The following is a 574,609-nucleotide window of genomic DNA, read 5'->3' as shown; positions in this document are numbered from 1 at the left end:
AAAGGAGGAAAAAGACGATTCCAATTGATCATTCCTCCCTAAAAAGAGATCAACACACAGTTATCAGACACAGAAGGAGCAGAATCATCATAATGCTTGGAAGAGCTTTCTCTCAATGCAGTTACATCTATAGACTGGGAAGGAAGTATCATATTGATCCGCTCTATGCAAGCAATTCAAATTCAAAAGTATCACAACATCCTTCAGTCAATAGCACAAAATTGGCAGCCTGCAGTAGGTGCTCAGGAGAAAAGAAAGTAATAGGCAGTGTAAAAGCTCTTTGTGCACTGTGGCTCTGGAAGGCAGTGAAAGACACTGTACAGACACTCCTAATTTCAGCCCGACTGTGACGCCACTGACTGTCCCAACTCCAGTTAACTCTTAGGAGCTCAGGGCTTTGCAGGGTGTGATAGGAAGGAAGGCATGGAGACGAGGCTAAATCACTGAGGGCAGCCAGAAATCTGGTGTTTCCATCACGGCCCTTAAAATGCTCCCCTGCTCTACCTTTCTTCTTCTTATGACTGAAGTAAATCCTGAGCGCACACAGTGGAGGAAGACTGCAGACTGTGATAAAACCTCAGCAACAGGCTAGAGAGTGTGAAGGGAAATCTGACAAACAGCAAAAAGGTGAGAAGTGAGCATCAGTAACCATCTTTCTGAGGGTGGCTCCACGGATCCTGAAGACTGACAGCAATGCCGTTCCTGGCTTAGTCTATGTCACCAACAAAAAAGAAGCCACCATGGGAAGAAAAATGCATCACATGCTGCTTTAAAAAAATCCATGTTTCTAGCTATATGGCAATCTTTGAATTTATTAATTTAAATCTCTATTTCTAGAAGTCTTCTAGTCCTGACAAAATTATAGACTAAGATCTGAAACTCTTCCTACTACAAACACCTAAAAATGCTATTAATAGATAAATATTTCTATACACAGCTAAATATGAAAGAAGTAAGTGGAGTTGCAAGGCCTCAGGAACAAGTGGGCGTGGGAAGCAGAGCCGCACACTGTGAGCAGCCTGGGAGACGGGGGAGCAGAGGCCCTGCTCACCCAGGACCACTTGGGTTCTATCACTGTTTGAGTTCGGAAGATGCGGCCTTGGGTCTGAAAGAGGCAGCAATTTTGAGCTCAATTATCTGTCTAAAGATACAATCTTCAAATGGCAGCACCCTCAGCGAAAGGGATGAAAAAAAAATCAAACTAAAAAGCCTGTCTTCCCCCGGAGACAGCAGGAATCTTGGTCCTGCCTGAGAATTAAGAACCACAGGCAAATTTGGGGTTCAAGTTATACTATACATATGTTGTTATATTCATGGTCTCAGAACCCATCAAAAAAGTTACATAAAGATTGGTTTTGGGATGGAGATATCGAAGGAGCCAAGCAAAAGCAAATGTAAAATTACTCTGGAGAGATATTCTCTTGCCTTGGGGTTACATGGGATTTATAGTTAAAGCTCCAGTGGGGAAAAACTCAGAATTCAAAACCACAAAATCCACAAGGAAATCACCCATGATGAGCAAGTCGGCACACAAAACACACAAGAGACTGGGTCCCCAAGGACCTGAATATAGGAGGATCTGAAAATGATTACACACTTCAAAAAGACTAGGACGTCACAGGAGGACCTTAAAGAAAAGAATAAGGTATTATGAGAAAAAACAGATGTGAAAAAAAATTAGGGAAACAGAAGCCACTCTCACCTCTCACCTCCTCCCCACAAAAGATAAATCTAAAATATAAAGACGTACACAAGTTGATGTAAAGAGATGGAAAAAAATCAGAGAAATACTAATCAAAGAAAGCTGTTGTTGCTACATTCATGCCAAATAAATAGACCTCGAAGGCAAAAAAAGGCAGTATTAGGGATAAAATCAATAGAATACATGAATATCATATTTATATGTAACACAATGGCATCAAAACACAGAAAGCAAAAATTAATAGAATTACAAGAGAAGTGGAAGCATCCAGACATATATTTAATTTTCAGCATATAACTCAGTAACTGATAGATCAACCAGACAAAAAATAATATAAAAAATAACAAGTTTATTTCTGAATGGACATATATACCTTGCATTTAATATTTAGAGAATATACATTCTTTTCCATTACATTTAAAGTATTTACAAAGTAATTGTGTACTAGATCCTATATGAAATATTCACAAATACCAAATCATAAACATTACACAGATTATATTCTCACCATAATGCAATTAAATGAGAAATCAACATCAAAATAATAACTAAAACAAAAAACCTCACACATTTGGAAACCAAAAAAATCCTCATAATGGAAATTAGAAGATAGCTAAGAATGAATAAAACTATTACCTACCTATCAAAGTTTATGGGATGTAATAAAGTGGTTGATGTAATTTTTAAATATTGAGATTAAATTAAAAAAAGAAAACTGAAAATTAAAGGGTTAACTATACCCAATTTAAGAAGTTAGAGAAAGTAACAATAATCTAAAAAAATGAGAAAGAAGAAAGTAGAAAGTTGAGAGCAAATGTCAGTAAAACGGAAAACAAAGAAACAGAAGGAGTCACTAAAACCTACTGCTGGCTGTTACAAAGTCAAATAAAATAGGCAAACCTGGCAAGCTTGATGAAAAGACAAAGGAAGGAGCACAAATAAACAGTATTAAGAATAATACAAGGGATATAATGGCAGATTTTTAAAAAATCACAAGAATACTTTATTCATACCAATAACTTTGATGAAAGACAACTTTCTAGAAAAGTATAACTTATTAAAACTTATTCTAGAGAAAACAGACATTGGTAATTATCTTTTAAAATTGTTCAGGACCATCTACTTAAGCTGAGCCATATGTGAGACTCAGCAATTCCACTCCTGAATAAAAGAAATTCAAACACATGTTCATCAAAAGACATGGACTAGAACGTTCTCAGCAGCATTATTTCCAACAGTCAAAGACGGGAACTACCCAAATGCCCATCAACTATAGAATGGGTAAGTTATGGTGCATTCACATACTGTAATCTAATAAAGCAGTTTGAATGAATGAACCAGAATGACATGCAACAATATGGCTGAATCTCTCAAATGATGTTGAACAAAATAAACACAAAAAGTACATTTGTATGACTATTATTATATAGCATGTACTTTTCTGGATATATATCATACTTTAATGTAATTGAAACAGTACTTAAAAATCTACCCACCAAAAACCTACAGGTGAAGTGTATGAAATCTTTAATGACTCCTTATCTTATATAAACTGCTCTAGAGTACAGAAAAGGAAGGAGAGTTTCCCACCTAATTTTTTGGGACTAGCATAACACTGTTTCCAAAACTAGACAAGGCCATTATGAGCAAGAAAAATTATACAATATATAGTTAATTTTTCTTGGGTAGATACAATAATCCTAAATAAAATATCAGCAAATTCAATCCAACAATGTTTTCAAAATAATTCTCTTATCTAGTATGATGTGCTGTATTAGGATTTATCTCAAAAATCTTAGAAAAACTAGCAACATAATCCACACATTAACAGTTTGAAGGAGAAAAATCAAACGCTCATCTCAATAGGTATGAAAACAATTTGACAAAATTCAATACCCATTCATGAAGAGACAAAAATGCCTATTACCAATTCTTGCATTCAGCACAAGTCACAGCATAATGAGAACAAAAACCAAACCCAAACAAAAATCTCACATAAAGATAGAAAAAGAGAAACAAAACTCATTATTCAAATGATGACTGTCTACCTAGAAAATCCAAGAGTGTTTACAAATGTCTCTCAAAGCATGAGAACAAGAGAGTATGATTAAAAAGTAACATTCCCTCTATTGAAATCATTAGAGAATGTAAGTACAAAAAATTACTATTTATAAATAGCAATAAAAATATAAGGTAGTTAAGAATAAAATCAAACAAAAGATCTACAAGATTTCTAAGTAAATGGAAAGATTCAGCATGTTCCTGAATTGAGCCTGGTAACATGTAATCCTATAATCTATCCAGACACTGCCAACTCCAGTCTAGCAGACTGCTGGTTCACTTCCAATATCCATTTTCCCCCTTTGGAAAAAACAGTTTTGGTTTTCTTGGGTGTGTATATACGTGTGACTTGCTACCTTTCTCAGTATCTTTCCATGTTGACTAGGTTCTGACAATGGTATGTCAGCAGAAAGGGAATATGGGCCGACCAGGAAGATCCTCAGAGGCAGGGGCTCGCCCTTCTTAGAGGATCAGGTGGAAGCCCTGTGCTGAGGATACAGCAGCAGCAAAGAGCCGGGGGCTGACACCTTCAGGACACTGCCCCGCCGGCCTGGGCTGCCCACTGCTGGACTTCTATACAAGACAGAAATAAACTACCTCGGTTAAGTTTCTGCTATGTTGTGTTATCTGTCATGTGGAGTCAGATTCCTATTATTATTCCTATTCCCTAACTGCTATATACTCAAAATTCAAAAGTATGCACATGTGTATATTTTGGTGGGACTAGACTACTTGAAGTTAAAGCTCAAAACTAGGCATGACTATTTTGAAGAAATATAAGAAAGGATTTCTCTACCAGTTATTAGGACTTACTATTAGACTGCAGTAATTAAAGTCATGTGGTATTAGTGGAAGTTAGGCAAAAAATCCAAACAGAAGACAGAGTCTAGGAATCAACAGTAAACATGGGCACTTGGTTATGAGCCCGTACTGAATACAGTCCTGGGACAACTGGCTATAGATAGGGAAAAGATAAAACTAGGCCCTTACTTCACACCACCCACAAAAATAAAAACTAAGATTAAAGATTTAAATGTGGAAAGCCAAACTGTGAAAATTTTTTTGAAGAAATAGGAGATTATTTTCATGTCATTAGGATAGGAAAGGATATCTAAAACAGAAATACGAAGTATAAATCACAATGAAAAAAGTGGTTAAAAATTACTTTACCTGTAAGAACTTTTGTATTAAAAGTTCAATTGTTACTGAATTAAATAAGACAAACTACAGATTGAGAGAAAATGTTTACAACATATAACTGCTATATGCTCAAAATTCAAAAGTTACAAATCAATGAGACTTAATAAATCAATGACACTTATGAACTTATAAGACAACACTTATAAATCAATGAGAAAAAAATAAGTGACTCAAGAGAAAAGCAGATAATGTATATGAATACTCCATTTACAGAAGGGGAAATCCCAAGTCAAGAAACATATGAAAAGATATTCAATCTCACTAGTGTTAGGGAAAGGCAAATGAAAACAAGTTATTTTATACCCACAAGACTCGCAAAAATACACAGCCCAACAATACTGAGTGTGGGAATGATGTGAAAGAAATGGGAACTCTGATAAGTTGCTGATGAGAGTATAAACTGACACAACCCTTTTGGAGAGCAACATGTCAAGATCTAGTGAAACTATTCTAGTCTATGACCTGGCAACTTCACCTCTAGGGAGCTGTGAATGCTGAAGGGGTCATGTATGAGGATCTTCTGTGAAGCACTGGTTGTAATATTAAGTAAGAAAATGAAAAAAATTCAGTTGTTCCTAAGGAGGGAAATAAATTAATAAGTGGTTCTATTATATAAAAGACCATTATAAAAGCAGCTACAATAAATGAATTAGATTTACATGGGTAAATCTCAAATATACAATGTTTAATGAACAAATAAAGTTGTACAAGAATATGCATATACAACATATACATATACCATTTACATAAATTGTATGTAGTTTATGTAAATAATATAAATAAAATGTAATACTATTTACATAAATTAAAAAATACTCAGAACACGAGTATATATACTATTTTAACTTTTTTTGGGGATGAGGGTCTTGCTACATTGTCCAGACTGGAGAGCAGTGGCTATTCACAGGCACAATCATGGCGCACTGCAGTCCTGAACTCCCGGACCCAAGCAATCTTCCATCTCAGCCTCCTGAGTAGCTGAGACTATAGATGTGCACCATTGCGTCTGGTCTATTTTAACTTTTTTAGATGGATATATGGTCATGGTGACTCTGTTCTCCTACCCCCAATCCAGGAGATATTTGGCAATGTCTGCTCACAGTTTTGGTTGTTATGTGAAGGAGGGGAGGGGGGACAGGATGGTGGTGCTGTCGGCATTTAGTAGGTAGAGGTCAGGGATGTTGCTAAACATCCTACAATGTACAGGGCAGCCGCTATAACAAAGAATGGTCTGGATCAAAATGTCAATGGTGTTTAGGTTGAGAAACCCTGATAAGTATGTATGTAGTAAAGATACAAAAACATGCAAAGGCACACAACACACCCACTCCAGGACAGTGGAAGGGGAATGGGCTTTGAGTTCCATTTCATTTCTTACAAGAGAGTGAGAGAATCAAAGAGTAGGCAAAGCAAACAAAACCCCAATCCCTCTACTCCTGTGATAGTAGAAAAGTGCTTAAAAAGCAGAAAGTTACGGCTCTAGGTTCTAGGATGTTTTGACATGAATCTGCTCTTTACGTAGGGTTAAATATGAGCCTCTATAAACAGGAAATGTTTCCTTTACTTTGTCTTCTTCAAAAGCAATAACCACATATTTTAAAAGTGAAGAAGGAAACAGCTTGCAGTTTGAACAGGCGTTTTATGAAATACTTATTATTAGTTTGTAAGAAGATTTCAAATGAAGTAAAAATTCTTGTGTATATATACATGTATGAATGAATAAATATATATTCATACATACATACATGATGGTTTCCCAACCGAGGAGCAGTAAAAGTTTCTGACATTTTATTAAGCAGAAGTTCCATGGAACAGAAATCCATGTTCTACAGGCATTGAAAGGTTTCTGGATGGGATGGTCAGGCAGTGTCTACATTAGAGAAGCCAGAAGAGCTCACGGGTGGCTGACCTCGGGCACTCGAGCGTCCACAGGAGAGTGTGAGCCAGGCACGCGGTCTCATCCTTGCTCCCGAAGAGCGCCCCATCTCCTCGGGGGAAGGCAAGATACCCAGAAATGGAAAAGCCAGAACAATGCAAGATGATATATAATTAAGATGGGAGCTGTGAGGCCTAAATCAAAAGGACTAGAAAAGCTCAGAGTGGACATCAACCCACTGCGGCCAAAGCACAGGGGTAAGACTTCCAAGAGGATGGGGCTGGGGCTGAATATTAAAAGAGAATGATTTCAACGATGGAGAAGAGAGCAAGCAAGGCATTTTCCCCAAGGTGTTCAAAGAAAGGGGCCTAAGTGGGTTTATACCGCCTTCAAGGAGCAAAGCAATGCTAAGGAATAACGGCAGAGGGACAAAAAGGTAGAGGAAGCTGAGTTAAGAACAGTCTCTAGAGCCAGAATAACTGGGCTCAAATCCCAGCTCTGCCTCTTATTGTAACACCTTAGATGCATTTTCAAACATTTCCATGACCCTTGGTTTTCTCACCTGTAAAGTGGTAATAATAACTGCACCCACCTCACATGGAGAGTATGAGAATCAAAAGAGTTAATTCATGTGAAACATTTAAAATAGAACGTAAAGCCATCTATAAGCTTATTGCAGCTTAGCTATGATTATTCTGATCCTTACTACTTGGCCTTATACTTTATACAGTATTGTTTCTCGTCTTCCCAACTAGACTACAGGATCCTGGAGGGCTGTGATGGATGGAAGACCTGAACATATTTCCCAGGTGGCCAGTACCACTCTCAGCTCACTGCAGCCTGAGCTGACTGCTCGTACAAGTTGGTGCCCCATAAAAGAGTAAAATGGAGAACAATTACAGAGGGGGCATTATGAATGCGATGTTTTAGAAAAGCCAAAATGACTTCCAAAAGCATCTTCATCTTATTTTAAGACTGTTGGCCATTGGAAACAAATGCACCCTTTCTTCTCAGTCTTTGGTGCTCAGAAAGCCTTTATCAGCATGCCAGGTTTTGAAGTGTGAAGCACACAGCAGGGGCACCTCCAGTCTACAATCGGTGGCCCCCTGCAGGCCACCATGCAGGGAAGGTTCTGGGGGAGACCATGGGGTAGGCAGCGAAGGGCGATGTGACTCTTTAGGGGTGCTGTGCTTGGGCACACGGGAGGCGAGGCAGGGCCCACACAAGGACTTACTCAGTGTGCTATGGACCAAGGCTTTCAAATGTTTTCCACCTCATGGCACACACAGAAAAAGACAGATTTGCATGGTCCACAGGAAAAGCCAAAACTGTTTACAGCTGGCCCAGTGGCTTCAGGCCCTTTCCAGTTGCCCCCAAGCGGGGAGGGGACCAGTATCTCAGCCCATCTATGACCATGGCACAGTGGCTGGGAAGCTTTACCCCAGGCCATAAGGAAATACTTACACATTTAGGAAACAGGTTGATTTAACAGGAGTCTCTGACAAAGGGGATGACCTACCACGGAGATCAAGGGCAGAAAAAGACTAGATCGTTTTACTTGAATGAGTTAATGTAAAATCACAAAATTATCACATCTACTAATGTACCTGGTAATACTTTCAGCAACAAAAGTAGAAAGAGAATTAAGACAACCTCCCTGCCTTTTAGAAGCTCATAGTCTGGTATTTTAATAATGAAACACTTTTTCCTTTTTCTTCCAGGTTATCAAAGCACCCTTTGTTAGATCCAGTGGATCCTCCTGAGCGCTCTGTGACCTGCCTTCTGGCAGCACCAGGTCTTACTGACCACTCTTCCTCGACATTCTCTTCCCCAGGCTTTGTGGCATCCCGCTTTCTTTCTAGCCCTCTAGCTACGCCTTCTCAGTGTCCTCAGATTCTCCTCCTCCCACTCCTGTCCTTCAGACACGGGTGTTCTTGAAGGTTCCATGTGGGGAGTGTTTCTCTCCTTCTTCCGTGTTCTGGGTGCCCATCCATTCCTAGGGCTTCATGGGGTAGAGACTCCCAAACTCGAACCTCCAACCCAAACACTGTGTCTCAGAGCCATGTAACCCACTGTCTCCTGAACACACTTTCATCTAAATGTTAAGGAGACACCTAAGATAGAACACGTCCCAAACAAACTCATCTCCCACCCCATATCTCTTGCTGTGTCCCCTGTCTTGGGGTGTGACATCCACATCCATCCACTGCATAAACCAGATCTCTAGGCTCTGTCCACTGGAACTCCCCCGCCACTGTCTCCACCCTCACTCTCACTGCCCCGTGTGAGACCACAGTCCATGGCCGGGGTGGCTCCAGAGTTAGTTCCTAAGATACAAATCTCGTCAAGCCCCTCCTCTACTTAGAAACCCTTTGCTGGCTCCTCATTGCCCTTTTATTAATTTAAAAATATTTAATAACTCATTAACAATCACAAGCCTATTACTTGCTAACATAAATATAGATTTTTGAAATAAAAAATAACCATGTTTTCCCAAACAGAATTACTGAGAAGAGTGGCACTGTTTTCCATTTTTGCAAATCTCTTTAATGTCTGACTTACTAGAAGGTTGCTGGATTCTCCCATCTGCTTCTGCATTCGATTTTGTTCTGTTACTCTGGTTTTTGAAGTACATGAAGCAAATCCAGCCACATAGATACACAGTTAGAAAAGAAAGGGAGAGTACATTAAGGGCCTTTTCGGATGACTACAGACATCCTCCCCTTTGATGCTACTCAATGCATCCCTGTTGCTTTCAGAATCCGACAGAAATTTCTTACCTGGGCTTACCAGACTCCTGTCTGCCACTGGAGTCACTTTCTCACAACACCGCCCTCACATTCTCTACTCCTGCTGGGGAGCCTGCTCTCACCACCCTGTACTCCTCTGCGTGCTCTCACACCTCACCATCCCTTCCCCAGGACAGCTCTCAGCACATCCCATTTCACTTGCAGGCTAACCGGCCTGAATCTCACAACAGCCTATTAGCTCCACGGGGACTGTGATTCTCCATCTTGTCCTGTTTGTAGACCTGGCCTCCTGTACGACCTGGCATATGCAAGCACTCAAGAAACAGTTGCAAAATGGATAACTGAATGGACAAAGACATAGTGAGGCATATTGCTGAGTTAAGGCGTATGGGGTTTTCTTAGCCAAGACTGTAGTTAGTTGGGATATGAAGACCCAGGTGATGGGTTACTAATGAAGGCGGGGTGGAAGGGGTGAGAGGGGTTAAAGCAAGGAGGCTCCCAAAGGACATGCTTGATACCTACATTCTTCATGGACATAGCATCCTCTTCTAATACAAGAACCAGGAGTTACAAAGAAGCAATGCTGGGAAACTGGTGAAACCACAAATGGCAGCTCCTCATAGAAGACAGTTATTTGCAATTCCCTGTGCTCTGTGGAAGCTGCAGCTTTTGGTGTAAGTATGAATATGCTTACACTTAGTTTTACTCATTTGCCTTCTATGCGTAGTGCGCTGTCCTGGGGCCAGATAAGGAGGCTGTGACACAGAGAAATGACTAATTTCCTATGGCCCTGAAAAGAGTTTGGCTGAGATAACAAAACAAACGTACATTAAAAACTAAACAAGAAGCACTTCAGGACTGAACGAGAGGCATCTTGTTAGACTTAAAACTGTAGTCACGTGTCGCTTAACAACAGGGCTTCATTCTGAGAAATGTGCTGTTGGGTGACTTTGTTGCTGTGTACTTACAGAAACCTAGATGTGATCGCCTACTACACACCAAGGCTGCTTGGTGTAGCCTATGGCGACCAGGCTACAAACCTGTACAGCAAGTCACTGTGCTGAATACTGGAGGCAGCTGTAACACAATGGTAGTTGTGTATCTAAACATAGAAAAGACATAGCAAAAATATGGCATCATAATCTTATGAGACCACTGTCATACATGCAATCTGTCATTGACCAAAACATATTGTTATGTGGTGCATGACTACAAGAGTGAGCACAATACAGAGAGAAAAGACACCACAGAGGCTGCTGTCCTCAGCAAAAGCTTTGTGGCAAAACTGGGGAAAAACCAAACAAAGCCCAAAAAAAGAAAACCAAACAAAGCCCACCACCAGAACCACACACAAACTGGCAACACATTCACCACTTGGATAAGAGATGGGGCAACGCGAGGCCCAGAAGAAACCATGCTGCATATTTGAAAGCCTTGGTTCCTTGGTAAAGTCTTAAAAATAGGAACCTTAGAAAACTCAGAAGACTGAATCTAACCCTGTCATGTGAAGTGCCACCCATGATCTTTGTGTCGTGCTATAAAAACAGTGTATTGTATCTTTCTGTGCTGCTTAGCAGTAGTCTCAGTAGGTATTGGAAAAAATAATAAACTAGAGGGAAAGGAGATGATCGCTTGAACAAAGTCCCAGGCTAGTTTTGCAGCTCTCGGTTTCACTTTTCCTTTGTGGTTTCTCACAGTGACCAGTGTTGATGGATGAGATACTTCAAACAGTACTATTTCTTCTAGGCAGAACAGAAGGCAGTTTCCATGGCAATACGATCAGGAGACACAATACATCCTGTTGCTCAGTTTTGAGAACCTTTTGGCTTAGGGGACAGAAGTTTCCAACTATCGGCTGCCCTCTGCCCCGTCTCTTCTTCCTCTGTCTTGCTCTAGTCGGCTGGAGTCCCAAAGGCCACACGCCTTGCCTGTGCATTCCATGCAGGGGCTAAAAGGGTCAGGGCCACAGCTGGTGTTCCAGGGACTGATTGGGGATGGCAATGAGGACAGAAGGTGCAAAGACATCTACAGAGTACATCGGGAAGCTCCAGCACAGCTTAGGATGCAACCCAACAGCCCCTGCAAGGGATGCTTCTACTGTGTACAGTCTGACAGACATGTGTCCCAAGTCTTGTTTACTTTAATGACATTTCTTTTCAGAGGCCTGACATACCTAGCACAGCTGATCTTACTGTGACATAGGTACAATTTTACAAACAGGTTCAGTTGGTTTCAACAGCAGCTGCAAACCCAAGAGAGACAGGTTTTCCCTTTGTTTCAACAAAGCACGGCTCCCAGCCAGTTCCATCTGGGGAGGCCCTGGAGGTGCAGGGAAGGGACTCTGGAGAGAGCCATGGGATGCACATGGCTCAGCCATGCACCAGGGCGTCCAGTGGGTCTGTGCCGCCGCTGCCCTCCAGGCCCCCTGCACAGAGTGGGGTGAGACTCTGGGCAGCTGCGGGGGGGCTTGTGGCACCAAGCACGCTGCGGGCTGAGCCACAGGCCTGCGTCCTGGCTCTCGTTTGTTTTGAAAACGTGACTGACCCATCACTCCTCATGGGGAACTTTTCCTCCAGGGACCGTCAGGACCAGAGGTGTCCCAACCTTTTCCTGTGTTTTGGTTTGGTTTTGGTTTTGGTAGAGAATGAGAATGCTAAGGCTGCTCTGTGAGGAGGAGGTGGTGGTGAGAGGGTGGCGTGGGGGGACCACAGGGTTCCACAGCCCACAGCCCAGCTGCAGGTCAGGGACATCAGCGCAGGAAGAGCATGCCAAGGCCTTGTCTTGCAGCTTCCTCACTCCCTCGACTGAGTGACACACCTGTAAGCACTGAACGCTGGTGACGGTAAGGGCCACACAGCGAGGACTGAGACAGTGGCCTTGAAGACATAAGAATGGAAGTGCATCTCTCAGAGTGTGGATTATCCATTTCTGCATCGTATATTCTGTTTTCCCTTCCTTCATTCTTTTGTCTGCCAAATTTGGGGTCATTTTTTCCTTCCCAGCATTGGCTCTACACACAAATTATAAAGTAAAAGTCAAAATTAAAATTAGTTTTGGTACTTGTTACAGTAAATGTTTTGACAGAAACAGAGGTGAAACTCCTAATTAAAAATGAGACTGGGGATTACTCAAGGTTTCCCCTCTTCTTACATTTCCTCCGTGGAGAGTTCATCCATTTTCATGTCTTCAGTGACCACCTGAGTCTCATTCCCGCACTTGCCTATCTGCGTTCACCGTGGCAGGCGGATGTCCACTTCCCAGCTCATGTCTGGACTCAGCTCTCCTCTGTCCATCAAACCCAGCCAACGCTGAAGGACTACTGATTTTCCCCTGGGAGAGGATCTGCCCGTTTAGGTCCTTGCTGTTGCACTCCGAGATTATGCCAACAACTTCTTGGATGACATGACTGCCAGTAAGATTTCCCCAATCCAATCTGCATGCCACGGTCAGTGAGTGTGCACAAGAAGCCCTTTCACAATGACACTGCCTCAACCAAAAACCCTCGGGCATCCTGTCTGAGTCTGTCCTGTTTTGCAGGTCTGCCCAAACCAGCCCCATCGTAAATTACTTCTCTAAATTACATCCTAAATTACTATGTCGGCTCAAACTGTCCCTGCCACCTAAAGTGCCCTCCCTGGTCCCTTCCATTTGCATAGGGCCCAACTCCTGTTTCCCATCTGTAAGTGGCTTCTTTCTCTGCAACCCAAACCCTCCTGTTCCCCTGCTCTGCTGAACTTCCACAGAACTCAGCCAAGCCGCCAAGTGAACAGAGAATAAAACCCTGAGTCTGGGTTTCCCCAGCTGTAAAATGGAAAGCTGGACTAGATAGCCTTAAGCTAGTTATGAGCTGTCTCTTCCCAATCATTATATTAAAGAACATCTGGAAGGCCAAACAGTTCTCTCTCAAAAAGGAGCCTCAGGCCACCTGCCAGAGCCGCTGCAGGAGGAGCTCCTGGACAGATGCTGGGTTGACACCCCCATGTCACCCGGCTCACACTGCTCATGAATGTCACCTGTACAACCCCCTATCTCCAATAAGATATGAGCTCCTTGGGCAACTGTCCTGTGAGAGCCACAGTTGTGGACAGTGTCCACGTGAGGGAGCAGGTGCAGAGCAGTGAAGGGGGGTGCGGTGGCCTCCCCCATCCTAAACCCACGATCTGCCTGCATCCCCTGTGAACAGGCACTGCACGTGTGCACACACCTCCATTGCTTAGACAGAATGATTTTACCAAATCTCAGTATGGCTAATCTGTGCTCTAATCTTGGGTGGGAGATCGTGACTCACGACTCTGAAAATTCCTGGCCTCTGGCTGCTTTCTCCACAAAACCACGTCTGTCAACCACAGCACTGGGCTGCTGGCTCTGAAACCTTGGGGGTTGCACGAAATCAAGGCTTCTCGAGGGTCTCAGTTTTCCTGAGATGCTCATGGGTACTCCAGTGGTCTGTTCCTCATTAAGAGCTTTTTTCTGGTTTTGAAAACCCATCAGGATGGCTTTTTTTGGGGAGGAAAAACTTCCCAGAATGATTATGAGGATGATTTTTCTAATATACCCCTGGTTTAACATGATACTGCTCCAGAGTACATCTCTAAATTCATTCGTCCTTTCAAAAACTGATTAATAAGTGACAAAAGGAAAACCCAGGAAAAGAATTAGGATTACTGATAACTTTTACATCTTCAAAAAGCCAAGTACATCATCATCATTTGCTTGTTTTCTGAGGTATCATGAGACTGTACCTCGCTCTTTTTTCTCATGAAGACACCAAGGCAGGATGGAAAATAGAAATGATTTTCTCAAGGTCACTTAATGAGTCAGTCTTGGAAAAGGATCACACTTTAGATTGATCCTATCTTTCTGTTCTGAATTTTGTCAAAAAGATCAGTATGATCAACTACAAAAGCACTGGAAACACAGCAGTAGCTTCTGCAAGGAGGTACAGATTGAGATAAACAGCGTAGCTGTAACTTCACTGAAAATAGAGTTCTTGCAAGTAATTTTCATTTAATTTGCAGATTTTTATCAACTAAGCACTAGTAACTTATTCCACATCTGATGCTATATACTTATAAACTCTTGAAAGAAGAAAGTCATAAAAGAACTAGCTTTAACTGATTAGACTGCTTTGTTGACAAGGAAGCATAGCAACTTGAAAAGAATCGTTTTCAAATCAAATTGCACCAAAAAGTGAAAGAGCATAGCCAAAAAGGAAAAGTGCTGAGGAGGGTGCCACGTGCCAGCTTGCTGTCTCTGAGGATGCTCGGGACACATGAGAATTCGCTCCCTTTGGATTCCTGGTGGACTCCTTTGCAACACACGTGCACTGCCCCTACCCCGGACACAGGGGTGGAGACGGAGGTAGAGAGTTTCCGACGGTGCTGCCTCCAGACACAATTTCTTGACTCTTCCTGACTGCACTACACATTTCTCCCAGAAGAGTGACCATCACATTTCACTGTAACTGACGCTTTCTACTCTAAGCTCAGGGAGAGGAGGGATCGTGCTGCCTTGGTCACTGTGGGACTCACCAGAGCCTGGCACTGCGTGTATTCTGCGGAATAGACGGTAATGAAAATGGTAGCACTGGTGAGGCCAAGAGGCAACAGGAAGCTTCCTAAGGAAGCTGGCCTGATGAAGGGGCAGTGACAGAAACTGGTCTGGTGGAGTGGCACTTGCACACATAAAGCTCTACTAGGCAGATCTTGCTATCTAAACCACAGAGGGAAAATCAACCATGCTGCAACATGCGTCAACCTCAGAAACGTGAAGCTCAGCGAAAGAAGCCAGTCATAAAGATCAGCTACATATGCTTCCATTTCTATAAAATGTCCAGAATAAGCAAGTCTACAGAGACAGAAAGTAGATTAAGTGGCTGCCTAGGACAGGGCGGATGGGAATGACTGCTAATGGGGCGCAGTTTCTTTTGGGGTGATGAAAAATGTTCTCAAATTACGGTATTTGTGCAATTAAAAAATACTAAAAACCACCGAACTGTACACTTCGAGGGGGTGAGTTATATGGTATGTGAATTCCATCAGCTGCTAAAAAATACATCAAGGACCAGTAAATACTTTTAAAACACTAAAAAAAGTTATTGAATTCAAAATACTTGATTAATGATAGGAACTCTCATGATTGACAGGGCAGATCTGCCTCCTGGTGCACATCTCAGATGATACCAAATGGCTGTTGCTGGGGGAGGATAAAGAGAGAAACAATTTTCACAGCCACAGAATGTTACCAAGTGAGGATGTGCAGCTAAACTCACTTTAACCAAATGCTGCGAAAGTAACTGAAAGCACGTGTGAGTATCGCTGAGCCACTCTGGGTGTCAGTAGCTTCTTTCCTTGCAGGCAAAACACAGAGGTGATAATCAACCAGTTAACACCGGGCAGCCCAATGAGATGAGGAGGCAGTTAAAAGAAGAGCACCAAGGACTCCTGGGCTTTGCTGCCAAATGTCCCACTTGGCTTGTACCAACAAGCAGGATTCATTCACACTGGGCTTCACCTTAGTTCTGCTTCTAAAATAGATGGAAATTTTACAGAAATGCCTAATGGAAAGTTTTATCCCCAAGTTTGTGTTGTGGTATATAACAGAATTCTCATCATCAGCCAACAGAGAGAGGATTGGCTCCCACAAATAACAGATGACCAGAACTAAGAGAGAATTCACATTTCCAGGTAAAAGGTTACTTTGAAAGCTGCTGGCTATATAACCTTCTACAGCAGGGACTGGCAAATATTTTTCTGTAAAGGGCCAGGTGGTAAACATTTTAGGTTTGGAAGATAAAGAGGCAAGAGATCAAAGATACTATGTAGTTACCTATATAACCATTTAAAATGTAAAACCTGTTCCTAGCTTCAGATTGTACAAAAACAGGTAGTTTGGCCCACAGGCCATCACCTGCTGACTGTTGCTCTAGAGGTTACAAGCTTTTACGAGTAATAACTATCAAGGTTGGCTCCTAAATTAGGACTCTCTCAAACTTCCTGAGAGCCACAAAAACAGATGCCCAATACTATGATAATAACTAATATCTGATAGAGCCTCTGGTACCTAAGGTAATTTTGTATAATTTTTTTTATCCCCAATGACAACAGTATTCTACAGATTGTGTATAGATGTCCCTGTCAACCCAGGATTGAGTCCCTAACTGCCCATTCTTGTTCTTTTCATTATATTACGCTGCTTTCTATTGTGAGCATGGCTCTGAAGAAAAACAACACTGTTTTCTTCCTTTCTACACTCACACACGACTCAACACAATATTCTGACACCAGATGTGCTGGGGGGCTTCATACCCCAAGCAGTGCTCCAGTGGACACCAGCAGGGTGTCCTATAATTTAACTCAATCCCCACACTGTCTCCCAGGAGATAACATCAGAGCCCACAGGTTAAGGGCCCACTCCCACAAGACTGCTCCCCTACTTCAGATGGCAATCGCCAGACCTAACCTGCGGTTCTAACCAACGTGCTATAAATGAGGGTTCCCGTGGTCCACTCCTTGGGTTCAGTTAATTTGCTAGGATGGCTCACAGAACTCAGGGAAACACTGACATCTACCCATTTATTAGAAAGGATATTGCAAGGGATACAGATGAACAGTCAGATGGAAGAGATGCACAGGGCAAGGCATGGGGCATGGCCCCTGCCCCTCTCTGGCACCCCCTGCACCCTGCTCCAGCACACATTCAGCAATCTGGAAGTTCTCTAAACCCTGTCCTTTGGGGGTTTTATGGAAGCTTCATTATGTAGATATAATTGATTATATCACTGGCCATTGGTGATCAACTCAACCCCTCTCCCTAATCACAGAGGTTGGGGGTGGGGCTGAAAGTCTCAACCCTCTAATCACTTATTAGTTCCCCTGGTAACCAGCCCCCATCTGAGGCTATCCAGGAGAGCCTGGACATCAGTCATCCATGTGAAAAGACACTTCTCACTGTGGGCGAAGGATTACCTAGGTGCCGAGGTAAGAAACTGAAGGCACAACTGTTTCAGTATAAAAAAGAAAATAGAGTAAGAGTAGTCATAATACAAATTAGATATAGAGATGATCATGGACATTATCAATCATTATAAACATCATGAATCATTAGCTTTTAATATTACTCTTTGTTGCATTACTAATATAACCTAGGAATAACCGGCGGGCATAGGGTCAGGTGCTGAAGGGACATTGTGAGAAGTGACCTAGAAGGCAAGAGGTGAGCCCTCTGTCACGCCGGCATGAGGGCTCCTTGGTCAAGCGGTAATGCCAGTGTCTGCGAAGACACCCATTACTTAGCAGACCGCGAAAGGGAGTCTCCTTTCATTGGAGGAGTCAGGGAACACTCTGCTCCACCACCTTCTTGTGGGAGGCTGGATATTATCCCAGTCTGCCCGCAGTCATCCGAAGTCCTAAACCCCTCCCTGTGATGCTGTGCTTCAACGGTCACGCTCCTTGTCCACTTTCATGTTCCTCCCGTACTCCTGGTTCCTCTTTGAAGTTCGTAGTAGATAGCAGTAGAAGAAATAGTAAAAGTCTTAAAGTCTTTGATCTTTCTTATAAGTGCATAGAAGAAAACGCTGACGTATGGTGCCTTCTCTCTCTCAGCTTCGGCTACCTAAGAGGGAAGGGCCCCCCTGTCCTGTGATTACGTGACTTGCTTCACCTTGTCAATCACTTAGAAGATTCACCCTCCTTACCCTGACCCCCGGTCTTGTATGCAATAAATATCAGCGCACCCAGCCGTTCAGGGCCACTACTGGTCTCCGCATCTTGATGGCAGTGGTCCCTCGGGCCCAGCTGTTTTCTCTTTATCTCTTTGTCTTGTGTCTTTATTTATTACAATCTCATCTCCGCACATGGGGAGAACACCTGCTAAGCCCTGTAGGGCTGGACCCTATGCTCACTGTGGAGATTCCAAGGGCTTTAGGTGCTGTGTGTCAGGGGCCAGTGGTAGAGAACAGATACATCTTTCTCATCACAGCACACAGAGCTTCTTTGCTACAGCGAGCAAAGGGAGGGAGACATGCACCGTGAAGCTGTGGAGACTCAGGTTGCACAGGCACCATTCGGATGATCATTACTACAGGAGACTCCAGTAATTGATCTGGAGGTCTGAAGACAAGGAGGCTCTGCAAAGCCTGCCCTCGTCCTTCACTGTGATGAGCTAAGCATGCTCTAGCTCATCACCAACAATATCCTGAGCACACAGAATTTTCACTGTCTCCCACCTGGTCTTCTTCCTCTAGTGTCACCTTTTCTTTTCTTTTTCTTTTTGAGCCGTGATTGCACCTTGACCTCCAGGGATCAAGTGATCGTTCCATCTCAGCCTCCTGAGTAGCTGGGACTACAGGCACAGGCCACCACGCCCAGCTGATTTAAAAAATTTTTTTGTAGAGAAGAGGTCTCACTATGTTGCCCAGGCTGGTCTCAAACTCCTAGGCTCATGCTATCCTCCTGCCTTGGCCTCCCAAAGCGCTGGGATTACAGGCATGAGCCACTGTGGCCAGCCTACCGTCATCCCTTCAGACAACGTTCATATTATGACTAAAGTGAGCTTTCTTAAAAATAAATCTAACTTACTCTCCTGTTTAAAAGGCCTCACTGATCCACCACTTCTGGCAGGATGAACACAACAGCAATTCTTAGTTTGGTAGAAGACCCGTCCTGGCCTCTGCTCTCTTCCCAACCATGTCTTTCATTGCCTCTTTCTTATAGGAACCTCAATCTCAGGCGAATGCAATTCCTTGCTGTCCCCACAGCTGTTTTGAGCCCCTGTGCGTTTTTTCATAAGGCCCCCCGTGACTGAAACACCTGCCCCAATGCTGGCCTCAAGATTACCCTCGCTGTATCCCTTAGGGAGAACTGGCCACACCCACTGTTTAGGCTCAGGGTTCTTTTTTCTTCTCTTTGCACAGACTCCTGTAGAAACCTAGTGCCTAGTACAGCCTCATGTCTTCCCCTCGCTGGCTGCAAACTTCTTGAAGGCGCAGGCGGCGTCTTATTTAATCCCTCAGGGCAGTACACTGCATTAGAGCCAAAAGACAAAGAAGTACAACAGCTCCTGTCCTCCAAGAGCTCATATTCTACTGGGGATGAACAAAACACAAACCCATGAAAAGTTATGTAATGGCCCTGGCAGTGTAAAGATGATCACAGCTGCAAGTAGCAAAATGACTCTGAGATGCCACCTGCTTTGGAGAAGGCAGCTCTGCTGGGAGACAAGAGTGAGTCAGCGGGCAAGGAACTACTGAGAGCAGCTTATGTGTGTCCAGCATAGTGTCCCGAGTTTACAAAAGAATGGGACAGCTGTGGATGTGGAGGGAGATAAGAAGTGGGCACCACAGGCTGCAGCTAATACTCTGCAGCCCACTCCATCTTCACTGCCACAGGCCCATGAGACAAGCCTCCAAAGGCCTCTGGATAGTCAGTGCTGGCGGGAAATGTCCAGAAAGATCTGTAGGAGGTCAAAGCACACTAGATGACGTTATCACATGCCTGTGCTTAATGATGAGCATGGGACCACTGTACCCTGCCCCTGTCAGCACCTAGGTCTCATGTCTCAGTTGAAGTGAGATCTATAGAGCCATCACCCTGGTCACTGTTCATCAGAGCTGTGGAATGGGAATATGCCACACAGTGGACTAAAAATGCTTCAGGAGCATAAGATCATATTGACTTTCTCACAGAGTGAAAGTAACTTGAACGGGGACCAGCGTGACCACAGTGATGTCCCAGAATGAGGGCAGCCAGTCAGAACAGAGTGATATTGACCTTCCCCCACTTCCAGCTCATGCAGCGCTTCTCATCCCCATCTCTCCACCGAAGCCCCTTTCAAAAGTGAACTCATTCTGCTGAATCCAGTGGTGGTCTTCCAGTATCATCTTCACTTGCCTTTTTTTTCCTGGGGGGGGGGGGGGGCGCCCGGGGATAGTAACGTCTGAATCTGTTCCTGAAACACCTACTCTTCCTGAAACATTCTACTCCGCAGGCTCCCTGGCCACTGAACTGGTTTTCTCCTTGGTCCCTGGGGGTTCTTTTTTTTCCCTCTTTGCACTCTCTAGACATGGGTCTTGCTTTCTACTGTTCTCTCAAGAGTATCCGTAGATCTTTTTTTTTCTTTAAATAGAGATGGGGGTCTCACCATGTGGCCCAAGCTGGTCTCAAACTCCTGGGCTCAAGCAATCTGCCCGCCTGGGCTTCCCAAAGTGCTGGGATTACAGGCGTGAACCACTGCACTCAACCTCTGTAGATGTTTCCAGCCCTGATTATTCATCTGTGTTCAGCTTGCTTAAAGTCTTTCTGTATCTATTTATTATGCTCATATTTGCTCATTAATTCCCACAGTTCCTAACATCTGCCAGGCATTATTCACACACTGGAGATATACAGAAAACAAGTCTGCTCCATCCGGAGACACACTGGTGGAGAAAGGGCAGTAAATCACCAGTGAACATCGGGTTTGCGGTGCCACGAGAGACAGGCAGTGTCTACAGGGGCAGAGAGAGCCCTGGGAGCCCCCCAGGAAGCTGGGGAAGGCCTCCCTGAGGAGGCGATATTTGTCAGGAATGCCGAGTAAATAGCAGCTAGACAAGTGAAAATGATGTGTATGTGGGAGGGGTGGGGTGAAGGGGTTGGTACAGGGAAGTTCATTCTGGGCAGAGAGGAAAGGGAAGATGTAAAGGTGAGACTGCGTGAAACAATATGAGCAGCAGTTAACTGTGAGTAACCCGGTGAGGCATGGCTGGCCTAAGGGCTTGCACACGGCAGCAGAAAGGAGATGCGGCCACATAGCAGGCAGGAGCCTTGTGTTGGAACCACCCTGAAAGCTATGGAGAGGCCCTGAAGGATGATAGCTGGAGTGAAACAAGCAGATTTCTGTTTTCACAGAGATCACTGGTGGAGGCTGTGGGGCAGGCTCAGGAGGGAGGCAGTCGGTGATGGAGATGGGAGGGAAGAAATCCAGGCAAATGGCGCCGGTGGCCTGAACTACAGCACTGGAGATGAATGACGGACTTACATCAAGGAGGGAGACTCTTTGGGGCTGAACTGGTGGGGAAGGCAGGAAGGACATGGATGTATAAGTGGGAAATGTCTGGGGTGAAACCCTAGGTTTGGACTTTCGGGTAAACAATGGGTGCTTTTCATCAGGTAGGGAGTGAGAAAGGGAAACAAATTTAGCAAAGAAACAGTACATGTCGGCTGTGTGCGGTGGCTCACGCCTGTAATCCCAGCACTTTGGGAGGCCAAGGCAAGTGGATCATGAGGTCAGGGGTTCAAGACCAGCCTGGCCAACATGGTGAAACCCCGTCTTTACTAAAAATACAAAAATTAGCCGGATGTGGTGGTGAGCGCCTGTAATCCCAGCTACTCGGGAGGCTGAGGCAGGAGAATTGCTTGAAGCCAGGAGACAGAGGTTGCAGTGAGCCAAGATCACGCCACTGCACTCCAGCCTGGGCAACAGAGCAAGACTCTGTCTCAAAAAAAAAAAAAAAAAAAGAAAGAAAAAAAGAAACAGTACCTGTCAAGAGCTGATGGGACAGTGAAGTGGAGATGTACTATAGGCAGTAGGATATTTCGGTCTGGAGCCCCAGGAGAGAGGGAGGTCCAGTCTCTAGATCTTGAGGGACTCATGGGAGCCATGAGCTCAATAAAGTGGTGAGGACAGGGGCTGGGTGGGTCCCCTTGGGTGTCTAACGTGAAAAGCTCAGTAGGCAGAGAACTGAGTCTTGGGAAACAACCTATTTAGGGAGTGAACAGAGGAAGGAGAGCTCGATCCAGAGTACAGCATCAGCCCAGCCAAGGCACTCCTCTGAGAGCCGGGCTTTAGAAACCTCCTTCTATTTGTCTCCTCCTCTGTGGTTTCTCCTTTCCCCCGTCCATCTTACACTGTGCAATAAAATGACATTTTTCTGAGATAACTGTCCTATCTTTGTTACTGAATAAACAATTTTTCACAGCCAATGTCCAAGCCGAAATCTATTGTCAGGCTTAAACTACCTCCCTCCATTATCAGTTACTATATCATTTCCCATTTCTCACTACATATCTGCCCACATGTCAATCACAGGGCTCCTGGAGGTCTCTCCTTTTTAAGGTCTCATTAGCACCTCCATGCCTCACTCTTGCTGGTCCTCTCCTCTGGAATGATGTGCCTTACCCTCTCCACCCATCCAAATTCCACCCGTCCTTCTACTTCCTGAAATCTTTTTTGGCAGCATCAGTCCACACCAGTGGCTCTCTCCTCAGATTTTCACTGCATGGGTGCTTCAGTAAATATTTCCTTGTTTCTTGGATGCTCATCTATTTCAACTACAACTGCCTGAGCTCCCTGAAGTTGGCCACAAACTCACGGAGGGAAAGGACATGTTCTTCATTTATTTTGTGCCCACAGCGAAGCCACCAGTATTGGTCAGAGAGCTTCCCAAGCAGTCTAACTGTCTAACTGTGCCCCCAGAGCCACACGAGGAGCACGTGGCAGGGGGTGGCAGCGAGCACCTGCCAGATGGCAGGATGAACTCTGGCATAAGCAGGCAAGAGAAATCTAAAGAAATACAACACTGAATCAAGACTTGAGTGTTATTTTGGAATACCTGAAATGAAAAACTGCAGACAGATCATGTGTAACATACAGCAGTTAGTAACTGAAAAAAAATGACTTTCTGACTAAATAAACTCAGATTCTATGAAAAGCATCTAAAAATCAAGTTTTTAAATAAATAACAGTTGTATTTTAAATGAAATACACAGCATGAGATTGCCTACAATAAAAGATACAGGAGCAAACAACAAAAACATGTATTTGAAACATAAAGAAGAAGATGGAAGCAAAAGTTCTAACTTAACCCTAATTAAACCTGAAGCCTGGCACTGAGTTTCCTGCCAGCCAAAGTGAAAAGGGGGAAAACAAATCACCAAGGAGCTCTCATATTGGGAGGTATATGAGTTAGGGATCAGAAACAGAGACCTCAGAGTCAGACACAGCTGGGTCTCACTCCCAGATCCCCATCAACAGCTGCATGCCCCTGGACAAGCAAGCACTCCCCTGAGCCTCCGGGGTCATGAGGGAATACCTGCATCTCTCTAGGCGTACACCGGGCATAAATGAGATAACATATACTGAGTACTTACTATAGGACTGGCAAAATAAATGGTGGTGGTCTTCTTACTGATAAAGAGTGAAACATGCTAATTCTGCAAGAGAGACAGGACCTAAGCTCCATAAGAAAAAGGACTGGGGGCTATCTTTTTTACACCTGTGTCCTCAATGTCCAGCTCTAGGCCTACCATATAATAAGCACTAAGTACTTATTTGTTGAAAAGTAAATGAAAATAAACTTTTCTCCTGGTATTACATTCCAATACAACTGCACCCTGTACGGTACTCGTGCATGCACACAAATACGGCAGATAATTTCCAGTGGTGGTTTAACAAAAGAGTTCTCTACGTGGTGATTTATCATACTTATGTGAAGAAAACTGAGACACAGCTGAGTGAAGAAGTTCAGCAGGAGGCTAAGTGCTCAGGTTTGGGTGTACCCATGTGCGGACCCTAGAAGAGAACTTAGGAAGCTTAGGAAAAAATCAAGAGTCTGGTCTGTGCTGCCCAGCAGACCACTCAACGTAAAAGCCCAGCAAGAGCCCAGGGGCTGGTGTCCTGCTCTGGACTTCAGATCTGTTAGTGAGACCATCCTATGAAAGTGGAGGAGTCTGACAGCAGTGTAGACAGCCATAAAGGCCTGTGCCACTTCACAGGCGCCTGGTGGGAATGCACGCTCCAGCAGGGCAGGGGTTTGGGTCTGTCTCATTCCCTGAGGCCTGGGTACAACCTGGCAGATCCCGTGATGTTCCAAGTATCTGGGGGGAAAGACACCGTGCGGAGTTTACAGCAAGGCAGGAAAGGAGAACCACAATGGGGGTCCGTAGAATCCTGGAGCGAGGGCGTGCGCAAACAGCCAAGAATCCCACTTGCATAAACTGCTGCTGCACCATGAAGTGCCTGTCTGTAGGCCACAAAGTGAGCATGTGGTCAGCAGTGGAGACCCACCAAGTTACCAAGCCAGGTGGGCCGACAGAAACCCATCATCAGATGGACACGGGCATCTGGGCTCAGCATAGGTGGGGCTGCAGGGCATGGGTGAGCTGCAGAAGCAGGCATGCCAGACCACCCTGGCAGCCACCTCTGCTGCACCACAGCCTCTTCCCAGCTAACACCGACTACCACAGCTGGTGGGCCCCTCATGACCAAGTGACAGAGGGGAAAACAGCCAAATGGACAGGCTGGCTCAGGACATGAGTGGCAGCTGAAAGAAACGGCTGCATGATGGCTCAATCTTGAAAGACAGCGATCAGGGGAACCCCCTATGGGCAGAGCCTGGGCAGCACATTTGGTCATCAACTCTGTGTGAAGAGAAGTGGCCTGAGGCAATTACACGTGTGGATCTGCTGGGCATGGCAGATCACCTGGTTGGTCGGTCAGGGGACTGGAAGGGAGGGAACAAGGAGGATCCAGCTAAAGGAACAGCATCAAGTGTCTTGCAGGTCGTGCCCACCACGGGCATCCACCACAGAAAAGGCACCAAATGGAAGGTGGACAGAATGACTGTGGCTCCATCACCAGATAACCCAGCGCTGGCACACGAATGGATGGCCATGGTGGTAGCACAGAGGAATGTGTGGGTCCCCCTCACCTAGGCCGACCTATCTCCTGCCACTATGGAGCATCCAACCTGGCATCCACAGAGACTGTGTGTGCCTGATAACTACCGTCTGCAAGCAGAACAGTCACTCAGCGCCGAGACTATGCTGGGCCCTTTCCACTCTGCAGTGTTATGGAACACACTGTCTCCCACCCCTTGCCCCTGCCCCAAATTCACACGCTGAAGCCCTAACCCTACGATGTGACTGTATTTAAAGGTAGGAACTTTAAGGAGGTAATTAAGGTTCAAAGAGGTCGTACGCATGGGACTTACCCAACAGGACTGGTCCCCATTTTGGGACAACTCAGAAGGGCTCTCCCAGCTTCACTGTGCTCCATAAGACCAGCGAGGCTTTTGCTGGAACTGCAGCTGCTCCCTCTGTCCCATCTTGCTGCCTTCGCCAGCCCGCCCCCATAGATACTGATGCTGACGGTGTTCTCTCATAAACTCTTTGTATAAAAATCTTCCTGGGGAGGCCAATCTGAGAAATGCAACTTCTCTGGTTTGCTTATGAGGACAAATTCAAAGCTCTCCAATGGAGAATCTCCTCCCAGGATTCCAAAGGTATCTCAGACAACATATTTCCCCCAAATCTGCTCTTTTGATATTGGTGAAATGGAACTATCAGTCATCTATCTAAGATTATCTAGGCCAGAAACATCAGAACCATCCCCTACTTCTTTCTCTCCCTCATAAGCTCTGTGCCTCTACCTTTATACTCAATCACTACTCAGTTTTTCTGACCTTGATCATTCTGATTTCTCATACCTTTCGCTCTTCTCTCAGTTTCCTTGAAGGATTTACCTCCTGCTAAATACGAGGCTTCATCTGTAGCCTGTGTTCATCTTGGATGTAGCTCTTCTCTTACAGAACTTACTACTTCTTTGCTTTCGGCTCTCAGCTCTCATCCCTACAGAGGTGACTCCATCACCTATATATATATGTAGCTTCCACATTTCCAAGACAGAGATGTCCATCCTCCAGCTTTAAATACACCATGGGCATCTTTATGGCATGTTCCAGAGTCACTCAAATTCAAGCACATCTTTAAGAAACAACTTTTGCTTCTCTATTTCTCTTGTAGACTCTGCCCCTAATAAGCTGCCCCCTTCCTCCCCCCCCCTGATATAAACTCTGGGACCTGCATCTCCAATGGGACTCTAAGGACCTCAAACCTGATTTCACTTCTCCAAACCATCGTGAGATCTGCAGACCTACTTCTTGCATCCAATGCTAGTGGAAGACAGAGAGATGGCAGAGGTAACTGTACGGTTTACAACTACCCCAGGGGTAAAGAAGGTGGAGGCGAAAAATGGGGAGCCCTGTGGGCTGGCTCACAGAAGTGTCCAAGAAAGATCAGGCCTGAGGTTTTAGCCTGATGTGCACTAACCCTCCTTCTCTCACTGCCCATGGAAGACAAATGTAGTATCAGATTGTTTGGATGCAGAATTTGTAGACAAATGTGCAATAATTTCTGATTATTGATAGCAAGGTTGAGAAAACACAGCATTTTTTTTTATCTACTCCTTGGTTGTTCCACTGAAAATCTTCTTGCCTTCATATTCTCTTCATTTCAACCAAGGAAAATCAAGAAATTTTACATTTGTTCTTCACTCCATAGCATATGATTAGCATTTTAACAGGAAGACACTGTGGCTTTTACAAGATTATAAAAACAGATAAATAGCACATCTTGTTAACTAGGTTGGTGTTTCTCTAAGAAGTCATGCTTATCTAATATAGGTGGAACAAGAATGTCCAGTTTGACCAATCTTTCAGCTGCAATTTATTTTTTACCTTTTTAAAAAACTAAGAATGGCCACTAACAGAGACCTACAATCTCTTTGGAAATGTCAAAATCCACTTGCAAGGCACTGGAATAAAATGTAGTCTCTATCTCACATGCAATCACAGAGGAAAGATTTGCTTGGGCCACTGAGAATTTCTAAATTTTTAGTGATTATTATCACTTTTACCTGCTGCTGTCTCTGTCGCCTCCCTTGTGCAAACTGAGAGAACATCAGCTGCCGGTCCAGCAGCTCCATTCTCTGCTGTCTCTGGATGTCCAGCGTGGCTCCCATCCCAATTCTGGCTTCGCTGGTGGGTTCTGAAGAAGAGAAGATGGGTTCAAGTGTCCAAGAAAAGAATTTTGCCATCCAGCTGGGGATGCAGAGCACCTGATGCACCTGGAACATTTTGCTGTCGTAGCACAGACCGGACATCTAGAAGAAAAACGTCCAATGTGATTGTTTAAATGTAGTATTATTTTAAAAAATGTACACGACTCAAAAATCAGCAGCCTCCAGACACTGCACACGGTATTTTTCTTAGTCATAGCAGTGTTAGGCAATAAGCAAAATCCTCTACCACACTGCAGAACACTAAGCAGTGCAAATCAACACAAAATTGAACTTAGTAAAACAAAATTGTTTTTTATTGAATTAGAAGAGCTAGCAAAATTCTAATCATTTAGTATTCAAAGTTCTGGTAAAAGATTGTCAAGACACTGTCTTCATTTTTTAAAAAGCCGTAAAAGATCTGATTATTGAAACACTTTCACACTGTACTGACTCTGCGGTTACCTTTGTTGGCAGATGGCCATCACAGAGACACCAGCAGAAAACAACTGCCATGTCTCAGCTGACCCAGTCACACGATCAATTTATCAGAGAATAAACACAATCTAAAATCTTGGTTTTTATTTACATAGTGTTTTAATCAGTTTTTCAACTACTGATTTTTCTAGACATTTAAAATCCTCACCAATATTAGTTCCATTTATAAACCAACCTTGTCTTCATCTTGAAGGTCATTTATAATGTATGGTTACAGAAGTCTCAAGGCTTCCTATGATTTTCTAGTTAAAAATGACTATGGCTATTCCTTTGTAAAAAAAAAAAAATCTTGATGTGAATTTGATTCTTAGGATTAGAAGATCAGATTAGAACATATTTGACAACTTTCTAATATGAGAAAAGTATACTTCAATGTTTAAAAATAAAATTTAAATTGATGAATTGGCAAGAATTCTTTGAGACTGTGCTACACACCAGGCACTGTTCTGGGAACTTAGAATACAGCAAAGAACAAGATAAGCAAGGCCCCACTCTCACAGGGCTTATAGCAGTCAATGTGGAGAACAGGCAGTAATCAAGTCAACACATAAAACTATTTCTGGCAAGTTCTGGGAAGGAAATAAAGTGACATGGGGCACGAACCTACTCTGGGGGCAGCGGGGGACATCAGGAGAGCCCTCAGAGAAAGTGATACTTGAGCGAAGATCTTAAGGATGATGCGGTGCCCGTGACTTGATGAACTGGGGAAATAACATTTTGGGCAGAGAAAGCAGCAGATGCTGCGCAGCCCGAGCTTGGGAGTGTCTATTAGATATCTTGGGGGGCTACTGAGTGGGCAGGTGGCTATGTAATTCTAGAACTCAAGGAAAAGGTCGAGATAAGGATTTCAGAGTCACTGGATATGATATGACATTTAGGGTAACAGGACTAGAGGAGATAAAATGGGGGGGAGGAGGAGACACAGCAGAAGAGAGAACAGGACTAAGGACTGAATCCAGGAGTGCACAAATATTCTATGGACAGACAGAGTAGGAAACGCCAGTAAGGAAATCTGAGACAGGGCTGCCAGTGAAGAGAAGGGAAATAGAGTTTAGTTATCACTGAAGCTAAGAAGTGTTTTAAAATAGGGATGGTCAGCTATATCTAATGCAGCTGATAAGTAAGACAGAACTAGCCACTGGATGTTGCAAATGGAGGTGTTTGATAAACAAGGTGTTTACAAGAACAGTTTTGGTACCAAAGACAGACTGTAGTAGGCTGAAGAGTGAATGGTGGACAACTTCTGGTTTCAAATAATTTCTGTGCCCCTTTACTCAAAAATAGTACAAGACAAAGAAAATGAAAACAGAAACAAACTCCAAGGTCCATGAAACCAGAAACTAATCCTGAACCATGCTAACAAAATAGAAAGCTTATCAAGTGATTATAAACCACTCTGCATATAAGCAGCATATAAGTCCAAATGCCTGCAGAGAGTCCTGTGGGACTCAGAAAAGCACAGGGACTAGAGCAAGCTTGTTCAACCTGAGGCCTGTGGGCCACATGTGGCCCAGGACAGCTTTCAATGTGGTCCAACACAAATTCATAAACTTTCTTAAAACATTACAAGGTTGGGCGCAGTGGCTCACACCTGTCATCCCTGCACTTTGGGAGGCCAAGGCGGGCGGATCACAAGAGGTCAGGAGTTTGAGACCAGCCTGGCCAACATGGTAAAAACCCGTCTCTACTAAAAATACAAAAATTAGCCGGGCGTGGTGGCACACACCTGTGGTCCCAGCTACTCAGGAGGCTGAAGCACAAGAATCGCTTGAACCTGGGTGGTGGAGGTTACAGTAAGTCGAGATTGTGCCGCTGCACTCCAGCCTGGGCGACACAGTGAGACTCTGTCTCAAAAAAAAAAAAAAAAAAAAAAAAAAAAGAAAAAAAGAAAAAAAGTTAGGAGATTTTTTTGCAATTTTTTTAAAGCTCATCAGCTATCTTCAGTGTTAGTGTATATTATGTGTGGCCCAAGACAATTCTTCTTCCAATGTGTCACAGAAGAGTTCAAAAGACTAGATACCCCTGGACTAGAGGGTCTAGGCCCTGTGGAAGGAGGAGAGAAGTAGAGGGTTACTTAAGTCTGGGTAAGAGGCACCCCAGTTCCTCCTCATGCTCCATGTACCCTTTCTCCCCTCCACAGAGAGAAGGGAAAAGCTGTGTAGGGCATGAACCAAGGAGGGTCCATGTGGGTTGGGAAGGCCAAGGCCTCTGCACAGGCAGATTATGTGCATCTCATGCGGCTGTCAGCATAGGGGTTCCAGAAGAAGACAACAGAGGGAATATGGGGGAAAGGATATTATATTTAAAGAGATAAACAGCTGAGAGTTTTCTAGAATAAAGAAAGAATATAAATCCTTAGGATGAAAGGGCAAGAGTCCCTAAAAGAATGCTAAAACGAAATTTACATCTAGATCCACTGTGGTGAAACAAAAGAAAGAAATCCTTAAAAGCAACCAGGGATAAAATACAGACTGTTTAGAAAGAAAAAATAAACTGTTAGCAAATAACAGCAAGAAAAACTGTAAGATAATTGGGAATAAATAAATAATATATATATAAGGCCTTGACAGAAAAAAAAGAAAAAGATAATAAGGGATATTTTTTCAAAACCAACCCTAGTGATAATAAAGATACCAGTTCCATGAATAGGAAGATGCAAAACTTTTAAGATACCAATTTTCATCAAATTAATACATAAATTAAATATCATTCAAAATAAAATCTTAACAGGGTGTTTTGTTGGAATGTAAATGCCAAGCCTCAAATTCATGCGGAATATTTAAGGTTTGCATTTTAAAAACACCATGTTGGGAGAAAGAAGCCAGACCCAAAGCCTGAAAACACGATTCCACTTCTGTGAATGAATGAACCTAAACCACACACTAAGCAGTAAAACGAGACAGGAAAGCGCAAAGATGATGACTATGTGTGCTAGGAGGGGTCACAGAAGGGAGGGAGAAAGAAGGGGAAGGGGTCACAGGAGGGAGGTGGGAAGGAGGAAGAGAGGTGGGAAGGAAGGGGGGCACCATGGGCTGCGGGGCTGGCCAGGCATGGTCTGTACCTGCATGGTGGATTATGGGTATATTTGCTTTATAGTGATTTGCAAGGCTTTGTGACAGTTAGTTTGTGTTGTATATCACAATTAAGAGTTAAAAGACAAAGAAATAAAAAACCCAGAAAAGGCAAGGCAATTTTAAAGAAACGTAAGTCCTATCAGATTTCAAGACATACTATAAAGTTTGGCTACCTAAAACAGTGTGGTCTTTATCTAGGGTTACTTAAATAGACCAAGAGAACAAGAGCCTAGAAATAGGATCCTCAGTGTAAGGGCACCTGGTATTCAGCAGACATGGGTAAATTGGGAGGGAAGGGGCACATGGGCTATACACAAGGAAGAGACAGAACAGGGCCCCTTCCTGACACCAAACGTAAACTTGCAATGGAATAAGAACTCAAATAGAATTCATGAAATTGTAAATCTTTCTGCACAAAATACAGAAGGAATACCTTTTTGGCACTGGGGTGGCAAAATATTTTAAATTAAGAAACATAAGGTACAAACTAGAAAAGAAAACACACACTGGTCTACTTTACAATTTAAAAGCTGTAGTATGCCAAAAGCTACCATAAATGAAATGAAAACACAAGAGGCCTGAAGAAAGTATTCAGAATTCATACAGCCAACCAAGGCAGCATTCAGAACATATCAAGAAACCCTAGGAATGTGTAAGAAAGAGCCCAGTTTTAAAAGCATATGAAAAGGTAATTTCAGAAGAGAAAACTCAAATGGCTGACAAACTCATGAAAAGATGTTTATCCTCACTTGTTTTTAGGACTCTGAAATCTAAAATGAGCAATCTTAAATACAGCAACTGGCAAAAATGTAAAGCTCCTCTAACATCCAGTTTTATCTCTTTTTTTTTTTTTTCCATTTTGTGGAGAATGAGGTGTTGCCATGTTGCCAGGCAGGTCTTGAACTCCTGGGCTCAAGCGATCCTCCTGCCTCTGCCTCCCTAAGTGCTGGGATTCCAGGTGTGAGGTTTTGGTAAGGATGGAGGGAACTGAGAACTCTCACACAGTCCCGAGGGAAGGTGAAGCTATGGCGCCTCTGGGGAGCAATGTGGCAACACCAAGTAGAGCTTTGAGGCTCATTCCACTGCAGCCCTGCATGAGAGAGAGAGGAAGCAGAAACAAATCATCCCCAAGAGGGGAACAGCTGCAGAGTGGGTTATTCATACAACACAGTACTATACAGCCATCCAGATGAACTCCATGTGCGTGTACTGATGTGTTTAAAGTGGAATGAAAAATACACATAGAAGGTATCACATGTTGCGCTCATCTTCCTGCAAAATTTCAGACAACAAAATAATAGTCTATGCCGTTTGTGCACACATCTGTCTGCGGTAACTACAGAATCACAGAAAGCAGTCTTTGCTGTAGAGGGGTGATGGGGGACAGGGTAGGGGGTAGGCAGAGGCATTCTCTGTAACAAATATATATTTTTAATGAAGAGAGACATATGAAGTCAATATGGAAAAAAAAAAACAGTAATGAATTGGAGGCAAGGAAGTAGAAATGCCTTTTCTGAAGATCTGATATAAAACAGAAAATAGGGTGTATATCAGCATTACGCTGATTCAGCAGAAGATAGCAAAATGTTATAAACATAACAAAATATTAAAAATGTAGTACAAATTAGAGCTGTGAGATTTGAATGAAGTACAAAATTAAACATTTTTATTTTTCGGTCTCAAAGTATTCAACTGTGATTGTTGATTTGTTCATTGCTCCCATTAGCTATTTTAACTTCATATATCTAGAAGCTGTTCCTGTTTGTGGACGCTGTTATTAGGCACACAAACACAACTGACCCTTTCGTCATAACAAAGCATTCTGCTGTGTTTTTAGTAATACTCATAGAGAAGTCTACTTTGTCTAATCTTAAAACAGCCATTTCAGCTTTCTTATGGTTACTGTCTCCATAATATATCTTCATCCTTTTAATTTCAGGCTTTTTTTGTGTCTTTGTATTTAAAGTGTGTCTTGTAGATACCATATAGCAATTTTTTTTCTTTTAAATTAGTCTGACAATCTCTACCTTTTGATTGGAGTGTTTAGCTATTATTCATACTTAATGTATTTGCTTGAATAGCTGGATTTTGCAATTTGGTTTCTGTCTGTCTCATCTGTTTCTTACTCTTTACTCCCCCTTTCCTACGTTCTTTTGTGCTATCAAATATTATTTAGTATTTTGGTTTTTTTCAGCTATATATCACTGTATTTTCCCCCTCATATTTGCCCTAGAGGTTATAATATGCATTCAAAATTGAGCATAATATATTTGGAGTTAATACTGAATTACTTCATGTAAAACAGGAGAAGCTTGCAAGACCCTACAGTAAGTCCTCACTTAACTCACTGATAGGTTCTTGGAAACTCCAACTTTAACTGAAACAAAGTATAATTTTGTCTCCTCAATGCTGTAATGAAAAGACGTTGAATGAAATGACATTATTTGAATGATGTTTTGCTTAAAGTTGGAATTTCCAAGAACCTACTGACAAGGTTAAGACTTACTACAGTTCCATGTAATGTCTTCCCATCCACTGCGTTACTTCTGTCATATTTTACACCTATATACCTTAAAAGCTCAACAATACAATGTTGGTTTTTCTGTGCTCACGCCTGTAATCCCAGCATGTTAGGAGGCTGAAGCAGGAGGATCACTAGAGGCCAGGAGTTCAAGACCAGCCTGGGCAACAGAGCAAGACCCCCATCTCTAAAAAAAAAATAAGAATAAATAAAAAGAATTAGCTGGGCATGGTGGTGCATGCCTGTAGTCCCAGATACTTGGAAGGCTGATGTGGGAGGGTCACTTGACCCAAGAATTCGAGGTTGTAGTGAGCTATGATTGCACCAATGCATCCAGCCTGGGTGACGGAGCAAGATCTTGTTGCTAATTTTTTTTAAATCAGGTTTTTAAATAAATTAAGAAAAATATAATGAAAATGCATAGTTTTTGCCAGTATTTAAGGAGTTCACAATTTGGTAGAAGCTCTTAATTTATGGGGGGGAGGCCACAGACTCCCTTAAGAAACTGAGGAAGGTTAAAGATCTTCACTCTCCTGTCCATGCCTTCCCTGCCCCCACAATGACAATCAGACGTGAGTATACACTCACAAAACTATGTATTCAATTTCAGCAGGACCATTCTGTGAAGAATATGGATACCCCACCCAGTAATAAACAAAAATAGGACTGCAAATTCTGGCAGGGAAGTAGGGCTTTTGTGTTCATCTGCTTACATTTCTATCCCATCTATCTAAATGTAAACTCTGAATGGGGAAGATTTGGGTTGCTTTTGATCACTACTTGGCCTCTGCACTTAGAACAGTGTCTGGCACATAGTACTGTAAGTATTTCCTGGGTGAATGGTGAATTAACAAATGCTCCACAAAAATAAATACATTATCTTAGATCCTTTTAAAGGAAATTGGAAAGTTATGCATTCTTTTTGGTCCCAAGTTTATACTTTCCCATATGATAAAAGATAAAGAGTTCACTTGTCCATGTCACTGGCACGCCAGCATGACCTCAAGTTGTCAAATAAAGTGCTACTGCACAATGTTTTAGATTTTCACAAAGGATTAAAATATAAAGTGCTTAAAACCCTAGTCTATGGAAAGATGGGACAAAAATAATTACATTAGATTTCACTTAATTACTGCCAAAAGCTTTTAGAGAGCATCAGTTATTATAATACTATGTTACATTCACACATTATTTTTAATTTTAATTTTCATTATCTCTCTCTTTCTTCCCCCCCCAGAGACGGGGTTTCACCATGTTGCTCAGGCTGGTCTCAAACTCCTGGCTTCAAGTGATCTTCCCATCTTGGCCTCCCCAAGTGCTGGGGTTACAGGTGTGAGCCACCATGCCTGACCTAATTTTCATGATCTCATAAACCTTTTTTACACTAGGTCTTCTGAATGAGCGAGTTTTCTTGAAATCCATAGACCCTCTGAAAAGCAGGCTTTAGAAAAAGACCATATGTTGGATTTGTGTGTCAGGGGGCTGGGGGAACTCTACCAAGGAGGTCTTGCAGGCCCTCAGACCTGGGTAAGCCAAAGAGCAAACGGAGGGGCCACTGAAAAAGAAGGCAGCAGTGGCGCAGTCTCCGGCAGGCAAGGGGTCAGTGCAGGACGATCAGATAAAGCAAAAAGGAACAAAGAGCATATGCCCGGGAAGACAAGCTCGAGTTGGAGTTTGAGCACTTGGGCAACAGGAAGCAGGAACCCTGGCTAGGAAAGGGGACACATGGTCACGCAACCAGAGAACCCCTGGCCCACGTCCAGCTGAGAGTCTAGGCCAAAGACCCACGCTGGCTCCAGGTCAGAGGGAGCAGCCCCCCATATGCCAACAGCAGAAGCTGTGACCCTGTAAGTCTGAGAATGTAAGGCAAGAGGAAATGATTTTCTCTTAGTCCACTAATAAACATGGACGTCAATTACACGGTTCTTCAGATTTTCCAGATGCTTCATCCTTTTAGGAAGGGAATCATGAAATAATGCTCATCAGGCAAATAATTTAATTTGCTGGGTAGAAAACATGCAAAACACTCTTGATTATAGAGAGTAAACTTCAACTGTCCTCTGGTCCTGTTTAGTACTAGCCTGAAACCACAACAGGCAAAGGTTAGAAACTATGACTTTGCAATGACACACAGGTGTCGATTGCTTTCTTTGGCCAACTGTGGCTGAACAAAAACCCACAAGGCAAGCTGTGCCAACCACCGGTCCCACATTCAAGAAACCGACCATCTACTGGGACAACAGGACAAACCTAGGGGCTGCTTTCCCAGGGGCATGATATTGCCTCTGCATGACAAGGAACAGCCAAAGGAATAAATGTCCCCTTGCAACTGAGCCCCAGCACATAGACTTCATGTGCCCTCAAGGCCTGTGGTAACCAGACCCACCGAGACCTCATTTATTCATTCCACAAATATTTACTCAATGCTAATACGTGCCAGCCTATGTTCTAAACACTGAAACATAGTAAGGAGCAAAACAGAAAAATCCCTGCCCTGATGCATCTTACATTTTCCTATTCCTTCTTCTCCAATGAAAATGTTAGAGAAAGCATAAGGGAACTTTGTACATTCCCTAATTTATTACCCCAAGAATGTGAATGCAAATTAGGGATTCCCAAAGTTATTTCTGCCATTTGTCATACATTTTGAAAAGATTATTCTTTTCATGACAGACAGAACCATGTGCCTTTGGCAGTTACTCTGAGACTTGCTATTCTTTAAGTGCAAAAGTGATTCAGATTGAACTTTCTATAGCTTTTCTATCTCATATGAGGGAATAGAAATGATACTAAATTAAAAGATTTTGAGGTACCCAATTAAAATGCTGGATATCCTTCTGATTCTTGGAAAACCAAATTGGAATAGAGACAGAAGTAATAACACTAATCACAGATTATTCGTTTCTCACATACTGTCTTAGAAACCTGCTCTAGGCTTTTCCTTTTGGGAAATCATGCATCAGGAGGATTAGGTCAACTATGCTAAGTAGAAAACTTCAAACAACAGTGGCTTAAATACAAGAGAAGTTTATTTCACCTTCATATTTAAAAAGCTCCAAACATCTTAACTGTAGTCAAAGCAGCCAGAAGAAAAAAAATAAGAAAGGACAAAAGGCGACTTTAAGGAGCCTTCTCAGAAGTCACACAAATATGTGTGTTTACAGCTCAATGGCCAGGACGCCAGGACTTAGACCAGTGGTCAGACTGAGAGGCGAAGGATAAGAGATACGTGATCTCAGCTGGAGGCATTGCTGGCTCAAATAAAACGAACCTTCCCTTATGAAGGAAAAAATATACTGGAAGGCAACTAGAGTCTCTAGCACATGGAGAAAACCATCATCAGGTTCTTATATGTAAACAAACACCTTCTAATATCCATTTTAACAAGCGGACCATCCTCCTTTAAAAGTTACATGCACTTTCTTAAATGGATTCAAAAAATGAAAAATTAATAAAAATATGGGCTTATTTCAGTTGAAACTCATTTCTTACCTTTGATGAAAAATAACAAACTAAAAGTGAATGTGAAGCTCTAAAAGATTTGTGGATTTATAGATACAGCCTCAATGGTGAAAAACTCAACGTTTTCCATCTAAGACCAGGAAGAAGCAAGGATATCCATTCACCACTTTTATTTAATATTCTATTAGAGGTCCTAGCTAGTATAATAAAGAAAAATAAAAGGTACAAATTGGGAAAGAAGAAGCATATAAACACATAAAACTTATTTCTGGATGACACAGACCACCTATGTTGAAAACTCTAAGGAATCCACAGAAAAGCTACCAGAAATAATAAACACATTTAGAAAAGTTGCAGGACACAAGAACGAAATACAGAAATCAACTGTATTTCTTTTTTTTTTTTTTTTTTGAGATGACGTCTCACTCTGTCACCCAGGCTGGAGTGCAGTGGCATGATCTCAGCTCACTACAACCTCGGCGTCCCAGGTTCAAGCGATTCTCCTGCCTCAGCCTCCTGAATAGCTGGGATTACAGGCATCCGCCACCAAGCCTGGCTAATTTTTGTATTTTTAGTAGAGATGGGGTTTCACCATGTTGGTCAGGCTGGTCTCGAACTCCTGACCTCATGATCAGCCCACCTTGGCCTCCCAAAGTGCTGGGATTACAGCTGTGAGCCACCACACCCAGCCAATCAGCTGTATTTCTACACACTAGTGACAAACAATTGGGAAAACATTTATAAAACCAATTCCACTTATAATAGCATCAACATACCAGAATTACTTAGAAATACATCTAATGAAAGATGTGCAAGACCTGTACATTGAAAATTTAAAAATTGCAAAGGGGAATTAAAGAAGAGCTAAATAAACGTAGAGACTTATCACGTTCGTGCATTGGAGAACTCAATACTGTTAAGATTGTTGTAGTAGCTGTTGATTACTGAGCAACAAATTACCTAAGACTCAGTGGCTTGAAACAATAAGCATCTATTATCCAATTTCTGTGGGGGCAGGAATGTGGGAGTAACTTAGCTGAGTGGTTATGGCTCAAGGTCTCTCATGAGGCTGTAGTCAGTCAAGGTGTCAGCCTATCTGCACTCATCTCAAGACCTGACTGGCACTGGAGGATAACCTTCCAAGGTGGCTCAAAAACACACCTAGCAAGTTAGTGCTGACTGTTGGCAGGAGGCCACGATTGTTGGCCATGTGGACCTCTCCACAGGTCTGCTTAAGAGTCCTCATGGCATGGTAGATGGGCTCCCCAAGGGCAAGAGATCCAGGAGAGAGTAAAGACACAGGACTAGCTGTGTCTTTTATGATCTGCTCTTGGGAGTCACATTCCATCATTTTTGCCACATTCTATTCATTATAAGTATCACCAAGTACAGCTCAAATGCTAGCAGAGGAAAAATAAGCTCCACCTCTTGATGTGTAAAAGAATCTGTGGAAACATTTAAAAACCATCACCATGGCAATCCTTCCCAAGTTGATCTAAAGTTTCAACGCAATTACAAGCAAAATCTTAACTCTTTTCCCCTTTTTTTGAAGAAATTACAGGCTGATTGTAGAGTGTATATTAAAAGTCAGTGTCCTAAAATAAGCAAACCAGTTTTAAAAAAGAAAAACAAGGTGGGAGGACTTATATTGCCTGATTGCAAGACTTACCATAAAGCTGTAGTCATCAGTGCAGTGTGGTATTGGCGTAAGGACAGACATATAGATAACTGGGAAAGAAAAGAGTCAAGAAATAAACCTATACTGGTCAACTGAGTTTTGGTGCCAAGGTCATGCAATGAGAAAAGGGTCTTTTCAATAACTGGTAATGGAACAAATGAGTATCTGTGTGGAAAAGAATAAATCTTACCCTTTACCTCAAAAGAATTATACTCAAACTGGATCACAGACCTAAATGTAATAGCAGAAACTATTAAATTCTTGAAGAACATATAGGAGAAAATCTTTGTGACATTGGATTAGCAAAGATTTCTTAAATAGAACATCAAAAGCACAAACTATTTTAAAAACCAGTTAACAATGAATTAATCAAGATTTTAAAATTTTGCTTTTTGGTAACAGACAAGCCACAAATTAGAATACAATTTTCATAAAACATGTCCAACAAAGAGCTTATATCTAGAATATATAAAGAATTATTTTAAGTCAGTTAGAAGATAAATAGCCCAATGAACAAAATGGATAAAAGATTTGAACAGATATTTCACAAAAGATATGAAAATGACCACTAAGCACATGAAAAAAAATGCTCAACATCACTAATCATTAGAGAAATGCAAATTAAAACCACAAGATACCACTACACACCCAATAGAGCGGCTAAAGCTAAAACAACTGACAATACCAAGTGTTGACAAGGGTGTAGAGAATTTGGAAGTTTCAAACATCGATGGTGGAAATGCAAAATGGTAGAGCCACTTTGTAAAATAACATGGTAGTATTTCCTAATGTCAAATATACACTTACCATATGACCCAGCAATTCCGTTCCTAAAGAAGGAAAACATATGTCCACACACAAATGTGTACACAGATGTTCACAGCAGCATTATTCATAATAATCCAAACCTGGAAGCAACTCAAATGTCCACCAATTGGTGAATGGATAAACAAAGTATGGTGCATCCATACTATAGATTAATACTTAATCTATTAATTGTTACTTAATACAATAATAAATGAAAAATTAATTTTAAAAATTGGTGAAATTTTCATGTTCAAGTGAAAGAAGTAAAACACAAAATACTTCATATTATACAATACTAAGTATATGAAATTCCAGCAAAGGCAAAACTATAATTACATGAAGATCAGTGGTTACCTGCGGCTGGCAGCTGGATGTGGGGAAAGAGCATGGGGCATGAAGCCACCATTCATGGTCAGGAGACTGCTTTCCATATTGATTATGGTGGTGAGTACATGACTGTATATAACTACCAAAGTTCAACGAACTATACACTTAAAATTGGTGAGTTCTATTGTATGTAAATAACATCTTAATAAACAAAAAAAGGGAAAAAGAATCTTTTAATAAAAAAGAATGTGAAGATCTAGAAAGATCTCAAATAGATACATAAATCTTTTAAATTTTATAAGAGGTAGGATTTTAGCAGAACAAAAACAAGCTTTTAACAACAAAAAACTTCTGCTGCTTTGAAAATGTTCTCAGCTATCAATATAAGCTAACATGGAAGACCTTTGATAACATCCTATGCTGTTGTTTATAAATAATAAATAAATTCAAAACGACATGTTAATTTTACCATAGTCCCTTCCCAGAGGCTATCATCAAGACAGAAGGAAAATATCAACACAGTCAGTCCCCGAAGACAAACACTGGACACTTAAACACACACACACACACACAGAGAGAGAGAGAAAAACCAAAAACCAAAACTACATATAGTTTAAAGAGATAATCAAAACTGATGAAAAAATTTTAATTTCCTGATAAAAAGACAATGTGAAGACCCATGGGAAAATGTTCTGTCCTGCAACGGACATGATAATCTACCAGTAATCTCTACAATGTAAAAGTACGGGTGTTTCTTGGCAACCTCTTCCTTATCTCTACTTCTTTTTCCTTTATTCAGTAACACTACTATACCAGCCTAATATACTTTAAATTATCCTTTAAGTTTTCTCTGAATGTTTCTTTACTTCAGATTGAGTATGACAATGCAAGAAATACAAGACAGTGAGTTTGCTGAAGGTGAGGTTTAAGCTGAGTTTTTAACCAAGCATGGAGAGAGGACCAGTTAAATATCTTGATGATTTTAGAAGAGAAAGCATAGCTATAGGCCACATTCTTCATATTACGAAGAAAATAGAGTCTGCTAATGAGAAAAAATTTTCCTTGGCTATTGGTCAGCACACAGAAGGCTGCAAAAAGTTGTCGATTGTGTTTTTCAGGGCCTCTGGGGACTTTGAAAACCTCTTCATACCCAAGATTGCCCTCCAGAATCATGTCTCCATTGCTGATGAATGGGGCCTCATCCTAGTGGTGTGGCTAAGGGAAACTTTAAGAATAACTGTGTCTGTGCATCTCGTGGCTGGAAGAGACATGGATGAGAGCCTTGAGATGTGCAGTGTAAGGTGCTGGACTCACTGGGCCTGGAGCAGAACACCTGGCCTTTGTCCTGGTTCTACCACCCATCATTCATGCAACCTGAAACTCAGCCTCCCTATCTTTAAAATAGGCAGTCCAGGTATTCTACCACTATAGAGAACACATCAAGAACCTAGTAAGGCAGTACACATTGTAAGCATCCTGACAATCATGTAGTATAATGTTTTATAGTACAGAAATTATTTTTTGATAATATTAAGTTTTTAAACTAAAAAATTATTTTTAGAATGTGTATCAAGTAGACATTGTGCTAGGCACTGAAGATTATGAAGAATAACATAGAATTCCTATAAACTAAAAGGACTCTCCTACAATTCAATACCAAAAAACTAATAACCTAGTTTTAAAAATGGGCTAAGGACCTAAACAGACATTTCTCCAAAGAAGACATACAAATGGCCAATAGGTACATGAAAAAATGCTCAATGTCACTAATCATCAGGGAAATGCAAATCAAAACCACAATGTGGTATCACCTCACACCTGCTGGGATGGCTATTATAAAAAAACAAAAAACACCAAAAGACAAGTGTTGGTTAGGATGTGGGGAAAACTGGAACCCCTGTGCACAGTTGGCAGAAATGCAAATGATGCAACTATGGAAAACAGTATGGAGGTTCCTCAAAAAATTAAAAATAGAACTAATATGATCCAGCAATCCCACTATTGGGTATACATCCAAAAGAAATGAATCAGGATCTCAAAGAGGTCTCGGCACTCTCATGTCATCACCATGTTATTTGCAATAGCCAACATGGGGAAACAACCTAAGTGCCCATCAACAGACAAAGGGATGAAGAAAATGTGGTCCATGCATACAATGCAATACTATTCAGCCCTTCAAAAAGAAGGGCATTTTGTAATATGCAACAACATGGATGAAACATGAGGACCTATATGCTAAGTGAAACAAGCCAGTCACGGAAAGACAAATACTGCATGATTCCACTTATATGAGGTATATAAGATAGTCAATTTCACAGAATCAGAGAGTAAAATGGTGGTTGCTAGGGGCTGGGGGCAGAGGGAAAAGGAGAGTTAAAAATCAACAGGCATAAAGTTTCAGTTAAGCAAGAGCGATAAGCTCCAGAGATTCGCTGCACAACCCCATACCTATAGTCAACAATTATAAACTGTCACTTAAAAATTTAAGAGGAGAGCTCTCATAAATAAAGTCAGGACTGACTCAGGAAAAGGGTTGGGCCAGGACTTAAATGAGTAAGACTTCCTAGAAGAAGGGATATGTGAGTGAAATAGGGGATATAGTTGGAAGAAACTGCATGTGGTTATGCAAAGCTATCTTTTAAGAGCATAGACATAGGCCGGGCACTGTGGCTCATGTCTGTAATCCCAGCAATTTGGGAGGCCGAGGCGGGTGGATCACGAGGTCAGGAGATCAAGACCATCCTGCCTAACACGGTGAAACCCCGTCTCTACAAAAAACACAAAAAAATTAGCTGGGCATGGTGACAGGCGCCTGTAGTCCCAGCTACTTGGGAGGCTGAGGCAGGAGAATGGTGTGAACCCGGGAGGTGGAGCTTGCGGTGAACCAAGATCGCGCCACAGCACTCCAGCCTGGGTGACAGTGAGAGACTCCGTATCAAAAAAAAAAAAAAAAAAAAAAGAGCATAGACACTAAAGTTATGCTACCTACATTTGAATCCTGTCTCCACTACTTTTCAGCTACCTGGTGTTCTTGGCAAATTACAGTCATGTGTTGCTTAATGATAAGGACACATTCTGAGAAATGTGTTATGTGATCTGGTCATCGTGTGAACATTACAGAGTGTACTTACACAAACCTAGATGGGATATATATTTTCATTTATATATATTTTTTCATACAGAAAATCAAGTGTTCTGGCACCATGACTGAATATCAGTCATTTCCCCTACTTGATCTGCAGTGCCAACACTGAGTGCCATACACCAGGTTTCTACCTATGCTCCATTAGAATCCACAGGGCCACCACTGAATACGCACTCTGTTGTTGATCAAAACGTTGTTACGCAGTGCATGACTGTAGTTAATTTCCCTGTGCCTCAGTTTCTTCATCTATAATAGGGAGAATATTCCGTAGTTCCTCAGGTTTTTATGAGGGCTAATTAAAATAATGTTTGTAAAGTGCTTAGAAAAGAGTACTATTAGTCAGCTTTTTCTAAGTTATACTGTGGTAACAAATTATCAAATTTCAGTAGCTTATAACAAAGATTTCTTTCCTGTTCATGCTACATGTTGGTACAGCCCTGCTCCATTTGACTTCTTCATTCTGGAGTCTGAGGAGCTGCCCCTCTCCGGGCCCTGCTTTTCTCATGGCAAAGGGGACAGAGCAATGGTGGAACCAGGCAGTGGCTCTTCAAGCTTCTGCTTGGATGAAGCATTTGTCACTGCTGTTCATATTTTAGTGGCTAGTGTAAGTCAAACAACAAAACCTGATGTCAACAGGGCATGCAGAGGCCCTATAGGGAGGGCTTCAGTAGAGAGGGGCAGAACATATTTTGACCAAATATATTTGAACAAACAAAAATACTAGAGTAAAAAATCTACCACAAGTGTCTGGTACATACTAAGTGCTGTGTGTTTGTTAAAGAAAAATACTTGTTTGCACAATCATACAGAATCCTGAAAGTGGATGTTTGGGAATGGATTGTGTGTAGTTGGAGTGTATGGTTCACAGAAGTGACAGGGGTAGGTGAGGAGGTCGCATTTTGAAAGGAGGCTAGATTTTTGCCTACAGGTAGAACATAAGTTGCAATAATAAAATTTTATAGCTATTTTTATAAATTTTATAAGGCAATTCTATCTGCCAGCTTTATTAAGACAATGGCATCATTTCATTTATTCTGCACTGAGCATTTAAAAATCACACGTCAACTGGTCGCTACCTCCCTGTGTTAACAATGGCCTAAGACACCATTTGTCATCCTGGGCCTGAGTTGCAATTGCCACAAGGAAGAATATATTAATAGAAGGCTTCTTCCAGTTAGTCCTGGCTCCCTGTGGTCAGGAGTGGGAAAGGTAGCATAGAGAGGGAGGGAGGAAAAAGGAGAAAAGGGAGTGTATATGGATGAGTCAACGTGAATGTGAGTGTGTGTGGGGTGTACATTGGACAAGCACTGACATCACACTTGCTATTTTAATTATAAGGCACCCTCCAAATTTGGATGCTTCTTAAGAACCTGCTACTTGTCTTCAACTTCTACATGTGGTCCTTTCACAAGTCCCATCACCCTCATGGCTTTGGTCAGCCTTGAAATTTTTGTTTGTTTGTTTGTTTGTTTTTTGTAGAAACAGGGTTTTGCCATGTTGGCCAGGCTGGTGTTGAACTCTTGGGCTCAAGCGATCCACCTGCCTCAGTCTCCCAAAGTGCTGGGATTCCAGGCATGAGCCACTGTATCTGGTTAGCCTTGATTTTTCTTTGCAGTTCCTGTCCTCATTTTCAATGAACTACTAGAAAATAATCCAAATCTCTAAAGTAAGTTTAACTGGGAGGCTTGTGCATCAGAGGAGTTATCTGAGCTGCTACCTATACCACTCTTTGGTCAATGGAGAAGCAATCTAAGGGAAAAAAGGTTAAATAGGAGAAAAGGAAGCACGGAGAGAAGAGAGAGCTGGGCACAAGCAAAGGCGGCGCAGAGGAACTCACACCTACCATCCCTCGCCCAGAAGCAGGCCAGGGCCTCAAAACATACTCTAAAGATGCTTATGCTTCCACAGCAGGTTATGCTGTTTCCATTTGTTCACAGTTACTTTAAGACAGTGGTTTGGGTTTTTTTGTTTGTCTTTAAAAGTACTACAGAGGGAAGAGAGAAAGGCAAATCACAGCCCGCAAATGCGCTGTCTTGACTCCCTCCAGATGGCTCATTTTCCCTACCCCTGTCCTATGATCTACGAACCCTGATAAGGCTTCTGTAATCTTGCACCATCGTAAAGTGTTTCTTCTTGAAGTGCTTTAAAGATCCCCACTCCTTACAGAAAACAATCCAAACTCAGACCACATTTGAAGTCCCAAATCTTACTTTTGGGTGTAACAGATTGTTTTTTTTCCACACTAAGGCTGCTGGATCAGAGATAATCAAAGTCTGATATACTGTACATGACAAGTAACGAATGCAGGAAATGGGTACAGTGAAGGGCTGCGTTGAAGGGAGAAGTCTGAGGAATATAGGCCTGTTAATTCACTCTCAAACAGCTTAAAAGAGGGTCAAGTAAAGATAAATGTGTGAACTGTAAAAAGAAAATTGGCAAAAGAAGGCTCTTTCTATTTTAATCATGCCAGAATCAGATCAGTCCTGAGACCTCGGCTTTTGAGAATTAGGGTGCATCCCTGTGGTAATGACTCAGTACTATGATTCATAAAACTGTAGAAAATGAAGAAGTTCTGAGATGTAGATGGCTCAAAAGCTCTCTGCAGAACCACAAGAAGAATTTAAATGAAGTTCAGTAAGTAAGCAATGCTTTAAGGAAAAGTATTAATGTGTAAGAAAATTAGTGGAATTATGAATATGTAAAGACTGACTTCAATTTTTGAAGGTCTCTCACCAGACATCTAGAAGAACAGTTGATACGGTCACTGAAATGTTGAAGTATTTGTTTAAACTGATATATGTCACTTGGCTGTAATAGCCAAGCTTTCCAATTACAATTTTGCAACATTTCATGAAAAGTCCTATTTTAAATACTAAATGTTTGCATTAAAAATCAGAACTGTCAAATGAGGAAAAAGGTAACACAAAAACATTTATCAATGATACATGTGAATAATCTTACAGTCATCTTTAAGTACAAGAGAATCCCCCTCACCTTTCCTGGGCAGCAGCTGGAGTCTCTACTGGATAACAAAATAGGACTGAGGTCTGACAGCCATCCTGGGCAAACTAACTTACTATTGCTCCTGTAAGCTAAAAACTGTCTTCCCTCAACTCAGAAAAATGATTTAGTTATTTTCTGTGATATCACTGAAGATAAAAAGTGGTCAACTTACCTAGTAAAATACTGTACTGACATAATTTATCAACCTTCTATTTTAATCAGTGGAATATTTTAAAGTTATATATTCAAAGACATCTATAATTATGCAAGAATAAGGGACACCGAGGAGAGATTAAAAACTAGCCTAGGCCAGACACGGTGGCTCACGCCTATAATCCCAGCACTTTGAGGCAGATGGATCCCCTGACGTCAGGAGTTCGAGACCAGCCTGGCCAACATGGTGAAACCTCGTCTCTACTAAAAATACAAAAAAAGTAGCCGGGCTTGGTGGCGTGCACCTGCAATTCCAGCTACTTGGGAGGCTGAGGCACGAGAATCACTTGAACCCGGGAGGCAGTGGTTGCAGTGAGCCAAGATCATGCCACTACACTCCAGCCTGAGTGACACAGCGAGCCTGTCTCCAAAACAAAAAAGCTAGCCTAAACAAAATAAATCAACCAGTACCTAGCTAAATAAAATAAGCTCAATCCAAAGTTGGCAGCTTTCCAGAAAAGCATGAGTAAAGTTTTTGGTTTCTATGACAGCAAATAACAAATTACTCATGTTTCATACAAATATCTTTGTTTAAAAAATACTCTTTTTCTTAAAAACCACATTAATTGCCAGAATGAAATAAAATCATTGCTTAACACACATGGTTAAGTGAATTACTGGTTTCAATACTAAAATGTGAAATCTCATCAACAGGTTTTGTAACATTCCCCAAAACACTGAATATCATCTATAATTATAATTATCTGTGCATTTCTTTTGCATAGTAAGAATTTTATTTTGTTAGTATTTTATTTAGCATAAATATCTCCCCAAAAAGGGAAGTCACTTGATCTATAAAGGAAGAGGGGAAGTCATGTTGAGCAAGAGACATCTGGAATAGGCAGACTGTGGCTTTGTGAATCTCAGGCTTGGATCCTATAGTCAGTGGTGTGTAAATCAAACACTCACAAATAATACTGATATTGTCTTTTACAATCTTCCTTATCTAAAGTATGCCACATCACAGTAAATATTTCATAATAAAAATGAGAATTTTCTAGACAAAGAAAGAAAATGTTCCTTAGGTTCAAAACAAGCACCAACATTTATGGTATAGGAACATAGGAAAACTGGCCATGATTCATGAATATTAATTATTTTAAATAAACAGTCATCTAATTATGGTAAAATAGTAATAAAGAACAAGGTTAATATGAAGATTTATCAGATTTTTTGTCATAGTAGAAGGCCGGTAACTTTGGCTGAATCAATGACTGTAAAAGGCTCAGAAATGTTTATTATTAGTAGGGTTCTTTAAAATGCTACATTATCTTTGAATTATATTCCAAACACACTGTAATTCTATTCACCCTTCTGAAACAAGGGATTTTTTTTGGTCAAGAATTTTATTTTAAACGTCTGATTCCTTTTAAAAAGTTAAAACAGGTACCCCACTACCTGTTAAACATGTGTACCGGAAAAGACTATAATCATAACATATAATTTTAGATTTTAAAAAGACTATAAAGAGATGAAAAATGCAACCTCCAATTTTAGTGCACTGAATGTCACACAATGCAACTTTCTGAGGAGACAGCAGGCACTTAAAGCTAGGAGTCTAAAAAAAGAATAAAGAAAGAAAATGGAATGTGTTTTAAAAAACTGAGTCACATAAGAGTTACTAAGGAAGGGGACAAATATGGAGAGTAAAAGAATTAATAGTAACTAACACAATGAAATCGTATACAATAAGGTACTTCAATATTTGAATGCTTTTGGAAAATATTTAAAACAGAACTCAAAACCATTACTGCTAAGTGAAACAAATATGCCATGGAACAAACAGTACATCCTCAGGCATCTCTCATGATCAAAGCAATGAGCTCCTTCTTTGCTGTTCTCAGGCTGGTTAAGTCTTCCTCAGTCACGCAACAGTTCTAACTGGGTGAGCCTAGACTTGGGGGAGTCTGGCACCTGTGTCCCAGAGAATCAGTCTAACCCCAGGATGGCCCTAAGCCACCACAAGTCTCAAGAATACCAGACGGATAGCTTAGGTGTTTTGAAGACTTCACAATAGGGTTTAGCTCTGTGGTCCTGAAGCCAAATCAGGTATCTGGGTAGATGTGAAAATTTTTAGGGAGGAGAAAACAAAGTGACTTGGAGCCCCAGAATATTGGCTGCAAGCATATCAGCTGTGGGGAACAAAGGCGTGAATTTTAAGCAAAGAATGAACACAGAAAAGGAATAATACAGAGAGCTTAAAGGAAGAAGAGGGGTAAGCAGGCGTACAGGATGACACACTAGCCCCAAATACCAGTCATTCACCCAAGAAACAAGGATAGTGATAATTTATTTGAAATGTGTACAGTGATTGCAGTGAAATGTGTATTATTATGAATCCATTCTGTCATTTAAGTCTTTTCTAAGAAAGAAATAAAATCTATGCTCTATAACCGCTAGTTAAAATTTATTTTTATAAATCTGGAGGTTTAAATTTAAGTCATGGATGAAGAATAAAACTCCACTTCATGCTCTAATTTTTTTTAATACCTCACAGAGAATTTAGGACAAACGCTTATTATTAAAATACAATAGCATAGACAAGATGAAAAAATTCCAGCAAACATACTGAGGTTGCTTGGTTCATTCCCTTCTTCCATGATGAGACTTTGGTCAGGTCCAACCCACCTGACTTTCCAGTTGGCATTATTTTTTTCCCTCGTGTGACAATGTCTTTTTACAAAATGAGCAGACTATCTCTCCTTATTTTTAGTAAGTCCAACTTCTTCATTTTCAGGCTTTTTTTTTTTCTATGATTTAAAAACAACACTGACAAGCCCAGCTAAAACTTTCATCAAAATTACCTTGAAAGCACAAACTGGCCTCCTTTGTCTCAATTTTCCCTGTGACTGGCCTTTTTTTTTTTTTTTTTTTTGAGATGGAGTCTCACTCTGTCGCCCAGGCTGGAGAGCAATGGCGCCACCTCGGCTCACTGCAAGCTCCACCTCTCGGGTTCCACGCCATTCTCCTGCCTCAGCCTCCTGAGTAGCTGGGACTACAGGCGCCTGCCACCACGCCCAGCAAATTTTTCTGTATTTTTAGCAGAGATGGGGTTTCATCATGTCAGCCAGGATGGTCTCGATCTCCTGACCTCATGATCTGCCCGCCTCAGCCTCCCAGAGTGCTGGGATTACAGGCGTGAGTCACTGCGCCTGGCCGTGACTGGCCCTTTTTAATCACCACAGAAGTAACATTGAGCCAGACCTGCCATGGGTTAAAAGAATGTTGAGAGCCGGGTGCAGCGGCTCATGCCTGTAATCCCAGCACTTTGGGAGGCTGAGGCGGGCAGAACACCTGAGGTCAGGAGTTTGAGACCAGCCTGACCAACATGGAGAAACCCCATCTCTACTAAAAATACAAAATTATCCAGGCGTGGTGGCACACACCTGTAATCCCAGCTACTCTGGAGGCTAAGGCAGGAGAATCACTCGAATCCGGGAGGCAGAGGTTGTGGTGAGCTGAGATCGAGCCATTGCACTCCAGCCTGGGCAACAAGAGTGAAATTCTGTCTCAAAAAAAAAGAATGGTGAGACAGTTGAATATGACGCACAATCTAAATAGGACAATTTTCCTAATGTTTTTACAGGAGAGAGAGAGAATTGGGTGTAAAAGGGTAGTCACACTTACAAGTCCACTTATGGCTACAATCCAGATGTAGGAACCAGAGGTGAAAAGCTATAAAAGAAAAAAAAAAGGCAACTAAAAATAAAATTCAACTGCCAGTCACAGCACACTTATTTTTACATAACTATAGTCATGACCATTTATATAAAGTATTAATTATATATGCCATAATACAGAGAAGCAAATGGAAAATTAGTAAATATCAACTGTTACTTAAAAGAAAATTATATATTAATTTTTTTTATTCAGACATCAGACTTTGTATAGCCTAAAACAAGTTGAACCTGGCCCACACCCCATGCAAAGAAAAATAAATGAAACCCAAGTATGATGTTATTTACAAATTTCAACTGACTTAAAGTAAAATACTACATATAAAGAAATTATTAGAATTAACAACATACAAAACAGGTAATCACCATCCCATGCTTGGCAATGATGTGATATTTATGTAAATAACTTTCTCATTTTAATTTCTTAACATTGTCACCCTAAATTTAGATGGGAAGAACCCTGCCAGCCTACTTAGGTCTATGTCCAATGGTAACTTTCTCAAGTGTTGATATTCTCATTCTAGTTCACCCAAGGAAGAGCAAACTAAATAACAGAACAAAGTTAATTAATGGCAAAAGTAATTAGAATTAGATCTCATGAAATTCTTCCCTTTGTTTTCCAAATCGTTTATATCTTAGAGTTGTGCTCAGGGTAATTAAAAAAAAATCATAAGGACTCTGAAAGTGTTCCTGCAACAAAGAAATGATTTGTGGGTTATTGTTGGTTAATTTTTAGAACTTCAGATTGGGGGTTTACTTCTGATTGTGGAAGAAGAGGCAGGATACTCAGGCAGGACAGCCCAGGTTCATCGCTGGCATTGTGCTAGATGAAAACCTCAAAGTTCTGCACACTTACCAAGGACACACAGAAAGAAGACAGACACAAAAGGTAAGAGTTGACACACTCAGATAAAGAGGCTGGCAAGCTTTGCTCTAGTGATAGGCTCAGTTAGAAATGAGCACAGGCTGCAACTTTAAATCTGAACCTTTGATGTAGCACGGACGTTTGTTCAGTGGAAATGACTCTGATAATAATAAGGATGGAACCATGTAGACAAATATTTTGCTGTAATTTTCTTCTAAAAATAGAAAGAATAACAGACTAGCTAACACTTTCTATGTGTCAGGCATTGCTCTCAAGGCACTTCAGTAAAACCGAGTGGTTAAGCAATTTGCCACAGGTCAACAGCTAGCAGGTGGTGGGCTGGAGTGTATCCAGGACTGGCTCTACAGCCATGCTCTCCACTCTTCCAGGTCTCATACGCAAGTAAAAAGAGCGTATCATTTTGTCATTGAAAAAGTAATTTCCTCTGGGTTCTGAAGCCTCTCATTGCCTGTGTGGTCCCCATTATGTCTGCCTATGTCTTCACAGTATCTGTGTGTTTTCTCATGGCTGGGCTCCTTGAGGACAGGGGCTACATCTCACCCAGTGGGTGATACTGATTTAAGTATTGGATGGCTTGAGAGCCCACAACGTCATAGCCCATTGCACAGGGCATGATGTTATGGGCTCTCAAGTCATTGGATACTTAAATGAGCCTTAAGCATTTTGGCTCTTCCGATTATGATTCAAGTCTTCATTCATTCATTCATTCATTCATCCATTCATTCATTCATTCAACAATGTCCCTGGTTGTAGTGGGGAGAGACAAAGGCACAGAAACACATGCAAAGGCTTGGAGGGGAGGGAGGCAGGTGGAGGACAGACATTTTAGCACAAAGGAGTTCAGTTACACTCCTTCAAGGTGGGCACAGGGGGAGTTGACACCAGACAGTCAAGAAGAACCCTGCATGCCATTCATGCTAAGGACCTAGATTTTATCAAGGAGGCAATGAGGCATCTCCACCTCTATTTTCTGATCTCAACTTCTCCCTCTCAAAGTTACCGGAAATATTACAAAAATATTGGAAATTTATATTATTTTGAAAAACTATCCGTGGTAGTTGCATCTACCTTTCTGCTTTCGGCAGGGCTAAGGGGGATCCCTCATGGTGAGCTGTGTAACACTGTGGAAACGGCACTAGATATTAGGTTGGTGGAAAAGTAACTGCAGTTTTTGCCTTACTTTAATGGCAAAAACCGCAATTACTTTTGCACCAACCTACTACAATGGCCCCGTGATGAAGGCCATGCTGTGCCTCTTCATCCAACTAAGACCCCCTTTCCCCGAGAGATGAAACATACTACTTGCTTTATGCCAAAAACAAAACAAGAAATACATTTACAATCTCAGAAAAATGAATAGTGGTAGCTATAGAGATATAAATTATTAATTAATAGTAACCAATTGACTTAACTCTTATTATCTGTTCAGATTACACTAAACACTTCATGCTATCTTTAAAATACCTCTGTAAGGTAGATATTATCATCCCCATTTGATAGATGGGGAAATGGGGGCTCAGAAAAAGTAAGTGACAAAGCAAATCATTACCAGACCAAGTCATTAAACCGAAATTCAACAACCTGGCTCCAAAGACTTTCCACAATGCCACACTGAACTCCTACTCCACAATTAATAAAACAGTGTTTTCATTCTCAAAGATTCTACATAGCTTTAGAGTTGGAAGAACTATACAGTGAATGTGAGGCTCAGAGGGTTTCCATGACTCAACCCAAGTCTCATGGCTGGAGACAGCCATGCTAGGACTAGAACTTGGGTCTCCTGAGGGAGGTCTGGAGTGCTCTTCGAATTCCACATGGCCTCTGTCACAACAACTTTAAAAATATTAAATCTGCTATAGCAAATCCTACTCATAAGAATCAAATGCAGAAACGGGCTATTTGGTTACATGGATATCAGGTAGGATCAGGGGGCGTGTAACGGTACGGGGGTTGAGAGATGGAGAATAAAAAGATTTCATGAGAAACGGTTGTAAAAGTGGTAAGAAAACGCCCCAGATGAGCCATTGATAACACATGACAGCAGACTGGAGAAGTGAGAGGAAATGCTAAAGGTTAAAAGGGGAGGGAGGAAGGCATTCTGAAGTGACGCCAGTATCCGGTTAGAGTGCGTGGGATAAGGAATGTTATGAGTATTAATCAGTGGATCAAAAGGCCAAGCGACACATGGTGACACAGGAAGCTGTAGAATAAAACTACATCAAAAGCCGTGAGAGTAAAAGAAAAGTGACAGGTAGTACAGATAGAAAACTGAAAATCATTCTCCTACCACAGACCTGGAGCCCAGCAGGGAGCAATTGACATTCGCTGAGGATTGGCAAAGAAGCTTTTCAAATGTAACCTGGACAGTAGTACTCTAGTAGTCTTCACAGCAAACCATTTAGCAAATGGTGACGCTACCATCACAGCTTCACAAACAAGGAAATAATCAAGCTGACAATGCTTCTTGAAAACCCCAAAGCTCGGGTTGGTAGAGCACACCGGGTTTCTTCTTCAGAGCTTTATTTGCGACACTGTATTCAATAAATTAATTTTGACACTGATTTTCTACTTTCTACTTTTTGATTGTTCTCATTTGTTTCCACTTCATACTATGATTGTTAAAAAGTACGCACATGCAATTGTACAATGAAATGAAAATATTTTCCACAGATACAAATTACAGTGAAAGCTCTTATCAGATTTCTAAAGACTATGAAAGTATTCTAGTATCTTCTATACCTTGATGTTCTTGTTCTGTAACACTTCCTTTAAACATTTGATATAGATCATGAAGCCAAGATTATGGGGGGAAAAAAACCATTGTTTTCAAGGAGATCAAATGAGAAAAAGACCAAAAAAAAAAAAAAAAAAGATCTGGTTAAAGAAAAGTGAACATAAAAATGCATACTGTACCTGCAGTCCCAATATATAAATCAATGTCTTGTTTGTGATGGACAACGGACCCAGAATTTGTGCCACTTGGACTCTTGGTATGGAGCAGTAAAATGGTACAAACAGAGCAAACACAGGTGCCAGGCTATGCAAACAAATAAAAAAAAATCACTATAATAGTGAATTTTAAACACAAATGGCAGATGTATCTTTGAAGTAACACTGCTTATAATTTTATTTCAGTCTGAAAGCATGGTCTTAGATATACATATTGATTTTCAAATATGATTCATGTCCAAAATAATTTGTACTTATAGAACACTTTATGAAAACTCTAATCATTCTATCCTTATTGACCCTCCTGAAACCACTGCAAAGAAGTGGTTCAGCACCTACTAAGTGTGAGAAAAGTGGAGGCTATGTTTTCTTCCCAGGTATTACTAAAATCTAATGAGAGAAACTAGACAAATCGAAAGCAGCAAACATTAGAATTCTTCAGTCAAATCCAAAAGCCTCATCTCAAGCCCTGTCCAGTGATCTGTCGCCATGGCACTGGCACGGTTCACCTCTGGCCCTCCCTTCCTCACATTCCTTCCTCCCTTTGTCTGAAACCCTGCTTCTCAGTGGTTGCCCAGTGATTTCTTACACCACTCTTCTGGCTTCTCCATGGTTCCATTATAGCCTTTTCTTCTTGCTCTCTCATCTCCTCATACAATCTCAACCCTTTCTATAGCTTGGGCTAAGAAAATGAAGTGAGACCTAAAACTGCCTGCCCACCCCTCACCTGGTTCTGAATGTCAATTTGACACCTTCACCTTGACAGATTCAAAAGTCTTATGTGTCTTTCTACTTACAGTCTTGCTTCTCTCTAATCCATTTCTTAACATTGTTGGCAGTACTCTCTTCCTAAAATACAACTCTGATCACAACACTCCCTTGCTTAAAAACCCTTCCTTCCGGCCGGGCGTAGTGTCTCACGCCTGTAATCCCAGCACTTTGGGAGGCCGAGGCGGGCGGATCATGAGGTCAGGAGATGGAGACCATCCTGGCTAACACGGTGAAACCCCGTCTCTACTAAAAATACATAAAATTAGCCGGGCTTGGTGGTGGGCACCTGTAGTCCCAGCTACTACTCGGGAGGCTGAGGCAGGAGAATGGCGTGAATCCAGGAGGCAGAGCTTGCAGTGAGCCAAGATCGCGCCACTGCACTCCAGCCTGGGCGACAGAGCGAGACTCCGTCTCAAAAAACAAACAAACAAACAAAAACAAAAAAAAATAAAAAACAAAACAAAAAAACCCTTCCTTCCATAGGCTCCAGTATCCAAAGATAAAATGCTTCATAAAGATGTGATGGCAAAGCTCCCCAGTTCGCTTTCATCACTGGAGTCTGCCACCACTGTCCTCCTCTCTGCTTCCCCTCATCTGGCCCAACACACACAAGGCCCTCTCAAAAATCCACACAGCTGCTCCCTGAACACGCTGGCTGCTTTGACTCTCCACTGACGCAGGTTCTGCTTTCCACTTTCCTGCCTAGGAAACTCAGCTTGTGCAACACTGCTCAGCTCTTCCCACAAGACTTCTCTGACTCCTCCTGGCAGCTGGTGGCTCTCCTCGTGGCCCCCAAGCTATGTCAGTTTCACCACTGCAATGAATCAGTGAATCAAATGCGTGCCAAGGATGTCACGGTAAGATGCCCAGCACAGGAGCTACAACTACGTCCAAGAGAAAGAAGCAGTCCTTGACCTCAAGGAACTCATCACAGGACGGAAATCTTACATTCCTACAAGTGCTAGGCAGGTAATATGAATGAGTAGAGTGGTTTGGGCACAAGCTTGCACCTGTTTTCCATTAAACACTTGGCTTAATTACTCAGTCTGTGTTTTATTTTCCCACTTTTGGGAAAATGGCACCAGAAAAAAAAGAATTATTTCATTATCACGAGAAAAATGCAAAACATATGTTTCACTTCTACAAAGAACTGTCCTTGGTGCCATTTTTGTGGAAACACAGGACCCTCCTGGCCTCTTGCGCAATTTCTCATCCTTGATAGAGACTACGTTATTTTAAAAAATGCACTGTCCTCTCAATTCTACTGTTAAAAACAAAACCAAACCAAAATACAACACACACAAAACAAATGTGATAAATGGCAGCCGCATCAACTGCTATCAACACAAACGCAGCAAATGCTAGAACAGGGAAAACTCCAGCCAGTAAGGCCTAAGTGCAGGCACTGTGTCAGGACTGGGGACACAGAGATGTGAGATACACCTGGCTAGCCATCCAGTGAGAAGGATGGCAGGGACTGGGTGGCAGACGGAGGTGCACGGCACAGCGGGTTCCTACCCCCACTTGCCCAGTCTAGAATTCCTCACGTATCAGTCCTTCTTCCCAGGCTGAGCACCCCAGGACAGGGAAGAAGAGGCAGTCCTGGTTCTCCTAGCACCTGGCACAATGCTTGGCACAGTTTAGGAGCTCACTACATTTAGGGCCACAAAATAATCCTTATTCTAGAACAACTGTATGACTCACATTTGAATTGACTATACAGAGTTCTCAAAAACCTCCCATTAGATTATTAATTCTGAGAGAAAGCATCATATTTTATCTAGGTTTGCCAAATGCAGATTCTTATACATGATCCATATTCAATATTGGTTGGATTTTTTAAAATTAACAAAGCAGTTTTTAAATACTACACAGAAGAACTGCTTTTGTCCAATTATAAACCCAAGCACAACTGATTAAAACAGCTGGGCCTTCTTTTCATGGAAAAGTATGAGTTAGTCACTCCTGGGCATAAATCTTCCAATGCCTCCCCACCTACAGTCATGACAAAGACGTCCCAGGCCCTGAATCTCCATCCCCATTCTGATCCTGTGCTCCGCAGGACAGCACCTTCTCAGAGAGGTCCTCCCTGACTGCCCCATTTCAAACCGCACCTCCCGCCCTCACAGCCTTCCCCCTCTGCATTCTCTACTCTCTTCCTGACTGTCCTCCCCCACAGCACTTACAGCCTTCTCATCACTGCCTATCTATCTTAAAAGTAGAATGGAAGCTTCACATAGATGGGGATTTTGGTCTGTTTTGTTTTATTCCCACTGTCTAGAATTGTGCCTGGCATAGAGTAAGGTTTCAATAAATATTTGCAGAAGAAATGAATTTTCCTTTAAAACAGTAAAACCATACAGCAGAACTTGCCTTTTGTTTTAAAAAGCCCCCTTCCTTTTTATCATTTTTAATGGGATTAAAACACATGGTTTCATATGTAGCTCAAAATATGGCCTGCTCTCTTGGTGATTATAGAACCCTATTTGGGGAGCCAATCGCACCAGAGGTCTCTTACCACAGAACATGCCCTTGGAGGCGCTTAATTCATAGAAGTTCTTCTGTTTACATTTAGTAATAAAGTACAAATAGTGATGTTATAACTAAATAACCTAAAGCAGAGTTCTTTTTTGAGGTTACATTTCAACGTAAACTAAAAAAAATACTGGTAGAAATTTTAATGACCACAGTTTACATTTCACATACCAATAGAAGTTTAAAAACTCCTTTAAAAATATTAATCACTGTATAATTTTAAATGATGACTAAATACTAGGCCACACATACACATTTCAGACCAAAATTATATGGGCTGTTCTGCAGAAATTTTCCGTTGCTATTTCTACACACACAGACTTCACAAAATACCATAATGTTATTAGTCACTGACCAGTCTTTTTCTTTTCCTTATTTTATGACAACATCTGTTCTCTATACTGTCAACAGTAATTCAGTTTGACCTTTTTCATACTGTGAAGAACTACCTTCTGGAAGCCCTTTCTGGCTTAAGCAGATGAGGCTGGTAGCACAGAAAAGAGAAAGCAGGTTATAAACATTTCATCCATCCTTTCTTTTTTTCTTGAGACACCGGTATCTGTCAGTCACCCAGGCTGGAGTAGAGTGCAGTGGCATAATCACGGCTCACTGTAGCCTCTAATTCCTAGGCTCAAGCAATCTTCTCGCCTCAGCCTCCAGAGTAACAGGGACTACTGGTGTGTGCCACCACACCTGGCTAATTTTTAAACTTTTTTTAGAAACAGGGTCTCGCTGTGTTCCCCACAGTGATCTCAGACTCCTGGCATCAGGCAATCCTCCTGCCTCAGCCTTCTGAATTGCTGAGATTACAGGCGTGAGCCATTGCTAATTCATCCTTTAAAATCACTAATATTTACTGAGCATCTACTGCTATATATTCATGATCGCACTCGATAGAAAACATAAAATAACAGAGACACCTTGTTAAGGTTGCAAATGTCCATTTCACTTCTTCTATAGAAAAGGTCACTGGATGTGGTGGCTCATACCTGTAATCCCAGCACTTTGGGAAGCCAAGGTGGGCAGATGGCTTGAGGTCAGGAGTTTGAGACCAGCCTGGGCAACATAATGAGACCTTGTCTCCACACACACACACAAAAAAATACAAAAATTAGCTGGGCGTGGTGGCATGTGCCTGTAGCCCCAGCTACTTAGGAAGCTGAGGTGGGAGGATCACTTGAGCCCAGGAGGCAGAGGTTGCAGTGAGCCAAGATCGTGCCACTGCACTCCAGCCTGGGCAACAGAGTGAGACCCTGTCTCCAAACAAACAAACAAAAAAACTGTAAAGGCCAACTCTACTTTTACAGTACAATCACAACTCAAGAAACCCTGGTAACTTTCAACAGCAATAAAAACAAGGTTTGTGAGCTCATGAAATGATCTAATATACAGCTTCAGCGGCCTCTTACAGGATAATGACCCCATCACCTCTTCTTCATCTGCCTGACTACTCTGATATCAAAAAAAAGGGGCTGGGCACGGTGGCTCACACCTGTAATCCCAGCACTTTGGGAGGCCAATGCAGGCAGATCATGAGGTCAAGAGATTGAGACCATCCTGGCCAACATGGTGAAACCTTGTCTCTACTAAAAATACAAAAATTAGCTGGGCATGGTGGCATATGCCTGTAGTCCCAGCTACTCGGGAGGCTGAGGCAGGAGAATTGCTTGAAGCCGGGAGGTGGAGGTTGCAGTGAGCCGACAGCACACCCCTGCACTCCAGCCTGGTGAGAGCGAGACTCTGTCTCAAAAAAAAAAAAGAAGGTTGGGAGGACAGATCCAGTTTGTCAGAGGAATTACTTGAACTAGCTGAGTCCTTCACTATATAAAAATGTTTTACTTAATATAACTATTTCAAAATTAACAGGCAAAACCCCACCAGAATGGTCTTTCAACAAACTGAAAAATTTATCAACAGTGTCTTCTTCAAGTACTCTGCAGCCTAAGTTTTAAATGAACTAGTTCTAGAATATGATGTCATGTTTATCCACCAAGTCATAAAATCTCTGTATTACCCCCTCATAGAATTTTTGTACTAGGAATTACCTTGGAGATCATTTAGTTCAATACCTTTATTTTATACACAGTGAGGTGGCGGCCCAAAGAATTCAGCTGACTTGCTTGATGCTCTTTCTTGTGTCTGACAATGTTCCTCCATACTCACAGCACTTTAGACGTTAGAAGAACCTAATGACATCTGTGGGAGGCAAAAGCTACTCGACTATTTTTACAGAATCCTGGAGCAGAAAGGCTTCTGAGATCACAGAGTTACAAATTCCTACCAAATGATTCAATTCTGTTTACATCATCCCTCAAAATCATCAAGTTTACTCAAGCATCTAAATAAGAAACAGCATATTCCATTTTTCAAAATAATCACAACTTTTGGGAATGACTCTCATCTTTTGATCCAAAAGCTATGTCCAGTAACTTCTTACTGACCCTCCCGCTAGTCTCTGGAGTTAGGAAGACTGACACAAGCAATGTAAACACTTTTCTATGAGAGTTTCCACAAGCATAAGGATAATGACCCTATGCCTACAAAGCATACACATCCCCAGCTTATTTAATCAGTTCTCCTAAGACCTGCTATCCAGGCCCCTCACTGCCACAGGTGTTATCTATGTCTTCGTAAAAAGCAGCACCCAGAAGTGGCTGGGAATGGCCAGATCAGTCCTGACTAAGTGTAAACATCACCTCTCCTGATCTGAGTGCTACATATCTGGTAATTTAGCCTACAAATAAACTGCATTCTGACAGACACGTTAGTTGGTTTAAACTGAGTCAACTACAACTATGAGGTGAATGGCATGAGTCTCTTTCACCCTGTGCTGAAGAGGCTGGATTTTATCTATAATGGGCCTCCCTTCAACTGTTTCCCTGTTATTCAAGTACTCACACAGCCTCTGACTCAGGCAGCCTCTCGACTGAAAACGGCGACTAATCCAGTCCACTCCACATCCTGGACTGTCACTCACCCCCACGCCACAGAAACCTGTTTCTTTCTCATAAGCTGTGGATAAGGTGGAATGTGTAAACTACTCCCTGATACCAAGTTTCCAGGTAAAAAGCACTGTCAAAGTTGACACTATTTTCCTTAAAACATTTAAAAACCCATACTTTTACATGCAAAATCAATATAAAATCATCAGTAACTTGGTCTTTTTTTTGGTTAAGGTTTATTGCTTCAGTCTCTTTCAAAGAATTTTTTGATACTTAAACCTTTACAGAAAAATTTATAAAGTTCCACAGATATCAACAATTCATAAATTCCAAGGGGCTTTTGGATAGTTTTTTTTAATCACTATAAAAAATTTCACTTCCCATTTAAAACAAAAAAAAACACAAAGTGCACACACGTACACGAGGCTAACTGCTCATTACATGCTCAGTCACAGGGTGACAGAGAAAAAAAAAGTCACCACCATAAAAGGAGGTCTGCACAGCCTCTCTTAAAACAACATGCCACAGTTAAAACTTACTTCAGTTTGGACAACTACTCACAGCTACTACACAGAGACCCGAACGAGTCACTGATATGTAAGTACAAGATCTTTTGCTTTTTCAACAAACTTTTTAAAGAAAAACTTTAAAAGCCTAAGTTTTAAGGTAAAAGGTAAAAAGGAAAACAATCTATTTAAGAACAAGCTACCATCACTTCTAACAAAAATTATATTAATAATGTAAGTTTACTCTCTCTGCTGACTGGTAGGTCTAGTTAGTTCTTATAAAGTTGACTGAAAGCGATGGGTCCACCAGAAATATCTTTGTCAAAAAATAGGGCTCACTTCATGTACTACTGTATAAACTCACAATGACAAAAGACAGTATCAAGCAAAACTATGCAAATAATGCCAATATTTCAGGATAACTTAGTATGAAGGAAAAGGAACAAAGTTATTTTAATATAGAATATTCCTATGCTATAGGAATTATTAGAAATATAAGATTATTTCTCAGGATAGAATCTCAGGGGTAGAATTCCTAGGGCAAAGGGTATATTTTCTAAAGCTTTAGATATAAAACGGTACTTTTTGGTCTACAAAAACATTTTACCAATTTACCCTCCCGCCAGCAAAGAGTACCAATCTTTGCTTTTTAAATGCTAAATACTACTAATTAGATAAGTGAAAAAAAAGTCTGTTGTGTGGTTTATACTTGTGTTTACTTAGACTAAACGTATCTTTTCTATGTGCCTGAGGGGAAAAAATCACAATGAATTCTATGCAGTGCTTTGGCAACATTTATGTCCAGGTTGGGAATGGTGGTAACAGAAACTTGGCAAAATAGAAGCTGTGAAGAGACTTCCTTTAAAGGGCAGTGAGGGTTTTATATATGTGTGTTTGTGTGTGTGTTGGGGGAGGGGGGCGTGGTATTTTGTTTTTTTGGTGTCACTCTGAGTACAATATAGTGTAATAAGAGCAAGGGCTCTGAAATCAGGATCAAATGAAATTTACAAGCTGTGTGGCCCCCCCACACACAAGTTACCTAATATCTGGCTTCAGCTGCTTTACCTGTAAAATGGGGAGTATTACTACTGCCAAGTCCTTACAACATTGCCTCTCATTATAAGTGCTAAAAAACTGTCTCCCATCATTCTTCTCCCATCTCTCTGGCCACTGACGTACCAGAGGGTGAATCCAACAGATATGTTATGGATATTTTACATAAAGACCCTGAATCAGGCTGGGTGTGGTGGCTCACTCCTGTAATCCCAGCACTTTGGGAGGCCGAGGCAGGCGGATCACCTGAGATCAGGAGTTCGAGACCAGCCTGGCCAACATGGTGAAACCCCATCTCTACTAAAAATATAAAAGTTAGCCAGGCACGGTGGCACTCACCTATAATCCCAGCTACTCAAGAGGGTGAGGCAGGAGAATCCCTTGAACCTGGGAGGCGGAGGTTGCAGTGAGCCGAGATTGCGCCACTGCACTCTAGCCTGGGCGACCATGCGAGACTCTGTCTCGATAGATAAATAAATAAATAAATAAATGGCCCTGAGTCTATGGATGATCACACATCTAACTGTGCTTACTGGTAGGACTGCACACTTCTTATATTTTAGCATGTTTTCTCTCTGCGGGTTCACTGCACTTTTTGGACATAAAACCACAAAGAATATGCTACTCCACAAAATGTTCACTCACATGTTTATGTATCGCGTTAGTGACAATGGTAATGATCCCTTGCATAAATTACTTTCATCTGGCTTCCTAGAGCTAATTAGTACCATGACCAGTCAGTTAATGGAATAAATATTAACTCAGGTTTCTATATGACTTTAATTCATTTATTTATTCTATAGATATTTACTAGATATCTATTGTAGGTTGGTTCTGTAGCATTCTATAGGATAAAATGTTGGATGAGATCAAGTCATCATCCTCAAGAAGCTTACATTTAAAAGAGCTTCGCACCTAATAAAGCCGTTTACAGGGATACTTTTCTCTCTGCTATGGTTAAGACCTGCTGGAGTTGTTAGGCAGCCCTGGACGTGGCCTGTGTAGAGGACGCGTGGTGTTCTCCAGTCTGGGGGGTTTATCACCTTCTCAAGAAGTCTGGGCATTGTATAAAATGAGATAACACATGTGAGAATCCTCTGAAAGCTGTGACAGTAACACAGATGGCTGTGGTGTTTTGGAAGCCCAAAGAGAAGAATAAAAATATTTTGTTAAATCTCTGCAAATATCTAAAAAGTAGTTTAAAAATCAATTAACAGCATAAAAGCCTATTCTAGATATTCACCATCTTTTTTCAATCGAAATTTCAGTCTAAATTGTTTTATTATTAAAATACTGTTAAAACAGTACTCTAAATCCATTTATAAAACCTTTACTTACTTTAAAATATGCTACAAATAAACTAATAAACTCCTTCATTTGAATCAACATCTCTTCCTCCCTGCTCCCATTCCCTTCCCCCAGTTCTCCTAGTCTCTCTTGTTCAGATAGGTATGAGTTAGTGTACGTTAAGGTTTTGAGATGCCTTCCTATTTTACTTGTTTTCTACCCATAATAGCAGATCACGTCGGAAATAGGAGATAAAATGTATTGTACTGAATGTGACTTCTGAAGCCAAACTGCCTGGGTCTGAATCCTAACATTTAACAGCTAGGTCTTTGGTCACTTAAGTGCCCTGGTGCCTCCGTTTCACCTTCTGTCAATGGACTTGTGAAAGTTCTGAGAGGATTCAATGAGTAAACACACATAGAGTGCCCAGGGCAGTGCCTGGAACACAGTCTCTGCTTAGTAATTTTAATTGATTATTATTCATCAAGGGCTTACTGGGGTGTAATAAAGAACCTTTCATTAAGGATTAAGAAAGCTGCAATGTTGCTATTCTTTAACTAATGGGTATTTATTGAATATCGATCATACATCACCTAGAGATACAAGAAATTAACACCATAGGGTCCCCACTCACAGTACTTCACAGGCTCATGGGAGACAGGGAAGAAAATCAATGATGCAGACACTATGACAGAGCACAGCACTCTCACAAATACACCCACACTGCCTTTCAGAGGATGGAGAACAGGAATGCTCCTGGGATACTTAGAACTAAGGCTTGAAGGAAAGTAAGAGCTAAGGATACAGGATAGGGGCCAGAGGACATCAAACAGAGGGAAGAATGTTACCGGGCACAGAGTTGTGAGGGAACGTGGGATATCCAAAGGTTCTAAGTAATTTTGCATGCCTGGAGCCAGGCCACGATCAGGGGAAGCTGACCAGCAACCCTCCTGAAGAAGGAATGGAGCTCAGATCATGAGGGAACTTGTGTGTCATGACACAGAGCTTGTGGTTTGCCTGGGGTTGGATGGGCCCCGTTTGAGAGCCTGGCGGGAAGCTGCTGCCGTGGCTGCGGGCAGAAGGGCGGGAATGGCACACAACAGGCAGACAGACAGACACGGATGTGCAGCAGAGCACAAGGCTGAGGCACAGGGACTGCTCGCTGACCAGAGGCAGCAGGTGAGGGAGAACACGGAGTCCTGGGCGCCTTCACGACCCCTGCCTTGAGTACCACAGTAAGATCCCTGAGCGAATGACCGAGTTGACCTGGAATTCAGTTTATCCATAAAATAATGATATTTAATGTTCCTCCCTAATTTCCATCTGATAAGAGACAAAAACAAAATTGAAACTCCTTGAACTTGAAAGAGAAAAGGTACATATTATTTCCAGAAACATTCAGGACTCAGAGGAGAAATATTATAGACACAGAGCTTCATTATAAAGAGCCTTTTTATATTATGCAGTTTTCCCACATGCTGCATCCTACAAATCATGCCAGATACAAACACAGAATATCTTTCTTACACTAAAATGAGTATTATGGTGGGATTCTTAGTTTCTTAGTTCTCTAAACATATGTCATCTTCATCTTCAATAACTTCCATACTTTTCAATATAAAAGCCACCAAAAGCCACATAGGTGGCTTTTACCAGTGAAAGGTGAAAGAAAATAACTAGAATATGTGAAACCCCAAATGTGCAAGTGGGTGTTCAACCAAAGAATTCCCGTGCTCAAGCACCTTTCCATCATTTCCAAGGAGCGCGTCTATGAAGCCGAAGTGGGTCTTTGCTGCACATCCACTGGGTTCAGGACACATATAAAGCACAAAGAGGAAACAGTAGACTGCTAAACCCTTTTTCAGTCTTGAAGATGTTTTTCTGTCTTTTTCTGTCTTGAAGAAGTTCTCTGTACTTGGTCCTATAAATGGCCTTTCGCAGATCTATTGGGAGCTGGTCTGACCCAGGATATGCAATGGGGTTGGCAGGCTGGTCACAGAGCTCCTCAATAAGGCTGCCTCTACTAAGCCCCTCGGCTAGTCACACTCCATAAGCCAGAAAGCAAGCCCCCAGGAGGCAGGGGAGGTCCCCCAAACAGACGGACCACAGTCAACTCTATGCTGAATATCATTGTTCTCAATCCTTCTAAAAAATGAATCATGGACATAAACATAGCTATCAATTTAGGACTCAAAGTTGGCTGGGAAAAAGTCACCTTACAGTGTACAAAGATGTATTTAACCAGGCCACAGAGGCATGTACTGACTACTGTGACAGTTGGTTAGCAGCGTATTATTAATAGAATGGACAATTTGACTTTACTAATGAAGCACCAGGAGGCTCTGACTATGCTGGTCACAGCTCCACAGCAGTGCAGGTTCCTCTTGCACACCAGGAATGCATGTTTCCCACTGTCCATTTTACAGGCAAACAACACCCATAATCCCTCAGATGATGGCTGTTTAGTCAATGAAAAAGGTGATGAGAAAAATCACTAGTTGAATGCTAGGACCCAGTATGTGTGACACTGGGCCAAATTTAGATGCCCCTGTTTGAACAAGAAGGCGTTTTCAAATAATTGACAAATACTTATCAAACCAGGTAACCAGAGGAAGAAGTAATGAATGATTTCTTTCTTCCCTGGAGCAGGTTTGTTCTCAAGGGAGCTGAAACAGCCCCAGCTTGCCATCCTGATACATCTGTGCTTATCTTTATTTCCTCAGTAGAACCATATCTTTGAAATTTCAATTAACCCTGAGCTTTCATCTTCCCCCTCCTTTCCAATGATTTTATTTCTCCCTGCTCCAGAAATTTTTCCTCAGTCTTAACCTTTCCTCAAAGTAGCCAAGGACAGTGTATCAGATCAAACACTCCTCACTTAACAATATACACATATAATTAGTATCTGTGTGGCTGCATCTGGGTGGCTCCCCTGGCTGTTTTTGAAAGTGAGCTTCTGGAAGTTCCTCTTTGGTACATCCACTGTGGGCACATTGATTTAGGTCACCTCTCTGTATAAGCTGACTCTAGAGAAGACTTGACCTACAGAGAAGTCACCTCCAATTGGTGATCATCTCAGCACAACTTGACCCATTCCAGTCATTGCTAGTGGCTACAATTAAACAGAATTCCTAGGTAAGCCCCTTTTCATTCAAGGTGTTGATGATTATTAAAATAAATAAATATTAGAGGGCAAAGGTGACATTTCAGCAAAAACCAAAAGCTGTTATTCTAGCACCAACTAAATCCCCGAATATGGTAAAGGTTTTGTTCTGTTTCTGCCCAAATTAAAGGCTAAGAAAACACTTTAATTACTTGAACGAGTAAATTAGGACCATGGAAGGTACATGTCCTCTGTGAAAAATCACAAATCCCTCCAAGTGGGTATCTAGGGATTTTCTTAGATGCTAAATAAATGAGTTTTGGGGGGCCTTTTATTTTTTTTTCCTTTTGCGGCTAGAAAGAACCTGTCAGTTCATGTCAACATGTCCGGTTATGCAAAAATGAGATGATAATATCTCAAGAAGTGTTAGCAACTCTATTAGCAATGAAATACATTCTAGAGAAAAAAACACACAGGCTCACTTCTCAAAGCATAAGTAAAAATACTTTGGAAGATATTTTGCTGAGGAAGAAACTTACTGTTTTACACATGTTAGGATAACAGTAAAGTTAAAAGGACCAAGTACTGCATTACAGAGGCAAAACTGGGATTGTCTCCTTTGTTTACCAATAAAAATAAGAGAATGGCATAGATGGCTTCCAGGGTGGCTCCCAGCAGAAGGTACAGGAGCCTTGAAGGCCGACAGGGCCCTGTTCCACAGGTGGAACCTGAATAAGGATCCAGGCTTCCTGTGGCCCAGTCATTATCCATGCCCTCCAGGGAAAGGCCTCTGTCCTGACTCCTGTCCCTCAGTGTGGGCAGCACGAAGGACGGCTGAGGGGCCACGTGCATCTTTTCATTAGAATGCATTATGAGGAAGCTATAATTCTGATATTAGTGTTCTAAAGAAAAAAGATTTAGAACTAACATTTCTTTGGGCTTTTCCCTAGGCAATACAATGATAAATGATAATACTTTCTAGTATACCTTAGTTTATATAAATATATCTTAAATAACATGTCAGAAGCTGCTGCCTAATAATTAAAATGTAAAATACTTAAAATATACTTAAGAATAAATTTTCTACCTGAAAATAATTAAAAGATAACTATACTATCCAAATATTGACACTGGTGCACTGTAATGCACAAAGTGAGCAGAGTACTGCTGTGTATGAGGAGGAACCCAGCACATACTGCTATGCATGTGAAAAAATCCTGAGGAACACCTCACTCAGATAACAGCACATGTTCAACGCTATATATTCACCCTTCAGTTCCAGACCCTCTAATACAAAAAGGTACCATCTCTGTATTCCCAGCATCTAGCACATGGAGGCACTAAAAACCATTTTCCTGCTGAATGAAAGAATGGACTTAATTCAAGTTTCAGAAAGGAATCCTTAAGATGATTAAAGGAAGATATAAAGTAATATCTCTAAGGGAAGATTATAATAAATTGGGACTGGCTGATATAAGAATGGGATAGTAACAGTCACGCATATGAAAGGATTTTCCTCTCAATTTGGGATCATAAAATTGGCTAAAACTACCACATTAATAACACAGGATAAATATAAGCAAGAACTAAAGTGACATATTAGGGCCAGCTAGCGGAATCATCCTTCAAGAGGTTACTAAACATCCAAATATCCAAAGCATGCATTTACCTTTACCTAAGATCATTTCCAAGCCATCCCACTTACACGTCCACATTCTGCAAATGCCTTTCTTTGGCCACCTCCAGTGCACAACGGTCGTCAGTTAAGGACCCTCAACAGGCTACCCTTGGAGCTCAATGATGTGTGGCCACAAGTGGCTTCCCATTTGGGAAGGCACCTCTCCTGGAAGTGGGCACCCCCTGCCCTTAGAAGGAGTTGTCCCTTTGCTCTGGAGCAGCTGGGCAATGTTGCGCATGTGCCATGATATAGTTGAGGATGGCCCTTAGAGCCTAGACCACTTTGAAACCACAAGCCCTCAGTTCTTTAAGGGCAGCATGAAACAGCTGCCTGTGCTAAGGACTGAACAGAGGAAGAAACCTGAAGCCAGGTCATCACAGAGAGGGATCTAGCATGGCATTTAAGCCCAGCGTGGCTTTTAAGAACCACTCCAATTTTTTTCCTGTGCAAAATATAAAATTGATATTTATTGTCAGTTTTATCACCTGCGAAGTAGATAAGGGGTAGCAATGCTCAAGCTCATAGGGCTGCTGTGAGGTTTCTACATGATGACACAATGCAAAGGTACACAACTAGTAAGTCAATGCAGAAATCTGAAAAAGGAACACTGAACAGCAAGCTTTGAAAAGCATGTCAGATAACAAGGTTTTTACAAGAAAAGGGGAACTAAAATTTTTTCCCATTAAAATTTTTTTTACCTATTTATTCATTCCAGTCACTGACTAGAAATGAACATTCTGAATAGAAACGTTCAGCATTAAAAATCTAGAATATATGAGTAAAGCCCCAAAATTACTCATACAAAATTATGTTTTGGCATACAGACATCTTTCTGTGTGTGTGTGTGCGTGTGTGTGTGTATTTGCTTCCCTACCTCCCAAAAAAGTGGCATGTTGTATAATCTGCTTTCCTCACTTAACATAATTCCCAGTCAAGAAACAGGCATTTTCATGTTGCCATTTTCAGAGCTGCACTGTATTCACTGCATGGCTGTATTCCTGTATTCTACTGTATGGCTATGCCATAAAATATTTAATCCCCTAATGAAGGATATTTGAACTGTTTATAAACTATGTAAAACATTCTTGAACTTTTTTCTGAAACTCCTGCAATCTCTGGCTCTGCTAGATGCTGCATCTTATTTGGTGATGCAGTCAGACACGCATTTGTATACAAACTGGCAAGCAATGGCACCTCTGAGTGTCACATAAGTGTTACTTTCCTAATTTCTACAATAATAATTATTCATATGGAGGATTTGCAGACTCTACAGTGAAGTATTTTTTTCCTGCCATGTATTTTAAAGGCAATTCCCATGAATCTGCTTAGAAATACTCAAAAATATACATTTAGATTTTTGGAAAAAAATACATTTTCAAAGAACTTAGAAAAAAATACATTTTCAAAGAACTTAGAAAAATATTAATAAAAGTTATTGTTGCCTATTCCAAAGCTGCAACCCTTGCCTGGAATTTTCACCTCTCTCTTGTGTCTAGTCCTAGTTCCTGAAAAGCTGCTTTTCACATGAAGCCTTTCCCAACTAAATGGAAAAATCTTTTTCTACTTTTATTCCACAATGAAATCCCTATGATTTTCTATTTAAGAACCACTCCATTTTTTTTCCTGCACAAAATGTAAAACTGATATTTATTGTCTTTTATATTTCATTAATTTCTGCAGTTATCTCTATTGTTTTCTTCCACTTGCTTTGGACAAACAGTTCTTTTCTAGCTTCTTGAACTGTATATTTAACATATATTTTAAATCTTTCCTTTTTTAAATAAATGCATTCAAGGCTTTATATCTATCTCAGATTGCCTTATCTGCATCCCACAGTTTTCACAGGTAGTACTTTCATCATTTAGTTCTAAGCATTTCGAAATTTCCACTGTGATTTCTTCTTTAACCCATGAGTTCCTTAGAAGTGTATTTTTTCATTTCCAAACTTATCCTTTATCTTTTTATCATTGGTTTATAATTTAGCTGCACTGTAGTCAAGCAATGTGATCAGAAAATAACTATTTTCTGAAAGCTTTGAGTCTTCTGGTGACCTAGCACATGGTCAAATTTGCATATATGCTCATGTGTCTTCAGTACAAGTTCTGTTAGCTTTTAAATCATGTTGAGTAAATAAGTCTTTAATCTCTTTTCTATCTAGCACATCATAATAGAAATGTGTTAAGATCTCCCACCATGGTTGTGAATTTGCCAATTTCTCCTTCAAATTCCGTCAAATTTTGCTGTTACATGCAAATTTCATGATTATTTTTATATTCTTTGTAGACTGTTCTTTTTAACCTTTGCAGTGACCCTCTGTATTCCTATTAATATTGAATTTGCCTTGAATTCTATTTTTTCTGATGTTAATACTGCCATACTACCTTTTTATTGGTTGGGATTTGCCTGGTATGTATTTTCTCTTGCCTTTATTCTCAACCTTTCTTTATCACTTTGAGCTGTATCTCTTCTAAGCAGCAAACAGCTGGAATTTTTTTTTTTTTAATCTAAACCGATAGTCTCTGTCCTGTAATAGGCAAGCTCAACCCATTTAAGTTTGTTGTGACACATCCCTACCCTCTTGTGTTTTCTACTTACCATCCTCATTCTTTGTTTTTTTCCCATTGTCTCTTTTCTGGATAATAAAATGTTTTATTTCCATTTTTGCTCTCTTTTGCTTTAGGTTTTATTTCCATTTAGGTTATAATGACTAACCTATCAACACTGTACAGAATGCATACCTCTAACATAACATGACCACAATCCTCTGCTAACCCTCAGTGTCTATGAACATCTCAGTTTTAAGGTTGTTAGAATGAAGTTAGCTGAGATCCAAGTCATTTAATACAGCAGGGAGAGAAGCAGATTTGCAGACAGTGCTTTTGATCAGGGTAGAGATAGTCTTTAAGGAAATACTGTATAGTTCTTTAAATATACAGTAGCAACATCACTAGATATGCTGAAAGTGCCCCTTAATTTTGGTGACTTCCAGGTGAGATTTATGTACACACAGTTCTATCAGAGGAATTATTTTTCTTTTAAAAATAATCACACAGGATTTATTGCTCTGTTCTTCCTGCTTTAATCAAAGTTTACCCTCATCTACAGAACTTTATTGTAGGAGTTTTCCATTTTTCAATTTAGTACTTAAAATTTCTGCTTTAACATTATTTATAACAAGAAAAGAATTGGAAAGAATCCAAAAGTTCATCAAGGGAGTAGCTAAGCAAATTATGCATTGACACATTGGAAGACTGTAGAATATCTATCAAATGTTTATATAAAATATACACGACAAATATATACATTGCACTGACATGAAGATGTTTGGTGAATAAAGCAAGAAACAAAATATAAAGTGTGATGCTTGCTACTATGTGCAAAGGTAGAAGTATAGATTGCATGGATCCATGGAGTACTTGCAGATTGATAGAGTTTTAAAATTTAATAATTTCCCCTTGAAGTAGCTTAAGTCTTTTTCTCTCTCATTTTCTTTATCTTTCTTCTTTTTTTGTCATTTTAGTCATGGTTGTTGCGGTCGTCGTCTTCTTCTTTTTAAAAAGAAAATCTAACTTTCAGTTCCTAACATGGACTAAGCCTATTTCTCAGACTTTTAGGTTAACACAAATCAGATCACTGTGGTAAGTTCATATTTCACTACATAAATGTGGTGACTGATTTCATTTCCTGGCAGTGATATGCATTTGGTTAAAAAAAAATCCAACTGAAATTAAATTTAAAAGCAAAGCTTAATGCCTGTCTGAAATGTGGGGTGCTTTACTTAACCAGACAATGATTCAAAAAAGGGAAGGGGAATTTCTGCCTAAAAATTTAGTGCATTCCCTTCTGTCACAAAAGTGCGTTTGCCCTATTTAAATGGTTCTGTTTCCTTTGCCAGAGCTTTGCCAAAGTCAGCAAATTGTGAGAGTAAAAACACAAATTTTATTCTGTTCTTCCTGTTATCATATATGTAACCATATTATAATTATAAACTGTTAAAAATTGCATGTCATGAAATTTTAAAACTTAGATATATAAAAGACAGTTTGGATTGCTTTGATACATTATTTAAACTTTTTTAAAACTAATGAGTAATCAAACTGAATACATATGCTTTTACTTATATGATCCTTCTTGGTTTTTTTCTAGACACCTGGACCACCACCAATGGATATACAAATGGCAAACAATTTTACTCCGCCCTCTGCAACTCCTCAGGGAAATGACTGTGACCTCTATGCACATCACAGCACGGCCAGGATAGTAATGCCTCTGCATTACAGCCTCGTCTTCATCATTGGGCTCGTGGGAAACTTACTAGCCTTGGTCGTCATTGTTCAAAACAGGAAAAAAATCAACTCTACCACCCTCTATTCAACAAATTTGGTGATTTCTGATATACTTTTTACCACCGCTTTGCCTACACGAATAGCCTACTATGCAATGGGCTTTGACTGGAGAATCGGAGATGCCTTGTGTAGGATAACTGCGCTAGTGTTTTACATCAACACATATGCAGGTGTGAACTTTATGACCTGCCTGAGTATTGACCGCTTCATTGCTGTGGTGCACCCTCTACGCTACAACAAGATAAAAAGGATTGAACATGCAAAAGGCGTGTGCATATTTGTCTGGATTCTAGTATTTGCTCAGACACTCCCACTCCTCATCAACCCTATGTCAAAGCAGGAGGCTGAAAGGATTACATGCATGGAGTATCCAAACTTTGAAGAAACTAAATCTCTTCCCTGGATTCTGCTTGGGGCATGTTTCATAGGATATGTACTTCCACTTATAATCATTCTCATCTGCTATTCTCAGATCTGCTGCAAACTCTTCAGAACTGCCAAACAAAACCCACTCACTGAGAAATCTGGTGTAAACAAAAAGGCTCTCAACACAATTATTCTTATTATTGTTGTGTTTGTTCTCTGTTTCACACCTTACCATGTTGCAATTATTCAACATATGATTAAGAAGCTTCGTTTCTCTAATTTCCTGGAATGTAGCCAAAGACATTCGTTCCAGATTTCTCTGCACTTTACAGTATGCCTGATGAACTTCAATTGCTGCATGGACCCTTTTATCTACTTCTTTGCATGTAAAGGGTATAAGAGAAAGGTTATGAGGATGCTGAAACGGCAAGTCAGTGTATCGATTTCTAGTGCTGTGAAGTCAGCCCCTGAAGAAAATTCACGTGAAATGACAGAAACGCAGATGATGATACATTCCAAGTCTTCAAATGGAAAGTGAAATGGATTGTATTTTGGTTTATAGTGACGTAAACTGTATGACAAACTTTGCAGGACTTCCCTTATAAAGCAAAATAATTGTTCAGCTTCCAATTAGTATTCTTTTATATTTCTTTCATTGGGCACTTTCCCATCTCCAACTCGGAAGTAAGCCCAAGAGAACAACATAAAGCAAACAACATAAAGCACAATAAAAATGCAAATAAATATTTCATTTTTATTTGTAAACGAATACACCAAAAGGAGGCGCTCTTAATAACTCCCAATGTAAAAAGTTTTGTTTTAATAAAAAATTTAATTATTATTTCTTGCCAACAAATGGCTAGAAAGGACTGAATAGATTATATATTGCCAGATGTTAATACTGTAACATACTTTTTAAATAACATATTTCTTAAATCCAAATTTCTCTCAATGTTAGATTTAATTCCCTCAATAACACCAATGTTTTGTTTTGTTTCGTTCTGGGTCATAAAACTTTGTTAAGGAACTCTTTTGGAATAAAGAGCAGGATGCTGCAAAGTTATGAGTCTGTCCCTCAATGCTCCCTGTCAACTATCAGTGGGAGTGTCAGGGAAAAGATAATTGGCAATAGACTTTGAACTGCAACATTATAAATGATGATGATGATGACTGAGGCAATGAAAGCACTGAGCTTTTCCTGGAGCTGCCAGCACAGTCTTTTAGGGCCTCTGCTTAGCAATATGAAAAAGACTTTATATGGAGGTGCCCATTGGGAGGAGGGTCTGCTTGCTAAATTCATCTTGAGAATAAAAGACATGCCTATATGATTGGTTTTCTTGGGATCACTAGGGGATCATTTCTCTTTTCTTCCCCCAAGCTGTTAGTACTCTACATCTGTATTTCAATGGTTTGAGTTATCAAGTAGGAGAAGGGTGGTGCATGATGAGCAGTGAAAAATATAGCTGCTGCTTGCTAAATACGATCCGAGTAAAATGCAAACTTACAAAATTAAGCATCTTAGGATTCTTTACAATATTATATACTTGCTGAAATGAGTACCTTAGTATGAGTAGCATGACCTTTCCAGGTAGTCAACTGGTCTGCCTGTTCAAATTTGTTTTATCCCCAAAACTACCCCAATGCAGTATTCTCTGTTGGCAATGACACCAATTTTTATAATGGTAGATAAAGAAAATGTTAATTCTGAGTTGTACTTTAAAAATTTTTTTCAGAAAGGGGGTCTCACTCTGTTACACTTTAAATTTTTATTGGACTTTATATCCTGAAAATATTTTATTTAAAGTTCTCATCTTACCCATTTTCAACTTTTACTCTGTATGAAAATTAATCTTAATGGTTGATTCAACACCATTTACTAGTATATTCAGATTTCCATTACATTTATTTCACAAAGAGCCACCTGATTTTAAAGCCATTGTCAAAAATAGGCACTGGTCTTTGTAACATCTTATGCAGACAGGTGAGACAACACGGATGAAAGCCCAAATCTTACTGCCTTTCCTTCACTCCACCTCTAAACTTTCCCAAGTGAAGGAAAAGAAAGGGCAAAACAACAAATTGTATGTAAGTTGGCACTTAGGTAGTCATCTGAGTTGGATCTCTAAAGAGGAACCATCGTGAAGACTACTAAAGGAAAACCAAAAAGAAAGCTTCCTCCATTTCAGAGCTTCTCTGTGGTGCCCTGGTTCTGTGACTACACTGGAGTAGAGACGCCTTCTGGGATGTATGAGCCAACACACTGTCTTAGGGTAGGCAAGAGTCCTCTCTGGGCTAAGGGAGTCAATTCTTAGGATCCTACAAACAAGAGAGTAAATACCTATGGCATTTGACAACAGAATAACATTCTTTTATCTGTTCAGTTTTCTGCCTCCTCCCTCCACTATACCACAAATCTATATAAATGATTTTATCCAGTCATCAGCAACCATACTGCCAAAAAGGTAAACTCTAATCCTATCTCCAATTAATGTTTTCTTACAAGTCTGTACTCCAATCAAACTCAGCCAATAACTCCCCTTAAAGGCTGCCCATTCTACTCATCAAGCCACTGTTCATACACGGCTGTGGGCATCCTCTCACTGTCTTGTTATTAGTTAGCTTTACATTTATTTCCGGGGCATTCTCCTAACCAGGAGGTCAACTTGGAGAACAGGACAGGGCTGTATAATTGTTATATTCTGTTACAGAACATGACTTTATTATATAACATACTGTTTGAAAATCACAACCCTATAAGTATTTTCTCCATGAATCGGGTGATACATTATTAACAATTTTAAATAATAATTGGGAGCTAGAAAAACTAATCTGGGAAAATGGATCGTTATTATGGCAGTTGACCACATTAAAAAAAAAAACCCTCAAAGCTATTTAGTTTGGATCAGTGTAAATAAATTCACTGACTATTCAGCGAGAGGATAGTAAAAATAGAATAGTGTCAGATGTTAGAAATGGCATCATGTATATGTGAAGAGCTCAATAATTTATAAAACAGTCCATATATTATGTAACATCTTCCTTTCTACAATCCTGTGAAACAGGTTGAGCAAACAGTGTCACCCATACTTTATAAAGAAACCTAACTTCAGAACAGGCACCCTGATAAATTAAAGGCAGCATTAGGAATATAACCCCAGCTGGGCGCAGTGGCTCATGCCTGTAATCCCTGCACTTTGGGAGGCCGAGGCGGGTGAATCACGAGGTCAGGAGATTGAGACCATCCTGGCTAACATGGTGAAACCCGGTCTCTACTAAAAATACAAAAAAAAAAAAATTAGCTGGGCGTGGTGGTGGGCGCCTGTAGTCCCAGCTACTCAGGAGGCTGAGGCGGGAGAATGGCGTGAACCTGGGAGACGGAGCTTGCAGTGAGCAGAGATTGCACCACTGCACTCCAGTCTGGGTGACAGTGCGAGAGACTGTCTCAAAAAAAAAAGAAAAGAAAAAAAAAAGGAATGTAACCCCAATTCTGTATCCTGGCCATAAAGAAGACAACTCAATCATGTGGCCCCTGAAAAGGTGTTAGAAGCCTCGACTGCTTTATTACATGCTAGCCGACTTCATAATCCTTAAATAGGACAAATAACCCAACAATAGGTATAGATTATAAACTTGGCTAAGCTGTGGGCTCGGTGAGGGCAAGTGCCTCTTCTCTTATATATACAGCATTGCCATAGAACCTACACATTGAAGGTCCTCAAATATCTATTTAATTGATAACGTATGTTTTGTATTATTACTAATAAAATTCTAAAGCCCTACTGAAATATCTGTGAAGTTCTTAATTCTCAATGAAAAGAAACAACCCAAATATTCAATTACATATGCTAGAGCACGTGTGTAACTGAAGGCAGTTACACAATATAGAGCGTATGCCCTTGAAGATCCTGTAATTTAAATTAGACACATTAAAGGAGAGCGCTAATTAGCCAACAAGGCAATTTAAAACTAAATACAGAAATAATTTTATATTTCAAGAGGCAAGGGCAGACAGTGGCTCCTACCATTGAGTACAAGGTGGCATGCGATTTTAGAAGGGGAAGCACTGATCTTAAATTAGCCCTTAAAATGGTCTATTTTGGTTACTTTTTGGACCATTGTAATTTCTTATTCTCTTCATAGCTAAAAAATATTTGCTCACTGACTATTTGGGTGAAGAATGAGAAAATGAAAAGCATGTGGATTACAAGTGACCCGGTGACAAGGCCATTATTTTGAACCCAGGGAGGACTACATGAGTACTCATAAGAACTGCTGCCAATGGAAGGTTTTCATTAAACTCAGAAAAGCAGGTTGCTTAAAAGACAGCCCCCAAATTTCTATTCGATTAAGACCTTGCTGATCACTGACTACATGCCACTTTCCAAGTCCTCTACAGGCATCATCTTATTTAACCCTCACTACCTTAAGACATGGTATGACTATCATCCCCATCTTGCTGATGAGGAAACTATAGCAACAAGGTCACATGGTGTGGCAGAGCCGGTTTAATCCCACACTCTCCGGTCCCAGAACCTGTGGCCTGACTTGGAGCATTCATGCCACCACTTACTGAAACTTGGTTAGTAAGAGGTTCCACCCTGTAGCCTGAGCTCCATTCCTCCCTGTCCTATGTCCTCCAGGGCCTTGGACATCTCCCCATCACCACATCTGAATTCAATTCACCTTTCCCCTCAAGCCCCTGAATTTCTCTACAAACTCTACCTGCATTCTCTGTCACCCACATCTGATACTTTTCTCTCATTCATGGGATTCAGGTGGTGAACAAATCCCTACCTGGGTGCTCTCCTCTTAAATGCACTCTTCCCTATCTTTTCTTTTTCTTTCTTTCTTTCTTTTTTTTTTTTTTTTGGTGGTGAAACGGTGTCTCGCTGTCACCCAGGCTGGAGTGCAGTGGCGCAATCTTGGCTCACTGCAACCTCCACCTCCTGGGTTTAAATGATTCACCTGCCTCAGCCTCCTGAGCAGCTGGGATTACAGGTGCCCACCACTGCACCCAGCTAATTTTTGTATTTTTAGTGGAGATGAGTTTCACCATGTTGACCAGGCTGGTCTCAAACTCCTGACCTCAAGTGATCCACCTGCCTCGGCCTCCCAAAGTGCTGGGATTACAAGCGTAAACCACTGCGCCCGGCCTTGCCTGTTTTCTTTGCCCACTACCATCATCCTAGTCCAGACACTGGCCTTGGCACACCTAATTACAACCTCTTTCCCCCAGGCCTCTTGATGAGAGTCAGAAACTTTAGCCTTTCTTTAGGATGCTGTACCAGAAGCCAGCAGATTAACAATAATAAATACTTGCTAACAATTATATAGCATAGTGCTTTAAGCACTTTACATATAAAGTGCTCATTCAAATCTCACAAGAATGCTGTGAGGCTTGTTCTATTTATCAGTCGCACTTTCCAGATGATGAAACTATGCTCCAGAGAGGTTGAGTAACTTGCCCACGGTCACACAGTCAGCAAGTGGGGAGCCAGGCTCTACACTCTGGGGTCTGGCTCCATGGTCTGCACTCTTCATCATCGTATTTTCTCTCTTAAACAAATAAACAGATATGTTCCAGGTCCTCAGAAAGCCTTAAAAGAGACACACACTGCTCACCAAATATCCTCAAGTTCCTTGGGGGTGGGGAGGAAGAGCAGGTGACTACCTCTGACCAATGGGTTGGGGGCAAAAGACGCGTGTGTCACTTCCAGCCCGAGGTGAGAGGGAGTGGCATTCTCCTCTGCCACAGTGTTTGGCAATGTTCTAGATGGTGGCACCTTTGTCAGCCTGGGTCCCTGAATGAGTAAGTGAGAACTCCCACCCCATGCCCCACCCAACTGCATTAGACAAGTGTGCAAACAAGAAACACACTGTGGATTAAGCCACTGTGATTTCAGGGTTATTTCGTGGCTGCAACATAAGCTAACCTGTTCTGATTAAAACAGTGTTTAACCTACTTGGAATGAAAAAAAAAAGACCAATACACAGAGTGTAAGAAAAGAAAAATGCAGACACTATCCAGTTCTCTTGGCAAACAATCTTCCTTAATCCCACTTTCATTGTGTCATTTCATGCTCAGGGATTGAGAATAGTTCCCCATGATCTACCACATCAAGTCCAAGTTCCTCTCCCACACTTTCGACTCCCTCCAACCTGATTTATCTCCATTGCCCAATATGGGCCTTTCAAGTTTGTCTAGTTGGTTTTGTCTGTCCTGTGGATAAAATGTTTGGTTCTCTCTAGTGGGATTCTCCTGCTTCCTCCCCTTCTTGTTTACACTTACATCCAAATCACACCGCCTCCCTTAATCCTTCTTTGACTACTCAAAGCCATCCATCTTCCTTTCCTCAACTTATCTGGCTTTTACAGTATATGCCACATAGTTTTAATTTAGATCTTACAACAAAGGAAGAAAAAAGACACTGGCCTGGAGATGGGTGGCCTGGTTCTGTCAGACTCCAACCCAGCTCCATCCCACTTTGTCCAGTCTTTGAGCCTTTCTAGACTTCAATTGTCTTGTCAGTGAAGTAAGTGTTAGATAATAGGCAAGCTCTTTGCCAGCCATCGTACGGTCTATGGTCTATTATTTCATGTGCAATATTCTTGTATCCCTCAAATGAAACATAAACTCCATTGGGGAAGAGACACTAGCTTTTCCTTCTTTCTATTCTGGATAGCACTGGGCATGACACCCTGAACATAGACAGTGCTCCAAAAAATACATGTTGACTATAGGTCATCAAATATTAGCTGAGGAGATTATATGATTTGTAGTTTTTAAGTATGGTAAGAGGTTGATATTATTACATGTCATAATTTGTTAGGCAGCAACAGATAACTAATACTTGCTTGGTACTAAAATGCTAATCATGGAAAATATATTAAATTAGAAATTAGAATGACATTTAAATCAGTCAGGATTTATTTTCCAAAATGAAACTTTTCTGTTGAGAGTATAAGAGGAGCACCACTAGCTTTTCCATTTCCTTCCACATGTAAAAAAGCAGCATATGACTGCTATGCTACTTTATCTCTGATAATGCATATCCAAATGGAGAGAAATCCTGGCAATACTGTAGTTGTTAGAAAGAAGAAGCTGTTTAAGAGGGCAATACAATAAATTATTTCCTTTTTGTTTCAAGAGTTCACCTTCCTCAAAAATTTTAAAGCTGTTGTCTATCTGCATGCTAACTGTGTGGCTTCTCGTAGTTAGTAATGCTCTTAGACATCCTGTCCACTCAACTGAAAACCACTCCAGAGCAGGGGCCACGTTACTTTCTGCCCCACATGGCACCTACTGCAACTGATCCAAAACAAGAACTCAAGTGCTTTTCTGATTGGCTTTTATCCATTTTCTCAGAGTGTTAAAACATTTATTTCTGGTTTCTGTACAAGAATGACTTTTCCCAGGCAGATTTTGAGAAGAAAAAAGTGTGTCAGAATGAAACTACATGGAGGCTACAAAAGGTTTGAGACCTAATCTAAAAAAAGTAACATTTTGATACGTTCTTATTGCTTGAGGGCAGCAGTCCCACAATTTTCCCATCAAGTCCTGGCATGAAGTATCAAATTTTTTGGCAGGGGCTACATAGTAAAAATGTATAAGGTTACTGCCTATATTAGCCTATAAAAATAAATGCAAACAGTATGTTTTAGCATATCATATATTATATGTTCAAGAGAGTAATGAAAGTATATGCAAGTGCCATTTCATGTATTATTGCTTATTATTTTCCCCAGTAAGGGAGCAAGGGCAAGAAGGTCCTAAAGTTGAACATTATTGGTTTGTTAAAAGAACAGCAGTTAAGGCTGCACGTGGTGGCTCACGCCTATAATCCCAGCACTTTGGCAGGCTGAGACAGGAGGCTCACTTGAGCCCAGGAATTGGAGATCAGCCTGGGCAACATGGCGAAACCTCGTCTCTACCAAAAAAAAAAAAAAAAAAAAAGAAAGAAAAAAAAAAGAAGAAAGAAAGATATTTTTCCTTACTCTTGTTACAACATGGGGTGGAGGCAGAAGTTCAGGGATGGGTTCAGAAAGAACTGAGGCTGGTGTGGGAGAATCACCTGAGCTCAGCAAGTCAAGGCTGCAGTTAGTCATGATCGTGCCACTGCACTTCAGCCTGGGTGAGAGTGAGACCCTGTCTCAAAATTTAAAAAAAAAAGAACAGCAGTTAAGAAGACGACATTATCAAAACAGACCCACAGGCCTGATACACATGTGACAAGAGATCAAGGCAATCCTGGTTCTCAGTCCCAACAATCTCCTATGAGCTCTACTTGAAACCTGGTACCTGCCTGTGCCTGCACCTGACACTCAGGCCTCTGGGGAGGCCCGTAGAGATACTGGCAAATCTGAGGCAAGGGCAGGGTTGAGGGACACTGCAGGCTAACACCATGCAGATTTTAGGAACCACATGGTAAAATGAAAAATGGAAACCAGTGTCCCATTAGGGATCCAACTGTCAAATTATTTGAAGTTTGTGTGTTTGAAAAAATGATTAAAAGGTGATGGGTACATGGTAGTCATTATACCATTCTCTCTGTATTTATGTATATTTGAAAATTTCTGTAATAAATTTCTAAAAATGGTAAGTATGTTCTCTAACACATGCCCTTACTCTTGTTACATCGGGGGTAGAGGCAGAAATTCAGGGATGGATTCAGAAAGAACTGAGACACAGTTACCAGTCTCCATCTCCAATCAGTTAAGCACAGCAATTCAAATCATAGGAGAATGGGACGCGCACTGGCCACATTCTAAGGTTACATGTGAGGGGAGTCTCAGCAGACCTTCAAGGAGTCCTAAGAATAACGTGGCAACAGCAAACTAAATTCTGCATGTTTGTACGTATAAGTGGGAGCTAAACATTGAATACACATGGACACGAAGATAGGAACAACAGAATAGACACTGGGGACTGCTTGTTGGGGGAGTGTGGGGTGATGGAGGTTGAAAAGCCACATATGGGGTACTATGGTCACTACCTGGGTGATGGGCTCATTTGTACCCCAAGCCTGAGTGACACACAATTTACCCATGTAATAAACCTGCATATGTACCCCCCGAACCTAAAAGTGGGAAAAAAATTAAAAATAAATAAATATTAAAAAAAAGAAGTCCTAATAAGAGATGGCTGGTGGTAACAAAGTCACCAGCAAAGAATAGGTTATACCAGAAAGCCACATGAAAAGATCAGCAAGGCTTCATAAACACACACACAATGTTCTTTGAGGAACTTGATCTCCTAACACAAAGGACCACAAGGAAGAACTATGTCCCAGTTCAAATCTAAATGTTTCAGATCCAGGTATGTTGCTTTGTATATATACATTTGAAGTCAAATATAAATGTTACATTCTTTTGATTAGCAGTTCTGTCAGCCAAGGTTCAGTTATAGATAACAGAAATCTTGTCAGCTATTTTGGGCAGCAGATTTAGTACACAGAATTCGGTGCTTATACAATTGCTGAAAAGGCTAGAAGGCCAGATCCAGCGCCTCCAGGAATAGACTCCTGGAACACATAAGGACTGGTCTACCAGGAGAACTGTTTCCTCTGACACACTGAGGCAGCTGGGAAATCACAAAAGTTAATTACATCAACTGTGAGCTCCAAGGTCAAACCACTTTGGCAGAGTCTAGGGATCAGGGAGTTTCAGGGAGTTGAACTGTGAACTCTGGCACCCCGTTGGATGTGTAGAACTGCACCAGGAAAATGGCTATCTCATATGCCTTGGCTCATACTGAATTCAAGAGCCACACGTTTTTCTGAATAATGGAACCTAAATCATATCCAGAACTCCAGGCAAGGGAGTTTAAGAAATAGAGCATTCAGCTTTCCAACCTCTGCTTTATGGGAAGTACACTAGGAGAACCCTGGAACAGATAATGAGCCAGCTGGCCGGGCATGGTGGCTCATGCCTATAATCCCAACACTCTGGGAGGCCAAGGCAGGAGGGTCACTTGAGGCCAGGAGTTTGAGACCAGCCTGGGCAACATAACGAGACGTTGTCTCTATAAAAAATTAAGAATTAGCTGGGCGTGGTGGCACATGCCTGTAGTCCTAGCTACTCAGGAGGCTAAGGCAGGAGGATCCCTTGAGCCCAGAAGTTTGACGTTACAGTGAGCTACAATCGCACCACTGCACTCCAGCCTGGGTGACAGAGCAAGACAATTGTCTCTTAAAAAAAAAAAAAAGAAGAAAGGTAATAATAAATAATGAGCCAGTTAATCTAGTATACCCACCATACCATTCTAATAAAGTACAAAAATACTCTACCAAAGGGAGGAAGAAGAGGAGGAAGAGGAGGAGCAGGAGGAGCAGCAGCAGCAGCAGCAGCTACTTAAGACACACCACAATCGAATGCAAAAGCAAATGTAAAAGGGCATTTCCAAGCTAATAGGATAAATGTGGAAACAGTAGTTTCAGTAGTAAATAATATTACAGAATTATGAATAATTTTGTTAGGTAAGGTAACATTATGGTTATATAAGAAATGCCATTTTAGAGCTTTCTGAAATATGAAATATGATATTATGATGTCTGGAAATTGCTTCAAAATACTTTTAAAATGCCAGGGAATGGAAAGAGGATAGCAAAAATGTTAATTACTGAATCTGGGTAATAGGGCTCATTTTATTCTCTCTGCTTGTGTCACTGAAATTTTTCATGAAAAAGTTATAAAATGTTATTCCAAGAGAAATACGAAAACTACACATTATTTTCATCTACTGCTTCACCTTCACAAACTTTAATTTTCCAGCAGCCTTAGAATATGTATCGTTTTCTGTAAGTCCTGGCTTACAGTCTTCAAAAATGCCAAGGTCGCCCAAGACAGACTGAGGAACAGTCCGGATTAAACAGTAAGGGGATGTACCAATGAAATGCAACATGTAATACTGAACCAGACGATGGACTAGAATTTTGATTTTCCTTTTTGCCATAAAGGACATTATTTGGACAATTGCCAGATGTGAATAAAGTAATACATACTCATGGTATTTTGGAGTCAAAGGGACATTATGTCTACAACTTGCTTTCAAATGATTCAGAAAAAATACTGTGTAGAGAGAAAATGATAACAGCAAATGCGGAAAATGTTAATAACGGGGGCATCTGGTTTTAGGGTATATGGGAGTTCTTTGTTTTATCCTTGCAACTTTTCTATAAACCAGAACTATTTTAAAATTTTCAAAAAGTATAAAACATAAGTGGCAGCATTTGGTAGCTACTGAAAAGAAACAGCAGTTTCTTCAGTCTATTAAATGAAAATACAAGTAATAGCTAAATAACTGGAGTGTCATATAGTGCTTCTTCAGGCCCCATTCATGGGGGCACTTCCCCCCAATTGGAACTTTTTTTCTTTGCATTGTGTGTTTATTTGTACTTCTTATTTTAGCAGCAAAGTTTGAATACAATCATATAAGTTGTCTTTGGACATTTACATTGCTAAAGTTGAAATACACAGCCTCAGTCTGGCAAGTTAAAATGCTCAAGTTGCTTCCTGCTATAGTGACCATTAACTAGACTGTTTTACCTTTAAAAATAAAGTGGCATTGGCCAGGCGTGGTGGCTCACGCCTGTTATCCCAGCACTTTGGGAGGCCAAGGCAGACAGATCACGAGGTCAGGAGTTTGAGACCAGCCTGACCTACATGGTGAAACACCGTCTCTATTAAAAATACAAAAATTAGCTGGGCGTGGTGGCACACGCCTGTAATTTCAGCTACTCAGGAGGCTGAGGCAGGAGAATAGCTTGAACCCGGGAGGCAGAGGCTGCAGTGAGCCGAGATAGCACCACTGCACTCTGGCCTGGGTAAAAGAGCAAGACTCAGTCTCAAAAAAAAAAAAAAAAAAAAAAAAAAAAAAAAAAAAAAAGGTGGCATTAAGGCATTAAGGAAATGTCTGAGCCACAATTCAGACAGGCATGAGTTTCCATCCAGGCTTGCCACTTAAGTAGCCGTCACTTAGTGACTCAATCCTCAGACCCTCAGCTTTCTCATGTAGAACACAGCAATAGCAACATCTACTCTTGCAAGTCTGCTTGTGGCTATTCATTTAAATCTGGCTATTCATTTAAATCAGGAACATATGTCAAACAAGGCTCTACGGTACAAAATTGTTCAATATAAATTTATTAAGATTTCTTAAGAGAAAGGGTAAATCCTGCTGTCAAAAAAAAATCTCCAAATGGAATGCGTAATGTTAACATTTCATAATGTTACTCCATATTTTTCCTTCATATTGTCACTGATATTAACAAACCTATCCTTGGTATTGTCATTTATTTATACAGCAAATAATTATCAAGTGTCTCTATGAACCAGCTGCTATTCTACACACTGGAATAACAGCTGAAAACCACACAGACCAAGTTGCTCTCTGAATCCTACATCCTAGAAGCCAATATTAAACATTAAGTAAGTAAACAAAATAATTTTAGGAGAGAGAACTGTAAAGTGTTGATTCTAGCTCTGGTGTACCCATGACTGATTATTTGCCTTCCTAAATATTCTCTGAGCTACTTTAATAAATTCCCTTTCTGCTGAATCAGCCAGAATTCATTCTATTACTTCAACTAACAATCCAGCCAAAACAGGGATGCCTATTCTCTTGTAACTGACAAAGCCTTTTTCCTTTAGTTCAGATAACAAAAGCACATTAGATTTCAAGCACATTAGATATTTCAGAACTCAACACATAACATATACCAAAAAATCCAACCCTAAGACAGGTATGAGATTATTTTTGTGTGCTGTATATTTTGCTATAGTTACCAAGACATGGTTAGCATTTTGAATTTTTTTTCTTAGAACAATACAATGATCTAAATCTAAAATCTTTCACAAGGTGCAACTTTCCAGTGATAAACAAGAACAGGAAGTGAATCTTGAATACAACCAGACTTCAAGTTCCCTTCACTATTAAAGTATCTCCTTTGCTGTCTGTTACCTGAGTCTCACTTAACCAGCGTTAAACTTCCATCATTCTAGCCCAACAGTTATAAATATCTTTATTTCTTTTTGAACAAAACATATTTCCTATTAGACTGGAAATTTTGACACACTCAAATGTTTGAAGTCCCAAGAGGAAGACAGCTAAAATAAAAGGAATTGAGCAGCAAAGCAACTCAGAAAAGCAGAAATGAAAACAGATGTTAAACCTCTTTAAAACAAATTTTTACTAATAGCCTCAACCAAAGCTATTTCAGTCAACTACTAGAAATATTCTACCTAGTCAAAAGTTCTCAACAAGCTTCCTAGGTCATGAGCTCCTCAAGGGTGTGGGCTAACTCTTTCCAGGGTTCTATCTACCACCCAGCATCATGCATGTCATGACTCTCCATCATGGGTGATTTTGCCCCCCAAGTGTCATTTGGCATTATCTGGAGACATTTTTAGTTGTCATGACTGGGGTAAGACTGGGGAAAGGAGGTTTTGCTAACAGCATACACTGGGTGGAGGCCAGTGATGCTGCCAGCCACCCTGCAGTGCACGGGACCGCCCCCACCGCAAAGGGTTATGCAACTAAAATGTCAAAAGTGCTGAGGGTGAGGAAACTCTAGCTTAGGTCAATGATGCCACTGCCCTTCATGTTCAAATACAAAATCACTTATCATGTGGCTTCATGTAGACTTCTGGCAACAGCTTACACGCCCTTTTAAACTGGATACATTAGGTCTGCTCCCTGGTAAGACACTCTGGCCACTGAGACCGCAGTTTGAAATTCCTGCAGTGTTAAAAGCCTGAGTCTCCTTTCACAATTAGCCAGCAATCCATAAGGTAAGTACCTCTGCACGCCACTTTGATTCAGAAGGCACAGATCTTCAAACATTACTAAAATCTTGTTAAAATGATTGGCAATCTCAGTTCCTAATCAGTCCTCAGGCAATGTCAAGACATAAGTGAGACAAGAAAAGCCTCTTCCTCTTGTTATGTATCTTCTAACATCATGATTTTTCTTTTATCAATTTATAGAAAATAGCGCTGAAGGTTTCTGAGCCTGTTTCCTCAAAGTAGATGCGAGTTCTCACCTTCCAGGGCTGTTCTAAGGAGAGAAAGTGGCACACCTGCAGAGTGTCTGGGATGAGCCTGGCGTGTGCTTGCTGACTACCAAGGTGACATAGTACCAAGTACAATGCCGGACACATGGTATCCAACACCCAAATACTGAACTGAGCCCAAAGTGTGAGAACTTTTTGGTTGAGAAAGGAGATATCTTGTGAATATAAGAATGAATGGATTATATGCTTCTCTCTTAGGTAAGATGCTGGAAATGATTTTATAAGTCCACATTTCAATCCTTAAAAAAAAAAATCACTGAACCCAAATGTGAAATTCAACTTTTATACTTTTTTGTTGTTGCTGTTGTTTTTTTTTGTTTTGTTTTGTTTTGTTTTTTTTGAGATGGAGTCTCGCTCTGTCACCCAGGCTGGAGTACCATGGTGTGATCTCATCTCACTGCAACCTCCTCTGCCTCCTGGGTTCAAGCTATTCTCCTGCCTCAGCCTCCCAAGTAGCTGGGATTACAGGTGCCCGCCAACACACCTGGCTTATTTTTGTATTTTTAGCAGAGATGGAGTTTCACTATGTTGGCCACGCTGGTCTCAAACTCCTGACCTCAAGTGATCTGCCTGCCTCGGCCTCCCAAAGTGATGGGATTACAGGCGTGAGCCACCACGCCCAGCCTACATTTTTCTCTTAAGTAACAGATTTGAGGTAGCTTACTGAGTGAGAAAGAGAGAGAGAGAGAGAGAGAGAGGGAAAGAAGAAGGAAGGAAGAAGGGAGGGAAGGAAGAAAGGAAAAAGGACATTAGCAGAGACACAATAATTTAGTGCAAAAAAATAACTGAAGCAACTAGCATGTGGCAGACCGATCCCAGTCAGCTTTCTTTGTCCCTTTGGTATTAAAGAACACTCTTCACTACTCCATGCTGAGGGAGCTGTAAGAGAGAGTAAGATCCTGCTCTTTCAAAAGCATCCAGTTGAGAGAGTGGTCAATTAGGTAAATAATTACCATCTCAAGTAATGAATGTTTCACATAACTTACAAGCACAAAGTTAACTGGGAGCAAGAAGGAAGGAGAGGTTAATTCCAACTCTGGCTGGAGCAGGGTTTCGTGGAGCAGAGCTACCCAAGGGGACACTTGAAGTTCTCCTTGTTTTCTTGGTAGAAGTTTGTCAAGCAAAGGGGAGAAGGGATGTTGTAACCACAATTGTCGTAATAAATGAATCCAGAGAAATCTGTAATGATGTATGCGTGACAGGCAGTAGTGAGTAATGCAATTTAGCTGACATGCAGAGTACAAGGAAGGAATGACAGAAAATGAGGCTGGGAAGATTGGCTGGAGCTCTGAGGTGTGTCACAAGCAAGTTAAACTTTATAAAACAGCAGGAGGAAGCCATAGGAGATTTCTCAAGGTGTAAAGGAATAAGACCAGATCTCCTTTGTAGATAAAATTAGGGGAGTGGGGCAGTGCAGATGATGGCATTGAGATGGTGACAGGGAGAACAGTTAGGAGGCTACAGCAATAGTCCAAACCAAAGGAGATGAAATCAAAAGATCAAATACTTTTCATTAATCTATTTGCTCTATCAATCCATCCATCTCACAGTTGTGTCCACTATGTGGGAGCCACTATGCTAACCAAGTGCTATCAACTGAATGTTTCTGTCCTCTCCAAATTCACATGTTAAAATCCTAACCCCCAGTGTGATGCTCTTAGGAGGTGGGGCTTTTGAGTGGTGATTAGGTCATGAGGGTAGAGTCTTCACAAATAGGATTAGTGCCCTTATAAAAGGGAACCCATTGAACTCTCTGCTTTCTGCCATGTGAGGACACCACGAAAAGACAGCCCCAAACACCAAATCTGCCAGTGCCTTGATCCTGGACTTCTCAGCCTCCAGAACTGTGAGAAATAAATTTCGGTTGTTTATAAGTCACACAGTCTAGGGCATTTTGTTAGAGGAGCCTGAACAGGCTAAGGCAGTGAGGCATCATTAGTGAGACAAACTAACACAGTCTCCTCCTGGCACAAAGTCTGTATTCTAGTGGAGGTGGCAGGTATCAAATCATTTGTTACATCTTATTTACTATCTATAGTGATGAGTGCTATAAGAAAGAAAAATGTTCTAAGAAAGCATATCACAAGAGACTGTGACCTAGTCTGAGGGTGGGGGTAGTCAAAGACAGCTTCTGCAAAAAATTACCTTTAAGCTTCTCTTGAAACACTTGAATGGTGGCAGTTTATTCTCTCACATCCTTCATTCTAGATACAAATTTTGATCAACTTTTTATTAGTCAACTTTGCTCTGTGCAATCACATTCAAGCATTTAAGTATTTATTTACTAAAATCCCCGGTAGGGCTAACCAAACCAGTAGGTACTGTTGGGAGGGGAAGAGGAGTGGGGATCAGTGCAAAAGCAGGGGAGATAAAGGGGTAAGAAAAGGGGGAAAAGGAGAAAAGAGGTGGCAAGCCGAGAGGGAGGTGGGAAAAGGAAGGAGAAAGGGAACAGCTTAAAATCCAAAGGCTTTGGCTACACAACAGCAGACTAAAGTCTACTTTTCTCAGTATAAATACTGAGTAACTCATGAAGGAAAGTCAACATTCACACACATTTGTTATAATCAATACTCAGAAATATAATTCTCTGCAAACTGATGATCATGAGGAACCATAAGCCTGACAGTTTCTGTTGCTTTACCTTGACTTGGAGGCATGGCGGTTTTAGATTCAAGTGATGTAGGTTAAAATTTCAACTGAGTTATATGTTCCTGGACAGATTTCTTAGTCTCTCTAAAAATGTTTTCGTACCAGTAAAACAGATATAACCCTATCAACAAAGTTTATTTTTTAAATAGGAATTAAAGGAGAGAAGATATCTAAAATATCTATCCATTCAACTTATCTAATCTATTATTCCAAACATGTTAATGTGATCGCTTCAAATTTGGAGATCCAGGTAGTCCTATTTTTAGGTTGAGAAATATCACTTTTTTTCACTTTTAAAGACACTGATCATTTTTCAAGCTATGATGATTATTTATATGTTGGCTATTTAGCCCAAATTCAAAGCAGAGACACAATAATTTAGAAAGCTAACTGTCACTTATTGCTAACTTTGCCCACAATACCCACTTCCCTTAAAAATACTCCAACGGTTGCAATTCGAGATGACCACAGATGATTGTAGGTGTGCTGCTACTCTCTGACTAGCCCTCACCTCCAGACAGGCAATCCCTTCACGCGCCCGAGAAAGTGAATACCACTGCCTGGTACCAACTCTATTGCCACATGTATTAATAATGTGGTAACAGTTAATTAATAATAGCATAGCCCAAATGAAAGCCACACACAGGACTACAAATTTAAGAAAAATATTACATAAAATACCTATAATGGATTCTTTTAAATAGGTCTAAATAACCAAATTAATCCACAGAATAATGTTGGTGTCACCATCACAGCTATTTCTTAGCTTCCGAAATTATCTGTGCCTAGTCCTGGAAAGCTTTATCCTGTGCAATGCAAGAGGCAGAACTGGAAAACATGGAGAAGGTAAGACCTGTGCCCTACATTAATCTGCTCATCGAGAACAGCAGGAAAGGCCCTTCTATGGGGAGACCATGAGGAAATTTATCCTGCAGAAACTGGGTATCTGCAGATATTAGAAGAACGTTATGTTCCTACAGATGGATCCCGAGACTAAGCAAGTTCCCTCTTGCTCATTTACCACCACCCACCTCCAGATTAGAGGCTTGATGAGGCTTGCGGGTGGTGACAGAGGGGATGGGGCAAGAGTGCCTGAAATACTCAAAGCCCCAGTAAGTAGGCCCAGAAAGTGAGACAATAGAGCACAGTGATTACAAGGCCTATTTTATTTCAAGTAAGAGAGTGATGCTGGAGGATGACACAATGTAAAATGGCCTTAATAAAATGTCTGAATGATTGTAGAGGTAACTATCAATGGAGAAAAAAATGATTTCACAACTGCAAGTATTCTTAAAACACACACCTTTTTAAAAACCAATATTGCCTTTTATTTTATTTTATTTATTTATTTTTTGAGATGGAGTTTCCCTCTTGTTGCCCAGGCTGGAGTACAATGGTGTGATCTCGGCTCACTGTAACCTCCGCCTCCCAGGTTCAAGCGATTCTCCTGCCTCAGCCTCCCTAGTAGCTGGGATTACAGGCATGTGCCACCATGCTCGGCTAATTTTGTATTTTTAGTAGAGACGGGGTTTCTCCATGTTGGTTAGGCTGGTCTCGAACTCCTGACCTCAGGTGATCTACCTGCCTCGGCCTCCCAAAGTGCTGGGATTACAGGCATGAGCCACTGCACCTGGCCTTAATATTGCCTTTTAAAGATGGTAGTTTGAACATACATATTTATCTCCTCTGTTCTTTCCTAAAATCTCATAAGAGTGACATTAAAAGGATTTTTTTTAAAGGTATAAGCCCACAAAGATGAAGAGTAGATGATCCTAAAAATTTTTCTAAGTTAGAAAACAGCAACACTATACAGGGTAGCTATCTTGGCAAACCTGAGAAAACCAAATACTAAGCCACCAGTGGTGAAATCTGAGAGGCAACCTGATTAACATTTGACTTCCCAAAGGTTGCAGGGCCAGGGCTTTCCAGAAGTGCTAAGAGGAAGGCAGAGCACTGCACAGCCACCCCCTGAACTCTACCCACCTGCTGGCTGGCTGTGGTATTCTACAAAAATGTATTTGGTGTTTGGCTCCCAAAAAATCTTCGGCATCACCTAAGTGACAGAAGTGCCTTTTCTTCTTCATAATGAGCCCCTTTCAACCACATCTGAATTTACCCTAATGGGTTATTTAGGTAGAGCCCCTGGATAGCCTCAGATGGAGCTGGCCGACCAGCAGGAAGACCAAGTGACTAGAGGGGTGGAACTTTCAGCACCACCCACCAGCCTCCAGGAAGTGGGGTGGTGGGAGATGGAGCCCTATAAAAACTCTTCTGCAGTGAAATTCAGACAGCTTCTGGGTTGGTGAATACATGGAAGTGCTGAGAGGGTGGGGTGCCCACAGAAGGCACGAGAGCTCCGTGCACTCTCACCCACCCTCGCACCTTGCCCTTCCATTTGGCTGTTCCTGCGTTGTATCCTTTATAATAAACCAATAAACGTAAGTAAAATACGTTCCTGAGTTCTGTGAGACGTTCCTGCAAATGTATCAGACCTGGTGGGGGTACAGACCTTGTGGGAACCCCCAATTTACAGCGGGTCAGTCAGAAGAACAGATGTCCTGAAACGTGTGACTGGCATCTGAAGTGGAGACAGTCTTCTGAGACTGAGCTCTTTGACTTGTAGGATCTGATACTAACTCCAGGTAGAAAGTGTCAGAACTGAATTGAACTGCTGGACACTCAGAAGAACTGGAGTACTACTTGTTAGCGTTGGAAAACACCCCTCACTGCCTCTCCCCATCTTGGCAGATGGCTGGAGATTTATTATTTAGAAGCAGAAAAACGGAAGGTCTTGAGACTGGAGGGACTCACAGACACCACTGACAGTACAAATACAATACTAAAAATCAAAATTTGTCCACTCAAGTCAAGGTTTATTAGTAAATGTTAAGACTCCCAGGCTTACACCCTACAGGTATTAGAGTGGAGAGTATGATCTGGGGAATCTGACCAACCCATTGGTGGTGAGCAGGGAAGAAACAAATGCACAGATCCTGACACTGGCATTCCCAAACATCCTCACCAGGGGACCTTATGACAGAGCCCATGGTCATCGAGGACCTCATCCCGAGACTCCAATCAGCTTTTAAAAAGCTGGATCTTAAATCCAAACAGATAATCAAAGGCTTAGAGATATGTAAGGAAAACTCCTGACATCAAAAGCAGAAAACAAAGAGGTAAAAAGGAACTCAGAAGAAACATAAACTGTGTAGAGAAATAAAACCTGGGGGGTGGGTAGAAGAGGCAGGTAGTGAAGAAACTATCCTCAATATGAGAGGGATAAAAAATATCGCATCCACAAAATGAAAACAGGATGTCAGGAAAAATGAATATTCAAAAAATAAAGAGCTAATAAAAATTTAAAATAGGTTATAAATATTTTTAAGAAAACCAAAACAACAAACCAATAAATGAAAACCTACTCAATCTCATTTGTCATCAAGGAAATGTGAACTGAAATCACAAAAATATATCACCACACATCTGCTAGAATGACTAAAATTAAAAGGACTGCAACATTCTTGGACCACTCACCTGGGGGAAGCTGTAATAGCTGCTATGTCAGGAGGCAGCTCCGTGGTGAGGAGCTGAGGCTTCCTGCCAACAGCACTGTGAGTCTTCCAATCCCAGTAAAGCCTGAAGATGACTGTGGTCCCTGACATCCTGAGTACAACCACATGAGAGACTCTAGGCCAGAATCACCCAGCTAAACTGCTCTTAAATGCCTGACCCACAGGAAAACTAGCAGTATCTTCCAAATCTAAACATATGTATACACTATGATTCTGCTTTCCACTCCTAGGTACATACCCAGCAGAAATGCATACATATATGCAACAAAAGACATGTTCAAAGACATTCAAGCTGCATGCAGTGGCTCACATCTATAATCCCAGCACTTTGGGAGGTGGAGGTGGGAGGACTGCTTGAGCACAGGAGTTTGAGACCAGCCGGGGCAACATGGAGAAACCTCATCTCTACAAAGAATACAAAAATTAGCTGGGAGTGGTGGTGCGCACCTGTAATCCCAGCTACTTGGGAGGCTGAGGTGGGAGGATCACCTGAGGCCAGGTAGTTGAGGCTGCAGTGAACCATGACTGCGTGCCACCACACTCCAGCCTGGGCAACAGTGAAACCCTGTCTCAAAAAAAAAAAAAAGAAAAGAAAAGGAAAAAGGATATTCATAATAACAGTATTTGTACTATTCCCAAATTATAAACAATCCCAATGTCCATTAACATTAACAGTATTATGAGGCCAGGCACGTGCCTCATGCCTGTAATCCTAACACTTTGGAAGGCCAAGGCAGGAGGATCACTTGAGCTCATGAATTCAAGACCTGCCTGGGCAACATAGCAAGACCTTGTTTCTACTAAAAATAAAAAAAACTAGCCAGTCCTGGTGGAGTGCATCTGTAGTCTCAGCTACTGGGGAGGCTGAGGCAGGAGAATTACTTGAGCCCAGGAGGTCGAGGCTGCTGTGATCATGCCACTGCACTCCAGCCTGGGCAACAGAGCAAGACCCTATCTCAAGAAAAAAAAAAGCAGTAGAATGGATAGATGGTGGTATTCACACACCAAAATACTATACCAATAATGGAAAAAAAATTAACTACAGGTACATACAGCAACACAGGTGAAACTAAACAGAATACTGAAAAAAATAAGCAAGATACAGAAGAGTCCACATCTCTATTATGTAAAGTTTAAAAACAGACAAAACTAGATCAGGGTGTTAAAAGTCAGTGTAGACTTCTGGGAGGAAGGAGTAACTGTAAGGTAGCAAAAGTGGACCTTTTAGGGAGTGGGTCACATTCTGTTCTTCAACTGGATGGTGCTTAGAAGGTGTCACTTTGTAAAAAGTCTGTGAGCTCTGGACTCAAGATATATACATTTATACCTCAATAAAAATTTATTTTAAAATATTAATTAGAATAATTGCAAGGTAGAACCCAGGAAACCTCCCAGCAAGGAGAGCAAAAACACAGAGAAAGAAAGCAGGAAAAAAAAAAAAAAAGATGAAAACTGGACCTGTCCAGGAGACTGAACATCTAGGTAATAGGATTTCCAGAAAGAACTGAGAAAAATGGAAGAGGAGGTGATCAAAATAATTCAGGAAAAATTCAAGAAGAGAAATACAGGGATCACCTGTTTGACAGGGCCCACACCAAGTGTACAACCCAAATGGATGAATCTGCTTGGATTCATCACTCCAAAGCACCTCATCAAAACTGTCACAAAGTATTAATAATCAGATCAACACTAAATTCATCAACAGCCACACTGCAAGGTACCTACCTTAAGAGGTAGGTACCTACCAAGAGATAGCATTTCCTTAATCATTTCTTCCTCTACATCTTTCCTTTCCCCCAGGACAGGCAAACTACCATATAAAGAAACCGCTTACTCTCAATACTGCTAATTTCTGAGAGTTTAAAAATGAATCCCTCACTAGCCAAGACACCTCTGGAACCTCACCAAACAGGAGTGGATCACAAAGGTCCTGCAGTGGCTGTGGATTCTCTATCCTGGGTGCTCACTGCCCCTCTTAACCTAATCTGACTCTGCCAAAGTGGTTTAACACCTTTCAGGGAAACATGAGCTAAGAGGCCAAAATCACTAGGCAACCTTAGAACACAGTCGCAACAAAAAAGAAACAAACTGAATAATATTACCAACTAGGAAAGCAACATTTTTAGAAAAGATGAACCTCAAGTTATAAAATATATTAATAGGTATACTAATAGAAGAGATAAAAGAAAATATTAATATCTCAAATTCCAGCTGAATTTTTAAAGATAACTGATTAACTTACTCTAAAATTTATACAGAAGAATAGTTAGGTTAATCTTGAAAAGATGAACCAAAAAAAAAAAAAGAGTAACCTGTTCTACTAGATATCAATACATACTACAAAAACAAAATGGCTAAAAATACTAGAGCATGAACAGACACACGGACCAATGGAATAGAGAGTAAAGCAGATACACACACAGACTCACAATGTACACATACACACACAATATACATGCTGCTGTGCACTGAACTTTGTCTCCCCCCACCCCTAAATTCATATGTTGAAGCACTAGCCCCCAATGTGGTGGTATTTGGAGGTAGGACCTTTGGGAGGCAATTAGGTTTAGGTGAGGTCATGAGGGTGGGGCCCCCATGATGAGATTAGTGCCCTTGTAAGAGGAGGAAGAGAGACCAAAGTGAGCTCTCTCAGCCATGTAAGGACACAGCAAGAGGGTGGCCATCTGCAAGTCAGGAAGACGGCAGGCCCTCACCAGAACTTGACCATGCCAACATCCTGATCTTGGACTTCTAGCCTCCAAAACTGTGAGAAAATAAATTTCTGTGTAAGCCACCCACTCTATGACAGCACGAGTTTACTAAGACACTCATATATCCTATGACCCTACATTCCTGCTCCTGGGTTTATATGCCAAAGAGAGTCTGTCACAGGCCCATGAGAATGGCTTAAGATTAAGGATATAGATAAAACAAGGTGGCCATGAGTTGATCAGTGTTGAAAGTGGGTGATGTTGAAACATGGGGTTCATTACAGTGTTCTCTCCTTTCTTATACATGCTTAAAAATTTCTCTAATGAACCCAGATATCAGAAACAAAGATAGAAATTAAAATATGGGCTGCTTTAGTGGCCCACAAGGCACTTGACCTAGATACAAGCCCCTGGAGTTGAGGGCTGGGATTTTTAGGTCTAGTAGAGCTAAAAGAGGTGACCTTAAGCAGCTCAAGGAAAGAGAGCTGGGACTGAGCCCAGACCATCAAAGATCACTGTCTTTTAGAGAGAAGACTAAAAATATTCCATTTATAGTCTGCTGAAACAACAAAGAAAGTTAGCTTACATTAAAAGCCTTGGAAACAAAAAGATCAAACAGTCCTAACAAAAAATTAAAATCTAAGGCCAACATCATACCTGAATTTGTGGCCTAGATTTACCCCCACTTGAATGGTCTGGGAGCTCTAAGGTAAGAAAATAATATAAAAGCTAATCCAGGCAACAAAAACCCCTCAGGACCCAGCAGTAGTAAACACAAAATCCCTCAACAGAGATACTTTTGTGAGCTGGGGGACATGGGGACTCGAAGAGCAAATGAAACCACTGAAAATGAGTTCACAATAAAAAATTAAAACTCTAAGAAACAACAGACTACCCTGAGGGAGAATTTGATAACCTGAGAAGCAGAAGTGAAAAACAATTTAAAAACTCTAAGTATGTATAAAATGATTAAGTGCTTTTTTAAAAAAGAATGGGAAACAATGAAAAGAAAGCACAGGCCAACATGACTTCATCTCCCAAAGCATCATGCAATGGCTCCCGAATGCCCTGATTAAAGGCCAAAATTAGTACAATGGCCTGACAGGACAGTGACCACTCTTACCTCCCTGGCCTCATCTCCTGCTATCTTCCCACACCCCATCCCCCCATCACTCTGCTCCAGCTGTCCACGTACGGGATGGTCCCATCTCCACCTGAGGGCCTTGGCACTGGCAGTCTCTGATATCTGGAATACTTTCCCCAATATCTCCACATAGCTCACACCTTGACCCCTTCAGGTCTTTGCTCAAATATTACCTGATTTCTGAAGCTTTTCCTTACTAGAATTATTAAAACTGCAATCCCACTCACACCCTGGCATTCCCTTCCCTAGTTTATTTAGTTTTGTACAACACAGATCATGATCTGGCATATATATATTACAAATTTTTATTTTGTTTACTGTCTTTTACCCTCAATTACAATGTACAGTCGATGAGGACAAAGATTTTGTCTGCTTTGATCAGTGCAGGATCCTCAGAGCCCAGAACAAGGCTTATCATAAAGTAGGTGCTCAACAAATAATTTAACAAGAGGAAAAGAGAATGCAAAAAGATTGGGGAAATCAGAAAAGAGCCGATTGCTCTTGTAAAATATGAGGTAGAATTCTCTCATTCATTCATGCATGCATAAATACCCAAACATTTACTAAGTGGCTACTTTATACAAGGAAGTGTCAAGCTATTCTCTTCCTCACTTTGGAAATTCTTTCTTCTCCTAAAACATGACTGAAATTGACTTCCTCCATAATTTACCATAAAAGATTAGCATATTTTCTAAGTTAATAAAAGTACGCAATGTACTGAAAATCATCTTTTACAGTTCAGCTTCCTGTTCCTTATTTTTATTCTTCTTCAGAACTCATGTGCATGTCCACACCATCAACCATCAATTTCTATCTAACTATGTTTCTAAGTACAAACTCTCGTTCCCTACTTACTTACTTTCTGGGTTTTGAAAATATTCTACTTGTTGTTGATACCACTATAATCTTGGACATTGATATAGAAATGTAAAAAGTAGTAATTAAAATCTAACACTTGATCTGTGCCCAAGAATTAGCTAAGGAGCATTATTTAGGAAGACAAAAGCTGATGACTATAAATGTGACCATAATATTCACCTCTGCTAAATTCCAATTATTTTCTTATTAACATTTACATACATGTGCATTCTAGTGAAAACAGTCTGTGGTTCATATAAGACTTCAAAGAGACACAAAATGGCAAACAATATTACCATATGCCCTTGATAAAAATATCTGCTTACAATTCTCTTTGATTAGCTCAATAATTTTCAGATAATGATTATTTTTTTCTTTAATGTTACTATTAGGGCCAAGTAGTGTGTTGCCTCACCTTACGTAGTTAAAATTTGGAACTGTGCTGAGCTGAGCCCATGAATAATCAGAACTAAAAATCATTCTTAGGTTTACATCATAGGAGTTTCACAATTGCTATACCAGTGGTGTTTAAAATACTTTATTGTGTTGTTTAGGAAAAATTAACACACATACACAATACCAGTTTTTAATTCTAACTACAGCACACGCCTTTATGAAATAGTCACAGGGTATCAAACTGTTAAAGGTGTTTGTATAAAGTATAATACCATTCTGTTATTTATTACAAAAATGTTTCACCATATGATCCCCATTTAATAACTTATTTTAGAGGAGTTAAAGCTTTTATCAAGTTCTATGTAACACTGCCATCTAGTGCAGTGTTACTGCAGGCAATGCCTACTGAACTGCTGAGCATGCTCATTTCAGAAAGGGGAAAACAGCTTTAACATGGAAGCTTACAGTCTAGATTGAAGTTCTGTAAGAATTCGTAGTAATAATATGAAAAATGTAATTTATTTTGAATATTTTATTTTATAAATGTTTCAAATATGTCACCCTACCAACTCATTATTTAGCTCTTACCTTAATGGTGTCAGGATTTTCTCATTCTATTCCTCTTTAAGTATTTATAAAGACTTTCTGGAAGTACGTACTTCAAAATTTAAAAATACCCCTTGCTTATAAGAAAGCAAAAAATCAATCACTTAGATTATATAGAAAAAATATCAAACCTCTTTGTATTACAGAATTTGAGAAATATAATAATAACTCTACATTGCAGTGAATTATGTCCTGGAACAAGTTCTGCTGTACCAGTACTAGGCTGCACAGAACATCCTGGGAAATGCGGTCCCTTGGCTGGACTCCAATTAATTTCTCTAGTTCTCTAAGCCTACTTATGAATCTCACAATAAAGAAGAGCACAGAATCAGAATATAGCTCATTTAAACCACAGAATGCTCACGGTTTAAAGGGATTTCATAGGCACTCCATTTGTGGTACCTACCAATGAGTGGACTTCCTGCAACACCCCTGCCTCGCACTCTCCCAGCCACAGCCTGAGTATCCTCAGTGTCAAATTCAGCAGCTCCCAAGGGAGATCACCTCATCTTGAGACAGTGAGTGCTGCAAAGTTACTCCTTATGCCAAGCCCAAAGCTATATCCCGTAGCATGTCCCCGTGGTCTTCATTCACCACAGGCCATTCCCCCCTTATTTAACTCCTCTTTCACTGGGCAGCCCTTTCAACAGTGGAAGACAGTTCTGCCCCAGTTTCTTCTCTCTGGGGTAAGCAATGCCTGTTCTCCACCTGTTTCTCCCATGGCCAATCTCCATCTCCACCCCATCCTGATGCCAACCTGGACCACCAGCAACATCCTTGTTTCCCTGTAATCCTACAAATGGCATCTAGGGGCATATTAGTGTCAACTGGCAGTCACTCCATGATGCCATTTCACAAGCCAAACAACTCTATCATTCAGTGCCTCTACAGCTGATTTTTAAGACTCAAGAGAAAGACCTAATGTTCTCTCTCTTACCTTCTTTACCTTTTGTGTTTCTTTTTTTTTTTTTTTTTTTTTTTGAGACAGAGTCTCACTCTGTAGCCCAGGCTGAATGGAGTGCAGTGACAGGATCATGGCTCACTGCAGCCTCGGCCCTCCAGGCTCAGGTGATCCTCCCACCTCAGCCTCCTAGGTAGCTGAGACTACAGGCACATGCCACCACGCCTGGCTAATTTTTTGTATTTTATGTAAACACAAGGTTTTGCTATGTTGCCCAGGATGGTCTCCAGGACTCAAACGATCTGCCTGCCTTGGCCTCCCAAAATGCCGAGATTACAGGTGAGAGCCACCATGCCTGGCCTCCTTCTATGTTTCATATTTTGACTATAAAGCCCAAAACTCCAGCTTGCTGAGGCAGCTAATGTGTTAGAGCTATTGTTCTTCTGAGAAGACTGCTAGCAGCTCCCCGAAAACCCACTGTTCCCTTATCTCCAGGGACACAACTGCCCAGGTAAGATTACATCTCCCAGCCTCCCTGTGATTAGGTGTGGCCACGTGACCAAGTTCTTGCCAATGGTTTGGGAGCAGGAGTGACATCTGCAACCTTGAAGGCACCTGGGGAAAGGCAATCCCTCCTCCTGCATGCCCCTTCTTTCTTCCACACCAGCTGGAAGCAGAAGCCATGGAGCCTCCTTGGAAGGCACATGTTGAGGAAAGCAGAGGTGCTCCACCAGACCAGGCCCTTGACGACTTACCGGTACAGAGCCTGCCTACCCCACAGGGTGGTTACAAAAGTGAAATGAACATCTGCGCTCTTTGAGCCACTGTGTCAGCGGTTTGTTACAGAAGCTTAGCCTCCACCATTACTGAAATATCCTCCTAGTTTTTGTAATTTGCAAATCTGATGAGCAAACACACTATATTTTGGTATTTTTTATCACTGATAAAATATTAATCAGAACAGCAGGGACCAAGAATGCTACAAAAAGATAAATGTTACTCTTTCAATTTCAAATGACTATAATAATAAAGGCAGATACCTTTCAGAGCATAAGAAAGCAGCAGTAGCAAGTGGAAGGCTCTGAAGTGAGCAGACTCTGGAACAGAGCTAGTTTCTTCCTTCCTTACTTATATCCTCCTGGACAAGGCAAAGGTGCTGAGGACTGCAGGAAAATACTGCTTCGGCTTAAGTCATGAGGAAAGGTTCCAAAAGGACTCATTGATTTTACTCAGGATAACCTCCCCTCCCTTCCCCTCACCATTTAGAAATCTAAAGCTATGAAATTCATCCTTATCATCAAAATATGATAAATGAGCAAGCCTAAAATATGCTCCAAAAATTGCATCAAAGGACACAATCAACAAAGAAAAGAGGCACCCTACGGAGTAAGAGAAAAAATATTTGCAAATCATCTGATAAGGGATTAACATCTAGATTACATAAAGAGCTCCTACAGCTCAACAACCAAGAAAGATTAACAAATGGGCAAAGAACTTGAATAGGCAATTCTCTAAAGAAGAAATATATATAAATGGCCAAGAAGCCCATGAAAAGATTCTTGAAGTCACTCATCATCGGAAATGGAAATGAAACCACAATGAGACACCACCTTATGCCCATGAGGATGGCTACTACAGGAAAGGAAGGGAGGGAGGGGAGGGAAGGGCGAGTGTGAGAGAGGTGTGCCTGCGAGCCAAGATAGGGAGAAACTGGGCATTGTGTTGCTGGTGCAGCTGCTGGGGAAAACGATACAGCCATTCCCCAACAAACTAAAACCAGAATTACCACACGATCCGGCAATTTCACTTTCAGGGATATAACCCAAAAGAACTGAAAGTAGGGACTGAAGAGATATTTGCTGTATGATGGGTACAGGCTTTCAGTCTGGGAAGATGAAAATGTCCTGGAGGTTGGCTGCACAGCAGTGTGAATGAACTTAACACTACTGAACTGCACATTTAAACATGGTTAAGACGATAAATTGTCTAATACATATATATATATATTTAACATGTCAAATTTGTTCTAAGGCCACATTTATGTTTAATATCTTAGTATAATATCAGATACAAATAAGAGTTAAAATGGAATCTTCTCAAGGCCCTAGCCCAGGAATACACATAGTCCTACAGAGAAAAACTGTTTCCTAAAAAAGAGGATGCTTCCAAAGAGGGCAGAAATGGTCTACAAGCCAAAATGTTTTAGAGTAAGCTTGTCCAACCTGCAGCCCATGGGCCACATGGGCCCAGGACAGCTTTGAATGCAGTCCAACACAAATTAGTACACTTTCTTAAAATATTATGAGTTTTTTCCATGATTTTTTTTTTGATCATCAGCTATCATTAGTGTTAGTGTATTTTATGTGTGGCCCAAGACAGTTCTCCCAATGTGGCCAAGGGAAGCCAGAAGATTGGCCACCTTGTTTTAGAGGAATACATTCATATCTATTATATAAAGCTACATATTATATAGTATTATGTAATATAATATAGAAATATTCATAAAGTAACATTAAAATATTTTATAATATTCTACCAATTAATAGCTTTTAAAAAAAATTATTTCAATTTCAAAGAGACTTTAGAAGGGGTAAAGGTGAAGAGCTCCAAGACCCACTAATCATCTGTAGGTGGCAGTAGAAGCACAGTATTTATGTCAAAGCAGCCCTGAACTATCAATCGGTATGGAAAACCGGAGACCATACATAAGAAATCTGGATCTATTTCATATTCAAATAAACTGTGTGAGTACTCCTACATTCAATAAATTGCAACTAACTTCTCTGATACGAAACCTTTTTAACTTGCCCACTTTTACCTTAAAACCTCTACACAGCCAATCCCAATCTACCTATTTCTTTTTGTCTCATTATTTTATTTGGTACGTCTTTGTAATTGTATCTACCTAGAAACATTAGCCATTCATTTTTTGAGACATGGCATAACCTTTCTTACAGAAAAACACAAACACCAGTCGAATCCATATGCCTGTTAACTGAGGGCCTGCTGGGTGAAGCACTACTCTAGATGCGCTGAAACGTTTGAAGACGCACGTGCCAGGTCCTTGTTCACAAGGCACACACAAAACGAGAACAAGAAGAAGAAAAGGGGTGAAAGTGCAATCAGGGATCAGTACCCACATGACTGTCAAAGAGAGATGTGTCACAGATACTTCAAACTCCAGTTCTAAAACCTGTAATTACTGATCCTAAATCAAATGTTCCATTCATGTTAGAAGAGCAAATCCTACACCAGAGGCAGAAAGATGTAAGCCAACACAGTCTGAGAACCTTTTTTCCAAAGAAGCACAGCGGCAGCTGGCCTGTGGGTCTCAGGGTGGTCCTGCCTGCCTCCTTCCTTCCCTTCTCAGTTAAGACTCTCTTTAGACTGTGGCTTGCTGAGCGCAAGAAGCTGTATGAGCTGAAAGTCATAAACTTCTCATAAAGTCTACCCATACAAATGGTATTAGCAATAAGAAGATAACATTGCTGCAAATATTCAACTGAATGGAGTACTAGTTTTATTTTATAAGCATACAAGGGAGAGTTCTGGTAAATACCTTGTCTGAGTAACCAAAATCAATGCAGTTTTATTACCAAGAAAAAAACAACACGTCTTCCTCTAAAGGTTGATTATAATGTCTCCAAGAGGTCGACTTAAAAATAAATTTAAAATATGGTAAAAAACATACACACTGAAGAACAATTAAAAAAAAAAAAAAAAACAGCGATGGCAAAGATCAGGAACTAATGTGACCCCATCAGGGGACTGAGTGCTTTGCATTTAGAGTAGGCCCAAACTTCAGCAGACACATTCTTGGTTTTCCTCCCTGGGATGAGGACTTAGGAAATGCATCCTGGACGCATTCAGGCTTCCATGCAGCCTCCAAGCTCCTATCCTGCCGGCTCCTATCCACAGTCCTACAGAAATTCAGAGGAAGACCAAAGGTAAAATACTCTCTGCAATGCAAAGAGTTGGGGAGAGGAATGCCTTCAAATCACACAAGGCCGGAAGTGGATGACCCCTCACAGAAGGCCTCACCCAACTGCCCCTGGGGAGAGTGACCATCAGAGAAATGAGCTAACATGGTTAAGACAACCTGGTCAGTTAGTGGCACATGCTGGGCTCCTGCACAGCTATCCAGTCCCAGTCTAAAGACAGGAAAAATTTAAATAAGCTACAAAGAAAAAAAGGGGACAAACGAAGCCAAGAGAACTAGTGCTTAGTGTCTACAGCATGCACTTTACACAAGCTATAAGGCAGTTTTTAAATAGGAAAGGTAACACATATACAGAAAAGTACAGCATGCCAGAAAATCCATTTGCTTCTTTTCCCTTCCCTAGCCTGTTCTCTGTCCCAGAGGCTGGTGGGTCCAAACTCTATGCAAAGGCTCATGGGCCCCTGGCTTCCTGCTAACAGGAGCCTCAGGGGAGATTTAGGCCAAGAGGAACCTGAGGTCACAGTGTACATTTCCCTGGTTCCTTCCTGTAAGGGAACCTCAAGCTTACCGTCTCTCAAAAGAAAAGCACTGCTCCAAGACAGCTGACTTGACTGGGGTCTCTCCTTCCAAGTTCTAGTAACCTCTCCCTTCCTTGATCTCTTTGGGCCTAAGTGTGGTGAGGGTAAGAAAAGCAACAGCTCCAGGATCCTGCCATACAGATGATGGGGGACCCTTCCTTATTATTACACATGCCCACACCCCACCCAAAAGGTTTACCACCTAAGCATGAAATCCTAAGCACTGTATTTTCATTTCATCTGCTTTTTGAAATTTATACAAATGGAATCATATGATATGAATTCCTTCATGTCTGGCTTTTTCAACTTAACACTAGATTCATGAGATTCATCCATGTTGTTCTATCTGCCCTGTGTATCATCAATTGTGATTGTGACTTGCACTCCACTCTATGCCTACACCACAAGTGACTTATTCATGCTATAGTTGAACATTCAGGTTGTTCCTAATTTGGAGTTGTTGTAAATAATGTTACCGTGAACATTCTTGTCCATGTCTCCTGGTACGCAGCATGTGTTTTTACTGGTTATAGACCTAGGAGTGGACTCTGAGTCATGGAGTGTTGGTATCTTCATTTTAATACTTAAACTGTTTTCCATATTTAAACTCCCACCAGCAATGTTCCTTGTTACTCGATACCCTCATCACTCAACATCCTTGCCAGCACTTTGCACTGTCCGTCTTTTTCATCGTAGGCATTCTGGCGAATGGATAATACCCTGCTGTGGTTTTAATTTTCATTTTCCCAATTATTAATAAAAAGTTGAGCAGATTTACATGTTGCTGACCATTTGGATCTACTCATTCTTAAGTGCTTGTTCAAGTCTTTTGGCCATGGAATGGCAGAGATCCCAGACACCACAATTACATGTACGAGCTGCCAGGATCCAGCTATAAAACCTTTCCTTGAGAATATCAACTCATTAGCAAGAAACAGGGAGATAAAAAGATGGTCTATTCCCTCAGGAGATTGTTTGCTATAAGTCAAATTACCATTTATGATGATTCTCTATTAAGTAGGGCCAACTTCAACAAAAATTACTAAAACGAAGTATAATATTATAATGCAAAATACAGAAAGAACATACAATCTGAGAGTCATGAGTAAATATTTCTGGGTCACACCATGTAAACTACATACTTTGCAGTCAGCATGAAGGTTAAGTTAGCTCAAGCATGTGAGGCTCTCAGAATCATGCCTGACAGTCACCTCTGATTACCTTTCATAATTTAGTTAAGAATAATGGCAGATATAATAAAAAATCCTAAGTAACTTGTCTTAAACCAACAACCCTCAACCTTATAGATACATGTTTACTTTTACTATACAAATGGCTGTGTACTAAAATCCTCAACCACACACACTATTATATAGGTTTATGTTTAAATAACCTGATAACACATCTCTTGTTCCTTTACCTTCCACAAGTCCTTTTTTTTTTTTTTTTTTTTTTTTTTTTTTGAGAGGGAGTTCTGCTCTGTTGCCCAGGCTGGAGTTCAGCCTCAGCTCACTGCATTCTTGGCTCACTGCAACCTCCATCTCCCGGGTTCAAGCGATTCTCCTGCCTCAGCCTCCTGAGTAGCTGGGATTATAGGCACGCACCACCATGCCCAGCTAATTTTTGTATTTTTAGTAGAGACAGGGTTTTGCCATGTTGGCCAGGCTAGTCTCGAACTCCTGACCTCAGGTGATCCACCCGCCTCAGCCTCCCAAAGTGCTGGGATTACAGGCATGAGCCACCGTGCCCAGCCCTCCTCTTTCTTCTGAAATGCACTTCCTCATATTACTAGGTGTTAACTATACAGTGGTTCCCCCTTATTCTCAGAGGATACATTCCAAGACCCCCAGTGGATGCCTGAAACTGCAGATAGTACCAAACCCTATACTTACTATTTTTTTCCTGTACATACATACCTATGATAAAGTTTAACTTATACATTAGGCTCAGTACCTTTGTGTTTTGGGACCATTATTAATTAAATAAGGGTTACTGGAACACAAGCACTGTGACACTGTGACAGTAAACCTGATCACCAAGGTGGCTATGAAAGTGACTAATGAGTGGGAATGTCTACAGTGTGGAGACACTGGGCAAAGGGAGGACTCATGTCCTGGGGAGGAAGGAGCGGGACAGTGAGAGATTTCATCCTGCTGCTCAGAATGGCATGCAACAGAAAACTTATGAATTGTTTATTTCTGGAATTTTTCCATTTAATATTTTCAGACCATATTTGACTGAAGGTAACTGAAGGTAACTGAAGCCTCAGACAGCAAAATTGCGGATAAGGGGACTACTGTATACCCATCTCCATTTGCACCTCTGGTAACTGTGAGATCAGAATGTGCAGCAGAAGGCTGTGTGCCTCACAATAACCATGGAGTTCTGCTCAATCTGCTGCCTTGGCGACTCTGGATCTCTCTTCCAATAGTAAAATGTCACACTGCAAACTCTGGGCCTGGGGTCCCATGGGACTTCAGTGGTTCCAGGACTGATTTCACTGCCATCACTTATATATGGTTAGATATGGATTCAACTTGTTTGCTGTGAGGTTAAGTGTCTGAATGTCTACATGTCTATACATCTTTAAAACTACACACAAAAATTGCTAAAGACAAGAAATTTGGGAATATTAAATTTACAATACAATTTAGGAAACCAAACAGAAAGGAGGTATACTAACTGGGTTAGAAGATTATAGCTGTAAATTGTTGGGACTTAAGAAAAACCACACATTTAGACAAATAGTTTCTCAATCTTCTTTATGCAGAAACTCTTACTATTCAACATATCTCCCCTACACCCACACCCAAAGAGCAGTCAGTTTAGATACAAGTTTGAGAAACAGAAAGGAGGGGACAAAGGTTGGAGGATGTCAAGGCCAAAGGATAGGCCTCTCCTCTAGTTCAGAGGACTCTTTGTCTGCCTCACACCCTCTTCTCCCTGGGGACTGGCTGTGTGCTGACTGTCCCCCTGCTGGGATACATGAACAGTAACAACAGTGGACCCCTGGTCCCCGCACTGATGGGAGGCAACAAGGATAAGCTGCCCTCACACTTGCTATGCTAACAGAACAGGAAATATTATTTTACCTGTGGCATAGACAAATGTCTAACATAGAAGCATATTTTATAGTGGGAATTTGCTATACAGATCTATTAACTACATTCTTTCTCATTAAAAACTGGCTTAACTGAATTATATTCACTCAAAAACTGGTTTATAGGGCTAAAATCAAAATTCACTTATGGCTTTTAATATCAAAACCAAAACCCAAAACTGCAGCTAAAACACACTATTTGATAAAGCAAAGGGAATCTTGCAGTCTCTGGGAATAAGTAAAATCCCTCTTTTGCAAGTGAAACATTTCTCCTTCACTCATATTCCAAAGTAAGTGAAGAAATTAAAGCTGCATGAATGGTCCCTGAATAAGTTCCTCTGTTTGGGGAAAAAAAAAAATTCATTAGGTTCAAGTATTAAAGAAACTTGTGTCTACATTATACAAGTTGAATCCTTGACCCATTGTTTACTTGCTGTCAAATGACTGGGCAGTTTCTTTTCACTATAATTCCCTGCCAACACAAAACCATCGCGAAGATCCAGGAGCACAGCGAACGGGGGTCAATGCTATAGGGCTCATGGGTTGCAGGGGAGGACGACAGACCTCAGGCCCTTGCCTAAGTCTCCCCATCTCATAAGCTGGTCAAAGTGTCCCTGCCTGCTGACTCAAGGCCCAGACATTTATCCATTCCTCCCCCAACCTCTCCATTTCTTCACCTACTTGTTCAGTCAGAAATTCAACCAATATTAAATGCCTCTTCTCTACACACATATGCAACACATGCCAACTCTCAAGGAATGCAATTTAGTGGAGGAGAAAAAGCAAGTAAATATGCAGTAACAATGCAAACATGTGCCACTACAGGGATAGGTACCAAGTGCTAAGGAAACCTGCAGGGATGAACAACCAGCCCAGCTTCGGAGGGCAGAGAAACCAGCCCAGCTTCGGATGGCAGAGAAAGCTTCCTGAAAAAGGTAGCTACAAGAACAAAGAGCAGCAGGCCATGCCATCAGGTGGGAGACAGTGGTGAGGAATGCCACAGTGGGTGGAACAGCATGTGAGAGGCAGGAAGAGCAAATGTAGCCAGTCCAGAGGGCTGGAATGGAGAGCAAGATGAGGAAAAAGTGAGAGCTCACCCCAACCTGAAGCCAGGCCTATGGAGAGCCCTCAGGTGCTCCTGGATGCCTCCTCTAAGAGTCTGGCAATTCAGAAACAAGAATGCCCCTGTGCACCGTGAAGAATTCAAGTCTTGATGAAAGGACTCTTCTAGACACATGCCATCAATGTATCTGTTGATTTTAGCAGCAATGGGGAAGCTAATCAATACTTAATTTTAGAAAAGTCCTAAGCTATGTGAATAAGGCAAAGGACAGATTAGGTCTGCATGCAGGCAGATTTCTGTCCAGCTGAAACATCAAACTCCTGTGTGATGAATGAAATATAACATCACATATAAAAAACTGATGAATGTGATTCAGCCATAAGAAGTCCTATCTAGTGGACAGATCAATATAATTACCTCATAAGAAGTTATTACAGCGGGAGAAACTGGACCTGGCTTTACCTTGAGTTCTTAAGCAAGTAACTGGCCTTCAATTTCTTCATCCACACAAGAAATAGTTGCTATGGTTGTCTCCAACACTTCTAAAACCCATCATTCTGGCAGGTTGTAACAATCAAAAGTATTTTATCACCAAAGGCAAGGATTTAAGTAACTTTTCTAAGCCACAGATTTACTATGGTTTTGTCTGAGAAAAAAAAAAAAAAGGATGGACCCCAAACTGTCTAAAATTCAAAAAAACAAATACATTTAAGTTCATGAACCCTTTAAAAAGTTGACAAACCATGCATAACCAAACATAAAGATAATTAAAATTTTAGGATAAGCAAATGAGAGATAATTTTTTTTAAGAAATGAGAAAGTAAAACAAAATTAACCTAACAAGGCAGGCAGCGATTCGTTGCTCACTTCCCTTTCTGCTGGTTTCATTTCCCTTCTTAGGTGAAAACACTCTTAATATGTAAATCAGTCCACTAAAGACTTCAGAGTCCTTTCTGCTAAGATTTGCAGAAATTTTTATGCAAAAGAAATTATTTCTAGACTTCCACGCACTAGAAAAGCAGACTTACAAAATACAGCAAACTAAAGTGGATAAATGTATGTGGCAAAGCAGAAGCAATTAATCAAGGATCCTACTTTTAAGCATTTAGAAATGTTTAAATAGTAAAAAGTGGAAATGTGGATATTCTATGATTTTTAATAACTTGGTAGTAAAAAGTGAGACTCCATTTAGGAGTACCTACTAAGTGCCAGGTACTATTAAGCACTTGGGATCTTTCTGGTTTAGGGCCCCTACAATCCTACTGGATATAGTATTATCTCTATTTCAACTGTACAGAAATGAAGTAGGAACAAAGGGTTAGTCAGAGTGGGTAGGTAACTAGACAAAGTCACATAGCTTATAAAGCAAAGAAGCTAGACTTTAAACCCCCTTTTACTCAATATCAAATCTTCTCTTTCCATAGATGATGCAGACTTCAAGCATCAAAGTACACAAACTGAAGAAACTTTATCCTTTGTATATAATTATCTTAAATATATGCCATCATTTCAAGGGGAGCTTATGCTAAGTGTGACTTCATAAACAAATCATTTGTGAAAGAGAAAAACCACATCCAGGGTAAAGTCATAAGGTGAAAAAGCCTATTTCAGAGAGCACTTCCTGAAAGAGACAAAGCAGCAATTAAAGTCAGCCCAGCACCAACTCCGACGCCAAGCGTTACACTGGAAACTACTTTTTAAAGCAACAAAAGAGTCTAAAACAAAATACAACATTTCTTAAATACACTGTTTCCAGAAAGAGCTATTTTAACAGAAGCAACTCAAAGATATCCCTTCGACAGAAGTGGAAGTGCTGAAAAATGCTCATCTCTCACACAGACTTTTGATGGACAGGAGGTAAGCAGCATTTAATTAACTTCATGATTATTGTCAAAAGTAATGCTTTATGTACTGCATTTCAAAAATCATTTCATTTTAATAATACAGGCTGGGCGCAATGGCCCACGCCTGTAACTCCAACACTTTGGGAGGCCAAGGCAGGAGGATCAGTTGTGCCCAGGAGCACCATAGTGAGACCCCGTCTCTATTAAAAAAATATATTTAATTAAAAAAATAAACATAACAAACTATGTTGGTGAAAGACCTTGAAATAGGCTATATAATCATCTTTCCACATTAATATGATTTTACATTTATTTTCAATATTGCTTTACATTAATACTAAATGTAATTTTTTTCAACTTAAGGAAAGAAAATGTTTATGGTAAATCATATGTATATTTAGGAATGTTCATCACATGTTTTCAATTACATTGTTTCATGAAATAACTTAATGGTTTTTAAGAAAAGAAAAGCTACAGATAATCATGGTATCTATAGCTTTTAAAAAGCTGACTTTAAAGTCAATCACTTTTCAATATTTATCCAAAAATTTCTGTGTTTGCAGAGCACAATCAATACTATAATGCCTTTAAAACACATGCATCACTCATTTTTTTTCAAACGTCAGCAAATGAATATAAGTATTGGTGACAAGCTACATAAAAACAGCTTGAGCATAACGTGGGAAAAAAGACTCAAGATGGTTTGTAAGTACAGGACTTATGTCACAAAATTGAAGGATGAGGATAGGTGAAGGGAGTCCTGATGCAATACTAAAAAAAGAAAAACAAATACAAAATTTCATTTATATTATAATTGCTACTATTTAATAAGAATGCATTCCAGTTAAAAATAAGATTTAAGCCTCCAAGATTACTCTCCTTTGAATGACACTAGAGATATAATTTTTCTCTGTAGCACTTTCCTCATTTGATAGAAATTAATATTCTAGTCACACCAATATTTGGAAAATTTAATATGTTTTTAAATATATAGAATTATGCTCCTAAATCATATTTAACCTAAATATTTGAGAAGGAAAGAAGGAGAAGAAGGGAAGAAAGGGAAGGGAAGGGAAGGGAAAGGAAGGAAGGCAGACAGGCACGTTTCTTGTGTTTAACCACAGCAATTGCTCAAGTTAATTCTTAATTATCAATAGCCCGTGATGCCACTGACCACAGACAGCAAATCTCCCCCATAGTTTTCCTTAAAGAGAAATTCTGGGCTGATTTCAAGACAGCCCACTCTGCAAAGTGACATTTTTGAAGGAAACTTTTCATCCACCTCCATATTACAAGGGGATGCCACAGATTCCATCTCATTGCAGCAAAGTCTATTTTTGAAGTCTGTTGTTGGTGTTGCATCATGGGGGAATGAAGTTTCACACTGAGGAGTCAATGATATTTGCAACCCCAAATAACCTCCTTTCCATTTAAAATGGACGGTTTTTTTTTTTTTGGTGATGGAAATTTATAAGTTTCTACATACACATCAAGTTACTGAATGACTTCTTATTAATATCTACTTGTCTTAGATACTCCTTTTTTGGATTTACTTTGAAAATTGTTAAAATTTAAATAATATTGAAGCTTCTGAATCTAGATGGAATGAGGATATGAAAGTTACTAACGGCACTAGCTTTTTTCAAGGTGCTGCTTTCTGTGAACCACTGAAGTAGAGCAGCTGAAATCACAAAACCTGGAAGACTTGGCTTTACGTACTCCCAATTGTGCACTAGAAAACAGCTCATCTATTGCTCTAACAGTCTAGTTCTTGATCTGCTGACCATGACACAAAACATTGCTGTTTCTCAACCTATGATAATTTAAAGAGAACATAAGGTAATAAATATTATGAAGTGTTTCCACTTTAAAAAAAACAAAAAGTTTAATAGCCAGCTACACAAGTCTTCATTTTCAAACTAGAGAATTACAAACTAGAGTTTTTTAGCAAAGTAGAGTTGCTGTGAATCATCTCATCAAAAGTTCCTTCATTTATTCATCAATTCAGTAAATATTTATTTATTGAGTACCTATTACATGCTCAATAGACAGTGGGGCTATAGCTGTAACAAAGGAAAAGTTCCCATTCTCTCTCAAATGAGAATTACTGTGAATGTTCAGTAGTTAACCAGTTGAATCGTTCCTTGATTAAATGCTCTCGAACTTAAAATTCACTGGCAGTCAAGCTGAGTGGGAGAATGTTAAGCATTTATTTTTTAACCAACGATTTTATTCTTATTTTTCTTAACTATTTTTACAGTTTCTAAGTATCATGCCTACCAACAAGCTGTAAAATGATCACCCTGAACAATCAAGATCAACCTGTCCCTTTTAACAGCTCACATCCAGATGAATACAAAATTGCAGCCCTTGTCTTCTATAGCTGTATCTTCATAATTGGATTATTTGTTAACATCACTGCATTATGGGTTTTCAGTTGTACCACCAAGAAGAGAACCACGGTAACCATCTATATGATGAATGTGGCATTAGTGGACTTGATATTTATAATGACTTTACCCTTTCGAATGTTTTATTATGCAAAAGATGAATGGCCATTTGGAGAGTACTTCTGCCAGATTCTTGGAGCTCTCACAGTGTTTTACCCAAGCATTGCTTTATGGCTTCTTGCCTTTATTAGTGCTGACAGATACATGGCCATTGTACAGCCGAAGTACGCCAAAGAACTTAAAAACACGTGCAAAGCCGTGCTGGCGTGTGTGGGAGTCTGGATAATGACCCTGACCACGACCACCCCTCTGCTACTGCTCTATAAAGACCCAGATAAAGACTCCACTCCCGCCACCTGCCTCAAGATTTCTGACATCATCTATCTAAAAGCTGTGAACGTGCTGAACCTCACTCGACTGACATTTTTTTTCTTGATTCCTTTGTTCATCATGATTGGGTGCTACTTGGTCATTATTCATAATCTCCTTCACGGCAGGACGTCTAAGCTGAAACCCAAAGTCAAGGAGAAGTCCATAAGGATCATCATCACGCTGCTGGTGCAGGTGCTCGTCTGCTTTATGCCCTTCCACATCTGTTTCGCTTTCCTGATGCTGGGAACGGGGGAGAACAGTTACAATCCCTGGGGAGCCTTTACCACCTTCCTCATGAACCTCAGCACGTGTCTGGATGTGATTCTCTACTACATCGTTTCAAAACAATTTCAGGCTCGAGTCATTAGTGTCATGCTATACCGTAATTACCTTCGAAGCATGCGCAGAAAAAGTTTCCGATCTGGTAGTCTACGGTCACTAAGCAATATAAACAGTGAAATGTTATGAATAATAAGGTTCTTTCATTTCAATCCCATCAAAATTCACTTCACTAACTACTCTGGCGTCAATGGATATTCTGTATAATACTATCAAGTCCCTTTTCTCTTGAAAAAATAAATTCATTATCTTCATTTTAAAAACTTATATAAAACATTTTTGTGAATTATTCAGAGAAAAGCATCTGATTTTTCTTTCCTAGTCAAGCCTTGTTCACACAGATAATTAACTTTTTGCATTTCTATGTGCAAGCGACACATGTGTGTTAATCAAGTCAGTAGGGGGGAAATCGAGCTACCATACAAAATAATTTGATTAAATTATTTTCTATCTAGATGCAGCTCCCTTAGGTCTAATTTGCACTAGGAATGGAATTATAAATCCAATACTTTATGTCCCAAACACTGACTTCCAGAATTCCTATATAAGAAATTATGTTGAACTCATTACTGTTACTTACTACAAGGCAAAATTAATAGCAACAAGAACCCAAGGGGCCTGTTACAGCCATCCCCATCAGCCCTTCCCTACTCTGAATTCATTCTTTTAAAAACAGAGAATAGTCATTCAACAAACACTGAGAGCCTACTATGCACCAAACCCTATTTAGGACTAATGATGAAAATCTAACCTGAGATGCTATTTCTATCCAATAATCCAAGTTCATTTCTATCATTTGAGGTTTCTACTATATGGTGAAATGCCATTCTCCAATACAAACAGTTTGCTCTTCTTATGTGGTTGAAGATACCATTTTTACAAAAGAAGTTAATTGATTTTTTTTCCCAGGCCATATGTCACAGTATAAATAGTACTAGTAGGAACCTTGGATTTCTTAGCCTTGCCATTTAATTTCTCCTAATAAAGTAACAAACCAAGTAACTTATCCATCTAAAAGAAAAAAACTGAACTATAATCTGTAAAGCCCCTATTATCCTGAATACTTATGGAAGTAAAATAAATGATTCAACTATAACTTCCTCTCTGCTAAATTACCTTTATCACTCTTAACATGATCATATCCTACTGGGGCTTAGAACCAAATACATGCATTGGTTAGAAATTTATTTCTGGCTGGGCGTGGTGGCTCACGCCTGTAATCCCAGCACTTTGGGAGGCTGAGGTGGACGGATCACTTGAGGTCAGGAGTTCGAGACCAGCCTGGCCAATATGGTGAAACCTCATCTCTACTAAAAATACAAAAATTAGCCAGGCATGATGGCAGGTTCCTGTAATCCCAGCTACTCGGGAAGCTGAGGCAGGAGAATAGCTTGAACCCAGGAGGCGGAGGCTGCAGTGAGCCGAGATTGCGCCATTGCACTCCAGCCTGGGTGACAAAGCGAGACTCCGTCTCAAAAAAAAAAGAAATTAATTTCTGGAAATAACATAGGTAAATTCATATTCCTTAAAAAAAAAGATAAACACAAAAAGTCTAATAATAAAATGGCATTTTTGCACTAGAAGGTCCCTTAGACAATCTTCTTAGTACAATTCTTCTGTTCGAAATATAAAAAACTGAGGTCTGAAGAGGTTATGTGACTTGCTCAGCTCAAGAACCACACCTAGAAACCAAGGTCAGTTCTTTCATGTCAAACACCAATTTTTCAATAATAAAAAGCAAACATGCTTAAAGAATGTAAACATTCTCAGAGCTACATAAGGTGGTACTGAGATGCAGTTTCTCAATAAAGAGAAAAACACAGTTTTTAGTTTCAATAGTCAAATGAGTAAAATATATATATTTTTATATTTTATATACATAAAGTACCTTTATAGATATTATATCTTTATATATTATTTGTATATCTTACATATATTTAACATATAATTATTTCTAAAACAAGAAAAACAACTCTTGTATTGGATATGTAGGTTTATTATACACATATACATAGTCAGAGCCTACTCTCAACCATACAGATGAATCTACTCTTAAATTTATTAGATGGAAAAGTTCTCTGCCATAGCTTGTCTTGATAAGAAGAGTTTAGTCTCAGAGCAAAAAGCACAACAAAAGATTCTATTGATACAAAATCAAGAAAGTGAAAATGTATGCTGTGATTCTCACAGTAAAACTGTAAATAATTTAAATTATAATTTAATTGTAGATCACTTAAAAGTTATTTTTTAAATAATTTACTTAGCATTATAACCAAATACATTTAAACATAATATGTAAAAATTCAAAATTTCACTGTATTCTGGAAAACGATGTAACATCCACATATAAATACTAACAAAAAATAATAGGTATATAAGGCCAGATGTGTGGCAGGAATGAGTTACTAGAAATGCCTAACACATATGGCTTTTAATAATGGAGTTATTTCTACTTTCAAAACCTAATGGTTACATTTTCTGAGTTTAAATCATAGTCATGAGCATCTATCATGTCAGCTACAATTTCTAAGCAAAGCACTAGAAAAAGAAATGAACAGGTCTGTGGTTCAAAGGCCTTCCCTTACAGTCTTACTGGGGCTACACTGTAATCAAGGCTTGCTTGCTCTTCAACATTACTAAATGTAGGGCAAAGAGTACATAAAGTAAAACTTGGTTCCCCCTCAAACAGCCAGTGGGTAGCCTAGAAGGCACAGACCATGACAACGTAATATAATAAATACTAACAGAGATAATTAACACATGTGTTGTAATACACATATAAGGACAATTAATCCTGCCAAAGGGCAAGAGGAAGCAGAAAGCAAGCCAAGTAGGCATGAGAATGCAAATGCGTAGCAAGCGAAGAAAGCTGGATGACCAGTTGGGAAGTGGTTTGAGAGACTAGCTGGTGGTCAGATGAGGAGGACTCTGAAAGGAAAGAAGAGTTGGGCATGGTAGCACGTGCCTATAATCCCAGCTACTCAGGAGGCTGAGGTGGGAGGACTGGGCTTGAGCTTAGGAGTTCAAGGCCAGCCTGGATAACATGGCAAGACCTTGTCTCTTAAGAAAAGCAATACATGGAAGGGGTATACGCTTGCTCCTAGAAGCTTGGCGTAAGAGACCTTCTTTAATTCTCGGTGCTACCCTTTGAAGCACAGAATACCCACAGTTGACATGTGAGGGTCATCTAGAAACTGAGCTCAGGAAATGGAGCTTGAGAGAAGCAACTTGCTCAAGATTTCACATAACTAGTAAGAGGCAGAGCTGGAATCTCAAATCTGGTCTGATGGCAAAGACCATGCTATTTCCACTATTCCAGACTGCCTAGATAGCATCTTGGAGGAATCTGACTTTTATTCTGATGGAAATGAGAATTTGAGGGTTTTTAAAAGAACTAGTGTGGTTAAGCCTGCATTTTAGAAAGATAACTTCTGACAGCATTGTATGGAATGCTTTCAAATTCACAGGGAAACTAGTTAAGAGAATTACTGTAAAAAAGTAGACAAGAAAAGATTTAAGAGTTTAGACTGGGATAATAATGACAGTAGAAGTAGAGAAGAAGGGATGAATATTCATTTAGGACTTTGAATTACTAAGACTCAGTGCCAGAAGTCCTAGCCAGAGCAACTAGGCAAGAGAAAGAAAGAAAAGGTATTCAAATAGGAAAGCCCAAACTATCTCTCTTTACTGACAATATGATTCTATACCTAGAAAACCCTAAAGACTCTGCCAAAAGGCTCCAGGAATCGAGAAACAACTTCACTAGAGTTTCGGGATGCCAAATCAATGTAGAAAGATCAGTAGTAGCATTTCTATACACCAATAACTTAGTTCAAGCTGAGAGTCAAACCAAGAACACAACACACACAAAAAGATACCTAGGAATACATCTAACCACGAAGGTAAAAGATCTCTACAAGAACTACAAAACACTGCTGAAAAAAATCAAAGATGGCCAGGCTTGGTGGCTCATGCCTATAATCCCAGCCAGCACTTTGGGAGGCCGAGGCAGGCTGATCACGAGGTCAGGAGATCGAGACCATCCTGGCTAATGCAGTGAAACCCCGTCTCTACTAAAAAATACAAAAGAAAGTAGCCAGGCATGGTGGTGGGCGCCTGTAATCCCAGCTACTCGGGAGGCTGAGGCAGGAGAATTGCTTGAACCTGGGAGGCGGAGGCTGCAGTGAGCCAAGATCACACCACTTCACTCCAGCCTGGGTGACAGAGTGAGACTCCGTCTCAAAAAAAAAGAAAAAAGAAAAAAATCAAAGATGATACAAACAAATGGAAAAAGCATTCCATTCTCATGGTCTGAAACAATCAATATCATTAAAATGGCCATACTGACCAAAGCAATCTACAGATTTAAGGCTATTCCTAGCAAACCACAATGTCATTTTTCACAGAATTAGAAAAAATTATTCTAAAATTCATATAGAACCAAAAAAAGAGCCCCAAATAGCCAAAGCAATCCTAAGGGAAAAAAAAGAAAAGGAAAAAACAAAGCCAGAGGCATCACATTACCTGACTTCAGATTATAAGGCTACAGTAAGCAAAACAGCATGGTACTGGTACAAAAACAGACATACAGACCAGTGGAACAGAATAGAGAACCCAGAAATAAAGCCTCATAACTACAGCCATCTGATATTCAACAAAGTTCACAAAACTAAACAGTGGTGAAAGGATTCCTTATTCAATAAATGGTGCTAGGATAGCTGGCTAGTCATATGCAGAAAATGAAACTGTACCCCTACCTTGCACCACATACAAAAATTAATTCAAGATGGATTAAAGATATAAATGTAAGACTTCAAACTATAAGAATCCTAGAAGAAAACCTAGGAAACACCATTCTGGACATCGGCCTTGGGGAAGAATTTGTGACTAAGTCCTCAAAAGCAATTGCAATGAAAACAAAAATTGACAAATGGGACCCATTTAAACTAAAGAGCTTCTGCACAGCAAAATAAACTATCAACAGAGTAAACAAACAACCTATAAAATGGGAGAAAATACTCACAAACTGCATCTGACAAAGGTCTAATGTCCAGAATCTGTAAGGAACTTGATTCAACAAGCACAAAACAACCCCATTAAAAAGTGGGCAAAAGACATGAACAGATACTTTTCAAAAGAAGACACGCAAGCGGCCAACACACAAGAAAAAATGCTCAAAGGTAATCATCAAGAAATGCAAATCAAAACCACAATGAGATACCATCTCACACCAGTCAGAATGGCTACTAAAAAGCCAAAAAACAACAGATGCTGGTGAGATCTGGGAAGAAAAGGGAAACTTATACACTGTTGTATATAAGTGAGAAAAGGGAACACTTATACACTGTTGGTGGGAATGTAAATTAGTTCAGCCACTATAGAAAGCAGTTTGGAGATTTCTCAAAGAACTTAAAACAGGACTACCATTCCACTCAGCAATCCCACTACTGAGTACGTAGCCAAAAGAAAATAAATCATTCTACCAAAAAGACACACGCACTCACATGTTCATTCCAGAACTATTCACAATAGCAAAGACATGGAATCAACCTAAGTGCCCATCAGCAATGGACTGGATAAAGAAAATATGGTACATACACACCATGGAATATTATGCAGCCATAAAAAAGAATGAAATCATGTCCTTTGCAGGAACATGGATGCAGCTGGAGGCCATTATCCTAAATAAATTAATGCAGGAACAGAAAATCAAATGCCACATGAACTCACTTAAAAGTGGGAGCTAAACACTGGGTACACATGGACATAAAGATGGCAGCAACAGACACGGAAGACTATTAGAGGGGGAAGAAGGGAGGGGGAAGGACGGAGGGGAGCAAGGGTTGAAAAACTAACTACTGGATACCACGCTCACTACCTGGGTGACAGGATCATCTGTACCCCAAACCTCAGCATCATGCAATATACTCATAAAACAAACCTTCACATGTACCCCCTGAATCTGAAAGTTGAAATTTCAAAAAATAAAAACTAAGACTCAGTGACCTACCCCACTGACAAGCAAAATGAAAGATTTCCAGCTTGCATGACTCTGAGTAGATGCTACTAATTAAAATAAGAAGAAAGAGGGAAAGAAGACAGAGAGGAGGCCAGAAGAGAAGAGAGCTTCTGAACATGAGTTTTCTTTGAGTCTATAAATCATCAGGAAATGAGACTCTGGACCAGACATGGTGGTCACGCCTATAATCCCAGCCCTTTGGGAGGCCAAGGCAGGAGGATCGCTGGAGGCCAGGAGTTTGAGACCAGCCTGGGCAAAATAACAAGACCCCATCTCTACAAAAACAAACAAACAAACAAAAAATGGCCGGATACAGTGGCTCACGCCTGTAATCCCAGCACTTTGGGAGGCCAAGGCAGGTCGATCACCTGAGGTCAGGAGTTTGTGACCAGCCTGACCAATACGGTGAAACCCTGTCCTATTAAAAATACAAAAAAAATAGCCAGGCATGGTGGCAAACCCAGCCACTTAGGAGACTAAGGCAGAAGAATCGCTTGAACCAGGGAGGCAGAGGTTGCAGTGAGCAGAAATCACGCCATTGCACTGCAGCCTGGGCGGCAAGAGTGAAAATCTGTCTCAAAAAAAAAAAAAAAAAAAATTAGGTGGGCATGGTGGCACATCTATAGTCACAGCTACTCAGGAGGCTGAGCTGGGAGGACTGCTTGAACCCAGGAGTTTGAGGTGACAGTGAGCTATGATCTCACCACTGTACTCTAGGCCTGGGCAACTGAATAAGACCTCATTTCTAAAAATAAAATAAAAGAAAGAAAGGAAATAAGACTCAAGAAATATCAGGAGAGTAGTGTGGGTTGGAAATAGACAGCTGGGAAGCAAACAATACACGTTCACTGTAGTTGAAATCAAGAAAGTGGGCAAGATAGCCCAAAAAGCTTGAGAAAAGAGCTGCACGCAGTAACTAAGTCAGAAAGAATTAGGAGGGAGTAGTGTGTGGGACTCAAGAGAGCAGGTGGTTTCATGAAACAACGAGAGGTTAAAAGCATTTAATTTGCTACTGAAAGGTTAAAGAGGATGGCCAGTGGCTTTAGAAATTAGGTGGCCACTGGTGACCTTTATAAGAGAAGTTCCTATATAGTGGTGAGGTAAAAAAAAAAAGAGAGAGAGAGAATTAAATAGGAAGTAAAGAACTATAGAGAGTGCAGATAAATTTGGTACTGATGGGAAAGAAAAATATTAGATGTTAGGTGCAAAACACTGAAAGCTGTAAAGCACATATTTTTATTTTAAGTTCCGGGGATACATGTGCAGAACGTGCAGGTTTGTTACAGAGGTATATATGTGCCATGGTGGTTTGCTGCACGTATCGACCCATCATCTAGGTTTTAAGCCTCATATGCATTAGGTATTTGTCCTAATGCTCTCCCTCCCCTTGCCCCTTACCCATAGACAGCCCCAGTGTGTGACGTTCCCCTCCCTGTGTCCATGAAGTACATTGATTTAAAAAAAAACAACACAGGCCGGGCGCGGTGGCTCACGCCTGTAATCCCAGCACTTTGGGAGGCCGAGGCGGGCGGATCACGAGGTCAGGAGATCGAGACCATCCTGGCTAACACGGTGAAACCCCGTCTCTACTAAAAATACAAAAAATTAGCCGGGCGTGGTAGCGGGCGCCTGTAGTCCCAGCTACTCGGGAGGCTGAGGCAGGAGAATGGCGTGAACCGGGGAGGCGGAGCTTGCAGTGAGCCGAGATCGCGCCACTGCACTCCAGCCTGGGCGACAGAGCGAGACTCCGTCTCAAGAAAAACAAAACAAAACAAAACAAAAAAAAAAAAACAGTAGTTTTCTCTCTTTAGTTTTTGAAGCTTTGCTACCATCAATAAAAGATATATTTGTGGCTGGGTGCAGTGGCTCACACCTGCAATTCCAGCACTTTGGGAGGCCAAGAAAGGAGGATCACTTGAGCCCAGGAATTCAAGACCAGCCTAGACAACATAGCAAAACCTTTTCTCTACCAAAAATAATAATAAAAATGTTTTTAAGAGATATATTTACATTACACAAAGTTTACTTGTTGAACTAATTGTGTTCCAAAAAGTCTATGTTTGAGAAAGCCTGAAGATTTAAAAAAGTCATACTATATAATGTTTTGTGACTTGAAAAGGAAGAGAAATATATTTTCATTCAGGAGATGGCTGAATTAACATTTATAGTGTCTTTCAAAGGGGATGCTACAACTTTTCAATTTATTCAAGTTTGTAACTCTTGCTACAAACTGAGATTTAAATAGGTAAATCCCTTCCCTCTTCTGAGAGTAAGCAAAAGTATTCCCACCAACTTCAAAATTGAATCAATCTTTTTATGTACTAGTTAATGGGATTCCAAAATTAAATAAATGAATATGAAAGTTCTACTGTCATTCGATTCCATGTGCAGCAGGAAAAAGAAGACAAGGAGACAGTGTAAATAAGAATAATGCTAAGTTACTATCCATCTCCAAAGTTCATTCTAACACAGACACACATACCTCCCATCACTCAGTAGGCTATACAGGAACCAAAAAGAACTGGCCTGATAGGAGATGTTTTGGGGAAAACTGATGATTTGGCAATGCTGCTGCTTTCCTGAGTCAATGTGGAATCATTCCTGATGACTACACTATTTTCCCCAATAACAGAATACTCAACTTTAACTTCTCAGTCTAATTACAATGACCACCTGTGGAATTCAAACTGCATGCTAATTATGACACAGAACTTTATGCCTCCATTCAAACATTATTCAGAATCATACATTATTAAAAGAGCTAAAGGTCAACATTCATGGATATTCACACCAACTATAATTCACAAAAGGCAGCTACACTGTAAACATTAACAATGCAGGTACGAAAGCTATTAGAACACTAACTATAATTTTAAAATAGGGATCCAAAGTGAATTTGAATCAAGATACATACAGTAGCTTAATAGTTCTCAAAACATATATTTAAAATTAAAAGGAGACTGAAGATAGTACACACAGAATTTTAAATATCTGGTATCTATATTTCATACTATCTCATTTCCCAAATAGTGTCTCAGATACTTCATTCAGATGCTTGGAGGTCATTTACATGTGCTAACAACTCTGCTCCTAGATTCTAATTATTTCACACACTAATACATGGTTTTTTGGGGGTATTTTGTTTGTTTTTTGAGGCGGAGTCTCACTCTGTCACCCAGGCTGAAGTGCAGTGGAGCGATCTCCGCTCACTGCAACCTCTGCCTCCCGGGTTCAAGTGATTCTTCTGCCTCAGCCTCCTGAGCAGCTGGGACTACGTGCCACCACGCCCAACTAATTTTTGTATTTCTAGTAGAGATGGGGTTTCACCATATTGACCAGGCTGGTCTTGAACTCCTGACCTCGTGATCCGCCCACCTCGGCCTCCCAAAGGTGGCATGAGCCACCGCGCCCGGCCTGTTTTTTTGTTTGTTTGTTTGAGATGGAGTCTCGTTCTGTCAACTCTACTCCTAGATTCTAGTTATTTCACACACTAATACATGGTTTTTGTTTTTTTTAAAGAAGATCAACGCAATATGAAAGCATACAAATTCTGAGTGGGGTTGGCCACGGCAGGTTGTCTACAAAGTTATAACCTATACACCGGCTTTGTTTTATGTTTGATGGAAGTGTTTAAACATTATCAGCTTTTAAAAAATTATTCTTCAGAAGCTTAACTTCGTACAAATTAATTTTGTTTCCTAATCTAATTAAACTATATTTTTGTGTTTAGTTCATAAAATTACAAAGACAAATTTCACTATAAAAACACACAAAACTAATTCTATCAGGATCAGAATAGGAAATTCACTTAAAATTCTCTAAAACACAAACTTTCAAAGCTAAAAAAAGAAGGTGCCTGGGCAAGGTGGCTCACACAGTGGCTCAAGCACTTTGGGAGGCCGAGGCGGGTGGATCACCTGAGGTCAGGAGTTCAAGACCAGCCTGGCCAACATGGTGAAACCCTGTCTCTACTAAAAAATACAAAAATTAGCCAGGCATGGTGGCACGTGCCTGTAGTCCCAGCTACTTGGGAGGCTGAGGCAGGAGAATCGCTTGAACCCGGGAGGCGGAGGTTGTAGTGAGCCGAGATCGTGCCAATGCACTCCAGCCTGGGTGACAGAGCGAGACTCCGTCTCAAAAAAAAAAAAAGTAAAATAAATTTTAAAGAAAGAATATAAAATTGATTCTATTTCAAGAACATAATAAAAATGTAGGCATAGATTAGACTTTTTACATATAAAATCAATTTAACTATATCTAGAAGTTTAAAATATTATTTTACTGACTTTCACATAATAATAATAACACTTTAAATCAGATTCAAGTAGTTCTAAATTAAGTCAATCTTTAAGTGCTACTTACAATCCAGAAGGCAAATTACTAGCTGCAGTGATGCCAAAGAAATACTGCATAGCTTCAATGAGGAGAAAGTCAAATAAGGCTGACAAAACCCAGGAACCCAGCAAAAAGGACTACAAAATAAAACAGCAGAAAAATGATAGAGATGAGTCTCCTAAAAATAAACTAACATTTATTCAGCTAGAATCAGCTCAGAGGTGTGTATTCATATGTATGTGTGTGTGTGTATATACACACATGCATATGTGTGTATATATATTTGAAATTATTTGTTTTTATTAAAATAGACTTTAGAAAATGGGCGGGGTAAACCCATATTGCTCAAATGTATTAACAGCCATAATTTTTAAGTATGTTGAAGATATATTTTTAACAAGTAAAACACAAACCACTAAGCAAAATAAATTATAATTTTATTAAAGTCAAAGTATTAAAATTTGTATTAGTGTTCACAACTAATACTACATATTATCATTATCACTATTATTATTATGCTAATGTCTTACATTTTAAAATTTTCTTTGGTTAATGTCCATGTGCCTCAAATCAGATACAGAATAGTGTAATTAAAAAGATAACTGTAAATAACAACACCAAGTTTAACAAAATAAAATCCATTTAAACAAAATTTTTTTCTACAGCCTAAGTAGCAAAGACAAAATACATAAAAACTTACTGCAAATTTTCTGCTTCCATATCTTCTTTCAAATATCCTAAAATTATAAATAAGCAGACTACTGCAGAAAGTATCTTTCAAATCAAGGCAAATTATTCTTCCACATATCAACCTCCAAATCTAGATGGGGATTTAAAAAAGAACAATAAACAAGAGTAAAATTTGTTCGGGTCTCTTCCTTAGCAAATTTGTTATGTTTACACTGCCTATTTTTAATGTCCTAAACAAAATCATAATGCACACACCAAAGGAAAACTATATATGTATGTTCTCTGAGCTCAAGTCTCTCATAGTAAAAATTCCTCCCAACAGTGGCACGAAAGGTACTTGAATTTTTTTGTGCTTATAAGAAAACATATTCTCATTAAGATAACAGAAAACTGCCTATAAGAAATTTCAGGATCACGTTTAGTAAGATTTTTTAAAATTATATACGTAAACTAGAATGAAAGGCTAACAAATGTTCATTTTTATGTTATTGAATAAGACAAAGTTGTAACTGAAAAACAACTTAGGTATAAACTCAAAAATATGCATTTCTGAGCTTAATTTTAATCATCAACTTACTTCATAGCAACTATGCAAAGTAATTTATGGCAACTGCTGCTAAATATGACTAGGTTTGAAATATTAGTTTATTTAAATCATTGTTTCACCCAACTTCTGGCTGCATAAAAAACATATAAGGGGACATACAAAAAAAAAAAAAAAAAAAAAAGAGCTACTCAAAGGCCTATTTTTGAGTCTGCTTAAACATTTTTCAGATTTTTAAAGATAATCCCAATGACATCTCAAACATCCTAATCTTATTTCCCCTTCACAATGACCTTATGAGATAGGTAAAACAAATATTAATTCCAACTTTTCTTTGTATTTTTATTGTGGTAAAACAGATATAAAAGTTAAAATTTTGCTGGCTGCCCAGTCTGGAAAGTGAGGAGCGTCTCTGCCCGGCCGCCATCCCATCTAGGAAGTGAGGAGCGCCTCTTCCCGGCCGCCATCCCATCTAGGAAGTGAGGAGCGTCTCTACCCGGCCGCCCATCGTCTGAGATGTGGGGAGCACCTCTGCCCCGCCGCCCCGTCTGGGAGGTGAGGAGCGTCTCTGCCCGGCCGCCCCGTCTGAGAAGTGAGGAGCCCCTCCGCCCGGCAGCCACCCCGTCTGGGAAGTGAGGAGCGTCTCCGCCCGGCAGCCACCCCGTCCGGGAGAGAGGTGGGGGTCAGCCCCGGCCAGGCCAGCCGCCCCGTCGGGGAGGGAGGTGGGGGGGGTCAGCCCCCCGCCCGGCCAGCCGCCCCGTCCGGGAGGGAGGTGGGGGGGTCAGCCCCCCGCCTGGCCAGCCACCCCGTCTGGGAGGTGAGGGGCGCCTCTGCCCGGCCGCCCCTACTGGGAAGTGAGGAGCCCCTCTGCCCGGACAGCCGCCCCGTCCGGGAGGGAGGTGGGGGGGGCAGCCCCCCGCCCGGCCAGCCGCCCCGTCGGGGAGGGAGGTGGGGGGGTCAGCCCCCCGCCCGGCCAGCCGCCCCGTCTGGGAGGTGAGGGGCGCCTCTGCCCGGCCGCCCCTACTGGGAAGTGAGGAGCCCCTCTGCCCGGACAGCCGCCCCGTCCGGGAGGGAGGTGGGGGGGTCAGCCCCCCGCCCGGCCAGCCGCCCCGTCCGGGAGGTGAGGGGCACCTCTGCCCGGCCACCACCCCGTCTGGGAGGTGTGCCCAGCAGCTCATTGAGAACGGGCCATGATGACAATGGCGGTTTTGTGGAATAGAAGGGGGGGAAAGGTGGGGAAAAGATTGAGAAATCGGATGGTTGCCGTCTCTGTGTAGAAAGAAGTAGACATGGGAGACTTTTCATTTTGTTCTGTACTAAGAAAAATTCTTCTGCCTTGGGATCCTGTTGATCTGTGACCTTACCCCCAACCCTGTGCTCTCTGAAACATGTGCTGTGTCCACTCAGGGTTAAATGGATTAAGGGCGGTGCAAGATGTGCTTTGTTAAACAGATGCTTGAAGGCAGCATGCTCCTTAAGAGTCATCACCACTCCCTAATCTCAAGTACCCAGGGACACAAACACTGCGGAAGGCCGCAGGGTCCTCTGCCTAGGAAAACCAGAGACCTTTGTTCACTTGTTTATCTGCTGACCTTCCCTCCACTATTGTCCTATGACCCTGCCAAATCCCCCTGTGCGAGAAACACCCAAGAATGATCAATAAAAAAAAAAAAAGTTGAAAAAAAAAAAAAGTTAAAATTTTAACTATTGAGTATACAATTCAGTGGTATTAAGCAAATTCACAATATTGTACACCCATCACCACTATCTATTTCCAGAACTCTTCATCATCCTAGACAGAAATGCCATGCTAACTTCCTGTTCCCTCTCCCCTTAGCCCCAGGAAACACTATTCTACTTAATGTCTCTATGAATTTGCTTATATTAGATACCTCATGTAAGTAAGATCATTTATTTGTCCTTTTGCATTTGCTCATTTCACTTTGCATAATATTTTCAAGGTTCATGGTAAAGCATGTATCAATCTCATTCTCATTTATAGTTGAATAATATTCTATGGTATGTATACACCACATTTTGTTTATCCATGTATCTGTTAATAGACATTTGGGTTTCTGCCTTTTTGCTATTGTGAATAATGCTGCTGCGAACATTGGTAATAGTAACTCTTTTCTTTTTTTTTTTTTTTTTTTGAGACAGGGTCTCACTCTGTTGCCCAGGCTGTAGTGCAGTGATGTGATCACATCTCACTGCAGGCTCAACCCTCTGAGACTGAATCAATACTCGCAGCTCAGCCTCCTGAGTAGCTGGGACTACAGGTGTGCACCACCACACCCGTCTAATTTTTGTATTTTTTGTAGAGATGGTGTTTTGCCATGTTGCCCAGGCTGGTCTTGAACTCCTGGGCTCAAGCAATCCATCCACAAACGTTGGCCTCCCAAGGTGCTGAAATGACAGGTGTGAGCCACCACACCCAGCCAACTGTCTTAAGGAAAAAGAGGCACAGAGAAACTAAAGTTTGTAAAGTCATACAACCTGTGCTCTTGCCAACAGAAATAAGAATACAAATGAGAAGTCTGAGCATATCAACTGTCAAAACCTGTCACATATGTCTCTACTCCAAGCAAGACACCAGGCAGAGTCTTTGTCATGACTGTACTGGCCACCAGAGTTCACCTCACCTGCCAGCCCAGCTGAACTGGGATGGCTGCCTCTAAGGCTGTGTTGAGGCCATAGCTGGGCTCAAGGAGAAACAGTACCGGAGTCACACTGAAACTTTAGGCAGCATATACCTCCATCAATATGATCAATGAGGCAGTACACGAGAGCACATAGGAAACTGCCAAGGACTTTACCAATGTCCGATGATGATGACTGTCATCTCCTCAGAACACCAGATTCAAAAACCATAAGAGGCAGCTCCAAGTCCTCTATCCCCACATTTAATATTACAATGAAAATACTCTACTCAGGGATAAGCTCTGAGAGCCACTAAGAAAATCTGAGGATTAAGGAAATGGAGAGTTTGTAATTACTAAGATATAACAAACTGCATTTCTAGAACCCCATTTTTTCAGTTAATGAAAATAAAGCTGCTAGCTACAGTTTTAAATAATTTATGTGTTGCAATCATACTCAAGGACACAAAACTATGAGAGCTGGTATAAGAATAAACCACTGCATATTATTATACAGGTGAATGTCCCCTAAAGACTGGTAACTGGCTACCGGCTTGCACTCAGCAAAGCACTGCTTCTGCAACTCAACCTAAAGAAAACTGACTGTACCTCTGCATTCACTGCCAAAATCTGGAGGTTCAGAACTTACAAAATAAAGCCCTTCATCAACTGAGCCCTCCTGGACTTCTCCAATCTAAGCCTGGGTTTGCCTCAAAGCACGCTTCCTGTACCACACTCCTAAGGGTCTGAAATTCATGTTACTTCCTGAAGTAAAATGCCCTTCCCTCTCTTCATTGCTAATTAACAGTCATCCCTTCTTTTTGGACCAAACTGAAGGCTCACACCCCTAAGACTCTCCAGAGGTAGGCCCCCAATACTGGTCCCTATTTCCTTGATCACCCCCCAAGGATGTCATGTACACCTGTGACCTACAGATCACGTTCTTATGTGTATGCGTGTGTTTAGATTTCCCAAGGCAGAACTGCAACTCCCATATCTCTCATGAATACACACTGAGAGCCTCTTAGGTGTTTTAAGTGTTAATCTGGATGTGGCTATTCCCATTCCTGGACAGAAGAGTGGTCTTCTTCCATCCAAGCAGGTCACCACCTTTAAAGCACAGATGCCCACAGAGTGGGCTTAGCCAAACGAACCAAATTAACTCCAGAAATTAGGAAGGTATCAACCCAAGGCCCGGGGGCCCTTACATTAGTGGTCCTCAAAGCCAGCCATACACTAGAATCCCCTAGGGGTTGTTTTTAAATGTACAGCAATGCCCAGGCGCCACCACCAGACTCTGTGACTCAGTTGTTCTGGGGCGAGATACTGTGTTTATATAAATCTAGGTATAAATTATACCTTCACGTAAGTATAGATATGGAGACAGATCTTTGAAGTTTTTTCAGGTGATTCTAATGTGTGTCCGGGGTTGAGAAGGACTGCATTATAGCAACTGAAATAATACAGAAGCTACACTATCTTCTGACAAATCAGTAATACGGATAAATAACTAAAAGACCTGCACAGTAAGTTGGTGAAGCCAATCTGAGCAATGGTATTAATTATATCACTATGAAGAAAAGGTGTCAGTGTTCAAGAAATGGATTATTATGCTTAAAATGGGCTAACCAAGTGCTTAGCAAAGAAAGGGTAGCAGTCATATACCAGAATTTGCATGAACACTCCAATTCATAGACAAGAACCCAGTACTAGCATTTTCAACAAGATCAGTCCAGAAACCTTGAAAAGCACTTCTGCTCTTTCCCACAGCAGAAACTCAAGAGAAATTTCTTACTTCGTTTAACCACCACTGTAAAAGTTATCAAAAATTCATAATCTGATACAGCTGACAGAGCCTAGCTCCTCTAATCAAATATTCAAATTGAGACAAGGTTTTGGCAAAGCTAAGTATGCCTACTGGGCATTAAAAAAAGATTAAACATTGTTTTTAATTCCCTTGAAGTTATAAATTACACTTCTCTGAGTAAAAAGTGAAACTGAAAACAAATGTGCCTAATAAAAGGAAATACTGCCATTGCTTCATTATTATCTGTTTTGCTGAAAAATCAATAACTAGAAAAGTTACTTAATGAAATATTAATAATAAATATTTCTTACAAATTGGGGGCTTTGAGGGACTAACAGCAGGAAGAAAAAGCAAATCTAGAAAGAAAAAAAAAAAACTGTCCGCTCTCCTCTCAGGGGCCAATGAGGCAGAGCTTACCTGGAAGTCGTTCTTGACTGCGTGAAGGTCATACACAAAGAGCTTCTGGCAGTGAGGCAGGAGGAGGGCGAGCAGGAGGGAGAGGGCACTGGGGACCAGCAGAAGGCTCTTCGACAGAGGCGCCTTGTCTGGAGGGAAAAAGGAAAGCACTTTCAGAATGATTGTTCCTAAGATTTAAAAAACCACATGCGTGAAAAGCAAGAGAATTCACTTCTTTTAAATCAGAATGAAGACAAAGTCCAGAAACTCTGAAATTTGGTTCTAATATCCACTTTCAAAACATCGACCTGGGGATGTAAGTGATCAAAAGACACTGGAAACAAGCAGAATGCCCTAGCAGGGCTTCATTGCCAGTTGGCTCTTAAATGAGACCAAGTTTACAGCCAGAACTTCCATAGAACACCTTTCAGAAAATGGCTACCCAAGTGTAAAGAAATAGAGAAGTGTGTTTCTATCAAATCAGCCAGTTAGCTCCTGAGCATGCACAAAACTCATACATATATAAAAATACATTTTTAATTTCATTTTTTAATTGATACATATTAGGGAACACATTTTGGGAGTACATATGATAATCTGATACATTCATATAATCATATCCAGAGAGAGTCTCACTTTGTCGCCCAAACTGGAGTGCAGTGGCGCAATCTCGGCTCACTGCAACCTCCACCTCCCAGGTTCAAGCGATTCTCCTGCCTCAGCCTCCTGAGTAGCTGGGATTACAGGCACGTGCCACCATGCCTGGCTAATTTTTGTATTCTTAGTAGAGACCATGTTTCACCATGTTGGCCAGACTGGTCTCAAACTCCTGGGCTCAAGCGATCCTTCTGCCTTGGCCTCCCAAAGTGCTGGGATTACAGGCATGGGCCACGGCACCCAGCCCGGGTAATTATCTTAAATATCTCTCTTTTCTTTAGGCTGAATTATTCTCTTCTAGCTATTTTGAAACGTACGATAGATTAGTGTCAACTACAGACACGCTCCTGACCTACTGAACACCGTCTTATTTCTTCTAAGTGTATATTTGTACCCATTAATCAACCTCTTTTTATCCCCCTCTCCCTCCTACCCTTCCCAGCCTCTGATAACCACCAACCTACTCTCTGTCTTCATGAGATCCACTATTTTAGCTTCCACGTGTGAGAACATGCAATCTTTGTCTTTTTGTTCTTATTTCACTTACATGTCTTCTAGTTCCATCCATGTGGCTGCAAATGACAGGATTTCATTCTTTTTATAGCTGAATAATATTCCACTGTGTGTGTGTGTGTGTGTGTGTGTGTATATATATATATATATACGCATAAAATTTTCTTTATCTATCATCCATTTTTTTCCCATTCATTGGAAACTCAAAAGAGGGAACTAGTCAATAAAGATGGAAGTATACAACAAAGAAGGCCGGGCCTGATGGCTCACATCTGCATTGATGGACACTTCAGTTGATTCCACATTTTGGCTATTGTGAATAGTGCTGCAATAAGCATGGAAGTGCAGATATGTCCTTGAAATACTGATTTCCTTTCTTTTGAATATATATCCAGTAGTGGATCATATGGTAGTTTTATTTTTTTTTTTTAAGAACCTCCATACTGTTTTCCATCGTGACTGTACTAATTTACATTCCCACCAACAGTGTACCAGGGTTCTCCTTTCTCCACATCCTGGCCAGCCTCTGTTTTGTTTGGTAGTTGTTGCCGTTTTTGAGACAGAGTTTTGCTCTTTCGCCCAGGCTGGAGTGAAGTGGTGCCATCTCGGCTCACTGCAACCTCTGCCCCCCGGATTCAAGTGATTCTCCTGCCTCAGCCTACCAAGTACCTGGGATTACAGGCACCCACCACCATGCCCAGCTAATTTCTGTATTTTTAGTAGAGACGGGGTTTCACCAAGTTGGCCAGGCTGGTCTTGAACTCCTGACCTCAGGTGATACCCACCTCGGCCTCCCAAAGTACTAGGATTACAGGCATGAGCCACCGTGCCCAGCAGCCAGCCTCTGTTATTCCTGTCTTTTTGATAAAAGCCATTCTAACTCGGGTGAAGTATCTCATTGTGGTTTTGATTTGCATTTCTCTGATGATCAATAATGTTGAGCACATTTTCATATGCCTGTTGGCCATTTGTATGTCTTCTTTTGAGAATGTCTATTCAGATCTTTTGCCCACTTTTAAAATGGACTATTTGGGTTTTTGCTATTGAGTTGTTTGAGCTCCTTACAAATTCTGGTTACTAATCCCTTGTCAGATGGATTAATCTGCAAGTATTGCAAGTATTTTCTCCCATTCTGTGGGTTATCTCTTTGTTGACTGTTTCTTTTGCTGTGCAACTGGAGCTTTTTAGTTTGATTTAATCCCACTTGTCTATTTTTCCTTTGGCTGTCTGTGCTTTTGAGATCTTACACAAAAAGTCTTTGCCCAGACCAACGTCCTGGAGCATTTCTCCAACATTTTCTGCTAGTAGTTTCATAGTTTCAGGTCTTAGACTTAAGTCTTTAATCCATTTCGATTTGATTTTTATGTATAGTAAGAAATATGGGTCTTTCATTTTTGTGCATATGGTTAACCCGTTTTACCAGCACAATTTTTTTTTTGAGACAGGGTCTCACTCTATTGCCCAAGCTGGAGTCCAGCAGCATGATCACAGCTCACTGCAGCCTTGAACTCCTGGGCTCAAGTGATCCTCCCACCTCAGCCTCCCTAGTAGCTGGGACTACAGGCACAAGCCACCACACCTGGCTAATTTTTTTTTGGAGAAATAGTCTTGCCATGTTGATCAGGCTGGTCTCAAACTCCTAGCCTCAAGTGATCCTCTCGCCTCAGCCTCCCAAAGGGTTAGGATGATAGGCATGAGCCACTGCACCCGGCCCCAGCACAATTTTTTTGAAGGGACTGTCGTTTCTCCATTGTATGTTCTTGCCACCTTTTTTGGCTGCAAATGCATGGATTTGTATCTTGGTCTTCTAATCTGCTCCACTGGTCTATGTGTCTGTTTTTATGTGAGTATCCTGCTGATTTGGTTACTCTGTAGTATATTTTGAAGTCAGGCAGTATGATACTTCACCTTGTTCTTTTTGCTCAGGATTATTTTGGCTACTCAGAATCTTTTGTGTTTCCATATAAATCTTAGGATTTTTTTTTCTATTTCTGTGAAGAATGTCATTGATATTTTGAGAGGATTGCATTGAATCTGTAAATTGCTTTGGGTAGTATTGCCATTTTAACAATACTGATTCTTCCAAACCATAAGCATGGAATACCCTTTCATTTTTTTATGTCCTCTTCAAGTTCTTTCATCAGTGTTTGATAGTTTTCCTTGCACATATATTGCACATCTTTGGTTAATTGATTCCTGGGTGTTTTGTTTTTAAAAAATTAAAAGAGGCTAAAAGTGTTAACACTGCTGACTGTAGTGGCCCCCTGAGATTTTCCACCATGAGTACAACTGGAGCCCAGGTCAGTTTTCCAGGAGAGACTAGTGTGACCTCTGCCTTGTACTAAAAGCAGTCACGCCCCTCTTCCTCCTTGATCTAGTCATTTACATATTAAGTATGACAGAATTATACTACTGAGGGTATTTTAGAAACTATAAATGTCTTCTCTCTTCCCTCTGATATGAGAGAAAAAAAGAAGCAAATTATGTTTTCTTCAAGCTCACTTTTTTTCCCAATAGAACAAAATATCAGCTTTCACCTACTCAGGAACATTTCCCCCAAGTATGTCATTTAATCAAAATGCACACTATTGTGAGACATCTAGGTAGCCTCTTCTCTCCCTCTGGTCTTCCTTGGTTCCACCTTTGTGTTTTCATGCCTTCCTCTCTCATAGATCCTGAAAACAAGCCCCTGAAGCTACTTGCTGAGCTAATCCATGGGAAAGAACAAGAGCTATGAGAAGGGAAAGGACCTGGGGCCCAGAAGACTTGGCCTTGAACCTTCATTTTCACACTTACTGATGCTTGTCATTGGACACAGTATCTGACCTCTCTGAGCTTCAGTCACTTCATCTGACCTAATTCTCAGGGTTATGCTAAGAATGAAGTGAGGTAATGCATGTAGAAATGGCTAGCACAGGCAGGGCGCAGTGGCTCACGCCTGTAATCCCAGCACTTTGGGAGGCTGAGGCGGGCGGATCACCTGAGGTCAGGAGTTTGAGACCAGCCTGGCCAACATGGCGAAACCCCATCTCTACTAAAAATACAAAAAAATTACCCGGGCGTGGTGGCAAGCGCCTATAATCCCACTTGGGAAGCTGAGGCGGGAGAATCACTTGAATCGCTTGAACCTGGAAGGTGGTGGTTGCAGTGAGCCGAGATTGTGCCACTGCACTCCAGCCTGGGCGACAGAGTGAGACTCCATCTCAAAAAAAAAAAAAAAAAAAAAAAAAAAAAGAAACGGCTAGCACAATGTCCGGCCCATGATGGAGACTCAGAAAAATAAAGTGCATCTCAATCTAGGAAAACCGCTGAAATAACATGCTTTCCTTGGAAATAATTACTTTATATAATAACCCTGTACCTCCCTTTGTATGGGAGCTCTGTTTTCACTCTATTAAATCTTGCAACTGAAAATAAGAATAATAATAATAATAAAATAATAACCCTGTAATATTCATAGTATCAAAAGACTAGTCTTGAGAACTCAAGTGGTACCAGCAGATTTGGTTACAAAAACATGGCTGAGATTTCCATCAAATAATGAAATACTTACGCTTCATCGGGAACCAAAAACACTGCCTTTTTTTTTCTCCCATCCTTTTACCGTGAAAAAGTTTACAATTAAGACTTACACTAGGGTTTACATAATGATAATTTTGATAATTCTGTCATTACTTTTCTATTTCTTAGCTGGCCTTCTGTCTTCATTCTCCTTGTATCTCGGTATCACTCTACACTCATGGATTTTTACTTAGTCAATGTGTCACAATCAGTTGCATTCTTTTTCCAACGTTCAGATGGTCCAGGTGGAAGCCCTCTGACCAGCTCCTGCGGCCTTTCAACCAGGGCCCTCAACGCCTGCTCTGGCTGCTCCACCTACCCACTCATCTTCCTTGCTTTAGGCTCACCTATACCCGCCCTGCCCAAGACCTAGAATTTCTCTAAGGATCCCTGTTAGGGAATGTTGGGAAATGGTCTTTAGAAACCAAATCTGAGGCCGGGTGCAGTGGCTCATGCCTATAATCCCAGCACTTTGGGAGACCGAGGAGAGCAGATCATGAGGTCAGGAGTTCAAGACCAGCCTGGCCAACATAGTGAAACCCTGTCTCTACTAAAAATACAAAAATTAGCTGGGCATGGTGGTGCGTGCCTGCAGTCCCAGCTACTTGGGAGGCTGAGGCAGGAGAATCACTTGAACCCGGGTAGTGGAGGTTGCAGTGAGCCGAGATCACGCCACTGCACTCCAGCTGGGGCAACAGAGTAAGACTTCGTCTCAGAAAAAAAAAAAAAGAAACCAAATCTGGGCATTAGATGTGCTCACTGTAATTTTCTGGGTCCCAATGCTTCTAGCTCTTTCAGTAATCAGAGCTAGAAAATATATTTTTGAAATCATGATTCATAATGATATTTCCAATTCAAATTTAACAATTTAACACTACAGTGCTATTTTTCTTTTCTTTTTTTGAGACAGGGTCTCCTTGTGTTGCCCAGGCTAGAGTGCAGTGGCGTGATCTCAGCTGACTGCAACCTCCACCTCCTAGGCTCAAGCAATCCTCCTGCTTCAGCCTCCCAAGTAGCTGGGATTACAGGGGCAAGGCCCCATGACCGGCCAGGTTTTTTTTTCGTTGTTTTTGTTTTTTTGTGTGTGTAGAGACAGGGTTTTGCCATGTGGCCCAGGCTGGTCTTGAACTCCTGAGCTCAAGCGATCTGCCCGCCTCGGCCTCCCAAAGTGCTGGGATTACAGCTGTGAGCCACCATGCCTGGCCTACAGTGCTTTTTCCTAAGGACTTTGCATTTCTGTCGTTTCTCTCTTAAATATTAATAGTTAGCTGCTTGCTTTATCCTAGGTTATACATAAAATTTTAATATTACAGTATCAGTATCATTACAAACAATAAACTACTTATTAAGCCCACTGGGCGAAGTTTAAGATACCTTTGAAGATTTTTTTTTTTCTTTTGGTCCTTAGAGTATGTGTGTGTGAATATATATATATATATCTATATCTCTCAACTAAGGATGGACAGGGTCTTGTGTTCAAAAGCTACTTGAAAGAATTATTTTCCCTAGTGGTTATAACACAGAGATTTGTTTATTTCTGTTTACATTCAATATTAAAGTTTGCTCCTTTCTCAGTTAAAATTTTTGAATATGTTAAATATTTACATTGTTCAAAAACCAAAACCAGGAAAAACAAAGGTTTACTTTCACTTCAGTTATTTATCCCCTCTATCCCATACCCCCAAACCCACTCCCATAGATACACACTTCTAATAGTTTCTAGCTTAACTCCCAATTTTCTTTTTTAAAAAACAAGTAACACACATTAACCTATATAAATACACATGTAGACATGGTACAAAAATACACACACTGGCAGTTCCTCATTTCTGCATAGCTCTGATAGGCACAGACTTCAGTTACCATGATTTGGTAAAACAACACCAGCTCTTCAGTACATAGATCATTATGTCAGTAAGACGTGCATTATGATCAGCAACCAATCATGTATGTCACTTCTTTCTAAGTCTGTCAGTGACTGGTCACTGGGCAGCTGTTATTCCATTCATGCACAGACAGTAAAGTATGTAGTTGTGTTGCCTCATCTTCCAATGATAAATTCATGTGACATTTTACAAAAATAGATCATCAAAAGAGGGAACTAGTCAATACACATGAAAGTATACAAAAAGAGAGCCAGGCGTGGTGGCTCACATCTATAATCCCAGCACTTTGGGAGGCCGAGACGGGTAGATCACTTAAGGTCAGGAGTTTGAGACCAGCCTGGTCAACATGGCAAAACCCCGTCTCTACTAAAAATATAAAAAGTAGCTGGGCGTGGTGGCACGCCTGTAGTCCCAGCTACTCGGGAGGCTGAGGTGGGAGACTCACTTGAACCCAGGAGACAGAGACTGCAGTGAGCCGAGATCACACCATTGTACTCCAGCCTGGACGACAGGGAGAAACTCCATCTCAAAAAAAAAAAAAAAAAAAAAAAATGTATACAGCAAAGCAACAAAAAGTAATAGTGCTGGAAGTGAAATGTGAATCAAATGTTATCAGGTTATAAAAGAAATATCAAACCACAGGAATGTTGACACTGCCACCATTCAAGGTGGGCAGCTAGAGAAACTCAGTGAAGGTGAACTTATCAACAGGAAGGTGACTGTGATAGAATACTGGCTCCCCAAGGAGGTCCACGTCCTAATCCCCAGAACCTGTGACTATGTTGGGTTACACAGCAAGGGGGAGTTAAGGTTGCAGACAGAATTGAGGTTGCTAATCAGATGTCCTTGAGATGAGACTACCTAAGATATCCAGCTGGATTCTATGCAATCACAAGAGTCCTTTTTTTTTTGAGACGGAGTCTCCCTCTGTCGCCCAGGCTGGAGTACAGTGGCACAATCTCAGCTCACTGCAACCTCCGCCTACCGGGTTTAGCGATTCTCCTGCCTCAGCCCCCTGAGTAGCTGGGACTACAGGCACGTGCCACCACATCCAGCTAATTTTTGTATTTTTACTAGAAATGGGATTTCACCATATTGGCCAGGCTGGTCTCAGACTCCTGACCTCATGATCCACCCGCCTCGGCCTCCCAAAGCGCTAGGATTACAAGCGTGAGCCGCTGCAACCGGCCCACAAGAGTCCTTTTAAGTGCAAGAGGGAGGCAGGAGAGTAAGTTTCAGAGTGACAATGTGTAAGAAAGAGTCCACCAGTCACCCTTGGCTTCGAAGATAAAATTGGGTCATGAGTCAAGAAATGTGAGCTGCCTCAGAAAGCTACAAAAGGCGAAGAAACAGATTCCTTCTCAGAGCTTCCAAAAGAAATGCAGCCCTGCTGACACCTTGATTTTATCCCAGTGAGATCCATTTTGGACTTCTGGCCTCCAAACTGTAGGATAATAAATTTATTTTGTTTTATTTATTTATTTATTGAGGAGACAGAGTCTTGCTCTGTTGCCCAGGCTGGAGTGCAGTGGCGTGATCTCAGCTCACTGCAACCTCTGACGCCTCCCAGGTTCAAGCAATTCTCGTCCCTCAGCCTCCCAAGCAGCTGGGACTACAGGCGCTTGCCACCATGCCCAGCTCATGTTTTTGTATTTTTAGTAAAGACAGGGTTTTGCCATGTTGCCCAGGCTGGTCTCGAACTCCTGAGATCAGGCAATCTGCCCACCTCAGCCTCCCAAAGTGCTATGATTACAGGCATGAGCCACTGTGCCTGGCCATATTTCTTTTGTTTTAAACCACCACGTTTGTGATAATTTGTTAGAGAAGCAACAGTACACTAAAATAGTGATTATCATGTCCCTGAGGAAGTGATGCTGGCAAAAATCTACATATTAAGGAAACTCTCAGGGATATTTTGTCACATTGAAAGCAGAGAGAATAAAATAATGGAAACTCAGCCAAACTCAGAAAGGTGTATGACAATTCACAAGGTTTAAGATAGATACTCCCCATAAGTTACACAACAGGAAGAAGGCAAACACTGTTCAAACTGCTCCTGGTAAGTTTCTTACAAAGAAATAAAACCCTTTAATTCTCAATGTCGCTGAAGTTTTTAATAAATTACAGTATACTGTTTTACTATTTTTTCATTTCCCTATGCATTTATAACTATACATTTATAAGAGAAAGTCTAAAGTTTTAACAAAGCATTCTTTCAACGAAGATTTTTAAAAGTCACAGAACAATCCAAATTTTCCCCATTGATTATTAAAATAGCTTTGCCCGGTTTCAACTTGCACGGTCATTTTTACGGTCCTGCATCACCTTGCAAAGCAAGGACTATCTGTGTGTGTTTGTATATACTCTTTCCTAAAACGAGGCTGCAATGTGGTCACTTTGGTATGACCTTCAAGCTCAAATGACAAGTCACTGTCCCTGGTTGTCCAGACCTCCCTACATTCTGGGCCTCCTGCCTCTCCAGCACAACATCCATTGCTTTGTTCTCAGGAGCCTTTGCTGCAATCAAACCGCACAGCTCACTACCTCCTGAACATGTTGCTTTCTGTTTCAATGCCTTTGGAAAATTTTTCCAGACTTAAATCCCCAAATATCATCAATGCCTTCCTTATTAGCACAGATACTCCCTTATCTAAATCTTATGCAGCCTTCAAATTACAGTTGTTTCTACTTTCCTCCATCAGCCTGAGTGAACCATTTTAGCCTGAAGGGCTTTTCCCCCACTCTGCACCCTCGTTCCCACACACTACTATGAGCAGCCAGGGTTTGTACAGTTTTGCTATCCCAACCACAATAAAGATTCCTGAAGGGAGGCCACATGCCTTACCCTTCGCTACATCCACCATAAAGCCTAGCACCGTCCCTTGCACAGATGAAACGTCCAGATCATTAACAGCCAAGATCACAGAAAAGCCTCACTGATGGGGACATTCTCAGATTCTGTGAGATGCACCTTCATCTTATTCATAAGAAATTCCCTGGGGGCGAATTTACCAGTTACAGTTGACACTGTGGTTATTGTACTTGTCTAAGCATATAAAAATAGCCCAACTATTTCCTCTCTGGTAAGGTCTTGTGAGCATCTAAACTAGAACCATTAGTAAAGTGGTTGCATACTTTCTTCATGACCAAAATGCAAACAAGGCTCCACGGAATCTAAAATCTAACCGAGTTCCTCATTGCCTCGTAATTCAAAAGTAGAGGAGAGCACCATGACTATAAGCCTAACCAACCTAAATCCTTTCTCGAGCCATTTCAGCCTCAATTTTCCTCACCTGTAAAATGGAGATGAGAACCTACCTCAAAAGTGTTACGAGAAGAAAATGAAATAAAAGAATAAATATAGGGGCTGGGCACAGTGGCTCATGCCTATAATCCCAGCACTTTGAGAGGCCAAGTCGGGCAGATCGCTTGAGGTCAGGAGTTTGAGACTAGCCTGGCCAACATCGTGAAGCCCCGTCACTACTAAAAATACAAAAATTAGCCGGGCGTGGTGGGGTGCGGGGGAGCCTGTAATCCCAGCTATTCAGGAGGCTGAGGCAGGAGAATCGCTTGAACCCAGGAGGTGGAGGTTGCAGTGAGCCGAGATTGTGCCATTGCACTCCAGCCTGGGCAACAAAGCGAGATTCCGTATCAAAAAAAAAAAAAATGAATGAATATAGAGAATATTGCTCCTACCACCAGCACCATCACAACACCCCGGGCTTCCCCCATTAAAGGCAAGCTCCTTTGTGACTCTGACAGGACTGCAGATGGAGCAGGGGTGATGTAAGTGCAACGGGCAGCTTGATCCATGTTTCCTTCAACTTGGGTTTCCACCTGTCCTTGTGCAATGGGCCCCGTCAGTCCTTCCTCTTCCTTGCCAGCTTCTGAGCAACTCAACATGACTCAAAAAAGTCACCCATCTGAGCTACAAGATTTCACCATAAATTCTTGGTCTCAAGTCTCAAGGTGACACTCTCCACTGACCAGCATTTCCACTGATTTTCTCTAGTATATCTGCTCTACAACTTCTTACCTCACACTATCTCTTCCTCTCTCCTCAAACCTCCCTAATTCACACTCCCAACTTGAATACCAAACTCCCAACACATGCACCAAATGAATAAATGAACGGTTTGCTTTGGTATTCTCAATCATTCTCTAAATATGAGTAGGCATCCACGCTGTACCATGCATTATTCTAGGTCCTGAGGCACAGCAATAAACTGTGGACAAAGTCCCTAGCCTTGTGGTTTGGAGTGTAGACAGGACAGAAAAACAACAACAAACAAAACAAGGTAGATATACATTATGTCAGATGGAAATAAATCCTATGAGAAATGAACTAGGGAAAATAAAACCTGTGGCTTTGTTATTCACCACATATTTCCCGTCTCTTCCCAAACACATGGTAGGACTGCTCCCCACCCCCACTCCCAAATGAAGTGAGGCATGGCAGTGTGACTTGCTCTGGCCAAGTAAATGAAAGCTATGTCACTTCCAGGAGGACCCTTTAAGAGCCAGGGAATCATTCTTGTTCTTTTCACCTGCCAACGTGCAAGATGGTGGTTACTCTATCAGCCAGCTCCCGGGGCTGACGACAGTGTGGAGTGGACCCCTCCTAGGTAACTTGCAGTGGAGATGGAACACCAGTGAGATGCAAGCCTTGTCTCGGGTTCCTGATATTTCAGAGTTGTTTGCTACTGCAGCATAACCGGGGAAGGAGGGGTGCCGTCTTTTTTTGTTGTTTTTTTTTTTTTGAGATGGAGTTTCGCTCTTGTTGTCCGGGCTGGAGTGCAATGGCACAATCTCGGCTCATTGCAACCTCTGCCTCCTGGGTTCAAGCGATTCTCCTGTCTCAGCCTCCCGAGTAGCTGGGATTACAGGCATGCACCACCACAACTGGCTAATTTTGTATTTTTATTAGAGACTGAGTTTCTCCATGTTGGTCAGGCTGGTCTTGAACTCCTGGCCTCAGGTGATCCACCCTCCTTGGCCTCCCAAAGTGCTGGGATTACAGGCATGAGCCACCGCGCCCAGCCAAGGGGTGCCGGTCTTATCCAACCTGGTTAGGGAAAACCTTCTTGTAATGTGGATTTGAGCAGAGACCTGAAGATGTAGGCCTTGCAGATATCTGAGGGAAGGGTGATTCTGGAGGAAAAAAAAGCAAGTACACATGCTTTGAGATGAAAACATGCTCAACATGATTAAGAGATGATAAGGCTGCCAACTGGCAAAAGCAGAATGAGCACAAGGCAGACAGGGAGGGAGCTAACGTCAAACAAGTGGTGATGAGGGGAATGGTCCAGAGCCCTACAGGCCATTATGAGGACTTTAACCTTTCCTCTGGATGTGACAGGGTGCTTTGGGGAGGTCTAAGTAGAGGAATAACATGATTGGACATGTTTTTGAATGATCACTTTGGTTGCTAAATTGAGAAGAAATTACAGTAAGGCAATGGTGGAAGATAGTAAACCAGTTAGAAGGCTGTTAGGGAATCCAGGGAAGAAAGGAGGATGTTCAAACCAGCAGGGTGGAGGTGTAGATGAAGAGGGAGGTTGAAACTGGGATATGTTGTGAAGGTACTGCAGGCAGGATATGCTGACTAACCGGGTGCATGGGCAGATGGAGAAGTCAAGAATAAAATTAAGTTTTGTTCTGGACAACTGGAAGAACTGTTGGCAGTTACTGAGATGGCCCTGACTAAGTTTACTGACATGTTGTCTTTCCTACCTACAAGATCTGGGCCCATCTTGCAATATGCTCCCCCAAGCCTTCACCTGCCAGGTCTCTCTCTCCTCTCTACCAGTGCCACTCAAAATAACCAGTCTGCAAAGTGCTACCAGCTCACAGTGGGGTCAGAGTTTGTGCCAAATGTGAATCAACATACTGCCTCCTTCAGGGATGAAGTCCTGCTATGAAAACATATCAACTAAACATGTGCTGTGCTCAAATGTTACCTTATCCTTTGTCCTGCTTTTTTCATAGCACTTAACAGTGGATTTAATAGTGATCCATCAACTCTATGATTCAAACTGATACACCATTATTTTTAGTGCCACTAAAAAATAAACGCTGCCAAATATAATTCTAAGACGTCATCAATTACAAGGCACGTTCCAATTTTAGAATCATTAAAACGTGGGACCTAATGCATTTTAGAATCAAGGAAATATGTTTATTGGTCTATTGTCCATCCGCCCATCTTCAGTCTCCACTAGAACACAAGCTTACTTAGGGCATCAGCTTTGTCTGGTACATTCCTTGTTGCAGCATCCCTCATGCCTCCAATAGGACCTGACACATAAAGGCAGTCAAGAGTGTTTGTTAAACAAAAGGGGAGTGATGTGAAGGAGGTGCTCACATACTGGCGGGAGGAACCCAAGTGTCCACTGGCAGATGAATGCATAAACGGGTAAACAAAATGTGGCATACACATATAATGGAATTTAATTCAGCCTTAAAAAGGAAGGAAACTGGCACATGGAACAACATGCATGAACCTTGAGGACATTATGCTATGTGAAATAAGCCGGTCACAAAAAGATAAATATTATATGATTCCACTTATTTGCAGTACCTAGAGTAGTAAAATTCACAGAGGCAGAAAGTAGAAAAGTGGTTGCCAGAGGCAGGGTACAGTGGGCGGAGGAAGGGGGAAATGGGAAGTTGTTTAATGGATACAGAGTTTCATTTCTGCAAGATGAGAAGAGTTATAGACATCGGTTGCACAATATGAACGTACTTAATACTACTGGACTATACACAAAAATAGTTAAGATTGTACATTTTATATTATGTACATTTTACCACAATTAAAAATTAAAACTAAATATAAGCAAATATTTACTGAACTAATAACTGACCCTATTTACACAGCCATTTTAATTCTGTCCAGGACCAAACAAACCCCTAAAAATACAGATCTGATAATTACCATTAAGTATTCCTCTCAAAATGAGCAAAAATCACATCTCAGAAACCTATGTGGAAAGCAATAATACACAAATATCCAAACAGTTGCACATCACAGGATAAGTATATAGTATCATTATAGACAACAAGATTCGCTCATCAACTCAAGATTTGTACTTTTACTACGTAAAAATTTTAACTCAAAAACCTTTAAATAGTTATTATTAAACTCTAGGGAATAACAATGCACATTTAAGTGTTTAGAGAAAATGTGACTATAATCTACTTTGAAATGCATTTTTAAAAATCATATGGTACTGATCAAATAAATAAAGGGATTGATATTTGCTAAAGCCAACATAGTAAAATGTTAATTGTGTAGAATCTAGGTGGTGGGTATATGGGTGTTCAGTGTACCCCTCTTTCTACTTTGTGGCATGTTTGAAATTTTTCATAATTAAAACATTGGGTGGGAGGTGCACAGTGAATCATAGAATCTGAGAGCTGAGAAAGGATTTCAATGAAGCAAAAATTAATAGAACTGAAATGGGACGTAGATAAATCCACAAATATAGTTGGAGAATTCAGCACTCTTCTCACAGTAATCGATAATACAAGCAAACAGAAAATCACTGTTATGGACTGAACGTTTCCTCCTAAAATTTGTATGTTGAAGCTCTATGCTGACTAAGTTTGGAGATAGGCCCTTTAAAGAGGTAATTAAGGTTAAGTGAGGTCATAAGGATAGATGGAGCCCTAATTCAATGTGACATGTCTTTTAAGAAAAGGGAGGGACCCAGGGATGCTTGCACACACAAAGGAAAGACCATGTGATGACACAGCTAGAAGCCAGCAGGCTCCTGCAAGGCCCCAGGAGAAACCAAACCCGCCAAAACCCTGAGCTTGGACTTCTAGCTTCTGGGTCTGTAAGAAAATTAATTTCTGTTCCTTAAGCCACCCAGTCTGTGGTATTTTGTTATGGCAGCCCAAGCTGACCAGTAAAATCAGTAAGGATACACAAGACCTGAAAAACATTATCAACCAATTTGGCCTGATTGACATTTATAGAACACTCCACCCAACAACGGCAAGTTACACATTTTTTCAAGTGCATATGGAGCATTCACCAAAATAGACTATATTCTGGGCATAAAAGAGTCCTCAAAAAAATTTAAAGGAATTAAAATCATATAAAGCATGTTCCTTGGCCACAAAAAAATCAGAAGCCAACAGCAGAAAGATGGAAAATCCCCCAAATATGTGAAAACTCAACAACACATTTCTAAACAATATCTGGGTCAAAGAGGAAGTCACAAAGGAAATTAGAGTATATTTAAAACAGAATAAAAAAATGAAGCACAACCAAGCAAAATTTGTGGACTGCAGATAGAGCAATGCTTAGAGGGGAAAATGTAGCATAAAAATGCTTATATTAGGAAGAAAAAAGGTCTCACATAATGGTGTAGGTTACAATCTTAAAAAAAAAAAAAAAAAAAAAAAACAGAAAAAGAGAAAGAAGAGCAAATTAAAACCTAAGCAAGCAGATATAAAGAAATAATTAAGAGTAGAAATCAATGAAATGGAAAAAACAAACTATAATAGAGACAAATCAATGAAACTCAAAGCTGGTTCTTGAGATCAATAAAACTGATACACTTCTAGCAGAAATGATCAGGACAAAAAGAGAGAAGACACAATTATCAGTATCAGGAATAAAGAGGAGGCATCACTACTGACCCCAGAGACATTAAAAGGATAGTAAGAAGTTGCACAACAATGTGAATGTACTTAATGTCACTGAACTGTACACTTAAAAATAGTTAAAACAGTAAGTTTTATGTTATGTATTTCTTATCACTACTAAAATGTCTTATCACAACTAAATTTTTTTTTGAAAGGGAATGTTAGGAAATACTTTACGCCCATAAATTTGATAACTTAGATGAAACAGGCAAACTCCTTGGAAGACACAACCTACCAAAGCTCATTCAAGAAGAAATGGGTAACTTAAATAGTCCTACAGATATTATGAAATTGAATTTATAGTTAAAAGACTTCCAACAAAGAAAACTCCAAGTCTGATGGCTTCAGGGGAGAATTCTACCAAGCATTTAAATACCAATTCTATACAAACTCTGTTACAACACAGAAAAATAGAGAACACTTTCCAACTCATGTTATGAAGCCAGTGTTACACTGTTAGCAAAGCCATGCAAAGATATTAAAAGGCAAAAAATAGACCAATATACTTTATGAACGTATTAACAGATGCAAAATTCTCAACAAAACATCAGTAAATCAAACCTAGCATTATATAAAAAGAATACATCATGACCAAATAATGCTTATCCTGGGAATGCAAAGCAAATCAATGTAATTTACCATATCAACAAGTTAAAGTATACTATGAAACCATTCTCATCCTGCCCAATTACTGCTTATTCTATGAAACCAATTTGTCATCAATCCATAAGGCTAAACTGACCACTTACTGCTATGTAATTACCAATGGGCTACCCCTTTGATCTAACCTCAATTATTAATTACTAATATAACCAACTAGTAACTACTAATACCAACCAACATTTATTAAGCACTTAGGAAGTGGAGGTATTAGCATCACACTTTATGTGTGCTACTTTGCTCCTGCCACTCCCACTACAGGGCCTATGTGCCTGTTACTCTCTCTACCCAAAATGTTCTTCCCACGTCCAGCTTATTCTCACCATTGAGTCCTCATTTCTAAGAGCACCTCCTCAGAGTGGCCTTCCATCGTGATTTTTTGCTTTTGAGTGCATCATCCTGGTTAATTTACTCTGTGGCATTCTTTACTACTTGAAATTCTTTGTTTGCTTCTTTGTCCGTCTCCTTCATCAGAATGTAAACCCTGTGAAGACAGGGTCCTAGTTGTCTTGCTCACTGCCATATCCCCATAGCCAGAATGCCACCACTTAGCACACAGTTGCCTTTCAGTAACTATGTGGTGAATGAATTACTTACACGGTTTAAACCTCAAAATAACCCTATGAGGCAGACATCACTCTTCTCAGATTTATACAGAAGACAAAACTGTGACTCGGAGAGTACATTACCTATCCATGACTAGAAAATGTCTTAGCCGGGGTTCCTCTAAGAGTAAAAGGTGAGACAAAGGCTTCCAGGCAGGGACTTTATTTTGGAATGTGATCCCAGGGAGCAGTAGTGAAGGACACGGGGAGCGAAACAGAGGAAGAGTCCAAAGAAGGGCACTGTCAAGTAGGCGATCACCATGAGTGACAGATGTTTCTGACAGGTGCTGGAACCTGCAGGACTTTCCGAGAAGCCTTGTGAATGTGTCTCAACTACCATCCCAGGTGGAACAGGGCAGCATTTTTATCCATCAGCTTCCATCCTCAATGGTCTAGAGTGGCCATAGAAAAGAAGCCCCATGGGAGGAACACAGAAATAGGAACAAAAAACCAGCTTACACACCAAATGGGACTCTGTAGAAATAAAATAAAAGGTGAGGCTGAGTACACTGAAACAGTGTGCAAGAAGAAGCTAGTGAGCAGCAGAACCAGAATTCAAGCTCTGATAATCCGGACTACAAACACAACTGACTACACTGCACTGCCATATAGTGCCACGGTTCAAACAAATTTTCACCTTCATGGTGGATTTCAAGTGAAAGACATACACAATCACAAACAGCACTAATAGAAATCAAAGTAGTGCCCTGTGTAACAAAAGTAAATGTAATTGTGAACGAAATATAAAAAGACTGCAGTTTGTGGAGGTTGCAACACAGATCCAAGAAATCCATTTCTAGGAATTTAGCCCAAAGTAATTATCATAAATGTGCACAAAGATTCTGCTACAACAATGTTCATCGCAGCACTGTTTATAATAGTGAAAAGACCAGAAACAATATGAATATCTAATTGGGAAATGGGTAAATTATGTTCTATCCATAAAAATGGGATAATATTCAACATTAAGCAATAGGTTGTAGAAAAATATTTTGTACCTTGGAAAGATGTTCCTAAATAGTAAGCGCAAAATATTCTAGTGGTATTATTATACAAAAATAATATATAAATACTTTTTTTAAAAAAGCATCTACCAAAATATTAACAGAGATAATCTCTGGTCTGTTCATGGGAGATCTTAATTTTTTACCAAAAAAAAATCGATTTTGACAATTAGAAAAAATAATTTGTAACTAGTTACTAATTCAAGAAAAAGATCCATATGGTGAATCCTTATGCACTGAGATGGGGCAAGTCACTAGTAATCTTCGGCCTCTCTGTGAGCAGAGCCAGGAAGTGGTTCATACGCACAGAACCCAAGCAGAGATCAAACAGAAGGTTAAGAAAAAGTCACTTCTCTGCAGGAGATCCTTTTACCTTTGAAAACAGGGATGCTACAAATTTTGAGAATAACAGACAACGCATTAATCTAAAAGTAAAAATGCAAAATACCTCTCTGGCAAAGATAATATAAAAATATAAAGTTTAAGAATTCCTTTTGGGTCTGATTTCTCTTTGGTTTGACCTAAGTACATAGTCATTTCTTTGAGGCAATAAATACTAATCAGGCTTGGGTGACTACGTATTATCCTAAAATAAATATTACAGTATATGTGGATTATTTTATGCCAGGCACTGTGCTAATAAAAGCACTTTACATGTAATACCATCTCAGTGAATTACTATAATAGCCCTGAAGCACGAATTAATTATCAGCATTCTCTAGGTGAAGAAATAAACTAAGAAAGGCTAAATAACTCACTGAAGGTCACAGCTAGTTAGTAGAGGGGCTGGGATTTGAACTTGGTTCTGCCTGACTATAAAGAAACCATTTCTTTCTAATATATAAGAAGGAACTATGATAACTTTATATGTGTACTATTTTAATACTTAAGATATATCTTTTTGGTTCCACAAAACGTCAAGCACAGAATTATGACATGACCTAGCAATTCCACTCTGAGGAATATACCCAAGAAAACTGAAAACACAGGATTTTTTTTTCCACAAAAACCTACATACAAATGTTCATAGTAGCATTATCATAACACAAAAAGTGGATACAAACCAATGTCCATCAACAAATGAACAAAATGTATATCCATACAATAGAATATTATTCAGTCATAAGAGGAATGGATCCTGATACATGCTACAACATAGATGAACCTCAAAAACATTATGCTAAGTGAAAAAAAGCCAGTCATATAAAGTTATGTACTATATGACTCCACTTATATGAAATGTCCAGAATTTAAAAATCCATACAGACTGAAAGCAGATTAGTGTTTGTCAGGGACAGTTGGGAGAAGGTAATAGGGCATGACGGCTTAATACAGGGATGTCTAATCTTTTGGTTTCCCTGGGCCACACTGGAAAAGAAGAATTATCTTGGGCCACACATAAAGTACACTAACACTAACAATAGTTGATAAGCTTAAAAAAATTGAAAAAAATCTCAGAATGTTTTAAGAAAGTTTACAAATTTGTGTTGGGCTGCATTCAAAGCTGTCTTGGGTCGCATATGGCCCATGGGCTGCAGGGTGGACAAGCCTGGCTTAATGGGCACTCCGTTTCTTTCTGGCGTGATAAAATGTTCTGCAATTAAATTGTGGTTGCTGTTAATTGCACAACAATGTAAATGTACTGGAAGTCAATAAGTGAACATTTTTAAATGGTTAAAATGGCCAATTTTAACTGAATAAAAATATGTATCTTTTGGGTACTGGAGACACTAACCACAGGCCTTGCAAAGCTTAGTCCTGTGGGCTGTTACAGAAGCATTCTAGCTGAAGACAGACAGGTAGGGGAGCAACCCAGAAACTCTGCCTGCCTCCACAAGTCACGCATGTAAAAATACACACATCAAAAAGCCCTGTATGGTTCACACCCTTGAGAGGAGGAGCCGCCATATCCTACCACAACATTGGTTTTCCTATGTCTGACTACTTAACTATTTGGTAAACTTCTCAGGGTTCTCACAAGAATGGGGTGACTTGGTGTCTCATAAAGTAACTTTCTCATAAAGTTTTTCATCAGAAAGGAGCTAAACCAAAACTAAGGGCAGAAATCCACAAAAGCACAGTAAACCCATGCCTTGCAAGAGACACCTTGCACTTCCACTATGATTTATTCCTCAAGTCTCTGGACTTCCTAAAAGAAAACTTAATGAAACTTAGATTCGGTGACCACGTTAAGGAGGAATGAGTGCCTCCTGGTGATCGTCTCAACAAAGACTGTCCAGGGATCAAAAGGTTCCAGGTTTATTTTTGTTACAGCTGTTTCCCTACAGTGTTTAGAAGTAAAACACTGGAAGCCATCCATCAATCAGCTCCTGTCCCTAATGCATTGAGGAGAATTCAATGACACTGGACACCTGCCACACTGACCGCTCCTCATACAGGTCCCCAGACAACCGGGCAGAGTGCCTGGCTCAGGACAGCAGCCAATAAACACTTGTTATCGAAGCAAGAGTTATACAGTTTATCAGGAAAATAAGCAGGAGAAAGTGCTAAGAAGTTTCCAGGGAAAAAAAAAAAAAGGTCAGGAAAGAGAAGGACTTACCCTCTAGATACAAAAAATGTGCTCCACATCTAAAATACTTAAACAGTGTGAATTAGAGGGGAGGAAAGAGTGAGCTGTAAAATTTAAAATCCTAGTCCTGAAACAGCACCAAACACAGAGGCCTGCATGCCAGAGAAAAGTGTTTCAAATCTGCAAGTCAGCAAAGGCACTGGGCACCTAAATGTTCATTTTGGTCCCACCACTGTGGTGGCCACCAGTTGGGTTTATACTTCTTAGGGAGATTTTATACAAACATTAACACTATGATTAAATGTAAAAAGCAGTAATTACTAAAAGTACTAATTAGACAAGAAATGTAATTATAATGAAATAATAATTTTAAAAGCCAAAATAAGTTTAAAAAATTATGACTGTAACACACAAATATGGGATAAATCAGTTAACAGTTGGAATAACTCTAAATAAAGTAAATCAGGACGCTTACAGAAAGTTCTGGACCATGTGATAAACTGTAAGAGAGAAGAAATAATACTTTTCAAGTGGGGAAATGCGTGGTTAGTGGCAAGAAAACGTGTTGTAAATTCAAGTGCCTACAGAGGCCAGGCAGGCAGTGAAATGGGGGAGTCGATGGCAAGAAGGTGGGCACGAGCTCGGTGGACGCTGCCACCCACCTAACAACTCGGCCCTGAGGCTGCCAGATCATCCGCCTCAGGACATCACAGACACCTTGAATTTAGGTCTGAAATAAGCCAATTTTAAAGTGCTGGCAAGTAACTCTCCTCTCCAACCTGCCCCCCACAACCTCCACAGAGACCAAAGGAAACGCCTGGGGCCTGGAGAAGCACCGCGGGGTGGGCACCCATCAGCGCAGCTGAGACACCAGAGGGCTGCATGCCAGGGCGAGCGCGGGTAACAGCTGGCCCCAAGCCGGGGTGCCTCCCTGTGTTCAAGGACCCAAGAAGTCGGACTCAACCAAACAGGGTGACAAGTAAGGCTGCCCGAGCTACAAAGATGGTGCTGGAACGTCCCCAGGCCACACAAGAGGGTCTGCCTCCACAGAGTTTCAGCATAGCCTACGTGGGTCTGGGTTGGAGAAAGAGGGCAGGCAGAACACACGCCTGCATGGTGGAGAAACCCAAGTCTGGTTTTTAAAGCTCTGATGAGCCACGGGACCTCTCCCTGGGAGAAAAGCGTAAGAGATCCGAGCAGAAAAACCCTTGCAAGTTTGGGCTTCTGAGTGGCCCTTCAGCACCTAATGGATGGAGGGACTGACTCTGCCAACATCTCCAGCCACTGACGCTGAGCAACGGCCTAGCTGAAGTGGGGAACAAGCCCCACTAAAACCCCAAACACTAAAATTAATTCGAAAACGAGGAAAGAGGCCAGGCGCCGTGGCTCACGCCTGTGATCCCAGCACTTTGGGAGGCCGAGGCAGGCAGATCACCCAAGGTCAGGTGTTCGAGACCAGCCTGGCCAACATGGTGAAACCCCGTTTCTACTAAAAATACAAAAATTAGCCGGTCATGGTGGCAGGCGCCTGTAATCCCAGCTACTCGGGAGGCTGAGGCAGGAGAATCACTTGAACCCAAGAGGCAGAGTTTGCAGTGAGCCAAGATCGCACCACTGCACTCCAGCCTGGGGGACAAGGGCAAGACTTCGTCTCAAAAAAAAAAAAAGAAAAAAGAAAAGAGTCCAACAAAAACGACAAAACCAAGAAGACCACCAGGTAAAATTCCAGTCTAAGACAGCAGACCCAGGACACCTGTCCACGTTCCCGCCCTTCCAAAGTTGTTTCAAAATAAAAGAACCCTCAAAACACCAGCGAAATGTGTCCTTTCAACTGAGTCCAGAGAAAGAATCAACAAATACCAAGACCTGGGGAGGAATATGAACAATCTTCGGGAGAATTGAGGGCATTTCTCAAACTGCAGGCATTACCACTACAGCACCAGTTTCTGCCTGCCCTGATCCTGTTATTAATATTTTTCTTTAAATCACCTATGATTTACATAAATATTTTAAACGAAATTTGATATCACTACGGTAAATGGAAAACAAGTGTTGCTTTCTCATTAATAGGTGGTAACTATAAAAATAAACACACTGGGCCGGGCACGGTGGCTCACACCTGTAATCCCAGCACTTTGGGAGGCCAAGGTGAGCGGATCACCTGAGTTCAGGAGTTTGAGACCAGCCTGGCCAACATGGTGAAAACCTGTTTCTACTAAAAATACAAAAATTAGCCAGGTGTGGTGGCGGGCATCTATAATCCTAGCTACTACTTCGGAGGCTGAGGAATGAGAACCCCTTGAACCAGGGAGGCAGAGGTTGCAGTGAGCCGAGATTGCACCACTGCACTCCAGCTGAGGCGTCAGAGTGAGACTGTGTCTCAAAAATACACACACACACACACACACACACACACACAAATATAGGTTGGTACAAAAGTAATTGCCATTTTACCTTTAATGGCAAAAACCGCAATTACTTTTGCACCAACCTATAACAAAACAAAGTTATTAAAGACTAATATTACTTCCTGCTCTTTTTGTTACAATAGGAAAATAGCCTTTATTAGAGAGGTCTTTCAGACTAGCACCACATCAAGATTTTCTCTTTGATCCGATCAGGAATAGTAAGAACTGAAAAGGGCAGTTTGAATCACGGTGCGATGAAGGAGTAGATGGTGGGATCTCACCACGGGTCTGATTAGCCCTTTCTCTGCCTTGCTTGAGCTTCAGCAGAACTCGAAATGGCTGACGGTAAGGCTGGGAAGGACTCCGGAAAGGCCAAGACAAAGGCGGTTTCCCGCTCGCAGAGAGCCGGCTTGCAGTTCCCAGAGGGCTGTATTCATCAACACCTGAAATCTAGGACGACGGGTCACAGACATGTGGGTGCAACTGCCGCTGTGTACAGCGCAGCCATCCTGGAGTACCTCACCGCAGAGGGACTTGAACTGGCAGGAAATGCATCAAAAGACTTAAAGGTAAAGTGTATATTACCCCTCGTCACTTGCAACTTGCTATTCGTGCAGATGAAGAATTGGATTCTCATCAAGGCTACAATTGCTGGTGGTGGTGTCATTCCACACATCCACAAATCTCTGATTGGGAAGAAAGGACAACAGAAGACTGTCTAATGTATGCCTGGATTCCTTGTTATCTCAGGACTCTAAATAAAAGAACAGCTGTCCAGTGTTGGTGATGCCAGTGGACTATATTTCTGTGAAAAACACAATTTTGTCTTTTTGTAATTCTATTTGGGCAAGTTGGAAGTTTAATTAGCTTTCCAACCAAATTTCTGCATTTGAGTCTTAACCATATTTAAGTGATACTGTGGCTTCAAGGAAGCTATTGATTCTGAAGTACTGGGCTTTGATTGAGCTGACTGTTTTTAAAAAACTGTTTGGATTTTAATTGTAATGCAGAAGTTATAGTAACAAACATTTGGCTTTGTACAGACATTATTTCCACTGTGGTGGATAAGCTCAATAAAGGTCATATCCCCCAAGAAAAAAAAAAAACAAAAAGAAAAGAACTGAAAAGGGAGTCATGACCTGACTTCTATTTCAATGATGTTTACTGCTGGGCTGACACCCTGTCTAAAATCATCTCCAGTGGTGCAAATGCCACCGAACAAGCATGACAGCAGTGGGGCCTCAAACCCTTCCCCACCCACAGTCTACAAACAGCCTTTTCACCACCATCCCAGTTGGAAAGAAATTTATTTATTCCCCCAAAATAAAATCCTAGAAACTCTCCAAAAAGGGTGGGGTGGGGGACAATCTGCTTAAGGAGAACAATGAGGGGGTTGGAGGTCTGCAAAAAAGTAGAAGAGAGCTTGGGGTAACTTCAAACTTCCAAACCAGATCACAGCACAGGTGACGGGGAACGGACAAGGAGGGTAATAAGAAAGGCAGCTTCACTCAGGAGTAAAAGCCACAGAAAGCAATGAGCCACCCTTTGACGACTGCAGGGGGTTCTCACAGTCCTGCTTCCCCCACCACCACCTACTCCCCACCTCTGCAACCTATATGCAAACCAGCCTATTCATATTCCTTGCATACTAGAAGAGAACCTAGAGTCAGCCCTGCCATTTCAAGTTTGAGCCTCTTGCGGGAAAAGGCTGTACCCACAAACAAAGAGGAAACCCACACTAGGTACTTAGGAATCCAGTCATTCAGGACTGCACAAGAACGGCCAAGCAAGATCCAGAAGTTCACCACTCGTGTCCTTACACGAAAAAAATTTACTCCAGGAGGGATTCCAGGAAAAAAAAAAAAAAAAACAAACCAAAGATGCCAAGGCAAAAAATGATACAAGATTGAAGAAACAGCAGGACAGGTTTTCTGACCTAAGTTCTAACCCTGGCTCTACAATAAATACACAATCAGGCCAGGTGCGGTGGCTCACGCCTGTAATCCCAGCACTTTGGGAGGATGAGGCAGGCAGATCACTTGAGGTTGGGAGTTCGAGACCAGCCTGGCCAACATGGTGAAACCCCATCTCTATTAAAAATACAAAAATTAGCCAGGTGTGGTGGTGCACACCTGTAATCCCAGCTACTAGAAGGCTGAGACAGGAGAATCGCTTGAACCTGGGAGGCAGAGCTTGCAGTGAGCTGAGATCACGCCACTATACTCCAGCCTGAGCGACAAAGCAAGACTCTGTCTACAATAAAATAAAATAAAATATTCTTATCTTTTGATTCTATAATTCAACATTTATGATTATTTCTTTAAAATGGGGTTAAAGATGCAATCAATAACTTAGTTACAAAGATGTTCTAAGTGTTTCTAACGGGAAAATACTGCAAAAAAAACTTATTTTAGTACGATAAAATGTTATAATCGACCGGGTGCAGTGACTAATGCCTGTAATCCCAGCACTCTGGGAGGCTGAGTCGTGCGGATCACCTGAGGTCAGAAGTTCAAGACCAGCCTGGCCAACATGGTAAAACCCTGTCTCTACAAAAATACAAAAATTAGCTGGGCATGATGGCAGGTGCCTGTAATCCCAACTACTCGGGAGGCTGAGGCAGGAGAATCACTTGAACCCGGGAGGCAGCAGTTGCAGTAAGCCGAGATCACACCATTGCACTCCAGGCTGGACGACAGAGCAAGACCTTGTCTCAAAAAAAACAAAAAAAAAGTTATGGATAGGGCGTGGTGGCTCATGCCTATAATCCCAGCAACTTGGGAGGCCAAGAAAGGCAGATCACCTGAGGTTAGGAGTTCGAGACCAGCCTGGCCCAAATGGCGAAATCCCATCTTAAATAAAAAAAAAAAATTGAAAAAAAAAGTTATAATCATTCTAACTCACGTTTTTTAATATCTGAGATGTTGGAAGAACATCAAATGTGTATTTGAATGCCATTTCTGTATAAAATCAAATGTATAGGTATATGTATATGTATATACATGCGTCAGAAAAAAAAAGAATGCATAGATAAGCAGGTACACAGAAAAAGTCTAAAAGAATGACCACTAGACTACCAACAATGGTTACGTGGGCGTGGGAATCATTATGTGGGACTAATCCCTTCTACACTACATAAAATATTTGTATAATTTTTGAACTTTTTCAGCATGTTTCAGTTTTGTAATAAGGCAAAACAAAGATAATGGTAAAAGTTGGCTTTGAAGATTACTTAATGACATGGAGTGAATTCATTCAAGAAGAGTAAATGAAAAAAGCAGAATATGAAACTGTAGATAGGCTGACCTTTCCTTTAAAAATGTGTATTTATATGCACACATAAAGGAGAAAAAAATTTATACAAGAGCAATATAGAAATAATGATCAAATCTGGGCAGTATAATGAAATGGAAATTTATGTTTTTTTCCCTATATTTTATGTCCCCCAATAAATCTTAGAAACAGAGTTAATAAAGTCAAACAGATTTCTCTGTTGTACGGCTGCAAAGGATCTTTGAAGTGTTAATCTGCATCGTCAATGTCAAAAAACAATATGGCCAACAACATTCCCAACCTAACTTGGCTACAGAACCCTTTCCAAAGATTAGTGTCATGCTCTTCCCATTGTATCACGTCCACTGAAGGGACTAAATTCTGGGAAATGACTGAAACAATGGCAATGTAACTTAGAAAGCCTTAGGGAAAAATCTGGGGGGAAAATCATGATTTAAATAAGGATTACTTTATAATTCTCATTTACACTCATAATTTAAATGAGGGTTAAAACTTCAGGAGCTCCTCATAGTACCATTTCACAAAGCACACTTCAAAAATGCTAAATTATTGATGAGATATGCTTTAGCAAGTTTTGCTTATTAAAATGCTATAAAAATGCCAATTTTAAAATTGCTTGATGTAAGATAGGTTCCACCTATATTACTAAAACTGATATTGAGACAGGTTGAGAACGGAAAAAGTTGGAAAAGGAAGATGACTTGGTAAGGGAAGAGAAAAACAGAGGATACACAAATAAAAACAACTGTAGAGCACTAACTGCTACAAAAGATCCTAATCAGGACATAAAACATGTCTACCAAAGGTAAACTGGATCTTGGTTCTGATGTGGGGAGAGGCAGACTTGTGCACTGGCAGCCAGGAGAAGGAGCATGGTAGAACCCAGGAAGGAGGCTGCCATGGTCCCAAGGGGATGAGGGAAAAGCACACTGCCAGGACACAATGATGCAGTTTCCAATGACCAGGGCTCAAGCTCTACACTAACCTGAGCTACTAACATCACTCGCCTGAGACGATCCCAGTGGTTGGGAGACACACGGAGATAAACTTCTTTAAGGCTGAGAAGCAGTAGTGAGCAACACAGAACAGGCAGCCAGACCATCTGGGTTCAAATCCTAGACCTGCTCCTCAGCAGGAAAGTTACTTAAGTGTCTGTGCCTCAGTCTCCTCATCTGCAAATTGGGAAGAGTAACTGTGCCTACCTAACAGGGCTGTTATGAGAATTAAGTGAGTCAATATAGGTAAACTGCTTAGAACAGTGCCTAACACGTAGTATTTTATCATTAAAACCAATAATAACTCACACTTATTAGTCGTTGATTGAAAAGGTGTAAGAACCATATAGACATGTAGCACCCTTGTTTAAATAATGATTCTTTTTCCCAGATGTTTGTCCTAGCACTTAACAAGTCATATTGCCATTGCCATTTTCCACTAAAGGGACTAAATTTTCATTGTATGATACAGTAGAAAGTACAGGCTTTGGACGCAGGCAAATCGGAGTCAAATCTCAGCTCTTCCACATACTACTAGCTATGTGGTCTTCGACAAATCATTTTCTGAGCGTGAAAAGACTCGTTTGTGGAGGGGAAAAATAACAATACCTATCCTCATAGGGCTGCTGTGAATACGAAATGTAATAACTTAAGAAAAGCAATCTTTTCTCCCTTAAATTGCTGGTGGAGTTTAAATTGGTACTACCCTTTGGGATTGGAATTTGGCAGTACGTACTAAAAGTTATACGAGAATACACTTCATTTAACCTTCTTTCACTTCTATGAATATCTGAAAGTTAAGATGCTCTTGGCATTACTAAAATAAAGGAGGGGAGAAACAACCTAATTCTGCAGCATCCTAGGGGAATGCTTATGACAAAGGGAAAAAGCGGGGCCCAGCATGGTGGCTCACACCTGTAATCCCAGCACTTTGTGAGGCCGAGGTGGGTGGATCACCTGAGGTCAAGAGTTCAAGACCAGCCTGGCCAACACGGTGAAACCCCGTCTCTACTACAAGTATAAAAATAGGTCAGGCGTGGTGGTTCAAGCCTGTAATCCCAGCACTTTAGGAGGCCAAGGCAGGCAGATCACCAGAGGTCGGGAGTTTGAGACCAGCCTGACCAAAATGGAGAAACCCCGTCTCTACTAAAAACACAAAATTAGCCGGACGTGGTGGTGCATGCCTATAATCCCAGCTACTCAGGAGGCTGAGGCAGAAGAATCACTTGAACCCAGGAGGCGGAGGTTGCAGCAAGCCGAGATCACACCATTGCACTCCAGCATGGGCAACAAGAGCGAAACTCCATCTCAAAAAAAAAAAAAAAAGAAAAGAAAAAGAAAAAAGCGGAGCATATACATGCTCATTATGATTACATTTTAAAAGATTCTCTTGGGTGGAAAAAAGGCAAGAAAATAGTATTGAGATAAATTTATTTTTACCTATTATTTAGATATTCATTTTTGTACTGGAAAAACAGCAGAAACACCAAAATATCAATAAATGCCATTTTATTTCTTCCTAGTGCTTTCCTACATTGCACTGAACTCCTTTCCTGCATCACAGAATTGTCTCTGATGAACACGTACTCATTTTATAACAAAGTCAGTTATTTCAAAACAAGAACATAAGTGTATAGAAAAAGAAAAGACGAATAAATTAAATGAAATGCTAGGACCGTTTTTTTTCTATTTTCCAAACTTCCTATAGTGTGGTTAACGTTACTTTTACGATGAAAAGAAACATTTTCTAAAAGCATCCTCTCTTAAGCTTGTCCCTCCCTAGTTAATGCCTAGCTTTCCTTTTTAGCTAAATTTGTTTTTTGTTTTGTTTTTTGAGACAGTCTCGCACCCAGGCTGGAGTGCAGTGGAATGGCATGATCTCGGCTCACTGCAACCTCCGCCTCCTGGGTTCAACTGATTCTCCCTGCCTCAGCCTCCCGAGTAGCTGGGATTACAGGCGCCAACCACCACGCCCAGTTAATTTTGTATTTTTAGTAGAGATAGGGTTTCACCATGTTGGCCAGGCTGGTCTCGAACTCCTGGCCTCAGATGATCCACCCGCCTTGGCCTCCCAAAGTGCTGGGATTACAGGCGTGAGCCACTATGCCCAGCCGCTAAAATTTATGAAGAGTATATTCCTTGGAAGTTTCAATAATACAGCCCCCAAAAACTTAAGACTGGTGGGGAAGAGTGTGTCCCCAAGAGTAAACGAGCTGTTCAGGTTTGGGCAACCCAGGCCTGGTTACAGCAGAAAAGTATAAACACTAAAGCCTGCCTTAAAGAAGAGAGCCAAACAGTTCCTGGCCCACAAACAGAAAACCAACCAAAACAAGATGATCAAACAGGAATTTCCACTAAGGTACCAAAAGAGAAGGGCTGCTGCCACCAAAGGGAGGCTCCATAGCAGAATGCAGAACTTTCCAAGAGTGATTGCAAGGCAGTCCCCTGATTCCCACAGTCCTCTCAGCCAGGTCAGGGCTACAGACAGTGGAATGTGAGGGTTCCCTCCCGTGAAGACAGGACAGGAGGAGGGGGCTTTGTGAAGTGAATCCTTGAGGGGCTGTGAGTACAGCCACACCTTCATACCAAGCTGAGGTAGGGGCTCGATGGCCTATTTCATGTGCTAAATCTGTGACCAGCAAGGGTACAGTGGATCTCCAACCTGGGAAATCTAGAGAGCTGGAAAAGCCGTGCTGAGCACTGGGACCCACATGCACAGCCAGGGCAAGGAACACGCAGTCCCAGCCAGGCTGTGCGCGAGAGCCAGCAGAGGGTCTTAGGTTCAAACAACAGTGCCCCCAGGCAGGCCAAAAGGACTCCAGCAGGAGGAAACTATAGGGGGATCTAAGTTCCTAGGTGCTGAGGAGTCACCAAAATAAACTGGCCAAAATAAATCGACCAAAATAAAGATGCAAACCCCCAGGTCAAGGAGGCAAAAGGGATAGAAGTCGGGAGTCTCTGAAGAGCCCACTGAAGCACCTGCAGGACACAGGGTCAGCTTTAACTACGTGCGAGGCTCAGGGAGCCACAGAAGAACAATCTGAGAGCCTCACCTCTCCTTCCTCCTCCTATTCCACTCAATCCAGAAACTAGTGAAGTCAGACACAAGAAATCTGAGGGACAGAGAGGAGCCGAACGCACCAGAAGCCTGTCACACCGCTTTTTCGGACAGAGATGGTTGCCAACTACAAGTCTTAACTGGGAAAAAAAGGGGGGAAAGTCTAATCTTTGAATGAAGACTGAAGTGTTAATATATTGAACTGGACACTTTTAATTTTTAAATGGAGCCTACATTTCAAGACTTCTATCACCTAAGATCATCACCTTATGTGGCCTTTTACTTCCTATTGAATCCTGAGAACCTAGGAGACCGGCTGGCCCACAGGAGTGCTCAGTAAGTATCTGCTGAATCAGTTAATTAAAGCATAAAGGGTAAGTCACAAGGCCTGACAGCTTTTCATAAAAGCAAACAGCTCCCCAACTGAGTGTATTTTAAAGAGACAGTGAAGGTGGGGCATGGTGGCTCATGCCTGTAATCCCAAGACTTTGGGAGGCAGAGGAGGGCGGATCACCTGAGGTCAGGAGTTCAAGACCAGCCTGACCAACATGGAGAAACCCCGTCTCTACTAAAAATACAAAATTAGCCAGGCGTGGTGGTACACGCCTGTAATCCCAGCTACTTGGGGGGCTGAGGCAGGAGAATTGCTCAAACCCAGGAGGCAGAGGCTGCAGTGAGCCAAGATCACGCCATTGCACTCCAGCCTGGGCAACAAGAGCGAAACTCCACCTCAAAAAAAAAAAAAAAAAAAAAGAGACGATGAGAGGCAAAAATAAAGATTTATTTGCATCATCTCCCACACACTGAATGCATACTTAAGAAAGAATGTCAGTAGGAACACGGTTTGCTCCTTCATGAGAACACAAAAAAAAGAGCCTCAGGAGTCAATGTTGGTGTCCATTTTAGCAGTATGCAGGGGACAGGGTATTCAGGTTCCGAAGGCAGGATCCTAAGCTGGAACGAAGGTGGAGAGTGCAGGCCTCAAATGACCCCACCAGTCCTGAGGGCTCACCCAGCTCTACAGTGAGACAAATGTCCACACCACAGGCTGACACCAGTGGACCTTAGGCTCATCAAACTTCTCTAACTGCATCTGGCCCAAGGCTCCCTACCAAATGTTTTGGATCAAACAAGAGTTTCACTCAGAGTAGCTCAATGGTATAGCGGGACGGAAGCAGGCCACAATGAGCCCAGAACAGGGCCCCGCCATCGAAGAGTAGCAGACTAATTGCACAAGGCTAAAAAGTGAAGGGAGATGAGAACAGGGAAAAAATAAGGGAAGATCACCTTTTAAGAGCTGGAAAGAAGGTGGTCAGCAGTTGGGAAGGTACATGATAGAGTTGTTGGATGGGTTATACTTTTGCATTTTTAAGAATAGGCTCAGAAGAAGGATCCAGTTAATACTACTTAAACCTGAGTAGTTACTATGGCAAAATTCTAGGAGCTCCACACATACTAACTTTTCTGATCTTCCTTCCCATCAAGAAAGCATCTGAAGTACAGGTAGTCTCACTTCCAGGCCTGTGTGCTACACCTCTATACTCTGCCCTCTCACCAAATAAGGATGCAACCCCCAGGTCAACGCAGCAGCAGGTAAAGACTCCCAACTCAGGGAGGGGTGCCACTAAGGCACCCGCAGGAGAAAGCATCAGCTGTAACCACGTGCCAGGCTCATTCCTGCAGGAGAGAGAATGAAGGTAAAGAAAAAGCAAGAGTGGTGCTAGAAAAGACAGGGAAGAAAGAGTTCAGAATCGGTGGAGGGTGGGCCTCAGGAGAAGGCTGCTTCATTCTTCTGGATTGGAGGAAAGGAACAAAGCTGAGTGTGGACAGAAACAAGTCAGAGAGAGGGAGCAGGAAGCGGAAGGAGCACCCAGGTGATGGCCCCGATTTTTTGGATGGGTGAAGAGTGAGATGGTGGGTGAAGAGATGGGGAGAGACTGAGAATAGCCTTGAGCCGAAGACAAAATAGAGGTAGCATAGGGAGATGACTGAATCCCAGAAACTTAGCTGAGAAATGAATACCAGAAACTTAGCTGAGAAACGGTGCCAAGGGCCCAGACTTGACCCCATAAATCAATGCAAAGTTAGGGTTTTGCTCGATGAGCACCACAGAACAGACGTGCCAGGTCTCCGAGAGTCTGGATGAGACCATGGCTCCAGTAATGAACTACAGGTTCCAGACTGGATATGAAGAAAGAGATGCCACAAATGGGCTGATACACTGGAGACAAGGAGGGATCAGAGGCTGGTGAGCATAGCCATGGTGGTGAGCAAAGCCAGGGAAGCGGCTGCGGGACGCGTGATTCCGTGGAAGAAGGCACATCCATCCGCTGGACTAGGGGAAGAGACGCAACTCCTCCTACAGAAGCCCCCAGCTCTGCCTACTTTCTGCCTCCTCTTTCTCTATCCATCCCTTACATGCTGGAATGGGCTGAAGGTCTGTCCTCAGCTTCCAACTGTCCCCCCACCTCTGGAGTCCTCACTCACACCCACAACCTAACTCTCACCTACTCATGTCCAATCCAGTCCAGCTCTGGATTTCTTTCCCCAAGTGTCCCGAGTACCTCTGACCGGACTCTGCAAACCCCTCAACACTGCACAGGTCCAAAGCTGAACTCATCTTCTCCTGAAATGAGCTCCTGCTTCTCTGCATTCCCTCTCTAGTGACTGGGAACGTTACCTATCCACCCAGCTGCCCAGGCAGTAAAGCAGAGTCAGCTTCAACTCCTCCCTCGCCGCAGATCCAATCAGCTTTATTGACACAACCTACCAGAATACACATCTTTAGAATCCTTCTATCTTGAGAGCTTGTTTGGAGGTTCTAGCAGGGGAGCGCAGCTACTCGTATACCCTTGACCAAAGACCGGTCCTCCTCTATCGGGGATGGTCGTCCTCTTCGACCGAGCACGCAGCTTCGGGAGGGACGCACATGGAACGGTGAGGGAGGAAGGGGACACCCGCCTAGCCAGCCAGATCAGCCGAATCAACTCTGGCGATCAATGGGGTGACAGATGTCACAGCCAGATCGCCCTCACATCCAAGAATCCTTCTATCTTCTATCTTCTCTCATCAGCGCACCAGACTCCGTTCTCTCTGCCCTGCCTGTGGCTGCCCTCCTGCCTCCATCTCAATCTGTTTGTCCATTAAAATGTCCTGGGGTGGGGGGATGTGGAGACTTTAAAAATACACATTTCTTAAAACAAAAAATAACAGGTTTCTGACACTCATGCTAGCTCTTCTGAATCTGACCCTCTGGGGAGGAGACCCAGGAAGGTGTACATTCAGAAAACACCGTGATTGATTTTTTTGCAGCTGGGACAGGAGCAGCGTTTGACAACCACCGCTCCGTGACCAAGAGTAACCCCTCCTCTTCCCTCCTACAGCAATGAGAAGCATACCTGCCCTGGGCCCCGGATCCTCACCTCCTCACAACTCAGTCCTATCACTCATTCCTGTCTGTATCTTCAACCACACCCTTCCCACTGGGTTTTTCCCAACACCTTTTAAACAAGCTAAGCCTCCTCTCCACTTAAAGAAACTCCCCCAACCGGGCACAGTGGCTCACGCCTATAATCCCAGCACTCTGGGAGGCCGAGGCGGGCGGATCACGAGGTCAGGAGATCAAGACCAACCTGGCCAATATGGTGAAACCCTGTCTCTAGCAAAAATACAAAAATTAGCCGGGTGTGGCATCACACACCTATAGTCCCTGCTACTCAGGATGCTGAGGCAGAAGAATTGCTTGAACCCAGGAGGCAGAGGTTGCAGTGAGCTGAGATCACACCGCTGCACTCCAGCCTGGCGACAGAGCAAGACTCCGTCGCAAAAAAAAAAAAAAAAAAAAAGGAAACGAAACTCCCCCTTACACCTGCGGCCACCTCTAACCACAACTCACTCTCTTGATTCTCAGAACCGAGATCTTGAAAGCACTTTCCAAGCTCACTGTCTCCATTTATGTCCCACTCACTCCTCACTCATTCCTCAGCTAATTATAATCTCACTTCTCTCCCCAACTACTGGATGAGCTTTTCTGGAAAGGTTCTGGGGGGGCCTCTTTCTTTCCCACAGGTCGCGCTTCAGGCCCGTTTTGAAAATCTCTGCAGCGTGTAATGCCATCAGCCACTCTCCCCTGAAATTGTCTCCTCCCGGGTGTCCCCCTACTTCCTTGGCCATTCCTCAGTTTTCTTCCCTGGCACCTACTCTTCTCCCTCTTTAAAGTTTAAAATGTTCACAAGTTCTGTCCCTAGTTCTTGTCTCACCTTCCACTGTCCTCTGAAAGACTTCACCACACATCTCTTACGAACTGCTCACTCCAGCCATAACCACCCCTAATTCATTGCTTCCTGCCTCTCTGCCAAGCCCTGTCCAGGCTCTGTCCCTCCCAGAGGCCTTCTCCACACTATGATGCCTGCCAAACTCTCAAAAGTCAGCCCAAATATTGCTACATTGGGAAGTCTTCCTTAACTGTGCCTCCCCACAACCAGCCTACCCCCTGCAATAAACCCACAGCACCGAGGACAAACGTTCTTTTTTAAAAAGTTTTGCCCCAATAGACAGTGAACTCCTTGAGGGTGGGAACTATACCTGGAAAATATTAGGCATGCAATTAATGTTGACTGAGTCCATCATTACACAGTAAACATACTGTGAGGTAAATAGGAGCTTATTAATAAATGCAGTGAATGATACACATATTACTCAACGTAGAGCTGAGTGACAGCATTGGTCTACAAGTAAGGAACCTAAAATAAGTCATGATCACTAATCCTACGCACTTTTACCCGGTCATAATTGCAGACAGCAATATAGTTTCAAGCACTTGAAACAGGCATGGCAGGGTGTTTTCAACTGCATTGTGTCTGAAACTGTATTGCTGTCCCCTTTCTTCAAAATGAAGAGTTTTCAACAAACTCTGATATGGCTTGCTCCTTCACACCATCTGAGCCTCAGCTCAATGTCACCTTCCCGGCTACCCTCCGTGACCATGCATGCTAAAGTGGTCCTCCACCATAACTTCGGTCTTTGCAGTTACCCTCTCATTGTCTTCATGTCACTTATCACTATGTGAATCATACTGACTTGTTAGCCTGTTTGATGCTGGTCTCCTTGATCCTGCTTATTACTTTATCCTCTGTATATCAACAGTGTGTGGCTGATATGGGTACCCAACAGACACTTATTGAATGGATGAGAGAGAAAGGCAAGTTTAACACTAAAATACTATTATCTACTAACCACAAAACGTGGGAAACATGCAGGTGGTAGAAAATGGCAGGGATTTATCCCTGGAAAGGGACTGTTATTCACCACCCATGGGGGTAGGGCTAGGTACACGTGTCGTCCTTCTTTCAGATTCTTGCTCAGGATCAGAATTTTGATTTGCTAAAGGGTCCCTCAACTTATCTAAAGGAAATCATAGGCAGTGGCTCACGCCTGTAATCCCAGCACTTTTGGAGGCCGAGGCGGGAGGACCACTTGAGGTCAGGAGCTCAAGACCAGCCTGGTCAACATGGCAAAACCCCGTCTCTACTAAAAATACAAAAATAGCCAGGTGTGATGGTGGGCACCTGTAATCCCAGCTACTTGGGAGGCTGAGGCGGGAGAATCGCTTGAACTCGGGAGGCGGAGGTTGCAGTGAGCGGAGATCCACCACTGCACTCCAGCCTGGGCAACAGTGAGACTCCATCTCAATAAATAAATAAATAAATAAATAAATAAATAAAATAAAACAAAGGAAATCACTTCTCCCTCAGTGGGTAGCTTCTCCAGAGAAAAATGTTAAAGCTGACACACAGCCTTTTCTAATGACCAGTCCTGGAAAACTGTGCCTAAGCTCCGTCAGCACTGTAAGCACTGAGACCAGGACCTGTTCGTTGCTGCATTCCCAGCACCTAGCCCAGTTCATCGCCCAGAGGAGATGCCCAAAATGTTTGTAAAATGAGCATGTAAGACACAGCCTTCTGAGGAACGGCCATCCCAACAACTCTTACACTGCAGAAGCACTTAATTTTAGAAACAGGCCAAGACAGCTGCAGAGGGGCTCCAGACCTACGCCTCTCCCTGGGCAACAGTTTGGTTCCTAGAATTCAACACTCACCACCATGTGCCATAGATAACAAAATATTATCTTCCCCACAGTTGCCCTGTATCAAATTTGAATACACTTGGCCAATATAATCTCATGGCTAATACAGTACAGCAACCAATAAGATTTCTCTTGCCCTTTATTTTTTTATATGTACTTTGGCCAGCAAGGATAGATCAAAATGCTAAAGAACAATTGAAATTGAAGAATTCCACCATTAATTTCATAACCAGTAGTTCCTGGCTCACTGTGTGATCCCAGGAAAACCACATTGCCTTCTTGAACTGTCAGCTTCAGCTACAGTCCTAATGCTCTTTATCTAAAGGGTAGTTTGGGGAAGATTACTTAGTAGTTGTAACATACTCCGGGACCAATCCATGAAAGATGCCATAAATCAAATTAATTATGAAACAAAGGAAATCATAAATATTGAAACCACTTCAAAACCTGAGAAGTTGAGAAGTGAGGAAGATTTAAAATTATGCCTGTGGCGCTGATACTAACTCACTGTCAGACTATAAGACGAGACACACATTCTCAGAAGATTCATGACATTCCCAACAGATCTTTTTTTTTTTTTTTTTTTTTTGAGATGGAGTCTCGCTTTGTCGCCCAGGCCAAAGTGCAGTGGCGCAATCTCGGCTCGCTGCAAGCTCCGCCTCCCGGGTTCACGCCATTCTCCTGCCTCAGCCTCCCGAGTAGCTGGGAATACAGGCACCCGCCACCACGCCCAGCTAATTTTTTGTGTTTTTAGTAGAGAGACGGGGTTTCACCGTGTTAGCCAGGATGGTCTCGATCTCCTGACCTCGTGATCCGCCCACCTCGGCCTCCCAAAGTGCTGGGATTACAGGCGTGAGCCACCGCGCCCGGCCAACAGATCTTTAATATTTGGAAATGTCAGATGTTTCTGTCCTCCAGCAGCATTAACTTCACATGGAGTATGAACAGTGACAAGCAATTGCAAAATTAGAGCTGTTCTCCGTTGCTGTACCCGTGCCTAACTGTTAACACGCAGTCTACCTTACCGAAAGTCAATTCCACACACTCAGTGAGAAAAGCCGTTTAACTGGCTGTAAAAATACTCCGCCCCCTACCTGCTGACCACCGCTAACACGCCAGGAAAACAGCAACATCCAGCAGCACAGCTGCGCTCCCTCGCCACGACTTCCTAACTTCCCTCCACTTGAAAGCACTCTCATCAGTGTGTGTTTGTCTAAAAACTCTTCTTGGAGACTGAAGAAGAAACACATCCAAGTGAAACTGAGAGGTCAGCTTCTAAAGCGGAGGCTGAACTTTGCAAGTGGGGGCGGGGGGAGTTAGTTCGGTCCCCCAAGCCTAAAAGAATGGGGCATGGTAAGGGGGACGGCCCCTTCCTTCAGCGCGGCACACGCTCCGCAAAGGGCCTGGGGCCGGCCCACGAGAACACCAGGGCACCTGCCCACTTGCAGCGGCCCCAAGAGACTCCTGGGCAGAGCACCTGGGGATACCAGGTGGGGTCGGGGCGGGCGGCGGGGCTTTGTCCCCATTCGCCCCTCCAGGCCGAAATGGGGGCGGTTTCCGCTGACCCCCAAGACCGGGAACTAGCAGGGTTCGGACGCGGGTCTGGAGGGTCGGCCCCACCACCTCCGGCAAACCCGAGGGTCCCCGCTGCCCCAGCCTCCTCAAAGAGGTGCCTAGGGTGGCGTGTAGGGGGCAGCCAGGATGGCGGAGGCCGGTACTCACAGAGCCCACTGGAGCCGGTGCTGGTGAACATGGTCCCGCCGGGCTCGGAGCCCCAGAGGGCGCCGGGGGAGGGGAAGCTGAAGTGCGAGCCCCAGCGACCGCGCAGGCGCACTCTTGGCGGAGCGACGAATCCGGCGCCGCGAGGCCACTCGCCGCTGACGAACGGCGCACCCGGCGCATGCGCAGTCAGGGGCGTGCGCCCGCTGGGTCAGCGCCCTCCTTCCTGCCGGGGAAGGGAAGTGCGTCGGTAGGGGAGGGCTCACCTCTCCAGGTTGAAACGATGGCGGTCAGAACCGCCTGAGGTAAAAACGGGTGGCACTGGGGAAGCGGAGGCGTAGCTCCCGAGAGCCTCACACTTGTGCTCAGTGCCGCCTCACCCCTGGTGGATCCGCGATGGCCGCGGATTCCCCTGGATTGCCGGCGCTGGGCAGGAGCGCCACTTCTAATCTCTCCCGAGACTGGACGCCCGGCGCCTTCCACGCGCGTTGTGTCTTTCCGGGCGGTCCCTCGAAGCTGGCTACCCCGCGGGCTGTTGACTGCAGTGGGATCTGGTCACTCAGATGCGGATAGAGGGGTACGGGAGCCGGAGAGGTGGAACAGGTCCTTCCGGGTGCGGAGAGCTGGGCCGTCCAGCCGCCTCTTTGTTCCCGCGTGGGTCCCGCGCGGAATCCCCACCACCGGGGCCGACTGTCGTGGTCCCTGGAGTCAGCACCCTGCCCTCCCCGCCGTGGTGGCGGGTGGCTGGGGGGTCCCCGGCCCGGCGAGCCCGGCGGAGCGACCCTGCGCTTCTGCCCTGGCGAGCTTCCGGACTCAGGCCATTTAAATTTTTTTCCCCAGCAGAATGAAGTTACTCTTTGCCAAAGTCACGGTTTTTAAATGTGTGAGCCTGAAAACATATCATGCAGTCGTTTTAAAAAGTTTTTTTTTAAGTTGATCTCGTGAAAGTAGGGAGTAAAAGAGTGGTTATTCTTGTACAGAGGAGAGTTAGTGGGGAGGAAGATGGGGAGAGGTTGGTCAACAGACACAAAGTTATAGTTAGAAGGAATAAGTTTTGGTATTCTCTTGCACGTTTGGATGACTATACTCAACGATAATGTTAACTTCAAAATAGCTAGAAGAGAGGATTTTGAATATTCTCACCACAAAGAAATGACAAGTGTTTTGGTGATGGATGTGCTAATTACCCTGATTAGATGGTTGCACAATGTGTATATGTATGGAACCATCACACTGTACCCCAGAAATACATGCAATTATGTGAGAACGCATGTTATGGGGAAAATTGACCACACTACCCAGCTAAATGAAAGGGATAGGCTATGGAGTACTAAAAAAAAAAAAGCATTTTCAGTGCTCATAAGTGCCAGCCAGTGTGCTAAATCTGTGATTCGTAGATCAACACAGTCCCTACCCTCAAAGAGAGGTTCCAGTGGGCCAAAATGTTAACACTGATTATAGAAGGCAAAAGTATGACTTTTATTTGCTTCTTTAGGCTTTATTCGTAAAGTTCATTTTCACAGTCTTGTTTTGTTCGTTTGTTTTGAGACGGAGTCTCGCTCTCCCCAGCTGGAGTGCAGTGGCGCGATCTCGGCTCACTGATACCTCTGCCTCCCCGGTTCAAGCGATTCTCCTGCCTCAGCCTCCCAAGTAGCTGGGACTACAGGCACCTGACACCACCCTGGCTATTTTTTGTATTTTTAGTAGAGATGAGGTTTCACCATGTTGGTCAGGCTGGTCTCGAACTCCTGACCTCGTGATCCGCCCGCCTTGGCCTCCCAAAGTGTTGGGATTACAGGCGTGAGCCTCTGGGCCCAGCCCATTTTCACAGTCTTGAAGTACATTTTACATTTACCTTTAGGTTCGTTCGAGTTATTTTTCAGGAAAACGACAGTCAAAAGGTCCTTTATGTTTGCAGAAGCTGTTGATGGACTACACCCTGACCCATTAAGGGGATGCAAAGTCCAAAACTATTTTCATAATAATGCTAAGACATTAGTTTTATTTTCTACTCTCTCAAGTATATAGTGGAGTTTTCCATTGTACAATTGGACAACTGTACAGAGCTACGTAACTGGATTTTCCACTGTACAGAGCTACATAACTGGATTTTCCAGTTGACCGATGCATAATGTTATGAAATCTTATGTGGGTAAAAGATTAATTTGAACCATAAAATACACCAGTAAACTTTAGTGTAACAGTCCAAAATGTTCATTCATATGGTTTCAGATTCCTCACTGCAATTAACCTTTAAGAAACTACCACTTGCTAAGTTATCGTATAGTATCAAAAAATAATGTATCACCTGAAAGGCTATTAAAATGCTTCCTTTTCCAACCGTGGGGGTGTATCTAGGTGAAGCCAGGTTTTCCTCATATGCTTCAACCAAAGCAATGTATCCCAACAAACTGAAAGCAGAAGCATATATGAGGACCCAGCTGTTTTCTATTGAACCAGACATTAAAGACATTTGCCCGCCAGACACAGTGGCTTAGGCCTGTAATTCCAGCACTTTGGGAGGCTGAGGCAGACGGTTCACTTGAGGTCAAGAGTTTGAGACCAGCCTAGCCAACGTGGCGAAACCCTGTCTCTACAAAAAGTACAAAAAATAGCTGGGTGTGGTGGTGCACACCTGAAGTTCCAGCTTCTCAGGAAGCTGAAGCATGAGAATCGCTTGAACCCAAAGGCAGAGGTTGCAGTGAGCCAAGGTTGTGCCACTGCACTCCAACCTGGGGGACAGAGAGAGACCCCATCTCAAAATAAATAAATAAATACATACATACATACATACATACGTGCATGCATTTGCCAAAATGTTAAACCGTGCTATTCTTCCAATATTTTTTTGCTTGGGACAGTATAGTAATTTTGCATTAAAAAGTGTTAGATATGTTAATATGTAATGGGTATTTTTTTTAATGAACTTCATATATATCTTTTACATTTCTCAGTTTCAATTTCTACTATGGTAAATACTCATAGGTATAAACCCACATAAACTAAAGATCTGTAGTTCTTAATAATTTCTAAGAATAAAGGGATTCCAAAAAGTTTGAGAACCGACATTAAAAAGTGCTTTAAAGCTTAAAAAACATAAACCCTTCACTTACGTTCAATTCTATAAACATTCTTTGCAGCTAAATGCAAGATGGTATGGCATCCAGACTCTGCTCATAAGTATCTGCAGTGATCCATACCTTGATTGTACATCTACTCTGCATCCTGAGGACCTGAACATGCTAACTGGTGGCTGCAGATTTGTCTTCTAAGGAGCAAGTGTGGTCTGTGGACAGGCAGCTTCAGCCTCACCTGGGATTTTGTTTGCACTAGAAAGTGCCAAGCCCTACCCTAGACCTATTAAAGCAGAACTGGCGTTTAACAAGACACCCCAGGTAATTTGTGTGCACCTTAGAGTCTGAGATGCACTAGTGTAGTGATTCGCAGGGGGACAATTTTGACCTCCAGGGGACAATATCTGGAGACATTTTTGGGTGTCACAACGTGCTGGGGAGAGGGTGCTACTGGCATCTAATGGGCTGAGGCCAAGGGTGCTGCTAAACATCTGGCAATACCGGGCCAACCTCCCCCCTCCTCCTGCCCACAGTAAAGAATTACCCCGCCTGGATTGTCAGTAGTGCAGAGGTAGAGGAAACCCTACACCTGTGAAACTCATCTGACCTTTACTATGAATTCCTGGATCTCCTGGTGCATATCATTTCTGTTGCCCTGGCTGACATTTCCACCTTTTCTCTTTTCTAGATTTTATTACAAGAACTCAATCTGTTGGTCTCTAGGAATCACCTATTGCCTTGCTATGTTTTGTTGAACCTGTTTTTGAATCTGCTTTCTACATTGGGGAAATAGGTATACGTTTGTAAACCTTAAAAGCTCTGTATGCTATAAGGAAATCACCAGACACGTGGATAAGCTTTGCAGAGGTGAAGGGCTGTCTCCACCAGAGAGACCCAGAAGGAGTCAGGGTAAGCCTGACTCATCATGAGATCAGGTATCCCCAATCCACAGCGGACTTCCACAGTTCACCTTCCTAGGTAACCGCTCTGCCTTCCCAGGTAAAGTAGGAATAATATCAGAACTTACAGCATATTTTGAGGTCAAATTGTAGAATTTGGTGATTTCATTTTTATTATTACTCAACCTTTTATTTACAACCAAATTAATAAGGCTACTTACACATAACAATGTGTGGACATACACATTAAGAGAATCATTTGCTGCCTAGCACTCCTACCTAGGTACTTTAAGAACATCATTGAGTGGATACTCCCTCTGCTGGGTAAAATACTTTGCCACAATATCAGCTGAAATGATACCTCTTCCAGACTGTAATGGCAGAAGTAGTTATCCCCTCTTTCGTGCTGTCATCACACTTGATGCATGCCTACTTTATAATACTTATGCCATTGTCTCTGTTATTGGGTTTCTGTCTTCTACTGTGAAAGGGTGAGCCCATAAAAAACAGGGAATGTGTCTTTCAAAATGTTGTATCCTGCTCATTCTGATGTGAAGCCATTGTCCTCCTTCAATAAAATAAAACAGCATTTCTGAGGTCTTAGCATCAGGAAAATCTCCAGGTGGGTAAGGTTAAAGAAAAAATTATTCATGACACTTGTTCAGTGTGGTGCAATAGTCTCTTCTCACACTGCTATAAATACCCAAGACTGGGTAATTTTTTTATTGATTTATTTTTTAATTAATTTTTTTTTTTTTTTTGAGACGGAGTCTGGCTCTGTTGCCCAGGCTGGAGTGCAGTGGCGCAATCTCGGCTCACTGCAAGCTTCGCCTCCCAGGTTCACGCCATTCTCCTGCCTCAGCCTCCCAAGTAGCTGGGACTACAGGCGCCTGCCATCACGCTCGGCTAATTCTTTTTTGTATTTTTTAGTAGAGACGGGGTTTCACCATGTTAGCCAGGATGGTCTCGATCTCCTGACCTCGTGATCCACCCGCCTCAGCCTCCCAAAGTGCTGGGATTACAGGTGTGAGCCACCGCGCCCGGCCTATTTTTCATTTTTTTGAGATGGAGTCTCACTCTTGTTGCCCAGGCTGGAGTACACTGGCGCTATCTCGGCTCACTGCAACCTCCGCCTTCCGGGTTCAAGTGATTCTCCTGCCTCAGCCTCCCTAGTAACTGGGATTACAGGCGCCCGCCACCACATCTGGCTAATTTTGTATTTTTTGTAGAGACAGGGTTTCACTATTTTGACCAGGCTGGTCTCGAACTCCTGACCTCAGGTGATCCACCCGCCTCGGCCCCCCAAAGTGCTGGGATTACAGGTGTGAGCCACCACACCCGGCCAAGACTGAGTAATTTATAAAGGAAAGAGTTTTAATTGACTCACAGTTCCACATGGCTGCGGAGGCCTGAGGAAACTTACGACCATGGCAGAAAGGGAAGCAAACACGTCCTTCACAAGGTGTCAGGAGAGAGAAGTGCCGAGTGAAGGGGGAAGAGCCCCTTGTAAAACCATCAGATCTCATGAGAACTCACTATCATGGGAACAGCATGGTTGTTCCCATGCTCCAGTCACCTCCCACCAGGTCTCTCCCTAGACACCTCGGGATTACACTTCAAGATGAGATTTGGGTGAGGACACAGCCAAACCATATCAGATGGTAAAGCAGACTTTATTCCAGGGGGCCATGGTGATAGGTAGAGGGGCACTGCAGGGCTTTGCAGTGGGGAGAAATTGAACTCAGCACCAACTCTACCAAGGACAGGTGGGGATTTATAATCAAGGAGCAGGGTGGAAAGCAGCGCATGGAAAATTACTAAGAGGAAGCCCCAAGGATAAGGGGGTTTCTGTCTAAACAGACCTGATAGGATTCCTGCTGAAGGCAGGCCAGGGAGATCAGATAACAAGGGTGGTCAACCAAGAGTAGAGGCTTTTCACTAGACCCACTTAGCAGGATTCTTGCTCACACTGGGCTCTGCAAGGACAGAGAGAAAAGTCCAAGATTGGGCCTAGTCAAGCAGAGGACTCAGAGAAGCCTGACTGGAGTTTTGGTCAAAGGAGAGAGTCTTTTTCAGGCAGGAGGGAAGATGGTTGGCCAAGCATCCCGAACAACCACCTTCCCCTTGCTTTCACCTGCCTTTAGTACAGTGCTCCTTCTGAATAGCTGAGATAGACTGAAATTCTTCCTAAAAATTACTAAGTAGTGGAGAAGGCCGAAAACAACAAACAATCACAAACTTCCAAAGTATCGAGCTGTGTACAAACGGTATCTCCTGTCCCCCCAGCATAGAGGTGATATCCTGTTCCACTTTGTGGCTGAGAAATCCATCTCCGAATCTCCAGAGATTCTCGGCAGCAGCCTTCTGGGAAATCAGTAGATAATCACTAGGGTTGGTGGTCAATCCTTGGATAAAATAGGCTTCAGATGCACTTTGCACTGCTTCAAATCCACTTTCAACATATAATACATATAAACTAATACTAGAAAACAGGGCTGGGCACAGTGGCTAACACCTGTAATCCCACAATTTTGGAGGCTGAGGTAGGAGGATCCCTTGAGGCCAGGAGTTTGAGACCAGCCTGGGAAACCATAGGAAGGCCTCACCTCTACAGATAAAAAATTTCAAAAACTGGCCAGGCATGGTTGTGTGCACCTGTAGTCTCAGCTACTTGGGTGGCTGAGGCAGGAGGATTGCTTGAGCCCAGGAATTCAAAGCTGCAGTGAGCCATAATCACACCACTGCACTCCAACCTGGGCATAGAGTGAGACCCCCTTCTCTAAGAAAAAGATAAAAAAGAAAGAAAGTGGGTCTGGAATCTTTGAAAAGAGTAGTTAAATCTTTTCAATGATCCAGTAGTTTTCACTTTGGATGTTTACTCAGCAGGGAGTAGTTTGGAAATTCATAGGGTATTTTTGGTTGTCGACAATGAATTGGGAGATATCACATGAGGTCCAATAGTGGCAGACAATGCTGCACAAAAACCAGATTGTTCTCGATTCTAACCACCTTTGACTATCTTGCCACATGCTTATTATGTGGGTGAAAAGCCTGTTTGTATTCTTTCAGGTCTGGAGCCTATTCCATTTTACATGTTGCTCTGGTCTGAATGCTTGTGTCCCTCAGAATGCATATGTTGAAAGGGAACCCACAGTACAGTGGTGCTGGTAGGTGGGTCATCTGGAAGGTGATTAGGTCATGAGGACAGAGCTCTCATGAACAGGATCAGTGCCCTTATAAAAGAGGCCTGAGGGCACTTGTTCTGCGCTCCCACCATGTGAAGGCACAGCTGGAAACAGAGCCAGCCCTCACCAGACACCGACTTTGCTGGTGCCTTGATCTTGGACTTCCCAGCCTCCAGAACTGTGGGATATATACATATATATATTTAGACAGGGTCTCGCTCCGTCACCTAGGCTGGAATGCAGGGGCATGATCATGGTTCACTGCAGCCCGACCTGCTGGGCTCAAGCAATCCTCATGCCTCAGCCTCCCAAGTAGCTGGGACTACAGGGTGCATGCTCCCACACCTAGCTAATTATCTTATTTGTTGTAGAGACAGGGTCTCACTATTTTGCCCACGCTGGTCTCAAACTCCTGAGCTTAGTGATCCTCCTGCTGAGGCCCCCCAGAGTGCTGGGATTAAAGGCTGGGACTACAGGCGTGAGTCACCGTGCCCAGCTTTGCCCTCCTTTAAAATGGGAGCTGTGTTATTTATTATAGTATTTCCAGCTGCATATTTGGGTGAAAAGGATTTCAGTGCAGTGGAACAATTACTGCAAAGTAACAAAATGTAACAGAACATTTGAGACACTTTAAAAGAATTAGAACTTCATTAAACTTCATCACTCAGATTCTTAAAAATATTTCATATTATTGCCATCTGTTTCAATTTGGGTCTCTCCAAAAGCAGACTCTGAGACAAAAGTTTCAGATACAAGTAGGAGATTCTCCTGGGGGTTATAAGCCCCTGGGCACTTTCAGCCTGCTCTATGCATGGGCCAAGCACACCCCTGTATCCAGAGAAAGCCCTCAGGCAGAGAGACATGGGTGCTTATATGAGAATTGCCACTGAAGTGCTAGGTACTACTTCCAGGGTGGGCAAAGAGAATGCAGTTGGGACACCAGTAGCATCTCCTACAGGTGAAAAGAAGGCAGTAAGCCTGAATTTCCTAATCTCCCTATTCTCCTACCTCTAGTCCCAGGCAAGACATTTTTGTTACCATGTAAACATCAGAGTGTATTTACACAAACCTGGAGGGTGTAGCCTACCACACACCTAGGCTATATGATATAACCCATTGCTTCCAGGCCATAAACCTGTACAACATGGGCCTGTACTGAATGCTGTAGGCAATTGTAACACAATGGTAAGTATGTGTGTATCTAAACACAGAAAAGGTGCAGTAAAAATATGATATAAAAGATTAAAAATGGTCCACCTGCAGAGGGCAGGTGCCTTGCTATGTTTTGTTGAATCTGTTTTTGAATCTGCTTTCTACATTGGGGAAATAGCCCATCACCGTCCATCACCATGGATGGAGCTTGCAGGACTGGAAGTTGCTCTGGGTGAGTAGGCGAGTGATTGGTGAGTGAATGTGAAGGCTTAGGATGTTACTGTGCAGAAGTGTAGACTTTACAAACACTGGACACTTAGCCTGGCTGCCCTCCCCCTCCGCCACGCTCTGTGGTTTGCTGACACGCCTGTCACCGGGTGTGTGACCGGTTGCACCTTTCCCAGGTTGTGGGTGCAGCCTCAGCTTTTACAGAGGCTCCTTCTAGTGGAAAGAAGGAAATGAGGCTGCCTAATCTCCTTATCCTCTTACCCCTGGACCCCACCCTTCTCCTTCCCCTCTACCCCTCCCCCTAGCATGGCCAAGGGATTGCCAAAAGTGTTGTAAGACAAATTATGTTCCAGGAGAGTCTCAGAAAGTCTGCTGGCAGAGTCTGCCCTATATTGCTACAATGATATCATCTATTTGTAGAAGCTGGGGTTGGTTAAGATGTTAAAGTGAGATCATTGCGCTGATCTGCCAAATGTTTATATCCTTCTGCCTGCTAGGGATGGAGTATTTGTTTAGAAGGGAATTTATTCAGTAATGAGTACCCCCACCAGTGTCCAAAAAGACACAACATAATAACCTCTTGGGTTTTCTGAGCCAGCAGGTTTAGGAGGGTTTGCCCTGTGCAAACACAACAGGGAGACAGAGTGAGACTCAGGTGGACCCTGCACGAGGAAACTTGACTCCAAGGAGGGAGGAATGTGCCCAGGAATGGTGGAATCCTGACACTAATTTTAAATAGTTCTGATGTCCACGTGTCCATCTGGGTGGGTTTCCTTTAATAAACCACTCCCTTTGTGCGCCATCCATTCTTCCAACTAAAACCTGCCCACTGTTGGGTGCAGCCCTGATCCCTGGTACAGAGGATCTTCAGTTTTAGTCCCTTGCAGCTGCTCTGTGCAATGGCCTTAACCAAATCTGCTCCATCAGCCACAAAACCAAAACATCTGCTCAATATCCTCTTGATTCCTTTATTCATCTATTTGAAGTGAATTTTGCAAACACCTTTCAGCCTTTTCTACTCCAGACTAAATATTTCTGTAACTTTCCAACCCTTTGGTCATTCTAATGTTTTTGAATCCTCCCCAATTTTCCATATTATCTTTACATCATGGAGTTTAAATGGTATGTGAGACTCTACCCCTAAAATAGAGGTATAGCATTCATTGATCATGAACTTTTTGTGATGACAACTTACAGGGTCTGGCCCCTGACTGCAGACTTCTAATGGAAAGGAAAAGAGACTCTAACACAATCTGCTAATTAACCCACAGGTTGGATTGAGAAGGAAAAAAATCCACCTGAATTCTTAAGATAAAATGTATCATTTAAATAATTATTCTGGGTCTCTGCTTCTCCTGTTTGACAAGACAGCCGCATCTTCTTGAGCAGTGCCAGCTGTGTCCCTGAGACAACATGGTGAAGGTGAAGGCCAGAAAAAACAGATTTGGCCATATTGGGGGCCTGGTCACCAGGGATGCCAACTCTGGCAAAGTGGATATTGTCACTATCAATGACCTCAACTACATGGTCTCCATGTTCCAGTATGATTCCGCTCATGGCAAGTTCCACGGCACCATCAAGGCTGAGAACGGGAAGCCTGCCATCAATGACAATCCCATCACCATCTCGCAGGAGTGAGATCCCACCCAAATCAAGTGGGGTCATGCCAGCACTGATTATATTGTGGCGGCCACCAGCATCTTTGCCAGCATGGAGAAGGCTGGGGATCACCTAGATGGGGGAGCCAAAAGGGTCATCATCACTGCCCCCTCTGCTGATGGCCCCATGTGTGTGATGAGTGAAAGCTATGAGAAGTACTGCCTGCAGTAAGAGCTTGCTACTATTAATATCATCATTTTAGTAATCATACTCTGAATCTTGGCAAAAAAGAAAAGACGGTTCTGAAAATCAAGTCTGTCTGTTTCTGCCAGAATACTCATGAGACAGTTTGTTCCTAAAGCAGCAATTAGGAGTAAAGAACCAGAACAGTGTGATCATCCAAAAAGTCAGCTTCTGGCTTAGCTCCATCAGGATCCCAATTCTCTACGGAGTCGAGGTACTCTCCATGGCGTTCCCAGGGGGTGATAAAACAGAGGGGAAGAAGTCATTCTCCCACCTTCTTCCTTCCGCATACACCTATGGCCTGATCATCACTGCAGCACCCCTCACTGCCCTGAGGTCCAAATGGGGGTGCAGCACCCCTCACTGCCCTGAGGTCCAAATGGGAGCTGGCGCACTCAGATGCCCACAGGCGCCATCGAGGAGGGAAGCAGGCTGGTGCAAACGATCAACACATGAACTTCGCTTTCATGCTCGTCACCTAGTGATAGTCTCCACCTACACAACTAAAGGTGTGCCGTCTCCCAGATTCTAGAAACACAGCCTCCCTTGACTTTTTTTGAGACAGAGTCTCACTCTGTCACCCAGGCTGGTGTGCAGTGGCACGATCTCAGCTCACTGCAACCTCTGCCCCCTGGGTTCAAGCAATTGTCCTGCCTCACCCTCCCTAGTAGCTGGGATTACAGGCATGCGCTACTATGCCTGGCTAATTTTTGTATTTTGGGTAGAGACGGGGTTTCACCATGTTAGTCAGGCTGGTCTAAAACTCCTGACCTCAAGTGATCCGCCCACCTCAGCCTCCCAATGTGCTGGGATTACAGGCATGAGCCACTGTGCCCGGCCCAGGCTCACTTGATTTACCTTGCATTTTTCCACTTTTGACGGTGACACAGATACAGAGAACAGGTTTGTTCAACACTTTAACAATACAGACATGGTCATGACAGTCCCTAAGTGTTAGGAGCAACGGGGAAGAATGCAGGCTGTGCTAAACTGACGGGCACATAACTGCCCCTGGAGGTGAGCCACACCAGAGCCTTATGCTGGAACACAGGGAATGGAAGGCTGTAGAAAGGCAGCCCAGAGTGTGGACTGTGCTGAAGAACCTCCCAATTCTTCAGTGCTGGCTCCTGTGGATACATACATAGGGCAATCAAAACAATGCCATGGGAAGGCCTGCAGCAGACGGATAGGCACACATCCACTCTGTAAGCAACAATTCTTTTCTTTTTCTTTTCCTTTTTTTTTTTTTTTTTGTGACAGAGGCTCACTCTGTTGCCAGGCTGGAGTGGTGCAGTGGTGTAATCTCGTCTCACTGCAGCCTCCCACTCCCAGATTCAAGTAATTCTCCTATCTCAGCCTCCTGAGTAGCTGGGACTACAGGCATGTGCCACCACGCCCAGCTAATTTTTGTATTTTTAGTAGAGACGGGGTTTCACCATGTTGGCCAGGATGGTCTTGATCTTTTGACCTTGTGATCTGCCTGGCTCGGTCTCCAGAAGTGCTGGGATTACAGGCATGAGCCACCGCGCCCAGCCAGCAACAATTCTTTCTAACTTAACTCTGTGCAGAGTGTGCAGAGATTCTTTTTTTTTTTTTTTTTTTTTTTTGAGATGGAGTTTGGCTCTTGTCCAGGCTGGAGTGCAATGGCGTGATCTCAGCTCACTGCAACCTCTGCCTCCCGGGTTCAAGTGTTTCTCCTGCCTCAGCCTTCCGAGTAGCTGGTATTACAGGCGTGCGCCACCACGCCCACCTAATTTTTGTAATTTTAGTAGAGACAGGGTTCCACCATGTTGGTCAGGCTGATCTCGAACTCCTGACCTCAGGCAATCCACCCGCCTCAGCTTCTCAAAGTGCTGGGATTACAGGCGTGAGCCACGGCACCCAGCTGAGATTCTTAAAATGGTGTTCAAACTTTAGGGTGTGCAAGAACCTTCGGAGACACTTGTTTAAAGTGCAGTCCTGGGGCTCATTACCTGAGATTCTGAAGCGGAGGCCCAGGAGTCTACTTTAAAAAAATTTTTCTTTTTTTTTTTTTTTTTTTTGAGATGGAGTTTTGCTCTTGTTGCCCAGGCTGGAGTGCAATGGCGCGATCTTGGCTCACCACAACCTTTGCCTCCTGGGTTCAAGTGATTCTCCTGCCTCAGCCTCCCGACTAGCTGGGATTACAGGCATGCGCCACCATGCTCGGCTAATTTTGTATTTTTAGTAGAGACAGGGTTTCTCCATGTTGGTCAGGCTGGTCTTGAACTCCCGACCTCATGTGATCCACCCACCTCAGCCTCACAAAGTGCTAGGATTAGAGGCATGAGCCACCACACCCGGCTAAAAAAATTTTTTTAATAGGTAATAGGCTTTACTTTTAAAGCAGTTTTAGATTCACAGAAAAATTGAAGAGACAGTTTGAAGATTTTTCCATAAACCCCATACTAAGTTTCCCCTTTTATTAACATCTTACATTAGTATGGTATATTTGTGACAATTAAGGAATCAGTATTGATCTATTATTATTATTATTATTATTATTTTTAGAAAGAATGTTGCTCTGTGGCCCAGGCTGGTGTGAGGTGGCGTGATCTTGGCTCACTGCAACCTCCGCCTCCCGGGTTCAAGCGATTCTCCTGCCTCAGCCTCCTGAGTAGCTGGGATAACAGGTGTGTGCCACCATGCCCGGCTAATTTTTGTATTTTTAGTACAGAGAGGGTTCCACCATGTTGGTCAGGCTGGTCTCGAACTCTTGACCTCATGATCTGCCCACCTCGGCCTCCCAAAGTGCTGGGATTACAGGCGCGAGCCACTGCACCTGGCCACCAGCCTCCTATTCTATTCAAAGTCACTCCTCTGCTCACTGAGATAGATGCATATCTGAGTTGCCTCCTTTGGAAAGGCTCATCAGAAACTCTAAAGAACGTACCGTTTGTGTATCACCCATCTGTGACCTGGGAGCTCCGTCCCCTCTTTGAGTATTCCTGCCTTCGCTTCAAGTTGTCCCGCCTTTACAGATGGAACCAATGTACTTCTTACATATATCAGTTGATGCCTCATGTCTCCCTAAGTGTATAAAACTAAGCTGTGCCTTGACCACCTTGGGCACATGTCGTTAGGACTCCCTGAGGCTGTGTCACAGGGGCTTCCTCAACGTTGGCAAAATAAACTTTCTAAGTTAACTGAGACCTGTCTCAGATTTTATGGGTTCACATTATGGTAACCACGAGGGGATTCTGAGTGGAGGTGCCCCTGACCTTTGACAAATCTATTGGTTCTTGGTAGCAGCATGAGCTAACTTTATGGCTCAAGCCAATAGGACAATTTGCTGAGGTTTGAGAGCACCCCCTCCAGAGAATCCCTGATCTCTTAAAATTTGGTCAAGATCTAAAGTTTATTTTGCTGTACAACTCCTCTTTTTTTTTTTTTTTATTTTTAGTTTTACTTGCTTCTAATAGGAAGGCAAGTTTTTCTGCTTCCATGATGATAGAAGGCAGGTAACTCCTTTATGTAGTTTGAGCTCGCTTCCAACAGGGAAGATGAGTTTTTTTTTTTCCTGCTCCTAGGATGGCAGAGAGTAGTCTACAGCCTGAGACCCATCACTAGGTAAGAAACTGGTTTGAGGCCGGGCACGGTGGCTCAAGCCTGGAATCCTAGCACTTTGGGAGGCCGACATGGGCGGATCACGAGGTCAGGAGTTCGAGACCATCCTGGCCAACATGGTGAAACCCTGTCTCTACTAAAAATACAAAAAAATTAGCAGGGCGTGGTGGTGGGCGCCTGTAGTCCTAGCTACTCGGGAGGCTGAGGCAGGAGAATGGCATGAACCCGGGAGGCAGAGCTTGCAGTGAGCCGAGATGGTGCCACTGCACTCCAGCCTGGGGGACAGAGCCAGACTGTCTCAAAAAAAAAAAAAAAAAAAGAAAAAAAGAAACTGGTTTGAGATTGTCTTGCAATTTCCTTTTAAAAGACTAAAGTTAGCACTTAACAACCAGCTGGTGTTAATTTCTGCTTTCACAAAGAACACTCAGAAATTATATAATTTGTGTGATCAATGTTAGTTTAGCAGCATTTTGTCCTAGCTGAAATATGGTAATAAGATTAAAAAAATTTTTGTAAAGGAACTCAATGGTTAAAAGTCAGCTTAATTAAAAGGCTAACATCCAACATGTGTGTGTGTGCATGTGTGCATGTTTGTATTTAAAAGGCCTTCATGTTTTTGGGTTTTTTTGTTTGTTTTTGTCTCCTAAGACATTGTCTTTTTTTTGAGCAAAAGTTTTTTTTTTCTTTTTCTTCTTATTTGACTGAATTTTGTTTTCATCTGATTTTTTTTTTTTTAACTAAAATAGTTATTGTATCAGAGGCTGCTCTTGGGTTTTTAAGGAACAGTGTAGTTTAATTTTTTTTTGAAACGGAGTCTCACTCTTTCCTAGACTGGAGTGCAGTGGCATGATCTCGGCTCATTGCAACCTCTACCTCCTGGGTTCAAGCGATTCTTCTGCCCAGCCTCCTGAGTAGCTGGGACTACAGGCGCGCACCACCACGCCCAGCTAATTTTTGTATTTTTAGTAGAGATGACGTTTCACCATATTGGCCAGGCTGTTCTCAAACTCCTGACTTTGTGATCCACCCGCCTCGGCTTCCCAAAGTGCTGGGATTATAGGCGTGAGCCACCGTGCCCGGCCCTAATTTTTATGTTTAACTTGGGTCAAAGAAAAATAAAAGTGCCTCTCTCTAGCATCACCAGACTTTTTCTCTTTGTACTTTATGATGTAAATTTTGCTATTTGCTTTTCACCTGAGTTGTTTCCTTTAATGTGCAAATTTAAGGTTATTTAGCTAACAACTGCCTAGGGCTGTGAAAGAGGTTATCAAGAATTTGAAAGTCTAAGGTAGGAAAGAAAGCGGTGGGGGGGGGGGGGGACTTTATAAATCTATAAAATGTACTTCCATCGGCATGCCTAATATGTTTTTATATGTATTTATGTGTTGTGTACAGAATGTTTCACTACTAAAAATATATAAGAGAGCTCTAATTAATTGGCTTTTAAAAAAGCGCTTGAATTAGATACTAAAAAAGAAAAAACTAGTCAAATTGTTTTTCAGGTTTATGTAACTTAAGTAAAATCTTTAATAAATACGCTAGCTTTAAAATTATTGGTAAAGTAATATTAGAAATGTCTTAAGAATTGCCCAGCATACATTTTTGTTTGCATTTATTAATCAAGCAATTTTATACTTATCCCTGCCAAATTTGGCATAGGGGTTACAAAACTATAAACCCCGCCCAAAACAGAATGATCTTTGCTTGTGTAATTTTTAATGAAGAAGACATTGATATGAGTTTAATGAAAATAGCTTTATCTTGAATTTAGTAAGATTACCATAACTTCTAATCCTGTGGCTTTAGGCAGTCTGATCTGCAGACAATAAGGAGGGTTGTTTTGGGGAAAGGACTGTTACCCTCTTTGTTTCAAAGCTAAACTATAAACTAAGTTCCTCCCAAAGTTAGTTCGGCCTACGCCCAGGAATGAACAAGGACAGCTTGGAGGTTAAGAGCAATATGGAATCAGTGAGGTCAAATCTTTTCACTGTCTCAGTTATAATTTTGCAATGGCGATTTCATAACTTTAAATCATGACTATCACAGTTTTCATAAATAATCTAGGTAAACAAATAAAACACTTAGATAAATGTAATGGAATAAATACTTGTAGATAAACTGATCATAATTTATAATATAAAGTTATATTAAATTAAATAATAGCTATTTCATTATTTGGGTATTTTCCAATAAATATATATTGTGGGAAAACATTCTTGCTAAATAAAAAAGTGTGTCCTTTAAAAAAAAAAAAAGTGAACAAGTTTTGTCTAATTCAAAGCTTATTTAAAGGTTATATATAAAACAAGGTGAAAGGCACCAGGAATAAAAAGAGATGTAAAGAAAGTTATAAAAATAAGGAGGTTTTCTTTTTTGAGGTAAAAAAGCTTAAAGAGAAATAATTTTATATAAGAAAGAATCTTGTATGGTAAATTTAGTCCTAAAATAAAATAACTGGTTATCTAAAAAGGAGGGATGTTGAGAACAAATCAGAAAGTCTGATCATGTCATTAACAGTCAGTGTAAGTCACAATAAGAGGATTTATATTAAAAAGAAAAACAAAAACTTTTATATAATCAAGTTATCATGTTATTATTAAGTTTTGGTTTGCTTAGGAAAAAAACAGAGATAAAATTTTTTTTTAATTAAGGTTATTACATGCATGTATCTTCCTGTATGTACATTGTTACATTGAGTTTCAAGGCTGTAACTCCTGGGTCTAAAAAGGACACCAAGTCCTGCTAAATCTTAAACATTGACAGCAATAAAAGCCTCATCTTCAGGCCCCATAGAAGATGCCAATCAAAACAAATTGCATTCCTGAGACACAGGGCAAGAAATTAAAGCTATTCAACTCCTCAGGGCCCAGGGACTATCACAGAAGAGGTGGGCGCCTAAGATTGTAAGGGCTGATTTTGAAAGATAAAATAAGTTCTGTTTCTCTATAAATTAATTATTAATGTCAAGGGCACACTAATGCAAAACCAGTACATGGACTCCTGTGTCAGATTAGCAAGGTTTTCTTGAAGCATTAACCAACTTCTTAATAAAGTTTATAAAAGGCTTACAGAAGTTATATTTTATAATCAAGGTTAAATCTTGTAGATTGCTTACAAAATTCGAAAAACAAATGTAATTTGCTTCATGCTGTTTTTATTAGAGCTTCTCCTTTAGAAAATTAAATCTCCTCACCGGGCTTGGTGGCTCACGCCTGTAATCCCAGCACTTTGGGAGGCCGAGGCGGGTGGATCACAAGGTCAGGAGATCGAGACCATCCTGGCTAACATGGTGAAACCCCATCTCTACTAAAAATACAAAAACTAGCTGGGCATGGTGGCATGCGCCTGTAGTCCCAACTCAGGAGGCTGAGGCAGGAGAATGGCGTGAACCCAGGAGGTGGAGCTTGCAGTGAGCTGAGGTTATGCCACTGCACTCCAGCCTGGGTGACAGAGCGAGACTCTGTCTCAAAAAAAAAAAAAAAAGAAAAAGAAAAGAAAATTAGATCTCCTCTCTCAAAGAATGAAGGTTTTTGCTTTTTCTGAAATGCTTGAATTATCACTTTGGTTAAATAAATGACCTCACAATGACCTGTAATCCTATTTTGTAATACCAAGTGTTTTAAACCCTTTATATTTGACAAACTTTCCAAAATCAAATTATAAATTATGTCTTTTTCTAACCTAATTAATCCTTTAAGAAATGAGTTTCCCTAAGTCCAAAAATGACAAAATTTGGCTTATTTTGGTATAAAAATTATACAGGAAGTGTCAAATATGAAATGGTGTTTGGTTTTCTTTGGGCTGTATTTGTATAAATATGTTACTGGTATGTGTTCCAAAATTATGGGAAACTCCTGTATTTCTGATATAACTTAGTGTACATTATCAGTAATAGTCATAAGTGTTGTTAAAATTATTGTGTGTCACAGAGGTAACACATTTCCTTGTCAATTGTGTCTTTTAACTGTGGCTGCCTTAAAACTTTTTTCATCCACAGACAATTCTCTTGTTTATCTTGTTTTAAACCCCTTTAAAAGGTGGGTTTATAATCAGTTATAGGACTCTAACAGGTGCACTTAAATGCAGTTTTGCTGATAACTTTGGAAACTGTGACATTGGAATAAAGGAATAAACTTTCAGAACTCTCATGGAGAGCTGAAATGTTTATGACTATCAAACAGAACAGGAGTTAACTGAATTAACTGAACCAATAGAAAACTAATCTTTTTGACCTTTTTGCTTAAAACATTGCTAATACTTTGTTTTGTTTTTTAGAATTATGAAAACTAAAGCTATTTACAGCTTTTAACAATTGAGTAAAGTATACTGTTACCAGAATTGGGAGCATATTTGTTTCTCTCTACCTGGTTTCTCCAGAATTTGGAAACTATTTGTGAGTATTCTTAATTTATGGCAGTATAGTTATTTGCATAAGTGCCATAAGAATCTGTTTTCTTTTGCAATAGGACACAATTGGAGAAATTGGTTATTTTACTAAGGCTTTGACTGGGATGGTGTGCTTTCCTTTAAGGAATCGACTTGTGGAGCTAATAAAGCCCTTGGAAAAACTGGCCTCATATTTTGTGTACACAGTCCCTGTACAGGTTTTCTGACCTGTGTAAGTACAGAATTCACTTTCTGACAGGCACAGAAGCCCCAGGTTTATGTTGGGACCTCAAGAGAAGGGGAAATTCACCCAACTCATAGATATTTGATGGCACAAATCTATGGCTGGGCTTCGCTTTTAAAATGTCTTATCTGCTATTCCTCCTATGGAACAAAGTTCCATCAAAGCCAATTTGAAAGCCTATGTAAAAGATAATTATTCTTGCTGCACTGTATACAAATAATTAGGCCAAGTATAATAAAGCAAGCCAGTCCCACCATGTTTTGTCTTTAGTAAAAATGGGAAACTGGAGAGAGAATAATTATGTTTCAAAACTACAGTAGACCTGTTGTTAGATTCTAGTCTGCCTAATGTTTTTTTCAATTTGTATTATTTTCTACAGTTTAGACTGAATTCTAATTTTTCTTGGCTACAAGTCCATAAAATAATGTTTTCAATTTCTTTTCCTTCTTTTTTTCCATTTTTCCTAATTTAGAGTCACTGAAAACTAAGCTGTGTTTTCTTAAAACCCTGCAAACTGAAGCCAGACAACTTGAACTTCAGAAGAAAATAACAGCAACCTATTTACGTACATAAGCCACTTTCATACCTGCCTACTAATGTATGGACTTCAGAGTAATGTGGCTTATATCGATTTTTCTAGGATTGTTCTTTTGTTTGTTGTTGTTTTTTCTCCCTTCCTCCCTGCTATTTTCTCTTCACAGAATGTGAGACTTCACAACCTACTAAAAATGAGCTTTTGGGACTTACCCATCTAGGAATAAACCATCATAGCTATGAGAAATCAGATGAAGCCTGAGACCAGAGACTCATTTTTTTGCAAAATGCTTTCTCCGACAGATTTTACAAAAGAAAAGTGGTGGGGGGCAGGCACAGTGGCTCACACCTGTAATCCCAGCACTTTGGGAGGCCGAGGTGGGTGGATTACCTGAGGTCAGGAGTTTAAGACCAACCTGACCAACATGGTGAAACCCCGTCTCTATGAAAAATACAAAAATTAGCCAGGCATGGTGGTGGGCACCTGTAGTCCCAGCTACTCGGGAGGCTGAGACAAGAGAATTGCTTGAACCCAAGAGGCGGAGGTTGCAGTGAGCTGAGATCACGCCACTTCAGTCCAGCCTGGGCGATGGAACAAGACTCCATCTCAAAAAAAAAAAAAAAAAGGTCAGAAATGTGAAAGGAAAATCTCTTGGGCCCCTAAAATCACTAAGGAAAACTCAAGCTGGAAACTGCTTAGGGCAAACCTGCCTCCCATTCTATTCAAAGCCACTCCTCTGCTCACTGAGATAGATGCATATCTGATTTGCCTCCTTTGGAAAGGCTCATCAGAAACTCTAAAGAATGTAACCCTTTGTGTCTCACCTGTCTGTTACCTGAGTCTTCCTGCCTTTGCTTTAAGTTGCCCCGCCTTTCCAGACCAAACCAATGTACTTCTTACATATATTGATTGATGTCTCATGTCTCCCTAAATGTATAAAACTAAGCTGTCCTCCGACCACCTTGGGTACATGTCCTCAGGACTTCCTGAGGCTGCGTCATGGGTGTGTCCTCAACCTTGGCAAGATAAACTTTCTAAATTAACTGAGGCCTGTCTCAGATGTTCCAGGTTCACATGAGTAACTCCTCTGCATGTCTTCGGCATTCAACAGACACACACTGAATAGGAATTCCCTGCCTCCCTCCTGCGGGGCATGAAGCCAGATGCTAGGATTGCAGAGCTTTCATGGGTGGATGTGCATGGGACAAGTGTGAACACAGTTAGCAGGACAGAGCGGGAGAAGTATCCACCAATGGTTTGACCTGCCCTTAGTCACTTCTCCTGGAAATGACGGAGAGAAGCGTGTTAAGAATTGGGAGAGGGCTGGCCCCAGTGGCTCACGCCTGTAATCCCAGCACTTTGGGAGGCCAAGGTGGGTGGACTCTTTGAGCCCAGGAGTTTGAGACAAGCCTGGGCAACATGGTGAAACCCCCATTTCTACAAAAAATAAAAAAATCAGCTGGGCATGGTGGTGTGTGCCTGTGGTCCCAGCTACTCTGGAGGCTGAGGTGGGAGGATCACTTGAGCCCAGGTGGTGGAGAATGCAGTGAGCCATGATCACACCACTGCACTCCAGCCTGGGTGACTGGGTGACTGAGCAAGACCCTGTCTCTAAAAAAAATTGGGATAGGATATGAGCTCAGAGAGCTCAGAGCTGGGCTCCACAGGACATGGGAATGGGGTGGAGTCAAAAGGACCTGTGGAAGTTTTGGAATTGAAGAGGAAAAAAATGTTTTATCCTCTGAGGCTGACCAAAAGGAAATTGGCTGCAGAAATGTTTGTAGATTGTGGTGGGGGTAGGACGATGTTTGAGGTCACCTATAACAGCTTCAATTTTCTGGATGAAACGAAAGACCAGCTCATTCTTCCTAGAATGAGGGGTCTGGGGCTAAACCCAGGACCTGGCAAGGGCATTAGAGGTTTGAGATAGTGGCTAGGTGGCTGTCTTAGCCCATTTTGTGCTGCTATAAAACAGGATACCTGAGACTGGGTAATTTATAAAGATCAGAAATGCATTTCTCATTGTTAGGGAGGCTGGGAGGCCCAAGACAGAGGCACTGGCTTCTGGTGAGGGCTTTCTTGCTGTGTCCTCACTTGGCAGAAGAGTGGGAGAGAGTGAACCCCTTCCCACAAGCCCTTTGCATAGAGGCATCAATCCATTCATGGGGGTGGAGCCCACGTGACCTAAACACTTCCCAAAATGCCCCACCTCCCGACACTGTTGCATTGGGGATTAAGTTTCCAGCCCATGAATACGGGGGTACACATTCAGACCATAGCAGGATTACATCAGTTAGGGTTCCATCAGGGGACCAGCAGAAACACCAGTAATATGAAAAGAGAGAACTAAATACAAAGACTTGTTAACTACATATAATATTCACCAGGTAACTGAAGGTGTAAGGAATAAGTCTGAGATATCACAGAGGAAGCAGCTACCACCTCTCAGGCTGGGCAAACGGAGGGAAGCAGGTCCAATGATTAAAACCTTGAAACTTGGCCAAGTGTGGTGGCTCAGCCTGTAATCCCAGCACTCTGGGAGGCCGAGGTGGGGGATGATGGATCACTTGAGGTCAGGAGTTCGAGACCAGCCTGGCCAACATGGTGATACCTAATCTCTACTAAAAATACAAAAATTAGCAGGATGTGGCGGTGCATGCCTCTAATCCCAGCTACCTGGGAGGCTGAGGCAGGAGAATCGCTTGAATCTGGGAGGTGGAGGTTGCAGTGAGCCAAGATCATGCCACTGCACTCCAGCATGGGCAAAAAAAGTGAGACTCTGTCTCAAACAAAAACAAAAACAAAACCTTGAAACTTAGAGGAGTGGTCCCAGGGGACTGGGACCAGACCTCTGAGAAGGACGCGCTGGCCAGCTGGTGGCGGGCTGGGAGTGGTGAAACTGGCTCTGCTGGTGTTGCAAGCACTGGCATCTGGATTCAGCTGCTGCTGCAGAAAGCAGCTGCATTTGCTGGGTGGAGTGTCCCTGGGGTATTGCTCAAAGGGGCCCCAAGCAGCAAGGAGGTCACGAGCCCCTCCTTCTTCCTCAGCTTCCTGTAGCACCCCAAAATGGTAGAACCCAACTTGTGGTTTGCAGAGTCTCAGCCCAACATCACAAAGCCAAGCAGAGAAGCCTGGGTTTGGAGTGAGAGGCAATAACTTAGTAACTGTCATGGGGAACGCACAAAGCCATCCCTCACTGTATGAGTGACATTTAGGGACTGTGCAGGCACATGAGTCTGTATATTGGCTGAATTTCTTTCCTTTGCCTTCTGCAAATCATTTCGTATTCTCCTAGGCCCTTGCCATATTGGAGAAATATCAGAAAATCCTTAATGGGTCTCCTGGTTCAAAAGGAACTGACCAACGATTACAAGTGTCTATCAACAGATGAATAAATAAGCAAAATGCAGCAGAAACATACAATGGAATATTGGCCTTGAAAAGGAAGGAAATCCTGACCTGTGCTCTAACATGGAAGAACCTGGAAGATCATCTGCTAAGGGAAATACGCCAGTCTCAGAAGGACAAATACCGAGTGATTCCACTTATATGAGGTGCCCAGAATAGGCAGATGCCTGGAGAGGGGAAGGAGAGTGGTGGTTGCCAGGCCTGAAGGAGGAGGGAATGGGCAGTTGTTGTTCGGTGGGTCCAGAGCTTCAGTTCTGCAGGATGGAAAATGTTCCGCGGATGGTGGTGGTGGTGGCTGCACAACAGTGTGAATGCATTGAATGCGTGTGACTGCACACTGAGAAATGGCTAAGGCGGGACGTTTTACCTGATGTGGATTTGCCCACAGTCACATATTTTTAGAAAGGAACTAGGCTGGCTGCAGTTGCTCATGCCTGTAATCCCAGCACTTCGGGAGGCCAAGGCAGGTGGATCACTTGAGGTCCGGAGACAAGCCTGGCCAACATGGTGAAACCCTGTCTCTACTAAAAATACAAAAAATTAGTCGGGCATGGTGGTGCGTGCCTGTAGTTCCAGCTACTCAGGAGGCTGAGGCAGGAGAATCACTTGAACTTGGGAGGCAGAGATTGCAGTGAGCCAAGATTGCGCCACTGCACTCCAGCCTGGGTGACAGAGTGAGACTCCATCTCAAAAAAAAAAAAAAAAAAGAAAGAAGGAAAGAAAGAAAGAAGTAAGAGAAAAAGAAAAGAAAGAAAGAAAGAAAAAGAAAGAAAGAAAGAAAGAAAGAAAAAGAAAAAAGAAGAGAAGAGAAAAGAAAAGGAAAGAAAGGCAAGAAAAGGCCGGGCGCGGTGGCTCACGCCTGTAATCCCAGCACTTTGGGAGGCCGAGGCGGGCGGATCACGAGGTCAGGAGATCGAGACCATCCTGGTTAACACGGTGAAACCCCGTCTCTACTAAAAATACAAAAAACTAGCCGGGCGCGGTGGCGGGCGCCTGTAGTCCCAGCTACTCTGGGGCCTGAGGCAGGAGAATGGCGTGAACCCGGGAGGCAGAGCTTGCAGTGAGCCGAGATCGCGCCACTGCAGTCCGGCCTGGGTGAAAGAGCGAGAGTCTCAAAAAAAAAAAAAAAAAAAAAAAAGAAAGAAAGAAAAGGGAAGGGGGAAAGGGAAAGGGAAAAGGAAAGGAAAGAAAAGAAACTAGACAGAGGTTAGAGCTGGAGGACATGGGTGGGCGCCCTGAGCCTGATGTGTCACATGCCTTCATCCTCCCACCTTGGGTGAGCAGCATTTTCCAGGCTTTGCTTAGTGAGTTCTGATGTGCAACTGTCTTCGTCGGCCCTGCTGCACACCCACTACAGGTGTATATGAACAGGGACGGTCTGCCCCTCTGGTGGTCCCGGGAATAAAGAATTGATTCCAGCAGATGATAATATAACAGCTAATATGGAGTGTGTTCAGCATGCCAGGCACGTGTGTGATCCGCAGCACACCTGTGTTGTAGAGCCTGTTATCACCTCCATTTTACGATGAGAAACCTGAAGCTCAGAGGGGTTGTGTCCAGCCTCCGGTCACCCACCTGCCAAGTGCAGAAGCCGAGGTAGAACCGGGCTCTCCGTCCGGGATCTCGTGCCCTTCACCGCGGGACTCTACCTCCCCCTAGTGGACCATCTAGCCTTGCATGGTCTCACATCCAGTTTCTACACAGGTGGGATACCCAGCTGTCTCCACTCATGAGAGGTAACTTCGCATTCGCTGTTTGCTGTTCCACAAGCATGCCCCTTTCTCTTGCCCTAGCTCCACGCTGGCTGTGTTCCAACAAGTGGCAGCAGTGCTGAGTTTTGCTGCACACCCAGCGAGGCACCCCAGACTCTCACCTGCCAGGAGCACCCCTGCGGGCTTCAGAGGCTTGTGGCAGGATTACCAGGTGTTCCTTACCATGGTCCGTCAATTCCCGCAGAAGCAACCCTGGGAGATTTAAGAATCTTCTTAAGCTTCTGTGGCTGTGGAGATCCTTGGAATGGTAAAGAGACTTCCGGATTTCTTTCTATAGCCCAGCTATGTAAAGTACTTTGTGGAGTCAACTACCCTCCAGGTTTCTCCCTTGATCGGAGGGGTCTGCGTGGGATTCTGAATGGGGGAGGCATCCATTGAGAAGAGCCTTTTCCACACCATGCAGGCACCGTGGATGCCTCTGGGATTCTGGCAGGTGAATCTGGGTATCCTGGGTGATACTGATGGCTTTTGTTTTTTGATGCAGGATCCATCTGAGGTACACATATTGCGTTTAATTGTTATGTTTCCTTTTAAATTTTAACTTCTCTTTTCTTTTCTTTTTTTTTTAGATGGAGTTTCACTCTTGTCACCCAGGCTGGAGTGCAATGGCGTGATCTCGGCTCACCGCAACCTCTGCCTCCCGGATTCAAGTGATGCTCCTGCCTCAGCCTCCTGAGTAGCTGGGACTACAGGCACCCACCACACCCAGCTAGTTTTTGTATTATTAGTAGAGACAGGGTTTCACCATGTTGGCGAAGCTGGTCTTGAACTCCTGCCCTCAGGTGATCCTCCAGTCTCTCAGGGTTACATGTGTAGGTTTATTTTTTATTTTTTATGTTTTAATTTTTTTTGAGAGAGATTCGGGCTCTGTCGCCCAGGCTGCAGTGCAGTGGTGTGATCTCAGCTCACTGCAACCTCCACCTCCCAGGTTCAAGTGATTCTCCTGCCTCAGCCTCCTGAGTAGCTGGGACTTACAGGCACGTGCCACCATGCCCAGCTAATTTTTCGTATTTTTAATAGAGACATGATTTCACCATGTTAGCCAGGATGGTCTCGATCTCCTGACCTCGTTATCCATCTGCCTTGGGCTCCCAAAGTGCTGGGATTACAGGCGTGAGCCACTGCACCCAGCCTGTAGGTTTATTGTATAGGTAAACTTGTGTCATGGGATTTTGTTGTACAGATTCTTTTGTCACCCAGGTATTAATTACTCATTAATTATTTTTCTTTAGCCTCTTTTAATCTAGAATAGTACCCCCTTACTACTACCTTCTTGGGTTTTTTTGGTCACATGGAACTTTTGGGGTTCAGGTGAGTTTACTAGATTGTCCCCCGCTCCATGCTGAATTCGTATAATAGTTGCTTCATGTTTGGATTCAGATCAAATATACTTTGTAGGTGATGGTTTGTACTTCTCACTGCCTCATATCAGGAGGAACATAAAACCTGACCTGGGAATCACACAGTCAATAAATGCGTCTTAACAATATATTACGTTGTGTGGTGCGCTGAGTCCCCTGCTATACAATGAACACACAATGGGAGCCATTGATATGATTGGGACATGCAGAGATAATGAAAACCAAAGGGCAGGTTTGTGGGTTGGCAATAGGTGCACTTAACAGAAAATTCAACTCACAATAGTCCATCCAAATACAAGTCAGGAGGCAGGCAGCCCAGAGCTGATGCAACAGCTCCACCTAATTCAGGATCTTGCTCTCTTTCACTCTGCCATCACTGGGGTGTGGCCTTGGGTCTCATGAATCCAAGATGGCTTCTGCCCCCCAGACATTGGGACCCCTTCCAGGCAGGGAGGAGGAAAGGGGCATGCCAACTGCCCTGATCTCCTTTTAAGAAGCTTTCCTGGGGTGGCACCCAATGATTCTACTCACACCTCATTGGTTGGAACTGAGTCACATGCTGAACCCAACATGCACGATTGGGAAATGCAGTTGTCAGGAGCCTTGCGATCCTGAGCAAAAACATGGTTCTTTTAGAAAGGAAGAAGGAGAGAATGGATATTAGGTAGGCAATTGGGAGTCTTTGCCCTGAAGAATAAGGCAGGCTGGGGTTTGTTTTGTTTCTTGATGTGTGATTTTATTGTTTGTTATTCTTAGAAAAATCTCTTTTTTGTTTGTTTGTTTTGACAAGACTTAAACTTGGAGGTAGAATTTATCAAAGAGGACAGCTCTGTCTCTTGGCTATCTGTTCTTGGCAATTTGTTTGACCTCCTGCATTCTCTTGACCAAAAGTTCAGCATGTTCTGCTCTGCAACCTCTTATTTTCCTAAATATGCTGTTTTTTCAGAGCAATAGACGTACATTTGTGTTGCTGGACACATGGAATAACAAGACTGAATCTTGGGTGCTTTACTCCCAGGTCTCTTACTTTCTTTGTTTAGGGGCTTTCTCACAAAACACTGGTGTTCATGATCTTCTTAAGGAAGATGGAAATGTTTGTGGATTCTGCTATCTGTTCTGAGCCCCAGGATAGAGGCCCAGTAGCATCAGTCAGTCCAGGAATATTCTTCTTTCCTTTTTAGCTGATAGTTAAATTGAGAACACTCAGATTGGCATCCGTAGTGCAATCCAGAACAGACTTGAATTTTCTTTAAAAATTTTTTTAAGATAAAAGGTCTCACTCTGTCACCCAAGATAGAGTGCAGTAGTGTGATCACAGCTCATTGCAGCCTTGAACTCCTGGGTTCAAGCAATCCTCTTACCTCAGTTTCCCTAGTAGCTGGGATCACAGGCAAGAGCCACCACACCCAGCAGACTTGTGCCTCCTTTCTCCAGTTCTCCTTGGTCTCTAACAAGAATGCCCCTTACGCAATGGCACATGGGCACGGCCATGGTCAGGACATCTTGCTTCTTGGGGGAGACTTGCTTGTTGTTCCCCTCACTGTCTTGGACCACATAACCCTTCTGTTCTTTTCACCCAGAGCATCAGAATACACTTCTCAAAATTGGTCCAAAGTTCGTGTTCATCATCCACTTCAATGAGCTCCTGGCAGCCTGTGGCTGGGAAGATCAGCTTCATCTTGAAGCAGCTGATCACCTCCAAGTCCCCACGAAAAAGAAAAGACAGATTTTTGATGGCTAGTGAGACAGCTACACAGATTATATCAGGGTTTAAAAGTTCCCACAAGCCATTAAAAAATGGATTATTCCTGAGATCCTTTCCAAGATGGCCAAATAGGAACAGCTCCGGTCTGGAGCTCCCAGTGTGATTGACGCAGAAGATGGGTGATTTCTGCATTTCCAACTGAGGTACCTGGTTCATCTCACTGGGACTGGTTGGACAGTGGGTACAGCCCACGGAGGGCGAGCTGAAGCAGGGCGGTGTGTCGCCTCACCCAGGAAGCGCAAGCGGTCGGGGAATTTCCCTTTCCTAGCCAAGGGAAGCTGTGACAGACTGTACCTGGAAAAACGAGACACTCCCACCCAAATACTGTGCATTTCCCAAGGTCTTAGCAACCGGCAGACAAGGAGATTCTCTCCCGTGCCTGGCTGGGCGGGTCCCACGTCCATGGAGCCTTGCTCACTGCTAGAGCGGCAGTCTGAGATTGAACAGCGAGGTTGCAGCCTGGCTCGGGGAGGGCGTCTGCCATTGCTGAGGCTTGAGTAGGTAAACAAAGCGACCGGGAAGCTCAAACTGGGTGCAGCCCACCACAGCTCAATAAGGCCTACTGCCTCTAGACTCCACCTCTGTGGTCAGGGCTTAGCTGAACAAAAGGCAGTAGACAACTTCTGTAGACTTAAACATCCCTGTCTGACAGCTCTGAAGAGAGCAGTGGTTCTCCCCAACACAGCGTTTGAGAACGGACAGACTGCCTCCTCAAGTGGGTCCCTGACCCCCGTGTATCCTGACTCGGAGACACCTCCCAGTAGGAGCCGACAGGTGGGTGCCCCTCTGGGACGAAGCTTCCAGAAGAAGGATCAGGCAGCAATATTTGCTGTTCTGAAATATTTGCTGTTCTGCAGCCTCCACTGGTGATACCCAGGCAAACAGGGTCTGGAGTGGACCTCCAGCAAACTCCAATAGACCTGTAGCTGAGGGACCTGACTGTTAGAAGAAAAACTAACAAACAGAAAGCAATAGCATCAACATTAACAAAAAAGACATCCACACCAAAACCCCATGTGTAGGTCACCAACACCAAAGACCAAAGGTAGATAAAACCACAAAGATAGGGAGAAACCAGAGCAGAAAAGCTGAAAATTCTAAAAATCGGAGTGCCTCTTCTCCTCCAAAGGATTGCAGATCCTCGCTAGCAATGGAACAAAGCCAGATGGAGAATGACTTTGACGACTTGACAGAAGTAGGCTTTAGAAGGTTGGTAATAACAAACTTCTCTGAGCTAAAGGAGTATGTTTGAACCCATCGCAAGGAGGCTAAAAACCTTGAAAAAAGGTTAGGTGAATGACTAACTAGAATAAACAGTGTAGAGAAGACCTTAAATGACCTGATGGAGCTGAAAACCATGGCACGAGAACTTCATGACGCATGCACAAGCTTCAATAGCTGATTCGATCAAGTGGAAGAAAGGGTAACAGGGATTGAAGATCAAATTAATGAAATACAGCGAGAAGACAAGGTTAGAGAAAAAAGAGTAAAAAGAAATGAACAAAGCCTCCAAGAAACATGGGACTATGTGAAAAGACCAAATCTACATTTGACTGGTGTACCTAAAAGTGATGGGGAGAATGGAACCAAGTTGGAAAACACTCTTCAGGATATTACCCAGCAGAACTTCCCCAAGCTAGCAAAGCAAGCCAACATTCAAATTCAGGAAATACAGAGAACACCACAAAGATACTCCTCGAGAAGAGCAACCCCAAGACACATAATTGTCAGATTCACCAAGGTTCAAATGAAGGAAAAAATGTTAAGGGCAGCCAGAGAGAAAGGTTGAGTTACCCACAAAGGAAGTCCATCAGACTAATAGCGGATCTCTCAGCAGAAACCCTACAAGCCAGAAGAGAATGGGGGCCACTATTCAACATTCTTAAAGAAAAGAATTTTCAACCCAGAATGTCATATCTCACAAAACTAAGCCTCATAAGTGAAGGAGAAACCAAATCCTTTACAGACAAGCAAATGCTGAGAGATTTTGTCACCACCAGGCCTGCCTTAACAAGAGCTCCTGAAGGAAGCACTAAACATGGAAAGAAACAACCAGTACCAGCCACTGCAAAAACATGCCAAATTGGGGTCAGGTGTGGTGGCTCATGCCTGTAATCCCAGCACTTTGGGAGGCCAAGGCAGGTGGATCATGAGGTCAGGAGATCGAGACCATCCTGGCTAACACAGTGAAACCCCATCTCTACTAAAAAATACAAAAAAATTAGCCGGGCGTGGTGGCGGGTGCCTGTAGTCCCAGCTACTCGGGAGGCTGAGGCAGGAGAATGGTGTGAACCCAGGAGGCGGAGCTTGCAGTGAGCCGAGATTGTGCCACTGCTCCCCAGCCTAGGCAACAGAGTGAGACTCCATCTCAAAAAAAAAAAAAAAAAAAAAAAAAAAAAAGCCAAATTGTAAAGACCATCAATGCTGTGAAGAAACTGCATCAATTAATGGGCAAAATAACCAGCTAACATCATAATGACGGGATCAAATTCACACATAACAATATTAACCTTAAATGTAAATGGGCTAAATGCCCCAATTAAAAGACACAGACTGGCAAATTGGATAGAGTCAAGACCCATCAGTGTGCTGTATTCAGGAGACCCATCTCACGTGCAAAGATGCACATAGGCTCAAAAGAAAGGGATAGAGGAAGATCTACCAAGGAAATGGAAAGCAAAAAAAAAAAAAAACAACCAAAAAAAACAGGGGTTGCAATCCTAGTCTCTGATAAAACAGACTTTAAACCAACAAAGATCAAAAGAGACAAAGAAGGCCATTACATAATGGTAAAGGGATCAATTCAACAAGAAGAGCTAACTTTCCTAAATATGTATGCACCAAATACAGGAGCACCCAGATGCATAAAGCAAGTCCTTAGAGACCTACAAAGAGACTTAGACTCCCACACAATAATATTGGGAGACTTTAACACCCCACTGTCAATATTAGACAGATCAACGAGAGAGAAGGTTAACAAGGATATCCAGGACTTGAACTCAGCTCTGCACCAAGCAGACTAATAGATATCTACAGAACTCTCCACCCCAAATCAACAGAATATATATTCTTCTCAGCACCACATCACACTTATTCCAAAATTGACCACATAATTGGAAGTAAAGCACTCCTCAGCAAATGTAAAGAAACAGAAATCACAACAAACTGTCTCTCAGACCACAGTGTGATCAAATTAGAACTCAGGATTAAGAAACTCACTCAAACCAGGGGCGGTGGCTCATGCCTATAATCCCAGCACTTTGGGAGGCCAAGGCGAGTGGATCATGAGGTCAGGAGATCGAGACCATCCTGGCTAACATGGTGAAACCCCATCTCTACTAAAAATACAAAAAAAAAAATTAGCTGGGCGTGGTGGCAGGCACCTGTAGTCCCAGCTACTTGAGAGCCTGAAGCAGGAGAACGGCGTGAACCCGGGAAGCAGAGCTTGCAGTGAGCTGAGATCGCGCCACTGCACTCCAGCCTGGGGGACAGTGTCTCTGTCTAAAAAAAAAGGAAACTCACTCAAAACCACACAACTACGTGGAAACTAAACAACTTGCTCCTGAATGACTACTGGGTAAATAACGAAATGAAGGCAGAAATAAAGGTGTTCTTTGAAACCAATGAGAACAAAGACACAGCATACCAGAATCTCTGGGACACATTTAAAGCAGTATGTAGAGGGAAATTTATAGCACTAAATGCCCACAAGAGAAAGCAGGAAAGATCTAAAATCGACACCCTAACATCACAGTTAAAATAACTAGAGAAGCAAGAGCAAACAAACTCAAAAGCTAGCAGAAGGCAAGAAATAACTAAGATCAGAGCAGAACTGAAAGAGATGGAAACACAAAAACTTTTCAAAAAATCAATGAATCCACGAGCTGGTTTTTTGAAAAGATCAACAAAATTGATAGACTGCTAGCAAGACTAATAAAGAAGATAAGAGAGAAGAATCAAACAGACGCAATAAAAAATGATAAAAGGGTTATCACCACTGATCCCACAGAAATACAAACTACCATCAGAGAATACTATAAACACCTCTATGCAAATAAACTAGAAAATCTAGAAGAAATGGATAAATTCCTCGACACATACAGGCTCCCAAGACTAAACCAGGAAGAAGTTGAATCCCTGAGTAGACCAATAACAGGCTCTCAAATTGAGGCAATAATTAATAGCCTACCAACCAAAAAAAGTCCAGGACCAGACGGATTCACAGCTGAATTCTACCAGAGGTACAAAGAGGAGCTGGTACTATTCCTTCTGAAACTATTCCAATCAATAGAAAAAGAGGGAATCCTCCCTAATTCATTTTATGAGGCCAACATCATCCTGATACCAAAGTCTGGCAGAGACACAACAAAAAAAGAGAATTTTAGACCAATATCCCTGATGTACATCGATGCAAAAATCCTCAGTAAAATGCTGGCAAACCGAATCCAGCAGCACATCAAAAAGCTTATCCACCACGATCAGGTTGGCTTCATCCCTGGGATGCAAGGCTGGTTCAACATATGCAAATCAATAAGCATAATCCATCACATAAACAGAACCAACAACAAAAACCACATGATTATCTCGATAGATGCAGAAAAGGCCTTCAACAAAATTCAACAGCCCTTCATGCTAAAAACTCTCAATAAACTAGGTATTGATAGGACGTATCTCCAAATAATAAGAGCTATTTATGACAAACCCACAGCCAATATCATATTGAATGGGCAAAAACTGGAAGCATTCCCTTTGAAAACTAGCACAAGACAAGGATGCCCTCTCTCACCACTCCTATTCACCATAGTGTTGGAAGTTCTGGCCAGAGCAATCAGGCAAAAAGAAGAAATAAGGGGTATTCAATTAGGAAAAGAGGGAGTCAAATTGTACCTGTTTGCAGATGACATGATTGTGTATTTAGAAAACCTCATCATCTCAGCCCAAAATCTCCTTAAGCTGATAAGCAACTTCAGCGAAGTCTCAGGATACAATCAATCAACTGGCAGAGACACAACAAAGAAAGAGAATTTTTTTTCTCTTTTTTTCACAAAAAAAAGAGGTTTTGTTTTTTAAACAAAATCAATGTGCAAAAATTACAAGCAATCCTATACACCACTAATAGACAAACGGAGAGCCAAATCATGAGTCAACTCCCACTCACAATTGCTAAAAAGAGTAAAATACCTAGGAATCCAACTTACAAGGGATGTGAAGGACCTCTTCAAGGAGAACTACAAACCACTGCTCAACGAAATAAAAGAGGACACAAACAAATGGAAGAACATTCCATGCTCATGGATAGGAAGAATCAATATCATGAAAATGGCCATACTGCCCAAGGTAATTTATAGATTCAGTGCTATCCCCATCAAGCTACCAACAACTTTCTTCACAGAATTGGAAAAAACTACTTTAAAGTTCATATGGAACCAAAAAAGAGCCCACATTGCCAAGACAATCCTAAGCAAAAAGAACAAAGCTGGAGGCATCACGCTATCTGACTTCAAACTATACTACAAGACTACAGTAACCAAAACAGCATGGTACTGGTACCAAAACAGAGAGACCAGTGGAACAGAACAGAGGCCTCAGAAATAACACCACACATCTACAACCATCTGATCTTTGACAAACATGACAAAAACAAGAAATAGGGAAAGGATTCCCTATTTAATAAATGGTGCTGGGAAAACTGGCTAGCCATATGTAGAAAGCTGAAACTGGATCCCTTCCTTACACCTTACACAAAAATTAATTCAAGATGGATTAAAGACTTAAATGTTAGACTTAAAACCATAAAAACCCTAGAAGAAAACCTAGGTAACACTATTTAGGCCATAGGCATGGGCAAGGACTTCATGACTAAAACACCAAAAGCAATGGCAACAAAAGCCAACATTGACAAATGGGATCTAAATAAACTAAAGAGCTTCTGCACAGCAAAAGAAACTACCATCAGAGTGAACAGGCAACCTACAGAATGGGAGAAAATTTTTTACAATCTACCTATTACATATCCAGAATCTACAAAGAACTTAAACAAATTTACAAGAAAAAATCAACCCCATCAAAAAGTGGGCAAAGGATATGAACAGACACTTCTCAAAAGAAGACGTTTATGCAGCCAACAGATGCATGAAAAAATGCTCATCATCACTGGCCATCAGAGAAATGCAAATCAAATCCACAATGAGATACCATCTCACACCAATTAGAATGATGATCATTAAAAAGTCAGGAAACAGCAGGTGCTGGAGAGGATGTGGAGAAATAGGAATGCTTTTACACTGTTGGTGGGACTGTAAACCAGTTCAACCATTGTGGAAGACAGTGTGGCGATTCCTCAAGGATCTAGAACTAGAAATACCATTTGATCCAGCCATCCCATTACTGGGCATACACCCAAAGGATTATAAATCATGCTACTATAAAGACACATGCACACGTATGTTTATTGCAGCACTATTCACAATAGCAAAGACTTGGAACCAACCCAAATGTCTATCAATGATAGACTGGATTAAGAAAATGTGGCACATATACACCATGGAATACTATGCGGCCATAAAAGAGGATGAGTTCATGTCCTTTGCAGGGACATGGATGAAGCTGGAAACCATCATTCTGAGCAAACTATCACAAGGACAGAAAACCAAACACCACATGTTCTCACTCATAGGTGGGAATTGAACAATGAGATCACTTGGACACAGGGCAGGGAACATCACACACCAGGGCCTGTCAGAAGGTGGGGGGCAGAGGGAGGGATAGCATTAGGAGAAATACCTAATGTAAATGACAAGTTGATGGGTGCAGCAAACCAATATGGCACGTGTATACCTACATATCAAACCTGCACGTTGTGCACATGTACCCTAGAACTTAAAGTATAATAAAAAAAATGGATTAGTCCCTAGCCATGGTAACAAGCAGCCACCAGAACCAGTTTCCCATCTGTTCAATCCATCCGTGAGGACTTGGTTACCTTTCACAAGCTAACCAATCATCTTCTGATGTGACTGGCTCACTTAAACACATCCGTGGGAGCCAACCAATCAACAATAGCTCAGGCAGCAACCACCCTTCCAGGGAGGCTGCCACCCAACTTATGCCTCTGGAAGGCCTCCAACTCCTGAGCTCCACACCCTCCAAAACCCTATATAAGTTAATACTCTGCTCAGAGAGATGGAGCGTAACCAGCATAGCTCTCCCTTCCTGTGGGAAACAATACATTCAGCTTTGTTTCCTTATTTCAGGTATTAAGTGGTTATTCTGTTACAATCAAACCAAAATCATATTCTTTAACTTGTTTGTATCTTCCTTGAATGAGTCATTTCCCCAGCAAAGCCTTCAACCATCTCCATGCATAGCCTCCATGGATTAGGCCCCAATGCACACAGAGACCTCACCCTTGCAAGCTAATGGGGAAAGAGACAAAACAGGCCCAGAAGTCCTGCTGTTGGGCAACCACCCAGGTGCAGGGTTATCCCCAGAAGTGAACAACCAAGAAGGTCTGGGGAAGCTAAGAAATTCAGGCTTGATTTAATACCCAAAGCATGCAAGCTAGAAGGGGCAAAGTGAGAGGTCATTCCAGTCAGTAGTTACAGTTGTTACAATGCTCGACGACAGTGTTGCAGTCATGGGTGTTCTGTTTTGAGGAAGTTCTCTCAGTCTTTGCTAAAGGAAAATTAAGTCCCTATTTAGGGCAGGGGTGACAAACTGAAGTCCATGGGCCAATGTCATCCAGGCTGGAGTACAGTGGCGTGATCTCAGCTCACTGCAACCTCTGCCTCCTGGGTTCAAGCGATTCTCCTGCCTCAGCCTCCTGAGTAGCTGGGACTACAAGTACGTGCCACCACACCTGGCTAATTTTTGTATTTTTAGTAGAGATGGGGTTTCACCATGATGGCCAGGCTGGTCTTGCACACCTAACCTTAAGTGATCTGCCTGCCTCGGCCTCCCATGGTTTTATATTTTTTTAATGGATACACTCTTACAAATAGCATTTTTTTATTGTGGTAAACTATACATAACATAAAATTTACCATTTTGACCATTTCAAAGTGTACCGTTTAGTGGCATTAAGTACATTCATAATGTTGTGCAACCATCACCACTATTTCCAGAACTTTTTCATCATCCCAAACTAAGACTCTGTACCCATTAAACAATAATTCCTTCTCTACCTGGCCCTTGCTAACCACTATTCTACTTTCTGTCTCTACAATTTGCCTATTCTAGGAACCTCATATAAGTGGAATTACCCAGTATTTGTTCTTTTGTGTCTGGCTTTTTTCACTTTGCTTAGTCAAACATTTTGCTTAATGTTTTCAAGGTTCATCCATATGGTGGCGTGTGCCAGAATTTCTTTACTTTTTTTTGAGACAGGGTCTCACTCTGTCTCCCAGGCTGGAGTGTGGTGGTGCAATGTGGGCTCACTGCAAACTCCGCCTCCCAGGTTCAAACGATTTTCCCTCCTCAGCCTCCTGAGTAGCTGGGATTACAGGTGTGCACCACCACAGCCCAGTTAATTTTTGTATTTTTAGTAGAGATGGGGTTTCACTCTATTGGTCAGGCTGGTCTCAAACTCCCAACATCAGGTGATCCATCCACCTCAGCCTCCCCAAGTGCTGGGATTACAGGTGTGAGCCACTGCACCTGGCAGAATTTCCTTTCCTTCCTTTTTAAGGCTGAATACTATTCCATAGTATGCCTCTACCGCTTTTTGCTCTTCTCATCCATCTGTTGATGGACACTTAGAGTGTTTGCACCTCCGGCTATTGTAAATAGTGCTGTAACGAACATGGGAGCACAAGAATACGCAGGTAACCATTCTAAATGCTCACAGAAATGCTGACAGAACATTCTTCTCTTGCCTCTTGGCATTCAGAGCCTAAAATATTTACTGTCTACAGAAAACGTTTATTGGCTCTTCATTAAGGGATGGGTTTAGGACAGCTCCAAACAGAAGCCCATTCATGGGCTGGTGAATGGGGAGGAGAGAGGAAAAGCTGTTACTTGGTGGGACCGAATGTTTGGGACCTATGTTGGATTGTTAGGGCTGCCATAACAAAGGACCACAGACTGAGTGGTTTCAACAACAGAAATTTGTTTCCTCACAGTTCTGGAGGCCGAAGTCTGCGATCAGGTACTGGCAGGGCTGGTTTCCTCCGAGGCCTTTCTCCTTGCCTGACCAAGGCTGTCTTCTCCCTGTGTCTTCACAAGCTTTGTCTGTGTGTGTGTCTGTGTCAAAATCTCTTCTTATTAGGACACCAGTCATATTGGATCATGGCTCACCCCAATGTCCTCATTTAACCTTAATTACCTCTTTAATGACCCTGTCTCCAAAAACAGTCACATTCTGAAGTACTGAGGGTTAGAGCATCAACATACGATTTTTTTTTTTTTTTGAGACAGGGTCTCTCTGTGTCGCCCAGGCTGGAGTGCAGTGGCATGATCTTGGCTCACTGCAGCCTCCAACTTTTGGAGTCAAGCAATCCTCCACCTCAGCCTCCCAAGTAGCTGGGACCACAGGCATATGCCACCATGCCTGGCTAATTTATAAAGTTTTTTTGTAGAGATGGGGTCATGCTGCCCAGGCTGTTCTCTCACTCCTAAGCTCAAGTGATCCTCCCGCCTCAGCCTCCCAAAGTGCTGGGATTACAGGCGGGAGCCACCATACCTGACAACATATGAATTTTAAGGAGATACAATTCAGCCATAAGAAGGTCTGTACTCCACATAGGAAATGCCACGCCTTCAACAGCACTTTTTTTTTTTTTTTTTTTTTTGAGACGGAGTCTCCCTCTGTCGCCCAGGCTGGAGTGCAGTGGCGCAATCTCGGCTCACTGCAAGCTCCACCTCCCGGGTTCAGGCCATTCTCCTGCCTCAGCCTCCCGAGTAGCTGGGACTACAGGCACCCACCACCACGCCTGGCTAATTTTTGTATTTTTAGTAGAGACAGGGTTTCGCCATGTTAGCCAGGATGGTCTCGATCTCCTGACCTCATGATCCACCCACCTCAGCCTCCTAAAGTGCTGGGATTACAGGCGTGAGCCACCGCGCCCGGCCACTTTTTTTTTTTTAATTAAAAAATGTTTTTGAGATGGGGTCTCACTCTGTTACCCAGGCTGGAGTATAGTGGTGCAATCATAGCTCACTGCAGCCTCGAACTCCTCCCACCTCAGCCTCCCAAAGTAGTCACCACACCTGGCTCATTTTTAAATTTTTTTGTAGATACAGGGTCTTGCTATGTTGCCCAGGCTGGTCTTGAACTCTTGGCCTCAAGTGATCCTCTCACCTCAGCCTCCTAAGCTACGGGGATTATAGGCATGAGCCACGATGTCTGGCCTCACAACAAGTTTTTGCCTGAATTGGTGGTGATGGTGTTGGAAGTGAGGAAAGATACACAGATGCACACATGCGCTCATAAACATCAGCTCCAAAACGGGGCAGGCCTGAGTCTTCAAGGAAAGAGAATTCACTTTCACAGGGCTGGCTTCGGACAAGCGCTAAAGCCTTCCTAATTGTATTTCTTCCACTGAGCAGTTAATTACAGAATTTCCTAGATTTTTTTCTTATGACAATAAAGTGAAAAAAAATCCAGTATAATTTTAGCAGCAATTAACCTGAATTCACACAGAAGTGCCTTGGCCCTGCTGGGTGCAGGCTGCAGCACGGGTGGCCAGTCCAGGTTTTCTGCTTGGAATTCTGCTCCCACCTCCCTCCGCTCTGCTGCCGAACGTCACCACCACCCTCAGACCTGTCCATGGTTATCTCTTCTCTATTTCAAAGCAGTGACGACCAGAGGACACTTTGAAGGAATATGACCCGATACACTTTGGGGTCAAGAAATGACCCTGTCCCTCACTGGAGGCAGTTTGCACCAAACTCATGTTACATTTTTCTTTCTTCTCTCTGGCTCAGAGGCAGAAAAATGCTAGAGTTCCTGACCTATGACATAAAAACAAGATCAGAAAAAAAAAAAACAAAAAAAACACCAGGTCACAGATCTCCACACTTGCAACTCCCCCTCCCACAATAGAACAAGAGTAGAAATTTTTAGAACAAAAACTTTGTGTGGACTGACCTTGTTTTACTTTAGGACACTGGAACACATTCTAGTCAGATGAAATTGGAAGCAACATAGATAAAAGAGCAAAGTATGGGAACAATAATAAGAAAATCCTTTTGAAATACCATAGAACCAGCAAAATATTTCTAGTGCCTCAAAATTGATTTGGAGAATGTAGAATGATTTGTATAAAGTAGAGGCTCTTGATGTAAAAGAAGAGGCTACTTACTTCCAAGCTAGATCTAAGGACAGTGGATTAGGCATTAAAAATAAAAGAATCAGGCTACCAATATGTAATTTCAAACCCTTAATGCTGTTAGGAGGATAATGCTTTTTCTACGTATGTATGTGTAATGCACTCCTTTCTTTAATATCCTATCTCTATTGTTTCCTATATCTGTTGTTTTTAGTAGCACTTCTCATTGTTTTTGAGTATATTTTCTTTTCTTCTTTTTTTTTTTTTTTTTTTTTGTGACAGGGTCTCACTTGCAGCTCACTGCAGCCTCAACCTCCCAGGATCAATTGATCCTCCTATCTCAGCCTCCTGAGTAGCCAGGATTACAGGCATGTGCTACCATGCTTGGCTAATTTAAAATATTTTTTCGTAGGGACAGGGTCTCACTATGTTGCCCAGGCTGGTCTGGAACTTTTGAGCTCAAGCAATCCTCCTGCCTTGGCCTCCCAAAATGCTGGGATTACAGGTGTCAGCCAATATGCTTGGCCTCATTTTGCTTTTTCAATGGTGTTTTGGTTTGTTTGTTTGTTTGCTAAGAGACAGGGTCTCACTATGTTGTCCAGGCTGGAGTGCAGTGGCTATTCACAGGTGTGATTCCACTACTAATTAGAATGGGAGTTTTGACCTTCTCTGGTTCTAACCTGAGCCAGTTCACTCCTTGATATAGTTTGTCTGTGTCCCCATCCAAATCTCATTTTGAATTGTAGCGCCTGTGATTCCCATGTGTTGTGGTAGGGACCCAGTGGGAGGTAATTGAATCATGGGGGTGGGTTTTTCCCATGCTGTTCTCATGATAGTGAATAAGTCTCACGAGATCTGATGGTTTTATAAAGGGCAGTTCCCCTGCACAAGCTGTCTCGCCTGCCACCATGTAAAACATGATTTTACGCCTCATTCGCCTTCCATCATGATTGTGAGGCCTCCCCAGCCATGTGGAACTGTGAGTCCATTAAACCTCTCTCCTTTATAAATTACCCAGTCTCAGGTGTCTTTATTAGCAGTGTGAGAATGTACTAATACACCCCTCCTTCAACATCCTGGTGGCCCCCTGCTCCTGAAAAGTCACCATATTAATGCTGAACTTGGTGTGTACAGTCCATCAGCACAGCACACTACAGCTCAGAACTCCTGGGACCAAGCAATCCTGCTCCCTCAACCTCCCGAATAGGCACACACCACCACACATGGGTAATGGTGTTTATGGTTGAGCAGAATTTTAAAATGTATTACTTTTCCTCCTTTGTGGTATGAGCTATTTATGTCTTTTTAAAGACACGCTTTCATTCGTTGAGGTCACAAAAATATCTGCCTCTATATTTCCTTCAAAAAGTTGTTTTTTGTTTTGCCCTTTACAGTTAGGTTTTTCATCCAAGGGGGCCCTGTTTTGAGTGTCAGGGAAGGTGAGGATCTAATGGTAATGTTTGTTGCTATGTGGATAAGCACTTGCTCGTCTCCTTCTGAGACAGCTTCTTTACTTGACTTCAGGAACGTCTCCCATCTGACTCCAGGTTTTGCCCCCACCTGACCTGTTGCTACTTCTTGACTTCCATTGATGGCTTTTCTTCTCTTTGCACTGTCTGAGTGATGGAGTGTCCTGGGAGTGCCCTTCCTCTCTTATCTGTCCAGATCCTCTCAACCTTCTCTCTCTAGGTACCCTCGTCCCAGCCCATGGCTGGAAGCCACAGCTGTATGCTGAGCACACCATGTTCATGTCTTTCCCCTTCTTTCCCCTATCCCTTTGGGTCTCCTCATGGCTCACTGCTTCCCACCACTCAGTCCTCCGCTCCAGTGTTGCCTTCTTGGCGAGGCCTTCCCTGACCACATCATGTAAAATAGCAGCACCTGTCCCTCTCTACACACTGACTTGCTTTATTCTATAGCAAAGTATCGTAGTCACCTCCTGATCTTATATTAGAAATCGATTCTAAATTATGTGTCCTGCACTAGAGCTCATGCTTCACAGACTTTGAATTGATTCCTGATGAATCTAAATGGCTAAGAACAGTGCCTGGCATATTACAGATGCTCAATAAATGTTTATAACGAAAGAGGCAACGATAACGTTCATTTAATACAGTGCTTTATAGCATATGGAGTTCTTTTACATGTAATCATATTCCTTCTAGCATCAATTTACTCCTCAGAGGCATGAATTTGCCTACATTTGTGAATGTCAGAGCAATGACATCTCCTTTGGAAGCTTTTAGAAATTTCTGCCTCAGAACCTTTGATTTTCTTCCCAGTTCTGTGCATTATTAGATCTGTGGCGGTCACTTGAGGAGATTGAACTATAATGTCTCTATGATGACTTCGAGCCATGCCATCTGTCACTCGATGTTTCACATAAAAGGAATGTAGTTCTGATAACATGACAAGCAATTGAGATTAATACAAAGGACAAAGGTGTTTGCGTGCTAAGCCTCAAGAAATCCAGCGCTATTTAGATCAGTGATTCTCAATTGTTTCTTTTCAGCAAAAATACACGCCCATGGGCCCAGGCTGATTTTCATACCACCATAAACATTTTTTTCCAGAAGCAAAATACTACAAAACATTTTCATTCAACAGCACTGTCAGCAGCTAACTCCTCGAATCACAGCCCACATTTACACATGGGGTCATCTAGCATCAAGGTGCCTCCAGGAGACAGACAACAATATCCAGACCTCTCTCCACCTTGTATTGCCGAGTCAGTAAAATCTGTGAAGCCAAGTCAATTGAAACACACATTTGGAAAGTATGAGAAGCCAGAGAAATCCATTCATTTACTAAATCTACTGAGGGCTTCTGAGCTTAATACATGAAAATTTGGTCAGTTGTGTTCAAATGATTGGTTTATATTCTGACTCATTCTACAGCAAAAATGGAATGAATCTGTGCATCTCTCTCTCTGGGAACACAAAAGACAACTTGAGGGGAATATGAAAATCGATTTCTACTTCTCTGGGAACCCAGTGGGCTGGTCATGTCATTGAAAGCTTCCGCACTGTGGGTCAGGCTCTGTTGTGTAGAGACAGCTCCTAATCTCAAAGTACACATTCAAGAAAATGTGGGAGAGATTCTGAGCACTTTCCAGGGGGCAGTGAAGCTCAAAGGCGTGTTAACAGAGTTGTAGGAGGCAGAGGTGATGCATCAGTAAAGCAGGGAGCGCTGAACGTCAGAGTCTCTTCTCAGAGACAGGACTAACTGCCCTCGGGGAAATTGCTTGTTAAGGCAGCTTGGCTGATGGACGCTGATGAACAGTGAAATAACAACGGCATCTGGAGGGGCTTGCCTGGGGCCCACAGGAGCATAGCACAGACCATATACAAAATCAACTCCAAGTGGACTAAAGACAAACCGGAGACCTGAAACTGCAAAACTACTAGAAGAAAGCAGGGGAAAAGCTCCATGATACTGGTCTGGGCATTTCTTTGGATATGACTCCAAGGGCACAGGCAACAAAAGCAAAAATAGACAAATGGGATTAGATCAAACTAAAAATCTGCACAGCAAAGGACACAATCAATAGACTGAGACAGCCTACAGCACGGGAGAAAGTATTTGCAAATCATAGATCTGATAAGAATAATATCTCTAAAATATATAAGGAATTAAACAACTCAATAGAAAGAAAACAGACCAGGCATGGTGGCTCACGCCTGCAATCCCAGCACTTTGGGAGGCCAAGGCGGGTGGATCACTTGAGTTCGAGACCAGCCTGGCCAACATGGTGAAACCCTGTCTCTACTAAAAATACAAAAAGTAGCCAGGCATGGTGGTGGGCGCCTGTAATCCCAGCTACTTGGGAGGCAGAGGCAGGAGAATCGCTTGAACCCGAGAGACGGAGGTTGCAGTGAGCCGAGATTGCGCCACTGCACTCCAGCCTGGGCAATAGCGTGAGACTCGTCTCAAAAAGAAAAAAAAAATAGAAAGAAAACAAATCACCCAATTTAAAAGTAGTCAAAGGACCTAAATAGATACTTCTGAAAATAAGACATGTAAGTATCCAAATGGTATATAAGAAAATGCTCAGTATCACTAATCATCAGGGAAATTAAAATTAAAACCACAGCAGGGTATCGTCTCAAACCTGTTAGGATGGTTATTATAAAAAAGACAAAAGATAACAAGTGTTGTTGAGAATGTGGAGAACAGGGAATCCTTGTTTGTGGGAATGTAAATTAGTACAACCATTACGGAAAACAGTATGGAGGTCCCCTCAAAAAAATAAAAAATAGATTCAGCAATCCCACTTCTGGGTATATCTGCAGGACATGAAATCAGTATGTCAAAGAGATATTTGCATTCCCATCTTTATTGCATCACTATTCACAGTAGTTGAGATATGGAATCAAACTAAGTATCCATCAACAGATAAATGAGACTGGGTGCAGTGGCTCACACCTGCAATCCCAGCACTTGGGAAGATGAGGCAGGAGGATGGCTTGAGCCAGAAGATCGAGGCCAGCCTGAGCAATGTAGTGAGACCCCATCTCTACAGAAAAATTCAAAACTTAGCCAGGTGTGGTGGTGCACATTTGTAGTCCCAGCTACTTGGGAGGCTGAGGTGGGAGGATCCTCTTAAGCCCAGGAGGTTGAGCCTGCAATGAGCTGTGATAGTGCCACTGCACTCCAGCCTGGGCAGCAGAGTGAGGCCCTCTCTCTCAAAAACACACACACACACACACACACACACACACACACACAACACAAAGATAACTGATAAAACATGGTATATATACACAATGGAATACTATTCAGCCTTTAAAAAGAAGGAAATTCTGTCATTTATGACAACATGGATGAACCTGGAGGACATTGTGTTAGGTCAGGTCCCTAATTCCTGAGCTACAAATCAGTAGTGATCTGTGTTGCCTGTTAGGAATTGGGCCACACAGTAGGAGGTGAGCCGTGGGCAAGCCAGTGAAGCTTCATCTGTATTTACAGCTGCTCCCCATCACTCTCATTACTTGCCTAAGCCCCGCCTCCTGTCAGATCAGCGGCAGCATTCGATTCTCACAGGAGCACAAACCCTACTGGGAACTGCGCACACAAGTGATCTAGGTTGTGCACTCTTTATGAGAATCCAGTGCCTGATCATCTCTCACTGTCTTCCAACACCCCAAGATGGGACCATCTAGTTGCATGAAAAAAAGCTCAGGGCTCCCACTGATTCTACATTATGGTGAGTTGTATAATTATTTCATTGTATATTATGATATAGTAATAATAGAAATAAAGTGCACAATAAATGTAAAGTGCTCGAATCATTCCCAAACCACCCTGCCTGCCCCGTCTGTGGAAGAATTATCTTCCACAAAACCAGTCCCTGGTGCCAAAAAGGTTGGGGACCACTGTGTTCAGTGAAATAAGCCAGGCACAGAAAAACACATGCCACATAATCTCACTTACATGGAATCTAAAGAAGTCACAACTTACAGAAACAGAGAATAAAACTGTGATTACCAGAGGCTGGGCTTGGGGATATTGGGGAAATGTTGGCCAAACGACACATACTATCAGCTAAACAGGAGGAATAAGTTCAATACATCTCTTTTTTATTTTTCAGAGACAGGGTCTTGCTCTGTCATCCAGACTGGAGTGCAGTGGCACAAACTTGGCTCACTGCAGACTTGAACTCCTGAGTTCAAGCAATCTTCTTGCCTCAGCTAGGACTATAGGCATGTGCCACTATGCCTGGCTAATTTTTTTTTTTTTTTTTTTTTTTGTGGAGACGACTTCTGGCTATGTTGCCCTGACTGGTCTTGAACTCCTGGCCTCAATCAATCCTCCTGCCTAGGCCTCCCAAAGTGCAAGGATTACAAGCATAAGCCACCACGCCTGGCCTTGAGATCTATTATACATTGTGATGACCACAGTTGAGAATAATATATTGTTTACCAAAACTGGCTAAGAGAATGGATTTGAAATGTTCTCATTATAAAAAAAGATAAGTGTATGAAGTAAAGCATATTTTATTTAAATAGCTTGATTTAGCCATTCCACAATATATACATATATCAAAACACCATGTTATGCATCATAAATATATATGATGTTTTACTTGCTAATTTTTAAAAAAGAGTAGCCCCAGTGTTAGATATCCAAGAGCAGCAGTCGTGTCCTGTGCTCTACAGACCCAGGGTTCAGACACAGGACAGGCGTCACTTATTGAGTCATTGGCAATTTCATCAGAATCTAAGAGGTATGGTGTGTGTCAGTCAGGAGAGGCTTACTACTGTAACATATAATACCCAAATCTCATTGGCTTGTCCAAAAGAGCCACAGTCCAATATGGACTGGTGGGTGGGGACGGAGGACTCTGCTTCTGAGAAGCACTTGACGCCCGGCTGTGGTGGGGCATGGTGAGCAGGCAGCCTCCACCCAGCAGCTTTGTTAGGGCCTGCCTCAAACACAGGGGGTCACCCCACCTGGGGTCATGCCCTTCTTGGAGCAGCTCACATCTGGTGAGTGAGATGTGGGTATAAAGACCCAGTCATTGCAGGCCAAGGCAATACACCTCCAATGGGCAATATTCACTCCAAAGCTCCTCACTGGGTTGGCCAAGACTTTGTTGGGTCTGCATTGCATTTCAACGTCTTCACCTCTACCTATTCTTTTTTTTTTTTTCTGAGACAGAGTCTCGCTCTGTCACCCAGGCTGGAGTGCTGTGATGCGAGCTCGACTCACTGTGACCTCTGCCTCCTGGGTTCAAGCGATTCTCCTGCCTCAGCCTCCTGAGTAGCTGGAACTACAGGCGCCCGCCACCACACCCGGCTAATTTTTTGTATTTTTAGTAGAGACAGGGTTTCACCGTGTTAGCCAGGATGGCCTCGATCCCCTGACCTCATGATCCACCTGCCTCAGCTTCCCAAAGTGCTGGGATTACAGGTGTGAGCCACCATGTCCGGCCCACCTCTACCTATTGTTTTTTTTTTTTTTTCTTTTTTCTTTTTTCTGAGACGGAGTCTTGCTCAGTCGCCCAGGCTGGAGTGCACTGGCACGATCTTGGCTCACTGCAAGCTCCACCTCCCAGGTTCACAGCCATTCTCCTGCCTCAGCCTCTGGAGTAGCTGGGACTGCAGGGGTCTGCCACCACGCCCGGCTAATTTTTTGTATTTTCGGTAGAGATGGGGTTTCACCGTGTTAGCCAGGATGGCCTCGATCTCTTGACCTTATGATCTGCCCGTCTCGGCCTCCCAAAGTGCTGGGATTACAGGCGTGAGCCACCACGCCCGGCCTGTACCTATTCTTAATTTCTCCCACTGTCCTTTATTATTTTTTAGAAGCAGAGTCTCACTCTGTAACCTAGCTGGAATGCAGTGGTGCAATCAGCTCACTGCAACCTCGAACTCCTGGCTTCAAGCAACCCTCTCGCCTCAGCCTCTTGAATAGCTAAGACTATGGGTTTTTTTTTGCTGTTTGTTTGTTTGTTTTTTGTAGAGAAAGGGTCTCGCACTATTGCCCATGCTGGTCACAAACTCCCGGGCTCAAGTGATCCTCCCGCTTTGGCTTCTCAAAGTGCCAAGGAACCACTTTTCTTTAAGGATGTTGACCCCTGATATCTTTTCTTTTTCTTTTTTTTTTTTTTTGAGACAGGGTCTCACTCTGTCACCCAGGCTAGAGTGCAGTGGTGTGATCTCGGCTCACTGCAACCTCCGCCCCCAGAGTTCAAGCAATTCTTTTGCCTAAGCCACCACAGTAGCTGGGATTACACGTGTGCACCACCACACCGAGCTAATTTTTGTATTTTTAGTAAAGCCTGCTGGCCAGGCTGGTCTTGAACTCCTGATCTCAAGTGATCTGCCCACCTCAGCCTCCCAAATTGCTGGTATTACAGGTGTGAGCCACCACTCCTGGCCCCTGATAAGTATCTTACACTCCAAATTCCATCGCAGCGTCTGCTTTCAGAGCACCTACCCTATGATGACTTTGCAAAACCCTAAGCCTAGAGTATTTGGCTAAAGAGGATGTGGCCCCTTCCTGAAACTGACTTCAAGAGTAACTGAGATATCTGCAATGGCCCTGTCCTTACCCTCTGGTATCAGTGGCCTCAGCTTCAATTAGATTCCTTTTGGCATTTTGTTGTTGTTGTTGTTGTTGTTGTGTTGTTTTGTTTTTGAGATCAAGTCTCACTCTGTCACCCAGGCTGGAGTGCAGTGGCGTGACCTCGGCTCACTGCAACCTCTGCCTCCTGGGTTCAAGCGATTCTCTTGCCTCAGCCTCCTGAGTACCTGGGACTACAAGCGTGTGCGACCACACCCTGCTAATTTTTGTATTTTTAGTAGAGACAGGGTTACACTGTGTTGGCCAGCCTGGTCTCGAACTGCTGACCTCAGGTGATCCACTTGTCTTGGCCTCCCAAAGTGCTGGGATTACAGGCATGAGCCACCACACCCAGCCCAATTAGATTGCTTTTGATCCCCACATTTCTCCTTTGTTGGGGTGGAACTGCTCATGATTGCAACTGTCCTCTTTAATAGTGAGAATTTTGAGCGGGTCCCTTTTTGCATGGCCCCCCTTTTTCCTGCTATTCAGTGTGGAGTTGCTTTTGAGGAAACTGGATTTTATAAAAAAGAAGTGATGGGTTTAAATGATTATATTCTTCCTACAAAGTTATTTTGAAGCTCATTTCTTCAGAGACCTTCTCCTCCATGGCCTTACCCTCACTTAAGCACAGACAGCCTTCAATCTAAAACTCTTGCCCTAACCTTTCTCTTGAAAAGCAGTTTTCCTTGTTATTCAAGGTCCATCCAACTTTATCATCCTCTACATGAGTTTGCAAATTCTGTGTTCCAGCCAAGTTGATCTCTTTGATCTTTCAACTTAGGCCCTTTTCCAAAACCATGCCTGAACCTATGCCTCATGCTTCCTCTCTGCCTGAGTCTACTCCCCTAGCTTTTCATTCTCATTTCAAATCTCTCCTCTCCAAAGAGACTTTCTAGACTTCGCTGATCTTTTTGCCCCCTGCACACCTGTATTTAGGAGTCATGTGCTACCTTGAACCTTCTGTTACTCTCTTATATAAATGTCCCTTCCCCCCATCTCAACTATATACATACTCTTTGTATCTTCCAGAGTCTTACGCTCAATATATGTTTGTTGATTTTATTTTTCCTGACCCTGATTTCACCCAGAATGGCAGGCAGTTCCATTATCTCTTCCTATATACCAAGCCACCCACAGTCCTGTGGGTTGGCTGGGCTCAGTTGGGAAGTTCTCCCTTGGGGTCTGTCATGCAGTCGCAATGAAATGTCAACTGGGGCTTCAGTCCTCTGAAGACTTGGCGGGGCTGAATACCCATGGGTGCTCACTCTCATGATGTGCATTGAAGTTGGCTATTGGCTGGAAGCTCCGCTGGGTCTGTGCCTCACAGCACTCCCACTCAACCTCACCTTGCAGCTTTCACAGCCTGATATCTGGGCTCACAGAGGGAGCATTCCAAGGGCAAGGGATCCAAGATTCCCAGGCAGAAGCTGCAAGGCATATTGTGACCTGTCCTCAGAAGTCCCAGAGTGTCACTTCCAGCACATTCTCTTGGACAAAGCAAGTCAAGTGTTTCACTTGAAATTTTATAAAGTTTAGGAAGCAAGTAAGAAAGCATGCAGAGTCACTTGAAATAATTTTCATAGAGCTGTTCAGTTGAGATTGGTGTGTATTGCTGTGTGTATATATCTTATCTCTGAAAGTAAAAAAAAATTTTTTTAAGACTGTTATAATAGTTTTTTTCTTGCACATGATTTTTTCCTGATGTTTTAAATTTTAAAAAATTAAACAAAAAATTGTTTGCAGAATATGTCTTTTTGTTTGTTTTCATCTTCTCAGGAGCTATCACTGTGCCTGAGCTGGGTCTCAGGGAAGATTTGGGATAGGGGAGCTGATGTCAAGCAGCCCCTTGCATCCCTGCCTCTTTATGGAGCCTGATTCCCCTCCCTGTAGCCAGTTCACATGTTCCTTCATCAACAAAGGCTTCAAGAATGGCCACTGGTGTGTTCCACATATGGCTTTAACTGGCAAGGGTATCTGGATGGACAAAGTAGTCATGGGCCCTCTCCTTGGGGCCCTTGAGTCTGGCGAGGCCCTGTGCACTTCCCACTTTGCTGGCTAGAATTCCCCACCTGGAACTGGCAGTTAGCGGTTCTATATGTCTCCTGGGCCCCTTTAGAGTCCTATACACCTGTTTGGTAAGGTGAGTCAACTCTAGCCAGTCCATTTATGTGGATATTGTGATTTAACAGGTCTTTTTAACTTCTAGTTTAAAAGAAAGCATTTGAACAGTAGCCATCAAGATATAACACTGTCATGCCGGAGAATAATGCCAGTGATGTGACCGTTCAGCCCAGGGAAAGAAAGTCTTAGAAGCCACCAAGACAACGCTGCACCTGCAGGGGACCACTTGCTCTGTCCACCTTGGGTAGGTCTTGCTGCTCTGGTCTCCTCACTCTGCTGAGTCACATGGCTACTCCCATACTTAATCTCACTGCAAATATGGCCATGTGTCAAGAATAAAATAGACATGGCCCGGTGCAGTGACTCATGCCTGTAACCTCAGAACTTTCAGAGGCTGAGGTGGGAGGATTGCTTGAGCCCAGGAGTTTGAGACAAGCTTGGGCAAAGTGGTAAGACTCCAGCTCTACAGAAATAAGCAAATAGATCAATACAATACAATACAATACAATACAATACAATACAATACAATACAATACAATACAATACAATACACATGAGCACAACTAGGTTCCAGGCAATACAATATAGCACAAGGAATTGATCATTGGCCTCAGCAGTTGAGCCAAATGAATAGTTAGCAGCTGATTTTAGACATGTCCCATAGTGCTATGCACTTCACTTACTGTCAAAGGAAGACATGAATAAGATAGGAATTAAAATAGACTTTCAAATATTTCCTTGTAAGTGGCTTTAGTTCCCAGAGGAGATTATTCCATAACATCGTCTTTTCTCTTTCAACAAGAATTTCTTCACATTGGTTGCCAACACCCATTATGCTGCATAGAAGTATTAATCATCCATGTGGAATTTTATATTTTCAAAGCCTCTTAAAAAAATCAACCCTCTCCTCTGCCTTCCCCCACGGTGCTCACAGACCATGGCCCTGAGGGCATGCACAGACGAGTCTGTTTTTGTTTGTTACTGGCTTGCCAGGCCAGGTTGCTAAATGTACTTGATTCATCAAATACTTGTGAGCTCAGGGAAATCTAAACAAATTTATTTAATTCAGGCCCAGACACAGAGGTGGGTCAGTGTGTCCCCATTTATTGCATGGTGTGCTGAAGTCCCCAGAAGAGATCAAAAGCAGACACAGGGTGAGGCCACAACATGGCAGGCATTATGTCAGCGCTCTTGATCTCTAAGTCATTACTTAGGAATATATGCAACATAGTAATGATGGTTTCAGACACTCTCAATGCATAGTCTGACTCAACATCTCACTTTGATGGAAAGAACCTCAGTCGACAATGAATGGACAAGACCCGAACGTGTATGGTGTCATGAAACCAGGCATGTGGAAGCAGGTTTCCAAAACAGGTTGGAGACTGGCTCTTCCTAAAGTCTTGCCCATCTGTCAGTTGTATCATTGTCCACATGGTTACTCAGCCCTGAAGCCTCAGAGTCAATCTCTCTTTCTCCCACCTCATCTGCCCCCCTCTCCGTACCGCCATATTTAATACATCAGCTAAGCTTGTTGGTTCCAGGAACACAATACCTATATTCTCAAACCTACCATTTCTCTCTGTACACACCAGCCTCACTCCAGCCCAAGCCAACTCACTCTCCCACCTAAAGAACTGCAATGATCTCCTGGCTTACTAATACATTTAACCAAAGAAGAAAAAAAGAATTAAAAATGTCTACCAGACAAAAAAGACAATAGCAAAATCAACAACAATTATTAAACAGGAAAAATGTCACAACAGACATGCTCAAGGTTAGACTCCTTAGTATAAAAAAAGCTAATAAAGATGATTAGAAAAATTAATATTCAAAGAGAAAATGGGCCAATTTTGAATAGTTCATAATAAAGTATAAAGCATTTCATTGTTTTCTGTTTATTTGTTTGCTTTTTGAGACTGAGTCTCGCTCTGTCACCCAGGCTGGAGTGCAGTGGTGCAAGCTCAGCTCACTGCAACCTCCACCTCCTGGGTTCAAGCAATTCTCCTGCCTCAGCCTCCCGAGAGGCTGGGATTACAGGCTCCTGCCACCACACCTGGCTAATTTTTGTATTTTTAGTAGAGACGGGGTTTTGCCGTGTTGGCCAGGCTGATCTTGAACTCCTGACCTCAGGTGATCCACCTGCCTCGGCCTCCCAAAGTGCGGGGATTATAGGTGTGAGCCACTGTGCCCAGCCAAGCCTTTCTAAACAAATGAAAGGATACTCAGTCTCACTCTAATAACAAAAATACAAATTCAAAGTTGAATGAGATGCAGTTGACACTTAGAAAATTGGAAAAATTCAAAAAGTGTAAAAATGCCTGGATGGTGATGAGGGGGCCTGGTACCATTGGTTCATTCTCTTTGGAGGGCAATTTAAAAAGCACCAACCAAATTTTAACAGGCATATGCTCTTTGACTTGGCAGTTCTACATTTAGGAATGTGTCTTACAGATATATTTGCACATGAACATGAAGATGCAAATGCACGTTGCAGCAACAAAAGAAACCAGCCAAATGCCCATTGGTAGGGGCTGGGTAAGTTAATTCTGGTACGTCCATAGAGTAGACAATCCAACAGTGAAAAGAATGAAACAATATTACTTGGCATGGATAAGATAAATTTTCTAGAGGTATCATTAAATTATAAAAAGCAAGATGCAGAAGATACAAGATGCTATCGTATACAAATGTGGGTAGGGATGTACACACATACATTACATCTATCGCTTGCATATGCATAGATTGTTTCTGGGAAGATATGTAAGAAATTTAACAGTGGTTGTCTCTGGAAAGGTGATGTGAGAATTTGGAGTAAAGGAGAAGAAATCTACTTTTTCCTGTATTTCCTTTTATGATGTTTTAATTTGTACCATATTTAAGAATGACCTATTTTTACAAAACTGTTAAGACAAAGAGAAAAGAACTGGTAGGCCAGGCGCAGTGGCTGAACGCCTGTAATTCCAGCACCATGGGAGGCTGAGGCGGGTGGATCACTTGAGGTCAGGAGTTCAAGACCAGCCTGGCCAACATGGTGAAACCTTCTCTCTATTAAAAGTACAAAAATTAGTCAGGTGTAGTGGGGTGCACCTGTAATCCCAGCTACTCAGGAGGCTGAGGCAGGAGAATCACTTGAACCCAGGAAGCGGAGTTTGCAGTGAGCCAAGATCACACCACTGCACTCCAGCCTGGGCCAGAGAGTGGGACTCCATCTCAAAAAAGAAAAGAAAAGAAAGGAACTGATTATATGCAGTCATTTTAAAGGAAAATATTAGTAATACTTTTCTAGAAAATGTGAGGTTTTACTTAGATTGTAAAAATTCCACTTCTATTACATCTTTTCCTTTTCAGAATTATTGTGTATAAACTAATACTTCAAGTCTAGCCAACATGGAGAAACCCTGTCTCTACTAAAAATACCAAAATTAGCCGGGTGTGGTGGTGGGCACCTGTAATCCCAGCTACCCGGGAGACTGAAGCAAGAGAACTGCGTGAACCCGGGAGGTGGAGGTTGCAGTGAGCCAATATCACGTCACTGCACTCCAGCCTGGGCGACAGAGCGAGACTCCATCTCTTACTAAACAAATACATATATACCAATACTGCAGACAAAATAATAGCTAACATTTGGTGGGTGTTTATTCTGAATAAACACTGTGCAAAGTGCTTCAAAATAACAGTACTAGCCCAGGCACAGTGGCTGATGCCTGTAATTTCAGTACCTTGGGAGGCTGAGGCAAGAGGATCACTTGAGCCCAAGAGTTTGAAGCCAACCTGGGTAACATAGTGAGACCTTGTCTCTTAAAAAAAATTCAAAATTAGCCAGTCATGGTGGTACACGTCTATAGTCTTAGCTACTCAGGAGGCTGAAGCAGGCAGGTTGCTCCAGCCCAGGAATTCAGGTTGCAGTGAGTTATTATCGAGCTACTGCACTCCAGCTTGGGCAACAGAGCGAGAGAGACCTTGTTTCTAAATAATAATAATAGTAATAACAACAGTACTGCCCTCATCTCTTCATTAAAGATGAAGAAACGAAAGGTCAGAATTTAATGGGCTTACCTTAAGGCCACACAGCTAGTAAGTTATAGAGCCAGGATGCACATCTAAGCACTCTGACATCAGAGCCCACATGCTTACCCACCGTATGGGTTATTTATGGTGTTATTAATGAGTCATTTGTTTCTTGCAAAACAATACTTAAGGGCATATAATTTCCAATTCAAAACAGGTACGTAGCAGAAATAGAATCTAACCTTAACTATAGAAAATAAAAGTGCAAATGTTGTAAAATCCATAAGTCCCATATATAAAGTTGTAATAATATTTCTGATTTTATGGCCAATGATTCAGAGAAATTAAAAAATTATTTTAAGATATTTAGGCCAAGCATCGTGGCTCACGCCTGTAATTCCAGCACTTTGGGAGGCCAAGGTGGATGGACACCTGAGGTCAGGAGTTTGAGACCAGCCTGGCCAACATGGTGAAACCCCGTCTCTACTAAAAATACAAAAATTAGCTGGGTGTGGTAGCATATGCCTGTAGTCTCAGCTACTCGGAAGGCTGAATCAGGAGAATCACTTGAACCCAGAAGGCAGAGATTGCAGTGAGCCGAGATCGTGTCACCGCACTCCAGCCTGGGTGACAGAACGAGACTCCATCTCAAAAAAAACCAAAAATTATTTTAAGATATTTGAATAACAATTGGCAACTATGACTACTGTGTTATATACAGTGCATGCTATTTTTTGTGTTTATATTCTTGATCTTCATGAAATATTAATACATAAAATGTCTCAGGTTGCTGTTATGGGTTGAATTGTGCCCTCCCATTCATATGTTGAACCCCCAATACCTCAGAATGTCACCTTATTTGTAAATACTCTTTACAGAGGCAAATTAAAGTGAGGTCATTAGAGTGGGCCCTAATCCACTATGACTGGTGTCCTTATAAAAAGGAGACATTTGGACACAGAGACAGACATGCATAGAGGGAAGACGATGTGAAGAGACATAGAGAGAAGATGGCCAAGGGGAGAGAGACCTGGAACAGATTTTCCCCTCCCAGCCCTAGCCAATACCTGCCCCCGCACCTGTGACTGTGGCCTTATTTGGAACCAGGGTCTTTGCAGATGTCATCAAGCTAAGATGAGGTCATACTTATTAGAGTTAGGGTGGGCCATGAATCCAAGATGGCAGGTGTCCTTATGAAAAGAGGGATCAGGACACAGGAAGAATACCATGGGAAGACAGACGCAGAGGCGGGAGGGACGCGTCTAGAAGCCAAGGAACAGAAGGACTGATGGCAACACCAGAAGCAAGAGAAAGGCCTGGAACGGCTTCTCCCCTCGAGCCTTCAGAGGGAGCCTGGCCTGCCGTACACCTTCCTGCGGGACTCCAAGCCTGTAGAACTGGGAGAGAATACATTTCTGTGGTTTGAAACCACCCAGTATGTGCAGTGGATTCCCTAGAATTTGATTGGCGTGGGAGTGACTTGCTAAGGGGGTGCCCACTATTGAAGCCACCAAGGGACTAGGGAGGTGGACAGAGCAGCCGCGGGAGCCTCAAAAGGGGCGAGCTAGGCCAAGTCCCACAGCCGGCAACATAGAGTGGGCGTCCCAGGCGAGGGCGCTGGGCTTCCTGCCCCAGCACCCCATTGGTCAGGTCACAGGTTTTAGACTACCCCCCAGTGCTAGATGGTGGTTCTCCACAGAAAAGCAGCAGACGTCACTTTTGAAAATCAAAGAAATCCCGAAGGGAATCTACAAAAACAGTAGAAAGGGATCCGAGGGAACAGAGGCAAAGCCATAATATCACCCAATACATCCGATTGTCTGGTCAGTGAAATTTGGAGCCAAGAACACTGGCTGCTGGTTTCCTGTCCCGTGGTTAACTTATTGGTGTAATTTTGAAAGCATAACTTTGCGTCTCGGGCCTCAGTGAACTCTTCTGGTAAAAGGAGATAATAATAATAGTTTCGCAATTTTTTTTTTTTTTGAGACGGAGTCTCACTCTGTCGCTCAGGCTGGAGTGCAGTGGCTCGATCTTGGCTCACTGCAACCTCTACCTCTGGGGCTCAAAGTGATTCTCCTGCCTCAGCCTCCTGAGTAGCTGGGACTACAGGTGCTGGCCACTATGCCTGGCTAATTTTTGTATTTTTAGTAGAGAGAGTTTTGCCATATTGGTCAGATTGATCTCAAACTCCTGACCTCAAGTTATTTTCCCCCTTCAGCCTCCCAAAAGTGCTGGGATTACAGGCATAAGCCACTGCACCCGGCCTGCATTTTTCTTCTTCTTCTTCTTTTTTTTTTAAAGAAAACGTTCACTTTTCTGGGCTGATATTCAGCTTGTATTTATGGCTATAGCTAAACATTGATTGTCGAACTATATAAATAGTCCTGTACTGAGTGGTAAACAGCCACCACCCTGGGGGCCCCAGATATTTTCCACTGCTTTGGTTCCTTCCCTGGAATTTCCTTGGACTTTCCTATAATCCAGTAACTAGAGTGCCTGGCACAGCTGGGGGTGCTTTTCAATGCTATGGCCAGTGCTCTTTCTAATTGGTCAGTTGCTAAAGATTTTGACTGTCGTCCCCAGGTTAAGCACCTGTTATGTACCTAGTCGTGATGGAACTGTGAGCAACAGGAAAAAAAAAAAAACATTTCCTGCCTTCAAGAGGCTTATAACTTAATTGAGGAGGAAACAAATACAGATTAAATAACTAGGAATAATTATGTGCTACACTCTGCTGTCCTGACATGTAAAAAGTGAACGTTTTCTGGAAGAACAATTATAAAAACATTACACAAGGGTATGGTACTTACCTCCCCCTTTCCCAAATGGTTGGGTTCACCCATGACCCTTAGGTTTTGGTAAGGCTCCAGGATATCCAAATTTAAAAATCAGGCTGGGAGCGGTGGCTCATGCCTGTAATCCCAGCACTTTGGGAGGCTGAGGCAGATAAATCACGAGGTCAGGAGTTTAAGACCAGCCTGGCCAACATGGCGAAACCCCTTCTCTACTAAAAATACAAAAATTAGCTGGGTATGGTGGTGTGTGCCTGTAGTCCCAGCTACTCAGGAGGCTGAGGCAGGAGAATCGCTTGAACACAGGAGGCAGACGTTGCAGTGAGCTGAGATCACACCATTGCACTCCAGCCTGGACAACAGAGCGAGACTCTGTCTCAAAAAAAAAAAAAAAGAAAAAAGAAAAAGAAAAATTCATCAGTCAGTTGTTTTGTTCTGCAAGACTCCCCACTTTTACCATCTTTTTCACAAATTAATGAGCTCTTTTGATAATATGCCAGGAACTTGTAAAATTCTGTACTGTCTATTTTCTGTAACAGGATCTGTGGCATGTTAGTTTTCAGCAAAAAGAGACTTTTTCAAAGGAAAAATCAATGAACCAATGTGAAGGCACTCACGATTTTCTTAGGTGTGTTCCAAGCCACATTGGTGGAAAAAGGGAAGAGACGTTGGTGTGAGACAGGCAATCTTCCCCAAGGAAGGCTTTGAAAAGTCAATTCAGTTCCGCTTTGGGGTTAGAGCTTGACCACAGACAAGAAGACGATGACATTTTAATGAAACCACACTGATTGACCATCTGGGTTGCAGTTGGCCCAAACTGCTTACCTCAGTTTCAATTTTCTGAGATACAAAATATGACCCAAACCTACCAAAGATGATCGCCTAATTGATGGTGTTCTCAAAACATACTGAGATCCATGGATGACAATTGCCGCTACAGAATAATTAATTAGAGCCTAAGACTAGATTTAGGATAATAAATAATAGCTATTGGGAGAGAGATTCCTATTTTTCTTTTCCTGATTTTTTTTTCTTTCTTTTTTTTTTTTTTTTTTTTTTGTGAGACATGGTCTCACGCTGTTGCCCAGGCTGGAATGCAGTGGCACAATCATGGCTCACTGCCACCTCGACCTCCTGGGCTCAAGTGATCCTCCCACCTCAGCCTTCTCATTAGTTGGGATTACAAGTGTGTGCCACCACACCCAGCTAATTGGTTAGTTGTTTCGTAGAGACAGGGGTCTTACTATGTTGCCTAGGCTAGTCTTAAACTCCTGGCCTCAAGTGGTTCTCCAGCCTCCGTCTCCCAAAGTATTGGGATTACAGGCATGAGCCACAGTGCCTGGCCTCTTCCTGGTATTTTAAATGGACTTTTGAATTGTTTTATGTACAAAAGATTTGTTTTCACCTATATTTAATTATGAGTTATCCAATGAGTAGCAATATAAGTGCTTGAAATACAGCAGCTCATTTTTTTTCTACAGAAACTGTAGAGTTTACAACTCTTTGACATTGCTCTCATGGGGAGGTGGGGTCTAGAGCCTCTCTCCTTATATCTCAGTGGGATGTGTATTAGTTTCCTAGGCCTACCTCAGCAAGTGACCACAAACTAGGGGTGGCTTTACACAATGAAAACATATCTTCTCATAGTTCTGGAAGTCCAAAGTCAGGTTAAGAGCAGGATTGGTTCCTTCTGGAGGCTCTGGGGGAAAATCTCATTCCCCACCCCTTCGCTTATAGACTCCTCACTCTAATCTCTGCCTGTGATCTCTGTCTCTGATCTCTGATCTGTCTTCACATGGCGTCCTCCCTGTGTCTTTGTCTGTGTGTCCAAATTTCCTTCTCTTATAAGGCCATCAGTCATACCGGGTTAGGGGGTGGATTCATCTGAGTGCATTCATCTTCACTTGATTGCACCTACAAAGGCTATTTCCAAAGAAATCACATTCACAGGGACCAGGGGTTAGGACTTCAACATGTCTTTGTAGGGGACATAATTCATCCCTTAACAACCTGAGACTGCTTCAACCCGTAGAATGAGCAAAAGTGGCACTGGGTGACTCCCGAGGGCAGGTCAAAAAGGTGATGCCTCTTTGTCCTTGCCCACTGCCACCTTCTCACTCAGAGACTCGAGCGGCCACACATGGAGTTCAGCCAGTGAGAGAGGCCACCTGGTTGCCTGGGGTCAGCAGTCCAGGCCCTCGAGTCCTGCCAGGCCTGGGTGACACATGGGCGTGAAGGAGCCTTCAGGTGATTCCAGCCCTGCCTTCAGGTCGCCCCGCATTTGAGTCTTCCCAGTCAAGGTTCCAGATGTTGTGGAGCAGAGACAAGTTACTCTCACTGTCTGAATTCCTGGCCCCCAGTATCTGAGCATAAATAAAGTGGTGTTGTTTTAAGCCACAAATCCTGGGGTAATTTGTTACACAACAATTGTAACAGAAAAAGTAGGACTAGAGGCTCCAAAAAATCATCTTCAGCAGTGTTCAAACAATTTTTCTTATCTATTCCTTAAAATAATTTAGGAAAACTATGAACCTCTTCACATATTTTTATGTTGACATCTAATTTTTTTCATCCTACGTTGGCCATTTCTGGAGTATTATAAATATTGATGGTTTGATGCTTAAGCTGTTTATGTAACTTTTTCAGATATACCCACTGGAATGCAATTGCTGTATCAATTTAAAACTCACATCATCCATTTAAAAAATATAGATCATCATTAACATTTGGACAGTTCATGTTGTTTCTTTTTTCCTTTTGAATTCTTATTTCCTTCCACCTCCCACTTAGAAGTTTATCCTAAAGTTTTTTATGCTTGGATGTGTTTTATTGCTTACTCTTTCTTGATAGTTTGCAATAAAAATATGTATATGAATTTAACTTTCCATGAGTATAAAATTAAAAGTGTTAAACATTTCCCTTGGATGAAGCTGCTGTTATAATTATTCTTAGTCCAACATTGATTAAACTTACAAAAATATATTACAAACCTTGATAAATGATAATTGTTTGTTTGTTTGTTTTTGAGATGGAGTTTTGCTCTTGTTCCCTGGGCTGGAGCACAGTTGCATGATCTCAGCTCACCGCAACCTCCGCCTCCCAGGTTCAAGCGATTCTCCTGCCTCAGCCTCCTGAGTAGCTGGGATTACAGGCACCCACCACCACGCCTGGCTAATTTTTTTGTATGTTTAGTAGAAATGGGGTTTCACCATGTTGCCCAGGCTGGTCTCGAACTCATGACCTTGGGTGATCCACCTGCCTCAGCCGCCCAAAGTGCTGGGATTACAGGTGTGAGCCACCACACCTGGCCGATAAATGATAATTTTTAAAAGCATAATTTGATTGAAAATGTAGCACAAAACTGAAACAGCCTAGGTGTCCATCAATAGGAGAATGGATAAAAGAATTGTGGTATATTCATACAGTAGAATTCTACTCAGTGTTAGAAAGGAACAAATTACTTCTACATGAAACAACACAGATGAATCTTAGAAACATTATTCTGATCAAAAGCATCCAGATACAAGAGAGTACATATGGTATGATTCCATGTATATGAAGTTCAAAAACAGGTGAACTAATAATCTAAGGGGTAAGAACATCAGATAGTGGTTGCCTCTGGGGAGGAGTAGGAGCCAGGAGTAATTCAAAAATGGCATCAGAGGCTGGGCGCCGAGGCTCCAACCTGTAATCCCAGCACTTTGGGAGCCTGAAGCAGGTGGATCACCTGAAGTCAGGAGTTTGAGACCTGCCTGGCCAAGATGGTGAAATCCCGTCTCTATTAAAAATACAAAAATTAGCCAGGTTATCGGGGGAACCAGCTCCCAATATTTCAAGAGAAAGAGTACAAAGGGAGAAATTTTACAGCTGGGCCTCCAGGGGTGTCATCACATATTGGTAGGACCGTGATGGTGACCCAGAGCTGCAAAATCAGCAAGTTTTTATTAGGGATTTTAAAAGGGGAGGGGTGTACGAACAGGAAGTAGGTCACAAGGATCACATGTTTCAAAAGCCCATAAAGATCACAAGGCGAAGGCAAAATTAGAATTACTGATGAGGGTCTGTGTCCCACTGTGCATGCATTGTCTTGATAAACATCTTAACAGGAAACAGGGTTCAAGAGCGGACAACTGGTCTGACTAGAATTCACCGGGCTGGAATTTCCCAATCTAGTAAGCCTCAGGGCACTGCAGGAGACCAGTATTTCAGTCCTTAGCTCAATCGCATAAGACAGACGCTCCCAGAGCAGCCGTTCATAGACCTACCCCCAGGAATGCAGTCCTTCCCCAGGGTCTCAATGATTAATATTCCCTGCTAGGAAAAGAATTCAGCGATATCTCTCCTACTTGTACATCGTCTATAAGCTTTCTGCAAGAAGAAAAATATGGCTCTATTCTGCCCGACCCTGCAGGCAGTCAGACCTTATGGTTATCTTTCCTTGTTCCCTGAAAATCGCTGTTATCCTGTTCTTTTTCAGGGTGCACTGATTTCATATTGTTCAAACACACATGTTTCACAAACAATTTGTACAGTTAATGCAATCATCACAGGGTCCTGAGGTGACATACATCCTCAGCTTATGAAGATGACGGGGTTAAGAGATTAAAGTAAGACAGGCATAAGAAATTATAAGAGTATTAATTTGGGGAACTAACAAATGTCCATGAAATCTTCACAATTTATGTTCAGAGATTGCAGTAAAGACAGGTGTAAGAAATTATAAAAGTATTAATTTTGGGAACTAATAAATGTCCATGAAATCTTCACAATTTATGTTCTTCTGCCGTGGCTTCAGCCGGTCCCTCCGTTCGGGGTCCCTGACTTCCTGCAACACAGGTGTGGTGGCACCTGCCTGTAATCCCAGCTACTTGGGAGGCTAAGGCAGGAGAATCTCTTGAACCTGGGGGACAGAGGTTGCAGTGAGCCAAGATCATGCCATTACACTCCAGCCTGGGCAACAAGAGTGAAACTCCGTCTCCAAGAAAAAAAGGGGGATCAGGGAACTTTTTGGGTGATGGTAATGTGCTGCGTGTCACCTCTGCACCCAGAATTTGGGTTACACAGATGACTGAAGTTGTCTAAATGGCCCACTTAAGATGTGAACATTTCACCATTTATATATAACCTTTAAATAAACTTCAGATATTCTCCCACTGAATATGACTATTACTCAGGCCATAGTAAATGCTGGTCTTCCAATAATTTTTCTTTAGTAGAAAAGGAGGGCTGGAAAGAGAGAGAAATTGTTTCAAAGGAAAACTATAACACCTATTACTAGATTCCAGCCCTGGGTTTTGTTTTTGCGTACAGATTGAATCATGAGTTATTTCTGGCTGCAAGAATCCAGGTTATAATTTTCTTCATGTTTTTAGTTGGCACCCTAATGGAATAGATTCCTTCTTCTGTTCTGACACACACGTTCTCTTTTAATTGTCAAATTGTTAACATTACTTATCTCTCATAGTTTTACTTCATGCAAGAACACCAGAATCATGGTCTTCTGAAGACTAGAGATGATTTGACAAAGCCTGTGCGTCTCCTGTACTTGGAATCCCACTTGGCCTGATCTGTTTTTCACTGCAAATACCCAGCTACTAAAACCGTACAGGCACCCTCCCTCTGGGCCCGGGGACTATCATGGAAGAGGTGGGTGCATGAGATTGTAAGGGCTGGTTTTGAGGGACAGAATTAGTTCAGACCCTCCAAATCAAGGATGGGTACACAGATGTCTAAACAGCTGGTGAAATAAGGGACTTTACCTCCTGGATTTTTATGGTGTGGCACCTTTTCACTCGTCCCAACCATGAAGAATTTTCTGCTTCACATAGAATTAAAATAAAATTATTACTGAGAGGATATAAGGATACCTCATGACAAAACCTCCCGGGAATAATACTCCTACTTATGAGATTTATGAAGATAGATATGTATTTAAAAAATTTTTTTTCAGCAGGGCTCAGTGGCTCACGCCTATAATCCCAGCACTTTGGGAGGCCGAGGTGGGTGGATCACCTGAGGCCAGGGACCAGCCTGCCAATATGGTGAAACCCCATCTCTACTAAAATTACAAAAAATTAGCCGGGCCTGGTGGCATGCGCCTGTAGTCCCAGCTACTCCGGAGGCTGAGTATCGCTTGAACCCAGGAGGCGGAGGTTGCAGGGAGCCAAGATCGCACCACTTCACTCCAGCCTGGGCGACAGAGCGAGACTCCATCTCAAAAAATAAAAAATAAAAAATTTCAGCCACCTTAGGACAAATTACTAAAAGACCCCAAAAAGCATTGTGACACAACAAAGTCTCTAAATTCCTTAGCCTAAAAGGTTTTAACAATGCTTATGTGTTGAATAGCTAACTGCTACGAGTCCATAACAAAAACCAAGATTACAGTAGCTCAATGCATGGAAGTTAAAGACAGATAAAGTCAATTTTGTAACCTCACTTTTGGCTTTTTGTTTGTTGGCTTTTGTATTACTTTAAAATTGTTAAGAGGTAATGAATGCCTGTCCACGTCCTTTCCTATATGGCCTAGAACGTATAATTGGCTATAAGTCTCCTGGCTCTAAGTCCATTGGCCATGGATGAGGGCATCACACAGAAGAACAGGATGGACTTGGGTCAGGCAGCCATGCCACCCCAGCAACTCTATGGGACAAAATAAAAGCTTGGTGGCCATTAATGTTGCCTCTGGCAAATCTTGGCCAGAAGGGGGAGAATGCAAACCAAAAATAAAATTCTAAGCCCCCACCCATCTGAATGGACACCTCATTTCGGCAAAGATATTCCAAAGTTAACCTGAAAAATGAGTTCAGGCCACGATGGGAAGAGGGAATCGGACATGCCTCATTATTCCCTCCTCCCTTTTGGAATTACTGACAGAACAGACTCTTTAAGTCTGATAAGAAATATTTATAATCTACCGTCTCTGAAGCCTGATACCTGGAGGCTTCACCTGCATGTTAAAACTTTGGTCTCCAGGCCGGGCGCGGTGGCTCACGCCTGTAATCCCAGCACTTTGGGAGGCCGAGGCGGGTGGATCACGAGGTCAGGAGATGGAGACCATCCAGGCTAACACGGTGAAGCCCCGTCTCTACTAAAAGTACAAAAAATTAGCCCGGCGTGGTGGCGGGCGCCTGTAGTCCCAGCTACTCGGGAGGCTGAGGCAGGAGAATGGCGTGAACCCAGGAGGCGGAGCTTGCAGCGAACCAAGATCGCGCCACTGCACTCCAGCCTGGGCGACAGAATGAGCCTCCGTCTCAAAAAAAAAAAGAGAAAGAAAATGCATCTCTTACTGAGATGAGTGGGAATTTCTCAACCAGTTCATGTATCCAGAGAATATTAATTCTTGGTAGACTTAACACTAGGTTTAGCACCAATTACATGCCGATTATTTTTTAAATGTAAGCACCGAGAAAACATACAGACATTAATTAAGTAGATGGGGAAGGAAGCATTTTGCCATAGCCTTGACCTTCAATTCTTTGAACCCCTTCTGAGTTATGTCCCCCACCACACAAATATTTATCATCTAAAATAATTTGTAATGATTTATCAGCTGAAACTTTGGTCTTCCTTTAATTTGGTTGTATGCAAAGAAAAAGCAACTACCTGACGTAATGATTTTTTTCAACCACATCAATAGAATCATCCCTCTTTTAACACCAATTAGCATTTCAAAAATCCCTTTATTTAATGCCCCGGAAGTTATTTCACCCCTGCAATGCACCATAGGACGGTTCAGGATGGTGAGAGGCTCCCGTTCTTCAGTAAGTGGAGAAGGGACTGAGAGCGAAGAGCTGGGAAAGGAGACCCTGACCTCAGAAAGGAAGCTGAGATCCTGGGAAGTGATTCCCTCTACACTTAGCCCATGTGTTTGAGCCACAGCTTACCCATGTGTCCCTCAAAGACAGATAACCCAATTTGAAGAATGCTGCTTTCAAGGGTCCTTTCTGGCCAGGTGTGGTGGCTCTTACCTGTAATCTTAGCACTTTGGGAGGTCGAGGTGGGAGGATCACTTGAGCCCACAGGAGTTCAAGACCAGCCTGGGCAACATAGTGAGACCTCGTCTCTATAAAAAACAAAAAAGAATCCTTTCAGTATGTGTAGGGCAAGACTATAAGGCCAAAGACTGAGTCAGATTCCTTCACTCCTGTGTGTATACAGAAACCCTGCATTTTAACATGACACCTTCCTGGATACTGCATCCCCCAAAAAAGGCATGGTGTTTATCTTTAGAAACAATGCTATAACTGTAGGTTCTCTTGCTGGTCAAGGACTTGTTGGACAATATATGCCAAAAGCAAACGTATGAAGCCATGATCCTTCAAAATCCCCTGTACTCACTCTGTAATTGGACTCCAGGGTTTAGGAAATTAGGGGACATATATGGGGCTGGCCCCTGGACCATTCCCAGCCCAGCCATAGCAGACCACTATGATCCAGCTGGAGAGGGGCAGTGCCAAGCCTCATGCCTGCAGGGTGAGACTGTGCAGGTCAGAGGGCCAATGTGCAGAGCCCCTCGGTCGTCACATCCCCAGGGGCAGGTCAAGTCTGGGAAAGACCTGAAGTCAGGCAGGCTATGGGGACAGGAAGGCTGCAGAAGGGGTGGCCACTGTGTCCTGGAGTGCTCTGAGCAGCGTGCCCTGGCCTGCAGGGGACCTTCAGGGCAGCTGTCTAGCCCAATGACTATGAGGAGTTTGGGTACCTGTGAGCTGCCTGCAGAGCCCGGCAGGGTTCAACGGGGCTTTTGATCTGTAGCACTAGGGAGTGTCTGGCATATAGGAAGGGCTCAACCACTAATGTCGTCTGGCTGAATACACGAGTGAATGGTTGAATGAGGGAATGCAAGGCTCGCCTTGCTGATGCTGGAGCAGTTTTCACTGTGACGGACTCCCAGAGACTCTGGATGTCCCTCCTCACCTGTGATGCTGATGCGATCATGCCTTTGGATCTACCCTTCCGACTCAACTGGCGCCTTTCTACGGTGTCTGCTTCAGGCTCACTTTCAGGCTTTGCACTGTATTCCAGGCGGCTTTGTGCTTTCATTATGTGCCTGGCTCCTGCAGCTTTGCTGACACAGGTATCTTGAGCACTGTGGTGACCCTGCCAGGCCTCCCTTCCCAGCACAGAGCCCATTCCTGGCAACATAATGTGCAATGTGGCCCATGGAGACGGGCTTCCCTGGTCAGCAGCCTTTCCACTGGTTCCCAAGCCTCTGGACAATTGTTCATTCTCAGGTGCTAACTTCTGCTTGTCCTGCAACTTCTGGAACATAGCACTGACCCCAGGCCACTTTCATTCATCCATTAATTTTTTCCACTTAATACAAATTTACGAGCTGAGGTCTGACAGATATTGAGCCATGTGTGAACTTTGGGTTGCTGTGTAGTTGCACAAACTGAACTGCTCGAAACAACACAGATGTATCTTCTCACAGCCTGTATGTGTCCGAAGTCTGGGAACAGCATATGTGAGTTCTTGCTTAAGATCTCACCAGGCTGCAATCCAGGTGTTGGCCAGGACTACAGGCCCTCAGAGGCATGACTGGAGGAAGATCTTTTTCCAAGCTTCCTCAGGTTGTTGAAAGACTTCATCTTCCCAAGGAGTCCCACTTCCACAGGAAGGAGGTTTTCTTGCTGGCTGTTGGTCGGGTGTTGCTCTCAGCTCCTGCAGCCCTCTGGCAGTCCCTTGCCACTGGCCTCCTCCATGTGCCACTCATAGCATGGCAGCTGCTGCTTTTTCTTTTATTTGTTTTATTTTTTATGCTTAGAGACAGGATCTCACTCTGTTGCCCATGCTGGAGTACAGTGGCCCAATCATAATTCAGTGTAGCCTCAAATCCCTGGGCTCAAGCAATCCCCCTGCTGCAGCCTCCCGAGTAGCTGGGAGTACAGGCACGTGCCACCATGCCATGCTACTTTGCTTCTTTTTTTTTTTTGAGACTGAGTCTCGCTCTATTGCCCAGGCTGGAGTGCAGTGGCATGATCTCGGCTCACTGCAACCTCCACCTCCCAGGTTCAAGCAGTTCTCATGCCTCAGCCTCCCAAGTAGGTGGGATCACAGGCATCCACCACCATGCCTGGCTAATTTTTGCATTTTTAGTAGAGACAGGGTTTTACCATGTTGGCCAGGCTGGTCTCGCACTCCTGACCTCAGGTGATCCGCCTGCCTCGGCCTCCCAAAGTGCTGGGATTACAGTAGGCCACCACACCCGGCCTACTTTGCTTCTTCTAAACCAGCAGTGGAAAGAGTATCTAGCACGTGCTAGCAAGTCAAAAACATTATATATTTATTTGGCGATACACACACCCTGTACATATAAACTCACAGGAATGACATCCCTTCACCTTTGCCATAATCTATCAGAAGGAAGTCTCAAGTCCCACTCATGCCCATGTGGAGAGGACTATACAGGGCACAAACATGAGTGCCACCCGATGGTCTGTTGGCCACAAAGTCTAAGTGCAGAAAGTCTTGAACACCAAAATAAAGAGTTTGGACGTTTTACTACAGTCAGTGAAGCTACTTTTGAGCAATGGAGGATGAAAATGGAGGATGGACTAACATCAGTGTGTAGGAAAGACGGGTATTGGGAGAAGACAGAGGTGGGTGGAGAGAAAGGCACCCCGATGAAAGAGAAAGAGGATCTGGCCAGCACTGGTGGTGTGGGAAGGAGGCATAGATCTGGGGACACCACAGAAGTAGAATCAAATGCACTCACCGATACTTGGCCAAGGCAAGTTGCTGATACAGCAACCGTAGGTCCCGGATTTTCTGGAATGGACACATTTCCAAGCATTCTTATCAGAGTATATGTCTCACATTGGAGCTTAGCTAATGTGCCCTCAGCGTTGCAGTACGCTGAGGGGCATTGTCCCCTGTGTCTCAGCCAGAGGGGTGGAATCTGCTTTCTCCCTTATTTTGGAGCCTGTTTTCCCCCTTATTTTGGAGCCTGTTTTCCACTGCCTGGCCTCTTCTCCAGTCTCATTTTTTAAAATCTTAGACTGATGCCCATGAAGGATTTTTATACCTTGGTGACCTCCAACCATGGCCAAGCCTGCTTTCTACATTCACACAAAAACCTTCATGCATCTACAAACACACACACATGCCCTTTTGCACACACATTATCCTCTGTAACACATCATCTTACTTGCTTGATTTTCCAAGCATGGTTCTGGTTGAAATGGCCTGGGCTTCCCATTTATCACCATGGCCCGGTCCTCAGCTGGGTGCCATTGTTGCCTCTTCCCTGCCCCTTGCCTAAGCCCAGGGGGCTCATCACAGCTCCTCCAGCTCCGTGCTCAGGAGCTGTTGGTGCCTGGCGAGCTCTAAGGCTTGAAAATTATGTGCTGGCCCTGACCCCATGATGAGAATTAGAGCTGACAGTTTTCTGGAAAACAAAAAAAATCTGTTACTTTTCCTGTTATATCTTCTCCCCATAGAATCTTCCCAGGGAATTTCTAAGTTGGTTAAAACCCACCTGACTGAATTCCATATTCTTCACAGCACTGATTTTTCTCCTTCCTTACTCAGACTTCCACCTCACTGCTTTGGTGATAAGGCCAAAGGGACAAGTAGCAATGAAAAAAAAATCGAATAAACTTTAAAAAATGAGTAAATACAGTTCATAGCTCTTCCTTCTTATTAAACAACATGGTACCCTTCATTTCTCTTTGCCCCAATCACCCTTTTAATTCAGCCAGAAGTGCTCCTCTGCCTTTTGGCTGTGAAAGCTTTTACTTCTTCTGGTGCTATTCTTTTCATTCTGCTGTCTGAGTTTTCCAGCACTGTCTTCTGAGAGGGCATTATAGGAAGTGGGGGTGGCAGCAGGTCAGTGTGTCACATGTCACATTCCAAGCCTCCTCTGGCTTGACAGCCAGGAGACCTACAGTTATTACTGAACTTCATATGATCAAACTGAGCAAACTGGCAAAAAATATGTGCAGTTTCTTGGGGGATATTTTAGACATTACGGCTTAGCCAAACTTGTTCCATCTTCCCTGGAAAGTGTTACAGAAGATAAAACAACAGTAAATATGGATTTTTCCAAGCTATTATTTGTTATATCAGTCTGTGACTTTTAGGTTACCTTCCTACTCCTCTTGTTAACATTTCAATTAATTGTGTTAATCAACTCAGTAAAGATTTGGTTTGTAATGATGGATATGTATCACCTACCTCCTAGGGACCAGCTTTAGTTTTCAATCTAATATTTATTTATTTAGGAACTGGCTGTTTTGAGCATTTGTGTATTTTGTCTGTGGCTCATTTCTCTAAGGCTAGATTCTTTTAAAACACTGAAGTACAAATGAGGACAGTTATATAATCAAACGATGGTTTGATAACAGGCACAATGGGCATTAGCCACAAAATGTGCATTTGAAGATCAGACAGCAAGACAGAGAGAAAATAGACTGGAACCAAAAAAGGAACACAGCCTCAGGGACCAGTGGGGCTGTAACAAATGTAACAGTGACATCCATGTCACTGGCATCCCTGACCTTTGACCAGTGGGAGCTGGAGAGCACATACTACTCCTTCTGAAGGGCTTTCTGAGATCCAGTGGTCTACACCACCTGTCTGAACACCTGACCTTTGACCAGTGGGAGCTGGAGAGCACCTACTACTCCTTCTGAAGGACTTTCTGAGATCCAGTGGTCTACACCACCTGTCTGAACACATCCCAGGAGACCAAGCATTCAGTTGTGCTTCTTAGGAAGCTGCAGCCAGCTGGCTGGGCCTCTGTGCCTGCTCTCCCTCCTCCCTGCTTCAGACTCCTCTCCCTTCAAACTGCTTCCTGGAGACCACACTCCCCATTGACCTGTTACTGCATCAGATTTGATTCTGTTTTCTAGCAAGCCCATCTCTTTTTATGCTTCTGAATCCTGTTATTTATCCTCATTATGTCTTCTCATTTTTCCCCTCATGATTGGCATCTCTTTGTACATTTTCTGTCTTTTAAGCCTTTTTCTATTTGTCTTCTATACCACCATTTTGTCTTTTAATCTTTTAGTTAAACCTTTTTCAGCTCCAGAAAGTTTGTGTGTATGTGTGTGTGCGTGTGCCATAGTCAAATTCTGTTATGAGCTCTTATATTTTAGTTGAAGTTTTTGTCTGTCTTCTCTAACAATTTTATTTCCCTAAAACCTATCTATTGTGGGTATTCTTTTTTTGATGTTTTTCTGAGATGGAGTCTCTCTCTGTCACCAAGACTGGAGTGCAGTGGCAGTGGCACAATCTTGGCTCACTGCAGCCTCCGCCTCCTGGGTTCCAGTGATTCTCCTGCCTCAACCTCCCCAGTGCCTGGGATTATAGGCATGCACCACCATGCCTAGCTAATTTTTCTATTTTTAGTAGAGACGAGGTTTCACCATGCTGGCCAGGCTGGTCTTGAACTCCTGACCTCAGGTGATCTGCAAACCTTGGCCTCCCAAAATGCTAGGATTACAGGCGTGAGCCACCATGCCCAGCCTATTATGGGTATTCTGATTATGTTTTCTCTGTTGCTACTGTGTCACCTTAAGTTATTTGTATTCGTTTCCTATGGCTGCTGTAAAAGATTACAACTTTGTGACTTCAAATGACACAAATTCATTGTCTCATGATTCTGGAGATCAGAAGTCCTAAAATCAAGATGTCAGCAGAATTGCATTCCTCCTGGAGGCTCTCGGGGAGAATCCATTTCCATGCTCTCTTCAGCTTCTTTCTAGAGGCTACCTGCCTTCCTCGGCATGCAGTCCCTTCCTCCATCTTCAAAGCACTCACTCCAACCTCTGCTTCTGTTGTCATATTTCCCTCTTTGACTCTGACCTTCCTAGTCTTCTCTTATAGGAACCCTGTGATTACACTTAGGGCCTACCTGGATTATTTAGAACAATCTCTTATCTCAAGATTTAAAGTTATATCTGCAAAGTGCCTTTTGTCATAGAAGGTAATACATTCATGGGTTCCAGGGATTAGGATGTGGACATTGTTGGGGTGGTATTATCAGTCTACCCCAGTACTTAAATGGAGGCCATCCTGTGAATGATGAAAGCAAGACAGTGTCTGCCCTGTTGACCTGCAGTGTGACAGGTGACATAAAATCAGTTCTCTATTGTGATGCTGTGTCATCTTCTGAGCTATGTGGGCTCATGTCCTCAGCCTCATCAGGAAAGCTGCATCAATCTCCTTCCTTCCCTTCTTCTCTAGCTCATTGGAATTCATGGATACCAGTAGGCTCTCCCCAAGATGCCTGTAAGGGATCAGAATTATTCTTCTTCTTGGCGGGGTGGGGGATCTATGATGGTTAATTTTATGTCAACTTGCCTTGGCCATGGTACCCAAACACTTGGTTAAATGCCAGTCTAGATGTGATATGCATGTATTTTTTAGATGGCATTAGCATTTAAATCAGTAGACTCTAAGTAAAGCAGCTTATCCACCATAATCTGGGTGGGCCTCATCTAATCACTGAAAGGCCTTAAGAAAAACATTGAGGGAATTCTGCCTCCAGGCTGTCTTCAGACCAGAGCGGCAACACCAGGTCTTCCCTGGGTCTCCAGCCTGCCCTGCACATTTCAGGCTCGCCAGCCCCTGACAATTGCATGAGCCAATTCCTTAGTGAACCATCCTATTGATTCTGTTTTTCTGGAGAACGCTGACTAATATGGGGTTTATGGATCTCCACAGACCAAACTCTCTCCAAGAAGGCTTCTCTGATCTTACCCCAGGGCTTTGCTGCTGGCCAGCCTCACCCCTCCGATCCGGCAGGGGGAAGGTCCTGGCCAACTCTAACAGAATGGTGGCAGAGCCCAAGGCCCCCTTCTGTATTCCAGATTCTTCTGGAGTTGATTGGAGTTCAGAAGAAACAGAACATCTGGATATTGAAGATGCCTTTTCCCCAAAGTTTCTCTTAAGATTCTTTTTATTTTGAATTGACTTTATTTTTTAGAGCAGTTTTAGGTTTACTTGCGACAAAGACACAGAGATTTCCCCTATGCTCCCTGCCCCCTACACATGCATAGCCTTCCCTGTTTTTAACATTCCCCTACCAGAGTGGTACATTTGCCATAATTGATGAGCCTACATTGACACATCGTCATCGCCCAAAGCCCGTAGTTGACATCAGGATTCACTCTCGGTGCTGTGGATTCTATGGGTGTGGAAAAACGTACAATGGCATGCATCCGCCATTATAGTGTCACACAGAGTAGTTTCACTGCCCTAAAAATCCTCTGTGCTCCCCTTCCTCTCTCAAACCTCTGGAAACTAGAATTGATTCTTGAACAACATGGGTTTGAACAGCATGGGCCCAATGATATGCATTTTTTTTCAATAAAAGTTGCACTAAGTATGCCTGCCTTCCCTTCCACCTCCTCTACCTTGCCACCTCTGCTACTCCTGAGACAGCAAGAGAAGTCCTCCCCTTCCTCCTCCTCCTCAGCCCACTCAGTGTGAAGATGTCAAAGATGAAGACCCTTATGATGACCCACTTTCACTTAATGAATACTAAGTATATAGTCTCTTCCTTGTGATTATCTTAGTAACATTTCTTTTCTCTAGCTTTCTTTATTGTAATATAGTATATAACATACAAAATATGTGTTAATTGACTATGTTATCAGTAAGTCTTCTGGCCAACAGTAAGCTACCCATAGTTAAGTTTGGGGGAGTCAAAAGTTATACATGGATTTTCTACTGCATGGAAGGTTGGCACTCCTAACTTTGTTGTTGTTCAAGGATCAACTATATTGATCTCTTTTTGTATCCATTGTTTGTCAGTTCCAAAATTTCATATAGTTGGAATTAGACAGTGTATAATCTTTTCAGATTTGTTTCTTTCACTCAGTAATATACATTTATGTTTCCTCCATGTCTTTTCATGGTTTGATAGCTCATTTCTTTTCAGCATTTAATAGTATGCCATTGCCTGGATGTACCACAGTTTACTTACCCATTTACTTACTGAAGTACAGCTTCTTTGCTTGCACGTTTTGTCATTATAAATAAAACTGCTATAAATATCCATGTGCAGGTGTCTGTGTGAACATAAGTTTCAACTCCTCTGGGTAAATATCGTATAGTGCAATTGCTGGATTGTATGGTAAAGAGTATGTTTAGTTTTTTAAGAAACTGCCAAACTGCCTTCCAAAATAGGTGTACAATTTTGCATTCCCACCAGCAATGCCACAATGCCTGAGAGATCCTGTTGCTCCACATCTTTGCCAGTATTTGGTGTTGCAGTGTTCCGGATTAAGGCTAACCTAATAGGTGTGCAGTGGTATCTCAGTGTTCTTTCAATTTGCATTTCCCTGATGAAACATGTTGTGGAAATCTTTTTTTTTGAGATGGAGTCTCACTCTGTCGCCAGGCTGGAGTGCAGTGGCACCATCTCGGCTCACTGCAACCTCCACCTCCCAGGTTCAAGTGATTCTTATGTCTCAGCCTCCCAAGTAGCTGGGACTGCAGGCACGTGCCACCATGCCCAGCTATTGTTTTTTTCTTTTTTGTATTTTCACTAGAGATAGGGTTTCACCATGTTGACCAGGCTGGTCTTGAACTCATGACCTCAGGTGATCCGCCTGCCTCGGCCTCCCAAGTGCTGAGATTACAGGTGTCAGCCACCGCAGCTGGTGGGAACATCTTTACGTATGCTTATTTACCATCTGTATATGTTCTGTGGTGAGATGTGTGTTAAGGTCTTTGGCCCATTGTTTATTCATGTTGTTTTCTTACAGTTGAGTTTTAAGAGTTCTTTGTGTATTTTTGATCACAGTCCTTTATCAGAGATGCCTTTTGCAAACATTTTCTCCCAGTCTCTGGCTTATCTTTTCATTCTCTTGACAATGTTTCACACAGAGCAGAAATTTTTAATTTTAGTGAAGTCCAGCTTATCAATTCTTTCTTTCATGAATTGTGTCTTTAGTGTTGTATCTAAAAAGCCATCACAAACATCACAAACCCAAGGTCACCTGGGTTTTCTCCTATGTTACATTCTAAGTTTTATATATTCTAGGATTTTGCTTTACGTTAAGGTCTGTGGTCCATTTTGAGTTCATTGTTGTGAAGGGTCTAAGGTCTGTGTCTAGATTCATTTTTTGGCATATGGATGTCCAGTCATTCCAGCACCATTTGTTTAAAAAGACTCTTTCCTCCATTGTATTGTCTTTGATCCTTTTTCGAAGATCAGCTGACCAATTTTATGTGGGTCTATTTCTGGACTCTCTATTCTGTTCTGGGAATTTATTTGTCTATTATTTTGTCAATACCACACTGTCTTGGTTACTGGAGCTTTATGGTAAGTCTTGTCAGGTGATGTCAGTCCTCCAACTTTGTTCCTCTCCTTCAATATTTTGTTGGCTATTCTGGGACTTTTGCCTCTCCATATAAACTTTAGAACCAGGTTCAAGCGATTCTCCTGCCTCAGCCTCCTGAGTAGCTGGGATTAGAAGCAACGCACCATCACGCCCAGCTAATTTTTGTATTTTTAGTAGCGACGGGGTTTCACCATGTTGGTCAGGCTGGTCTCGAACTCCTGACCTCGTGATCCGCCCACCTTGGCCTCCCAAAGTGCTGGGATTACAGGCATGAGCCACCGCGCCCGGCCTAATTTTTGTATTTTTAGTAAAGACGGGGTTTCACCATATTGACAAGACTGGTCTCGAACTCCTGACCTCAGGTGATCCACCTGCCTCGGGCTCCCAAAGTGCTGGCATGAGCCGCCACGCCTGGCCCATATTTTGTTATATGTATACTTGAGTATTTAATTTATTGGTGCTAATATAAATGGTTTTATGTTTTTAATTTTAAGTTTCTCTGGATTCTTTTTGAGTCCAGTTTTATAATCCAGAGTTTTGTTCTCTTTACAGAATTTTATCATGCCCTGCTTTGATAACTTTGCATCTTATATCTTCACCCAGTGAAATGACAAACACATAAAATAAGTATGAGCCATGGATACATCCCAGAAACTGTTTCTTTGGTTTAGGATACAATGAATTTTTTATCTTAGTCTCTCATTTTTCTAAGATCCCATTTTTAAAAATAGGAAATTAAATTTACTTTTGTTCCAATTCTGCTTTAGGAAACTTGGTGTCCCTTTCATCATGGGTCTCAATTTTAACCAGAGGGGTCTCTCCCTCCATTTACTTCTTGAAATCGATGTTCTTCTTCAGGGTTACTCATAGTGTGACCTGCCAGATCTCCTGCCCCTGCACCTGCCCAGCCACCTCCTAATGGACTAATATGCGCCCCACTACAAGCTCAGCAATTTGAACTTCCCATGCTTAGCTTTGGGGCCAGTTCTGGCTTTAGCTGCAGGGATATTTAAAAGTTTAGTTCAATAGATGAAGTGAGTCCTCACCAAATCTGTTGTGTTGCTGTTTTTTCTTGAACCACAGTTCTAGTTCTAGTTCTAGTGACTGAATTCCTCACTGCCACTAAGTACACAGTTCCAAAGTCTTCTAGACTTACTTCTGGAGCCTGACAAGTGACTGTTCCTTTAGCCAGTACTGGGGCTTCCAGACATCATTGCTTCTGTTTTTTTTTGTTTGTTTGTTTTCAGTTTTTTTTTAAATTTCAATGGTTTTGGGAGTACAGGTGGTTTTTGGTTACATAGATGAGTTCTTTAGTGGTGAATTCTGAGATTTTAATGCACCCATCACCTGAGCAGTCTTTTATCCCTCACCTCGCTGCCAACCTCTTTCCTTGCATCCCCAAAGTCCATCACATCACTCTATATGTTTTTGCATCCTCATAGCTTAGCTCCCACTTTTGAGTGAGAACATACGATATTTGGTTTTCCATTCCTGAGTCACTTCACTTAGAATAATGGCCTCCAGCACCATCCAGGTTGCTGCATAAAGACATTTCATTCCTTTTTATGGCTGAGTAGTATTCCGTGGTGTATATATAGCACATTTTCTTTTTCTTACTTGTTGGTGGACACTTAGGTTGGTTCCATATCTTTGCAATTGGAAATTGTGCTGCTATAAACATGTGTGTGCATATGTCTTTTTCACATAATGACTTATATTCCTTTGGGTAGATTCCTGGTAGTGGGATTGCTGGATCAAATGGTAGTTCTCCTTTTAGTTCTTTAATGGTAGATCTACTTTTAGTTTTTCTTTTTTGTTTTGTTTTTTGTTTTGAGACAGTCTCGCTCTGTCGCCAGGCTGGAGTGCAATGGCGCGATCTCGGCTCACTGCAACCTCCGCCTCCCAGGTTCAAGTGATTCTCCTGCCTCAGCCTCCCGAGTAGCTGGGACTACAGGCGTGCACCACCATGCCCAGTTAATTTTTGTATTTTTAGTAGAGACAGGGTTTCACCATGTTGGCCAGGATGGTCTCGATCTGTTGACCTCGTGATCTGCCTGCCTTGGCCTCCCAAAGTGCTGAGATTACAGGCGTGAGCCACTGTGCCCGGCCTACTTTTAGTTTTTAGTGCTTGTCTGTTTGGATCATCACACATTACTTGCTCCCTGCTGCCAGGCCTCAGTCTGCGCTACACCCATATACTACTTATTTTCTAGACTTCCAAAGTGCTGGGCACCACCCAGTCCTCTGCCAGGCACGGTCCTCTCTGCAGGTGATCCGCTGCCTGTGTGGGGGTCTCCTCCCTCCAAGCAACCATTTTCACCCACAGGCATGTCTCAACTCCAGGTGCAGACCCCTCCCTGACTGTCCTGTTCCATCAACTCCGGTTCTGTTAAAAGGATGTGAACTTTACAGACTTCCCAGCAAGGCAGCTCCTTGGAGGCAGAGACCTCATTTGGAATACGCTCAACTATATTAAAATGTGATTTTGCTCAACCATATGAAACACTCAGTTGTTAGGACAAAAAAAAAAAAAAACCCTGCTTTTCACATTCCCATTTTACCTCTACAATGTATCATTTCATCAAACACCAATTCACAAATGGAACTTACATAGCTCGTTAACTACAGTGTTTTATTCTCTTATGAAAATATGTCAGAAAGATTTGAGAGTCTGGGACTGTGGTGAAGCCCCCATCAGCCCGGGCATATGGTGGGGGAGGTCAGGAACATTTTCTTCCAGCTCTCTTCAGACAGCAGCCAGACAGTTTTCAGCGCCTTTTTTTTTTTACCGTTTTGGTGACTCATTTCCTCACTTGAGACACAGAAATATGAATGCAGTGTCAACCAACCATAAAGGAGTGTTACGAGAGTTCTGGTCATGGAGTAATCATAATTGTATTTGGTATATGATTTGACCGTATTTATTCATAATATAATACTCTAGGGTTTGAACATCTTATTTTTGGTTCTGCTGTGAACTATATAGAACGTGATGGAAAATCACTCCCTGCACATTACCCTGGGCTGCAGTGTCCATAAAAGGCGATATGCTGGCTCAAGAAATTGAAATTGAATGATTTCATAACCAACCTGTGAGCCTCGCTTCCTCCTTCACATATGAAAGCACGTTGGCACAGAGGGGAGAAAATTTTTTTTTCATATGTTTCCACCTCACAGCTCCTTTTCTAGGTCTCCTAGTTGGAAAGACATTGATTTCTACGTGGGAAGACTTTTGCACCTGCAAGAATCCTTCACGGTCATATAGTGTCACCTCTCTCCCAAGGCAGAAATCCCATCTGCAATATTGATCAATGACCTGTCAAGGATGAATTAATTGAGTGCCTACTATGTGCTAGCTAGGCATTGTGCTGAGCCTCACACAATGGCAGACCCTGAGATAAGAATTCAAGTGCCAGGAATTTGAGAAAGGGTCCCGGAAAACACTGGAAATAGTGGACATGAGACAGAGAAGACAAGAAAGCCAATAAAGGATGCACATTATCAAGCAAATTACCACCATGGGCAGATAGAGCTCGATCCCACTAGAGAATTCTGAAAACCAAGACTCAGAATTCATCCAACCAAGGGGCCAGGGATCTGGGGTATTAATCCACCAATTCTCCATCTGTCATGGGTTCAGGCTGCTTTCAGGGGAATGAAATTTCCAGCATGTCTGGCTTCTCCATGCATGGGCACAGTGTGTTTTCAAGGTCAGAAAAAAAAAGGCTTTGAGTGGAGATTTTCAGGGGTCAGCTATAAGTAGAAGTGAATGCCAGTGGGAGGTGGGGCCACTGATACCATCTGCTACATTCAGGAAGACAGAGAATTAAGCTCTTCTCCCTACTTTTGATCTGAAGGAGCAAACGGGGACATTTGCTCCTTGAATCCAGTGGAATCCAAGGGGAAAGCCCTGGAGCAATGGAGGTGATGAGTTTGAACGAAGATGTACAAAACCTGAGTTAACTGAGCGTGCAGATGAGCAGAGAGAAGAAAAATGGCTCTAGATGACATCAGGCCATGACTAGTCATCAGTTGCCACATGAGGTTTTCAGGAATGACATGGAAATACCAGCTTTCCACAGCTGTCTGGCTCTCCCCAGGGAAATGGGAAACCCTGGTACAGAGTCGAACCTTGGGCAAAAGGGTTGGAAGGAAGCAGGTGATCTGGGCAGAGCTGCCAGCTCTTCCTCCTTCCCTGGGGAGAACTAGTTGAAAATGAGTGTAGGGAGCCTGGCAGGAGAGCCAGCAAGGCAGGCTAACCCCAGAGGTGTGTAAGTGCAAAGGCTTCACGGCCATGCTTTCAGCAGACCTGGCACTGTTCAGTGCTGTCACCCAAGCCAGCCGAGGCTGGCCTAAGCCCACTTGCTTGTGGGGAGGGGGAGCTCATGCCCCGCTGGCTATAGGTTTTTTGGGTTATGAAACTAGGCAGGGCTAAGCCTGGAAAAAGTCCGAAATCATTAGTGGAGTCTGCGGTGTGCTAGGGCAGGTGGAGGCAACTTTCCTCAGTAAGGCAGTTCGCGGCCAGTGCTGCGGTTGGTTGGGATGTTCTTTGGGCAGACTGAAGTCTACCTACCTTGAACTTTCCCTTCATTCTACTGCTGCCCTTTGGAATGCCCTGATGATTCCCAGGAAAGTTTTGAGAATACAGCACCTGGCCCATGCTGCTGATAAAGATTCCCTTTTGGATAGGTGTTTGTGGTTTGTGATGATGTAACTAATGATTTTGTTTCCCTGGTTTCAAGCTAGACTGTTCTAGTCCATATATTTCCAGGAAAACAACTCTGCCGTGGATACACGTAGGGTGTGTAGTGTGTTCCTGCCACGCTCCTCATCCCTGCCCTTTGACTTCCCATCTCGGGTTCACAATGCCAGGCACTGGCTCCAGCAGAAATGTCTTTCTCCTTTTCCTTGGCTCTTCCGTTCCATACCCACCACCAGGCTTTCCCTGTGTTGTAATGTCCACGCTTCTTAAAGGATTTTAAATGGACTCAACGTTTATTCGGATTATCTCTCATTGAAATACCCATATTTTACCACACTGTGAACCTGTCATATCAATAAAGAAGAGCTTTCAGCTGGTCGTGGTGACTCACCCCTATAATCTCAGAACTTTGGGAGGCTGAGGCGGGAGGATTGCTTGAGGCCAGGAGTTCAAGATCAGCCTGGGAAATGTGGCAAAACCCTGTCTCTACAAAATAAAAACTAAAATAGCATGTGCTTGTATTTCCAGCTACTTGGGAGGCTGAGGCAGGAGGATCGCTTGAGTCCAGAAGGTAGAGGCTACAGTGGGCTATGATCACACCACTGCACTCTGGCCTGGGTGAGAGGGCCAGACCTTGTTGAAGAAGAAGAAAGAGGAGGAGGAGGACTTTCATTCATTTTATGTTAACTGAAACTTAAAGCATAGGAAAGGTTTAGAATGAAATGCTCTGCATGTTAGGTGACAAAGCACGATAACAAAACACAAAGCTGGCATTCTACCCAAAAGCAAAAGGAAAACAACCTTTTGCTTGTTTAGCCAAAACAGCAACTTTAAGAATGAATAACATGATGCTCATGTATTGGCAAGTCTGCCCCCTTGTACTTTGGTGAATTTGTATAAATGATATTCTTACATTGCAATCAGGATTTGAAACACTGCTTTTTCTCAGATGGAAACAAGCCTTTTATTGTTCACTCTGCTCTGAAGCACCACCCCAGTGTTAAAGCACAACCACCGAGTGGAGATAATTAGATGAACCTAGAAGTTCTAGCAGGGAATTGAAAAGTTTGGCCAAAAGAGCTTGTACCTTTGAAGTGAAACATTTTCTATTTCATTTTAGTTGCATGTTTATGAGGTCCTGAGAAATTAAAAATCATGTGTTCTGGTTACAGCTGGCACCCGCACCAAAGGGAGAGAAACAGCAAGCCACACCCAAAAGAGGAAAAGAACAAGAATGAGAATTCCACAAAAAAGAAGCTCATGAAGAAGAATAAGATTATTTTTCTTGCCTATAATAAAGGAGTTAGAACGGGGCTTTCCCAGCATGGAGAATAATAGCCCTTTCTTTTTCACTTGTGGTTGTCCCCAGCTCTCATTCATTTCACTAGTGTTCTAATAATGTGAGATATCTCAGTAATGAATTTTTAATCGTAACTTTCATTCATAATATAGTTTAAAAACTTACATCTGGATAATTTACACATATATTCTCCAAGATAAATAGATATAGATATCTGTTTTGATAAAACACTTTATTTTTCTAAGTATTATGGCTCCTGAATCTGCTATGTGTATTTAATGTGAATATATTTCTTTTCTAAATGATTAATATCTTTTCCCATTTTCATCGGGAACTCCATTGCATTAATTTCTACCCTACTAAAAAAGAAACCCCTTTTAAAGTTAGGTGAAGGGTATTTTTTCCCATTCTTTTAATACTTCTTACTAACGGACATAAAAGTAGGTTATGTCCTACTTCTAGAAGAGGGCCTGTGTGAGACAAGGAACACATGAAAGGGAGTTGTCACTTAAAAAAAATTATTCTCTATTTTCTGAAGTCATCTATATACATTATTTTGTTTCCTTTGGAGTAGAGAAACGTGAATTCATGATGAAATCTAAAGCCTAGAGGAAAGGTAATGACAAATTAAAAGGAAAAACAAGCTATTCAAAAAAATAAACAGAGCAAACAACGGTGGGTTTAGAAGTGAGGTCAAAAGAGGAGAATATGAAACATCTCTTGATAATAGTCTTTTAATTTCCAAATTAAGGTCTAAATTTTTCAAACGTGCTTTGTGAATTTTCATTGATAGGTTGAAGAGAAAAGGACCAGAAATATCAGCAAATCATTCTTGTGTCATAATTTTTCTCATTTTTTTGAGTAAGGCAAGATTTTTCTTCCACCTTCACAACACTGCCAAATACATCTTATTTAGATTTTCTAAAGCAGGAGTTTAGACTGATGTTTGCATGACTGAAGCCTGGCATGGAATCATCACAGAGGTTACAAGAATGTTAATTGCATCTATTAACCCCAACTGCCTCTCAGGCATTACTTTCTTAATTCTTCCAAAAAATTCTTTAAGGCATGTACTTTACAAATAAGAATGGTGAGCCTTAAACAATGCTAAAAGTGGAACTAGAGATGGAAGCAGAGGTCTGCCGGTCTCTAAAGCTAAAGTACCAAATAACTCCCATGTTGAAGTCAACAAGCTGATAGAGATAGAAGGATGGAGAAAAGGATGGAAGAAGTATGGTTTAAAATAAGGCTCTTTCTCAGAGGTGTGAGTGAATGGGCTTGAGAGTTAAAACTGGAAGTAGTTGTTAGGGTGGGAATCAAAGTAAAACTTGGGTTCAGATTTAATTTAAGGCTGGCATTAGAATTACGATTTTATTGAAGGTTTGGGGTAGGGATCACCTCTATATTTGCGATTAAAATAGAGGTTCATTCAGAGTGGAGTCTGCATTAAGTACTGAGAGGGGTTGGAGTAAGGCAGTTGTATTAGTCCATTCTTACACTGCTCATAAGGATATACCTGAGACTACTGGGTAATTTATAAAGAAAGAGAGGTTTGGCCGGGCGCGGTGGCTCACGCCTGTAATTCCAGCACTTCGGGAGGCCAAGGCCGGCGGATCACGAGGTCGGGAGATCGAGATCATCCTGGCTAACACGGTGGAACCCCGTCTCTACTAAAAAATACGAAAAATTAGCCGGGCGTGGTGGCGGGCGCCTGTAGTCCCAGCTACTCGGGAGGCTGAAGCAGGAGAATGGCGTGAACCCGGGAGGCAGAGCTTGCAGTGAGCCGAGATGGCGCCACTGCTCTCCAGCCTAGGGGGACAGAGAGAGACTCGTCTCAAAAAAAAAAAAAAAAAAAAAAAAAGAGAGAGAGAGGTTTAATGGACTCACAGTTCCACGTGGTTTGGGAGGCCTCACAATCATGGCGGAAGGCAGAAGGCAGAAGGCAGAAGTCTTACGTGGCAGCAGGCAAGAGAGAAAATGAGAACCAAGAGAGGGGGGTTTCCCCTTATCAAACCATCAGCTCTCATAAGACTTATTCACTACCATAAGAACAGTACGGGGGAACCACCCCCATGATTCAATTACCTCTCATCGGGTCCCTCCCACAGCACATGGGAATTATGGGAGAGAGTTGGGTGGGGACACAGCCAAACCATATCAGCAGTGTTAACTAAACTTCCCTGAGGATAAGAATCACCCGGGCAACTGCTAAAACAACACATACTTCGTCCTTCTCAGACCTGCTGAATCTGCTGTCTTCCAGGGAAAATGATACCATTCACAGTTGTGCTAAGGTGAGTCTCATCATCAGGAAAGCAGGGGCATGCTGCGCATTGTTCACAATTTTGTCTTACCATGAGAATCATCTGAAGAGCATAAATACTGATGCTTGAACCCACCCCTCAATTAAATCAGAATCTGAAGAGGGCCATTATTATGTTTAAAACACTCCCCAGGTGATTCCAATGGGATACAAGAGTTGAAATCCCAGAGAGATGGTCAGACATGAAAAGAGATACTTCTTTCTTCTGGGTTCATACAGCTCTTCAACTCTTTCTCACGGCAATTTTTGCATATGGCTTGATTTACAAATACTGGTATACCTGTTTTTACAATAGCATTGTAGCCTTCAAGGGCAGAGACAAGATATAACTCCATCACTCATAATGCTTAGCACTGCGATACTGAATAAATATCTATTTGCTCTGTGCATATAGGCATTCAAAGGAAATCCCTGGCAGCTCTGCTCCAGGTCAAGAAATATACCAAGGACACTGCATGCAGATTCACCCAATGAAAGGGACTTCCTCTCCATTTGTTTTATGAATTATCAAGAATCACCCAATGCAAAGCATTTTGTTCATTAATTGGAGTCTGGGGAGCCTTGGCCCTCCAGGTCATTGTCCTATCAACAAGCCATTCCTGGTATCAGCCCTTTCTGGGCAGCTACTGTCCTTAACCTCCCCTAATTCTAGAATGCTCCTTAGTGACTTGCTTGATCAAGATCATGTGGTTTTGAGACCTCGAATGCTAGGTCATAATAAGGGAGGAGAACATCTCTCATATTGTCTTATGCCCAATTTCTGCCTCCAAAGAAAGAAAAAGTAAAAACTAAAAGGCAGAAATGGAATCCACAAGCAGACAGCCCGGCGACACACCCTGGGCCTGGTAGTTAAAGATGGACCCCTGACCTAATCGGTTATGCTATCTACAGATTACAGACATTGTATAGAAAAGCACTGTGAAAATCCCTATCCTGCTTTGTTCTGATCTAATTACCGGTGCATGCAGCCCCCAGTCACGTACCCCCTGCTTGCTCAATTGTCACGACCCTCTCATGCGCACCCCCTTAGAGTTGTAAACCCTTAAAAGGGACAGGAATTGCTTACTCGGAGAGCTCAGCTCTTGAGACAGGAGTCTTGCTGATGCCCCCGGCCGAATAAACCCCTTCCTTCTTTAACTCAGTGTCTGAGGAGTTTTGTCTGCGGCTCGTCCTGCTACAATAAGAATTCTTGCAGCTGCCATCTGGAGTTCTGGGAACACTCACGGCCTTGAGCTGCCAGTTGGAAGTCCAACTACCCTGAGATCACCCTGCTCAAGAAACACATGAAGAGTCCCTGAAATTGCGTGAAGAATGAGATGCCTGGCCACCTCCCAGAGCACCTTCTAGAAGGTTGAGTGTCAAAAGATCTAAAGCCACCTTTAATCTGCTAAAACACATCATTTCAAAAATATCAAGATGATGCCTGACGTATAATACAAAGGAAAATAAAAGTTAAGTAATTTATAATAATACATATTTCAATATTTTGATGCCTCAGGCAAAACACAAAGTAGTAGTCATAAAGAATTCTGGCTGGGCGAATATTTTTTAAAAAATTTTTGCATTTATTTTCTTTTAAAATATTTTGTATTTTAATAGCTTTTCGGGTATATCGCGCCTGTAATCCTAGCTCTTTGGGAGGCTGAGGCGGGCTGCCACCTGAAGTCAGGGATTCGAGACCAGCCTCGCCAAAATGGTGAAACCCTGTTTCTACGAAAAATACAAAAATTAGCAGGGCGTGGTAGCACACACCTGTAATCCCAGCTACTCGGGAGGCTGAGGCAGGAGAATTGCTTTAATCTAGGAGGCGGAGGTTGCAGTAAGCCGAGATGGCACCACTGCACTCCAGCCTAGGCAAAAGAGTGAGACTCCTTTTAAAAAAAAAAGGCTTGGGAGGCTGAGGCGGGTGGATCACTTAAGGTCAGGAGTTCGAGACCAGCCTGGCCAACATGGTGAAACCTTGTCTCTACTAAAAATACAAAAATTGGCCAGGCATAGTGGCTCACGCCTGTAATCCCAGCACTTGAGAGGCCGAGGTGGGCAGATCATGAGATCAGGAGATCAAGACCAACTTGGCTAACACGGTGAAACCCCGTCTCTACTAAAAATACAAAAAATTAGCCAGGCATGGTGGCGGACGCCTGTAGTCCCAGCTACTCAGGAAGTTGAGGCAGGAGAATTGCTTGAACCTGGGAGGCGGAGGTTGCAGTGAGCTGAGATCGTGCCACTGCACTCCAGCCTTGGTGACAGAGTGAGACTCCATCTCAAAAAAATAAATAAATAAAAAAGAACGGGTGTATATTTACAATTTCTAGAAATACAAAGCTACAAATGCAGGCTCAAATGGGAGTGTTTTGCTAGCAACCCAAATGCCATGGATGACACTGCCTTTGGTGACTTTAGAAGATGAAGGCCACAGTTTTGTATAGTTCATAACAAAATAAAATAGAATATTTCCTGATTTTACATGTTAGGTACATTTCTGAAAATTTCAGTCTATATTAAAACAGTGTAAACAAATGCCCTGTGTTTAGGAGTTCTGGACGTGGGTAAGATGGAGAAAGCATATCCTATCCTGTCTTACTCACTGAATGCATTTATAAAATCTGCATGGAATAGCTGTTGGAGGACTCTAAAAAGTAAATAGTAGCAGATGGATTGGTTAAAAAGGCCAGAATTTAGGAATCCCCCTTTCAGTTGCTATAGCCAGAACTAGAGAGCTTTTTTTTTTCTTTTTTTTTTTTCTTTTGTGGGTTTTTTAATTAGAATGTTGAAGGGATAACAGATGTAAAGGCCAAGATAAACAATAAGATGGACAAATTGACACTGCAATTAAATATTGAAATTTATAATGATAATTGAATTAGTTAACCTGATAGCATTTTTAAAAAACTTGTGAGCACAATACTTGCATTATGATAGTTATTCTTTACTTAGCATTATGAAATAAGCTTTTGCTTCTTGATGCCCTAACACTTAAAAAAGCCTAAGTATAAAAAACAAAAATGGAATATGTAGAAAACTTTTCTAATCTCAAGAAGATGATTAAATATCAATTAGATTGAGCTCTAGGTTTTTTTTTTTTCTTTTATTATTATACTTTATGTTTTAGGGTACATGTGCACATTGTGCAGGTTAGTTACATATGTATACATGTGCCATGCTGGTGTGCTGCACCCACTAATTCGTCATCTAGCATTAGGTATATCTCCCAATGCTATCCCTCCCCGCTCCCCCCACCCCACAACAGTCCCCAGAGTGTGATGTTCCCCTTTCTGTGTCCATGTGATCTCATTGTTTAATTCCCACCTATGAGTGAGAATATGCGGTGTTTGGTTTTTTGTTCTTGCGGTAGTTTACTGAGAATGATGGATTTCCAATTTCATCCATGTCCCTACAAAGGACATGAACTCATCATTTTTTATGGCTGCATAGTATTCTGTGGTGTATATGTGCCACATTTTCTTAATCCAGTCTATCATTGTTGGACATTTGGGTTGGTTCCAAGTCTTTGCTATCGTGAATAGTGCCGCAATAAACATACGTGTGCATGTGTCTTTATAGCAGCATGATTTACAGTCCTTTGGGTATATACCCAGTAATGGGATGGCTGGGTCAAATGGTATTTCTAGTTCTAGATCCCTGAGGAATCGCCACACTGACTTCCACAATGGTTGAACTAGTTTACAGTCCCACCAACAGTGTAAAAGTGTTCCTATTTCTCCACATCCCTCCAGCACCTGTTGTTTCCTGACTTTTTAATGATTGCCATTCTAACTGGTGTGAGATGGTATCTCATTGTGGTTTTGATTTGCATTTCTCTGATGGCCAGTGATGATGAGCATTTTTTCATGTGTTTTTTGGCTGCATAAATGTCTTCTTTTGAGAAGTGTCTGTTCATGTCCTTTGCCCACTTTTTGATGGGTTTGTTTGTTTTTTTCTTGTAAATTTGTTTGAGTTCAAGACTAGAGAGCTTTTCTTGGAGCTCAAACCAGAGGAGAGTTTCCTGGTTTTGTTCCTTCCAGTATTGCCCTTTCCAGTATTCCCCAGACCTGGCCCCAGGGCAGTACTAAACCCAGAAGTGGGCCCCACTCATGGAGAGAAAGAGCTTCAGGGAAAGCACTCTAGTTCTGGCTATAACAACTGAGAAGGGGATTCCTAACAGTCAGAGAGTTTAGGGTAAAATATGATTTTTCTTTTCTATTCTATAACTTGCTTTATTTTTCATGGGCACAAGATCTTTAATAACATACAATAAATACCTTTGGCACATTTGCTACAAATATTTCCCCAATGTTTCACTGCCCATCTGACATCGTTTGACATTGTTGAGTAGGCAAATGTTGCACTATAATTTCTTCCACTGATAAGACAGCTTGTTTTGCCCTTTCACAGAGTTTGTTTGATTTTTAAAAAATATTTTTGTATTTTAATAGCTTTTGGGTATAAGTGGTTTTTGGTTACATGGATAAATTGTATAGTGATGAAGTTTGAAATTTTAGTGCACCATCACCTGAGTAGTATACACTGTACCCAATATGTAGTTTTTTATCCTCACTCCCCACCCCTAGTCTCCATGGTTCCTTATATCACTATGTTTGCCTTTGCAGACCCATAGCTTCGCTCCCACTTTCCAGTGAGAATATAGGAAAAAAAAAAAAAAGAAAAAAGAAAAAAAAAAGAATATAGGGTATTTGGTTTTCCATTCCTGAGTTACTTCACTTAGAATAATGGCCTCCAGCTCCATCCAAAAAAGGAGAATTGTTAACAGAGAGTTTGGAGTAAATTGCCATTTTTCTTTTTTTTTTCCCCCTTCTTTTCTTTATTCTCTGGATTCCAAGCCTTCAGGCAATTATGGTCATTTGATTTTCAACAAAGATGCAAAGCCAAGTCAATGGAGAAAGGATAGTTTTAGTAATTGGTGTTGGGAACTTTGGTCATCCATATGCAAAAAAAAAAAAAACACACAAAAAAAACTTTATGATTTGTACCAAAATTAACTCAAAATAAATTATAGATCTAAATGTAAAACACAAAATGGTGAAAATCTTAGATGTGTTACACAAAGACTTATTTTCCATGACATCAAAAACACAAAGTAATTTTTTTTTCTTTGAGATGGAGTCTCGCTCTGTCACCCAGGCTGGGGTATAATGACACGATCTTGGCTCACTGCAAGCTCCATCTCCCTGGTTGAAGCAATTGTCCCGCCTTAGCCTCTCGAGTAGCTGGGATTACAGGCGTGTGCCACCACGCCTGGCTAATTTTTGTACTTTTTAGTAGAGATGGGTTTCACTATGTTGGCCAGACCTGTCTCGAACTCCTGACTTCAGGTGATCTGCCCGCCTCGGCCTTCCAAGGTGCTGGAATTACAGGCGTGAGCCACCGTGCCCAGCTGGAAAAAGTAAATTAGACTTCATCAAAATTAAAAAAATTTGCTCTGCAAAAGGCACCATTTCTTTTTTCTTTTTTCTTTTTGTTTGAGACAGGGTCTCTGTCACCTAGGCTGGAGTGCAGTGGCATCAAAATTAAAAAATTTTTGCTCTGCCGGGCGCGGTGGCTCGCGCCTGTAATCCCAGCACTTTGGGAGGCCGAATCGGGCGGATCACGAGGTCAGGAGATCGAGACCATCCTGGCTAACACGGTGAAACCCTGTCTCTACTAAAAATACAAAAAATTAGCCGGGGGTAGTGGCGGGCGCCTGTAGTCCCAGCTACTTGGGTGGCTGAGGCAGGAGAATGGCGTGAACCCAGGAGGTGGAGCTTGCCGTGAACCAAGATCGCGCCACTGCACTCCAGCCTGGGCGACAGAGCGAAACTCCGTCTCAAAAAAAATTTTTTTTTTTTTCTCTACAAAAGGCACCATTTCTTTTTTCTTTTTGTTTGAGACAAGGTCTCTTTCACCCAGACTGGAGTGCAGTGGTGTGACATTGGCTCACTGCAGCCTCAACCTCCTGGGCTCAGGTTATTCTCTCACCTCTGCCACTGAAGTAGCTGGGACTACAGGCACATGCCACTACACCTGGTTAATTTTTGTATTTTTCGTAGAGGTGAGGTCTCACTTTGTCCCAGGCTGGTCTCTAACTCCTGGGTTCAGGCGATCCTCCCACCTCGGCCTCCCGAAGTGCTGGGATTATAGGTGTGAGCCACATGCCCAGCAAGACACTATTAAGAGAATGAAACGAGGCTAAAGACTTAGAGCAAATAATTTTCAAATTGCATATCCAACAAAGGACTTATATTCAGAATATTAAAAAAAAAAACTCTTCCAAACCGAGGAGTAAGAAAACAAATAACCCAATTTGAAAATGCATAAAAGACTTAACACTCCACTAGAGAGGATATGCAGATGGAAAATAAGCAAGTGAAAAGATGTTCAACAGCATTAGCCATTAAGGAAATGCAAGGGAAAGGCACAATGAGATACCACTACACACCTATTGGGATGGATAAATTTAAAAATACTGTCACTCCTGTGCTGGCAAATATGTGGATCAATTAGAACCCTCATATGTTGCTGGTGGGAATGCAAAATGGTATAGTCACTCCAGAAAATAGTCTAGCAGATTTTTATAAAATTAAACACGCAATTACCATCTGACCCAGCAGTCCCACTCTTAGGCATTTACTCTAGAAAAGTAAATATTTTGGCTCATAAAACCGATATATGTACATTTTACTGTAGCTGTATTCATAATAGGCAAAACCTGGAAATAATCCAAATGCCCTTCAAGGGATGAATGGATAAACCAACTGTGGTACGTCCACGCAATGAACTGTAACTCAGAAATAATAGAAATGAAGCATTCATTCTTGCAATAACTTGTGTGAAACTCAGAGGCATTATGCTGAGTAAAAGAAGCTGCTTTGAAAAGGCTACATACTGTATGATTTCAATATATACAATATTCTCAAAAAGACAAGACCATCGTAAGGGATGGCAGATCAGTCATTGCCAGGTTTGGGGTTTGGGGTCACAGGAGGATGACTGCAGATAGATAAGCAGAGGTGGCGTTTGGTGGTAAGGTAACTGTCCTGTAGCCTAGCTGTGTAAGTAATTACACATACACACATATCTATACATGTGTGAAAACTGAACCCAAAAATGTCATTCTATTGTTAATTTAAAAAATAAGATTGAAAGATACCTTGTGTTTGTATGTAAAACAGGGTTAGAGTCTAGGCTTAGGTAATTTTTTATTTATTTACATTTTTAGATAATTTTTAAACTGTTTTTTTTTTTTTTTTTTTTTTTTTTTTTTTTTTTTTTTTTTTTTTTTACTTACAGGAATGACCAGTGAGAAATTTAAAAGTTGGATAGAATTAAGGGATTGTTGTACTTTCCTGTCTCATTGCAGCATGTGTAGCCAGGGCTGCAGGTAGCATGCATGGGCAGCTGTATTTCAATTGTAAAAGTTCACCTTCTCTGGGCAGACAAATCATAAAAAGGCATCCCCTTTGGATGGAAGATTTCCAACATGGAGCCCTTCACCAAAATGGACGCAACTTTCTTCTTGGCAAGTGGAACTTTCAGCCCCACTCACTCCCTTGCTGAGTGCCTTTGTGTGGTACAAAAATTAACAACTACGTGGAGGGGAGCCCTAAATCTAGCAACCCTGGCTCCTGACTTCAAAATGCCAGCAGCAGCCCCAATCCTTATGTCAAAACAAACAAATAAATTTGACACTCCACGATTTCCCCATATGTCCTTAAGATCTCCCCTTGAGGCCGGGCGCAGTGGCTCATGCCTGTAATCCCAGCACTTTGGGAGGCCAAGGCGGGCAGATCATCTGAGGTCAGGAGTTCGAGAACAACCTGGCCAACATGGTGAAAACCCATTTCTACAAAAAATACAAAAATTAGCCGGGCATGTTGGTGGGCGCCTGTAGTCCCAGCTACTCAGGAGGCTGAGGCAAGAGAATTACTTGAACCCAGGAGGCGGAGGTTGCAGTGAGCCAAGATTACGCCATTGCACTCCAGCCTGGGTGACAAGAGCGAAACTCTATCTCAAAAAAAGAAAAAAAAAAAAGATCTCCGCTTGAGAACAGTATCTTGGTCCAGAGGGTTTTGTACACAACTCGTTAAGTTAGAAAGCTGTTCCTTGAATTAACTCATTTTAAGCTTTTTTTTGTAGATAACTTGTGCTTTATGTGTAAAACACCAAGCCCAGGGCCTGGCATATAGTGTGCTTTTGATATATGGAATTTGTAAAAGCTATAGCAGGAGCAAACTGAGATTTCCTATAGGCAAATGCCATCACCTTAATGAATAAACAGAATTTTAGGCCAATAGAAGATATCGTTTTGAGTAGGAAAAGAGGAGTGGGGAAGGAACCACTGGACTCTCCCACAAATCACATTCCTCACCTTCCATAGTGGTGGTCCTACCACCTTGGGAAATCTTTTTCTCCTCTCTTCCAGAAGCTGCTATTGTATATCATCTTCAAAGGTCAACTAATCTTTGATAATTGCAGATAATTAAGAGTTGGATATATTAGGTCCAATGGTTGATTTTGATTATTCATTTTTAATGCTGAAAAATGAAAGTATTTCTCTATTTAATAAGTTCATTGCTATGGCAACCCCAACGAAGTAATCACAACCTTGTAAATCAATAATAATAAGGTGTATGTAAAATACACATTTATATAATTATATTTGTTCCATATAATTATATATAATTATACCTTAGATTTAAGTATTCCTTTTATTTGATAATGTGTGTTTTATGGAAAACTACATACTTTATTCGTGAGATGGGAACGCTCCCTGGATGGCTGAATGGGAGTGAGAGGAAATATTCTACCCTAGGATCCCCTAAAGTGCCTTCAGATGTGTTTTATAGCATTCATTATGCTTTAAGAAAGGTTCACTAGACACGAATAGCAATAGAAACTGTGTTGCACATTTCCCTCCTGCATTTTTACACCACAGAAATGTGGATCTGTCTTAAAAGTGATAGCATGATAATCATTATTGACAGAGAGACCATGATAATGGTCATTGCCTGTGAACATATGACCTTGGTTGTTATTCATAGTTGAATAACTGGACAACGGACATCCCTGGTATTTAATCAATAAACCATTTAAGATCCACACGTGGGAAGAGTATGAGTCCTGGTGTTGTCAGAAAACATTCCATTGATACCTTCTGATAATATCAGGAAAGTGTCAGCAATGGATGAGGAAAACCCAATTTGTTACATTTTCCTTTTAGGGATCATACTCTTGATGAAGAGTCCAAGAACTCTGCCCCGTCCTAGGCCCCAAAGATTTTCCCTTTTTTCTGCCTTCTTTTTCCCTTCTTTTTAGAGATAGGATCTCAGTGCTGTCACCTAGGCTGGAATATAGTGGCACAACCATAGCTTACTGTAACCTCCAACTCTTGGGCTCAAGTGACCCACCTGTCTCAGCCTTCTGAGTAGCTCAGACTGCAGGTGCACATCACCACACCCAACAATTTTTTTTTTTTTTTTTTTTTTTTAGAAACAGGGTCTTGCTATATTACCCAGTCTGGTCTCGAACTCCTGGCCTCAAGCAATCCTCCTGCCTTGGCCTCCCAAAGTGCTGGGATTACAGGCATGAGCCTGTAATCGTCAAATAGTTTCAGTAAAAATAAATCGAGAATACTGCCTTCATTTAAAAACCTGAGAATTGTTCCTTCCTCTTTTATTCTTCTGAAGAGAGTGTATAGAATTAGTGTTAATTCTTCTTTAAACATTAGGAGAATTGTCCAGGAAAACCATTAGCGCCTGCAGATTTCCCTTTTGGAAATTTTAAAATTGTAAATTAAGCTTCCTTTATGCATAGGACCATTCAAATGATGTTTTTCATATTGGAAGAATTGTAGGTTTTTTTTGTTTTGTTTTGTTTTGTTTTTTTTTGAGACGGAATCTCATTCTGTCACCCAGGCTGGAGTGCAGTGGCGCCATCTCGGCTCACTGCAACCTCTGCCTCCCAGATTCAAGCAGTTCTCCTGCCTCAGCCTCCCAAGTAGCTGGGATTACAGGCATATGCCACCATGCCCGGCTAATTTTTTTTGTATTTTTAGTAGAGACAAGGTTTCACCATATTGGCCAGGCTGGTCATGAACTCCTGACCTTGTGATCTACCCACCTCAACCTCCTGAAGTGCTGGGATTACAGGCATGAGCCACCGTGCCTGGCATGTCATTTTTTTTTGTTTTGTTTTTTGTTTTTTTTTTTTCCAAGAAATTGGTCCATGTATTTTAATTTGTCAAATGTATGTATGTAGAGTTATTAATAGTGTTTCCTTGTTATCTTTTTATGTCTGCAGGGTCTGTAGTGATGTCTTCTCTTTCCTTCCTGATATTGATAATTTGTATCTTGTCTCTTTTTTCTTTGTCTGTCTTGCTAAAGGTTTGTCAATTTTATTGATCTTTTCAAAGAACCATCTTTTTGTTTCGTTAATTTTTCTCTATTGTTTTTCTATTTTCAGTGTTGTTGATTTCTGCACTTTATTTCTTTCCTTCTACTTGCTTTGAGTTTATTTTGCTCTTTAAAACAATTTTTTTTTCTTTTTTTTTTTTTTTAGACAGGGTCTGGCTCTGTCACTCAGGCTGAAGTACAGTGGCCTGATATTGGCTCGTGGCAACCTTGACTGCATGGGCTCAAGTGATCCTCCCACCTCAGCCTCCTGAGTAGCTGGGACCACAGGCGTGTGCCACCATGCCTGGCTAATTTTTGTAGTTTTTGTAGAGACAGAGTTTTGTCATGTTACTCAGCTGGTCTTGAACTCCTGAGTTCAAGCGACCTATGGCCTCCCAAAGTGCTCAGATTACAGGTATGCTGCACCCAGCCTATATTTTTCTCTTTTTTATTTCTAGCTCTTAAGGTGGAATTTTAAATTACTGATTTTAGGGTTTTTTTCTCTATAAAAATATATGCACTTAGTACAGTACTTATATATTTCCCTCTTAGAATTGCTTTGTCCTACAAGTTTTGATATGTTATATTTTCTTTTTTTTTTTTTTTTTTTTTTGAGATGGAGTCTTGCTCTGTAGCCCAGGCCGGACTGCAGTGGTGCGATCTCGGCTCACTGTAAGCTCCGCCTCGCGGGTTCACGCCATTCTCCTGCCTCAGCCTCCTGAGTAGCTGGGACTACAGGTGCATGCCACCACACCCGGCTGATTTTTTGTATTTTAGTAGAGATGAGGTTTCACCGTGTTAGCCAAGATGGTCTCGATCTCCTGACCTCGTGATCCGCCCGTCTCGGCCTCTCAAAGGGCTGGGATTACAGGCGTGAGCCACCGCGCCCGGCGATATGTTATATTTTCATTTTCATTCAATTTAATGTATTTTTTTTTTCAGTTTCTCCTGAGACCTCATCTCTGGCCCCTGAACTATCTAGAAGTGTGTTGTTTAGTTTCCAAGTGACTAATTTCTAGTTTGATTCCACTGTAATCTGGGAACACACTACGTATGATTTTAATCAATCTTTCTTTCTTTCTTTCTTTCTTTCTTTCTTTCTTTCTTTCTTTCTTTCTTTCTTTCTCTCTTTCTTTCCCTCCCTCCCTCCCTCTTTCTTTCTTTCTCTCTCCCTTTCTTTCTTTCTCTCTCTCTTTCCCTCCCTCCCTCTCTCCCTCTTTCTTTCTCCCTTCCCTCCCCTTCTCTTCCCTTTCTTCCCTCCCTTCCCTTCCCCTCCCTTCCTTCGTTCTTCCTTCCTTTCTCCCTTCCCTTTCCTCCCTTCCTCCCTTCCTCCTTTTCCTCTTTCTCCCTTCCTCCCCTCCTCCCCTCCTCCCTTCCTCGCTTCCTCGCTTCCTCCCCTCCTCCCCTCCTCCCTTCCTGCCTTCCTCCCTTCCTCCCTTGCTTCCTTCCTTCCTTCCTTCTTCAGACTCTCACTCTGTTACCCAGGCTGGAGTGCAACCTCCTGGGCTCGATTCTCCCACCTCAGCTCCCTTAGTAGCTGGGACTACAGACATGCGCCGCCACACTTGGCTACTTTTGTACTTTTTGGAGAGGTGGGGTCTCCCTATGTTGCCCAAGCTGGTCTCGCACTCCTAGGCTCAAGCGATCCATCTGCCTTGACCTCCCAAAGTGCTAGGATTACAGGCACGAGCCACCATGCCCGGCCTTAATTCTTTTACCTTTCTTGGGTTTGTTTTGGATGATCTTCTTTTTCCAGTATCTTAACACGGAAGATTATGTTGCTAATTTGAGATCTTTTTCATTTTTAGAAAAATTCAATGGCTTTTGATTAAAATTCAGTTTGCACATCTGTCATCGTGATCAATTTTGAGTCATTTTCATTATTCTAAAAAGACATCTTACACCTCTTATTTGTCGCCCTCAATCTTTCCACGCTATTCACTCTCCTAGGCAATTGCTGATCTACTTTCTGTCTCTATCTCTTTGCCTACTGTGGACATTTCATAAAAATAGAATTATATGATATGTGGTCTTCTGTGACTGGCTTCTTTCACTTAGCATACTGTTTTCAAGGCTCATACATGTTGTAGCAGGTTTTAATACTTCATTCCTTTTTATGGCTGAATAACATTCAATTGTATGGTTAAAATACATTTTGTTTGTCTGTTTACCAGTTGATGGACATTTAGGTTGCTTCCTTTTTTTGATATTATGACTAATGCCGCTATAAACATTTGTACACAAGTTTGTGTGTGAATATATGTTTTCAACTCTCTTGGATATATAATTAGGAGAGGATGTGCTTGATCATATGGCAACTCTATGTTCAATCATTTGAGGAGTTGCCAAACGGTTTTCCAAGGCAGGTGCACCATTTTATATACCCATCAGCAGTGTATGGGGGTTTTAATTTCTCCACATCCTCACCAATACTTATTATCTCTCTTAAATTATGGCTATACTAATGAGTATGAATGGTTTTACTTTTTTTTTTTTTTTTTTTTTTGAGACATCATCCAAGCTGGAGTGCAGTGGCATGATCACAGCTTGTTGCAGCCTCAGCCTTCTGGGCTCAAGTCATCCTCCTGCCTCAGCCTGGAACCACATGCATACCCCACCACACTCGGCTAATTAAAAAAAATTTTTTTTGTAGAAACTGGGGTCTTGCTATGTTGCCTGGGCTGGTTGTGAACTCCTAGTGTCAAGTGATCCTTCTGCCTCGCCCTCCCAAAATGCTGGGATTACAAGCCTGCCACTGTGCCTAGCTATGAATAGTTTTTCACGTCTTTCAGTTGTATTTTCCTAATGGCTAATAATGTTGAGCATGTGCTTATTGGCTATTTGTATATCTTCTTTGAGCATGTCTAATTAGGTTCTTTGTCCACTTTTAATTGAGTCATTTATCTTTGAATTGTAGGTGTTCTTTATGTATCTTAAATACAAGTCTCATCAGTTATATGATTTGTAAAAATTTTATCCTATTTGATGAGATATCTTTTCATGTTATTAATAGTGTCCTTTGAAGCACCAATGTTTTTCATTTTGAGGAAATCCAATTTATATAATTTTTCTTTGGTTGCTTGAGCTCTCTTGGTGTTGTGTTTGAGAAACCATTGTCTAACCCAAGGTTGTGAAGATTTATGCCTATATTTTCTTCTAAGAGTTTTATAGTTTTAGCTGTTATATTTAGGTCTGATTTATTTTGAGTTAATTTTTACACATGGTATAAGGTAAGGTTCCAACATTATTCTTTTTCATGAAGATATCAAGGTGTCCCAGGACAATTTTTTGAAAGAACTATTTTTCCGCATTAATTTTATCTGCACACTTGTCAAAAATCAATTGACCATAAATTCATGGGCTTATTTCTAGAGTTTTAATTCTACTCCACTGATTTATATGTCTATCCTTATGCCAACACCACAGTCTTGATTACTGAAGCTGTATAGTTATTTTTGAAATCAGAAAATGTGAATCGCCAGCTTTGCTGTTTTCAAGATTAGTTTGGCTATTCTGGGGCCCTTGGATTTCCATATGAATTTTAGGGTCAGTTTGTCAATTTCCACAAAAAATGTAGTTGAAATTTTGATAGGCATTGTGTTGAATCTCTACTGCTACCTGTTTTTGCATTGGCCATAAACTCAGAATGGTTTACGTTTTGAAATTATTGAAAAAAAGTCAAAAGAAGAATAATATTTCATGTCAAGTGAAAATTATACAAAGTTCAAATTTCCATGCGTATAGAGTTTCACTGGAACACAGCCATGCTTGTCAATTTTTGTATTACCTATGGCGGCTTCAGCACCACAGTGACAGAGAGGAGCAGTTGCAACAGAGACGTTTTGGCCAGCAAAGCCTACAATATTTACTAACTGGTCCTTTCCAGAAAGTTTGCTGACCCTTGCTCTAGACAATGGCAAAGACTGAATAATCATTGCCTGAAAGTCCAAGCAAAATCAAACCCTAGGACTATAATCTTGGGCTGGAATTTTTCCTCCTATTCAAGGGGTTCTTGTTGTGCTATGTTTAGACCTGATGGAACTTGGTTTTTAAATTTTTTTCTAGTGTGATATGTAAATGTAGAAAGAGAGTGGCTGGACATGCATGTGGCAAGAAGAAGGAAGATGAAGAGGGAAAAGATAAACTCTGTGGGCATTAATAGAACAGTATAGAGTTCAAATATCAGAGGTGAAGGGAGCTTAACAATCTTTTCATTTTTACAGGTGAGGAAAGTGTGATTCAGGAAGTCTTCTCAGAAATTACATAACATCTGATTCTCGTCTTGCAGTTTTTGACAACCTTGCCTATCTTTAGACAGTTATATGACATATACACTCATACTCCAATAGATAATGAGGCAGGAGAACCGGGTCTTGAAGCAGGGAACCTAAGGCTGATTCAGGCTGACTTCCTAGAACTAAATCAAAAGGAAAACCCCAACGTTCCACACCTAAGTAACGAAAGGACCTGAGGCTACCCCTTTTGCAAAACCCCCCACCCTTTTTTTCTGCGTGGCAGATGGAAAATTGTACGTATCTCTGATTGGTTGCTTTTTGCAACCAATCAGACGTTTGCATAGAAGGGTAACTTTGTAACTTCACTTCAGCCTCTGATTGGTTGCTTTCGACAACCAATCAGACTGATGATGGGCCGCTAGTTTATTTACATAGGTGTACACCAAGTAACCAATGGGAAACCTCTGGAGGGTATTTAAACCCCAGAAAATTCTGTAAAGGGGCTCTTGAGAATCTATGCTCAGGCCGCTCCCACCCTTTGGAGTGTACTTTTGTTTTCAATAAATCTGCTTTTGTTGCTTCGTTCTTTCCTTGCTTTGTTTGTGCATTTTGTCCAATTCTTTGTTCAAAACGCCAAGAACCTGGACACCCTGCACTGGTAACAGATAATATTTTATTATTTTCTAGAGTGAGTTCCCATCAGTTTGTCGTCTCTGTTCAGAGAATATTCCCATGCCCTACTCAGGACACTCAACTTGAAGCCTATCAAGAAAATCGGAGCTTTGCTAAGAGCAGACTGTCTACGGAAACTCTTATTTTCTGGCATTGACAGTAGAATTCTCTTTTGCGTGTGCTAAAAACTGTGATTATGCGGCGTTGACAATGCACCTGACAGTTGGATATCACCTTATTTTAAAGCCCGCAGGCCCCTGAGTCTTCAGTTCACTCATGTACTATCAAAGACATGTGAAAAGGCAAAGAGTGATCAAAGAACAGAGATCAAAGTTGGGGCATTAAAAGTTATATTATTATTTTCATCGGTTAAACTCTATTCCTTCTTTGTATGAATGAAAGGGAGATCTGTGATTGGATTTCCACTGATTGCCACCCGCTAATCCGTGTCACACGGACAACATCAGCTGCAGCAGCTGAGGGTTGTTGGTGTAGATCTGAGCTGAGACTCAGCACGTTGAGAGGATGGGAGAAATTCAGCAGCTGCCAAAGGAGGGGCTGAGAAGGAGAAACGTTTCCATCAGGCTAATGAAACCTGTCAGCAACAGCAGGGGATCCAGAGCCCGTCCTCCCAGAATGCAAGAGGAGCGGAAGAGCAGCCAAGAAGAAAGGAGGGAGGAGGGGAGGAGGAAGAAACAAAGAATTCATAATTATACCAATTATAGCAGGAGTAGGAGGAGTTTGGCAGGAGGGGTGGTCATGAAACAAAAGAAAACAATTAAAGTATGGTTCAACAATTGGCAAAGTGCTGACTTTGTTCTCTGAACATTTCTCCTAGGGAGCAGCTTCTGCTGGGGCGGTGGTAGAGGTCGATGTGCCTAAGCCTTAGGGTCCCTCTTCACCCTGGGAGGAGCACTGGCAATGGGTTCAGATGGTCTGAAGTGTTTACAAATTCTGCGGAAGGAAAATATCATAACTGCCGTCAGTTAAGCCTACTGTGTCTTTCCACCTCGGCTTCCCTCATGGAGAGTTTTGGGGTTAGCTAAAGGGAAGCTGAGTTAGGAAGGCACCATATTAACTGCATTTTACAAAGATGTTTTGGGACATTTCAATAAAAGCACATGAGAAACCATAAAGTCCTATTTTTTTTTCTTTTCTTTTGATACAGAGTCTCGCTCTGTCGCCCAGGCTGGAGTGGAGTGGCGCAATCTTGGCTCACTGCAACCTCCACCTCCTGCTTCAGCCTCCCAAGTAGCTGGGATTACAGGTGCCCGCCACCACGCCCAGCTAATTTTTTGTATTTTTAGTACAGACAGGGTTTCACCACGTTGGTCAGGCTGTCTCAAACTCCATCCTCAGGTGATCCATCCGCCTCGGCCTCCAAAAGTGCTGGGATTACAGGCATTAGCCACTACGCCCAGCTGATAAAGTCCTATTTAGACATACACAAAGATAGCTTATTTTACAATCCTTATATTTATTTATTAAAGAAGGGAGAGAAAAATTAGGTAAAAATTAGTGAGATATGAAACAAAACAGTTAAGATGAGTGATTAAGTCAATAGGAGTTATTCCGACACTGAGAAGGAAAGTATAACACAAAACTTCCAGATCATACCAAAACCAATCGTGCATTAGGAGGAAGGGATATTCTGTTAGGAGAAACAAATGATTCTATATTTAGATTATTTGAAATCTGAGTAATAAAGAGTTGTGAATTATATGAACTCACATAGAATTAAGCCTGGCGTGGTGGCTTATGCCTGTAATCCCAGCACTTTGGCAGGCCAAGGTGGGAGGATTGCTTGAGCTTAGGAGTTTGAGATCAGCCTGGGCAACACAGCAAGACCCTGTTTCTACAAAAAATAAAAAATTAGTCATGTGTGGTGGCATGTGCCTGTAGTCCCATCTAACCAGGAGGCTGAGGAGGGAGGATGTCTTGAGTGCAGGAGGCTGAGGCTGCAGTGAGCCATGATCATGCTACTGCACTGCAGCCTGGGCAACAGCACGAGGCCCTGTCTTAAAAAAAATAAAGAAAAATAATTTAAAATCTATGTGGGTTAAACATGAAATATTGACTTTGGTAAGGAGAACATAAAACTCTAAAAATATTTTTTTTTGTTAAGACACAGGGTCTTGCTCTGTTGCTGATATGGTTTGGCTGTGTCCCCATCCAAATCTCATCTTGAATTGTAGTTACCATAATCCCCACGTGTTGTGGGAGGGACCTGTGGAGGTAATTGAATCATGGGGGTGGTTTCCCTCATGCTGTTCTCGTGATAGTGAGTGAGTGCTCATGAGATCTGATGGTTTTATAAGGGACTTCCTCCTTTGCTCGGCTCTCATTCTTCTCCTTGCTGCCGCCACATGAAGAAGGATGTGTTTGCTTTTCCTTCTGCCATGACCGTAAATTTCCTGAGGCCTCCCCAGCCATGCTGAACTATGAGTCAATTAAACCTCTTTCCTTTATAAATTACCCAGTCTTGGGTATGTCTTTATTAGCGGCGTGAGAATGGACTAATACAGTTGCCCAGGTTGGAGAGCAGTGTCCAGTTCATTACTCACCATAGTCTCAAACTCCTGGGCTCAGGGGATCTTCACATCTCACCCTCCAAAGTAGCTGGGACCACTGGCATGCACCACCATGCCTAGCTAATTTTTTGTTGCTCCGGCTGGTCTCAAACTCCTGGCCTCTAGCAATCCTTCTGCCTTGGCTTCCTAAAGTGCTGGGATTACAGGTGTGAGCCATTGTGCCCGGCCTCCATAAAACTCTTAATTTTCCAATACAATGAGGACATTGATGACAAACTAGGTAATGAATATTGTCAACTTGAGGACTCAGACACAGAAAAACTGAAAGTATCCTAAAATATTACGGCTCATACATAAATTTATTTACTAACAATTTTCCTGAAATTTGACAAAATCCAAGAAAGTTACGAGATGTTACCAACAACTAGTTGCTTTGATAGAAGTAGAAAGAAGCATTTCTAAACTATCAATCATTTTCAAATGTCAATTACCAACGCTTAAGATAATTTTCTTTCTATTCTTGCCAAACAAAATATTACAAAATCACTGTCTTTTTAAGAGGCTATCAGAGTGTCTGCAGACAAAAATTATAAGAAAAAAAGCCTTTTAGAGATGCATGAGAAAATTTGTTTATAAAAATACTATTTTTTAGGATTATGTGATGTTTGTGGTATTAAGTAGCTTAAAAATTATAATTTACATGATTTTTCTTATACTAAATATCTCCTTTTGTACTCTAGTTGATATTTAAAACTCTGTATTTTTTCAAGAGGACCCCTAGAAATTGCATATGATTCAGACCACTTGACACAGGATTTGCCCATTCTTGTAAATTTCTAGGTGTCCTGCCTTAGGAACAGCCCCTCTTCACACTCAAGTGACTTTCATGCTCCCAGCTTTTCTGCTATTCCCTTCTTGGAGATGTATATATATTTATATATATAGTTTTATAATTTTTCTTTTTTTTTTTTTTTTTGAGACGGAGTCTCGCTCTGTCGCCCAGGCTGGAGTGCAGTGGTGCGATCTCGGCTCACTGCAAGCTCCGCCTCCCAGGTTCACGCCATTCTCCTGCCTCAGCTTCCCGAGTAGCTGGGACTACAGGCGCCCACCACTACGCCCAGCTAATTTTTTTTTTTTTTTTTTTTCAGTAAAGACGGGGTTTTACCATGTTAGCCAGGATGGTCTCGATCTCCTGACCTTGTGATCCGCCCGTCTCGGCCTCCCAAAGTGCTGGGGTTACAGGCGTGAGCCACCGTGCCCGGCCTAGTTTTATAATTTTTAATTGTGGCCAATACACATACAATTTGCAACCTTAACTATTTTTTTTTAGTGTGTAGTTAGTGGCATTAAGTACATTCACACTATTTTGGAACCGTCACCACCATCCATCCACACAACTATTTTCATCTTGTAAAACCGAAGCTCTGTACCCATTAAACAACAAGTCTCCATTCTCCTCTCCCTCCAGCCCCTGGAAACCACCATGCTGCTTTCTGTCTCTATGAATTCGACTATTCTAGGCATCCTGTAAAGTGGAATTACATAGTATTTGTCTTTTTATGACTGTTCAATTTTTTTTCTGATTCTTATTTCTTGAACTGTTGAAGATAGCCCCCATCTATTGAAACTTTATATTTTTATTTTTATTACCGTGTTTTCTGGAAAAAATTGTGTGAGTTTTGTTAAATAAATATTTTCCAAAGGAAACTGGTTTTGACTCCTGTTTCACCCAGTCAACTTAGGAAGACATTTGTTTTAAAATCATGTGGAATTTTTGCCCAATTTCTGCTGTATTGGCTCAATGAAAAGATGTATCTACAGTGGAAATAATTGAGAAGAAAGCTTTAGTTACTTCCTCAGACATAGCCTTCTTATCTGTGATGGGGTTTTTTTTGAAACAGAGTCCTGCTCTGTTGCCCAGGCTGGAGTGCAGTGGTGTGATCTTGGCTCACTGCAACCTCTGCCTCTGGGGTTCAAGTGATTCTTGTGCCTGAGCCTCCCAAGTAGCTGGGACCACAGGTGTCTGCCCCCACACCCAGCTAATTTTTGTATTTTTAGTAGAGACAGGGTTTCGCCATGTTGGCCAGGCTGGTCTCTAACTCCTGACCTCAGGTGATCCGCCCACCTTGGCATCTCAAAGTGCTGGGATTATAAGTGTGAGCTACCATGCCAGGCCCTGTGATGATTAATTTTATGCGTCGACTTGACTGGGCCACAGGATGCCAGGAAGCTAGTTAAACATGTTTCTGGGTGTGGTTGTGAGGGTCTCTCTGGAAGAGATGAGTATGTGAATGAGTGAACTGAGGAGAGCAGGTAGCCCGGTGTGGGTCAGTCTCTTGGCCTGACTCTCTGAGTTGGAACATTTGTCTTCCACCCTCAGTGCTACTGTTTCTCAGACCTTCAGACCTGGGTTCAAATCTATACCATTGGCTCTCCTACTTGCAGGCCTTTGAACTACCTCATCAGCTTTTCTGGGTCTCCAGCTTACAGATGGCAGATCATGGGACTGCCTAACAAATTCCATTCTCTCTCTCTATAGATATTTATATATATTTCTGTTTCTCTGTAGAAACTTGACTAATACAACACCCAAGTCCCATTTTAGCCATTTCCAAGAGATTTCAAGTTACTCAGGGACATATCTCGATTGGTGTTTGTGCACCTCACCTGTGACATGAACTTTAACTTATCTTACAAGAATATTGTAGGAACTCATTTCATAAGGTAAAAATCATTTACATAACAGTGCTTTATAAACTAAGCTATTATTTTTATCATTATGCATTCACTGTTATTATGTCTGATCATTATGTGATTGTATGTACTACAGCAATAAGAAGAGATTGTTGATATTTAATGGCATTGAAGATAATTTTCACTCAACATCAGTCACCAAATCTTTTATGAAATGATGACATGGCTGGGCGCCGTGGCTCACGCCTGTAATTCCAGCACTTTGAGAGGCCGAGGCGGGCGGATCACTTGAGGTCAGGAGTTCGAGACCAGCCTGGCCAACATGGTGAAACTCTGTCTCTACTAAAAATACAAAAATTAGCTGAGTGTGGTGGTGGGCGCCTGTAATCCCAGCTACTCAGAAGGCTGAGGCAGGAGAATTGCTTGAACCCTGAAGGCAGAGGCTGCAGTGAGCCAAGATTGTGCCACTGCACTCCAGCCTGGATGACAGAGTGAGACTCTGTCTCAAAATAAATAAATACATACATACATACATACATAAAAATAAAACAAAAAAGAAATGATAACATGGCAGGCTTAGGGTTTGTAGTATACATTGCTACTGTGAGTATTAACGGTGTTCTGGATTATACATTATAGATAGAGAAATGAAACGAGCCACACTGTTCACTCTTTTGCAGTCATTTTCTTCACCCCACTAAGAAACCCCATGCCTATTAGCAGATATTTCCTACGTTTCCCGCCCTCCAGCCTCTGACAACTACAAACCTACTCTCTGTCTTTATGGATTTGTTTAATCTGGACATTTATGTAAATACAGTCGTACAATAAGTGGCTTTTTGTGTTTGGCTGCTTTCACTTAATGTTTTTAAAGTTCATACATGTTATGGCATAAATCAATACACACCCCTTTTTATAGCTGAATAATATTCCATTGCATGAGTCCACCCCCTTTTTTTTTTTTTTTTTTTTTTTGGAGATAGAGTCTCACTCTGTTGCCCAGGCTGGAGTGTGATGGCGTAATCTCGGCTCACTGCAACCTCTGCTTCCCAGGTTCAAGTGATTCTCCTGCCTCAGCCTCCTGAGTAGCTGGGATTACAGTTGCACACTACCACGCCTGGCTAATTTTTTGTATTTTTAGTAGAAACAGGGTTTCACCATGTTAGCCAGGCTGGTCTCGAACTCCTGACCTCAGGTGATCTGCCTGCCTCGGCCTCCCAAAGTGCTGGGATTACAGGCATGAGTCACTGCACCCGGCCATTCTCACTTTCTTGATAGTATCCTTTGTAGCACAAAAGTTTTAATTCTAATGATGCCCCATTTATCTATTTTCTTTTGTTTCATGTGCTTTTGGTGTCATGTCTAAGAAAACATTGCTTAATCCAAGGTCGCAGAGTTATATACTTCTGTTTTCTTCTAAGTGTTTCATGGTTTTAGCTATTTGATTTATTTTGAATTAATTTTTGTATATGGGGTGAGGTAATGCTCAATTTAACTGTTTTTGTATGTTTGTTTTCTGGAGACAGGTCTCACTCTGTCACCCAGGCTGGAGTACAGTGGCACGATCTTAGCTCATTGCAACCTTAACCTCCTGGGCTCAAGTGATCCTCTCATCTGATCCTCCCAAGTGGCTGGGACTACAGACATATGCTACCATGCCTGACTAATTTATTTTTATTTTTTGTAGAGATGAGGTCTCACTACACTGCCCAGGCTGGCCTCGAACTCCTGGGCTCAAGCAATCCTCTCATCTTGCCTCCCAAAGTGCTGGGATTACAGGCATGAGCCACCATGGCCAGCCTCAATTTAATTCTTTTTCCACATGGATATCAAGTTGTCTCAGCACCATTTGTTGAAAAAGACTATTCTTTCCCCACTGAATGGTCTTAGCACTGTTGCCCAAAACGTACCGGTTTATTCCTGGACTATGAATTATATATTCTATTTATCTGTATTTCTATCCTTATGTGAATACTACACAGTTTAGTTTATTGTAGCTTTGTACCAAGTTGTGACATAGGGAAGGAAGTTTGAGTCCCCTAATGGCAAACTGCAGCCTCGACCCCCTGGACTCAAGTGATCCTCCCACATCAGTCCCCCAAGTAGCTGGGACTGCAGGCATGTGCCACCACGCCCAGCTAATTTTTTTTGTCTTTTTTTTGTAGAAACAGAGTTTTGCCATGTTGCCCAGACTGGTCTTGAACTCCTGAGCTCAAGCCATTCACCTGCTTTGGCCTCTGAAATTACTGGGATTACAGGTGTGAGCCACCACGCCTGGCTGAGTCCTCCAATTGTGCTTTTATTTTTTTTAATTTTTAATTTTTTTTTTTTGAGACAGAGTCTCGCTCTGTTGCCCAGGCTGGAGTGCAGAGTGGCACTATCTCAGCTCACTGCAAGCTCCGCCTCCCGGGTTCATGCCATTCTCCTGCCTCAGCCTCCAGAGCAGCTGGGACTACAGGCACCCACCACTACGCCCAGCTAACTTTTTGTATTTTTAGCAGAGATGGGGTTTCACCATGTTAGCCAGGATGGTCTCGATCTCCTGACCTCTGATCCGCCCACCTCGGCCTCCCAAAGTGCTGGGATTACAGGCGTGAGCCACTGCACCCGGCGCAAATTTTTATTTTTTAAAAATGAAGACAAGTTCTCACTATGTTGCTTGGGCTGGTCTCAAACTCCTGGCCTCAGATGATCCTCCTGCCTCAGCCTCCCAAGTGCTGGGATTACAGGTGCAAACCACTGTGCCTGGCCAACTTTATTCTTATTTTCAGGACGGTGTTGGGTATTTTGAGTTCCTTGCATCTCCATATGAATTTTAGGATCAGCTCATCAGCAGCAAAAAAAGACAACTGGGATTTTAATAGGGATTATGTTGAATTTATATGTCAATTTGGGGAGTATTGTCATCTTAATAATATTAAGTCTTGCAATCCAATATTACAGTGTGTCTTTTACTTATTTAGGTTTTATTTAATTTCTTTCAACTATGTTTTGTGGTTTTCAGTGTACAATGTTGAATTTATTTTGTTAAATTTAGTCCCAAGTATTTTATTCTTTTTGATGCTATTGTAAACAGCTGTTTTTCTAATTCCATTTTTTAGATTATTCTTTGCTAGTGTATAAAAATAAAGTTGATTTTTGCATATTAGTCTTGTATCTTACAACCTTGCTGAACTTGTTTATTAGCTTTAGTAGTCTTTTTGTGGATTCCTTAGGCTTTTCTATAAACAAGACCATGTTAGGTCTTTGTGGAAAGTTTTGCAATATTAATGCAATCACTACCTGTTAAAGGTCTATTCAGATTTTCTATTTCTCCTACATACCAAGTTGACAGTTTGCATCTTTCTAGGAATTTTCACTAAGGTGCCTTCTTTAAAAGTCATTTTGTGACCTCTCTTTGATAGCAAAAAATTTTTTCTGAAAATATCTTTATTTTGCCTTCATTCTTGAGAGGTAGTTTTACTCAGCATAACATTCTTGCTTGGCAGGTATTATCTGTCTGCACATTGGTGTTGTGCACTATTTTCTTTTTCTTTTTTCTTTTCTTTTCTTTTTTTTTTTTTTTGAGACAGTCTTGCTCTGTTGCCCAGGCTGGAGGGCAGTGGTGCAATTTTGGCTCACGGCAACCTCTGCCTCCCAGGTTCAAGCAATTGTCGTGCCTCAGCCTTCTGAGTACCTGGGATTACAGGCATCTGCCACCACGCCCGGCTAATTTTTGTATTTTTAGTAGAGACGGGGTTTCATCATGTTGGCCAGGCTGGTCTCGAACTCCTGACCCTCAGGTGATCCACCCACCTCAGCCTCCCAAAGTGCTGGGATTACAGGCATGAGCCACTGCGCCTGGCCTATTCCATTGTTTTCTAGCTTTCACTGATGTTGAGCTGTCTGTCATTTATCTTTGTGAGCAGTCTGTCTTTATATTCATGATCTTCTCTTTGGTTCTGCAGATTCATTATGATGCATCTAGGTATGTATGGATTTCCTCTTATTTCTCTCTCTTACTATTTCATGTTAGATTTTTTTCACTTTTCCTCCATTTCTTTCAACTCCTTCCTCATATCTTCCATCTGATTCTCTGTCCTGCATTCTGGATTGTTGCAGACTGGGTTCTCCATAAACAGATGCTGAGATGAAGTTTGGGGTGCAACTTTGGGGTGATGTTTATTAGGAATCAACACCTGTGAAGGGAAAGAGGAGGATCCAGGTGTGTGCAGAGAGAGAAGTTGAACAGTGATGCAGGCTTGACAAAACACTTGCCCACCAACCAGAGAGCTTTGGAATCAATATCGTCTATCAGAGTTTTCCCACATCAGCCTGAAACCGCCACAACTTCCAGCTCCTACTTTATTCCTTCACTCAGTGTGAGCTTCCCTGGCAAGTATGTGATTACTGGTGAGGTGCTTTCTGCAGCAGAAGCAGAGGCAGATCCTGATGGAGCTGGCAGTCGAGGCTGTCCTTTTTACTTCCTGGGCAACAAGCTTTTCCTTGCAGGGGGACCTAGGTGGTGAACTTCTGCATCTACCCATGCATTATTCCTTCTGATCTGTCTTTTATTTTTACTAGTTCTTTCTTTAGCTGCCCCACTCTGATTTTAACCTGTTTGTTGAATTTTCTCAATTAAATATTTTATTTTGTCAAGAACTATTTACATATACATGTAACTTAATGGTGATTATTCTAAAAATGAAGTAGGGAGCACACACTGAGCTGTGTACGGCAATATTGGCACTCTTAGGTGGAAGGTCCCAGGAGCGAACAAGCTAAACAGAGTCTCTGGGTCATGATGGGCTTCAGCTTCACTGAGAGCGTACAAAAGCCCTCTGGGGAGTCACTGGGCAGGGCCATGCATTCTGGGAAGCACTGGACTTAGCACAGTCAGGACACCTGCCCAGGCTGTGTTCTAGCATGTTTGGCTAAGATGTTGCAGGATTGTCTTGAACTTTCCCCACCCCAGTTCTGAAATCAACTCTTTGTTTGGGAAGCCTTGGCTCCTTTTATTGGAGATTGCTACTTGGAAAGCAAGTTCTAAGTGCTAGATGTACTCATTACTATGAAAGTGACTGCTCATAGGACATTTTAGTGGATGGAACTAGAAAATACATGTATGTACACACACACATACACACACAGTAGTGTGCTGATGAATGTTCAACAGTAGGCTCTCTGGGGGAAAAAAAAGTCCCTGATTTGTAGCATTTACCAATTTCCTTGGTGATAATACTCCCATCCTTGTCAATCTAAAAGTCAGTTTAATATCAGCCTGCTGCAGAATTCTTATTTTATTTAATTAATTTATTTTTTTTTTGAGAGGAGTGTCACTCTGTCACCCAGGTTGGAATGCAGTGGGGCGATCTTGGCTCACTGCAAGTTCGGCCCCCCGGGTTCACACCATTCTCCTGTCTCAGCCTCCCGAGTAGCTGGGACTGCAGGCGCACACCGCCACGCCCGGCTAACTTTTCATATTTTTTTAGTAGAGATGGGGTTTCACCGTGTTAGCCAGGATGGTCTCGATCTCTTGACCTCGTGACCTGCCCACCTCAGCCTCCCAAAATGCTGGGGTTACAGGCGTTAGCCACTGCGCCTGGCCAGCCTGCTGCAAAATTCTTGAAAACTGAGCTGGTACAGGCCAGTGGCATACCACTGATGTGATATGTATGGACCTATCTCTCTCTCTTTCTGTCTCTCTCTGTCATCTATCTATTAAAACTCATGAGTTTATACTGATATCCCCAGAGCCAATCCAACACCACAGGGTTTATTCTTTCCTTCTTCCTTCCATATTTTTAAATCCTTTCTCTGACAGTGAGAAACCCACTTCCCATTACGAAGAATATATTACTTATTTTCTCAATCTTGAAATATACAGAAATTCATTTCAGAATGTCTAGTCCATACATCTGCAAATCCATCAAACAAACAAACAAAAACAGCCAGTTTACCAGAGTTCAATACTGTTTAGAGTTCTTTAGGTTAAAGATCTAATGGCATATAGTTCATATGCTTTGTTCAAAGTTACTGGGGTTTGTTCTTTAAAAAATGTTTTGACTTCAGTGTGGTTACATTATGATTATATAGGTCTGTCCATGTGTTTATTTGTATTCCATTTTAGAGTTTTCTTTTTTTTTTCTTGAGACGGAGTCTTTGTCTGTCGCCAGGCTGGAGTGCAGTGGCGCGATCTGGGTTCACTGCAAGCTCCGCCTTCTGGGTTAAAGCGATTCTCCTGCTTCAGCCTCTCAAGTAGCTGGGATTACAGGTGTGTGCCACCATGCCCAGCTAATTTTTGTATTTTTAGTAGAGGCAGGGTTTCACCATGTTGGCCAAGATGGTCTTGAACTCCTGACCTCAGGTGATCCACCCGCCTCGGCCTCCCAAAGTGCTAGGATTACAGGCGTGAGCCACCGCGCCCGGCCGAGTTTTCTTTATTCTTGTTAATTTTATGTTCTGCCTTATTATTTTTTTGAATATGTAAAACATTAACATCAAAAAGAACGGTACAGAAAATTGTATTCAGAGAAATATCACTCAACCTGTGTTCCCCATTCCTCCTCTTCTTTCTGCTTTGTTCCCACCTAACGTTTGAAGGTGACAAACTTAGTAATCTCTAGCTATCCTTCCTGTGTGGGTTGGGGGAGTTTGGTAGAAATAAGCAGATACTAGCATACTTTCCCTTATTTTTTACCTAAAGACAGCATAGTTCAGTTGCTTTTTTCTTTTTTTTTTTTTTTTGCTTTTTAAAACAACATATCCTGACAATCATTTCACATATATTAATAGGTATCTTTCTCATTCATTTTCTCAGTTGAATAATATCTTTGTGTGCATGTACCACATTGGCTCTATCTCCAATATTTGGGTATTTAGATATTTTCCAATATTTTGCCATTATAAATAATGCTTCAATGAATAACTTGGTGCATAATATTTTCCTTTTTTTAAGGTGTATTTTCACAGAAAATTCCTAGTAGTGGGATTGCTGGCACAAACGGCAAATGCATACATTGTGTTGTCAGATATTGCCATATTCTACTGCATAGCAGTTGTGTCACCTTGCATCTCTACCAGCAATGTGTGACAGTGCCTGTTTCCCAATAGCCTTTCCACATAAAGTGTGATACCTTATAATTTTTCCAATTTGGTGAGAAATTGTATATCAGTGTAGTTTTCATTTGCATTTCTTACATCATAAATGAGGTCAAACACCTTTTCATATGTTTACCAGCCATTTTATATCTTTTCTGTGAATTGTTTGGTCATGAGTTTTGCCCGTTTTCCTATTGTTTGGCCGCCTTCCTGCTTAAATTTTGAGTCAGCTGGAGAATCTTCAAGAGCCTGCAGTGAAGTCAAACTGTCTGCTACTCCAGGCGTGGTCTGTAGGTGAGCAGCATCTGATTTAGGAGCTTGACATCACCTGGAATTTGTTAGCCCTGTAGGCTCTTGGGCACCACAGCTGACCATCTCAATCAGAATTGCATTTTAACAAGATCCACAGGTGACTTATACACATAATAAAATGCGACATGCCCTCGTCTCAGCTATCTCTTAAAGACCTCATATTCCATTTCCTCTAAGAATGTCTCCTAAGTAAAACAGAAGTGAAAGAGGGGATTACATTCTTCCAGTAACATGAACCCTAAGTGGTATCTGGAAACATGTGTTAGATTAATTGTAATACCTTTCCCAGATGCTCTGTCTTGAAGAGATGTGTTTTCTACTTATGTTACCTAGCGGAATAAACAAGAGCCTACTTCTAAGCATGAGTTGATTAATTTCAAAAAACAAATTTGTAAAAAAAAAAAAAGTTTTTAGGTTGGTGCAAAAGTAATTGCAGTTTTTGCCACTGAAATAAAAGATGCAATTACTTTTGCACCAACCTAATAAATGAAGTATAAAGGTAGTGAATGTTCATTAAAAAAATTCAGTCAGGCCGGGCACGGTGGCTTACACCTATAATCCCAGAACTTTGGGAGGTCAAGGTAGGAGGATCACTTGAGCTCAGAAGTTTGATACCAGCCTGGGCAACATAGTGAGACCCTGTATCAACAAATAGTAAAAAAAATTAGGTGGGCGTGGTGGCATGCACCTGTCCTCTGAGCTACTTGGCAGGGTGAGGTGGGAGGATTGCTTGAGCCCAGGAGTTCAAGGCTGCAGCGAGCTATGATGGCACCACTGCTCTCCTTCCTGGACAACAGAGCAATAATCTGTCTCAAAATAAATAAATAAATAAAATTCAATCAGTGCAAGGATAAAATAAAGAACGAAAGTCCCCTTTCACACTTCCCTGTGACAGTGCACAGGAGTGCCTCCTTTTTATGGGTCACTTGTTATTTTTGCTAAAAACAGATATACTCTTTCAAGATATATCCAGAAAAGATTTTAAACTAATTATATGTTATTAAGACACATACAAATCCTAAAGCAAACTTAACAAGGAAATGATGTAGTAAGAGGTTATCATTAAACATGAGTAATGCTTGAATTATAAATTTGGGTGTAGTACAGTCATTTACATGCAAATTTCAGAACTGGCTGCAATTATATTTCATCTCCACTACCTACTAGTATAATTTTCAACAGAAAGAAAAGCTTTCTTCCTATAGTTTGGAAAAACAAAGATGAGGTTACTCCATCAAGCTAATGTAGGTGGATGTATCTTCTACCGTACCTGAGACACCATCCACCCAGTCCAGCCAGAGGTCAGCCTCATCCCAGGTAGCCAGGTAGCACCCTCTTTTGGGCTGATGCTCTGCCCCTCTGTAGGTATGACTGCTCTCCAGGAAATAGTGATGCCAAAAGAATTCACACAATTCCAGGCCCACTCTGGTGGAAATTTTAAAAATAGCCTTTGGCCAGCATGTTGGTTTCCCAGGACTGCTGTAAAAGTTCCACAAACTTAAAACAACAGAATTTCTTCTGTCACTGTTCTAGAGGCTAGAATTCTGAAGTCAAGGTGTCAGCAGGCCATGCTCCCTCTGATGACTTTAGGGAAGAATCCTTCCTTGCCTCTTCCAGTTTCTGGTGGTTCCCAGTGATCCTTGCTGTTCTGTGGCTTGCAGGTGTGCAGTATTCTCCTTCCTACCTTTGTTGTCACATAGTATTTTTCCTTTGTGTATGTATTTGTGTCTCTTCTTATAAAGACACCATTCAGGCTGGGCGTGGTGGCTCACGCCTGTAATCCCAGCACCTTGGGAGGCTGAGATGGGCGGATCACCTGAGGTCAGGAGTTCGACCTGACCTCAGCCTGGCCAACATGGCAAAACCCCTTCTCTACTAAAAATACAAAAAATTAGCCAGGTGTGGTGACAGGTGCCTGTAATCCCAGCCTCCTGGGAGGCAGAGGCTGCAGTGAGCTGAGACTGCACCACAGCACTCCAGCCTGGGCAACAGAGTGAGGCTCTGTCAAAACAAACAAACAAACAAACAAACAAACAACCATTCATACTGAATTAGGGCCCACCTATTCCAGTAGGACCTCACCTTAAGTTGGTTACATGTGCAAAGACCTATTTCCAATAAGGCCACATTCACAGGTACTGGGTTTGGAACTTCAATATATCTTTTGGGGGACTACAATTCAACCCAGAACAGTAGGGACCAAGTTTCTGCTGAAACTTTAACACTAGGAATGTCCCATTTGTTATCAACAGCACTTCACCAGGAAGAAGAGGCTCCACTCTGGGTTGCTGGGTCCATCTTCCTGGGCTTAGTTCACGTTTCCATGCCGCCTTGTCTGTCAGAACCTGTGCTTGGTTAGACATTGCCAGTGACTACTGTTGGCACATTGTCTGTTGTTCTCTGCTTCCTAAATGAAAATCTGCCAATTCTAGAATATACTGAATCAGCAAGTAAGTACAGAATTTAGGAGTGGTAGAGATATGGATAAAATTGGTAGGTTTGGGGAATTCTTCACTTTCCAGATATACATATATTTAAATAAAATTTATGGTAGGTCATTGTCTTGGACTGAGCTCCTGAACTAGGCCCCAACAGACCAGACTAAAATGAAGCCACTGTGTTAGGTGCCACGTAACTAAACAGAGATTTTAAAAAACAGGAAAATCCCCAAAAGGGCCAGTTTTCCAAAAACCAGGAGATTCACAGCAACCAGTCAAACGGGGCCCAGTCAGCCTGAGCCAGCTAAGGCAGCCCCCTCTGCTTTAACCCATAAAGGAGAGTAACCTGAAGTTACCCGATGTGCTTTCGGCACTATGCTTTTCCCTTGTTCCTGCTTAAGTTACCTTAACAAAACCCAGCTGTTCTTCCATTCCCACAAGAGCTCCCGTCTATTTTGTAGTCAGAATGCTGCCTGGTTCATGCATTGCTAATAGAAGCCAATTAGATCTTTAAAACCATTTGTTGAAATTTTGTTCTTTAGACTACACACACACACACACACACACACACACACACACACTCTACTGTAATCATATAGCTCTTAAAAAAAGAAAAGAAAAAAGAATATAAAACCCTACAACCTTAGGTGCTTTTGTTGTTGTTTTTAATTTAAAAAGACAAAATTGTTCGCCTTGTATAGAAGTAGATACAGCTTAGAGAGCCAAGGTAACAAGAGGGGAAAAGTTTGTGTTGTCTGGTACTTTTGAGGGAGTCAGAAGCCTAAAGGGAGGCTCTAACTCATGATTCTCAGAAGACAACTGTTGTCAACAGTTCAAATGAGAACTGAACGGCCACACTCCTGCAGCTGAAAGGAGTCAATGCGAGCTGAGTTGCTCTCACCGAACAGAGTGCGTTCCCCGGGGAGGCAGGGAAAGGCCGGCTTGCACCTGCTCTGTCACCCAGCTCCACTCTTAGGACAGAAGAGGTCTGGAAAATGTCTGGGCCATTCCCTCATTTCACGGAGGAGGAAATGGGTTAGTGTGTAATTGTTTTTATCATCACCCTTGTTTTATCTTTCAATCTGCCAGGCTCACTCAATGCTACATCCTGCAGTCCCCACCCACTGGAGAAACAATCCGATCCTGCAAGTAATTATTGAGTGCGGACGGCATACCTCACCTCCAGACCTGCCCATTAAACCCAGAACGGAGGTGTTTTGCTCTCTGCGCTAGATCGGTATTTTCCCCTACCACTTTAAGATTACGCTTCAGGCCAGTGTTAGGCTTTCTGGTGGGGTGGGACGCAACAGGCGGCCTCCTCCACCGCAGCGATGGCGGCTATGAAACCTCTGGGTATTTGGGCGGGAGGCGCGGCAGGTATTCTCCCAAAACTGGGTTTTCAAGACCACCACTCTCTGCGGAGGCCGACCCGGCAGGTAAGGAACTGTCCATCGGAAGGCAACGGGCGTGGCGTGAGCAGCCCGACCAATCAGCAGAGCCGCCGTTCAGTCAGGCTCCCCGCCCGGGGTACCCGCCCAGTCCCCAACCACTGAGCATGCGCCGCGGGCCTGGCGCAAATCCCCGCCTGGCGCGCCCTCTCCGCGGCCCTGTGAGGGTTAGGCTGCGCCGGGCTTCCTCAGAGAGACAGAAACGGAGCCGGGGCGGGAGCGGGCCCTTAGGGACAGGAAAGCGGTTAGGGTATTGGGGGGAAAGTCCCTCACAGGGTGGCTGTCGCTAGCGGCCGCCAGCTCTGCGTCACGGTGGGCTCGCAAGCCGGCGCATCGCAGTTTCCCTGGTACCCCGCCTGGCGGTCCGGCGCGGAGGGGCGGCAGACCGGCTAAATCGGCCCCAGTGAGGGCCGCCGTGTCACCTGAGCCCCTTCCAGGCCGTTGTCCTCAGGTTACAGGCGACATAACCGAGGCTCCGAAGTATTGCCCACGTCCAAGGTGACGCAGCTGGCCGTCCCGGCGGGCCGGAGTCTGGGAGTCTCCCACGCCTGGCCCGGCCCAACCGTCATCGTCCCGCCGCGAGCTCCGTGCCTCCGGGGACTGAACGGTGGGGAGGCCGAGGCGCCACACGAGCGCGCGGCGCCCCGCGCCAGGTTCCGAGCAGGGACGCTCCGTCCAGGTCCGCCTGGCCGGCCGCGGGTTCCGATCGGTGCCACATAAATAAAGGCTACTTTCCTGAGACCTCTGTCCCCGCAGAGGCCCCGGGCGCAGAGGGGGGGCGTGGTGCACCGAGCTCCGACCCTGCCGGTGACTTCGGGGTCCCCTCGAGCGCAGCCGGGCTCCCTGGGCAGGAAACCCTGCTCCGAAACCGCGCATCGTCCAGCCTCGGCTGTGCGCCCTCTTGGTGGCGTGCGCAGTCCCCTCCTCCGGTCTTCGGACGTGCGGCCCGGGGCGGAGGCGGCCCCGACCCCCCACCTTCCCCAGTGAGGGTCCCGCGCGGCACGCCGCCCCTGCCAGTCCGGCCGCCTAGCTCCAGCGCCGGGCCGCGCCGACCTGCCTGGCCCGCCGTCCCGCCGCGGCGGCCCCTCCTCCGCCGTCCGGGCGCCCCGCCCCGCCCGCGCCGCGCCGGACACCCCGCCCCGAGGAGGCGGCCCGGCGAGTGGTCGCCGAGGGAGGCTGGTGGCATGGGGGAGCCGCCGCCGCCACACGCACGGTCGCCCGGAGCGAGCCCGGGCGCTGCTGCGATCGCGGGGGGCCGCGGACGCCGAGGGGGGCGCCTTGGGGCGTGACACGGTGCAGAGGGCGCGGCCTGGGCTGCGGCGGCCGGACTCGCGGCGAGCAGCGGGGGGAGCAGGCGGCGGCGGCGCCGGGAGCGGCGGGCGGAGCGGGCCGGGCGCCGAGGGCGCACCTGGCGGCCGCGCGGCCGGGCCGGGCCGCGGGAGCAGGCGGAGGCGGAGGCGGCGGGGGCAGGAGGATGTCGCAGCCGCCGCTGCTCCCCGCCTCGGCGGAGACTCGGAAGTTCACCCGGGCGCTGAGTAAGCCGGGCACGGCGGCCGAGCTGCGGCAGAGCGTGTCTGAGGTGGTGCGCGGCTCCGTGCTCCTGGTGAGTGCGGGACGACCGCGGGCCGGGGGAGGATGGCGGGGGCGCAGGCAGCTGCGGGCCCCGGGCCGGGCGCCTCTTAGTCGGCAGGGCTGAGGCAGAGCGGCCGACCCTGCTGGGTCCGCGGAATCAAGAGGTGGGGCCGGCGGGAGGGAGTTGGACAGGGGAGAAGAGAAGGTCCTGGAGGGGCTGCAACTCCCAGACCCCTCCCCGCCACCCAAGATCCTGTCCCCATCGCTGTCCCCTTCCTCCTGGGAAATTTCCGCAGAGTGATGTCGCCCTGTCACTCTTTTCACCCCGCTCTCTCCCAATTTACCTGCTTTCTGTCAACTGGGAAATTACACTCTCCCCCCTCCCCCGCATCCCTCCCCCGTATCCCTCCCCCGGCCTCCCTCTCCTTCCATGTTTTGGAGGGGCGCAGGGGAATTGAGGTGGGGGCTTCCTCATCCAGTCTGCGCTCAGGGTGGGAGATGCCCCTGCTAACCCTTTGAGTTGGCTGAACTCCAGGAGGGAAGGACTTCGGCATCCTCTCCTGCGCCCCCCACCTCCAAGCCGGTATCCTGAAGTTTGGCCGCCTTTTAGGAAGGCTTGGGGGGCATGATGGGAACCCTCGCTAATTTAGTATTGGTGCAAATTCCTGTGACGTTTGGGGGTTCTAAGTAAGCAAAGCCATCAGCCCAAAACGAATCTTCCCGTGGCAGAACGTCTTTAGAGAATAGGCCTCTGGGTGTGAGGAAGATGAAGTTTTCGATTAACTTTTTCACAGCCAGCGCCGGTCCTGCTGTATTTGGAAACGCACTACAACCCGATTCACCTGGATGGTGCGGGAGTGGAGCGACGTTTGAGCAGGAGCGAGCTCTGCAGGGCAGCTGGAAACTTTTAGCAGCTCCTTGCGTTGCCGCCGGCATTTGTTTTCTTGAAACGGGCTTGTTTGTGGGTGGGTGTGACTTGTGTTTGTTGGAACAGTGCAAGAAGATGGGCCTTGGAAGTGGTTGTCTGGGCCCTGTGGGGGATTGTCGGGGCAGAGTGCCGGGCCCCTTAACACAGGGGCGGATGCATCATTTTGGTGGCAGATCGATGCCCTTCCTGGGCAGACACAGAATTGCGTGAATGACGTTTGTGGAGATTGGAGATGAAGCTTCGCTGATTTCTATATCCAGTTTGCTCAGTTTGAATTTTCTCTCGATTGCTAGCTCTGCCAACTCCAAATTTCTCCAACTCCAGTTTGATCCATAGTAAACAAGGATTTAATTTTTCTATTTTAGGGAAGTCGATTAGGTAAGGAGTAGAGCAGGAGTTGGGAATAGACCAGAACCTGGCCATCTCTTCCATAACCAGCTAACTTCTGTGTGGCTTCCTGCATCTTCCTGAGTTTTGCCAGTGCATGTTAAGGATAAAGCCTGCAACTTCTTTGGCATCTTTTCTGTTCTCACACAGAAGTTGGTTCCTTTATCTGGGGCCTGCCGTGGTCATCAGGGATTTGAGGCAGAAGAAGAGTAAATAAAGTGTACCAGTGTGCCATGATTTCCAAAGTGCTGCAGGTACTGGTTTAATAAGCCGTGTAGATGGAGCCCAGGAGTGCTGGTGCAGACACAACACTGCTGATGTGCAGTAGTCCCCGAATATCTGCCCTTCCCATCGGAGGATGGCCTACTAATGGTGACCTAGGAGTGTCCATTCCCACGTGTGACAGGCTGCCAACTGTGTTATCTCATGATACTTTAGTAGTACATCCGTTTTCCCTGGACACCCTTAAGCATGAAGAGCCAGATGCCCGGCTGTTGTCTTAACTCTTAGTCTCGTCTGTCTGTGGTCACTTGTCTGATGAAACCTGTGATGGAACAGATACAAAATGCAGGGAAGCAGGTGGGCCTGCTCTGGCATGTGAGGGCCCCTGGCTGAATGGGAAATAGGAAATGCATTGTGATGGTTCTGAATTGCAGAAGGAAGAATCTGGGAGGGCTTACAGATACTGAAAATTACCCACACACCTCATCCCCCCACCTCCTTCCTGGTACTCTGCCACTGCTTACTTCCTCTAGTGGCTCCAGTGTCTGCCAGGGAGCCACAGCAGGTGCACCTGCCACATAAGTTCTGGCCGGGCTTTGTTGTATGAAGGTCTAAGAGGTGAGGTAAGGTAACCCTGGACTTCTCAGGAGGCAGAGCAGCAACCACGCCAGGTTCAGAATCCCATGGTCTGTGCATCTGTCCTTAGATGGAAATAATTACTCTGTGTCTGATAACTTGGGTCAGCACTAATACAATGCCCACAACATAAATGCTCAATAAATATTCTTATCTAGCTAATAAAGCAGTTCTGCAGATGGATTTAAAAAAAATTAAACTATGTGTGGGTTTAGTAGCTCTTCCCACACTTCAAGTATTGATGAGTGGATGGTCATGAGATCAGAAACAACAAAATGAAATAGTTCAGTGGATGATAAAGGCTGCCATTAAAAACAAGCTTTAAAATGTAAACATAATGTGGGCTTATCCATTTTTCATTGTTCAATAGCTTCATTTTTCATGTGTTCAGGTTCATGGACTTTCATGAATGATTTTGTATTAATTTGTTTGAAAAGCTTGAAAATAAGCATACAAAAAGTAGAGAGAATAGTATAATGAACCTTCATATTTCATCATCCAGATTGAATAATTATTGAGATTTTGCCAAACCTGCTTCATATGTCTCTTCTTCCTATTATTTTTCATGTGTGATTGTGAGTCCCAGGCCTTATATCATTTCACCTCTATATAACTAGTATATGTTACTTAAAAATAGGGTCTATTCTTACATAACTGTGTCATAATAAAATTAACAACTTGTTAGTATGCTCTTCACATTTCCCAGATTATATTAAAAAATATTTGATTGTTAGTTTGTTCTAATAAGGACCTAAAAAAGCTTTGTAGGCCTTGTCAAACATGGTTAGCTCTTTCATGAGCCTTAGAATTCTTTTTTTTTTTTTCTGAGATGGAGTCTTGTTCTGTCACCCAGGCTGGAGTGCAGTGGCGTGATCTCGGCTCACTGCAACCTCCGCCTCCCAGATTCAGGTGATTCTCTGGCCTCAGCCTCCGGAGTAGCTGGGATTACAGGTGTGTTCTACCATGCCCAGCTGATTTTTGTGTTTTTAGTAGAGATGAGGTTTCATCATGTTGGCTAGGCTGGTCTCAAACTCCTGAGCTCAGGTGATCTGCCTGCCTCGGCCTCCCAAAGTGCTGGGATTACAGGCGTGAACCACCACACCCAGACAGAATTCTTTATAATGGAGAGAACCCTCCATGGGGTCAGGACTTCTGGGTTTTAATCTTAGAGGTTTAGTAGTTTAGAGCATGGGTTGTAAACCTGGTTTTATGCCTCACCAGCTGTACAATCTTAGGTATATAACTTAACCTTGTTGGGGCTCAGTTTCTTCATCTGTAGATTGGAGATAATAATTATGCTTTCCTTGTATTGTTGTTGGAAGGATTAATTGAGCTATGTGGGTGAAGCTCTTAGGCAGTGGCTGGCGTATATTCTACCAGCTACTTAAGTCCCCTTGGACTGTTGCTTAATGTCTCTGAACTTCAAGGTTCCTGCTCTGTTAAATAAGAGGCATACTCGGTTTTTCTAGAGTCCCTTATTCCACCAATGGGCTTCTATTTGAAGCTGTTTTTTTTTATTTATTTATTTATTTATTTATTTATTTATTATTATTATTTTTTTGAGATGGAGTCTTGCTCTTTTCACCCAGGCTGGAGTGCAGTGGCATGATCTTGGCTCACTGCAACCTCCGCTTCCCGGGTTCAAGTGGTTCTCCTGCCTCAGCCTCCTGAGTAGCTGAGATTATAGGCGCCCACCACCACACCCGGCTAATTTTTTGTATTTTTAGTAGAGACGGGGTTTTGCCAATTTGGCCAGGCTGGTTTTGAACTCCTCACCTCAGGTGATCCGCCCACCTCGGCCTCCCAAAGTGCTAGGATTACAGGGGTGAGCCACTGCGCCCGGCCTTATTTATTATTCTTTTAGAGACCATCTTAATCTGTCACCCAGGCTGGAGTGTAGTGGCATGATCATGGCTTGCTGCAGCCTTTGAACTCCCGGGTACAAGCAATCCTCTTACCTCAGCCTCCAGAGTAGCTGGGATTACAGGCATGCACCACCACGCCTAGCTAATTTTTGTATTTTTTTTTAGAGATGGGGTTTTGCCCTGTTGCCTAGGCTGGTCTTGAACTGGGCTCAAGCAATCCCAAACTCCTGGGATTACAGGTGCGAGCCAGCATACCCAGCCCTAAGCTGCTTTTATAAAAGTAGTGGAGGTGCTACTAGGAACATTTTTAACTGTAGGAAAAGTAATTTATAATGTTTGGTAATGAAGGAAGAATCCTCACAATTTCAGAATTAGCTTTCCATAATTTAGAATAGTCAGGAAGGTAGCATGTTCAAAACGTACGCGAACTCAGAAGAAAAGCTAGAAAGAATTCCCTGAGCAGGGTTGAGTTATGATTACTTTTAGAGCTCCTGAAAGGATTTTACCTCAGGTCTTTCAGATGTATTAAAGATGGCATCATAATGACCTAGATCTAAGAGGATGTATTAATACCACTCAAAGCCTACAAGTGTCCTTTCTCTGAAAGATTTGTGTGAATATCAGGTCACATCCCTTTGCATGGGCATGCTGACTGTCCTGCACTTGGGTATTAATATACAAGTCTTCTGGCTGCCCGGCTTCCTTACTGATCTTATCTCACTATGTTCAACTTCAAACTCTTCTTCGATGTCAAGCACTTGCCAGTGATGCCACTCCTCACCCCTTTGAATTCCAACAATACAAATGAAACCAAGTCAGGTCGTTGCTAAATTTCGCTTGGTATTACTGAAGGAGGGCAGACAGAAGGTATGGGATGGTAGTGTCCCTGAGTCTGCCTGAGGCTTCCCTCACTGCCCCGTTTATTCAGCTCAAGATTCCAGTGCTGTCGGAGGTAACGTGAGACCCCGGTAATGGTGTTCTTTGAAATTCTCAAGTAAGGTAAAATCTCGTTTTTGGCTATAATTTAAAATCAGATGTCAGTAAGCTGATAACTGAACTGGCCAGGGCTTCTCTGCACTGTTTTTCTCCACCCTCCAGTGGAGAAAACAGAAATGTCCCAAAATATCGGAAGCAGGGTGGAGGCCCATCTTGGACTATATCATTAACAGCAGGTTCCATTCCTTTGGCTTCTAGTCCTTTTGATTATTAGTACACTGTCAGGAGGACATTAGTGAGGCCTTGAGTTTGAACAGGGAGGGAAGGAACTGTGAAATCACTGTCCACATTTACTGAGGGCCGACCCTGGGGCAGGGCTCCCTGCTGGGTGCTAAGAACATGATACCATGTCAGAGTAGGCCCTTGCCCGTGTAGGGTTTATGATCTAAACAGGTGGACGGGTCAGTCACCTACTCTAAGGTGACTAACAGTACTAAGGCACACCATGGAAAGAGTCAAACGTGGTTCAGTGACCAGAGGAAGATGAAAGCACAGAACCAGTGTATTCGGGAAAGAATTTATTAAGAATTAAACTGGACCTGGAAGATGCAGAGATAAGGAAGACTTTTATCCTTTTTTTCTAGGAAAGAATAAGAAATTGAGCAAATGCTTAGTATGCTCAGGTAGGACCAAGAAGGAGCAGAGCGGCTTGGGCAAAGAAGAGCAAGTTTTTGGAGGAAGGGAGAGAGGTTTTGAGAAATTACAGTTGCCAACTTTGGGAACAATTTCATTGATTGGCTGAGAACACATCCTGAAATAGATTTTTTTTCCTTTGTCTTTTTGAAACTATTTCAGGAAAGAAGTTCAAACCAGCCATGAACATATGCTTCCTAGAGAGACCTTCCCTAAGTGTAATCCTGAGAGTAAATAATGTGACTGTTTTCTGTCAGGCAGGCCCAAGAATGGGATGGGAGGTGTGACGTGGAAGGGAAAATCCAGTAACAGGCCTGTGTGTGTGTAGGCACTTAGGTATCATGAGAGCAGTAGTCGGATATGGTGAGTTACCATTCAGTAAATGGTGTTACAAATAATAATGTTGGAGCCCTACCTTACAGAACATACTGAAATAAATTATAGTGAAATATAAGAGTTATTTGTAAAATAAAAGAAACCACATAAAACATGGGGAAATAATCATGTAAGACTGGAGAGGGATATTTATGTATTTATTTATTTATCTGAGATGGAGTCTCACTCTGTCACCCAGGCTGGAGTGCAGTGGTGCAATCTTGGCTCACTGCAACCTCTGCCTTCCGGGCTCAAGTGATTCTCCTGCTTCAGCCTCCCAGGTAGCTGGAATTACAGGCGTGTGCCACCACACCCGGCTAATTTTTGTAATTTTAGTAGAGACGGGGTTTCACCATGTTGGCCAGGCTGGTCTTGAACTCCTGACCTCAAATGATTCACCCACTTCGGCATCCCAAAGTGCAGGGATTACAGGCATGAGCCACCACGCCCGGCCTGGAGAGGGATTTTTGAAGTATGAAATTTCAGGAAGAAACCAGTTGGACCTGGGCTTTGGAGGTGAGCCTTGGCTTTGCCACTGATTGGCTGAGGACTTCGAGCAACATACGTTGCCCGAGTCTCAGTTTGCTCATCTGAGTATTGGGATTGGTAGGTATTATCTTACAGAGTTTTTTAAAAGTAAAGATTAAGTAAGATAATGCATGTGAAGTAGTTAATAGTGAGTGCTTAGCAAATGCAAGCTCTTATTATGTTACTAAAGGAGAAGATTGATTATCTTGACTAAATATTTCTGGAGCCAGCATTTATTGACCACCTATGATGCCCTAGAATGCATCTGAAGGCTTCACACACAGGTTACGTTACCTCGAGGTCACAGGTGTAGGTATGGGGGCTGAGTCTTGAAGCTTGGCACTGTAACTTCACACCCTGAGCTCCTAGCCACTCTGCCTGTTGCCTCCCCATGTTAACACTAAATGTCTGTCTCTGTAAGTACCATACAAAAGTCAAACAGTAAGCTTAGAAACAATATTTGCCCTGTAGCTATTTGTCTATAGAGATCTCTTGGTCATAGTGTTAAGTTAAACTTTTTGCTTGGAGGGCTACCCCATTCTGCAACTCCACGGCCGCATTCACATGGACATAAGCTGTACTGTACAGTATGGAATGTAGGTTTGATAAGAATGAGGTTTTAAAAGTGTACCTGTCATAAAATTATTTTTCTTTAGCATAAATCTCTTATATACATTCGTTGACTGGCTATCGGCCTGACCTATCTGTGTTTAGTCTTTAACATAAACCAGAATGCAGAATGTTAACAGTGGTTCTCTGGATGTGGGGTGATGGGAAGTTCACTTTTTTTTCTTCCGATTTTCTGTCCTTCCCAGATTTCTACAGTTGACATGTATTACTTTTATCACTTTGGTCAATATTGACAGGAAAATGATTTGAGAATGTGCTGTGATAATTGGAGCCCTCAGAGCGAAGCCACTTACTCCTGAGAGATAGTTCTTTTTCTTCCTGTTGTATATTTGAGCTTCTGCAATTTTAAAAAGTTGCTCAGAACTTAGCAAGTGGTGGAGAGAGGAGGGCTGGGAGTTTCTGAGATGCCGGAGGCTATCTGTCACAGGCTCTGCCCTTGGCTATTCCCTGGCCTGGGGCTTCTTGGCTCTACTGACCCAGCTCTTATCTTTACTTCTACACTGGCTGGTCTGCCTCTGCTTCCTCACCATCCACAGCTCCCTATCCCTGTGACCTGCTCATGTCCTTAGTGTGGGGCGGCCTCTCAGGGCTCACCCCATACGACTAAGCACCCTCTTCCGTTCTGTGGAACAGGATTCTCCTGCATCTCCTCCTCCTTCTCTGATGTCTGTTCCTTTATCTTCTTCACTCTTTTTGTTGTAGTCACCACAAAGGGGCATTCCTAAAGGGTCTCTTCTCCACCACTGGTTTATAGAATTTAATTGTTTCCCTTCACTCCGAAGGGGGGCACCACCTCTTTGCAATTTCCACAGTTTTATCTCAGTTCTGATTCTCCCCGCTTCTACCGCATGTTGTGCCCCGCCCTAGACCTGCTTTTCTGTTTTCCTGCCTGACTCTTCTACTTGGCTGTCCTACCAGCTCCTTAAGTTCAGCATCTATGAAACATAAATTGCCACTTTTCATCCCAAGTTAGGTTGTCCTTTTTACATTCTTGTTTTAGTGGGGAGTGTCATTTCATCACCAACTATGAAATCTGTAACTCCTCCTGTGTCTCTTCTGTTTATCTCCTTTGCCTTCCTCATTCAAGAACCACTACATTCGTTACTTTCTGTCATGAATCAGTCGTTATGGGCCAAGGACTCCCAGATCTCAGTGGCTTAGAACAGAAAGGTTTATTTCTTCCACACGCTACCTCTCCATTGAGTGTGGGCTGGGAGCCTAGTTCCATATTGTCCTGGGACCTCAGTTGATGGGACAGCCCCCATCTTGAATGTGGCAGGTCTGTGTGGCAAAAGCAAATCACATGGCAGCACCGAACTCCAGGAGCAGGGAAGTACAGTCCTTTCTATGTGTCTGCAAGGAGGACTCACATCTTTGGTGAGCAGCACTGATGCCTGCTGCAACCTGGCATCCCCTTTCCTGTCTCCTTTCTTTCCTGGTCTGTGCAGTAGTAGGGTGTATTAGTCCATTTTTGCACTGCAATAAAGGCATACCTGAGATTGGGTAATTTATAAAGAAAAGAGGTTTAATTGGCTTATGGTTCTGCAGGCTGTACAGGTTTCTGCTTCTGGAGAGGCCTCAGGAAACTTACAATCATGGCAGAAGGTGAAGGGGAAACAGGCACATCTCCACATGGCTGGCAAGAAAAGGGAAGAGCAAAGGGAGAGGTGCTACACACTTTTAAACAACCAGATCTCATGAGAACTCTATCATGAGAACAGTAAGGGGGAAGTCTGCCCCCATGATTCAGTCGCCTTCCACCAGGCCCCTCCTCCAACACTGGGGATTTGGGTGGGGACACAGAGCCAAACCATATCATAGGGGATAGGATCCTTCTTATCTGGTTTCTTTGCTACCGTAATTAATCCATCCTTATAGGTTCAATTCTAAACCCTGAAGACATTAGTATTTCCCATTGCCCTTGGGATACAAACTATTTCCCTTGGACCATAAGGCTCTCTCCTTATCAGACACCACCCTCCCATGTATGCCAGCCTCTCTCATACTCCAGGAGGTAAAAAGCTCTCACTTCTGCCTGGAATAATCATGACCCCTGGCCACCCCTCTCAGTTGCCAGGCCACTCTCTCTGGCCTTTGAAACTGTACTCGCATGTCCTGGCCTATCCACCCAAACTAAAGCATGCACTGCCTGTTCCTTTCCTTTGACCACTTATCACAATTTATTTATTTATTTATTTTTGTACATTTGCTTAATGTCTTTTTCCCTCCCTGGACTGTTGGTTCACCGTGGTTTTCGCAGGGCCTGGTGCATAGCAGGGGCTCAGTCATATTTTTTGGATGAATGAACAAACCCTGAAGATGCTACATCTGACTCTATATCTTCATTTTATCCTTTTCGTATTTCCTATTACCTCTAATTTCTCTTCCCTGCACCCATTTCTATTTATTTCATCCCAGTTTACCTCCTGCTGCCAGATTAATTTTCCTAATGCACAGGCTCTATCATATCATGAGTTTCTCATTGCTACATATGACTAATTTGCCAATATTTTTGCACATCAGAATGTGTATCACTTTGAGGCTGGTTCTGTGTTTGTTTTAGTTTAGGAAAAGCTGTTCAGATTGTCTGTAAATCCGTATGGGGATCTTTGCATAGGATTTTAAAGCAGCCACACATCTTGTACAAAATGTATAAGATTAATTTTCTATGTTAGGACCATTTGTTTTCACCAATTCCATAGAGCTCCAATGTGTAAAAGAAGACACTGATCTAACTCTTGTGTTAAATATTTAGTAACTCATTTATCTGGAAGAAAGCAAAACAAAACAAAAATACAAGGAATAAAAATCACTGGGAGTGCTTTTCATTCACTGAATAATGAGTTTTGCAAGGAGCACGTGGATGGTGACATTATATCTTTTACATCTTTATTTTCTGTTTCTTTTTTGACTCCTTATCAGTGAATTTATCTTATTTTATACTTTTACTTTCTATTTCTTTCTTGACTCTTTGTTGGTGAATTGGTAGCAAGAGACTTACTGTCTGATCAGAACTTTGAATCTTCCTGCCTCTCTTTCTTTGAGGTTGACAGGGATAAAGATAATTAAGATAGCGCTTGGGTGTGATGACACTGGAAGACAGGCTGGGTCAGGGCCTGTAGTAGAGACTTCCCCCCTCTATTGAATGTTAATCTGAAAGTGAATCTGAAAGCAGATGGTCATGAACTACCCAGGGTCTCCATTAAGCCCATGAAGTTTATTTTAAAACTCTTAAAATAGATTGAGATTCAAATTGAGATTCATGTCTATTTTTTAAACATTGTGTCTTAACAAAGTAGATGTTCAGTCATACAGTTAGGCAAATGTTCTAAGGAAAGATGTTTACCATGCTAAGTTAAAAAAAAAAAAAAGTTATAAATAGTGCCATTGTCTGGGTGCAGTGGCTAACACCTGTAATCACAGCACTTTGGGAGGCTGAGGTGGGGCAATGCTTGAGCCCAGGAGTTTCAGACCAGCCTGGGCAACAAAGTGAGAACCCATCTCTAAAAAAAAGAAAAAAAGGAAAGAAAAAATTAGCTGGGCTTGGTGGCACACACCTGTAGTCCCTAGCTACTCAGGAGGCTGAGATGGCAGGATTGCTTAAGTCCAGGAAGTCATGGCTGCAGTGAGCTCTGATTGAGCCACTGCACTCTAGCCTGGGTGAAAGTGAGACTGTCTCAAAAAAAAAAAAAAAAAAAGTACTACAGCTGACCTTTGAACAACATGGGTTTGAACTCCACAGGTCCACTTATATGCAGATTAAAAAAATAAGTGTATTGTAAACATTTTTGGAGATGTGCAACAATTTGAAAAAACTCACAGATGAACTGCATAGCCGTTGAAGAAATTAAGAAAAAGGTATGTCATTAATATATAAAATAATGTGTAGATACTAGTCTATTTTATCATTTACTACTGTAAATGATACACAAATCTATTATAAAAAGTTAAAATTTATCAAAACTTACCCACACAAACACAGACCATACATGGTGCCATTTACAGTCCAGAGAAACAAATGTAAAGATGCAACATTAAATCATAACTACATAAAATTAACTACAGTACATATTGTACTACTGTAATGATTTCATAGCCACCTCCTGTAGCTTTTGTGGTGAGTGTTGTGTTGTGAATATCCACTTAAAACACCGTGTGACACCAATCATCCCTATGTGAGCAGTTCCTCTTTCCAGTGCTGACCCAAAAAGAAGAAGAGGAGGCAAAATTTAACGTAAGTAGAGAGTTTATTTGGGCCAAGCTTGCTGCAACTCAGGAGCAAAGGTTCAAATTGCCCTGAATATACACTCTGATTAACAGGAGTTACAAGTGGATTTTTAAAGGAAAAGAAGAGGCAGTTTCTGAGTTGTTTACCAAGAATTCACATGAAAACAACATGGGCTATTGATTGGCTCATCTGTTGTTCTTTGTATCACACATTCTGGGAACATGAAGATAATGGGGGAGGCAGCTAGTCAGGAACCAAATGACTTTAAACAGTTGCCGCTGGGCACGGAGTGGGGCGACCCGAAGTCTCATATTCATGTCTCTTCTCTGGGCCTGCATAGTTCACATAGCTCAGACTGCTCCGAGCTGTTTTTCTTTTCTCTCTAGTAAATTGCTTATTGCGGTAAAAAGTGATCTCTTGCCTTCTTGTATATGATGTTCAGTGTAATACCATAGACATTGAATAACACCATTGGACCCTTACAAAGTGTCAGCCCTTACAAAGATCCTGGAAGCGCTCCTAGGAAACAGAGAGAAGTCATGACATTACAAGAAATAGTTGAATTACTTGATATGTTTTGTAGACTGTGTTCTGCAGCTGCAGTTGCCTGCCATTTTAAGATAAATGAATCCAGTTTAAGGACCATTGTGAAAAAAGAAAAGGAAATTTGTGAGCTGTTGAGCTGTAGCTGCGTCAGCAGGCATAAAAACCTTGCACTTCTTGCAAAACACCTTTTTATCTTGTAGTGAAAATGCAGCTTTTATGTGGGCACAGGATTGCTATAGAAAGGAATACCTATAGACCGATGAGTTGAGAAAAGGTGAAGTCATTATATGACAACTTAAAGCAAAAGGAATGTGAAGGATCTGAAGCTGGAGAATCTAATGCCAGCAAAGGATGGTTTGATAATTCTAGAAAGAGTTTTGGCTTTAAAAATATCAAGATAACAGGAGAAGCAGTTCTGTCAACCAAGAGGCAGCATACAAGCTCCCAGATGTCGTTAAGAAAGTCATTGAGGAGAAAGGATATCTGCCCGAACAGGGTTTTAATACAGATTAAAGTCCCTATTCTGGAAAAAATGCCACAAAGGACATTTTTTAGTAAGGAAGAAAAGTGAACACCAGGATTGAAGGCAGGAAGGGTTAGGCCAACTCTACTGTTTTGTGCAAATGCAATCAGGTTTATGATCAGGACTGCCCTTTTCTATAAAGCTGCCAACCCCCTAGCCTTAAAGGGAAAAGATCAATGCCAGCTGCCAGTCTGTTCATTGTATAAGAAGACCTGGTCAAGGAGAACCCTTTTTCTGGATTGGTTTTGTTACCAGCCATGGGTTCTTGGGCCCTCAATGCAATAGAAATCGACCCGAGGCCGAAAGAAAAGCCTTCATTGGAGCTTATGCCTGAGCATAAGGGAGGAAGCATGAAAGAGAGAGAGAGAGAGGAGAGAGAGAGAGAGGAGAGAGAGAAAAGAAGAAGAAGAGAGGAGAGAAAGAAGAGAGAGAAGAGAGAGAGAGAGAGAATGAATGAGAATGAGAGAATTCCTTAGCTGACTCTCTGAGCCTGTAGGGATTTTCTATTAGGCAAAGCATGGGAATTGACATCAGGGGTAGGATATGCAGGGTGGGCTGGGCAAAGCACGTGGTAGGGTATGCGGGTCAGAATATCTGGTTGCGATGGTTATCTTGAGTGATGGGCCACATGGTGGTCTGGCCGGTGGCAACAAGGCTATAAATCAGTTGGTCAGCATTCCTTCCTGAGGTGAGACACTCTGCAACCTTGGTTCCATATTTTGGATCTCCTATGGCCAATTCCTGGAATTCTTTTTTCTTTTTTTGAGACAGGGTCTGTCACCCAGGCTGGAGTGCAGTGGTGTGATTTTGGCTCACTGAAGCCTTGACCTCCCGGGCTCAAGCAATCCTCCCATCTTCAGCCTTGCAAGTAGCTGGGACTATAAGTGTGTGCCATGATGCCTGGCTCAATTTTGTATTTTTTGTAGAGATGGAGTTTTGCCATGTTGCCCAGGCTAGTCTCAAATTCGAGTTCAAGTGATCTTCCTGCCTCGGCGTCCCAAGTGCCAGGATTACATATGTGTACCACCATGCCTGGCCCCTGGAATTCTTTAAGTAAAAGGCATGGTTAAACATTCTGAGAACACAGAAGAACAATTTAGAATGGGTGTTTTCTTTATCTGACTAAAGCCTCAGGGTTAGTGGGTATAGATAGCATCAGCGAGGTAGTGGTATGGGGTTTTGTGATCACTGGGGATGCATGAAAGAATGCTCTGGTTGGGGTGAGCTGATGCTAAACCCCATCTTTAGTTTCCCTCAGTTTCATCAGTGCTTTGTCCCCGAAGTCAGGAAGTACCTTGCAAACAAGAGAGTGCCTTTTAAAGTTCTTTTGATATTATACAATGCTCCTGGCCACCCAGAACACATGAGTTCAACACCAAAGACAATGAAGTGGTCTACTTGTTCCCAAACACAATGTCCTACTTCACCCTCTAAATCAGGGGCCATAAGGACCTTTAAGGCTCAATGCACACTGTACTTTATGGAAGGGACCGTAGCGCTGTGGAAGACAACCCAAATAGAACATCATGAAAGTCTGGAAGGAGTGTATCATTGAAGGATACCGTCATTGTTATACAAAAAGCAGTGAAAGCCATCAAGTCTGAAACATTTCTGCTGGAGAAAACTGTGTCCAGATGTTGTGCATGACTTCACAGGATTTATGACAGAGCCAATCAAGGAAACCGTGAAAGAGATTGTGGATATAGCAAAAAAGGTGGGGCTGGGGTGAAGGGTTTCAAGATAAAGACCTTGGAGAAATTCAAGCGCTAATAGACACCACACCAGAGCAATTAACAGAAGAGGTCTCATGGAAACTAGTGCTTCAGAACTAATGCCCCATGATGAGGAAGAAGACGTAGAAGAAGAGGCACTGCCAGAAAAGAAGTTGACGTCAGACAGTCTGGCAGAAGCATGCTAATTATTCAAGAGTGCTTTTGACTTCTTTTATGGCATGGATCCCTTTAAGATACGGGCACTGAAACTAAAGCGAATGGTGGAAGGATTGGTACTATATAGAAACATTTTTAGAGAAATTAAAAAACTAAAAAGCGAGCCAGAAATTATGTATTTCAGTACAGTTACACCTAGTGTTCCTGCTTCTCTTGCCTCCTGTCCCACACCCTCCACCTCTACTGCCTCTGCTACCCCTGAGACAGCAAGACCAGTCCCTCCTCATCCTCTTCCTTAGCCTACTCACTATGAAGACGATGAAGACCTTTATGATGATCCACTTCCATTTAACAAGTAGTAAGTATATTTTCTCTTCCTTATGATTAATAATGTTTTCTCTAGCATACTTGATTGTAAGAATAGAGTGTAATAGCAGGGCACAGTGACTCACGCCTGTAATTGCAGCACTTTGGAAGGCCAAGGTAGATGGATGGATTGAGACCAGGAGTTCAAGGCCAGCCTGGGCAACATGGCAAAAAAAAAAAAAAAAAAAAAAAAAAGCCAGGCATGGTGGCAAGCACCTGTAGTTCCAGCTACTTGGAAGGCTGAAGTGGGAGGATGGCTTGAGCCTGGGAGGTTGAGGCTGCAGTGAGCTGTGTTCACACCACTGCACTCCAGCCTGAGCAAAAGAGCAAGACCCTGTGTCAAAAAACAAAAAAACCAGTATAATATATATCACATACAAATTGTGTGTTGTTTATCAGTAAGGCTTCCAGTCAACTGTAGGCTATTAGCCAGTTTCTGGGGAGTCAAAAGTTATAGGTGGATTTTTGACTGTGCAGGGGGTTGGTAGCTCTAGCTCCTGCGTTGTTCAAGAGTTAACTGTAATATACAGAACTATTTACTTTTTTATGAAAAAAATAAGCAATATTTTGTTCACGGAAAAAAGTTTATGATCTTACAGATTCTAAAGTAAGCCATTCTCTTTTGTTTCAAGAATAAGTTAAATATCAAATGTTTATTCCCTCAGTTCTAAACATAGAAATGCAGTTGTATAACCAAGTTTCTGTTACTAGGGGGATAGTTCTTGCCATGGATGGCAGTAGGATATAGTGCATGAGAACTTGGGTTCAGGAGGCTTCAGCCCCAGCTCTTCATCTACTAGTTCTGCCTTCTCAGTTTCTTCACCCAGAGAGTGGACATTTTAATAGCACTTACCCCATAGATCTTTGTACTTAAGCGAGCAATTGCATATAAAGCACTTAGAATGGGGCCTGGCACACAGTAAATACTCACTAAGTGCAAGCTGTGGTTATTTATGGGGGCAAGCTAAAGAAATACCATATAACCCTTTAAAGTGCTGCTTGCGGAGAATTTATAACACAGGAAAATTACAATGTTGAGCAAAAAAAACGCAGTAAGCAGAAATGCGTGTGGTCACAATTGTGTGAAAACATGTTTAAGAAAAATATTGGAAGGAAACACATGAAAAGATAGGAATATGATTTGTTTTTTATATATTCTAGGATTTCCCAGCTGTTTAAGTGAATAGGTAATAATCTATTAAGAAAAAGCAAATACATTGAATATTGGAAGGAAAGTTTGTACTACATGTAAGATGTTCAAATCGGTATGCTTGAAAATTACACTTGTATATCTTAGTGCTTGTACACATGGGCATTGTGATGTAAAATATGTTCCTGAAGTGAGGGCACACACATGCATGTTGGAAGCAAAAATATTGTCAACAGTTAAGAGCCCTGCATTAAATGCTCATAGAGGCGGGATGCCCCTGTGAAACAATGCAACTTTGCATTTGACTGTTTATAAAGTTCTTTAAAGAAAAAAAAAGTCTATCTTTGGCCTCTGGAAAATCTGGTCAGATAGACAGGGATAGTTTTATTATTTCTGTTTCTTGATGAGGAATTAAAGACCAGAGAAATCAAGTGACTTGCTTAATTAAGGTCACCTGGCTAACCTTAACCCTTTTCCTGGCAAGATGGCAGAGATTGTCTAAAAGTGTCAAAACATTTTAAGATATCATTTTGAAGTTGGAGTTTCTTGAAAACTTTTAAGCGATTAACTTGAATCATTAAACATATTTTTTGGAAAGTACCACTAATTCTCTAGGTTTATAGAAATGCGTGACATGAAAGTGAAATATTCTTTTGGAGATGAAAGTCATCTTTGGTGGTCATCTGGTCCAGCTTCCTAATTTTGCAGATGAGGAAGATGAGATCAGCCATGGATAAACCTTTGTGGTCTACAGCTAGTTATAAAGACAAGAACAAAATCGAGTTTGCCAACTCCTGGTCCAGTGAATTTTCCAGTGACTATAGAAAATAATTACATTACTTTGTTTACACTTGTGTGTTGTCAAGTGTCATTGGTAATCAGATAATAGGAGACTATGAAACATCTATTTGCACCATGGATCTCCTCCGTGCTTGTATATTTCATTAGTCCCAAGCTAGTTTGTTGGTGAAATTGATATTCATGTTTCTACAAGCCAAGAAAGGAGTTCTGCATTTCTGTTTAAGGGGTATTAGGATGAAAGGGAGAAAGAAATAAAAAGCAAAACTTAGAAAATTAATCTAAAAAAGGTCTCAGTAGTAACTTATTCATGAAGGAAGAACTAATTTAGTAGTCAATGTTATTGAAGGGACAGAATATCACAGTTTTACACGTACATTGGTTAAAATTATGATGTGGCTTGAGAAAAAACCTCCCTAGGCCTATTAACCTAAAATTTGTTAGTGTAGAATAAGCTCTGTTAATCTAGGTCATTTTACATTTCAGGCTGCTTTGCGTTGGCTAAAATAAATATTCAGCTGTAAATGACAATTTGGTTCAAACTGTATTATTATAGAAAGAGTTGCATTTCTAAGATTGTTTAGAGGACTTATTTAATCTGTCACTCTAACATATTGCTGTTTTCTTAAGTAGAAAGCAGAGTTCCTATGGTGATAGCAGAGGTGCCATAATATTTATAGTATAGTAGGTTCATCTGTAAACTATTATACTAGCTAGAATTTACAGGATATTTAATCTCTTAGGTTAACTTTTTCCTTCCCAGGCTTTTACTGTGTTCATTTTGCCATTTTTATTTTCCTTCGCTATTCTTATAAGAATCTTCTATGTTATTTTTTTCCTAAAAGATCGAAAGTAACTGCTGTTAAATGATTTTTTTTTTTTAAACTGAAGGATGTATGTGCTTAACTAATTTCTGTGGAGTTCGTGAAAAACTGATTGAGGTATTAGGGTTTTTTGTTTGTTTGTTTGTTTTGAGATGGAGTCTCGCTTTGTCGCCCAGGCTGGAGTGCAGGGCGCGATCTGGGCTCACTGCAGGCTCCGCCTCCTGGGTTCAAGTGATTCTGCTTCAGCCTCCCCAGTACCTGGGATTACAGGCGCCCACCACTGTGCCCAGCTAATTTTCTGTATTTTTAGTAGAGATGGGGTTATCTCCATGTTGGCCAGGCTGGTTTCAAACTTCTGACCTCAGGTGATCTGCCACCTGGGGCTCCCAAAGTGCTGGTATTACAAGCATGAGCCACTGCGCCCGGCCAGGGTATTAGGTTTTTAAAGAGACTTTCTTAGTTCTCCACTGAAAACTCAGAGAGGCGGAGATTCCTGACAGTGTTGGTTTCTCCTCGAAGTTACTAAACACATTGGTGTTGAGATTTCCTTCATGTGTAAGAGGTGGCATGAGAGAAAAGGGATCACCAATAGCAGATGAGGGTTTCTTGAATTGAGGATAGTCACAGTTGGTGATTCCATATCCTGGTCTAGAGTATCAATGCTGGGGCAGGAGGTGGGGGGTTGAAGATTATGGGCTGTGGAGAACCACATGTGGGGTACTGGGGATCGGTTCTTTCTGTAGGCTTAGGGAACTCTATTTGATGGGGGAGAGTTTCAGAATAGCTCCCAGAATTTGGGGGAACTACAGATGTTTTTTCCATGGCTTCAGTTGTTAGACATTTAAAAAAAAAAAAAAAAGCTTCTGTCCTTACAATGTGGAATCTTGGCATCTTGGATATCCTCCACCCTGGGCAATGGGCCCCGAAGCAGCCCTACCTCTCCATCTCTTGGGCAACTCAGTGGGAGAATCAGCATATTCCAGTGAGCATTGCATTTCATGTCAGGAAAATGGTATTTTACCCATACTACTTACTCCTTTATGGTCTTGGCCTGGTGCCTATGGGTGGCACCTGCACAATGGAGAAGTCACTGACCAGCCTGGAGTTGATTTAAGCTGCAGAGTTGATTCCTTTCTGACCAAATCATTTGGTTTTGAGTCTGGCCTGGTGCAGACCTGGAGCTCACTTCCATCTGCAGTGACCTTTGGGAGAGGAGGGGCAGAGGCCAGATGGAATCCAGTCTTCTCTGCTGCAGGCTTCCCTTGTGATCTTTTTCCACATTCTCAGGCCAGGGCATCTTTCCCTGGAATTTGGAGAGGATTCAGTGTCCTCTTTTAGTTGAGGATCTTAGCAGATCTTGAGTCATTTTTGAGTTCTTGATGATGATGTTAGCAGAGAAAAATGCAGTGCTGTTAGAAGTTTTTAAAGCTCTCATACCTTAGTATTGAGTAGGTCTCAGGTTGTCACTCATGATTCATTGACTCAACAAACACTAAAGAAAGGTAAACATTTGGTGAAGACACTATCCTTGTCCTCAAGGAGCATGGAATCTGGAGTGGACAAAGGAACACAGATGGGACCCAGGGAGCTTTGGTGTTGAGGTCCTCTTTTAGGGTCCTCTGCCGCTTGGCTATTTTGCTCCTGGAAGGAAGAAGGAAGGTTGTGACCGGTGCAGATGGAGTTTGTAGGAAGGTGTCAAGACTGAAGTCAGCCTTCTGGGTAGTAGAAACATACTGGGACCTACTTATCTATTACACTCCTTTTGCAAGATTCAGAAACCGGATGTTTAATATGGCTGTTATTCATGGGAGTAGTGATAGGATATTTCTCTTGTAAAGATTCTGGGTAGTGGCAGAAGAAATTACCATGAATGAGATACATGCAGTGAGAATTGTGGGTCAGGACTCCAAGGAACAGGCTAGAGAGATGGGATGGGAGGCTTTTTAGTTTTATGGTAATGTAGCTATTGACAACCTAAGGACTCCTAAAATTAGCATTTTGTAGCTATATGCAGGTAATTTCCTTTTAAGCTAACTAGGGAAAACAGGGCATTTAAGAGATTTATTTCTCTTGGAATTTAGAATACGCTCCATAGGTGCAAAGATCCCCAAAATATGCAAGGAGTTGGATCTTGACGATGTCCTTAATTAACTCCAGAAGCCATGTTAAGCTTGTTAAATAATATAGTATATTAACATATTAAATTTATATTAAGTAACATAGTATGCTATTATAGTTCTTTGTCTATCATAGTTGATATAGAATTGAAAATGAAACCAGTTTTCCTTAGAATTGAAAATGAAACCAGTTTTTGTGGAGTTCTAGATTAAAAATAATCTGAAATGATTGTGTGTACTGGGCATGAAAAGAAAATTCAGTCTTTTTTTAAGCTCCATAGAACACAAATTTGCATGGCACCATTCCTTGGGTTTTAGTGATTGTAAAAGATGCTGAATACTTAGCTTGGGGGCTTTTGGAAACAAGGTGACATTCTGCTGATTTGCAGTGGGGCTAATGATCATTGTTTCTAGAAAAACACCACTTTTTGAGTGCCAAGAAACATGCTAAAGTACTAAAGTTGGTTCTTAGATAAAGATGTGTACACTTGTGTTAGCCTTGATCTTTGTTTAGTTTTATCTTTTTTACTTATGCCATTCAGGACGTGTGTGGGTCATGTTAATCTCCTGGGTAAAGAAATGAGCAAGTATTTATTTGATTGGCAAACAAATAAGCATGCACATGTATTTTATAGATGCTTGAAAACTGTTTCCCACATATATCTGAACTGATAAATTTTAAATTTCGTACATGCATCAATTAAGTGAACACATTTGTTGAGTCCAAACACATTTGTTGAGTGCCAAGCACTGTGCTAGGTGCTTTGAGGAATCAGGATGAGTGAGACAGATCCTGTCCCATCTTGCCGACTGACTAATAGGAGAGAGAAGATTGCAAAATGAGCTTCATGTATACCTAATAGAAGATTGTATCATTGGAGAGTTATAAGTAAAGCGTTAAAGAGGTCTCAGGAGAGAGATTACCTCCAGTGGAGGGAATCAGAAAAAGGGTAATGAAGGAAATGTGAGAGATACAAATTATTCTAGATAGAGGGACCCGTAGGAGCACAGGCCTTGAGGAAGGAAATCATGGCGTGTACTTGGGAAACAGTGAGTAGTTGCGTCTGGTGTCATGTATGGAGGGTTAGAGGTACACAGATTCTGGTCACCCAGGGAGTGAGGAAGGCAGACAAGGCCAGGCTGTGGAGTGTTGACTTGATGCTTTGTTGTGGGTTTTCGAGCTGGAAGGCCTCAAGATTAGAACTTTGCTGTGGGAATACAGTGACTGTGTTGTCAGAGCTTAGTTGCTGGGGATTGGGTGGGATTAGAAAGCTGGGGGTTGAGGTGTTACTCAGGAGACTTTTGCCATAATTTAGGCAGCAGGTAATGAGGGCAGAAAGTAATGTGTAAGTTATGTGTAAGAAGTATTTTGGGACTAAGCTGATGTGTATTTGAACCTGATTAGATTAGGACATTTATTTATTCAATGAATTTTGATTAATAATCCTCCTTCCTCTCTCCACACAGTGAGCTTGGAGCTCCCTGGCCAGGTGAGGTCAAGAAGCAAGAGGCATTAACTATAGCCTTAGGTTTCAGCCGTGCGTGACTGTGCTGGGAGTGTGGTGATGCAGAAACCTGAGAACATCCAGCCCGTTACACAGGCCTTGAGAAGAGTGTAGAATTTATCTGGTCCTTCGCTTTCAGATAATTTCAGATAAACCATTGCAGACAGATGAGAATCTCATCTCCCCTTATAAACCACCAGCAGAGGAATGGATTAGCAGTGAGCTATTAGGGGGCCTTCATTTTTTAGAGAGTGTTTAGGGTAGAACAGACAGCTTTAAAAACCATTTATCTTGTCCTCTTTAAAATACTCAGTCATAATCAGTGTGCTTAATCATGAGGCCCCCGACCAGCTGTCTTCTCCACCACTGTCTTCAAAGCTGACATTTTGACTTCATATCAGTTTTCAGGAATGTCCTTTCCATGCTTCCCTTTGAAGGGAAAAATGAAAGAAGCCTTTAAAAATAGTAAGCTCATAAATAGTTATTTAGAGAGGGGATATAAAGTTAGGTAATTTATTTTGTTATGCCTTTTTGCACGTTTACTTTTTCCAGGTGAGAGAAAATAAATGTGCAATGGGGGCCCCGGTTCATTTTTAGATGTGAACTTCTTTCATATTTCCAAATAAAAGCTCAGTCACTGCATGGATTGATAAATTATAGATGGAAAACTGTTCTCAGTTTTCCTCCTCTTAGATTTCTTTGCTTCATGTGACCATAGATCTCTCTCTTCTCTTTGAAACTCCACCTTCCTTTGATATCCAAATACTGTCACCGCCACCTGTTATTTATCAATATAGTGACAACAGTTATAATGATAAGTCTTTCTTTGCACCCTTCTCTCTGTTTCATTATTTTCTCTTTCAGCTTCCTATTGTGGCCATCCCATAGAAAATGGGGACTTGCTGTTCTCCTTTCACTTTCAGAGAGTTGAGCTACTGCCTCTGTTCCAGTGACTCATTCCTAAGTCTTGATTTACATCTTTGACCAGGACATCTGTGAGGGTCAGGAGAAAGCTAGCTGGTGAAGAGAGAAGATGAGAGAAAAAGGTGGAGGATAAAGGAGAGTTTACCTCAAATGGAAGAAGATCTACAGGTCTTAGTAGAAGGCTTCAGAATAGAGAAGCATAGTAGGAGGTGAGGCTATGAAAGTGTTGAGCCTCCATTTCATGTTGGAAGGGAGGGAGTGCTCCTCAGCGTGAAACCTGCGGACAGGTTGGTGTGTCAACTGTTTATAACTGACCTGTGACAAGATGAGTTGTGCTTGAAGATGAATGGAAAAAAAAAAAAGTTGAGAATTCGTGTTTAGAAACTTTTAACAAATCGACAGGGTAACTTTAAATCTGTTGAATCTAGCAAAAATTTGGGGCTTATATTTTGTATGGGTTTGTTTTTTATTTCATTTATTAGTAATTGTCAAGATTATTTGTATTTTATAAAAGTATTGGTCCCCAGTGGCTTGGAGGAGAAAGAGGACCCTCACCACACATGGTTTGAGAGGTCCTGTTGTAGGTATGTGAAGATGGTAGTTGGAGGATGTTCCAGTTGAAGTGGTTGGTTTGGGCCCCAGAAACCAAGGGGTGTCAGGTTGGGAGGCATATGGATGCTCACCCGAGGCAAAGGGAGCCCTGATGACATGGTGTCCGGTGACTTGTGGGAGTCGCAGGGTGGAGGAAGGTGTTTGGACACCTGGGTACCCACACCCAGGTGAGGCCTAGCCCCAGCATTTGGTAGGAATGTGTGTATTCTCTGCTCGGTGAGGCCTTCTAGGCTGGGAAGGGTTCCCCACAGTCTGGGTAGGGCCGTAGGGCTGTCACCAGCAGTGTCATTTTGGCTCACTAGCCATGAATAGAGCACGACATCTTTCAGTATGACCCAGGCTTGCTTTTCATCGTTCGTTTGTCCCTGTTCTTTTCTACCTTGCCTCTGTCTAGACTTACTGCACAAGCCTTCCTGTTGGTTCTTTTCTTTTGTTTCTTAAATCCTTCTCTAATATTCTGACATAGAGAGTGATTCTTTCTGTTGCTGGCTTTCCTGGACCTCTTGTATTCTGAGTCGTGAACCTTCACATGGGTCTTTTCCTAATTCGGTCCCTTATCTGACAGTGGCTGGTTTGTCTTTCTTCAAAAGATGGTGTCATGATGGATGCCCAGCAAATGGTAACACCCGCAGAGTAGTAGAGAGTAGATTCGGGGACCCTGGGCTGGCAGCTCCATAATTCTTTCTCCCTTTTCTGCCAAAGAGACAGGATATTAAACCACTGAACTGGCGCGGTCCTGGGCTGCCTGCCAATGGAATATTTGGGGAGAGAATGGTGCAGCTTTTGTTTCTCTTGCCTTCTGTGGAGCCCTGGGGTGGATTCTGAAGGGATGTTTTCCCTCGCAGGAGTAACCCATTTGGTATTGAGAAAGCAGGAAAGCAAGTTTTCCTGTTACGAGCAGTGAACAAAAAGCAGAAAAGCAGGCAGCGGATGGCGATATCCTGTTGTAGAAGGCTTGCGGGAGCGAATGCAGACAAGTGCCCCTCATTCTTTCCGTGTCTTTAAGAAAAGCCAGGAGATGAGAAGGAAATTGGTTACTTTGCAGGCCACATCCAAATGGTTTTCCTCTTATTTATGGTGCTTATCAAGGAGGTCATAAGTGTATGTTTTGTGATTTAAAAACTTGTCAGACCAGAGATCTATAACACATGACAAATTAGAAAAACGAAATAGATTGGTGGGTTTTTTGGTTGGTTGGTTTCCCATGAGGTCATTCGAAGTTTGCTTGGGAGGGGGCAATGAACTGTAAAAGTAAATGTAAACTTTATACAAGTTTTATTTATTTTTAAGTTTAAAATCACTTAAAGATGGCACAATTCCTACTGAGTTAGATTTATAAGAAGTTGGCTTGTCAGATGCTCTTAGGGGACCTTTCTTTGGTACATTTTACAATGAACTAGGGATGGGCATGGTGGCTCATGCCTGCAATTCCAGCATTTTCAGAGACCAAGGTGGGAGGACCACTTGGGCTCAGGAGTTCGAGACCAGCCTAAGCAACATAGCGAGAGCCCGTCTCTACAAAACATAAAAAAATTAGCCAGGCATGGTGGCATGTGACTGTGATTCCAGCTAATTGGGAGGTTGAGGTGGGAGGATCACTTGAGCTTAGGAGTTAGAGGCTGCGGTGAGCTGTGATGGCGCCATTGTACTTCAGTCTGGGCAGCAGAGTGAGACCGTGTCTCAAAAAAAAAACAAAACCAAAAACAAAAAACAAAAAGCTTTTTCCTCTCTTATTACATGAGCAATACATGTTTATTATAGGAAAATTAGAAAACATTTACAGACAACCAAACAGTACCGGAATGGGATAGAAAGGCATGGAGGTGGAAAATGAGAGTGATGTGGTGAGAAGGAAAAGGAAGGTCGCCTGGGAGCAGTGGGGGTGGGGAGAGGGCCAGGGAAACCTCACTGGGATACTCAGGCCCCCAGTGAGCTCCCCTTCCTGTGAGGCTGCCTCACTTTGATACTACACCTTCTGTTGTGACTTTATACCCTTTGACGCTGGCTTCCCCAGTCTGCCATGGGTCTAGACCTGATCATTCCAGATTTGCTTGGCACTAGAAAACTGTAATGGCAAGTTGCAAGACCAGTTAATTCAGTGCATCTCCCATCTTGTTAGTCAAGGCGAGGGAGTGCTAGGCAAGGAGGGTCTCTAAGACAGGCAGATTTCTATCAGTGAGGGAGTGTTGTGTGTGTGACTCTTTGAGAATCTTGGCTATAAGGGAGATAATATTTTTTAAAAGATGCAGAAAAGTAAAATAAAATGTTTTTTTGGGGGAGGAGAAAGTGTACAGCAGTCCTTGACATCCTTCATTGTCTTTTTGACCCTCCTGTTCCCCTCAGTGTCTTGCCATATTGACAAATGCTTAGGTGTTCTATGGAATGAAACAGCTTGGGCTCACTGTTTTATCTCAGTAAACATTTATAGAGCAGCTGTCAGTAGAGTATACTTTCAGTCAGCTTTAGCTTATAAAGATGAGAGATCCTTAAAAGGCAAGGGATTAAACTGCCTTGGGCTTTTTTGTATCTGTGAAAACATATTTACTGTCAAATCCACTAGTTATTTTATTACAGGTAATGTAGGATTAACATGTAAAGGGAAAGTGAAGGCTCAGACTGGATAATCTGTTGATTTTGGTAACTTATTTATTTAACATGCATTCACTGAGTATTGTTACACACCAGCCACTCTGCCAGACCCTGAGGATAGAGCTGTAAATGGGACAGACTCAGCCCCTGACCTTGCAGACCTTACAGTCTGGTCAGGACCTAAGTAGCTGATCAGACAGTTCCAGTATAGTGGGATCAGGGACCCAAAGATACCCTAGACAGGATACTGCAGATGTGTGGGGTGCCCTGTGATGATATGAGAAAGGTACCTGCTCTAGACCCAAGGAGTGACATCTTATAAAGACAGATATTATAAGATACCATGTCTGTTATTGTTATGTTGGTAAGGACGTGGAGAGATTTGAACCGTCATACATTGCTGGTGTTAAATGGTGCAGGCACTTGGAAAACAGTTTGGCGTTTCTTCAGAAAGTTAAATATAGAGTTATTTGACCTAGTTCTATGACCCAGCAGTTCCACTCCTAGTTATATATCCAAAAGAATTGAAAATATGTTCACATAAAAATGTGTACTTGTGTGTTCTTAGTAGTATTATGGATAATAGCCAAAAAGTAGAAATAATCGGGCCAGGCGCAGTGGCTCACGCCTGTAATCCCAGCACTTTGGGAGGCCGAGGCAGGTGGATCATGAGGTCAGGAGATCGAGACCATCCTGGCTAACACGGTGAAACCCCGTCTCTACTAAAAAAATACAAAAAAATTTAGCTGGGTGCGGTGACGGGTGCCTGTAGTCCCAGCTACTCAGGAGGCTGAGGCAGGAGAATGGCGTGAACCCTGGAGGCGGAGTTTGCAGTGAGCCGAGATCATGCCACTGCAGTCCAGCCTGGGAGACAGAGTAAGACTCCATCTCAAAAAAAAAAAAAAAAAAAAAAAAAAAAAGTAGAAACAATCAAATGTCTGTAACTGATGTGTAGTATATCCACCCAATAGAATATTATTCAGCCATTCAAAGGAGTGGAGTACTGACACATGCCACAGTATGGATGAATCTTGATAACATTATGTGAAGTGGAAGAAGCCAGACGTAAAAGGCCACATATTGTTGCATTCCATTTATACGCGATGTCCAGAATAGCATAGAGACAGAAAGTAGATGAGTGGTTGCCAGGGACTGGAGGGAGGGGCATGGAGAGTGACTGCTGATGGTGTGAGCTTTCTTTTGGAGTGGTGAAAATTAGATTGTTATGATGATTGCATGACTTTGTGGATATATAGTAAAATGACTGAATTGTATGCTTTGGATGAGTTTTGTGGTATGTGAATTATATCACAAAACTTTATTAAAAACACAAGTTTGTATTTTGTCCTGAGGTTGGTTGAGAGCCTCTGAAGGATTTTAAACAGGACAGTGATGTGGTTGCATTTGTATTTTGGGAAGATCATTCTGGCTGCAGTGAAGAGTTGGCTTGGAAGGGACTGTTAGAATAATACAGATGAGGAACATTGGGAAATAGCTGCGGGAATGATAGGAAGTAGACAGGTCCAAAATCTAAAACTCAGTGGGGTTGGGTAATTGATTAGATGTAGGAGGGAGGGGAGAGGAATCAAGGATGATGCCTGTATGCCCAGCTGATCCATGGGTGGAAGAACAAGCAGGTGAGGGAAGAAAGATGACCTCGGCATGCCACAGCTGGACCCGTGGAGATGTCCCTGGAACAGGCCCATTGAGGTGTTGAGTAGGCAGCTGATACAGAGCTCAGGAACCCAGCATCTCAGGGGGCTTGCTAAAAATGCAAATTCTTGGACTCGACTGCAGACATTTGAGCCAGGATCTCTGGTCATGGTGTATTTACCATGGCCCGCCTTGAAGCCACAGTCGTGGGTGTGATTTCTAGTGGTGAGTGTGTAGAGGAGATGAGGAGTGGGTCCCTCACCATTTACAGGACGGGTAGTGGAGAGAGGACCTCACAGGAGACTGGGCCAAGGCCAGAGAGATAAGAAGCCTCCAGGAGGTCAGGTGTCAGGGAAGCCAAGGGAAGTGTGTTTCCAAAGCCAGGAGGCTTCCTGGGGTGCCACAACCTTCTGAGAGGTGAAGTGGGGTGTACATGCAGAGTTTGCACTGGATTCACCAGTGAAGTGATGGCTTTGGTAAGGGCCATGGGTGCTGCAGAGATGTCCCCAAAGCAGGGCTCGTGTGTGGCTGCTACATGTGCCCTATGAGTGCTTTAGGGGGTGGAGTCCTTGCAGTGCTTGAAGGGCAGCATGACCCAGCCTGCCTTCCTTGGCTCTGTTACCTTCTACAGTGTGGCCTTATTTGAGCATACCAGGTGCTTCCAGGCCTCCACTGGGTGAGGGTGGATGGGGGGAACCCTTGGTAAATGGCCCTGGCTCTATGGGGCACATAGAGCAGGATGAGGGAAGAGGTGCAGCATTAGGGCAGGGGGTCCTGGGACCTGCTGACACAAGCAGATGTCTCATCTGGTTCTTCACTGTGCTCTGTGGCCCCTGGCACTGTTTGTATCAAGATATCAAGTACTCTTGGCCAGGTGCAGTGGCTCATGCCCATAATCCCAGCACTTGGGGAGGCCGAGGTGGGCGGATCACTTGAGGTCAGGAGTTCAAGACCAGGCTGGCCAACATGGTGAAACACCTCTACTAAAAATACAAAAATTGGCTGGGTGTGGTGACGCATGCCTGTAATCCTAGCTATTCAGGAGGCCGAGGCAGGAGAATCACTTGAACCTGGGTGGCGGAGGTTGCAGTGAGCTGAGATGGTGCTGCTGCACTCCAGCCTGGGTGACAGAGTGAGACTCCATCTCAAAAAAAAAAAAAAAAGATATCAAGTACTGTTAGTACACTGTGGGTCAGAATCACCCCACCCAGGCCTGGGTGTTTTTGAAGTTGGGACATTTCATATTTTTCTTGGTTTGTTGGTCATGTACAGTTTGAGAGAGATATTGTATAAATACCCTTCCCCCTCTGTTTTGGCCGTCTTTTGCCTTTTGAAATATTGTCTAATAAAAGTTATGTAATTATTCTAGGATTGTAAATCTAGGTCTCAATCAGTATACAATCAGTTTTCAACATAACAGAATTACAGTGTATTATTACAGTGTATTATCAGTATAAGAAAAATAAATGGGAATGACAGTATGTTCAAACTCAGTTAAATGTGTGTCAATTAGTTTACTGTCCAAGGCGAGTGCCTGCTGATCTCTGTGTTGTAAGCTGGTGTGGCACTCCTGGATTGCTTATCTATGCTTTTGAAATTGCTTTTCTTTAAGGAAGGGATTGTTATTGTTTCAAACAGCTTTGAAGCTGTTCCACTTGTAAATTTATAATTTGTATTTTTAATCTTTATAAGTTGCATTTGCTTTTTCTTTTTTAAAGCAGCAAATCAGTGTTATGGAAACCTTTAGGTGTTAAATATTATTCTTTTATTTGGGAAATATTGCACAACAGCAAGATGTGGAAATCCTCCAAATGCAAGGTTGTCCCTGAGTCAGTGGCTTAGTAAAGAAATCAGAGGCGCAATGAAGATCTGGTCCTCAGCTCACCCAGGACTTACCGTGCCTTAGTGGCAGGGTAATTGTCTCAAAATTAAGATTTAAGAATACCATTTTCCCCCTATTCAGTGGTTACCTGTTTTGTGCTGTAAGATTTCAGGCCCAATATGTCAACTCGTAACATTTTGAGACTACTACTTATTTTTTCTTGTCTGTATGCTAGGAATTAGATGTGTTAATTTGGACTCTTGGTTGCAAGTGACAGAAACTCATTCCAAGTAATTAAAGGAAAAAAGGGATATATGTTGTAAGGACACAGTATGTCTCCAAGAACTAAAGGGTGGGGGTCCAGCTGAGTGTATTGAGGGGGTCCCAGCCTTCAAGATCCTCTCTTATCTCGGCTGCTCTCTAGAGTTTTTGGGTCCTCTGCCTGGAGATTGACTTTCTTTGCTTCTAGTCTACATGGTAGGAATTCGCTGTCTGAGAGACCAGCTACTTGGCAAGAAACTGGTCCTTCTCTCAGGCTGCTCTAATCCCCCAGGGAGGTGATCCACATTGGGTCCGATACCAAGTCATGGGGTCATCTGTAGGAATGTGGCTTCTCGGATCCCCGCTGCTGTACGCATGGCTCCTCAGGGCCACTGTCTTTCCTCAGGGCGAGGAGCTGCTCCTTGGCCTCCAGGGAAGGCCTGTCCTGGGGGGCCTTGCATCAGACCTGGCATGAATGACCCTGATTGCCACTGGGGGAAGGGAAAGAGGACATCTCAGAAAAACAACACGTTACAGGGAAAGGGAGGTGCCGGGCAGCCACCCCAGCAGGTGTACTCTCCATTAAATTTATTTTAGCTGAGAAAATAGAATTGGTGGGGGAGGAGTTTGTTGCCCCCAAACATAAATCCATCCAGAAATGACTTCTAGGTTGCTCATTTCTTTGCTCTGGGTGACTGGGAGCTGGTTTTTTAGCCAAGTCTGGGCCACACCTAGTTGAATCATTACAGACATAATATCTTTTTTCCCCTCAGTTAATGTATAAACTAATATTACTTATCTTTTTTAAAGATATTAATGTATCTTTATAATACTTTTGCATATTTAGTATGTAACCTTACTTTGATAATGTTTTCCAGTAAGATTTGTTGCTTTAAAAGACAAACTCTCAAACAACTTTATCAGTACCATTTAATGTGCCCAAACAATGTCAAACAAGCAATGATTGGATAGCCAGGGAAGCTGAATTGCCTGTTATTAGTTTGTATGGTGAAACATCTCACAATTGCACTTTCAAAAGTATTTTTTACATATATATTCTAAAAATGATCAAAACATTTGGCACTCCGTTTACAGGAAAAAAATATATATTTCCAGGGAAACTCTCTATGTTCACTAAACTGGAAAGACCTTGTGGAATTTAAATTTGTCATCTTCAAAGGCTTTGGTATAGAATACAGTAACCAGACCAGGTTCTGTTTCATTCAGCTACAAAGGCACTTTTGTTGTTACCATTCCACGTCCCTGTGATGCTTAGTGCAGCTGATATTTGGTCCTGACAGTGCTTTTGGAAAGCTTGGCTGATTTCTGAAAAAAATCCCAGATTCTTTGGCCTAGGAATTTATCATAGGCCTCAGATCCTGGGTCTAGTCACTGCAGACAGCTAGTATATGTTAAAAGCTGTCTTAGCCTGTATCTAGTGTCTGTCTTCATTTAAGGCTGGAGAAAGGCTGTACAGGCTTATTAGGCACAGCTGTTAGGAACCTAGAGAACAGTTGACAACTGTGTGCAATATTATGGTAATAGTATAACTTATTAATAATATCAATGTAGTCAATATTATCAATGTAATTGAGTAATACAGCTTAGGCCACAAAGAACTGCATATAGTTTTCCATTAAAATCCCAATCCACATTCCATATGCCTCTCTTCCTGCTCTGCCCTGCACAACTGACCCTGTGCGCCTGGCTGCTCCTCTCTTCTAATTTCTCCCATTGCGGTCCCCTCCACAGTTAAGCACCGGCTCGCTTTCTCTTAGGTGCGATGCCCCCTTCCCCGCACTGGAGGCTGCCCAGCCAACGCAGACGTTCCCACTTCCTGTTCACACAGAATCGCCTCTTCCTTTCTCATTTCTCACAGGGAGTCCTCTTTTCCTGCTACCGCATGGGGACACAGATTTTGTTTTTGAAAGTTTGTAGAAAGTTCCTTTAGTGCTAATCTCCAATGGGACCCTACCCTACACAGAGGGCAAGTTATTTTCTTCCCATTCTGTTTTTTGGAACTTTTATTTAATTTCAGACTTATATGAAAAGTCAAGGATAGTATAAGGAAGTCCTGGTGTACCCTTTAACTAGATACCCCGGTTGTTTCAAATTATTATTTTTTGCTAATCCATAGTAGTAGAGTAATGGGCCATTCATTCATATGTTCATTCAAGAAAATTTCATAGCAGAACCTTTGTGCAAAAAAAGTGGATGAGGCAATTCTTTCCCTGCTTCATTTCTACTATTAGCAATTCATGACTGATTTAGCTCTTTGGTTTGTGAAATGGATGACTGAAAACCTCTCCTAAGTTAGGAAAGTAAGTGAAGAAGGCACTTTAAAACTGAGGTGCCATCTTTTTTGTCTTCTCTGTGGGATATTCATTTAAAATTTTTCTCGTAGTAAAGGCAAGCACAGATGGAAGGTGGTATAAGGTTCAGCCTCATCCCTTAACTTCAGCCTGATGGTGCTTGTGATAGTGCTTGATTTGCTGGTGATACTGGCGTAGTTAAGAATCTCCCAGCTTAGGAGAGAGAACTTAACATGGCAAAGGTAAAAAGAGGAGCAGGTTTCATCAGACTATTGTGCTTTATGCTTGAGGCAGGGCAGTAGCAATGGAAGAACTTAGATGTGATTCTGGGCTTATGCCTTCCCTCTTGCTTGCCCTCAAACCCTGTCCAACCAACAACTAACAGCAAACCAAGTTTTTAGATTTATCACAGTTAGGGACTTAACTGCTTTATGTGGACTTGTGTGGCTTTCTCAGCTATTCTGTAAAACCTGCTTTATTACCATTGCTATTATTTCTGCTGTTGTGAGCTCAGTGTCAGTGTCTGGTTGTTAGGATGTACAAAGATTCTGGGTGAGGCTATGTTGGTCTAGAGCTCTAGGTTATAGTGGGCCATGGAAGCCCACCTTTCAAATTTTTGGCGAGGCCACAAATTACCCCATTAAGGGTCTCAGAGCATGGAGAGTAATGTTTTTATGTTTTAATTACTCTAGACCAAGGCTGTTTTTTTTCTAAGTGAGAGCACTAATATTTGTAATTTTGCAGCCATTGGGTTTATAAATATGCCTGAGTAATCCCCATGAACTAGATTTTAGAGTGAGCCACCAGAAGAGTCTCCTCTTTTGAGATGCGGCAAAGAATTGCAGTGTCTTACAGTGGAAAAGGAAGACAGTGAAAAATGATCTATGCAGAAATTCACCCCTGGTTTTGGCTTTTGACTTCTTCATGACTCCCCTTTCTTGCTTACCGTGTTAGGCAGATAATCTTCTTTGAGATGTGGTAGTCAGACTAACTCAGCCCCATCTGCTTTGTGTTTTTTTTTCAATGCAAGATTAACCCTGCTTCCAAAACCTCCTGGTGTTTTCTTGGGAGTAGGAGGGTGAGTGAGGGGAGGTGGAGGGTGTGGGGTGCTTCGCTCCTCTTGTAATAACCCTCAAGTGTGTGCTATCTGATGGGCCCAGGCCACATGTTGTGCTATCGCTGGGGACCAGGTAACAGTCTGAGGTTTCTTGGTTACAGTAACTGATCCTCACTCCAGGCCCTGGCAGGAAGGAGAACCCTCCTGCAGTTACTGAAACCTGGTTCCCGGTTTTAATTTCTTTAATTCTTTTGTACAAGGGTCTGAGTTACAGAGGTTTCTCCTTGTCTCAGAAAGTTCTTACCATTGGCTTTAAATAAAACCAGGTGGCTTTCTTGGTTCAAGTGGCTTACAGAAAGAATACCTTAGAAAGCAATTTAATTCAATTACATTTAATTAAATTATATTGAATTTGAATAATTAAATTTATATTCTAAGTTTTTTTCTTAGAAGCATAATGAGCTATTTTAGAAATATGTATTAAGGTTGCTGGTTTTTTCCTTCTGCCACAAAACGTGATTTGCATGGGAAATTATTTATAGTAGCTTAGAATTCTGAACAAGAGTGACAAAATTTATCTTCTTTGCTCTCCTGCAAATTTGTATAGGCTTAGGAAATTTTGTCATTTAACAAAGCTCTTGAAATCTCTGTGGCTTAAGTTACTGTGGACATAATTCTTATCTGATTTCAATAGAAAAGGACAGTAGGGATGTGAACACAGTGGCAGCTGGGAGAGGGCGCAGGAGTGATGTTAGTGGTAATCTATTTTATTTTCAGGTGTGTTTAGGAACTGGGCTCCTGGAGACAACCAAGAAATTGGGAACTGGAAGTGGTTTGACTGAAGGAGTAATGGGAGAGACTTCATCCCAACGGCGAATCCCTACTGAGGCCTGAAAAACCTACCATTAGAAATTCATTAGCATCAATAGAGTGGAGAGACAGCCAATGGAATGGGAGGATATATTTGCAAATTGTACATCTGATAAGGGATTAATATCCAAAACATATAAAAAACTCAACTCAAAGTGAGAAAACAACTCAGTTAAAAAATGGGCAAAGAGCCTGGGCAACATAGTGAGACCCTGGTCTCTACTTAAAAAAAAAAAAAAAGAAGGCTGGTGTGGTGGCATGTGTCTATAGTCCCAGTTACTTAGGAGTCTGACGTAGGAGGACCACTTGAGCCCAGGAGTTCGAGGCTGCAGTGAACCATGATTGCACCACTGCGTTGCTCTCCAGCCTGGGTGACACAGTGAGACCCTGTGTCTACCCCCACAAACCTCCCCAAAAAAAAGGGCAATAGCCATTTTTCAAAAGAAGACATACAAGTGGCCAACAGGTATATGGAAAAATGCTCAACATCAATAATCATCAGGGAAATGCAAATTAAAACCACAGTGAGATACCACCTCACACCATGGAACCCTTGGATACGGAGTGTGGTCTGTACTTTGAAATCATTTAGGATAGCAGAATATTTTGTGGAATCTAGGGAGATGGGGAGCTGAGGTCAGGGAGAAGTAAGCTGTGTGCTGGCATTTGTTTACCAGGAGATCCTTCCATCCTACTCCATGGCCAGGCAGTGAGTAGTGGGCCAGGGGTGAGGGTCTCTGTGGAAGCACAGGATGCTGACATTAGACAGGGCACACTCCTACCTTTGCTGCATATCCACTGCCCCTTGCAGGGCCTTCATGTTTCCCTAGGGGCTGTGGAGCTGTGCCCATCATCCCCACTAGAAGCCCCCAGCTCTGATAGTCAAGCATTTCCATGGGGAAAATTGGTCGTGCTGAGAGCTAATGACTTATGGTTATTAAGGATGTTTTGAATCTTTAAACAGGAATGGTACTTGGCTGAATATCAGTTTGGCTTCTGTTGCTCATTGCATGTCTTCTTTATTTTCAAAAAGCCAACTGATTTCTCTTTCATATGTGGTGTTTCCTGTGGTTCTGGTGTTTTTGTGAACAAATTTGTTATGAGGAAATTCAGCAGATTGTGAGTTCTGATTTTTTTTTTTTTTTTTTTTTTGCCACTAGTGGAACATGTTCTTTAGCTGCAAACTGGAAATGTAGTTTTTATTGGTTGAATTTTGATAGGGTGTACTTGCTTTGTGGATCATCCTGAGCAATTGGGACCACTTTTGTCTGGGGTTTGAAGTAATTGCAGGTGAAAAGGATGAGTGTAGTGGTGGTGAAGGTCTCATTTCTACAGCTGAGTCAAGTCGTCTGCAGGTTGTGTTCATCATTCACATTCCTGCTTTGCTTGGTTTGCCTGGGATGTTTGTATCACTATCAGCGAATGACCTTTAGAGCATTCGGATAACCTTAAGTTCTGGGTATTGAAAAGATGTATTTTTCTTTCCTGTTTGGATGAAATTTTCATTAGTATGAAAGCTGCAGACCTCATGTTTCCATTGCGAGGTTCAAGAGAGAAGGTAGAAGAATGAATGAAAAGTCCTTGGGACTCGGCCCCAAGCCCTCGGTGAAGAAGTTGTGCCTCCTCAGGCTCTGTCTGCTTCAGGGACTTTCAGGAAGTTGCAGGTGTGTTGTGCCTGCATTGTGGGCTCAAGCAGAAATCAGTAAAGCAAAGAGCAAGAACTGAGCTTTGGCGGGAAAGGGGGAGCCTGAAGAGCTCACAGTGTCAAAGGAAGCACTGAGCTGGCTCCTAGGCAAAGAACATGCCAGAGGCTTCCCTTCAGCCTTTCAAGGCCACTATTACCTCCCCTTCCCTCCCCCATTGCTTCAGGTGACAGTGGAGGAACTGGAAGTTGCACAGAACACAGTGGCTCGCACAGCCCTTTATTGCTGGATGGAGAGGGGAGGGGTCCTCGCAGAGGCGGGCTGGGAAGCTGGGTGGGCAGGTGATGGAGAGGAAGTCTCCCACTGAGTTCTTCATCCTTCTTACGTCCACCTGTGCAGGATGAGCTGCTTGTGCTTGGCCTTACGTCCTGGCAGCTGTCTCTGAAAAGTTTTAATCTTTGATTTTGAGAATCAGACATCTTTGGATCCAAGGGTTACCAACACCTGGGGGGGCCATGTATATGAAGTGGAGGCTGGTTTTAGAGCAACGACACATTAAAGTGGGCTGGGCTACAGCTGCTCTAGGGGATAGATGGAGAGAGTTTGTGGGACTTGTCATTAGTGTCTACAACATGGTGGGTGCTTATGACATGTTTATTTTTTATTTATTTACTTAGAGACGGAGTCTCGCATGTCGCCTGGGCTGGAGTGGAGTGGTGCAATAGCTCACTGCAACCTCCCCCTCCAGCATTCAAGCTATTCTCCTGCCTCAACCTCCCGAGTAGCTGGGATTACAGGCGCCCGCCACCACGTCTGGCTAATTTTTTGTATTTTTAGTAGAGACAGGGTTTCACTACGTTGGCCAGGCTGGTCTTGAACTCCGACCTCGTGATCCACCCACCTCAGCCTCCCAAAGTGCTGGGATTACAGGCATGAGCCACTGCGCCCGGTCATGACATGTTGATTGGATGGGAGAATAAGTTAGTCATGCAAGGTCATACTGTTTGTAGCTGATTCAGGTTTCGCTGTCTCGGATATTTCCATTCGTGTATCACTGCAAGGGGAAGTGGTTTTGCTTTTTTTTTCTCCTACAGGCCTGAAATATGGAATGAACTCTAGGTACTTGATTTTAATTAAAGCATTACCAAAGTGTTATTTTTGCTCTGTGACATAGATAAACTACACATGCTATGTGTCTTTCCATTTTTGATTTGTTTTTACTTGCTGTCCATGGCTTGAAATTTTAGACAGGATCCAACATGCAAGCAGGTGTCATCTTACATGTTGAAACCTAAATATCCTCCATAAACTTTGATAGCTCCATAGGTTATTTTCAGTATTTTCACATATCATATTTCAATTTTTTAAATCTATAGCATAATTGCTTCTTGTATTTTTAGATGTCATGAAGATGTTGGCCTAGGAGAGAACCTGCAGCATTCATTATCTGGAAAGATCAATCATTTCCTAATGAAATCCAGTTTTGTATGTTAGGGATCATTATCTGATAATACAGTATGTGTCCTGCTTTCAAAAATTTAGCTATTGGCTGGGTGTGGTTGCTCATTCCTGTAATCCCAACACTTTAGGAGACTGAGGTGGGAGTATCTTTTGAGTCCAGGAGTTCAAGACCAGCCTGGGCAACATGGTGAAACCCTGTCTCTACAAAAAAATTGTAGAAAATTAGCTGAACGCTGTGGCGCACACCTGTGGTCCCAGCTATGTGGGTGGGAGGCAGGAGAATCACTTGAGCCTAGAGGTTGAGGCTGCAGCGAGCCATGATTGTGCTTTTGCACTCCAGCCTGGGTAACAGAGCAAGACCCTGTTTAAAAAAAAAAATTTCAGCTGTTACATCAGTAGCCTTTAACACACTCCCTCAGTCCAGATTTGTCTTTTTCTTTTCTTTTCTTTTCCTTTTTTTGTAGCTGGGACTACAGGCGTTTGCCACCATGCCCAGCTAGAGTTGTCTTTTTCTAAGATGTCCTTACTCCATGGCCACACCATGCCTCCCGATGACAAGGCTGACCACACTGCCCCTGTCCAAGGAGCAGCCTTCAGCATTGCCTGCTACCTCCTTTTGGCCAGATATTCTGAGGTTGGAAGGTGAGGGGTGATAAGGTATGTGGATTCAGAAGTACTGTAAACATACTCAGATGAACAGTATTACCATTTAAGAATTTTCATTTCACAGTTGGGTTTCATCTCCAAAATTCTTGAGTAATGAGAGAATTGAGTAAGGGTAGTCATTGATGATTCTGTTGGGTCCAGAAAACAGAGTGATTGATTGAAGTCTGTACAATGCCAAAACATATTTTTAACTATTCATTTTCTTTCCATTCTTAGCCATACAGAAAATAACCAAACAAAAAATTAAACACGAACTCCACAGTCAGACTTATTCAGCTGTTTATTATTATTATATTCATTATTTGTACTTAGCTATGATTATTCAGCTTATTAAGCTTTGCTGTTTATTAGTAGCAGAGCTTAATGTCAGGGATTTGAATTTCGCTTTTTGGTGTGAAGTCTTTACCTAACAAAGTGGGAAGTCCCGAGCAGTGGTCAGTGATGGAATAATAAAGGTACAAGTATATTAGTGCTTACAGTTACAAAGAGAACTGTAGAGAATGAGAAATAGTGGCACTGTGAGGATGGGAGTGTTGCATGTGAGCTGTCCCCATTTGTCATAGCAGAAAGTCAGTTGAAAATATTTGGAAAGGATAAAATTGAGAAATCTGTATGTTACAGTTATGGGGGCAGCAGGAGGAGAGCAAACACTGGAAGAAGCACCAAAATATGGAAGGGAATTGCCTCCGAGGAGCAGGGCTGGGAGTGGAGTGGGTGAGCCAGGCCACCCTTGCTTTCCGTGATAAGCCCTATTATTGTATTTTTAGTTATGTGCTTGTTACGTTAATGAACACTGATGAACACAGAGCATGCATTATTCAAAATTCCTTCTTATTTTCTTTTCTAGAGTAGGGACAAATAAGAGTGATGAGAAGATGAGCAGTAGCAGAGGGGAATGGTAACTGGGGAAGCTCCGCTGGGGTGCACGCAGGCTGTCTCCAGGTTGGCTGTCTTCAGGCGTGCTTCTTACTCCAAAACTGGAAACTTGGTGAAAATCCTGCTGTTGGCTTTGAGCCGGCAGAAACAAAACAAAACAAAACAAAACAGATAAAACTGTAAACCAAGAAGCAGCACATGAACACTTTTAAACACCGTATGAAGATTTTCCATAACTTTAAAATACAATGGAATATGTTCTCAGTGAGAACTGTCATCGGACATCAGTGTTTGATTCGTGATTTTGCTGACATTGAGGTCCCTGGTGCTGCCCCCAAACTGGAGGCCTGCCCAGGGTGAAACTTTGTGTCAGAGCCCAGGATTTGACTCCTAGGAGCTCTGCTGTTGGGTATTATACAGGAGGGCAGGAATTGAGTTGTAAAAGGCCAGTGAAAGGGAGGGAGAACAATACATTGAGTTTGTATCCAGGGACACTTTCCTGGAAAGGTGGTTGCTTGAGGCTGATGCTTCAAGATTAGGGCCAGGCGCAGTAGCTCCTGCCTGTAATCCCAGCACTTTGGGAGGCCGAGGTGGGTGGATCGCCTGAAGTCAGGAGTTCAAGACCGGCCTGGCTAACATGGTGAAACCCCGTCTCTACTAAAAATTAAAAAAAAAATTAGCTGGGCATAGTGGTGTGCACCTGTAGTCCCAGCTACTCAGGAGGCTGAGGCAGGAGAATGGCTTGAAGGTGGGAGGCAGAGGTTACAGAGAGCCAGGATGGCACCACTGCACTCCAGCCTAGGCGACTGGGCGAGACTCCGTCTCAAAAAAAAAAAAAAAAAAAGGATTAGAACCACTGATTCTCAGAAAAAGTTTGACTTTCATTATTTTCAGACAACACCTAAGGAGTGAAAATAAATGAGACTAAGAAGATGTTCTTAGGCCCCAGAATGTTTAAAAGTAGAAAGACAATTTCCTTATTCTAACCTGGGGACCCTGATGGTAACAGACGTGCTTATGTGCTGCGATGGCAGCTGATACTCCTCAGCCTGTGGTTCTCTGCCCCATCCAGAGAGAGCCTGAATCTATACACAGAAAAGGCTGTGTTTCTGAGGAAATAAAAAATATGTACTTTTAAAATTTTCTAAATAGGCCCTACTTCTAGGGTCAGCTGGCGTGTATTTCAATTAGCACATTATCTTGGGAAACTTTACCATGAGGAAAAGTTTACTCATAGGCTTGGCCATTTTTATTTATTTGACCCCCATGAATAGTCCAACATAGCCACCAAAAATTGCACAGATGTCAGTGGCTGTTTGGCCGTGTTTTAAATAAATATTTTGTCTTTTAATCATCAGAGATAGGAGATTAAACCTGGACTCGTCCAACTTTGGCTCTCTTCACGCTCATCCTTATGGGAGAGGAAGTGTCAAGATGGGCTTTCCTTTGGAGCATAACCTAAACAGGAACCTTTTAAAAACCTATCCAAAGCTACACTTTGTACCTTAAACGCAGGCATGAAGTATGAGACATTTCTGGTGATGTCTTCAGGAGGATTAAGAGGTCAGGAGTTAGATGTAAGAATGAAAGTAAAGTAAGTGATAGATCTAGGCAGAGAAAGATGTTGACATCTGAGCTTATACTCTGAATAAAACAGGTTTCCAGGCTGTGTGTGTTTATTTTACACCCATGCACTTACACACAGTATGTGATAACACAGCAGTGATTCACAGTGGCTCTTCAAGGCCCCTCATCTGTGAGTCCTGGACTTTCCTGTCAGGTGTGCCCCCTCATAACCAGGCATGTTCTATGAGGTGTTTACTGTCGAGACAAGTCCCACAAGTTGGGCAACCCTTTAAGTGCTGTTTTCCGGAGCGCAGCTAAGGAGGTTAGCATACTGGGCGCAAAATCCTTCCTCCTTTTGAAAACCTCAAAACCAACAAACTACTTCCTCTGTTAATCTCATGGGTGAGTGGCAAAGCCCAGGCCAAGCCCTTGGTTGTGCAATGTGTTATGGCCCTGGAGTTAAGGATCCTCCTACTCAAAGCAGGAGGGCATCATTCCAGCAAAACCTGTTGGTGTGCGTCCCACCTTCCAAGTGAAGATATGCCAGGTGGGAGGTCGCTCGGCTTGTTCTGCCCCGTGCTGAGCCTGGGCTCAGTGTTGGGACATACATTTCTGCCTTTTCTGTCGTTGCTTAAGATATTTCCTGGTTGTCTTGTGAATTCTAGACACAGTGATGCTGGTTTTTTTTTTTTTTTGAGACTGAGTCTCACTCTGTCACCCAGGCTGGAGTGCAGTGGCACAATCTCAGCTTACTGTAAGCTCCGCCTCCCGGGTTCACGCCATTCTCCTGCCTCAGTCTCCTGAGTAGCTGGGACTACAGGCACGTGCCATCAAACCCGGCTAATTTTTTTTTTTTTTTGTATTTTTAGTAGAGATGGGGATTCACCGTGTTAGCCAGAATAGTCTCAATCTCCTGACCTCATGATCCGCCCGCCTCAGCCTCTCAAAGTGCTGGGATTACAGGTGTGAGCCACCGCACCCGGCTGCTGTTTTTTTTGTTTTGTTTTGTTTTGTTTTTAAAAAGATGATTAAGCTGGTGAGGCATCTCTTTTTATATATGCATTTTTTGACAAAAATTCCGTATATTTAGGGTATACAACATGATGTTTTAAAATTGGAATGGTTCAATCAAGCTAAGTAACATGCAATACTTCACATACTTAACATTTTCTGTGGTGAGAACTCAGTTCTACTCTCAGCTATTTATTTACTGTAGTCACCATGTTTATACTGTATTCCCCCTAGCTAACTGAAATTTTGTATCTTTTTACCAACATCTCTCCAAACCCCACCCCCAGCCCCTGGTAACCACCATTCTACTCTCTACTTCTGTAAGTTTGACTTTTTTAGAGTCTACATCTAAGTGAGGTCATGTAGTATTAGCCTTTCTTTGCCTGGCTTACTTCATTTAACATGATGTCCTCTATGTTCATGTTGTTGCAGACGATTTCTTTCTCTTTTGCGCCTGAATGATATTTCATTGTGTATATACGGTATACACCATATTTTATTTATCCATTTATCCACTGATGGCCACTTAGGTTGATTCCATATCTTAGCTGTTGTGAATAGTGCGGCCATGAACATGGGAGTGCAGATATCGCTTTGACACAGCGATTTCATTTTCTTTGGGCAAGTACCCGGTAGTAGGATTGCTGGATCATATGCTAGTCCTATTTTTAATCTTTTAAGGAACCCCCATACTGTTTTCCACAGTGGCTTCACTAATTTACAGTCCCACAAACAGCATGCAGGGATTCCCTTTCCACCACATCCTCTTAGTGAGACATCTCTTGAAGAAGGTCTGTCGACTTGGGTACCACTGAATGGTTTGTGGGTGAATATGTCTATGGGCTGGAATTGTGGTGGGAGTTCCCCTCTGCTCTCAGTATGGTAAAATCCTGTCCTGCTCCTGAGAAACACGGGTAGGAAGGCATGGAGGAGCTTGTGCATGTGATGGAAGAACCTGGCTGTACAGTCAGGTGACAGTCCTTTTGGTTTTTCTTTTACTTACGGCTTTAAGCACTGTATTATAGTTTGGGGAGAATGATTGCTCTTGTCTTCAACACATTGTTAATAAGGGAGCCCAAAGTTTGTGTCTTTTAAGTTAGCTCCGTAGCTTTTTGTTCTAAACTTTTGTATTTCCAAATTCATTTATTTTTGGTGGCAAAATTTGCACATTTTTAAAGTGTTAGTGAGTAGTCTGTATCACTTTGAAATAAGAGCTAGGAAGCGATCGTGGTATTCATACATAATAGTCTGGTGTTCCTTTCTGGTTGCCATGGTGTGGTGGTCCTGATCAGTGTGGGTCTGACTGGGGTGCTCAGCCAGGTGGCAGACATCTGTGGTCTCTAGAAGCTGAAATACTTCAGCTATAGGAAGCATCTGCTGCTTCAAGAACTTCACAATAAGCATTTATTGATGTCCTACTGTATACCAGGCATCCTGCTGGTTGCTGAGGGAACAAACATGAATAAGACCCACTGCCTGCAGTGTTCTTGATTCAGTGATTCCACCAGAATCAATTACAGGAGGCTGGCTGGTGGCTTCACTCAATGTCTGTGTTTAAGATTAATTTGCTTAATAAAACTCAGGGCAGTGAATACACAGGGTTGGCCCTGGCTTTCCTGTTACGAGCATTCAACAGTGTCGCGTGAGCAGTTGAACATGCCTTGTAAACCATGGTTGAGTCTCCCTGAGCTATTGTTAGCAGATAACTTTAGAGCAGAGCTAATCTGTCATATAAATAAGAATCACAATTGGGTTACATGGTAATTAAATATAAATGGTAAGTGAGTGAGTCACATTTATTCATTCATTCAGCAAACTTTTATTAGAGGCCTCTGGTGCCAGGCAGTGTATGAGGTGCTCTTCTGAGGCTGGTGTGGAGGGATGGTCACACCAGTATTGTCCTGCCTACAGTAGTGGCATATGTAGGGCAGTGGGCGGGGACAAGCAAACACTGAAGCTGGCCGTCCCATCATGGAGGGCCTCAAGGAGGGGGCAGGCTGATTGTGGAAAGGATGTGGGTAAGATGAGGCAGGGTAAAGGAGTAAGTTCTCCTTCATTATTAGCAATTACTTTAGACCCCATGTTCCTTCTGGGATGTCCTCAGCTCCCTTCCCTTACCCCGGTGGACAAGAAAATAGATAGCCTTGGCAGCTGCACTTTTATGTGTCTTGGGTCCTGTTTGTGGACCTGTTTGGCAGCCTCCCTCTCTCCCCGACGTACCTGCAAGTGTCTGAGTCCTCTGCTCCTGGGTTCTGCATGGCAACTGATGGAAAGCTAGAGGGGCTGACTTCCCAGGATATGAGACCGTAGAGAGACAGATGGGCTGCCCCTTCTCAGGGAGAAGAGAGCCTACCTAGGATTTCTGGGCTGGGGCAGGGGTGCCTCCGGGATGGGTGGATTCCCCACAAATGCCCAGGCTTCAGGCAGCCTACAGCTGTTCACTGAGAGTGGGCTGTCTTCAGGGCCAGCTGGAAGAGAAGTTTGATTTCTGAGGCAAGGAATAGACTGATGATATCTTCCCCAGTTTCTTCCTTTTGCCTAAAAGTCCTACTGAGGTCACTGTAGGGGCTTCCAGGGATTTGGAGCTGACCAAGGAAGAAGATGTGACCCTGAGAGGCAGTGACCCATGAGCTTTATTGGATGGCGGTGGGACAGGGTTGCTTGAGAGGGGATGTCCCTCACGGGCTGAGGCCATCTGGGGCCACCACTCAGAAGGGACTGTGTCTAGGTGGTGCCATGTGCCTAGATGATGTCACCCAGCAGTGCTGTGGGAGTCTCTGGGTCAGAGAGCTCAGAAGGGCCATAGCTGCTTGGGGCCTTGTAAGGCCCTATCTTGTCAGTGGGTGACAGTTTTCAGGCAAGATTTCAGTGGGTCTGTGAAGCAGGCTACATGGCAAAAGATCTGCCTGTTTGGGGCTATTTTTAAAATAATTGGATGTATAAAAATTTGAGTTTGATGCTAGAGGGCTTTTGTGCTAACTAGTCTCCACCTGCAGTGAAGAAATAAACTACCTAGGGACAATCTTTGGCCCATTTATATAACTGTGACAAATCTTTCTGTTCCACAGTTGAAAGTAAAATGTCTAAAAATGTAAACGCCTGGGGAATAGTAACTCATTGGTGTTAACATATTTCAATCAAAGCTTAAAAATATTTTCACGTTCCTTCCTCTTTTGACAGGAGATTGCTGGCCCCTACACCAGATGTCCCTTAGGCACCTCCAATCCATGTCCTAAACTAAAGTCAGTCATTGCCCCTAAACCTGCTCTGTCTGGGGTGTTAGTGATACCGTCTTCCCTGACATCCAAGCAGACCGTGGGACTCACGTCCCCCATTTAGAAATCTGGGAAGGATCCCCGTTCAGCAGGACTGACGGGAGGCAGCTGATGTGCAGGAAGAGAAGGCTGGACAGTGTCCTTGCGCTGGACATGTTTTGGACAGAAGGTATGGAAGGGAAGAAAAAAGACCAGATTCATAGGAACCTCACAACATGCTGCCCTGCCACATCTTGCTGCCTGATCTCAAGGCAGTTAACTTTTGGTGCATCAGTGACTATTTGTAGCACAGAGATAATACCTGTTAGACTTGTTAGAATTATTGTCTGTAACAGAAGTAAAAGGGCCTGACTTATTGCAGGCTGCCAATTAAAGGCCACCAGAAAATTCTTCCAACCACAGAGTTTCCCATGTTAACCATATTGGTCCCATGGTAATCATACTGGTTTCAGTATTTGTTTCCTAGGGTTGCCGTAACAAATTATCACAAACCTGGTGGCTGAAAACAGCAGAAATTTATTCTGTCACACTTCTGAGAGACCAAAAGTCTGAAGCCTGGCAGGGCCATTCTCTCTCTGGGGACTTAAGGAGAGAATTTTTCTTTGCCTCCTCCAGATTCTGGAGGTGGTTCTTGGCTGGTGGCCATGTCACCCCAGTCGCTGCATCTGTCTTCACGTGGCCTTCTCTGCGTCTGTGTCTTCTCCGCTTCTGTCTCTTATTAGCATAGTTGTCATTTGAGTTAGGGTTCACCTGGGTAATTCAGGATGATCTTATTTCAAGATCCTTCATTATATCTGCAAAGATTCTTTTTTCAAATAAGTCACATTCACAAATTCTGGTGGTTAGGATGTGGACATACCTTTTTGGGGAACACCATCTAACCTACCACAGTCTCCATCTGTATCCTGATGAGTAGGAAGTGTACTTCAGGAACCCTGTGGCCTGCACTAGCTGTCCACCTCTGGGGATTGATGGTTTTAGACAATGTAGTTCATTCTTAGCTTGTGGTAAAACTTTTTTTTTTTTTTTGAGACAGTCTTACTTTGTTTCCCAGGCTGGAATGTCATAGCCTGATCATAGCTCACTGCAGCCTCGACCTCCAGGGCTCAAGCAATTCTCTGCCTCAACTTCCTAAGTAGCTGGGACCACAGGCACATGCCATCACATATGGCTATTTTTTCTATTTTTTGTAGAGAAAGGGTTTCTCTATGTTGCCCAGGCTGGTCTTGAACACCTGGGCTCAAGCAATCCACCTGCCTTGGCCTCCCAAAGTACTGGGACTACAGGTGTGAGCCACTGTGCTTGGCCAGTAGAACATTTTAAAAATACAGGAGAGTGTAAAGAAATCAGGGGAAAAAAATACATCTGCTTGTCTTATTTCTACCCACTGTCCTGCTTGAACTTCTTCATGCCCCCAGTATTCCTTTCATAGGTGCTCTGGCCACAGATGTCCAGTGGCCCCATACACAGTAGCTCCACACTGTTGACTGATGACTCTTAGACACCTCTGGATAAAAGGTTCTGCAGGGCCCACCTTGGGTATTAGTAGAATGACTGGGAATCAGAAAACCAACTCTTCAAATATTTATGTAGGCTGCCAAACCAGTTTTCATTTTGTTTGCTTTTAGTGGAATAAAGCCATCTTTTGTTACATTGCTGACTTAGGGAATAGTCTCATTAACCATGCTTTGGGGGGTCCTGGATGGAGCAGGAGTCAGGAAGGGGTTGGTCAAATACATCCTATTATGATTTGTGTCCTCCCTCCCTCCTAATTTCTCCACCCTCTGTTGTCGTGGACTCCTGTAGGATGGGACAGATCTTGTCTCTGTGTATCCTCTCCCGTGTCTGGCGCACAGTGGAAGTGCTTCATAAATGTTTGGTGAATGACATTTTGAATTCTGGGGGATCCATGAATGATTTATGCTGTCACTAAATCTGGTATAATGTTTGGATTGAGTTTTAAAGTAGAATGCTTTATTTATACAATCACCATGTACAATTTTTTTTAAAATTTATATATTTCTGACTATGATATTGTTGGTTTCTCAGAAAGTCAGCATCAGGATTTTTTTTGTTTTTTTGTTTGTTTCTTTTCAATTTCCTTTTGGGTCTTAACAGTATTGATAGATTATTGCTCCTGCTGACTGTGTTATAAAAAGGACTTGCCTTAGTTTGGGCTGCTGTAACAAAATGCCATAGGCTGTATGGTTTAAACATAAACATTTATTTCTCACAGTTCTGGTGGCTGGAAGTTTAAAATCAAAGTACCTGCAGATCTGGTGCCTGGTGAGGGCTTTCTTGCTGGTTTGAAGATGGTGACTTCTCATTGTATCCATACATGAGGTAGGGGTGCGGGAGAGATGAAGCAAACACTCTCTTGCCTTTTCTTATAAGGGCACTATTCCTGGGGCTTAGTCACCTCCCAAAGGACCTGTCTCCAAATATTACATTGAGGATTAGATTTCAACATATGAGTTTTGGGGAAACACAAGCATTCACTTCATAGGGGAATTATATGGCAATAGCTCACATTAGTTAATATGCTAGAGGTAGGTACTGTTACTGTCCCCATTTGACAGATGAGAAAACTGAGTCTTAGAGGAGTTAAGTAACTTGTTCAGGGTTACATGCCAGTAAGAAGTGGAGCTGGAACTCCTCAAATCAGGGCTGTCCACCCTCAGTGCTATCAGAAATTTTTAACTCCATAGGACAGTCCAGATAGGATTTTGTGTTCAAGGTATAATGGTACTCAGCCCTTAATGGTTTTACTGCGTTGATGGTTGAGCAAAGGGAAACACTCATTCTGTTACCAAGAATGGGCTCCTCTTCACCTCTTGTAGAAAACATCTCTGCTAGACAGAGATCCTTATGGGAATGAATTACTTCACTATATTTATACCACCTAGCATAGTGCTTGTTGAGAGAATGGTAACCCAATGGCATCATTTTGCAGAGAATAGCCATGATGTTTTATTATTATCATTGATATTAAATTAAAATATTACACACATGACTTTCTAACACATTTTCTTCTTTGTAACATTTTCCCACAGTTTCATTTAAGAGCAGGGTTTTCCTTTAGTAAAAAGTAAAGTAACTTTCAAGTATGAAGAAAGGAAGAAAATGGTTTTCTTCCCATGAGTCATGGTTGGCAATAGTGTACTTAAAAGTTAGATTGTAGAGCCATTTTCACACCCATCAATTATAGGTTTTATTTTGTGAGCTGGAATGCCATGGCTTTTAAGACTCCTGCCTTATGTATGGTAGAGTTTGTGAACATAATTATTTTGTATACAAAACAATAAATTTTCTAACTTCAAAAAGTATTTTATTTGCTGGACCTATTACCCAGACAGATGTTGTTTTTAGAATAGTGCCTTAAAAAATTAATCTGTAAAAGATGTTTTCTGACAGCTTTTGTAGTCTTTGCCGGGTATAGTAAATGCAATAGCACAGAGTTTTGTTTAGAAATTCTCTAGGAAAGTAGGCGGATGTAAATCAAGTGGATTAAAAAGTTAAGTTATTTAATGTTTTATAATCAGAAGATGATGTGGAATAATGAATGTCATGCAGCAAACATGCATAGCTTCCAAGACATCCATTAGATCTTATATTTGTGAGTTTTTCATTGTGCTTTAAGAAATTCTCATAGTGGAATTAGGAGGACTTTGGTTTATCCACAAATGCTCAATAACTTCTAGGTACTACTTATCCTTCCCTTTCGTAATCCCCCTTTAAAGAATACACATGTGCACAGGCTGAGTGTAAATGTGCTTTCCCAAGACAGATGCCATAAGTGGCACGTGGGAAAACTGAAATCCTTTTGTTTTTCAAGGGACAGGGTGTGAAATATTAGTTCTTTTTCTCTTTTATCAGAAGCTAGTTTTGAGTTGAAAGTGGCATAAGCCGGACGTGGTGGCTCATGCCTATAATCCAAGCACTTTGGGAGGCTGAGGTGGGTGGATCACCTGATGTCAGGAGTTAGAGACCAGCCTGGCCAACGTGATGAAACCCCATCTCTACTAAAAATACAGAAAGTTAGCCGGGCGTGGTGGTGGGTGCCTGTAATCCCAGCTACTCGGGAGGCTGAGGCAGGAGAATCGCTTGAACCCAGGAGGCAGAGGTTGCAGTGAGCCAAGGTCACGCCATTGCACTCCAGCCTGGGCAACAGGAGTGAGACTCTATCTCCAAAAAAAAAAAAAAAAAAAAAAAAAAAAAAAAGGGGGGCATAAAGCCAGTTTTTCAGCTTAATAGTTATTTCCGGTTAATTATAAAGACTAGGATATTTTGATAACTTTAGAGTCTGAATAGATTCAAGCTAAAACAAGTGAGCATAGTAAATCTGAGAGGCTGTTGTGTGAAAATATTGCCTTAAAGACAATTTTCCCCTCAAATCACTTTATTGATGATAATTGATGTACATTAAACTGCACATATTTAAAATACACAATTTGATAAGTTTTGACTATATACACATCTGTAAAACCATTACCACATTCAAGATGATGTACATGTTTATCACCCCCAAAGTCTCCTTGTGCCTTTTATGATCCGTCCTTCCTGTTCTTTCCTCATCCTTAGGTAATCTAACACAGATCTGTTTTGTGTTACTCTGAATTAGTTTTTATAAAAATGGAATCAGAGTATGAACTCTTTTTTGTCTTCTTCACATAATTTGAGACGCATCCATGTTGTTGTGTGTATCAGAAGTTCATTTCTTTATACTGATGAATTAATTTGATTATGTGGATATATACTGTAATTTATCAGTCAGTTAGTTTGTTGATGGAAATTTGAGTTTATTCCAGTTTTTGGTTATTACCAATAAAGTTGCCATGAATATTTGTGTACAAATTTTTATATGGATATGTGTTTTAATTTCTCTTGGGTAAATATCTATAATAGCAGTGGAATGTTTGGGTTGTATAGCTGGTAAATGTATACTTTTTACAAAACTGCAAGATTATTTTCCAAGGTAGTTATATCGTTTTATATTTCCACCGGCAGAGTATGAGAGTTTATTTGCTCCACATCCTTGCCAACACTTTGTATGGCCAGTCTTTAATTGTAGTCATTTAATAAGTAGGTAGGAGTATCTCATTCAGTTTTAAATTTAATATCCCTGATTAGTAATAATTTTGAGCATCTTTAATGTATTGCTTTCTGTGTATTTTTTTTGGCGAAATGTTTGTTCCAATCTTTTTTGTATTTTTTAATTGGTTTTCTTATTGAGATTTGAAAGTTCTTTATATATCTGGATACAAATCTTTAATCAGGTATGTGATTTGAAAACCTTAAATCACTGAATTAAATTTTGTTTCTTTTGAATAATTTTTTTCTCTTTTTGCAATTTTTTATTGTAATGAAATACACATAATAAAATTTACTATTTTAACCACTTTTAAGAGTAGAGATCAATGGCATGAAGTACATTCATGTTGTTGTCTTTTTAAAAAATACTGTAGTCCAAAGTCATAAAAAATCCATCAGAGTCTGAGCTCTATGAGGGCAGAAACTGTATCTTATTCTCAATTATATTTGCAGAGCCTATACTATGCTTGGCACACACTAGGTCCAAATATTTGCTGAATGGACAAAATGTTTGTTTTCAGATGTCTTAGTTGTTTCGGTGTTAGTGTCTTAGCTCCAGCTGCTATAAAAAAAATCCCATTGGCCGGGCACAGTGGATCACACCTGTAATCCCAGCACTTTGGGAGGCCGAGGTGGGCGGATCACGAGGTCAGAAGATCGAGACTATCCTGGCCAACATGGTGAAATCCCGTCTCTACTAAAAATACAAAAATTAGCTGGGCATGGTGGTGTGTGCCTGTAATCCCAGCTACGGGAGGCTGAGGCAGGAGAATCACTTGAATCAGGGAATCGGAGGTTGCAGTGAGCCAAGATCACTCCACTGGACTCCAGCCTGGTGACAGAGCAAGACTCTGTCTCAAAAACAAAACAAAACAAAAAACCAACAACCAGGTGGCTTACTAACTACAATGATTTGTTTCTCACAGTTCTGGAGGCCAGAAGTTCGAGATCATGGTGCCAGCATGGTTGGGTTCTGATGAGGACCCTCTTCCATGTTAAAGAAGGATGACTTCTATTGTATTCTCACATAGCAGACAGAGAGCTAGCAAGCTCTCTGGCCTCTTCTTTATACGAGCACTAAACCTACCCATTCATGAGGACTTCACCTTCATGACTTAATTGCCTCCCAAAGTTCCCACCTCCAAATACCATCATGTTGGGATTAGGGTTTCAACATAAGAATTTGGTGGGGTAGGGAGCACAAATATTCCGTTTGTAACAGTATAATAGGGTTCTCTAGTGAAACAGAATCAATAAGATGTGTATGTGTGTATGTATTATACATCCATGTATCCATATGTTTCTTTCTATTTTAAGGAATTGGCTTAAACGATCATGGAGGCTTAAAAGTCCAAAATTGCGAGGCTAGGGTAGGCAGGCAGGCAGGCTTGGAAGGCTGACAAGCTGGAGACCCAGAGAAGAGCTGATGTTGCAATTGGAGTTCAAAGTGAGTCTGTTGTCCGAATTTCTTCTTCCACAGGAAAGGTCGGTCCTTTTCTTAAGGTCTTCAACTGCTTGGATGAGGCCCTCCCAGATTATGGAGGGCAATCTGTTTTACTCAGTCTATTGATTTAATGTTAATCTCATCTAAAAATTACCTTCGCAGAAGTATCCACATGTATTTGACCAAATATCTGGGTACTGTGGCCTAGCCAAGTTGACACATAAAAGAAAGCATCACAGTTAGGATATACTTTAACAAAGATCAAAAAACAATGCCTTATAAAGGATGGAAGTTAGGTTTACTCTTAGTCCAAGTGTAAACAGTTCAGGGTTGATTGATGACTCTACCATTTTGGGGTCCCAGGCTCCTTCTATCTTGTTGCTCTGCCATTTTCCACATAGTACTTCCTTGTAGCAGAAAAGGGAGATGGTATGGGAATGGTGTACTCCTTCCCATTTAAGTGCATGACTTTAAAATTGCACGTATCACTTAACACGTCCCATTAGCTTTAACTTTAACCATCCCATTAACTGGAACCCAATCCAGTAGACACACTTCAGTGCAAGAGAGACTGAGAAATGTAGTTTTTGGCTGGGTAGCCAGAGGCCCACCAGCACTGCTATTACTATATCAAAAGGGAAGGATAGATGTTGGGGTGAGGGAGGTATTCATCAGTCTCTGATAGTGTTCATTCATGTTTTGTGTTGCATTACATTTGATTGGAGTTCAGAATGTTTACTAATATTAAATCTGCTCATTCAAATTTGAGAGATTGAGAGTTGTGACACAACTTAAGTTTCATAATTAATGTTATTGAATTTGATCTTTCTTCTGCATCTTAAAGCACGTGTCTTGAGCAAACCTGCACATGAAAGTTGACATACCAAATGGGAAGCTGAGACAGAAGACAGAAACACAGATTCAGAAACCCACCTTGTTAAGACTGTTCCACTTCATTCTTTAGGAAGTAGGTGACTGTGAAAGTTTTGGAGCAGTGTTAGAATATGACAGATTGGGGTAATGGGAAGATAATCCGGTGGTTCCACATTGATTGCTGGATGACATCCAAATGCATCCATATGGCTTACAAGGAACTGCCTGTCTGTTTCACCTCAACTCCTGGCATCCACCTTTACTGCCTGTGTTCTGGCCACACCGAATCACAGTTCCTTCACTGTTCCTTATTATTACGCATCTCTATGTCTTCTAACAACTCTGCTCACCATTTTTGTTACCTTTTTAAAATAGAAATTTGAAGATTAAGGAAAACAGATAAAGGGCCCTTAAATTGGAGCCTACTCAGGTCCACCTATCTGTCTCTGCTGTTCGTTGAGTGCTGCGGTGTTTCAGGAATGTGTTAGGTGCATTCTTTTTGTCACCTCTCCATCCTCATGGCACCCCTGAGGGGTGTGCCATTATCCATGTTTTGCAGATGAGGAGCTGAGGCAGAAGTTTAATGATTGACTCAAGGTTACAACAGTCAGAAACTGACAGAACCAGGAATTTTGGCTGACTTCTGAGCCTGGGTTTTTCCCACCACATATTGTTCTCTTTGGAAAGAAGGTCTTAGGCTTAAGATGATTAGTAAACACAGTATATCAAGGGGCTGTGGAATCTCTGGGAGCTTCAGCTTCAGTTTGGAGTTACACCTCTTGGGTGTGCTACTGGAGAGCTGTTACCTCAGTGACTTGTGATGTGACCTGCTTTGCCGACTCTGTACTTATGTTGGGGGAAACTGGGGAAATGAGGGAGGAAGCAAATTTGGAATATGGTTTTAACCAGTTGGAATGAATTCATCCTTGACTCCTGAAAGCTTGTAATCTTCATAATCTCTTTTCTAGTGTTGCTATTTTGGATATGAGGTATGGGATAGCAGATGAATGCTTTAGGGTTGTGTGAGCTGAACAGTATTAAAAATGTGCTTTTCTCTCATCCTGAGGATCTTCCATTAATCCACTAGATGGAGCAGCTGGTTTGAATATATTTCATGATTAGAAGTTGGAAGAAAAGACATGGTGTTCATATCAGAGCCATGTCACAGACCCCCTGAAGTTGGCCAGGCATTTTGATCTCTATTTTTTCCTCTCTAAATATAAAACTTTTATTTACTCAGCACATCTATATGTAGGGAGCATTTGAGGTTCTTCTGGGACCTGACAGAAAACCATCATGGTAGAGTAGAAAGAATTCTAATCTGAAGTCTGGGGATGTGAGAGTAGAAGTCCTAGTTCAGACACTTTAGTTCTCTGTGACTTTGGTCTTTAACCGTCTTTAAGCCTCAGTGTCCTCACTTTTATCACTGTTGCAATAGGTGAGATGTGAGATGTGCCTTCTACAGGTTAGGTATATTGGGCCTCTGTGCCATCCCTTTAGACCACCTGCGCGATCAAAGATGCACGAGCTTCCATTTTGCCTGACTTGAAACTGCACTCGCTGACAGTGTCTACAACATGGAAAATCCATCCCACTGAAGACTGGAGGGTTTGTTGACGGCATTAGTTCATTTGCCTTTGTGATACTTCCGTCACCCACGGGCATTCCCGCTCATGCATGAACCCCTCCTTGGGGCAGTAGTTTCATTCCCTCACAAATGGTTTATCCTATTTTAGGGCAACACTGGTTATTAGAGTTTTTACTTATTGGTCCTGGTTGATCCTTCCAGAGCAGCCCATATCTTGTAATCTTATCTGTCTTTCATATTCAGATTTTCTGTTTTAGAACTAAGGTGGAATATTTGTTTTTTGCCTTCTCTACTACTGGTCCTGCCTGAATGATATGCTATATAAGAAATTAGACATGTTATCAAAATGCTTTTTAGTTTTTAGTTCTCAACTGATAGATAGGAAGGTGGCTATGTATGTTTAAATCTGCTACCTGTACTCAGATGTCTTAAAACATCATATGTCCTAGAATTTTAAGGTTTCATAACAAGGAACTATTCTTTAACAGTTGTTGACACATTTGTTCCTAAAAGCCAATGATGTCTTACTTAGACTACTGGAATCTGCTCCTAAGTGTTTAATGAAGTGAAATTAAAACTTCCATTTTTAGGTAGCTTTGAACTATGGGAATGTGTAACCTCACTACTCCTGATTTCTGTTAATTTTTAATTAAATACACATCTGCTAAATTAAAGACTTTCACATAGGTTGACATTCTTGTTGTTTGCCAAATACAAGAGTTTGTGATATTTGGAAACAGACTCTTCAAGTATTCCTTTTAAACTATACAGATTTTGTATTTCAAGTGGAAAGCTACAAAACACCAACTCTGTTTTAATTTGTCATATAAATTAATAAATTTATGTCATGTAAATTAATAAATTTATGTCATGTAAATTAATAAATTTATGTCATATAAATTAATAAATTTATAGTACTTCCCCTTTCAGTTGAGGAAGAGGACCTAGCCTCAGCCTTATCTTTCCCAAAGAGGGGTTTTAGGGGTGCGTATATTTGAATGAATTTTGGAATCAGGTTTTTTTTTTTTTTTGAGATGGTGTCTCACTCTGTTGCCCAGGCTGAAGTGTGGAGTGCAGTGGTGTGATCTCAGCTCACTGCAGCCTCCACCTACTGGGTTCAAGCAATTCGCCTGCCTCTGCCTCCCAAGATGCTGGGACTACAGGCACACGCCGCCACTTCTGGCTAATTTTTTTTTTGTATTTTTAGTAGAGACAGGGTTTCACTATGTTGCCCAGGCTGGTTTCGAACTCCTGAGCTTAGACAATCGGCCTGCCTAGGCCTCCCAAAGTGCTAGGATTACAGGCGTGAGCCACCGCACCCAGCCTGGAATCAGTTTTAACAGTGTATAATCTCATTGGCACTCCTTGGACTGAAGCCACTTAGCATTAAAATGTACCTTGATCTCCTGGTGACCTCCAGTGACCCACATTGATGACTCTGATGGGTTATCATTAGTTCTCCCCAGGAAATTTGAATCATCAGGATGTTTCTTTGGTTACATAATATATTTAACCCAGGTACTGGCTATTATGAAATCAAGAAGCATATCTTCCCAGAAGTGTCCTTGTGTGTGTTCATTTGTGGAAGTTGGAGGAATCAAATCTCTCCCTCTCTTTAGAGGTGTGTTTTGGAATGCCCTAAGCAGGCTGCTGTGACATCAGCCCTTGAATTTACTCTGGTTCTCATCAGGAACATTAGGAATAATTCCTCATCTTCCATGGAAGAAGGTGGAACATGAAGCAAGCCTGAAAACAAAAGCTTTACATTGGCTATGTGTGAACCACCTTTGCTGTTTTATAAGTTTTGCTAGGGGGCCTGGGATAGTAGTGACACCTGACCCCTTACTGAACATTTTCATCGATGCTCTTTGGCTCTGTGGTTTTATACTGCCCCTTTCAGTTGATGAAAAAGACCTAGCTTAGCTTTAGGTTTCTCAAATAGAGGACCACATCTATATTAAGGAACCAATGTAACTACATAAAGAACTGTAAGTTCATGTTCCTCAGAATCTTATGTGTGTAAATACTTTATGATTTTTAATTCCTTCTTATATTATCCTCATTATTGTTAACAGGATTTAATGTGGCATGCTGGAAGGAGCAGGGACTTTGGAGCCAGAGAGCCCTGGCTCATATTTCAGATACCAGCTGGGTGACTTTGGTCAAGTTAGCTTATTTCTCTGAGCCTTCATCTGTAATGGAAGAGTGTTCAGGTGACCCACGTCTCATGGCTTAATTAGTTCCTGGATAACATTTGAAGTGATCTCTTTTAAATTCATAGACATTTCCTTGGCACAATGTTACAAATTGCGATTCTATTGCAGAAAATAATTTTATGCTATAAAAGCACCAGAAATTAATTTTAAAAAGTGATAAGGATACTTTTTTTTAAAAAAAACATCAATTACAGAAAGTAAGATATTTATTATAAAGTCTATGTTGTTAATTTTTTTTTTGAGATAATTTACATGAGTTTTTGGAGAAAAATCTTCTTAAAATATGAATGCATTGAACTTTGGGCTAAAGATTAGTTCTTTTCCTGTTAAACTCTGTAGCAAGCATGAACATTTATCATCATCTAGCAATCAACAAATGAATTCAAAATCTGAGTCAGTCATTAAAAAGAAAGAATTTGCATGTTTTTGAATGGTAACATTAGTGTGGGGAGTGGTTCTGTCTTCAGAGTTCCCTTACTTGTACATTGTAATGATACCTGAGTTCAAAGTCACATTCGTTTTCAAAGTCAAGCACAATTTCAGTGATGTACATGATGTATTTGGTTGTATTTGATGCCAGTGGTCAATTAGGCTTTGTGGTTTTATAATGAGGCATCATTAGTCTGTCTTCCTTGGCAATGTCACTATTAAGAGGCATTCCTAAAGCAGAAAAAGGCTGTTTCTTCACAAGAGAGAATTTTCTCAACTTAAAAATGTTATCTTTCTCTTTAATGATGTTAGCTAGATTTGAATGCTGGTACTATCCCATCTGTTCTGTTTTGAAGCAGTGAAACCATCTTTCCCTTAAGCTAGACATTTCTTTAATGTCTCTTACCAAACCTGTCCTTAAGCATTTGAAACCTGTTCTTTAATCATTTGCTAACATGGTTTGGTTCTTAGGCTTGCTGTATTTATTACATGCAATTATATATGTACAGAAACAAATGTTCCATTTTTGTATGTCAGTGCATTGTGGTTTCTTATGATTTATTTCATATGCCTGTGACACTAGATTTTCTTGAAATATTTTTCCTAGTCTTTTATTTTACAGCACTCTGAATTTTAATGTACAATTCAACAAGTTTTAGTAAATTTGCACATTTGTGCAATCCTCACCATTATCTAATTTCAGAACATTTCAATTACTCTTGAAAGAAGTCTCATGCCCATTAGCAGTTTCTCTGTACCCCCAACTCCAGGCAACCACTAATCTGTCTACAGATTTGCCTTTTCTGAACATTTTATATAAATGGAATCACTCAGTAGGTAGCCTTTGCATCTGGTCCCTTTTGAGATGTATCTGTGCTTGTAGCATGTATCAGTACTTCATTCCTTTTTATTGCCAAATAGTGTATTCCATTCTGTTGTCTGGATAAACCACATTTTGTTTATCCATTTACCAGTTGATAGACATTTGGTTTGTTTTCAGTTTTTGGCTGTCATGAATAATGCTGCTGTGAACATTTGTATACAAGTCTTTGTGTGGACATGTGTTTTCATTTTTCTTGGGTGGATACCTAGGAGTGGAATTGCTAGGTCAGGTGGTAGCTGTTTCCCAAAGTGGCTTTGTCAGCAATGTATGAGGGTTTCACTTACTCTACATCCTTGCCAACACTCACTATGTCAGTCTTTTTAAATTTTAGCCATCCTAATAGATATGTAGTAGGATGTCCTTGTAGTTTTAATTTGCATTTTCCTAAAGACTAATGATGTTGAACATCTTTTTATGTGCTCATGGCCATTTTCATATCTTCTTTGATGATCCTAGTTTTTAAAAATTGTTTATAACCTAATGTAATACAAAGTCAGGGTCCAGCATAGAAACAAAAGTTATTCCACTTATTTTAACAGAGATAATTAAATATAAAGAATTGTTATTAGGTATAAAATTGTTAATAAGTAGGTAACTGAAAAGATAAAAAGCAAATACTAAGATATTGTAGAGGTAGTGGCTGTAGGAAGCAGCCATCAACTGTAGGGCTGGGGGCAAATAGGGTGAAATCTTTATTAAATCTTTAGAAGCTTAGAGGAGAGGCCCCACAGAGCTGAAACCCAGACCTGTGAGGTGTGGGTGATGGTGCAGCTGTTTCTGAGGGGAGTGTAACAAGGCTGGTTCTGTAAGTGCTGAAAAACTGCAGGCCAGATTCAGCTGCTGCACTAGAAGGAACTGCTGCTGCCCTGGTGAAGAAGTGTTGCTGGGGATGACACTGAGAGCTAAAGCCAGCAGGAAGCAGAGGGGAAGGAGCTAGTCTCCCTCTAGTGTCCCCTGGTGGCAGAGCCTAACAGAGAGCCAACTGGTAAAACAGAAATATGGTTTCAGAGTTACAAAGCTAAGTTTGGAAGGGTATGGTTGGAGCTGGGAGAGAATACCTATATAATTGGCCAGCCTACCCCTTTGAATATTCAGTATCTAGACCTATCCTCCTAAACATATTTTAACTTCCACACAACAAAAACTACTTTCTTTTCGTCTAACAGAATATAAACATTCTCACACAAATGAAGATGTTCTCACCAGCTCCCTAAAATGCAGTGTCACAAAGTCTCATTAGTGTATCCATCTCTGGGAGGTAGTCACATTACCTGTTGCTGGGCTTTGTTAATTTCTCCTTAAATTTAATTAAAGTTCTGCTTGAATGTTGTGTTATCCAGAGTTAAATTGTAGAGGTAAGTTTCAACAATGTTTGTATAAATAATGCAAGAAGAAGGAGAAGAAATTTGTTCTCGTTCCCTCCCTCCCTCTCCAAAAGCAAGAAGGAAATATGCATATCTGCCACTTTTCAGTAGTTGAGATTTGTATCTTTCTTCTCCTGTTACCTGTTCCTTGTTTCTTTTGCACTCAGCCAGGACTTCAACTGATTAGGTTTCTGTACCTGAAGGTCTGAATTCTCAGTGGTCCTGCCTTTTTTTGGATTGCTGTGGTTTTCCATTAACTTTTGCTGTTGGAGATAGAAGTACTAAGAGCTGCCCTGATGAAGGAAGCCGTGGTCCTTCCTGACTCTTTGGGAGGCAGCATCCCAGGGTCCTCTCACCCCCACTGGCAGTGTATCCTCCTCACTGGCCTCTTGGCTAAGTGGCTTGAGGAGCCTAGAATGACTCAGTGGCAGTCTCACCTTCCAGTTCACTGGAAACATTGCTGCCTCCCTTTAATAGCTCCCTTAAAATCAGGACCTCTGTACTAGCAGGGATGAAAACCAAAAATTTTTAGAGTGGGTTATTAGGGTAATAGTGAGAGGGGCCACTCCTACTTCTTCTATTGATTTCTGGACCAATGTCTTCTTACTTTGGGGAGACAGGTGAGTCAAAGCATGTGCTGTGTTGTGTGAGACAGAACTCCATCTTTCAGAATGTTGCCTTACAACTGTTGTCTTCAGTAGGCTGTGCCATTCTTCCGCTGGGTCACCTGCTTATAGATGATGGGATATGTAGTGAGACTGGTGAATTCCAAGTGCTGAGAGATGGCTCAGAACTGGCACATTCAGTGGTTTTTCAAATTGTAGGCCATGAGCCACGAGTGGTCCTGAAAACAGCTCCGTGAGCTATACCACTTTCCTCCCTCCCTCTCTTCCTTCCAGTGAACTCTAATAGACCAGAGACGCTGGAATAGCAATTAATATTGTGTGACACAGGTTGTAATTGCAATTGTATTTTTGGAAATATTTTTACACACATTTACCGTATCATGACTTACAATGAGTTTCTCAATATGATTCATGGTGACAATACTTTGAAAGCTAGAGGTCTAAAGAGACATTTGACCTTGCGGTTCCCTTATCCCCAGCCTCTGGTGGTTTAATGCGTTGATTTCTCGGTAGCACTCCACGTGGTGTTCGCATTGGCTGCAGCCCTTCAGTGGGCCTGAGCATGAGGATGGGCTTCTGTCAAAATCTTGTTTCCTTGGAACAAGGTCCAAAGATGGCCATTATGAATGGGATCACATGTAAAACTCAACTTTTAGGGTTGTTTAGAAGATTAAATGAGGCCGGATGTGGTGGCTCATGCCTGTAATCCCAACACTTTAGGAGGCTGAGGCTGGTGGATCACGAGGTTAGGAGTTCGATACCAGCCTGGCCAATATGGTGACCTCTGTCTGTACTAAAAAATACAAAAATTAGCTGGGCATGGTGGCGGGCACCTGTAGTTCCAGCTACTTGGGAGGCTGAGGCAGGAGAATCACTTGAACCCAGAAGGCAGAGGTTGCAGTGAGCCGAGATTGTGGCACTACACTCCAGCCTGGGCGACAGAGTGATACTCCGTCTCAACAACGACAACAACAACAACAACAAGATTAAATGAGACCATGTGACTCAGTTCTGTGCTCAGTATTTGGAATATAGCAGGAATTCATTCCCGTGTAGCACACTGTTAAAGGTACTCTGCTAGAGTACTCTGTTAGAGGTACTCTGCACTGTGCTCTTTATGTAATGTTTATCTTTAGGTTTTACATTTAAAATTTAAATCTCCTACATTGTTGAGATGACTAGACTGGCCTCAATAGAGCCGATTTTTAAATATGAATAAAATTTCATATCTCCTGTTAACCTTTTTCCATCCCTCCTCTGATTTTTTTCTCCAATTGGTATTTTTTTCTTGGATCTTGAGAACTTTGTGGTTAAAGCAGAGATGAAAATTTTGTGGGAAAACATCTGCAAAATAAATTTCTTTGAATGAATTGGGATAGATGGCTTGGCCCTCAGGTCCAGACCTCCCTAACATAATAAATGAACCAGTTATTGACCAGACAAAAGATTTCCCTTAAGTGCTCTTTAATTTTAAAGCAGAATAGCTTTAACTGGCTCTTGATGAAGAAATCATCTTACCATTCTTAGCTGTCCTCTCTTCTGCATATGCAGTGCCAGGAGTGCTTTTGGGCATTTGCTGTGTTAGGGTAGTGATATGTTTTGGAAAGATAACGGTATTGAAATTAGGGTACTTTCAAGAGAAATTCAACTTTGGATTGATGTACCCTCTGATATGTGCTGTCTTGTTTTTAAAGAAACACCTTTATCAGGATATGATTCATACATGAAATGATTCATCCATTTAAAATGTTCAGTGGTTTTCAGTATATTCAGAGTTGTGCATCCATCACCATAGTCAATTTTAGAACATCTTTATTACTTTCCAAAAGAACACTGGACCCCTTAGCCATCACCCCGGAACTCTGCTCCACCCAACCCCCTAGCCCTAGGGAACTGTTTTTTTTTTTTTTTTTTTTTTTGAGACGGAGTCTCGCTCTGTTGCCCAGGCCGGACTGCGGACTGCAGTGGCGCCCTAGGGAACTGTTAATCTGCTTTCTGTCTCTAGATATTTGCCTGTTCTGGACATTTCATAGCAGTGGATTCATGCACTATGTGATCCTTATGCGGGGCTTCTTTCACTTAGCATGGTTTTAAGAGTCACCCATGCTGTGGCATGGATCATACTTCATTTTTTAAAAGTTGGTACATAATATTTCATTGTATTCTGTAGTTGTTTATCCATTTATCAATTGATGGACATTTGTGTTGTTTCCAATTTTTGTTTATTATGAACAGTGCTGCTAAGAGCATTCATGTATAAGTTTTTGTGGGAACATATATTTTCAACGTTGGGCATCTAGGAGTGGAATTGCTGGATCATACGGTAACCTGGGTTTAACCATCTGAAGAACAGCCAGACTATTTTCCATAGCGGCTACGCTGTTTTGCATTCCCAGCAGCAGTGTGCGAGGGTTCTACTTTCAACACATCCTCACCAATACCTGTTATTTTGATTAGCAAAGCCGATCGAATTGGTATACCAATCCAATTGCTACACCAATACTTGTCTTTTTGATTTTAGCCATCTAGTGAGTGTGAAGTGAAAGCTCATTGTCGTTTTGACTTGCATTTCCCCAATGATTCTTCACTTGCTTATTGTCATCTTTTTTTTGTCCTATCTGTTTTGTTTTGTTTTTGTTTTTGTTTTCTTTTTAATATGGAATGCTTCATGAATTTGTGTGTCATCCTTGTGCAGGGACCATGCCAGTCTTCTCTGTATCATTCCAATTTTATAATAGTATATGTGGTGTTGAAGCAAGCACCTATTTGTTTTTAATTGACCGGGAGGGATAGCAATAATTGTAATCTGTCCAGTTCTTATGTGGAGGATAGTTTCTCCTACATTTCCCCACTTCTTTGACCTAAATTCACATAAACGTCAAGGAATGTTTGATTGAAGTAACACTCTTTTAAAACCTAGTTACAGTTAAGTCATAACCCAACTGGCTGTATATAAAAGAGAGTCTTGTGAAGGTTCAGAATTTTGTGTCTTTGTGAAAAGAAATTAAAACCTTGTAAGGAGTCAGCTAAAGAATGTAAATTTTTATGAGCTTCTATAAACAGGGAAATATGGAATGTTTAGTTCCATTTAACCTGACTATAAGCCAGGACAAGAGAGTACATATTTTATTTTGTGTCTTTTTACACTGCTTTTAAAAAAAATAGGACTATTTTGAAAAATTGCACTTCCCCTCCTATATTTTAGAGAGGTAACCACATTAGTATCATTATTACTTTTGATTAATCTAATTGAAAATCTCACTAAATTGCAATAGTTTTTAAAAAGTCAAATTCAAATCTTATGTGTGTTTTATGTTTTCCTCTTCGCCCTCAAGGAATATTTCTTCATGTTGAGACAGCATTTCTATACTGCCACAATGACAGTAAAAGACTTAAAACAGTCAGCTGCTAAAATGTAAGATAAAAGTAACTGATGTATGTAGAATCTGAATTTTAGTCTCTTCACATGTTGGAACAACTTTTCAACAGCCATAACTCCATATATGAAGAACGTGAACAGTTTCAAGGGTGCATTTGTATGCAAGTTATACTTTATATCTCTTTTATTGTTTAAAGTCAGTATACCCTGCCATTAAGTGATCTTTTTGGGTGTCTGCCTAAAATATAATTTCTTTGGGAATGGCTGGTGGAGGCCAAGAAGAGGTCCTTGAGTTCTGACTTCATTATGCCATTGAGTTTGTCCTGCTTCCTTGTTCTTCATCCAGTGTCTAATTTACAGTGGGGCCATGGGTGCTTCCTGCGCTCATGTGATCCTTGGTGCCATCAGCCCTTGCAGATGTGTTCACTGATGCTAGACGGCTTTGCCAATAGATGTGCTGTTTGGCAGCTTTTTATGTTTGATACAGCATCAGCATTTATGGATTTATTGGTTTTTCTTTAAAGAACTGAGCTCCCTAAGAAACCATGGTTTTGCTCCATGACCTCCTGTAACAGTAATTTAAGTTGCCACTTCTGGCAGGTTCCTGAGCTGAGGGGTCAGTTGGACCTGTGTACATTGTATTTGTTCATTCGTTTCATGGCTGTCAATGAAAGTAGTGGAAGTTGTCTATGAATCAGAAATTTAAATCTCAGGCATCTTTTTTTCTGTGATGCTATATAGTTGGAAGGTTTTTCTAGGAAGTGCAATGCAGTCATTCATCGCTTAACAACAGGGATAGTTCCTGTAGCTTATCTTCCCTTTGTGAGGGGCTGACAGGCCAATGGAGAGAGGACGAGAAAAGACCAGTTACCATCCTCGTTTTTCTGGTCTTACACCTCACCTGTTTCTAGAAGTGATAGGAAAACAATGCCCAACAAGTTGGTTTTCTATTTTTAAAAAATATGGAAAGATACCTGTAACATAAGATTTATCACCTTAACTATTTTTAAGTGTACACATCAGTGATACTCGGTACATTCACATTGCTGTGCAGCCATCATCACCATTCATCTCCAGAACTTTTTCATCTTCTGAAACTGTAAATCTGACCCCATTAAACACTAACCCCTTATTTGCCTTCTCCCAGCACCTGGCAACTACCATGCTACTTTCTGTTTCTATGAATTTGACTATTCTAAATACTTCAAATGGAATCGTGCAGTATTTGTCCTTTTGTATCTGGTTTATTTTACTTATCACAGAGTCCACAGATTTCATCCACGTTGTAGCATATGTAAAATTTCTTGCATTTTAAGGCTGAATAGTATTCCATTGTGTGTGTAGATACCACATTTTGCTTATCTGTTCATCCACTGATGGACACTTCAGTTGCTTTCGCCCCTTGGCTGTTGTGAATAACGCTGACTATTGTGAATAATGCTGCCTATGAACGTGGGTGTGCACATCTCTCTTCAAGTCTTGCTTTCATTTCTTTTGTGTCTATTCCCAGAGGTGAAATTGCTGGATCATATGGTAATTATGTTTTATTTTTTGAGGAATTGCCAAACTGCTTTCCATAACAGCTGCACTATTTTACATTTCTACCAGCAAATAAGCTGTTTTTCTTAAATGTTTCTCCCTTTTGAAGACCTGATGGATTGATTTTTAGAGACAGGGTCTGTCTCTATCTCTCAGGCTGGAGTGCAGTGCCACAGTCATAGCTCAATGCGGCCTTCGATTCCTGGGCTTAAGTGATTTTTCTCGCCTCAGCCTCCTAAGTAGCCAGGCCTACAGGCTTGTGACATCACATCCAGCCAATTTTCAAATTTCTTTTTTTTATAGACTGGGGTCTTGCTATGTTGCTCAGGCTGGTCTTGAACTCCTGGGCTCAAGCGATCCTCCTGCCTCAGACTCCAAAAGTGCTGGAATTATAGGTGCTAGCATTTCTGGCTGACCTGTGTTATTTTAAAAGCTATTTAACTTGATCTCCTACCAGAAAAAGGAAGATTCTCTCATTTCTTTTGAGTGACTGTGGTCTCTGAAAGACCCCCACCGTCCCTCCCTGGACGCTTGCTCCTTGGAGCTAGGTCTGGTTGTTTCCACTTCCTTTCACTTGGTCACTCATTGAGCTTGCCAGTTGTTAGAGCTGCCCACAGGAACTGTTTGCCACCCTGACATTCTGGCACCAACCTGGAGAAACCTGTGTTCTTTTGCGTTCTCTACTTTTGAGAACATTTAAATAACACTATTAGCAACAGACCTGACTCCAATATTTTACGTGGTCATAACTTTAGGGATATATTTTTAGCAAAAATATTTTACTTCAGAGTGGTCCAGGCAGAAGGAGTACAGCCTTGAGCTCTTGCAGGGGTCCAACAACTCCTGTCCACACTGTGCCCTCTGGACCTGCCCGTCACCTTTGTTCACTTCAAGGTAACTGGCACTAGACATCTCAAAGTGTTCTAACTCTCTTGTGTATTGAGATGGGGAAAATAGATGATGGATAAATTTAAATATGCAATAAGTCGAAATTTTGAAGATTATGTTCCTGAAATGCACCATGGTAAGAGTTCACACTTTTATTTAAAATGTACTTATTTAATAATACTTTCTTAATTTCCATTATTTAAAGTCTTTTTTTAATTTTAAGTTCTGGGATACATGTGCAGAATGTGTAGGTTTGTTATATAAATATATGTGTGCCATGGTGGTTTGCTGCACCTATCAACCCGTCATCTAGGTTTTAAGCCCCGCGTGCATTAGGTATTTGTCCTAATGCTCTCACTCCCCTTGTCCCCCACCCCTTGACAGGCCCCGGTGTTCAACTCCCACTTATGTATGAGAACATGCGGTGTTTGGAGAAAAACCTGTCTCTAATGGTCATTGCTGAAAGCTCCACTCCTTATTTTACAAGCTATCTTAACTCTTTTTTCATGTTTCAACATCCCCATTTCCCTCTTTTTTTTTTTTTTTTTTTTGAGACAGAGTCTCACTCTGTCACCCAGGCTGGAGTGCAGTAGCGCGATCTCGGCTCACTGCAAGCTCTGCCTTCCGGGTTCACGCCATTCTCCTGTCTCAGCCTCCCGAGTAGCTGGGACTACAGGCGCCCGCCACCACGCCCGGCTAATTTTTTGTATTTTTAGTACAGACAGGGTTTCACCGTGTTAGCCAGGATGGTCTCAATCACCTGACCTCGTGATCCATCCGCCTTGGCCTCCCAAAGTGCTGGGATTACAGGCATGAGCCACCACGCCTGGCCTTCCCTCTTTAAATCATTTTTTCAACAAAAATAAAATTTGTTGTTTGAATTTGCTATATCTGAAATTCTCATGTATTTGAATTTTGTATGAGATGCTTGTATTTTTAGAAGAATTACCCTACTTTTAGTCTCATTATCAGGGAAGAAAACCATTTAATTTGGGACAAAAGAAGAAGAGAGACCAGCATTTATTGAGCATGTGGTATATACTAGGCTCTGTGCCAGATACTCTAATTACATTTGATTATATTGATTGGTTATAAAAGGAACGAGGCATTGAGAGACCAACTTACATAACATTTCTTTGCTCAGCAGAATTCACTGCCTTGATTTATGAAATATGGACTGTCAGATATGGAAGTAAACTTTTCAAATGGACTGGCTATCATAATGGCATTTAAATAGAATGAATGACGTGTTAGACTGAATTCTATCTGTCCTCCCTTTACTTAGATTTGGTGAAGTGTGCTGTATCATGTATGAGGTATTATCATTATGTGAGATCTTCCTTTCAGCCACTGCAGAATGGAGAGAATTCCTCTCCTTTCCTGGCCTCCTAAGATAGACCCCAGGTCTGATATATAAGTAGAAGACTTATATCTGTTTGAAATACAGTATTAATTCCAGTTTATAGTTCTAGATTTTTTAGGTGTCACTCTAGATTCCTCTTTTTTCACATGTTTCTAGAAGAGTAGTAAATACGTCTACCAATCAAAATAATTTGTCTGTTGGAATACATTTAAAACAGAAAGTCAGCAAAGAGAGAGCTGTAGGTGGGAACAGCAGCTGCAGATGCTTAAGCTTTGCAGGAGCTCAAAGCTTGGGACCTGTTAGCTATGGTCTCAGGCTGCATGGCTGAGGTTTGTTATGACCACCAAGTGGGCTGGCAGGTCTTAACCTGAATTTATTTTCTGTGCGGGCTTTCTGGGGGGTTGTGCAGCCTGGAGCCCCTTTCCCAGGTCTAAAATGCACACCCTGAGGTAGCCCCAGCCACCTCCCATGTTAATGTGGTTTAGTATATTGCTGAGAAGTGGGACCAAAACAATGTTCAGAAATTGTTGAATTTATCAAGCAAGGTGCTGTTTTAGGTTACACAGTAAATCCTTTGTGAAGTATAAGACAATAGGTACTTACATATTTCTAGCAATTTCTTGTTGAGTTCTCTCCTGTTACCTTATTTGAACTTGACAACCTATGGGGTGGGCAGAGTAGGTGCCATTCTCCCCACCCTCATTCTTAAATTTTTTTTATTTTTTGAGACGGAGTCTCACTCTATCACCTAGGCTGAAGTGCAGTGGTGCCATCTCAGCTCACTGCAACCTCCACCTCCCAGGTTCAAGTGATTCTCCTGCATCAGCCTCCCCAGTAGCTGGGACTACAGGTGCACACCACCATGCCTGGCCAGTTTTTTGTATTTTTAGTAGGATTGGGGTTTCATCATGTTGCCCAGGCTGGTCTCGAACTCCTGACCTCAGGTGATCTGCCCGCCTCGGCCTCCCAAAGTGCCAGGATTACAGGTGTGAGCCACTGTGCTTGGCCTCCCCACCCCGATTCTTAATAGCAGCTTTGAGATAGAATTCACTGTCAGGGCCACTCCACAGAAACGGGATGGATCTCCTCCACTTGGCCACATTTGCTTTAGATACTGAGTCAGCTGACATCACACCCACCCCAAGAGGATGTGAAATATAATGAGGCTTTCTGGGGAGAATAGGACAGCTCCCAAGAGGTCCTAAAATGGCTTGAGAGAGCAGGGAAAAGAGACTGGCTTGGCTTTTTTTGGTGATGATTATTGGGGGATGGTGTGGAGTGAGGGTTCCCATTGAAGGGTTTGAATTTACTGTTGGTGTCATAAGAGGGAGCCACCTGGACTTTCCTCTCTGCCTGCCCAGATGTGGACAGAAAGGGATGAAGGAGGAATGAGGCTTCAAAGCATCACAAGTGTAGTCACTTTTTAAAAATTACATTCACACGCCATAAATGTATTCAATTCAGTAGTCACAGACTATATGTGTGTATAGATTATATATACATTTGAGAATATATATTAGAAACACTTTAATTTCTGAACATTTTCATTACCCTAAAAAGAAACCTCATACCCGCTAGCAATGACCCCATATTTCCTGGTCTCCCTAGCCCTCCATAATCACTAATCTGCTTTCTATCTCTCTGGATGTGTCTGTTCTGGAAATTTCCTTTCAGTAATACAATATGGGGTCTTTGGTGCCTGGCTTCTTTCCTTCACATAATGGTTTTCGGGCCATTCGTGTAGTGGCATGCATCAGTACTTTGTTCCTGCCTGTGATTGAATGATACTCCATTGTGTGGATGTGCCATATGAGTTTGTCATTTTAAAGGATGATTCATTTGGAACATCTGAGGGTGAGATGGTAGGAGAGTCAGGTGTCAGTATTAGCAGGAGAGGAAGACCTGGGCCTGCATCTCAAAAGGGATTCAAAGGCAGACATTTAGTCTTAGGAGCTGTATAAATTAGAAGTGACATTTAAAGATGGGAGAGTAAATGTGATCTCCAAATTGAAATATATACTCTTTTAGGTGGCTACACTGGTTGCCAATAGATACCATCCATCTATTCATGTCCTCTGATGAAATTCATGGTAATTTTCAATTTAGAACAACTCAAGTTCATTCTGATACAGAAAAGTCAGTGAAACCAAACATACCTTTTGAATTACTCATTTTGTCTTGCTTCTATTATCATGAGACCTGTTTCTGAATACTTCACTCTAAATATTTTCTGTTGCTTTTCAAGAGCCCACTAATTTTGTTGGTTGGAAAATGACTAATACTTAAAATTTGGCACAAGTTGCTTCAATGTGTATATGTCTTGGTCCATTTTCTGCTGCTATAACAGAATACCACAAACAGGGTAATTTGTAATGAACAGAAATTTATTCGTCCCACTATTCTAGAGTCTGGAAGATGTAAGAGCATGGCAGCAGCAGCTGGTAAGGGTCTTCATACCACATCATCCTGTGGTGGAAGGTGAAAGGTGGAAGGAAAAGAGAACATGCAAGAGTGAGAGAGAGAAAGGGGACTGACCTCATTCTTTTATTAGAAACCCACTCTTGAGAACACCATTAATCAGTGAGGCTCTGCCCTAATCACTACTGGAAGGTCCCACTTCCCAGCACTGTCCATTGAAGATTAAGTTTCTAACTCATGAACTTTGGGGGACACATTCAAACTGTAACATTTTATTAATTTATCTCCAGAAAACATTGCTTTTTCCTTTGAATGAGTTAGGAAATTGTTTCATTCTCTCTTATTGTTTTTTTAAAATTTAGCTTTTACTTTTATTTATCTTTTTTAGCTTTATTGAGATATGATTGGCAAAATTGTATAAATTTAAGGTATACAATATGATGATATATGTTGTGAAATGATTACCACAATTGAGTTAGCTAACACACCTATTACCTCACTTAGTTACCTTTTTTCTTTATTTTTTTGTGGTGAGACCATTTAGACCAAGCTTGTCCTACCCGCAGCCCTCAGGCCACATGTGGCCCAGGCTGGCTTTGAATGTGGCCCAACAAAAATTCGTAAACTTTCTTAAAACATTATGAGATTTTTTGTGATTTTTTTTAAAGCTCATCAGCTATCATTAGTGTTAGTATATTTTATGTGTGGCCCGAGACAATTATTCTTCTTCCAGTGTGGTCCAGGGAAGTCAAAAGATTGGACACTCCTGATTTAGACTCTTGTTTTAAACACGAATGGAGGGTTCTAAAAGTAAATCAAACAGCATATACCAGCAGCTTCCAATTTGCTTGGTTATTTCTAATTCTCGGTAAAGTTCAAACGTAATCTTTTGTATCTCAAATAATATTCCCTGGCTTCTGCAGGCAGGATGTCTAAAATATGTCATAACAATAACAAATTAATTTTACATTTCCAGGTACTCTCTTTATTTCTGTTGAATGAACTATTGCTTTTAAAGCTATTTCTCTTGCTGTATAGGAGTCAGGTTAATTGGTAGATTTTCTGAATTCTCAAAACTGACATTTAACTTATGTGTTTAGTGTTTTATAGTCTCCAATATTCAGTTTCTGGGTAGGTGAGTTTCTAGTTGTTTATCTGTCAGCATTGTGATTTCGCATGAAGATTCTCCTAGTGTCACAACTTGGGTGTAATCTTGAACCCTATAGCTCTGTTTTCACAGAATCACCCTTTGGAAGTGGAATGCTCTAGACCCCAGAGGGTCATCCTGTTTTTTGCATGTGGCCAACATCTCCCCATCTTTGATCTTGTACAGCTATCAGACACACTTTGCATAAAAATACAGGAGAGAGAATAAGCCTAGATTTTTGGTTTTCTGTGGGGCCCAATGGCTAAACTACTCATAGAAAACAGACATTATGGGATCACGTGCCCGGATGGTATTCCCTACAGGTATGATTTTACTACATGCGTGGGTTTACACAGCCCCCAGGTACTCAGTCAGTTAATTCACTCTAACTTTCACATCTATAGAGAGAAATGAAATTATCTGTTGCCTTGTGAAATAAGGAATAATATCAGAGCAGATTTTAAAAGATTGATCACTTTTTTCCTAGTTACATATTGTGGCTGGGAAAAGTTTTCCTGTATGTGCAGCATGGTCTTTTTATATAGTTAGCCTTTCATTGTTGAAGAAGGAAAATGGCAAGAGTCAACTTGGTATCATATCATTGACAAGCTTCCCTGTTAGCCATTCCCAGAGATTCACGTGAGGTAGTGTAGTGTCACTGAGTTCAGTCTACAGTAGAAGGAGTTGGATTACTTACACACCAAACATAATCATGCTGACTGTGAGACCTCAGCATGTATTTCCCATTGCATACTGGAGTGCTGCTTCAGAAGGCATGCATCTAGCCAGACTGGGTAGCCCTTTATTCATGTTCTCATTTGCATCTTTGGGTACCAGAGACGGGAGAATCCTTTTAAGCAGTGCAATCTTGCTAGCCCTCTCTAGCAAAGAGTAGAGGTGGGCTGAAGTCAAGATCGACACAGCAATGTTGTGTTCCCTTGTGGTTTGCTGTCAGCAAGCTGTTATCCATACGTGCAAAAGATTGTTTGAAGTGGGCTTGCATGTGTTTCCATAGCAGCAGTCATCTTAGAGATTTCACTCGTTTTTTGGACTTTTTTTTTTCCTTTGCTTCTCTGTTTCCCGCTGATGCAGGATTAAATAAACAGCATATTTAGGTCAAGGAAAGAGATGTTTGCTAATATAGATGCTAGGCTAAGCATTCTGGGAGAGCGATTTCTTGCAGCAGATGAACATTCTTTGTGCCTCCCAGCAGCATCTGCAGCAGTGTGGCTGTCTGGCACTGTCTTTTTCATTTTGGGCAGGTTCTGAGATTCAGAACAATCCCAAGCAAATCACAGGAGCCGGCAGTTTTCCAGTAGAGCCACATGTAAATCTCCTGCTTATTTGTTCTTTGGTATTAAGAGTGAAGCAATCAGCTAGAAAAACGATACTTTAAAGGTTTGGTGCATCCGAGGTGTGTCATCTTGTGTTTGCACCACCCCTCCTGTTTTACACTCGGAGTCTGGATTTTTTGTCAGGCTGTTGAGCAGGAGCGGATTCTAGTACGGCAGCTCAGAGCTTCCCTTCTGTTCCAGTACCGGTGACTGCTTGTCACGAAGATGGTACAGTGGGAGCCTGTTTCGGAAGAGCCAAGGAAGAGGATGTGGAAATGGAGTAGAGATTGCTAAAAAACTGAACATCCACACCTTGGGGATGGGTTGCACTACTAGTGTGATTCTGTTTAAAGGCATCCGCACCGTTTTTGAAAGAAACTGTGCTTATATGTGCAAACAGCAAGGAGAGAATAATGCCCTTGAATATACAGCATACAATTGGACAAAAGAAGATTCAGAACTATTGATCTCCTCCTGGCTGGTAAATGCTATCTTGCTTAATTAACAAGTAGTTTAATGGTGTTAGAATAAACTAGTCTTTACTTGTAAACAAATATATTTATTTAAGTGTACTTATATGTATGTAGTCTGTGTGTATAAATGGGTAATTAGTGGCCTTAAGTTTAAATTATGAAGTGAGTGTTTGTATGTGTGAGAATGCCATGTATTCATCAAAGCTAAATACATACAGAGAAAGGAATAAGATATTTTATTAAAGAATAGTTTTCTAATGTAGCTTTATCAGCTTACATGTTCTTGGTATAGTCCTAGAAATAATATGTGGTAAAGTGTATATTTAGGGTATTATATATGTGAACCGTCTCCCAGTTATAGTGAATTATTTAGCCCCTTTACATTCCAGTCTTCTAGTTGGCCAGGTTTTTCTTACTAATGGCTTATGGCCAGTCCTTGATGCGGGGGGGAGAAATTTAAAGGGAGCATGAAAGAAAACTATGATGGGTATGAGACAAATATTTATAGTTTTATTTTTTTAAAAAATCCAGCTACTTAACATGTTTTGGGGTGAAGGGTCTTGAGAGCGAGAGGAAGTGCAGTTTGACATGACACTTCCGTGTTCTGTCCCTTTATCAGGCATGAAGAGGTGTCAAGTCACAGATGGGTGTGCCTCTTGTGGCCTTCCCACCAGCACCAGGTTTGTGAGGAGCCACATATGGGTCTCCTCCTCTCTCAGGATGCCTTGCCATTTTTCCTTCTGTTCTTCTCACAGCTTTTGTCAAAATGAGTGGGGACAAATATATCTCAGAGTTTCTGTGTGTGTCTTGCCAGCAGCTGCTTGGTACAGCGAAGCATGCAGAAATGCTGAGACCTTTCCCGGCTGGTGAGGCTACCATCTGAGACTGAGAAGGGGGTATTGGCATGCCATATGCCCTTGTGATCAGATTGGGTGGTCCCAGCCTGCGGGAACCCAGAGAGAGGATGCATTTTATGGAGGGTCTTATGTTAGCACTCGCAATATGTGGGAGGAAGAAAGGAGAGCATCACTCAAGGCATCAGATGCATTTTGCAAGTCAGTGTTATGTATGTTGGAATTTAAGTGGTGCTATATTAACTGTTAAATATTTTAAGCTCTGAGGTATTTTGGAATATGCTTTTGCGAATAACTGGTATCAGAGATTAGAAGGACTAGCTCCTTGTAGCGCTCTGTTCCATTAGTGTATCCATAACCAGACAGCCCGGGACCTGCTTGGGCCAGTAATGGCAGTGCCCCTCCCATGCGGCAAGCTTCTGCTCCCTCAGACCAGACTGACTTGTCTTTGGTTAACCTGACTTTAAGGGATTCTGCTTGTTTTTCTTTTCTCTTTTATTGCCTGGGGGAAGAGTAACCTGCCAGGGGCTCTGTCAGAGCTCTGGGTCTGGGATTCTAGAACACTGCTGTCATGCATCCTGTCGGCTGCTCTTTGCCCACCACTCTTGCCTGCACCAGCAGGCCGTCTGTGCATGTGGCAGAGGTGCTGCTGGATGGAAAGATGCGCCCTCTCACTCCACGCTTGTCTCTCTGTTGGTGTCGTTGCCCTCTGGGACCTCTTCTGCACGCAGCAGAGTGGCCCTCTGAAAACGAGTCAGACCATGTCACTCCTCTGCTCTGGACCTTCTGCAGCTCAGGGTCAAATGCAGAATCTTTACAGCAGCCTCCAGCCCCGTCTCCAGCACTTCCTCCTTCTCTTCACCTGTGTGTCTGTTTCTCTGCTGCTCATTCCTCACCTCGTTCTGGATACCCAGGCTGCCTTGCTGTTTCTACTTCCCAGGACATCTCCACCAGGGATTGCACCATTCATTGCGTGGCCTTTGCTCAGACCCCCTTCTCAGTGAGGCTCCTGTGACCCCCTGCTTAACCCTAAAATGCCCCGGCACACCTTTCCCCAGATCCTGTATAGTTTCTTCTTCACCTGACGTATTCTTTGTCCAGAATAACAGCATAAGCGTAGTAATAGTAATTAGTAGTATGTGTTACTAGGAGTACACTTATAGTACAACAAGAACAAGATTCATGGCCAGGTGTGTGGTGGCTCACGCCTGTAATCCCAGTGCTTTGGGAGGCCAAGGCAGGAGGATTGCTTGAGGCCATGAGTTCAAGACCAGCCTGGACAACATAGCAAGACCTCGTTTCTACCAACAACAACAACAACAAAATAATCAGCCAGACATATGTTGACACACACCTGTAGTCCTAGCTACTCAGGAGGCTGAAGCGGGAGGGTCACTTGAGCCTAGGAGTTCAAGTTTACAGTGAGCTGTGAGTGCACCACTGCACTCCAGCCTGGGAAACAAAGCAAGATCCTATTGCTTAAAAAAAAAAGAATCAGATTCATGATACCTGGGATTTTTGTACGCTTTATTCACTGCTCTTCTCCTAACAGCTAGAACAGTGCCTGGCTCTATAGTAAATGCTCAATCAATGAGGGAATGCTGATGAAATGGCTTTACGGTCCTGAACTTGAACTTGGAGAAACTACTGAGAAGATTAGTTAAAATCACTTATTCTAAAGCCAAAATGTGTGTTTTTTTAAATTTTTAGTTTCCCCAAACAGTAACTGGCTCTCTGTTAATGATCTCTCTGAGCCTGTTGACCATTCCACTCCCTAGAGGTGTGCTTCTAACCCTTCTGTCATGGTTACCAAGAACACACACCAAGAAGTTGTGTGGTTCATGGTTGAATGTTCCCTGGGCTTGCAGTGGTAATGACTGACAATTGGATATTGTCCAGACTACCTCTATTGATGACGCATTTCTTAAGGGAGCCCTGCCCATTGGTACTTCCTTGGGTCACCCCCATGCAAAGATAGGCTGACTTTATCTTCATATGTGGGTTTGCACCAGGGTTCTCAGCTTGGGTAGGATGTCTGTCCTACCTCCAGCTCAGGTGGTGGCTCCAGCCTGTGATTCTGGCTTAACTGTCATCAGGTAAGAGCTGTATTTCACCTGCCCTCAGAAAGCAAAACCCCTACTTCAGCTACTCAGTGTGCACCAAGCCTTTGTGGAGGGAATGTAACATTCATGAAGGATGGCCTAAAGGGCTCGAGGCCACCCATTCTTCTGAAGACCCTAGATGTCCCAAATATCTATCCATCTGTCAGAGAACCACATGCCTGGTCTGCCTAGTTTGTCCTCAGTGGAATTTCTGTTTCTGATCTAAGCTTTGTGATTTTTTTCTTGCCCTATACTGAAGCACGTCATAAGAAACATACTTAAGAAAATGGAATCTACTATAAGGATGTTATTGAGGGCATTGCTTACTTGCTATTGGAATGGCAAGAGGCACTGTAGTATGGTGGTTAAGAGTGCTGATTCTGGGCTGGGCGCTGTGGCTCACACCTGTAGTCCCAGCACTTTGGGAGGCTAAGGCGGGTGGACAGCCAGGAGTTCGAGACCAGCCTGAGCAACATGGTGAAACCCCGTCTGTACAAAAAATACAAAGATTAGCTGGGCGTGGTGGTGCATGCCAAGTAGCCCCAGCTACTTGGGATGCTGAGGCTGGAGGATCACTTGAGTCCTGGAGGTTGAGGCCACAGTGAGCTGTGATTGCACCACTGCACTCAAGCTCTGTTGACAGAAGGAGACCATGTCTCAGACAAACAAATAAACAAAAAAAGAATGCTGATACTGGAGACAGCCTTTGGGGTTTGAATCCTCTTAAATTCACAACTTAATAGTTGTGTGACTTTGGGTAATTTACTTAACCACTCTGTTCCTCAGTTTCCTTATCTGCTATTTGTAGATAATAATGGTACTTGCCTCATAGGGCTATTAAATGAGTGAGTATGTCTAAAGTTCCTAGGTGATTGTCTTGCACATAAGTGTTAATTGTTAGCTGTTATAATCATTGTCATTTCTGTTTTTTGGTGTTCCTTTTATGAGGAGCCCTGGAATAAATTTCTTCTCTTCATAATATGAATGGTTGTGCTTTTCATGAGGAACTACTTTGTTTTCATTTTATATACAGTCTGGTTCATGTAGCTGATCCCAGCCAAGTCATCAGTTAACTGTTAAAGCTTATTTCCAAACATATGACCAAATTCTAGCAGGTTCTAGGCTTTTTCAAAATGACTTTTATATTGCCCTTCAACTTTGCTTATTTTTTTATATTACCTGCCATTTTATCAGTCTGCTTTTTATCATCTGCTTATTAAAATACTTTTAAATTTTATTATGTATATATGTAAATAACTTTAAATCCTTTTGAAATAAGTTACAATATAAATTAAAAGGTAAGGCCAGGCATGGTGGCACACGCCTGTAGTCCCAGCACCTTGGGAGGCCGAAGTGGGTGGATCACTTGAGGTCAGGAGTTCAAGACCAGCTTGACCAACACGGTGAAACCTTGTCTCTACTAAAAATATAAAAATTAGCCGGGCATGGTGGCACTGCCTGTAATCCCAGCTACTCAGGAGGCTGAGGCAGGAGTGTCACTTGAACCTGGGAGGTGGAGGTTGCAGTAAGCCGAGATTGCACCATTGCACTCCGGCCTGGGCGACTGAGTGAGACCCTGACTCAGAAAGGTAAAAAGGTTAACAGAGAAGCATATAGTGAAGAAAAAGCCTTTTTACCATCACTAAGGATGGCTCTGAAGTAACAAACAGATGTCTTGAGTGCAGGATTTAGCTTTGTAAGGCTAGGGCTGTTCAGGCTCCTACTGGAATTTATATTTAAACAGTGAATCAGCCATATGGTGGGCGCTACATTAGGAGATGTACTTCTCTGGTAGTTGGGGACAGGCTGAATTTCAAGTATAGACACCTACATTTTGACTAGTAATTCTACCACAGTTGAGGGACAAGACTGATTTGGGAAGATCTTATTCCTGAGTGTAGATTTTTCCTAAAGTATTTCCCCTTTTCGGATTAATTGACTGTGTTAGTTCAACTCATTTAGGAAGCAGTCTTGATTGCTTATGTGTGCTGAGTGTACAAAAATGATGGGGACGCTGACACATGGGACACGCAGGTACTGCCTGAGGACAGGAAAGGATAGCTCAGCCTAGAATCTCCAGTGGAGGTTCAGAAGGAAGCTTGGGCTGAAACAAAACACATTGTCAATTCAATTTTTCCTTGTCTAGGCAAGTTTGTGATGGGGCTAGCCTTCTGGCTAGGATTGACCTATTTTACTCATAGCTACCAATATCATATTCCACGTCAAGTAGCTGTGGAAGAATTGAAGAGCTGATGGATTATTCTCAACATGTTCTGTTTTTGCCAATTATAACTGAAGTGGAAGAACTTGCTCGGTTAGAACTTTAACAGCAGCTAGGACCCTGTCAGCTGCTTAATGAAGAGCAGTAATACAGGCAAAGTGCTTGTCACAAGAGGAGAAAATAAACTTGTCTTCAGTTTCTTTTGTGACATGTTGGGATAATGCAGCTGTAATTTTACCCATTGTAAATTAATATTTCTCTCTCTTTTTTTTTTTTTACCTTATGGCCTTAAAACCTTAAAGTTTTTCATGTCTCTGTCATTACAAGATTTCCTAACTGTCTTCAACATGTCTTCATACTTTAGTACTATATAAACTTTTATCAGACCACTTTAATCTCCCCAAACAGTCCCGAAGGACTAAACAGTCTTTTCTAATGAGAAAAACCTACCGGCTATGAAAAAAATCCTTTAATTGATCATGTACTTATTTAACAGTCATTTGTTGAATGTGTGCACTGTGCAAAGACAGCAGAGTTGAAGATGATACGCTTTCTGGCCCCTGAAAGCCCCCATCCTGCTTGTGTGTCTGTGGGTTTGGGGGTGGGGACAGGTGGGATCTCGGGGGCTGGCTGAGAGGTAAGTGAATAATCAGTGACAAGGTATGTGAAAATGGAATAATAATACCTGTTAGCTGGAGGCAGGCAGGGAAAGTAGAGGCCAGATCTTGATTATCTTAGGTGTTCTCATGGCTTTTTCTTGTACATTTATATCGGTTTTATCTGCCTCGAGGTGTCATGAAGGCCCGGAGCCTGCTTGGCTGCCTTCTAGTGCCAGAATACTCCTTGGGTCCAAGTCTGGTCACAGCACCATGGTTTGGGTAGGCTGTTTTCCATTTTAGTTCTAATATTTTTCTTAATGATGCCCGGTGGGTTTTGTTGTCTGTTTTGATCACAACAGTAAACTAGGCTGATGTTTTCAAGGAACAGTCTGCTCTGATTCCTTGATCCATTTCCTGTGTCATAACTAAGATTGCCCTGCTCTATTGTGGCTGCTTTTGAGTGCAGCCAATGTGTGTGAGCACGAGAGAGGGCCAGACCTTTCCCCAGAACTTTGTTAAAATATACTGTCTTATTTATCAGTGGGATTCCTTTGCTTTAATATTTATTAAAGTATAAACTAGTAATGCACACTTATTGTAGAAACTAAGCATGCCAGTGTCCAGGAACACAGAGACAACTGCTGTTTTAAACATTTTGAGACACAACCTTTCCAGATATCATTCACAAATACCACTATTCATAAAAATATATGTAACAAGTTGCAATGGACTGAATTGTGTCCCCTACCTCCCTATTCATATGTTGAAGCTCTAACCCCTAATGGGACTGTGTTTGGCAATAGGGTCTTTAGGAGGTAATTAAGGTTACGTGAAGTCATAAAGGCGGGGCCCTAATCTTATAGTACTGTGGCCTTAAAGAGGAAATGATCCTCCTGGGACCCCGCCAACTCAAGTGAGGACACTGGAAGAAGCCAAGATAGCCTTCACCAGGCCCTGACCATACTGGCACCCTGATCTCAGACTTCCAGTCTTAGAATGGTGAGAAAATACATTTCTGTTGCTTAGCCACCCAGTCTATAGTATTTTGTTGTAGCAGCTTTAGCTGACTAAGATACAAGTAGAGTATAAGAAGAATGTTGTTATGTTATATAGTCTTGTATCTTGCTTTCAAGAGACTCCACATGGGCCGGGCGCGGTGGCTCACGCCTGTAATCCCAGCACTTTGGGAGGTCAAGGCAAGCAGATCACCTGAGGTCAGGAGATTGAGACCAGCCTGGCCAACATGGTGAAACCCCGTCTCTACTAAAAATACAAAAATTAGCTGGGTGTGGTGGCAGGCACCTATAATCCCAGCTACTCGGGAGGCTGAGGCAGGAGAATTGCTTGAACCCCGGGAGGCGGAGGTTGCAGTGAGCTGAGATCACACCATTGCACTTCAGCCTGGGGGACAAGAATGAGACTTCGTCTCAAAAAAAAAAAAAAATATATATATATATATATATATAGAGAGAGAGAGAGAGAGAGAGAGAGAGGCTGCACAATATATCATAAACATCTGTTCATGTCAATGAATGGACATTTATGTCTCATTCTTAATGGTGTCATTTCATTTTACAGATGTAACATTTTATTTAACCTATACCTTCTCTTCCATTTTCCTTTCCAATTATAAATGTTGTGATAAATATCTATGCATATATACTTTAAACATTTATACAATTGTTTTCTTAGCAGATTTCCAGATCTGGAGTAGCTAGCTCAAAATATATTTACTTGTTAAAGGATTTTGGTATGTATAGCCAGACTACCCTCCAGAAAGATTATTTGGAGATTTTTAAAAATTCAAGATAAGAAAGTTTGTGTTCACCTCTTCTGACTTCGAGCAGTTTGTTTTCATCATTGCTATTTATGAAGTTGATGATGGGGTCACCTGTTGAACAGAATACAGTGACTTAGATTGCTGTATACTTAGGCAAGTAACACAGTCATATCAGGGTTCAAATTAGCACTAATTTTGCCTCTGCTTCTGGAAGCATGATCATGAGCATTCTTAAACATCCCAGGAGAGTTCTGAAATGTTCCATTGTGGGGGCTGGAATGTGTTTGTTCTGAGAGGTCTTCACCCTTTTAGAGTTGATATAGCTATTTCATGGATATTCAGAAGTAAAGAGCAGCAGCAGAAATACTGAGTAGAAACAGATGAATAAAGCTGCTACTGCTTTGCTGAAGTTGATTTCTATTTCTCCCATGGCCTTAGTGAGAAGCAGTGACCTTTTTGCTTTTTATTTTTTAATTTTTAAATTAAATTAAATTTTTATTTTTATTTTTTTTGAGATGGAGTCTTCTTCCGTCACCAGGCTTGAGTGCAGTGGTGCAATCTTAACTCACTGCAACTTCCCCTTCCTGGGTTCAAGCAATTCTTGTGCCTCAGCCTCCCGAGTAGCTGGGATTACAGGCACGTGCCACCACACCCAGCTAATTTTTGTATTTTTAGTAGAGACAGGGTTTCACCATGTTGGCCAGGATGGTCTTGATCTCCTGACCTCGTGATCCACCCGCCTCTGCCTCTCAAAGTGCTGGGATTACAGGCGTGAACCACTGCACCTGGCCTAAATTTTATTTTTTTGAGACAGGGTCTGGCTCTGTCACCCAGGCTGGAGTACAGTGGTGCAATCTTGGCTCACTAAAGCCTCTGCCTCCTGGGCTCAAACCATCCTGCCACCTAAGCCTCCTGAGTAATTGGGACTACAGACAAGCACCACCATGCCTAGCTAACTTTTTGTATTTCTTATAGAGACGGGTTTTCACCTTGTTGTCAGGTTGGTCTGGAACTCCTGAACTCAAGTAATTCACCCACTTTGGCCTCCCAAAGTGCTGGGATTACAGGTGTGAGCCACCACACCCCACCATGCTTTTTGCTTTTTAAAAGTAACATTTGTTGTCTTTTATATTTAGAATACATAAGTACTGTAGAAAATTTAGAGACCACAAAGAAGAATAAGAGGAAAACAAAAATTACCCATAACTCACAGCCCAGAAACCAAAACTGCTTAATTTGTGGTATGTGTTTTCTGATATTTTTCTCTGCTTCTGCAAATATTAAAAAAGGGATAATTGTCCATAAAAATTTCTGATGCATTTTTCACTTACTGTATTTTATTATGAGCATTTTCTTATGCCCATAAAGTTCTGCTAAAACATGATTTAACATATGTATAGTATTCCATTGTAATATATGTACGGGAATTTATTTAAATACTTCTCTGTTGTTCAGTATTTAGGTTGTTATAAATCGAGATTACAGAAGACATCTTTACCCAAAAATCTGTGTGGATCTATAGTTATTTTTGTAGGCTAGATTTATAAAAGTGAACTTGCGAAGAATGAATTTTTTAAAGGCCTATTAAGGCATATTGTTTTATTGTGTGATGACTGATCCAAGTTACACTCCTAGCAGCAGGGACTATTAGTGCTTTTTTTATATATGATCCTGGCTAGCATCATTTTTGCCAGTTTGAGAAACAAAAGATAACACCTTTCAAACTCTAAATCCTTCGTTATCTTCATCACGTGTTTCTCTGTTTTGTCATTTGCCTTTTGATTTTGTTTAATTTCTTTATGGTACTTATTTTACTAACTGAGGTTTGAATGTAAATGGTATACATAACCATCTTTTCCTCTGTGGTTTCTTCCATTACCTTTATGCTTAGAAATTCTTGCCTATCTGAGATCAGATATTCACCAGTATTTTCTTTTGGAATTTGTTTGTTTATTTACTATTTGTCTTTTCCCCTCAGGGTTAGCAGACTAAGTCTATGGGGCAAATCTGGCCTGCTGTCTGTTTTTGTAAATAAAGTTTTATTGCCACATAGCCACATTTGTTTTTTTATATTGTCCAGGCCTGCTTTAATGGTGCTAGAGTTGAGTCATTAGGACAGACACTTATTTAAGTCAGCTGATAAAGTCACCTGATAAATATTATCAGCTGACCTAAAATATTTACTAGCTGGCCCTTTGCAAAAAGTTTGCTGTGCCCTGCTTTAGTAGATTTAGAATTTATTTGGATTTATAGTTTAGTTAAGATCCTAATTCAATTTCCTACCCATTTTTCCCAGTCCCATGTTGAATAATCCATTCCTTACTCAGTGGTTTGTGATACTGCCTTTATTATATTTTATGTTCTTTTATATACTAGGCTTTGCAACAATTGGAAGAAAACCCTAAGGCCTTTTCCTTTTTCCCCTACTCCCCATTTTTTTCTTTAGTGTTCTCTGTGCCCTGCAAAAGCAAGGTTCTTATACAGCTGTCAGTTTAATTGCAATTCAGGAAAAATGAAAACAAGAAATTTGGGGAGAGACATAAATTCTATAATTTAAAGATAGAATAAACAGACTGTACTGCGTAAGTTGCTGAATTAAGTGATCTTATGAGACATATTGGTTAAGATTCAGGAGCTAAGGGTTAAGGTTTAAGTGAGCAGTTAATTATATTTGTAGGTTTGTTTCCTCAGTAAATAGCCTGTTCATAAAATAGATCAAGCTTGTCTTTATGTGGACTCTCTGGGGCATTTTGATGAAAGAAAAATTCCAGCGTGGCAGCTGCATCCTCAAGTAACCTTGATTTGAATCTACTCTTTTTTTTTTTTTGGTATATCCGGTCTTTGCTAACAAAAGAAGTCCCAGCAAAATATAAGCAAAGGTGCTAGCAGAGTTTCCAAACAAAGTCTATTCATGTCTGCAGGAAATATATCTGTACATTTATAGATGAAGAGTACATTCTGGTTTTCCTTTTATACATTATACAAATTCTAAGGATAATTAATTTCCCTCCTTAACTAGATTTTATAGTGTATACGAAGGTTTGGATATGAATATGTGTGTGTGAAGTACATGTGACTGTGTGTGTGTGTGTGTGTGTGTGTGTGTGTGTGTGTCTATAGTTTTTTGGTCAATGCAGTACTAGAATATTGAATAAAGGTGTACTTTACTATTTTTCAAATGTCAATGAACAATGAATGACCTCATCCTAGGATACGTTTCAATCAGCATTTGTTTCTCTGCCAAGGAAAAACACATATCCTAGGAGACTCAAAGTAGAAATGACTTGTGAACAGAAGCAGAGGGACCACTTGGAGCCAATTGCCGATGATAGGTGTTTTCTCTGCTTCTTGAGTAGGTTCTGCCTTTGCAGAGTCTGTGGAGTGAGACTGTTTATGGGATTCTCAGATGCAGTCCTGTATGCTAAATAGTTTTATGGATGTTTGGTATTTCCTGTATATTTTCTAGGCTTAAGAAACAGGTAACAACATTATCAAAGACTCAGTCTTGTAACTTATTATTTCCTTGTGCTTTCTTTATTGTTGAAGAACAACTGGAAGAGAATCCTGAGGTCTTTTCCTTGTTCTCCCCCAACCTCCCATATTTTCTTCAGTTCTCAGACATCCATTGGATGTTTGCCAATTACAGGGTGGTATGATATGAAAGAGTCATAATCTCTGCTCTCAGAGGGCCCATAAGGCTGCCACGTGGGATATGGGCCATGATGGGGGTAAGCACAGGTACCACAAGCACCTACGCAGGGCTCCTTGTAGAAGGATTTAACCAGGTGAAGGAGAAGGAGAGGGACGTTTCTGCAGAGGGAGCAAAGTCCCAAGGAGGGAGAGCTGAGGGCTCCTTGGAACTGCTAGTAATTCCACAGTGCTGGAGGGGGCTTATCAGGCTGTAGGACAATGGTGGGAGTAGAAGGGTGACCAGTGAGGCTGGAGAGGTAAGCAGGGGACATATCATGGTGGGTCTTGTTGGAACTTTATTCCTGTATTAGAGGGAAGCCATTTAGTGAAGGTTTTAAAGAAACATGTTCATGTTTTTAATGAATCTCATACTGTACTTATCCTGCAGGGTGGATAACGGCTTAGAGAAAGGAGAGGTCTCAAGACAGGAACACTAGTGAGGAGGTCATTGGGGGGTCACAGGTGATGGTGGCCTGAAGCAGGTGGTGGAGGAGATAGAAGATTTAAGAGAGTGTTAAATGAGAGATTTGGCAGTTAAATAAGAGACAAGGAGTCAAGAGTGTTGGTATTTGTGCCCTGGGCACCTCCAGGGTGCCACCTGCTGAGGTGGGAGCACTGAAGGAATGGATCAGGAAGAATTGGGAAAGGAGGATTTCAGTTCCAGACATCTTGAGTTTGAGGTTTAGCGCATCACAACATGTAAACCAGTGGGATGCGACTAGTAGGACCATAGCTAGAGTGTGGATCCCAGCACAGACAGATGTCTGGTAATGAAGGATGGAAGGGGATGAGATCTCCTGGTGAGCGTATTCAGAAGGCAAAGAGCCAAGGGCCCTGGAAGGGACAGGAGAAGGAGCTGGGAAAGGAGCCTGGAGCTGAGTGCTCAGGGATGGGGAGAGCCTGCTGTGCATCTGGAAACAGAATCTTAGCTAAAGAAATAAATGCCAACGGCTTGAAGACCTCTGTCTGAGTGTGTTTGTTTAAGCCTCTTGCCTCTAGTTCACCAACACCATCATCTTTACTGTCCGCAGGAACATTTAACAAAATATGTTATGTGCACACCATCCTTTTAGGCACAACAGAATTTCAAGGTATCCCCTTGGCCTGGAAGGGGCTTGTGTAGTAGACTGGGGAAAGAATTGATCATTGAATAAAACCATTCTCTTCTTCTTTCCCCTCCCCTCCCCTCCCTCCATCAGAAGAGCAGACTTCTATTGTTAACTAGTTATCATGCCGTTTCCATGTCTATTTACTTGTTCCATCCTTATGACAACCCCCTGATGTAGAAACTGTGGTTACCTTTATTTTATAGATGAGGAAGCCAAGGAACAAAGAAAAGTGTAAATACTGTTTAAAATCACACAGCAAGTGAGTAGGACGGGCCAGGATTCAAACCTGTCACTTAGTTCCAGAGCCCTGTGTGCTCTTTCCCTCCATACCACAGAGTCCTGCGTGTCAGCTGAGCTTAGCAGAAAGGTGAAGTCAGGACAGTGCATGGAAAAGTTCTCAGAAATGAGCAAACCCCACGACAGTGGAAGAGTGAGAAAAAGATGAGACAAAGTTGAATGGGGAGCCTGGTCTAGCTTGGGAAGCAAAAGGTAACATTAGTAGAAAAAAGTTGCTGAATTCCATGAGCAACCAAAGGCTGTGTGAACCCACTGACCAGGGACCGTGGAGAAGGATAGAAGAGAAGGTGACACCTGAGCTGGGTTTGAAGGATGAACACAGATGCCTAGGAGGTTAGAATGTGGATGTGGGTGGGGAGGACGTTGCCCCTGAAGGGAGTAGTGTGTTCTGTGATGCTCAAGGAAGCCTGAGAAGCTCAGCCTTTGGAATGCTCTGGCCATTTGTGCAGAGCTGCACACGTGGGCTGAGAAATTTATGTTCAAGCCTGAAGGCTTGCAGGGCCCCTGAGGGGTGATATTAGATCCTCCTCTCACATCAGAGTGGGATCAGAATCAGAAAGGGAGAGACAGGGAGAGCAGGAGTGAAAGCTCTGATCCCCCACACAAACCCTGCGACCAAGGGGATGAAGGGAAAGGGTCAAACTAGAGAATTTTTATAGATTTACTTTTTACTAGAATTTACTTGACTGATGCACAATGGAAGTGAATGAGGGAGCAGGGGTAACAGTGCCCCATGCCCCATCTTCTGACTCCGTGGTAGTGGTGCCCTTGATCAGATGCAAGCGCAGAGGAAGGACGGATGTAAGCGTAGGTGGGGAGTGGGGTAGAGAGATCGGGAGCTCACTCTTGGTCTTGCTAAGTTTGAGTGCTTGAGGAACTTTCAGGTCAAGGACAGATCCAGCTTTCATAGGGCCCTAACATTCTTGCCAGTTGGAAGTCCCTCTTTAAGAAAACAAATAGAAAATTACAAATACCAAGTGAGGTACGAGACCATAGGGGGAGCCCCTGCAAGGGAGCATGCGGACGCTTGAGCTTCGATAACTTCCCAGCCTGCTCCTGCCTCATGGCAGATATCTCAGGCTGTCCTGTCCTCTTTCATGTCTCCATGCTGTGTCTTCCTTGGTGTCAGAAAGGCCCCAAGTCCTCCTCTCTCAGCCATAGGCTTATCATCTTGTTTTGACTGTGAGAGCTAATTAAGTTAATCCAAGAGTTACCTTAGTGTGATGTCTGGAAAGACCCATACACCTAAGGCGTGCCTTCTGATTTTCTCACAGAAAAAGTTACCCTGCTACCTCTTCTAACACACAAGAGAAACTGAATGAAAAAGCCACAAAGGGCTTGTATGGGATGAGGGCCCCAGTCTGTGATCACTACCCATGGCAGAAAGAGGATGAAAAGATACTCTCTCCATTTAGATTGTCAACAGGACTTGGTAGCTGTGTATATAATGGGCATAGCACTTCCAACTTTTCCTGTTATTAAGGAGTTCTGGGGAACTACTTTACCTAAAGTCCCTCACTGAGAACAAAATTTTGAAACCAAATTTAAGTGGTTTCTGAATAGAGATTACAAGTGGTTTCGTACCAGCAAGTAAATGTAAGGCAGTATATTTAAATAATTATCCCTTTACTACTTGCGAAGTGAGTTCGGTAGATGGGAGTGGAGAAGAGAACCTTAGAATCATTGTTTAGTCTTCATCTTTCACAGCTCAGGCTGAAGGCCTTTCCTTGCTGAGAGGTAAGTGCTGACGCCACCAGGGTAAGGGTGTATTTGGGGAAATGCACAGAAGCCCCTTCTTGTCCTTTTTTGTCCTCTCTTCTGCTGTTGCGCCTTGGCCTCTGGAACCCCAAACTGCAGAGCCTTGCCCTCCCACCCTAGGTGCTCCTGAGCTCCACTGCCACTCATCTTTTTTCACTGCCAGAACTTAACAGTTTCTGCATGTGAATGACCTCAGCTAGATGTTACGTTCTTATCTGATTGTAAAAAATCACACTATGGTAAAAATAGCTAATAGACTTGTATCTGCTAAAGGGTATTTGCATTTTGGAGGGGAGTTGTTAACTGAGGGTGGCACTGGAGGTGAATATGGAAGGTTTGGGGGCATTTTGTCATTCATTTCCAAGCTGCAGAACAAATGGAGTCTGTATGCCAGCCCATCTCTGTGCATGAGTTTCAATTTTTATTTCGAGTGAGGAGAATGATTTTACCTCATTTTTCTTCTTTCTTTTTTCAAGTATGTGACAGTTTTCTTGAGCAAATTTCAAATGTTTAACTGTGGAGGGCATGAGATTTTTAATGGTGTCCTACCGTGCTGTATCTTGCCACCTGCAAGCCACCCTCTACTAAGCTACTCTGCCAAGCAAGCCCTCAGGAGGAGAAGTTTGGGAATCTAGCACCTTGCTTTGAAAGGAGCTGAAAACATCAGCAGATTGCATTGCTGGTCCTAACATCCTGGGGCCTTGTGAAGAGAGGACAGGAAGATACTGCTTTCTCATTCAGATGCATGACCTGCTGGGGTTCTGCATTCTGTTCAGAACTGAGTGTTGCATCTTCAGAAGGACACATCAGGGCAGGAGAAGACTCAGAGAAGGGCTGTGAAAAGGATTGTGGCATATTTATAATGAGAGTTGGTGATAGGAGCCCCTTCTGCGTGTATTTTCTCCCAGATCCCAGAATCAGATCAGGTCATCTTGCTTTTACCAAACTGATTTAGGGGGTCAGGTAGGTTGAGTATTAAGGCAGGCAGAGCCCTAAACATTTTAGCTACTCCCCAAAAGTGTATATCGTCTTATTGTTGCTTTCTTCTTCTTCTTTTTTTCTTTTTTTAACCAGTTCTTTGCCAAATAACAAGGCAGGGAGTGGTCATGGTGCCTGGGAACTTTGGTGCAAGAGATTTGATACTGAATTTCCGTTTTCACTTTTCACCCTTAGCATTCAACCACCTTTTGGACTGGGCTGTTGTGTTACAGAAGGATACAGGCTTCTGTCCAAATCATACTCTTTGTGACCAGTTTTGTAAAACAAGTGGAAACGCTGATAGTTTGTGCAGATGCATGTTTATCTGAAAAATGCTGGACACCATCCAAAGGCAAAGTATGCAGGAATGGTCTTAATTTTAAAAACAACCTCTCTGTGCATCAGTAATTTAAACCCTTTTCCATTTTTATAATTTTTGAATCGCCCTCTTTCTGTTAAAAAAGAAACATGAAAAGAAAGAAACACTGAGGATAAGTTTTAGTACTGTTTATGTTGTCTGTCCTGCAACCCCAGACACGCAGGACTTGGCTCAAATCAGGCAACTGGAGAATTCAGGAGAAGGCCAGATGATCTGGAAACAAGCAAGGGAAATCATCATTCAAGAAATCCTTCTATTAGGAAATGAGATTTTAAAAGCCAATTTAAAACTATTTTTGCTTTTCTTGTTAAAAGAAGGGTTGTTTTGGTATCCTCTCATTAGTCACCTTCCAGAGAGAGAGAGAGAGAGAGTGTGTGTGTGTGTGTGTGTGTGTGTGCGCGTGCATGCGTGCACACATCTGTTCATAAGCTGCTCCTATGACCTGTGTTCCAGGTCACACACTCACCCTCTGAACATGTGAACAAGAAGATTAATTAGTTGGAAAGACTATTCAAGGAACTCAGGGAATCGCCACACTGGGCTTTTATTCCCCACATCTGCAGTGTCTTAGCCTCCATTGCCAGTGACTCTCTGAAGTTTGGGTTAGGTCTTTTTATCTCAAGAGTCAAAGGGGGAGATGATACAAATCATTGACTTCCTGTCACCCTGTTATCTGTGGTTAGGTGATTCACGTAGCAAAAGTGTGATCCGAGCTTGCTTCCCTTTCTCCAGCCCCAAGGACACTATGGTTGGCTTCCTCCACCACCCACTTATTGTGAGTTTGGGGTTGCAAACTAATTTTGACAGTAGCCCAAAGTGAAACACCATTAGGAAGATGAGCCTGGTTGCTCAGACCCACAGGGAAATCTGGAAGGCCTTGGATTGTCTGTGCCTTCGCCTCTCTCCATGACTATATGGTAATCATTGGAGGGTGAGATGAGGGGTCCCAACGAGTCTGTGCCTAGACTTTAGCAGTTGGACGATTAGGGGCCATGCAGCCTAATCTCAGCCCCATTTGAGAATGTTGCTCCTCTGTGCCTGGGTGGGTGATGGATTGGAAGAGGCCAGGTGGGTAGGGTAGGGGCTGACCTGGACCATGCTTCCTGTACCACAAGACTTCCTCATTCATGGATTTCACCAAGTCTCTTGGTTCGGAAATTCTTAAAAGGGTTTTGGAAGCTTGGTGTGAGACTCTGCCCGGATCATTCAGATGGAAACCAAGGCCATGAGTGCTGTAAGTGCATCCGAGGTTAAAAAGGATTTTCGAGTGCTCCACACATAATTGGTGCCAGGTGTTTCCCATTTGTCTCTATGCCTAGACAAATAATCAGTCTTAGTGGATACCCAGAGGGTGAGCAGAGTTTGCATCTTGAGGGTAGGGTGGGTCCTACCTTCAGGGGCTTCCACTTCATTTAGTGAATTGAGACATGTGCGCTGTGGGTGTCTGGGTGCCCGGACCTTGCTGCCCTGTCTGGCTTCTCTGATGATGCATGCCTGCCAGCTGCCATCACCCTTGCCCCAAGGCTCCACTGTCTATCCCGGCCCCACCTCAGCTGTTCTCATCTGTGACTCATTCACAGAGGTCCACCAAGTACAGAGGAAAAGCTGAGGAGAATGGCAGGTGTCACATGCATGACACCCTCACCATCACCCTGGAGATGTTTCTGTGGTTTGCAGCAAATCTTGGAAGAGCAGAATGGCCTCAGCCCTAGTCTGAGAAAATCCTCAGGGCTTTTACAGAGATGATCCTGGGGACTTAGGAGAATCTGCTGTGTTGGTCAAGGGTGGGGCTGGGCCAGTGCCACACTTTGGCAGAACAGACCTCTCGTTAGCTACGGGGCTGGAAAGCAGCATGCTTCTCAGTTATTCTCCCAGAATCCCCACATGGAAATGTTTTCTATTGTATAACAAAGATGCACAAAGTCAGGGGGTGACTGGAGTATTCCTGACCAGCCAGGGCTGGAATTGCAAGCCAGCAATGCACAGAGACAGGAAAATAATTCCCACAAAGAACAGTGAAGGCTGCCCATGGCAATCCCTGGAAATAGTCTGATGTGGATGGAGTGAGGGAAGGAAGTGTTGAGAGACCAACAAAGGATATCAAAAGAGTGGGTGGTTTTGAAGACAAACCTCATTTCACATCGCTACTGGTCTGCTCTTCTTTCACATGTGGCAAATAGGAATCTAGTGGTCAGCCAGGAGACTTACTGTCATGCCCTTGAGAGAGGTCTTCTTTACAGATGTTTAGGCAAAGCAACTCTGAGGTGCGGGGCTCAGCAGGACTGAGCTGGTCAAATAAAAGGCTTTAGTTAGAAATTTGAGCTGAATTGGTAAGTTCTTTTTTACTCCAAGTTTTCTTATTGTTTGCCTCTGGGCGTGGGGTGGGCGAACCCTGCCTGAATAACCAGAGGAAAGTGAGGTGATCCACAGAGGGCCACAGCTCAGTGATTTTACAGTGTTCGCTTTAGTTCCTGAGACGTGTGGGCCTGCAGGCAGCAGACACAGGTGCCCTGCGAAGCGGCGTGTTCTAGGGTAAGTGCGCTGTGAGTGTCTGCTGCACACATTGACTACACATTCGAGAAGCCCTCTTTTCCCTCTTTTCCACTGTCCTCTTGTAGAAACCCTGGATAGTCAGCACATCTCCCAATACTCCTTTCCCATTCAGGTTGTGAGAGGGGAGCACATGTCTTTTCTTGTCTTCTTTCTGTTATGCCAGCTGAGGAATGAGTACCGATTGGACTTAGTATGCAAGGAGTTTCTTTGGATTTCAGAAGATCCGCATTTTTGGGGTAAAACTATGCTGTTTGCTTTACCATTGGCAGAGCAACTTACTTCCAAGTTATTATAATAAGAAATATAAACAATAAAACCAAGGAAGGTAAAGGATTAGATCAGGAGTGCCCAATCTTTTGGCTTCCCTGGGCCACACTGGAAGAAGAAGAATTGTCCTGGGCCACACATAAAATACACTAACACTAGTGATAGCTGATGAGCTTTTAAAAAATTGCAAAACTCATAATGTTTTAAGAAAGTGAAAGTTTACGAATTTGTGTTGGGCTGCATTCAAAGCCATCCTGGGCCACATATGGCCCTGGGCCGTGGATTGGACAAGCTTGGATTAGATTATCCCCTCCAGGTCAGAAATTCTTTGATTTTGAAATAGATTATTGGAATATATGGGTAATGTAAGGACCTGTAAGGCACAGTCCAGTTGGAATGTGAAATATACATTTGTGAAGAGTTAGTTATATAATATTAGTATTGATCTTAGCTCTAGATGGCTTACAAGGTATAACATAAGTCAGCTAGTGATGAATTGCTGTTAGTACTACTCGGGATCTGGAAAAAGATGTGTGACCGCTGTCTTAGTTGTGTTCTGCTTTGTGCCGTGGACACTGTGAGTGAGAAGGATGGGTTGTGGTAATTACGAGCAGCACTTGTATTACTGAGGGCTCCATCCTTGGCCAGCATCCTCTTTTTAGGTGATGACATTCACTTTCATTGTTGTAGCCACCACCTGTCTATATGTGGTCATCTCTGTTTGCATCTGAAGGCCTATACCTCATCCCAGTGCGTATATGTCCATATGCCATCTGCTATTTAAAGCCCTTTGGTGGCTTTCCATTTAGCTCAGGTTGAAATACACAATCCTCAATATGCCTGCCATGGCTAACAAGGCCCAATATGATCTGCACCGTGCTTACCCTACTGGGCTCATCGTGTGCTGTTCTCCCCTGGACCACTGCACTGAATGGGCCACTGTTCAGCTGCTCAAAGAGGGCAAACTATTCTGCGCTTCAGGGCCTTTGCACATGCTATTTCCTCACCCCTCAATTTGCACTAACTCAGCCACTATTCAGAATTCACTCCTCCTTCTAGCCATGTTTAAAAGTATCTTCCGGCCGGGCGCAGTGGCTCACACCTGTAATCCCAGCACTTTGGGAGGCCTAGACGGGCGGATCACAAGGTGAGGAGATCGAGACCATCCTGGCTAACACGCTGAAACCCCGTCTCTACTGAAAATACAAAAAATTAGCCGGGCGTGGTGGCAGGTGCCTGTAGTCCCAGCTACTCGGGAGGCTGAGGCAGGAGAATGGTGTGAACTCGGGGGGCGGAGCTTGCAGTGAGCCGAGATCGCGCCACTGTACTCCAGCCTGGGGGACAGAGCGAGACTCTGTCTCAAAAAAAAAAAAAAAAAAAAAGTATCTTCCTCAAAGGAGGCTTATTTAACCTGAGACTAGTTACGCATCCTCTACTTTTCTTTCATTGCACTTAACACAATTGTAAATAAACTAGTAATCGTGTTGCTAGTTGTTTACTGGTTGATTTCATTGTGGTCTCTGAGTATGCTTGTAGAAAGCCTGGTCAGCACATCTCCCAATACTCCTTCCTTCCAGCCTGCTTGCTGGTGTATATGATGAACCACTGTAATGTTTTTACTTCACACGACACCCCAGCATTAGCTTTTCATGAGTGAAATAAATTAATAGAAACAGTCTGCAAACAAAGATTTCCTCGGGAACGGTGTTTTGTTTCTGTCATGGTGTGACTTGGAGTCTGTAATGACTGATGGGCCTGCACATGTGTCTATCTAGCAGATACACTTCTAACAGCACAATTCACATCCTTTTGATTTTTTTCCCATGCGTACATTTCTTTAGAGCACCTGGGTTGTTTATGCAATTTCCTGTTTGTCAAAGGGTAATAACCATACCTCACGAACTTAGAATTTTTCACTCGTTTACAATTTAAAGTGAACAGAAAAGTAAAACTTAAGTGTTTAATATTTTTGAGCTTCTAGAATATTTTAATATGTAATAATTATATATTTGACACAAAGAATTGGTTACCATATATATGTTCTTAATTTTTTTGTAGAAGTCATACAAAAGAATGTATGGAAAGAAAGGGGAAGCGGAATTACCACTTGATATACAGACAAAAAAGACATTTTACTAGGAGCACAATTAAGAGGAAGGAACAATGAATTAATTGATCTTGATCAAGGATATAATTATATATTAGATATATAATTACATAATATATACACTCATATCTGATTATATATGAGTAACACAATTATATGTAAATGTAGGATGAATACACTGAACTCTCTGGACACACATTCCTTTGTCACAGAAGAAGATTCAAATTTGAAAAGTAATTCTCCCGGTAGGATTGGTGCTGCATTTCTCAGCCTTAGCACTGTTGACATTTTGGGCTGGATAATTCTTTGTTGAGGGGGCCGGTTTCTGTATTATACCATGTTTGGCAGCATCCTTGGCCCTACCCAGTATATGGCAGGTACAACCCCCCTTCTGCAAGTCATGACAGCCAAAAATGCTTCCAGATAGTGCCACATTCCCTGCTGGAGGGTAAAATCACCCCCAGTGGGGAACCACTAGATTAGAATACCTGATGCTTCAGGTTACAAAGGAGAAGTGCTCAAACAAGCCCAAGTGGGCAGAACAGCTTCTGTCCTAGGAGATGGTAGGCACCCCAGCTTCTGTTGGGACTCACGCCAACAGCCCTTCACCTGCAGTAGACTTTTCTAAAGTAGATAAAGTCTAGTCCATTGATTATTTTTTTATTTTAAAGTTTTTTTATTTTAATATATTTCTTATTCTTTAAGGACCATCCCAAACCCAGCTTTGCAAGGAGCTCTTCCTTCAATCACACATTTACTCCTGTGAATTGGATTGCCCGCAATCTCACATTACAACTTGATGATACTAAGGTTTATTGTTGATAGTAATGTCATAATATTTTTTTCTCTTTGAAGTACAACTTATTTACTTCCTTGAATTTTCAACATAAGCAAATTTCACATATTAGATAATTCTAACTACAGTGAGAGAAAACATTTAATAAACTTTAAAAACCAAAACTTTTATTTATTATTTACAATATAAACTTTATTTACAAACTTTATTTATTTTTATTTTTTGAGACGGAGTCTCGCTCTGTCACCCATGCTGGAGTGCAGTGACGCAATCTCAGCTTACTGCAAGCTCCGCCTCCCGGGTTCACGCCATTCTCCTGCCTCAGCCTCCAGGGACTACAGGTGCCCGCCACCACCTAGTGGAAGTATTCCTAGTGAAGACATGTTGTTTTCCATAGTTACTGCCTTCCTTCACTGATCACAAGCCCATCAGTCTTTCCTTTCTTTATCATGGTTTGTTATTTCTGATTGCTTCTCTCCAAGACAGCCACCTAAAATAATAGACACTCTCATGTAAATTATACACATCTTCCTAGGAACAGTTTAAAAAATTTCCTACCTCTCAAAGGCTGCTGTGAAGTAGATTTGAAGGCGAATGTTACTCTGCTTAAATTGTTTCTCATGTCACATAATGAGATAACAACATATGGGTAGAGAATCTGAGAATTAGGAATTTGGAGTCTCATACGGGGTCCGTAATGATCAAGTTACCATATTATGCCCCTGTCATTTACCCAGGAATTGTGCCGGTAATTGAAGTATTAACTACCAGATACCCATATTTACTTTGGAGTAATTATTTTTATTACTGCATATGCTGTGGAAAAGAGGCTGTGTTTTACACTTCTCATTGAGGAGGCAGAGTCCATACTCCTGACTAAGACTGCAGCTGTCTTCATTCTGATTCCACCTACCTTTCTGTCTTTTTCTCCTGCTTTGCCATGCTGGGGGTGCTGCTTCATCTAAAGTCTTGCTGTTTCCCAAACACACCATGCTCTTTCAGACTTCCACACCTTTCTGGATATGTACTTCCTTTTTGCTTGAACACCTTTTACTCTCTTCACTGCTTCAGAACGTCTTGCTTATTCTTTAAGACTTTGCTTTTCAAGTTTGCTCCCTGAGCCAGCAGCATCAGGAGAGCTGTGGATTCTCAGCTGCTGTATTAGTCCATTCTCATGCTGCTAATAAAGACATACCTGAGACTGTAATTTATAAAGGAAAGAGGTTTAATGGACTCACAGTTCCACATGGCTGGAGAAGCCTCACAATCATGGTGGAAGGCGAAGGAAAAGCAAAGGCACATCTTATGTGGCGGCAGGCAAGTGGGGTGTGCTGGGGAACTCCCTTTTATTAAACCATCAGATCTCATGAGACTTACTCATGAGAACAGCAGGGGAAAAACCTGGCCCCATGATTCACTTACTTCCCACCGGATCTCTCCCATGACACGTGAGGATTATTACAATTTAAGGTGAGATTTGGGTTTAGACACAGAGCCAAACCATATCAGCTGCATTCTAGACCCGCTGAGTAGACCTACCCAACTGAAGGGAAGCTGGGAGGGGAGGCTCATGGTAGCTCCGAGGAGGGCCTGGGGGAGATCGGAGTGCCCTTAAGGGGCTGACACTCCCACATAGACCATCTGGGTCTTCTGAGAGGGTCAGAAGAGGGCCCAGTGGGCTGTTTTAACAAGCTCTCTAAATGATCCTGACATGATAAGAGTTTGGGAACCACCACCTTTTAGACACCATTCAAATAGCACCCCATCTCCTGAAGCTTATCCTGATAACTCCTCAACAGGTAGTCAGCCATCCCTCCTGTTGGGGCATTTTTTTTTTTTTCACTGTATTGGTTAGGCAGGGTAGGCTAACTGCTGTAGCTTCACACTGTACAGTTTTATTTCTCATGTGTGACACGATCTCACCAGGTGTACATGCGGTGGTCTTCCATGTGATGATGTAGGAGCCTGGCTTCTTACCTCTGTGGCTCCTGTGTAGCCAGGGCCTCAGGCTCCTCCAGATTCCCTGCATCCAGTGGCCCCACAGGTGGGGAGAAAGCAAGGATCATCAAGCAGCATGTTCCTTGACTGTGCCTGGTCTCTGCGACCTTATTATTATTTTTTTTTACTTTTTTCTTGGGCCAGAACCTAGTGACGTAGTTTCAGCCTAACTGCCAAGGAGATTGGAAAGTCGACTGCCTAGGAAGAAGAGACAGGATTGGGGATTGCCTAGTCCAACACTTTCCACTAAAAATATAATATTTTTATATATGTATATATGTAATTTATATTTATATATAATTTTACATTTTCTGCTAGCTATATTAAAAACCATAAAAAACAGATAAAATCAGTTTTACTAATATATTTTATTTAACCCAGTATATTCAAATATTATTCAATAAGTAATCAATAAAAAAACTCTTAAGATATTTTACATTCTTTTTGTCACACAGAGTCTTTGAAACCCAGTGTGTATAGCACATCCAGGTTCAACTAGGCAAATCTCGAGTAGCCCCGTGTGGCTAGTGGCTACCATATTGGCCAGCACAGGTCTAGCTACTCCTGTCACACTTGTTATTGAAATTACTTGTTTGCGGCCGAGTGCGGTGGCTCGCGCCTGTAATCCCAGCACTTTGGGAGGCCGAGGCAGGAGCATCACGAGGTCAGGAGTTCAAGACCAGCCTGGTCAACATGGTGAGACCACGTCTCTACTAAAAATACGAAAATCAGCCGGGCATGGTGGTGCATGCCTATAGTCTTAGCTACTGGGGAGGCTGAGGCAAAGAATCAACGTGAACCCAGGAGGCGGAGGTTGTGGTGAGCCAAAATCATGCCACTGCACTCCAGCCTGGGTAACAAAGCGAAACTCCATCTCAAAAAAAAAAAGAAATTACTTGTTTGCATCCCTTTTAGTCCACTTTCAGACATCGTACTCTTGAACTAGATTGTGTGTTCCTTATTTCCCAAACCTTGTGCAGCGCTCTGTGGTTAAGAAATGCTTGCTGAGTGATTAGCAAGGAAGGAATTTAATGCATGAATCCATCCATTAATGAATGGATTAATGAGTAAATACAGGAGAGCATTCCGCATTCCTTTTGGTTCTTTTGACTACTTTAGTGAGAGTCCTAAGGTGTTCTCTTTTGTGATAAGTGCTGGGTTGCATACAGTATGACAAAATTAGTATAGTAGAAGGATAAAGTGAGCCCATTAACTGGGGTGCTCATATGTATTGCTGAATTGCAGAGTTTGGGCTGAAAAGAACTTGACCATGGGATTGTCTGTCCTCATTTTTGTGGATGTGTGTCCCTGAGATAAGTGGAAACATGGAGGTGGCACACCAGCCTTGGGGAGCAAATCCCCCAGCACTTGTGGTCGCCTTAAGTCTCTTGCAATTAATCTAGAAGTCTCATGTTTTTCCCCAAATTAATGAAGAGCTATAAGCTGTAGTAGTATGTGCTGCAGTTATTTCAAAATGAGTTGTTGGGGAACGTGTTATTTAACATACTCTCAATTGTAAAATGCTGCCAAACAAAACTTGCTTAAGATTTTTTATTTTACCGTCTTTTCTTCAAGTCTTATACCAGGGAATAGACAAGCTCATGAAAGTTATATCAATACAGTGTCTGAGTAACAGATTCTGTTTAAAAGGAAAATAATAGTACATTAAGTCTGTAACACTGGATGGGGCATTATTTTCATTGCAGTGAATTGTGAAGAATGCATACGGAAGACGTGACTTCTGCATTTTTTTCCTCTTATGGTGGAGAGAAAGGAAAACCTTAGAAATGCCTTTACTCTTCTCTAAACAGATTGGTTCATTGCTTTTAGTTACCATCCTATGATGGTCACACATTTGAACTTGAATTTCAAGAGCTTGTAACTGAGGCTGTGAGCAACTAAGGCTTTTGTGACTGAATTGTAGGCAGCAGAACACTAGGGTTGGTTTTGTTCTGGGAAAGTATACTGCTAAGCAAGTGTTTCAATATGTGATCACACAATTACAAATATTTGAAAGATGTGTGAATATTGTACTGCTCTGTAGACCCTTTCTTATTGGTTTGAAATTGAAAGGCATTTTACTTGAGCATGGAAGGAGGAGTGGGGGAAGAGGGGGAATGGTGATTCTAAGACTTTGTATAGCATGAACCCTATATAAAATTTTCTTTTTTCTAAAAAAGTCAGTTAAATAGAAAATGATCAGTCATTAATGAGTCAACGTCTACCATGGCATTTGGAATAAGGCTAAGGTGTGTGTTCTGTCCTGTGGAGGATGGTAAACTTTTGGCTTCAATCTCTACCCCACTCCACCTCTCACTTTCAGCCAAATACCCTCATATGTGTCATATCTGTGCAGAGATATTTCTGGGAACCCATTCGTGTTTCCTTGTCTTGGATCTGTGTTTAAACATTGTGGGTGTTCTTCCTGTATCTTAAGTTATATTAAGATCAGTGATTCCGAAACATGGGTGGGTAAAAGCCTGCAGCATAGGTCTCACCTGGGAAGTTGTGCAAAATTCAGATCCTTGAGGCTCAGTTCAGGATTCCGATTCAGAAGTTCTGGGTGAGGTCCTGGAATCTGTATTATCATTATTATTATTATTATTATTATTATTATTATCATCATCATCATCATCATCATCATCATCATTATTATTAATTTTCAAGCTCCCAAAATGACTTGAGGCAGAACTAGGTTTGGCAACCCTTACAAGACAGGGGTCTTGGCTTCACCTCACTTTTGCTGGAGTACCAAGGAGGAAAATATTCTTTGGGATGGAATATTCTGGAGGGTCTCATGAAAGAGGAGAACCTTCCAAGGTGAGTAGGCATTTGACAGGTTAAGATCAGGAAGAGGTGGGCGAACATTGCAGATTGACAGCATTTCTGGAGACATGAGGTGAGGCTTCAGGAGGCAACACAGTGTTCTTACTGCAAAGGTTTGAGGCAGGGAGTGGTGAGGAAGGGCCAGGGTGTGTCAGCCCTGAAGACAGTGGCTGAAGGGTGGCCCCGGGCCAGTGGTTGCCGTTCAGCACATGGGGATGCCGTCCTACCCTGGGAGCGAGATCTCCAGATTCCTTCCCCACTTCTTTCACGGGGGAATTAATGTGGGAGGAGGAATCCCTGCTCTTGCATCTGCATTTCCTCTTTTCCTCCCTCTGTTCAATACTTTTCAACCATGAGGAGCTTCATTTATGTGTGCACAAGAAAATAAAATAAAAAAGGTTTCAATACAGTAGGGTTTGGGTCCTCTGCCCAGATTGCCCTGTATTACTTATCTTCTAAAGAAGAAGAACGTTGAGCTTCAGTTTTAAGTCTTTATAGTAACAGTGGATGGTATTTGAAGATCTGGTCACTTGTACCTTTAAAAATGGGTGTTGATTTTGTCTGTCTGGTCAAGGAATGTAAAAATTACCTCTAAAGAATCTGTTTAAAGTAGTTCTGCCACGTGACAGCTCTGACCTTGAACCGGTTCTTTAACTTCTGTGTCTCGCTGTCCTCCTTTGTAAAATAAGAGACCTGTCTCAGGGTGGACGGAGGACCAGATACAGTGCTTATCCCAGTACCACTGGAACTTGAGGCAAAAGAAAATAACTTGGAATACTGTTCCTATCTTTATTTCAAGTTTTGACTGTTTATCATGGCTTTTGGAAGGTATTATTTTTAAATTTAAGTATTTCATTAAAATAGTATCTCAGTTACTGAGTTTTTAGTGCTCTTGTATATTTTGTTCCCGAAATGAATACCTCGCTCACCTGCCTCTGGTCCCAGCTCTGAAGGAGGCACCCTGTAAGCATTTGCTACTTTCCTGGACATTATTTTAAAATACTTCCCAAGTGGTAATAAATAACTTAAAAATTTTTTTTAAAGTGCCTAAAGTAATTGATACTTTTAAAGGAAAATTTTAAATATACAGATAAGTAGAAAGAAGGGAAAATAAAAGCCATTTGTTTCACATTTCTGACACACTACTGTTAACATTAAATTTTTTTAATGTTTTTATTTTTTAAATTTAAAAAAAATTTTATATGCTGTTATCTTTTAATACTTTCAGGCCTTGGACAACTCTCCAATATTTTTTGTGGCTCTCCCAAAGGAGATATATGCTCAAAAAGGAGACAAAATTATGTTTGAAACAAAACTTAAAAATATTTGGATCTATTATTTACCAGTTATGTTAATTTTGGAACATAACTCCAAAGCATAGTAACTATGTGAACTTTTGATAAGCTATTTAATTCATAAGAGCATCGAGGGTTAAATTGAACTGAATTGAATAAGGATGTATGTCAAGTGTGTGTGCAGGGGTCCCTTAAATGTTTTTCTTGCTCACCTGTGGCAGTTATAATAAAAAAGTATTGACTTCTAGCTTTAGGTCTTGGCAAAGCCTAAATGGAAGAGCGTGTCTGGAGAGTTCTTAAATGCTTATGTAACATCGTAAACCTCACTTGTTTTGTATTTAACCTCCTGTTTTTGAAACGACAGAAGGGCTTAAGACCTAGCTCTTTGTAGATGGGCCAGTGGAATGTTCATATCCACCAATGTTCAAGTTTTCAGAGTTTGATTAAACGTCTCGCTGTCTTTTTTAACCACACTTTTCTTAGAAGAGTTTTTTTCTTTGTTCAGGAGGGGAAGATGAAACCCGTTGTGTTACATGTATAATTCTTTTTAAAATTTTATGTTGACAAATAATTGTATATATTTATGGGATACAATGTGATGTTTTGATACGTGTTTACATTGTGGAATGATTATATCAAGCTAATATTTATCACCTGACACTTTAATCAATTTTTTTGTGATGAGAACATTTAAAATCAAATCTTTAAGCAATTTGAAAGTTATTTGGAAATGTAACAGAAACCCATTGATGGTGGTGGTGGTGGTGGCGGTGGTGGTGGTGAAGATGGTGATGGTGCTGCAGTGACCTTTGGTCTTTTAATAAAGCTGCTGAACAGTCTAAGATTACTTCTAAGTTATATGATGTGTGCTTTGATTTGACAGCAGAGAGAAGGGAGGCTTTGATGGCCTTCCTTAGCATTCACCCTCCTCACCTGCCATGTTTATATCTCCAACTCTAGTCACCTTTATTTGTAGCATATCTACCTGTGAATAAGTTTAATTTAGTTTACTTACATATTTTACAAGCACCCAGGGGGAAAAGTTTGACTTCTTAGGACGTGTGGCCCAGGAATAACAACGTGTGAGCCCCTAAAACTATCTGGCAGTGTTTTCTATTTCTTGGCGGTCTCTTAAGTTCACATAGGAAATCAGTTACAATGAGCTTGGAGGAAATAGAAGGCCCTCCTCTAGGCAGCAGGATGAGAAAGGGATACATCATCTTTGCTGCTGATGATATTATTTTATGGAAGGGATATAACCTATTGCTTTTTAGAAGAGGGGACTTCCAGATGATTGTTGGGGAGCTGTTATTACTATACACGGTCATTGTCTTCTAAATGCAAACTAAATTCAGCCAGAAGTGCTAGGGGAAATGCTACAATTCCCTTTGTAAAGTTTCTGGTGGACTTTACCCTTGTAACCTGAGAGTGTGTTCCTTTTTGCAGAAGTACGAGTCTAGAGTTGGCCTGGCGGCCTGTCCCCTCCACCCCCGATGCTAGATAGCTAATTGCTGTGAACTGTGACACTGCGACTCCTGCCAGCTTGGTCCATCTCCATCACCTATAAATTGAGATGGTCCACCAGCTTTGCACCTTGTAAGCACTGAAGGAACTTGCTTTAAGTAAGTTTAACATACAAATATAAGGTCTACAAAACCAATGAACTTGAAGGGCGGCAATTTGTGTTTTCCGCTAGGTTGCTTTGGGAGCTGGACAGGGAGAAGTGAACAAAAGAACATTTGTCTTTTAGTTATACTTGAATGATGCATTTTATTTAGAAAGGAAAACTTGAGCGCTTTTTAAAAAGTTTTGATCATGTTTTTCACGAAGAATACATTCTCTGGCCCTTAACCTCAGCATTTGTGATGTAGTGAGGAAAGTGAGAAAATTCTAGCTTGTGAACTCCTGTGATAAATCATACCAAAGTGAGGCACCTTCATCATTTATTCTAGAAGCAAGCATTTATGGATTGCCTACTGTGTACACAATACTGTGCCGGGCGTGGGGTGGGGTAGGGGGATAGCCCCCTGCCCTCCTCACCAGCGCTCAAAGCTGAGGAAGGGAGATAAAACAGTTACAGATCACGCGAAACAAGATTGAGGCCAGGTTTTGGTAACCCATACCAGGAGTTTAGTTTCCTGAGAAAAATCCCAGGCACATTATGTTTCTCTTGGCTTTGTAAGTTTCCATCTCTAAAATAAATTATTGACATTAGCTAACTGAATTATTGTTATCACGATCAAAATAAATTGATAGTTTACAGAAAAACCGTTGGTGTCCAGAGCTTAACAGCCCCATTTCCAAACTGAGAGGATCCTGAGCCTTCAGTAAATTCATTCAATGTATATTTTCTCAGCACCTGTAGTGTTTTAGGACCTGGGAACACAGCAATGAACAAAACAGGCAAAAATGCTGCCCTCGTGGAGCTTTCTACCTGCGGGTAGGGAAGGTTAGACAGACATTAAATAAGAAAAGTAGAATAGGATGCCAGATGGTGATAGAGCCTATGGAAAAATGAAGGCCGGGAAATGGGGGAGGATGTTACAGGTGGGGGTGGGGCTGTCTTTAATGAGAAGCTTCTTAAACCTTCCATGGCTGCAGACAGAGCCTTCTCTAAACAGTGGGATGTGTCCTTCGTCAGCCTGACTCTCCCATCTTAGCTTCCTCATCTGGAAACAGAGGTTTCTTTAGGGACTGCCCCCTGCTGTGCCAGTGCTGTGGGTTTTCCCAGAGCTGAGAGCGCAGGCCCCACCCCCCCAACTGCCCACCCCCCTGCCCCCATAGTCTTCTTCACTGATAGCACGTTATAGTTCTGTTATGTTCTTGTTGTCTGCTGGCTCCTTGGCTCAGCCCCTGCTCTGTTGGAAATGAGAATCTGACATGTTTAGAAAGATACCCACTTTTTTGTCTTTGTGTTTTTCTTTTGTATATAGTAGGTCAGTGCATTCCATTGAGTGGTTTGTTTTTCCCCAGATATTATCAATAAGGAAAGTTCTCATACTTAATATTATAGATATATAGAGCTGGAAAGATTTTTTTGGTGTAAGTCCTTCATTTTACAGGTAAAGTCTGTGGGGCCCAGAGAGGTGAAGTGACTTTTTCTAATGTCACACAGCTGTTGTGGGGCATAGTGAGTGGCTAGAACCCCAGCATGAGCTTCCTCTATACCATTATCTCATAATCCAGCTCACTGATTTCTGACTAAAGAAGTGATGAAAGCTTTTGCAGAAAACTTGCAGAATATAGAAGACTTTAGAGAGAAAAAGAATCACTAATAGTACCATGTACCAGAGGTAATCAGTAGTTACATTCTGTTGTATTTTTTTTAGTCTTGTGTGTGTGATAGTGTGAGCATTTTCTCAATGTCCTTTAAAGTTCTTAGAAAACAGTTTTTATTGGTTATGTTATTTGCCCTGTTTTGGAGATACAACTATTGAATTCGAGTTGTCCAACTGGCATTAGGCTTCAAATGATCCATTTACTGACTTGTGTCAACAAATGAGTAGACTGTGCACATGTTGACACTGCTGATTGGCATCCACTGGTTGTTTGTTTACCTCATGCCTGATGTTTAAATTCCTGTTGTTACCCCTCCTTAAATAGAATGTGAACCTGCCCATGGGAAGAGATTTGTACCACAGAACTTTGGTTGGCTCTCTAGCTCCTCACTCCAGGCCTCGGTCTCCTTGTTCTATGAGTGAAGGACCTTCCAATGGTCCCTTTTCTGAGAACTAGGTGAACTCCCTTGGCCTTTCTTTAGGAAACTCACAGACATACAATTTCATATGTAATTTTAGAGGGTTTGTGGACCACCTTCCCTAACATTCAGCCTTGGATTCTGGGCTAAGAGACACTAGACTAGGTGATAATGTGGATTACATTTCTGTGACTATTTGATTAAATCTGTAATGATAAAAAATAATTGAGGAGGCCGGGCACAGTGGCTCACACCTGTAATCACAGCACTTTGGGAGGCCGAGGTGGGTGGATCACCTGAGGTCAGGAGTTCGAGACCAGCCTGGCCTACATGGTGAAACTCTGTCTCTACTGAAAATACAAAAATTACCCACCCGTGGTGGTGGGCACCTGTAATCCCAACTACTCGGGAGGCTGAGGATGGAGAATCACTTGAACCCAGGAGGCAGAGGTTGCAGTGAGCCGAGGTCATGCCACTGCACTCCAGCCTGGGTGACAGAGTGAGACTCCATCTCAAAAAAAAAAATAATAATAATAATAATTGAGGAGGGCATGAGACTTTATATCAGATGTATCTTTTCCTATATTAACTCTTCTAAGAGGCCCTAAGGGTTGTGGTCGAGAAACTGTCTCCCCCTCCCACCACTGGCTGCCACCACATCTTCTCTTGCTGTATGTAGCTTTCTCTCCTCCCTCGCTGGCTCTTTCCTGCCTCACTCCCTGAATCAGTTGTCTGCAGTGCCGTTCTGCTCTCTGTTTTGCTGCCTGTCTTGCTGTCTTCCATGCTTTTGTCTTTCTCAGAAGGCAGATCATTTTCGGGCCCCTTTTCTTTGGCCAGCAAGCTGACCAGCAACAGTATACTGCGGAAAATCTTTAGTCATTTGTTTTCTTTTGCATTTTTTCTTAATTTCTACTTATTGTTTCTACTTCCCCAGAACAAGAGAAAAGGAATGATAACTTTGGAGTATACACAAGTACATGTATATAAGTAATATAGGTGTACATATGTGTGTGTATGCATATTTTTCTTTTGCCTTTGTTATAAGTATCCTTCTGATATGCCAAGAACCCCTAATAAAGACAGTAAATAACTTCTGTTAGGTTGAGATAATTGATTTATTCCTCGTATTGTTATTCCTCAGATGGTTATTAGCTATGGTTAGCTACAGTATCTACAGTTTCAAAATTTATATAGATTTATTGCTAAAAACACGTTTATTTGTACATTTTAAAACTTTAGTTTTACTGTTTTCAAATACACTTCGTCTCAAAAAACGTCTAGCAAATTTTGCAGAATAAAATTTTCTTACCCGGGAGAAAGGAACATTTTTATTTTTAGTAGTAGTGAAAATTGTTGGGTTTTGATTTATGAATAAACTATTGTTGGGTTTTTATTTTCAAGCAATTGAAAGCTTCTGCCTTAATTTGGGCCCTTAACAAATGAAAATGTTTGCATATTTTTACAAATACACCATTTCACTTTAGGGCCAAAGATGACAAACCTGCTATCAGCATTCAGTTCAGCAAATACATCGTGAGTGCTTTTAGTCCCTAAGGCCACTCAAAGGTGGTTAAGATACAGTCCCTGCCCTCAGTGAATTAACAGTCTCACTAAAGGGTTCTTCTACCGGGGCAAACTTAATAAAAGGTAAACTCTGAAAAGCTCCATAATAGAGGTAAAAAGTAGGCTCAGAGGGTTAACTGAGAAGGAGCCAATTCATTCTGGCTGGAGGGGTTCTTGGGGAAGATGGTATTTAAACTGGGTCTTGGGCATGGGTAGCAGTTCCCTCTACAGAGAGAGTCACTCCTTCCACTAATCAGAGTGTGATGGAAGTCCATCTTATGGGTGGAAGAGGAAGATGGAGTTTTGCATTTAAAGTTAGCTTTCCTTTGAGTCACAAATTGCCCTTGGAACATTTCTTAAATTTCCTGTGAGGTTTTCATGGTTTTGAGTACCCGAGCTGTATAATAAATTTGTGTACATATTAAAATTTGAGACCTGAACCCCATTACAGAAGCATTCATTCCATCCTGCTTCTGAAGCCTTCCTCTTCCCCACAGGGTTTACAACATTTTTAACAGTGAAACTCTATACCTTTCATACGTGTTCATAGATATGTTTGTTGTGGGTTAAACAAGCTGGTGTGTGAAGGAACTCAAGGTTAGTAGATGGTAGGAGCTCAGTGCAGGTTTGTGAAAGTTGAATCGGGGGTCGGACATACACCTTGTTGTTTGAAATGTTGGAAAGGAAAATGTGGCCACCTACTTCCTGTCCTGGTAAAATGGCATTTCCTCTAGTGGCCACACCAACCGGATGTCATCCTCATGTCCTCACACATCAGTCTCATGAGCCCTTTGGAGAAACCACATCCCATTTGGAGGCTTGGGATCTGAGGTTAAACGCGGTGCCATGTGACTCTCCTTGACAGTCAGATTCCAAAAGTGTTGGTTTGTCCTAAGTGAGCAGGGGAGAGCGCCAGCACTGCCTGAGAAGTTGTGTGATGGGAAAGCTGACAGCAGTTTCTTCTCTCCTCCACGCCCTCAGGGTTTGCTTCTTTCATAAGGTGGGCCAGCTGGAAGGCGGTGGACTCAGATGACTGCCTTGCTCTCAGAATTGCTGTTCTCAATCTTGGATTTCAGTATATTGCTCTGAGATGGGAGTAGGAAATAGCTATGTGAATTTTGTCACTGCATTTCCTGCAAACACATTGCCAGCCTTGTATATTGCACATTGATGGTCCCCCTTTACATAAATCTGTGTGTGAGGCATTTAAAAAAATTTTTACTTGCTTGGGCCAGGCATGGTAGCTCACATCTATAATCCCCACACTTTGGGAGGCCAAGGTGGGAGGATCGCTTGAGCCCAGGAGTTTGAGACCAGCTTGGGCAACATGGTGAAATCCTGTCTTTACAGAAAATATAAAAATTAGCCAGGTGTGGTGGCATGTGCTTGTAGTCCCAGCTACTTGGGAGGCTGAGATGGGAGGATTGCATGAGCCCAGGAGGTGGAGGTTGCAGTAAGCTGAGATTGCACCACTGCACTCCAGTCTGGGCAGCAGAGCCAAACCCTGCCTTGAAAAAAAAAAAACAAAAAACAAATTACTTGCTTTACAACTTGATATATTTTCTCCTTTTGATGTTATATATTATGGAACTGATCATGTTTTCCTTTTTGTCCTGGCTACTTGGAAACTCAGAGCAAATTAAAAGTGTTTTCCTTGATCATAAAACAAAAATATAGTCATTGCTAACCATTTTGAAAAATATAGAAAAACTTCAAGAAGAAGGCCTGGCTCATGACATGAACATGTGGGGTTCAAAATGAATATTTGAAGGCAGCTGTCATAATCAAGCCACAGAGAGGGAAGAATGGTTGATGCTAAGTTGCTGAAGCGCTTTGTAATGTGTGATAGCAACACGGTTGGTGGAATTGTCATTTTAGATCACACAGCAAAAGCCCTGAGTTTAAGACTAAAATTAATTTCTTCAGGTTGGAATGAGAACAGCAACAATACAGTAGTTACCATCAAATGAATACCTGCTTTGCACAAGGCACTTAAAGGCTAAAGGCCATCTAAAGACCTTTTTACCTCTTCACTTCCATGATAGGGTTAAAGCCAGATGCTGCTGTCTTTAATTGCTGACTGGTGATTGGTATTGTGCCTTTTAGCAGTTTGAACATAGTATCATGGTTAAGCGTGTGTACACTGGATCCATATTGCCCCTGCTCTCTGTATAACGTTCTGCAAGTATTTAACGTCTCTGGGCATCAGTTTCCTCATCTGTCAAATGAGGATAACAGTATTACATAGAGTTATGAAGATTAAATAAACAATCTTTGTAGGGCTTGAACAGGCATGGGCCATAGCCAGCACTTACAGTGTTTGTCAAATAAATATCTTAAAGTTCATTTCTCATTCCTTACAGAATACCAGGGTATTTTGACCCAACAAATAGGGTAGGCTGAACACAGTGGCTCACACCTCTAGTTCCTGCTACTTGAGGGGCTTAGGCAGGAAGATCCTTGACTCCAGGAGGTCAAGACTGCAGTGAGCCATGATCGAGCCCCTGCACTCAGCCTGGACTACAGAGCAAGACCCTGTCTCAAACAACAACAATAACAAATAGAATAGCATTTCTCTTATTAATGCCCAGACATTCTGATGGCTTAATGGCGATGGGGATTTGAGGAAGAACTGGACTATTTAGAACTTCCTGAACCATCTCAAAAAGGTTTCTGAGTTGTTGGTTGGGCTGTCCTTTACTAAGGCTCAGTTAGTCTGTTTTGTGCTTGTGGCTTCATCCTTTCTTTGATTTGTAGGACATTCCTAAGTTTTTACTTTACTATAATTTCGACTCTATAGGTAAGTGAGAGTTTTTTCTTACTGGGTTTTTTCTGTTGTAACTTTACAAAGAAAGATTTTTAAAATTTATAGATAATATTATTTTGGAACACAGATTTGGTAGGGGGACTTCTATTAACCCTGAAAGACTACCCAAGGTTGAGAGATTGGGTAGTTTAAAAAAAATTATAGAAGCCATTAATTTATTTGATGGACTCATTGATCCTTTGAGATCGTTACATAATTGATATTCACACTCAGAAGGGTTCCTGGTGTTCAAGTGGCAGAGACCCAGCTTCAGCTTCACTCTTGAAGTAGAGCAGCTGCAGCAGGTGCTAGGAGAGGGAGGCGGCTGTGCGAGGACTGGGTGGCATCTCAGTTCTCCCCACTGCCTCCTCTGAGCCCTCCTGGCTGCGTTCCTTTGTCTGGAAAGTGGGAGACTTTTACCTGTGACTTGTATAATAGTTTATGTTATTTCCCTGGGTAGAGTTCCTCTGGCACCTATTGTTGCTACATGATAACTACTCTCGTTGTTGACTGACTGAATACTGCTGCTGCTGCTGCCGCCGCTGCTGCTACTACTACTACTACTACTACTACTACTACTACTACTACTACTACTACTATTGCTGCTGCTACTGCTGTTACTGCTACTGCTACGGCTGCTGCTGCTGCTGCTGCTTGTTGTCTACTGTTACTAAATCTTCCCTGATGTCCAGGAAATACTCAGAGTAACTAGGAAAAGCTCTGCGGTATCCATGAAGTACAGAGTAATATTTGATCCCCCCTTTAATGTTCATTTCTACATAACTTTTAGACAAATCCCTTAATACCTCTGTTTTAATTTTTCCCAAGAGGTAAAAAAGACTCCACTGTTAAATGTGAGGAAATAATAAAAATACAGACTTTTAGGAACACATATTTTGGGTGCTACTAAACCACCATTGAACCGTAGGTTGGTGATCCAGCTATTTTCCCGTGCTTTTGTGCATCTCTCTCTTAATTTTATTAATTTGTCATTTATGATGTCTGCTCTTCTTGCCTTCCCAGCTAGATGTGAAGTTCTTTGAAGGGAGAGATACTCTACCTTATACTTTTAGTATGATCCTCTCAGCACCTAGTACTGGGGGTACCTTCTGATACCCACACATCTGGACTTAAAGTAATATTCTGTTTAATAAATGCATTTACTATGATATGTGGTATCCCATGAAAATGTTTTGATGACCTCATCTTTCTGGCATCAAATAGTACATAAATTAAGTGTTTCATGCTGTGGTCTGTCATGCGGGGTGAAACTCATTTCCTCCACCTGTATCCACGAGGTGCAGGCTATGGGAACATACTTGCTGGTAGCTCTTCCCTGCTTTAATCATCAGCCAGGCATTTGGTTTTTAACCATAACACAAATGAAAGCATTCCAAAACTGGAAGAATTTTAGAACAAGCAGACAACCTTGCTGTCTCTTAAGCTCCACGAGCTTCAGATTTAAGGTAATTATGAAGGAGTCTAACTGTGACTGGTTTTCTTTTAAACACTGCAGTATTTTGATTCCGATTGATTTGGCCCACGCTGTGTGGAACAGACACAATAAAGCCGGTCTTTATCAGAGAGGCAGTACACTGTGTATTGTTCAGCTTGGAGTTTGTTTTCCTTTGGCCAGCAAGTAGGAGCCTCCCCTTTTGCATGGAGTAGTAACACCCCTGGAGGCTGGCCTTTGCTGTCATGCCTTCCCACCCCACAGGCTCTGCAGACCCAGCCAGCGGGGCTGACCACTTGTGCCTGGGAAGCCAGTTTCCTTTCCTTCCTTGGACCACTGGCATGCCTGTGCCTTGCACGGCCAGGGACTCGCAGCTGTTCCAGTTGCAGACTTTCTGACTTGCGTTTTCAGCCGAGAATGCAGGCTGATAAATGCAGGACAAGTAGTAGAAGTGTCAAAAAGGAACTGGTGATTGAGTCCCCCCTGCAATACAAGGATGCAGCTCAGGGCGAAGTGGAAGCAGAGAGCCCGGGCCCTGTGCCGGTAAGAGGGTCTCGTACAAAGTGTTGCTGTGTCTACCCAATGCTGGGTTCTTATTGTGCGTGTGGACGGGGTTGACGCCTGTTGCCTGTCTTTGATTTCAAAACTTGCTCTGCTTGTCCCTTGTGAACTCCACTCTTTCCCTGTAATATGACTTCGATTCCCCTTTGATTCTTCTTTGTGAAGAAAGAAATGTTGACATTTTGTGGGTGAATATGGTTTCTGGGAGGTTTCTTTGTATGGGACAATTATGTATTGTTCACAATTATGTCCCACCTAGCTGCAGTGTTTGCAAATGTAAACCCAGGAAGCATATTTTAATTGCAACTATAGGGTTGAAAAAAGATGTGCTTTGCAAAATTAAAACCTTTTCTACGTTATTTATGCTATTGAGAAAATGAGGCAGGTCCCATTGGGGGTTTTAAGGAACATAACTGTTGGAAATATTACATAGTTTAGAAAGGATAAAATCACATATGTTCTTCTCACTCATTTTACCAGGAGGTTTGCCTTGAATAAAGTAGGGAAGAACCTAAACTGTGAACCAGCTGATAGAAACGTTTCTGTTCTTAACATCAGCTAAACTCTCAGCATTTGTCTAAAGCCAAGTGCTTTGGTGGACTTTGGAGGGGAGGAATGTGAAAAATGGTTGTGTTGTTATCATCAGTGAGTAGGTTGTGCTTCTCTCGGAATTTCTTCAGTACAATAAAGGCACATAATTTTTTAAGCAAGCTGCACAAAACCACCAACATGCCCTGCAGAGGGGGGACAATTGAGCCTTTCAAATTATCTGCTAAAGAGATTGTTAAACTGATATGTAGTGATTTTATTTAGTGATTTTTTTTTTTCTTTAACGTGGAGGTTCAGTTGATGTTACCATGAAGTGTTTGCTTACTAATTTACTTAATTTTCAATTAATGTCTAAGAATCTGAACTTAAACTTTCCTATAACAGATTTGATTTGAACTGAGTTGCTTTCTTTGTGACTCGTGAGACTGCCCTATATTTTATTGCCTTCAAAACTATATTGCTAACCCTGAACTGAAAAGTTAGTAAAATATCATGGTCTTTTTCACTGCAGATTTTCATCTTAGAGATTTAGGTTTCTTTTCTTCACCCTCTGCTACATTGTTTAGAAATGTAATTCATTGTTCTGGATTCCTTGCTGCCAATATAATAGCCCACTTCTCTGTTGGGTTGCTCACAGGCTGTATGGATTTCACTGCTTAAAGCAGCTGATGTAACTTAGGATTTCTTGGAGGAAGTTGTGTGGTTTAGGTTCCCTTGTGAATATTCTTAAAAATCTTCTGTCAGTGATTCTCCAGCTGTGTAGAAATATTTGTCTACAGGACTGAATACACTGTAGAAAGATGCTATGCAATTTTTTTTTTTTAAGCACACAAGTGACTTCTTAAACTTACTTCTCTTTCTAGTGCTCAAGAAATTTGCCATTTATGTCCTAGCTATTTGTTTAGGTAAATCTCACTCCAGGCAGTTCCTCTGGGGGTCTTTTTCCACTGCAATGGATAAAGCTGTGCTGGCTACAGCTGCATTTGGTGGGAACACTTGTCAGGGCCCAGCAGCTTGTGGCAGTGTGATCTCAGCTCTGCGCACCTGCAGAGAGGGGTGAGGGAGTGAGGAAGCCAACAGTGATACCAGAAGTTTTTTCTTATCGGGCAGTGTTTCTCTTCTTCCAGCAGGGTAAACAAGATAAGAAGAGCTAATGTCAGATCAGGGAAGCAAGGATATTTCAGCAGGGCCTTTGCCGAGGGCAGATCTCTTACCTGTGGCTGTTGCTGCCCACTGGCAAACAAGAGTTCAACAGACTGCTGGAAAGGCAACTTGTTTCTCAAGATGATTTTTCAGAAGGAGGCAGACACCATTGTGCAACCTGTTTGTGGCAGTACTATTCATTGTTCGAATGTCAGTGGCCCACGGGCTTGGTAAGAATCCCCAAGACTGTCTATCATTTGAATGCATTATACCTAGAGACGTTTAAATGTAGGTAACATGCTTTATTCAGGAGGTAGCATTTTGAAATAAAGTTTTGCTGTTTTTAGTTATGTACAGAAACAGTCCTTGGGGAAAAATATTACATAAATTAAAACGGATAAAATTAATTAATGCGTGTAGTATAGAAGTAGGAAAAACAAGAAATGCAAATAGTGTAGCAGTAGGAAAGACAGTGTCCTTGTTTTTACTCTCCAGTGGTGACCATTATTAATAATTCAGTGTATATACTTCCAGACTTTCTCCTGTGCCTAGAACAGTATAACTTGTGTGTGTGTGTGTGTGTGTGTGTGTGTGTGTGTGTATGTGTTTAGAGAATATACTATTATGGTAGATTTCTGGATTGATTTTCTCCCAGAACACGTCAGTAACATCTTTTGTCACCATATGTGGATTTATGCCTTTTTTTTTTTTTGAGACAAAGTCTTACTCTGTCATCCAGGTTGCAGTGCAGTGGTACGATCTCGGCCCACTGCAACCTCCGTCTCCTGGGTTCAAGCCTCCCGAGTAGCTAAGATTATAGGTGCCCGCCACCATGCCCAGCTAATTTTTGTATTTTTAGTAGGGACAGGGTTTCATCATGTTGGTCAGGCCAGTCTTGAACTCCTGACCTCAGGAGATCCGCCCGCCTCGGCTTCCCAAAGTGTGATTACAGGCGTGAGCCACTGCACCTGGCCTATGCCATTATTTTAATGGCTGCATATTATCTCATTTTAGGTCTGTACTATAATTGGATCGTTATTTAATTTGTTTCTAATTGTTTGCATTAGTAATGAGGCTACCATAAATGTACCTGTAAGTAGATCTTAAAGCATGTAGGCAAGCCAGTATTTGTTCTAGAAACTTTCTATCATAAGTTCCCTCCTGCCCTTATGATTGGTGGTAATGTTTTTTCTCCTCTGCCAGGGCCGCTTTGAAGGTTTCCCTTAGCAGTGGCTGCTTGTTCAGTGTTAGGGAAAGTTAGTATTTCTTTTTCTTTCTTTTTTTGGAGGTGGAGTTGTTCTTTTTTTTTTTTTTTTTTTTTTTTTGAGACAGAGTTGCTCTTGTTGCCCAGGCTGGAGTACAATGGCATGATCTCGGCTCACTGTAACCTCCGCCTCCTGAGTTCAAGCGATTCTCCTGTCTCAGCCTCCTGCGTAGCTGTAATTACAGGCGCATGCCACCATGCCCGACTAATTTTTGTATTTTTAGTAGAGACGTGGTGTCATCATATTGGTCAGGCTGGTTTCGAACTCCTGACCCCAGGTGATCCACCTGCTTTGGCCTCCCAAAGTGCTGGGATTACAGGTGTGAGCCACTGCGACCGGCTAAAAGTTAGTGTTTCCAAGAGAATATGTGTTTGGACATTATAAAGTTTCAGAGGCTGCAAGGTTCAACTTACAGGCACCTACATGGGTGGGTCTTGTCCCCTGCATTGTGACAGTAAGTGAGGGAGGAAGCACATGGTGAAACTTCCCCATTTCTATCCAGGCTTACTGCCAACCCCACTGAGAAATGGCTTTGGGGGCTAGAAATCACTACCAGGGGAACAGGCAGGATATTCTTGATGTCTGCATGTTAGTTTCCCTGCTCACATTTGAATACCTATTTTTACCCCCTACCCGCCACCCCCCTTCAAAACTCTAACGTAATTCCTGGAAACAATTTATTCTAATTGTTACTGCTCAACAGTTTAGAGGAAAAAGGTGTGGCTTCAAAGTGCCAAAAAAGGCTGGGTTATATGCCATTTATGCAGCCCTTTCATTGGGTTCCTTTTGTGAGGCTGGTAGGGACTGCAGCACAGGTCTTATTTTGGGAATTTTTAAGGTTGAAGGATGTGAAGATTGAGAAGAGCTGAATTTTCCTATTAGGTGTACTCATAAGGTATTTTTTGAAAAGGATCAGCGGGCACTGTGGCTCAAGTCTGTAATCCCAGCAGTTTAGGAGGCCAAGGTGGGCATTGCTTGATCTCAGGAGTTCAAAACCAGTTTGGGCAACATGGCGAAACTCCGTCTCTACAAAAAATACAAAAATTAGCCAGACGAGGTGGCATGCACCTATAGTCCCAGCTTCTCGAGAGGCTGAGGTGGGAGGATTGCTTGAGCCTGGGAGAGTTGAGGCTGCAGTGAGCAGAGATCACGCCACTGGACTCCAGGCTGGGTGACAGAGTAAGACCTTGTCTCAAAGAAAATAAAAGTTTCTTTTCAGAGACACCTTTTGGGTGGCTCATATTTTCCTGGGATCCTCAAGTGTTAAAAGCAGAATTTTAGTTCTTATTTTAATGTTTGAATGACCACGTGATTACTCTAGCTAAATAACTCTGTGAGAAGGCAGTGCGAGTACTTGATGTAGAAAGTAGTAGTAGGACTTGGCTTCTGGTTGGACACACCAGTACCTTATCTGGGAACTCTTCTGTCTCTCAGACAGAGGAGGAATGAGACTAGAAAATCTTTCCTATCCCTGAAGTTCTGTTTGCTCTAGAAATAGCAGACTAAGTGAGGTATAAGCTTATGGGCAATGATCATGTTGTTAATTTTCAATTAGACTTTAGGTGACTGTGATTGAGTTAATTAAATTATGCTTAGACAATAGCCTTTCTGCCCTATAGGTTTTCCTGCACCCTTAGAGACAACTTTAGAAAAAGATAATGATATTACATCAATAATATTTAATAAGTAGTTTCCTTGTTTTTAAAATATTGGATGGTGAAAGAAAGATGTTCCCAAAAGCTTTATATAGTGACCTATTCCTAGTGACAAGAACAGGAAATTTTATTTATTCAAAGCCATACACCTTCACTACAATGCTCTTTGTGTTTCATTTGTTTATTCATTAATTCAGTCAACCCACATTTACAAGAATGGAGACTTGCCAATCTTATTGGACAGTGCATTGAGGCAAATAAGATCAAAACCCTCCCTCTCCCCAGGCAGCAAGGCATGAGGAAGGAAGGGGTTCATTCCTCTGGAATGCTTTCATGTGATCTTTATCAGGCACAGTGAGTGTTAATGCCGCCCTGTCCTTTCTAGACACTTAGGCAGACAACACTTAAACCATCAGCAGCTCCAGGAAGGACGTGCTTCAGATTTTTTAGCAGCTAACATAGGCATAGCCAGGCTTTGCAGAAGGCGCAGGCCGAACCCCTAACTGTTCATGTGATCAGTGTTACATGAGGCTCCTGCTGCTGCACACCTATTTTGTGGAGCGGTCGGTGGAAGGAATCTTTGGGGAGTGCATGCTTAGATAGGGTCCGAGTGAATCTAATTACCATGCCAGGCCTGGAAAATGATCTCAGACATGGGGCTTCAGCAGTTTGTTCCCTACCTCATTGCCATGCCAAGTCACTGCTACCTCCTGGGTAGCAGTGTATAGAAACTAAAATCGCTTGTATAGAAAACTAAAAACTAAAATCCACCCAGCTCCGGCATTTATTTTCTCATGATCTGCCATCAGCATGGAGGGAGAATGGCTGGTGACTGTTTTTTTATAGCAAGGTAATGCCAATAGTCATGTAATAATAAAAATAGCCACTACTTATATGGTTCCCTGCTCTGTGCCAGGAACTGTTTTATGCCTGCTAAATGTTATTTCAATTAATCCTCACAACTCTAGGAGGCAGGCTCTATTCTTTTTCAGACGAGGAAACTGAGCACAGTTTCCTCTTGCTCAAAGTTACACATTCAATAAGTGGCAGAGCCAGGATTGTAGACTTTGGGTCAGGTTTTCTAAAATCCATACCTGGACACATATGCACGATTCATGAACAAAAATGAACGTATTCACTTGAGCTTAGCATTGAGACTGTAACAATAAACAAGAAAGGAAAAACACACTGCTCTTAAAAACTTGAAAATTGTTAGAGAAAGGCCAGTTTATAAGTGATAACCAACAGTGGTTGAATAGCATGAAGACAATGGTGGTCATGTGAAGAACTAAGAAATATGAATGAAATAGAGCTGCCGTCAGGAGTCACTCTTATCTTGGGTGTTACATTTTATCATCTTCCCAGAAAGTTACATAGGAGCATAGACTGGTGAGAGTCTAAGAATCTGCAGGCATCCCGTTTTCCTCCCTATTTTCCTTTCTTTTTGAGATGGAGTCTCGCTCTGTCACCCAGGCTGGAGTGCAGTGGTGCGATCTCGGTTCACTGCAAGGTCCGCCTTCCGGGTTCATGCCATTCTCCTGCCTCAGCCTCCCAAGTAGCTGGGACTACAAGCACCCACCACAACACCCGGCTAGTTTTTTGTATTTTTTAGTAGAGATGGGGTTTCACCGTGTTAGCCAGGATGGTCTCGATGTCCTGATTTCGTGATCCGCCCACCTTGGCCTCCCAAAGTGCTGGGACTACAGGCGTGAGCCACCGCGCCCGGCCCCTATTTTCCTTTTTAAAAAATTTATAGATGATCCAGGTTAATCCTGAAATGTTTATTCCCTAATTAGTAAAATGGGCACTGTGGTCCCCATAGTGTTTACAGAGGCTGCCATTTGTGCAGGTGTGCTCTACTCTTGGAAAGGTAGCAGCTAAACACGAGGCTGCAGAACAATGTCCAGCTGGCTGGTGGCACGGGTGGGCCAAGAGACCAGGGACCTAATTTTGATCCTGCATCTGCCTCTCAATCTCTGCAGATCACCACCCTCCTGGGCTTCAGTTTTCTTACCTGTAAAATGAGGAGCCTGTCGTACATAATCTCTAAGGTCTGGGACTCAAGCTCTAGTGTTAGCATCTTTGATCTCAGAATAACCTGGGATGGAGTCAGGTTTAGGATTGTGGAGTTTTAGTTTCAGGTTTTAAGCTTTGTTTATTCAAAATTGTTTGGGTTTTGAGTTGTTGGAGCTACAGAATGGGATCTTGGAATTCCACCCAGTGTAAGAAGTAAGACCAAGGGAATGGGTTGGCCACCTGGAAATGAATCAAAAATTTGGAGTTAGCAGGGCATTCTAGGCAGGAGATAACAAGACAGCCTAGCTCCAGCCTACAGATAGCATATGACTGTGAGGATACTTTTAGAACCAAGAAGGATTGGAAATTATAGTTTTCCCCCAACTTTCCAGAAGTTTGAAATACCCTGTAATGTGATATACTAGTGCTAAGTCTCTTTTAGAATGACATTTTGAGGCTTTGGAAATTTTCAGCGTTCCCTTTCCTGACAAATGTAAGTGCCACTTACCAGTGGGTCTCAAGGGCTCTGCCAGGTTCCCGGGGAGGAGCCAGTCTCGTATTCTGCTTTGGGATTTCCTTAATATGGAGAGTTGTCACTGCCAAGGGAAAGGCAGCAGCAAGCGATGCAGAGAGCCAGCACTCACTCACAGGAGGCTCACTTGGCACTTCTAAGCCAGGACTGCATTGCATATCAGACAGAGGTAGTAGCAGTGGCTGCCCTCCAGATCCCCCATCTCTGAAGGTTCTCTGGACTGCCTGTTCCACTACCACGTTCTGTCTTTTCTTACACTGAGCCATGCTGCATTGTGCTATCAGACCACTCTTTCTAAAACAGAGACGGGTGGGGCGTGGTAGCTCAGGCCTGTCATCCCGGTACTTTGTGAGGCTGAGGTGAGAGAATTGCTTAAGGCCAGGAGTTTGAGACCAGCCTGGGCAACATAGCAAGACCCTGTCTTTACACAAATAAAAAATAAAAAAATTAACCCAGCTTGGGGCAGACCTGTAGTCCTAGCTATTTGGGAAGATGAGGCGGGAAGATTGCTTGAGCCCAGGAATTCAAGGTTACAGTGAGCTATGGTGGAGCTACTGCACTCCAGCCTGGGCAACAGAGTGAAACTCTGTCTCAAAAGCAAAACACAAAACAACACAGCCAACAGATATAGTTGTTAATTATCTGCTTAAAAGTCTTCTCTGACTCTTCCTTTGCAGAGAACGCAAAGCATAGCTTCCTTGATTCACAAAGGCTGACCCTGAATTTGCCTGCTGACCTCATCTCCTGCAGCCTCCAAAATGTGCCCTGACCCCAGCTTTCCAGTCTTCCTTCCACCTGGGGTGCTTTCACACCTGGGCACAGCTCTGCCTTTGCCTGGCATGCACTGCCCTGGTTAAAAGGATAAAATCATCATTTTATGCTTCAAGCCCCAGTTCACATGCCAGCTTCTTTGGGAAACCCTTGCAAACCCTCTCCCCACATTTCCCAGTAGACTGTGTGCTCCTGTAGCCCATCATGGCGTCGTTGTTCCAGCTTGTTGTCAGGCATCCCGCTTTATTGTAGTGAAGGTTTATACTCCAGTCTCCCTCACTAACGGGGCTTCTGCCCAACAAGAACCACCCGAGTGGTTTTGTTTTCTTTGTATTCGATGTCTGATATAATGTCAAAGCTCTTTTTTTTTTCTTTCTCCCGCTTCTCAGCATGGTCCTGGTGACTCTTTGGGGAATGTATAGGCAAAAAAAGGTTGCGAAAGGGCCTGCAGGAAAGACTAGATCTGAAAATCATTCACGTTTTCATTTGCCTCCCTTCCACCTGCAAAGGTTTAGCCATCAATATCCAAATGTCTTGAATTGCCAAAAAGTAGAAAGGGATGCAAGTAGAGGAACATGCTGGACTTACATGGGACGTGGCTATTGTGCCCCTTTACTCTCCTGTGCATCTGTGATTTTGATCTCTATTAAAATGTTGGTGAACATTTTATCAGAGTACTTTTGTGTACAGAAGTGCAGACATAGGTTCCCAGAGTCAAACCCCTTCCTGTTCCTCTCTTAGCCAGCACCCCTTTCTGTTATCAGTACCTCTTCTTCCTGGCAGCCGTACCTGAAACCCTAACATCATATTTGATGGTCATAGTACACTTGGAAAAATCACCATGTGACATTGTCACAACAGCTTCTCAGTAAATTGATTATATCTGGAAAGGGTGGAGATCCACAAGATACAGGCAGAGAAGATGGCTCTTCCAGGGAGAAAGAGTTCAGAAAGGAGGGGCCTATTGGAGACACTGGAGAATGTGGTCTGCTGCTTTATAGAACCAAGACTAGACCTAACTTTTATCTCTGATGTGGTATGCTTTTCCAAACTATTGTCTGCCCAAGTAAAAATTTCAGGAAGTGGACTGTCCTTTGTTTTGCCATGAAGTTTAAAAAATTACCTGTATATTAAAATTTCTTACAGTCTATAATAGTGCTATCTAATAGAAATATAACATGAGCCATACATATAATTTCTGCTCTGTTATTTTTTGAGACAGAGTCTTGCTCTGTCACCCAGGCTGCAGTGCAGTGGAGTGATCTCGGCTCACTGCAACCCCCGCCTCCAGGGTGCAAGCAATTCTCGTGCCTCAGCCTCCTAAGTAGCTGAGATTACAGGTGTGCACCACCACATCTGGCTGGTTTTTGTATTTTTAGTAGAGACGGGGTGAACCATGTTGGCCAGTCTGGTCTCGAACTCTTGGCCTCAAGTGATACCCCTGCCTCAGCTTCCCAAAGTGCTGGGATTACATGCATGAGCCACCACGCCTGGTCAAATTTAAAATTTTCTAGTAGCCAAGTTAAAGTAAAAAGAAAAAGGTGTAACTAATTTTAGTAATATAATTTTAACCCAGTATTTCCAAAATATTACCATTTCAATTTTAAATTCTTATTTAAAAAAAAGGTATTTTATATTTCATTCGTAAGATGTCATTGACATTTGGTGTCTGTTTTATGCCTACAGCACATCTGAATTTAGAATCGTCACATTTTAAGTGCTCAGTAGTCACCTGTGGCTAGTAGCTACCACACCGATCAGTGCAGGTTTATACTTACACATTCTTTAGCTTAAAAGCCTCAAACTAAAAAGCTGTCATTTTGGGGGCGAGTCACTGGATGAGGAAAAATATTTGTGATTTTTTTTTTCTGTAGGAAAAAAATGCATGATTTAAATGTGAGTTTTCCTTACAAAGGTCATGCCTTGAAATATTTGATGGTATTATAAATTACATACTACTTAATGGCATTAATATGTGTGAAGACATTTAAACCTGGTTCTTTGGAAAGATTTAGTATTTTGGAGTAGGATTTTTAATATTTTTGAAGTGGAAAATGATTATTTTCCTGGAAGGGACTCTGCTTTTTATCTCTGCTGTAGTGAGATTGTAAAGCCTGGTTAGTTCAGTGCCTGGCAGATCTCAGAGTGGGGAGAATTCCCTCCTCCCTGGCGACGTGGAGCCTGAAGCATCCTCGTGTGGAGCAATGTTCAGCATTTCTCATATAAAGAGGAACAGAGGCATTGGAGAGGCACTTCTGGTTCTAGAAATCTGAAATACCATCATGCGTACTGTTCATGTGTGATGGGGAAGGTCCTGGTCTTGGGGCCAGGAGACCCAAGGATCAACCCATCTGTGTGACCTTCAGTAAACCATCTAATTCTCTAAGTGTCAGTTTCCTCATCAGTGAAATGGTGATGATGCAACCATATAGTTGTGGGGAGGTTTAATGAGACAATATGCGTGTAATCCAGCAAGGTGTGTATGTTGTAGGGGCTAAAATTCTATTGAATGTGAACTACACATAACTATGTGTGGTCCCCACCACCACCATTTGGTGCATTCGTGCACTGTCCAGGCACTGTATGTAGAACCCTGGCAATAACCTGGTGATAATGATAACAGAAATTGTTACTTTTCCCATCTTTAGATTAAAGTATGGAGATTAAAAGGTTAAATAAGCAACTTGTCCAAAGGTGACATAGCCAATAGGCAGTGAAGCCAGGATTTTTTGAGAATACGTTTTAATATGAAATTCTCAAACATACACGAAAGTAGATGGACTAGTAGAGTGGTTATCAAACATGAATGGGCACCAGAATCGTCTGAAGGGCTTGTTAACACAGACTGTGAGGCCCCAACCTCAGAGCTTCTCACTCCGTGGGCCTGGGGTGAATGTGTATTTCTAACATGTTTCAGGTGATGCTGATGCTAGCCCAGGACCAAACTTAGAGAACCATTGTACTGATGTAATGAACTCCCATATACCTGTCACCACCTCTGGCAGTAGTTCACATTTTTGGGACTAGGATTTAAACTCTAACTCCCAACACCTGCCCTTTACTGGTCTCTATACTGCCTGCCTGGCAGTGGAGTCTGCAGAAACTGTTTTGTGAACTATGTGTTATGAATATTCCATTCCCTATCCCCAATATCTTAAAATAAGTAGCTTAAAGTACATTGTTTTGAAATCTGACTAAATCTGGCTTTTAGAGCCTTTTAGCTTCATTACTTGCCCTCTTCATTTCAGAGTTCCAAAATTGTTTTTACTGACCTAGGAAGAATTAACAATTTTAGGTCATAATGCTAAAAAAGGAAGAAAAATGCCTGGAAGAGTCTACAGTCTAGATTTGAGATAGAATTATTTATACAACTGTAATAGCACATCTTTTTCTTTTTTGATTTTATTTCTTTCCACATGTGAAAAAATAGGCAGAATTAGAAGCCGAGACTACTGTATGTGTGTGAGAGACACATGCTGGGCCCACTGCAGGCGCTCTACCTGGTTCTCGCTGTGTTCCCCTTTTACCCTTCCTGGCCTGGTGTTGGCCCATGGCCGGTATCAGGGTAGGGAGAAGACACATGAAGCACTGCACTTGCAAGGGAGCTGCTCCCGTTCCACCTAGCTCTCTCCTCATGTGACTCCCCGGGCACAGGACATGGAGGAAGTCTCCTAAATTCCCGTCTTGTCTTCCTCTCCTCATTGACATTCTCAGCAGCATCCCCAGCGAGCACAGCTGACGACGGCAGGCGAGGAGTTGTGTAGGTTTTCCTTAATTGGTATTATTATTCCTGTCTTTATTATTATTTCCATTTCCATTATCATGTTCCTCTTACCTATTTCAGGTGCTATTGATTTGACAAAATCAGATTTTGTCAGATTTGTCAAATCTGTATAACTGCTGTATAAAAAGGAAATTCAACATCGTGTTAGTGTTTATAATATAAAAAACTGCATTCACAAATGTCTAATTGTTGGTGTTAGTCTGTTCTTAGGATAACACCACACTGGAGCATGAAAAATATATTTAGATGTCTGGGAGTTTGGTGTTTCTTATGCATTCTTCCAAATATTCTCCAAAGCATTAACTGCTGTAGTTTAACACTCAGGTTTGAGCTTATTTCTAAATCTAAGTTTAGGTAAGTTTTCCTTTTTCCTCTAGTATTTAGATTACATGTGTATGCACATTGTCAATGAAAGTGCAAAATTAAAATGTAGGCATCGTTTTAGTACGGGCTGAGACAAGATCCTGGGCCAGGGCTCAGGAGGTTCCTCCTGGGACCCCAGGGCAGTCCCTAGGGTTGGGTTTCCCAATGTGTAAAATGAGAAGACTGGACTGGATAATCACAGGTTCTGATGTTTGCACAAGCTTGTAGTGCTAAATAAAAGCTTTTAAGCTGTATTACTGAATCTGTAGTACCTTTTAAAAAGCATGCTTCCAAACAGCTTCTAGATCATTGTCCCTACAGACACTCAGGAGCAGTCTGGAGAAGAACATATACTACTGAATGAGAGTGGGATTCTATCTTGATTTTCACCATCTACTAGTTGTAATGTCCTGAGTTAGGGACAGAAGAGCATGTCTGTGACAAGCTGATGGAGGGCTTCTTTCTTCCACTGGAGGATGGCGTGGGACCTTCCTGTGTGTCTCTCCACCCCTCCTCCTGTTTGTGGCCTTCCTGAGGGCCCTTCTTACTGTGGCCCTACCTGCCACTCCGGCCTCATCTCTCCCTGCAGGCTATAGTCCAGGGGTGGCTTTGGCACATGTAGGCACCCCAGGTGAGCTAATCATTGGTACCCCCTCAAATGAACACTATTCCAATATTTGCTTACTTCAGAGGAGAGACTGAGGGCTGTATGGGTGAAGGTGGAGCAGGGGGCTCTTGTGAGGAGTGTTGCTCTCTGACTCCAGTGTTATCCATCCTTGCAGAGGAAGCAGGATGGGAGGGCACTGGCCCATCCGGTGCTCCTCAAGCACGTCCATCTGGGAGGCCTGCTGCTCACCTCAGGTAGCAGCTGTGTGGAGTCTCTTTTTCAGAAGGGCTTTCTCCTAAGTATAGTTTTCCCCATCACCTTGGATTTCCAATGGTGCTAGAGCACCTGTGGAGCCTGGGACCCCAAGCCCCCTTTATGCAGCCTTATCCAGCTATTCTGAACTCCTGGCTGCTTCCAGAACTCACCATGCTCAGGGAGAATTTAGCATGAAGCTCATGAAGCTTAAGTTTCAGGATCCCTTTCAAGGCACTGGAAGAGATTCCAGCAATTTTATATCTATTAGTTTGTATTTTTTGACCTCACTGTAATTGTGCATGTTTCAGGCCTTACAAAATCTACTTCCATCCATGCACATGCTCCCTGGTGTCTCAATTTTCTCTGCAGGGAATCCTCAATCTGCCCTGAATCCTGGCTGGCTTGTTCAACTCATTGATCAGCTCCAGGAACCTCCTTTAAGAAGCACCCCACATAATTGGGGTCCCTCACTCATCCAACACACAGTTATTGAGTGCTTCTGCTATGCTGGGTGCTGTTCTAGGTGCTGGAGAAAGCAGCAAATACAATAGGGCTGTCTTGCCCTCATGGAGCTTATAATCTAGCTGGGCAAAGGTTGGGTTCCTTCTAGTGGGCCAGATGCCACTCCTGGTCCCTGCTGCTGTCATTCATTCTGCTGATTGTTCACACATGTGCCTTCCCTCTGACTGCCAGCTCCCTGGGGCAGGGCCGTGTTCTTTTTATCTTGATGTCTCTGGCACAGTGCATGTGAACCAGCTCAGTAAATACCTGTGGAGAGAGGGAACTCATACTGCTAATCACATGTGTACACAAGGAAGGGAGGCCGCTGTTATTTTCCTGTGCCCACCCTACTTATAGGAAAATGAGGATCCTTCCTGCAAACTTGACAACTTCAAGAAATTCCTGGTGGGGCTACGTAGCGAGAGTCACGTGCATGATAGGAGTGCAGGAAGGCTTGTGTGTCCCACACTTGTGAGCACGTGGCTTCAGAAGCCCCTTTTTGTTGCAAGCTGCCATCTCCTTTTTCCTATCCCCAGCAACAGTACTGGTGTCCTGTTGGCAACATTGAGAAGCGCTTTGAAAGTGGACCAACTTTATCTCAGCCTATCAAGTAGCTTTTATAGCCATGCAGATAAATCAAGGAAGTCCTAAATTCTTTATAAGCAGAAATGACGAATTTCTCATTTCTTAAAATAGCTCCAAGAGTTGCCATTTAGTTTGCTATTTCAAGAAGTGGCATTTGGGATTTCAGCTCTTCTTAACATTTAATCACCAGAGACACAAGGGCAAGAAATGACTGGAAAGTTCATTTGAAGCTATCACATCCGAGGCAAGAGCAGTGAAATTACTGTGCTCTTTGGAGCTTAGCTCTTCCCATGGTTTTCGAGGTTTTGTACATGTTTGGCCAGAACTGAACTCAGTTTGTGGGCGAACATTGTGCAGGTCTGCTGGATCCAGAGGAATCTCATTTTCCTGGCACTAAGAACATTTCCTGCTTCTGATTGCCTTTTGATCTGGAATTTCAATTTGCATGATGTTGGGCCGCCAGACCCTAAGCAGCAAATGCTGTGGGAGGGAGGGAGTTCCAAGAGATTGAAGGGTGGGGGGATCATGGTGGGGCCTTTTGGGGTCCTGCTTTCTGGCCCCCATGGGAGGTGTAGGGAAGTGTGATTGCTAGAGGCGCGCCATGCTGCCCGCTGCCATGCTCAGTAGATGGGGACTGGCGGGGCCTCGGTATCAGTGGCTCACCTGTGTCCATGTTGTCCCTTGAGATGAGGAGCTCTTTCTCCCCACCCACTCTGATCATGCCACATAACCCTCTGTGAGCAGTGTCCCATGGGGTGTCCTGCCTGCCTGCTCTCTTCTTCACAATCCAAGACCCTGCTGCTGTCATGGAGCTGCCCTAATGGGAGGGGGTCAGAAGTGCTTTTCTCTATCGCCCACCCCCAGCTGTGGTTATTCTTCGTCTTCCCTGGCACACACCACAGCAATACTCAGTCCCATCTACGGTATAAGCAGCTGTCTGTTTCCTTTGGGTTCAGCCCCTGAATTTCAGTGTCTGGATGCAGTTTTCTCTATATTGGGTCATTATTTGTCTTCCTTTGTGCATGTCCCTGTCATTATTGCCTGTTTTATTTTGTATGTTTCTGGAGGTCAAGGAAAGTTTTTTTTTCTTTTTTTTTTTTTTAAAACCTATCATGCAAGCAACATATTTAATAATATGAATAGCTCTATTTATTATAATATGTGTTTACAGTTTGCCAGGCTTTGCCTTTTCCATGCATTGACTCAGTTGAGTCCAGCAGCAGCCTCACATGACTGCACAGCTCGGCTTTCCTAACCATGCTGCCATCCTCGTCAGCATTCGTGTGGACACACGACCCTATCAGGGCAGAGTCAGGTTTTGTGAGGGACAAAGCTTACAGAATTTTAGGGGCTTTCTTTAAGAAAAATAATTCAACATTTGAAAACAAAATAAGGCACGGAGGTGAACATTTATTTAGAATTTAAAAAGAAAGAAATTTTAAAAAGCTAACACAAGCCATAAACACCAGAAATCCAGGGAAACAACACATTTTTATCAATGAACCTCTAGATACACCTCCATACTACTTCCCTATAGTTTTAGGGCTTCATATTCTTTTATTGCCTCTTCATATGATCATGATTTTGTATTATCATTCTTCATTGCAAGAACAGATCAGTGTTTCCCTTGGCATGATTAGTCCAAATTTGTATTTTATTATTGAGAGTTTAGAAAAGTTTCTTCTAGTTCCACAACATCTGGGAATGTCACAGGAATTTTTAGGATTGGAAAAGCTTCTGTGAGGTTTCTTTTGTACATGAGCAATGCAGTTTGGGGGCATTCTCAGTTTGTGCAATGACTAATCTTACATACCGCCAAGTAGTCCTGGGGCCACATACCTTAGAACATGTCTGAATTGTGCCATGGCGTCCCATCTTCTGTGTCATGACATTGGGTGGACACAGTGGGCACGTTCCTGGAAATCTTCCTAAGCCAAGGTGCCCAGCAACAATGGAGCTGTATGGGAACCACTGGCAAGCTCTTTTAGCCCCACAGGACGTGTCCCTGGGGCCTGAGTGGGATGCTGAGGGTGGCAAAGATAACAAGACTCAGCCCTGCCCTGAGGCACTGATAGTGGAGCTGAGTGTTTGCAGGTCACAGCAAGCCGAGGACTGTCATGAGAGGCATCCCAGGACTGCTGCTAAGTAAGGATGTGGCAGCAAGGCGCCAAAGGCCACCTTTGTGGGGAGGAGGGAGGTGGCCCCCCAGTTACATGCGAAGTGCTATATGCCTGCCTGGGGCTAGAGCAGCTTGGCTTTAACTTTTTTGCTGCATTGCCACATTTGCGTTCTTTGTAGACCGTCACCCAAGGGGCTGCAGGACTGTGACAGGTGTAGAGGTGGGAGGGGCACATTATCCCTGTAGAGGGAGGGACTGGAGCTGGCTCGTGTCAGAAACAGTGGACGCAACATTGCCTCTTTGCTGGGCGGGCCCCCGGGCTTACCATGAGACTGGAAACCTTGCATCTGCCTAGCTAAGTGGGGGCTCTGTTGTTGGTAGGGAGTTCAAACTTTTGCCCACTTGAAGAATTCTCATTCTTCTTTGCTCTCTCCAAGCATCCCTTCCTTAGTAAAGTGAAGAAACTTAACAGCCCATGGAGGGCAATGGGCTTGACCTTAGCTCTGCATTTAACTTCTGCCAGTACCTCTCACTACGTTGAGCTACATGTTTACAGGCCTGGCTCTTCCACTAGCCCAGGGCTGCTTCAACTCAGTTCCACATGACCACTCTCCAGGGAATTACAGCCCTCCCCTCAAAGCTGTGTATACAATCATAGAAAGCAAAGAATGTATACAATTTTCAGGGGGAGAAGATCCAGGCTCTCAAAGGGGTCTGTAACCTTGAGAAGGCTCAGTACCGGCCTTGTTTCTTCTTCCTCCCTGAAACTGAAAATTCTAATGTAGTTCCTGGGGCATCATGATTGATCAGGGTTTTTCCAGAATCCCCTGGAGAGCATGTTCAAGTATAGGTAGTTGGTCCCTGCTCCTGGAGCTCCTGACTTGGCTCTGGACTGGGGCCTCAGAATTTACGTTTGTAACCAGTTCCCAGGCGACGCTGAATCACCAGTTCCTGGGAACCCACTTTCAGAACCACTGTTGTGGACTATTTGTGAACTGAAGGTACTACCTCTCCCTTTCTGATTTCACGGGAAATCACTTTCAGAACCACCGTTATGGACTATTTGTGGACTGAAAGTACGCCCTCTCCCTTTCTGATTTCACAGGAAGCCTGAGGAATGAATGTTCACAGATAAGGACTTGAGCCTCTACGTGACGGGGAAAGCTGAAGGACTTGTACATAGACCAAGTTAGATTTTTATACACTATAAAAGCAGCAGTCACCCAGTGTGTATGTTCTGAATGTCATAGGCTTGGGAGTCAGCCAGGCCTCACCATGCTTAGGGAAAAATAGTATCCTGAAATATTCACAATTCAAACTCATGAATTCTCAGGGTTTCAAACATGATGGTGCTGATGGCCCCGGAGCAGCTCCACCAACAACCAGAATTTGGGTAATTCTGGTTTTCTTTTGAAGATAGAAAATTAAGAACTTCTCCCTCGGAAGTCTGTCACCAAGGGAAGAATTGAATTTGAGCATGTTGCGATAGCTTTAAAACCACGGCTGTGTGCCAGATCTGTGCCAGGCCTCGTTCTTGCAAATAATAGTGGGGACCGGCAGTCTGGTAATTAGCCTATGTCATTTTGCTGTTAGCGTGATGTTCTTGTCACTAATCATGTCTCAGGCCAATCAGTTCCCTACCCTAGTGGGCTGTCCCCGCCTCCATGCCCCACCAGCACCTGGAAAAGCTTAGCGGGGCTGAAGAACAGTGAACAGCTGTCACCAGTGAATCACAGTTTAAAAAAGAGTTGAAAATAGGCAATTATCCTCTTAACCCACAATTTGGTAGATACAGTGGTGTGACTTCCCACAGATCCACCTCCAAGTCTCCCAAGCCCCTCTCTTCTGCCATTTCTGTCTTCAGTTTCCTCCCCAGGGTGGCTCCATCCCTGCCTCTCTTTTCGTTTTCCTCCCCTGCATCTCCTTCTGCTCCCTTTTCCCTGTCTCCCTCACCAGTCTCTGTTCTCCACCCATTCTCCTCTGATTGTTTCTTTCTTTCCCCCGTCAAAGGACACCTGTAGAAGGGAGGCATTGTGCCCAGTATTTGTATTTGAAGCAAGAGCTTTTTGCCTTGTTCTTAACTTAGGCAGCAGGTGAGCCACTCCCAGTTGATCCCTTTTCCCTGGAGTCAGTCATGTGTCCCGGAAGTGCTTCCAGCAGCTGCTGAAGACCTCTGCCCTATGAGGTCACTAGGAGTTCTTTCATTAAGTGACCTGAGGTAGGGTTTGTACAAGTTGAAAATTTTTATAGTCCTTGATTCATGTTAATCCTCCATAAGATTTCTCTTATTTTTCAGTCAGTACCATGAGTTTTCCTGGTCATGGTACTGCATGACCAGTCTTTAACAGAAATGTTGGCTTATAAACTGTCTTTCACACATTTACTATGGTTGAGTATTGCTAAGCACACATTGTTCAAAGGGCAGCCCAGTATGGGAGAAGAAAGAGTTCTGTTTAACAGAAGACTGTGTCCTGTCCCAATCCAGTCCTGCTGGGTACTTGGTGGGACACTTGTAGCAATTAGCTTAACTTGAGATCCTCAGTTTCCAGCCTCAGTTGTTGAGTGGTAATTGTGACAGTAAAAACACCTTGAAAGTTACACTTTGTCACACAAAAGGAAGACAGTAGCCACAACATTGCATCCTTTCATTAGATACCTCCAAGATACACCTTGGGGGGAAACAGAAATTCATCTAATTAAAGTATTATTTGGTGCCCTAAATACATGAAACTGACCCATGAATATTTTTATTATCAAACATTTTAAGCAACCCAAGTTTAATCAGATAGATGCAAAAAAATCATTAAATATGTTAAGAGTTGTAAACATATCTGTATCTTATATGTCCAGAGACAGGAAACACATCAATAATTGAACATGGAAAATTAATATAAAGAATTACTAAATTGGTGAAAGGGGATTAACTCTATTAGGGGGTAAAGATAACTCTAAAGCAGGCTGTGCCCTTGGGCAAAATCTGGCTGCTGCCTGTTTTTATAAATAAAGTTTTATTGTAACACTGCCATGCCCATGTGTTTACTTATTGTCTGTGGCTGCTTTTGTGCCGCAATGGCAGAGTTTACCAGTTGTGACAGAAACTGTAAGGCTGGCAAAGTCCTTTACAGAAAGAGTTGTCGACTCCTGCTCTAAGAATACAAGAATAGTAAGTTCGGGAACAGAGATCCCCAAGGAAGGAACAAACTGGGAAGAGCCTCTCACCCCCACCCAAGGCAGAGATTCAGGCCTAGCTGGAGAGTGTGGTTGTGGCCCAGCAATGGTGGCTGGTGGCCAAGTTTGCTGAGGTGCCGTGGGCTGGAGCTGGTGGGCAGGGAGCCACCCACTGGGGGGAAGCTGCTGAAGGGGTGGCAGCAGGGCTTTTTAGATGGCTGCCCGCAGGGATGCCAGTGCAGCTTCCTGGAGGGTGTGCCCTTTGTCTCTCCCAGAAAGCCTCCTGGCTGCCCTGCTGTAGGAACAAAGCCCAAAAAATCCCCAAACCTAATAACATTGGCACCTGGGAACAGCCCATTCTCAGCAGTGTCCCTCCAACCCCCTGTCCAGGGCTCACAATGCACCTCTGCCTTCTGGCAGTCTGAAGAATCATGGGCCTTACCTGGGGAGAGTGGAGCCAAGGGGGCTGCACCCAGCTGAGGATTCAGCCCTGCCCAGCCTGTGCCTGTGCCTGTGCCTGTGCAGGCAGCTGGGGCTGTCATGAAAGAGTCTCCCTGGCCTGTGGTTATGGGGCAGCCACCACATAAGCCAGGGAGAACATGGAGTCTGCCCCAGTCTGCAGTATTGGTCCATCTGACCTCTTTGTAATGGAATTTTAGAAAGCTGTGTGCATATTTGGGTTTTATTAGGAATATGGTTACGGTTCCTAGGGAAAATGTTATTAATCACGACATCCATTCATTTTGCCAGCAAGCATTTATTGACTGGTTACTCTATGCAGTATGACAAACAAATAAAAGAGTAAATCTTTTTTTTTTTAATTAAAATATTTTGAAAAAAATTTTCTGGGCAATTCTTATTTAAAAATAATTTGTATAAAGTTTTTTTTTTTTCCTTTTTTGAATGTAAATACAGTTTACTGTTACCAACACTTTATAGCTTTAATTTTTTTGATTTTGCATATTTTTAGTCTCTGTCCACATAGCACATATTTTACTTAATTATAATAATTGTGTACTTGTTTGGTCATTGCTTTTTTTCTTAGCATGTCAAAACATCTTTGTAGAGTGTTGTTAAATCAAGTAATTGGAGTTAAATATGAGCATGTATATGTGCAATAGGCAAAGCAAGTTGACTGCTACTTCAGGCAACTCCAGAATCTCAGCAGCTGAACACAGTAGGTGTTTCAGTTCTTGCTCCTGGGGCATTTCAGTGCCTGTTTAAGCAGGCGGTCTTCTACAAGGGGATTCAGGACCCAGACTCTTTCCATCTTAGGCTCCATCCTTTCCTCAGGCCACCCAGTTCTGCGTTGGATCCTGTGTGCGTGGCTGCAGAGGGAAGGAGGAGGGGCCACGTGGAAGGCTTTTGTGGGCCAGATGAGGCAGTGGCCACATCTTTTCCACTCGAATAAAATTGGTTAGAAGACAGTCACATGGGTGCACCAAAACACAAGGAGGCTGGGAAATGTGGTCCACCTGTATTGGAAAGGAGACAGGTTTTGGAAACAAATAGCAAGCCTCAGTCACAATTGCCAATTTGGATGCCACATACGAAATATCCTTAATATACTTCTTATATAAAAATTGTCATTTTAATATATAAAGCATTTATTGAGATTGTATATATCAGATGATTATAGTTTCAAAAATAATCTTCTAGTAACTATTGATATAATGGACTTACTTTTTTTTTAATTTTTGTTTTTTGAGATGGAGTCTTGCTCTGTCACCCAGGCTGGAGTGCAATGGTGTGATCTCAGCTCACTGCAACCTCCGCCTCCCCAGTTCAAGTAATTCTCGTGCCTCGGCCTCCCGAGTAGCTGGGATTACAAGCGTATGCCACCACGCCTGGCTAATTTTTATACTTTTTGTAGTGACAGGGTTTCATCGTGTTGGCCAGGCTGGTCTCTAACTCCTAACCTCAGGTGACCCACCCATCTCGGCCCTCAAAGTGCTGAGATTACGGGTGTGAGCCACCACGCCTGCCCTGGACTTAGTTACTTCTGATAACATCTTCTATATGCCTATTTTAGCATTTGGCATACTGTAGTATAGTTAGTTGAATATGTATTTTTATCCCTAACCTAGCCCAGTCAATGCCTCGCATGTGGAAAGCGAGCCATAAACAAGGTGGCAGTGACTGGCGATAGATAAAGGGATTTTAACCAAGAGAGCTAACTTTGGAAATAGCTAGAAAAGCCATATTCTCTTCTTCCCTACTTACTCGTTACCTCTTTTTCCTGCTCAGTGCATGCTAGGGATGGACGTCCCCATCCCCTCGGATTCACCCATGAGCCCTGGTTTAAGTAGTACCTGCCCCCCTGGCTGTGACCCAGCCTCTTGGCTGGTTTGGGCTCAGCTCATTATCTTTCTACCTTTAGGTATTACATATTAAGTATAGATATCTGGGGATAGGCAGGGATATTTTGAGACTCAGAGAAGGGCGTCTTGGAGCCCCTTGTCTGAAATAATGAGTCCTGTGGATACATTTAGGCCCTGGGCCAAGGAGGGATGGTATCGTGGCTGGAGCCGTTCTGGGCATCTGGCCTCAACTGCCAGGCCATGGCTGGACACCTAACCAGGGCAACTCTGGCACACCCTAAAGCTTGGAAGGGGACATAGCTAGTCAGGGATGACCCGAGAAATGACTGGAAGCTCCACCAGAATGCAGAGCTTCCTTTGTGCTTAAATAACTGAACAAGCATCACTCTGTGTAGCAGGACACCACCCAGCATTTTTTGTCCCTTTGGAAACAACTCTTATTTCTGTTTCTTTGTGATACCAAAACTAGCATACTCTAATTGTAGAAAATACAAAACATAGAGTAGAACATACTAAGTTCTTTATCTTAAGAAATGGCATTTGTGTATGAGAATGTCTTGCTTATCTTTTCGCCCTCCAGGCAAAGCCAAAGCTAATTGAGCCACTCGACTATGAAAATGTCATCGTCCAGAAGAAGACTCAGATCCTGAACGACTGTTTACGGGAGATGCTGCTCTTCCCTTACGATGACTTTCAGGTAAGTAACGTTATGTTTCTATCCGTAGAACCACGTGTTTGATCTTAACAAGCAGTATTTTTCTATGTATTGATTTATTGTTTGGTTAGTTAATTATTATTATTATTATTTTTTTTGAGACACAGTCTTGCTCTGTCACGCAGGCTTGAGTGCAGTGGTGCCATCTTGGCTCAACGGCAACCTCCGCCTCCTGGGTTCAAGCATTTCTCCTGCCTCAGCCTCTCAAGTAACTGGGATTACAGGCGTGTGCCACCATGCCTGGCTAATTTTTGTCTTTGTATTAGAGACAGGGTTTTGCCACGGTGGCCAGGGTCGTCCCAAACTCCTGGCCTTAAGTGATCTATCTGCCTTGGCCTCTCAAAATGTTGGGATTATAGGCATGAGCCACTGTGCCCGGCCTAATTATGGTTTTTAAAAGATGAAAATAAGATGTTATTTAAGAAAGAAAAGTTATTTTATATTCTTCCAAGCATCCTTCATGAGTTGATAATTTTTAATGGTATTATTTTTGCATATTAATTATAAGTATGCCAAAATGTGTGTGTGTGTGTGTGTGTGTGTGTGTGTGTGTATCTTGAATAAAAGTGCTATACTCTGTCTGGGCTGATTTAGTGGGCACAAGTGCCTTTCTGTCTTTTGAGATTTGTTTTGATTTAGATTTTTTGGCCAAGTACCTTAGAATCTTAATGATGGGCTTTGCTGGGGAGCAGTGGGAGATTTCGTCATGCCTTTTTTTAGGATGGCATTTGGGAGCCTGCCTTCAGAGGCCCTGCACTCTGTGTGGGCTCCCAGCAAAGCGTTCAAGGTTAGCCAAGAATGGCCTGAAGTTTACCTCTGTAGTGTAATGTGGGTGCTGTTCCTTGGAAGAAATGTGGAGGACTCAGCACAGCTCCTGCTGTGTGCCGCTCTTTCAGGCTATGGCCTGTGGTTAAGAGACTAACAAGAAGCTGTGAGGCTGTTGAGGAATGAGAATGACATTCTTCCTCCAGGAAACCCGGTGGTGTTAAATGCCTTGCAGCGAGCCACCTTGGTCCATTTGGAGGTTCTGGTTACTTTCCTTGCTCTCCTGGGACCTGATCCTGGCACTTCTTTCTCCTCTCCTTTGATGCTCTTAGTTGGACACTTCTCTACCTGATGCTGTTACCATTTAAGCCCTGTCTTTTGTGAATCGAGCTGCCTTTTTTTTTTTAAGCTTCACTGATTCTTTGTTGTTTGATTCCAAAAGTGTTACATCCATGTACAAAAAGATAAATGAGAGGGAAATATTGAAATAATTGACATGAAAAGCCTCCCCACGCCTTCTAATCCCATCCCACAGAACATGACTTAACTGTATACAGCTCTGTGCATACTTGTCTTTAGAAACTTCCATGTTAATAGAAATTGTTAAATTACGATCCTTGAAGGTTTTTTCCCACCAAATTTAAGCGACTCCAGCTTACAACAGAGGTGAGAATTTTCACAAATGTTCACTCTTTCTAACTTGTTAGAGATACCTGGGCCCCAAAATGATTATTCTTTAGCTCTGTCCTGCATAAAAGGAATGCCCATGGGAATGAAATTGACCATTCGTGTGGTGTTGCTACCAAAGTAACAGGTAAATGGGTTGAGGTCATGCCAAACAATACCATGCTTTGCATACTTCATTTCATGACTAAACTGCATGGGAACGGACTAATAAATGAGAACCTCTGAATGATGCCTTTTGCCTGTGATTTGGCAACAAATGAAAAGCAAAATCAAATGATTATAAATTGTACTGCATGTTGACAAGATTTTCCTGTAGTGTTGTCTGAGGAAGCTAAAGGTTATCTCAAATTTCTCTCAACATGAAGTATGTGTTCTTCTTGGTATTAATTAAAGTAACAACTTTTTTGAGTTTGCAACCTAGAATGAAAAATTCTATTTGTATGACTGAGATAAAATTGCTTAAGAAACAAACCAAAGAAACGAGATACAGTTAGTTGAGTGTCATCTTTATCCCAGGGGAACAGGTATCTGGATGTTTAAGCAGTTGCAGAATCAGACAGTTTAAACTTTGAGAAAACTTCTGTGTCCCCTTTGCTTTTAACTACTCTGGTGATAGCAGGCACAAATATTCTAGGAAAGGCAAAGAACTCACTAGCATTTTGTTGGCTAAGGTGATGAGCAAATATTATTTTCTGTTTGGGGAGAAGTTTTCCTAGAGATTTAGGAGCTTGAATTGGAGCTTTAATCCTCATCACAGGAATTGTGATGGGCCCCAGTGAAGTTTGGGTACAATTATTTGTTTTCTTATAGACTCCCACTTTCTTATCAGGTAAAGCCATGTACTCTGTGCTTTCTTGTTAAATTGTCTCAGTGATGTTATTAACTGTCTAATTAGCTGGATGAGTGAAAGGTCTTAACAGTGCCACAGATTCTTTCTATCTGTGTTTTCTTAGGCAGAATAAGAGCAGAATTATTGTATTATTAGAGGCAGAGGGAACAAATTAGATTGGGGAAAGTGTTTTATTTCATATGGAAAAGTAATACCAAGTTGGTTAGGAAATGGCAGCAGCAAAACGCATGCTGAGGGGTGATTTACTGCACTTAAATAATTTAGCAGTATAAGTTAACTATTAAAATAATAGAACTTGGTGTCCATTTCTGCCAAATATATTTGAAATGACAATTTACTAAAATATAAGCATGGATAGTGGTGATGCTTGTGTACATTTTTCAAGTAGGCACATGTTGATCTTGAGCCTTTACTGGTCAGATCCTAAAGGCATCTACATGTTCTCTAAAAATGAGTTGTGTCAAGAAAAGATTTGCGGGTTGCATGTAGTTGCCTGAGGATGACAGAAGAGTAGTTACTACAACAGCAGCAAAGAAGAGAGACATGAAGTAAACGTGGATTTTTAAAAATCAAAAGAATAGGCCAGGCGCACTGGCTCATGCCTGTAATCCCAGCACTTTGGGAGGCCGAGGTGGGCAGATCACAAGGTCAGGAGTTTGAGACCAGCCTGGCCAATATGGTGAAACCCCATCTCTACCAGAAAATACAAAAATTAGCCAGGCATGGTGGTGCATGCCTGTAATCCCAGCTACTCGGGAGGCTGAGGCAGGAGAATCTCTTGAAACCAGGAGACAGAGGTTGCAGTAAGCTGAGATCGTGCCACTGCATTCCAGCCTGGGCGACAGAGTGAGACTCCATCTCAAAACAAACAAAAAATCAAAATAATAGTTCCCAGCCATCAGGTTATTGATGAAGTAGGCTGGGCACGGTGGCTCACACCTGTAATCCCAGCACATTGGGAGTCCGAGGCAGGTGGATCACCTGAGGTCAGGTGTTTGAGACCAGCCTGGCCAACATGGCAAAACCCCGTCTCTACTAAAAATACAAAAATTAGCCAGGCATGGTGGTGGGCACCTATAATCCCAGCTACTTGGGAGGCTGAGGCAAGAGAATCGCTTGAACCTGGGAGGTGGAGGTTGCAGTGAGCCAAGATCGCGCCATTGCACTCCAGCCTGGGGGACAAGAGGAAAACTCCATCTCAAAAAAAAAAAGGGAATATTAATGAAGTAAAGTACATGTGATCTGCCATGGCCAGGGACAGGAATGCCATGGGGCCTGCAGCCGTCACTAGCTGATGGCCCTTCTTTTTGCAGAATCAGATCCTGTCGCTTGGGGATCTCTGCCATCTGTGCTTTGGCTTCATGGTTCTCCTTGCCAGCAGCATCTTCTCTTCTAGATCTTTCCTACCCTTTAGAGACCACTTGAAATCCCATATTGTCTGAAGCTATTTAAGTCCACAGAAACTTTTCCCCCCACTGTCTCAATTCCTTTCCTACTGCCTGTCTGCACCGTGCACATAAACACTTGAGTATGTGGTCTTGGCTGTTCACGACCTACTTCTTAGGCTTCTTGCACGCAGGCATCCCGCCCCGTGCTGTGGTCCTGAGAAGGGCTGGCTTTGAGCCTCTGTTCTCCCACCCACCTGCCCACCTACACATGCACAAAATCCCTTTCTTGCTAGGTGCTAGGGTTGAATACCCATTGCTTACCTTACTAATAGTAAAATTTTTACAAGCATTAGGTTATTTTCTTTGATTCATCAAGTAAATATTAATACTGTTTGGAACATGTGATAGTCCCAGCGACTAGATTTGTAAAAATATTTGCAGGATCAATGATTTGGTTTGGCAGAAGTAGGTAATTTCTAAAATTAAAAAATGCAGGTAAAACAGGGACTGGAGAGGAGTATTTTTTCCTAGTGATTAATAAACCTTTATTTTTCTTATTGTTTTGTTGTCTTACCCAGTTTATTTGGCGTAAATCTGAGAACTTACTTTTTCCATGAGCAAAGTTAGAGGTAAACTTTAACAAGCAGTTAGACAGAGGTAATGACCTTTAGATTAAAAGGTTTTAGGTCAAGCTGTATAAGTTGACTTGTCGCTTAAGACATGATGAGCCTCTGTTTAACTGAAAGTCAAGCCCAGGACGCCTGCCTTTTCCATCAAAGACATGGGATTTGGGTGGCAGCTGACTATTGATTTCCAATGACGATTCTTCTTCAAGTGGAGGTCTTTTTACCAGATGGTCCTGTTGGTGGGGACATTGTTAACCCTGCGATTAACCGACGGCATCTTCATCTGGCTTTTAAGCTCCTTGTATCCTGACTTGTTACACAGCTTACTTATGCTTGTGCGACTATGTAAAGTGACAGTATATGAGAAAGGTAGTGAGTAGTAAGAATGTTGGGAGACAATTTAAGCTACCATTCATATTTCATAAAAATTAGACTTTGGTGTCTGGTGTAAACAAACAGAGGACAGAGCTTGTATGGAAGGATAAAAAGAGCGTGTTGGGCCGGGTTCGTTGGCTCACGCCTGTAACCCCAGCACTTTGGGTGACCAAGGTGGGAGGATTGCTTAAGCCTAGAAGTTCAAGACCACCCTGGACAGCACAGCAAGACCTCGTCTCTACAAAAAATAAATTTAAAAAATATTAGATACTAGAAAGATGGCAGAGCAAGAGCAAAGAAAAATCCCTTTGGTTCTAGAAAATCTGAAAAAGAGGAAGGCTTATCAAGCCCTCAAAGCCACTCAGGCAAAGCAGGCACTTTTAGCAAAGAAGGAGCAGAAGAAAGGAAAACAGCTCAGGTTTAAGCGACTGGAATCATTCCTATATGATTCCTCGTGGCAGAAACACGACAAGCTGCATCTCAGACAACTAGAAGTGAAACCTCATGCCTTGGAATTGCCAGATAAACATTCCTTGGCCTTTGTTTTACGCATCCAAAGAATTAATGGTGTGACTTCACTGGTGCAGAGAACCATTGCAAGACTTTGCCTGAAGAAAATTTTCAGTGGTATCTTTGTAAAAGTCACCCCAAAGAGCCTAAAATGTTGCTTATAGTAGAACCTTATGTGAACTGGGGATTTCCAATCTAAAGTCTGTCCAAGAACTCATTTTGAAACATGAACAAGCCAAGGTCAAGAATGAGACCATCCCTCTGACAGACAGCACAGCAATTGAGGAGCACCTGGGGGAGTTTGGTGTCATTTGCCTGGGAGACCTCATACATGAAATTGCCTTCCCAGGGAAGTATTTCCAGGAGATCTCATGGGTCTTGCACCCTTTCCACCTCTCGGTGGCCCATCATGCTACCAAGAATAGAGTGGGCTTCCTCAAGGAGATGGCCTCACCTGGGGTGAACACATCAATCAGCTCATCCACCAGCTGAACCCAACCCAGAATATCTGAAAGCACAGTGTAGTGGAAGCGTGTGTTTTGGGTTTTTTTGGAATTATTATCAAGTATCTTCAGATAAGATTATTTCCTGCTTAATCTTCAAAAACTGGAAAGGAAGGGTCGAAGAAAAGACAGTAGGTGATGTTCATGGCAGACACCTCTCATCACAGTCATTTCCAAGGAAAAATTCCAATGTTTTCTACATTGGCTGCCCCCTCATCTGAAATCAGCATCTGCCATGGAGGAATGGAGGAGGGAGTTCTGCTTAGTTGCATCTTTTGTCTTATGGTTTATTATTGTGAATGAGTAACTCAAGCTATGTACAAGGCTCTGTAAGACTCCTGTAACAGTGGACCAAGCCCAGGGGCATAATTGAGTCTGGAGGTTCCTGGGGCCTTGTTTTGAAGACTTGAAATACACATAGGAAGAAAGGTACAAAAATAAATACTCAGTTGTCTCTGGAAAAAAAGAAAAAATTAGCCGGGCATGGTGGCGCAAACCTGTGGTCCCAGCGACTTGGGAGGCTGAGGTGGGAGGATCACTTGAGCCCAACAGGTTGAGGCTGCAGTGAGCCATGATTGTGCTGCTGCGGTCCAGCCTGGGTGACAGAGGGAAACCCTGTCTCAAAGCATGTTGTATACCACTTCTGGATATATGCCCCAAAGACTTGGAAGCAGGGACTCAAAGAGAGATTTGTTCACCCCTATTGAGATCAGCATTATTTACAGTAGCCGAAAGCGGGAAGCAACCCAAGTGTCCATCGAGGGATAAATGGAGAAAGAAAATGTGGTGTTTACAAAAAATGGAATATTATTCAGCCTGAAAAGGGAAGAAACTCCTGTCCCATGTTACAATATGGATGGACCCTGAGGAGGTTATGCTCAGTGGATAAGCCAGTGACAGAAGGACAAATACTGTTCAATTCCACCTATGTAAGGTCCCTAAAGAATCAAATTCATTAGAGGCAGAAAGTAGAATGCTGGTTACTAGGGATGGAGGTGGGGAGCAATGGGGAGTTATTGTTCAATGGGAACAGAGACGCAGTTGGAAAGATGAAAAGAGTTTTGGAGATGGATGGTGGTGATGGTTGAAAAATGAGAATGTACTTAATGCCATTGAACTGTACACTTAAAAATGGTTAAGATGGTATATTTTGTGTTTTATGTATTTAAAATAATGATTTTTAAAAAGCATAGGATTTCGTTATAGGATTTCTGTGCTATATTTATGGGTGGGAAACTGTTGTCATCCTTAGAACTGTTTGCAAAATCAGGTTGAGGAGTGAGTCCTTAGGTGCTTTTCCCACTGATATTCATGGTGTATTACCTATATAAATGTCTTAGCAAGAGAATTGAAAAGAAAGGATAGGAGTGCAGGTCAAAGATTATTCAAAATTGACAATCCTAGAAATTTTACTTTTTGGAAATGTTTGAATACAGGAGAATCCTAGAGTGTTCTCAGCATTGTACAGAAAAATGTGGTTACTCTATTTCCCTTTCAATAACATCCTGAGTTTTATTTTTCCTCTGGTTCTTTTCCTCTTCTACTTACATGAGACTGATAATGATCTACAAATCACTGACATGGAGAGGAAGCTGTGCCTGCTGCTTACAAAGGCCTGGAAGTCCCTGATCTCATTTCCCATCTGTCCTTTTGAAAAGAAAAAAACTTATTTTTCACGATGTTTTGTCCTCACTCTTTTCTTATATAGAGCCAAAAGAAAAAAACCCTCAATACTTTGTTTTTGGCTTTTTATTGAAAAGTGTTCTTTTCATAAATTCCTCAAAATTCTCATCAGTAAGAATTCAGTGGCCAACAGTGTAACTTTCTGTGAACATTGTGGTTTGTGGGATATTAGTTCATGTCTAGGCTTAGACCTAACTGAAAAATCTGGATAAATTATATTTCTGGGCCGGGTGCAGTGGCTCACGCCTGTAATCCTAGCACTTTGGGAGGCTGAGGCGGGCAGATTACCTGAGGTCAGGAGTTTGAGACCAGCCTGGCCAACATGGTGAAACCCTGTCTCTACCAAAAATACAAAAATTATCTGGGCGTAGTGGCGGGCGCCTGTAATCCCAGCTACTTGGGAGGATGAGGCAGGACACTTGAACCCGGGAGGCGGAGGTTACAGTGAGCCAAGATTGTGCCACTGCAACCCCAGCCTAAGCAATGAGAGTGAAAGTCCGTCTCAAAAAAAAAAAAAAAAAAATTCTGAATAGACACATCTAAACCTTGAGGATATGAGAATTTTAATTCTAGTTCAAGTAATGCCTTTTACAGGAAATAGTGATTGATTTTTTTTTTTAATTATCATCACATAGTCCTTAAAAAGAAAAGCTTACTTTTCAGGTAGCACTGATCAGCTGAGCTTAAGGGTATATTTATTTAACTTATGTTTATTCTTAAACGACTTGTGAAAGGACTCAGCTTTGTGAGGTGCTTGGAATCATAAAGATAAGCTAGGATCCTTGCTTTCAAAATGCTCATAACTTAGGAGAGGAGATAAAGGTATGTCTTAATAAGCAGGGGACTAGGACCAGTGTCATGACATAAATCTAGTCCCATGGGAATCTACTGTGGCAGTATTATTTGAGAGTTTAGTGGAACACTCAAGTGCTGTCAGCTCTTGAAGTGGCTGGAAACGCAGAAGTCCAGCCCTGAGAGAAGTGTTTAAAAAGGAAGATCTGGACTCATCCACAGAAAAGTGAGACAGGCATGAAAGGGGCCGAGAGCATGACGGACTGAAGCCTGGGCTAGTGCCTTCATTTAGGAAAAAGCAGGGGAAGCAGAGACAGAAGTTAGGATAAGAACCAGGAAATGGAGAAGAAGAGTTGGAAGAAGGCAGGCAGAGAGGGCAGACAGTCTCTCCATGGCTAGGGAGGTCCCAGGAAAGGGCTGTGGAGTTGGTGACCAGGAAGGGGTAAAGAAGTGAGTGGGGAGACACAGGTTAGAGTAAGCTGGAAACAGAAAGAAGAAATCAGAGTGGCTCAGAGCAGTGACAAGGTCTGCGGGAGGTTTTACCAGGATTGGGAAAGCAAGAATGAGCTGAGAAGGGTGAAACCCAGGCATGGAGAAGAGATCGAAGATATAGGATAATGTGGTCTGAGTTTTGAAGCAGGGTTCCGCATGGGGTCTCTGGGGAGGGAATTGAGGGTCTTTTAGAGGAGGAGTTGAGGAAGGAGAAATACTGCCAGCTCCAAATGGAAGGAGAGCATTGCGTATTGAGAAGTGTAGCGGCAGATTGTGCTGAGGGAGCTAATGTCAGGCTGGCCTGGGGCAGGGGGAGCTTGGGTGAGTAAGGGTTTGGAAAGCAGGCCATGGAGAGTGGCAGGGGGAGTCAAGTCTCACCAGCTTGTTCTCCCCCTGTTGGAACCATCGCCACAGCCTTTGTCTGTCCCTCTTACCTGGATTAATGCGAGAGACTCCTCTCAAGTCTTCTGGGTTCTCTCCTTGCCCTCTTCCAGTCTGTCCTAACAGTGTAGCTAGAGAGACTGTTTAAAAAGTGAGTCAGAGGATATCATTCCTGTGTTCAGAATCCCCCAGCAAAGGCCTTACAGTGGCCCAAGGGTCCCTGTGATCTTGTTTCCCATTTACTCCCAGGCCTTCTCCCAGCCCGCCTCTCTCACCATCCGCTGTCTGTCTGCAGCCACACTGGCCTCTTTGGGCTCCTGTCTCCCCCGCGAGGCTTGGGACCTATCCTGTCCCTGGAAATTCTTTACCTGGCTATCTCTTGCCCCCTGCAAACCTTTTTCCAAATCTGACCTTTGCAATGAGGCTGTTGCTGACTGCTACAGCTCCACCCCTCTTTGGCCTTGCTGGTCCTCTCTACCTTGCTCTGATTTCTTTTTTTCTCTCCCTGTCTCTTAACAGCCTCTCACACTGGTATATGTTCTTGCTTCTTATGTAAACTCCAGGAGGCAGGGATCTTAGTTTTTAAGCATGTAGAACAAGTGGTAGATATTCAATAAATATTTGTAGAATTAAACAAATGAATTATCAACCAAGAGGGGGGTCTTTCCACTTAAGATTTCAGTGAAAACAATTAGCCTTGTTGGAAATGTCAGTCACCTGGGAATAGAGAAGAGAAAGCAGAGGATGGATGGCTGTGATGGTGGCAGGATGTAGGTGAGAGTGAGTGACCCAAGGTCCTAAAATGACCTCCCAGGGAGTCAAGGCTGGAGAGTCTTTGGAGGTGGACCCTGGACTGGGAAAAGAAGACACTAGAGGGCCCAGAGGAGGAAAGAGCAAAAATACTTGGTGTGGGGTAGTTTGAGGAGTACCAGGGCACACTCAGGGAAGGGACATGTCAGTGTCTGAGAGCTCACGGGAGGAAGGTGTAGTGACAACATGGACCATGGTGGAGTGACTTTAGACGGCTCTTGGGTGAGGAGAATCAGCATGTAACAAAGCATTAAATCATTTGGAAGAAATTCAGAAAATCGTAGATGTACATTCAGCCCACTTACCAGGCCTACTAAACGTCAATCAGATATAATATCAAATTGAAATACGAAGTTAAGGGTAGAGCTCTTCAAGTGGCTATTTTGAGCATTTAAGCTTGAGCTGGATTCCCAGGTCCCTGGAAGATGTATGTTATAAGCTTTCTTATTAGAAATATTGTAGGAAAAGGAAGTGATTTACAAACATTTAGAATCATTGTTTCCTTGACTGATTCATTTGTTCTTTAATTTGTTTAAAACCATCTTGCTTAGCTCACCAAACTTCAAGAAGATCAGCATTGGACTGTGCAAATTCAGTGTTATTTTCCTAAACTGAAGGAAGTGTTAAAGATGAAAACTGCTTCTGAAAAATATCTTCTATGCCTGAGTCCAAATCAGCAACCACAGAAACATATTGGGGAAGCATAATTAACTTTGTATTTGTGCCAGCCTTTCTAAATGAAGGTGGAGGCCTGATAGGCTAGGAGGATGATCTGGTCATGACCCCGCTGTCCTTAAGTGAGGTTCAGCTGATTGGCACCTCAAAGGGTTCTCCCGCCTTCCTCGCTGTTCCCAGGGTATCCCTCTGCATCCCCATGAACTGTTACAGGCAGGGGAGGGTGTGTGGGCAGCTGTGTCCCCATGTGCCCTGGCATAGGACTGTAGGGGATGTGATTGAACATGTTATGCGGGAGCAGGACACACACATGGAACACAGTGTAATGGTGCCCTCAGGAGCCAGAGAACTCAGCGGAACCATGATGCCTCCTGCTGAAACAGTTAGGGTACAAGATCAGTGTGTTGATTTTTATGCTTACAAAGTATTTCATCATTTTCTTTATTTTTTTTTTCCTCAGCCTGCTGAGGGTAGTAGCTTTTTTTTTTTTTTTTTTTCTCATATAGTGGACACTGTGACGTGATTTTTGCTCCATATTGTGCTCAGGAAAACCTAGGATTAAGTGGGTAGTTGACATTAACTACACATGTAACTAGAAGAAAGAGAGCACACACGTATGAAATACCACCTGTATACATCAAGTAAATGTAAGATGTTATTCTCTTATCCTGAATGAAGGATATTGATGAACCCAGTAGTCCATCATTGTATGTTTGTGTTCCCCATGAGAGGTCACATTCTTCTTTTCTTTTTAAAATAACATTTAGCTGACATTTTAAATATGTCAGAGAGAATGGTAAAATTCTACAATTGGTGGAATTGGATAAATGCAGACCATATTTGCAAACCAATGAGGCATAGAAGGACAATTTTATCTATGTGATTAGTGTATATGTCTTAGGATATTAAAGGTAATCAACAGGCATGGATAGAGGAAGATTTGAACTAAGGATGATATCTTCCGTCAGGGGTAGCTTAATCAGATGGAAATTTATGAAGTATATACTGTGTCTCTAGCATTCATCCCCTATCCCTCTTTATTATGATTATTTGTAACTATGAAACTGCTTTTTTTCCCCTAAATAGAAAATAAAGCCTCCATGAGACTAGAAAGCTGTAATTTTTTTTTAAATTGTAAACCATAGTTTTTTGAAAATTCATGTTTACATTTGCCAACATTCCTACAATAGTATTTTATCCATAGTAGACACTTAATAGGTATTACACAAATGAATGGATATGAGATCTTGGCACCAGTGGCCTTTGAGGTCATTAGAGCATATCTCAAGGTGGCAAATCATGGGAGTAGAAGTAAAGTAGACAGTAAATTTGCATGCAAAAACGAACACACACAAACGAAGAGTCCTTAAAGGAAATGGAAATCCAGGTTTTGGCCTTAGAATTCCTAGATGTCATTTAACGTATGACCAGGCACAAAATCTCTATGGTTCCTAAAACAAAAACAAGTCCAGCTATGTCTGTATCTCTGCCTTTTTCTACCAGGGTTGCCTAGAAGAACCTAGATAATATTGAGTGTGTCCCACATGGGTTTGAGCAACACCCTTGAGTGTGTGCATGAGATCCAAAGAGGACAGATTCAGTAAGTTTATCAAAGTCCCCTGATGTCAGAAGTCTTGAGTCACAGTGCCTTCCCCATCTGCTTAGCATTATATCTACAAAGCTGACTCTCCGCTGTGTTTGAAGTAAGGCTCTGGATGGCAGCCCAGGAGCTGAAATGCTGCTCTGACAGGAGCAGTGTGGCGCTGGTCAACTCAGAGGGATTTGAGTGAAATTATACTCAGTGCATAAGTGAAACCTTACATATGGATGATGGGTGGCACAGTAGGGAGTATGTCTTCCTAAGACAAGTCCCGAAGGAAAGTTCACTGGTGTATCGAGATGTATAAATACAGTCATGCACTGCATAATGACCTTTCAGTCAACAGTGGTGGTCCCATCAAATTATAATGCTGTATTTTACCATACCTTTTCCGTGTGTAGATATGTGTAGGTACACACATACTTCCATTGTGTTACGTCTCCCTACAGTAGTCAGCACAGTCCCATGTTGTACAGGTATGTGGCCTAGGAGCAATAGGCTACACCCTATAGCCTAGGTGTGTGGTAGGCTATACCATCTAGGTTTGTGTAAGTACACTTTATCAAGTCTGCACAAGGACAAAGTCACCCAATGATGCATTTCTCAGAATGTATCTCTAGCGTTATGCAACACGTAACTGTGATGGACATGTTTTAACTTGAAGCATATCCACTGTGCTAGATGTTCACACAGAATTATGGTCCTTTTAGCAACTAAAATAGAATTCTAAAGAAAGACAACCAGCTGGGCGCGGTGGCTCACGCCTGTAATCCCAGAACTTTGGGAGGCCGAGGTGGGCAGATCACGAGGTCAGGAGATCGAGACCATCCTGGCTAACACGGCAAAACCCCATCTCTACTTAAAATACAAAAAATTAGCCGGGCGTGGTGGCGGGTGCCTGTAGTCCCAGCTACTCGGGAGGCTGAGGCAGGAGAATGGCGTGAACCTGGGAGGCGGATCTTGCAGTGAGCCAAGATCGCGCCACTGTACTCCAGCCTAGGGGGACAGAGCGAGACTCTGTCTCAAAAAAACAAAAAAAAAAAACAACAAAAAAAAAAACATAACCAGAGACACATACAGACAACTGGAAAACAAAAGAAAGTAAAGAAAGTACACTTACTTACACCTACCTCAAGGTTGAGTGCAATGCACATGAAAGAGTTGGTAGGTGCTTTAGACACTAGAGGTAGTGACAGGACCCAAGATTTAGTCGTATGTCCACAGGGGTTTTAACTCAGGTCTGTCTCTTATTACTCTGATCCTTTCATAAGTGATAAACCTTCCTAAAACTCACTTTTCTTAATCTGTAATTCAGTGATGATATTTCCCCTAAAATTTGGTTCTCACAGATGTTTGAGAATCCAAAGAGATAACTACCATCCAGGAGAGCTCTGCACGCCCTTGCTACTGCCCTTCCATTGCTTGGCAGACGCCAGGTTACTAGGGAGCTTATTACAGCCTCTATTCTCGCCTCTAGGGAATGTCATTTTATTTTTGAGGAGGCTGTTTTTAGTTGCCATCCTCAACTTTAGTTGTTCAGCAGGCTCAATCCCTTACTAAATGGGAAGGCAGACATACCACGTGGGCCCCAAATGACCACAAGGCTACTCCTGGTTTTCTGGGTAACTCTCCTGTCCTCAGCTGTGCAGTAGTACTTAGCAAGTGATTTTAAAATTGCTTCTTTGTAAGACCAAAAAAATATATAATTCTTTACAAAAATGCACTTAATTCATAACTAGTTATTAAGGGTTCTGAACATTTATGTTATTTAGTTTACTGCATTTTAATAAACAATCGTGTGCTCTTCCATTTAAGGGATTTGAGAAGGTGGCAGAATGAAATTCATATGACTCTCAAAGTCTACTGAAATCTGACTTTTCAGGAAGCAGTACATTATTTGGTGAAAGGAACTGTCTAAAGTCTCACGTGTTGCTGAGACGCTGTCTCATTTGGAACCTCATGTGATCTCACAACTAAATTGCGCAGTCCCTCTTTTAAAGTCCCAACTTCCCATTTACTCAGCAACATTCATCTTGTGCCAGGTGTTCTGCTGGGTATTGGAGAATTAAAGATGAATAACATGGTCAGATTCTCAAGTCAGGCAGGAGACACAGAAGTATCTTTGAGTAATCTTAGCAGAATGGTACGTGTTCCTGAGACCAGTCTGAGCAACTTGGTGTCAGTCAGAGGGGCCTGGTGCATTAGGGAATCAGAAATAGTCCATGTTGCTGGACTGTTGGAGAAGGGCAGAAGAGTCCAGAAAAGTTAGTACGGTTGGTCACAAAAGGTCTTCGGTCATGCTGAGGAGTTTGGATTTTATTCTGGTGGCAATGAGGCGTCACTGAAAGAATTTCAGCTGAGGCATGATGCTATCAGATGAGAGATTTAGAAAGACAAATGGCAGGTGTGCAGAGAATAGATAAGAGGGATGATGGAGGGAAGGTGGGCCTACCAGTTAGGGTGCTGCACTGTGGTTTGTGCATCGCTGTGGGTACTTTGACATCAGGCAGAGTGAAGGGTGGCACTGTTGAAGGACCAGAGAAAGAAATGGGGGACCATGCAGGTGCCAGTGAAGAGGAGCAGTTAGAGAGGCAGAGAAGGCCCCCCCACCTCAAGACCACCAACAAGATGGATTATAGAATCTATGTTAGGTGAGCTTAGGCTCAAATAGTCCATGAGAAATGTATAATTCTCTGCTCGTATCAAGACTCAGCCCAGCTAGCTGCAGTGAGTCACGCCTGTAATCCTAGCACTTTGGGGGGCCACGGTGGGATGATCGCTGGAGCCTAGAAGGTCAAGGCTGCAGTGAGCCATGATCACACCACTGCACTCCAGCCTAGGCAACAGAGCGAGACCCTATCTCTTAAAAAACAACAAAAAAACTCAGCCCTTGTAATGTTTTAAATGTGTTCCTTGGGAATTGGCTTTCATTAAATCCCTTCCAGAAACCTAAATGGAATTCCTTCTTCAGCCTCTCTGTCCTATGCTTTGCTCCTTTTCTTAATTATTAGGGAATTAAACATCGAGGCTCTTTAGGCAACGCTTGCCTGAAAATGGAATTTGTCTGATGTTAATAGAACATCGTGGGTTAACTGCCAAGACATGAATTGTGAGGTAAAATGTGGGAACGCCCTGTGTAAATTTTAGTTTCCAGTCTAGCTTGGTACTGAATCCTCTCAAAAAGCAAGTCATATGCTCTGAAACAAATGCATCTGCCAGATAACTTGGAAAGGTTTCATCACCTCTGCACTCAGTAAGTTTCAGTGATGTTCCCAGAGTTGTTGAATAGTAATGTTTAATACTGCACTCGATACAAAATATTTAATGTACAGACCAGTGCAACCAAGTGGGGTTTCCAGCAGATATCAAAGGGACATAATTCTACAGAGACGTGAGGCACCATGCAGTTTGGCTGAGGCCTAGAGACAAAAGGAAGGAGCTCTTGTGAGCCATCTAAGAGGGAGTAGTTTGCAATCAGAGATAACTTTGGAACATGGACGTGGATGCTCTCCATTTGGCCCAGCTGAGAACAATAACAATTGAACCTAGGGTTAACTCAGTGAGGGAGATGGGCCAGGCCCAGGGAATGCTCCTGAAGAGCTCAGTCTTGCTCGAACCTCCTGGGCTTTGCTTTTTGGCTGCATCCAGGTCCGTCCGTCTCCTGAGCTCTGCATATTGTGCCTTGCCCCCGCCCCAGGCCCACCCTAAGATTTGCCCTTCCTTCAGCAGATTCAAGTACTATTTCTCTGACAAATGCATAAGGTCCTCAGGTGTTTGAAGAGATAGTTCTAAGTAAATGAAAACAAGCACAAAAATAAGCACAAGCATGGATGCTTTACATGAGATTACAAAGAGGGGAGAGAGGATTGATGGCTCCACAGTTTAGCCTAAGGGTAGACTGGAATTGATGGGGTCTGAGGCCTGCTGGGCTTCTCTAACAGGTGGTCACTGTGGACCCCGGGCCTTCTTCTCTCTGATTTTAGGTCATCCTCAGTCCTCAGAGAGCAGACCATCTTAGAGGCAGGACCCCAGGTACCCTGAAATTACCCTCCAGCTCCCTAGGTCTGCAGTCCTGCTCTCACTGACAGTTTCCTCCTGAAGAGAAGCATCTTCCCCTGTCCTGACTCAGTGTCTCAGTTGGAGCGCTGTGGTCTCCCCTTTCCTCGGGTTGGCTCTCGAGAACTACCTGGGAGGCTGCTGGGTACTCCCCATCTCTTCCTGCATCAGAGCCTGTGCTCCCCTTTTGGGCTGTCCCTGGTGTTTGTTTCTCTGTTGAGGGAGGACACTCCCAGCTCTCTGCACCTTTGAGCAGCAGAGATGTGGAGACACTTTGTCACTGGTTCCAGCAGCTGGCTCAGGTTACAGCCCACCCACTTCTCTGGGAGATTGTCTTTAGCTCATTGCTCATATGGTCCCAGGGCAAGGGTGGGCCTATTGTTGGTCTTTTAATTAAAATTTTATAAAATATGATGTTTTAAATATCCCAAGGATTTGCATACTTCCCACCAGGAATTAAGAGGGCTGTTTTGTCATAGTTTAAGCCCATTGTAAAGTAATTGATAAAAAAAATCCAGTGCCATGAGTTGAGAGGGTTAGAAAAATAATAGAAATCTTTGTTAATACTCACTCTTATATTTATTTAAATCTACATAGTGAATCTTCCCTGCCTTTTACCCAACGATTCTTTCCATAAAGAAAAATAATTAAGGTAATGCAACTGTAATTCAAAGCAAATATGGTATTCATCTTTTTTCTTTTTTCTGGATGCCTTTTATGTTTTAGTTTCTTACAAAGCAATTTCCAGCACTCAGATAAACCATTTGAGAGGAACAGACTTAGAATTCCATATTCACAGAACTGTGGGATTTTTAAACCACAAAGGAAACCTAGAGATCCTAGAAGACTGTTCTGTGGATGTGGAAAGTTCAAATATCCCCCAAGACTGCACAGCTAATTAGAGGCAGAGCTGGGGTAAGGACTCAGGTTTCCTGGCTCTCAACTCAAATCTCTTTCCAATATCATTTCTCAAATTCTAAGATCAGAAGTTGAATGAAACGATTCGCTTCACATTTCTTGTGGTTTGAAACATGAGCTTCTCAGAATCTCCAGCTTCAGTGGGGTCAGGGTAACGTATTGGCTGCTACTGATGGAGGCCAGACAGAGCCCCGGCCAGGTTGGGGTCAGGAATGTCGTTAGGAGAGAGGGATTCCACATTTAAGCTGCAGAGAGAGCAGTGAGTGATGATAGAAGCAGGAAATGCCAGAGGCCCCAGGGGTCGGCCCAGGTGAGGAAACAGGTACCTCCACTTGCTCCCTTTAGGTGGGCCTGCCCTGCTGCCCAGGGCTAAGTGGCTTCCCACAGTGGCTCAGAAACATCACCGTAACCCCAGTGTTTGGAGGAGATCATTTCAACTAAGAGGAAAAAACTTTTCTTTTTTTAAGTAAAAAGGATCTATTTGAAATTTGTCATTCCAAACTAGACTTGGAGACAGTTGTAAATTTCACTCTTTTTATTCTGGGAGCAACTCTGTGCTTTTCTAGCTCATTCTGTTAAAAAAAAAAAAAAAGCAAAACAAAAAACTGTCCCATAAATATTGAGACTGGGGCTCTCAGGTATCTGTGCATCCTCATATGAGCCCTTTGGGAAAGGATGTCACCCTTTTTTCTTCCTTTTTAATTATGCCTGTGATTTTGTGGAACTTCCTATAAGACTCCTGTCCATATTTGCTGAAGGTAACTAAGAATTTCTTAGTGTCAAAGGCTACGTGTTTAACCTAAGTAATAATATTGACTGAAAATAATTTACCTTCTGTTATAATAGCTAGGAAAGGGCTTTTATCTACCTATCTGTCTATCGATCATCTATCTATCTATCTACCTATCTTTCTTTTTTTCTTTTTCTTTTCCTTTTCTTTCTTGCAGGTGCATACCTTGGTAAAGGGCTTTTATTTTGAAATTATGTTTGTGCTGTGAAGATTTCTATCCAAATAGTTGTGTGAGATGCTAGCAATGTTTAGGTTTAATTTTCAGAACCATATTACACTAATTATGGTGTGAAATGTTTTTTCCCCTTTCCCTTTTCAAATGTACAGATTTATTAGCGGAATGGAAATGGCTTGTTTCCAAACATAGACATAGGACTGGTATGCTATGAATGCCCACCTTTATGTTGGGCATTCAAATGATGTTGGGCATTGGGTCTATATAAAGTGGATATAGACCTATCTTTTAGCAGAAATATGATTTTAACTGATAGAAAAGTAGAAAAGAATGCCACAGCTATGAAAAAGAAAACTTGACTTATTGTTGAGAAGGGCTTTAGTGCTTTTGGAGTATAAATCTCTTAGTATTGACTTGGACTTCGCTATAAGCTAAATAAATAAAACTACAGAAATTTAGTGTGAATTAGTTTGGCATAAAGTAGATGATTATCTGAATATGACTTTTAATACATAAAATCTGTGGAGAAATTAAAACAGAGTGCTCACTCATGCTATAGTCTTCCCTTGTCAGTTCCTATAATGGACCAGATAACTTTTTGTAATAATAGGGAGAAAAAACTTATATGCAAGTAATGGATGGTTATTGGTAGGTTCCTATTTCTGTCTCCATTGACTGCTTTATTCATTCTTTTCTTTCTTTCTTTTTTTTTTTTTTGTTTGAGACAGTGTCTCACTCCATCACCCAGGCTGTAGTACAGTGGCCTAGTCACAGCTCACTGCAGCCTCGAACTTCTGGTCTCAAGAGATCCTCCCATTTCAGCCTCCTGAGTAGCTTGGACTCGAGGCGCATGACACCATGCCTGGGTAATTTTTTTATTTTTAGTAGAGACAAGGTCACGCTATGTTGCCCAGGTTGGTCTCGAACTCCTGGTCTCAAGCAGTCCTCCCACCTCGGCCTCCCAAAGTGTATTTACTCATTCTTGAAACATTTACCGAGTATTTAGCACATAGCTAGAAATAGGAAGATGTATCTCCTGTTCTCAAAGGAATTTGCAATCTGGTGGGGTAAAGAAGGGCATGTGGGTACAGGAGAGTTTTGGATAATGGAGTCAGGGTTGACTAGCTGTTCAGACAGGTCTCGGGGTGGTTTATAAGGTCACCATGGTACAGGATCAGACCTCAGGTTTGCAAGTCCAAAGATGGGATTTGGTCACCCAGAGTGTTTCAGGCTCAGGGGAACTGACTTGTTGCAGGCAACCCCACAAGAGCACAAACCAGAATGTCATTTTATTAATATGCATTGAGAACTAGAATTCACAAGCAGATCAGAATACTACACCGGCTGTGCATTTTCTCCCAGTAGGAAAGTCTAAATGGGAAGCATATTATAAACAAGTGGCTCAGTGAGGCTGTACTCAGAGCAAGGGCAATGAATTAGAAGACCTTAGCAGCTGGTGGTATCAAACATTGACGGCCCCATTGGTGCCAAGCCTGGTAGTCCTCCCCTCCCCCATGGGTCCAGCCTAATGGGTTCCAACCTTTCTTTTATTATTATTTTTTATTTATTTTTTGAGACAGGCTCTCATTCTGTCACCCAGTCTGGAGTGCAGTGGCGTGGTCTTGGCTCACTGTGACCTCCGCCTCCTGAGTTCAAGCGATTCTCGTGCCTCAGCCTCCCAAGTAGCTGAGACTACAGGCGTGCGCCATCACGCTGCCTGATTTTTGTATTTTTGGTAGAGATGGGGTTTCACCATGTTGGCTAGGCTGGTCTTGAACTCCTGATCTCAAGTGATCTGCCTGCCTCGGCCCCCTCAAAGTGCTGGGATTACAGGTGTGAGCCACCATGCCCAGCTCCAACCTTTCTCTGAAATAGTGATAGAGACACTGACAGAATTCCTCCAGCCATGGAAGCCTGGTTCTTTCTGTTGGCCTATTCTTATCCCAGATGTGGACTTTTAGTGTTGTTTAATTCAAGATCAGTAAGAATTCTAGGCAGTTTTTCCTTTGACTTAAGTTTTTAGTTCTAGGACTTAATGGATATATTTATTTATTTATTTATTGGCAAAGAGTTAATCTCATTCATTATATCTTAATTTTGTGCTTTGAACTTCCCAAGGGCAAGTTTATCTCCATGTTTCTCTTCATTTTGTACTGAATATGACTTGTGCTCATCCTTTACAGTTTAGCTTAAGTTAATTTTAGCTTTCCCTCAGTGTACCTTTTCTTGATGTCCTCTTCTCTACCTTACTGAATTTAGACTCCCTAACTTTTTTCTCTCATATCATCCTGTGCTTCTGTGCTCTTTTCTCTATACTCTTCTGTACTTATCACACTCTAATAATTATTTCCTCATCGTCCTCTTTCATCAGACTGTAAGCTTTAAAAGAATAGCAACTATATTTTATTAAACTTTGTGTCTCCAGCTGCTAGCTCAGTGTCCGGAAGAAAGTAGGGACCCAGTAAGGTGTGGATAGATGGATAGATGAATGGGTAAAGTAACATTTATGCTGAGTCCTTAAATGATCAGTAGAATGTTTTTCCTAAGACACTACAAACTACTCTCAAGATCCAACAGGCATTTACTGTATCTTACTTGACCTCTTTCGTGGCATTGACTTGAGTGGAAGGGTGACTGTGGAAATGAGATTGCAGCATAGTGTATCTCCTCACTTCTGTCTTAACTCTGTAGTGTAGCTAGTATTTGAAATCCATTTTCATGAAAATGCCAGTATTCTTCAGTACTGTAACTTGGAGATGTTCCTAGTGTCTTACAATCTTGTTTTGGTTTTCTGTTTTTGAGTAACAAACCATCCCACAGCTTCGTAACTTAAGACAATAATTTATTATTTTTTGCAATTCTAAAATCTGGTCAAGGCTCAGCTGGGTGGTTCTTCTGTTTTACACTGTCTGTAGGAACTGGAATGTCCAAGATGGTTCTTCACTCACATTGTAGTATCTCGCCTGCAATGGCCGAGACCAGCTGGGAGATGGTGGGGCATCTTGTATATATCCTCTTTATGGCTACCTTGTACTTCCTGTCACCATGGTGGTCTCAAGATGGTAGAACTTATATGGTGACTGGCTTCCAAGAAGGAGGTAACAGAAGCTCCCAGTTTTTCTAAAGGCTAGATTTGGGCCTGGTGCAATGGCTCATGCCTATAATCCCAGCACTTTGGGAGGCTGAGGTGGGAGGATTGCTTGAGCCCAGGAGTTCAAGACCAGCCTGGACAAAATGGTGAGACCCCCCGCCCCCATCTCTCCAAAAATTCAAAAATTAGCCAGGCATGGTGGCTCATGCCTGTGGTCCCAGCTACTTGGGAGGCTGAAGTGGGAGGATCACTTGAGCCCAGAACGGCAAGGTTGCACTGAGCTGTGATTGCCCCACTGCACTCCATCCTGGGTGACTGAGTGAGATACTGTTTCAAACAACAACAACAACAACAACAACAACAACAACAACAACAACAACAACAGAGGCTAGGTTTATAACTGATCATCATTCCTTCTATCTCATTTTGTTGGTGAAAGCCAGCCCAGATTCAGGGAGAGGGGAGACAGGCTGTGCCTTTTGGTGTACAGAGCACTATGCATAGACGAGGAAGGATAGCAGCCATCTTTGGAGATTATCTGAAAGAGATCAAATAGTGTGTAGTTCAAGACATGCACGAAGAAATAGCAGTTATGCTACACTACGTATGTACTAAAGAAGCACACCTAGTTTAGTTTAATTGGATGAAGTCTCTGGGGGAGAAAAAGGGCTCTGTCTGGTCAGAAAACTATTCTTTGTTAACATCAAGGTTAGGAATTGATGAGTAATGGTTAATGTGTAAACCTCTTTTAAAAATGAGAAACATCATGCTATCTTATCTGTTAAAACTCAGGTTTCTCTCCTCCTGTGGAACATACATGAAGGAAAAAAAAATTCAGGATTCTGTTTAATAATTTAAAGTTACTTTTTTTTTTTCCAAGTGAGAACATAATGGGACTTTGATATAAGAGAATAAAAAAGATCTATTTCCTTTTATTTTTCTCACCTTAGAGGGGTGTTTGGAAAAGTGTCCCATAATTAAAGTTTCTTGAGTTGGTTATTCTACTGGGAAATTTTTGTCATAAAGTTTTTCTTCTTAATGTTAGGATGAAGAATGGCCTAGAAGTGACCCTAATAGTCCTATTTCTTGATGTGAGCTATTTCATGAATGTTTTAAAAGTATGATAATTAGTTTCAAAAATCTTGAAAGACCCAGATAAATCAGATCATAACACAGTTAGTGGGAACATAGAATGTATACTTTTTGAGGTAGCACCCGTCCTTCACAACAGTTGTGACAGTCTATATATATACAGTATATTGCTTTGTAGCTTTTTGTACAGATTGCGCCTGTCTTCCATGCTTATGGTCACTCATCTCTGTGGCATTTCACAAGAACAGATGTGTAATAAAGGTCACTGTTTCTTTGTAATACTTACAAAGAAGTCAGGACCTAGGAGGCTGAAGGAATAAATAATTTACCTGCCAAGGACTTTGGTGAAGAACAGAATTCATTTCTTCCACTCCTTTAGAATGGGGAGCCTTATTCTAAAAATAGGCTTTAAGATTACTTTCAAAGATAGACACAGTGCAAGAAAAGAATAAATATAGGTGAAGCAGACACAACAGAGAGAGAAAATACAGGCAGGAAATAAATTGTACACAAAACACATGCCCTGAAGTTCTCCACCTAGGCTGGAGGGATAAGGGAGCAGAGGTTTGACCCAAAGCCACCTCTAACCAAAGGAAGAAAGGAAACTGCCAGGACCAATGCTGTGAGATCCCAGTGTAGTCATTTGCCATGAAGAGCTAACAGGGTAGATTCTCTCAGCAAAATGTTTGCTTGTATGCTGCTTTAATGACTATGATCTGTTTTTTTGTTTGTTTGTTTGTTTGTTTGTTTGTTGTTGTTTTTTGAGATGGAGTCTTGCTCTGTTGCCCAGGCTGGAATGCAGTGGCACCATCTTGGCTTACTGCAACCTCCGCCTCCCGGGTTCAAGTGATTCTCCTCCATCAGCCTCCCGAGTAGCTGGGATTATAGGCATGCGCCATCACACTCAGCTGATATTTTTGTATTTTTAATAGAGACGGGGTTTCACCATGTTGGCCAGGCTGGTCTGGAACTCCTGACCTCAAGTTATCCACCCACCTCAGCCTCCCAAAGTATTGGGATTACAGGCGTCAGTCACCGCGCCCAGTCGACTATGATCTGTTAATAGTACCTAAGGGTTACAGTCCATAGGAGAAAAAAACTAGAATATTTCTTTCTGAAACCTGAAGCCCAGGCCGGGCATGGTGGCTCACGCCTGTAATCTCAGCACTTTGGGAGGTTGAGATGGGAGATTGTTTGAGCCCAGGAGTTTGAGACCAGCCTGGGCAACATGGTGAAACCCCATCTCTATTTAAAGAATAAGGCTGGGTGTGGTGGCTCACACCTGTAATCCTAGTGCTTTGGGAGTGTGAGGCAGGTGGATTGCTTGAGTTCAGGAGTTTGAGACCAGCCTGGGCAACATGGTGAAACCCCATCTGTACTAAAAATACAAAAATTAGGCGGGTGTGGTGGCGCCCGCCTGTAGTCCCAGCTACTCAGGAGGCTGAAGCATGACAATCACTTGAACTTGGGAGGCAGAGGTTGCAGTGAGCCGAGATCATGCCACTGCACTCCAGCCTGGGTGACAGAGAGAGACTCCGTCTCAAAAAAATTAAAAAATTAGGCTGGGCGCAGTGGCTCACGCCTGTAATCCCAGCACTTTGGGAGGCCGAGGTGGGCAGATCACGAGGTCAGGAGATTGAGACCATCCTGGCTAACACGGTGAAACCCCGTCTCTACTAAAAATACAAAAAATTAGTTGGGCATGGTGGCAGGCGCCTGTAGTCCCAGCTGCTCGGGAGGCTGAGGCAGAAGAATGGCGTGAACCCGGGAGGCGGAGCTGGCAGTGAGCTGAGATTGCGCCACTGCACTCCAGACTGGGCGACAGAGCGAGACCTGTCTCAAAAAATAAAATAAAATAAAATAAATAAAAAAATTAAAAAGAAAAAGAAAAGGAAACCTTAAGCCTAGTTATTGAGGTAGACAGGATGCTACCCCTGCCCTGTCATTTTATTTAAAAGAAGCATTTAAGCCTAATGAACACGAGCAGTTCTAATGTCCGTTGGAGGGGAGGTAGCATTCACAGTTCATAGATTCATTTAGCAATTACTGATTGAGCATCTTCTGTGTGTCTAGTTATCTATGCTCTTAGGCGCTGGGGATGTGGCAGTGAACAAGAACAGATGTAAATGACAAGAGATGGATGGTGGTGATGGTTGCACAATTGTGTGAATGTACTTAATGCCACTGAACTGTATACTTAAAAATGTTCAAAATGGCTGGGCATGGTGGCTCACGCCTGTAATCCCAGCACTTTGGGAGGCCGAGGCGGGTGGATCACCTGAGATTAGGAGTTCGAGACCAGCCTGATCAACATGGAGAAACCCCGTCTCTACTAAAAATACAAAATTAACCGAGCGTGGTGGCGCATGCCTGTAATCCCAGCTACTCGGGAGGCTGAGACAGGAGAATCGCTTGAACCCGGGTGGCGGAGGTTGCAGTGAGCCGAGATCCCGCCATTGCACTCCAGCCTGGGCAACAGAGCAAGACTCCATCTCAAAAAAAAAAGTTTCAAATGGTAAATTTATGCATATTTTACCAGAATAAAAAAAGGCAGTTAAGACAAGTAAGATGCTGTGTCATGGGGCTAGATCAAGCACTTAGGGGTGGGGTGTTAGGGACTTTGAACGGGGCCTCTACCCTGCGGGAAGGGCTGAGCTGGAGGGATCTGTGGGCCCCTGATCAAGAAAGAAGCAGGAGCTGTAACCCAGCCTGGCTTTGGAACTTGAGGCTGCCCAGTGGAATCTGTTGTGTGTGACGGAAGGAGGCAGCTGCACTGGATGGGAGAAACTGGAGGGACTCTGTGGCTGCCAGGGCCAGCTGCAGGGCACACAGCTGCACTCTGAGGCTGGCACCTGCCTCCTTCACTTACCCAAGGCTTTTCCTCCTGTTTTTGTTTCCAGACGGCCATCCTGAGACGACAGGGTCGATACATATGCTCAACAGTGCCTGCGAAGGCGGAAGAGGAAGCACAGAGCTTGTTTGTTACAGAGGTAAGGCTCTTTCCTGCATTAATTTACATTTTGAAGTCATTTTCCCCTAACTGCCTCCTTTTCTTTAAATTTCAAAATTGTCAAGGAAGTGTCAAAAGGGTAATTGTATTTCTATGATGGAAGTTCAAATAGAATAATGTGAATTTTTCAGACTCTGAAACTTGGACAGAAATGTCCACAGGGGCTATTTCTTTTTTACATTTTTATTATTTTTAAAACTTTATTTATTTGGAGGGGGCTATATCTGACTACAAAAAGTGAATTCCACAGAATTTATCTCATGGACTTAAAATAAGCAGTAACTTGTAAATGAATTCACTGGAAATCTGTGGGAGGTCTTGTTATTGATACTGTTTTTAAGGGTGACACACACATTTATGTATCATTTATTTCATTTATACATTTATATTTGCAAGTTATTTTTGACTAGTATTCATGAAGTACTAGCTGATAATAAGCAGGGTCTATCGCTAGTCAATATATATTATTATATATATTGATTACTATATATATTCCTAATCAAGATACATTGATTAATATTATTTTTGTTTGAAAATGCAAATAAAATTATCTTATGGAAGAAAGATAAATTATTTACTTTTTTATTTTTATTTTTATTTTTTGAGACAGAGTCTTGCTCTGTTGTCTAAGCTAGAGTGCTGTGGAGCAATCTTGGCTCACTGCAACCTCTGCCTCTCCTGGGTTCAAGTGGTTCTCCTGCCTCAGCCTCCCAAGTAGCTGGGATTACAGGCGTGCACCACCACGCCTGGCTAACCTTTGTATTTTTAGTAGGGACAGGGTTTCAGCCTGTTAGTCAGGCTGGTCTCAGACTCCTGACCTCAAGTGATCTGCCCGCCTTGGCCTCCCAAAGTGCTAGGATTACTGGCATGAGCCACTGTGCCTGGCCAGAAAGAGAAATTATTACAATTTAGGTTGTTTGCTTTAGTTTTTCCCCTTGGAGTGTTTGTTTTTTCCTCCAGGTAATTTTAGGTAGGAAGGAATAATTAGATGTTTTAATTTTGTTTCTTTAAGTGCACCTTCATTTAAAAATAATGATTTTTTTTTAATCCTGGTTTTTCTAGTTGATATTTAGATCATAAATATGCTCATCAATAAAATTGCTTACTATAAGGAAGCTATAAATACTCTTATAAAGACCAATTAAATAACAATATTTAATTTCCATTGAGATTTTTGAAAAATTAAATATAAAATTAAAAAATTTTTAAGTGTGTTCCCTCATCTTTCTGAAGAAGTAACTTCCTGTCTTACCTCCTTTGCCACTATATTAGTAAACTTAATTCCAGACAAATACAGCCAGATATGTTTGTGAATGTAGTTATAAATGTCTTTTTAAGGCAGGTAGTGGCAAACTATGACCTGCAAGCAAAATCCAGCCTGTAGCCAATTTTTGTAAATAAAGTTTTATTGTAAAGCAGCCAAGCACATTTGTTTACATATTGCCTATGGCTACTGTCACCATGCAACTCAAAGTTAAGTAGAGATAATATGACCCTCAAAGCTGAAAATATTTATGATCTTGCCTTTTACACAAAAAGTTTGTTGACCTATGTTTTAAAGCATGTGGCAAAATTATTAATTGCTAACTCAGTTCTCCCAGTTGATTAAAAAAATATGGTTTTTTGAGGGAGAACTCTCCATTAAGTTATTTAATCACTGCAGGTTGAGCAATAGCTGCTTCATCCTATGCTGCTGGAGCCAACATAACTAAACACTTTTGGGACCCTTCCACTTGGGTGGAGTGAACATCACTTCCTCTTCATCCTCTGATCCAGGGAATGACCTAATGGCTTAAAACAAAGCAAAACAAAGCAGAAAAAAACTTCAAAAACCTTTCAGTGTAACTTCAAAATATTATTGAATTTCACCAGTTTGAAATGTTAATCGTATAATCAGTCAGTCACATTCCTGTCTTTTTGAAGGTACAGTTCTCAGGATCTGGCTTTCTGATGGAACTCCTTATCTCCTAGACTTTCTGCATCCCCAGAGGGGTGGGGGTTGCTTGCCTAATTCTGTGCTTCTGCTTTGGAATTTAGCCAATGCCTGCTATGTAGATGGTCAACACTGGCTTGTTAAATCAATGAATCTCTAAATACTTAGCCAGGTTCACTGTGGAGTTTTTTTTTGTTTTTTTTTTTTTTTGTATGTGCGATTCCTTATAATTATAAATATATGAACATAATAAACTGTAATTATTTTCCCCATTTTGCCTAAGGTATTAAAATCTTGGCCAGGCGCAGTGGCTCACGCCTGTAATCCCAGTACTTTGGGAGGCCGAGGCGGGTGGATCACGAGGTCAGGAGTTCGAGACCAGCCTGACCAACATTGTGAAACCCTGTCTCTACTAAAAATACAAAAAGTAGCCAGGCGTCGTGGTGTTCGCCTGTAATCCCAGCTACTCGGGAGGCTGAGGTAGGAGAATCGCTTGAACCCGGGAGGCAGAGGTTGCAGTGAGCCAAGATTGCACCACTGCACTCCAGCCTGGGTAACAGAGCAAGATTCCGTCTTAAAAAAAAATAAATAAATAAATAAAAATCTGGGCTCCATTCATAAATGCATTTATAATATACAAATTTATGCTGGTTTATTTAGTTTTTAATTGGGCAGGTACATTTTATACTTCAGAATAGTTTTAATGTCCTGCAGGAGACTTGGTGGTACAATTTCAGTTCTAGAGCTTGTTGAAAAACCGCTGTAGCTCTTTGAAGAGAATAGGATCACACCCACAAGACCACGTCGTACATAGTCAGGCCTGACTACTTAGCTGTGCCAGTGGACCTAGGGGCAGTAGTGGGAAAATCCAAAACTATGGATTATTCTGAAATCTGACTGGTTTTGGAATGAAATTTTGAGTGTGAATGTATGATACTCAAAATGTGAAAATGCTTTGAGAAATCTAAAAAAATCATTTTCAAGGATAAAATAGCATTTTAAAATATTCTTAACTACAGAGTAAAAAAATCAAAAAGTTTGCCAGCTCCAAAATCTGACTTTGCGCTTAGCCCTTCTCTGCCATTTATTCCACCTCTCAGAATAATTTTAAAAACTTACATTACCTTCACATCACACATCACACCCTTGCCAGTAAAGTGCTTATTGTAGAGCCTGGCACAAAATAAGCACTTGCTGCTGTTGTAATTCTTACTTTCATGAGTTTGGAGGTGGAGGGGAGTTTGCTTCAGAAGACCTTCAGGCATGGCCTGTGACACAGATAGAAAGGTTGACAGTAGAAACGATGAAGTGAAAGAAGCAGAATAGAGACGTTGTTCATGTTAGTTACAGCCAGAGCCAAATAAACTAGATAAGGCATAAATACATTTATCGACCTATGTTTTCATTGATTCACTCATGCTTTTTTTCCACCCACACTGAAGTCTGCACATAAATAGTCAAGTGCTGACTGGACAGAAGATCATTTGAACTAAGCTGATTTTAACTAAAATTCTTTAGCTTTTGATTTTGACTCATTCATATTTGAAGATCTGGTGGATGTGGCATTATAATCTTAGGCTTTATGCACTATTGGAGGATCTTCATGGGTGGATGAACGACGGACACCAGGCTGGCCCATTGAATCTGTCATGTGGCGAGGTAGTTTGAATGCAGTCTGTGTAGGTGAGGTCACTAATAGAATCCTTGGCAGTGGAAGACTACATTAAACATTCTGTACACACACACAGATGAAAATGTCATGGTGCTAATATTAATTGGAATGCATATGTTTCTTCCTAATTATTTCACTCTTTTCCTTATGAATGGAAAGAAAAACTGAGGGCAGATTTATATGGTAATATTAACTAACAGAGCTAGCTAGTTCTAATATTAGTAAATACCATGAAGGCGTCTTTAAGTTCACGCATCCTATTCACTTTTATGTCATAGTAGAGGCCACATGGCTTTTTAAGAACCAGGTGCTTACTCTGAAATAGTCCATTGTTAAGTAAATGTCACAAGGTTAGGTGAAGTTGTCTCCTTGTAAAACCTGCTCTCAGATCATTAATGATGATAACTTAAAGTGATACTACCCCCAAGGGTAATGTTTCAGTGGTTCAAAGTCTCAAGCTTCACAGGAATCTCTGGTGGTGGAATTTCAGGCATTAGCTCGTTGATGGGAAAAAATTTTTTTGATGTTTCTATGGGTATGCCTTCACAAACTTTCCCAAGTGTTTTCCAAAAATCACGTCTTTCTGTTTTTTATTTTCTATTTTTAAAATCCCCCTTCAATAGTGCATCAAAACCTATAACTCTGACTGGCATCTTGTGAACTATAAATATGAAGATTACTCAGGAGAGTTTCGACAGCTTCCGAAGTGAGTAAGCTATATTATACACATAGGGAAAAGTCTTTGTACTTGAAATGCTTGGGGGGAGGTATGTAACTTCATATGCAATCAGAGTAATTGAGGAAAATATTTTTAGATGGTTTATGTGTATGTGGTGTAACTATTGTTTACAGGGCCTTTGATTGTAAGACTCAAACATGCTACTTTGGTATTGATAGGTAGTAATAAACATGTGGATGGTTTAATTATGTCCAGTGGTTCTTTTCAGGGTACCACTGATAAATAAATAGGTGAAATTTTTTCACTACAAAATATAAAACAAACAAAACGTAAGTGTACTGAAATATGCTGCAGTGCATTTTTTCCTTGAAAAGAATATTTTGAAGAAGATAATTATAAAGAGCATTTTACATTGAATAAATTTTATGTTTTTAAAAAAAGTAAATCAAGAAACAAGCATTTTCCCAGTTAAATTTTTTTTTTATCTCCTTTAATGTATTAACTTATTCTAGACTATACCAAAAGCAAGTGTATTTAGATTGAATAGTTGTGGCCAAAGTGAATCGCGGTAGCTAGGTATTGCCTTGACAGACTATCTTTTATAAAAGGTTCCATTGTGTGTTGCTTTAAAGGAATACCTGAGACTGGGTAATTTCTAAAGAAAAGAGATTTATTTATTTATTTTTATTTATTTAGTTTTGAGACAGAGTCTTGCTCTGTCACCCAGGCTGGAATACAATGACACGATCTCTGCTCACTGCAACCTCCACCTCCCAAGTTCAAGCAACTCTCCCGCCTCAGCCTCCCGAGTTGCTGGGATTACAGCCACTTGCCACCACGCCCGGCTAATTTTGTATTTTTAGTAGAGACAGGGTTTCACCGTGTTGGCCAGGCTGGTCTCGAACTCCTGAACTCAGGTGATCCACCTGCCTCTGCCTCCCAAAGTGCTGGGATTACAAGCATTAGCCACCGAGACTAGCCAAGAAAAGAGATTTATTTCGCTTATAGTTCTGCAGGTTGTACAAGAAGCATAGCACTGGCTTCTGCTCAGCTTCTGTTGAAGACTTTTGTGCTGCTTCAAAACATGATGGAAAAGGTCAAAGGGAAAGTTGGCACTTGTGAAAAGAGACCAAAGAGGAGGAGGAAACTCACTTTATAACAACCCATTCTCTTGGGTACTAATCCATTTCAGCAACAAGTAATCCCATCTTGCCAGGAACAAGAATTCACTCATTACTGTGAGAACAGCACCAAGCCTCTCATGATGGATCTGCCCCATAACCCACTAGGCCCAATTATGCAACAACGGGGACCAAATTTCAATCTGAGTTTTGGTGGGAATAAAAACCATATCCAAACCATAGCAGTTGGCAAATTGAATTATACTTGATTTTGGGAAAATTGAAAGCAAATAGTGATGGATTATGTTTTAAAACTAACCATCACCAATGAAAATATTACTTGAGACCTGATTAATGTATTTTTCTTTGCGTTTGTTACATCTTTGAGCTGGAACCTTTTATGCGGTTCTCAGTAGACCTAGCTGTTTGTTTTTCCTCCTTGTGTGGCTTTGCCACTCCTTAAGAATGTTCGGCCAATTCCCCGATTGCCTCTTTTTAAACCTCAGCCAGGAACACTCCCTCCTAGTATTATCTTCTCCAGATGGGTAGCCCTTTAGTTCTATATTTACCCAATCCTCCCTTAGGGATTTTTTAATTCTTCCCATTGGATTGGCTTAACCCATCTTTGTTGATCCTCTTGTTCATAGTCTCAGGGTTGAAAGATATCAGACTATGTCATGTCGTATACTTACTATCTAATAGACTGCTGGTACATTTTCTCTCTTGGCATTAATGAGAATTTCCAAATGTGTGATGAGAAAGAGAGGGAGAATTGTAACAGTGGTGAAGAACACAGATTCTGTGTTCTGCCTCAGACGACTCTGCCGTCTGTCAGCCTGATTTTCCTCATCTGTTAAATGGCCTTAACAACAGTCACCATGATTAAAGGATTAAATGAGAGGGCACATGAGAAGTGCGCAGGGCCTAGCACGTCATACCCATTGAGTAAATGTAAGCTGCTTATTGGTATTGGTGTCTTGTTTTTGTTGTGGTTAATACCATCATTGTTAATCGGTTTCAACGCAACAACTCAATCTTCCTTTTTTTCCTCATAAACTTTGTATTAAAAGTTATTCTACCAAGTCTTTGTTTATTAAAAACTAATCCACTTTCTTATTTTTAGTATGCCTGCTAACTCCCCAGAAGCTATGCTGTCTTTTCCACATAGCTTTTTGGAGCTTTCTTACTCAAGTCTCTTGGCTTACCCACCTTGAAAAGCAAGGGCATAGATGGTTTTATTCTTTGTCTGAATAAAGAAGCTGGGCCATCTTTGGATTTAGTAAAGGCCGGGCCCTATGATGGAGGAAGAAATGCAAAGCCTCTTCCTTGACTAGGCATTTCTAAAACAAATTTTCTTTGTTGTTTTTATAGCAAAGTGGTCAAGTTGGATAAACTTCCAGTTCATGTCTATGAAGTTGACGAGGAGGTCGACAAAGATGAGGTGGGATACCTGCTTGCTGTTGCTTCTCTTTTCACTCTAGATTTAAACATCAATTTTACAGACTTAGAAGATTAGTTAGAAAATTACCGACATTTAGCCAAAACAGGCATTGGAGTGTTACATGAAACGGGAATAATTTTTTAAAAATGTTATTGATTGATTGGAATAAGGTCTCTGTTTCAACTTTACTGCTTAGCATTTCATGTTCTCTTGGTTGTGTTTATTTGTTCTGAGATCATTTTCAAAGACTTGGATCAGATCTGGCTACATTGTTAAAAGATATCAAGATGACTTAGACCTTGAATTTAGGTTGTTTTTCAACAGATCTCGAAACAGCTGCCAGCCAGTAGATTTAAATGGCTATTTCTTCAATGATTGCTTTTAGTGAAGTCTGATTTGATCAAGCCCACTCCCCCTATTCCTAGAGGAAAGCTCATGGCTAAAGAACTATATAAAGGGAGTAGGGCATTGAGATGAGTCTGCCCACTGAGTGAGGGAAACCTCACAAGAAGACAATGCCCATCTCTGCATTTCTCATCCTCCCCATTGATTGTTAAGTGTCCCATTGTGAGTTTAGGTTTTTCCTTCTTTAAAAAAATTGTCAGCTGAGCTATAACATTAGCCACTCATTAAGCAATGTGCATGTAGCAAATTATTTTTATTCCCCCCATCACTTTATCTCTCCTTTCTGTATTGCCTCAATTTCCTCCCTTGCTTTATTCACCTTTCCCTGAACTAAGCCTCTGGGAAGGTTTCCAGGAATGTGCATGTGCTTTTGTCCTCTGACTATAGGGGAGTGTCATTTGAAAACATTTTTTCGTGAAACCAGGCAAGACCTTCCAACGTGAGTGGTCAGTTGAGGTATGTCCTTTTTGGTCCTTTTGTGGCTCATTAAACACTGACAAATAAAAATTTGGACAGGAGCTAGCTTTGCCTTTAATGGAATAAAGTTTTCAGAAATGTAGGCGGGTCTCTCTCTTTCACCGCTAAGTGGACTTTTATGTGACTTGTAGGCATTGGTGTCAATGGGTGCTTCAGTAAAGGGGCAATGGACAACTTGGCACAAAGGGAATGACCTTCCCATTGACCAAACTCACAGCAAGCAACCCAGGTAATAACGGGAGGTTGACTGCTGGTGTTTTCCTTCTCTCCTAGGATGCTGCCTCCCTTGGTTCCCAGAAGGGTGGGATCACCAAGCATGGCTGGCTGTACAAAGGCAACATGAACAGTGCCATCAGCGTGACCATGAGGGTGAGGACGCACATCACTTTGCCCTCCCCTCTCACAAGCCCTTTCTGCCATAGAGCTCGAGAACAATGCTCAAGATGAATGCGCATGCTGTTCTTCCCCACAAAAGGGACATTGTCTGATTCCTAGGATGCTCCCCTGGTGATAGCACCCCCATTGGCACAGCCTCATCCACCCACTTTCCCTCACTGTCTTCTGACCACCAGCATAAGGAGACCATCCCTGGGCTGGTGTGAAGGTGCAGACACTGACATAGGCTTTCTTCTCTGTAATAACTGAAAAGTGCTCTTTGGTACCTCACAGAATGTCACCAAGGGGCTATCTGTCATGCCAATCCTGAGCACTTCTGTGGAGGTGTACTGCAGCAAAGTCAAGTAAAGCAAAAATTGAGGACGAGAAAAGAAAATAGTTGCATAGAAGAGAAGGTTGCAGACAGAGAAGTCAAACCAATAGAAGAAGCTATTCAGGAGAAAAGTGGGACCAGAGGAACATCAGGATTAATAACAAAGGGAAGAGAAACAAGGGAGTCAGGGAGATAAAAATTAAGGAGGAAATGTGACTGTCATTACCCTAAGGCTGGAAAATCATTCAGCGTCATGAGGCAAAAAATAGTTCCCATTCTGTGAGCAAGAAACCCTGGGGATTTTAGAGAAAGTTTCTGTCCTTCTGTGCTGCATCCCAAATTGGAAGTCCCTGCACTGCTTTTGGGTAGTTATGTAAAATCTCTGATTCCGTGGGTGAGAAAAATGACCCATGGATATTAGGGGAACCACCTCCTCAGAACTGAGATGCAGTGAGCTTCTTAGATGGGATGGGGAGTCTTGACCCCACAGTGACCTGGAGCATCAGCTAGAGTGAGAACGGAAACAGGTTTTATGTATGTATGTAGTCATAAGTGGGTTATTGATAGAGATTGTGACCCTCTTCATTTTGAAAGAATAGCTGTGTGTATATTTTTCTCTCAGTCATTTAAGAGACGATTTTTCCACCTGATTCAACTTGGCGATGGATCCTATAATTTGAATTTTTATAAAGATGAAAAGATCTCCAAAGAACCAAAAGGATCAATATTTCTGGATTCCTGTATGGGTGTCGTTCAGGTAAATATGAAAAGAGTTTTACCATTATGTTTTCTTATCTGCAGTAGTGCTTATGTGTAAATTAGCAGATTTAAGCAAACACTTCCAAAAATGGCAATATGCATGGTAGAAATATAACATATAACTTTAAATGAGGCAAGCCTTGTTTTTCATCATTGTAGAAGATGGAAGGGATAATGTAGAGGCAGAATTATGCTGTGGCAGGCAGGAGCACTCTGGCTCGGCCACTTTATAGCTGCGTGACCTTTAACAGGCTACTTAATTCAGATAATGAGAATGTTTCTTTAATACGGCAAATGAGTACATTGGATGAATCAGTGCAGGAAAATATTTAAAACACTTCATAGTATCTCAGTGGTGATTTTTATCGCTAGCATTGTAGTACCAGTGGCGGTGTAGATCAGTAAAGAGATTAGGTTTCAGCGCAGATTGAGTTCAAATCCCTGCTCCTCCACTTACCAACTGTGTAACCTTGGAGATGTTATTTAACCTCTCTGTACCTCAGTTTCTTCATTTGTTAAATAAGGATAATGGCAGTACCAAATATGGTTACTGAGAGGGTTCATTCATTACACATGTAAAAAGCTTAGAACAGTGCCAACAAATGGTAAGCATTTGGTCAGTATTAGATAGTTTTGTTATCATAGGGCTGTTGTACTTTTATATCATAGGGCTTATGTACTTATCCTTTAAAATTATTGTTAATTAAAGATAACACATGAATGTATTTTTCTTGTAAAAAATCAGACAATACAGATAAAGTGAAAGTCCTTCTGGACTCCTCCCCTCCTTCAGTGTCTCTTTTCTGAGGGGAGCTACTACCAGTTTTGCATGCATCCTTCTGTAGCTTTTTAGCATTGTCTTTGGAAGAGAGTTGTCAATTTCCCTGTCCATCATCTGTCCATCCATCCATCCATCCATCCATCTGTCCACCCCTCCATTCATCCAGCCTTGCCACTTTCAAGGAAGATTTAAGGCAGCAGCTTATAAGCATACACAGGACATGGGATAGCATAAATTTAAAGTGGGGGTGAAAGCAGAAAGATGAACAGGGGATTGGGATAAGGGTGAGAGAAAATAGAGTTAAGGAGAAAGCGTATGTTTTGAAGATCTAACACCTGCTGTGGGTGGGCCACCACCTGGGCTCTATGCTTTCTCACTTGGAGACCTGTTTAGTCACGCAATTCACAGTGCACATGAGATAAAGGCAATCCAATTAGTCAGAAGCTGCCCAAGCAATCTCAGAATGAAGATCATTCAGGCATTTTTCTCAGGGTTCCCCTCACACAGAAGGCTCTGTGGTTGATGAACAATCTTCCTAACAACCCCTCACAAAAGATTCAGTCACCATTATCAAAGAATTCTCCCTTCAGATAACTCCATGATGGCTGATCACATCAGCCTGTAGCTCGATTCTGTAAGGAGACTGTTTGGTGGGGCCAGTGTGACACAGCTCTCTGGTTTGACTAAAGGTATACTTGTTACATATTTACATGTTTACCTAGAATTAAAGTGCATTTTCTTCCAAGGAATACATTTGTCTGATTGAAACAGCCCAGCCCTGCAGTGGCTCACGCCTGTAATCTCAACGCTTTGGGAGGCAGAGGCGGATGGTCAGGAGTTCAAGACCAGCCTGACCAACATGGTGAAACCCCGTCTCTACTAAAAATACAAAAATTAGCCAGGCGTGGTGGTGGGTGCGTGTAATCCCAGCTACTTGGGAAGCTGAGGCAGGAGAATCACTTGAACCTGGGAGGCGGAGGTTGCAGTGAGCTGAGATTGCGCCATTGCACTCTAGCCTGGGTGACAGAGCGAGACTCCATCTCAAAAAAAAAAAGAGAAACAGCCCAGCAGTGCTGAAGGGCAGTGCTTCACCCCTGCATCACCTTACCCACTCACATCCTATTCCCTTGAAATAGTAGTGGTGCTAGATCACAAGTGTTCACTGCTGTTTCTTCATTCATCAGTTTTGGACGTCATTGCATGATTTCCTGTGCTGGTAGATCGGATTTTAGCTCCTGGCACCCTCCTTTGGCCTCTAGTCTGGATGAATTGCTTTCCTGCCCCACACACCTGCCATGTAGACATTCGGCCTGTCTTCCTTCCTGTGTTGGGTTTCCTGTTTCTGGGACCTTATGCCTTCCTCTTTCTTGTTCTACTTTCTTGTTTTGGGGGAGCACATCTTCTGCAGCTTTCTGAGGAATTGTGTGTGAGATGTTAATTTTTTGAGAATTAGGGTATCTGTTCATATCTTAATTTTTGCATTCATGCTTGACTCATAGTTTGGCTAGTTATAAAATTCAAAGTGAAATCATTTTACCTTGGAATTTCAAGGGCATCCCATTGCCATCTAGTTTCCACTGTCGTTTGGAAGGTTCTGATGTTATTCGAAATCCCTGTTCTTTGTGGTCTTCTCTTTAGTGTTCTAAAATTTTGGTTGTTGTGTCTTGATTTTTATTTTATGCTTTGGTAAGCTTTTTTGTTAAGTTATAACATATAAATAGAAAATAAGGTATAACATATAAATAGAAAATATATGCCTAATGCATGTGTGACTCGGTGGATCTTTCTGGAGCTCGGCTCTTTCTTATCTTTGTGCTGTTTTATTTCCCGTCATTCTGGAGACTCTGCCCTGCATATTCTGGCCACCTTGGTCTTCCCCAGGTCTCGTCAGTGTCTTCTACTCAGCAAGATGGCAGGGCTCTTTTTGGATTCCCCTTCCTGTGCTGCAATTCAGATACTGCCTCCAGGCAGAAAGCTGAGGCAATTTGGGGCTCACTTCAGTCTTTCCCTTCTACAGAGAAAGGGCTGCACTGCCTTTTGTCCCCTATCTGAAAACAGTTATTTCATGTATTTTGTCCACTTTTCTAGCAATGATGGTGGGAGGCTAAGTCCAGATCCTGTTTCTTCCTTATGGTCAGCAGTGGAAGGGAGGGGTCCAGAATCAGATGTCTGCAGGGACCAAGGAGGTCAATTAAGTGACAGAGAGGCCTGGTTGCAAAGCAATAGGGAATGCCGGGGTGACCTGGAGCCCAGTGCCCCATTTAAAGGGGGCATCTCCTGCCCACCTGCAGCTGGTGCCGCCAGGTGGAACCCCCGGCTCAAAGGTGCCAGATCATCTGGTTTCTCAAAAAGCAAGAAATACAGAATTTGAGTTAAACTTTGGTAACTTTAGTTATTGGTAACTAACTTTAAAAACCACTTTGAAAAATAAATAAAAAACACCAACAGGTAATTTGAGAGGATACAAAAAGCAAACAAACAAAATACCACTGTGCAGTACCCCCGCCCTGCCGAAAAAAAAAAAAAGAAAAAAAAAGGTAAAATACATGAAAGTATATTTGGGCCCACGTTCAAGACTGTAGCACCACTTAATGCTCACTGAAAATTGTTTTCAGTCAACAGCTAATGTGGATGTCTCTTAGCTGGCAATTCAGCCTTCTCTGAAGGCCACCACTATGAACAATCTAATTATATCAGAGTATGTTCATTGACAATGTCTGTGAAGTAAGGAGTGCCAGAGTGATTTATCAGTGACAGTGAATTGACTTCTTGGGTGGGATTCCCAAGTAGGAGTTTTATTTGTATTCTTTAGTCAAAAGACCTTTAAGTTACTTTTTAGCTGAATTTTCTGGCACTGACTTTAAAAAGAAGGTTAAAGCAAAACTAAATGTATTTGGCAACCTCATTTTTTAAAGTAGGAAGTAATTATTTTTGTTTTATAAGAGAGTTTTGCTGCCTGTTTCTGGCCCAGGGACAGATGTTTATAAGTACAACTGCCCTGAGCTATCAATTAGTCTCCGGGGTGCATTTCAAAATCTAAGGTTCTGACTTCAATGGAAGTCTCTTCCTTCAAATTGTCTTTGCAGATGCAGCTGATGGTGTTTTCATTTAATAAAGTGTATCCAAGGCTTCAAAAGAGTAAAATAATTTGTTTTTATCTGTGTCTGTTTGTAAACTAAGCATCAAAAGTTGTGATTTAAGTGTTTTTAAAAATTATTACTTATGGATATTATAAAAAAATTAGTTGACTGGTGCTGTGAATTAAAAAAAGTGCCTAAACTAAAAAATTTTGAAGCATTTTAGAACCCTTGAAATTTATTATACTTATTTTGCAGATGAGAAAACTGAGGCTCAGAAACAGAAATTTAGAATTGAGGCCTAATGTTTTTTTCTCCACTTTTAACTTTCTCTTTTCATGATTGTGAGTATGCAGGGAAAGGAGGAGAGAAAATTCATTTTGTTTCAAGCCTTTGACTTCTTCCCTGGTTCTTGCCTTGAAGTTTAAGTGGAATCCAAAGTGGCAATTACTGAGCCCACAGCAGACAGTCTGTGCACAAGAGTGTGTGGCTTTGCCAAGGGGAGCACTTGACTTTGCATTTCTAAGAACTGTGCTGCAGAATCACAGAGACTTTTGGGAGGGTTGCCCTGTCCCTGAGACCTCCACCAAGGAACTCTTAGAGAGAGTGTGGATAACCCAGTAGGATTTTAGTGGCTATGCGGGGGGCTGTCCTGCTGGCTCAGGTTAGTGGGAGTGTTTGATTTCATATCGCTCAGCCTGTCCTTACAGGGGATCTTGTGCCATGATCCTCAGAGCTGAACCTCTGTCTACTGCGGCCAACCTGGGGAGATTTTGCTCCCTGGAGGACATCTTGGAATGTCTGAAGACTGGCATCTATTGGCTTAAGGCCATAAATTTCGCTAAACATTGTACAATGCATGGACCAGCCACTCACAACAAAGAATTGGCTGCCCAAGTGTCAGTAGTACCGAGATTGAGAAATCCTGGCCTAGTGCATGTTCATCTTCCGTCTGTTACTGCACATGGACTACTGTTCTTGTTCTGTGAGCCAGTCACCCTCTTGCAGGCATGAAAACTGGAGGCATGAGGCAAGGCCACGGACAGGGAGTCCAAATACCTTTTGGGATTCATAAAGGATGGGAAAGTTCCAGATAAGTAAGCCAAACATAGTAATAGATAATGGTTGGCTTTTAAAAATGTAATACCATACACTACTTCATTAAAAAAATAGGAGCTGAAGAAATATGAAAATTTTACATGAAATTTCATTTATTCAACAAATATTTTTCAAATACCCACTATGTGCAAGTCACTGTAGAGTCCATAGAGACTAAGGATGTGTAGCACTGACAAAAATGGGAGCACTGAGGAGGTTTCATTCCACTGCAGGGACACACAGTGAATCAGATGAGTATGTAAAGCAGGTAATGAGTCAGAAGGAAAAATAAAGCTTGCAGAAAGTGAAGCAGGGAAGGTGGACGGTAATGGGATTTCATGGGGGGGGGCTTTCATGAGGAGGGGGCAAGCTATTTAAAATAGCTTGGTTCTAAATGCCAATGAGATATCACTCACCAACAAGAGAGAGTAATTATTTTAAAGCAGTTCTAATTCTTTTAAAGTATGTCTGTTTATCCTTTTTTCATTTCAGAACAACAAAGTCAGGCGTTTTGCTTTTGAGCTCAAGATGCAGGACAAAAGTAGTTATCTCTTGGCAGCAGACAGTGAAGTGGAAATGGAAGAATGGATCACAATTCTAAATAAGATCCTCCAGCTCAACTTTGAAGCTGCAATGCAAGAAAAGCGAAATGGCGACTCTCACGAAGGTAGATAGGCTTGGCTTCCCCCAGGCACATACACACTCTGTGGGTGTCTTTATTTTTGCCAGGTGGGTATAAGAAGGAGACCTGTGTTACACAAGTACATGAGAGGTGGGACGGATAGGAGCTCTTTACAAATATCCTGTCAGCAAAGGTTTTGTCACATTATAACTTACTTCCCTGACATTTCGTATATGGAAATCATGTAATGGGAAGAACCAAAGCTTTGGAGGCAGAAAGGGAGACCTGGGTTTGAGTGCCATAAATACTGTATTTCAGCTGTGTAGCCCTGGGTAAACAACTTATGTTTTCTGAGCCTCAGTTGACTCACCTATAAAATGGGAATAAACATGAAAATTGCTGGGAAGATGGGAAGTGTAAATAAGAAAATGAATCTCAAGTATCTGGCATAGAATTTTACTGTATTATAAAATATTAGTAATAATTAGAATGCATGGGAGCCTCAGATTAAATTGGTGAGAAAAATCTGGCTATGTTCTTGACAATTCATGTTTTACTTCAACCCTTAGGTGATTCCCAACCCTGGCTTCCCCTTAGAAGTACCTGGGAGCTTTTTAAAAATACCATTTACCTGGTCCCACAAAAGATTCTGATTTAGTTGGTCTGGGGTGGAGCCTGGGCAGGTCTGACTTTTAGGGGGTCTCATGGACGTGTCCATGTGGGCTGTTGTTCATAGCTAGTGTCAGTTCTAATTGGACGGTGTCCATGCTATACCAGCTGCTCAGTGTTTTGACTTTCATCACTGAGCCTGTGGATCAGTATTTTTTCAAAGCACCCCAAGTGTTTCCCAGGAGCATCCAGAGTGGGGAACCACTGTGTTCATTTGAAGGCACCTAAGAGAAACGGCCTTCCTCCTCCTGTTTCAAATGAAATGCTATGAATTACAAGTGATTCCGATAATCTGTTTTGCCATTTTAGATGATGAACAAAGCAAATTGGAAGGTTCTGGTTCCGGTTTAGATAGCTACCTGCCGGAACTTGCCAAGGTAACATCGTCTTATATCTTCTGCTCTTCGTTGAATGCTGTTGAAGTATGTCTCATTTCACTGGTTTGTCCAGAATGGAATCTGTTGAAATCATAAAAATTACATTGTGATTACCTCTCTCTTTTTCTGACCTGATTACGAGGTGACGTGTACTCATGCAGTATGATTTCAGGTCTGTCTTCTAAAAAGTACCCTACAAAGCATTCTCCTTTTATTATTATTTTAAGTGTTTTTTTCCCTGATAATGCTTAACACTGCATCACAGGTACTGAAGAAATAACTGAAATATGCAGGCAGATGTTCTCATAATAGCATCGTACTTTCTATGTTGATACATGTGCTCTCCCTTACTCAGGGTAATAGACACGGTTCCAAAGAGGAAGGACCTGGTAATCTTGCCACGAAACCCGGGGGTTGCCTGAGTTACAGAAATTGTTTCGGGTCACTCTTACTGGAAAAAAAATAAGCTATTCCTGTGTCTTACAATTTTGAGAAATTTAAAAGTTACTGAAAAGCACAAAGAAAAGCAAATCAACCATACTGCTACTTCCCAGATTAAATATCTATTATGATGTTGCCTTTTTAGCTTCCATATTCTTAAAAGATATAAAACATCGGTTATAGTTGAAGTTCTTTTTAAACACTGTCCTTATTCCCATTCTCTTCTTCTCCCACAACCCCAATCAGAAACAAGCACTATTAAAAGTTTTACTTTCATTTTTATATCTTTACAAATAAATCTATCATAATGATATATACAGTATGATTTAGTATGTTTAAAAATGTTTTATAAATGCTAACATACCATATGTATTCTGCACTTTAAAAAATTTTTAAATTTACCCCTTTTATTTGTACTATATAGACTTTTTATTTTAGCTGTTCTATTATTTTCATTTTTTTCTATTATAAACAAAGCTACAATGACTGTCCTTGTACTTGTGTCCTTGTGTGTATCTGAATGATTCTTTCTTAAATGAGAGAAATATCTTTGTCTTCTCTAGCCCTTTGCACTCTTACTCTGTTACTGCCCTTCTATTCTTTTTTGATACTAGAGTGAAATGGCGACCCTCCACACCCACATCTTAAACACTATAATAGAAACATGGTTTATCTATATAGGATTATAAATAGACCAGCATTCAGCATTGACCTTTATTTTAAGACAACATGGCTGTTCTCAAGTGTAAAATCTCCCTCCCTGGCTAGGGCTTTAGAGCATTGTTTTTCTTTAGGACTTGACTGCTACCACAGTATCTTTTTAGCACCTGCCTATTAAAGCTAATTTTAGTGCCACCATTGTAAACCACCTCCTAGTCTGGGAAGAGTTTTGGCTTGTGTGTTTGTGTTATGAATGTCTGTGTATCATATTTTGCATTGAGATTTGCTTTTTTGTTTCTGGATGTTTGGGGGTTCATAATTTCTCAAAACAAAATATTTGTGCCCATTTGGGTTTTAGTTTGTTGCAGCAGGTAATATATGTGATGCCATCTAGAATTCAGAAAGTAACCTTCTGCACTTACTGGGTGAACGGAATGGATACCTAGGAGAAGATTCATGTTATTTGAGCCTAATGTTGATTAATTAAAAATCTATGCTTTTTCCTATGAGGATATACAGGAACGGTCCCCTCCTTCTCTTACTACCCAGCCAATATAATTCAGTATTGTTTGATCCCAAGACCTAGGGAGATTTTTTAAGATATACATATATTTAATATAAATGTATACATTTATGTATATATACTTTTTTATAAGTATAATTGTATATTTTGTCATTTAAAATATTTGGAACTATTTTTAAACTATGGGTTACAAGTTAGGTTAAGCCATTTTAGTTGGTGAAATCAGTTTGATTTCAACCCCTGCTTCTTTTTGTTTTGTTTCTATTTAGTTTTTTATTCTTTTTATTGAGGTATAATTTGCAATAGCAGAATGCTCAAACATGAATTGTAGAGCTCACTGGAGTTCGCATTTGTACACTGATATAAGCAGCCCTCAGGCTAGCTTGTACCTGAGACCCTCTTTATTTTGACCTCCATCACCGTAGATTAGTTTTGACTTTTCTAGACCTTCCTGTGAATGGACTTATACATGTACTCTTTGTGTCAGGCTTATTTAGCTAAACATGTGATTCACTTTAAGAAGTTTTTTTTAGGTCGGGCATAGTGGCTCATGCCTGTAATCCCAGCACTTTGGGAGGCTGAGGTGAGCGGATCTTTTGAGGTTAGGAGTTCAAGACCAGCCTTGCCAACATGGTATAAAACCCTGTCTCTACTAGAAATACAAAAATTAGCTAGGCGTGGTGGCAGGTGCCTGTAATCCCAGCTACTTGGGAGGCTGAGGCAGGAGAATCATTTGAACCTGGAAGGCAGAGATTGCAGTGAGCTGAGATCATGCCACTGCACTCTAGCCTGGGTGACAGAGCAAGACTGTGTCTCAAAAAAAAAAAAAGTGTTTTTTTAATGTAATAGAATTGAATGGAGAATATGAAAGTACACTGCCCTTAATAATGACATTATTTTTTATATAAAATACTGTCATTATTATTTTGGTGGCACCTGCCACCATGCCTAGCTAATTTTTGTATTTCTAGTAGAGACAGGGTTTTATACCATGTTGGCGAGGCTGGTCTTGAACTCCTAACCTCAAAAGATCCACCCACCTCAGCCTCCCAAAGTGCTGAGATTACAGGCATGAGCCACTACGCCCGACCTGAAAAAAAACTTTTTAAAGTGAATTACATAATTTTTTACATAAAATAATGTCATTATTAAGGGCAATGTACTATTTATACATATAGTGTGTATGTGTGTCTTGCATAGTGATATAAAAGATATTTGTTTTTCTTAGTGTGCTATTATGTATATTTATTTACTTTCATTGGTATATAATGTACCTATTTTGGGAGTTCATGTGATACTTTGATATCTGTATACAATGTGTGATGATCAAATCAGGATAATTGGGATAGCCATCACCTCAAACATTTATCTTTGTGTTGGGAATTTGAAACATTTCTTACCAGGAGTCATGGTCAAAACCTGAAAAATGAATCCTTGTTAGAGGCTTTTACTCTTTCCCCCTGGCTTTCAGGTGTTTTACAAATACTTTTATTTAGGAAGGTAGAAAGGTGGAAAGTAATTTTTTGAAGGGGAAAAGAATGAAGAAAATGGAGATGAGTTATTCACTCAGCACATGGGTATCTGTGGGCTTTGCCTTTTAAAGCCCAGCTTGGTGTCAGTGTGAGCAGCCCAGGCAGTAAGGGGAGACCTGTGTTCCCCATCCCCAGCCTTGAGCAAAAATGCAGTTTTGGCTGTTTATCATCCCCCTTCAGGGTGTCTGAACTATTTGCACCGGTTGAGAAGGCAAAGAAGTTGACCTGATAACTGTTGGTCATCCCATTAGGAAGGATGGATTCCATGGTTACAGAATCAGAGACTGAAGTATGCAGAGGGAGGGGTGGGGAGAGAGAACTGTGCAAGGAGTTTACCCAGGGTATGAAGAGGTAAAGAGGTCAGTATCAGGGAAGGAAGGTGCAAGAAAGGGTCAGGCTGGGAGGCTGGGCCACAGTTCAGTAAGATTACAAAGAAGGGCCTAGAACAATGAGGGCAGGCAGAAGGTGGCTGAAGGTGTAATTTCATGGCAGGTTCCTTTTCTAATCAGCTCCTCTAACCTCCTTCATCCTGTTGCCCCGGCTTTTGTTTTCCACTGTGACTAAGACATAGCCAAACAGGATATGACCGACAGGAAGTTGTTTCAGTGCAAAAATAACTGATGTCTCATTCTGGAATATTATGGAAGGGCTCATTACTTACAGTGTGAGTGATGTAAACCCAGGTTTTCAGAATATTTTGTATAATCTTGGAGCTTATGTTTGTACATTTAGTACTGAACATCTGTATTGTTTTCTTATTAGAGAACACACTGTATTTACCCTAAAACTGGTTCTTTTCCTCCTATTGTCTATTATGGAACCAAACAATTTTTATTGTAAATGTAACAGTGTGTAGCATCAGTCTTATAAATATTTTAGTTTGATACACAAACCGTAGTTCAAGTTAGTTAATTGATTTCTTCCCTAGAAAGTCAAGGAGTAACATAATCAGGTTATAAACTTCATTACTAGTTATTTAATAATTTATTTCTCTGGTTACATTTATATCTTAGGTGACATCAGAACATATATGTCACCTCCTTAAAGATAGTGTGAAGAAAACCCACCTTATGTTTTCTTCCACAGCTTTTCTGTTTGTGAGCTTTTATTTTTGTACTCAAAGAATAGCATCCAACTTTTACTTTGGTTTCCCCATGTGGTTCTGAAAGAGAAGTAGAATTTCTTCTAAATCCGGAATTGCTCACATCCTTTTACCTTTTAACTTTGTTTTAAGCAAATGAACTTATTGTTCCAGGTAAATCTTCCACAGTTGCATGCAGGGGAAAGTATGATGTCTCAGACTTTATAGTCTCATGGAGATGGAGTGAGGATCAAGGGCCATGCTCAGCAGAACTTGTCAGGACCCAGCAGTTTCACGGACACCTTTTCTTAATTTTTAAACCAAGTCTATAATAAGTGCTTTCTTCCCTAGATTCCAATCCAGAAAACAATATCATTGCACTATTATACAAAGGAGCTGGCTAGGCTTGTGTCTGTGGGGTCAGCTGGTGTTGCATTTCTGGGCCTCCTTTGTGAAGAGGATGAACTGATGGTCCTGAGAAGTTAGGTGTCTTGGAAGTAGTGGAAATAAATCATGATAACTCTTTAAATTAAAGATTATATATTTTGGCCTCAAAACATTTTGCAAAGTCCTCCTATTCCAACCCAATCTGTTTAAATGACCCAACATTCAACACATTGTTTCTGATAATTCATCCTCAGAATAAGATGCTGTTGGCCATAATCTTTGTCTCTAGATTGTTTTATCTACTCGCAAATAAATTTAAGACACAGAGTATGCCTAAAGCCTACAGCAGACTTTCTGGAAACTCTTGAATGTTTGGTCCATAACTACTTCTTAAGACAAAGAAGAAAACCTTGTCAGGGTGTGTCATTAGTGCTTGAATGTAGGGTTTACAGGATGGGGTGGGGTGGGGGAATCGCCCTTGGTTTAGATGAATCATTCTTTTCCTTGTCTTCTCAGCAAACACCAGTTTCTACAGAGAACAGCTCTGCCATTGTGCATTTTCTGTCTCCATTTTCCTCTCATTCTCCTCTCCACGAAACCCAGAGTAGTCAGTGGGCTTTGGGCAGGAAAGTGGCAACAGGGTGTCTGGGGAAAAGCCAGTTGGCTCTTCTTACCATCACAATATAGACTGACCACAGGTTATTTTAAGAGCAGAGCTGGTTTCCATCACTCTGAGAAGTGCTCAACTACAGACTTTGGGATGATATTTGTTATAGCTGTATTTTCTCCACTCTTAGATTGTGAAAGTACATATTACAAGTATTTATTTTATTATCTTTACTAAAATTTTAATTAAAAAGAAGCGTGCTTGCCGCAATAAGTAAAAATACCCAAAGTTGTTTAAAGAAAAGTTCACCTTTTCCCTTCATCCTCCATTCCCACATTCCTGAGAACACTGAAGTTAATAACCGGTTGCAATTCCCCTTTCACCAAACTGATTGCTCATAGAAATATAGATAAACATATGTAAGGTTTTTAAGTTTTTTTAATAAAAATATGTTCATGATATATACATTATTCTGAAATTTTCTGTATCACTTAAAAATATTTCATAGATGTCCCTCTGGGCCAGTGGAAGATCTGGTTCCCCCTTACATACATATCAGCAAGCTGCATGATATTTCAACTATTGCTACTGCACAGTTTATTCAGCCATCTCCCTATTAATGAACATTTAAGGTTTTTTTTTCAGTTTTTAGCCTCTACAAACAGTACACAATAAACAACATGACATTAAATACTTGTGCTCTTATTTCAGTAGGAGAAATTCCCCAATGTGGAATTTTTAAGTCAAAGTTTATTGTGTTTTTAATGCTTTAAACATTGCCAGGTTACCGTCCCAAAAGGCTATAACAATTCACATTTCTGTTTCTCTGCATCTTCACCAGACGAGTGTAAAATGGTATTTTACTGTGCTTTCATTTATATTTTGCTGGTTATTAGTGATATTTTTCATATTTTCATATATTTATTTGCCATTTGTGTTTTTTCTTCCTGACTTGCTTGTTCACATTGTTTACCTTGTTTTCTTCTGTCTTGTGTAGTGTAATAGTTTAGACTCTGAAGCCAGGCAACCTGAGTTAGAAGCCAGGCCTCTATTTCATGATGTAGGTCTTTGGGCAAAGTACCTAACATTCATGCCTTAGTGTTTTCTCTTTTAATGAGCAGGGATAATAATAGTACCTGCCTCCTAAGGTTGTATAAAATTAAAATGGGCACTTAGGGTAATATCTAGCAGGTAGATATTGGCTATTATCAATAGTAGCTCTTATCGTTACTATTCTTCCAGATACTGTTTCCTGACTCTGGGGCAAAGTCCTGCTACCCCTGAACCACATTTTTCTACCTCTTAGATTTTACTTGGTAATTCCATCAGCCACTGTTGGGCATCCTCTGTGTTTAATGCATCATCTTAGACCTTAGGAGGGATGGGAGGAACTTTAAGAAGCCGAATTTGCTTTTTATTTATCTTGTAGCAGAGCAATAGATGTATATTAGGTAGATTACAAGCTTTTAGGTTATTTTTGCATCTAAAGCTGTCCCTTCTTTTCCAATAAATGATGTCTGTGGTAAAGAATATATCTGTTGGGTGTTAGTGACAAAATCAGAATGCTTTGTGTCTATTTTGGCTAGTAGTTAATTGTTTTTCTTTTATTGTGTCTGCATTCCTATTTGTTCTTTAATTATACCGAGCTCATTAGCAGTTATTCTTGCTTTATTCATTTCTTATCTCCTAGCATAGTCAGCTCAAGACAACAAGCATCTTTCAGAAAGCCACTAGGAATTGCATCTACATTAAGAACCCACTCCTCTGCTCTAGCGTCTGAGAACATAACACAGTATTTGCCTTTGTTGAAGGGCTCAAGCGGACGATTCAGAAGTAGAATAGATAACTGTTGGTGGTGGCTTGCAGCACCTAGTACTGATGGTTTTGTTAGGAAACACCACAGGCAGTATACAATGTAAAGCAAGTTCTTTGGGTTCAGTTAAATAGATTCCACTTGCACGTGTTCTCACTCTTTTGGTGTGAAAAATTAGGAAAGGTGATAGGCAGGATAGAATAAAATGAAGTGGTCCCATCTCCCATATGGAGAGCGCCTGCCTCCACCACAGACACATGTTTTGCCCTGGAAGCATAAACAGAAGATTGCAGGAACGCCCCTTCACCTCCATAGCCTTCAGGCTCCCATCGATAGCATCAAGATAAACTTGGTGTGGCAACAGACTTGAGCCATCATCTTGTTTAACATTTTTACCTGGAAGTGAAAATGGAATCCAGAGAGGCTAAGTAGCTTGCACAGCTACTTAATTGAACTAGAACCAGAACCCAGTTTCTTAGTATTCTGGTGCCCATTTTATATAAACATAGACAGCTGATCATGGTAGTTTGGATCATTGCTAAAGACCTATTATATACAACAATCGTATGGCTAAGAAGATTAAGATGCTTATTTTCTCGTTATCCATGATTAGAAATGTAATAAGAGACTTTGTTCTGTCACCAACAGAAGAGACAAGACGCCTTTTCTGCTGTGGTTGTGAGTGCCCCATCAAGTGCTGAGATGTGACTCATGTCTTTGGGGAAAGTAGCAGATGAGAGAGTACATTCTATTCCGACTCCATAGACTTAACTGTGGAGACTGAGAGTAGTGGAGAGCTCAGACTGACAAGAAGAACAGAATATAGACTTAGAGGCACCAGGCATGAAAAATCATAAAGATGGAGATGACTTCTATCTTGTGAATGTCTGAAAAGCCTCTCTCTCTTTCTGTTCCCAAATCCTTCATCTCCAGCCCTCATCTCTGCCACCATCTGTCGGTTTTCTTCCGTGGCCTCTCTTCTGTCCACCTCTTCAATGTTGGGCCCCCAGGATTTTGTCTTCAGACTCACTTTCACCCTCTCCCTCAGGACATCTCATCCACTCCCAAGGCTGGAACTCCAGCCTTCCTCTCAGCCTTGCGCTTAAGTTTCATCCCTTTAGCTGTCTATTGGATGTTTCCAGTTGGAAATTCCACAGGCATCTCTACCCAGGCGTCTCTACACAAAGATGATAAAAATATTATCATCTTTTTGGCAGATTTGTTTTTCCTGAGTTTTCTGTCGTGTTCATGGATTCACCATTCAGCAGGCTGCCCAAGCTAGAAATGTGGGATTTGTTAATCGGCCCTGCTGTGAGACTGGGAGGCTGGTGTGATAACCCAAGAAAGACATTGTGGGCCTCTGGGTCTTATCCTTTTTAACCCATTGCCTCAGCCCTGCCCGAGTGATGCTTCTGAAATGTGGAACTCATTTTATTCTCTTACCTAAAAGGTTGCAGGATATTTTAGATTCTGAATGAAATCCCCAATCCTTTTTTTTTTTTTTTAAGTGAAAGCAAGTTTATTAAGAAAGTAAAGAAATAAAGAATGGCTATGCCATTGGCAAAGCAGCCCTGTGGGCTGCTGGTTGCCCATTTTTATGTTTTTTTCTTGATGATATGCTAAACAAGGGGTGGGAAATCCCCAATCCTTGGCATTCAAATCCCAGACTCATTTCTTTTCACTTTTTTTTTTTAATCATGCCCTGCCTTTCAGTTATGATGAGTGACTTGGTCATTGCTCAGGTGTGACTTGTCCCTTTGCACCTGCTGTGCCTTCTCCTAGAATGCGCTTTTCTCCTTTCCTGGCCAAGTGTTCTTGTCCTTCCAAATGGGCCTTCCCTTGGGAGGTGGTTTCTGACGACCACCCCCTAGTCCAAGTCAGCTCCCACTGTACTTTAAACTTTCTCTTGTCTTCCTTATTACCTGTTGATATGCTCTCTCCCCACCTGGTGTTCCTTGGGACTAGGGACTTCCTTCATTCACATTTCACATAACTTGAGGGCCTGGCTCATAAGAGGTGCTTAATGAATATTTATTGAATTAATTAGCATCTTGTCCTTCAAGATCAGCCATCATTTTCTCTATCTCATCATTCAAAATATATTCCTTCCTCTTCCCCTTCTTGCACCCAGTCACAGACTGGACTCTATTAAATCCTGTCTATCATCTGGGCTCATTTCCATCCTCAGTGTCTGTCTGTGCATCCTTTTCATTCAGCCAGGGATGTTCAGCTCGATTCTGCCCCTTCATTCCAAGCCTGTCCCATATTCCATTACTTTATGAAGCCTTTCTTGACACACAGATGCTTAATTATTCTCTTTTGCTTTCTTTGTGTTGACTTTGACTCTGCCACTGGTTGTGAGCTTCAGAAGGGCAGGGATCTCACCTTCACTTCTTTTTCCTCCTAGTGCTTTCTTTGTGTGCTGCACACTCCCTGGCACACACAGCGGCTCTCCAACACGAGGCAGAGCTTTCCAGCAGCCTCAACCTTCAGGACTGGGCAGCTTTTAAATGTATTTGGGCACCTTTGCAAGAAAAGGATTGTGTTAAATGTAATTTTCATGTATCTTGTTATCAGAGTGCAAGAGAAGCAGAAATCAAACTGAAAAGTGAAAGCAGAGTCAAACTTTTTTATTTGGACCCAGATGCCCAGGTAAGAACTATCTAAATGTTTAATATTTAAAACCAAATGTGGGAGAGAAAATCATCGATGGGCTTATTTGTTTATTTGTTTGCTTTGTTTATTTTGGAAAAACAAGCAAAATAACTATAGAAAATTTGGGGAAAAGAGGAAAAATAAAAATGTATAATCTTATCACCATAGCATTACTATTGTGAATATTTGATATTCAATAGATGTTTGAAAATTGGGAGAGATTTATTGAAAGACATTCTCAAGTTCACAAAGAACATCTAATTTACCTGTTAAAATAACCATCAGAAAACAACAGGTATCACTGCAGTTGCCTGGGAGTCAGTGATAATTCCCGACTAGCCCAGGCTCAGGCTCAAATACAAACCTTTTCCATTTAACTCTAACGATAAGTACTTTTCTGTTTCCTCACAAACCTCATAACCATACGTATGTGTGTTTATATGTCTATATTTTTTATTTGCTTTTAAGAAGTTTTTGTTTATCATTGTAAAATATACATAATATAAAATTTACCATTTTAACCATTTTTAAGTGTACGGTTCAGTGGCATTAAATACATTCTCATTGTTGTACAACCATTACCACCATCCATTTCCAGAACTTCTTCATTTTCCCACACGGAAACTTTGTATCAAATGATAACCTTCCTTTCCTTCTTCCCCCATCCCCTAGTAACCTCTGTTCTACTCTGTGAACCTGCCTATTTTAGGAACCTCATAAATGTGGAATCATACAGTATTTGTCCTTTGTTTCTGGCTTCTTAAACTTAACATGTTTTCAAGGTCAATCCATGTTGTAGCATGTGTCAGAATTTCCTTCCTTTCTGTGGCTGAATATTCCATTGTATGTATATACTACATTTTATATATCCTTGTAAATCTGTTGATGGACACTTGGTTGGATACTTGATGGACATTGGTTTTGTTGTTCATGATCATAATTTTCAAGCTCTGTATTTTTTCAGTTCATCCATTGAGTAGGTATACCATCATGTCTTTTTTTTTTTGTCTTTTTTTTTTTTTTTTTTTTGAGGCAGAGTCTTGCTCTGTCGCCCAGGCTGGAGTGCAGTGGTGCAATCTCGGCTCACTGCAAGCTCCGCCTCCTGGGTTCACACCATTCTCCTGCCTCAGCCTCAGCCTCCCGAGTAGCTGGGACCACAGGTGCCCACTACCACACCTGGCTAATTTTTTTGTATTTTTTGTAGAGACGGGGTCTCACTGGGTTAGCCAGGATGGTCTCGATCTCCTGACCTGGTGAGCCGCCAGCCTCGGCCTCCCAAAGTGCTGGAATTACAGGCGTGAGCCACCGTGCCCGGCCCATGTCTTTGACCATTGTTATAAACTATGTGTGTAACTACTATAAACCATAGAAACCGATTATATAATAGCAACACTATTGTGAGTAAATAAGTGTATATAGCTTTTCCATATTTTATTCCGTTTCCTTTGGATGCATTTATGATGTTTTTTTAAAATAAGAGCATAACTTATTTATATGTTTACATTTTCTTTTAAAGAAGCTTGACTTCTCATCAGCTGAGCCAGAAGTGAAGTCATTTGAAGAGAAGTTTGGAAAAAGGATCCTTGTCAAGTGCAATGATTTATCTTTCAATTTGCAATGCTGTGTTGCCGAAAATGAAGAAGGACCCACTACAAATGTAATTTTTCATTTTAAAAATAAACATTAAAAAAAAAATAGGCAGAGGTTTCAGATGTACCTTTACAGTGCAGCCTGGATAAGAAATCCTAGTCCCTGGTATCAAAGAGGTGCAGTGTTTGGATCAGGATATGGAGGTTGTTAGCCTGCAAGGACAGGATGTTCGTGATGGAAGATGAGGGTGGCAGGTTTGTGCTCAGCTTTCCAGGAGACAGAGTTCATCTTAGATGCTTCAGGGAACGCAACTGTGTTTTCTATGGAACATACATTACGTAGCAAAACACATAAAGGTAAAATAATTGTTTTGTTTGTTTCCTAAAATGTTTTATAAGCTAATTCTCTGTATGCAGAAGGATGAGACTGTTTAGTAGTAATTTATGGCAACAGTCCTAAATAGGTCTTGTCATTTCTCTTTTGATAGCAACATTCTTTTGTCCCTGTTTGAGCCATGGTGATCATTGGATTGTTTTGTTTTGTTCAGGTTGAACCTTTCTTTGTTACTCTATCCCTGTTTGACATAAAATACAACCGGAAGATTTCTGCCGATTTCCACGTAGACCTGAACCATTTCTCAGTGAGGCAAATGCTCGCCACCACGTCCCCGGCGCTGATGAATGGCAGTGGGCAGAGCCCATCTGTCCTCAAGGGCATCCTTCATGAAGCCGCCATGCAGTATCCGAAGCAGGTGGGGAGTATGAGCCCAGCATTCCCACTACTCAGACTCACTTTGCATGCTACCTAAATGCACCAAAAATGCTCAAATTAGACCTTGTAATGCACAAGTGGGGTCATTAGACTCTTAATTAATAGTATTTATTATTAGACAGTAAAAGCAAGCTGAGAAATAAGTGGCTTTTAATTTCCTTTCTTCTTTCTAAAAGTTCTCCTAGTTACCTCCCTCACCAAATAGACTTTTTGAGCAGATGATGAACTGTTTGTCAGCTAACTAGTTTGGCACTGGGTGCTTTTTACTAGTTGTCCTGTTTCACTGTTCTTTGCTGTTTAATGTTCATGGGATTTGTTTAACGTAGCTGTGAATTCTGCTTACTGAAGAAAATTGTTTGCCTCCTAGGGAATATTTTCAGTCACTTGTCCTCATCCAGATATATTTCTTGTGGCCAGAATTGAAAAAGTCCTTCAGGGGAGCATCACACATTGCGCTGAGCCATATATGAAAAGTTCAGACTCTTCTAAGGTATGAATGGCTTTTACGCTTTGGGGTGGTAAAAAGCAATCTGAAAAGAGGCCTTTATGTGATACTATAAATCCTTAATGAAATCAAACATAAGCCATATTTATACTCTAAAAGATGTAGAATATGCTACCTGTATTTACTCTGAACTTTATGTCTTGATTTTGAAGGAAATGTAGTCCTATGTGTAAATAAAATGATCCACTTGACTAGACAGTTCTGACATCCTAAAATAATTTGCAAAGGAATTACCAGCTTAATAGTAAACTTTCTGTGTTAGAAGGTACATGTATGATATTCAAATAGAGTTTCTTCTATCTGTTAATTTGCCTCTTGGGTTCTGAAATTCTATTTTGGTCCACTTACACTTATATATGAGGCTGGAGACCAGGAGATGCCCTTGGCTCAGATGACCTGGCCAGCAGTGTCAGTGATTCAGGTCCACTTGGTTTTTGCTAGAAGGGGCAGAGTTTTAGGTGGAAGATGGAAAGAAAACATACATGATGTATGTTTGGTTTTTTTCAAAGTAGTGTTCATTACTTGGGAAGTGCCTAGGCATGGACATACCATAGAATTATTAAATATTAGAGGTCATCTAGTCCAAGATGTGCTTTCATATTTCAGGACACTGAGGCTCACCAAGGCTTAGTGATCTGCTCAGTGTCTCATGGCTGGAGCTGCCAGGGGGCACTTGACTGCCACTTCGTAGCACCTTGTGCTACCTGGTTAGTGTAATCTGTTAAGTGCTATTATCCTTGCCAGTTTTACATATTTTTAGTTATTTAAAAAAAAAATTGTGTGGTCATCTGAGAGGCCTGAATTCACTGACAAGGACTGGTCAGCAGTAGGAGTGGATACCCCAGAGGCTGTGAGTGAAGTTTACTAAGTTGGATTCAGAGCTTCCTATCTTCACCTCTATGGGCGCCCATGCATCACAGCTGTGTCCACAGGATGCACGATGGCCATTGAGAAATGGATTTTGGAGTCAGAAGACCTGGGTGCTGCATGCTTAACTCATCTGGGTCCTTTGGACAAATCACATCACCTCTCATGGCCTCCATATGTTCCTTCTGTGCATGAAGGATGATGTTACTTCTTGCCTCTGCCTTCCTCATAGGGACAGTGTTAGGATCAAACAGATCATGTATGAGTCAGTGCTGTGGGCACCATAAATCACAGAAAGCCCAGAAGACATCGTCATTTATTACAGCCCCAGTCAAGTAAAAGCCCATTTACCCAGGCACATTGGTTCCAACAGTAAGCCTTTTTGGCTGATGAAAGCTGTGTAAAGTTTGGTCTCTGGAGAGAAGCTGTTTTATTTTTTTAAACCAAGTCTGTAAAACCTTGGATGAGAAGCTCTTTTAGCTCTTTTATGTTTTGATCAATAATCAATGAAGGCCCAATATAAGATCTCCTCCCCCGACCGTGTATGCAACACATTTCCAAGGCCCATCCACAGCAACTTTGTTACTTCTGCCTGCCGCATGCATGGTTTGAAATTTGGCAGCTCATATTGGTGTAAAAATCACATATCACTGTAGGCTAAACTTACCTCTGCACACTCCTCCATGTCCACTGAGCATCTGCTGAAGTCTGCTTTTTCTTCATTTTTTTATGGAATGTAAAGCTCATCCATGTGTACATTATTCATGCATTTACTTTTCTGCCACCTCCAAAGCATTCAATTAAAGCAGGAATTAAGGCTCAACTATCTTACTTTAGCACAGTTTTGGCAGAGATGTTACAGTGAGATGATTTTTTTCTGTCTGTCAAAGTTGTTTCTTCATGTTTTCCAAGATGGTCTAGAACATCATTTAGAGTAAATTTTCATTTTGGAGGAAATTTTTATGAAAAGTCTCTGTAGGTATCTCCTGTGAATAGAGGTTTTAAAAAGAAAAAGAAGGGGAAAAAAGCCCAAAGGGAAAAAATAAGTTTCTTACTCTGACTTTCACACATACTGTGTTCTATTTGCTCCCTTCATATGTCCGAGAGCTAAGTCCTCATTCACTGCAGAAAAGGCTTATTGATGTTTTATGTTTTAGCTTTAAATTTTATGAAATTACTGCATTTTACTCCACAACATATTCATCATTGTTAGAACCAAAAAATCTTGAACCTGAAAATGTTTAAGTAAATTGACCCTGCAGCTAGGTAGGCCATTGTACCCTATAACTCATACACCTAAGACCCCACTAAGTCGCCCCACCCAGGGAGGCAAGAACATACCTCATTGGAGAAGGGGGGAGGTCCTAGATGATTCCCTGACATCTCTTCCAATTAGGATGTATTTTCCAGGTTACTCATGAAGGCAGCAGTTCCTACAGCATGATTATGGTAGGATTATAAAGTTTTGCAACTGAAAGGGATCATGAAAAGTATAGCCTAGCCCCCATTTTCAGGTGTGGATAGTGGAGCTCAGAGAGGTTTGATGGCCTACAGAGTCATACAGCTGGATTCAGTGTGACTTAGAGACAGACAGCTCTGTCATCTAGATCCTTCTGGATCCTTCTAGATCCTTCCTGTGGCTGATGGTACACACAGATCACCGGAGGTCTTGTCAGAACGCACGTTCTGATCCAGGAAGTTTGGGGCAAGGCCTGAGACTCTGCATTTCTACAGTGATGCTGATGCTATAGCACACTTTGGTTTTGGAGTACATTTCCCAAAATTGGTTTGACTTTGATATACTTATGTAAAAGACCCTTCAGTAAAAAAAAAAAAAAAAAAATTAAGTAATGTAAAAGACCCTTCACTGTAACTCTGAGACAATCAAACTTTGCATTGATGACAAAGCACTATCACAGTACAGACAAATTTGGAAAAATTAAGCATTATCTTTTTTAGCAATAGGGGTATAGATGATTAATAATAGGTCTGCCTTAGGCTAAAAGCAAATAAGCTTCATTGTACACTGTGAATTAATCAATCAATCAACAACAAACCAAAATTGATCATTAGGAAGTAGAAATAGCAGTAATTCATGTTTAGAAAGCAAGAATATAGCATTGAGAACCCCAGCCTAACTGAAGTCAGTATCTTAATATCTTATCCCTTATATTGTGGGAATCAGCATAAGCTAGTGCGCTTTAGGAGCTGTGAAAGCTTAGTATTTTAATTAGTGTTCTCATTTCAATCCTAATAATGTGATATATTTTGATATGGATACCAAATAGTAATTATTAATAACTCAGTAGACTTATAATAAGTAGCACTTAGTCATAAAGATGTATGAAAACCTCTGAAACAGCATGTTTGTTGCCCGTAAAGACCAAAGAAGAGACATGGATTTTGGAAAGTCTTCGTTCTGTATTCTTTGAGAATCACTGCTAGAGAATGCGTTAAATAAAGTACTCTGCACAGAGTGTGAATCCAGCCATATTCATTACTGTATGATGTGCTTTTCTATGCATCCAATGCTATGGTAAGGACTTATTTAGTGAGCATGTAAGGATGGCTCTTGAGGTCACAGTTCTTTCAGTGAGATGCAGTATCTCATAGCTTTATTCTCATGTCTTCAAGGTGGCCCAGAAGGTGCTGAAGAATGCCAAGCAGGCATGCCAAAGACTAGGACAGTATAGAATGCCATTTGCTTGGGCAGCAAGGTAAGGAACACCTTTTATACCTTTTAAATCGATATAGATAGGTGCATGGATGGGTCAATAGGCCTATTCTGTTTGTTGTTCAGAGACAAAGAGGATTTGAATGTGTAAAACTGAGAAATACATAAGCCCAGATTTTGAAAAAATCATTTGGTAGAGTCACAGAGAGGATAGACACTGTCTGGAGAAGTGCTACCTGGAACTGGCAGGGTGCACGGTAGTGTTAGCTGCAGAGCTGGGATTCAAGGACCCAACCACATGCCTCCAGCTGGAAGTCAGGGCAATCCAGTGAGGCCTGGGGTGATCTTTATCTCTTGACTCTACTTGTTAAGCATTTGACTTGTGTATATTGTTTCCTAAGCACAAGCCATTGGCTGGAACTGTTTTCTATGTAAATTGATTTAGTTGTCCTCATCCCCATAGATGTTTTCCATGTTTTTAGATAATGAGATTTCTGTTGGCTATAGCCAATGGAATAATAATTAGACTTCTCATAGAAACTAGACTTAAATAATGAATTGATTTTGGTGTTTTGGAAACCCAGTTTAGAAATGTTGCTTTGCCATTTCAGGACATTGTTTAAGGATGCATCTGGAAATCTTGACAAAAATGCCAGATTTTCTGCCATCTACAGGCAAGACAGCAATAAGCTATCCAATGATGACATGCTCAAGTTACTTGCAGACTTTCGGAAGTGAGTTTCAAGGTCTTATTTCCACACCTGAAAAATAGAAGCTGTGTAGTGGGGAGGGAGGAACAGGGGAGCAGTCACTTAGGTTGCTCGATTTAGACATCAGAGGGGATGGCAAATGAGCGTGAAGCATTTCCTCAAACCCTTGAGAAGAAAGATGGGGTGAAAATCAGAAGAATAACCAGTTAATTTGAATTCTGTAGAGGATGTTTTGGGTGGTGCTGTGAAGGGTGGACTGGGTAAGGATGAGCCTATGGTGGGGAGGAAACAGTTGAGGAACCTTGTCAAGAGGTGAGAAAGGACTCAGCAAAGCCACTGCAAGTGCAAACAGGAAGAAGGGGACAAATTCAAGTCGTGCCAAAGAGATACGATGACTGGGTCTTGGCTTGGGGTGGTAATAGTCTAAGATAAATAACTTGCAAGGTTTCTAACTTGGAAGTTTCTGGCACCAGTTGTTGCTTAGCTTGTGGCAGCATTGCTCCACTCTGCCTCTGGCCTCACATGGTCCTCTTCCTGTGTGTCTCTGTCTAAATTCCCTTCTTAGAACACTAGTGATAAAGCATCAGGGCCAAGCCTAGTGACCTCATCTTAACTGATTGCATCTGCAGAGACCCTGTTTCCAAATAGGTCACATTTATAGGTACAAAGGGTTGGGACTTCACCATGCTTTTGGAGGACACAATTCAACCCATAACAATGAGGCAAAGAGGGAGCAAGGAATGTGTGCAACATCACAGGGCCGGCAGCTTCCCCAAGTCAGTCTCACCCGAGGGTCTGTGTTCTTAACCTCTATGCTGTTTTGCTGCTACATCCTAAAGAGTTCACTCTGAACCTTTGAAACTGATTTTCTTTGCTAGGGAGATGGGTCTTAGAATTTTTCTGGGGAAATTCTGGGAATGTGAAAGAGCTGAGGGCGCTAGAAGATGTGAAGTGAAAAGAATAGCTGAGAGCCAAATGCTAACTATTCTATGCCAAAGGTATCCTTGTTTTTTTTTTTTTTTGTGCATATCAAAATAGCAATCTTATCAGTTTGTCTAGAACTCAAGAATGATTGCTTAGCTTTCTTTAACCTTATTTTACCTTTTTCTTATCTGTCTTCAGTAGTAGGAATAGAAACGATATGAGTCATAGAAACAGGCTCAATAAGTTCTGAAAACACAGAGACGTGTTCCTAATCAGAATCCAATCACGTCCATGTCAGCAGGCGGCTTCAGCCTTCACAGCGACGTGAAATCCCTTGTCAAGAGGCTCAAAAAGGTAGAAAGGATTCTCAAGGTCTCTTTCAGTTATGTGATTATACAGTTTTTGACTGTCTTGATGTTTCCCCTGTTTGGAGCTTTAATGAGAAGTGCAACCTCAGTTTTGCTAACATGCAGCTAAGGTTGGCCTGTTCAGCAAAGCAGTGTGCATGCCCGCTGGGCTGATTTGGAATGAACCTTTCACAGCTCACGTAGGGAATTGGAGAAGGGGGAGAGGAGGATACTGGTGAAGGATGAGGCCTGCTGGGTTAGCCTTCCAGGGTTCCTGGACCATATAGGTGCCCCAAATTCCCAGTCACTATCTGACAGTTTTATGACCTGGTAAGGACACAGGTCTTGGCCAGGGAGTGCCCCTGGATCCCTATGAATCTGTTATTCATGAAAGACTAAATAAAAGAATAGTACCCTATTTTTACTTTTAAATCATAGAGGTTCTTTAGTTTACAAACATAATACATGTTCATTTTAGAAATTTTGAGAAATACAGAAGAATAAAAGGATGAAAAAAGGTTTACTACTAGTTTTAACCTTCGTGGTGAACTTTTGGAGAACTTTTTTTTTTTTTTTGAGATGGAGTCTCACTCTGTCCCTCAGGCTGGCGTACAGTAGCACGATTTCAGCTCACTGCAACCTCCGCCTCCCGAGTTCAAGCGATTCTCCTGCCTCAGCCTCCCAAGTAGCTGGGACTATAGGCGCCCACCACTACGCCTGGCTAATTTTTGTATTTTTAGTAGAGATGGGGTTTCACCATATTGGCCAGGCTGATCTCAAACTGCTGACCTTGTGATCTGCCCGCCTCAGCCTCCCAAAGTGCTGGGATTACAGGCATGAGCCACCGTGCCCAGCCTAGGGGGGAACATTTTTTTTTACGTTTTATTCCTTTACATTTTATTTTAGTTTATCTTATGTAGCTATGATCATACTAAATATGTAATATTTCCCTGCACAACTCAAGTATTTTCTGAAAGTGTTATATATACATTTTTATAGACATCATTTTTAATGCATAAATATTATAATAGTCCATTGAGATAGACCATAGATTATTTAACTCTTCCCCCATTTTTTGACTTTTTTTTTTTTTTCCGAGATGGAGTCTCGCTCTGTCGCCAGGCTGGAGTGCAGTGGCACCATCTCAGCTCACTGCAACCTCCGCCTCCCAGGTTCAAGCAATTCTCCTGCCTCAGCCTCCTGAGTAGCTGGGACTCCTGAGTAGCTGAGTAGCGCATGCTGCCACGCCCCGCTAATTTTTTTTTTTTTTTTTTTTTTTTTTTGTATTTTAGTAGAGATACTAAATATCTCACCATCTTGCCCAGGCTGGTCTCAAACTCCTGACCTCAGGCAATCTGCCCGCCTCAGCTTCCCAAAGTGCTGGGATTACAGGTGTGAGCCACCATGCCCAGCCATTTTTTGACTTTTAATGTGTTTCTGATTTTTCAGAATTATACCTATAAGCCACAGTTAGAATCTTTAAAAAAATCTTCTCTATTGGTAGTGGGTAATATATTATCATACATACTATATTATCATATAGTAATTATTGTCATTTTTTGAGTTTCAAGAAAATTTCATTCTTACTAATTTTTTCAAAAACCAGTCACCTTTAGTTGGATAGATTTCAATATTTTCCTTCGCTCAACTACCATGCAACTCTTAATAACCATGAGGTGGGTCTGCGTGTACTTAGGAAAGTGAATACACTATATTATTAAGGAAGAAAAAATATATCTGTATTACTATATTTTTTGAAAGAAAATATATATTTCTTTTGTATGTAAATGAAGAAATGGATAAGCAAGTAGCTATCTAGATGGAAAGATAGGCATAAAAATAGCTATTTAGGATATATGCCAAATAATCATGGTTATCTCTGAGGGATGGGTTGATGGGTGATATTTCACCTTCCACTTTATAACATTCTGTCATTTTTATATGAACTTTTAAAAAACTAACACTTTTATATTCAGACAAAACAAACAATGAAGTTTTTTATATGTGATGGAGGTTGGAGCCCTGTCTCAGAAGTTACTTCCTAGGCTGGTTAGCTTGAGACTTCCCCACAGTGGCGGCTCCTCAGGGGCAGCCCCAGTGCATGGTCCTGTCTTCAGTGGAGGCTGGGGAGTGGGGCTTCACATGGTCACTAATTTGAAAGTGATGGGAGCAGAAAGCCTGTGGCCAGGCAGAAAGGAGCCCAGGGAAAACCAAGTGTGAGTTCTCTTCTGCACACCACTTCTTCATGCATGTGCTCAGCAGGAGGGCATTGGTGTGAAGGGTGTGCTCCAGGTGGCCAGTTAGAGACCCAGAAACCTGAAAACAGGGATCCGATGGTGACAGCATAGAAGACACAGCAGGATAAGTGAGGCCACGCTCCTCAATAAGTATTCAAAGAAACTTTGGTGCCCACTCCCCGTATTCTTCACAACAGAGTTAGGGGACGTGGAGGATTCCTTTTTCATTTTTTAAAAATCTTTGCATTGCTATTTTTCTTTCCTCTGTATATTTTACAGGAAATAATCTCATGTCAGTGGCCTGGGCACCGGCTTGGATCCAAAGCTATTGTTTCTACCCCCATGATTGTCTCAAAATGTTATTTAATAATGCATGAAAAAAATTTCTTCACGCTGTCTCAGTCTTAACAAAACAGCTGCCAAAGCTCATAAGCCACTTTCCTTTTTCCCTTGCAATAATTACCCAGGGATATGTTCCAAGATTTAGTAAGAAAGCGATTCTGTCCGATAGATGATATTGCTAACATTTTATAAGAAGAGAGACTTGGTACTTTGTATTTGATTTGTTCATGGTGGTATCTCATGGATAAGATGGTATCTCATCTTTTCCAACTTCTGCAGGAAATGCGAAGACATGAAGGCAAAGTATAAAAATAGAACGTTTTCTTTAAAACGTAGACCTTTTTAATGGTACTACGTTGGATAGTTTAGGTAATAATACTACTAAAGTTTTTGCGTATGCAGCTTAATGTGTCTGTGTTTATTTGTACACTCATCTTCTTTGCATCCAGGTTTTACAGTCTTACCCCGATTTCGCTCTGGTTACACTGCACTCAAGCCAAGTAGGGCTGCTTGACTTTCTCTAAACCCACTGGGGACTTCCCTCTGCCATGCTTTTCTCTCTGCCCAAATTGTGTCCCCTTCCTGCCTCATCAAGCAGCACATAAATCACAAACACATGCAGCATACACACTTCCCCTTTTCCTTTGTCTTTCTCAGGGAACTCTACTCATCTTTCAAAGCCCAGTCTGTGGCTCACTTCTGTGCTGGGAGTCCTGGAGGCGGTTACTTGGCTTCTCTGCCTGAGCCGCCTCCTCTTTTTAAGGGTGGATAATAACAGCCCCTGCCCCCTAAAACCGTGGTGGGGAATAAATGCAAAAGGCATTAAGGTGATTTCTCCCACCATGAATACTGATCTCATCCCGTGTTCCCTCTCGATAGATCTAGATACTCTGCCTTCTGGTAGAGGTTTGTACATACTCTGTGAAAGTGATTGCCCTCATATGCCGTAAGTAGCTTACAGTGTCTACTGGACTTTTGGCTTCTTGAGGAAAGAAATTATGTCTTGTTTGCATTCCTCCATGGTCCTGAGTACATACATTGCAGCATATCCTAAGCACTTGATAAATGCTTATTGAATTTTCTTCTTAGACATAAACTCAGTGGTTTTTGTTGAAACAAAAATATCTCAAATTTCTTTCAATCATATATAGTTGTTTTTTTTTAAGTGACACCAAAGCTTTTAGGGAATATTTCCTTTCACAAAACACAGTTAGAAGATTAAACTCACCACCAATAGCAGTCCAAACATACCTGTATTGCCAGCTAATCATTTTAACGAGCCAATACAGGAAGTCAGGAAGGGAAGACCGGCTGCAGAAACACTTAGATAAGGACCCCAAATCTGTTGGCATGGGAGGACTGCTAGTTGATGATACCATTCCCATTTCCTCTGTGGGAATTGTTGAGTCAGCAGAAATGGATGGGCAGTGGGAAGGGAAAATTTTCCTAAGAGAGAGTTTGAGCCTCACTTCTACATTCACACAGAGACAGGAGCAGTTCCCAGAGGCCAGGCATCCTGCAAGTGTCTGTATTGCATGCTTACTTAATTCGTGTAATTTTAAGATGAGTTTTCATGTTCAAGGATTATTTTATAAATTTTGCATAGAATATAGGTACTCTTTAGCAAAACAAAGCAAAAAAACCAAAACTATTCTCAGTCATGAAAGAATTCAGTTTGTGTAACACGCACACAACCACCACTTTGGAAGTGCATAAAAAGGCAGTAAAATCTTTATTGCCTGTGAGTGTTTGATGTCTAATAAACCAGATTCAACATAAACCATAAACTTTTGAAATGGGTTTGAGATTGGGTTTTTAAAAACTTAAAGCTGGCAAAAAAAAAAACAACTTTTAAAAGCCCATGTGCTACATAATATGGAACTAAACTCAGAAATGTGCTTGGAAACACATGGAAAGAACGTCTTTACAGAAGCAGCAACTAGAAGTAAAATCTCTCAGCAGAGGGAGGAAATAGAATAAGAAATAACTATAGTTAGGCACAGAAGGACACAATACACTATAGGAAGATTTCCAGTGAAGATCATTTAATTAAAATATGTTGCTTAGAAACGTATTTTAATTGTGTTCCACCTCTCTCAAAAATTTATATGTGGAGGATGTTGGAGTGATCTTAAAAATGGTGATGAAGATGCCTGTTCATTCATAGGTGGAAATAATTAGGAGGGGGTGAAATCCATTACCCTTGCATACTTACTTATATTTAAAAGTATAATTTGTAATAAACAGAGTATTTCTAACTCAAAGCAGATACAACTTCATAGGTGTCTCTACAATTTTGTGGAGTGCAGTGTCTTGTGATATGTTGTGGTGTTGAATTCCTCCACTGAAGAGGTGAGCAAGGCACCGTATGTCAAGAAAATTGATACCTTCATAAAACCCCCTGTCTGAAGGTTGATGCCCCTGAAGAGTTCTATGTGAAGCTGAGAGAGGCTCCACAAGCTATCATCGTAGGAGTGCCCAGAGCTTGGGAGATGCTGGGTCAAAAGCTCTCAGGAAATGACTGACCCTTGAGGGGAGGCTGCTGCCCCTCCTCCCACCAACAGGAAAGGATCTTGTGTGTGTGAAGCAGCTCACACCGCAGGCACAGGGGCAAACTGTAGGGGAGTGCTTGGCTGTACCTGGAGAGCTCTTGGCCAGACATCTTTTCAACGGAAGGCGGAACATGTGAAAAATCATTGACTTGCCTTCCTGACCATTACCTCTTTCAGGAACTGTTCATTTAAACTCAGATGTAAACAGAAGACAAGTGGAAATGAGAGGGAGGGACCCTGAGAGAAAGAGATTTAGCAGCTTAGAGCTGGCGATGGGCCACGATGGATCTTCTCAACATCGTCTCTAGTCTTAAGGATGCAGGAATTTAGAAATTTTAGGGAAGTCCTAATTCAGGTGACAAATATTCCAAGATGTACTGAGGAGTGACACGTGAGGCTGCTTAATAGTCAGCAGTCATGTCCAAAGAATCTGCAAAATTGTAGGTAGGAACTTTTCAAAAATGGGAACAAAACCAAATGCTGAATCTGCCAGTCCCTGTGCTTTGGTGATCTTTGGCAATGTTCTAAAGGAGATCTGAAACAGGTGGCGTAGGAAGGACTGTGAGGCGGCATTGTGTTTCCTAAGACTAAGTCATATCGTGTTGAACTAGTCATCCTAACTGCATTTCTTCTCTCTTTGTAACTGCGCCGCTAAGCTTGTGTAGTAGAGGAGTGCAAAGGCTTCAGCAGAATGTATTTACCACGTGTGGGTGCTGTGGTAGCCTGTGAATGAGTCAAAGAAGCGCTGCACACGTGAGTGGGCAGTTGTTCAACTGCTGGAAAAACCAGATGCTAGGGAGGGTGATGAATGAGCTAGTGTCAGTCTGGAAATGGGCCTCCAGAGACTTGGGAAGGAGCCTGTTCTTGGCAATATACTGTGCAGTATCTTTATCAATGACTTTTATGAGACTATAACATGCTGATTAAATATTTTTATGACATAAAGCTATTAGGAATATCTAATGCAGTAGGTGGTAAAATCTGGATCTAGGAGGACTTTGATAAACTAGAAATAGCTCAAACACAATACGATGAAATTTCAGCAAGACAAAAATTAAATTCTCTTCTGAGGTCCAAAAATATAATTATATAAATAAAGGACAAAGAAATAAGCATGTGAAAAAAGATGTAGGAATTTTAGGTGACTGTAAATTTCCTGTGAGTCACTAGGATGGTATGGCTACCTAAAAGTAATAGCTTTGAGGCTGTGTTAATAGACAGGTATATTGTTGAAAACCAGACAGAGGCTGTGCACCCAGCTGTGCACCCACACTGGCCAGATGTATGCAGTTCCAGGCTCTGTAATATAAATGGCAGGTTCTTCTGGGAGAGAATGACATTGGGGCAGGTGCAAAAGTGCTGAGAATAGAGGGCTTCAGAATGTGTAGTATAGGTGGTTGAAAGATAGAGGAACATCGCTAGACCCCTTGGTGAGTAGAAGTTTCAGGGAGGTGAATTTCACTATGCTATGAGCAAGAGCAGACTAGTGTCAAAACCGCTGAATCAGAAGTCTCATTGTCACTAGGAAGGGTGAGGCAGTAGCAGCACTTGTCAGGAGTGTCACAGGGGATTCCTATATTGGATTGAGTCAGAACAAATATTAATACAACAATTTCAGTGAGCTTCGACTCTGAACCCAGCATTGTGCTGGACACTGGAGCCTAAGATGATTTCTAGTTCCTGATGGTGATGATTGTATGTTTTATTTTATTTTTTATTTCAATAGGTTTTTGGAGAACAGGTGGTGTTTGCTTACATGAATAAGTTCTTTAGTGGTGATTTCTGTGATTTTGGTGCACCCATCACCCGAGCAGTGTACACTGTACCCAATGTGTAGTCTTTTTTCCCTCACCCCACTCCCACCCTTTCCCACAAGTCGCCAAAGTTCATTGTATCATTCTACTGCCTTTGCATCCTCATAGCTTAGCTCCCCCAAATGGTGATGATTCTAAATGAGCCAAATATTTATGGTGAGGCTGGAGTGATTCAGGAACACTTGAGCTGTAACTGTTTTGCTGATATTCTTTATCTAGACCTGTACTGTGTAGTGCGCAGCCACTAGCCATGTGTGGCTGTCCTGTGAAATACAGGACGTCTGAATTGAGATGTGCTTTAAGTATAAAACCAGTAATACATATCTGGTTTTAAAGACTTAGAGTACACATTTTTTATACTGATTAAATACTGACATGGTAATATTTTGGACCTATTGGGTTGAGTGAAGTATATTATTAAAATTAATGTTACCAGTTCCTGTTTGCTGTTTTTCATGAGGCTACTAGAATGTTTAAAATTGTCTTTATGGCTTGCTTTATATTTCTCTTGGAAGTGCTGCTCTAGAGTGTCGGTTTTAGAGTTAACTTACGAATGTTTAATTTTTCTCTTCTTTTGTTTGCAGACCTGAGAAGATGGCTAAGCTCCCAGTGATTTTAGGCAATCTAGACATTACAATTGATAATGTTTCCTCAGACTTCCCTAGTAAGTGTCAGTTCTACATAATAGACAGAATTTTTATTAGTTTGGGTTTTACTTCAGTTTGAGTTATTTTGAATATCTTTGCAGATTATGTTAATTCATCATACATTCCCACAAAACAATTTGAAACCTGCAGTAAAACTCCCATCACGTTTGAAGTGGAGGAATTTGTGCCCTGCATACCAAAACACACTCAGCCTTACACCATCTACACCAATCACCTTTACGTTTATCCTAAGTACTTGAAATACGACAGTCAGAAGTCTTTTGCCAAGGTGAGTGTGAAGATGGAGGTTTCATTCTTGATGTCAAACCCTCCCTTTAGATTCAGCGTCCCATGTTCTTTTATAAATACTTACATAGTCTGACTTTCTGTTGTTTTTTCTTATTCTGTTTTGTTTATTGCTGCAGGCTAGAAATATTGCGATTTGCATTGAATTCAAAGATTCAGATGAGGAAGACTCTCAGCCCCTTAAGGTTTGTTTTTTTTTAATATATGTTCACCTACGAATTCTGATTTTTCCATTTTCAAAATGCACTTTCATGATACCGTACAACTACAACAGTTTAGCACATTTTAATTGACACAAATCAAAAATATATAATGTTACAATGTATAAACATATATACTCAATCTTATCGAATATGGAATATTTAGGTTCTGGCTCCTAATTGACTGTTTTTTATTCTTTTTAAGGATCAGAGTTTCTTATACACACTCAATTCAGCAAACACTTACTGTTCACCTATGAGCCAAGTGCTCATACTGTGGGTGCTAAGAATTAGGATATGAATAATGTTGATCATAGAAATAATAATAACTGATCAACAATTGATAATTTTATTAAATGTTTACTACAGTATAGTAATAATAATAGCAGTAGATTATAGGTAACTTTTATTGAAAGCTGTTTGTACTCCAGGCACTGCTCTAGTGTGTGTTTAACTCTTTTGGTTCTCAGTAGTCTTTTGAGTTAAGTATTATTATTATCCTTTTTTTTTTTTTTTTTTTTTTTTTTGAGATGGAGTCTCGCTCTGTCGCCCAGGCTGGAGTGCAGTGGTGTGATCTCGGCTCACTGCAAGCACTGCCTCCCAGGTTCATGCCATTCTCCTGCCTCAGCCTCCCGAGTAGCTGGGACTACAGGAGCCTGCCACCACACCCCGCTAATTTTTTGTATTTTTAGTAGAGACGGGGTTTCACCATGTTAGCCAGGATGGTCTCGATCTCCTGACCGTGTGATCTGCCCACCTTGGCCTCCCAAAATGCTGGGATTACAGGCGTGAGCCACCCCACCCGGCCTATTATCCATATGTTTTAGGTGAGGGGAGTAGTGCAGAATTTTTTGCCTAAGGTAAAACATTAGTGGAACCAAGATTCAAACCCGGGCAGTCTAGCTCCATAACCCAAATTGTTTTACTGTGACTATGTTAAAGTGACTTCCTAAGAGGAGAAGGAGACAAAGATGCAAAAAAAAAAAAAAAAAAAAAAAATATATATATATATATATAAAATATAGTATCTGTCCTCAAGAAATTCAGTCAAGTGGGAAAAACAGTCGTGGAGAAAAAGATCTTGGTGGACAGATGGTATGAAATGAAGTTTTGGACAAAACTGAAAATTAATACAGAAAAATGCTGAGGGGACACATGGAAGGAGTTGACAATTTCTTGAAGAATGCTTGAGCGTTTTCTTGATGCATGCAGAAGCGAAGGTTATTTGGACAGAAGAATTGCATAAGAAAAGGCATGGAAATGTGAAAGGGAACAGTGAGCAAGGCATCATCCAGGGCTGTGACCTGGAAGGGCAGGAAGGGGAGCAGGCAGATGGGCTTCAAGGCAAGCTGGAAGGTGGGCAGGACCCAGCAGTCCGGGGCTCACAGGCCTGGGGCCCATCAGAGGTGGCGATGCTAAGTCTATGCCGTAGGAATGCCTCCTCCTTTACGATATATCCAAGTTTAATTTCTTACTTAATCGAACCGTGATGTTTCCCTTTGGTAACTCTTATTTTAGTGCATTTATGGCAGACCTGGTGGGCCAGTTTTCACAAGAAGCGCCTTTGCTGCAGTTTTACACCATCACCAAAACCCAGAATTTTATGATGAGGTAAGTGATGTTTTTAAGGGAAAACCGAATTTGACCAGTTTTAAGGGAAACTTTAATGTATTTGCCTGGTAAAGGAAAATTCAAGAGAAGCTGCATATTACACTGAAATTACAGAGCTAGAACTGCATGTTGAAGTATTTCTTTTATATATTCTGATTGTAAATGTAACATTTTCATTATTAAAAGAAATAGAAATTTGGATAATGCAGATAATACAGAAAAGAAAAAGTCATAATCCCACTATCACTACCACAATTAATATTCTGGTATATTTCCTATCAAATTCATACTTTAGTTACATTTGTTGGACCTGAGAATCTTTCTTTCTTATCATTGGGTTTGCTTACATAAAATATAATGTAATTCATTGAAACCACTGTATGCATGCTACTTGGGAATGTTCTATCCTGGTTCTTCATAATGCCTTGGCTGTGGTAACTTAGCGTAGCAGTTACTGTCCTGTGTTTTCCAGTTCTTCCTAGAAATACCATCAACTCTCTTCCTGTTTCTGAGTGGTGAATTCAGGATTCATTTCTTGCTTGGCACAATTTATAGTCTCAGTATCTTTGAGTGCAAATGTTAATATCCGCTCGGAGAACAAGTGCACGTTTATGCGTTGGGTAACACATACTGTCTCTGCTTCCACTGAGAGTTTCTGTGTTTTTAGAATATTTTGTTGTTATTTTGTCTTCCCTTGCAGATTAAAATAGAGTTGCCCACTCAGCTGCATGAAAAGCACCACCTGTTGCTCACATTCTTCCATGTCAGCTGTGACAACTCAAGTAAAGGAAGCACGAAGAAGAGGGATGTCGTTGAAACCCAAGGTTGGGGGGGCTTACCATTCCTTTGATTTTAAATAATTGAAACATTAGGTTCTTAAATTGTATTAAGATTCTGAATTTCCATCTTTTTGCAAAGGGATCTTTAAATGAATTTTATAGGTAACGGATATGTAGCATGTCTGGGTTGCATATGTAATTTTTTTTTTTTTTTTTAATTTTTGAGCTCAAGCTGTCCTTCCACCTCAGCCTCCTGAATAGCTGGGACTACAGGCACGCACCACACCCACTGGCTAATTTTTGTATTTTTTTGTAGAGACGGGATTTCGCCATGTTGCCCAGGCTGGTCTCGAACTCGTGAGCTCAAGCAGTCTGCCCACCTCTGCCTCCCAAAATGCTGGGATTACAGGTGTGAGCCACCATGCCCAGCCTGCATATGTACATTTTTATAAAAGAAGATTGTAGAATTCTAACCCCGAAAAGGCCTAAGTACATTGTAGACAATGTTCTGCAGAGATTACATTTAGGGCATTTTAAATTTCTTACTCTAATTGATAGGAAAAGTTCTTAAAAATCAGACGGTTTTACATTGGCTTGCTTTCATAAGTTTTCATACACTCACAGTGTTCTGTTGTTGTTGTTGTTCTTTGTTTTCAACAGTTGGCTACTCCTGGCTTCCCCTCCTGAAAGACGGAAGGGTGGTGACAAGCGAGCAGCACATCCCGGTCTCGGCGAACCTTCCTTCGGGCTATCTTGGCTACCAGGAGCTTGGGATGGGCAGGGTATGTCCCATTTTAAGATTGGGTCATCCCAATTTCTTCAGAAAACATTAAAGAACAACTAAAACAACAATAACACACAAAAAGCAAACAGTATTTTTGCTCTTCCACCATTTTGATATTAGTTATTCATTTTCAAGTAAACTTTGGCCAATTGAAGACAGTGCTGTTAGCAGTTACCTCAATGTCAGAATTACAGTTTGGGCATTTTGTAAGCCCTGAACTAGTGGTGTCTCAGCGGAAAAATAGAGACTTGGAAATCTGGGATAAGGTCTGTCTCTGCCGACTGGCCATGCTCAAATAAAGATGAGTTCTTAGGGTCATGCAAACTATTAGGAATTTTCCTCCAGCTTAAAGTAAGTCAAGTACGCCAAATCTCTCACCCACAGGGTTGCACATTCTGAAACCTTTCTGATTCTTGAAAGCCTAATTTTCCCCAGATTTCTTTAATTGCTTTGTTGGTTTTGCATTCTTTTTAGCCATCTTAAATTTTATAGACTGCGGCTTTATAACATGCTTAAATAAAGCCTGTTCTTTTTATGTTTGTCTGCATTTAAATGATGCCAAATTTAAGTTCATATTATAGACAAATAGTTAAATTTTCCCAAAGAAGAATAAATTGTATAATTGAGCATGACAGAGAAATGGAGGTTTCAAAAGTTGAAATTAGTGTGAGCAGACGATTGACCCTTTGCCTGTGCCAGGCCTGCATATTATGCTGTTTGCTTTATCTGGCACCTTTTACTGGCTTCTTCAGAATCCTGAGCTCAAGTTGGGTTCAGATGCTGGTGTAATAGGATTCTTTCCCTCTCAAATGAACAATAACTCACACAGCTGCAAAGAAACAGAAAAGATAACTTAGAAAATCCAGTAATAAAAGCACTGTACTTTGGGGGAAGAAAGGGGGCAGAAATGTGTATCAGCTGCATTCCTGCCATGGGCCCGGCACAGTCGCCAAGTCACTAAAGTTCTCTGGGCCCTCTTTCAGTCCCTCATCATTACCCTCATTGATGATCATGTTAGAGCCAAAATAACTAATCTGTAGGGATATTGTTTCTTCCATATTTTTTTTAGCATTATGGTCCGGAAATTAAATGGGTAGATGGAGGCAAGCCACTGCTGAAAATTTCCACTCATCTGGTTTCTACAGTGTATACTCAGGTATGTGCTCCTTCAACAAAATTAGCAGTTGCTGCCCTGTGACAAAGTTTGCACCATTTTGCAAGAAGAAAAAAATCCTAATGTGTTATATTACTATATTTTTACTCTATAGATCTTTTTCTAAAGAAAGAAAGTACAACTGAAGTGCTTATATGTATTCATATAAATGACTAGTACAAGCATCATTTTGCAACAGATTTCCCCTTTCATTGGAGGATCTTCTTGATGTTATTTGTACACGATCAATTTTTAGTCTTAATAAGATGAGGCTGGGTGTGGTGGCTCACACCTGTAATCCTAGCATTTTGGAGGCCAAGGTGGGCAGATCACTTTAGCCCAGGGGTTTGAGACCAGCCTGGCCAACATGGCAAAACCTTGTCTCTACAAAAATACAAAAATTATCCAGGCATGGTGATGTGTGCCTGTAGTCCCAGCTACCTAGGAGGCTAGGGTAGGGGGATTGCAAGAGGCTGGGAGGTCAAGGCCGCAGTGAGCCATGGTCATGTCACTGCACCCCAGCCAGGGCGACAGAGCAAGACTCTGTCTCAAAAAAAACAGCAACAACAACAACAACAACAACAACATACAGCAAAAAAGCATGCTGCAAGAAACAAATGCTTCTATTTCCACAGCGTGTATTCTAATAGACTTTCTTCTTCTTTTCCTTTTTCCCTACCTCAGGATCAGCATTTACATAATTTTTTCCAGTACTGTCAGAAAACCGAATCTGGAGCCCAAGCCTTAGGAAACGAACTTGTAAAGTACCTTAAGGTATCACATGGCTTTCTTAGTATCCCCTTTTAAGTGAGTTTGGAGTAGGTTGGGTTTTCTCTTTGGTGGTGAGTGGTGTTCTCACCCCTTGGAAGCTCTTACCTGGATGTCTCACATCAGTAGCTTCTATGAGGTTTAGATAGTGGTAAGAAGTGGACCTAGGAACGGCACTACTCCTGCCTGTGTCCTAGTCCCATGTATCCTTTGCTCAAGGCAGGATCTCTAAAACATACTGTTTCTCACGCATGGAAAACCCCTCACTTGAGACGGACCTCCCTGGGTACCGAGCACAGTGATGGGCACAGAAGCAGAGACTTCGGTCCTCACCCTTAGGGAACTTCTAGTTCATTGTAGGAGATACTATAAACTTGGTGACTGCATGCTAGGCAGACAAATCAAATAAAGAAATAATGCACAGAACCAGTCCCAGCTTTGTGCAAGGGGTTCCTGGCGTGTCTAAGCAGCAAGAGCCAGGCAGGGTTTGTCTAGGAGAGCTTCATCCAGAACGTGGCTGTGGGGAGCATTTTGGAAAGGGGAAATAGCTAAAAGGGCATGGGGACAAAACAAGAAATGTGAGAAATGGAATAGAAATTTGTTTGGTTTAACAAGGAAAATGGAATACATATCCACATAAACAATGAAGTTTTTATATGTGATTGCTTGCGGCCCCTCCCTCCATCTCAAAGACAGCCACACAGCATCTCTCTGACCCTGCTTCCTCTGTCCCAGCTCCCTCTGACTCCTCTCCCCTTCTGTCTCCCTCTTCTGGTTTATGGCCCTTTGCGATTCCATGGGCACACCTGGATAATCCCTATCATAAGGCCTGACTAGCAGCCTTACCTCCCCTGGGCCATGTGATGTATTCACATGTGCTGAGGACTAAGACACAGACGCCTCTGGGGACATTCTGCCCACCACAGCCTTCCCTTTGTTTTAGAGGGAGTTCTTCCATCCTTGTTTGGAAGAGTGGAAGTTACTTTAGGCTGGTTTACTTTTAGAAGGATAACATGAACTGTGCCATTCTGTGTCCGTAGAGTCTGCATGCGATGGAAGGCCACGTGATGATCGCCTTCTTGCCCACTATCCTAAACCAGCTGTTCCGAGTCCTCACCAGAGCCACACAGGAAGAAGTCGCGGTTAACGTGACTCGGTAAGGGAGGTGGATGGATGCTCTTCCTCACTTCTAGTCTGTCCACATCTGGAGCATAGTCATGCATAGCTGGGATGCTACTGTGTGCTGAACATTACATTTAAGAAATGTCTTTGATCCCATGTGTAAGGACCCCATCTAATTCCTTGTCTCCTTGTTTCCTAAGTGCTGATAGCATCATCATTGTTCTACTACTGCTGTGATAATAATGAAATGTTTCCATTTTTACATATTCTTTGCTTTATTCACTCCTGTGGTGTGTAGGGTCATTATTCATGTGGTTGCCCAGTGCCATGAGGAAGGATTGGAGAGCCACTTGAGGTCATATGTTAAGGTATGTAAAACACACTGTTCTGATCACTTACATCTGTGGCTCTCCAGTTTTCCTTCTAAGGACTTATTTTTTCACAAGCCTGGTTATTTGAGGATGTGCTTGTAACGTATGCTTTCTCTTCTATTTCTCATAGCCAATGCTTGTACCTGAATAGGGGAGGTACGAAGAGGGACAGCCATTCACTAATTTACTTAATTCCATTCCTTCAATTATGTTTCTTTTAATGGGTTTTCCAAATAATATGACTCAATGTGGAAGTTTAAAGAAGAATTTTAAGTTGTTCTTGGCTAGGCCTCTGCTAACGTTAGTTGTCTTCCTTTTTTTTTTTCTTTCCATCTAAACTTTCCAGCAAAACTGCTCCTCCCAGATAGGAAGGTTAGCTCTGGCTACAGTCAAATTAGATGACTCTGTGGGACAGCAAGAGATGTTGTTAGGATAAACATCAACAAGTTATTTATTTATATACAACATCCAGTAAGTAGAGTGGCAGTTACTATTCTAAACAGATGCACATATTCTGTTTACTATTAAATACCTTTGTAAATTACAACTATGTGATAATTTAAAAAGTAAAGTTCTGGTCCTTTAGGGTATCAGTCATACATTGTTGTGCCACACATTCCTTGAAGCCCCTGGCACAGGTGGAGTTACGGGCTGGCTGGTCACTGATTTGACCGGGTCAGATGACTCACATATTTTCTTGAAGACATCCTGGACTCCTTTTTATCACATGACACTCACCCTTCCCATCTTTGTATCCACACCTTCCTCTCCCACAAATGATATTGTAGCTCAGTCCCTGATCTCCATTCTTGGGAGTCTCTCAAGCTTTCAGCCCACATTGGAGAGCCAGTGCATTAAAGTCTCTTTCTCTTTTCTTCAAAGTACGCGTATAAGGCTGAGCCATATGTTGCCTCTGAATACAAGACAGTGCATGAAGAACTGACCAAATCCATGACCACGATTCTCAAGCCTTCTGCCGATTTCCTCACCAGCAACAAACTACTGAAGGTATGTCAGGAGAGTCAGTGTGGCTCTGATTGAAACTGATTAACAGGAATTCACTCCACAGCCTGATCAATACAGCCTTTCTGAGTGCTCTTAGAGACAAACACCACTCCCTAAAAAGGGGTAGTGTTCTCTGATACCAACTTTTCTAATTGTGTCTTGAGAGAAGAGCTGCAAAACACCACTGTGTTCAGTGTTGGCTCTTGAGGATTAATAGTCATTATGTTCAAATCAGTGATGAAGGTCTATGACTTAGAGATTCTAAAGACAAGTGTCACCAAGCAGAGGGCAGTGAAGGGGAAAGACTACACCCGTAACCCCACAGAGCCTCGTGCTGGTTGTGCCACGCTGAGCACAGGTGTCCAGTTTCCCGGCAGGATGCAGCTCTTTGTTGCTAAACTTGTGCAAGCAGAAGACATCTGCCATTCACCGTTGGCTCTGATCATAATGTGCCAAGAGGTGCAGCCGTGTTTTAGGGTCACACCTGCTTTATGTCAATAATATTGTCAGCCTGAGAGAGTTCATGTCTTACCTACCAGTTTGTTGTGTTCTTACTGGGTCCTGTTCTTTTTTCTTTTAGTACTCATGGTTTTTCTTTGATGTACTGATCAAATCTATGGCTCAGCATTTGATAGAGAACTCCAAAGTTAAGGTATGTTACTTCAAGTGGAAGCTTGTGTTCTTAGGGGAAAAGAAATCTCTTTCATTGCTTTGTAGTGAACGTTTCTTCATGCTTTCTCTGTGCCAGTTACAGGACTGTTCTAAGTGCTTTACAAGTAATAAATCATTTTAGCTTCATAACAACGCTTTGAGGAAAGTACTGTTCTTACCTATTTTATAGATGGGGAAACTGAGGCCAGCATGCTTGAGTTACTTGCTCAAGGTCATGCTACCAGTGAGTGGAGCAGCCAGGTTTTGAGTCCAGTCTGGCCCCAAAGGTTGTATTCCTGAATCACTTGGTTATTAACCTAAAGAAAAATATGTCTTTTCCTTTGATTAGCTTAGAAATCTTCACGTTTGTTGAAATGGAAATTGTGGTTTCAGCATAAATTCTAAGTGTCATTACCCATGATTTATTAAGTGTCTTGACCGTCATAGACATTTATTCTTAGATGGGAGTATCTCACCAATCTCATGTTCTCCAAAAGCAATCAACAGACTCTGAGATTATCCATCTCGTTGGGGCAGATGCGCAGTCTCAAATTTCTTCTCTGCCCCAGCATCCCCTTGTGGTGAAGCCTGGATGTGTGTTCCTTTCTGACCGTGGGTCCCCCCTGCTTCCCCTGGTTCCCACTGCACTCAGCCCTGAGATGACTGGTCTTGTCTCTGGACTGGTGCCCACTGAGGTGTGTTTGGCCACCTCAGGCTCTCTGAGGCTCAAGGTAGATAAGTTTCTATAAAGTTCCAATGTAGTAAACAGAAGTGGCAGTGTCACTTTCTCATTTTGAAGTTTCCAGGGCTCCTCTGAGACCTGCAGAGTCCTGGAGTTGTCCTTGTGACAGTGAAGTAGTGTAGTTGTTTGGAGGCAGGGTCTGGTTGAAGTATTATAGAAGGAGCTTGTGCAGGGAGCGGGTGGTGCTGGGTCCTGTCTCACAATGAACACTTGTGCTGCAATCCTTGTAGGCAGGAGAGGGGATAGGGAGGGAGGGGCAGAATCTAGGCCTCCTGCACAAGGGATCTGGGCTCTCCGAGGAAGCCTTGGAAAAGCCTGCTAGATTTTGCTGGCAGAAGGTTGATGGTTCAGGCCTAAAGCCCTCCTTTTCCTCCCGTAAAGCAGACACTGGGCCTGGCCAGGTGGTTTCTCCTTTTCTTTTTTCTGTCTCTCTCTTTTGAATCCAGTTTAGAGCTTCTGATTTTAGTGCATAGGGAGATGCCAGATGGAAGTGGGCCCTGCCTTCTACAGAGAAATGCTCCATCTAAATCATGCCAGAGCAGCCTGCCAAGGAAAAATCTAGCAGATTGTCTGCTTGGCAGTATGCAGCTAAGTGTGCGTGCACATGCACACGCAGACACACACATCATGTAGATATATTACTTTTCTGTAAAAAAAAATGTTGTCTTACTGATATGTGGGAGCTAAAAAAGTGGATTGGATGAAGATAGATTGGTGGTTACCAGAGACTGGGAAAGAAGGGGAGGAGGTGATGGGGGAGAAAAAGAATATGAATGTGTTTATTACCACTGAACTGTACACTTAAAACTGGTAAAGATGGTAAATTATACATTTTTTCATGTTATATACAGAATAGGATTATAGCCTGTGTTCATTTGCTAGGGTTGCCATAATAAAGTACCACAGACTGGGTGGCTTAAAAAATAGAAATTTATTTTATAACAATTGAGATGCTGAAAGTCCTGGGTCAAGCTGTGCACATGGCTGGTTTCTTCTGAGGCCTCTCTCCTTGGCTTGTAGATGCAGCCTTCTGTGCGCGTCTGTGTCCTAATCTCTTCTTAGGAGGACACCAGTCATACTGGATTAAGAACCACCTTAATGACTTCACATTACCTTCATCAGCTCTTTTAAAACCTTGGCCCAAAGTGCAGCCATATTCGGAAGTGTTAGGGGTTAGGACTTCAACATATGAATTCGAGGGGGGCACAGGTCAGCCCATGACGAGGCGCCAGTGGATTTTTTATTATTTTTGGCTCTAAATAAACGTCATCCCTTAAATGCAATGGTAACGTGATTATATTCAAAATATAACCAATTCATTCTGCAACTATTCATTGAGCCCCTACTATGTTTGAGGTGCCAAGGATTACAAAGTTCAATGCATCACAGTTTTTGCCCTCAAGGAGTTCAGGTGGGAAGGTGTGCATTTCGTTCAGTGGCTGCCCTACCTCATGACGAGTGCTCTGAAGAGGTAGGAACAAAGTGCTCAGTAGTGTGGGGAATCTGGGAAGACCACCTGGAAGAGGCATCAGTTGCAGTGGGTTCTGATGAGTAAACAGGAGTTGGCTAGGTGAAGAAGGAGAATGAGGACCAGGTGGAGAGAGAGTGGTTTTGGCGGAAAGCTTAGGACCCAGCACCACAGTTCAGGGAACTACATGAACATAAGGCTTTTCTGCCTTATGACTGCAAGGAAGACCACGTGAAAGATGGTCAGGGAGGTAACGAACACTTCCAGGAATACATACAAGGATATTCAAAATCAAGCGCCAGTGACACCTTTCTGAGAATTGCATTAGAAAATAAGTAAAGGAATTTACTTGCATGTGTTTGTTCTCAAGATGCCAAATTAAACCATAGCACTTTAAGGGTGGTAATGACCTGAAAGGTATCTTCTGTTCCAGCTCCTCCCTTACCTCACAGAGGTAGAGACAGAAGCATAGACTGTGAAGTGACCTGCCCAGGGTCACACAACTGAGCAGAGCCAAGAACTTGTGGCAGAGTCCCAGTGGGCCTCTCCTAGAGGTGCTGCCATTTCCAGCCTTATAACATGATTTGTCAACACCTTTGCTCTGGGAAATGGTTTGTTTTTGGAACTTAACACAAACCACTCAAATGCTACCATGCACAACCTTTTCTGTAAGTTAATTATATTTTGACCCTAAAACAATATTCAGAGAGTTTTTAGAAGTAGTTTTTTGTTTTTTAAGTGCTTAAGTGGAAACTCTGGTATCCCACAGGAGAAAGCTTAACCATAACATAATTTACTATAAAAAGAGATTCACAAACACCTGCTTACCACCTTGAGGGTTCAACATTTTCACTTTTAGAGCACTCCTCTCTGGCTTCTGCTTCCCTGGCCCTGCAGACACCCTGCTGTTCTTTGCCCTAATCACACATTATTGAGCTGAGAGCTCCTCTAACATTTTCTTAAAGCCTTCATTCAGTGTGTCTCGTATCTTAAGAGTAATGAGTTTTCTGTTTGAATTAGTTGTTTTTGTGTTTGTCTTATTTACATCTGAAGAATTTTATGTCCTAATTCTTTGTTTTAGTCTTCTGAATTTATGAATATTCACCATTCCTGTACCATTTGTGATTTCCAAAACTTTGATCTCATCCCCTTAGGGTTTTTAATATTTTTAGACCAAAATTATTAATTTATTCTGACCTTAATATTTTTTGCTCTTGTTGCCCAGGCTGGAGTGCTGTGACGCAATCTGGGCTCACTGCGACCTCCACCTCCTGGGTTCAAGCGATTCTCCTGCTTTAGCCTCCCAAGTAGCTGAGATTACAGTCATGCGCTACCACGCCCAGCTAATTTTATATTTTTAATAGAGACAGGGTTTCACCATGTTGGCCAGGCTGGTCTCGAACTCCTGACCTCAGGTGACCCACCCACCTTGGCCTCCTAAAGTGCTGGGATTACAGGCGTGAGCCACCGCGCCCAGCCAAGGGAACCTTTCTTGAAGTGTCATGACGAGGCACACACCAGTGTTGTAGGAGCACCTGGGCCCTGGATTCATAACAGCCAGATAGTGCTTTCAGTGCCAATTAAAGTGTTCTACTCAAGGATAGCTACACATGCATGTTGTGTATTAAGCTGATGCTTTCAGTGTACAATTTATGTCATTCTTGGTGGTAGTCGAGTGAGTCCATTCAATGCATATTTACATGGAGGGACATGGCACAGCGTTATGCTTACTTCCAGTGCTGCACTCCTGCTGAAGGTGGAAGTGGCCATGTTCTTGTCCCCAGCCAACCAAACTGTACATTGTTACATTTACTGAGGAAGGGTGTGAATCAGAACCCCTTCGAACTAGCATCTAAAATAAGTAATTTCCTTACTACAGCGGATGGACCTGCAAAGTATGGATGGATTGTGTATGACTGTGCCAGACTCTAGTTTCATAGGTGACATGTACTTGGAGGGTACAAGTGATATTTGAGAAAAATGTAAAGCAGACATCATCAAGGTCTGTGGAGGAGTCCTCTCCTCACTCTCTGCCCCTATGGTCAACAGTTTGTTGGTGTTTCTTTTCCACCATGTATATTTAGCAGCTGTAATTTCAGCAGACTGCTTTTGCATTTCCTTTCCTCCCACATGGAGTGAAGCACATTGCTGGCATTCCACAGGTATACTGGAAGAAAGGAGGTTGGAAAACCTAGCATAGGGTAGGATGAATATATGCCCTTAGACATTGCTTGTTTAACCTCCAACCATTTTCTAGCTAAATTGAAAAAGAAAAGAACTGTTTTTGAAAGTGAAAGAAGGAGGGTGTGGCTCATAGTCTGAATGGACTGTTTGGACTTCCCCTTAACCAAATTTGTAAACACTATACATATGTGATAGGTAGAATGCTAGTATGCATTCTACCAGTATGCTAGTATGCATTCACCCTCAAGTGTTTTGAACAGTTGTTTGTAATGTGCAAAGCATTGAGGAAAAATGCAAATGGAGTTGAGAGTGAACCCTTAACCTTGAAGCTCACCTAGTCACTGGAGAAAGAAAACGTTCAGCTTGGAACATTTAGAGCAGTGTGCAGGAAGGTGCATATGTGAGCTTCAAGAATCATAGATTTATGTGGGGATACAGTTGGAACTTTACCTGGGCCTTGCAGGATACCACAATCTAGGGATAGGAGAATGAGTACCAGGCAGAGGAAATAGCTCAGGCCCAGGTAAGGCCGCTGGGGCAGAGTTCAGGCTGGATAGATTGAGATTAGAGGGGAAAGAGTGAAAAACAAGATTAGCTCAGAAACAAAGATGAGATTATGGGGAGCTGTGAAGCCAAGCAGCAGATGAACTGGTAGAGACCTAGAGAGGTACAGTAGGTTCTTTAGTAGGAGTGGCGAGATGACAGAGAGTATAAAGATTAGCAGAGTGGCTTGGAAACTTTTATATCAATAAGTCTGCTTATCCCCTGAAGTATAAATAGCCTGTGGAACAGATTCACCAGACATTTTAAATTTTGATTTATTTATTTGTTTAGCTCTCTAACTGCAATAATATGAAATGACATTTTATGGTGATGCTGATGAAGATCTGGCATTGGGAGGATAAGGTGGGATTGAGGATGAGGATGGAGAGCATTATGAATGAGTAAGGGAGATTATTCAGACAGAACCATTCATTCAACCCTGCAGTTCCACGTCTAGATATCTGCTGAAGAGAAATGAAAGATGTATCCATGTAAAGACCTAAATGCAAATGTGCACAGTAGCTTTATTCATAATAATCAAAAACTAGAAACAACCCAAATGACCATCAGCTGGTAAATGGATACACAAATTGTGGTAACTCCACACAATAGAATGCTACTTAGTAATAAAATGGAACAAAGTAGTGAGTCATGCAACAGCATGGTTGGATCTCAAAAGCATTCTATGAACTGAAAGAAGTTAGACACAAAAGACTACATACCATTTGGGTCCATATCCTGTATATGACATTATAGAAAAAGAAAAACTACAGAGCGCAGAGCAGCCCCGTGGTTGCCCAGGACTGGAGGTGGGGATGGGGACAACAGATGTACTTTCTCTTCTTGACTGTGGTGATGGTTACAGTTATATTCACTTGTCAAGACTCACCAAACTGTAGACTTTTAAAGTCTGAATTTTATGGTATGTAAATTATGCCTCAATAAACCTGACTGAAACAAAACAGAGCACAGTAAGGTCAGACTTGAGTGGGGGAAGAAAGGCCACCTAGATATTGAGCGTGAGATCATAGAAGAAGGAGCTTTTGAGAGAGGCAGTAGAGTAGAGGGCTTGGTTTACCAGGGAAGGTGCAAGGTTAGCCTTGGGATGTCATATGCTTAGGGCTGTGGGTTCAGTGGCTATGACAGAGACCTGAAGTAACAGTGAGTTAAACAGGAAAGTAAAAGTTTATTTCTTTTTACTTGAAACCCCAAGCTCATAAGAGGCTTCTGTTCCACAGTTATGAGAGGCCTCCATCTTGTTTGCCCCCTGGAGTGCTGCTCCTCCTTTTGATCTAACTGGGTTCACCACCACATCCATGCTGGAGCCAGTAGGGAGGGGAAGATGCACCTTTCCTTTTAAGGATATGACCCAGAAGTTGCACTGCCACATCACTACCACTGCTATCGCATTGGCCAGAGTTAGCCATGACGGTACCTAGCTGCAAGGGATGCTGGTAAATGTAGTCTTTACTTTGGGTATCCATGAACCTAGTTAAAAGTTGAGGTTCTATTACCATGAGAGGGAAGAGAGAACAGATACTGGGAAGTCACCAGCCATTGTTTCACAAAGGGCTGAGGCATAGCCAAACACATTTCCAGTTGGCAGGTGAAGGTTCAGCCTGGGACAGGGAAGCGAACAGACAGAACTAAAGAAATAGATTTGTGAGTACCAATCTGCTGAAACCATAAGCCTAAGCTTTTCTCTGGGGAAAAGGACTGTGTTGATCTGAGTCAACAGATAGGAGTAGTCATGCTTGAGACTTATTGGGGCAATGACTACAAGGGAAAATGGGAAGGCGCTCAGGAGACAGTGGGAGAGCCATCAGAGGGCAGCACATGTGTGACCCAAGGTTAAGAAGAGAGAGAAGGAAGGAAGCGTCTTGGGCCACAGTGGAATTCTAAGTAAGAGAGGTGAGCAAGGCATTGGAGAGGCCTCAAGCCTCCTCCTCAGTCATCAGTGGAGTCCCACATCCCCCAGCAACAAGCCTGCTGCAGCTTCCTTTCCACCCTCAGTCACTGGCAGGGAGCAGCCATGTGAGGCATGGAGGCACGGGTGGCCTTGGTACAAATGCAGCTGTAGATTCCACAGCATAGTGGTGGGGCCAGGAGTTAATTATGTTCCCTGCAACTGAAGATGTGAGGTGCCATTCTCATTGTGTCAGCAGGGCAGAGAGTGAGGTAAACATGCAGATTATAGAGAGAAGACTGATCTTTGGGAATGAAAATGATGAAGAGGTAGGAAGAATGGAGTTTGTAGGCTGGGCGCAATGGTTCACATCTGTAATCCCAGCACTTTGGAGGCCTAGGTAGGAGAATCGCTTGAGCCCAGGAATTCCAGACCAGCCTGAGCAACATAGTGAGACGTCATCTCTGCAAATGTGAACAAAATTAGCTGGGCATGGTGACACATGCCTGTTATCCCGGCTACTCAGGAGACTGAGGTGAGACGATTGCTTGAGCCCTGGAGGATGAGGCTACAGTGAGCTGTGATTGTGCCAGTGCACTCCAGCCTGGGCGACAGAGTGAGACCTTGTCTCAAAAAAAAACAAAAAACAAAAACAAAAACAAAACCAAGTTGTAGAAGAAAATAGGAGAAAGAGGAAATAACATAGGGATCTTGATAAAGGGGAGTAACCAGAATGCAGGGAAATGTCATTGGTAAATTTCTTCTCAGCCCCATTACTTTTGTTGTTTGCTAAGCCACAAAGAGAAAGTTTCTTAATTAAAAGTCTTATTTACGTCGGAAAGCAGTAAAATAGCCCATAGAGAAGAGGCCTCTAAACCACACCAGAGAGTGGAAGAACACAGTGCAGAACAAAGAAGTGAACATTTGAAGACCATTCCGAAGTCCTCACCCATGAAGCAATGATTGGGCAGCACAGCTGTGGGAGAGCAGATGACCTGTAGGGCGGGGAGTAGCCCATCCTGGGTCTCTACGAAGACCTGGCTGTTAACCGCAGCGTCCACAGGGGCCTCCACAGCCAGGCTGAGTGTGGGTCTTCAGGGAGATCCCGTTCATTCGAGGAGTCAGTTGGTAGGCGCTGAGCAGCCAGCGGGCAGCACATAAGTGTGGCTCGCAGAGGATGGGGGCATGGCATCCCGCATGTGGCTAGAGAGGCTGATCTTGTGAGGACAGGTGCTGGGCTGGCTGACCCCACACAGGCAGCACCTGTCAGGTGGTGCCAGGACAGAAAGGGATGCTGCAGTGCAGCGCAGCACACGGCAAGAGATCCTCCAGCAGGACGTGGCAGGGAGTTGAGGTTGGTTTGGCTGAGAAGTCCCTTAGTGTCTCAGCGTCCTCTTCTCCAAGCCTCTATCAGGTACTCACTACCTGAGCATCATCTTAGATTTTCCTCTTCTGTTTCAGTTTATAGTAATCTCCATAAAAACATTCTATTGCTTAGGTCTTCATTACCTTGAAATGTGTATGATACCTCGTAAAAAGACTTTAGTTTGTTTTATTGACAATTAGGACTCTTAACAACAGCTATTTGCCACTGCAGGGAGAACTTCATTTCAGCCTTCACAGGCATGAGTTGTCATTGCCTAGTCACTGAACAGCACTAATGATGGGTTGGTATGTAAATTATCCATCATTCTTCTCCATGTATTCTTTCTTTTTAATACAAACATTTTACTATATTTTCTAATAAGTGCAGAAGTAGAGGGATTAGCCTCCCCACTTGTCAATGTTCTACTGCCCTTGCTTGATACATACCCACCCTCACATTTTTACCTTGTAGTATTTTAAGCCGTTCCCAGCTATTTTCTCACTCCATCTTAGACACTTTTAGCATGTCATCTCTAACAGATAAGCCTTTAAAAAAGATATAACTACCAACATCACACCACACAAAATTAGCAAAACGTCTTTATTATCATCTAACACCCAGTCTATATTCAGTTTTCCCCAGGTGTCTCAAAAATGTCATCCTATAGTTGGGTTTGTCTGCTTCCGGATCTAAACAAAGTTCACACCTTGCATTTAGTTGCTGTGTTTCTGAGGTTTCTTTGATTCTTAAACTGTTCTCTTTTCATCTGTTTGGACTTTTTTTTTTTTTTTGGCAACATATTTGTTGAAGAAAGTGGGTCATTTGTCCAGCAGAATTCCCCACAGTTTAGATTTGGCTGATGGTAGCCTCACCGTGTTACATACGTGGTTCTCTGCCCCGTGTTCCCTGTGAACTTGTGGTTGGATCTAGAGACTTAATTTGATTCAGGTTTGATTTTTTTTCTGGCAAGGATACCTCATAGCTGTTACTATTGCATCACATCAGGAGGCATATATACCCAGCTGTTCTACTTTTAGTTATAATAATGTTGATTAATAGGTTTACATGGTGCCCACTCAACCTGTCCATGATAGAGTTCTCCATCTACTTTTCCTGGTTTTAGCAGCCATTGACTCAGCCCCATTGTGAAGGCCACAAGCATTTCTTGGGATACCTCTTTTTCAGGAGTGGCCAGCTTGGGTAGTTAGCAGTCATGCCGGGGGTTAGAGTTGGCCTTGCCTGCGGTCTTGGAAATTGGTCATCTATTGATGCTGTCATCTCAGGATATAGAGTTATTGGTGGCACATATGCAACAAAATCCCTTTGGAATTTCACATTTTGCCATTCTGTTTTTTAAAGTTGGTGAGCTTCACATTTTTGTTACTGATCCTTTCCTCATTGGATTCTTGACTCTATGTAAGGTTATAAACATTTCCTCGTTATTGGTTTGAGAATTGAAATTGTTATAAAGCTGGTATTTCAAATATTCCTAATAGGTTCTGGCATTTAATGCATAATATAATGCCTGCTGTCATGTCAGAAATGTCTAGGTTGCAGTTCCCAGTTTTAGAAAATACTATTTGTTTGATATTGGGACATTGGTTTGGCTGCTCAAAAACAGGCCATAATAATAGTGGTTTAAATTCGACAGAAGGTTCATTTCTCTCTTGGACAATCATGAGTTGGTAGGCAGTTTGGAGAACAGGGCAGCTAGTTCCCCAAGATCATTCAGTGACTCAAGCTCCTCCAATCCAGTTATCCAGCCTGCGATGTTCACCTCATCCACGTGGCTGAGAAGCTGGCTCACTGCCACAGCACAGTCCAGGCAGTGGCACAGGAAGGAACAAGGGAGGCCAGCGGCTCCTTTTAGGAGCATGGCCTAAACAAGGCACGCATCCCTTCCATAATTTGGTCATGTGGCTCATACCTAGTGGTAAGTTAGACTGGAAAATATAGTCTGGCTGGGCAGCCATGTGTCCCTGTAAAACCATTACTCTTCAGTTACTAAAAGGAGGAAGACAAGGACAGTTTTATTAAAGGTCAGTTAGTACTTTTTAGTGAGCTCTCTAAGCCTCAGTTTTCCTGTCTGTAAAATGGGGATGAAAATACCCCCCTCTTGTGGCTGTTAGAATTAAATGCATGAATGGATCAATGTAATGGAGCATCCTTCCTACTTCAGGCTCTCAGTAAATTATTCTGTTTATAGACACAGGGGAAGTGCAGCTTCATGTAACAGAAAATGCCCAAGTTTTGGATTCTGTGGTAGACCTGGGTCTGAATCGTTGTTGTTAGTTGTGTGACTGAGGACACATGTACCTAACCTCTCTGACCCTTTAACAAATGAGGATTAAACTTATAGGGGTATTACAAGAATTGAATGAAAAAGTACATACAAATATGTAGTGCAGTGTCTGACATGTAGAAGATATACATAAGTGTTAGCTAATTGCTAAGTAATCTGAGTGTAATTTTGTAGGTTCCTGTTGGGGAAAGATTACTGTGTAAAGTTGATTGTGAGAAGACTGCTGCCAAGCAGTTTTAACTAATCATGCACGGTCATCAAAATCCGTATTTTCAGTTTGAATATTTGGAGCTTAAATGTAAGCCAGTGCTTTCTAAAGAGATCTCTGAGAGGTACAGGCATCAGAATCATCAAAGATGCTCAGTAAAAATGCAGGTTCTTGCCCCTTCTCCCTGCACCCGCTGCCAGGCTCCTGAATCAGAATCTTTGGGAATGGATGCAGAAGCTCCACCTTTTTACAAACACTTTTTAGGTGATCTTTATTACGCTGAAGTTTGAGGTTCCAGTTTTAATCCACAGCACTTATTTGAAGTATTTGAACACTTTCACAGTACTTTGAAAGAAGGAGGGTTAATTCATTTTTTCCAATTTCAGATAAACAAGACTAGGACTCTGAGGTTTTATGGGGTTTTTTGAGACTGGGCCTTGCTTTGTCACCCTGGCTGGAGTACAGTGGCTGATCTTGGCTCACTGCAGCCTCAGACTGCTGGGCTCCAGCAATCCTACCACCTCAGCCTCCTGAGTAACTGGGACTACAGGTGCATACCACCACACCCACCTAATTATTGTACAGATGGAATCTTGCTATGTTGCCTGGGCTGGTCTTAAACCCCTGGGCTCAAGTGATCCTCCCAACTTGGCTTCCCAAAGTGCTGGGGTTACAAGTGTGAGCCACAGCACCCAGCTAGAAACTCTGGGTTTTTTAAGATGGACTCAGGGATGAGATATTTTTTCCTCCCAAATGATTGCAACTTAATAAATAATAAATGTTTGCTCTGAATTCTTTTTAGTTGCTGCGAAACCAGAGATTTCCTGCATCCTATCATCATGCAGTGGAAACCGTTGTAAATATGCTGATGCCACACATCACTCAGAAGTTTCGAGATAATCCAGAGGCATCTAAGAACGCGAATCATAGCCTTGCTGTCTTCATCAAGGTGGGGACCTCCAGGGAAGAGGATATCAGTTATGGGACAAAGATGTGCTTTTTACCAGCTGTCTAGCAGGGTGACTAGAATAGAGTAGGTGCTCTGGCAATGTTGATGGCATGTTTTTTATGTCAGTGGATAAACTTATTAGCAATAAATGCTGCTTTGAATCCAAATTTCCGAAATGTTTGGACCTGAAATAACTTTTTTGCTTGTTTTCCTCCACAGAGATGTTTCACCTTCATGGACAGGGGCTTTGTCTTCAAGCAGATCAACAACTACATTAGCTGTTTTGCTCCTGGAGACCCAAAGGTAGTGCGGGGGTTGTTACTGGTAACAGAAGTCACCATGTAGCCTTTCTCTGGTAGAATTATCTTTTTCCTTTTTTTTTTTTAAAGCTCTGCCTTACTAATTTTTTTATTGTATTGAGCCTGTGTCTGTAATTATAAGCTACCTGAAGTCCTTCATTGAAGTAGGAGGAGCCCTAAAAATCAATTGAAGACATTGTTTATTGAAATGTGTCCTTAGTTTTCAAATCAATCCCTGCAGCCATCCTGAAATCTGTACAGTGCAATAGAGTGTGCAGTTCTAAGAAGGTCAAGAAGCTAATGACTATTTCTAGCATACTATTGCTAATAGGTTTTTTAGAATCCTGTATAAAATATCCAGTGAGGTATTTATGACTACACACTTCTTCCTGCAGACCCTCTTTGAATACAAGTTTGAATTTCTCCGTGTAGTGTGCAACCATGAACATTATATTCCGTTGAACTTACCAATGCCATTTGGAAAAGGCAGGATTCAAAGATACCAAGGTAATCCATCTTTATTTCTATTAACCTTTTCACAAACAGAGACATTTATTTTCAATAAGAAAAGATAATTGATTCAAACATGATATTTGAATTTTCTGATTTTTTTCATTGATGAATTAATTTTTTTCTTATGAAATTTCCATTTCAAAAAGTATTGGTAAAATATGGGAACTTACTTTTCAGCAAACTTATCAGACTACAGATCATGCCAGTATGGCTATTTCATTGAAAAATCCCTTTGCTTAAAGAAAAGGAATCTATTTCAGTTGCTATAGCTTATTTTTATTTGTTTCACTTTTCCTTTTTTCTTATGAATTAGCTTTTCTTTCACCAACTGTGGAGTCAAATGACACTCCTGTAGGTAGGTGTGGGGTATGACGCTTGCTTTCTTGCATTTTCCTCCTCTAAAAAATAAAGAATGCAAGTGATGGCTGAACTGCTTCCATATGCTGTTCTGTTAAGTATTTCCTATATAATTTGATCAATTTTTAAACTTGCCATAAATTAGTGAATTTTTTCACTGGAACTAAGACATTGCTGTAACATCCCAGGGAGGCATCCGGTTTTTTGCTCCTGAAGTCACTGGGTACTCTAGGATGTTTCTTTAAGAAGTAAAACAAACATCCCTGCTTCACCCCCAAAATTCATTATTCTACTATTTTCATAGCCCTTGTCCATAGTGGTGGCAGTAATCAAAATCACAAGCAATGTGGCTTTTTTACATGCTTTTAATGTTTGTATGTTGAGTCTTTATTAATGTCCTGTATTCTTTTTACGTTTGAAGAGAGTTGAGCTCATAGGGATGTCTTTGTCTTCACTGAGTAAATCAAATTGAACAAATTAGTCTGTCAGGTCTGTCAAGCAATAGCTCTTGAGCTTAATTCCTTGTATGTACTCAGGTATTTTGTGCTAAGGGAGAGAAAAAGTGGAAGGATGCCACCAAACTGCTAATGGCACCTGAATCAACTGCTTCTGAATTCCGAGAGAAACACACTAAGGCATTCATTCAGTCTGTTTCCCCCAAACAGACTGGTACTGCCTTTTAAGGATCAGGCAGGGGGACTGTGGCCCTGGAGTTGGCATTCATGCATTCAACAAATATTTACCCCGCACCAACTGTGTCGAGCTTCAGAATAAGTTGTGTACAACCTGGATGACAATCCCCGGCTATTCTACATACACCTGGATGACAATCCCCGGCTATTCTACATACACAAGATACATAGAATGTCAGACACTGATGCATCCTAAGGAGAACAAACAAAGCAAGGAAAGGGGATATGAAAAGGGGTGACATTTGAGACAGGGTGGCCAGATAACAGTTGGAAGAAAGTGAGGGGTGAGCCAAGCACCCGCATATCTGGGGGAGACTTTTTCTGGGCTGAGAGAACAGATAGGTATTCAGTGTCCCCTGATCTAACCCTGGCCCCCCACCTCTGTGGTCTCACACCCCCCTATTCTGCACATTCCAGGCATCCCTGCCAACTCCCAGCTCCTCAAACATATCATGCCACCCCTCCACCTCAAATAGCCCCCTCCCTGGGGAATCCTCATCTTCCTCCCCAAGCCAGCCACTCCACACCTCCTGCATGGGGCCTCCCAGGGTCTCCTCACTCTCTTCCACTTCCTCAACTGGAATTAACCACTCTTTCCTGCCCTGTGCCCCCAACCTCACCACAGCCTCCCTCAGCCCAGTCTCCTGTACCTGGGGACTCTCCTTCCTTCCACCTGGTACAGAGCCCAGGGAGCTCTTTTTGCCCAGTGGCTGTGTAGTGAATGTGTGCTGATGCCCATCTCCCCATGACCCAGCAGGGCAGCACAAGCTCTTATAGACTTCTAGGGTATTTGGTAGCAAGACGGGCTTCGCTCAGTCGATGGGGGGATATATGGGAGTAATTTGCCTTACTACACTGACAGGAATAAATGTTTTTTAGAATTTTCATTTTCTTTCTTCTCACTTACCTCCCACCCCTGCCTTCACCTCCTTTCTTGTGTTAGTCTATTCGTGTGCTATAAAGGAATACATGAGACTGGGTAATTTATAAAGAAAAGAGGGCCAGTGCAGTGGCTCGCACTTACAATCCCAGCACTTTGGGAGGCTGAACTGGGAGGATCACTTGAGCCTAGGAGTTCGAGATCATCCTGGGAAGCATAACAAAACCCTGTCTCTACAAAAAAACAGAAACAAAAATTAGCCTGATGTGTTGGTACACATCTGTAGCCTCAGCTACATGGGAGGCTGAGGTGGGAGGATGACTTAAGCCCAGGAGGCAGAGATTGCAGTGAAATCTGCAATCTAGGCAGATTATGCCACGGCACTCCAGCCTGAGCAACAGAGCAAGACCCTCTCTCAAAAAAAATAAGAAAAGACATTTATTTTGGCTCACAGTTTTGCAGTTTGTACAAGAAGCATGGCGCCAACATTGGCTTCTGGTGAGGCCTCAGGAAGCTTCCAATCATGGTGGAGGGCAAGGGGGGAGCCAGCATGTCACATGGCGAGAGAGGGAGCAAGAGACGAGGAGTGAGGCGCCACACTCTCGTAAACAACCAGATCTCGCATGAACTCAAAGCGAGAACTCACTCATTATGGCAAGGAGGGCACCAAGCCATTCATGAGGGATTCGCCCCCATGACCCAAACACCTCCCACCAGGCCCCACCTCCAACACTGGGGATCACATTTCAACATGAGATTCAGAGGGGACACACATCCAGACCATGTAATTTCTCATGCACATTCATACACACAACCATAGATGTGTGAGCACACTCCCAGTTAAACCATAAGTAGTTTCTTCCAAGAGACATGTGAACTCAAGCTATGACTTATAGTTTTGATAAACTAGGTGAAATAATCATAAACAATGAACATAATCTAGAAAATGAATACTCTCCCCCTTCTATTAAAGGGTTTCATAGAACTTGGGCCCATATTTTGGCTAGATTTAGGAGTAACTGTCTGATAGGGGACAAAAGGCAAAGGGAGAGGTCTATAGACTTTCCTTTAATAATGGAGTCAGTCTGACAATTCACAACCTAGCTTCAGCTTCCTGAAATTGTATTTTATCTTCAGAGTGATGTTTAGCTGTTTTTATGTACCCTTCCTAAGTAGAGTTCATGTTTGCTCCTATCTGTTTTCCAGAAGAGCTCTCAGTTTTGTCATTTAGCTTGCTGGTGATTTACCAGTTTGGTTTGATGCTTTGTCCACTTCAATTTTAGTTTATATTAAATTTGTATTTGTTTTCAGAGGTGGAGAAATATTAGGAGAATAGCTTAGGAAATACTGCATTAAATAAGTTCTTCATTCAGGGATAGCAGAATAAGTAGGTTATATATTAATTTGTTTATCTTAAATCCACTGGGTTTTAATGGAGTATATAGACATTAATGACCAGGAAAGGAATATATGAACTCATGTAATAACATTTTAATGAGCCATGTATGTTTATTATTTAATTACATGTTTGTTATGCACAAACTGCTCTTATACAGTTCTGTTAGCTAGTATAATAACGTTTTTAACTTTGTCAATAACAAACTTATATTTGTAATATAACATATGCTGTGTTCTAGTCTAAAAATTGGTACTTAAACTGTTCACTAATTTAATTATGTAGGATGCAATATGTTCCAAAATCCAGTGCACTTAATTGTATTTAAATTTGGTTTTCATTTAAGATCCTCCTGTGCTAAGAAGTAGAGCAGCCTTGTAGAATTGATTCTTTCTCATTTGAAGCCAAGTCTGATCATCTCTTGACACCCAGGGTGGGCTGAATGCAGAGGATGGGTCTTAGTTTTTTTTGTTTGTTTGTTTGTTTGTTTTATTCAAAGAGCATTGCATCTTTCCTAACTCAAGTAGTTTCTATCCTCATTTCAGACCTCCAGCTTGACTACTCATTAACAGATGAGTTCTGCAGAAACCACTTCTTGGTGGGACTGTTACTGAGGGAGGTGGGGACAGCCCTCCAGGAGTTCCGGGAGGTCCGTCTGATCGCCATCAGTGTGCTCAAGAACCTGCTGATAAAGCATTCTTTTGATGACAGATATGCTTCAAGGGTGAGTGGTCCCCAATGGAAGGAATGTGCATTGATAATGTCCTTTATTTTAAGTGGTGTAAAGAAAGTAATCAGTTAGAAAATTCATGGTAACAGCACTAAGATTTTGCTCTATTTTGGGACTAAAATCAAATATCTGTCTTTATAGGAAGGATCCAAATAAAGGAGATGGTCAGCACCAACTTAGTTCGGTTCTCAGAATCCTGGGTCAAACTTACCATGTGTGTCTTCTTTTCAGAGCCATCAGGCAAGGATAGCCACCCTCTACCTGCCTCTGTTTGGTCTGCTGATTGAAAACGTCCAGCGGATCAATGTGAGGGATGTGTCACCCTTCCCTGTGAACGCGGGCATGGTACGTAAGCATGGTCACATTAACTCAGCCTATATCAGGTCCCGGGGAAGCCAGGACAAAGCGCCATAAGCTGGGTGGCTTAGAGCAGCAGCAGTTTATTCTCTCCCAGTCAGGAGTCCAGAAGTCCAAAATCAAGGTGTCAGTGGGGTTGGTTCCTACTGGAGGCTCATGGGCCATGCTCCTCTCACAGCTGCTGATGCTGCAGGCAACTTTTGGTGCTCTCTGGCTTGTAGTGGCATCGCGCCAGTCTCTGCCTCTATCCTCACTTGGTGTTCGTTCTCCATGGTGTTTGTGCCTCTGTGTCCCTCTCTTCATTTTTTTTTTTTTCCCCAAGATAAGTCTTGCTCTGTTGCCCAGGCTGGAGTGCAGTGGCACAATCTGGGCTCACTGCAACCTCCACCTCCCAGGTTCAAGCAATTCTCCTGCCTGAGCCTCCCAACTAGCTGGGACTACAGGTACCCACCACCACATCCGGCCAATTTTTTTGTATTTTTAGTAGAGGCAGGGTTTCACCATGTTGGCCAGGCTGGTCTTGAACTCTGGAACTCTCCATCTGCCCACCTTGGCCTCCCAAAGTTCTGGGATTACAGACGTGAGCCACCGTGCCCAGTCCCCTCTCTTCTTCTTATAAGGACGCTAGTGATTGGGTTTAGGGTTCACCCAGTATAACCTCATCTTAACTTACATCTTAGATATATAATGGAAAGATCCTATTTCCAAATAAGGGTACATTCTGAAGTCCAGGTAGACATGAATTTATTGCGGGACACTATTCAACCCAGTACACACACCCCTTTATTTTGCCAGTGCAACTCCTGGTAAGTTGCATTTCTGGCTAAGATGGGGTCAGTCACTACACCTTCATTTCTTGTTAAAAAATAAGTATGAAAACCATGTTCTCGTGATGAACCAATGTCTTGTGAGGCCTCAGAATTTTCATTTGTATATTCACTAAAAATTTATGGGGGGAAGGAGACACAAAAAAGGTGTAGTTCTAACCTAACCTGTGTCCTGGAAGAGGTCATGGTAGCCCCAGTTATAACAGTAACGTGCTGCACAGTCTAAGAAAGGCCACCTCTGTGGGCTACAGTTTCTCTCCCTCTGTCAGATTAGAAGTGAGACTGGACATCAGGGATGCCAAGGTGAGGGACATGAGGCTCCACCTCCAAGAACTGACTGCCTTAATTTATATTATCTTTGTGCTGTTTTTTAAACATGCATTGGAAATTGAGTAGATAGAGAGATGACCCCAGAAATTATCTCAAAAGTTTTTGATTAGAGATGGTTTTGCTCTTTTTTACTCAGTCTCTGGTACCTTTCATATGATTGTTTTTTAAAAAGGATTCTTGGAATCATCTTGCAATTCAGCTTTTTCAAAGGTTTATCACTATCAAATTTCTTGTCACATTTCAGTTGCAAAAGGCTTTTTAAAGGTTAACCTATAATAATTTCTAATTAGTAAAGTTTATAAGAGTTTTACATCTAAAACCTGCACTCCTTCTCTTTCTGATGCTCTCTTCTTGGCCTCAGAGGGCTTATCTGCTATGAATTTCAGCAGATGTTATTTCAGCATTTCCCCTTTCCCTGGTACTTTGGACTCATGAACTGGCTTGGTTGTTCATCTTCCTACCTTGTCATTATGGGTGTACACTTGCAGAGTCTCATGTATGTTTCTGTCCCTCCGTCCCACCCCAACAGTGATGCAGTGTCCCATTTTTACACTACCTCTTCACCTCCAATTACATTCCTAAGTAACATTACACTGAGCTGAGCCGTGTGTATAGCGTTTGTGCATGTGTGGCTGCTCTAAAGGGCATGAACTCTCTCTATCCTAAGTGCACCTCGCTTATCTCACCCTGTACAACATTACATTTCACACTTGTATTCTCTAGCCCTGTCTGTTTTTCAAACCAGAGTAATTCAGAGTAGAATGTGACCTCCTTGAACTGTTTCAATCCTAACAAAAATGAACACTTTCACCAAAGTAAAATCCCGTTTTTTGACCTAACTTAAAAATTAATATGATTTCTCCACTGACTGAGAGTTCACATGATGCTACAAACATCTACAGTCATTGCTGCTGTTGTAATTCCCCGCATTACAGATAAAAGCCAGCATTCCAGTTAGAAAGAGCAGGGGAGGCTTTCTCTGAAGGAAAAAAACAAAACAAAACAATAATCTAAGGAAATGTTGGGCGTCCGAGCTCTGGAAAGGGAAAGGTGTTAGCAACGCTGGGGAAAGAGAAACAAGACTTTATGGAACGTGATTTCTCTCCCCCACCCCCACCCAGCATCCATATCCCATGCCCCCTGCTCCCCCTCTGACCCATCCCACCCTCCACCCTCACCCACGCCTCAAGGCTACTCCTCCCATGCAGGCAGGCACGTTGAATGCATCAGGCTGTCTTGGTCCTGCACTTGCCCTGGCACTTCCAAGAACAGGGGAGGAATCCTTTCCAGTCATCTTTGATTGTTTCTGCTTTCCTCTCCTTGACAGACTGTGAAGGATGAATCCCTGGCTCTACCAGCTGTGAATCCGCTGGTGACGCCGCAGAAGGGAAGCACCCTGGACAACAGCCTGCACAAGGACCTGCTGGGCGCCATCTCCGGCATTGGTAACGCTCCATGCTCTTGTGGGCTTCTCTCCACCATCACTCTGAAAGTGTCTTGGAGCCAATAGTTGGTGAACGTGTCACACTTGTGTGGTAGGACCTTGAAGTCTAAGTTGCTTTCCTGAGTATTCTTTTCCTGCTTGTGATAGTCAACAACTGAAACCCCTCAGCCATGCCCTGAAATAAAGGTCCCGGATGCCTGTGACTCCTCAGGATCATACAGTTAATCACTGGCTCACGCTGTTTGCTTTTTGTTCAACGTTTGTTGAGTTTTCATTTTAAATCTTAATTGGATTGTGTATACTGTTAAGGGATATTTTTGCAGGTGGTGGGGGGAGGGGAACACTGATTTGTAGTGTTAGCAATTTTGATGAAATATGACATAGTAATTCCAGAAGAACGTAGCAGTTTGTGGCTAGAATTCAGTGCTAAAATCAGTTCTCAAAAGTCTTCTGTCCCGCAAGACTTTTTCTGTGTGAAATAACAGAAGAGCGGCCACCTCTGAGAGAAAAACACGTGACACAAATCAAGATTCTAATAGTTTCTCCATAAGAAAATGCCGGACATAATGTACTTATTAATATTCTGACTAAATGAACGCCTGTGCTAGCTTTTCCTCAGAGATAGCAGTTTACATATATATATATATATATACACACACACACACACACACACACAAACACACATATCCTCCAAGAATTGTCACAGGTGCTCACAGCCTTCTTCAGTCTTTATTTCTCCCTGTCTTTATCACATTTTGAATAAAGAAAGCATCCTACTATGGCTAGTGGCTAGACTACCTAATAATGGGACTAATTCATGGGATAAAATAAATGGCAGCCTTTATCCAATTAACTCACAGGACTTGCCCACTCTGAGATTATGTCTTTACCTTTGCCGGTGGTGGTGGTGGTAATACGCCATTTCATGTAGGGGATGAAACTGGGTAGAATTTAACATGAGAAACCCCACACCAATGCCCAAATTTATCCTGCAATAATAATACCAGTCCTTAACCTGGTTGATATTTATGTGTCTTTTTCACAGTTATGCTCTCCTTAGTTGACACTGTAAAGATTAAAAGAGTTAATTCATGCAAAATGCTTGCAACAGAGCCTGGCACACGGTAAATGCTCAGCAAATGTTGGCTGCTGTCACGAGTTTCCATTTGCCTTTCTTCTGGGCCTTCACTCTGTCTCTGCCCTGCTTTGCCCCATTCCCAGCCACTGCTCCAGAAGCAGGGAGGGGACCTTCCTTAGAGGGTTTTGTCTGCAGTGGTTCACAGCACTAGCTTTAAAGTCAGACAGATGCAGCCTTGGATCTGGAATCGACCATTTACTAGTTACCATGGCAGGATGTTGTCTATCTTCTTTGCCCTCCATACCCATGTCTTCAAAACGGTCGTTAGAGGGATTAAGAGCTGATACAAAGTGTATGGTGGTTGGCAGAGAGGAGTCAGATGAGTGGAAACATCACTTCACTGTAACCTTGATCATTTCCACAAAGTTTTAATACTTCTGTTTGACTCTTTTGACTCTTCTCCAATTCAGAATTCACCTTGTTAGGATTGGGGACTTCTTTAGAACTTGGAGATAGGCCACTGGGGATCTTTAGCATCATAGCCTCCAATTGCTCCGCACTGACATTGCAGCTGTGAAAAGTACTTGAAACTGACTTAATCCTTTTTCACTCTTGAATTTTAAGATCCAAATCCACTTTTCATAGGAATTCACCTCGACAGGCTTATTATACTCAGGTTATCTATATTGCCTCCTTTCTTGAAGATTTAAATCCCTGTTCTCTTTTAGGAGTACCTTCCAGGGAAGCCTCATCTTTGAACTGGGTTTACTAGTTTTTTTCTGGCAGCTTTAACAATTCTTTGTTCATCAGGGAGTTTCTAGCTAATTTTAGTCCTGGTGCTTCTCCTTCAAGAGCAAACTCTCCTTACATCTCTGTTAGAAGAATCCTGTTTCCACACATACTGAGAATGTGCCGTCACAGTTTTTTAAATGTCTTTGGATCATGGTGCCTGAGAGTTTTAAAAGTGATTCACTGCCTGGATAAAAACTACTCTGAGATTACATTCATTTTAAAAGGCAAGCGTCCTGAGGCTCAGGGTTTCTTTTTCCACCTACTCAGTGGTACCAAGGGAAGAGGGACGAATTTATCTTCTTTTCATTTTACTCAAGTGTCGTTTAAGGACTTTAAAAGCTATGCACTGGGCCAGGATATTAAATACAAACACATACACAAAGACATAAAAATAGGAACAAACTAAGCATATTGATTTTGATATATTGCATTTCCATCTGTTTGTCTTAAATTAGGACTCTAGTTCTGGAATCAAGCTTGAGACTCTGAGAACTTAGGGCCTAATTTTACTTTACTGAGGACCTCTTTCTCTTGAGTTCTGTGTTCTTTTTCATGACTTCTGTGTTCTTCAAATGCTGTTCTACATTAAATATGAAATATGATTATATTAGAAAAATTATAATTTGGTCATAGCATGTGTTTCTTATCTGAGTACAGAAAAAGGCCATAGTTTTTTCACAGGGTTTTTACCTGTCCCTTGCGACAATCATTCACATGGTTTCTCTCCTGGGGAGACGCAGCCACTGGCTGACAATAAGGCTTAATGAAACCATGTTCAAGCCTTTGCTTCTTTTTTCAAATTCTCCTGGCTCTTCTTTTCTTGATCTTTAATACACTGAATCAGTTTCAGGGATAGCAGTGAATAAATCTGAGTGTTCAACAGAGGGAAGGATTTATGACCTTGATGTCACAGGTCTTCCTTCTAAGGTTAAAGAGTTAAAGACTGACCAGGCACGGTGGCTCATGCCTGTAATCCCAGCACTTTGGGAGGCCGAGGTGGGCAGATCACCTGAGGTCAGGAGTTCGACACCAGCCTGGCCAACATGGTGAAAACCCGTCTCTACTAGAAATACAAAAAAATTAGCCAGGGTTGGTGGCAGTCGCCTGTAATCACAGCTACTTGGGAGGCTGAGGCAGAGGAGTCACTTTCAAATATACTTTTGGTGTAACCTAGAGGCTGGCTATATTTATTTTGTTGTTTATTTATTTTTTAACTTAGAAGTATCCCAGTCCATGGCAGCTCATTTGCCTACTGAGATCTGAAAACAACCAGCCTGTTGTGAAGTGCCAAGTAATGGCATCTTCAGCTTGCGTCTGGGAGAATGTGTGCTCACAGCTGCCAGACACAGAGTCCAAATCTCCTGATGCCATCTGCCAAACCAGCCAGGCCTTTCCGCTGGAGGCACGCCTTTTGGTTCAGCACGGAATGTACAAGTCCAAAGAGTCGTTTTAAATTATGTGATTTATTTAAATCTTATCTAAGCAGGAAGTCAATCTATTACCTTAAAAAATTCCATAGTACCAAGATAGGGAGTGATTTCTGCCTTCAAATACTGTTTTTTTCATGGACATCACAAATTTTATTTCCACATTAGATTTCCTTTCTGCTCATAGTTGTTTATAGCAGATTCCCAGATATTCCCCGTTCACAGCACCCTTAGTGTCACTTTATTTCGTGGCATCCCTAGGCTGAAAGACACACCCAGCAGTTCTCTTTATTAGGTACTTAGGACCAAATAACTTAATAAGTACTTACATCCTAACAATTTAGTAGGCACTTAAAAGAAATAATACACATAAATTTAAAGGAAACAATTAATTTTATTTTTAATAACCACAACTCACTACAAATGGGTGGTGTGTACCTGTTGGACACTGACAGCTTCTCAGCCTTTGGGTCAGATTGGCCAGCACCATTCGCATTTCCTGTCCCTCATTGATTACTTGCCTTTTATCATAGCAGGCCCCCAAATACCCAGCTTCACAAATATGTCTTCAAAAGGAGCATAGCACAACCTGCTGCTGAAACAGCAGCTTCTGGCTGAGGTCACATATCACTGTGTTCTCCTCGAAAATTTAAAATACCCCATGACACCCCTCAGAGTTGGGTAGGCTCCTCAGTGTTTATTACCAGTTTGAATGCTACAAGTTTGTTGTGTGGTTTAATTTTGTGATTTGATAGTTGTAGGTGGATTTATCTTTTAATTTTTTTAAGTCTTCATTCTATCACATTCTGAAACAGGTATGCATTTAGTCTTTAGCGATCAAAGGTGGTTTCTAACAAGTGAATTGATGTTTACATCTGAATGTTTCAGACTAGTTTCTTTTTATCTCATTGTATATGACCTGGTTCTTTAAAGGTGAAGTAATGGAATGCAACTCTTGAGCCAACTTCCTAACAGAAAAAATAAGTGCAATAAAAGCAATTTCCCTTAAAGTTCAGTACTCATCTTTATTTTGTTCTGTCTTAATAAAACTTTATTGTTGGCTTGATTTCCATTTAGCTTCTCCATATACAACCTCAACTCCAAACATCAACAGTGTGAGAAATGCTGATTCGAGAGGATCTCTCATAAGCACAGATTCGGGTAACAGCCTTCCAGAAAGGAATAGTGAGAAGAGCAATTCCCTGGATAAGGTAATTGCTTTTCACCCAACACAAATGTTTCTTATAATCAATGGATTTAGCCCAAAGTAAACGTACTTCATGTTCTAGTGCCTTTTAAGTGTGACCTTTTGTTTTTTTCTAAACCACCCGGCTGACCTGGAGTAGGTGATGAGAGCTTTAAGGTTGGGGCCCATTCCTTGAAGTGCTCTGATTCCTGTTTCCAGTACCTCAGATCCTGGGCAGGGTTTGCAGTGGAGCGTCTTGAGTGAATGGCTCTGGTGGGTTGAACGGGGAGGGACTCAAAATGCTGCCCATCTCAATTTCCTGTAGTCTTTTTATTTATTTATTTATTTTTTGAGACAGAGTCTCGCTCTGTCGCCCAGGCTGGAGTACAGCGGCACGATCTCAATTCACTGCAACCTCCGCCTCCTGGGTTCAAACGACTCCTCTGCCTCAGCCTCCCCAGCAGCTGGGACCACAGGCACAAGCCACCACGCCCGGCTAATTTTTGTATTTTTAGTAGAGATGGGGTTTCACCATATTGGCCAGGCTGGGCTCAAACTCCTGACCTCGTCATCCGCCCGCCTCGGCCTCCCAAAGTGCTGGGATTACAGGCGTGAGCCACTACACCTGGCCAATTCCCTGTAGTCTTTATACCAGAGACACCATCATCAACACAGCTCTCCACCCACAAGGGTGTTAGGTCTGAAGCCAGCTCCAGAGAATAATTGATCATATAGGTGATTCAGGGGTAAGAAATCACTTTATTCACACAGCACGCACCCACAACACAACACTTCCTCCTCATACTTAGCCTTTTTTCTTGAAACTACTAAGTGCTCAGACCATTTGGAACTTTGTAGGAAAGGATAAAGTGTGGGTTTAAACCTGGAGCCATGGTAGATTGGTATCACTTTGGGCACAGATTTTCTAAGTTACTTCAAGTTACAGGCAAGTGCCCATCCCAATAAACAGCTGAGCCATTTAGGGATTTATCCCTAGTTCTCCAAAAACACCCGGAAGACATCCTTCCTCAGCATCAGGTTTATAATCTTGTCACGCATCCCATGGCTGGCATTGACATGGTTACCATTAAATGCAGTTCTGTTGAGGTGCGAGCAGCTCAGTTTGGGTGTGTCATGACGTATTGAACTTTTCCCTTGACCCCAACATGCCTTCATGTATAGAGGGAGAAGCTGCTCCGAAGGCACTCTGCTTGTGTCATACGCAGTGCTGAAGAGGAGGAGGAGAGCTGCCAGTCAGCCAGGAAAAACCGGGTCACTGTGGATTTTTCCCTTCTAATGATTCCACCTTTGCCAGAGGAGACATTGAATGCAACACCTTCCCTCCCACTGCCGGAAGTACTAAGTTCTCCAGTGGCTCTGATCAAGTGGGCAGGCCAGAGGGTGCATCCATACCAGTTTTGCCACTAATTTCCCCTGTATTTTTTTGTAAATGAAAATATTCACATATTTTATTAAGCCTGATATATATATGTATATATATACACACACACACACACGCATAATTTTTTTTTCAATTGGCCACCAGCACCTTGAATAAAACATCTTTTTTCCACTATTGTTTTTGCTTTGATATTTGGTAAAAAAATTTTTTTTATTTCAATTGGAAATTCAACTGGGAGAGTTTTTAAATCTCCTGTGTTTGCAATCACATGATGAGATTCTTGTTCTGCTTTTTTTCCACAAGAACCTGCTGCCTAGTGGCAAAATTGCCCTCTTGTTTGCCCCAAGCTTTCTGACGTTTGCAGTGTTGAGCTAAGCTGATGAGGGAGTGACCTCATCAGTTTAGGACCTCTGGCCATGCTGTGCTGACGTGTCCCTGTTTGTCCCGGTTGGGCACCTGCCTATTGTGTTCCCTGAGCAGTGCCCACAGCACGCCCCATAATGCACCCTGGGTGATGGCGCCTGGGCTCCAGGTTCTGGGGTGCTTTGGTCACAGCAGCACCACAGGCACTTGCTGTTTCAGCCACGGCTGTTGTCCTCAGGAGGTGGTTGGTTGTGCAGTGTCTTCTGAGTCATGGTTTCTGTTCTTGATCCTAGCACACATACTTTCTTGCATGAGGTTTCAATATACTTGGCATCTCAGAAGGTTTTACTTGGCATAGCTAAAGCTGTGTTTATCCAGTGAGAAAGGTCTGTGCCTTCTGCTTGTCCCTCAGGAGAGCGTGCTGAGGAGACAAGCTAGGGCTTCCATGGGCAGCATCTGAGTGTGTTATATTTGGGCGAAAGGGTGCCTGTGGTTTAATTGTCAGCAAGTTACTTGCACCTTCCAATGTGTATGATCTGACTTGATTCTAAGAGTCTTTCTCTTCCAAGGGAGAAAAGGGAAACACGTTTTCCTCCCGTAATTAAATAGAAAAATCACCTGTATTTTCTTTTTAGCACCAACAAAGTAGCACATTGGGAAATTCCGTGGTTCGCTGTGATAAACTTGACCAGTCTGAGATTAAGAGCCTACTGATGTGTTTCCTCTACATCTTAAAGAGCATGTCTGATGGTAGGTTAAAAAATGGAGATTTCTGTTTTGCTCGTTTCAGCACTTGGTTTGTTTGGTTTTAACTTGTAATAAGTTGAAATGATACAAAGATTTCAAAGGATTTTCTTGTTTAAAATGCATATTCATTGACTAAATGTAATTGTTAAAATGCAATTCATTGACTAAGGTTCTTAGAAATAAGAACCTTATTGTGGGAAAATCATTTCCTTAATTATTTTATTCTAGAAAATGAGTTCCAAAATGTGAATGGGCCTATTTCTTAAATTTATATTAAACTGGGACCTGCCATCTTAACTAAAGGAGATAGAAGCACATAAATAAAATAGCTTTTGGCTTTAAAAAAAATTTTTATTCGTCCAGACAAACTTACTGTCAACTTAAATAACTGTGTTAGTCTCTGGAATTAGAATATATGTTGTGGGGGGACCTAAGCATTCCTTCCATTTAGAGTGTGTATATTCCTGGCTCAAAGTGGGAGATATGTTATTTTAGTTTTCTAATGGAAATGGTAGTATCATAGTAGATTATGTTTCTGTTTAAGGGTTTGACAACCACATTTTAAAATAAGAATGAGCAGAACTATGAATGCTCTATCTGGACCGTATAAGGCTTGCAAATGTGTGTGACAGGACAGTTTCAACTCTGTTAGCTCATCTGTGTATCTGGCTATGTAATATAAACAATCCCAGTAAACAATGTCGCAGTTCTTATCCTGGGCAAAAATCTTATTTTTCCTACAACGAATTAAAAGGTGTGCTGTGAACTTCATTAAGGTGATTGAATTAGGATGAACTCTCCTAAAAACAAAGTGCCATTTTTTGAGAACCTGAAGGCCTCTTGTGCTGCTTATATCTGGGGGCGGGAGGTGTGTACTAAACATCCAGTGGAAGGTATTTCTGCTTGAAAATAGTATTTCTTTTAGATCAAGCTTCCATTTCAGCAGCATTAACAGCCTGGCTTTTTTTTTTCCCCAACCCCAGCCAAGGTACAGCCTGACTTTTTAGCTCAGATGGTAGGAAAATCCCTCTTGCCCTTAAAATAAAGACTGGGTAATTCGTTCTTCTGTTGATTTGTTACTTTAAAATGCTAGTTTTTAAAAAAGAACAGACGAGCAAGAGTTTCCCTGAATGATGACCAAATACACTAGCACAGGGCACTTAGTCTCATATTTGGGTTTATAAAGTTGAAATTCTTCCCATTAAGTCAAAAGTTCTAAACTTTGCTTCATGGTAATAATGAGTTTCAGCGAGCATTATAATTCTGTTTTTCCTTTGTTTAAAGTTTTCTTTAAAAATATTTTAAATTTCAAATATTGAATATGACCTATAATAAGAACATAACTGCTTTTTGAAGACAAATATACAAGAACATTTGAATTCAAGTAAAAGTTATTCTTTAAAGTCATACACATATTTTTAAAATGCAACCACCTCTTCAAAACAATTTTAGAATATATTTTTCTCTCAATTTTCTTCAAGTTATCGATTGTTTTCCCTTTATAATTAGAATTTGTGTGTGTGTGCATCCCATTTAAGAAATCTTCTCCTACTCCCAGGGTCATGAAAATATTCTCATATTTTCTTTGAAAGCAGTGTTATTTAAATTTTCACATTGAACTCTAAAAATCTACCTACAATTGGCTTTTGTGTGTCATATGGGTTAGGGGGAGAAATTGCCTCCAGAGATGGTTAACACAGAGAAAACCAAAATCAGTTGTGTAACTCTGTAGCTACTCTTTCATTTATTCCACATTTAATGAGCACCTTCTACATGCTGGGCCCCTCCTTGCTGTCCTTCTTGTGCCATTTCCCTCTTCACAGAGCTTATCTTTGTCTTCCCACTCTCCCCAACCAGTACCTGGGGCCCAGAGCAGTGAATGGCAGCGTCATTGCCCATGCCGCTGGCCGCTTCGTCTGGTGTGTGCTGAGGGTGGCCACAGGGGTCTGCAGGGTGGTCCCACCAGGCTCTCCAGCATGCACTGAGCTCCCCGGGGGCTCACCATACCCTGATGGCCAGCCTCAAGTAGCCAGAGTCTGTTCCTCTGGAATCTAAACTTGAAACCCCTAAAGATGGAAGCCCATGACCTACCCTTATTACTGGTCTAATAGGCCAAGCGGCCTTTAGAATCAGATGCACGCGATTTAAATCCCCACTCAGCCATGATTCTTCAGACTGGTAAATGGGAGAATTACTTTACTTCTCTGAGCCTCTGTTAGCTCATCTGTAAATGGGGACTTTCTTCTGCCCCAGATTATGGTGAGGATTAGATGGCACAATCTATGTGAAATTGTGAGAGCACGTAGTACAGTGCCTGGCACACAACAGATTCTCAGTCTATATGCCATGTCATTCCTGCCTATCATTGTTCTTGGCAAGTGTAGAGTGAAAGCCTGTGGCCATACATCTTCATGAGCCATCAGCATCCCCATAGCCACCGTCTCTGCTTATCTCAGGCCCCAAAGACTCTGGCTTTTTCCCTAAGAGAAACCTCTTTACCTATTTCTCAACCTCAGTGTAAAATATAAGAATGCAAAAAAGGTTAGCTATTAGATGATAGAACTCAAACGATGGTAATACTAAACTGTTAAGGGTTCACACAGAGGTTTAAATGCACATACCATTGGGTACAGCTGTTTCGCTTCAGAGAACTTATCCTGTAGGTATAGTTAGACATGCATGCAAAGACCCACATAAAAGGATGTTCATTGAAACATAATTATAATAGCAAAAAGTTAGGGGAGAGAAACAGTAACTGCCTATCAGTAGGAGACTAGTTAACTCAATTATGGTCTATCCACATAGAGGAATATTATGCAACTTGGGAAAACTTGAGATAGATCCAAGCTATATTGTTCAGTTAAAACTCAGAGAGCAAAATTATGTGTGTAATATGCAAAGATTTTCAACAAATTCCCTGTTGGGGAGAGATCCTGTAGTAGGAGACAAGAGAGCCCGGCTTTAGGTTATATGTCCACTTGTATTCTTTGAATTTTCTAGTCTATTTAAGAGCATGTTACGAATAAGTTAAATGAGCATTATGCCAGAATATAGCACTAAATGACGTATGATGGAATTAAAGTTCAAATGCAGCATGTTGAAGGTGAATAGGCCTCAGGTGTGTGATACCCAGTGTAGAGTGGTCAGCTATAAAAGAGGGCAGGGGAAGGGTTTAGAGGCCTACACTCCAGGGTTTAGAGGCCTACACTCCAAGGTTCCTTCCCATTTTCACAACAGGTGATTCTCCATAATGTATATCATATGTATTGTGATTCTAAGTAAATGTTTATTTTCTAGATGCTTTGTTTACATATTGGAACAAGGCTTCAACATCTGAACTTATGGATTTTTTTACAATATCTGAGTAAGTAGCTTTCTCTTTGATCACTGCCTCTTGATTTTTTCCTGGATCATTAAGAGGCTTGAAGAATACTATGTAGTTGAACCAGAGGAGTAGTGTATGTCACATCCTCACTTACTCCTTAAGCCCTTTCTCATGGTCTTGGCCCTAAAACATATTTTCAGGGCTTGTGACCCAGTGATCAGTGGTCACCCTTAAAGTATTACAGATACGTGCCTGTTTTACATGAGAGGTAACTGTTTATGTGTATAAGTCATCTTAATAAAATAACATGAAATTTATTAGCTGAATTGGGTAGATACTGCTTTTCTAAGTTGAACCTAACTTAAGCTGATGCAGAAACTGAGTCAGAAAAGTTGCTATAATTTTAAAATATAAGAAGTAAAAGTGAAATCTTATGTAGCATCTTTATCTCATTTTGGTTTGTCAGTATAAGTTTCTGATTTCCTTTAAGCTCTTTACTTTTAGAAACGTGAATTTACAATCCCTTATCCAAAACTGCTGGGGCCAGATGATTTTCCAAATTCAGAACTTTTTGGATTTCTGAAAAATTTACATATAGACTGTATCCCATTACATCCCAGCAGCATCTCTCTATAATAAAAAAAAAAAAAAGAATTTCTGCAGAACTATTATTGTTCATAATAATTGAATAAATCATAACTAAAAGTAGCTTTATGTCTATTATTTTGGGTCATATTTTGGTGCCAAATGTATTTGCATGAACTCAGGAGGAAAGCTGGTTTTCAGAGTTTCATGCATTTTGGAACTACAGATGAGAGACTGTGGGCCTGGCCCTCAGTGGACGCTTGGCTCATAGTCTCCTGACCTCTGCTGAGTTAAAGGCGGGAGTTATGTGGTGAAACGAGATTCAACACCAGAGGAGCTCACTAGACATTGTTTTAACTACCTCATTAAATACATGATTAAAAAAAAATGTTGTTAGATATATATTTTTAAAAACTACACACTTGGTGTGTATAATCCATATATTTGAGCCAAAAGAGAGAGCTCCTTATATAGATGTAAATGAGGATGAATAAGTAACTTGGAACAGTGTGCATGGTCTTGAACATGTTTTCTCGGGCACACTGCCGTGGAGTGAATCACTACCTCTGAGTCGATGGACGATCCTGTCGGTCGTGGGCCTCTGCGCTGTGTTGCTTTAGCCAGCCACCACCACACTGACAGCTACACAGGATGGGGCTTCCCTCACAGGTTAATAAATTTCTCTGGGTTTGAAGGCACTTTCCAGAGGACTCCCAAAAACCATTCTGAATGAATGAGGATGTGACTTATGCTGGTACTAGACATAATGTTTATTGAATTTGTTATTGTTAACAGATAAATAACGTCCCGAAAATAATTTTATCTTTGCATTTCCCTAATAATTTTTCATCTTGCCTGCAGAGTCTGCCTGCACCAGTTCCAGTACATGGGGAAGCGATACATAGCCAGGTACTGTGGGGCGTTTTCATTCGAAACGTGTTGTTTTCTGTGATGCCTGGCTCTGATTGTGTGGGATTGGTCATCAGTGGCGGTTGGCAGTTGGGGTTCATGGAAGCGGCCATGGGGACTGATGGCAGGCCCTTGGATTGCCACCGCAGAGCCTGGCAGTGTCTTTGGTCTGCATTCCTACCGGCGAAGTCTCATTTCACCTCACGTGTTATCTCTTGGAAAGCATTCCTTTAGCGGGCTGTGTCTACCCTTCCATCCTCTCGTCCAAACTCCCCCTCCTTCTCTGTTCTGTCTCCTTCCCATCCTCTTCTCCCCAGTTCTTCTTCCTATGTTCCTTCCTCAGTGGTTTCTCTTCCTCTGTTTGACTTTCCAAGGTCATTTTGACTGTTCCTGCTCCCAACTACAAAGATACTAAAATCTCACCTAACCACTCTTCTTCTTTCTTAATGAAAGAATGTTTTCAGTCCATCCCAAATTTGTGTGGACTTCCACAAACCTTCTCTAAAATGGAGCCTTTTCTCTTCCTACTCTTGACTAGTTGGTAAACGCTCCATGTTCTTGGCCAGAACTCCCTGGTGAGTAGCGTCACTCCCACTTTCCTGTGCAGAACCAGCCTCCTAGAAACTCCTTGCAGCTGTGTGGCTGGACACGCCTTCTTTGGGGGCGTTTCTTCGCAGCACCTCTTGTCCTTACCAAGTTCTTCCTCCTGCCCCACTGCCATTCAGATTGTCTGTTTGTTTTTTTCTGTGTTGTGAGCCATTCTGTGTTATTGTATTAGTGGGGTCTTGGTCTAAGTATTATATTTTTTTACTGTTGTTTTTAACAGCTTTATTATAAGTAAACATGTTTTAAGAAAAACTTAAAAATGTAATTGTCATTGAGGTTTGTTTCTCTATATATCGACAATTTTGTCTTATAGTGATGAAATAGGCCAGAGATTTTTAGTAGACTTCCTCTTTGTGAAGATTTTCTTTTTCTGTTAACATTGTTCTTTTCTGGGGATATTTGAGAAATTTTCAGAATTACATTTTATGTTAAGAAGTAAACATGTATGTTTTCTTTTTAAAAGAAGCAAATTTAGAATTTTTGCATTTTCCTCCTATTAATATTTTCTATTTTTCATTGAAATGTGGTAGCACTTAAAGTTCTCTAATCTTAACTGTTTTATTTTTTATCACAACAGTAATTTTATATTTGAGTTTTGGAGTACTAAATGCAAGTATATACAAGGTGTCCTTATACCAGCAACGTCTTCTACCTTGACTTGGATTCTCCCTGACTTTGTCCCATGAAGATGGGCAAACAGTAAATTCTGTCACAGAAAGGCACTGTGCTGGGCTAGCTTCACTTTTTGCAGTGACACCTACGTCACAAGATGGCATTTGGAGAATATTGTGCCAAGTAGAATAAAATGCCTCACAGCTTAAAACAGTGAATGTGAGAAGCTGAAGATTTCTGTCCCAACAAAATGTTTTAGAATCGGGTTTTGTGAAATGGTTAACGTATTTTTTTCAGTGGATATAAATTTAACTTCTTAAAAGAAAATCTTCCTACTTCATAAGCACCCTGTATATATTTGCATATAAAAGTGTGGACTGCCTTAAAAATAGATGGGCCAAGGAAAACAGGAGTGGAGATGATGTGACTTTGCTCCATGCACTGTGGAAAGATATGCTCTGCTCTATACAAAAATTGCCATGGTTCTCTGCTGCATGTGAAAAAGATCCTGAACTAGACTGTGAACCTTGTACATGTTTGCCATCCACGGTGGTCGAGTTTGATGAACACTGTGCCTTCTTATTGTCACTTTGAAGTCACCCAGCAGCATGCAGTCGATGATAGTCCATGCATGTCCCTGTTCTCCTACACACAATAACACAGTGAGGGGGACGGTTGGCTCCGGGACAGGGGACAGGTGTCATTGCAGCCCTGGTCTCATTTTCATCTGCTCTGGTGATGGTACACAGCAGGAAGTTAGCTGTTTGATTGCTAACCCAAATCACTCTTCTGTTTTCTCTACTTGACTGCTGACAAGTTTAACAAAGTGTGTGGCTCTTCTCCTTCCTGCTTGGGTAAGAATAAAGGTGTTAAAACTCATATAATCCCTTCCTTTGCATGTTTGTTCTCTGTGTCTTCCAATGCATTTTTTAATTAAAAAAAATACATGTCTTTTGCTTTTTCAGAACATATATAATCCAAAAAGATTAGTGACGTTTTGACAGTCGTCAGAACACTAACCATTAGTACTGCATTGGAGTGATGCTCACTTTTTTCAGAGTAGCATCTCTAAAGTACTTTCTAAAAATAAAAAGGTCCCTGCTTTGGCCTGATTTTTGCTTCTGGATCATCAGGTGCTTTGCCGTGAAGTGTGCAGGAGCTGCCGCCTGTCTGTGTCTCTGGCTGCTCCACTGTGTTCAGTCAGTGCATGGCCATCTCCCTCGTGCCATGTTCTGGCTTCACTAACACTCCCCGTCTCGCTGCAGTGTAACACGTCTAACTTTTGCTTCTATCCCATTTCACTCATGTTGCAGGAACCAGGAGGGGTTGGGACCCATAGTTCATGATCGAAAGTCTCAGACATTGCCTGTTTCCCGTAACAGAACAGGAATGATGCATGCCAGATTGCAGCAGCTGGGCAGCCTGGATAACTCTCTCACTTTTAACCACAGTAAGTCCCATGACATGCCATCGTAACAGCCAGCCATCTCATGTGCCATCTCAGAGGGGAGAGCCCTAGGCCACACCTACCACATCACCAACTCAATTTTTCTTCTAGCTCAAAGCAAGTAGGATGAAGAGCTCATGGCACAGTTCCCTTCCTTGGAGGAGCGTCCTCAGCATTTGGGAGTGACACAATGTGGAACGTGCTCAACTACAGCACTAAACCTAAAAGTGCCTGACCCTTTCTGCATCCCTAAAACAAAACTCGGCTGGGTCCATAGCCAGCCGTTCTCAAGAATTCTAAACATAAAATTTGGATTCATCACCTAGAACCGACTTAATGTTGGCTTTCCCCTGCAACTCTGAGAACATTCGGGATGGATTTCTTTCACCCCTTCTGATCCTGTGCATGTAATTGATCAAGCGTCCACATTCTGACATTCCAGCTCTGAATGGATGTTAATCCTTGCACTACTGTGAAAACATAAAGCCCATGAATCAATTTGTGAGGGTGTGGAAAAGCATCCAATAACAAAGTGACTTTTTCTGTGTTTTCAGTGTGAGAAAGATATCAAGTGTGCTTGGAATTTCTGTAGACAATGGTAAGATTTAATCAGGTTGAAGTCTGCTTTATGAGGTTGCTTCACTTGCAAGCCAAGACCCTTTTTGTTCATCTTGCCTTCCTAACTTTGGGGCTTTCTAACTTTACAAAAGAGATTCTGCCAGAACAGGGGAGCATATTTTTAATTTACTTTTATCAGTCAGCAGAGGGGACAAGGCATTGTGTGCTGTTTCTAGTAATTTAAGTGCTTTATCTTCTTAAGGGTTTCTCAAAGCAGAACACCTGAAAGATATCAACCATACAGCACGTGAAAAATTGATGAGATCATTTATAATACCCATTTCTGCTAGCATTGTGTTCTCTAAATTGTTCCATCTCTTCTCCAAGCATGACACAGCTAGTTATTGTTTTATCTCAACAATTATTTGTTATTCCAAGTGCTGTCTTTAATACATGGTTATTAATATCCTTCCATCATGTCTAATAATAAATTCCATTCGCTGTGATTTTTCACACCTCTTTTTAAAATACAGGCCAACAGTAAAGGCAGTGTTCCCAATGCATTGTATTAATAATAGTTCAAAGTAAGACACCTGAGGAACCAAAACAAAGCAGCTTCCCACACCTCTGACCCAGCAACGTGGGCATTATGAAGATTGTCCGGGTGCAGTTTAAGTGTTATGAAGATTGGCTGGGCATGGTGGCTCATGCCTGTAATCCCAACACTTTGGGAGGCCAAGCTGCTGGTGGCCAAGCAGCAGGTGGATCACTTGAGACCAGGAGTTCGAGACCAGCCTGGCCAACATGGTGAAACCCCGTCTCTACTAAAAATACAAAAACTAGTCAGGCTTATTGGCACACACATGTAATCCCAGCTACTGGGGAGGCTGAGACATGAAATCACTTGAACCTGGGGGGCTGAGGTTGCAGTGAGCTAAGACTGTGCCACTGCACTCCAGCCTGGGTGACAGAACAAGACCCTATCTCAAAAAAAAAATAAAAAAAATAAAAAATGTTATGAAGATAGTCTGTCTTGATAAAATCCCAGGCTTAATTTAGATAATGTCAGTCTGCCACACGGAGTTGGTAGCCATAAAATGCTACTTCTGAGTTCTACACTTAGCTGTAGAATGCAAATTGAGTGACACCTTTAAGGCTACAGTACTTGATTTTTTAACATCTTTTCTGTTGGGGCTTTGACTAGTTCTGCAGAAAGGGATTGGAACAAAACCAGGAGTTTGTTATTTTTAGTTTTTCTTTGCCATTTAGCAGCAGAAATTCAATCCCCACTGATAAACAGAACCTGCTGGACCTCCTTTGCTCAGATAATTTCTATAACACAGAGGTTAACTCACTATTGGTTGAAATAAATGCTTAAACTTTGAAGCACTTTTTAAAAAATCATAAGTACACCAGTGCTGCACCTCCAATGATAATCATTTAGGAAACACAGAAAACAAAAATTAAATGAATGGTCCACATGTGAATAAATAACCTTAATCCACTCGGATATGCAGCAGCTCTTCCCACTGCAAATGGGTTTTGTGGTGGTAACTTGAATTGGAGGAGAGAGACAGCTGGCCTGGTGCTGCTGCTGCTGCCAAAAGCCATCTTGTTAACATGGTTTATTTCCATTCTGTCTTCCTGCTACCCACAAGAGCCCTGTCCTCCTGTCTCCCTCCTCTTTCATCAGTTTTCAGTGGCATACTGTCCTCAGTCACATTTCTCCTGCTTTGCCAGTAAACAGCATGTAGCTGATTCTTCTAGTCCTCGCCTGCATTCCTACAATTCCTGCTCATTCCGAATTGGTTCTGTTATCTCCTAAGTTGTTGCAACTCCTAGAACTCAGCCTTCTTTTACATCTCCAATTCTCATTATGTGTTTGAATGGCTTCAGCTTTTCCCTCCGCTAGCTCTTTGAGCTCCAAATCATCAACTCAGACAAAAAACACAGAGAAGGGAGTGCATACTGTATGTACATGAACATGTTTGTGTGTGTGTTTTATATATATGTACATGTTTGTTTTCATCTCTACCTGGGTATTTTTTGGGAAATTTATGGCCATATGTCTTTAAAAAAAATCCCATTTAACAACAAATACAATACCTTCTGTTGGGCCAACCAATATGACATAGATCCAATATGTGAGAAAGTTGCCAGGGAACCCCAGGAGTCCAAAATGATTTTATTTCAGAAGAGAATAAAAATAGGAAGAGTCCCTGTACATCTGCATTGTTCATTTCCGCTATTTCTGTAGAGTAGGAAAGGCTTTGTCAGAACTCAGCTTGACCAGCAGGGAGCAGCAGAGGCCCATGGGAAACGGAATCCTTTGTAGGTCTGTCCCCATCACCACTGGTAACAGGACATGGAAGAAGGCACCACACGCACTGCACATGGAACTCCAGCAAGAACCTGTCTTTACTCTTTAATTTTGATAGGAAGTAGAATAGCAAATCCCCATGCCCAAATCCCGTGATGGCCAAGTAGTCTTAGCTATTTGAAAAACACCCTTAAAAGACAGGTTTGTTGTTTAGGCCATCACTCAGGTGTATGGAAAATAAACTTTAGAACACTTAGGCCTTGACATATTTAGTGTAATTTGTGCTCATTGTGTATCAGTGGAAGAGATTTGTGTCAAATAAAAAATTGAGAGTGATAGCACAAAACCACAAAGAGAGGGTACACTGTAGGTACATGAACATGCATATGTGTATATATGTGCATGTCTATAAACCACATTATGAGGTGAAAACTTAGTGAAATGTGTTTGAAAATAAGTGGTGCATTTGCAAAATATATATAAAATAACACTATGTTTACTTTGATGTCGTGTTGTTCTAGGAATACATCAAGTTCATTTGCATAATTCATATTTTCCACTGGTATAATGCAGGGAACACCAGCCAAGAGGTAGCAGCATGAAAAGAAAATCTGGATTTCATATAATTTGATCTAAAAGGCAGTTAAAGATTACTGGGTCAAGTTGCAGATAATATTTCAGATCAGAATCAGAAAGTATTTTCTAACTGAACTGGCCTTGAGTGGCATGTGCTGAGCTGCCTGTGAAGTTCATGTGGACACCTGCAGCTGGAGCTGTGCAAACAGACTGGAGGAGGCCCAGCTGGGGTATTGTCCAGGTCACTTAAGCATGCCATGAGGAGTTGGATGGCGTGGCTTGTCAGGCCCCATTTAACTCCGAAATGTCTTTGTTACCTAAAGCACAAGCAGGAAAATGAATATAGGTGATCATTAAATTCCTTTACTGTACATCATATTGAATTAATATGAAAAATACAGAGAATGTAGACATCTCTGAGTTAAAATATTTTCCAAAAGTTTTAAAGCATGGATAATATATCTTTAAAATTGGATAAAATGTGCTTGGATGCTTTAAACATATACTCAAAATAGTAAATAAATGTTTGTGGCCAGGCATGGTGGCTCATGCCTGTAATCTCAGCACTTTGGGAGGCTGAGACAGGCAGATCACTTGAAGTCAGGAGTTCGAAACCAGCCTGGACAACATGGTGAAACCCCGTCTCTACTAAAAACAAATAATAATAATAATAATAATGCAGAAAAATCTGGGCATGGTGGTGCATGCCTGTAATCCCAGCTACTCAGGAGGTTGAGGCAGGAGAATTGCTTGAACCCAGGAGGTGGAGGTTACAGTGAGCCGAGATCATGCCGCTGCACTCCAGCCTGGGTGACAAAGCGAGACTTCGTCTCCAAAAAAAAAAAAAAAAAAAAAATTTTGTTCATAAACAAGACACTTATTTCCTTGATTCTGAGATATGTTTCCTTGATTCTGAGGCACATTTTTGCACACTTTCTAGTATTTCCAAAGTTGGGTATATCTTACACATTACACTGGATATGGTAGTCTGTCATTGATTGGTATTTCTTGCAATTGATGGGGTCTCAGAGGTGAGCAGGTCTGATACAGTGTATGTTTAAAGTCAGTCATTTGTAATATCCTTACAGAGGATTTTAAGATGTGTGGTATGTTTAAACCAAGTATTTTCACTTGGGGCCTTTACTTCATATGAGGTCCCACTTTCAGATGCAACTCAACATTAGGTTTAAAAAAGACACAGGGAAGAGAAAGCTGATGGTATGACGCCTACCTCCTGAAGCATAAACTCTTAGATTACAGCCCGTGTCTCCACAAGGCATTCTGAGCATATTTGTTTTTTTTGTCTGTGGATCAAAGGGCAGATATCAAATGATATAAATTTTACCTTGGGGTATCACTATTTATTCTATTCTCTACTCTTTGCCAGTCTGTGAGGAAAACCTCTTTAGCAATAAAAATTGGATGGAAATGAATAATAGATTGTGTAGATATTGATCAGTTTGATATTTTGCAAAAATGTTTGAACTCAATAAAACCATATGCCATGAGTTAATAGGTATCTAGGAGACTAGGTCTTCTACATTTGGAGAGTTCTTTCAGCAAGAAAATTCCTTGTTATTTGGTATTTATATTTTCTCATAAGACTTACTGTGTTTCTGGATTCATGTTATGGGCTAGAGGGGAAAAAAGTCAAAATACGAACAAGAATTTTGGTTGCATAAAGAGTGAAGGTGGCTATCAACATGGAAGTGCCCCCTATAGGAATACGTCTCTGACCTACTCTTCTATCCCAAATGTCCTCTGGTATTCAGAAAAGGCATGTGGCCTCAGGCTTCTGTCCTGCCCACCACATTACCTCTGATGTCATGGTGGTGGGGAGGGAGGAGGTTCGCCGATGTGTCAGCATTATTCATTTGAACTATGCAGGTAACGTGAGTTTGTAGAACAGGGTTAGGTTAATTCAGTGTAGACAAATTTCATCTGTGGCCCCAGAGTATTTGAAAGATTTGGGGGCTTTAGAATAAGTCTTGTCAGAATGACAACAGAATGAAAATTGTATAAATTTGAGCAGTGAATCCGAAGGACCGTAAAGCATCCCGGGGCATGTGTGTCAGAGATAGCACGTCCCTGCAGAAGTCCTGCAGCTCTGTCCCTGAAGAGCCTGGCTGGAGCGAATCAGTGCAGGGCCCCAGGCACCACGGCCCCCTAGTGGAAATCAGTGTGCTTCACACCGCACTCCTTACTTGCCCGGGTCAAAAGCTGCTTAATCAGCTTTCAAAACATTGCCAACCCTTAGTTTAAATAATTTCTCTGCCTCTTCTTGGATTTACTAGCTCAGCTTCATTTTCCTGTGTTGGTCTATACCATGGTGATTGTTGATTCAAGTCCTCCTCCTGCACAGCTCTGTTCCAGGCCTTGAGACAGTCTCAGTCTCTGTGACTGGTTCAGCCTCTCTATGCTGCCAATTATTTTTAGGGATTTAAAAAAATAGCTCTAGCTCAGGAATCCTGCTGATTTTTTAGATGAAACAGTTGGAGGAAAAGCAAAGCATAACAATATGTGGCTAAAAGGACCATTTCTTTTAGATTCCTGTATGACTCAGGCAAGCGTACCGATGTCTGTATGAATCTGACTCTAAAGGAGAGTAGATGGTGTAATAACATTTCCCAGTACCATGTTTCCATATGTGTATACATAATTATATAATAACTTAATTAGCATAGTCCATTGATGGTATGTTTTAAAACAGCACATGGCCAAATTCTAATTTTTAATTGTTGCAGGCTTTCAGCCAGGAGTAGTTAAATTCTATGGGAGTTCTTCAGGCCATCTCATTGGTAATCATCACCTAGATGCACTTCACCTGTTGGTGATCTAGACCAAGAAAAGGACAGTTCTTTGCAGAGAAAGGAATTAAAATAAAGCCAGTTCCTTGTTAAAATTGAACCCAGACAAAAACTCATTCGGGGCAAATGGCAGCCCTCAGGAAAGGATCCCTTGGACCTGTATGATCATTTTGGTTGGTCTGATAACAGGTGTTGTATTTCTTGTGTGTGCCCTCTTACCACAGTATGTGATCACTTTAACAGTCATCATCGACCTGTTTGTTTTCCTCTTTCATTGTCTCTGTATCTTACCAAACAACCTCGCTGAATAAAGTCATGCCTTGGATTACCATCATGGCAGTACAAGTAACATTAGTACCCCAACATATCCACCTTTATTTTCTCTGGGAGATTTCGTACCCCAAAAGCAAAAAATGAAATAGAACTAGCATGGTGCGAGATGTGTTACAGATCCTCACTAAATTTGGAGAGACGTTGGCTGTGCTGCAGAGTGGAAGTGATGTGATCCACAACAGGATCTCAGCACCACCTTTGTAAAAGCAAAGCAGCATTGGATAAAAGCACACAACAGCATTTCTATCATATTTTAAAAAGCACTTCTGTAGCTTTTAAAGCTCTTCTGTAGCCTTTTAAAAACCACTCTATAATTCTGACATTTGAGTCAGAATGATGTCATGCTAGTTACTTGATTTTCTCCCAATAATATGTACTATGATACAGTGACCTGGATAAGGAATTTGGAGTGTAGATTCTGTTTTTTTCCCATTACTGGTCTCAAGAACATTCCCTAGGTTTTCTGTACTTCATTTTCTTGATCTATGTACAAAATGTCCTCCTCTCTGGAGTATTAGGAAAATTACTTAAGTAATGAGGCGTCGCTTTAATTTTGCTCCTTGGAGAAAGACATTACATGGTGTTTTATTATATTGCCATCTTTCTTTGTAATCTAGATCAATACTGTAACATCTTTGCATCCCTATATGTATTTCTGCTAATGCATACCATTTCATAATTTAATCTCAACTTGTATGTCAAATTGCATTTATATCAGTACTAAACTGATTTTGCCACATATAGAAGATATCCGTTTGTATTTAAATTAGGTGTGACTAAGCTAAGTTTAAATGACAGATTCTTCAAGTCCTTTTCTTTTTCTAAACATTTCTTTCAGACATGTTGGCTTTTATGCTTTTTCTTAAAGCAAGTAGAATACTATGCACAGCGCAGTCAACTCTTGATTATCATTCACGAGCTTGCTGATAACATAGCTCCTGAAGTTATTGACTTAACACCTCCATAGCGCTCAATGTGTGCCAGGCACTGTTCCAAGAGCTTCACAAATATTAACAAATTTAATCCTTACCACAACCCTTTGAGGTAGATACTGTATTATCCCCATTCTACAGATGAGGCAGCTGAGGTTATAAAGGGGCCAAATAACTTGCCAAGGCCACACAGCTGGTGAGTGGCAGAGTGGGACTCAGTGACCAGCAGCCTGATCTCAGGCTCATTTTCTTAACCTGCGTTGTGCTGCTGCCTCCGTCTACATGGGAAGCTTTGGAAATCTTAGCCTCTGCCAGCACTCCTGCTGGATAGCAGAATCGATCAATGCCTGTCTTGGTCCAAGTCCTGTCTCCACTGTTTACTACCTGTATGACTTTAGACAAGTTTAGCCTTTCTGTGCCTTCATTTCCTTATCTCCACCAAGGGTTCAACAATCTTCATACTTCACAGGGCTGTTGAGGGATTAAATGAGAGAATATGTGTAAAGTTCATAGAATCGTGGCTGGTACACAGCAAGTGCATAATAAATGTTTGCTGTGGTTATTGCCCTTTCAGAGTGGGAAAAAAGTTATAATTGTATTGAAACATTATTACTACTTTCTCCCTTCCTTCCCCCTCCCACCCCGCCCCCCACCCCAAAAAAAAGGCAAACACAGAGACAAGGTCCCAAAGTGGGCCTTCTGAATAATCAAAAGTTGACTGTGCCTACCGCATCCTGCCAGCCTTGCCTTCTGAACCACTGGGCAGTAATCTTGTGTTGTAATTCATGCAGGCTATGGCCACTCGGACGCAGATGTTCTGCACCAGTCATTACTTGAAGCCAACATTGCTACTGAGGTTTGCCTGACAGCTCTGGACACGCTTTCTCTATTTACATTGGCGTTTAAGGTTTGTATCAATTTGCTGTTCGTGGTTCTAGTTTTACCTTTCACATTCATTCTGCTTGGTAAGCTCAGTGAGCACAAACTTACTATGTTGCATTTTTACTTCAGCAATTATTTTTGTCCCTGTAAGGAAACCATTAATCTTTAAATTCCTTTAATGAAATCATTCCACAGTGAATGGCTTGAATGCCCTGAAATAAAATTTAACTGGTCAGTGTGTGCTGCGCGCTTGGGTATGGTGGAAACACGGTCTCTGGAGGCAGTTAACTCTTGGCTCGAACCTTGAGGATGGTGAATATAGGCACCTAATCAGGCATTTCTGCCTTGAATATCTTTAAATATATCCAAATGTTATAGCGTTTAATTAGATTTTTATGTAGAAAGGAGCAATAAACACAGACACATGTTTTCAGTTTTTTATCTGTTACTGCATTAAATGATAAAAACGTTTTGGAGATAGAAAATGAAAGGGGTTTTTTTTTTGTCTTGTTTTTAAGTTTTAGCAAATAATATTCAAGTAGGTGGAGATGGACTCTTCAGCCACTCTCCTGTTTTTAGGAACCCAATACTTCTCATTCTTGCTAAATGATTACTTCCATTTCTAGCATAGAAAGGAGAAATTGAATGAGTGTTTATATGCCATAAATATTGGAACAGTTTGCTTATTTGCAAGGGTGTTTGGGAAATAGGACCCAAGTCATTCTCTGCTTTACTTGTCTCCACTACTCATAAAGCACATTCCTTTATTAGGAAGAATAATGAGAGTTTTCCTGACATCGTGTCCCTTTATTATTATATACCTTTACTCTCCTTAGCCGCCACCCCTCTCTTGTCCCCATGAAACTCATTACTAGGAGCCCAGTTGAGAGACTGGGAAATGAGAGCTTAAAGAAAATGAGCTCGGGGTAGAAGCGCCTCATTACCTGGAGCCTCTACTACAGGGGCTCTCAGAGTGTGGTATCCGGGCCAGCAGCCACTGCAGCCCTGGGAGCATGTGAGAAATGGAAATCCTTGGGCCACTCCCCAGACCCACTGGATCAGAAACTCTGGGTGTGAGACCTGAACATCACAGTGCCTCTACTAGAAACATGAAAGAAGCTTCGGAGCCTCTCTTTTCTTTTGGGTATTTTTAGTTAAAAATTCTTAGTAAATAGGCAAGGAAGGTTTTAAAAGTGAATATCTGGCCATGCACACCTGTATCAGTCTCAAACATGAATCATTAAGTTCAGAACAGCAGCAGCAACACCTTCTTCCCCTCTCCTCCTGTGCCCCACCAGGTAAATAAGCAGAAAATTCTGGAGCTGCAGAGCAGTATCATGGGGTGAGCTACAGGCACACGGGGCACAAGTGCAGTCTGAGTGGCACCTGTGAGAACAGTGACGGTTTCCTTACTGAACAACTGAACAGCCTGCAGTTCTAATTCAGCCCCCTTCAAGTTGCTTGCTTAATAGTAAAGAAGAGGGGCCTGGTGAAGTGGCTCACACCTGTAATCCCAGCACTTTGGGAGGCCAAGGCAGGCGGATCACGAGGTCAGGAGATCGAGACCATTCTGGCCAACATGGTGAAACCCCATCTCTACTAAAATGCAAAAAAATAGCCAGGCATGGTGGCGTGCGCTTGTAGTCCCAGCTACGGGAGGCTAAGGCAGGGGAATCGCTTGAACCCAGGAGGCGGAGGTTGCAGTGAGCCAAGATCTCGCCACTGCACTCCAGCCTGGCAACAGAGCAAGACTTCGTCTAAAAAAAAAAAAAAAAAAAAAAAAAAGAGTTGTAAAGAAGAGTATTTGTCACTATTCCTGGATCTCTAAATATCTGGCCTCCAGTCTCAGAATGGGAAGGTAGTAGGAGTTCAGATGTGAATTCCAGGTTGACAGTAGCACTGTTACCTGTGTTTGCTCCTCACTGGTCCTGTGGCAAAGGGCCTGATCCCTGAGACACCCAAGGAAGATTGAGCTTCTAGAGCTAAGGTGATCTCTGTGCAGGTTTATATGCCTGCATGCAAAAAATGTTTCCTGTTTAAAGCTCACCTCCCCCCAGCTGGGAGGTGGGCGAATGTATGGTGCACTCTCTGGCATTACTGGATGCTGGGCCATGTGGTAAGACAGGCTTCCCTGGCTTAGACTCACAGATACGAGAGGTCCATTGGCACCGCAGCCACTGGGATCTTTCTTTGCAAATATTTACTCAGGCATCAGTTGGACCATATCAGAAGAGATATAACAGTGAGTGAGCTGATATAATTCAAGAAAGTCATCTTTAGCAGGTGTAGCTCTGTGGTTACTGACTCTCTTAATTGGCCACATCTAATAAATTGCCAAAGACAATCCAGAAATCAATCTCCTAATAAGATAAAATGTTTGAAAGGTTTAAGCTCAGAATTCTGGTATTATTATTACATGAGCTTCCTGCTATGTATTGAGTGCCTTCTGTGCCTCAGGCATTAATCTTCACAACAGCTCTGCCTGGTAGATCGAATTATCCCACATTTTACAGATGAGGAAGTCGTGGCTGGGAGAAATTAGGAAATTTGCCCAAGATCACTACACAACTGACCTGTCCAAAGGTCTTGTTCACCACTAAGACAGATGTGTGTGAGTGTGTTTGTGTGTGTGTGTGTGTATGAGAGAGAAAGATGAAGTGAGTTGAGTAAAGATCAAGGTATTTGAATGATCTCTTATACAGACAGAAGAAGAAAATTACCAAACACTTAGCAGGTATCAGATATATACAAATCTGGACATGTTCACACATGTTATCTCACTTAGTACATAAAAGGGTTTGTTTTATAAACAGGTTGTCACATGCAGAAAAATCTGGTTTTTCTAATGTCTATTATTAACACAATCCCAAACCAATGCTGGACTTCAAGTAGTTTATAATATTTTTAATGTGTTCACAGATTTAATCTGGAAATGTGTTTTTAGCAGTTCCATTTTTAGTGCCTCTTCTTGATTTGAACTGCACAGTGAGGACTAACACATAATCAGGAGCAATAGGAACCAAGACAGGGAGGAGCACATGGGCACCGGAGGCTTGCGAGGCAGCTTGTGATCTGCTTTGCACAACAATGAGCCTGGTCGGCAGACACATGAGGCTTAGGTCGTCTTAGTGATTGGCAAGCATCTGTAACAGAAATGGCTCTTCTGCAAACTGATTTTTTAACGTTATTTTAAAATAATTGTGTACATAAAACTGTCTGACTGGGAAGAGTTTGCCGTCTTAAATTAACTTCGTTCCAGTTACCTCATTTTGACACCCGAGATTTGTTTTCCTCTGTGTTCCTGGATCTTTTAGAAACTACTGATACTGAGCATTCATTTTCTGAAAGGCTCATCTCTTGGATTAAGCACCATAAGAGACCATGTTACAATGGTCAAACCTGAATCCAAGACAGAGAATTCCTAGAGAAGCAGTCTCCACTGTATTGCTAGAAATAAGCCATGCCTTTATATTATTCTAATATGTCATTTACTTTCCTAAGTGAAAATTTCCCATCTTCAGCAAGAGTTTATAGGGATAAAAAGATAGAAATAAGAAACCCTGCCTTGTTATCTGTGGATATTTCTGAGTGGAACAGTTAAGGGTGATTTGTGTTTTGCTCTTTTTGTCCCCTGTGAGGCTTTCTGAATGTTCAAAGATGTGTTTGTATTTAGTGTATGTTACCTTCTATGTGATGAGAAGGCAGCAGGGAGACACAGAAAAAGAGGGAAGAAAAGTGATTGGAAAATAAAAGCAAGTAGTTAGGAAACCGGGGTGTGTCTGGGACAAAAGGTCCTTTACCTGTTTAAGTGGAGGTTATTTACGTCTTTTTAAAAATAAATTTTATTGTATATATTTGAGGTTTACAACAGGTTATGGGATACATAATGTAAATGAGCTTTAACTCCATTCTTGCAAACAAGTTTTGAGATCAGGGCTGAAGAGGACTGAATCCTGAAAATGAGAAGTAAAGGCCATGACCATAGAGAGGAAAAGGAGGAGAAATTGAACTGAAGTAGAGAAACATGGGAAAGGTGGAGAAACATTAGAAACATGGGCCAGTTCAGACAGCAGAACTTGGAAGCTTGGGAATTTTTGTAGAAACCGTATCTCCTGGATAGCCTCAGCAAAGAGTGCTAAGAAATGAAAGCTCACCTCCAGATTCACCCAAACCTTAATCCAGTCATAATTAGGAATGTAAATTCATTGGAGGAAAGCAAGGCTTTCAAACTACAGCTCCTGAGAAAATGGCATTCATAGATAAAACTTGTAAGCAGTTCCCCAAACACTGGAAATCTTTTTTTTTTTTTTTTTTGGTTGAGAATTAGATCATGGTTGAGAACTAATTCTCATGGTTGAGAATTAGATCATATTCATTTAATTAGTCCCACTTTCTGCTCATTAAATTGCTCCCCTTTCACATGACGGAATTCAATATGGTACCTTAGTATTTCATGATAGAAAGATCACTGTGAATTCCAGGTGTTCTGCCAGCTGTGATAGATTCACAATTCACTGGACCTAAAAAAAAACAAAAACTTACTCCTTGAGGAAAAATTTCCCTCCAACAACAAGACAAGGTAGATCTTGCTCTGAAACTATGACCGCAACCATAATTTGCTATGTAGCAAAATTATATGGACATAAGTTACCCCTGTTCCGTTGGCCAAATTGTAAGATTGGTTTGAGATACTGGCCTCTTGACATTTTTTTTTATTAATGTCAAATCTGCCTACTTGTGCAGAATGCACACACCTATCGTTCCCCAACAGAGCTTTGTTCAGACAGCTTGTCTGTATTGGAAGGTGGTGGTGTGTCATTTAGTGTTGTGCACATTAGACACGAAGTTCATCCTGGCTGCTTGCTGGGCCACACCTCTAGCTGCTGTGTATATTCTACAGTTGATGGGAGTTGTAGCCAACCAGGCTTCCAAAGTGTTTAATTTGTGTGAATTTTCTACTGACATGAGGAAATCTTGAATGACTAGAAGCAAATTGTAGTCTTCTTGTTTTCTTTGATAAGTAAAATCCACGAATGTCAAAACCCTACTAGATGCCACCTACTGAGCTAGACCAAAGTATGCGTCAGATGGTTTCTACACTTGATCTCATGTCTTCACAGTCGCTGTTCAAGGTCAGTTTTAGGGTCATCATTTTACAGATGAGGATGCTGAGACTCAGTTTACCTGTGCAAATTCATGCCTATGATAAGTGGTACCTGACCAAAGCCTGTACACTTTCCACCTTACCAAACTCTCTGATTATTCATAGCTTAGCAGAGTGCCTTAGAGGCCTGGGGAGATCACTTTTCCCTTTTCGAAGACCTGTTTCATATACCTTACTTGAGTACTTTTTCCCATCTATAATTATCGCATACCTGTGATGGCACTTCTCTGTTGGAATTAAGATGTCACAAATGGCACCTCTGTATCAGCTGCTGGTGGACAGTAAAAATGAGTACATATTAATAAATAGAAGCCCAGTCAGTACTAAGCAAGTGTTCCTTTCAACTCTGTTAGTTTGCTGGGAGGTTCATCCCCAAAACATAAATGTATTGATAGATTTGCTTGTTCTACAAAAGAATTCTGTACTTTCCTAGAGGATTCAAGGCAGAGTTTGTTTAAAGTATAAGTTGTCTTAATACTTAGAAAATGTAATTCTTGAGCCTGAAATTGTGTGAAACCTACTAGAGGTGACTGGTATGTCTAACAAAGCCGTCAATGTGTGTTTTAAGAACCAGCTCCTGGCCGACCATGGACATAATCCTCTCATGAAAAAAGTTTTTGATGTCTACCTGTGTTTTCTTCAAAAACATCAGTCTGAAACGGCTTTAAAAAATGTCTTCACTGCCTTAAGGTCCTTAATTTATAAGGTAAGTTGCTTCATGGGCAGTGGTTAGATGTTTTCCTTCTTCCCCCGGAATTGAAGGGTACATTACCGAGCACTGACCTGTCTGTGGTTTATCTGCTGCTTCCTCTCATCCTGTCTAGTTTCCCTCAACATTCTATGAAGGGAGAGCGGACATGTGTGCGGCTCTGTGTTACGAGATTCTCAAGTGCTGTAACTCCAAGCTGAGCTCCATCAGGACGGAGGCCTCCCAGCTGCTCTACTTCCTGATGAGGAACAACTTTGATTACACTGGAAAGAAGTCCTTTGTCCGGACACATTTGCAAGTGCGTGTGGTTTAGCTTTCCAATACAGATTTACTCTGTAGAATCCTGCTGTATCAGGAAAACTTTGAGTATCACATTAACCAATTTACCTTGTCATAAAGATACTGCAAGATCTGGAAAACTGGGAAGCCACGTTTGCTGGCTTGGTTTATTTCATGTTCCATTACTATAAGATATGGGCCTGAGATGCGTTTCTGTTGGTAAATTGACATTTAAATATTGAATCAATATTGGACTGACTAAAATTCCATTGAATCAAGAAGTGTTAGAACCTATGTGAGGATGCTTAATAGTAAACATTTTAGGTAAGGAACAAGAAGCCCAACCTAAGTGGTTCTTTTCTGTCCTCTATCTGCTGACACATCTGCTATCTCTGCAGAATTAAAGCATCCTAAATTCTCTGCTCTGAGAGCCAGCCAAGATAATGACCAAACTTGTGTATTTTTGTAAACTCTCTTTTTCTACAAACACATGGTAGGTGTCCCTTTTCCATCTCTGTATTTAACCCTTTTTTTAAAAAACAATATTTATTGTCCACATAGGATTCGTGGATACAACCATGAACAAAACAACCCTCTCCCAGCCCTCATGGAGTGTAGTCTAATGGAGGTCACAGACAAGCTCTGGAACTCTGAGAGTACAAGTGTGACCACTGTTATTGTAGAGGAACTTGAGTGTATCAGGAGGGGCACCTAGAGGATGTGAAGGATGCATAGGGGCTCATGGTTGAAGATCAGTGAGCATGTTCCAGGCCACAGTGAACTACGGGGAAGCACCCATCTGGGGAACTAGAGATGTTCCTTACTGCGGAGTTTAGAATATGGGTGAGAAGGAGTTGAGGAGGACCCATGGTGGCATATCCAAATCATTGCATATTTGGACAGATCTTCTGGACTCCTGTGTTGATGATGGGTCAAGGGTAGTCTAGACCTCAGCTAGGGAGACCATTGTCAAAGCTAGGTCAGAGAGGATGGTATCCTAGACCAGGGATGGTGAGGTAAGAAGGAAGAGGAGATTGAGTTGACAACATTTGGTGACTGATTGTAACTGGGTGTGGTGAAGGAAAAGGAAAATAAAGATGGCCTCCATGCTTTAGCTCAAGCAACTGGGTAAAGGCAGTGCTATTCATTGAGCCAAAAAAAGACAGAGCCCCCTGTGGCATAGTTAATCTATCCATGTTCTGATAAAGTATTGCAAAGGACAGTCTACCCATAGCATATTTAATACATTTAAGTTCAAACTGAAAACTGAGAAATAAATCATGTCTCCCTCTTGGTTAGAGAAGGTAATAGGTAAGTAACTATCCAAGTGGATGGGCTTATCTCATTTTCTTTCTCCCTTTGCTCTCCTGATCAGCATTTTGCTTTGCAAACAGTGTTTTTTAAGGATAGCAGAATCACTTTCTGTAATTATTCTTAAAGGGGAAGAAAATACCTCAGACATTGTTTCCTACACGGAGCGACCCCTGCTCAAAGCACCCCCCAACCCCCACTTTGCTGGGTCCTTAGGCACATCCTAACTGAACGCAGAAGCCCAGCCTGGGCAGTCATTTGAAGGTAAATTGATTTGCTCATGTTTGTGTGTCCCTAAGGTCATCATATCTGTCAGCCAGCTGATAGCAGACGTTGTTGGCATTGGGGGAACCAGATTCCAGCAGTCCCTGTCCATCATCAACAACTGTGCCAACAGTGACCGGCTTATTAAGGTGGGTAGCCTGGCCCATGTTAGTTTCACCCTGAGACTCTGCATCAGCACCTGAGGTGCTTGTGGACAGGCAGCAAACAGAGGAAGCCATGTGTCCTTTCCTCTTCCACCCTTGTTTTAGCACACCAGCTTCTCCTCTGATGTGAAGGACTTAACCAAAAGGATACGCACGGTGCTAATGGCCACCGCCCAGATGAAGGAGCATGAGAACGACCCAGAGATGCTGGTGGACCTCCAGTACAGCCTGGCCAAATCCTATGCCAGCACGCCCGAGCTCAGGAAGACGTGGCTCGACAGCATGGCCAGGATCCATGTCAAAAATGGCGATCTCTCAGAGGTAGTAGCCCTGCCAGCCGCTTGAATGGGTTTTTGAAAAAACCAGTGAGGCCCCATTCACTTAAAAAGCCAGTTTTGAGAAAAGTTATTCCATTAATCAAAAACCAATTAAAAGTATGCAAAACTTTAAACAGTATGAAGCTTAGGGTGACTTCATAGTTAGCTGAGCATTTTAATAATTTAAAACAAATTGTAAGGGGTTATTTTTGTCAACAAAGAGCATTGTTTAAGCTCTTAAACCTATTCATACAGTCTCCTGCTAATTAAAATACACATCAAAATTCCTCTGTAGTTCTAAAATTCAGCTATTTTATGATCAAATGAATTCCTCCTGTTATTTAAGGTAATGACAGGTGTTGCTTTCTCCTCTGTAGGGTAGTCCATTTCCTTTTGTGGATGCAGTAGGTATTCCAGCATTCCCTTCTATGCAGAGCTGACGTGTTTCAATATGTAGACTGCATGGCTGGGAGTTGGGTGTGTGGGCTCCAGTACAAGTAATATTGGACTTTGAATCCAAGATCCAATATTAACTAACTCTGTGACATTGAGCCAGTTTTTTAACCCCTCTATTGCTCAATGACATCATCTGTAAAATGGGGAATTGAAGAAAACAATTGGCTGTAAGGCAGTCTGTGCGCCTAGGAGAACTCATTCAGTGTCTGTGCCTGAGATGTTTAGCTATGATCAACATTATTACAATAGCAAGCAAGTTTTGACTTTTAAACTTTTATAACTGTTTGAATTAATAAACATACTCTAAGTCTGAAAATTTTAACTATTTTTACATATTTATTTTTCAAGGAGCTCAATATGCTAAAAAGTACACATTAACGTGACAGTTTTGACTATAAATTTAATGTAAACCACACATTGGCCATAATAAAAAGGAATAACTAAGAGAAGTAACTTTTCTATCATTCTAAGAATTTAAGATTCTTTAATGACATATGTGGCCTAGGTCTCAAAAAAAGAAAGGAAGAACTTACTAAGCTTCAGCTGTTCCTCTGTGAATTAGTTTTACATGGCTGCCATAACAAAGTACCCAGACTGAGTGGCTTCACACAGAAATGTATCCTCTCACAGTTCTGGAGGCAGAAGTCCAAGATTGCAGTGGCAGCAGGGCCACATCTCCGAATGTCCTTGGGGAGAACTGGTTCCATGCCTGTCCCTGAGCTCTTTGTGTTGCCAGCAGTCTTGATGTTCCTTGGCTTGTAGCCACATCCCTCCAGTTCCTGCCTCCGTGGTCGCATAGCATCCTTCCCCATATGTCTATGACACCAGTAATGTTGAATTTAGGGCCCACCACACACCAGTATGACCTCATCTTAACTAATTACACCTAACAGAGCCTGTTTCCAAATAATATCACATTCTGAGGTCTCAGGGAGGCCATGAATTTTGGCGGGACACTACCCAACCCAGTATACCCAGTGAATAAGGGACGAAAGCAGCTAATTTATAAGATTTCTTATTGCCCTTGCCGTGTCTGGTTTTGTGTGTGTGCTCAGTAACCCGTCATGTACTTTCCTGCCTGTTCAGTGCATGTGACCCTGCTTTGTACTGCAAGAGGGACACACGTGGGAGGCATGAACTCTGCCTCCGAGGACTGGACAGTACATAACTCCACTCTCCAACAGACTTCTCTCTGCACACATCAGAGTGCATGCCACGCTGCTAACATTCGTTGACACACGTGCACGTGGAGCAGCCTCTGCTGGTGTGTGTTGGCTAGTAGCTAGGGGTGAGGGTCTAGACGAGGGCACCACGTGGTGGCGCTCACCCCGCTGACAGGCACAGAACCGCATGCATTAGAACCTTGCAGGGGGTTCGCTTCTAACAGCTGTCTTTGATCTTTATAACACCATGGCAATTTGGTGAAAAAATTTCTTTTTTCTTTCAATTTAAGATACGTATAATGTTACCTATTTGAGATTAAATTATGATTTTTATTTAGAATTTTATATTTGGAAAAAATTATAACTTGCTCTTAATTTTTAAGTCAAGCGAAAAATATATTAGCACCTGAAATTTGAGCCATTCTCTCAGAATCTAGGGAGGAGCACATGTTTTCTTCAAAGCATCCTCTTTTCGCTTTGAGAGAAATGATGCAGAAGTATTAGGTATAGTAAGAGGAAAATGCTGCTTTTATCTTTTACTTTACAAATGTAATAATTCTATATAGAAAAAAGCCTTAGCAAATTTACTGCCATTTATCTCAACTCCCAATTAATTTCAAATTTTCAGCTTATGTGAGTGATTCCACTCTCTTCAAAAGGTAAGATATCAGCTATTAGAAATACTAGCTGGTGCATTGAGATCTAATATATACGTTCATACATTGATTAGATTTCTGTCTGTGTGGGAGCATTATGACTTGCTGTTATGAATGATGATTCTGAGGCATGTGTCTTCTATTATAGGCAGCAATGTGCTATGTCCACGTAACAGCCCTAGTGGCAGAATATCTCACACGGAAAGGTAAGGAATTATTCTCATGTTTTGTGAAATTAATTAGTATAAAACCACACAAAGCAGCAGACAAGTGAGAGCCATTCAGGAAGATTGGAAGGTGGGGATTTGTGTGTTTGTGAAGTGTATTCGTTGTTTTATCCCCTGGCGTGATGTTTGCTTGAATTGGTGGGCACAGCAGAAATTGCCAGGACTAGACAGAAAAGTAGATGGCATGTTGTCATGTAACCTCCTCTGATAGCTTCACTCTGCAAAAACTAGCTAATGAGTTTTGCATCTGGCCAAATCTAGAGCTAAGAAGATACTATTTTTCCCTTAAGATAGTTCCCACTAGAATGTTTAGGCAATCAAAAAGTTGTAACGGGAGATTATCAGACAGCATTTCTGCAACGCAGCCCAGCTGGCTTTATTGTCTAAGAAGGCAGCCTTTCTGATGGAAACCTTATCTCCCAGAGGAAGGAGAGGGGGCGAGGAGTGACGCTTCATTTGTGCACTCTCCGTTTGTGCCCAGATGAGCAGGCCATGAATTCTTTCACAGTTTCCCTTTGGTTAAACAGCAGGTGCTCATTTCCACTTCAAAATCAGCACAGCCCCAAATGGTGACATTTATTTTTAGAATACTGAGGTTCTTAGAAAAGCTGGTAGTCTGCGTGAGTTACATGGGAGAAAACAGCAGCACCAGATCTGGGCTAATGAGGAATAGATGTACGAAGTGAGAAATAGTGTGAAACCAAAGATGCCGAGGCCACAGACTGTATATTTCTGGTGCAGCTGGCTATTTGGAATGAAACAGCAGAGCCCCAAAGAGAAAAATTTTGAAAGGGCTCCATGTTCATTTAATACCGGTACTATTTCCTGTTGAGACCTTTTATCAGGTGATGCATTTCCTCATGTTTAGAAGCAGTCCAGTGGGAGCCGCCCCTTCTCCCCCACAGCCATAGCGCCTGCCTGAGGAGGAGCCGGGGAGGTGAGCCTGAGGATCAGCCCAGCCCCCGGGGACCCCCTGCCCTGGTCACGTGCCCTCCCGTGGTGGGGGATTTGCCCTTTTAACTTTGCATGGACAGACTTCACTCTCCTTCCCTCCTACTCTGTGGCTCTCTGGTTGGCTGGTCTATTCCTGTGGGCACAAGAGGAAAGCACCTTGGCCACCATTTTTGTTATTCCATTGGCTCCGAGTTATGTGGTGAAATGTACTATATAGCCTAGAGCATGGGTGGTTGGTTTTTTTAATTTTACAGTTTGTATGTTAATGTATCCTCAAGTTCCTAGATTAATGCTTTTCATGGGAGACTCTTGTTTCCATATAACAAAATAAAAACTAAACTGGGATAGTGGCAGATGCTGGATAATCCATGAATAGTGTAGAAACCTGGGATCATGTGCAGCAGAAAAATCTCTGACTTCAGGATCTCCGTTTTCAAGGCTTGATTTCAGAATACCCTGTGTTCCTCTTTCTCCCTAAATGTAGAAGTCTCAATTCAAGTTTTTACTTCTGTTTTATTTTATTGTGAACAGTTATCTCAAAATAGAGTAGTGGAACATCTCATGCCCTTCTTCACTTGATCATTTTGCATAGCTGACGTGGTCCAACTGACTTAAAGCTGTTTTCCAGTGACTCTAAGACGAGGAAAGGTCCCAAATGGGCTGTCATTGCTTAAGAAACACATCCTTATCCCAGACATTGATCCTGCCTCTAAGCTAACACCATTTCCTCTTGGAGAATCAGAGTGCCCAGGCATCCATGCCCTCTGTTGATGCAGCCAGCCACCCACCCCGGGGCCTCTGGGGTGGGAACCAGCTAAGGCAGCCTGTCTGCTCACCATTATGGCTACGAAGCTACACCTGGGTTGTGTGGGGAAGCTCTCATCTGAGAGATGTGTTCTTCCCTGGCCAGAGTGGGTGAGGTGACAGCTTGAAGGAAACAGTTCTTTTTGAATCATACATTTCTCTTATATTGGCTTTGCCTTTGTTTTTCTTAGTATCTCAGCACGAGTCATCCTACCAAGACAAATTTTCACTTATTGTTATTTTACTATTACTTTGATTTAATACCTATTTCTCAGTTTATAGTTTAATATTTAGAGATTGCATACATTTTAATAAAGGTAGATAAAAAGGGATAAGGAAAAGAAAGTGAAAGAGGTTAGGGTTCACTATAGGGAAGAAAAGCACACAGTAGCCCCAGGTACCCCCGTGAATGCTGGCCTGGTGCCTAAGAGATTTCAAAATCCGTTATTTCATTCAACACAGAAACACACAGGGCAGGAAAAACCCTCAGGGTTCACCCACGTTCAGGTTCCTAACTCTGACTGTCCCTCCTTCCTCTCTTCCTAGGCGTGTTTAGACAAGGATGCACCGCCTTCAGGGTCATTACCCCAAACATCGACGAGGAGGCCTCCATGATGGAAGACGTGGGGATGCAGGATGTCCATTTCAACGAGGTGCGTGCTTGAACTCATGTGGGCTTTCAGGTACTGGGGTATCTGGGAGCCTGCTGTTTGCATTGCTAGTGCATCAGACCAGGGCTTTTTCCTCCCTGTAGCTGCTACTTATACACATAGCTCTAACTGAGATGATTCTCCAGACAACTGATGCAGAGCAGCAAAAGCTTCTGCCGTTCTCCCCTTCTAGGAGTGTCTCCTTTCTTTGGAAAGAGATCATGAGGGGCTAGATTGTAATGAAGTGAGGCTCAGTGCTTGAGCACATCCGGTAAAAGTTCCAATATATTGGTCATAAAGTTTCTCATTCTTTATAGCAGTTAATTTCTCTGGCTCATGAGTTTTCTTAGTTTTAATCTGACTTTTAAATTAATGTCTCCAGCACCAGTCATATCCCCAGGGCAAACTCAAAGGCATGAGAGGCCAGACTCGGGTCCTGGTCATAGCAACCCCTGTCTAGGGCCTTGGTCCCTGCCTCCGCTTGTGTGCTGTGGCGCAGGTCCTATGGGCCCTTAGGAAACAGGACCACCCTGTCGCACCCCCTACAGAGACCAGCAAGTTTGACATTAGATCACCGTAGCAATGTCTGCAAATTCCAGTTTCTTGCTAAAACAGGTTAGCCTTGCAGCCACTTATCTGTAACTGGCGAGTTTTGACATAAAACTAGATATTTGAATAAATGCCAGTTTTCTGCTGGCATTCACTCATTCACTCTGTTTCCTTTTCCATGCCTATCTGCCTGAAGGGTTCTTTGTGTGTACCTGCCTCCCTTCAGCCCAGGGCAGAATGAAACAGCTGAGGGAAAGCTTTTTAATCCTGCCCATGTTTTAAGGAAATTGAAGTTGTCCAATTTCTCCCATGGAGTGAAAGAGCAAGCCAAGAAAGGAGTCAGTCTCTTCCGCCTCTGCTGCACCTGCTTCATCCTGATTTCCAGGGCCACAGCGGTGTGGCATACGGTTGATACTGGGGCTTTTAACCATTCTCATGCCAGGGAGGCAGGCCCTTGAACACACATCCTCATGACATGAGCTAGGCCATAAGTCAGTGGTTCTCTAAACATGGTCCTGGAACCTTTCAGTGAGTCTTTGAGGCGGTACTCTTGCTACTGAATGTCTATGAGGCTGGGTTTTCTTTGTACGCAATGACCCAAACAGCCTGTCAAACAGGCTGTGTGCAGAATGGATGCACATTTGGGCTTATCTTGCAAAATCAGACAGTAAAGAGAGTTGTAAAAATGGAAAATACTACTACTCTTCACTCTTTTTTTTTTTGGAAAAAATATCCTTTTTTATTTACAAATGCTATTTTTAAAATATGTAATAGGCTTATTGTTTTCATTAAATTAATAAGTAAATCTTAATTTTGTTTCAGTTTTCATATCTAGTATTGTAAATATTGAGAGAGAACAGTCACATAAACTTTGAGGTCCTCAATAATTCTTAAAATCTACGAAGGGGTCTTGAGCTCAAAAAGTTTAAGAACCACTGTTGTAAATTGTCTAGTCTCAAATGGTCCTCAAAATTAAAAACTAAGCATGAATTAAAAGGATAACATATTGAGTGTACTTCATGTTTAAATATTAAGATAATTTAAACCCCAATAAAGTTTTCTAGGTATCCTACAAAAAAAGAAATAGATTGGTTATTACGTGGTTTTAACAGTTCTGCTGTTTCTCCACCTTGAAAGGCCTGGGTGGATGGTCTTTTTTGTTTGTTTGTTTGTTTGTTTGTTTTACTTTTTACTCTCAAATATGAAACCTGCCACTGAAGGATCAAGGCCCACATACTCTTGGCTTTGAACTCCTCACTTCAGGCGAATTTCAACTGAGTTTTTCTCTGAGAAGAGGCATGACTGCATTGTCTCCTTGCAGAAACCACCCTGGCACCTCTGCCGAGTCAGACCTCTGGAGTGTACCATTTTGTTTGGAATTAGATAAGGAAAGCAACGATGCCAGGAACAATTAAAGATTGGAAAGTAGACTATTTTTAGTGACCTATCCTGCAGAGCTGATAAAATGAAGCTTGCATTTGCTCATCTGATTGAGTAACAGGCTGAGATAGTTATTATGTTAGAGCCTAATGAATTAGCCTGTGAAATCAAGTGCAGACAGCCTTGGGGAAATTGTGAATGGAGTCCCCTCTAAGTAATAACTAAGCCTGTGACAAGGACCCCTTTATCAGCTATTTTCAGAAGACGGATTCGTCACCTTGTCCTTGAAGCATAAACTTAGTAAATCTTTAACAAGGTCCATAGTACATGACAATCTGTGGTGATTAGGATGTGACACAGCAGGGTTATAAAGTCCTGAGCAAGCCTTGCACATCCAGATTGAAACTAACGGGAAGCAGAAAGACTAACATGTTCTAAAAGACAGGAAAGCAGAAATTACCAGGCACGTTTTTGCATTGGCTGCCAGGATGTTGCAAGAAAAAGAGAGATGAAAATCTCTGCCAGAGAGGAAGGACTTTGGGGAAAATCTGGTGGGAGATAAGTGTATAACACAGTTGAATAAAAATCATTGCCCTTTTCATCTACATTATTAGATATAATTAAATGCCTGAGATGTTCTCTAAAGTGACTTTAAGGGACGCTACCTAAAAATACTCAATTCTCTTAGCAGCAGGTCTCAGATGAGTTTTTATTGGCACCAATTCCACCTTCCTTGATTCTGAGCCGAAGAGCAGACTCCTTTCCAGCTGCTTTTGATTAATAAAGAGAAACCTCCAATTCCTATTCACAATTTTGTTTTGCAAGACTGAGCCTGTGTAGATTGAAGAATTCAGAGTTTCCTGTGGTGTCAAAATTCCCCATGGCCCATGTAGTTCTGAGATCCCTCCCTTGTTAACGAATGCAGTACCAAGGTCCTGGAAGGATGCAGGTAGCATAGTTGGGAGATTGAAGAAAGTCTAAGAAAGGAACTGTTTTTAAAAGTTCAGAGAGGGTTTAGGGAAGCCAACAAGGGATGTTGCAGTGCCCCGAGGTTAGCAGCAGCTGGGCGTCACCCCTTAACCTTAGGGAGAAAGGGAGAAATTACATAGAAGGACCACCTGGCAGGACCTGTGAGCTTTTTAGTAAAGGACTCCTGAGGGCACCCACGCAGGGAGGAAAGGAGTAACTGCCCACCTCACTCTCCTCCTGCCCCCCAGCCTCCTACTGGGGCCTATCCTTGGCCAAACTCAACAGCAACCAGACAGGAAGTCACCATGCACGAGTCCTGCAGTGTCTGCTTCTCAGAGCAGAGCCCAGGAGAACAGGGCCCAGAGGAGCTCCAGAGGGAAAAGTAGAAAGTACAGGTGATCCTCATTATCCACCTATCTGCTGAAATTTCTTTGTAGCCTCCAAATCAATACTCCTTGGTACTTTTGTGGTCATTCAGGGATATGTACAGAGCATCAAAAGATTTTACCACTCAACTATGTTTCCAGCTGAGGCCGAACCAGGCAACACTCTGCTTCTTGTTGCAGCTCTCATCCCATTGTCAGAGGTGTTCAAACCAGACTGACTCCATCTTGAGTGAGGGCTAGGAAAATGAGGCTGGGACTTGCTGGGCTGCCTTCCCAGAAGGTCAGGCATTCTGAGCCTCTAGATGTTTATGGTTAAGGGATCAAATTAATAATGTTTACTAGACAGACCCAGACTTGAGAGTGTCTAGATATCTCAATATCTGGAGAAGAAAGGCGTTCCTGATTTTTCTTTAAAGCTAATAATATCGATTTTTGCAAAATACAGTAATTAAGAAAATTAATCCTTTATCACAGATCCTCATAGCAGAGCACATCTCCCCATATATACGAGTAATGTACCTGGGATGGATGTGTTCCTCCTCTTACTTTCAGGAACAGCCTCCTCTGTCTATGGAGTAGCTGTACTTTGACCACTTTTTACTTTCTTAATAAACTTGCTTTTACTTTGCACTGTGGACTTGCCCTGAATTCTTTCTTACACTAGGTCCAAGAACCCTCTCTTGGGATCTGGATTGGGACCCCTTTCCTGTAACACCATGAACAGGCCCCCTTTTGGTGGTCTACTTTATGCCATGTTTTTCACATTTGTGTGGATTTTGTTGGCGGTTTGCTGTTTAGAATGGCTTTCTGGGGTTCCTAAGTGCAAGAACACTGCCATGTGTAAGTTACATAAGCTTTGTTCAAGTGTGAGTTCTAGTGCTGTTGGCTATATATTTAATGTTAATGAATCAACAATATATATTTAGTTAGATGTCTTTAAACAAAACACATAAAACAAGTGTAGGTATTGATTGGTTAATGAAAATGTTGTAACCAGAGGCTCCCAGGAACTGAACCTTGCATTTTCCCTAGGAAGCGGACAAGTATTCACTAATTCACAGTGACTTTATAGAACATAACTACCTCAGATGACGAGAACTGACTGTATCTAGCACACAAAACTGTTGTTTTACAGAACAGCAGGTCTTGCCATTGCAGAATTGCTGCTGAATGTAATAAACATTATATGAACTTAACTAGGCCAGTCTCTGGCTTCTATTCGTCAAAATTGTTTCTATTCAGGAATAGTTGCCAGTAAGAAGCATTAAGTGTTTATATCCATAGACTATCCCAGGAGATAGAGACATCAACAGAACATATTCAGGGATTACTGTTTACGTCTCATCCAAGCGTGGTGGTTAAACCTTTAGAGCTAGCTCATGTCCACTTTACCCTTGACTGACAGTGGTCCTGGAGCCGTGAAAGTCACATGGCACATCCTCAGTGTTACAGCGATTCTCCACAACAGTAGTGGCAGTGAGTAGGGAACTTGGCCAGTGGAGTTTGGGTGGCTGTTCTGCCTTTGCCGGATGCCAGCACATACTGCCCTACTTCATTTTGCAAATGTGGACTGGGCTTCCTTGGCACTGAGCTGGGGGCCAGAGGTCTGAGAGTGAGTAAGCTGTGATCCCTGCCATAGCACACTACACTCCTACTGCTGCTTTCTGCCCTCTGAGGAGAAACACCTCAACCACAGTCCCTCCAGTCTGAACTGGAAGTTGTCTGAGTTCTTCATGACTTGGAAATTTCTAGATTGACATATGTTGATGAATTCCATAGACTGGCCATGTGCCGTGTGCTAGTTCAGGAATGTGTAAGTGGAAGTCCCTGCCTCAGAGATTTTCATCCAGTGCAAGAATCCTCAAGCTTTCAGGTTCTTAGGAATTAGTTGGATCCCTGCTACAAATATAGATTCCCATCCTTACCCCCCAAACCCAGATTTTGTTGGGTGGGTGTGGGGCCCGGGAATCTGTATTTTAAGCATCCAAGGTGATTATTCTGATGTAAGTGGTCCTCAACTGTACCTTGGGAAATGATGATATAGTAGAAATGTGCATTATGCTGTGATAGCACACTGTTGCCTAAGCCAGGTCACACATTTGCAGTTATTCCCAAATGGTAGGTAATACCGATGGCATCTAGCTTCATAGGTAAGGTTAGTTAAATTAATCCTAAAATAGAGCAAATGGTATCTCAATGAAAAAATGTTTAAATAACCCTGCACAGACATAGGCTCATGCAGGCATTTTCATGCACATGTGTGCGCACACACACACACACACACAATGTTAGTGTGCTGTTTCCAGAGACAGATGCTCAGTGCCTTCAATTGCATCACTGTGGCACACTAAAATGGGCCTGGATAATTACATTTTTAAAAGCTTCCTTGATGGCTTATGAACTTGCTGCACTGAGTTCCTTTTAAGTCTAGGCTAATATCATAAAATATTAGCCTAGACTTAAATATTATGACATATTTTATAATATTAAAAATATAAATATATTATGAAATATTTTCCCCCAACCAGCTTTTACTTAACAGTTCTTTGCATATGTCAACAATATAGGAAAAAATATCTTGGAATTTAAATTGTAAGCAAAGTGGTAAAACCATCAGGCACTCCATATGACTGCCCTATAAGGTTATCACTATCTGACCATTGTCTGGATTTGTTCTGGTTTTCAGGTGCAATGATTGCTGAGAATTTAAAGTAAATTAATAACTGGAATTTCTGCTGAAAATGTTATTCATATATGCTCCAATGTTTAGTTATTGTGTCTTGGTCTTTGTGACTGAATAATTTTGTATTGGTGTATGGTCTCTCAAACTGAACTGCCGGTTGATTACCAGTTATTTCTATTCAAAGAATTGTTACTTGATGCAGAAGCCGTAAAGGATTAGGTATAGAGTTGGCATTAACTTGAATAATATAGCTTACTAAATTAGGATTTAATGTTCAGTAATCCACACTCTACTTATGTGAGAGGTGGACTTACTTTTGTAATATAAAAGCTATTTTTAGTTTGTTATTGGGTAAAATCTGTGCTAACTCTGCTTTTTATAGTGTATAATACCATTTATTTATAATAATAAGTGATATTTGGACTGATAAACTATAGAATTTGAATGGCCTCTGAGTCAGAAAAGAAGACGAAATAATGTTCAGTAGAGTATAAAACTTAATGATTTGTTATTTCCTAGTTCTTGATAACCATCAAATTGTGAGACTTATTTCATAATTACTTACTAAGCTCTATCTACTTTATCAAACTTTCCTATTTCCCAGCCATTTTGGAGACTCTCCCTTGTTGAAGCCCATCTTTTTTTTTTTTTTTTTTTTTAGCAAATATAACAGGTTCTCCCATAATGAACTCAATTATCTGTATCATGTGGTACATACATTATATCATATATCAATACTTATATGCTACTTAAATTCAGGTTTTGTTGTTATTAAACTATTCACTTATTTATAATTTGACTACACAAGAGTAAAAATAGCATGTATTCGAATCATAGTTTAGGCTAGATGTGGTGGCTCACACCTGTAATCCCAGCACTTTGGAAGGCAGAGGCTGGAGGATCATGTGAACCCAGGAATTCAAGACCAGCCTGGGAAACATAGTGAGACCCTATCCCTACCAAAAAAAAAAAAAAAAAAAAAGCTGGGTGTATTAGTCTGTTCTCACACTGCTATAAAGAACTACCTGAGGATGGGTAATTTATAAAGAAAAAAGGTTTAATTGACTCACAGTTCCGCAGGTTTAACAGGAAGCATGGCTAGGAGGCGTCAGGTAACTTACAATCATGGCAGAAGGTGAAGGGGAAGCAAGCACGTCTTACATGCAAGACCTGTCTCAAACAAACAAACAAACAAAAAACCCCAATCTTAGTCTATCAGTTAAAAACATTTGACTCAGGAGACCACCCATAAATTCTGTTTGGCATATATTTAATAACTGACTAAATCTAGAGCTACTTAAAATATACCTGAAAGCCTGCTGTATACAGATATCTTGCTTGGATACACAGACTATCATTTTAATACCAAGTAATAAGATCTTCCTTATATAATACCTTATTGTCTGTTATGGTGGTTGATGTGTGTCTACATATGTTTTTATGTCTCATAAAATTATCTACAGTTGATTATTAATTTATGTTTGACTTAGGAAGCTCCGAGTGTGCCAGTTCAGTGAAGATATCCCTTCCCACCTCCACAGCCTCATCTCTTATCACTCTGATTGCGATTTTAGATTCCAGGCCCTCAAACTACATGTAAATCCTCCCGTGCTGTGCTGCCTTCACCCTCTTGCCTTTGCTTGGGCTGTTCCTGCAACCTGGGCTGTCTCCTCTCTTTTCCTTCGTATTCCCACCCCCACCTTTCACTTTCACCTGACTAACCCGATCCTCTTTTCAGACCCAGCCAGTCATCACTCTCCTCAGCTTTCCATGCCTCACCTTCCCTTGTGGCCGGACAGATGCTGCTCTTTCCCGCCTCCCTGCACATTTCGTTATTCGTGCACTCCCGCCATCTTTTACCATCTCTTCCTGGACCTAGCTCCCACACGAGACTCTGGGCTCTAGGAGACAGGGAGCGTTCCTTCACCTGACTGTTCTTTCTTCACCTGACCTCACTACCGCCCAGGGACTCACTGACTACTGTTAAATGAATCAGTACCCGTTGCTCGCAAGTCAGAGTGCCTGCCCCTGCGACTTGCATCTTGGGCATGTATTTGAATTCATTGGGTCTTCCTCTGTCCTCCGTGTCTTACCATGTATATCACGTCTCTTCTGGTTGGTAGTCTTGAGTCTCTAGTACATCAGTTCTGGCTCCTCTGAGGATGACCGTGTGTGTCTTTGAGGAAGCAAATTTCATTCATGACACATAGCCTAATAGACCATCCAAAACCTGCCCTTCACATTTGGTAAAAATCTATTGAGTAATTTTTATAAATTATAGAAACTAAATCCTATTTATATAGATTTGTTTTATAACCCCAGTGTCAAGCGCTGTGCCTTGCATGTAGTAGATGCTTGATAAATATTTGAACAAATGATACAATAGGTGGATGACTCAATGATGTGGTGGTGAGGACACATAGTTGTAACTTTGGTAACTCTTTGAGAAGAATTTTTCATTTTTAATGAGATTGCATTAAAATTGCACCAGATTATTATTATGCTATAACTGGTATGGCGTGGAGTTAAGACTCTTTATGTCTCCAATCTGATCCACAAAGGACAGGGTGTCATTGTAGATTTACATCTACTGTGTGGACCATGGCTTACTAGTGGACTGGTCGTAGTTTTCCACAAAAACTTTACATTTCTCGGCCGGGCGCGGTGGCTCACGCCTGTAATCCCAGCACTTTGGGAGGCCAAGGTGGGTGGATCACAAGGTGAGGAGATTGAGACCATCCTGGCTAACATGGTGAAACCCCATCTCTACTAAAAATACAAAAAATTAGCCGGGCATGGTGGCAGGCCCCTGTTGTCCCAGCTACTCGGGAGGCTGAGATAGGAGAATGGCCATGAACCCGGGAGGCAGAGCTTGCAGTGAGCCAAGATCGTGCCACTGCACTGCAGCCTGGGCAACAGAGTGAGACTCCGTCTCAAAAAAACAAAACAAACAAACAAACAAAAAAAAATTTTACATTTCTCTTTGAAAAGGCCCAAAAATGAGAACCGAAGGTACCAAATGATTAGTCTGTAAGTAAACCTAAGGACAGTTTTAAAATGGGAAAAGTTCCATGCCCTTGATGGTTTCATTATTAGAAGTATGCCTTGTTATACAATATGTCTTCCCCACGGGAAGCTAGGTCTTCTTAGAATTCTTCCACCTCTACTGCAGTCCCACAACACCACTGAGAGTCAAGATAATAAATACACACTGGCAGTGTATTTGACCTAAGATAGGCCAGAAATGCAAGGCTTTGGTAAAGGGAATCTTAGCTTATTTCCTCACAGACAAGGACAGCTATTATTATCTAGTAATATCGTTAATATTACTAAGAAAAGTACACATTGATTCACTCGTCCAATAGATACTGGACTACCCAGTGTGTATGAGACCCTGTGGGATTACATAGATTATATAGCCTAGTAAAAATTAAGGTTATTTTATTTTATTTTATTTTATTTTATTTTATTTTATTTTATTTTATTTTATTTTATTTTGAGACAGAATCTGACTGTCACCCAGGCTGGAGTGCAGTGGTGCGATTTCAGTTCACTGCAACCTCCTCCTGGGCTGAAGTTGTTCTCCCACCTCAGCCTCCCAAGTACCTGGGACTACAGGCATGCACTACCATGCCCAGCTAATTTTTTTGTATTTTTTACAGAGATGGGGTTTCACTATGTTGCTGAGGCTTGTCTTGAACCCCTGAGCTCAAGCAATCCACCCACCATGCCTTCCCAAAGTGCTGGGATTATAGGCATGAGCACTTAGGGAGGCCGAGATGGGTGGATCACTTGAGGTTAGGAGTTTGGGACCAGCCTGGCCAACATGATGAAACCTTGTCTCTACTAAAAATACAAAAATTAGCTGGGCGTGGTGGCACACCCCTGTAATCCCAGCTACTTGGGAGGCTGAGGCAGGAGAATCACTTGAATCCGGGAGGTGGAGGTTGCAGTAAGCCAAGATTGTGCCACTGCACTCCAGTCTGGGCGACAGAATGAGACTCTTGTCTCAAAAAAAAAAAAAAAAGACGTACTTCTTTATAATACAGATACAAAGGAAAAGAGTGGGTGTGAAAACCTTTTCTGATTTCTTCATGTCATTTGCTGCTATGGTGGTTACTACATGTATCTGGCTTTAGTGTTTGTATTTATGAGACCTGCAATAAAAGCAGGCAAAACTGATGTACCTTTTAATAAGCACCGGTACAGAGTTCAGTCACACAAATGACACTTTTATGACTCGTGTGCTATAAATATGATGTAGGAGGTAAATGGTCTTGCTTAGATAGCGTTTTCTGCTAAATTGAGTCACAACTGCTTTACAAATGTTTATTTACTTTGAATCTGTAATCTTTGTAGGCATTAGTCCTGTAGTGAAACATTAGGGCTGGTAATGAAAAACACAGGCCTTGCCCTTCATTTACAGTATTGTGAAGGATATAAACATTTTCAAAAGCAACTATAGACCCTTAATAAAATATTAGTAAATTGAAGGCTGGGCGCAGTGGCTCATGCCTGTAATCTCAGCACTTTGGGAGGCTGAGGTGGGTGGATCACCTGAGGTCGGGAGTTTAAGACCAGCCTGACCAACATGGAGAAACCCTGTCTCTACTAAAAATACAAAAAATTAGCCGGGCATGGTGGCACATGCCTGTAATCCCAGCTACTTGGGAGGCTGAGGCAAGAGAATCGCTTGAACCCGGGAGGCAGAGGTTGTGGTGAGCCGAGATCACGCCGTCGCACTCCAGCCTGGGCAACAAGAGTGGAATTCTGTCTCAAAAAATAAAAAAATTAAAATTAAAAAAATATATATTAGTAAATTGAATCTAGCAATACATAAAACAGAGAAATGCATCATGACCACGTAGGGTTTATTCTGGGAGTGCATAGCTGGCTCTGCATTGAAAAGCCAATCAAATTAATTGATCATATCAACAGAATAAATAGGAAAAACCATATGATTTTCTCAGTAGATGCATACAGAGTATTTGACAAAATTCAACATCTATTCATAATTTTTTTAAAAAAATGAGAAATAGAAGGAACTTCCTTAACCTGAAAACAAAAAGACTGTCTACAGAAAACCTATAGCTACCATCATATTTAATTGTGAAAGACTGAATGCTTTGCCCCTAAAATTGGAAACAAGACCATAATACCTGCTTTACTGACTATTCAATATCATGCTGGAGGTTCTAGCCAGTGTAGTAAGGCAAGAAAAAGAAATAAATCTTTCCATATTCACATAAGACATAGTTATAAAGAGAAAATCCCGAAGAACTTGGAAAATAAGCTACTAAAACTGTTAAGTCCATTTAGCAAGATCACAGGATACAAGATTAGTATACAAAAATTAACTTCTTCATTCTTATACTATGGTTTTACTGTATAGTTCATGATTACTTAATGTAATTTTTAGAAACAAATAAGCTGGATGATATTTAATCTTATTCAAACAAAGCACTTTCCTTTAAAGTGATCATCAAAACTTTAAAACAGTGCTATTTACAATAGCATAAAAAATATCGCCATTTATTTCCTATTTAGATATACTGACATTCATCCATATGAAAATATGCAGGTCATTAGCTTACTATAATTTACTTTTGACTTAATGGGGCATAAATAAAACTTTCATAGTACACATGAGGTGGATATTTGATACACAGAACATTTGCGGTGGGCTTTCTGTGGGTTAGATGTAAAGCCCACATATTTTAATATTCACTATTTTAAATGAGCAATGCATGAGGGGAATGCAGTGTCAGTACCTGGCCTATTTTTAAACTAGTGTAATCACCCTAGTCATACCATTCAGTATGTTTGCTTTTTAAAATAAGTAACCACAATTAAGTTGTTGTAGCCCTTGCACTTCAAGAGATCTAGTCTTTACTTTCAGTTGTCTGTTAGGTCCATTCTGTTTACTAGACGGATGTTAATAAAAACTATGCGAGCCTGAATGAATTCTCAGCCAAATTTAGTCTTGTCTCTCATCTTGATTGGATTAATTCCAAATTCTAAAATGATTCAGTCCACAATAGCTCTAGGGGATGAAGAATTTGCCTTACTTTGCCCAGTTCCTAAGACTGTGAGTTGTCAAATCCCTAGACTGTAAGCTCTTCAAGGAGCAAGAGGCGCATTTTCTCCGTGTCATGTAATTTTTCTAAGGTGCTTGGCAGCACTCTGTACCCTGTGGAGTACTCAGTACCTTTTGTTTGATGTTGCTGACAAGACCTGAAAAAAAATCCCTTAAAAAAAAAACCCATTAAAGTGTAGCAAAACCGAAAAAAAAAAAAAAAAAAAAAATCCTGTGGTTTGACACAAGGATGGGCACATATATCAATGGAACAAAACAGAGAGTCCAGAAATGGACCCACACACTTATGATCAGTTGATTTTTGACAGAGGTTCAAAGGCAATCCAATAGAGAAAGCATAGTCTCTCATCGAATGGTATTGAAACAATTGGATATACATATGCAAAAAAGAATATTTATACTTCATTAGAAAATAACCCAAAATGGGTCATAGTCTAAAATGTAAAATGTAAAACTATAAAGCTTCTGGAAGAAAACATAAGAGAAAATCTTTGTGAACCTGGGTTAGATAAATATTTCTTAAATATAACATATAAAGCATAATCCAGGAAATAAAAACTTGATAAACTTTGTTTACAATTAAAAACTTCTGCTCTTTAAAAGACACTGTTAAGAAAACCTAGACATAGGCATACAGACCGTGGCACACGTCTGTAATCCCAGCACTTTTGGAGGCTGAGGCTAATCACATGAGGGCAGGAGTTCAAGATCAGCCTTGCCAGCATGGCAAAACCCCATCTCTACTAAAAATACAAAAAATTAGTGGGGCATGTTGGTGCACAGCTGTAATCCCAGCTACTTGGGAGACAGAGGTTACAGTGAGCCAAGATCATGCCACTGTACCCCAGCCTAGGCAACAGAGCAAGACCCAGTCTCAAAAAAGCTAAAATAAATTTAATATTAAAAAAAAAACCCTAGAGACAAATCACAGATTGGGAGAAATAGTTACAAATCACCTATCTGGCAAAGGACATTTATCCACAGTATATAAAGAACTCTCAAAATTCAATAATAAGCAATCCAGTAGAAAAATGAGCAAAAGATTTGAATAGACACTTTACCAAAGCCATATATAACAAATCAACAAATTAAAATTAATTCAGCATCATTAATGAAACCCCTCTAAAATGGGCTTAAACATTAGAGATCAAGTATTGGATCCCACTAGGAAATTCCACGGAGAGATTAACATCAATCAATCCAAACCTTTAACAGAGTTATTCATGACACCATCACTTTGCTGGGCAGCAGAAGGGAGGCCCTTCACTCTGCTACTGAGGCAGACAGGCCCCCTTCCATGGCCATGAGATGAATGCCAGCTCAGCCAAGCTACAGTCTGGTAGGAGCATTTCTTAGAATTCCAAGCTGGGGTCCTAAAATTCACCCTGATTGGCCTGCTTAGGTCACATGTCCACCCACGATGAAGCAATGACTGTGGCCAGGAAATAGATTTGTGCTGATTAGTGTAAGTCCAGGCCACAATTCTTAAGCCATGGGTAGTGTTAACTTCCTCCAAAGTTCAAGGGTTTTAGTGGAAGCAGAGTAACTACCCAAACTTCAATTGGTAGAAATGTCCAAGGTGAAGCAGGCACGGTGCCCCCCACACTCCATCACTAAATCCCTTTAATTTGTGTTAAAATCATGCTTAGTAAGGCTCCATGTCTTAGCATTGTCATTGTTCCTCAGAAAAGGAAAAGAAATTTCTAGATGATATTTATTAAGACAACTAGGAACAAAAATTGAGAGCCCCTGTGATGGTATCAGTGTCAGTTTTTCCATGTATTATGCAGTTATGCAGGGTGATCCTTTTTCGTTTTTGCTTGTGACCATGATCGAGAAAATGGCTCCCTAAAAAAGAACGTGGTGATGAAAAAATGGCTCCCTAAAAAAGAATGTTGTTGTAAGTGTGGAAGTGAGTGTTGATGCATGTTGTCTATTGTGAAAAATTCCTCCTGGCAGTCTTAGCACTTAGCATTCTGCAACGGGTGCCATGTCACGTTCCCCATAACGCTCTTCTCTTGCTGTTGGCCCTCCTCTTTGATCAGGATGTGCTGATGGAGCTCCTTGAGCAGTGCGCAGATGGACTCTGGAAAGCCGAGCGCTACGAGCTCATCGCCGACATCTACAAACTTATCATCCCCATTTATGAGAAGCGGAGGGATTTTGAGGTATGAGAGTGCCTTTTTGTTTTTTTCCTATTTGAGAGCATGACGCTGTGACATATACCCAGACCTGCATATATGTGAGAGAGGAAGCAGGCCATGGGCCAGAGATGAGTGGGGGTCTCTGACCCTCCACGTTACGCTGAAGGTGGTGGCCAGTCATCATCTCCAAATAGTCATCGGGTATCACCCAGACCTGGGCCCTACCTCTGTGGAGACCCCCACATCTCAAACTACAGAGTAACCGGCACTCCACTTTCGAAAGGCTGCCATGAACAGAGTTTTGTGATCACCAGTTGTCCCTTTTCTGAGAACTCTTCCTTACTCCACCTGCGTGAAAAAATGGTGTCCCTTCCGTCCATCCTGGGCTTGGGAGGTCATCCAGTTTCTCTAGGCATATCAAACAGAGCAGGAAAAGCAAAGGCCAAGAATCACGTTGGGGAACCATCTCTGACATCGCATCTTAACTTGAAAACAGAGTTTGCTTACTCTAATGTGGAAATGTGATGGGTCCTCACGTGTGGGCTGGCCTTTGGGTAGGAAATGTTACCATTCATTAATGATCACTACAAGTTGTGCAGCCAAAATGTGTGTGTGTGTATTTTTATTCAAGTTCAAGGACTTTTCACCTCCATTATCACATTTGTTATTTTAAAATCGATTCTCCTCTTTGCACATGGGAAGAAATGGGCTTTGTTCTGCTTTCCAGAGGCTGGCCCATCTGTATGACACGCTGCACCGGGCCTACAGCAAAGTGACCGAGGTCATGCACTCGGGCCGCAGGCTTCTGGGGACCTACTTCCGGGTAGCCTTCTTCGGGCAGGTGAGCCTCCTGTCCATTCTGCAGACTGTCCTAAGTCCTTTAAAAAAAAACAAAAACAAAAACAAAAAAAAAACTATAATAAAGTTATATCTTATAAATTCTCTGTTTTCTGTAATTGCTAATTTGATGAATTTGTCATATTTAGTATGATTCTTATCTTCCTCAGTAGTAAACTTTCTGCTTTTTTTCTTTCTTCCTGTCTTTTCTTTATTACTTTCTTAAGGCAGCGGTAAGTTCTTCCTCCTTAAGACATTCTTAGCAACATCTTTGGTACTTCAGTGTGGTTTGCAAGTTTGCTTTTCAAGTCTGTATGTTTATCTGTCTAGTTATTACAAACTCCAAAAAAATTAACATTTTATTCCATTTACAGAAATAAATCACCTGTTTTCTTATATATCTATATTGCATGTTTTAAACCAAAATTAAGACTTTCTGGTGTCCTTTGTGCCTGTGCATCTTTATCCTTTGTAGTATAATATCTCCACAAGTATATTTACAGTTTTTCAGAAACCCTATAGGAAAGGGTTTATCTAAATTTAACTTAAATTTTAACCTTCGAGTCCCTTAACATTATTAAATGGTATAAATTATAATACATATATTTAGGGCGTGTGGTTTTCTATGAGCATTATATAACCTTCAATTTATTCTGTTATTGTCTTTTATAACTTTATAGCAATACCAGTTTACAGACAGTGAAACAGATGTGGAGGTAATTACAGTAAATGCCTAAAAAGCAAGTAATATAGTGAAATTACTGCGTCTAAACTCCTAGTTTGATGTGGATGTTTTTTGTTTCATGCTAGCTTGCATTTTTTTTTACTGTTTTGTGCACCATTTTCTCTCTCTTAATTTACGTGAGAAACTTTAAAAAATTTTCTTTTAAACATTAACCCCAGTTGGACTTTTTAATTTTCAACCTTTTTCACTTCCCATGCAATTCTAAGCCTTGTAGTCAAACATGATTGGTGCTAAAACAGATGATGACTGGTGATATGAAAATATTTTCTGATATTGAGCTACAGGTCTTTAATATTTTTTTCTCATCGGTAAAGCAAAATACAATTTATACAAGCTTTACCTAACTTTTACTAAACTTACTCCAGACCCCCAAACGCTTCAGTTCATGCCATAAAATCCTGTGTGCATGGGAGCCATCAGGAGAAGGGAGGCATGTCCACTTCTGAGCCTGCCTGTCGTGGGCTGCTCATCATTTTCTAGTGAGTTCTGCTTCTTGGGAAAGTGAAACAGGCTTGACTCCCATTAGACTTCCCTGGGACAGCTTAGTCTTGTATCCAAAATCTTTCATTTCACTCAACACTTAATGACTGCATTCTTGAATAAGTTTGCAATGTTGTGTTTTTCCTTTACCTTTGCACCTAGACTTCATGTTATTAGCATTTTCTTTCTCATTCAGAAAGCCCATTTCAGCAGGATTTTTAGACCCATTCCTTTTTTTCCCCCTTGTAATAAAAGAACGCTTCCTAGGTGGTAAGCCCTGGGCTTACGTTCAGGGATAGCTCTAATTGTGCTTTATGTCACAGGGATTCTTTGAAGATGAAGATGGAAAGGAGTATATTTACAAGGAACCCAAACTCACACCGCTGTCGGAAATTTCTCAGAGACTCCTTAAACTGTACTCGGATAAATTTGGTTCTGAAAATGTCAAAATGATACAGGATTCTGGCAAGGTATGACCATGTTTGGATAAGTTTCATAGCAATGTAATGTTGTGATTGATTACATATTATATATTTTTAAATGTATATAGAAAAAAACACAAGAAAAATATTAAGGATTGTTGGCCGTGAGTGGCAGGTGTATTTTCTTCCTGATACCTTTAGTGCTTTCCATTACATGCTTGACATTAAAAAATCTTTATCGCCTAATTTTTGAAACATCTAATTTTACAAAATAATTAACGTCTGACAGGATATGTCATTTTTAGTCCAGCTATTTAGAAACTCTGACAGAATGAGGCCCGTGGCTTCGCTACTCACTGCACCTCTTCCTGCATGTAGCACATGACTTGCCACTCTGTCACTGACGGCTGGATGTAAGGACAGGTGAACAGATGGGCGGATGGGTGAATGGACACATGGACAGGCCAAGGAATGAACTCACCAGCAGCGTGACTGTGGGAATGGCGATCATTTTCTGCTTAGAGAGCTGTCCTCTGGCATTCTGTTCTCATGAAGACCCTTTTGGAACCTGCACCTTTGTCCTGTACCTTTGTGTGTCCCACCCTCCTCAGGACATCTCCAGGAGGTCAGGTCTCCCTCTGCTTCCTGAAGGTGAAACATGGGGCAAGACGGTTTCACTCCCACTGCCTTTAAATTATTCCTGCTAAAGAAAGTTAAGTTTTAATAGGTTTGGATACAATTAGAATGAATGGCCAAATGGCTTTTTCTAAAATACAAATAATAACTTTTTTTTTTTTTTTGAGATGGAGTCTGGCTCTGTCACCTGGGCTGGAGTGCAGTGGCGCTATCTCAGCTCACTGCAATCTCTGCCTCCTGGGTTCAAGAGATTCTTGTGCCTCAGCCTCCCGAGTAGCTGGGATTACAGGAACGCGCCACCACGCCTGGCTAATTTTTGTATTTTTGGTAGAGACAGGGTTTCACCATGTTGGCCAGGTTGTTCTCCAACTCCCGACCTCAAGTGACCTGCCTGCCTCGGCCTCCCAAAGTGCTAGGATTATAGGCGTGAGCCACCGAGCCTGGCCCAAATAATAACTTTCTATGACTTTATGTATTTTCTTCTAAAGTTTCAGGCACTTTTCCATCTGTTTTTTCATTTTTCTTCACAATCGTCTCTGTTTTGAGAACAGTTCTCTTTCATTTGCCTGCCTTATACCAGTATGGTCTCCATGTGCTCTGCACAGCCATTTCTTTTGTGTCCCTTTTTATTGCTCTAGAAGGTTAAATACAATTAAAATGTGCAAAATTGATTTGTTGATTTGTCTTCCTAATAAATTAGCTTTTGTTTCTGCATAGGAATTGCCTATGTTTAATTCTCTATCATGTCACAGAAATGAAAGTACCACCAATTCTAGCAATGTGGTTTTAAAAGCATTTATATGTTAAATAGAAACTAAATTTATCATTAGATTAGTCTAGATTAATCTGTACCTGTATTAAATTAATTGATCTGCAGCTGTTGCATCTAATCTCAGCTGTCTGTAGATTAATGATAATTTGGAGGCCTAGCTTCCAAACATTATTCCTAAAATAAACATTTATCTCTCTAAGCCAAATATATTAAAAATGCAGTTTAAGAAACAATCAGAGAAATCCAGACTGGAGGTCATTCAATAAGAAAACCAGCACTTTGGGAGGCCAAGGCGGGCGGATCACCTGAGGTCGGGAGTTCGAGACCAGCCTGACCAACATGGAGAAACCCTGTGTCTGCTAAAAATATATAATTAGCTGGGCATGGTGGCACACACCTGTAGTCACAGCTACTTGGGAGGCTGAGGCAGGAGAATCACTTGAACGCTGGAGGCAGAGGTTGCAGTAGCTGAGATCGCGCCATTGCACTCCAGCCTGGGCAACAAGAGCAAAACTCTGTCTCAAAAAAAAATAAAATAATTCAATGTTATGGGAAAAATGAATGATAGGGAATTCTTCTAAATTAAACATGACTAGGGACATAACAACTAAATGTAAAGTGTGATTGTTGATTAGATTCTGATCCAAACACAAATATCTATAACTAACATTCTGGAGACATTTGAGAAAATGTTAATATAGACTGGGTATTGGATGGTATTAGGGAATCAGTGTTAATTTGGGTAGGCATGATAATGTATTGCGGTTATAGAAGCAAATGTCCTTATTTTTAGGAGAAGCTGACTGTAGTATCCTGACGTGTACCACTTACTTTGAAATGGTTCTACTGGAAAAAAAAAAGTCTGTATGTCTGTGTGTGTGTGCACATCCATAAGTGTATGTGTATGTATATTTGAAACAAATATAGCAAACTGCTAGCAGTTGTTGATCCAAGTGGTGGATATGTGGATGTTTGTTGTACTCTTCTCTCCGTTATATTTACAAATAAAATGTTGGAAAATACCACGTAGGTAAGAACTGAGTGATTCCTTCATGGAGCACCAATCTCCCATTGTGCTGTTTCAATTAAAGGTCAACCCTAAGGATCTGGATTCTAAGTATGCATACATCCAGGTGACTCACGTCATCCCCTTCTTTGACGAAAAAGAGTTGCAAGAAAGGAAAACAGAGTTTGAGAGATCCCACAACATCCGCCGCTTCATGTTTGAGATGCCATTTACGCAGACCGGGAAGAGGCAGGGCGGGGTGGAAGAGCAGTGCAAACGGCGCACCATCCTGACAGGTATGGGCCCCAGAAGCCGCATGGACACGAGCCCGGACACCTCGCCAAAGAGCTGTCCAGAGGGATTCAGAAGCTTCAGGACTGGAAGGGTCTTTCGAGCTCAGTTAGCCACCCCCACACCCATTTCAGTTTCACATTTATCTAGTGCTTCCTTTTGAATACTTGGGATGTTTTTCTGTTGATCTGTTGACACTTCCTTCTTCCACAAGACCAGAAGCTCATATCCAATCTAAGGTCACTTACCCTTCTGAGAATCTGATGAAAATGGCGTGCCTTATGTGCCTAGATGCTTTTGCACACAGTCTAAGGTGACTTATGGACTCCAGGTCCAGCAGCCACACCCAGTCCTGGGTCTCCGCACAGGGAGGGACCCGTCTCACACACCTGTCTCAGGTTCTAGCATGGCCTGCTCAGCGGTCTCAGGCTGTGAGTAAATGGGATGTGAGCTTGGATCGCCCCACGCTGTTGCCCCCGGGGGCTGGCCAGCTGCCACTTGAATGCCTCCTCTGCCAGGAAGCTCACTGCATTCAGTGGCTATCCACGAGTTCAGCTTAGGCAGTTTTCACTGATCCCTTTGGCACTGTTTAGCCAGTGATAACCCACTCTGGGAAATGTGTTTTGCATCATTTCCCGGTCCCTGGCAAGTGTCTAGTCATCCTGGGGTGATTTTTACCTTCTGTGGGAGAGCTTGACCCATCCCTGCCTCATTAGGGTCAGCGACATCACTGGGGTAACCTAACATAAAATGCTTTCTTGACCAAGAAATATCAGTGGGAGGGCCGTTGAGAATGCCAGGTGTGCCAGCTTTCACCACACGTCTTCCAAAGAGTGGCCCTAGTTAAGTCAGACCAGGAAAGGGCCTGCTCCCCGGAAGTTGGGGTTGTTGAGTTTCTGTCTGGGTAATAATACACACTATCATAATAAGCGGAAGGAGCGCTGTGGAGATGCTGCACCCAGGTGCTTATCAGCTCTCACCGGCGAAGCGTATGCTTTAAAAAGAGAGACTGGATGGCGTGGGGTTTATATCTCAGTAAAGCTGTTACAAAAAAAAAAAAAAAAATACAGGTTTTTATGAATTAGCCCAGGACAGCGTATTGCAGGGAGCTTTTCACACTCCCTATGAGGGAAAAGAGATACAAGTTAAAACAAAACTGTGTTCTTAAAGTGTCCCTAATCCTGCTTGTAAAATAAGAAGACAGCATATATAAAGCACAAATAATATTGTCCTCACAAACATCACCCCACCCCAAATAATTTAATTATTTTTTTAATGCACACATCAGTAGCAAATTCTCATTAAGCCAAATAACTGCGCTTCCAGATGGAATCACTTTATGGGAATCACCAGCTTACAGTGTTTATGGTTCAGCTGTGATAACTTTCCTTCTGACCCTTTAAGTCAGTGGTTACCCAAGGTTGGTCCAGGACCAGCAGCATCAGCACCCCCAGGGAACTTGTTAGAGATGGAAGTTCCAGGTCCCCACCTCCGAAACTGCTGGATCAGAAACTCTGGGGGCGGGGCCCAGCTCTTTGTGTTCAACAGGCCCTCCCGGTTATCCTGGTGCATGCTCAGATTAGAGAACTGCTGCCTTTAATAAACCTAGTTCACTGCTGAGTCAGGGTCAGGATTTTTTAGTATGGTTATTGTTAAGGCAGTGTACGGATTCATAAACATTCATTACCATAGGCTGTTTTCCCAGGGCACATTTCTCCAGGGTTACAGGTCATCATTTTGTTAGAGACTACTTTAGATTAGATAAAGCACATGAGCAATGCTCTGTATCTGCGGGAACAAGGGGACAGAGAGTGCGCTTCAGAGAGAGGTGGGGCAGACACCTGTGTTGTTGGCTTGGGGATTGCCGTCCACAGCTGTGGGTTGAGACAGCCTAAGCAATGGCGAGGCTGTCCTGGGGGTCCTGTAGGCCTGGGTCACAGCCTCATTGTGTGACCTTGGGCAGGTCACTCTTCCTCTCTATGCCTTAGTTTCCTCATCTGTAAAATGCAAGTTAGGACACTTATCTCATTATATTGTCATAACTTTGTAAATAGTAAGAAGCAAGGGAAAGAGCGTTCTTCATTTTTTGCTAGATTTCATCCGCTGTTGAGCTAGATACACACACCAGGGCGTTCTGAAGGCTAGACCTGAGGGTTTTCCCTCAAGTTATCAACCCCTCAGGTTCTTCTTCCATTGCATTGCTTTGTACCTAACCTTTGGCCTTCCAAAGGTCAAAGGGAGCCCAGGCCTTCCCTGCCCTCTACACCAGGAAAAGGCTCACCTTTCTGGGTAGTTCCCAGTCAGCTGACTGTAACTGTGCAATCATTTGAAAAACCTCATGATCACCCTCCAGCCTCCTTCAGTGGAAATTTCTGAGCCTGTCCCAAAGAAGGGGGGCGAGGAGAAGCCTCCTCCACTTCTTTCATGGAACTTTTGCCAAGGAGTTTCTTCCCAGTCACTATTCCAGAGTCTTCCAAACCTGGATTAGCTTCCGGCCCTCCACTTTCTATTCAAGACACACAGACCAGCAGTCACCATACTTATCACTGGGCCTTCCCCGTCCTCCTTTCTAAAGGGCTGGCTCAGTCGGTCACCTAATTGTCCACCTTCCAGAGCCAGTTTGGACTCTCATGCAGCCATTTGGGCAGTAATGCATTCATTCATTCAACAAAATGTATTGCACACTGACCATGTTCCCATTGGCAGGCTAATGAAACAGACATCTGTGGGCCTGTGCAGCTGGCATTCTAGCCAGAGGAGACAGATGATAAACAGTACCCAGATGAGTAAATATAACCGTGGTAGAACGTGATCTGTGTTCCAGACAAAGCAAAAGGAGACTGGGAACCTGGAGTTGACCTCCTTCCTCAGAAACAGGAAGGCAGCCCCACTCTTCCCCTGAAGCACAGCCCCCTGTCCAAATACAAGCAGGCATCTGCCAGCACTGCCTCCCTGACTAGGGAGCAGCGAGGCCGAGTCCTCACCATCCTACCAGGGAGCTTTGTGGATCCCCAGTGCTACCACTTAAAATCTGTGAAACCAAGTCGGGAACCCTTCACCTTTCACTGATAAAACATTGTGAAAAGGCAACAGGCCTATAAGTACGTGACATATGAGGTTGCCTCAGGGTGGACATGTTTTCCGCTTTTGTCCAGATGTTGGGTGGCCCATCGGAACTCTGTGTTTCACAGGGGCTGGGCCTGTTTCCCATCCTGTGATGAGTCCTTCCCAATTGAACTCTTCCCTAGCCAGTTGCTAACTAGAGACCAGGACCACTCCCATCTGACGTTTGCTTGTTCAAAAAAAATAATAAGCTTTTAAGTACATATCTACCTGCCTATTAGTAAATATATGTCAAGTGAGAATATTATAGATATTTCTATATTATATAGAGCAATAAGAAATGTGAAATAGTAAATGAGAACCTGCTGTTTTTCTGTTCATTTTTAAATTAACTCCTTTGTGTTGATGTTTAGGTATCTCATTATGATAAAGGAAAACAATATTAATCAGATTTTTTTGGTTAAAAAATATATAAGAAAAAGTAAATATTTTTATTTTTATTTCTTATTCATTGCTGTAAGTTTCAAAATACCTTTATTAGCACTACAGCTCCAAAAGTTTGTGAATTTCTGGTTCATGAAATCCTTTGCTTAGGAGTATATTCTTTGTGTTTTTTTGGTTTGGGTTTTAGGGGAATGGTTTTTGTTTTCTTTTTTGAGACAGGGTCTCACTCTGTAGCCCAGGCTGGAGTGCAGTGGCACAATCACAGCTCACTGCAGCTTTGACCTCCTGGGCTCAAGCCTCCTGTGTCAGCCTCCCCAGTAGCTGGGACTACAGGCATATACCACCACACTCAGCTAATTTTTTGTATTTTTTACAAAATTACAAAAATTAGGTTTTTGCCATGTTGCCCAGGCTGGTCTTAAACTCCTGGGCTCAAGTGATCTACCAGCCTTGGCCTCCCAAAGTGCTAAGATTACAGGTGTGAGCACTGTACCCACCCTAGGAATATATTCTTACTTATTATTTTCTACTGATTTCTCAGCTTTGTGCAAGCTTAGCATGTGATTCAAAGTTATTCTATGGACAAAAATGAATTTTCTCAAGGATATTTTTATGGAACTATTTTCTGGACTTAATCTGTTATGTAGTATCTCAAAATTGTTTAGTCTTTTTTATGTTGTCAAAGTCATCTTATATCCACTAACTCATTCAAACCTCAGAGCTTCCAAGGAAGGTTTGAGTGGGGAATGATAACCTCATTTATTTAAAGACACGCTTGTCACATTAAAAGGATAACAAGGACCCAACTCTCTTGACTTTACGAGACACACGATTGTAAAGGAAGACAATATTCTAGCTCCATCAAGTACTAGTATGTGTCTTTGGCAAGCTTTGGGTTCCTTATTTTAAAAATGTAAGTAATAATGACATGTATAATAATCACTTCTAATAATAATCAGCTCAATAACACTAAAGCTCGTGCAAGCCATGCAGTAATTCTGGGGCTTACCCTCTGCAGCCATACACTGCTTCCCTTATGTGAAGAAGCGCATCCCTGTCATGTACCAGCACCACACTGACCTGAACCCCATCGAGGTGGCCATTGACGAGATGAGTAAGAAGGTGGCGGAGCTCCGGCAGCTGTGCTCCTCGGCCGAGGTGGACATGATCAAACTGCAGCTCAAACTCCAGGGCAGCGTGAGTGTTCAGGTGAGCCAGGCACAGCAGGCCGGAGGGCAGCAGGGGACGTCCTTGCCCCTGGGTGACTTGAGAGTCGTTTCCACTAACAAGGTCTACTTGAGAGCCTCGGTTTACCAAGTGATCCCTGCTCCCTTCCCCCAACGTCTGTGACATTTCTCCTGATATCAGAGGGGGAGGAAACCTCATGATCCCTGCCCCCCGCCCCATGAGGACTGACTGTGGGGACAAGAGCCAGATCTCATACACTACCCTGATTTGTCAGTATTTGGGGAATTCTGGGTGCCTGATTAGAAGCATCAAGACTCTTCTAAATACAAAGAAGTGTGGAGAGCAGTAGATTTTCCTATAAAACTGTTGTTTGCTGTTTTCTATGAAAATTGTATCCAAAAAAGTACCTTAAGTTTTACCCTCTTAATGGTATCTTTTGATTAATGAATTCATTATTTTAATATAGCCCAATCAATCAATTTTTCTTTATTGGTAGCATTTTTATGTTCTCTTTAAGAAATCTGTGTCTACTCCAAAATTTCACAGATGTTCTCCTAGGTTTTCCTCCTTTGCTCAGCATCCACATCCAGGTCTGCAGTCCATCTGGAATTGATTTTTGTATATGTTATAGTGTAAGGGTCAGGATATATTTTTTCCATATGACCTTCCAAGTGATATACACAATTTATTGAAAAGATCATCTTTGATCTAGATACTAACATATATGTTCAGTTTGTGAAAATTCATCAAGCTGTATACACTTGTGATATATGCGCTTTCCCGTTTGTATATTATACTTTAGTAAGAGGTTTTTAAAAAGTTATCTTACTTACATGGTTTCCTAGTTAATTGGTAAGTGTTAAATCACTCCCTCCAGTAACAAGTATGACTCTTATTTTCTGGTATTTTTAAGTGTATATAGTTCAAGCACATGTTTGTTCATATGTATATGTACATGTGTGTATATATGTATTTGTATATCCTATTGTTTTATCTTTCAAGAAGGGTATGTTTATGAAAGTTACATGTGGATTATAATACATAGGTTTTGGTTTTTTTGGTTCATTTTCTGAAATTATATTTTGTCAACTTCCCATCAGATCCACGCTAAAGAACCGTGAGTTGTTGCCCAACATTTTTGTGTCATTCACCACAAAAGCATTTACAGATGTTTTTAATCTCTTTCCTTATAGTCTCAAAGACATATGTGCCAAAATAAGTTAGCAAGTGAACATAAGTATTCCAGCAACATGAGTGATTATGTAACAGGTCCAGAGGCCACAATTTTCTGTAGCTAAAAACAAAACCACTCAATCAACATGATCTTGGAACATCCAGCCCCTATGGAAAGGCCGCTGGAGGGGTGTGGCACCAGTCCAGGGTAGGGCTGGACCATTGAGCTTTGTAAAAGGCAAAATATGCCCTGCTAATTTGATGGTAAACTTAGCATTTTATAAAATTCCCAGTCATCTTAAAAAGCAAGAAATTCCATGTTGAAATGAGAAGATTAAGTTTATACTCATACCTACCAAAGTAACAACAAAGTTGCAGCCAGAGGAAATTAACTTTATCATTTTATTTGCGTATTTCTGTAATTGTTTCATCAAGCAGCTCACTGGCGCTGCAGCTTTACTGGGCAGAGCCGTCTGCGGAGCTTCTTGTCATTGCACTCCAAGATCTTGCTATTAGACCTTATGGAGTCTCATCAGCCTTCCTCTTTCTATCTTCTTCAAATACAGACCGTCTTGTATCATTTTAGATGATCAGTCATTTTGGTCGTCTTCAGGTGATGAATACAGTTCCCCCCACGCACCAGCCTGGTGCTGAGTTCCACCCTCAACGCACCTTGGGCTGTTCACCCATTGCCCCCGGCTCAGAGGTCCCCCTCTGACCACTGTGGCTGGAACCTGGAACCCTCCTGTGTCTCCACGTCTGGTGTGAGTTCCTGTGGCTCAGTTTTCCTGCCATTGCTAGACAAGTCCTGCCTACCATGGGTCAGAACCACACACGGGGAGCTCCCCTAATTCCTTGCTAAGCTCACCAGACCTTCCGGGAAATATCAAGCAGTGACCACATAGTCACGTTCTTCCCCAGGCTGTCTCAGACGCCTGGAACATTCTTCTTCCCATCCCAGTGTGTCCAGCCTTCTTTCTCACCACGTTCTTACCTTTCCTTACTTATCCAGAATCAGCAGACCCTTCTTAGCTGCTTGCAAGGGTGGTGCAGGGTTCTGGTTCACTCACCGTGCTGTCTGCTCCTAACATCTAGCTCTCCAGCACACCGCAAACGCTCACTTCATCCCAGGATAGCAAATCAGTTTGCCCATGGCTGTCTATACAATTCAATGAAATGAACAGTTGGGTTTCAAAAACTGGAATAGTTACTGCATTTTTCAATTTTTCACTGAATTCACCAGATTGGCCTGTTAGTTCAGTGTAGTGCAGCACAAATCCCAGTGACTAAACACCTTGGAAGTAAGAATCCTTGACCTGGATTTGGAAGACCTGGGCTGTGATCTCTGGCGTTTTGCTTATTGGCTCTTCAAACTTCAACAGGCCCCTAAGTTTTCCAAGCATTGGTTTCTTCTTACATAAAGTAAACCATCATCACAAGTGCCCTGAAGATGGCTGAGATCATGGAATCAAGTGGTGTGCAACAGAGTGAACTTTGTGGTTTCTTTTTGGGCTTAAGTTCCTGGAAGGCAGGGATTGTGAGTAGCTCACGCGAACGGGCTTTTTAGTGCCTGCAAACTGAAACTGAGCAGATGGTCATGGTGATTTTCTTCCTAGTGGAACTGAAAATCTTTGCTCTTTGTCTAGGTCAATGCTGGCCCACTAGCATATGCGCGAGCTTTCTTAGATGATACAAACACAAAGCGATATCCTGACAATAAAGTGAAGCTGCTTAAGGAAGTTTTCAGGTAAAGCACACTGAAAGCATCTTTTTCTCTTCGAGTATTGATCATTTCTGTACTCATTCGGGAAGGAGATGCTGCTGGTTGGACTCATGCCTTATCCTCTGCGTGCCTTTGTTTCTCCCGCCTGTACCATTCCAGGCAATTTGTGGAAGCTTGCGGTCAAGCCTTAGCGGTAAACGAACGTCTGATTAAAGAAGACCAGCTCGAGTATCAGGAAGAAATGAAAGCCAACTACAGGGAAATGGCGAAGGAGCTTTCTGAAATCATGCATGAGCAGGTGAGGGCCGCACTGGCTCCAACAACTTGGAGTTCTTGGTTAGGGGTTTCAAGTACACCCTATCATGACTTAGGCCGCCTGATATCCTTCCAGAACTGTGACATCTGAAGGAGAATGTAGCATACCACACTCCTGCCATGCTCTAGCCCCAGGTCATTTGGGAACAGCTAACAGATTGCCCATATGCTGTTATCTACGGCAAGCAGGGGAGAGCGGGCCCGCCTCCTCGTGGCTCTAAGAGGTGGCCATGTTTCCTAAGCTTTCTCTCTCCCCACCCCCGTCTAGCCAAAAAGAAAAGAAAGGAAAAACTCACACGAAAATATCCATACTGTTCTGACAACTTTATTCCTTTAATCCTTTGAAAAAAGCAGGACTTGCCAACCTGGTTTAAGGAATTATCTGTTGCATTCAATGTTTTTGCTGTTTAAAAATACAGACTGATTCCATTTTTGATGATGTACAGTGGGCCTTGGCGCCCCAGTGGATTCTTCCTTTAAGTTCCTTGTCACTATGGGCATCTTCCCTGATTATTTTGCTGTTATCTCTTTCCTGTGGGTTTCTTCAGTAGGATTCTATGTGTGGGCTCAGTTGTCACAGAGGAGACAGTGTCCCATACCCAGGGAATGCCTAGAGCAGCATCCACATTGTTTTTTTTGTGAGGGGTCTGTCTCAGTCACTGTCCTTTCTTTATAATTGACATTAGCACCTTGATAACACAGAACTGCTCTGTCTGGCCCCTCCATTATCGTCCTTCAGTCTGGCACAGTGGAAGCCAGGGCCGTTTGTGGAGTGATCCTATCCCCTGACAGTTTAGTTAGTACATTTTCATTGCAGGAAACGAACGTCAGTGTGTGAGCTTTAACTCACTTGCTTTTTTTCTCCTCCATGCTAACACGTTCAGCTGGGATGGTAATGTCATTTTTAAACATTATTTTTCTGATAATCTGACTTAGAAAAAGCTATTACTTTTTTGAGTTTGAGCAACTACAGACATTGGCATAATGACAGTACATGGGCAGAGGAAAGCACCCTCTTCTGGACATTTTAAAAAGTAGAGGCCAGACATGGTGGCTCACTCCTGTAATCCCAGCACTTTGGGAGGCCAAGATGGGTGGATCATCTGAGGTCAGGAGTTCGAGACCAGCCTGGCCAACATGGTGAAACCCCATCTCTACTAAAAAATACAAAAATTAGCTGGGTGTAGTGGCACATACCCTAGTCTCAGCTACTCGGGAGGCTGAGGCAGGAGAATTGCTGGAACCCAGGAGGTGGAGGCTGCAGTGAGCCAAGATCATGCCACTACCCTCTAGCCTGGGCCACAGAGCGAGACTCCATCTCAAAAAAAAAAAAAGTAGAAAAAAATTGAAACGATTAGAGAAATGAATGTCTGAATAATTAAGCAGAACAGGAGGGACTCATGGGAACCGATTTTCAGAGAAAACTTGAGATCTTTTCTGTGGAGCCTCCAGATTCCTATAGAATGGAGAGTTTGGTCAGTGGGTGCCGACATTGGGCACTAGAGAAGATGAAAGTAGTAAGAGATCATAGGCTGAAACTGTTAAACTCCCAAAGTACAGGGATATTTAATGCACTTGCTGTCAGCTGCACCTTGAACTTCCCATTATGCCAACAGCTGTGAAGACTGAGCCCCCGTGAACCCCTGAAGGGCCGTGGCGGGGGTAGACTTGCTTTCGATGTTTCCAGGGGAGCCTCTGCTGGAGGTGAAGACCTACACTCAGATCCTTCCAGGCACCACTGGGCATGGAAAGATACTTGTTCAGGGTCAGAGGAGTAGCCACCCTCTCCCAAGACAAAATCCGTAAGACCCTGAGAAAAGGAGGCAGGAGAGAAACACAAATGCTTCAAATTCATTTTTAAAGGCTTTTTCAAGGTCAAGGCTAGGTTGTGTCCCAGTCAAGCACATGTAAGTAGACCTCACGTTGCCTTAAGTAGACCTCACGTTGCCTTATGATCTGGTGAGCGTAGAAGGCTCTCCATTCACTAGCTTTGTAAAAGAAACAAAATGTGCTGTTCTTGACTTTCTCCTTATAATCCTCACCTGAAAACAGTCATTTATGAGATAAGCTGAACATCTCCCTCTGTAAACCAGCAGCCAGGCTTTCCGGCTGCACATCACTCACGTGATGGAGTGAGTGTAGACTTGTGTGTGTGATGTGGGGTGCAACACATTGAGAAATATCTGCTTGCATCCTTATACTCAGTAACATTGTGTTGCACGTGGCAACATTGCCTTAAACTCTGTAACATTTTGTTACACTTGGTAACATTGTGTCACACATGGCAACATGGCATTGCATATGGTAACCTTGTGTTGCCCTCAGTAACGTTGTGTTTCTGTCCTCAAGATCTGCCCCCTGGAGGAGAAGACGAGCGTCTTACCGAATTCCCTTCACATCTTCAACGCCATCAGTGGGACTCCAACAAGCACAATGGTTCACGGGATGACCAGCTCGTCTTCGGTCGTGTGATTACATCTCATGGCCCGTGTGTGGGGACTTGCTTTGTCATTTGCAAACTCAGGATGCTTTCCAAAGCCAATCACTGGGGAGACCGAGCACAGGGAGGACCAAGGGGAAGGGGAGAGAAAGGAAATAAAGAACAACGTTATTTCTTAACAGACTTTCTATAGGAGTTGTAAGAAGGTGCACATATTTTTTTAAATCTCACTGGCAATATTCAAAGTTTTCATTGTGTCTTAACAAAGGTGTGGTAGACACTCTTGAGCTGGACTTAGATTTTATTCTTCCTTGCAGAGTAGTGTTAGAATAGATGGCCTACAGAAAAAAAAGGTTCTGGGATCTACATGGCAGGGAGGGCTGCACTGACATTGATGCCTGGGGGACCTTTTGCCTCGAGGCTGAGCTGGAAAATCTTGAAAATATTTTTTTTTTCCTGTGGCACATTCAGGTTGAATACAAGAACTATTTTTGTGACTAGTTTTTGATGACCTAAGGGAACTGACCATTGTAATTTTTGTACCAGTGAACCAGGAGATTTAGTGCTTTTATATTCATTTCCTTGCATTTAAGAAAATATGAAAGCTTAAGGAATTATGTGAGCTTAAAACTAGTCAAGCAGTTTAGAACCAAAGGCCTATATTAATAACCGCAACTATGCTGAAAAGTACAAAGTAGTACAGTATATTGTTATGTACATATCATTGTTAATACAGTCCTGGCATTCTGTACATATATGTATTACATTTCTACATTTTTAATACTCACATGGGCTTATGCATTAAGTTTAATTGTGATAAATTTGTGCTGTTCCAGTATATGCAATACACTTTAATGTTTTATTCTTGTACATAAAAATGTGCAATATGGAGATGTATACAGTCTTTACTATATTAGGTTTATAAACAGTTTTAAGAATTTCATCCTTTTGCCAAAATGGTGGAGTATGTAATTGGTAAATCATAAATCCTGTGGTGAATGGTGGTGTACTTTAAAGCTGTCACCATGTTATATTTTCTTTTAAGACTTTAATTTAGTAATTTTATATTTGGGAAAATAAAGGTTTTTAATTTTATTTAACTGGAATCACTGCCCTGCTGTAATTAAACATTCTGTACCACATCTGTATTAAAAAGACATTGCTGACCATTTGGGGTGGCTGCTGGGTGTTTATTGTTCAGCAGTCCTAAGGGAACAGGATACCAAAATCCTCAGAGTGAAATCACACGGGGTCTGAAATTTTCTTTAAAATACTTGAGTGGGGGAAAAAAAGAGTGGGTAGAGACCACGGGACTGACAGAATGCTGGTCACTGTGGAGGCTGAAGTTGGGTGCGGGGGAAGCATGATACCAGTTTCTCTGCTTTTGGGGAAGTTTCTGTGATACGGATTTCACAAGCAGGGGTCACGTCTTCAGAGGACCT

The 574,609-nt window shown here is 42.0% G+C and overlaps 4 protein-coding genes, 5 long non-coding RNA genes, 1 other non-coding gene and 6 pseudogenes across 60 annotated transcripts in view, besides 52 other annotated features; 8 read left to right on the top strand and 8 right to left on the bottom strand.

Annotated features, from left to right (window-relative positions):
• The window catches only part of UBAC2 (UBA domain containing 2), a 185,651-nt gene extending 18,680 nt beyond the window's left edge, over positions 1 to 166,971 (bottom strand). The window contains exons 1-8 of one of the 7 annotated variants that reach the window (NR_026644.2): positions 166,258 to 166,971; positions 129,271 to 129,398; positions 123,874 to 123,993; positions 123,201 to 123,310; positions 53,605 to 53,728; positions 49,756 to 49,803; positions 27,260 to 27,505; positions 1 to 38 (exon numbers count right to left, since the gene is read on the bottom strand). The exon at positions 1 to 38 is cut by the window's left edge and continues 82 nt beyond it. Coding sequence is in view for 6 of the 7 variants with exons in the window: in NM_001144072.2 (NP_001137544.1) it covers positions 1 to 38; positions 27,260 to 27,505; positions 49,756 to 49,803; positions 53,605 to 53,728; positions 123,201 to 123,310; positions 123,874 to 123,993; positions 129,271 to 129,398; positions 166,886 to 166,916 (845 nt within the window). In the remaining variant the exon portion in view is untranslated. Of the gene's footprint in view, positions 39 to 27,259; positions 27,506 to 38,624; positions 46,521 to 49,755; positions 49,804 to 53,604; positions 53,729 to 123,200; positions 123,311 to 123,873; positions 123,994 to 129,270; positions 129,399 to 136,311; positions 136,392 to 166,257 lie in introns of those variants that run through there. The other 6 variants (NM_001144072.2, XM_047430286.1, XM_011521083.3 and 3 more) reach the window with 6 other exon arrangements.
• Positions 1,243 to 1,332: an enhancer, noted in NCBI's record as "active region_7936". NCBI's record gives its function as "activates an Ori minimal core promoter by ATAC-STARR-seq in GM12878 lymphoblastoid cells {active_cell/tissue: GM12878}" and the evidence as "EXISTENCE:reporter gene assay evidence [ECO:0000049][PMID:35858748]".
• Positions 1,661 to 1,760: an enhancer, noted in NCBI's record as "active region_7935". NCBI's record gives its function as "activates an Ori minimal core promoter by ATAC-STARR-seq in GM12878 lymphoblastoid cells {active_cell/tissue: GM12878}" and the evidence as "EXISTENCE:reporter gene assay evidence [ECO:0000049][PMID:35858748]".
• Positions 11,428 to 11,667: an enhancer, noted in NCBI's record as "active region_7934". NCBI's record gives its function as "activates an Ori minimal core promoter by ATAC-STARR-seq in GM12878 lymphoblastoid cells {active_cell/tissue: GM12878}" and the evidence as "EXISTENCE:reporter gene assay evidence [ECO:0000049][PMID:35858748]".
• On the bottom strand, positions 11,597 to 11,694 carry MIR623 (microRNA 623). Its single transcript, NR_030353.1, has one exon. It is a non-coding gene; the product is annotated as a microRNA 623 (primary transcript).
• FKSG29 lies at positions 15,798 to 16,405 on the bottom strand. Its single transcript, NR_024013.1, has one exon. It is a non-coding gene; the product is annotated as an FKSG29 (long non-coding RNA).
• Positions 15,941 to 16,030: an enhancer, noted in NCBI's record as "active region_7933". NCBI's record gives its function as "activates an Ori minimal core promoter by ATAC-STARR-seq in GM12878 lymphoblastoid cells {active_cell/tissue: GM12878}" and the evidence as "EXISTENCE:reporter gene assay evidence [ECO:0000049][PMID:35858748]".
• Positions 24,250 to 24,750: an enhancer, noted in NCBI's record as "H3K4me1 hESC enhancer chr13:99995329-99995829 (GRCh37/hg19 assembly coordinates)". NCBI's record gives its function as "activates a minimal SCP1, AML or CMV promoter by ChIP-STARR-seq in primed H9 embryonic stem cells {active_cell/tissue: H9 hESC(primed)}" and the evidence as "EXISTENCE:reporter gene assay evidence [ECO:0000049][PMID:30033119]".
• Positions 24,751 to 25,251: an enhancer, noted in NCBI's record as "H3K4me1 hESC enhancer chr13:99994828-99995328 (GRCh37/hg19 assembly coordinates)". NCBI's record gives its function as "activates a minimal SCP1, AML or CMV promoter by ChIP-STARR-seq in primed H9 embryonic stem cells {active_cell/tissue: H9 hESC(primed)}" and the evidence as "EXISTENCE:reporter gene assay evidence [ECO:0000049][PMID:30033119]".
• Positions 52,463 to 53,662: an enhancer, noted in NCBI's record as "P300/CBP strongly-dependent group 1 enhancer chr13:99966417-99967616 (GRCh37/hg19 assembly coordinates)". NCBI's record gives its function as "activates an origin of replication core promoter dependent on BRD2, BRD4, P300/CBP, MED14 and CDK7 cofactors, with strong dependence on P300/CBP, by STARR-seq in HCT116 cells {active_cell/tissue: HCT116}" and the evidence as "EXISTENCE:reporter gene assay evidence [ECO:0000049][PMID:35650434]".
• GPR183 (G protein-coupled receptor 183) lies at positions 60,426 to 73,286 on the top strand. Its single transcript, NM_004951.5, has 2 exons — positions 60,426 to 60,485; positions 71,662 to 73,286. Exon 2 carries the CDS (start codon positions 71,680 to 71,682, stop codon positions 72,763 to 72,765), a length of 1,086 nt encoding a protein of 361 aa, NP_004942.1. The 5' UTR covers positions 60,426 to 60,485; positions 71,662 to 71,679; the 3' UTR covers positions 72,766 to 73,286.
• Positions 63,232 to 63,778: an enhancer, noted in NCBI's record as "H3K27ac-H3K4me1 hESC enhancer chr13:99956301-99956847 (GRCh37/hg19 assembly coordinates)". NCBI's record gives its function as "activates a minimal SCP1, AML or CMV promoter by ChIP-STARR-seq in primed H9 embryonic stem cells {active_cell/tissue: H9 hESC(primed)}" and the evidence as "EXISTENCE:reporter gene assay evidence [ECO:0000049][PMID:30033119]".
• Positions 63,779 to 64,327: an enhancer, noted in NCBI's record as "H3K27ac-H3K4me1 hESC enhancer chr13:99955752-99956300 (GRCh37/hg19 assembly coordinates)". NCBI's record gives its function as "activates a minimal SCP1, AML or CMV promoter by ChIP-STARR-seq in primed H9 embryonic stem cells {active_cell/tissue: H9 hESC(primed)}" and the evidence as "EXISTENCE:reporter gene assay evidence [ECO:0000049][PMID:30033119]".
• Positions 65,652 to 65,711: a silencer, noted in NCBI's record as "silent region_5470". NCBI's record gives its function as "represses an Ori minimal core promoter by ATAC-STARR-seq in GM12878 lymphoblastoid cells {active_cell/tissue: GM12878}" and the evidence as "EXISTENCE:reporter gene assay evidence [ECO:0000049][PMID:35858748]".
• Positions 105,304 to 105,526: a silencer, noted in NCBI's record as "fragment chr13:99914553-99914775 (GRCh37/hg19 assembly coordinates)". NCBI's record gives its function as "represses an EF-1alpha promoter that drives an FKBP-Casp9 reporter gene in an ReSE screen in phorbol 12-myristate 13-acetate-treated (for megakaryocytic differentiation) K562 erythroleukemia cells {active_cell/tissue: K562(+PMA)}" and the evidence as "EXISTENCE:reporter gene assay evidence [ECO:0000049][PMID:32094911]".
• LOC124903198 (uncharacterized) lies at positions 106,121 to 109,386 on the top strand. The gene is made up of 3 exons (XR_007063846.1): positions 106,121 to 106,202; positions 107,577 to 107,686; positions 109,239 to 109,386. It is a non-coding gene; the product is annotated as an uncharacterized LOC124903198 (long non-coding RNA).
• On the top strand, positions 109,446 to 113,086 carry GPR18 (G protein-coupled receptor 18). 2 transcript variants are annotated; one of them, NM_005292.4, is made up of 3 exons: positions 109,446 to 109,671; positions 111,306 to 111,497; positions 111,919 to 113,086. In NM_005292.4, exon 3 carries the CDS (start codon positions 111,953 to 111,955, stop codon positions 112,946 to 112,948), a length of 996 nt encoding a protein of 331 aa, NP_005283.1. In that variant the 5' UTR covers positions 109,446 to 109,671; positions 111,306 to 111,497; positions 111,919 to 111,952; the 3' UTR covers positions 112,949 to 113,086. The 2 variants fall into 2 exon arrangements, with proteins under 2 accessions (NP_005283.1, NP_001091670.1); NM_001098200.2 differs by lacking the exon at positions 111,306 to 111,497.
• Positions 139,767 to 139,836: an enhancer, noted in NCBI's record as "active region_7932". NCBI's record gives its function as "activates an Ori minimal core promoter by ATAC-STARR-seq in GM12878 lymphoblastoid cells {active_cell/tissue: GM12878}" and the evidence as "EXISTENCE:reporter gene assay evidence [ECO:0000049][PMID:35858748]".
• Positions 151,966 to 152,753, top strand: H2AZP3 (H2A.Z histone pseudogene 3; annotated as a pseudogene).
• Positions 161,741 to 162,241: an enhancer, noted in NCBI's record as "H3K4me1 hESC enhancer chr13:99857838-99858338 (GRCh37/hg19 assembly coordinates)". NCBI's record gives its function as "activates a minimal SCP1, AML or CMV promoter by ChIP-STARR-seq in naive H9 embryonic stem cells {active_cell/tissue: H9 hESC(naive)}" and the evidence as "EXISTENCE:reporter gene assay evidence [ECO:0000049][PMID:30033119]".
• Positions 161,819 to 162,117, bottom strand: RN7SKP9 (RN7SK pseudogene 9; annotated as a pseudogene).
• Positions 162,305 to 162,404: an enhancer, noted in NCBI's record as "active region_7931". NCBI's record gives its function as "activates an Ori minimal core promoter by ATAC-STARR-seq in GM12878 lymphoblastoid cells {active_cell/tissue: GM12878}" and the evidence as "EXISTENCE:reporter gene assay evidence [ECO:0000049][PMID:35858748]".
• Positions 165,388 to 166,039: an enhancer, noted in NCBI's record as "H3K4me1 hESC enhancer chr13:99854040-99854691 (GRCh37/hg19 assembly coordinates)". NCBI's record gives its function as "activates a minimal SCP1, AML or CMV promoter by ChIP-STARR-seq in primed H9 embryonic stem cells {active_cell/tissue: H9 hESC(primed)}" and the evidence as "EXISTENCE:reporter gene assay evidence [ECO:0000049][PMID:30033119]".
• Positions 166,613 to 166,692: a silencer, noted in NCBI's record as "silent region_5469". NCBI's record gives its function as "represses an Ori minimal core promoter by ATAC-STARR-seq in GM12878 lymphoblastoid cells {active_cell/tissue: GM12878}" and the evidence as "EXISTENCE:reporter gene assay evidence [ECO:0000049][PMID:35858748]".
• Positions 166,693 to 167,344: an enhancer, noted in NCBI's record as "NANOG-H3K27ac-H3K4me1 hESC enhancer chr13:99852735-99853386 (GRCh37/hg19 assembly coordinates)". NCBI's record gives its function as "activates a minimal SCP1, AML or CMV promoter by ChIP-STARR-seq in naive and primed H9 embryonic stem cells {active_cell/tissue: H9 hESC(naive and primed)}" and the evidence as "EXISTENCE:reporter gene assay evidence [ECO:0000049][PMID:30033119]".
• On the top strand, positions 167,068 to 171,451 carry UBAC2-AS1 (UBAC2 antisense RNA 1). 2 transcript variants are annotated; one of them, NR_036531.1, is made up of 2 exons: positions 167,068 to 167,459; positions 170,023 to 171,451. It is a non-coding gene; the product is annotated as a UBAC2 antisense RNA 1 (long non-coding RNA). The 2 variants fall into 2 exon arrangements; NR_036532.1 differs by having other exon boundaries at positions 167,070 to 167,187.
• Positions 167,213 to 167,302: an enhancer, noted in NCBI's record as "active region_7930". NCBI's record gives its function as "activates an Ori minimal core promoter by ATAC-STARR-seq in GM12878 lymphoblastoid cells {active_cell/tissue: GM12878}" and the evidence as "EXISTENCE:reporter gene assay evidence [ECO:0000049][PMID:35858748]".
• Positions 167,333 to 167,382: an enhancer, noted in NCBI's record as "active region_7929". NCBI's record gives its function as "activates an Ori minimal core promoter by ATAC-STARR-seq in GM12878 lymphoblastoid cells {active_cell/tissue: GM12878}" and the evidence as "EXISTENCE:reporter gene assay evidence [ECO:0000049][PMID:35858748]".
• Positions 167,333 to 167,998: a biological region, named in NCBI's record as "NANOG-H3K27ac-H3K4me1 hESC enhancer GRCh37_chr13:99852081-99852734".
• Positions 167,345 to 167,998: an enhancer, noted in NCBI's record as "NANOG-H3K27ac-H3K4me1 hESC enhancer chr13:99852081-99852734 (GRCh37/hg19 assembly coordinates)". NCBI's record gives its function as "activates a minimal SCP1, AML or CMV promoter by ChIP-STARR-seq in primed H9 embryonic stem cells {active_cell/tissue: H9 hESC(primed)}" and the evidence as "EXISTENCE:reporter gene assay evidence [ECO:0000049][PMID:30033119]".
• Positions 167,583 to 167,712: a silencer, noted in NCBI's record as "silent region_5468". NCBI's record gives its function as "represses an Ori minimal core promoter by ATAC-STARR-seq in GM12878 lymphoblastoid cells {active_cell/tissue: GM12878}" and the evidence as "EXISTENCE:reporter gene assay evidence [ECO:0000049][PMID:35858748]".
• On the top strand, positions 176,834 to 177,246 carry GAPDHP22 (glyceraldehyde 3 phosphate dehydrogenase pseudogene 22; annotated as a pseudogene).
• Positions 185,860 to 186,372: an enhancer, noted in NCBI's record as "H3K27ac hESC enhancer chr13:99833707-99834219 (GRCh37/hg19 assembly coordinates)". NCBI's record gives its function as "activates a minimal SCP1, AML or CMV promoter by ChIP-STARR-seq in primed H9 embryonic stem cells {active_cell/tissue: H9 hESC(primed)}" and the evidence as "EXISTENCE:reporter gene assay evidence [ECO:0000049][PMID:30033119]".
• Positions 190,750 to 190,839: an enhancer, noted in NCBI's record as "active region_7928". NCBI's record gives its function as "activates an Ori minimal core promoter by ATAC-STARR-seq in GM12878 lymphoblastoid cells {active_cell/tissue: GM12878}" and the evidence as "EXISTENCE:reporter gene assay evidence [ECO:0000049][PMID:35858748]".
• RPS6P23 (ribosomal protein S6 pseudogene 23) lies at positions 193,334 to 194,271 on the bottom strand (annotated as a pseudogene).
• Positions 194,659 to 195,160: an enhancer, noted in NCBI's record as "H3K4me1 hESC enhancer chr13:99824919-99825420 (GRCh37/hg19 assembly coordinates)". NCBI's record gives its function as "activates a minimal SCP1, AML or CMV promoter by ChIP-STARR-seq in primed H9 embryonic stem cells {active_cell/tissue: H9 hESC(primed)}" and the evidence as "EXISTENCE:reporter gene assay evidence [ECO:0000049][PMID:30033119]".
• Positions 207,682 to 208,881: an enhancer, noted in NCBI's record as "CDK7 strongly-dependent group 2 enhancer chr13:99811198-99812397 (GRCh37/hg19 assembly coordinates)". NCBI's record gives its function as "activates an origin of replication core promoter dependent on BRD2, BRD4, P300/CBP, MED14 and CDK7 cofactors, with strong dependence on CDK7, by STARR-seq in HCT116 cells {active_cell/tissue: HCT116}" and the evidence as "EXISTENCE:reporter gene assay evidence [ECO:0000049][PMID:35650434]".
• Positions 215,619 to 215,788: an enhancer, noted in NCBI's record as "experimental_33558 CRE fragment used in MPRA reporter constructs". NCBI's record gives its function as "activates a minimal promoter by MPRAs in K562 erythroleukemia cells, with activity observed for both the introgressed and non-introgressed 13:99804376 or rs61968301 variant alleles {active_cell/tissue: K562}" and the evidence as "EXISTENCE:reporter gene assay evidence [ECO:0000049][PMID:34662402]".
• Position 215,703: a transcriptional cis regulatory region, noted in NCBI's record as "Neanderthal adaptively introgressed variant 13:99804376 (GRCh37/hg19 assembly coordinates) or rs61968301 in the experimental_33558 CRE". NCBI's record gives its function as "modulates activity of the experimental_33558 enhancer by MPRAs in K562 erythroleukemia cells {active_cell/tissue: K562}" and the evidence as "EXISTENCE:reporter gene assay evidence [ECO:0000049][PMID:34662402]".
• Positions 216,095 to 216,164: a silencer, noted in NCBI's record as "silent region_5467". NCBI's record gives its function as "represses an Ori minimal core promoter by ATAC-STARR-seq in GM12878 lymphoblastoid cells {active_cell/tissue: GM12878}" and the evidence as "EXISTENCE:reporter gene assay evidence [ECO:0000049][PMID:35858748]".
• Positions 216,175 to 216,224: a silencer, noted in NCBI's record as "silent region_5466". NCBI's record gives its function as "represses an Ori minimal core promoter by ATAC-STARR-seq in GM12878 lymphoblastoid cells {active_cell/tissue: GM12878}" and the evidence as "EXISTENCE:reporter gene assay evidence [ECO:0000049][PMID:35858748]".
• Positions 242,657 to 242,756: an enhancer, noted in NCBI's record as "active region_7927". NCBI's record gives its function as "activates an Ori minimal core promoter by ATAC-STARR-seq in GM12878 lymphoblastoid cells {active_cell/tissue: GM12878}" and the evidence as "EXISTENCE:reporter gene assay evidence [ECO:0000049][PMID:35858748]".
• Positions 247,772 to 247,831: an enhancer, noted in NCBI's record as "active region_7926". NCBI's record gives its function as "activates an Ori minimal core promoter by ATAC-STARR-seq in GM12878 lymphoblastoid cells {active_cell/tissue: GM12878}" and the evidence as "EXISTENCE:reporter gene assay evidence [ECO:0000049][PMID:35858748]".
• Positions 267,832 to 267,997: a silencer, noted in NCBI's record as "fragment chr13:99752082-99752247 (GRCh37/hg19 assembly coordinates)". NCBI's record gives its function as "represses an EF-1alpha promoter that drives an FKBP-Casp9 reporter gene in an ReSE screen in HepG2 liver carcinoma cells {active_cell/tissue: HepG2}" and the evidence as "EXISTENCE:reporter gene assay evidence [ECO:0000049][PMID:32094911]".
• Positions 279,200 to 281,102, bottom strand: DOCK9-DT (DOCK9 divergent transcript). Its single transcript, NR_047482.1, has one exon. It is a non-coding gene; the product is annotated as a DOCK9 divergent transcript (long non-coding RNA).
• Positions 279,206 to 574,396, top strand: DOCK9 (dedicator of cytokinesis 9). 43 transcript variants are annotated; one of them, NM_015296.3, is made up of 57 exons: positions 281,131 to 281,602; positions 412,274 to 412,390; positions 437,568 to 437,657; positions 441,906 to 441,988; positions 444,454 to 444,523; positions 445,679 to 445,774; positions 446,737 to 446,871; positions 452,322 to 452,496; positions 453,430 to 453,497; positions 463,119 to 463,193; positions 464,713 to 464,853; positions 465,334 to 465,537; positions 465,925 to 466,047; positions 469,564 to 469,646; positions 470,215 to 470,337; positions 479,114 to 479,193; positions 479,278 to 479,465; positions 479,602 to 479,667; positions 481,201 to 481,293; positions 481,994 to 482,117; positions 482,733 to 482,854; positions 483,926 to 484,012; positions 484,694 to 484,783; positions 485,818 to 485,933; positions 486,198 to 486,267; positions 487,153 to 487,278; positions 487,856 to 487,927; positions 499,448 to 499,594; positions 499,814 to 499,897; positions 500,289 to 500,400; positions 504,277 to 504,455; positions 504,693 to 504,806; positions 507,303 to 507,420; positions 511,794 to 511,927; positions 514,303 to 514,417; positions 517,712 to 517,778; positions 519,186 to 519,233; positions 521,834 to 521,901; positions 530,216 to 530,331; positions 536,039 to 536,176; positions 536,295 to 536,477; positions 538,069 to 538,182; positions 538,303 to 538,518; positions 540,938 to 540,995; positions 541,885 to 541,953; positions 543,321 to 543,427; positions 557,534 to 557,656; positions 558,360 to 558,473; positions 558,697 to 558,702; positions 559,150 to 559,185; positions 560,018 to 560,164; positions 562,616 to 562,826; positions 567,347 to 567,537; positions 570,336 to 570,436; positions 570,572 to 570,710; positions 571,612 to 571,619; positions 573,077 to 574,396. In NM_015296.3, coding segments are annotated over exons 1-57 (6,210 nt in total). In that variant the 5' UTR covers positions 281,131 to 281,473; the 3' UTR covers positions 573,078 to 574,396. The 43 variants fall into 43 exon arrangements, with proteins under 43 accessions (XP_047286187.1, NP_056111.1, NP_001305778.1 ...); NM_001366678.2 differs by lacking the exon at positions 281,131 to 281,602 and adding an exon at positions 352,040 to 352,378; NM_001130048.2 differs by lacking the exon at positions 281,131 to 281,602 and adding an exon at positions 389,761 to 390,041.
• Positions 279,417 to 279,976: an enhancer, noted in NCBI's record as "H3K27ac hESC enhancer chr13:99740103-99740662 (GRCh37/hg19 assembly coordinates)". NCBI's record gives its function as "activates a minimal SCP1, AML or CMV promoter by ChIP-STARR-seq in primed H9 embryonic stem cells {active_cell/tissue: H9 hESC(primed)}" and the evidence as "EXISTENCE:reporter gene assay evidence [ECO:0000049][PMID:30033119]".
• Positions 279,981 to 280,210: a silencer, noted in NCBI's record as "silent region_5465". NCBI's record gives its function as "represses an Ori minimal core promoter by ATAC-STARR-seq in GM12878 lymphoblastoid cells {active_cell/tissue: GM12878}" and the evidence as "EXISTENCE:reporter gene assay evidence [ECO:0000049][PMID:35858748]".
• Positions 280,539 to 281,100: an enhancer, noted in NCBI's record as "H3K27ac hESC enhancer chr13:99738979-99739540 (GRCh37/hg19 assembly coordinates)". NCBI's record gives its function as "activates a minimal SCP1, AML or CMV promoter by ChIP-STARR-seq in primed H9 embryonic stem cells {active_cell/tissue: H9 hESC(primed)}" and the evidence as "EXISTENCE:reporter gene assay evidence [ECO:0000049][PMID:30033119]".
• Positions 280,539 to 281,250: a biological region, named in NCBI's record as "H3K27ac hESC enhancer GRCh37_chr13:99738979-99739540".
• Positions 280,791 to 280,850: a silencer, noted in NCBI's record as "silent region_5464". NCBI's record gives its function as "represses an Ori minimal core promoter by ATAC-STARR-seq in GM12878 lymphoblastoid cells {active_cell/tissue: GM12878}" and the evidence as "EXISTENCE:reporter gene assay evidence [ECO:0000049][PMID:35858748]".
• Positions 280,941 to 281,250: a silencer, noted in NCBI's record as "silent region_5463". NCBI's record gives its function as "represses an Ori minimal core promoter by ATAC-STARR-seq in GM12878 lymphoblastoid cells {active_cell/tissue: GM12878}" and the evidence as "EXISTENCE:reporter gene assay evidence [ECO:0000049][PMID:35858748]".
• Positions 281,291 to 281,770: a silencer, noted in NCBI's record as "silent region_5462". NCBI's record gives its function as "represses an Ori minimal core promoter by ATAC-STARR-seq in GM12878 lymphoblastoid cells {active_cell/tissue: GM12878}" and the evidence as "EXISTENCE:reporter gene assay evidence [ECO:0000049][PMID:35858748]".
• Positions 292,010 to 292,069: an enhancer, noted in NCBI's record as "active region_7925". NCBI's record gives its function as "activates an Ori minimal core promoter by ATAC-STARR-seq in GM12878 lymphoblastoid cells {active_cell/tissue: GM12878}" and the evidence as "EXISTENCE:reporter gene assay evidence [ECO:0000049][PMID:35858748]".
• Positions 292,160 to 292,239: an enhancer, noted in NCBI's record as "active region_7924". NCBI's record gives its function as "activates an Ori minimal core promoter by ATAC-STARR-seq in GM12878 lymphoblastoid cells {active_cell/tissue: GM12878}" and the evidence as "EXISTENCE:reporter gene assay evidence [ECO:0000049][PMID:35858748]".
• Positions 299,863 to 301,062: an enhancer, noted in NCBI's record as "P300/CBP strongly-dependent group 1 enhancer chr13:99719017-99720216 (GRCh37/hg19 assembly coordinates)". NCBI's record gives its function as "activates an origin of replication core promoter dependent on BRD2, BRD4, P300/CBP, MED14 and CDK7 cofactors, with strong dependence on P300/CBP, by STARR-seq in HCT116 cells {active_cell/tissue: HCT116}" and the evidence as "EXISTENCE:reporter gene assay evidence [ECO:0000049][PMID:35650434]".
• Positions 342,480 to 342,591, bottom strand: RNU6-83P (RNA, U6 small nuclear 83, pseudogene; annotated as a pseudogene).
• Positions 373,254 to 373,755: an enhancer, noted in NCBI's record as "NANOG hESC enhancer chr13:99646324-99646825 (GRCh37/hg19 assembly coordinates)". NCBI's record gives its function as "activates a minimal SCP1, AML or CMV promoter by ChIP-STARR-seq in primed H9 embryonic stem cells {active_cell/tissue: H9 hESC(primed)}" and the evidence as "EXISTENCE:reporter gene assay evidence [ECO:0000049][PMID:30033119]".
• Positions 374,597 to 375,796: an enhancer, noted in NCBI's record as "CDK7 strongly-dependent group 2 enhancer chr13:99644283-99645482 (GRCh37/hg19 assembly coordinates)". NCBI's record gives its function as "activates an origin of replication core promoter dependent on BRD2, BRD4, P300/CBP, MED14 and CDK7 cofactors, with strong dependence on CDK7, by STARR-seq in HCT116 cells {active_cell/tissue: HCT116}" and the evidence as "EXISTENCE:reporter gene assay evidence [ECO:0000049][PMID:35650434]".
• RPL7L1P12 (RPL7L1 pseudogene 12) lies at positions 417,369 to 418,247 on the top strand (annotated as a pseudogene).
• Positions 436,886 to 437,438: an enhancer, noted in NCBI's record as "H3K27ac-H3K4me1 hESC enhancer chr13:99582641-99583193 (GRCh37/hg19 assembly coordinates)". NCBI's record gives its function as "activates a minimal SCP1, AML or CMV promoter by ChIP-STARR-seq in primed H9 embryonic stem cells {active_cell/tissue: H9 hESC(primed)}" and the evidence as "EXISTENCE:reporter gene assay evidence [ECO:0000049][PMID:30033119]".
• Positions 437,439 to 437,991: an enhancer, noted in NCBI's record as "H3K27ac-H3K4me1 hESC enhancer chr13:99582088-99582640 (GRCh37/hg19 assembly coordinates)". NCBI's record gives its function as "activates a minimal SCP1, AML or CMV promoter by ChIP-STARR-seq in primed H9 embryonic stem cells {active_cell/tissue: H9 hESC(primed)}" and the evidence as "EXISTENCE:reporter gene assay evidence [ECO:0000049][PMID:30033119]".
• Positions 464,940 to 466,139: an enhancer, noted in NCBI's record as "BRD4-independent group 4 enhancer chr13:99553940-99555139 (GRCh37/hg19 assembly coordinates)". NCBI's record gives its function as "activates an origin of replication core promoter dependent on BRD2, P300/CBP, MED14 and CDK7 cofactors, and independent of BRD4, by STARR-seq in HCT116 cells {active_cell/tissue: HCT116}" and the evidence as "EXISTENCE:reporter gene assay evidence [ECO:0000049][PMID:35650434]".
• Positions 492,292 to 492,351: an enhancer, noted in NCBI's record as "active region_7923". NCBI's record gives its function as "activates an Ori minimal core promoter by ATAC-STARR-seq in GM12878 lymphoblastoid cells {active_cell/tissue: GM12878}" and the evidence as "EXISTENCE:reporter gene assay evidence [ECO:0000049][PMID:35858748]".
• Positions 513,707 to 514,016: an enhancer, noted in NCBI's record as "active region_7922". NCBI's record gives its function as "activates an Ori minimal core promoter by ATAC-STARR-seq in GM12878 lymphoblastoid cells {active_cell/tissue: GM12878}" and the evidence as "EXISTENCE:reporter gene assay evidence [ECO:0000049][PMID:35858748]".
• DOCK9-AS1 (DOCK9 antisense RNA 1) lies at positions 533,196 to 535,741 on the bottom strand. Its single transcript, NR_046663.1, has 3 exons — positions 535,682 to 535,741; positions 534,749 to 534,826; positions 533,196 to 533,449 (listed from the first exon to the last, which is right to left on the bottom strand). It is a non-coding gene; the product is annotated as a DOCK9 antisense RNA 1 (long non-coding RNA).
• Positions 546,479 to 546,979: an enhancer, noted in NCBI's record as "H3K27ac hESC enhancer chr13:99473100-99473600 (GRCh37/hg19 assembly coordinates)". NCBI's record gives its function as "activates a minimal SCP1, AML or CMV promoter by ChIP-STARR-seq in primed H9 embryonic stem cells {active_cell/tissue: H9 hESC(primed)}" and the evidence as "EXISTENCE:reporter gene assay evidence [ECO:0000049][PMID:30033119]".
• Positions 559,439 to 560,638: an enhancer, noted in NCBI's record as "CDK7 strongly-dependent group 2 enhancer chr13:99459441-99460640 (GRCh37/hg19 assembly coordinates)". NCBI's record gives its function as "activates an origin of replication core promoter dependent on BRD2, BRD4, P300/CBP, MED14 and CDK7 cofactors, with strong dependence on CDK7, by STARR-seq in HCT116 cells {active_cell/tissue: HCT116}" and the evidence as "EXISTENCE:reporter gene assay evidence [ECO:0000049][PMID:35650434]".
• Positions 574,397 to 574,609: the final 213 nt, after the last annotated feature.

This window comes from Homo sapiens, chromosome 13 (genome assembly GCF_000001405.40).
Source record: "Homo sapiens chromosome 13, GRCh38.p14 Primary Assembly".
NCBI classification, from domain to species: Eukaryota; Metazoa; Chordata; class Mammalia; order Primates; family Hominidae; genus Homo; species Homo sapiens.
The sequence above is the reverse complement of the archived record's forward strand: the minus strand, read 5'-3'. Positions and strand labels throughout refer to the sequence as shown.

Coding starts and splice junctions, on each gene's coding strand:
- GPR18 (NM_001098200.2), top strand. CDS start 111,953: ATGATCACCCTGAACAATCAAGATCAACCTGTCCCTTTTAACAGCTCA.
- DOCK9 (XM_006719922.2), top strand. CDS start 352,217: ATGGGTTGCACTACTAGTGTGATTCTGTTTAAAGGCATCCGCACCGTT. Junction 538,183..538,302: donor ACAGTGACCGGCTTATTAAG/GTGGGTAGCCTG, acceptor CCCTTGTTTTAG/CACACCAGCTTCTCCTCTGA. Junction 559,186..560,017: donor ACAGTGAAACAGATGTGGAG/GTAATTACAGTA, acceptor TTTATGTCACAG/GGATTCTTTGAAGATGAAGA.
- GPR183 (NM_004951.5), top strand. CDS start 71,680: ATGGATATACAAATGGCAAACAATTTTACTCCGCCCTCTGCAACTCCT.